This window comes from Geotrypetes seraphini, chromosome 3, assembly GCF_902459505.1.
Source record: "Geotrypetes seraphini chromosome 3, aGeoSer1.1, whole genome shotgun sequence".
NCBI classification, from domain to species: Eukaryota; Metazoa; Chordata; class Amphibia; order Gymnophiona; family Dermophiidae; genus Geotrypetes; species Geotrypetes seraphini.
The window spans coordinates 290,435,232-290,954,649 of NC_047086.1; the positions used below are offsets into that span (position 1 = coordinate 290,435,232).

The window sequence follows — 519,418 nt, forward strand, 5'->3', positions numbered from 1 at the left end:
TGCTTTGACAGAAGGGAAAGCAACAATATATGAATAATGCACATAAAGTTTATATATCTCAATTCTCAAAAAAAAGAAAAGAAATAAAAAGTGCACTTATCTGCAAAAGGTGCAGAATCTTAGCAGCTGACAAACATCTACTTTAGCCCCAAAAGCCAAGAAGAGTCCTGAGCAATGCAGCAAACGAAAATGTTGAAAGCTCCTGCTTCTATTTTCCAAAAGCGCTTTGTCGTTTCACGAGCGAAAAAGAAGCGCACGTGTTTAACTGCATCTTGCCCAGCAGGGCTTGACTCCTGGGTGAGGGAGAGAGAAGGAGAGGTGTTGGCAGGACCAGAGCTGCAGCTTCCCTCTTGCTCTGCTCATTGCACCAACCCCTCCCGACCAGACTGCCGTCTCCAGCTTATATATTCCTCTCCCCTCCTCCTATCTCTCCTAGTCAGAGACTGGCAGTGTTACAAAGAAATTGCCTGCTATCACCCAGAAGGGTCTGTGCAGCTTGCTACCCTAAGAGGCATCCTACATTTTCGCTTCCTTTTATCAGCCCTGCACTTTGCTTTCCCTTCTGACCCAACTTTAACCTTTTTATATATTTTTTTTTTCTGGTCCTATTCCCAGTTGGGTAATAAAAGGTTAAAAAAAATCTTTAAAATAATTTTTTTTTTTGCTCTTGATTTCCTTTCCCCCCCCCCCCCCCCCCCACACACACACACACATCGTACAAATTGCAATTTGCTGGTGGACACAAGTCATGAGCCAAAAATGGAAATAAAAGCAGATTGGCTCCCCCAGGACGGGTTCGAGCAGATGAAGCTGAAGAGCAGACCCAAAGACTCAGCCCAGACAATTGCTCGAGTAGGTGTGAACTTCTACAGCACGGTGAAAACCCAGGATTACAGCGCCAGCGTTTGGCTTCGCAGAAAAGACAAATTGGAGCATGTAAGTTTGCTTATTTTCTTCTTCTTGCGCTAGTTCAGTTGCAGCTCTTTTTTTAAGAATGATTTGAACCAAAGGATGGGGTGGGGGGATGGGAATATTTTATGATTTCTTTTACTTATGAATAAATATAAGATACAAGGGAGAGGGATTATTCGATATAGTTTAGAATTTGATGTTATATTAAGTGTGATTTAAGTATAAATGATTGTATTATATGTTACACTTACTGGGAGCTTTAAAAATGAATGATTAGTTAATATAACAAGTTATGGGGAGGGGGGGAATGATTGTTTTATATATTAGTTGTGTATTTAAAGTGCCTGTTTTGTAGTGTTTATATCTAAATTAATTGTATGGCACTGTCAAAGTTTGAAAATCAATACAGATTAATAAAAAATAAAAAAGAACAATTTCTGGCCATAAGTAAGAAGGCTGGGCCAGAAAAGGGGACTTGAGATGGCAGCTCAAGAGCTGGTTAAGTCCCTTATTTAAATGCATTCATAGCCTTTGGATTTTTTATTTATTTTTAAGACAGGCTTGCATTCTGCCCTGTCTTATTTGCACTTTTATGGCACACTGATGTGTCTGAGGAGTTCTGCAAAACTTCAGTATTTGCCTGGGGGGGGGAGGAGGGGGGAGAAAAAACCTGACTAAAATGACGCTGCTTGGAACTGTTGTATTATTTGCACGCAAGTAATTAATTTCTGAGGCTTTGGAGTTCCCGAATGTATTTCTGCTTTAACAGCAGCATTTGCGTCGTTGTTTTCCCCTTTTAACCTGCAACAGCTCCATGCTGGGCTGCTGAGAACGGTCTCTGTTGGGCCTGATAATTTCTTTAATAATAATAACCTTCAGCTCAGAACTCACAATGTCAGAATTAAGTTAAGGCCACCCCTAGCATTTGTTCATGAATTTCAAGGCCAGTAAAGGGGGAAGAGATGTGTGTGGCAACAACTCGCTATAAAGTATGTCTAGGGAAAGAGAACTGGCACTTTTAGGTCAAAACTGATTTTGAGATATGGGATTTGGTTGTAAGAGTCACTAGGCAAAAAATATATACGGATAAAAAATGATCTTTGCTTCTTAATGAACAAACGAGCAATTTCAAAATCACTAGTGTATAAAAATATTAAGTAGAATGTGATATGTTTAATTACAAAGAAGCCACATTTTCTGTTTCTTTATTAGAATAATATTGAAATAGCCCAAGTGGCTAAATGCACTTAAAAGTGTGCTTTTTATTTTAATCTGTTGTTGTCTGTCAAGGGGCAGATAAAATACCTTCTTCTGAACATTCCATGTGTGCATAATGTTTTTCTCTCCTGACCTGAACACACCCTAGGGAACATTTCCTTATGAGCTGCCTTCAAGCATGCACACTATGGAATTTCAAATGTACCTTAGCTGGCAATTTTCAGCCCTTTAGTATGTCCATTCATTTTTTGCACATTCGGTTTGTTAGCAGCATACCTTAAACACATTTAGGGGGGAATTCATCAAGGGGCACTGACGGATTTAATTCGTGCTAATGATTAGCGTGCGCTAAACATTAAAACACCATTGCATCCCCTTGGGAGTCTTAGGGCTAGATTCACTAAGCAAACCGATCGTGTACCGATCGGTTTGCGGCCCCTTTGCGACCCGATTTCCCTTTGACCCGATTCGCTAGCCTCAGGGCCGATCACCTCCGATTCTGATCCACACATGCAAATGAGGGGAAACGGCATGCAAAGTAGGAAGGGCTGCGATTCACTAACAAAAAGCAGGCACACCGACTGGGCTGGCCGATCCAAAACAAGCGACTGCTCAGGACCAGTTGCTTGTGTAAAAACCCTGCTCTCTGCCCTGATCTCCTGCTCCTCTCTGCCCCAATCTGCTCCTCTGGCTGCCCTGCTCTCGCCCTGAATCTCTCCTGCCGCCTCGACTCTCTTGCCCTTCCTCCTGCAAGTCCGTGGTTTTAACCCACGAGTTTAAAGCGGGTTAAAACCGCTGGGCTAGTTAAAAGTAAAACATAAAGTCACTAAATTTCGATGCATGCGCAGACCATCTGCAGATGGTCTGCGCATGTGTCGGGATTGCTTACAGAGCGATCCTGGCGGTCGGTTGGGGGCGTGATTCCGATCGCCCTCATTTGCATGAGGGCAATTCATGAATCAGCCCCTCAGACACGGATCGGATCCCTCACAGATCGGATCTGATCCGTGCCCTTAGTGAATCTAGCCCTTAGTGGTTAATACAGACATGGGCAACTTCCGACCTCGAGAACCGGAATCCAATCGGGTTTTCAGGATTTCACCAATGAATATGCATGAGATCTATGTGCATGCACTGCTTTCAATGCATATTCATTGGGGAAATCCTAAAAACCCGATTGGAGTCCTGCCCTCGAGGACCGGAGTTGCCCACCCTGGGTTAGTACATGCTAATCATTAGACTGCATTAACCCCCCCCCCACCCACTCTTTTTACAAAACCGTAGCATGGTTTTCAGGGTCAGCCACAGCAGTAATAGCTCTGAAGTTCATAGAATTCCTATGAGCATCAGAGCTGTTACCGCCATGGTTTTGTAAAAAGGAGGGGGGAAATCTGTTAGCACATGCTAAATTCGTTAGCACCCACTTAACAGAGTTAGCACACTTTGATAAATTCCCCCCTTAATGTACGTCAAACCAATTGAACACACGTTAATTATGAATTGATTTTCACATGTTAAGTTATAATGTGTGTTATTTTTTTTTATTGACCGGCGATGTGTGAAACAAAATGAATAAAGCATTTTTAAAAAGTCAAGAAATTTTTTGAAAAATGAGCCAAAACATTTTTGGCCATATATAGGAGGGATGTGCAAACTTTGAAAATGTCCCTTCTCACCGTGGGCTCCTTTTACTAAGCTGTGGTAAGTGCTAGCGTACATATACCACAGCTTAAAAGGGTTTACCGTGGGATGCACTATGGCTTCCTGTGATAAAAGCCCAATATATGCACAATCTATGCGCTAAAATATTTTTATTTTTCAAAGAGGTGGCATGACAGCATGATTCAGTTAGACATTATGATCAGTTTTTGTATGCTTATTTCTCATACATCTGTTGTCTCTGCATATTCATTTTAACTATATCCCTATATACTGAATAGCACATCATCATTTAACATGAATTTGTTGTCATTTTTAAAATTTATATGTATATGTTTTGTTCTTTAATGTGAACTTTGAAACTTTTCCTATATTTTTTATATGTTGGTGTCGACCCCTGATGCAGGCGATTCAAGCCGAAACACAGCCCGTGTTGGGTCCAACAATAAAGTTTTGCTTGATTGTCCCATATATGGATGGCCTGTTGCACTTTTTAATCATGGGGATGGAGAGCATTATGGTGTGAATCGGTAAAGCACACTAAGGACTCTTTTTTTTATCAAGCAGCGGTTGAGCATTTTGCAGTGGGCCAGCGAGGTAAATTCTCCAACTCTCAGAGAAACTGAATGAGCGCTGGAGCTTTTAGCTTGCCGGCCCACAATGAAACGCTTTACCGCTGCTTGATAAAATAAGCCTTAACTGATTATCACAGGATAAGCGCATGAACCCTTACAGCCTACAAATTAGGGGGTCCTTTTATCAAGCTGTGGTAGGGGATTAATGCGTGTAGAACCGCGCAGTAAACTGCCTGCCGCGCTAGCCGCTGAGCAGGCGTTAGTTTTTTAGCCAGCCGCGGGGGTTAGTGCATGATGAAATGTCTGACGCGCTAACCCCGCTAGCGCGACTTGATAAAAGGACCCCTAGGTGTCAGTAAGTGCTCGTGCACTAATTTTTAGTAATGGCTGTGCACTAATGGCAACACTGGCGCATGGAAATGAATTTGGAAAATGGAAAATTGGCCATTTTCTAGCTGCAATAAAAACAGCCGTTAGCATGTGGGGAAACCCCACAAAAGAGCGCACTAAAGCCACTTTTTAGTGCTGCGTAGTAAAAGGACTGTAAAATGATGAATGCTTCTGTAGTCTATTGCACTGACAGAAGTATGCTTGTAATATTTAAAGATTGCCCACGTACGGAAGTGAGTTTCACATGTGGAAAAAGCTGCTTACAAATACTGCACTTGATCTTACACATACTTTTACATAACGGTATAAAGTTAGGTAGAAAAGCAAATTTAACAACATAGTCTCCATTGAAGGCTATACACTTAACCCCGGATTGTCTAACTGGCACCGAATTTTTAGGCACTGATAGTTGCCGTTTACATGATGTTTTTAACTGAGTTTGAAGGCACTGGAATCGCACCTCCATAGGCGCTTTAGGCCGCATAACACCACTATGGGTGTGGCTAACGCTGAAAGTAGCATCACGCGACCTAAAGTGCCTATGGAGGTGTAATTCATGACAAAGATAGGCAGCAGAAATGTAGGCCTGGAAAACCCTGGCCTACATTTTTGGTGCCTATGTTTCCCAGAGGCGCGATTCTCTAAACGGCACTATTGTGTGATTGAAACGGCACCATTGTGTGATCAGATATACTACCAGATCGACAAACTTAAAAGTGACAAATCCCCTGGACCGGATGAAATTCACCCAAGAGTCTTGAAGGAATTGAAGGTTGAAATCGGAGAGTTATTGCAAAAACTTGCAAACCTGTCAATCAGAACTGGACAGATACCAGACGACTGGAAGAAAGCAAACGTCACACCAATTTTCAAAAAAGGATCGAGAGGAGAACCGGGCAACTATAGACCTGTGAGTCTTACGTCTGTCCCCGGCAAGATGATTGAATCACTGATCAAGGATAGCATAGTTCAGCACTTGGACACACACGACTTGATGAAACCCAGTCAACATGGATTCAGGAAAGGGAAATCGTGTTTGACGAATTTACTCCAATTCTTTGAGACCGTGAACGAGCAAATTGATAGTGGAAAGCCGGTGGACATAATATACTTGGATTTCCAGAAAGCGTTCGACAAAGTTCCACACGAAAGACTTCTCAGGAAACTACAAAGCCATGGCATAGAGGGAGATATACAAAGATGGATAGGCAAATGGCTGGAAAACCGAAAGCAGAGAGTGGGCATAAATGGGAAGTTCTCTGACTGGGAGAAAGTGACTAGTGGTGTACCCCAGGGCTCGGTACTTGGGACGATCCTTTTTAATATTTATATCAATGACTTGGAAAACGGAACATCCAGTGAGATCATCAAGTTTGCAGACGACACAAAACTCTGCCGGGCAATCAGATCGCAGGAGGATAGTGAGGAACTCCAGAGCGATTTGTGTCGGTTAGAAAAATGGGCGGAGAAATGGCAAATGAGGTTCAACGTGGAGAAATGCAAGGTAATGCATTTAGGCAGTAAGAATAAGGAATACGAGTACAAAATGACAGGTGCAACTCTGGGAAAAAGTGAACAAGAAAGAGACCTGGGTGTACTGATAGATAGGACCCTGAAGCCGTCGGCACAATGCGCGGCAGCGGCAAAGAAGGCAAATAGAATGTTGGACATGATAAAGAAAGGAATCTCGAGTAGATCGGAGAAAGTAATAATGCCGCTTTATAGGGCAATGGTCAGACCTCACTTGGAATACTGCGTCCAACATTGGTCTCCCTACCTAAAGAAGGATATAAAACTGCTGGAGAGGGTGCAGAGACGAGCAACTAAACTAGTGAAGGGTATGGAGAAACTGGTATATGAGGATCGACTTAAAACACTGGGATTGTTCTCCCTTGAGAAAAGGAGACTGCGGGGGGATATGATCGAGACCTTCAAAATACTGAAAGGAATCGACAAAATAGAGCAGAGAAGATTATTTACATTGTCCAATTTGACACGGACAAGAGGACATGAAATGAAGCTAAGGGGGGACAAGTTCAGGACTAATGTCAGGAAGTTCTGCTTCACACAGAGAGTGGTGGACATCTGGAATACTCTCCCAGGGGAGATTATTGCGGAATCGACAGTCCCAGGCTTCAAAAGCAAACTAGATGCATATCTCCTTGAGAAAGGCATATAAAGATATGGTGGCTATAAAATAAACCAGGTGTATACCTGGCGGGGCCTCCGCGTGTGCGGATCGCCGGACTTGATGGACCGAAGGTCTGATCCGGAGATGGCGCTTCTTATGTTCTTATGTTCTTATGAAACATGATCGGCGGCCACTTTTTAGGCAGCCACCAATATTGGCGCTGTATAGAGAATTCTGGTCTTAGTCCAGCGAGTTTCCTGTTCTTTCATATCATAGGAAAAATAGCTTACGGAAAACCTGGAAACTCTCTGGACTAATTGTACACTTCCCCCTCTAAATTTGTGGGGGTTAGGAGCAGAGCCGGCCCACAAATATGGAAAAATTGTGAATAACTTTAGGGTTGACTCTGACCTGCCCCTACCTCCCTCCCACCTCCCAGACCTCTCCACACCTTACCTGGTGGTCTAGCAGGGCAGGAGCAATCTTCCTACGTTTCTGCCCTGTGAAGAGCCGTAAGCAAAAATGGCTGTTATGAGTTCAAAGAAGACCGACCAAGATGGTAAAGGGGATGGAACTAAAATGATTAGGGCTCTTCAGCTTGGAAAAGAGAGGTTGAGGGGAGATATGATTGAAGTCTTCAAAATCCTGAGTGGAGTATAACGGGTACAAGTGGATCGATTTTTCTCTCTGTCAAAAATTACAAAAACTAGGGGACACTCGATGAAGTTACAAGGAAATACTTTTAAAACCAATTGGAGGAAATTTTTTTTCACTCGGAGAATAGTTAAGCTCTGGAATGTGTTGCCAGAGAATGTGGTAAGAGCAGATAGTGTAGCTGGTTTTAAGAAAGGTTTGGACAAGTTCCTGGAGGAAAAGTCCATAGTCTGTTATTGAGAAAGACACGGGTGGGGGGGGGGGAGTCATTGCTTGCCCTGTATTGGTAGCATGGAATATTGCTACACTTTGGGTTTTGGCCAGGTACTAGTGACCTGGATTGGCTACCGTGAGAATGGACTACTGGGCTTGATGGACCATTGGTCTGACCCAGTAAGGCTATTCTTATGTTCTTATATTCCCGCTGAAGTCTCATAAGATCTTGGAAACTCATGGCAGCCATATTTGCTCATGGCTTTGCATGGGGCAGGAACATAGGAAGATTGCTCCTGCCCCGTTTCACCGTTAGACCACCAGGTGTGGAGAGGTCCTGGAGATGAGAGGAGGCAGAGGTGGGTTTAGAAACTCGTGAATAACCGAAGTCACTAGTCCTAAACCCGTGAAGTAGGAGGAAGAAGTGTATAGCCCTCCATGGAGACTACAACGTTTAACTTCCTTTTTTACCAAACATTTCAAACTACTCTCATACATATTGAAAGTGGATGTTTCCTTGGGGTGGCATTGACTGGAGATTTGGTTATATGTATGAATGTTACAAAATGCAATGTAAACATATATAAGTCGCAGACACTCTTATTTTTGTCTACTCCACAGCAGGTATAAATGTGTCTGCCTTTTCCCACTGGATGTACATATAAGCAACTATCTTATGAGGGAAGGTATATATGTACTTTCCCTTTATAAAACTACTTTTTTATATTCACCAGCTGCATCCATTCATATATCCAGTTATAGGAAAACTCACACCCCATTCTCATACCCCCCAATTAAGGAGGTCAAACGGAAAAAACTATATAATGGCCTCCTAGCCACTCAAGCAGCCAAACTAGACAACCAAATCGCCAATCTACTGACAGCATCCCTAGACTACAAAACTTTTAGAAAAGAAATAAAGACCATACTCTTCAAGAAATCCCTGAAAAAGAAATAACACCGCAAGTTTCAAACACCACCTCTCACTAAAGCCACCTACCCCTAAACAACTAGCCATACTCATTTCTTACTCTCTTTGAAAATGACCAAATATCTTTTGGTAAGATCTTTTTGTAATACTTTCTTGATAATTCTTTTGTAATCCGCCTTGAACCGCAAAGTAATGGCGGAATAGAAATCCCTAATGTAATGTAATGTAATTAAAGTGTGGTTCGCTTGAAGACCTGACTCATTCTGCTCTTTCTCTGGATTCCTTGGGATTTGTGCAGAGTGTATTTTCTCTGGTACAGTGGTGCCTCACACAACGAACTTAATTGGTTCCAGGAGCAAGTTTGTTATGCGAAAAGTTCGTTATGTGAAACGCGTTTTCCCATAACAATACATGTTAAAAAAAATAATTCGTTCTGTAGCATAAAATATGCTAAGATGACATAAAAAAAGATAAATTTTTTGTTATTATTTTTATTTAGATACATCTAAAAACATACATCTCCCTGTCCTTTTACTTCCACTATCTTCCTATCCCATCTCTATTCCCTTTTGTCCCTCTCCCCATGATCAATCATCTCACCACCTCTCTCTGCCCTCACCCTCAGGGTTCAAGATTGCTTCCACTCTTTTTCCTGTTGTTCTCTCTGCCTGTCACCCTATGATTTAGCATCCCTTCTGCCCTTGTCCAATATTTCCCCTTCTCTCCCTCCCTCTCATCCCCTGCTCCAACATGTGCTTTCAGCGGCCTTCACCCCCCTTAAGCGTCTTTTCTTCTCCACTCCACCTTTCCTCCCTCCCTGCCTCCACCTTTGTGGCGCTTTTGCACCCGACCGACAACAGAACAGGCCCGGTCGGACAAATCTCCCTGTCCTGTAGCCGCGAATCTAAATTACCTTCTTACAGCAGCTGGATTATTGAAGCTGCTGTAAGAGGTAATTTAGATTCGCAGCTACAGGGCAGGGAGGTTTGTCGGCCGGGCCTGTTGTCGGTCGATCGGGGGACCTGACCAGCTGTGCACATTCTTCGGGGCGGACCGCCCCCTCCCCCCTCTTTCGTTCGCCATTGCCTTCTTCCTACCTGCCCTGCCGCAGCCGCACACAGCCGACCGGAAGTCTTCCTGATGTCAGCGCTGACGTCGGAGGAAGGGAGGGCTTTGCTTAAGCCCTCCCTCCGACGTCAGCGCTGACATCGGGAAGATTTCCGTTCGGCTGTGTGCGGCTGCGACAGGGCAGGTAAGGAGAAGGAGACTACCCTCGCGGCTCGACCAACCCCGCTGCGATCCAACCCCGCAGGAACCCCGGAAGTATGCAGCTCGGGCGACTTCGTTGTGTGAAACGAAGTCCGTTGTACGAATCAAGACATAAAGTTCGTTGTGCGCAGCGTTCGCTGTGCGAGGCGGCCGTTATGCGAGGCACCACTGTATTTGGTTTCCAGTTATAAAATTGCTCTTGTATATCTCCCAACTCCATTAGACCTCATCGCAATTGTCTTGGTTAAAATTAAACTTGTTTATAAAACTTGAAGTCCCATTCTCTTTTCCAGCACATCAGGATGCTCCTTTGAAGAACATGTAAATAAAAAGCTAACAATTTTGTAATGGTTAGAAGAGAGCTCCTTGTCATGCCAGCATTTTGGGAAGTGTTTTCTTAAGTGCAGTACATTTTTGCACTTGCTTCATCTTAAGCATAAAACTTAAGGTGTGGTAAGTACAAAGCTTATGTGGTAAATGCAAGGGCATGACCACCAAGTTTTCCCAATCTACTTGCCAAAGTGTTAATGCTAGTCACAGACTCAACCACAAAAACAAACAAGCAAACAAAAAAAATCAACAGAACTTGTTCATCATCCAAACCCCTGACTCCAATGTGAACCTCCCCCCTCCCTATCCCAGAACCCCTGGGTCTCACCCAGGGTCACCATTGTAGTCTAGTGGACCAAAGCAGGAACGGATCCCCACTGTTACTGCCCTATAGTTGTTCTAGGTTCAAAATGGCTGCTATGATTCCTAGAGGTAATCTCATGGTATACTGCTAGGGGACAATCATACAGGCCCCTTTGTCTGTAAACCTGATTTCTGGAAATCCCTTTCCCATGGTACTTGGGTGGTTTCTCTCTAAATTATGACATCACAAAGAGCAAGATTATAGAAGGGTCCACCTGCCATAATCTTACTAATCATTTATGAAAAAAAAGCCCTGCTTAAGATCCAGCTTGGCAACTGAAAACAAAAATGATGTTAATGAAAAAAACCCCAAAACCCAACTAAATCAATGATATAAGCATTGAAGATAAGAAAAGATATATCACGGAAAACCTTTGGGTGGGTTAAAATGCTTTTGTCTCACCAGGATTTAATTTCTGGCTTGAAAGGTACTAAATGTTGTACAGTTCTGTGCCACTGAGAATTGTGAATATTTTCCTGACATTCTGCAGTATATCTAGTTATTAACAAACAACATACCATAATGGATGGTTTTCAATGTCATTCATGGTTACTGGGGGTTCTTGGAAGCATATTTGAGCAGTTGGGGTCTTGGACTCTTCGAGTGATTTTCCTTTCACTGAAGAAAGATATCTTTTCTGCAGCTGAAACAGACCAATCACTACTTAAGGAAATAGGTTTTTCTAACTGGCAGTCTCCACACAGTTCAGATCCAAATCTTAGAACAGATCTCAGTTGAAACCAAGGAGCAGCGGCTCGGATAATGCCAATTCCATTAAGTTCAATTTATTTGATAAACTGCAAATAGTGGTTTACAATATCTTAAAAAGAGAAAAAATAAAAGGTAGGGGAACAGACTAAGGGCTCCTTTAACTAAGCTGCGATAGCGTTTTTAGCGCATGCAGAATTGCCGTGTGCGCTAAACCCACGCTACGCGGCTAGAGCTAATGCCAGCTCAATGCTGGCGTTAGCGTCTAGCGCGCACTACCGCTATCACAGCTTAGTAAAAGGAGCCCTAAGACTTTGCACAAAAACAACTCTACAAGCATCAAGAACATAAGGAAAAAGACAAGAGGGTTAGTTGCAATGCAATCTGGGATATGGAAAAGGAGAAAGGGTGAAACATTTGGTTAAGGAATAATAGCAGTTGGGTTTTTAAAAAATTATTATTATTTAATCTGTTCAGTGCAATTTAATCTGTTAAATGCAAACTTAAGGGGGTCTTGGACAATTTCCAACTCTACAGGATTCCAAAATAACTTTCTAAGGGGACACATAAAGCAGATTGTATGTGTCTACTTTGGTGGTATTATAGTCATTTAAGAGCAGATGTGGCCATATATGTATAAGAATAAATGGCCATCATAAAAGTGTGTGCTTAGAAACAATGGTGTGTACTCTGCCAATGTGGGTGAAGCTTGCAAGTACACACGTGGAGGGGCATAATAATAATTTAAAAAGTCTAAGTCCTTTTTTGGCCTAAGGCGCTAGTCGCACAAAGTCAGCAGTAGAAAAATGTCCATTCTCGAAAAAACTGTCCAAACTGTGGCTTTTCTTTCGAGAATGGCCTACTTCTACGTCCAGGCGTTTAATCGCCACTACGTCTATCTTTATAACATATTCCCGACCAAAAATTCACCCAAGTCCCATATGCCCAAAACAAGACCTTTTAGGCATAGGAGGAGCCAGTCCTTCGCCTAACACCACGATTCTCTAACCAGCTTCTGTCATAAGCGCTGGTTAGAGAACGGGCGAACCTGTCCCCCATCCCCCTGCAAAGATCGCCAGCAGGAAGGATGTCTAATCCCTCCTGCCGGACACCCTCCCCCCCACTATCCCCGCAAAGATTGCTGGCAGGAGGGATGCCCAGTTCATGTTTTGACTTCATCTAAGGTCACAAGCTTTAAATTCCATCCAGGCAACCCCATAAAACTTTTGATTATTGCTACAGGACGACTAAGCCTAGGTCTGCCCACCTCCTGCCCTAACCACTCCTCCATAATCACCCCTTTGAGCTCTGGGATCACAGCAGGATTCAGAGGCCTAAAAAGGCTCTGAATACATCCAAAAACCAGTTTTGATTATTGGCACTTGGATGACCTGTATTTTAGTTTTGATTATGAGCTTCATAGATTATAAAGTATTACATATAATGCAGTCCTTTACACCAGTGTTTCTCAACTCGGTCCTGGAGTACCCCCTTGCCAGTCAGGTTTTTAGGCTACCCACAATGAATATGCCTGAAAGAAATTTGCATATAATGGAGGAAGTGTGTACAAATCAAGTTTATGCACATTCATTGTGGATATCCTGAAAACCTGACTGGCAAGGGGGTACTCCTAGGGTTACTAGATTTCTGTTCCGCCACAGCCCTGCCACGCCCTCAGCCCCACCTCCACATGAACCACCTGTCTCCTTCCCCGAGCTCGGGGCCATGTCTGTATATCTTCTGCGCATGTGCAGATGTTGATGCGATGATTTCACACACATACGCAGAGGACATCCAGACACAGCCCCGAGCTCGGGACCTACTAAAACCCGGACATACTGCCGTGTTTTTTGAAATCCCTCTGGGCACCCGGTCAGTCCTCTAAAAAGAGGACATGTCTGGGTTTTCCCAGACATCTAGTAACCCTAGGTACTGCAGGACCAAGCTGAGAAACACTACTTTACACTAACAAGCTGGTGTAAATATCTGTTAAGCTGATATAAAGTAGGTACCAACTTGTCTTTATAAAATAGCCTTAATCAAACTTTCACATCTGCCCCTATTTTTGGACAAATTACTAATACCTCAAAGTTCTCCACGTACCTTACGATCTACCGACCAAAAACTCCTTTTCATTCCCTCCTTAAAAGAATCTTACTATACAAGGAAAACAAATTTTGCTATAACAGCCCCTACATTATGGAATTCTCTCCCCCAATTTCTTCGGGATGAAATTCATTTACCTAAATTTAAAACTAATCTTAAAACTTTTCTATTCAAGGATGCCTTTAATAAATCTTAATCTTTTATATCCGTTCACTTACTCTCCTTTTCTCAAACGATCTCTTTCATTGCAGCGCATATCATTTAAACCTTGCAACCTTGTCCTTCATGTACTATCCCTTCCCTCTATCTCATTTCCTCTAATATTATGTAACTTTTTCCCTCCTTCCAAATCTTCCTCACAGTCATGTTTGTCAGTATATGTCTAATATGTTTTCGTTACTCCTCCCAACACACCAATAACTTGTTCTTACTTTCTTATTTAAAATTATATTTTTTTTAAATTGTTAACCGGTCAGATATTTGTTTTATGATCGGGATATCAAAAATCAATAAACTTGAAACTTGAAACTTGAAACTTAACATAGGTGCCCTAAAAAGCACTTTAACTTACAGTTCTTCCCAAAAATCCAGATAGGTCATAGTGATGCATTATAGCAGCATAAAAATCCTCATCTAGATGAAACTCATTCTCTGGTACATCCAGCAAATTTCCTCAGCATGCACAGCGAAGTCCCTTGCATTACTTTGAAAAGGAAATAAATACGGCTTCCAATGAAGGCTTTTACTCTTTGCATTAAAGCGGTCATCATTATTATGAGGAAGACGTTCTCATGCATTATCCCTTTAGGAGTTTCTTTGTAGGAGTGAGAGGAAGGATTGGGTTTTTAGGATGGTAATGAGATGGTTTTTGTTAATCTCTATGAGGGAGTCTATAGGACGCTGCACTTAAAGATACTCCCTCACAGTGTCAGGACCACCTTAAGCAGCTGGATTTTCTAAACCTGCCATGCTCCTAAATAGCAGATTAAGGTTACTGAGGTAGGCTCTGAAAGCTGTATTTCATGATTTGATTTGTGTCTGGAAATCACAGCAAAAGCAGCACTAGAAACAGAGGTTCAGTCTGCACTAAAAACTTGGTTTTATTCATATCAGAATGGTAGGTATACTAGTAGATTTTGTAGAAGATGCTGGCTTAGAACTCAGACTTACAAATCTTTTTAAATAAAGGTGATCAAGAAATAAATATATTTAGTCCAATAAAAAGGTATCAACTTATAATGTTTGTTCTTCTTTACTCTCATGCATGTTAAAATACATGTATTCACAAATTAAGCTCGTCTCAAAAGTGACAGAAGAAAACCTAATAGTCTTATATTTACTCACAGCATTTATAAAGACTAATAATGGAGAGGCAAATAACATTCACTGCAGTAAGCCAGAATCTGGGTAAAGACTTTGCTCCCTGAAGAAAAATCAGTTTACTAATCTGGGCATAATGAAGAAAAAGAAAGAAAACCTCCCAGTGGCCACTGTTTGCATACTATAGATTTGTTTTTCACATTTTTTCATAATAATCAGATTAATCCTTGACGTGTTATTGGGGTCTTAACAATAGCAGTGTTGTACCCTGCCCAGCCTTGGTGTATTAGTTATTAGACATCAAAGGGTCCATGTAGAAAACTGCAAGTTAATAACAGAAAAGGAGCAAAGGTCAGAACAAAGGAAATCCACCTGGAATTCATGTGGTGTGTGCATGTATGTCTGCCCCTATCTAGATCAGGAGGTAATATGTATCATTATCCAATCCTGCTAAATGCTTACTGTATGCGCTCTATAGCATACTTTATAATGTCTATCAATTTTGCTAAATAATTTTTTTTTTAATCTTTATTCATTTTCAAACTTACAATAAGTGTGTCAATATGTTAAAAAAACAGAATAACAATAAATATATCACTTAATAATTATCCGTGGTACAAATGATATGCTCTTATCTCCCACCCTTCCCACCCTTTCCTATTATATAATCAAATACCTTTTATAATATGTAATACGGTAATAAAATTACCCCCTCCCCCCCTCAAAATTGAACCTGTAAATTTAAGGGGAAAAAATGTCATCTAATCAGTATAATATTTTGTTAATGGCTCCCACACATCTTGAAATTTCCTAAAATTTCAATAAATTGCAATAAATGTATTACAATAAATGTATTGCAATAAATCTTTCCATTTTATAAATATGGCATAAGGAATTCCACCAGAAATTATAATTTAATCTACTCCAGTTTTTCCAATTATATGTACATTACATTACATTTGTGATTTCTATTCCGCCTGTGCCTTGCGGTTCTAAGCGGATTACAGTTAAAAGAGATCAGGACATTACTGAGAGAATTACATTACAACGATTTAAGTAAATTACATGTTGTGGTAAGAAATACAAGTATAAGATATCTGGATTTATCGATAGAATAACTTGACAGGGTTCAAGTAGTTACAAGGTTCAGTGAGGAAAATAATATAGGCAACTGAAGAAAGATACCTAACTTTGAAGGAATCAGTTAAGTGGATACCTAAGGGAGATGCTTATTTAGGAGAAGGTTAAATGGATACCTAAGGGAGATGCTTATTTAGGAGTTTGGATATTTTTGGTAAATGAGGTTCAAGGGGATGACTAGTGTGTTATTTGCTGGGGAGAGTGCATGTGCGATTGGGGAGGGGAATATTAAGTAAAGACGTGTTTTTTGAAAAGAAATGTTTTGATTTCTTTCCGAAACACTTTGATGTCTGTTGTTTTGATCATCAGTTTGGTGATGGTGGGGTCAATTTTCGCTGCCTGAGTTGCTAGAAGGCTGTTGTAAAGTTTCTTATGTCGGGTACCATTATGAGGGGGGAAGGTGAAAAGATTCTGAGTTCTTCTTGATCTGGGTAGTCGGTAGCGGCAAAGACGGTTGTTCAGGTAATTGGGGGCCATACCATGGGTTACTTTGAAAAGTAAGCAGTAGAGTTTGAATTGAGTTCTTGCTTTTATCGGAAGCCAGTGAGAATCTACATAGGCGGGGGTGACGTGGTCAAATTTGCTGAGCGAGTAAATGAGTCTGATAGCTGTGTTCTGAACGGTCTGTAGTTGTTTTATCATAGTATTTGGGAAGGTAGGTAGAGGCTGTTGCAGTAATCTAAGGAGCTGAGTATGAGGGATTGTACAATGATCTTGAAGTGTTCTTTGGAAAAGAATTTTCTTATTTTTCTTAGGTTTCGTATGGTGAAGAATGCTTTTTTTTATGTAATTTGTTGAATGGCAACCCCAGTCATTATAAGTAATAATTTATTATTATTTGAAGAAATCTGACTTTTTGCTTTCATTGCCATACCAAACAGCACAGTATCATATGATAATGCCACTGGGTTGTCCAATAAACAATTAATTTGGTCCCAAATTGATTTCCAAAAATTCATAATAAATGGACAATAGAATAATAAATGATCTAAAGTCCCTGCTTCATGATGACAGTGCCAACATCTATCAGACTTAGAGCTATCCAATTTTTGTAACCAAATAGGGGTCCATAATGCTCTATGTAACAGAAAATACCAAGTTTGTCTCATAGATGCCGACACTGTACATCTCATCCTCCAAGTCCAAATTCGTGGCAGTAATTTGATGCTTAATCTCAATGCTCCAAATGTCTCTCAGACCAGTGTTTGGTTTCTTTATAATAAATCCAGTCAGCAATTTATACCACTGGGCGGCCTGGTGACCCAAGAAGTCCGCCTGAAAGCATAGGAATTCCATACTATATTGATTATTAAGGTTTTTCCAGTCAGGGAACCCTGCCTGAATGGCTTGCTTCAGTTGCAACCATCTAAAACTTTCTGATTTATTAAGGCCATATTTATGTTGCAACTGTGAAAATTCAAGCATTTTACCATTAGAGATAACATCATCTAATAAACGTATTCCTGCTATCATCCAACGCTTCCAGGCGAGCCTTTCTCCGCCATTTGCTAAAGAATTTTAAGAAAAAAAGAGAATTGACAGGCTAGCGAATCTGTACCAGCATGAGTTGGGGTTTTACGCCTGGATTCTATATTTGGTGACTAAAGTTGCACATGCAAATTCAGCCGTGTACCCAAGCTGTGCATGAAAGAAACCTAAATTTTTGATTGCACCACGTAATTTCTTCCCATAGTAACAAGATATTACAGCGGTGGAGTAGTGGGGCTGAGGCTTTTTCATTATCCACTCATGAGTCTGCAAGGTTAAGATTCTTATCCAGTATACACTTTTTATAATAGTGGTAGATATAGTTGGATGTCATCCTCGAATGAGTGAATCTGTATTTGGTATTTGTGGGCTATGTCTAGGATAGGTCCAATGTAGAGACTGAATAATAGGGGGGATAGTCAGTGGCGTACCTAGGGTATGTGGCACCCGGGGCCCATCATTTTTTGACACCCCCCCCCCCCCCCCCCCATGTAAAAAAATTTTTTTTTTTTTTTTTTTTTTGCAATAACCATGAAATGGAATAAATGGTCAGAATAGAAACAGGCAGTGAAAATTTTCTTTTATTGAACCTCATATATGTAACCATTATTCCAAACATAACATAACATAAATTATGTCTAAATTGTCATGACATTAGAAGTACATATGGAGTAGTTGCAGGTGATGCTTGGGACAGTTCTGATTGTGTTAGTTCGGTTTTATGTGTTTTTTGAATAGAAGGGTTTTTATTTCTTTTTGAAGGTTTTGCAGTCTGTGGTTGATATCAATTGGTTGTAGAGTTGGGGGTCGAGTGTTGCAGCTCGAATGGCTAGGAGGTTGTCGAACAGTTTTTTTCTTTTGACGTTTTTGGTTGGAGGGTGTGTGAATGGTGCACAAGTTCTCCTATGTCTGTTTGAAGTGGATTGAATTATTTAGCTGAAGAAATTAGTTACCCCCCATTCCACACACATTAATTCTCTTCCATTTTTGTTCCCATTATAAAAAACACTGATAAGTTCCCAGAAAAAAAATACATTAAAATAAGAAGTGAAAACAAAGGCCCCTACAGATGAGAACATAACATAAGAATAGCCTAACTGGGTCAGACCAATGGTCCATCATGCCCAGTAGCCCATTCTCATGGTAGCCAATCCAGGACACTAATACCTGGTCAAAACCCAAAGAGTAGCAACATTCCATGCTACCGATCCAGGGCAAGCAGACACTTCCCCCATGTCTTAATAACAGATTATGGACTTTTCCTCCAGGAATTTGTCCAAATCTTTCTTAAAACCAGCTACACTATCTGCTTTTACCATAACTTCTGGCCACTTCATTTTTAAGTTTAGATCTTTCCTTTCAAACAGAGACCTTGCTAGATGTCAAATACAGCACAAGGTAACTTCACATGGACTTAGCTGTGCAGGAAATGTGAATCTCCTCATACACCCACCATATAGTGCAAAAATGTGCAAAGGTCTGTTTTTTTCTTTCGATCACTACATAGCCTAATGCCACACAAGCAGCGCTGTTACAAACATATTCTGTAGGTCAATGCTAAGGATAACAAAGTTTGATGTCAGAGGAGGGGCGGGATCGCGGCGCAGGAAGCAGCGCAGGGATGCTGACGCTGACTTCGCGATCCTGCTGCCGGCTGCTTCACAGGTGGTGCAGGAAGGTCAGTGGGGCGAGCAGTCCTTCGGGGGTGGCGGGGGACTGAACGGCAAGGCCGGGAACACCCCCTTAGGGCTGGTACCCGGGGCGGCCCGCCCCCCCCGCCCCCCCCTACGTACGCCACTGGGGATAGTGGAGCCCCCTGTGGAATACCGTATCTGATTGGTTTCGGTTTTGATAGTGCATTGTTGAGCAGTATGCTTTAGGATCTATTATTCAGGAAGGAGGTGAACCATTCTACTTATGAGGAATTTAGGAAACGTCTAAAAACACACCTGTTCCTAAAACATCTTGACAACTGATCCACTTATCTCTTTCCTCTCAATAGCGACCTACTGTCCTTTTGATCACTTTTCTCCTCAACAATGAATTTCCTGTCTAATTACTTCTCTTTCCTCTTCCCCTCTTGAAGTCAGTCAATTTGTACCTTTGCTTAATCTTTTGTAAACCGCATAGAACTTCACGGTATTGCGGTATATAAGCTGTTATTATTATTATTATTATTATAATAACTCTAATTAGAATATATGCATACAACTTTCTAAGCCTATTCTATAAAGTGATGAGTGTATATAACCGCCTCAATTTTCCTTTCTGGTGGGCAAATTGTGCTCCAGCTATAGATATGAAAAAATGGGTGACGGGACAAAAGTGCACAAGGACAAAGGCGCGCTGACAAACGAGCACCGACAATTAAGCGCTAGACTTCATCGCGCCGCAGGAAAAGTTTCCAAGTTTCCAAGTTTATTAGTTTTTAATATCCCGATCATAAAATGAATATCTGACCGGTTTACAATTATAAATAAAGAAAATTAAAAGAAAAAACAAAACATAATTTAATATAGAATAGAGAGAAATAAAAAGAGTGTAAAAAAGTAGATAGAGTGAACGAGTATGACATTTACAGACAAACTAGAAAGTGAGGAAAGATGGGGAGGTGGGAAAAAGTTACATAATTAAAGAAGAAGAAAGGATATAGAGGGGAAAGGGGATGACACATAAGGGGTAGGGGTATAATAAATAAGATGGTGGACTGTTTCCAAAAAAAAAATAAAAATTTTGAGATTAGGGTTTGCCTCACACTGCCATCTTGGGGGTGTGTGGGGAGTGTAACCACCCACATTATACTGAAAACTTAACTTTTTCCCTAAAATATAGGGAAAAAGTTCAGTTTCCAGTATAATGTGGGGTTACAACCAGTGTTCCCTCTAAGCGGGCGGGTGTTGTGAGCAAACTTTTTTCACCGTGAGCCAAAAATATCGGGCGCCAGCAAGTTATGAGCCAACTCGCCCGATTCTCCTCTCGCCGCCCTGCCATCTGCCGTACGCCTCTTCCAATCGTGCGCTGTGACGAGAAACGTGTGCGCTGCGATGTAATATTTTGTGCGCCAGCGCACGCCAGCGCAGCTTAGCGGGAACACTGGTTCAAATGGTTTTATTTATTTCCCCAAATTTATTTTTGTTATACGCATTGAAAATATTTGATATTGCGTTTAAATCAAAATCTCAATAAACTTGAAACGAGTGCCCGTGAGATTGTGGGAGGGTTAAATACTCAAAACTTAGAAGTTTTTGCTACGCCAGCTTTCTGGTATCTTTACATACAGTGGCGTACCTAGCATATGTAACATCCGGGGCCCATCATTTTTTGGCACCCCCCCCCATCTGTAAGAAAAACATGATTTTTAGTAACAAACCACACGTCACACATGAGTACCTAGGAAAAGGCAGCATCTTACATATTGCAGTGAGCAGTACATCAATACACCCATTGTAAAACTAAACAAGCCAGACCAGCACAGATCAATCCTACACCGTCAATCCTAACAGAAAACCATGTCTTTCGAACACACAGAACACAGAAAACACCTTCGCCTAGTAAGGAATATGTAATCACAAACTAACCCCTCCCTCTTTTACAAAACTGTAGTGTGGATTTTAGCTACGGAGGTAACAGCTCTGATGCTCATAAAATTCTGAGCATCAGAGCTGCTACCACCAAGGCTGGTGCTAAAAACGCTTCACAGTTTTGTAAAAGGGGGGATAAAATAAAAATACATAGACAAAGGTTAAATTGAACCAGCTGGACTCTGCATACAATGCTTCACAGAAACAGTGACACATGTCTCCTAAAGCAATAAATAAATAGAAATTTTTTTCTACCTTTGTCTTCTGTGGTTTCTCCTTTCCTCATCTTCTTGTAACTCTCTTCCTTCCATCCACTGTCTGCCGTCTCTCTTCCCCTATATGGCATCTTCTCTCCTTCTATGCCCCTTCCAGAAACTGTATGCCTCCCCCTTCCATCTCTCCTTTCACCCCATTGGTCTGGCATCTCTCTCCTCGCCTTCCCTCTCCCACACCTCTCCTCATAGTCTGGTATCTCCCCTTCCCTGATTCTCTGGCATCTCTCTCCTTTCCTTTTCTTCCATCTTTCGCTCCCCCTCCATGCTCTCACATCTCCCCCTTCCTTTTCCCTTAGACTGGCATACCTTCCTCCTACGCTCCAAGCCCTGGCATCTCCTTTAATTCCCTCCCTCATCTTCCTTCTCCCTCCAGCTGGGTACCGCAACACTCTTCCCTGCAGCTCTGCACTTCCCCACAATTGCCATGCTTCGGTTCCTCTTCTTCCTTCCTTCCTCCCCCCCCCCCCCGCGGGACCCTGCGGCACCATCAACTCTTACTCCCTCTAATGTCGGCCCTGCAGCTCCAGACTTCCTCGCACCGTCTCCCCTCCCCCTTTGGATCGCTATTATTTTAAATGTTATAGCCGCGGAGCTGTATCCATCAGTGGAGATGTCTAACCTCGGCCTGCCCCGGAACTCTTACTGCAGCAGCCGCCCGTCTAGGCAGGAACAGGAAGTCACTGTTGCAGTAAGAGTTCCGGGGCAGGCCGAGGTTAGACATCTGCACTGATGGATACAGCTCCGCGGCTATAACATTTAAAATAATAGCGATCCAAAGGGGGAGGGGAGAAGGTGCGAGGAAGTCTGGAGCTGCAGGGCCGACATTAGAGGGAGTAAGAGTTGATGGTGCCGCAGGGTCCCGCGGGGGGGGGGGAGGAAGGAAGGAAGAAGAGGAACCGAAGCATGGCAATTGTGGGGAAGTGCAATCCCCCCAATGCGTCCCCTTACCTTACCGACGCGTGTGTGCGCTGTGAAGAGAAACTTTGCGCTGCGATGTAATATTTTGTGCGCAAGCGCTGGCCAGCGCAGCTTAGCGGGAACACTGGTTACAACCCCCCAACCTCCCCCAATGCCAGCGCGATCACTATTAAGTAAAGTGGGGGGTGTTCCCCACCAACACCCCCCCATCGGAGCCCTTTAAAAGAAGGTTTTCCTATGTCGCGATGAAGCCTTGCGCTCAATTGTCGGTGCTCGTTTGTTGGTGCGCCTTTGTCTCGCGCGCTTAAGACTATGAACCAAAAAATGAGTGCCGATAGTTTGGGGCACAGTAATTTATTTAAGCTGGTTTGGGGGCCGTTGACATCATATATTACCTCACTATAGTAGGTCTTTGAGTCAGTTTTGGTTTATTTTCATACACATCCAGGAAAGGGTGGGTGTGGGGGGGGGGGGTCTATTTCTATCCTAATTTACTTTTGAGTATATCCATCTGGGGTGGGAGGAGGGTGGGAGGATATTTTTTAATCTGAATAGGGTAAGGTTATTGGGATAGTCTATGTTTCTGTGTTTTATTGAATAATCATCGAGTGTGGGGGGGGGGAGAAAATGGTTGGTTGTGCATATTTGTAAGTTGAATGTGCTTTTAATAACTTATATGATTGTATGATATATATTTGTGTATTGCACTTTTGAAGTTTAAAAAATCAATAAAGAATAAAAAATAATAAAAAATAAAGTGATAAGTGTAAATTCTAATGTATGGATCTGAAAAAGAAGTGTGGTCTTGGAAGAGGCATGGGCGGGCTGTGAGCGATCCTAAAAATTATGCACACCAATATAGAATATGCCTGATCTGTGCTGAATTTAGTCACGGGTATATACCAGGTTTTAGATGAAGACACATCCAACATACCGGAACCTGAGCAAATCTTCAATGGAGTTCAAGCAGAAAAAGTAACATCCATGAAAGTGAGCCTTGAAGATGTACACAGGCAGCTAGAAAAATTAAAAATTGACAAATCACCAGGTCCGGACGGAATCCATCCAAGGGTTCTGAAGGAACTAAAGGAGGAAATAGCGGAACTACTGCAGCAAATTTGCAATCTATCCCTGAAAACAGGCGTGATCCCGGAGGATTGAAAGATAGCCAATGTTACTCCCATCTTTAAAAAGAGATCAAGAGGTGACCCGGGAAACTACAGACCTCGGTTCCGGGGAAAATGGCGGAAGAACTGATAAAAGACAAAACTTCTGATAACCAGCCAACATGGTTTCTGCAAGGGGAGATCATGCCTAACGAACTTATTGCACTTCTTCGAAGGAATTAACAAATGGATGGACAGAGGAGACCCCATATATATCATATATCTAGATTTCCAAAAAGCCTTTGACAAGGTACCCCATGAATGCCTACTTCGGAAACTGAAGAACCATGGGGTGGAAGGAGACGTACATAGATGGATCAGAAACTGGTTGGCGGGTAGGAAACAGAGGGTAGGAGTGAAGGGCCACTACTCGGACTGGAGGAGGGTCACGAGTGGTGTTCCGCAGGGCTCAGTGCTCAGACCGCTGCTATTTAATATATTTATAAATGATCTAGAAACAGGGACGAAGTGCGAGATAATAAAATTCGCGGACGACACCAAACTATTTAGTGGAGCTCGGACTAAAGAGAACAGCGAAGAATTGCAAAGGGACTTGAACAAACTAGAGGAATGGGCGACGAGATGGCAGATGAAGTTCAACGTTGAGAAATGTAAAGTACTACATGTGGGAAGCAGAAACTCGAGGTACAGCTATACGATGGGAGGGATATTATTGAAGGAGAGTACCCAAGAAAGGCACTTAGGGGGTAATGGTGGACATGACAATGAAGCCGAAGGCACAGTGCGAATAGAGAGAGCGAATAGAATGCTAGGTATAATCAAGAAGGGTATTACTACCAGAACGAAAGAAGTTATCCTGCCATTGTATCGGGCGATGGTGCATCCGCATCTGGAGTACTGCGTCCAATATTAGTCACCGTACCTTAAGAAGGATATGGCGTTACTCGAGAGGGTTCAGAGGAGAGCGACACGTCTGATAAAAGGTTTGGAAAACCTTTCATACGCTGAGAGATTGGAGAAACTGGGTCTCTTTTCCCTGGAGAAGAGGAGACTTAGAGGGTATATGATAGAGACTTACAAGATCATGAAGGGCATAGAGAGAGTAGAGAGGGACAGATTCTTCAAAGTTTCGAAAAATAAAAGAACAATAGGGCATTCGGAAAAATTGAAAGGGGACAGATTCAAAACGAATGCTAGGAAGTTCTTCTTTACCCAACATGTGGTGGACACCTGGAATGCGCTTCCAGAGGGCGTAATAGGGCAGAGTACGGTACTGGGGTTCAAGAAAGGATTGGACAATTTCCTGCTGGAAAAGGGGATAGAGGGGTAGAGATAGAGGATTACTGCACAGGTCCTGGACCTGTTGGGCCGCCGCGTGAGCGGACTGCTGGGCACGATGGACCTCAAGTCTGACCCAGCGGAGGCATTTCTTATGATCTTATGTTGTAAGGACTTTTTAAACTTTATATAGTCCATTACCTAGGACTAACACGTTGTCTCCCCTTCCATTTGGGTTTTCCCTCTACCTTCTTCTTTTCTTTATTATATTGTAGTTCTCCCCTCTTCCCCTTGTACCAGTTTGTTTATTTTTTGTTATTGTCTGTCCCGTTGTGTTGAACTGATATTTTGTTAGTTTAGCCTGTTTGGCCTACTATTTGTTTCCCTTTTGATTTTATTGTACAACCACCTTGAAATATATGATAAGGTAGTATAACAAATTTTTAATAAACTTGGAAACTTGGGTCCAGGGGGTTGAGCACCCTCCTGCCAGCGATTGTCAAGGGGGGGTGTTACTGGCAGTTGGGGTTGGGCAACCTCCTACTGATGATCGCAGGGTGGTGGGGGGCCTAGCGGCAGGAGGAGTTGGGCTCCCTCCTGCCGTGATCGTTCGGGGGGGAGGACTGGCAGCTACTATACTTATCACGGCAGGGAGATTCCTTGCCTCGATAAGTGTAGCGGTCGGTTCTGTAACATGGATGTCGGTTACAGAATTGGGTTTATTTTGGGCGGGTGTAGGTCCGATTCTGTATAGGACGCCCATCCCGGGCATCCTATACAGAATCCGGGCCACCATGGCTAAGAAGCCTAGCTAAACTTCCAGAAAGTCAGTTTTGAAAATTGGCACTTGGATGTCCTTGCAATTAGGCATCCAAGTGCTTTGCCAGCTACAGTATCTCCTGATATTCTGTTGGACCTTGGTTAGGCAACAACTCTGAATATTTGGGGATTTTCTGGGAGGGCTGGTCTACCAGAGCTTATGCAAGCCTGGCTGATATTCAGCTGGGGCCACTGGCTGAATATAGGGCCATGTCCGCAAAACCTTTTTTTTTTTTTTTTTTTAATAAAATTTTTTAAAAAACTGCTCCCATTGCCCTTCTCCCAGCCCGCAGCAATTCCCCATCCCAGAAGGCATCCCCAACCCCCACACCCCCCATTGTCTAGGTAAACCCCCACTCGGGCCTACCTTTGTCCCTGTGGCCCAGCAGGAACCATAGCCCCTTCCCCTTGTGAAGACTCCTCAAAATGGCTGCTGCAACCATCATAATTTTATTACATCCAGCCAGTTAATGAAATCTTCAATTCTAGTAAACAAAATCAGTATTAGAATCAATATTAAATACAAGTAGTCATAAATGGCCCTTTTGTAAGCCTGCTGCCTGAGAAAGACAAAGACAAATGCCTTACTTTTAACTGGGTCTCAGAGGCTTAAAGAAATAAATGGACCCTGCTCCTAAGCTGTGTTAGGCACAATGTGCACCTAACACAGCTTAAGATGGTGTAACATGGGATGCTCTCAAGTATCTTGTAACTAACAAATGTGCGCATGCTGTTCACACGCTGAAAAATATATTGTTTGAGAGGATATGTCGGGGACAGAAAGGGAGTGTTCTTGTACAGCTACATTACGGTGTGCTAACTGGTTAGTACTTGGATAGCATATGAGCCCTTACCACCTACAAAATGGCTGGCCGTAATTACACACATGGTACTTTGACAAAATGGCCGTGCACTAATAGCCGTTAATACAAAAAATAGATAAAAGACATTTTTATAGCTGTGGAAAAATGGCCTTAGCATGTGTAAGAGCGCATCAAGGCTATTTTTTTTTTTTTTTACCACAGCTTAGTAAAAGGACCTCATAGTGACAAAAGATAGTGTTCAATGTGATTTAGTATTTACATTATACAGTCTGGCAGCTTCACTCTGCTGCCCTGTGCAGATGAATTGCAAATGGATTGCTCCCAGATGGATGATCTCATGGGCCTTTTCCTAAAAGTTATATATATATTTAATTACTTTATATACCATCTACAAGTTATTAATTGTTCAGTAGAAATATCAAATCGATATAATAATGGTCTTTTAATCTATCTAAGATGGAGATTGTTTTGATTAGTAAAATAGATATCACCTCTCTAGTTTAACATCATCTGGGGATTCCCTTCAGTTGAAGACCATGGGTAGAATATTGGATCTAGCTCTTGTCCAATGTTCCCTCTAAGGATTGATGAGGTGTGTGCAAAAAAAAATATGCATGAGCGACAAATTACATACTCCACAAATTTATGAGCAGGTGCGGAGGACGCATTTTTAAACAAATGTAGTTTATCCTTGTACTCCTTATGTATTTTTAATCATCTATGGATATGTTTGTATGTTTATTGTTCAAATGGTTTTATTTATTTCCCCAAATTTATTTTTGTTATACGCATTGAAAATATTTGATATTGCGTTTAAATCAAAATCTCAATAAACTTGAAACGAGTGCCCGTGAGATTGTGGGAGGGTTAAATACTCAAAACTTAGAAGAATAACAATTTACTTAAAGTTTTTGCTTCTCCAGCTTTCTGGTATCTTTACATACAGTGGCATACCTAGCATATGTAACACCCGGGGCCCATCATTTTTTGGCAACCCCCCCCATCTGTACGAAAAACATGATTTTTAGTAACAAGCCACGTCACACATGAGTACCTAGGAAAAAGCAGCATCTTACATATTGCAGTGAGCAGTACATCAATACACCCATTGTAAAACTAAACAAGCCAGACCAGCACAGATCAATCCTACACCGTCAATCCTAACAGAAAACCATGTCTTTCGAACACACAGAACACAGAAAACACCTTCGCCTAGTATGGAATATGTCATCACAAACTAACCTTTTACAAAACTGTAGTGTGGATTTTAGCCACGGTGGTAACAGCTCTGACGCTCATAGAATTCTGAGCATCAGAGCTGCTACCACCACGGCTGGCGATAAAAAACGCTCCACAGTTTTGTAAAAGGGGGGATAAAATAGAAATACACAGCTTCAACGCTCTAGCTCAGGGGTGCCCAAACTTTTTGGGCTTGCGAGCTACTTTAAAATGACCAAGTCAAAATGATCTACCAACAATAAAATTAAAAAACACAAAGCACACTATATACTGAGAAAATGTTAATTATCATTCCTATTCTGGGTTTTTTTCAAAGAGGTCAAAGCAGATGACTCTATGCATTGTCACCTCAGTAACAACCATACAAAAATAGACAAATATACCCCCCTTCCTTTTTATTAAACCACAATAGCAGTTTTTAGCGCAAGGAACTGCGCTAAATGCTCAGCGCTGCTCTCAATGCTCAGAGGCTCCCTGCGCTAAAAAACACTATTGCAGTTTAGTAAAAGGGGGCCATAGTGCAAAATATAGACAGTATATATAAATTCAGCCACATTTTGATCACTAAATTTAAAATAAAATCATTTTTCCTACCTTGTCTGGTGATTTCATGAGTCTCTGGTTGCACTTTCATCTTCTGACTGTGCATCCAATCTTTCTTCCCTTCTTTCAGCCTGTATGCTTCCTCTCCTCCAGACCTCATTCCCTCCCCCAACTTTTTCTTCCTCTCTCCTTGCCCTTTCTTTCTTTTTTTTCCTCTTGATGCCCCCTTTCTTTTTTCTGTTTCCCTTCTGTCTCCCTGCCTGTCCCCTTTCTTGCTCCCTACCCTCCACAAAACCACTGCTGCCACCATCGGGGGAAACAGGCCCAAAAGCCACCGCCACAACCATCGGGGGGAAAACAGGCCCCAAAGCCACCGCCGCAACCATCGGGGGAAACAGGCCCAAAACCACCGCCGCAACCATCGGGGGGAAACAGGCCCCAAAACCACCACCGCGGCTGCCCCAAGCTGTCTCTGCTTCCCCCGACGTCAATTCTGCCATCGGAGAGGAAGTTCTGTCCAGCAAGGCAGCGATTGGCTGGCCCGAACTTCCTCTCCGACTGCAGCCTTAGGGGATGTGCACAGCCGGAGCGGACCGCCCCCCCCCCCCTTGGTAGCCACTGAAGACGTGGCAGCGGCTCCTCTCACGAAGTCCGATGCAGTCGGGGATCTTGAGAGGAGCCGCCGCTGCATCTTTAAACTTTGGAAAATACAGGCCGCTGCCGCCGCTTCCTCTCACCTCCCTCGAGTGAGCGACAGGGGAAAGCGTATGAGTGACGCCACTGAAAATAGTGAGCGATCACTCATGCGCTCACCTTAGAGGGAACACTGCGTTGTTATAGAGAACTATTTTCCTTAGCACTTCATAGAATGTCTGATTAGTGTCTCGTTTGATTTTTCATCTAAAGCATTGCTTCTCAGTTCAGCTGGATTTTGAGTCACTAGACCTTTTTAAGATGGATTGCTATAATTTTTTCTTACTGGATTTGCCAATGAAAAGCTTACATAATCTATTCATATGGCACACTATATAGCATGTTGAGCCTCAAGGAATTCTTTTTGTAATCATCATCTCTGTGTTGACCAAGCTCTACCAACTTGCCACTGAAAGGCCAGCTTACAGTTCTTTGTTTAGCTTTTAAGATGGGAATATACATTTATTAGTGTGTATTAGATTTATTATGATGCCTAAATTATAATGTGGGCAAATTAGTTCAATGCATATTAATCTACAAATTAATATGCATTAAAATGTTTATGCTCCCTTTCAGTGGGGACAATGAAATTGGTTAACAATTAATAACTATTAACGTGAATGCATAAAATGAGGTAGAATATTGGATCTAGCTCTTGTCATAGAGAACTATTTTCCTTAACACTTCGTAGAACATCTGATTAGTGTCTCATTTGATTTGGCATCTAAAACATCTGCTTATTGCTTCTCTGTTCATTGTGCAAAGGTATATCCTAATGGAGATGGTTTTCAGAGATGTAGAGGTGACGGGACAAAGCCGACAATGGAGCGCAGACAATTCGGCTCAAGACACCAGTGCGCCGTGGAAAAACTTACTTTTAAAGAGCTCCGATGGGGGATGTGGGAGGAAACCCCCACTTTACTTCATACTCTTCACGTTGCTGTTGGAGGGGTGTGGGGGGGTGCAACCCCCCACATTATAGAGAAAAACACCTTTTTCCTAAAAAATCGGAAAAAGTTCAGTTTTCTCTATAATGTGTGTGTGTGTGGGGGGGGGTTTCCCCACTCATACCTCACGTCGGAGCTCTTTAAAAGTAAGTTTTCCTGTGGCGCGCTGGTGTCTTGCGCCGAACTGTCTGCGCTCCAATGTCGGCGCGCTGATGTCTCGCGTGCAAATGACTATGAACCAATGTAGAAGGTATTCAAGCATTTTTTTGTGTGTGAGACAAGAAAAAGGATCTAGGACCCCATCAATACCTAAGACAGCAAACCTCTTTCACTTAAAACTGTATGTCCTCTTAGTAGAATCTCTTCTTGAGGATAACAAGACCAGAGAAACAGTGTCAGGTAAGTCCAGAGAAGCTAATGATAACCTCTCATCATCCAAGTTGTGAGGGCTAGATATTGGGATGCAACAACATTCCATGATCTTTCATGATCACATAATCATGAAATACATCCTAATCTCCTTGGACTTGTGATAAAAAGATTGAACAGTAATAGGACTAAACCTCCCTCCCAAAAGAACTTCATCTGGAGAGAGATCAGTGATGTAGTAAGGGGGGTGAGGGGTGATGGGCCTCCCGGGCATGGCCTTCCTAAGGGCATGGAATTCCTTCTCCTCTCTTCCCCCCTGCCCCCGCTCCTCTCCTTGCCTTGCGTGCATGCCCCTTGCCTTCCCTTGTGCCTTTTTTACTTCCCCGGCATGAGGCTGCTGCCCATGTTGGCATCGGCGTTTTCTCTGATGTCACTTCTGGGACTTGCGCCTAGGAAGTGACATCAAGGGGCAAGCCAACATGGGCATGCTGCTCACGCCGAAGAAGTTAAAAAGGTACAGGGGGCGGGGAAGAGGGTGGGGAGGGCGCCACCGCCCCAGGCTTCGCTCACTCTTAATATGCCACAGAGAGAGATTACATGAATTTTAGACAAAGGGCCATAAAATTCTATCTTTTTCTCATTTTGGGGGGAGTTGATATCTGAAATGGAGCATTAGCCCTGCTGGACTTCACCAGTTCAGACTGGGTTCATTCTTGAAACTTAATGGTAGAGCATTTAGGCTTATTGAGACAATTTTAACCTGGTCATTATTACAGTTCTTTTTCTATGATGTTATATTCCTGTGATATAATCTGGATGTATTGCTAACCATTGCAATGTTGTTTGTTTTTTAAGTCTATGTTTATTTGCAATTTTTGAAATAACAAGCAACTTTAGCGTGTACATTGACAAGTTCAACAAAATAAGGAAACGGACGAAACATAAAGCAGAAAATAGGCAGAAAAAATACAGAAGAAATACATAAACTTTAGCAGTCGGGATTTAGGCTGAAGTCACTGAATGCGAAAAAGCCAAGAACACTTTCAACAAAGACCACTTAACAGGAAAATACATGCATAGAGTCTGATTTTTTTTGCTACGTATGCTTCATATCTATATGTTAAACACAATAAATTCCGCCATTTATTATGAGACAAATGCTTGAGAAGCACACACAGTTTTTAAGTCAATTGCCAGTAAGGTATCCAGTAATTTACAGTCCTCAGAGAGAAGGTGAGAGAAGCAAACACTTTTCAAAATATTGCATTTATAAGACAGAGGCACATCAAAATGAAATATTTTACCAAGTGTATTCCAGACTTGGTACAGAAAGAACGGTCATAAAGTATATGCCGGAATGTGCCTAAGGACAGGGAACAAGACCAACAGTTTTTGGATAGAGTTTTATCTATGTAAGAGGATCTGATAGGTGTCCGCAAGGCTTGACAAGTTGAGGCCGATCTAGAAGATTTAAATAAGCCAGTACATATAAGGCACCATTCACTGTCGGTGATAGATCCTCCTATCTCAAGGGACCATTGTTTTTGAAGGCCAACTACATTTGTAAAGAGGGCACTTTTGAGATATTTATATATATTTGAGACTATATGACCAGCAGAGATGAATTTAGCCTGTAAGTAGAGAATATCCGGCACTGGCCGTTCCATATCAGCAGGAATAGAACTAGTATGAGTTGCCAAACGAAGCTGAAGCCATGGAAAAAACTGAGATGAGGGCAGTGGGAATTCAGATTGAACTTGGGAAAATGTCTTCCATTGTGTCGTAAGAGGGTGAATGAATGTACTAAGATCCCGTATATCAGCACTATACCATGGTTGCCAGAAAATAGGTTTCTTATCAATGTTTTAGTTAGAATTTATATATATTGACTTGGCATTCAGGTGGGCAATTAAATCAAAATAGATAAAACAAACTCATAATAACAGTAAATGATGACAGATCCCATCTGCCATCCAGTTCATCTGGTCTGCCCAACAAAGCAGCCAGAGCTGCTTCATTGAAGTTACACTCTCTGGAGTAAATTCTATATAAGTAGCCCCCCAAAAATCGGCGCTTAGCGCTGTTCTATAAATCACCTCTAGAGTTAGAAGCGGTTTATAGAATCTTATGTAGAGCCCGTCCATATGACCAACGTTTAGGCACAGGTATGTATTCCAATGAAATCCAAGCCTAAATGCCTGTGCCTAAGTTATGCGTGGATTGAGTGTATTCTGTAATAGTGTACCTAACTTTTAGGAATGTTCATGAGCCACCCATGCTCCTCCCCTGGCCACACAGTCTTTTAAAATCCACGTACTAGAATTTACGTATACCACTTTATAGAATACATCTAGAAAGCTGTGCGTGTAAATTCTAATTAGGAGCAATTAGTTTGGTTTGTTAACCAATTAAGTTGCATGCACAAATCTGCAACGTGCACAGATTTGCACATGCAACTTTGGGTGCACTGTAGAAACATAGAAATATAGAAATATGACGGCAGATAAAGGCCGAATGGCGCATCCAGTTTGCCCCTCCACAGCATCCATTTCCTTCTCTCCCTAAGAGATCCCATGTGCCTGTCCCATGCTATCTTGAATTCAGATATAGTCTTTGTCTCCACCACTTCCACTGGAAAACTATTCCACGCATCTACCACCCTTTCTGTAAAGAAGTATTTTCTTACATTACACCTGAGCCTATCACCTCTTGACTTCATCCTGTGCCCTCTCTTTCCAGAGTTTTTGTTCATTTGAAAAAGACTCAGCTCCTGTACATTAATGTCATGGAGATATTTAAACGTCTTTATCATATCTCCTTTCTCTGGTCTTTCTTCCAGAGTAAGAACATAAGAAAATAAGCAATGTCTCCGCTGGGTCAGACCTGAGGTCCATCGTGCCAGCAGCCCGCTCACGCAGCGGCCCAACAGGTCCAGGACCTGTGCAGTAATCCTCTATCTATACCCTTCTATCCCCTTTTCCAGCAGGAAATTGTCCGATCCTTTCTTAAACCCCAGTACCGTACTCTGCCCTATTATGTCCCTAATAAGTTCTCTAAGTCTGTCCCCATATGATTTATGAACTATATAGAATCGTGGGGTTTATGCCCTATTTAGAGTGTGAAGTTCATTTAAGTTTTGCTTTGATTCCATTCTCTTTCTACATAGGGATCCTCTGTTTATCCTGCGCATTCTGAAAGTCCATCATTATTTTTACTCCACCACCCCTAGCAGAAAAGTATTCCAGGCATCCACTACCCTCTCTGTGAAAAAGTACTTCTTGATGTTATTGCTAAGTCTGCAATCCTGCAACCTCAGTTCATGTCTGTCCTCAAGTTCTATCGTTGCTTCATATTTGAAAAAAGATCTGTATGTTAATACATCACAAATATTTAAACATCTATATCATATCTTCCCTGTCCATCCTTTCCACTAGGGTAGTGGTTCTCAACCCAGTCCTCGGAAGCAGTTCATACAAATTTAGCTAATAATCTAATTCATTCTGGATAGCTGGAAAACAAGCTATCCCTGACCCACTTCATTCTACAGAAACTGCCCTTGCTAGAGTCTCCAATGACCTGCTCCTGGATAAATCCAAAGGATTCTATTCCATCCTCATCCTCCTTGATCTATCTGCTGAGTTTGACATTAGATTGTAAGCTCTTTTGACCAGGGACTGTCTCTTGCATGTCCAATGTGCAGCGCTGCATGTGCCTCCTTGCACTATAGAAATAATAAATTGTTGTGTGTCTCCAGGACTGGCTTGAGAACCCCTACACTAGGATATACACATTCAGGTCTTTAAGTCTCTTCTCATATGTCTGTTGATGCAAACTCCATTATCAGAGAAGGAGTGGTCTAGTGGTTAGAGTTACAGCCTGAGCATTCTGAGATTGTGGGTTCAAACCCCACGCTGTTCCTTGTGACCCTGGGCAAGTCACTCAATCCTCCATTGCCCCAGGTACATTAGATACCTTTTGAGCACAATAGGACAGATAGAGAAAATGCTCGAGTATCGTATATACTCGAATATAAACCGGAATTTGGGGGCCAAAATATTGGCCCAAAAATGGGGGTCCCGGTTTATATTCAGGTCATTACCTAGTGACCACCCAAAACCCTCCCGGACTTCCTGCAGGCCTGCCTTAGGCCGGGACAGGAGGGTTCCCTCCCGTCTCCTGCCCCGGCCGACACTAATAATTATCACCCTCCCTCCTTCCCTCCCTCGCATACCTGTTCCCTGGTGGTCCAGCGTGTATCCCGCGCTGAAATCCTCCCAAAGAGTGTAAATGTAGTAGTCAGCGGCACACCCGGGCTGGCATGCAGGAGCAAGCTTTTTGTGCTGCCGGCCGGCCCTGCACTGCTTCTTGATAAGCTGCCGCAAGTTCTCACTTGATTCGCGGTTCTCTTGGCAGCCCATCAAGGAGCGGTGCAGGGCCGGTCGGCAGCACGATAAGCTCACTCCTGCATGCTTGCTCAGCTACTTCCTTTACAAAGGAGGATTTCAGCGCGGGATACACGCTGGACCACCAGGGAGCAGGTACGCAAGGGAGGGTGGTAATTAGTGTCCGCCAGGCCAGGAAACAGGAGGGATCCCTCCTGTCCCGGCCTACCACTAGGTGGTTTAAGTTAAGGGGAAGGGTTAATCTGCTGGCTGGGTTAGAGGGCAGAGGGGAGTACAGGACAATCAAGCCATTGTGACATCACAGATGAGGTTGGCTCTTTTTAGGGGAAGAGCATACAGGGAAGGAAGGTAGGACAGTGTTCAGAGCCTGGCAGGGAGGGGGGCTTGGTTCACAGCCTGGTAGGGAATGGGACTGAGTGCAGGGCAGGGAGAGAAGGGGGCTGGGTGCAGAACTTGGCAGGGAGGGGGGCTGAGTGCAGAACCTGGCAGGGTAGGACACTTGAATATTAAGCCACCCGACATATTCGAATCAACCATTTTTCCTCCTTTTTGCGGGGAAAAATGGGGGCCTCGACTTATGTTTGGATCGACTTATATCCGAGTATATACGGTACCTGGATTGTAAACTGCTTAGATAATCTTGATAGGCAGTATATAAATACCTAAAATAAATAAATCATTGCATATCTATCCATTGCTTTTTCCAGCTGTATTTCTCTTTGCTTCTTTGAGTTTTTTGCAGTATTCTGTTCTATGTTCTTCTAATTGCATTTTTCTTTACATGTATTTCATATATAGGAAAGACCTATGTAATCATACAAGAGAAGAAAAAAAAAGGGGGCATGTCTTCTAAAAAAAAAAAAAAAAAAGCTCTATAAGAAATACATTGATATCATCTTAATACATATGCTTATTTTGAGGAATGTCTGACCCAAAGGCAGAGTGAAAAAAGAAAGTCTTTAATAGTGTCTTGAAAGCTTTAAAGTTCAGTTAGGAAGTTGGTTTTAAGAACTCTATGCCAGATTTTTTTTTTTTACTTTGTTTTTTGGCTTTTGAGGGTGTTGGGGGTTAAGTACCTTTTTCCAATCATTTAACACAAAATACATGATTTACTATTGCCCAATTATTTGTAGGAAAGCATGAAAAGAAAAATTGTAATGGGTTTCTTAATCTGCATTCTTTCTGTACCTAAACTGTATGACTCCTGTTACCTGTAGTTCCACCCCCTCAATTCAGTGAATGGAAAAACCTGGTTCTGTTTCATTTTCTTTTGTTTGACGCTGTGAGGATTGCAACCATGTCCATTGGTAAGTATTGCTTTTTTCAGTTTATTTTTCCTTTTGACCCTGCTTTTTATGCTACCTCTGGCTACAAAAACAAAAATGTAATTAACATAAATCTGGATGAATGTGTTCTTATAAATGAAATATTCCTGGTTGGTCTCAAGAGTATAAGCAGAGTACTTTAGCTTAATAAAATCTTAAAGCGACCTCCGTTCAACTTAAAAAAACATTGCTTTCTATAGTAAAATATGATAATGATCTGTGGATCTTAATCCCATGCAAAAAGCTTTAAAAAATATATTTGTTCCACATGCTGTAAAAATAAGCAGTGGGATACCTGTTTGAATTAAACTTAATAAAAAATACAGTATATTAACTGGGCTGTATAATAGGCAATCTACTCTCCACATGTTTCTTTAATATGTAATTTGATTACTGAATATGTAGGCTGGTAGTTCAGTTAAGGTTGTATTGTGGGGCTATTTTAAAAAGACATAGGCCAGAGACCAACCGAATTTCAGTTTTGGCTACGGTACTGAAACCAGCCCAAAATTCACATTTGACTTTGTTTCAGTTTTGGCTGATGATTCTGGTAAATTTTCAGCTAAAACCAAAATGTTTTCTTCTACAGTATGTCCTCCTATCTTCCTCCTACCATCCTTGAACATAAGAAGCCCCCCTCCTGACCCACCCATAGGCTGTCACCACCACTGCCCCTGGGCTTAATGGTCTAGTGACTACTCATGGCAGGAATGATCCTCCGTCACTCCTGCCTATCCCATTTCCAAAGTCCAAATGGCTGCTTTGGCTTCCAGCGGCAGTCTCGCGAGTGACTGCGGATTACTCCTACACGTACTGGCTCGAATCTCAAAATGGGCTTCTGTGACCTCCTGCGGCAGTCTCGTGAGACTGCCGCTGGAAGCCATGGCATCCATTTGGACTGCGGACACAGGATGGACAGGAGCAACTGAGGTTTGTTCATGCCCCAGTTAACTACTAGATGATCAGGGTGGAACGGTAGGCCTGGGGGGAGAAGAGTTGGCAGTGGTAGCGGCGGGGTAAAGATAGCAATGTGCAAAAAGAAATCACATGAGTCCTTTCTGTTATATTTACAGGTTCTGGCACTGAATATCACCAGAGCCCACCTGTCTTCCAGATTCACCTTGCCTCACCCATGGACTGCCCTAGCACTAGCTGGAGAGTGCTGCAGTGATCAGAGGGGTGTGGTAAGACTCTCTTGCTTCTCAGGGATGATAAGGTAACAGGTGCTCCTCTCCTAGATCAGTCACCAGGTCTCCCAGACAAATGGACCAGGGAAGCCTCCTCCAAAATTGTCCTTTAGAAGCAACAGTTCTGCAAAGCAGCAATGACTGCCTTTGTTTCTAGGAGAAAGCTTGGAGGCAGATCCACTGTAGCCAGTGGCGTACCTAGGGTATGTGGCACTCGGGGCCCATCATTTTTTGACAACCCCCCCCCCCCCCATGTAAAAAAATATTTTTTGTAATGACCATGAAACGGAATAAATGGTCAGAATAGAAACAGGCAGTGAAAATTTTCTTATATTCCAAACATAACATAACATAAATTATGTCTGAATTGTCATGACATCAGAAGTACATATGGAGTAGTTGCAGGTGATGCTTGGGACAGTTCTGATTGTGTTAGTTCGGTTTTATGTGTTTTTTGAATAGAAGGGATTTTATTTCTTTTTTGAAGGTTTTGCAGTCTGTGGTCGATGTCAATTGGTTGTAGAGTTGGGGGTCGAGTGTTGCAGCTCGAATGGCTAGGAGGTTGTCGAACAGTTTTTTTCTTTTGACATTTTTGGTTGGAGGGTGTGTGAATGGTGCGTGAGTTCTCCTATGTCTGTTTGAAGTGGATTGAATTATTTAGCTGAAGAAATTAGTTACCCCCTCATCCCACACACATTAATTCTCTTCCATTTTTGTTCCCATTATAAAAAACACTGATAAGTTCCCAGAAAAAAAATACATTAAAATAAGAAGTGAAAACAAAGGCCCCTACAGATGAGAACATAACATAAGAATAGCCTAACTGGGTCAGACCAATGGTCCATCATGCCCAGTAGCCCATTCTCATGGTAGCCAATCCAGGATACTAATACCTGGTCAAAACCCAAAGAGTAGCAACATTCCATGTTACCGATCCAGGGCAAGCAGACACTTCCCCCATGTCTTAATAACAGATTATGGACTTTTCCTCCAGGAATTTGTCCAAATCTTTCTTAAAACCAGCTACACTATCTGCTTTTACCATAACTTCTGGCCACTTCATTTTTAAGTTTAGATCTTTCCTTTTAAACAGAGACCTTGCTAGATGTCAAATACAGCACAAGGTAACTTCACATGGACTTAGCTGTGCAGGAAATGTGAATCTCCTCATACACCCACCATATAGTGCAAAAATATGCAAAGGTCTGTTTTTTTCTTTCGATCACTACATAGCCTAATGCCACACAAGCAGCGCTGTTACAAACATATTCTGTAGGTCAATGCTAAGGATAACAAAGTTTCCTTCCTTGGACCAGAAGGAGATACTGATAAACCACTGGAAGAGATCCCAACACAACACCCAAAGACCCACTCAGTGTGTGAACCAGTTGAGTGGAGTGGACTAACTGGGGGGTGGAAATGGGCCCGGAGTTTGCTCAGCAGAATTTCCCAGACCACCTCTTCCTCTCAACACATTGACACGCTGCCACCACCACCACTAGAAACACCTCACTGGGTAGGCCAGCTATGCTATAAATTTTATAAAACACATTATTATATTTTCTTATAAAGCACATATTTTAACTGAACTCTCTGACATCCTCAGCCTTTCCATTCACAAAAATAGAAGGAAGAAAAGTTCCCATTTCCTGCTGTTTCATGTCCCCGGCCTATACAATATTTTTTTTCTGGGATCGCGGCGCAGGAAGCAGCGCCCAAGCAGCTCAGGGATAGTTGACCTCGCGATCCTGCTGCTTGCTGCTTCACAGGTGGTGCAGGAAGGTCAGTGGGGCGAGCGGTCCTTCGGGGGTGTGGGGGGACTAAACGGCAAGGCCGGGAGCACCCCTTCAGGGCTGGCACCCGGGGCGGACCGCCCCTCCCGCCCCCCCCCCTTGGTACGCCACTGATAAGGGGTCCTTTTTCTAAGGCGCGTTAACCAATGTAGAGCGCTAAAGATTAGCATGCGCTGAATGCTAAGGCACCCATTATATTCTATGGGCACCTTAGCATTTAGCGTGTGCTAAATCAGTTAGCGCGCCTTAGTAAAAGGACCCCTATGTATGTTATGAGTTGAAAATAACATAATACAAATAAAACAGCAAAATCCCATAATAAATTCAAAAGATAAGGATAAGCGGTGATTCCAGCCAAGTAAATTTCTCAGTAACAATATACACCTAAGCTATGATCTTATGCCGTTTTTAACAGGTTCCCATACCCTCACAATGTGTACTTTCCAGCCATACTGATTTGCTAAATTCAATTCATATCTATATATATACAACAAACATTTTGCCACAGCATATGAACATTAAGTTGGTGAGTACATCCTGAATAGCTATGGCAGTAAGAAAATTTAATTCAACGTTTATTATTCTCTATAAAGGGCCCCTTCCACGTCCTCCCCACAGCTTCATCCAGCAGGCATTTTCTCTCCTCTAGGCTCAGTGAAATCTCCAGGGCCTGGGAGAATGACTGCACTCCTTTCTTCGACAGGGCTCACAATAGCATTGCTACAGAACTGTTCCCCATTATAGATCTCCACCATACGATTTGATCACAGTCAATTTGATCACAGTCAAGAAGGATTATTACTAATTGAAAAATTTGTTAAGTTTTGCAGGCTGAAAAGGGCATGTGTGCTTATGCTGGTAGTTGGCTTTTGGCTGCCTCGGTCGACAAAAAAGGGGAAAAATAATCCACAAAATCAGAAGCACAAGAAAAACAGTGCCTGGATGGATGCAGGAAAAACAAAAGGGACTAACACACATAAGATTAAAAAATGTCTTTAATAAAAATAAACAATGAAAAAAACTATATCAATTTTCAACATGTGGCATGCGAGAAACAACAATCTTTCCCTGGATAAACTCAGGACGGACTCCGATGTGAAGCAGCAAATAGTTTTATTTGACTCTCTTGCAAGAAAGGGTGTCATACACACTGGAGTAGGCACACACAGCTGGCTTTACATTATGTAGTTTGCTCTCTCATCTTGGGCCGCTCCTGTCCATGTGCCCATTGGTTAGGGTAGAGGTGGCTCATGTCCTTAGGCAACCTATCAAATTTTACTTACTGTACTTCCTTTTTCCCCGCCTCTGTTTACTTCTCCCACTACTCCTGCTTTCCCCTCCTTTTGGGCGACCCTAACTTTATTTACTTTTACCCATATATGGTTTGTCTATGGGCTCCTTTTACAAAGGTGCGTTAGGGCCTTAACGCGCGGAATAGTGCGTGCACTAGACGCTACCGCCTCCTCTTGAGCAGGCGGTAGTCTTTTGGGTAGCACACGCTAATCCGGTGTGTGCGCTAAAAACGCTAGCGCACCTTCAGTTTGCTACTATCTATTCTGGTAGAGACTGTGTTCTGTAGTTGCTGACATTAGGGCCTCAAGCAGCTGCAAAGAATGTCTTATCTCCCTTCTGTCTCAGGCAGCCTGTCAGTTTTTCCACCCCTCCTTCCTGCCTCTCTCTTTTGCTGTTTCTGCATTCATCTGCAACAATTGACACCAGAGTATTACAAAAAGTGTTATAAAGAGCAAGGAGGACTCTCTATGGTCTGTGTTTCGGTACTAGGCCTTCATACTTGAGAAATGTGTACAAGATACAGGATGAATGTGAGGCAAAACGATATAACAATATAAATGTCACAGTGATTAGTACAGCACTGCTTGCACTATCCAATGGTAGTGGACTCCTGAGGAAGACCTAGTGCCGAAACACGGACCATGTGGGGGCTGCCTTGCCCATGCTGTTTTTGTGCCACATATTGAACATTGATATCGTTTTTTTTCATTGTTTATTTTTTATTAAAGACATTTTTTAATCTTATGTGTGTTGGCCCCTTTTGTTTTTCCTTCGTCCATCCAGGTCCTATATATTTTTTATCCACTGTTTTTCTTGTGCTTTGGCTGACTCGGCCATCAATCCATTTTTGATTATTACATGAGTACCTGGCTTTTAGCCAGGAGGTAAACACAACTGAGGAAGGCAATGGCAAATCACTCTGCTAATAGTCTGTCAAGAAACTGTCGCACAAGTAGTGACCCCATGAGTCATTCTCATCTTAGTACTTACATACAGAGGACTGCTTTTAACTTTTACTTATCCAATTAGTCGTCTTGAACATTTCTTTCTTTATTACAGAGAAAGCACTAATTTGTTTTCTAGTCAAACATGGTTTAAAAGGAGATAGCTGATGAACTAGTTGAAAACCATTCCTGAATAATCATTTTAAAATTAAAATATTTTTGACTGAAGGGGGACTTCATTTTGTCTTATATGTTGAAAGGGAGTAAAAGATTGTCTAAATGTATTTCATTTCTTTTTACCACCTTCAGTGCCTGCCATTGCTGAAAACTGGTTATTGAATATCTATGCTAGAGCTCTTGTCTGATGATTTTGACTGGATAACTGAATTAAGAATGTTAGGTTAACCAAGACATGGGCAACTCCGGTCCTTGAGAGCTGGAATCCAGGTTTTCAGGATTTCCCCAATGAATATGCATGAGATCTATTTGCATGCACTGCTTTCAATGCATATTCATTGGAGAAATCCTGAAAATCTGATTAGATTCCGACCCTCAAGGACCGGAGTTGCCTATGTCTGGGTTAACCTGTATATTATTCCTGTGTGTCTCAGCTTCTTAAACCTGTAATCCATGTTGATCTGTGAAGCTGTTATGGAGAATTGTATGAACGTTGTGTATGTTGGATAAAGCTGAAAGGAAGAAACTCAGATTTTGGTTTAAAAAAAATAGCAATGTTTTTCATTGTGCTCTGAAAAAAAGTGCAACCAAAATCCACTTGATATGGGTTTAATTAAGCCATGTTCAAAGCGCACTGGATCCTGTTTTAAAGCAGCAATTTGAAAGTTGACCACGTAGCAGGCTTCCACACCTCAAATGACTCAGAGCCCAATCAATTTCTACATTAAACCATTGTCAGCTGTAAGTTGTTGCCAGTGCTTCAAGACAAGCAGTAAAGTAAAGGAATACCTTTATTATAGTGATTAATTGGTCATTTATTTGCCTCCTAATAAAAATGTAGTTGATCTCCGGAGTTTTAATTACACTTATAAAATTAACAGTAATTGTAACTCTTCATTTGTGAATGGAGTCTAGTCCCTGACTGGGTTCTTATTGATCCATGCCAAGCAGATGACATAGAAGAGCAGTCAAGTGCAGCCTCCGCTGTGCAGGGCTGACCAGACCCCTCTGAAAAGAATGGAAAAAGCCAAAGGAGGTCCTGTTTCTGGTGAGTCTGCCCCCATCATCTTACAAAGTAAAATTTTAGAGCAAGCAGTTTAAATGGGGTAGAGAGTCAATTGAAGATGACCCTTACACTGAATGCAACCTGCTAACAGTCTTGGAGTTCTGAAAGATACCCCCTTGTCTCTTCATAACAGAAGTGGTCTCTACCCTTGACCTTGATGGACAGAGGAAAGGAGAGTGTGGTGCATCAGTTAAAGCTACAGCCTTGGCACCCTGAGGTTGTGGGTTCAAACTCTGCGCTGCTCCCTGTGATCCTGGACAAGTCACTTAATCCTCCACTTCCCCAGGTACATTAGATGGATTGTGAGCCCACCAGGATAGATAGGGAAAATGCTTGAGTATCTGAATGTAAACTACTTTGGCTATAAGTGGTATATAAATAAGATATCCCAAAATACTGCCATATCTGAGACAATGAACATCTGACAGAGTGGGCTTCAAGACTGATGTTCCTATCTACTAGAAAGATTATTTATTTAAAAATTTATATCGCACCTATCCCTAGGCATGTTACAAAATGAATCATACATAAATTATTAACACATGGACATAATCCAATTATCTTACGAGCAGCAACATTCACATCTACATTCCTCTTTTCCATTTAAAACACAATGATCTAAAAAATGAAAACAAATAACTGCATTGCATAAAATTTCATTCTATAATCTTGTAACATTTCTTCTTTGATCAATTATTTTAACATAGAAAAGGATATACAAATAAATGAGTCTTAAGATGTCTGCAGAATTGTTCAATGTTCTTAAACAACCATATTCTACCTGGCAAATTGTTCCATAAACCTATTGCTGACACTGAAAATTCAAAGTGACTTGTTACAGCCTAATGTACAACATCCATAACCAATTGCATAGTTGTATCAGATCTTAAGCTTCTGCTGCCCCCAAACTTGCTGAGCATAGGAAGTCTAACCTAGTGCAGGAGCTCAGGGGGAGGGGGAATATTATAGGAACAGCCTAAAAGAACCTGAGATAGCTGGTAGGAAGGAACAGCCCAGAAGTCAGCCTAATGCTGGAAGTGCTCAGCTGCTGAAACTAATCAGGGCTCATGAGAAAGCCCAGCAGAACCAGCAGTTGGCCCTTCCCCCATCCAGGTCAGGGCGGGTCCTGTGCAGGTCTAAAATACCAGAATCCAGGAAGCTTAAATCAGTAGCTCCTGAGCCAGGGGAAGAGGAGGTCTTCAGAGCCAGTTCTCCTCCCTCTCATCTGGAGAATGAGATTGAGATGGAAGAACTAGAAACCTTCCCTGAAGCAGGCCAATTATCCAGTCTTCATTCTACAGAAGATATGGACACTTCTATGGAACCTGCTGAGGAATTTATGGACGAGAGTTAAGTGTTTTTTTTTCTCTCTTGCCTGTTTGGAATTGCTGCTGACAATAGGTGAGCAGTGCTGGGCTTGTTGCTGAAACTCAGCGTTTTTGTTTTTGAAACTTTTCAGAACAGTTGTGTTTCTCTCTTTTTGCTACTGCTCGCAGGGGACTTGAAAACTAACTGGGGGTAGTGTGGGGTGAGTCCCTGAAGATCTTTGGGTTGGGTTTGTGGGGCCAGTTTGGCAAATGTTAATTGTGTGGACTCAGCTGCACCCCTCCCCCACCGGCTTAGTAAGCTGAGGTGGAAAGCCTGTTGTTTCAAAGGCGAGTGCAGTACTTTGGACTGTGATAGAGGAACTTTTGAATAAGTTACACTTAAAGACTATGCAAGCTGGCTTCTCCGTATTGCTATAGTTGATGTTATGGACTGTGAATTTATTCCAGGAAGCCAGACCGGGATACTTACCTGTGGAAAGGCAGAGGCCTGTGAGTTTTGTTAAAGCCTCTTATTTTTGATTTTGTATGCAAGCCTGTTTTGAGAAACAGTACCTACACTGACAGCACTGCCAAATCCAGAGTGTTGCCTGATTAAAGCTTGCTCTCATACAGAACTTCTGGTTTGATATTCTTTTGCTCTTGGGGAATGTTTTATTACCCTACTATTAATGCCAGCAGGACCCTTCTACCTTAAGAAGGCACGCTCAGGACAAGTTCTTTGCACATTGCCCGGGGGCCAGTCTGACAACCTAGTACCGGGAGTGTGACACATGCTACAGATCCAGGGCAAGCAGTGGCTTCCCCCATGTCTGTCTCAATGATAGACAGTGAACTTTCCCTCCAGGAACTTGTCCAAACCTTTTAAAAACCAGCTACGTTAACCAGTATTACCACAACCACTGGCAGCACGTTCCAGAGCTTAACTATTCTCTGAGTGAAAAAATATTTCTTACTATTGTTTTTTAAAATTATTTCCCTGTAACTTCATCAAGTGTTCTCTAGTCTTTGTAATTTTTGACAGAGGAAAAAATCAATTTATTGGACCTGTTCTACATCATTCAGGATATTTTTTTTTAATTTTGCCATTTTACATTATTACAAGTATAACACTTGATAGAGAAAAATAGATCTTACATAAAAATTCAAAGAAATAATATATGAAAATATCTAATGATGCAGTAAAAATTTAGTATAATAACCCCAAATAAAAATAATACTTGAAATTAGAAAGCGACAAGACTACATCAAATATAAGGGTTTTAAAATAAGAAAAATATTATAAATAAACCATAAAGTATATAAGAAAATTCTTAATCAGCTAAAGCAGGATTATCAAATTATCTACCACATACAGTATCACTCAATTTAATTCATCCGAAGGAGTAGATATAACTATGGGAGTTGGAGATTGTCTTGATAATAAGAAATTCTTCAAATGTTCTGAGACAAGGAAAACATAAGTTTTATCTGAAATCTTTACAACACATTTATATGAAAATTGCAGGAAAAAGTCCATTTAAGAGCCAGAACTTGAGATCTAAGGGCTGAAAAAATCCTCCTTCTCAACTGCGTGATACGACAAAAGGTAGGAAAAATCAGAACTGAATGTCCCAGAAACTTCACATCTTTAAAACGGAAATACAATCGAAGAATCCAGTTGCTATCATATTCCAGAGCATAAGAGGCTATCATGGTTGCTTTAGTCACCACAAGTCTAGAATCTTCTGGGAAGCTAGTAAGATCAAAATTAGCCCCCTCGCCTTGTCCCTTATTCATTTGCATACCTGCACTTCCTGAATTTACATAAAAAGCCTTTGTAATTGGCAGTATCATCTCTTCTGAGTTCTGAGGACTGGAGATTGAGGAAAGTTCAAATATCTGAAGTTCAATCTGGGAGGAGACTTATCACCAAGTCCAAAATTTTTGGTAGTCCCAATGTTACCTCAAAAATCTGTGACAACACCAACTGCCCCAAACGTAGGCTCACCAGCTTGTTCCTGTAATGGCTGTCCCACTTCTTTGTACTGATTGTCCAATGGTGTCCAGGCTTTGGTGTGGAAAACAGCAGCACGTGTGACATCTGAAATCTTACTCCCTGCTGATTTGGACAATCTACATCCAGGTTGAGATGGAGTATCATGGGATTCGGGGCTCAGTATGATGTCATGAACGCTCAGAGCCAAGTCCCTTACCCCATGCTCTGGTTCCATGTATTACTCCCCACTTGCGAGAGAAGGAAACCCTTCAAAGTCCGCTGATTAGTTACCAGGGAAAAAGTTGACTCAGCCGGATAAGAACCTTTCCAATAGGAGCCATATATATATATATATATATATATATATATATTTTTTTTTTTTTAAAGAAGAGCTTAAAGGGCCGCATGCACAACATCCACAACCTGATAACCTAAGTACCTAATCTTCCCTTCTAGTGCAATAGGAACATCAGTCTTGAACTTGTGGGATGTACCCCAGTGATCCCCATATCTAGGGAGGGGCAGATGAGCCTGCTGAAAGTACTGAAGAACTGAATGTGGTATCCAACTGAGCTATTACATCCACCCTGCAAAACTTTATGAAAGTATGCAGAAAGGACTATGTGGCCACTCTACAGATCTCTTCAGGAGCTATTGCTCTATACTCTGCCCATGAGAATGCTATGCTCCTAGTGGAATGTGCTTTTAATTATATTGGAAACAGCTTTCCACTTCCAATATAAGCTGAAGAAATGGCCATGTGAATCCATCTAGAAATGGACACTTCTGAAGCAGGCCAACCCTGGTGGCTATAACACGCCAGCACAAAGAGATGATCCAATAGTCAAAACCAAAGTAGCACTCTGCAAACATCAAATAACTTCCGAACCTTGTCTCTCTTCTTGGACTCCGAGACTGTGAAGTCAGTCAACCGTACTTCCTGGTTGACATGAAAATTCAAGACAACTTTCGGCAAGAAAGAGGGGACTGCATACAGTACTACCCCAGTCTCTGAAAATCTGAGAATAGGTTCTCTGCAGGATAAAGCCTGCAGTTCAGACACCCATTGTGCTGACGTGACTGCCACTAAAAACACTGTTTTAATTGTCAGGTCCCTCATCAACGCCTTATCCAAAGGTTCAAACCAGAGCTCTAGTGAGAACGAGATTAAGGTTCCATGTTGGAGAAAGTTGATGTACTGGACAATATAGATGTAATGCTCACTTCAAAAATATGGACACATCTGAGTGCTAAAGTCCTTTTATTTGTTTGGGGTCTAAAGCATGAAAGACCCACTAACTGAACTTTGAGGAAGCCAACTGCCAAGCTTTTTCAAGCTCCTTTCGAAGGAGCCGTAACCAAGTCCACCTTCTTCTGCACACACCAGCTCTGAAAGCACTGCCAAACCTTCGCATAGGCAGCCAATGACATCATCAGAGACGCGACAGAACAAATCAGGGCAGTAGAAGGTCCTGAAGCAGCGTGTGCAGACTGCTGCACACGCTGCTGGAATCGTCAGGTTTGTAGTCGGGCTCGCGGGAAGGGAAGGGGGGGCGGTAAAGGACTCGGGTCCCGGGCGGCGGGATCAGTTTAAGAGCCAGGGCGGAAAGTTGCTGGGCTCCTCAGTGGGGGCGCTGAGCGGCCGCGATCCCTCTCCTCCGAGACACCCCCCCCCCCCACCGCTGGAGGAACGGAGATCGGCGGCTGGCTGCGGTCCTGGCTTGTGGAGGCGATCGGCAGCTGGTGACGTATAAGCGCGCATGCGCACTCCTGCAGCCACAGACCTACTGATCATGGAACACGCAGATAGGAATGCGCATGCACAGCTAGCGTTTTATTATATAGGATGAGCTGTCCTGCGACTGCAGTCTAAGGAGGATGGCTCTCAGCTCCAACTGAATGTTCGACCACTTCCTCTGAGAAGCCCTGCACCAGGCTCCCCAATTGTATAGGCTAGCATCCATCATCAGAATCACCCAAATAGAAATACATAGCTGCACTCCTTGAGATAGAGACTGTAGCTTCAGCCACCAGTTCAGGCTTCAATGTGCTTTTGTTGTTCGAGGTAGGGGCATCTGCAGCACCTCTGTTTGTGGGGACCACTGGGATAAGATCACCTCCTGGAGGGGGTGTAAACGTGCACCTGCCCAGGGGCTAAGTCTATTGTTGATACCATTGATCCCAGCACCTGCAAGTAATACCATGCTGTTGGCACTGGTTTGTCCCAAATCTCCCTGATCTGATGCATAACCTTTTCTCTGCAGGCTTCCAGGAGAAAAACGTTCTCCTCCATCCTGAAATGGATGCCCTGGTACTCCAGGGACTGTGTCACTTCCTGGTGGCTTTTTCAGAAGTTTCTAATCTAGTCCAGACTCTGCAGAAGCTGGCACACCCGCTGCACTGCTTTCTTGCCTTCAGATTAGGAAGGAACTTGTATCAGCCAATCATCCAGGCATGGATGTGCTTGAATCACCTCCTTGTGAAGGTGTACTGCCATCACGACCATCACCATGATGAAGAACCAGTCCAAACAGAAGAGTAAAGAACTAGAAGTGCTGCTCCAGGACGTAGAACCTCAAGAATTTTCTGTGATCTGGAAAAATGGGGATATGTAGATAGGCCTCTGTCAAATCCAAAAAGGCAAGAAATTTCCCTGGCGCTACCGATGCCATGACCAACTGAATGGTCTCCATGAGGAAGTGGAATATCCTGAGAGCTGCATTGACCGTCTTGAGATCCAGAATTGGTCTCCAGTCTTCTGAGTCTCTTTTGGGCATGATAAAGTATCTTGAATATCTGCCTATGCCTGATTCTTTGTCAGGGATGGCCTTAATAGCTCCTATATCTATGAGCCTCTTTACTGTTGTTGGACTTTGACCGTTTCCTCTGGTTTTCCTGCTGGAGAATCCAGAAAGAGATACAGAAGGAGGCAAAAAAACTCTAGCTTGTACCCCTCCCAAATAATGTCTCCCTGGTGGTATGGTTGCTTTGAAGTGGGCTCCGGATGACTGAGGGTATCTAGCAACCCCCTTTCTCTGTCGCTTGCCCTGAAATGCCCTCTGACCTTAGGAACCTTCCAAGTATTGATAGAAGTACCGTGAGCCACAAAAAATTCCTCAACCTGACCCACTAGAAGTCTTGACCAACTGTCTGGCACAGACTTTGGTCAGACTACTATGGCCATCAGATCATCTGGACTCTTGCCAAAAAGCACCTGACGCTAATCCGGTGCGTGCGTTAAAAACGCTAGCGCACCTTTGTAAAAGGAGCCCTTAGTCTTATTCTTTATGGTTTTTATTTGTTAATTATTGTAAGCCTAGTCGAGCTTTCTTGGACTAATGTCTCAGTATATAAAGTCAAGCATTAGATTAGATTAAATGTGCCAATGTAATTTTTAAAATTTTACATGGAATTTTTGCACCTTTATTATCTCTATCATTTAACTCTCTTCGGTTTCACACTACCAGGAATACACATAAATTTAAATTGCTTTTCCCTAGGTAAATTCTCACATTGCTTAGCCTATTCCTTGGTAAAAGTTTGGAACGATCTTCCCTCAGTTATCAGAACGTCATTATCTCTATCACTTTTTAGGAAAAATCTGAAAACTTATCTCTTTCAGAGATTCTTAACTGAGGACTGATCTAATTTATTGAAAATTTTTCTATTATCTTCATTATTGTTTTATATTATATTCTTTTAAACTTTGTTAACCGGCTCGAGTCCTTGCTGGAATGATCCGGTATATAAAATGGAAATTAGATTAGATTAGATTAGTATGAGCCTTAGTGCTGCTCATGAGTGAGCACTGAGCAGTAGAGGTTTGTGGTTGCTATATCTTTAATTCTGGGAGAGACTCAGTAATTATCTCTAAATGTACAGTTGGCTTAAACAGCCTGCGCACAGTCGGGCCGTCACCGAGAGTCTGGGCTGACACCTGGCCTCGCAAGTGAGATACAGAATCTCCTATTACTGAAGACCCAGACTGGGAAAGTAAAGGCTGTGGCGTGGCCGGTACCTGTACTTCAGCGGAGCCGGTCCACGCTCACCTTAGAGCTCCCTCTGCGTGCTTCCCATAAAGGAAGGAAGTCCTGCTGTACGACATTCACTCCAAAAATAAACAGGCAAAAGGGAAAATCATAGTCAATTTATTTGTTCCTGAGATGACCACTTTATTATGTGGTATATTACTGGGAGTAAACTTCTAGGCAGTCCAAATTCCCAAGTAGCAAAAATCACACCAACAAAAATTATATAGCCAATCAACAGGTTTAGGTTTTCAGCCGTCATCTACATCCTGACTGTTCAGGTAAGTAAAAATAAAATCAAAAAAGAGTTGCTGTCTTTGCATTCAGACTAACAACCCACCCTACTGTTAACACTTCAGATGGTTTTGTGCACAAGCCTTTTAGTTATTGAGGCTTGAGCCCCAACCAGCTCAATGGGAGTTGGTGGGGGAAGGGGAGTAAGCGAATCCACCAATTTATTTGCCTGTAACACAGACTGCCACTAATGGCCCCACAATCCCAACCAAGATAGACAGTGGATTCTCCCCAAACATTACTCCCCAGGTTCACAATAACCCAGTAGAAAAATCAGGTCAGCTTAACTAGGCTGGAACCTAAAAATTCAAACAATAAAAAAAAAAAACGTGTTTTTTTTTTTTCCTCCTGCTTTCCTAAGCAGGGCAGCACAAGTCACCTTAACCTTTCAGCCTAAAGAACCTTTCCTGAGCAACATACAAACGGGCAGAGTAGGCTATAACTCCCCCAAACTACCCAGCCCTGCCACTTAGCTTTCCTGCATCTGGATGTCTTCAGGCAGACTGGGAGTTTCCATATAGTCCATAGGTTCTGGCTGGACGGGCTGGCTGGCCACAGGGTCAATGTCTGTCTCCTCCATTTCAATATCCTGGTTCACAGGAGAACAGCCTGGATAGACCTCTTCCTGGGCTGGCCCAGAGTGAACTGCCCTTTTCCTCCTAAGAGCAGCCTCTAAAGTGTTCAGCCGAACACACCCTGCTCTCTGAGGGGGAGGAGCTGCCTGTAAAGTTTGCCTAGGTTTTTTCGGCTTCCTCATTATCTCCCTCAGCTGAGAGTTTGAGGAGGGAGGGAGATCCCAAGGAGGCTGTTCCAGACCATTCTCCTCACTTTCCTCTCCTCCCTCACAATCAGTATTTTCAGGTTTAAAGGGGAATGCAGCTATTTCCCTTCTCCTGGTCACAACCCTATCCCCATGATTAGCTCTCTGTATGATTGGGCTAGCTTTAGTGGGAGCCAAACCCGGTACAGACAGAGCATCGGGGATAGGATTGTGACAAGGCATAGATTCAGAATCCACTTCATCCCAGTCCTCCTTGGACTGACCCCCCCTATATTGTGCAAGGGCTCTGCCCTTAGAGGGGATGACCCTTGGTGCTACCCTCACCGCAATTCTCGGGGAGTCCAGAATACAAGTAGCCACTGTGGCAGCGTTTCTGGTTCCAAAATCGGCCCATGGGAGCTAAATAAAAAAAAAATTTGTGAAGTAGGATTTTAAAGGTGGAGAACCCTGTCCCTAGCCCCAGAAACTGTCAAAAACCACATTTAGAGACACCCCTTTTTCTTAACCTCCCCCCCCCATTTTTCTCATAGGCTTATACAGCCAGTACTCACTGTGCCATGCATGTTCTGGGAACTGTTGAGGCTGAAAATGCAGCCAGGTAAAAGAGAAGACACCTGCCTCAGACAAGCCTGAAAATCGAACAGCTTGCTTCTTCAGATTGCCCCTCAGTCCTACTGGTGGACTGAGACTTCAACACCCATTGGTACCCGCATTCAAAGTCGGGGGAGGAAATGTGGTCGGCCTCAATCTAAGTACAAAACTGCCATGGGGCCACTCAGCCTGCAGTCAAGCTCTCTGCAGACAAAATCTGGAGCGAGCTTTACTCCCAAGGGAACAGTCCCTGAGCTCCTGGAATGTTAGTGTAGGCTGGCCAAGCAGGTGCCCTGCAAAGCAAGGGCTGCCTGTTGTCTACAGACCTCTTCCCTCTGTGTCTTCTCTCTGCAAGAGATGACCCATAACCAGAATTCTCTGCAGCAACGAAAAGCCTCACGACCAGATTAAAAAAATCTGAATTTAAGGGAAAAATAAGCAGGAGCAGAAAAGACAGGCTCCTACCATCTCACGTGTAGAGAGAAAAACTGAGGAATTACAGCCCAGAGTGATGGAAGGCAGAGCAGAAAAATATAAATGAGGCTCTCTACACAGGATCTCGCGATCAGGGATTAATAACCCACAGGTTCAAGATTGATGTTCCTATTGCACTAGAATTCACATTTAATAATTGATGATAAATTAAATAAACAGGCCATTTCTAATAATGAAGCTGGATCAGGATTCTGTCCATACATAATAAGTCTGTGGGAAAGGAAGTCTGCAATGGGAGAGGGAAGGCCCGTCATTCGCAGCACCTGTAGGCAGGAGGGAGTGGGCTTCCCTCCTGCCGATTTTTCAGCAGAAGGTACGGAGGTGTCAGGTGATGTGAGGGGTGGGGTCCAGGAATGTTTGCCGATGTCACGGGAAGGGGTGTAGGGCTCCGCGGCTCAGCTGATCCTGGCAAGGGGAATTCCCATCAGCTGAACCGGAAGGAATCCCCAAAACCGGCTCAGCTGATGGGAATTCCTCTGCCATAATCAGACAAGGTAGTTGGATACGTCTACAAAACTTGTTTTTGTGCGTTTTTCATGGGACGTTTTTATTTTTGAAAATGGCCAAAAAGGATAGATATCCTAAGGATCAAAACTTATGCCTAGGTCACTTTCACAAATAAAAGATAAAATGTCTGACAGCTTTGAAAATGGACATTTTTTTCTCCTGTATTTGTGGACATCCTGCCCAAAACCTCCAACCTCGGGCTTTTACGTCCTGTTGAAAATGCCCCTTCTATGTGTGGTAATGTGAATATTTTTACTGCTGCAATTTCTATTGCTTATGTTTAACTTATTCATGCTGTACACTGAATTGAGTGAATTTCATAGAAAAGGTGGTAAAATAAAAATAGCAGCTCTATAATGGTTTGCTCACAATTATTTACCACTTGCACATATATATTTACAGGGCCCATTACCCTCACTGTGAATTAAAGTGCTTGCATTATTGAAAAATTATTGCATGTACTTTTATCTGACCAGGCAGGCAATAATTAAGGATCCCATAAAATGCCTTTGATTATTGCCCTCAAAGTTAGTCAAATGTCTAAAAAAAAAGGTGTAAAACACAAAGTAGAAAAAACCATGATGAAAAGTAGTGCTTCGGTCTTTAAAAAAAATGTTCTTCAGAAGATAAATATAAACAATTTTTGAAGCATTGGTGGTTTTTGAGTTGATGTAACTGTCAGGACCTAGTAAGTTAATTTTGATTGTTGAAGTACACATTTTTATCAAGTCACTGGTGCACATGCACTATTGTGAGCTCATGATCTTGCATCCCTGAGGCTATACACTACATTTGAATACTATGTCAGATTTATCCTGTGAACTGTTCATTATGTATATTGGTATATTACAGGCATGCCCAACTTCAAACAGGTCGTGATCTACTTTTTCCGTCCAAAAGTGCTGGTGATCTATCACCATGAAAATTATGGGCCTCTTCTATTAAACTGCACTAGCAGTTTTCTAGCGCTCAATGGCCCTCGCTGTTCCCGATGCTCATAGAGTTCCTATGAGCGTCAGGAGCAGCGCGGGCCATTCAGTGCGGCTCTCTGCGCTAAAAAGTGCTAGTGCAGTTCAATAGAAGAGGGGGTAAGTTTCAAATTAAATTTTAACCCAATAAAGTTGGAGGATTCCCCCCCCCCCCCCATTTTTAATGAATCTTCTGTCATTTACTTTGGATGTGATCAGCTGTTAAGCAAATTAAGCAAAAACAAAACAGAGAGATGAAGATCCAGTAAGAACTGTGAGGGGAAATGGAAAGTACATTTTTACTTAAAATTTTATTGAGTAATAACTTTCTTTAACTGTCTTAATAACTTTCTTTAACTTTTATTGAGTAATTTGTGTTAAATTTAGGTCGAGTATTGATCCAGGCTGATCTTGCACAATCTATAATATTTCATTCCTGTTCATTAGTGGGACGTCCTGAGTCTGCATTTCATCCACCAGCTTTTTGAAGTTGGATGAATATTGTGTGAGGGCCAGTCTCAGGGAATCCTGGAGATGTTCATCTTTCATGATGGAACGTTATATACTCTGTCATTTTCAAATGGAAAATGCAGATTCACACAAATAAGTTGACCCGAAACAGGAGTGTCCAGCTTTACTGCATCTTCTCAAGTTGGGAAATTTGTCTCTAGGCACTAGCTTCTAAATCGACTCTTGCTCAGCATGGCTCTTGAGAAAAATGTCATTTTTAAGGGTTAATATTTTGTTATCAAGACATGGCTTGTTCAATGAGCAATTTTTACTGATAGCAGCTGCAGTTTCTTTAATGTCCACATCTACTTTGAAAGGGTAGTTTGAATGACAAGTACTCCACAACTGTTCCAATTTTTCTTTGATGTCCACATCTACTTTGAATGGGTATGACAAGTACTCCACAACTGTTCCAAATTTTTGGAAGTCACAGAATCTATTTTCGAATTCCTGGATAACAGAACAGATTTCTGTCACATACTTCTCGTTCTGAAAACCAAAATTTGGATATTGTCCCAGATGGTCCTGTGTATTAAGAAAATGAAAAAAAGTGTTGTTTGCAAGGTCAGTCATAATTAGCTCAAATTTGCTCTTGTAAGATGAAAATGTACTCATCTTGCCAATGCATTTGTTTTTACCTTGTAGTTCAAGGTTCATATTATTTAGTTTGCCTGTAAAGTCAGCGAGAAATGCAGGATCACATAACCACTCCTCATCTTCCAACTCTGCTTAATCATCTCCCCTCTCATTCAAAAAAACTTCCTATTTCATTCAGCAAATCACAAAATCTTTCCAGAAATTTGTGCCTACTTAGCCACCTAACATCTGTGTACAAAATGATTTCCGCTGCCCCTTCATCAAGAGTAAGATTGAAAAGCCGTCTTTGAAGTGATCTTCCATGAACTGAATTTACAATTTTGAAAGTGATGTCCATGATGAGTCTCTTGCTTGCCAAAACTTGCTGGTGAATGATGCAGCGGTAAGAAAGGAAATCTGGGAAGTCGTCATGCTACAGAGGGCTATGAAACTCTTAACCTCACCTGCCATTGCTCTTGCTCCATCAGTAGTGATGGAAACAAGTCTATGCAATGGAAGATTACACTTTGTCACAAAAGAATGGAAAGAATTTAATATTTTCTGTCCAGTAGTTCTCCCTTTGAAAGAAATCATTCCAAGTAGTTCTTTAACACTGAAGTCTTCAAAAACCATCTGGATAAAGACTAGTAACTGGGCTATGTCTCTTATGTCTGTACATTCATCCAGTTGGAGTGAGAAAGCAACACAATTTGAAACATCCTCCAACAATTATTTAGTTGTCTCCACACATCTTTTCTATTCACCGCACAACAGTGTTTCTTGACAATTGTACATCTTGAATAGCAGCTATGATCTCTTTCTTATTTTTAAATCCTTCAAAAAGCTTGTTAGTTGCTTCAAGAAAACAATCTTTTACAGATTCCTCTTCAATGAAAGGTTTACATTTCTTTGCAATCAGGTTGCTGACCTTGAAGGATGCTATGGTTGCATTGACCGAATGTGATCTTGGCTTCGCCATCAACTGTTACTGAGTAGCCAATTTCAATTTAAGTTCTTTGAGTTTCAGTTTACGAATTTCCCTTTTGGGTGGAAAATCAGCATCAAACTTATTGCAATGCAGAGTCTTTTTGGGCAAGGATACTGGGGTGTTACAAATTAGACAGCAACACTTGTCTTTCACAATGATGTGGTAGGTTCATTCATCATGTAAGTGGTAGGTTTTGCTTTTTTTTTTTAACACGCATCTTTGTTATACTGGGGTGGCTGGATGTAAGAAGGCCAAATCTGCTAAGTTAGTATAAACACTGGCTGAATCTGGTCTAAAACTGTCACTGTCCCAAAGTAAACAGGTCTGCAAAAAAATTTTTTTTCAAGAGCTGTTTTGGTTATTCCACATAATCTTTATGTTTTTTGGTGCACTGAATCTAAAAATGACCTCTGTTTTGTCATAGGACATCACATTTCCTGACAATTTATGTTAAATAAGGCAATACCTCAAAATAAATGGAAATAGACTTCTAAAATTAAAGTTTTATTACAATTTTTTTTCATGAAAATCCTTTTTTGAACTGAAATGAGCTCACCTACATACACTAAACTCGATTCTTCTTCCCTGTGAGGCTCCTCTTGATGCATTTACACATGTGAGTAGCATCTGGAATGTCTCTCTGAAGCATCCAACATTAGTCTGCCATCATTGTAATGCTCCATTTTCCCTGGTATCTCCTTTCCATCTCTTTAATGTCTTGATGGAATCGTTCACCTTGTTCCTCATTCACAGCTCCCAAATTTTCAGGAAAGTAGTCAAGGTGGGACTAGAGGAAATGCACTTTCAAACTCATCAGGCAACCTAAAGCTTGAAATGCTTTCAGCATTCGTCTGACGAACTTTTTGTAGTGAAGATCTTTGTTATTGCCTAAAAATTTCTGTACGACTTCTTTAAATGCAATCCACCCTTCTTTTTGAGGATCTGTCATGGTACTGACAAACTCTTGATCAACTATAAGCCTTCTAATGTCTGGCCGACGAACACACCTTCTTTCAATTTTGCCTCCTGACAGGCCTGGAAACTTGGTGACCAAGTATTTGAAGCATTCTCCATCTCTTGGAAGTGATTTTACAAATTGCTTCATCAATCCCAATTTTATGTAGAGAGGTGGTAGAAGAACTTTATGGGAAGGCACCAAAGTTTCTCGGAGGACATTTTTTTTCACCGACTGTTAGCACCCTCGGCTGCCAACTTTTCTTGGTCCAGTGATTTTGTCAGTCTCGACTATCCCAAGGACACAGAAAACAAGTGTATTTGGTATACCCAGCTTGTTGCCTGAGCAGCATGCACAAGACCTTCAAGTCCCCACACACTTGCCAACCATGGTCTTCATAGTTAAGTTTATGAAGAACCAATTCCAAGTTCTCGTAGGTTTCCTTCAAGTGTACGGAATAACCTATAGGTATGGAAGTGTAAAAACCACCGTTGTGGAGTAAAACTGCTTTGAGACTTCTTTTGGAAGAATCTATAAAAAGACCCCATTACTTTGAATCATATTGGATTTTAAATTGACCCATTCGACCTTCGACATCGATGCAATAAACCAACTTCTCTTCCTGGGCGAAGTAAGGAACGAACTCCATTTCACGATATCTGAACCATGAAGATGACACTCCTGGCAACAATAAATTCCTGCTTTTCAGCCTTGATCTGAGTAACTCAGCGGCATCTTTGGGAAGATTCAAGTCTCTTACCAAATCATTCATCTCCTCCCGAGAAAACAATTTTAGTCTTGTATCATCTTCAAAGTAAGAACTTGATTCATCTGGTTCAGGTATGACTTCACCTTCATTGGAGCTAGGTATCTCTTCCAAGGTAGAAGGGAACTAGGGTACTGGTATATCTGTGCCATGGGGGATAGGACGAATTGCTGAGTGAAGATTGGGGTATGAAATGGAATGCTTCCATTTGGAATTAAACCCTTTCACATCGCATGAACAAAAGTAACAGTCGTCACTATGGCTCTTTTGCTCTTGCCATACCATAGGAATCCCATAATGGAAAGATTTTTTCTTGCCCTTGAACCAGTTTTGGAGGTCCTCAACACACCGTTTGCACACTTTATGAGGTGCCCAAACTTTATCTTGATCTCCAATTTTTAGTCCAAAGTATGCGAAGTATACTTTTTTCACAAAGTCTGTAATATTCTGCTGTTGCTTCAACACTGTATATTCACCACAGATGAAAGAGAAACTGGTCTGGCGAATTAATACACTTTCGCGGAGCCATAACATAACGGTTGAAGAATGACGAGCTAATAAGAACTGCGATAAAAAAAAGTGTGAACAGCCTAGAACCAATAACCTGATGATGGTTCATGCACACGTGTAGACTGCAGGAGAGAGCAGCTCTTTGTCTTTATACGAGTCGTCACAGTGCTGGCCACACCCCCCTTCACTGACTGGAGCTGCTGCTATCTGCCCTGACTCTCCCTCCCACTGGATTCTTCTGGAAAGATTAACTCCTTTTACCATTAAAAGCACAGACTCAGGGCTGAGGCTTACACATACAGCATGCTGCTGAGTATCCCAGTAGTCAGACATGTCACTCAGAGCAGCACTTGTATTCACCCCCTTTGCAGTGGGGAGGGGCAGAGATTGTTTACCTGCAAATAACAACAAAGGGCCAGAAGAGAACTAGGGAAATGAGGAAATAGAATTTTTTCAATAAAACTTGCTTAGCTTATGTATATATTGCTGACCATCAGATTTACAGTGCTATATTTTTTTACCTAACTCGGACAACCCCTTTAAGGTTTTTTTGGCATTTTATATCTTAAATGCACTTATGTGAATTAATTAATAGTAATTTGGACTTTAAATCTGTAAAATCTTTATTCATTTTCAAACTTACAATAAGTGTGTCAATATGTTAACACAGATTAACAATAAGTATATCACTTAATAATCATCAATAGTGCAAATGATATATTCTTATCTCCCACCCTTCCCACTCCTTCCTATTATATAATCAATACCTTGTACAATATGTAATCATAAAATTAACCCCCCCCCCCCCTCATAATTGAACCTGTAAATTTAAGGGAAAAAATGTCATCTAATCAGTACAATATTTTGTTAATGGCTCCCATATATCTTTTAATTTCCTAAAACATCCTCGCTGTATTGCAATAAATCTTTCCTTTTTATAAATATGACATAAGGAATTCCACCAGAAATTATAATTTAATCTACTCCAGTTTTTCCAATTATACGTAATTTGTTGAATGGTAACCCCAGTCATAAGTAATAATTTGTTATTATTTGAAGAAATCTGACTTTTTGCTCTCATTGCCATACCAAACAGCACAGTATCATATGACAATGCCACTTGATTGTCTAATAAACAATTAATTTGGTCCCAAATTGATTTCCAAAAAGTCATAATAAATGGACAATTCTATATAATAAAAAGCTAGCCGCACATGCGCACTCCTATCGGCGTGCTTCCGTGATCAGTAGGTCTGTGGCCGCAGGAGTGTGCATGCGTGAATTCCCAGCACTTACCTACACTCGCCGGAAGGACTGGACCCCAGCGCTGGACATCTTGCTCTCCTGTCGGCTCCTCTCACGAGCCGCACCAGCGTCGGAGAAGGCTTCCGACGCTGGCGAGGATCGAGAGGAGCTGCGGCAACACCTGAAGGGGCGGGAAGAGAAGCGCAGAAAAAAAATCCAGCTGCTACTTTCTTCGCGGGCCGTTGCTTCCCCCCCACCCCCGTCGCACCCCTCCCATCGCTGAGTCCGGCAATGAGAGGTTCCCTCAACAGGAAGCGTCGGGTTCAATTCAACTGCTCCCGGCAGGTTGGGAGGGGCGGAGCAGGCTCGCACACCCGGCGGGGACAGGGCAGGAATGAGACTCCCTGCAGGAGCCGGTTTGATGGCTGGAGTTCGCCGCTGAGTCCGGTGAGGAGTGCTTCCCTCAACAGGAACCGTCGGGTCGAATTCAAATACTCCCGGCAGGTCGGGAGGGGGCGGAGCAGGCTCGCACACCCGGCAGGGACAGGGCAGGAACTAGACTCCCTGCAGGAGCCAGCCCGATGGCTGGAGATTGCTGGACTGGACAGGGGGAGCAGGTAAGGAGGTGCTGCAGTACAGGAAGAGCAGGGAAGAGGTGTTGCTGGACAGGGGGGGAGGTAACAGGAAGGGAGACCTACTGCTGGACAGGGGGAGTAGGCAAGGGGTGGTGGTGGACATCCAAGGAAAGAGAGAGACAGAAAGTGGCCAAGGAGAGAAAAAGAAAGACAGACAGACACACACATATTCTAGCACCCGTTAATGTAACGGGCTTAAAGACTAGTAGAATAATAAATTATCTAAAGTCCCTGCTTCGAGATGACAGTGCCAACATCTATTAGACTTAGAGCCATCCAATTTTTGTAACCGAACAGGAATCCATAATGCTCTATGTAACAGAAAAACCAATATTTGTCTCATAGATGCTGACACTGTACATCTCATCCTCCAAGTCCAAATTTGTGGCCATTGAGACACAGAAATTTGATGCTTGATCTCAATGCTTCAAATGTCTCTCAGAGCAGAGTTTGGTTTCTTTTTAAATCCAGTTAGCAATTTATACCACTGGGCAGCCTGGTGACCCAAGAAGTCCACCTGAAAGCATTAGAGCTCCATACTATATTGATTATTAAGGTTTTTCCACTTAGGGAACCCCGCCTGAATGGCCTGCTTCAGTTGCAACCATCAAAAACTATCTGATTTATTGAGATCATATTTATGTTGCAACTGTGAAAACTCAAGCAGTTTACCATTAGAGATAACATCATCCAATAATCGTATTACTGCTATCATCCAATGCTTCCAGGCGACCTTTTCTCCGCCAATTTGAATCTTGGAGTTTAGCCATATAGTTTGATTTGTAGATTTGTGAATTGGAATAGTTGTTAAATTACTTACAAATCGCAATCTTTTCCATGTATCAACTAATATTCTGTTATCTTTACAGTACCTAGGCATTTTAATACTGAGAACATGGCATAGATGTATAGGACTGCTTTGATTAGTCACCCATCAACAATCTATAAATCTCTTTGTATATAAAAAAATAACCACACAAAATATGATACGTGCTTAATAGTGAACGCTCAGACCCACAACTATATCCCAGTGAAATATCACAGAGAAGCTGTGTAAAGAGACCATCATTGCTTGTTCACAGACCCTCCCTGTAGAAGAATCCTCCAAAATCCTAAGTTGCATCCTGGACTCTACACTTACCATGAAACCACAAATCTCCAATCTCTAAATGAAATGCCTCTATACCTTGAGACAACTAAGACTAATCAGACCATACTTTCACTTTGCCTTAGTTGTACAGCTGATGATACTTCCACAACTTGACTACTGCAACTCCATTTACATGGGAATCAACACTACTCTGATTCACAAAATGCAACTCATCCAAAACACTGCTGTCAGACTAATCTTCAACCTGAGAAAATATGACTCGATTACAGCCTTCATCAGGCAACTGCACTGGCTACTCATATCGTCACGAATAACCTTCAAAACTTCATGCATCATTCACCGTATACTTTACGGAGCTCCGCGGCTCCTCTCATCCAGCTCTTCTCAAAGGCAGAACCCTCAACAGAATATTTTTAAATCTCCCCTCCACAAAAAATCTGCAATACAAACATGTTTTTCACTACATGCTCACCTTTCTAGGCGTAAAAACTTGGAATGACCTTTCTGAAATGACCAGGACAGAACCTAACCACACCAAATTCCGGAAGAAACTGAAAACTCATCTATTTGACACCTAATCACTTGTATCCTCTTCTCCTCCTGTATCTTCCTGCCCTCCATTGTCCTCCCTACCCTCTTCTAACCACTTTCTCTGTAATGTCGCCAAGAGCTTGTATAGATATGTGCGACGCACAAATGGAAGAAATAAAATAAAAAATAAACTATAAAGCCGACCAACGACCAGCACATGACACAACCAATATGGTAAGTGTATTCATGTAAAGCCTGGGTGAATGGATATCACCTGGTATATAATACACTTCTAAAGAGTGTTGAGGTGGGGGCAGGAATGGGTGATTCTGAGAGGCAGGAAACCAGGTATGATGCCAGGCCAGTGGCGTATTGTTGTGGAGCGCGGCCTCCTGGGGGTACCTACAAACTATTGGCACGAAAACAGTAAGTGCCTCAAATACACCCACAGGCAGGAAAAAAAGACAGGCAAAGGATCAGCAGCAGCGGCAAACCCTCAGAAAATGGCCTGCTGGCACAAGCTCTCTCCTAGCGACGAGGCGAGATGCTGGAGAGATGGAGCCAATTAGGGCTGGGGATCTTCCTCTGACCCCTCCGTGATCTACAGGTAGATCGCGATCTACCTGTTGGACATGCCTGGTATATTAGATCCCTAGTATGTGTCAAATTAGGATAAAGCTTGTATAAAACAACTTGTACTGTAACTTTTGCAAATTGTAACCTGCTAATTGTATATTATATATGTTAATCTGTAACCTGTTCTGAGCTCTTTGGAGAGAAAGAGAGAGAAAACGAATGAAATAAATAAATTTAGTGCTTCTCAGTATGTGAATGAAGCGCAATATTATTGCTCCCTCTTGTGGTGAAAATTATTAGCATGCCTATTTGTTATAACTTACATACACAGTGTACCAAATTTCAGTACAACCTTTTCTTAAACACAGCTGTTTATTTTTATGTTCTGCAGTATAATCGGTAAAAAATTGGGTAGCATATCATTCACAAATATTAAGAAACAAGAAATGGACTGGAGAGAATACACGCTTAAAAAACATGGTGCTAAAGAAAAAGCCAAAATATCTCAGGCAGCCAAAATAAGTTCCTGACGAGCAAGGAAATAGAAGTTGACATTCAAAATGCTGTATGTAATTAACTTTGGGATCCTTTTACAAACCCATGCTAATGATTCCCGTACGTCAAATGTGATGAGGCCCATAGATATTGAATGGGCTTCATCACATCTGCTGTACAGGGATCGTTAGCGCATCTTTGTAAAAGGCATCCTTTGCAATTGAGGGGGTAATTCTTTAAGGAGCTATGTAGATTTAGTTGGCAAGGAGTGGAGAATTTTGCTAGTGGTTACAGCAGCAGGTTGTGAACCAGAAACTAGAATTCAAACCTTAATGACATTCCTTGAGGCCTTAAGCAACACACTTAACTCAATAATAATAATAATTTATTCGTATATACTGCCAAAGCCATGAAAGTTCGAGGCGGTTCACAGTAAGAGGTGCTGGACAATCAGCGGAATAGTTACAATGTAAAATCGTCGAGTACATGTAGACTAAGGAGATAAAGGCTTTTAAGAGTTCTTAGGTTACAAATCGGTTAAACAAGCTCGTTTTTACTAGTTTTCTAAAACTTAAGTAGGATGATGAGTGCATAATAATTTTATCCAGCCAATCATTCAATTGTCCTGCTTGGAAAGCAAGAGTTCTGTCCAGGTATCTTTTGTAACAGCAGGCCTTTATTGTTGGATGGGTAAACATGTGGATTCTATGTGAAGGCCTAATAGAACAATCCAAGTTAAAGTGGGAGACCAAGTACAAAGGGGCCAAACCAAGAATTGATTTGAAACTTGAATAAAAGACAAGCAAACTTGAACAAAACTCTTGCTTCCAGGGGCAGCCAATGACGGTTTTGGTAATAAGGAGTTATTTGTTCCCATTTTTTTAAACCAAAAATCAATCAGACTGCTGAATTTTGAATAATTTAGAGTCTTTGAGTGGTTTTCTTGAAAGATCCCAACTAAATGATGTTACAGTAGTCGAGCACGCTTAAAATGGAAGATTGCACCAGTAAACGGAATGATGCTGTATCAAAGTATTTTCTGATGGTTCTTAGTTTCCATAATGTCGAGAAGCCTTTTCTAACCAATAATTCCGTGTGTACATCTAGGGTGAAGTGACGGTCCAGGGTCACGCCCAGAAGTTTTATGCTGCGACTTGTTCCTAATGGATCGGATATTTAAGTAAAAACCTTGAACCTTTTGATGGTGGGGAGGGTCAGTAGTTATTGCGTAGGTGACTTTCCTCAGCATTCGCTGTTTTTTGTAATAAGGTCTGTTTGGTTTGCATGAAGGGGGTACAATCGGGATTTGAAAAGGGCCCCATTCGGAACAATCATAGATAAATCGATACGCAGCCCTGTGAGGTTCTAAGTTAGTAAAGCGAGGCCTTCCTTATAAGGATTAGGATAGGAGTAGAATATAGTGCATCGGCTGACCAGCTTTTGTAACAGGTCCAATAAAACATGAGAAACAATATTAGATAATTCTTTAGAGGAGCCATCATAGTAACATAGTAACATAGTAGATGATGGCAGATAAAGACCCGAATGGTCCATCCAATTTGCCCAACCTGATTCAATTTAAATTTTTAAATTTTTTCTTCTTAGCTATTTCTGGGCAAGAATCCAAAGCTTTACCCTGTACTGTGATTGGGTTCCAACTGCCGAAATCTCTGTTAAGACTTACTCCAGCCCATCTACACCCTCCCAGCCATTGAAGCCCTCCCCAGCCCATCCTCCACCAAATGGCCATATACAGACACAGACCGTGCAAGTCTGCCCAGTACTGGCCTTAGTTCAATATTTAATATTATTTTCTGATTCTAAATCCTCTGTGTTCATCCCACGCTTCTTTGAACTCAGTCACAGTTTTACTCTCCACCACCTCTCTCGGGAGTGCATTCCAGACATCCACTACCCCCTCCGTAAAGTAGAATTTCCTAACATTGCCCCTGAATCTACCACCCCTCAACCTCAAATTATGTCCTCTGGTTTTACCATTTTCCTTTCTCTGGAAAAGATTTTGTTCTACGTTAATACCCTTCAAGTATTTGAACGGCTGAATCATATCTCCCCTGCCTCTCCTTTCCTCTAGGGTATACATATTCAGGGCTTCCAGTCTTTCCTCATATGTCTTCTGGCGCAAGCCTCCTATCATTTTCATCGCCCTCCTCTGGACCGCCTCAAGTCTTCTTACGTCCTTCGCCAGATATGGTCTCCAAAACTGAACACAATACTCCAAGTGGGGCCTTACCAATGACCTGTACAGGGGCATCAACACCTTCTTCCTTCTACTGACTATGCCTCTCTTTATACAGCCCAGCATCTTTCTGGCAGCAGCCAGTGCCTTGTCATACTGTTTTTTCGCCTTTAGATCTTCGGACACTATCACCCAAAGGTCCCTCTCCCCGTCCGTGCATATCAGCTTCTCTCCTCCCAGCATATATGGTTCCTTCCTATTATTAATCCCCAAATGCATTGCTCTGCATTTCTTTGCATTGAATTTTAGTTGCCAGGCATTAGACCATTCCTCTAACTTTTGCAGATCCTTTTTCATATTTTCTACTCCCTCTTCGGTGTCTACTCTGTTACAAATCTTGGTATCATCTGCAAAAAGGCACACTTTTCCTTCTAACCCTTCAGCAATGTCACTCACGAACATATTGAACAGGATTGGCCCCAGCACCGAACCCTGAGGGACTCCACTACTTACCTTTCCTTCCTTCGAGCGACTTCCATTAACCACCACCCTCTGGCGTCTGTCCGACAGCCAGTTTCTGACCCAGTTCACCACTTTGGGTCCTAACTTCAGCCCTTCAAGTTTGTTCAACAGCCTCCTATGAGGAACTGTATCAAAGGCTTTGCTGAAATCCAAGTAAATTACATCTAGCATATGTCCTCGATCCAGCTCTCTGGTTACCCAATCAAAAAATTCAATCAGGTTCGTTTGGCACGATTTACCTTTTGTAAAGCCATGTTGCCTCGGATCCTGTAACCCATTAGATTCAAGGAAGTACACTATCCTTTCTTTCAGCAACACTTCCATTATTTTTCCAACAACTGAAGTGAGGCTCACCGGCCTGTAGTTTCCTGCTTCATCCCTGTGACCACTTTTATGAATAGGGACCACATCCGCTCTCCTCCAATCCCCAGGAATCACTCCCGTCTCCAGAGATTTGTTGAACAAGTCTTTAATAGGACTCGCCAGAACCTCTCTGAGCTCCCTTAGTATCCTGGGATGGATCCCGTCTGGTCCCATCGCTTTGTCCACCTTCAGTTTTTCAAGTTGCTCATAAACACCCTCCTCCGTGAACGGCGCAGAATCTACTCCATTTTCTTGTGTAACTTTGCCAGACAATCTTGGTCCTTCTCCAGGATTTTCTTCTGTGAACACAGAACAGAAGTATTTGTTTAGCACATTTGCTTTCTCCTCATCACTCTCCACATATTGGTTCCCAGCATCTTTTAGCCTTTCACTAATATATCTGAAAAAATTTTTGTCTCCCTTTTTTTACATTTTTAGCCATTTGTTCTTCCGCCTGTGCTTTCGCCAAACGTATCTCTCTCTTGGCTTCTTTCAGTTTCACCCTGTAGTCCTTTCTGCTCTCCTCTTCTTGGGGGTTTTTTATATTTCATGAACGCCAACTCTTTCGCCTTTATTTTCTCAGCCACTAGGTTGGAGAACCATATCGGCTTCCTTTTTCTCTTGTTTTTATTGATTTTCTTCACATAAAGGTCCGTAGCCATTTTTATCGCTCCTTTCAGCTTAGACCACTGTCTTTTCACTTCTCTTATGTCCTCCCATCCTAACAGCTCTTTCTTGAGGTACTCTCCCATTGCATTAAAGTCCGTATGTTTGAAATCTAGGACTTTAATTATCGTGCGGCCACTCTCACTTTAGCCGTTATATCAAACCAAACCATTTGATGATCGCTACTTCCCAGGTGAGCAACCACTCGAACATTAGAGATAATCTCTCCATTTGTGAGGACCAGATCCAATATCGCTTTTTCCCTTGTGGGTTCCGTCACCATATGTCTGAACAGAGCCTCTTGAAAGGCATCCACAATCTCCCTACTTCTTTCCGATTCCGCAGATGGAACATTCCAGTCCGCATCCGGCAGGTTGAAATCTCCCAACAGCAGAACCTCCTCATTCCTTCCAAACTTTTGGATATCCACAATCATATCCTTATCAATTTGCTGCGATTGAGTCGGAGGTCTGTAGACTACACCCACGTAGATAGAAGTTCCATCTTCTCTTTTCAGAGCAATCCAGATCGCTTCTTCCTCTCCCCAGGTCCCTTGCATTTCAGTCGCTTGGATATTGATCTTTACATAGAGAGCTACTCCTCCACCTTTATGACCATCTCTGTCCTTCCTAAAAAGATTATATCCCGGTATGTTTGCATCCCATCCATGTGATTGAGCCATGTCTCTGTGATAGCGACAATATCTAGATCTGCCTCTAACATCAGGGCTTGCAGATCATGAACTTTGTTGCTTAGACTGTGAGCATTTGTGGTCATCGCTTTCCAGCTATTTTTCAGCGATAATCTCCTTTTTCGTATGAATTTTTGTTTCATTTCACTTTCCGTTGCAATACTAAGAGTGTTCAACAGAGAAATAATAGAGAAATATGATAACTTAAAACGGAGTAGAGGTAATTGATTAACCATGCAAAATACTTATCAATTTGTCCAGGCCGTGTGCCTAAGGGGAGATCTTACAAGACAGGAAATTAGGCCGCTCAGAGCCAGCACCAGCTGCTGAGGAGAGTGTGTGGTAGTGCAGGGAAGTTCTTCCCACTGGGCTTTAAAGCAGTTCCAGCGTTGATGTGATGGTAGTGGCGGGGCGGGCTCCCACGCTCGATGGTAAGTCACTCAGGGCAGAGTCCGGCTGCTGGGGAGAAGGTGTAGTAGCGCAGAGAAGCTTCTTCAGCTCCGCTCCATCGCTTCGCAAAGGCATGTGCTAAGGCATGCGCCTTTGCCATGCGCCTTAGGCGGCACATCGAACAACTGTGCACCATTCTTTCGGTAGGATATAAATGTTCCCAGCAGGTCGGCAGGGGTGGAGCAGGCTTGCATGCCTGATGGAGACAGGGCAGGAACGAGGCTCTGTGCCTGAGCCAGCCCGATGGCTGCAGACCGCTGCAGATCGTCGAGTCTGCTGAGGGCAGATCCCTCAGTAGAATTCAAAAGTTCCTGGCAGGTCGGGAGGGGCGGAGCAGGCTCGCATGCCCAGCGCGGACAGGGCATGAACGAGGCTCTGTGCCTGAGCCGGCACGATGGCCGCAGGCCGCCGCAGACCGTCAAGTCTGGTGAGGCACGTCCTGTAGGCAGTCAGCTGGTGCTTCTCCTCCTCACTGGCATCTTGTGGCACACCGGGAATCTCACTACAGCACACAGTTTGCGATACACTGCCCTAAGCACTAATATTTAGCGGCCATTTCGTGCTTAACTGGCTTAGCGCTATTTAACCAGCCAGGAGCCATTCCTGGCCAGTTAATTCACAGAGACATGGTTCAGTGAATCACATGGATGGGATGCAAACATACCGGGATATAATCTTTTTAGGAAGGACAGAGATGGTCATAAAGGTGGAGGAGTAGCTCTCTATGTAAAGATCAATATCCAAGCGACCGAAATGCAAGGGACCTGGGGAGAGGAAGAAGCGATATGGATTGCTCTGAAAAGAGAAGATGGAACTTCTATCTACGTGGGTGTAGTCTACAGACCTCCGACTCAATCGCAGCAAATTGATAAGGATCTGATTGTGGATATCCAAAAGTTTGGAAGGAAAGAGGAGGTTCTGCTGTTGGGAGATTTCAACCTGCCGGATGCGGACTGGAATGTTCCGTCTGCGGAATCGGAAAGAAGTAGGGAGATTGTGGATGCCTTTCAAGAGGCTCTGCTCAGACAAATGGTGACGGAACCCACAAGGGATAAAAGCGATATTGGATCTGGTCCTCACAAATGGAGAGAGATCTCTAATGTTCGAGTGGGTGCTCACCTAGGTAGTAGCGATCATCAAACGGTTTGGTTTGATATAACGGCTAAAGTGGAGAGCGGCCGCACGATACTTAAAGTCCTAGATTTCAAACGTACGGCTTTAATGCAATGGGAAAGTACCTGAAGAAAGAGCTGTTAGGATGGGAGGACATAAGAGAAGTGGAAAGACAGTGGTCTAAGCTGAAAGGAGCGATAAAAATGGCTACGGATCTTTATGTGAAGAAAATCAATAAAAACAAGAGAAAAAGGAAGCCGATATGGTTCTCCAACCTAGTGGCTGAGAAAATAAAGGCGAAAGAGTTGGCGTTTATGAAATATAAAAAAACCCAAGAAGAGGAGAGCAGAAAGGACTACAGGGTGAAACTGAAAGAAGCCAAGAGAGAGATACGTTTGGCGAAGGCACAGGCGGAAGAACAAATGGCTAAAAATGTAAAAAAGGGAGATAAAAATTTTTTCAGATATATTAGTGAAAGGAGGAAGATAAAAAATGGAATTGCTAGGCTAAAAGATGCTGGGAACAAATATGTGGAGAGTGATGAGGAGAAAGCAAATGTGCTAAACAAATACTTCTGTTCTGTGTTCACAGAAGAAAATCCTGGAGAAGGACCGAGATTGTCTGACAAAGTTACACGAGAAAATGGAGTAGATTCTGCGCCGTTCACGGAGGAGGGTGTTTATGAGCAACTTGAAAAACTGAAGGTGGACAAAGCGATGGGACCAGACGGGATCCATCCCAGGATACTAAGGGAGCTCAGAGAGGTTCTAGCGAGTCCTATTAAAGACTTGTTCAACAAATCTCTGGAGACGGGAGTGATTCCTGGGGATTGGAGGAGAGCGGATGTGGTCCCTATTCATAAAAGTGGTCACAGGGATGAAGCAAGAAACTACAGGCCGGTGAGCCTCACTTCAGTTGTTGGAAAAATAATGGAAGTGTTGCTGAAAGAAAGGATAGTGTATTTCCTTGAATCTAATGGGTTACAGGATCCGAGGCAACATGGCTTTACAAAAGGTAAATCGTGCCAAACGAACCTGATTGAATTTTTTGATTGGGTAACCAGAGAGCTGGATCGAGGACATATGCTAGATGTAATTTACTTGGATTTCAGCAAAGCCTTTGATACAGTTCCTCATAGGAGGCTGTTGAACAAACTTGAAGGGCTGAAGTTAGGACCCAAAGTGGTGATCTGGGTCAGAAACTGGCTGTCGGACAGACGCCAGAGGGTGGTGATTAATGGAAGTCGCTCGAAGGAAGGAAAGGTGACTAGTGGAGTCCCTCAGGGTTCGGTGTTGGGGCCAATCCTGTTCAATATGTATGTAAGTGACATTGCTGAAGGGTTAGAAGGAACAGTGTGCCTTTTTGCAGATGATACCAAGATTTGTAACAGAGTAGACACCGAAGAGGGAGTGGAGAATATGAAAAAGGATCTGCAAAAGTTAGAGGAATGGTCTAATGCCTGGCAACTAAAATTCAATGCAAAGAAATGCAGAGTAATGCATTTGGGGATTAATAATAGGAAGGAACCGTATATGCTGGGAGGAGAGAAGCTGATATGCACGGACGGGGAGAGGGACCTTGGGGTGATATTGTCCGAAGATCTAAAGGCGAAAAAACAGTGTGACAAGGCAGTGGCTGCTGCCAGAAGGATTCTGGGCTGTATAAAGAGAGGTGTAGTCAGTAGAAGGAAGAAGGTGTTGATGTCCCTGTACAGGTCATTGGTGAGGCCCCACTTGGAGTATTGTGTTCAGTTTTGGAGACCGTATCTGGCGAAAGACGTAAGAAGACTTGAGGCGGTCCAGAGGAGGGCGACGAAAATGATAGGAGGCTTGCGCCAGAAGACGTATGAGGAGAGACTGGAAGCCCTGAATATGTATACCCTAGAGGAAAGGAGAAATAGGGGAGATATGATTCAGACGTTCAAATACTTAAAGGGTATTAACGTAGAACAAAATCTTTTCCAGAGAAAGGAAAATGGTAAAACCAGAGGACATAATTTGAGGTTGAGGGGTGGTAGATTCAGGGGCAATGTTAGGAAATTCTATTTTACGGAGAGGGTGGTGGATGCCTGGAATGCGCTCCCGAGAGAGGTGGTGGAGAGTAAAACTGTGACTGAGTTCAAAGAAGCGTGGGATGAACACAGAAGATTTAGAATCAGAAAATAATATTAAATATTGAACTAAGGCCAGTTGCTGTGCAGACTTGCACGGTCTGTGTCTGTGTATGGCCGTTTGGTGGAGGATGGGCAGGGGAGGGCTTCAATGGCTGGGAGGGTGTAGATGGGCTGGAGTAAGTCTTAACAGAGATTTCGGCAGTTGGAACCCAAGCATAGTACCGGGTAAAGCTTTGGATTCTTGCCCAGAAATAGCTAAGAAGAAAAAATAAAAAATAAAAAATTTAAATTGAATCAGGTTGGGCAGACTGGATGGACCATTCGGGTCTTTATCTGCCGTCATCTACTATGTTACTATGTTACTAAATATTGGGCGGTTAGTGCCCCCTAAATAGGAGGTGGTAAGTGCTCCCATGTGCTTTTTTTATTTTAAGGTTCTGCCCATTAATGGGATAGTAGCACACAACCTGTAATCGTTGTGTTTTTTTTTCATGGATCAAGAAAGTTGAGTTTCGGGTTTCCCTGTATCAATCTGCTCTTGCTGCCTTCATCAAGGACTGTCTAGGTATACATACACAGAAGGAAGACATGGAAAATGTGGCAAGAGTGCCTAATTTGAGATTTTTGAACATTCCAGTAACCCACTTCTGAGCACCCCTGGAACTTTTTAAGATGGATCTAAAAGAGGTGCTTAAGTTTCCCATTGAATCCTTTATGATCACCAACTTGCTTTATGTATCTAAGGGTGCAAAAGTAATTAAGAGGGAGTCTATTATGGGGTGGGAGGGAGTGTATTTTTATTGTTACATGTTAAGTATTGATTATATGATAGATAAGGGTGGGGAGGGGGGAGATAAGAGAATATTATATGTATCATTGTTGATTATTAAGTGATATATTTATGGTTATTTGTATGGATATGTTATCACACTTATTATAAGTTTAAAAATGAATAAAGATTTAAAAAAAGAGGGAGTCTATGACTCGGTTAACTCTGTGGACAGTCTGGATTTGTCTAGATTTCTGGAATCTTTTCAGGACATTATAACTAAAAGGTCAACGTTGCTGGTTTCCTTTCAGACTGAGGAGCAAAAGATGCTAGTCTTGAAGCTTATTTTCCCAAGAAAAATGAGTTATTTTGTGGTCAAGCAATTATGATATTTCCAGGCTACACAGATGAGGGAAAAGCTTTCCCATAACTAAAACCAAAAATATTGGTTGTGGGGGGCCTCATTTTCCCTAAAGTTTTCAATTTAAATGCCTGGTAACACAGGGAAGCAAATCTGTGCTTTCGAATCCTGTTCAGCTAGAATCTTTTTGTTTGATAAATCCATAGTTCAGAGCACTATACTGTATATTGATGTGAGAATTTATTTAGATTGCAGGTTACTATTTTGGGTTAGATGAGTATATCCCAGGCCTGTATTTACTTGGACAATGTGAAACTATCTTGAGTCCGTAGATTTCTTGGCTGCTTTTTCTTCATGTGAACTAGAATGCTATAATGTGAGGTTTTCTTTATTTGCTGCAGATGAGGTTTTCTTTATTTGCTGCAGATTGGCGTTAACCCTGTTGGGAGTGGCTGGCCGTGGATTTAGGCGCGGCTCCCTCTCATGCCTTCTGGAGTCCTGGGGCTGTTGTGTGCCGTTCCTCCTGTGGCCTGCCTGCCCCTCCTTCTTTGGTGTTGGTCTCTTGCAGATGTCCTGTGGTGGTAGTGGAACTGACCGCATCAATGAATCAGCGGCCTTGCTGAGAGCTGTCTGTGGGGGTCTGCCACCATCAGGCAGCCTATTTATTTATTTTTATTATTTAAAAAATTTATATACCATCTAAAACTACTGGGCCAGGAGTGGGGGTGGGGTGGGGGTGGTAGATGAGACTGTGGAGACTGAATGGTATTTGTTTTATTATATCTTTCTTTAGTGGGGTGGCCTAATTTTGTTCTTTCTTTTGTTTGCTGCTTCTTTGTTTGTGCCTTGATGCTGTATTTTGTAATTTCTTTTGTCTTTATCATTTCTTTTCTTCATCTCTCTTTAGAAATTGATTTTTCTTTGATATGTAATATAATTTAGAATGAAAACAAAAACAAAAACTGTTGATACAGATGTTCTGGAGATAATTTATTAAACACTGACATATAAAACCATGAAAATTCTATTTAAAAAGTACAATGATAAAAAATACTGTGATAAAAATCCAACTGGATCCTACACGGTCCATGTTTCGGCGAACACGCCTTCCTCAGGGGTCCAATGGTTTGCAACCTCACATATAAAGAATTGGACTGAAAACAGTCTATTGTCTTTAAACATGTGAGCAAAGAACACCGCAGACAAGCTGAAGTAGTAAAAAAATGCTAAGTGTTTAATAAATTATCTCCAGAACATCTGTATCCACAGTTTTTGTTTTCATCGGTGGATTGTTTTCACTGTGGATCATTGGGTCTCCACATTTTTCTTTGTTGTGATATAATTTAGAATGTAAACCGCTGAGGTCTGTAATATGGTATATGCGGTATAACAAACGATAATAAACGTAACATAACATAAAGGTAGCAAAAAATGGTGTGCCTTGGGGCACGCTGAGTCATCTCACGTTAATTTTGCCATGTGTGCATGCTACCCACGTGCTAAAAAAATAAAATGTACTGTATTTTGTAGTGTAGGATGTGTGTCTGGGGATGGAGAGTGGGTGTGTTTTGTGCTAATCAGTTAGTCCAGCCACACTGCCATGCGCTAACTGATTAGTGCATGCTTAGCACCAATCTCTTAGGCACCGTTCAGTACAGTTGTCAATCAACCACTAGGCACCGTTTATAGACTTGTATCTACCTGTGCCTATCTCAACTTAGGCACTCGTAGGCATCATAATATTAGGTGCCAGTATACTATATTAGGCCAGGGTTTTCCTGACCTAATTTACCAGTGCCTAACACAGATGCCTACTTGCACCTAACTCATACTCTACCCCTAACCATGCCTACTTTTCAGATAATCGCGGGTAGGTGCCTTGGTGTAGGTGTCGGTAGGTGCCATGCTGAATTCCATGCACAATATTTTTAAATTAGCTTTTAATGGTGTCAGCCAAAGCATTTTCGGTTGGCCTAACCAATGTCAGCAAAGGCCTATGGGAGATGACATCATTCATGTCTGACCTTAGGGAATGTCATTGAAAACAGCCTTAGCCAGCCTAAATTAAATCAGTGCTTAAAGGTAACAAAGGAACTTGCAGTGAAGAGGTGCTAAGATTTGTTAATATCTGGGGCTTAAGATGGACAGCTTAAGATATACAATAAGTCCAGGTGCACAGATAGCTAAGATTAATCAGAAACCATTGTCAGAGGCATATTGGAAATTACATTTGACTCCAGTCTGTAAGGGACAGGTTCTCCCTCTATTCTTCTCCAGTCTCTTACACCTCACTCACCTTCCTTATCAATGAAACTAACAATTGTTTTAAACAGTTTACAAAAGATAGGAGTACTTAACTTCAATAGATTCTATTTTTTAGAATAAGACTCCAATCTATAAAAGCCCCCTCTCTACATCACCCCCCCCTCCCCCCACTCTTGCCTTCTCTGCAACATCTCTCTCCCTGGGACATCACCTCTCTCTTCTCTGTCCTTTGCTCTGGACTCTGTAAGGCAGCGAAACTGCCTTTTCTCTCTCCTTAATTGTAATGCTTAATTGTAATCTTTATGAATCTTGCTTTTCTGTAATATTATGCTTATTTCTGCACAATATATATATTCTTTATGCAAGCACTCTTAATGGTCTTTGTCAGTAATTTTACTTCCTACTGAATCTTCAACGAGGGTATCGAACCCGGGACCTGGCGGATTGTATGGCCGCTTCAACATTACCCCTCTAAATCTTACATTTGGGGGGGCTAAACCTTACAAATGATATTTCCAATTTGCCTGGGGGTATCTGGCAGACCGGCATATGCTGGAGCCCGTATGGGCACTTCTTCTTCCTTTGCTCCTTCTGCTTCTTGCTCATTGTCACACCGGGGTCACACCGATGTACCGGAGGACCACATCCAGTATGAATGGAGAATGGGTTATGTCTGTGGGTGTGGGTATGCTTGGGTATGTATGGGGGGGTGGTATGTTACCACTGCCTGGAATATGTCTGTTGAATTGTTTGGGGATTCTGTGAGGTTATTGCTTAACTGGATAGAGATGTTCGGCTTGCAGTACCAATATCTGCACATTTCCTTAGATATGTTCTTATGTGATGTTTTGTTCCATGATGCTTTTGTTCCTACATGCACTGAACGCATATTTACGGTAGTGTTGCTGATGTTTTTCCTGCTCGGTTATCTGTTGACATGGCTGTACCTTGTTTTTTCTTTTGGTTTGGTTTGCACTGTACGCAATTACTCTCTGTCTTAATAAACATGATATTACAAAAGAAAAAAAAAAAAACAACACACCACCAATCTAGCTAATTAAAAAATTTTGAATTTATTTATATATTTTTAACATTTCTATTCTGCTTAAACCTAAACAGATCACATGTTAAGCAAAATTGCATTGTCTTAGGCACGTTGAAAAACTTCCCTGTCTGTCCCAAACAGGCTCACATTCTAAACTAAAGTGCCTGAGGAAATAACAAAGATGAAAAATATTATACATATGTACATATTCAACAAAAAAATACAATAGAAATAAAGGAAATAAAACAGGAAGGTAAGAAATCAGAATGAGACTCAACAGAATGAAAAACAAACAAAAATAAACAAATAAATAAATAAAGTCCAGTCTTCATACCAGTCTGATGGAAGGCTGAATGAATGATTAGTGACAAAAACCAAGGCGGAGGAGCGGGAAAGAAAGACAAATCTCAATGCAGACCATCAGGACTCTCCAACATCGGTGTAAAATTGTGTGTAAAATTTGGCTAGGCGCCATTAGGCGCTGCCAATCTGGGCACCATTTCCGCCTACATTATGGGTGGCAGTAAGACTCATGCGTGAATCTGTTTTAATGGCCACATGCTAATTGCAAAATTAATATGTGGTCATTAATACCAAAAATAGGAATTTTGGCCATTTTACCTCTGCCGAAAAAGAGGCCTTGGTGTGCGGGAATGATCTGTGTAAAGATATGCTAAGGTCACTTTTTACTGTTTGGTAAAAGGGCCCCTAGGTGTTTTAAGGGAAGAAAGACTGAATTTGTTCCCAAAAATTTAAAATAGAACGTTATTTCCACAAAAGGTATAAAAAAGATCCAACTTGTCCGGTTTCTCCAATAAAGATCAGAATCTTCTAAGCTCCAACAGTTAAGATATTTAGGGGGAACTCATGAAATGGCGTTAAGCGCATTACCACATGCTCGCATGATAGCATCACAATCACATTAGCGCATGCTAAGCACTAAAGTTGGCCATAGTAATATACAGCAGCTGATGCAATTATGCACGCCAACACACTTCGGGCCGGATTCTCTAAGCCTTATAAACGGCCGCCGATCGCATGTCAGTCATATTACCGTGCCATTTAGTGAATCATGCCTCTGGAAAAATAGGCACTGGAAATGTGAGCAGAACGGCAGCTGAAGTCATTGCAGGACCTTGCTTCACGGCATTGGTTAGTTTGCAGAGAGAGATAAAAGAGCATAGAAGGGTGGTGGAGGGAGAGAAAGGGGCCAGGGTGATATGGACGGGTGGTGGGGTAGGGTGGTGGAGGATACTGGATGGAATTGGGTTGGAGGGAAAGAAAGGGGGTAGATGCTGATGGAAGGGGGGGAAGGGAGAGGAAAGAGTGAAATGCCAGACCATGGGGGTGTAGAAGAGGGAAGGGAAGGAGAGGAGAGAGATGCCAGACTATTGGAGGAGGGAAGGGAAGAAGATGGATGCCACACCAATGGAGGGGGAGGGAGGGAGAGATGGAAGGGAGAGGCAGACAATTTCTGGAAGAAGCATAAAAAGAGAGCAGATGCCATATGGAAGAGGCAGAGAGAGGGCAGACAGTGGATGGAAGGAAGAGAATGATGAAATTGAGGAAAGCAGAAACCAGACAACAAAGGTAGAAAAAAAATTATATTTGTTTTATTTATTTCTTTTTGCTTTAGGATAAAGTATTATTGTAGTGGTGTGATAATCGTTTATTAATAGAAAATGGAAACAAGGTGATCCTGTTTATTGGACTAATTTTAATACATTTTTTACTAATTCATAGACCATAATTCCTTTCCTCAGGTCAGGATAGAGATACTGTAACAGCAGTATAGTTTACTGACCTGAAGAAAAAGGTTTTAACCTCTGAAAGCTAAGTGAGAAATGTATTAGTCCAATAAAATGACGGGCACTAAATTTTCTTCTCGCCATGCCCCATGCCTCCTATCCATATGCAAAATATAAATTGGTGGGCTTCCCAAAGCCCTACCAGCTGAAGATCTCTTCCTCTAGGAAGGAAGGGGAGATTTGTTCAGAGATGTTTGGAGGTTGCATAAATGAAAAACTGTACACTGGCACTGGCATGGTAATCTTTGTTGCTTTGAATTTTAAAATAAAAGAAAATAAAGAAATAAAGTGGAAATAAAGAAGTAAATAAGAAAATGGGTAAATAAATAGGGTGGGGCAGGGGGCCCAGTGTACTTGTGTGCCTAGGGGCCCTCGACAAATTAATCCTGCCCTGTCAATACATTATGGTTAACCACAAAATTAAACTACACAAAACACACTGCATGCTTCTCAACATTCATTCCTACCAGAACATGCAAATGCAAATACTACTATGCAAATGCGGAACCAAAAACTAAAAGAACTAATATATATAAACAAAACCCTAAGATTCAAGACTCTGCATGCAGGACAACCCCAGAGAAAAGAAACAAATGCATTTCTTCCTGAACAGTGCAAAATACAGACAACAGATGTAAATTCTCAAAATTGACACAATTCAATCACTAAATTTAAAAGTAAAATCATTCCCCCTACCTTTGTTGTCTCCCTCCCTCCATATTGTGCATTACTTTCTGGCCTGCTCCCGCCCAGCCATTTTATGCCACCCCCCAGTGTTATCTTTGGGCCGGCTCCTTCTTCCTCACTGACGCAGTTCACAAAGCCGCGGGCAGCGGCTCCTCACGCACATCCCGCGCCTCATCTGGAAGCCTTCCCTCTGACATTGTGATGTCTGAGAGAAGGCTTCAGTTTCAGGCGCAGGACGCGCATAGGAGCTGCTGCCCGCGGCTTTGTGCACTGCAGCACTGAAGAAGAGGGAGCCGACCCAAAGATTACACTGCATCGATCGCACTGCGGATCAGCAATTGAAGAACACTGTCTCGGGCCCAATGCATGTGCCGGCCCTGTGGACCAGCACCCGTATACTTTGGAGGAAAGGCAAGAGAGAGAAGATATGATAAAGATATTTAAATACCCACATGGCATAAATACTCATCTCTTTCAATTGAAAGGAAACTAGAGTGAGAGGGCATGGAATGAAGTTAAGTGATAGGCTCAGGAATAATCTAAGAAAATACTTTACAGAAAGGGTAGTAGATGTGTGGAATAGTCTCCTGGTAGCAGTGGTGGCGACAAAGGCTGTGTCTGAATTCAAGAAAACTTGGGACAGGCACATGGGATCTCTTAGTGAAAGGAGGCGATAGTGGACGTTGCATATTGTCGCAACCCCCGGGCTCCTGAAACGCACAGTGAGCCTGGGCCACAGCAACCAATACTATTCCTAGCGCGTTCCCTTCAACTAGGGAATCCTTCAGGTACCCTAGGCATCAGCTAGGGTGAAAACAGCAAGAAAAATAACCACAGTGAAAGCAGGCAAGGAATTCACACACACAGAAAAGACCAAAAATGCAGATAGACTTTTTATTCCTGACCCTGGGTCAGGTTGTTCTGAGGTTCTTAGAAGACTGTAATATTTCCCAATACAGTAGTGCAAAAACCAAAACATGCAAAGTTGGGCCAACCTGGCCTCACTGGCTTCACAAACGTCAGAATGGCTCTTAATTTCAAAGTCAAAGGGAAAAGAAACACAAAATCAAAATTATGGCTGGACTTCAGTCTTTATAACTCAGTCCTCTTCACCAGCCTTAATAGGTAAAGGTAAGTTCATCAATGCTCTCTTTCCTGGGAAAGAGCAGTAACAAAAAAAATACAAAAAATACACACAGTTCTTGTAGCTTGGAAAAGAAACTTTTCATAAGTTCAAAGGTAAACTTCTAAAGCTAGGGAACTCTGGCACTGGCTAACTGCAGCTAAGGAACTTATACACATGGAGCTCTTCAGTGGCTAACGTTCCCTGCAGTAGCTTATCAGTAGCTAATGAGTCTCCAGTTGTGCAGAGAGGAGCGTAAGGAAAAGGCTCCGTAGTTAAATGTTCAAGCAGTTTAAGGCAATAACAATGTAACAGAATGCTTCAGAGATTAGCATTGAAAGTTAGACAATTCTGCTGTACACAAAAATAAACTCAGTCCCAAGACTTAAAAAAAAAAAAAAAAGGTAAGAAAAAGTATCAAAACACTTTCCACCTTTCAGCTTGTGTCTATGACTTCCAACCTCTCACTAGGCACATTGGGCATACTAATATCCATAGGTTCCCAGCCCTCCAACTGCTTCTCAATGGTGAGATCAGACTCCTCTGAAAGGTCCACCATCTCACACTCTTCTCCCAGCTCATTAGCATTCAGCCAGGGAGAGAAGTCATGCTGCCTCTCAGAATCCTGTTCCCAGCTTCTCTGCTCCTCTCCCTCTCTGGGTCTCAGCTGCCTCGTTTTAACAGGCTCCAAGCTGCCCCTCCCTACTCTGAAAAGGGGGAAGGGAGAAAGCTCCCTCTGCAGCTGTGTCTGCTTACGTGACAGCTTCCTGCTAGTTCGCTGGCTTTCTGGGAGCTGTAGTTTCCTGGCTCCTGTGGTCCTATGTGGGCTAACAGCAGACTTGCTAGGATAACCTGCCGCTAGCCTGGATTCTCCCTGACAGTCACTGTCTGGCTCATCAATGTCAGTGCAAGGGAGGTCAGCGGTTTCATACTCGGCAGTGCCAACCTGGTCAGCTCTCCTGCATAGGGGCTTACTGCTCTTCCTAGTTAAACCTGTGCCAAAGCAAGAAGGAGAGCTAGATTTGTCACAATATGGTCAGACTAGATGGACCATTTGGGCCTTTATCTGCCGTCATGTTTTCTATATTTCTAAAGCGGTGCCAACGGCTCACCGAGACCAGCAGCAGTATCGAGAGCTCCTCTCCAGCAGGGCACCTGATCACAGTTACACCCCTCCCCTGATCCAGCAGGGGTGAACACTTTAAAAGAAGCGGTGCCAACGGCTCACTGAGACCTGCAGCAGTATCGGGAGCCCCTCTCCAGCAGGGCACCTGGTCACAGTTACACCCCTCCCCCGATCCAGCAGGGGTGAACACTTTCAAAAGAAGCGGTGCCAACAGCTCACCGATGAAAAGGATTAGGTCCCAATTCCTGCCCCATACTTTCTCGGTCATTTGGAAGACAAGTGCACCCGGGGACATATTGTAGAGGCAAGAAATGATCTCCAAACATGTCCGCTTTATTGAATATTCTGTACCTCCTTTTATACATTTTACATGGGTAAGGGTCGTTAGCATATGACGTAAATGCAAACCATATGTGGACACAGATCACATGAAACTTTAAAGACATCAGCATTTTCCTCTATCTCTGGCTGGAGTCCAAAAGGTCAGAAAAAGCCTTAACCAGCAGAGCTTCTAATCTAAATCTGTCTGTAAATACGGCTTAACAAAACAATTGAATTCACTTCACAACATCTCTGTTCAAACATACATGTCCTTGTAGTATTTTCAAAGAAGGAAAGACAAACAGGGCCTGGCTTTACATCTTTAAACAACATATGCCTAAGGAAAATTACCAAAGTTCTGATACGTGTCCCTTCAATCCCCTCTTACGTCATGAAAATGACATCATAAATACACAGCATGAGCTGGAAGGGAGTGATACTCTAGATATGTCTCTCGAGGAGGGGTTTTTTAGGAGCTGTAATACGAATAACACAGTACATGAGCAGTCAAGACAAGAATGCAGATAATAATAGAGATTATAACAATAAAAAGGTCTTTTACCCAACCCTGCATTCAACTAAAGTGCTGATCCCAAGAATTAGATTAATCAGAGTTACATTTGAGCTCAGCAAAGAGGTCTGCTAATTTCTGAATGTCCATAGTAGGACCTATATTGTCAGAAAGAAAAGTACAACAGCTTAAAGTACTGAGGACAATTTTTCAGCTAGAATCATAGCTAGGGCCACATGATTTAACCATCTGAGAAGTGGAGCCTAATTGATCAGTAATACTTCTTGCAAGGCGTCCCTAGAATAGTTCACAAAGCGTTGCTGATTATGATAAATTTAACTAATCCGATCAACATTCTTATTAATAGTAATAAAGGGAATAAGGAACTCAAACCCAGCCTTAACCTGAGCTCGGGCCTTAAATTCATCTGGGACCCCTCTTGGGACCCCTATAGCATCTATGTATACATGCGATCAGATGTATATCGAGACAAATAAAAGGAAAAACCATGTGAATAGGAAGGATGCCGTTCAGAAAAATATGCAGGAGCATGGTAACTTTAGCTAAAGTGCACTGGCCTATCCACTGGCTGGGTAGCTTAACACTGAGCCAAAAGTCTCCATAAAGCCAGTAAATATCAAATCTGATGTAGCAACAATAGGGCATACCTATGAGCCAAGACAGAACAATAACCTGGGGGTAAATTACCTACAAAACTACTCTGTGTCAGATTAGAAACATGACATGTGTAATTACCCTTATAGGTGGTAACGGCAATATCAAGCTTTTGCTGTCCTGGCAGCAAAAGGTATTTAGAACACCACAGTGCACAAAGGGGATCGGTAAAATTAGAGGAGGTAGATAGATCCCATGAGAAAACTGATGGGTCAGATAGCTAGACCCACCCTTAAATCACATGTCCATAATGTACATACCTTCATCAGTAGGTCTAGGGTTGTCAATAGTAAGAGAAAGCTTAATAATTTGTGCAGGAACACTTTTCCTATAACAAGTGTCCAACCTTATGAAAGGTCATACAAGTAAGCAATGATTTACCATTTTGGTCCACCTTTTTCCAGAGTATTTTCTGGTTTATAAGCCCAGTCAGTATCAATATTCCACCCTACCGCTCCCCAGAATGCACACTTATCCCCCAATGTGAGTCAGTAACATATATATATATATATATATATGTCCTTAGTTTTAGGAATCTCTGAGGACCAATGGCACAGCCTTGGGAAATCAATTGATGAACAGTCCACAATGTCACAATACTCAAAGGAGAAGGTGGCAACTTGCACACTGCTGGAATTATACCATAAGGTAGTATACTGTCTGTCTTTCTGGATTCCAATTGAAGGACAGCCTTTGCGAGGGAGTAGTCCAGCTTAACGTGTGTTCGCAAAGAGATGCCGGGGGTGCTGTTTACAGCAGAAGTGTCATTTACAGATGGGTATGGGCAGAAAGTGTCGTGGACCCAAAACACATCATCCCTGTAGACCCAGTTAGAAATGATCCATACAGGGAGAAAAACTAGCAGCAGCGGTGCCAGTAAGAGAATGATAAAGTTGGTAGAATGCTGCAATGAGATCATCATGTTGTTCCACTGGAGGAGGTGAAATCTGCGCAGGGAAGACTTGCTTCTGGGGTTTTAGGTTAACTCTCTTCAAGTGACTTGCGTGGATCCAAACAGGAAACTCCTCAGTGAGTGCAGAGGGCCTGGTCACAGCGATCACAGTAGTGGGAAGGCCAAAGGGGAAATCCGTCTGCTTCCGATCCTTGGAAAGCTTCTGGACAATCACTAGGCTGGAAAAAATGGGTAGGAATCTGTGGAGAGAAAGGAGAAGTGCAAGACACGTTTCTTTGAACAAGCCCTAATATTTCAATGAGCTTTTGGACGTATTCCTCCTGTATCAAGGGAAAATCTACCCATGGGGCGGGGAAAAGTCATCCTGTGAGAACCTCAAAGGGAGAGCAGCCAGATGTCTGTGCATACAGAAAGAGATACTTGAAAAGAGATGCTTGAAAAGCATTCCAAATATCATTCAGCAGCTGTACTCCAATGTGATCCAAATAAGAGATAGAAAACAAGAGAAACCATGTTGCCTGTACTGAATGTGGCAACATGTAACAATACCAATTCATTTACTTGATATAGCTATGGCAAAAGAGAGACAATACTCAGTTACTTAAGGTTCTTAATTGAACAATCCAAAAGGATATGTTTTTGCGTGCTGCATATAACTTATTATGCACTTCAGAGAGACCATACTGATGTACTGAATGTATTCAGAAATGTATATTGAATGGATCATATATAGGGAACACCACGAAATAAACGCTGTATAAAGTAAAACTTTTTCTTAAACATATAACCCCTAACTAAACTATATTCAGAATATAAAAGCTATAAGTAAAAGAACATTGCGCAGTTAGGCTAGTAAGAAGTGGAAAAAGAGCTCTAGAAATGGCCAATATTATGTATCCTGGGGTACCCACTAAACTAAAACAAGTAGACATGACACAAACAAAACATAAAGTTTTAAGCGTGGAGCTATTACTCCATCTGTCAAGTGTGCAGGGCTGAATTTAACTCTGCAAATAAACACATTGATATAAAAAAAACCAAAACAACAAATAATGTATATCATAACCATCTCATATTTGGAAAAAGGCATAAAGCTAATGTCTCTTTGGAGCGTCTCTATCTCTGCAGTGATAAAGAGGACCCATTGGAAAACATTAGAAATATCTGTGCCAAAACTGATCTGGGATGGCTATGTATAAATCCTGACAAAACATTTTAAATTAGCAACATCCTAATTTCAGCTAAAACAATAGAAAGGAATTGTATTTTCCAAATTATTTTCAATTCACAACCGTGCCAGCTGTAATTATCGAACTATATATCTCTGTATCAAGGAGCAAAATGTCAAGAATGAAAATATCACTAGCAAGAAGTTAAAATGTCGAGCGAGCACTACGATAACCAATACCATGATATTGGGCAATGAATAAGGGAGAGCTAGCAGCTGGTATCCAGGGTTTCCCCTCTTTGCCCCAAAGTCCGTCCAAAAGGGCGGCTTTGGGCACCTGCCAAACGCCAGGCATCAAGTTCAGAGGGGGGTAACAAAGGACTGAAGCTGTGAAAAAAGAGAGGAAGAGAATCCTGTTCACCCGTGAGACCCAGGAGCCCATTTAAAAGAAGGGCTTGTACATCGTGAAGAGTGTGAAGGGTAATGGGGTGACCAAGGGTCAGAGGAGTAACCATCTCTACCACCATAGCACATGCAGCCAGGGAACTTGAACAGGAGTGACTATAAAAAAAGGCAACAGAGCGTAACTTACCACCATGTTCTCCCTTCATGGTGTTACAATGGTCCCAAACAAAGAGATAAAACATGTGGGCATAAGCAGGAAAACCCAGACTTGAGCTAGAAACCAAAGCACATCTTAAATGTCCAACATTTCATAAGTCCATCTGATAAGAGCAGTCATTTCAGAAACCAGGGTCTATCTCAAAATCTGGTCATAGAAGGAACAAGCAGAGATCCATTGGCGGCAGTGACCAATCATAGCAAGAAAAATAAGCATGTCTTTCTTGGTAGCTGGGCGGGGCAGACCCAGAACAGCAGCAATGCAGAAAGTGCAGATTTTCCTCTGACCATGAGACAGGACAAAACCCAGGTATTTCATGTCAGATTTACAGACAACCATTATAAAAGGTGCAAACTATCAGCCTGACAGGTCTCCTGAATTATGGAACACAAAAAGATGTACAAAATAAGGATAGGACCATGAGGGGCAGTGCATGACTGTAGAATAGCCCGAAGGACAATGGAGTCAACATAGCCCTGGGGCATTCCACTCTAGGTATACTGTTGCTTAAAGGTGAAGGCAAAAAAAAAGCTGAAAAGCCTCACCAACAGGGACAAAAATAAAACATTCTTTAGGACAATGACAGAAAAAAAAACATTGGCTGCCGGTGGAATGGGGGAGAGGAAGAAACATAAGAAAACAGCCCTAAAATCTAGGACGAAACGGGGAATGCCATCAGCTTTGACAACAAGAGCGATGGGCGTATTGTAAGAAGAGATGGTGGTTTTGATAATGCCGGAGAAAAGATAAGTGATAAGCAGTGGAATCACACCGTACTGCTTAGTAACTTCAAAGAAACACTATAGGGGGGTCAGTGTAAGCCCAAACTAAGAAGTCTGGGGGAAGGGGCAAAAGCATTCATGCACAGACCCTGATAATGAAAGCAAAGAACAGATTAGCTTTGCTCTGCACAAGAAAGAAAGCCTCTAAAACGGAATTTTTTCTTTTTTCTTGTTTCTTTTTTTTTTATGATCCAGCACAGAACACAAAGGAAGCAGCCATAGAAGAAACGCACAAAATTAGTCAGGATCAAAAGGAAGACAAGAAATAGTGCTTGTGTACAAACTACAAGGGAAAGATCTTAGACTGATTCAAACAGCGCTTGCAATTCATTCCACATAACAGCACGTCCTACCTCAGTATTAAACATTGGTGACACAGAAAGATGTGAGCTGAAGGAAAAAATGTCATACACACACAGCCGTACAAGTCTCATTTGTCTAGGAGAATCCTAAGTGCCTTTATGACTCATTACAAAACCAATATAACAATGCAAAAATATTTGCTTATCTTACCTTATAAGCGAGGTACAGTAATAAGAGACAATAAAATCTTATACTCTATAAAAGTTTTAACCTTACAAATGACAGAGTGGGCAGGGGGGTTCTATAAATAATTTCATTCTTCCCTGAAAGAATGGCAGCTGCTTATATTCACGAGGGGCGCTTACCGAAAGTACCCCAAGATTTTTCCCCAAAAAAACTCCATAATAGAACCCAAAGCTTGAACTTAAAATAAAGGGTGGGTACAGGTCACCACTACCTAGTGAGTATTAAAGAACAGAAAAAATTCAGAAATACTCACAAAATATTGGTGATATCATCTGCCCATCGCAGACATGCCCCCAACTGAAAAGGATTAGGTCCCAATTCCTGCCCCATACTTTCTCTGTCATTTGGAAGACAGGTGCACCCGGGGACATATTGTAGAGGCAAGAAATGATCTCCAAACATGTCCGCTTTATTGAATATTCTGTACCTCCTTTTATACATTTTACATGGGTAAGGGTCGTCAGCATATGACGTAAATGCAAACCATATGTGGACACAGATCACATGAAACTTTAAAAACATCAGCATTTTCCTCTATCTCTGGCTGGAGTCCAAAAGGTCAGAAAAAGCCTTAACCAGCAGAGCTTCTAATCTAAATCTGTCTGTAAATACGGTTTAACAAAACAATTGAATTCACTTCACAACATCTCTGTTCAAACATACATGTCCTTGTAGTATTTTCAAAGAAGGAAAGACAAACAGGGCCTGGCTTTACATCTTTAAACAACATATGCCTAAGGAAAATTACCAAAGTTCTGATACGTGTCCCTTCAACCGAGACCAGCAGCAGTATCGGGAGCCCCTCTCCAGCAGGGCACCTGGTCACAGTTACACCCCTCCCCCGATCCAGCAGGGGAGAATACTTTAAATATATATTTTTATTTCTCTTGATACTTATTTTTTATCTCTATTTTTTATTTATTTTACTTATTTATTTTTAATTCTATCTTTAATTTATTTATTCATTACTTGGTGAAATATTCATTTCTATATCTATCTCTGTCTTTATATTTTATCTTTATTTTTCATAAATTGTCTCTTCAGGTACTTTAGTTAGATTGTGAGCCTTTGGGACAGTTAGGGAATTTCCAAGTACCTATCTTATTTATTTTTATTTATTGTATCTTTTAATGCATTCATTTTTTTAAACCGCTTAGAAACTTCATGGTTATTAGCGGTATATAAGAATTAAATTAAATTAAATAAGGAATAAAGTGCTGTTTTGCTGGCTTGATTCCAAATTGTTAAGACAGAAGAAATGAAAGTATGCTGTTTCAATATACAGTATATTGTCTCTTTTGTGTTTCGGAGAAAATTATCACATCCAGAGGAATCGGATGGACCCAAGGTACTTTTACACTAATCTAGTGGGTTTCAGACTTTGCATTCCTCCAGTAAAGTAAAGATCTCAATATATTTAAACTTTGGGAAACCTAAACCTCCTTTCATAACCGATTCTAACTCTTTTCCTTCTCCATATTAATTTAATCATATGTTTCTTTAATTCAGAATGGAAATAAGATAGCATCTTAATAGGAAGCTGAGCGAACAAGAATAATAATCAAGGAAGAACTGGCAATTTGTTAATACTAATTAACCAAGAAATAATTTTATCTGCATAATTACCCAAATCGTTTTGATTTTTGAAGGGAGCAACCCATAATGTAGATAAAATAAGTTCTCTCTTATTTGATATTCAAACTTCCAAATACTTAAACTGTGTATCAAGCTTGAAACCTAATGTATTTTGAGATAAAAGTTGATGATTAGCAGCATCAGTATAACTAATGAAGATTTTGAAAAATGTACTGATTATCCTCACATTGAACCAAATTGTTCAGTCAAGCATATTATACTGTAGAAGGAAGAAATTCTCTAAAATGAGTAAGAAAAATTAAAGTATCATCTGCATATAAGGAAAACAAATGTTCCTTTTTATAAATCACTACCCCATTAAAAGTGGTACAGTAAAGGGGTTTGGGGGGATAGAACGCCTCAGTTTTTGTTTTGGCAGGGCCACCAGCACTTCTCCTTCCCCCTCAGTGAAGAGAGGGGTCTCTTCAAATCTTTGCTGGCAGCAAACAGGATCTTCTATCCGCTGCTTGCACCGGCCTCATCCTTCCCTCTGATCATTTCCTGTTTATGGGACCAGGAAGGGATGTCAGAGTAAAGCCTCAGCGGGTGCGAGCAGTGGGTAGGAGCAGTGGGTAGGAGAGCATGCTTGCTGCTGGCGAAGAAGTGAAGAAGTATAGGGTAGGATAACCAGATGTCCGGATTTCCTCGGACATGTCCTCCTTTTCAAGGACATATACGGGGATCCGGATGGCTTTTCAAAACCCAACACTTTGTCCGGGTTTTGAAAAGCTTCCCTCAGAATTGCGTTGTGAAGTGGCATCCGCTCATGCGCAGACTCAACGCGGTGACATCTTTGCATCACGTCCGCACATGCACGGATGACATCTGGGGGTCAGGGCTGGGGCGGAATGGGGCTGAACTGGGCGGGCCTGGGGTTGTGGCCATGGATCTGGATTTTCCTTCGGGAAAATCTGGTAACCTTAGCATAGGGGGCAGGTACGTGGTGATACCAAGGTGGTGGGGAAGAGTGCATCTGAGGGCACATAGTACGGCGATGCTGAGCTCCTCCACTCCAGGCACAAATGTCCCTCACTAAGCCTATGAATATTTATACACTGTCTTAATGCAGCAGCTAATGGCTCTTGCAAAAAGGAGAGGTGACAGTGGACTTGTCTCGTGCCATGGTACAAGCAGAAATTTGCTGAGTGTCATCCATTGACTAGAACTGAAGGCCACTTAAATAAAGCCATTCAGTTTTATCAAAGGCTTATTCAGCATCTAAAGATAATACTGCAGCTGGAACATCTGTAGTTTGTACATAATGCATCAAGCCAATCAATCTTCTGACATTGTCAGAGCCATATCTAACAATTTGGTCAGGATGTATTAGAAGGCGAATCTATTTTTTCTACATGAACACATAAGACTTTTGTAAATATTTTATAATCAGTACTGAGTAAAGATATAGGTCTATAATTATAACACAACAGAATTTCCTCCCTCTTTTGGTATAATACCTGCAGTTATAGATGCCTCGTAAAAGGATTGTGATAGTATCCCTTTTATTAAAATATTGTTAAATACTTCAGTACATTGTCCGATAAAATTCTGCCAGACGAGTCTGGATCATTGGTCTTATTTCAATTTGCCTTTCTGACAGCATCTTGTAACTCTAGAAGTGTAAAGGGTCTATCAAGAAATGTTTTAATTTCCTCAGATAGAGTAGGCAAATTAAGAGAATCTAATCAATGAGAAATCACATCAATAGATACATTGTTTATTGGAAGCTTTTATACCACTACTAATGACTCAATTCAGAGTGGTTTACAGAGGTGTTACAATACAAAGTTAGCGTTTTCTGAGATGGTTTTCTTTTTTTTTAAAAAAAAATCTTTATTCATTTTTAAAACTTTCAACAAGTGTAACATAAGATACAATCATTTTATACTTTAACATCACTTAATATTCCATCAAAATATAACTCACATCAAATATCCCCCCTCCCTTATATCCAACAATTGTACTTAAGCATAATAAATCAGAAAATATTCCCTCTCCCCCTCCCCACCCTGGACGTGTATGAACAAAGGGAAAAAGTAGTATTTATTCTGTACAATATTTTGTTAATGGTTCCCAAACATCTCTAAATTTCTTAAAATACCCCTGCTGTATGGCTATTACCCGTTCCATTTTAAAGATCTGGCATAACAAATTCCACCAAAAATTATAATTCAGCCAATCCCAATTTTTCCAGTTTTTCATAATTTGCTGTATGGCAACCCCTGTCATGATGAGCAAAAACAGACACATTTATACCATAATCAATCATCCTAGTATATACACATATAATACTAATAACGTGTACTATGTTCATACTAAATCCTACTTATTTGCACACCTAATACATGTATCATGTTCCGTGTTCATCTTAGATTTACATACATCCTGATAATTTTAGTTATCTGTACTTATGTCATATCCTCAGTGATTCTGGGTATCTTTACTATGTTCACCCTATCATGTTCCTAGTGAGGACTAGCAAGCTATCTCCTCTCAAAATTAGATGACTATAATGAGGAATAAAAACTGGCAAATTGTTCAGCCATTTGTTCATAGTTATATAAGACTAGTCTTTAAGCCTGTTACATTAACGGGTGCTAGAACATATGTGTGTGTGTCTGTCTTTATTTCTTTCTCTCTCTCTCCTTAGCCGCTTTTTTTCTTTCTGCCTTTCTTTTTCCTTGGCTGTCCATCACCACCCCTTGCCTGCTCCCCCTGTCCATTTTCCCTTCCTTTTACCTCCTCTGTGTCCACCACCACCCCTTCACTGCTCTCCTTATGCAGCAGCAGCCCTTCTCCCTTTGTTTTACCTCCCCACTGTCCAGCAGCACCTCTTTCCTTCTCCCCCTGTCCAACATTAGTCCTCCATTCCTTTTCTTCAACCCCCTGTCCATCAGCATCTCTTTCGTTCTCCCCCTGTCCAACGGGTGCTAGAGTAGATGACTGGGTTTTTTTTCCTTTCTCTCTCTGTGCTTGGATGCTGTCTGTCTGTCTGTCATTCTTTCTGTCTGTGTCTCTGTCTTGCGCCCTGACTGCCGGTATTTCTCCATTGTGCCATGCCTGCCTATCTCTCTGTGGCCCCCCTTCTCTTCCCCGGCATGATTGGTGTGCCCCCAGCACACCCTTCCCCCCAAAGCAGCCCCGTTTCCCAATGCCCCTGCCCCCTTTTGTGCCATGCCTGCCTGCTCCGTGGCCCCCTTCTGTTTCCCCCCTATGATTGCTGTCTGGCCCAGCAAACCCCTCACCCCAAAGCAGCCCCCTTTCCCTCTCCCCTTGTTGAGCCATGGCTGCCTGCTCTGTGATCCCCTCCCCATGATTGCTGTGTACCCCCAGCACACCCCTACTCCCAAAGTAGCCCCTTTCCCTCTCCCCCTGCTTGTCTGCCATGCCTGCCTGCTCCCTGTGCATCAGCATCAGCATTTCCCTCCCCCTCACCTGTTCCTTCGTAGCAGCATGGAGATAAAACGGCTCCCTTAGTTCTTTGCTGGATTTTTTTTTTAAGTTTAAAGATGCCGACGCGGCTCCTCTCACGATCCGGCCTGCGTCGGAAGCCTTCTCTGACACAGGCCGGGATCGTGAGAGGAGCCACGGTGGCAGTTTTAAACTTTAAAAAAAAAAATCCAGCGAATAACTAAGGGAGCCGTTTTCAAAGCCACCGCGGCGGCTCCTCTCATGAGCTGCACTTATATTATGTCGGAAGATGAGAGAGGAGCCACGGCGGCGGCGGCAGATTTGAAATGAAAACAATTTATGCGGCCAGCCGGCTCCCTCGAAACCCTCCTCCCCCCCCCCTTTCCCTTCCCGCGGTCCGTGTGGCTGCGGTGCGGCCTGTGGAGGCGATCGGCTGGTGACGTCTTAGCATGCATGCGCACTCCTTCGGCCACAGACCTACACGCACGGAACACGCAAATAGCAATGCGCATGCGCGGCTAGCTCTTTATTATATTAGATGGCACCTTTATCGTCTTTCAATTTGACAGCCCTTTGTGTCATCCTGGTTTTATTCAATTGCCACATAAACCCTTGGATTCTATACACGGTGTCCAGAGTTAAACATCCAAATTTGTGCACTTACCCAAGATGCACATGCAAATTATTGAATAATGAGCCCTAAAGTATCAAAAATTGGGTGCTAACAACCCGGGGGTGGGGTGGGGGGAGGAAGGGGGCAGCTGCCACAGCTCCAGGGGGAGTCCCCCTGGGCCAGGTTGTCCTTCCCTTTTCCTCACCCTGTTCCGAAGCCCCCTTCATCTTTTACAATGCAAAGGGGTTGCCGGTGCAGCACTGCTCATGGATTCCTCTGTGCTGCTCCCCTGCCATGCTCCACTCGAGCGGAAACAGGAAGATGAGTCTGAGGTGGCGGACTTCAGCAGAGGAACGGCACCAAAGAATCCACGAGCCATGAGAATCGCTACCGCGATCTCTTTGCATTTTAAAAGGTAAGGGGTACTTCAGAACAGGGTAGGGAGAAGGGAAGGACATCCCAGCCCATGGGGGTTCCCTGGAGCACCTGAGTTTTAAATGAAAGGAAGGATTCTGGATGAGAGGGCATGTGGTGGACCTGGGGGTGGGGGAGGAGGGAAGGAAGAAAGGAGGAGAAAGGGAGAGATGCTAGATGAGAGGGTATTTGTTGGGTGGGGAAATTGGGGGTGGGGGGGAGAGAGGGGCAGGGAGGAGAGGAATTAGGGGCTCCCACCCTAATTTCTGCCCTGGACCCCAGCATGTCTAACACTGACCCTGCTAACAACCAATTATTGTTGTTAATTGGCACTTATTAAAATTTGTACATGCATCTGGCTGTGCACCATTTTATAAGGCATGGCTCTTAACAATTAGGATGGAATTCAAAAGAGGGCATGGCCATGGTGTGCCAGCAAATTCTGCAATAACACAATCTAATTGTTCCACAAGGGTCCTCAGTCGAAATTATATCTCAAATGGTAGTGTATCTTTTTCACCATTAGAATACCCTTATGCATACAAAGACTTTGAGTCAATTTAAAGGATCCTCAGCGGCACCACTTAGCTAAGTGACAGCTTTTAAACATTGATCAAAAAATATCTTAATCCTAAAAACATTTTGATAAAATGCAAGAGTGAATAATAGTATGATTAAATTAGATAGAAAAACAGGACCCGATGACGAGTAGACACATAAAGCTTGGAGCAATGAAATGTTATTGAGCTCCAAGTGGTGCCGCTGAGGATCCTTTAAATTGACTCAAAGTCTTTGTATGCATAAGGGTATTCTAATGGTGGAAAAGATGCACTACCATTTGAGATATAATTTCGACATGGTGTGCCAGCGGCATTCTGAAAAGTTATAGAATATGGCCTTAGTGTGTCTCACTTGGGCATTAGCATTTACACCAGGTTTGAGCAGACTTAAGTCTAAAGTCAGGCATGGAAATTGGCACCAAGTATGATTCTATAAAGGGCACAATTTTTTCTGGTGCCAAATTTTGAGTACTGTTTACTGAATCCAGGCCTAAATGTTTGGTGAGTTTATTCCAAATTCATAGAAATGTCATAAGAACATAAGAATTGCTAAACTGGGTCAGACCGAAGGTCCATCAAGCCCAGTATCCTGTTTCCAACCCAGGTCCCAAGCAGTATAACAGACTGTAATAATAATAATAATTTATTTTCTTGTATACTGCCCAACCAGTAGTTCTGGGCGGTTCACAACAGGAGAATACTGAGACATTTCAAGCACATGGGGTACAGTTTCATAGAACACACTATCTATATACAATCTAAAATTATATAATAAAAGTAATACAATTGTTAAAAAACATTCAAGTACAATATTAAAAATTATTAAAAAATTAAAACATACTATGACAATAGGAATAGATACATAAGACCTCATTTAAATATATCAAAATTAATATTCTTATTTGTCAAATAAATAGGTCTTTAATGATTTCCTAAATGTGACGTAAGAATTAGATTGAACAATCATCGGACTTAGCCAGGAGTTCATCTTCCCAGCTTATCCCAGCTGGTCATATTTAGATAATAAGCCATTTCTAAACTTTCTAAAGCATTAAGTTGCCTTTTCAAAGCCATGAATTTGTTAAGAACCTTAACTTCATGTGTACATTTATGGATTGCAATTGATGGCAATTAGATTGCAGCTATAAGTCTCTGCCAGATAGTAGGCCACACTGACCTCCAGGCGGGAAAAGGAGCAATTCCTTAGCAAAGCAGCAGATGAATCCAGAGACCAGTGGGATACCTCACATCTACCAGCAGGTGGAGATAGAGAAACTGATTAACCGGTGTACTTATTTGCTGGCACTCCTCTTGTCTCATCAGTATTCTCTATCTCCAAGCAGGTGGAAGTCGCTATTCAACTAGCTCCTGGATTCTGGCTGTGACTAGAACTTTATTGCCTCCTGTTGAGGTTTTCTCTTCAGTGAGACTGCCATTCTATTTCTCCTGTTGAGATTTTTCTCTTCAGTGAGATAGGGGTGTCTGGCTAAATGGTGCCGACTTTAGAGGTTACACTTGGGCCCCCCCTTGTCCCTGCCTCACCCTCCCTCCAATGATAGAGGGTTTAATTTGGTCTATAATTTTTTTTCTTCTTTCCCTTATAAAAAAAAAAAAAAAAAAAATGAAAGAGACCTACCTTATGCATGGGCCCTTCCTGTGGGGCTCGGCCGGTGTCTGCCGGCGTCTGCCAGCCCTGCTGACAAGGTTGTGAGTATTTCTTTTTGTGTATTTCAACTGTGGTTTATATTTCTTAGTGAGTTTTTGTTTTTTCAATTATCTTGGAACTGCAGGGTTTGGTTGATGTCCTGAGTTCTGTGGGTTGTAAATTCTGTGGAAACTACGGCTCAGTCGCGTGGTTCGCCACCTTGATTATTTATTTCTGACTCACTGCACTTGGGACAGTTCGCTCGTGTTTGAGATTTATTTTTCGCCTGGTGGGCTCCAACTTTCAAAATGGGGCGCGATTGGCCGAGCCGGTTCCTTCCCGCGCGCGGGAGACGCGGGCTTGTGATAATGTTTGGTCGGGAGGGCCCTACCGTTTCCGGCCTGTTCCCTACAGCTGCCGATTACCCGGCATAGGCCGCGGTGGGGTTCCGGTTGCACGCATGGACTTTTTTGCGGAGCCGGTGCCTTTTCAGCGAGCAGGAGACTCGCGCTAAGACTCAGATGCCGGCGGGGGCGCCGCTGCATCCTCGGAGTCGGTTCGGCAGCCGACTTCTCTCGGCGCTCCCCGCAGTCTCCCTGTTCTTCTTATTTAAAAAAAAAAAAAAAAAAAAGAGGGTAATACAATTTGATGCGGCTGTGGGTGACATTTGCTGTTGCCGGATCAGTTTGATTCCCTGTGAGAGTTTTTCTCCGGCGGCTGTTCTGGAGGAGCCTTCTGGCTGTGCCTCAGGTGGCTGGAGTGGGAGACCCATGCTTGATTTCTCAGCTGCAGCTTCTCCCTGCACTGAGTCGATACAGGCATATTGCCACTGAGGGAGATCAGCAGCAGGGAGTTTAAGGATCTTGGGTACAGTCCTATCCTATTATCTCCCAGGGGGACTGTATGGTATGGATTCTGCCTGGGGTCTGTTTTCCTCTGCTTAGTGCCTTGGAGCCACGCGGCTGGTATCTGGTAGTGCTATAACGATTTTCCTGGTACTGGGGTGCTAGGTTGAATCGTCAGCCCTGTTGAAATCAGCTTTGCCCCGTATTGCAGTGCTCAATTTCCTGGGGTGTTATTCCACATGCTTCTCTTAAAAAAAAAAAAAAAAAAAAAAAAAGAGAAATGGCAACTGGTTGTTATTTGGGGCTGTCCATTTATATACCTATGCACTTACACATTAAATTTCTGCCCTGAGTTTGGCTGCCTACGCTTGGTTTTGCTGCCTTATGGGTGGCGAACAGCAAGGTGGAGTAGGTGGCAAGGGCGTGCCAGTGTATCATTCGTGTGGTTCATTGCTTCACTCGGGGTTCCGATAACATGCGGCGATGTTGGAGGTTTCCTTAGGCCTTCTGCCTGTGTGCTGCGTCAGCCTGCTTGTGCTCTAGACATGTTTCTTCAGGGTAGTATGCAGGAATTCCGAGTTGGAGGTCTCTCTTGAGGCCTGATGGTTCTTTTCTTCTTGCTGTGGACCAGCTTGTCTGTGAAAACCTGGGTGGCGCACGGGTTGTGTGCTAGGTTAGTAACAAGGAGCTGAGGTTCAGCCGCAGCTAAGGAGTAGAGCTGATATGGCTCCAAAAGAAGTGGCGGAGGGTTCAAGTCTAGTTTAAAAAAAAAAAAAAAAAAAAAAGCTAGACGGCCTTCCGCTCTAGAAGCATGGGCTACGTGGCTGCTGATCCCTAAGGGCGAGATCCTCTGCTGGCGAGTTCGTAGGGTAGCTGGCACGGTATGCCCAATTAATTCTCCCCTTAAGCTCTCTTTTGGAGTGGAAACCTGGTCTGTTTTCGGCCATGTACAGCTCGTTTCTCTGGAGAGGCGGATGCTGCTTCTGGATGACGCCTGGTGCGCCTTGTCTTTCCTTTGCATCCTCCTCACGTTTCCAGTTCGTTCATGGAGTCTCTCTGTTTGCGTTTCTCTTTGAAGTGTTGCTGGTCCTCGGGACAGTTATTGTAGTTTTTAGGGTACCACTTAATAGTGGGTGGCCAAGACGGGGGCTATGGGCAGGCTGGATTACATTCGGCTGCATTAGTTTCTCAGGGTTACCCAGTTCTGCAGTCAACCTGGGAAGATATTTACATTTTCTCTATGGACTCTGAGTCAGCACTAGGTTTGCCTGCCTCTCTTGGAGCAGCGCGTTCGGGTTTGGCACATTCCATTTCGCCTACCTTAGGGTTCGTTGGCACTGCCAGACTATTTATCTGATTTCGGCTTGACTGCCTGCTTGATTCGGACGACTTCCAGTCGGGTCTTTTGACTGACACGAAGTGGGTGGTATCTTTTCCTCAGTTCTTTACATGCGCATCTTCAAATTTGCAGTGCTCTTTTTTTCCTGTAATTTTTAGAGGTATATCGGGTTGATGCGGTTCTTCTTATAGGAGAGACATGTATTTCTTTCCAGAGACTTGAGTGTGGGGTCTCGTTCTCAGATTGGCGTTCTTCGCTTACCATGGCTAAGAGTATAGGATTCTGTTCAGATTCTAGCATCCATTTTGCTAACCCCTCTGGGAACCTCGGCTGGCCTTCCCTTCTAAGGCTCAACAGCCGCTTTTGTTCCGGTGGTTCTCGGTCGCTCTGGGCTCCTATTAGTTGCTATGCTTCGCCTACATAGCTTGGTATGAATTGGGGGCTCAGCAAGATTGTCTTTCCAGGGCATACCTCGGTCTTTTCCTGGACTAGTTCATGACCACCGACCATTCAGGCATGTCAGATTGGGGGGCTCGGTGGCTTCCATCCTCAGCTTCAGGAGTCGGGTCTTCAGAGGCGACTTAATACTGGTTCCTTCTTCTACTCTTGAGCATGGTCAAGCTTCCTTTCTGGAGCTTCAGACCATTCTTCCGGAATGCCGCTGAGGACCCTTTCAATCAGTATTATGATGGGGGTAGTTCTCTGCGGCTTGGGCAGTAGGTGATGTACTCAGTTGCCAAGTACAGTAGTTGTTCTACTTCGATGGGTGGACCCTCATCTTTCTAGTCTGTTGGCAGATCTTTTCTCAGGTCAGGAAAAGAGTTTGGTTAGTCTTTCTCTCTGCGAAATCTGGGCATGGCCCATTTATTAGATGTTACAGTGTACAGCACGGTGTACGCTCTAGAAGTGTAGACGTTGATGATAGTGATATCTTCCACATCCTGGATGTTGGGAATTTTGGCTCAGGCGTTCAATTTTTTTGTGGAAGTGAGATCTCCTGGAACTTGACCTCATGGCCTCGTCTCACAATTCCATGCTTCCTAGCTTCTTAGGTGGGCACAGGAAGCGGGAGTTAGAGGGGGTAACAGTGTGGCCTCTTTCTCACCTCGGGTTTCTCTTTTTCAGTGTTTTCCCCTGGCTGATGAGAGCTTGGATTTGCCATCTCAAGCTTGCTTTCGGGGCACAGTATTTGTACAATCTCTGGCTTGGTTGCGCCATCCTTGCTATGTGGATCTGATGAGCCTTTAGACAGCTGGACTAAGAAGTTTCCTTTTATCTCCGGCTTTGCTCTCCTTGCTTGAGATCATCATGGATATTCATACTACTTTGGTATTACGACCTAACTTTTGAGCGAGTCTTCACTGGCGTGTGAGGGTAATGAGAAGCAGGTTATTTCTTCTCTTATCCAGGCACTACAGACGTCTTATCCTGTGGCTTCTGCTTCCTTTTGGAGGTTTTTCCTTTCTTGAATACTTCTCAAAAGTTGCACCCTTCCTGAGTTCCTTTTTAGCACAGGTATATTGCCGATGGCATAGCGTTCAATTCCCTTCAGCTTCATCTGCCATTCTTGGCTTGTGACAAGAACTAGGTATAGGGCCCTTCGATGACTTCTCAGCTTCCTGTAGTTCAGTTCCTAACAGAAGGCGGAATATTCATGCGCCTCTTAGAAAGCCCGGTTTGGGGTAATTCATTCACGTACTTCTTCTATGTTCCGGATAGCTTCATTTTAGCCTTGTCCTTTGGGACTCTAGGGAGCCGTGCGGTTGACCATGGGATTCCTTGTGGCCATGGCTTCAGTTTTGCAGTTGTGATGTTGCAGGCCTTATTCAACGGGGATTCCTATTCCTTATTTCCGTCATATGGGGTGTCAGTTCGGATGGTACCACTATTTCTTTCTAGGGGGGTGTCATCCTTTCTTTTACATCATGCTCGCTTTTCCTTCCTTCTTCCTGGGAGGAGATAGTGGAGGCAGTACTTTTATTCACGGCATTTTTTGAAACGTATGTAGCGTTCTCCGCGAGCTCGGTTTCTTACAACTGTTAGTGGTTTATATCGCCTTTTTGGGATTCTTCAAGGGACGCCTCAGGCGTATGGCGGCGTCCGATGCCTACCTCGCTCAATGGTCCAGGAGGACATTCTTTATACTTGCCTGCTGGCAGGGGAGCGGGTGGCGATTGAACTTCATGACCATTCCGCTGGGGCGATGGCTGCTTCGGGGGCTCGGCCCAGAGGTTGGGCCTTGGAGGTGATTTGTCTCAAGGTTAACTGGTCTTCCGAGAGTACCTTCTCTCCACGGCTCTGCATGGATGTGCGGGCACATGCGGTAGGGGTTTTTTGATGCTTCGGTCGTTGCGAAGGCGACATTTGCTCCCCACCCAGTTTAAGGATTGCTTTGCTACATCCCACTGGTCTCTGGATTCATCTGCTGCTTTGCTAAGGAATGTAAAATTATGTCCTACCTGTTAATTTTCTTTCCTTTAGAAGTAGCAGATGAATCCAGAGCCCCACCCTTTCTGGTATTTGGTCGTCGGTTTTTTCGGGTGCGACTTTTAGTGATTGGGTGTTCTTAATGATGATAATCTGTATCATTGCTGGTTGCGATGTGTTCTGGGAAAGAAGTTTTTTACATGCTATACCTATTGATGATTAAATGTGCTTGGGCAAGGAGCTATACTGATGAGACAAGAGGAGTGCCAGCAAATAAGTACACCGGTTAATCAGTTTCTCTATCTCCACCTGCTGGTAGATGTGAGGTATCCCACTGGTCTCTGGATTCATCTGCTACTTCTAAAGGAAAGAAAATTAACAGGTAGGACATAATTTTACATTTTTGTCCCTCCCGTCGTTCTCATCAGTATAACCAGGGGGCCTCTGTCCAGAGGTCCTTTCAGGGTTATAGACAACAATTCAGCTATTACAGATGCCAGCATTCTTCGAGGGTTCATGTCAACCCTCCTTCCAGGAAGCCACAATGACCCAAGGTTGGCGGACATGCCCCCGCATATTGGGGGGCCTCTGTCAATGTTTCAAAGGGAATGGGATAAAATTTCCTCAGACCAAAGTAGGTCACAAGATTACGTTTTATCACCCTCCTCTGCATCTGTTCATAGACTTTCCAGCCAGACAGCTGCAAAAGGAGGTCAGAGTCCAGGCCATGCTTCAAAGACTTCTGGACATTTGGGCCATATAGCCTGTCCCCACTTTGACTTGGGCTCAGGCAGATACTCCATCATGCCTAAGAATGGCATAGAGAACTAAAGGCTCATCTTGGATCTCAAGGCATTGAATTCCTTTCTGAGGGTCCCTCATTTCCACATGGAAATGGCCCAGTCGGTCATCACAGCTTAGGCTCTTGGAGAATTTCTGGCCTCTGTGGACCTCAAGGAAATGTAGCTGCAAATTCCCATCTTTCCAGGCCACAGAAAATATTTGAGATTTCACATACTTCAACAGCATTTCCAGTTTGCAACCCTTCCGTTTGGATTGGTGATAGCCCTTCACACTTTCACCAAGGTTATGGTGTTGGTTGTGGCTCATCTCCAAAAGATGGGGATCCAGGTACATCCCTGCCTGGATGATTGGCTGATCAGAGCCCCATCCAGGCACGAGTGTTTACCCTCAAGGAAGAATGCCTCTGTGCCGACAGCAAGGGCAAGGAGTGGGCTGTCATTTTCACACGCCTCAATGTATTCTCCCACAACAACAGGGACGTTGAGTACTGTAAAAGAAAGTGGAGGCAGATGATGACTCTTGTGCTTCAGCATCAACAGGGGGTGTTTGTGTGTGTGTGTGGGAAGGCTCAGAGGGGAAGTTGGAAAAGGAAAGGCCCAGGCAGGGGGATGAGGAAGTAGGCAGGGGACCCTGTATGTGGGAATTATTCTGGGGGGAAGGGTTGTGGGAGGTATGGTGGAGGTTGTGAGAGTTGTACACCATAAATAAACCTGTTCACTGATCTTTTCATTATGCTTGTGTCAATTGTTGCCTGGCAAAGACCTCCTCCAGGACTGCACCCTGGTCAGTTCTGAGGGGGGGGGGGGTTTGAAGGGGGCTCAGTATCTAGGGTTACCAGACATCCAGACTTCCCCGAACATGTCCTCCTTTTGCTATGTTTCAGCTTTTAGAAAACCACTGTGGCCTCTTTTTCCCTTTACTTCTATTTACTTTTCTAATAATAAGGTTTGTTACTTCTCTTCCATTATCTCCTTGCAATTTTGTTCACTGCTTTTTTCCCATCCAGCTAATGACTTGTTGTTTTGCTTCATCTTGACAAAAAGTTTGTTTTGCTTACGTCTGGGACTCTTGCCTTTGAATGAATCATCACTGACTGGGCTTGAATAGTGAACTATTCCTTTCAATGCAGAGGGGATCCTAGATAATCATGTGCCAAAGTATCAGAAACATTGCATTTGTACCAGCTTCAGTATTACCTCTCCTTTGTGGTTTCTATTATCAGTTGCCACAACAGTTATCACCTAGCAAGTTTAAGAAACTGTCGTCCATATTGCAAAACTGTCACATTAAGCTAGATGCACTAAACAGGATTGATAAGACCGCATGGGTCTGTGCCAATCTGATTTTTGGCTGATTCTAAAAGAGCTATTAATGCACTAAAAATTTTGCATGCAAATAATTTCGTATAGAGGTTCTTTATAATCCCTGTCTCTCCCATCTGATTGATTGCTGTGATAGTGACTCTCACAGATATGCAGAGCCAGCAGCGGAAGCCCAAACCACTGAGCGGAAGGGGAAGCTTCCTTCCACTCAGCTGTTTGGGGCAGGACACCTTTTTTTTATGGACAGATATTGTGAGAGTGTTACACACGCACAATATCTGCCCCATTAAAAAAGAAAAAATCACCCTCCTGCTGATTGGCTCTTCTTGACATCCCCCTGACAAACCGGCACTGGAGACCGATCCTCACCCCCTGCACCAGTGAAAATCAGCAGGTACCCACTCCCTCCGGCCATGCCGATCCCCCCACCAGCACCACCACCACCACAACACAAGAAAAAATTGGCAGGAGGGATGCCCACTCCCTCCTGCCTTGCGAACCCTCCCACAAGAGAAAAACTTGGCAGGAGGGATGCCTGCTCCCTCCTGCCAACAGAGCTCCCTCCACTGCAGGTACCACCCTCTGAATCATCTCCACCCTCCCCTCCAAAAAAAGCAGGAGGGATGCCCACTCTCTCCTGCCACTGGATGCTCCCCCAAACCTCCCCCCACTCCCTGCCCCCCTCCTAGTACCTATGTGTGAAGAGAGCAGGAGGGTGGCTCTTTGGTTCAACATGTGATGTACAGGGAGGAGCCTAAGGCATCTGAGTCAATAACTATATTCCTAGTTTCTGTATTTTATTTATCATATACTCAACTTTCTTTGTATTTTCCTGTGTTCACCCTGTCGTGTTCCAAGTGGGGAGCAGCCTAGATAATCTAGGTCCCATGTGGCCCTCCTCTTTCCAATGACTGGCTTAAAGCATTTTGAGGGATATTACCCCCCACATGCCCCCTCTCAACTGTACTCATGGGGGAGAGTGGAGTGAGCCAGAGTGAGAGAGAAAAATGGGAAAGTAATTTTGGGGTTAAGCAAAAATGAGAGATATGGATAGAGGGAAAAGGTAGAGCAAAGGTGGAGGATGGGGAGAAGTATAGAGAAGAGGAGAAAGATAAGGGAAAAAGAGGATCATGGATGGTAGGAAATGAAACAGATGACTCTGGAATTGGTGAAAAGAAGAAGTCCAGGGTGATAATGAAGCCTCACGCGTTTTTGTTTTTTTCTAAAGATACTACTGAGGATCTGCCCTAAGTATAGTTTCCAGTTTTGGAATAGTTTTATTGATGATCCTCACAATTTGTGTACCTGCAAAACAACATACTGGAGGAATTTGGAGGAATTTCTACACATATCAATTTTCTAGACACCACAGTTTCTGTCGGCCTCATACAAACATATGGGAAACCAACTGACAAATGCAGCTACCTCTATAATTCCACCTTCTATCCTTCACATACAAAAAAGTCCATTATAGACACCGCCAAGCCACTTGATACCATCATAACTGCTCTGACTCAAGAGGCAGAGAGAAGCACTTTAAAATCCAGACTGGCCAGATTCTCAAAACTTAAGGTTGCTTTTAAAGTGGTCGCTAAACCGGTTCCAGCCGGTTTAGCAGGCATGTATTTTAGTGGCGGATTATCAAAATGGATTACCATAGTCTTTTCTAAACTTCCTAACAGTCTCCGACATGCAAATGGGCTTATCAATATTTAAATGAGCACTTCAATAGATTCTTCAACATCGCTGAATGATTCTCTAAGTGCGGCATTGGCTTTTGGTGGCCACAAATCAGCGACTGGTCCGGGGATACCGGTACTGTGAAAAGCATATCTCTGGCATATGTTTTGACTGTGGCTCAAGAAAAAAACCAAACTGTGATTCACATAAATTATAGTCTTTTTTATGTGTGTGTGTGGGGGGGGGAGGTTAGACAAAAGCATGCTTCATGAGAGCGTGTATTATAGCCATGTCATGTGTTTATGGCTGTGGTTCATGACAAAGTTTAACATTAAAAACAAATAACAAGATTTACTTGAATTATAGCACACTTGTTGAAAGCTGACATTGCATCTCCCCTCCCCTCCCTTTCATCCAGTAACTCTGGCATGCCTATGATTGACACACTGCTTACGACGATGCTTTTCCCGGCACATGCGCACATTTGCACCTCTTTCATGGTGCATTCTGTGCATGTGCCGATCACTATCATCAGTGACTCATCTCATGTAAACCATCTAATCTGAAGCAAAAATTAGAGAAAAGCAAACTCTCAACTAGTGGCATAGTAAGGGGAGGTGGTCCGCCCCAGGTGCTATAATGGTGGGGGCGCCAGCACCACTCCTCCTCTCCACCCCCCACATCTTCCTACTCTTCCCCTCGTCACATGCATGCCTCCCCCTTCCCTTCCCCTGTACCTCTAGTTGTTCACCACCGCGGGCAACAACTTCAGCATGCTCCTCACGACTGTGTTGTCTCTCCTGCTGACATCACTTTCTGGGACTCTGATTCACCCAGACGCATAAGGATCCACCCAGAGGCATTAAACAACTGGGGCCAATCAGAGCTTCAGACCCCTCCCCGGTGCATCCCAGGGAAGGGGAAGGCCCATCATGTTAAAAAGCCAGCCATCTGAAAGTAAGGTAAGAGGGAGAGTGCAGGGTCATCTGAGGCATGGTGGGGGGGAGGGGGGGGGGTGTTGCTTGGTGATGGGAGAGCGTGGGCATCTCTCCCGCTGCCGAGGGGGGCTGACGGGGTGTCGGTTGGCATTGGGAGAGATTTCTACCGCTGCTCGGGGGGGGGGGGGTGTCAGTTGGTGGCGCAAGAGATTGGGCATCTCTCCCGCTACTGGGGGGGGGGTCAGTTGGTGGTGGGAGAGATTGGGCATCTCTCCTGCTGCTGAGGGAGGTGAGTGTTTTGTTGCTTGGCGGTGGGAGAGATTGAGCATCTCTCCTGCTGTTGAGTGGAGGGTTACTTGCGGTTCAATTTTTTAATGTTGGGGATTTTTTTTTCCCCCCCTTTATTCTATGCATGTGCCCATCGCTATCACCAGCGATGGGCACATGCAAATTTAGCGAATCTTCGCTATTCTCCGCCAACCTCATTTGCATGAGCATTTTTTGGAGAATTACTCGCTTTTTTAATATCGCTACTATAATGGCTGCAGCAGCTGCCCATCAGTTTTTAACGCAACTTTTAGAGAATCTAGGCCTAGGTCCTGACAGTTACATAAACTCGAAAACCACCAATACTTCAAAAATTGTTTACCTTTATCCTCTGTGGAACATTTTTTAAAGACTGAAGCATTACTTTTCATCATGGGTTTTTTAAACTTTATATTTTACACTTCTTTTTTTAGATATTGACTAACTGTGAGGGCAATAAACGAAGGCATTTGTGGGATCCTTAATTACTACCTACCCTGTTCAGATAAAATTGAGACTGTAATTGGAATACTTTTATGTTTCACTTGTATATTCTGATATTTGTCATCTTTTGCCAATTTCTGACACAAAGAAAGAAGGTATTGCCTTTGAATGTTAATAAAAAATGTATAAATAAAAAAGACAACCTCTTCTTTTCTTTTTTTTTTCTTAATTTCTATTTCTTAAGCATAATATAGAAAAGAAGAAAATTAATGGCTAATTCAAGTGAAACGAAGTTGGATTTAACAAAGCGGCAACCGGAACAAATTTTGTCAGGCTTTCCCATTAACCTTTACAGCAGAAAATTATGCCGAAGTGGCTATTTTGTTGTAGCTTTATTCCACCCCCACTCCACTGTTCAAATTTTTGCACATCTCTAAAACAAGTCTCTAGACTTGTAATGTAATGGATAAGCCAGGCCCATTCAAAAACTAGCCTTCCTCCTTATCACATAAGGTATAGTGGCGATTCTTTCAATGATACACCCAGTGCCTTTCCCTGTCCATCACAGGATGGTTTTCAGATGAAAGAGATTTTCAGCCACGATTGACATGATCTGAATTTAAAATAGCAATCCAAAGGTCAGAGTAAGTACGATGTCTTTGATAATTCAGTGATCCATCTATCTTTTTTTTCTCGCACTTTTTTTTTTTTTTTTTTTGATCCAGAAATTTTCTGGTGTTTTTTTCAGAGCTTCCATCTCATTGGGATCTAGAGCTAGAGCTTTTATTTGCATTTACTGGGGGATATTTTTCATCTGTTTATTATTTATTTATTTTTTCTGTCTAATATACCTCTTATAGACTAAGGGCTTCTTTTACTAAGGTGCGCTAGCGTTTTTAGCGCACGCACAAAATTACCGCACGCTAAACCGCGCAGTACGCTTCTAGAATAACGCCAGCTCAATGCTGGCGTTAAGGTCTAGCGTGCGCAGCAATTTAGCGCGTGCTATTCCACGCATTAAGGCCCTAATGCACCTTTGTTAAAGGAGCCCTAAGTGGTTTACATTGAATAGTAATCAGATACCAAATATTATCAGTTGTCAAACAGTTATCACCTGCCAAGTTTAAGAAAGTGTCATCCATAGTACAAAAAAAATGTAACTTTGTAGCTTGTTAAAAATCCTGTGGAGGTAGTGGAGACAAAAAAGTGTAACTGAATTCAAGAAAGCATGGGACAAGTATGTTGGATCTCTATTGGAGAGGAGAGGAGGCGATAGTAGATGGCATGGTTAGGCAGATATGATAGGCCAGGGGTGCCCAATAGGTTGATCGCGATCGACCGGTAAATCGTCAAGTCAAAGTGAGTTGATCGCAGAACCCATCCTGGGCTCCATGATAGACTCGCATTGCCTTCACAATCTACCAGCCGATCAGCCTTCCTCTCTGCGACTGCCTGGTGAAGACAGCTTCCCTCCCTTCCACTCCCTCACTGCCTTCTTGCCCACAAACAAACTGAACTCAGGCTGTGGGGCTCTAACACTGCGTGCGCTGGCTTCCCTTCTCCAAAACAAGAAGTTATGTCATTTCTGTTTCAGAAGAGAAGGGAAGCCGGTGCGTGCAGTGTTAGAGTCCCCCCCCCCTCCCCCTTCCCAGCCTGGGTTCAGTTCCTCTAATACTGCGTGCTCCAAAACTGGAATGACGCACCTTGCAAGCTCCGGCCTCGGGGTGTGACACTTGGTAGCTGGCTGCAGACGCATCCCGTGCAGCCACAGCGGCATGTATCTGGACTGCCGAAGGAGCAGGGGCAGGATGTGGCAGCCCTGCTCTTAGCGTCGCCTTCCCTCCCTGTGGAAAGTTTCTGTTCGTGTCCACCCCCGAGGAGAGCACCGCCGAACATAAATGGGTGAGTGCCGCTCTCCCCACCAAATTTCTGTCACCCTCTCCCACTCCAGCATCTCTAGAGCCAGAGAAGGCAAGTGGCTGCGTCCCATTCCTTTACTGGAGCTTCTCTAGAAGGCAGGGCAAGTGATCCTTGGCCACTAGCCAGCAAGTCTGAGAAGTCCAAACTTCACTAATGTGTGGGATGATGCTGCCCTTTACCTCCAGCCTGGCTACCAAACACGGAGACGGCAGCAGAAGCACAGTAAATGCCACGGGTTTCCTAGAGAAGGGAAGGAAAAGAGAAACCAGACCATGGAAGGAGAGAGAAGGGAAGGAGACAGATGCCAGACCAGGGGCAAGGAAGGAGAGAAAATACCAGATAATGGAGGGGGGGGGGAAGGAGAGATAGAAGAGAAAGAGAGCAGAAAAATGCCAGAGCATGGGGGAGGAAAGGGAAATTAAGGAGACAGATGCCAGACCAGAGAGAAAGAAAGGAGAGGAGATGCCAGAGCATGGCGGGGGAGGAAGAGATAGAAGAGAAGGAAAAGAGAGAGATACCAGGCCATGGAAAGGAGGCATGAAGAGAGAAAAAAAGAAAGGGAGGCAGGGAGAAAGAAAGGGCAGGAAGAGAGGAAGAAAAAGTTGAGGGAGGGAATGAGGTCTGGAGGAAAGGAAGCATACAGGCTGAAAGCATACAGGCTGAAAGCATACAGGCTGAAAGAAGGGAAGAAATATTGGATGCACAGTCAGAAGGAAAGTGCAACCAGCGACTCATGAAATCACAACAATAAATGTAGGAAAAATGATTTTATTTTCAATTTAGTGTTCAAAATGTGTCCGTTTTGAGAATTTATATCTGCTGTCTATATTTTGCACTATGGCCCCTCTTTTACTAAACCGCAATAGCGTTTTTTTAGCGCAGGGAGCCTTTGAGTGTCGAGAGCAGTGCGGGGCATTCAGCGCAGCTCCCTGTGCTAAAAATTGCTATTGCGGTTTAGTAAAAAGGGAGAATATATTTGTCTATTTTTGTATGGTTGTTACTGAGGTGACAGTGCTTAGAGTCATCTGCCTTGACCACTTTGAAAAAACCCAAGAAAAAACCTCGCACATTGCCTCCTTTTCCAGGTCATTGATAAATATGTTGAAGAGTAACGGCCCCAGCACCGATCCCTGTGGCACACCGCTCGTGACTCCCCGCCAGTCAGAATATTAGCCCTTTACTCCGACCCTCTGCAGTCTACCCAACAACCAGTGCTTGATCCATCTGTGCACATCCCCCTCCCACCCCGTGGTTCCACAGCTTCCTAAGCAGCCTTTCATGTGGCACCTTGTCGAAAGCCTTTTGAAAATCGAGGTAAATGATGTCTATGGGTTCCCCATTGTCCACCCGACTGCTTATTCCCTCAAAGAAGTACAGAAGGTTCGTTAGGCACGACCTTCCCTTACAGAATCCGTGCTGGCTTGTTCTCAGTAGGCCATTCCTCTTGATGTGCTCGCAAATGCCGTCCTTGATCATAGCTTCCACCATCTTCCCTATAATTGAAGTCAGGCTCACCGGCCTGTAGTTCCCGGGGTCACTCCTCGATCCCTTCTTAAAGATAGGTGTGACATTCGCCAATTTCCAGTCCTCTGGTACCTCTCCAGTTTTCAAGGATAGGTTGCAAACATGCTGGATTGTGCCCGCTATTTCTTGTCTTAGTTCCTTCAGAACCCTTGGGTGGATCCCGTCCGGGCCAGGTGATTTGCCGCATTTTAACCTGTCTATCTGTTTGAGGACATCCTCCTTACTTACCTCTATGTGCTCCAATTTTTCGGCCTGTTCCCCACTCATGAGCTCCTCTGAGTCCAGTATATTAGATGTGTCTTCGCTCGTGAAAACCGACGAGAAGAACGTGTTCAACCTCTCAGCTACCTCTTTATCCTCCTTAATCACTCCCTTCCTATCCCCATCGTCCAACGGCCCCAGCGACCAGCGAGAGAGGAGGTTTTGCTCGCATTTTGCTCAGTGCGCAGCAGCCTCGAAAAAAGCCAACAGGATGCTGGGCATCATAAAGAGGGGCATAACAACCAGGAAGCGGGAAGTCATCATGCCATTGTATCGAGCGATGGTGCGTCCACATCTGGAATACTGCGTTCAGTATTGGTCGCCGCACCTCAAGAAGGACATGGCGGAACTTGAGAGAGTCCAAAGGAGAGCAACGAAACTGGTAAGAGGGCTGGAACACTGCCCATACGCCGAGAGGTTGGATAGGCTGGGGCTCTTCTCTCTGGAAAAAAGGAGGCTCAGGGGAGATATGATAGAGACCTTCAAGATCATGAGGGGCATAGAGAGGGTGGATAGGGACAGATTCTTCAGACTGAAGGGGACAACAGGTACGAGGGGGCATTCTGAGAAACTGAAGGGAGATAGGTTCAAAACAAATGCAAGGAAGTTTTTTTTCACCCAAAGGGTCATGAACACTTGGAATGCGCTACTGGAGGAAGTGATCAGGCAGAGTACGGTACAGGGATTCAAACAGGGATTGGACGGATTCCTGAGGGATAAAGGGATCGTGGGATACTGAGAGAGGTGCTGGGATGTAACACAAGTATAGAAAGCTAACCAGGTAATAAGTATAGAAACCTAACTAGGACGTGCATGTGCAAGACCGGAGGGTTAGGACTTTGATGGGAAGATAGGACTTCAATGAGAAACCAAGGTGGCAAGGGGGCCCCTTCTGCTGATTCAGACAGGTCGTGACCTGTTTGGGCCGCCACGGTAGCGGGCTGCTGGGCAGGATGGACCTGTGGTCTGACCCGGCGGAGGCACTGCTTATGTTCTTATTATAAATGATAATTAATATTTTCTCTGCGTACAGTGTGCTTTGTGTTTTTTTAAATTTTATTATTGGTAGATCATTTTGACTTGGTCATTTTAAAAGTAGCTCGCAAGCCCAAAAAGTGTGGGCACCCCTGTGATAGGCCATATGGTCTTTATCTGCCTTCATTTTTCTTAGTTTTTATGTATTTTCAACCCTCATTGAGATAAAATCTAGTTGCTCAACTTACAAAATGGTTAGATTTATTCATACCAACAAAGAAAAATGGGGAGACCCAATGATCCACAGTGAAAACAATCCACCAATGAAAACAAAAACTGTGGATACAGATGTTCTGAAGATAATTTATTAAACACTGACATATAAAACCATAAAAATTCAATTAAAAAAGTACAATGATAAAAATCCAACCGGACCCTACGCGGTCCGTGTTTCGGCGAACATGCCTTCCTCAGGGGTCCAATGGTTTGCAACCTCACATATAAAAAATTGGACTGAAAACAGTCTATTGTCTTTAAACGTGTGAGCAAAGAACACCGCAAAAAAAATGCTACTTCAACTTGTCTGAGGTGTTCTTTGTCACATGTTTAAAGACAATAGACTGTTTTCAGTCCAATTTTTTATATGTGAGGTTGCAAACCATTGGACCCCTGAGGAAGGCGTGTTCACCGAAACATGGACGTGTAGGGTCCGGTTGGATTTTTATCACAGTATTTTTTAACATTGTACTTTTTAAATTGAATTTGCATAGTTTTATATGTCAGTGTTTAATAAATTATCTCCAGAACATCTGTATCCACAGTTTTTGTTTTCATCAGTAGATTTATTCATATACAGTATATGGGATCAGCTTTGGGGAGGGGGTGAAGGCAGATCCAGCAAATGGATAGTCTCACCGACAAGTGGGCTAACCATTTTTCACTCCGTAGATGATCAGCCTAGTTATGTGGTCAGTGGGGATAGTCCATTCAGTCACCTGCAAAAATCTAATTTAAGCCGACCCAAATATAAACCGAGGTAACCTATTTCCCCCCAAAAAAGGAGAAAAAGATTGACTTGAATATAAAACCGGGGGTGGGGGGGGGAGGGGGGTGGTAATATTCAAGTGCCCTACCAGGCTCTGCACCCAGTCCCTCTCCCTTCCTGCCTGCCAGGCTCTGTACCTTGTCCCCCCTCCCTCCCTACCCTGCCAGGCTCTGTACATTGTCCTCCCTCCCTTCCTGTCATGCCAGGCTCTACACTCAGCCCCCTCCCTGCTTTGCCAGGCTCTATACCCTGTTCCCTCTCCAATCATGTCCTGCCAGGCTCTGCACCATATTCCCCTTCCTCCCTTGTACTCTGTCCTCTCTCCCTCCTTCCCTCCAGATGACTTGCAGATTTACACCGGATCTGCCGTAAGACCTGGTGGTCCAGCAGTGGTCCAGGACATGAGGGATCCCTCCCACCTCCTGTCCTGGCCGACTGTTAAAACCTTTACCTCCCCTACATACTTTTAAAATCCCTGGTGGTCCAGCGGTGAACTGGAGCAGGAGCGGTCTTCCTGTGCTCCTGCCCCCTGCAGAGCTGCTAGTGATTTGCTGCCACGAGTTGCTCCAGTTCACCACTGGTATACTGAGGAGGTGAGGGCGGTAAAAGTTTTAACAATTGATCGGGACAGGAGGCATGTGGGATCCCTCCTGTTCCAGCCTACCACTAGACCACGGGGGATTTTAAAGGTACATTGGGGAGGCGAGGGAGGTAAAAGTTTTAACAGTCGGCTGGGACAAGAGGTGGGTGGGATCCCTCTTGTCCCAGCCCACTGCTGGACCAACAGGTCTTATGGCAGGCCCAGCGGAGCTCTGCAACAGGGCCAAGAGGCCGGAGGGGCGGGTGGGCGCTGACATGAATAAAAGCCAAGACTTCCATTTTCGGGCCATTTTTTTTTAGCTCACAAATGCCTAGAATGCGCCCCCGAGAGACGTGGTGGAGAGTAAAACTGTGACTGAGTTCAAAGAAGCGTGGGATGAACACAGAGGATCTAGAATCATAAAATAATATTAAAAATTGAACTAAGGCCAGTACTGGGCAGACTTGCACGGTCTGTGTCTGTATATAGCCATTTGGTGGAGGATGGGCTGGGGAGGGCTTCAATGGTTGGGAGGGTTTAGATGGGCTGGAGTAGGTTTTAACAGAGATTTTGGCAGTAGGAACCCAAGCACAGTACCGGGTAGAGCTTTGGATTCTTGCCCAGAAATAGCTAAGAAGAAAAAATTAAAAAATTTAAATTGAATCATGTTTGGCAGACTGGATGGACCATTCTGGTCTTTATCTGCCGTCATCTACTATGTTACTATGTTAAATCTCTGCTTATATTCAAGTATATACAGTAAATATTGATGTCCTGATGCAGTAGAGCCAAAAATCTGAAAAACTGAGAGTGAGCTCACTTGTCTGTTATTTGTTTTAATTATGTATGTATGGTTGTAATCCGCCTTGTTTAAAGACAGAATATAAATAAACTATAAACTATCCAATTATTCATTTTGGCATGAACACTTCTGCCAGCCTTAGAGCTAGTTTAAGTTTTTGTACCTACATGCTGGAGATGCATAAGTTATAGCATTTCATAAGTGAGTCTTATCCATCCTCCACTCAAGCAAAAAAGCAAAGCACAAGAGTAGATTCAGCAAAGCTAGAAATGTGCAAGTTATTAAACAAATACCTGATGTGGTTAGGTTTTACCCAAAGTCTGCGTCAGGAGAAAAGCTAAAAGGGAATTAGAACAACTTTTCCCTTAACTGATATTTTCCAATAGTAAACAAGTCAATACTCACATTGCAGAGTCGCAGCATTTCCACACAGTGAGAGTATTGGTTTGTTTACTGTTGGAAAATATCAAGTAAGGAAAAAGTTGTTCTAATTTACTTTTAGCTTTACCCCTGATGCAGCCTTTGCGTGAAACGTGGCCATGTCTAGGAATTTGCTTAATACGTAATTGCACATTTCAAGATTTATTGTCTGCTATTGTGCATTGGTTTTTTCTTGAAGCTCACTGCCTCTTTCTGTTTGTGGTATGCTCCACCCAATCTCTGCTTATATGTATGCCTACCTATAAAATACATATAGGATAGTGCTTAGGTGGAATTTTAGCATATTTGTGTGCGAGTATAATTATGCCATTATTCTATTGATTGATATCAGGGCCTTTGTGCAAAAATTTTCAGCCTTAACTCAATGTGTGCAGTATAGGCTATACACTTCCCCCTCCCCATTCGCGGTTTCGGCACTCGCGATTTCACATAATCGCAGTTTTTGGGGGGAAGGGAGAAAAAACCCCACCCCCATAATTTTGCTTTCCCCTCGGCATCCCGGCTTTACCTGGTAGTCTAGCGGGTTTTCGGGGCAGGAGCGATCTTTCCTACGGGAGGCGGGGGTCGGTCAGAGCTGGACCAGAAGATATTAGCGGTTTTTCTTAATTTGCGGTCCAGCTCTGCCCCTATCCCCCACGAATAACAAGGGAGAATTGTAGTCACAATAAGGAAAGTCAACAAAAATTTTTACAAGATGGCAGCATGCACTGGATATCCCTATGTCATTTCCTGTTTCACACTACTTGCTGCCATCTTGAATGGGTCACAGGAAGTGATATAGATTGCCCAATACCACCCCCCTGAGGAGCATGTGCAGTATGTTTTTCCCCATTTTTTAATACAAAAGGAAGTGGTAACGGACAATGAACACTCCACTGATGTAAGCCAACTTGTTTATTTCATAAAAGGACACGAGCAGAAGCTGTGGACCCAATACAGCACTGTGTTTCGGCGTCTGAGGAACGCCTGCATCAGGGGTCACTAAACATAAAAACATAACGCAACATGTTAAAACACATCATATAAAAATTAAAAATGTTAAAAAAATTTTTTTTAAAGCCATACAAGTAAATGAATACCAGAGGCCAATCATGTAAATAAATAATAGTGGCATCTACCCAGTAAAGAGCAGCAGTGTCTAATAGCATCAACTTCCTTTCTATAGGGCCTGTTTCACAAGTAGGAGCTATGGGATCCATTTATATCACCGTTGATATGAGACGGGTCCTGAGGATAGGCTGCTCAAGAAGTTTAATGCTGACACCACATCCGGCGTCCGACAGTGAATTTCCAGTTTATATTTGGCCAGCTGAGACATAGACGGCTAAGCCAATATTCATCAGTTGGCCGGCTAAGTCCTAGCAGCGAAATATAGACCTGCTTTTTAGGCGGATCTATCTGGCGGCTGAACTTAGCCAGGAAGCCCCTGAATATTGACAGTGTAAGAGCCGGGCACTGGGCTATCTGCTGAATGAAATATTCTGTGGAAGAGAGCCAGAGATCTCCCACTGAATATCGGGGGATATGTGGCCATGTGCTATTTAGCCGTCGGGGAGCTGTTCCTGGCTGGCTAAATAGAGCTGAATATTGGGCCCAGGGAGTTTGGATGGTATTTAGTGCTATCCCCTACTGCTGCTAGTTGGTGGTAGGAAGCAAAGAGAATAGGCCCCCTCTTTTGCTGCTAATTTGACCTCCTATGCTGATCAAGGCCTCCCCCCTGCCTTCCCCCTTTGCCAGATGTCATCCAATGCAGCCCAAGTTTCTTGCATAGATTGGAAAAGCAAGAGGCTCCTGCTCAATGCAAAAGACCTGGCACTAGGGGAGGCTGATGCTCAAAACTAACAGCAGCAGAATGTACCGGGGGGGAGGGGGGGGGGGAGGTTTGCGAGTGTGGGAGTTAACATCAAAGGTAAAGATGGCTACACATGCATTTAAATGTATTGAAATGGATGTAAATAAGGTAAGCTTAATACACAGAATGATACGATGGTCTCTAACATAGGTGTCGGAACGGAAGAGGCCACAGGGGCCATGGCCTCCCGCAAAATTGGCACTGCCTCAGCCCCCTTACCTCCCTCCCTCCTCTGCCAGGCTCTTCACACGCAGAATTGAATTTTTCAACAAGCACTGCCCGAGCCCCCTTCCCTCCCAACCCCAGTCAGGCTCTGTCTTCACTGCGGAAAAGCATTTCTTTTGCTGCTGAGCTACAGAGCAGGGGTGCGCTTTGGCGTGCCTGCTCGGTGCTCAGCGACTTCTTGATTGGTTCCCACAAATTCAGAAGAAACACTTTTCTGCGAGTGAAGACAGTCTAACAGGGGTTGGGAGGGAAGGGGGCAATGCTCTTTGAAAAACCTGATTCCACGGATGAACAGCCTGATAGAGGAGGGAAAGGGTCTGGGTGCAATTCCTGACAGAGGGGGAGAGGGAAGGGGGCTGGGTGCAGAGCCTGACAGGGAGGTGCTGAGTGCAGGGGGTAGGGAGTTGGGAAGGCAGGGAGGACAGATGCTCAGGGGGTTGGGAAGACAGATACTGGGAGAGGGTTGGGAAGGACAAATGCAGGGGCTGGGGGGGGGTAGGAAAAGAGAGATGCTACACAGGTGGAGTAGTGGGAAGGGAGAGAAAGAAATGCTGCCAGTGGGAGACGGAAAAGGAATGGAGAATTGTTGGACATAGGTGTGTGGCTTGAAAGGGGAAAATATAATGTATGTGGGGAAAGGAAGAAAGAGGGATAATTATTGGTCGTGATAGTGGTGGAGAGGAGGGAGGGAGAAATGCTACACTGGGAGGGAAGAGAGATGACCCAAAGAAGGGAGAGATGTCAGACCAATGGAATGGGAAGGAGAGAGAGAGAGATGCCAGACCACAGAATGGAAGGGAAGGAGGGAAGAGAGAGATGCCAAACCACAGAAAGGAGAGGAGAGAGATGTTAGACCTCGGGAAGAGGGAGCGAAGAAGAGAGAGATGCCAGACCATGGGAGAGGAGAGAGATTCCAGACTATGGGAAGGAGAGGAAAAAAGATGCCAGACCATATGAGTGAGGAAGGGGAAAGACAGAGATGTCTGACCATGGGAGAGGGATGAGATGGTGCATAGGGATGGAGGGGAAGGGGAGACAGAGAAAGGAGATGGTGTACAGCAATCGGTGCAGCAGGGAAGAGATAAGAAGAAATGGGAGTAGGGGAGAAGAAAAAGGGAGGTGATGTACACATGGATAGATGGGAAGGGAAGGCATGGAAAAGTAGATTTTGAGAAGAAAGCAGAAAAATGGAAGAAAGTTGAATGTTAAAAGTTAATGCTAAAGATGAATGTATGGCAGAAAGTGAAGGAGAAAAACCAGCAAATGGATAAGGTGGCGAAGGAAGTCCAGCCAGAGACTGGGAAAGATGGTTTGAAAACCAAAGTCACCAGGTAACAAAGGTAGGGAATATGATTTTATTTTTTCAATTTAGTGATTGAATTGTGTCAGATTTGAGAAATTACATCTGCTGTCTATATATTGCACTGTTCAGGAAGAAATGCATTTGTTTCTATTTCTCTGGGGGTTGAACTGTATGCAGAGACTTGCATCTTAGGGTTTTATTTACTTTTAGTTTGTGGTCCTGTATATGTATAGGGGTTATCTGTGTTCTGCATGTGTGACCAAGGCCAGGTGTGCTTTGTGTAGTTTAATTTTGTGGTTAACCATTATGTATTGTTAATAAGATTATATTGTGTGTATATATGAAAACTGAATGGAAAAAAATGGTATTATAATTAGTACTATTATGGGGGTGAAGATTAGGTGGGGTCTGGGGCAGAGCTTGTGGGCTCCCCCAAACATAAAAGCGTTCTGCTGCCTATGGTTTCTAATATTGAAGAATTAATGCCAGGTAAGGGGCAGCGTTAAGGATTTTCAGGAGAGGATTCTCACCAGTGGTTTTGATTGAACTGCTAGTTTAGTCCTTTTTTTTTTTTTTTTTTTTTAACAAGCGTAAGTCTCTGTAAGTTTTAAGGAAAGAAACATATGCACGAGTCTGCGCAAAACCAAAATTGAAGGTGCACACATTGACGCTTAAATATGAGCCTTTCCATGTAAAGTGCAAACAATATTTGAAAGGCTCATATGTTTAAAAATCACAGAACGGGAAGGGAAAACATGGACCTGACGGACCGCACGGATCTAAAACCGCACGTCCTTAAAAATCTGAAGTTCGTGCCACTTGTAGTTAGTTTCTGGCTCTGACAGACCTCTATGACAATTTAGCGCTGACGGATCCGTCTCAGCATAGGGAGGGAAAAGTATTAGTATCTGCCAGCGCTAAAATGTCATAGAGGTCTGTCAGAGCCAGAGACTAGTTCTGGAGCGGCTCTAAAACGAATCCTTTAAACCGGTTTCCTACAGCCCCAGTAAATTAAAAAATCTGAGGTCCGAGGCTCTGACAGACTTCTATGACATTTTAGGGCTGACGGATCCTAATACTTTTCCCTCCCTATGCTGAGACGGATCCGTCAGCGCTAAATTGTCATAGAGGTCTGTCAGAGCCAGAAACTAACTACAAGTGGCAAGGACCTCTGATTTTTAAGGACGTGCGGTTTTAGATCCGTGAGGTCCGTGAGGTCCGGGTTTTACCCCGTCCCCGACTTCCCTATATATCGCACAGTGGCTCACGCCTGCCACAGAAAAGAATTCAAAGAAACTGTAACCATTTCTGTAACGATCCGGGGGGCTCCGTTTCTGATTCGGCTGGAGCTGCATTGTTGCAAGGGACCATGGAGATGTTTTCACTGAGCCCTTATCCGGCACATTTATAAAACCTGAGGCTTAGAAGAAGTGCCACATAAATGCACACCGGCTCCTTTGTGGGTCCCCCCTCATCCAAGCGAGCGATTTGAGACAACGTAGTGGGCAACATTCTTTCGTTAACTAGAAAGGGAGCGCCTGCCCGCCAGATTCCGGTAAACGCGTAAAATTTTACGCGCTGACGCGTTTGCACCTTGCAGTTTACGGGATTGCCGAGGCAGTGTCGAAACTCGGTCTTCCCGAGGCACAGGCTCCCTTTTATCACTTTAGGCTGGATGACATCCAGGACGGCAAGGCGGACAGTTGAGGCAGTGAAGAAAAAAAAAAAAAAAATCAGTGCCTACTGTATAGGTCTGTGCCACTTTTAGTCTCTGCATAGGGAGGGAAAAGCTTTAGGATCCGTTAGCGCTAAAATGTCGTAGAGGTCTGTCAGAGCCAGAGACTAAAAGTGGCGCGCGGACCTCTGATTTTTAAGGATGTGCAGTTCAGATCCATGAGGTCCGCGAGGTCAGGTGCACTTCCTTTGCACACATTTTTTTAAACTCCTCCCCCCCCCAACAAAAAAACAACAACCCAACCCAGATATTTACCATCCAGTGTCATATGGCGGGGGCTCTCGGATCAGTGCGGAGGGAGAGATCTGGCGGAAGGGACGATCGGGCTAATGAGCAAAAGCCACGGTGCGCCTCCTCCCTCCTTAGCCATTAGGGAAGGCAGAGCCGGGGGCCTGAACCGCGCGTGCAGGAAAAGCGGTCGGACTTGTCAATGCACGGACCTGGCATTTTTTTTAAGGACGTGCGGTTTTACCCCCTTCCCTTTTCACCACGTAGAACTATTTCCCGGCTCCGGAGCCTCAAGTGGCTCGCGGAAGCAGTGCAAGTGGCGAGAGCAGCCGCCAAAGCGCTCGTCCCCCCCCCCCTCCCACCCCCCTTTGCTGCTGGATCCTGAAAGAGGACGAGCGCGCGATCGGCATGGTAAGAAAGCCGCGAGCTGAGATCTGCCTCCCCCCCCGCTGGAAAAATCAGGTTGAGCACAGGAGGCGGACGGATAGAGCAGCTTAAACTTAGCCCTTAGAAGTAGCGCCTCAGCAGCTCTTCCTCTCCGGAAGGAGCCCCTACGGCAAGTTCACGCAACACCTTTGACAGAGAACTAGCACCGTGCAGGTTAAGCGGCTGCTGGAGACAAAAGGTTGATCTTCCAGAGAACGTGGGCATTTCCATCGTGTAATCCTTGAAAGACAGTTTAATGGTAGGCAAATGTGTCAATTTGATGAATTTTTAAAAGCATATATTTGAATATGTGCCACTGATCTAAAATGATATCTTGCTCTTTACAGATACTTATTGCTGCTGATCCAAGGCAGGCAGTCATTTTCAGATTGAGAGATGTGGTTGGTGATGCTAGAGTCCCTAATTAGAAGGCAGTCACTTTTTTTTTTTTTTTTTCAAAAAACTTCTGAAGTGGGGTTTGATATGGTGGACTTTGTAATCCTTCAGTGATAGCTGTAAGAGCAGTGGACATAAATCTGAAAATACACACATCCCAATGTGATTCCCTTTTTCAGTGATTTTAATTTAATTTTTAATTTAATTTAATTCTTATATACCGCTAATAACCATGAGGTTTCTAAGCGGTTTACAAAAATGATGCATTAAAAAGATACAATAGATAAAAATAAATAAGATAGGTACTTGGAAAATTTCCCTACCTGTCCCAAAGGCTCACAATCTAACTAAAGTATCTGAAGAAACAATTTATGGAAAGTAAAGATAAAAATATAAAGACAGAGGTAGAGATAGAGATAAATATGAATATTCCAACAAATAATGTATAAATAACTATTTTACATCCTACAATTGAAAATATTCTAACATCAGCGAATATCAAGGATACAATTATGAAGAGGGAATTTTTAACAGACAGGGAATGTGGATACCTAGTGTGAGGAAGAAATTCAGGATAAGGTGTTGAAGGTATGTTCGCGGGAGAGTGTCTGGCTAGGACAAGAATTTCTTAAACAAAGTGGTCTTTAGTTCTTTCCGGAAGATTGGTGTGTTAGGATATATTGACATGATAGATGCGTTTATGCAAGTCTGTAACGTTTTGATGTAGAGATGTGTATTTTTAAAAATGTGTTTTAACACACAGGCTCTTCAAGTAACACTTCTATTCTGTGTTTTCAGTAAGCAAGCAAATTTTGGGCAAATACAGCCAGAATAAAAGTCTTTGTATGCGCTTTCTAGTTATGAGAGAGAAATATTTAATCTGAACACCTAATGATAGTAATTTCACTTTATTAAGAACATAAAAATAGCCTTACTGGGTCAGACCTGTGGTCCGTCAAGTCCAGTAGCCCGTTCTCACGGTGGCCAATCCAGGTCACTAGTACCTGGCCGAAACCCAAGGAGTACCGTATTTTCTCGCATATAACGCGCGCGTTATACATGGTTTTTACAAACCGCGCATAACCTTGCGCGTTGTACAAAATTTTTTTTACATAGTTTCCACCCCCGACGCCCGATTCATCACCCGGAAGGAGCGCTCGCACTCCCACCCCGAAGGACCGCTCGCACCCCCACCTGAAGGACCGCTCGCACCCCCACAGCCTCCCCCCCTCCCCCATGGAGAAGCTGTCTACCTTGTTTCCAGATGCCAGCCCAGCTGCTTCCTCTGCCGGCGGTCCTGCCCCTTCTCAGAGCCCTGTGCTGCGCTGCTTCCTCTTCAGGCGGTCCCGCCCTTTCTCCAAGGGGGTGCACAGCCTGCCAGGTCTGGAACCTCCCGCGCTGCTCTAAATGGCACCTCAGCGCGGCTACCGTACTTATTTCAGAGCAGAGTCGGCAGCCGCGCTGAAGTGCAGGAAGGTCCCGCGATGACTGCATCTACCGTCTCTGCTCCGGAAGAGGTAAGTGACGTCGGAGGGGGTGGACTGGCAGCCGCAGTCATCGTGGGACCTTGCTGCAACTCCATGCATCTGCCGGCCCACCCCCCTCTGATGTCACTTACCTCTTCCAGAGCAGAGGCAGCAGAAGTAGTCATCGCGGGACCTTGCTGATTTGGTTGGAGAGAGAAAGGAGCATAGCAGGGTGGTGGAAGGTGAAAAAGGGGGTCAGGGTGGTATGGAACGGTTGTGAAGAGTGAGAAAGGGGGTCAGGGTGATATGGAAGCGTGGTGGAGGGAGAGAAAGGGGGCAGATGCTAATGGAATTGGTGTGCAGGGAAAGGGGAAAGAGACATAAGGGAGAAGGATACTGCATGGAATTGGGTTGGAGGGAAAGAAAGGGGGCAGATGCTGATGGAAATGGGGGGAAGGGAAAGGAGAGAGTGAAATGCCAGACCATGAGGGTGTGGGAGAGGGAAGGAGAGGCTAGAGATGCCAGACAGTTGGAGGAGGGAAGGGAAGAAGATGGAAGGGGGAGGCATAAAGTTTCTGGAAGGGGAATAGAAGGAGAGAAGATACCTTATAGAAGGGGCAGAGAGAGGGTAGACAGTGGATGAAAGGAAGAGTGTGACAAGAAGATGAGGAAAGCAGAAACCAGAGAAGACAAGGTAGAACAAAGTTCTATTTTTTTTTTTTTTTTTTGCTTTAGGGGAGATGCATCGCTGTTTCTGTGGTGTTGCATTGTATGCAGAGTCCAGCTTTTGGTGCTTGAGTTTAACCTTTGTCTATGTATTTTTATTCTATCTCCCCATTTACAAAACTGTAGAGCGTTGGCATCTGAGCTGTTACCACCGTGGCTAAAAACCACACTACAGTTGTGTAAAAAGGGGGAGGGGTTAGTTTGTGATTACATACTAGGCGAAGGTGTTTTCTGTATTCTGTGTGTTCGAAAAGACATGGTTTTCTGTTAGGATTGACTGTGTAGGATTGATCTGTACTAGTCTGGCTTGTTTAGTTTTACAACGGGTGTTTTGATGTACTGCTCACTGCAGTATGTAAGATGCTGCCTTTTCCTAGGTACACTCTTGTGTAATGTGTGGATTGCTACTAAAAATCATGTTTTTCATACAGATGAGGGGGGTGTCAAAAAATGACGGGCCCCGGGTGTCACATATGCTAAGTATGCCACTTCTTCCGTTATATTGTTAAAAGCAAGAAACGGAAGGCTTTGTGTTGACAGTTGAGTGCAAAGCTAACAAGGCAGGATTATGGTACAGGTGCATTAGGCATGTACTTAGGGCCCAAATGTTTAGGAGGGGTCCTCTTAGATTAAGGTTACCATATTTATCGTCATAAAAGCCCGGACGCATGATCACACCCTGTTCCACCTCAATTCCTGCTCCATTCCGCCCCCACAAAGCCTCGTCTCTTCTTTCCTGACCTCTGGGTTGCGTCTGGAGGGCCTCCCAGCATGCGCGGATGCGTGCAGTGTCATTCGCGCATGCTCATAGGTCTTCCAGACGCAGCCGGAGCTCGGGGATTCCTAAAACCCAGACAAACTGCTGGGTTTTGGAAAGTCCGTCCTGGCACCCAGACAATCCTCTAAAAAGAGGACGTATCCGGATTTCCCCGGACATTTGGTAACCCTATCTTAGATGTGGAATTCAGCGGCATCCAAGAAAGTCAGTTGCCAGCAGACAGATAAGTCGGGGGAGGGGGAAGGAGCCAGAGACGGTGCTGCTGCTGCAGAGGTCTGTCTCTTCTCCCCATCCTCATGTATTGTCTTCTAGGTGGCAAGGACCAGGGAGAGTTAGCAAGGTACATCTCTCAGCTGCTTCTTTTTCTTCTGCTGACCTTCCTTCGGCAATCAGAGCTATGCAGGGCCCTATTTTTTTTTTTGGGGGGGGGGGTTGGGGGGAGTTTTAAAATGTATCTGTGTTAAGGGGGAAAGGGCAACATGTTGGTTTACCTATTGCCCATCATTAATCCTGCCCTGGGAGCTGGAGACCCTACTTCAATTCTAAGCTACTTCTGCCAGATGGCCTTGAGCAATCATTTAATATTTACTTCACTAATTTTTGCTATAATAAGGCCCTTATGGGCAGTAGAATTTCTGTCATAAAAATCGTTATGCTGGAATTAGAAAATAGACAGACTAGATGAATCCTCTGGTCTTTGCTTTTATAGTGCATACATATTGGTATTATAACCCCTTGATTCCTCACTTGGGAAAGAGCAAAGTGAGGCACTGGGCCCCTTGATTTTGCATTTCAGAAGGGGAGTTCTGTAATTAAGGGTGAGAGAACAGTATCATTGTTTCAAACAGGCCCAGCTTAACCATTAGGGAAGCTACGGTAAGCAGTTTCGTGGGAAAGAGACATGGCAAAGGGCAGCTACAGTCAAAGCAAATGATAGACATCCTGACAACTCAAAAAAAGCACATATTTTTATATCCACAGGGAGAGAGAGTACACAGATGAACCCTATGAAAATACAGGACCACAAACTAAAAGTCCTAATATACACAAATGAAACCTTAAGATGTCAGACTCTGGGTTCCGGAACCTGGAGGCTGAGTGAATGGCTGGCTAAAGACTGAGCTCCCTCCTCTGAGCATCTGATACAAGAATTCAATATACAATAATTATTGTTTTTGTCTTGTTTGTGGGAAAATCTTTAAGGATGACATCTACTAAACAGAAGATACAGGAAATTTTAACAAAGTCTGTAGGGAAAAACAAAAGATTAAAAGAGGATCCACAGACATCAAGTGGAAGTTCATCATCTATAGATGCATTGGATGTTATAGATGTTATGGACAAATTGGAAAACATAAGTTTGAATCTGATGGAGATGAGAAAGGAAATGAATCAAATGAACAGCAAACTGGATATAATTACCAACAGAATTGATAATATGGAAATCAGAGTAGGAAAAATAGAACAAATACAGCAAGAGAGTAAAGAGGATCATGAAATGTTAAAAGTAATGCAGAAGAGAATGATAGATCTTGAAAATCGTTCTAGAAAACAGAATTTGAGAATTATAGGATTAAAAGAAGGAAGTGAAGGAAAAAATATGATTTCATTTTTAGAGGAAATGATTCCAAAGGTTCTTTCACTAAGGATAAAAACACCTTAGTGAAATAGAAAGAGCTCACAGAACTGGAGCAAAAAAATCCCAAAATTCAGGTAAGCCAAGAACTGTAATACTCAAATTATTTAGATTCCAACATGTTCTGGATATTTTAAAAGCGGCTAGAGAAATACAAAATATAGTATATAAAGACTCTAAATTGTTTTTTACTCTGGATTTGGCTAAGGAAACTGTTCACATACGGCAAAAGTTTTTACAGCTAAGAGAAGCTTTAAAAGAAATAGGAGCAAAATATGGAATATTCTACCCAGCACAAATGAAAGTCACCTATAAAGATAAGTTTTATTCCTTTGATGACCCAGAAAAACATAAGGAGTTCCTATCTTCTTAAGAAATACCCATGAATTAAGAATTAAAATGCTGGTAAGAGGAAAAATTTAGCTTGAAAAATAATAAAAATTTAAAGAACTATTGAATTAAATGAACATATTTTTAAATTTTATTTTTAACATTAAAGATGGCCACTACAACAGACTATTAACTCCATTAGAACTGTTGGAATAGAAGCATTTTAAGACAGGAGAAGATTCTAAGATTTAACAAAATACCTGTTGCTGTAATTTAATGTATGCAGAAATTATCTGATGTTTGGGAGTTCTAAATATGGATCTATGAGATCATTGAATTCTGATCCCTCCTCTCTGAACTGGTTGTTTTTTAAAGAAAGGAAATATATAAAACATGAAGAGGTTTTAAGAGACGTCAAATAAAAAATACAATGCAGATAAGAGCATATCATTTGTACTATTGATGATTATTAAATGATAAATATATGGTTAATTTGTTTTAACATATTGACACACTTATTGTAAGTTTGAAAATGAATAAAGATTTTTTTTTTTAAAGATGCCAGACTCTGCATGCAGTACAACAACAGAGAAACAGAAATACATTTTTTTTCTGAACAGTTCAAAATATAGACCGCAGATGTAAATTCTGAAAACGGACATTTCAAACACTAAACTGAAAATAAAATCACTTTTTCTACCTTTGTTGTCCGGTGATTTTATTTTTCTACTCATCTTTTCCCAGTTTCTGGTTTCACTTTCTTCTGTTTGTGCTCTTAACTCTGTTTCCATGGCCATTTGCTTTTTTTTCTCTCCTTCATTTTCTTCCCTACATCCATCTTTAACTAAAGTCAACCAGGGTACTGTGACTCAAAAAAAGGAGATCAGTAAAGTGTACTAATATTTGTAAATTAAGACTTATTTCTATGCAGTCATGAGGACTATAGTCTCAGTAGATTGATCAAATACTTTCTTGTATGCTCAGAGATATGGAACTCTAATGGGGAGTGGTAGCCCCCCTCTCGAAGTTCACTGTCCAGTCATAGCATTAAATCATATGATCAGTCTCTGAGGTTCAATGATAGTCTATCACAATATCATAATTTTTAAATTTCCTTTTGTGTTTTCTTCTTTCTTGTTACTATATTTTTGAGAATGTTCAATAGCAAAAATCAGATGGCAACAAATCACAAGTCTAAAGTAGTCTTCACTTAGCTTTAAACATGATCCAGGCGTCTTGACGTGGCCCCATTTTGGAAATTTAAAAATTATGATATTGTGATAGATTATCATTGAGCCTCAGAGATTGATGATATGATCTAACGCTATGATTGGACGGTGAACTCCGCGAGGGGGGCTACCACTCCCATTAGAATTCCATATCTCTGAGCGTGCAAGAAAGTATTTGATCAATCTACTGAGACTATAGTCCTCATGACTACATCCATCTTTGGCATTAACTTCTAACATTCAGCTTTCTTCCATTTTTCTGCTTCTTCCTCAAATCTATCTACTTTTCCATGTCTTCGTTTCTCGTCTATCCATACACATTATCTCCCCTTCTCCACCATCCATGTGTGCCATCTCCCCTATTCCCATCTATCCATAAACAGCATTTCTTCCATCTCTCTTCCCTTCTCCATCCCACCCATCCCTGTGTACCATGTCTTCCCTCTCTCTCCCCTTCCCCTCTCTCTCCCTTTCCCCTCTTTCCATGTATACCATCTCCTCCCTCTCTTTCCCCCTACCCTCTTTTCCTGTGTACCATCTCCTCCCTCTCCTATGGTCTGACATCTGTCTTCCCCCTTTTCCCCTCCTATGATCTGGGATCTTTATCCTCTCCTTTCCACAATCTGGTCTCTCTCTCCCCTCTTTTCTTTCCCTCTTCCCGTTTGTGGTCTGGTCTTCCCCTCCCACTGCCTAAGTCTGGAATCCCTCCCTCCTCCTTCCTTTCCCTGGTCTGATTTCTCTTTTATCTCTCCCCGCTCCCTTCCTCATCCAGTGGTCTGATATCTGTCTCCTTCCCTTTCCCCCGTGGTCTGGCATCTTTATCTGCTCCTTCCATTCCCTCCCCTGGAGGTCTGGTATCTTTCCTTCCCTTTTCTCTCCATCCCCGCAGTCCAGCATCTCTTACCCTCCACATGCTATCCCTCCCCCCTTCACGGGATCTGGTGCTTGCTCACTTGAACATACTGCCTTCTGCGAACCAAGTTTTCTTTCTGTTACTGCTTTCCATCTAAGTGGAGACAGGAAGCAGTAGCAGGAGCTTCCGGGTCGCCAAAGGCAGTAACATAGTAGATGACGGCAGATAAAGACCCGAATGGTCCATCCAGTCTGCCCAACCTGATCCAATTTAAATTTTTTAAATTTTTTCTTCTTAGCTATTTCTGGGCAAGAATCCAAAGCTCTACCTGGTACTGTGCTTGGGTTCCAACTGCCAAAATCTCCGTTAAAACCTACTCCAGCCCATCTAAACCTTCCCAGCCATTGAAGCCCTCCCCAGCCCATCCTCCCCCAAACGGCCATATACAGACACTGACTGTGCAAGTCTGCCCTGTACTGGCCTTAGTTCAATATTTAATATTATTTTCTGATTCTAGATCCTCTGTGTTCATCCCACGCTTCTTTGAACTCAGTCACCGTTTACCTCTTCACCACCTCTCTCGGGAGCGCATTCCAGGCATCCACCACCTTCTCTGTAAAGTAGAATTTCCTAACATTGCTCTTGAATCTACCACCCCTTAAACTCAAATTAAGTCCTCTGGTTTTACCATTTTCCTTTCTCTGAAAAAGATTTTGTTCTATGTTAATACCCTTCAAGTATTTGAACGTCTGAATCATATCTCCCCTGTCCCTCCTTTCCTCTAGGGTATACATATTCAGGGCTTCCAGTCTCTCCTCATACGTCTTCTGGAGCAAGCCTCCTATCATTTTTGTCGCCCTCCTTTGGACTGCTTCAAATCTTCTTATGTCCTTCACCAGATACAGTCTCCAAAACTGAACACAATACTCCAAGTGGGGCCTGTCAATGACCTGTACAGGGGCATCAACACCTTCTTCCTTCTACTGGCTATGCCTCTCTTTATACAGCCCAGCATCCTTCTGGCAGCAGCCACCGCCTTGTCATACTGTTTTTTCGCAGTGTGTTTATTTTAGTCATACTGCCGACGTCCCGAAGACTTACAGCATTGGATCCCGGCTGTGTGGCATTGAGCATGCACTAATTGTTAGTGCGTACTAAATGTTAGCACATCTTACTAAAAGGACCCCTTAATATAGTTTGTTTACATTTTGAGTACACATTAATTTTAGCAACTGAGAATCTGGCAGTGAAAGATGCTTGGAAGTCAAGAAAAGGGGTCAGAAAAACAACATACCCACATCCATAAGAATTTAACAAAGAACCATAGGGCAAATTGATGATTAAAAAAACTGTGTACCTATATTAATCGTCACTGCGTGTGACTGAGGGAAATTCAACACTACGATTTTCAAACATTATACATAAAACACTGTTTTCACCAACAAAAAAAATCTCACTAAATATAGTGAACTCTGCAGGGTGGGTGTATTATAAGGCTTATGATGCTCAGATCATAGGATCTCTTATAACATATATGTTATTTCAGATCCCCATCCTGGGACCGTAGCTTTAATCATATATACACACCACCTTCTTACCCTCACACATACCAAAAAATAAAATGTGTCTCTATTCCTCTCAATACTAAATATCACAACACATCAGTAATGTCACCCACATCAAAAATTGTGTCAACTATAAGTGCTGAGATGTCTATTTTCGTAATCTGAAATATCCCATCAGTAAGTACAAAAAATGTAATATCGGCAACACTTATCTCTTGTGGTCATAACCACTTCCAACGCTATCGAGTTTAAATGGACTCCCGACGCTCTCCCTCATGTGAGCGTTTCAATCAAACAGATCTTCCTCGGGGGACTCTGCCTGCGTTGCCAAGCTGCAAAAAAATGCATACCATTACAATAATGCTAAGTACATCATTATTCATCTACTACTGATGTCCACATTGACTAACTAAAAACAATCCAAACCGAAACAAAAAAACAGGCATTCTTGCATTGGGCAAAGGAAGGCATACTACCTGACAAACATTTGTGGGTCAGTGTGTCCCCACACAGAGAAGAGGTTGCAAGCAAGGCATTGTTACAGAAGCAGCCTGTCATGAGCACTCTGGTTAGTTGTCTAGGAAGGGGAGATGAGGGGCAGGACATATTTCCTCTCTTTGTCAAGTTTTGCTTCTTGGAGAAAGAGGGCCCAGGCAGATGTCTGTCATCTTTCCTGGGAGCTGGTATCTGTGGAGTAAGATAGCAACTGGTCTCCTTAGATTTTAATATCTCATCTTTCTGAAGACAGCTTCTTTGCTAAAACTTGACTATAGTGACAGAAATTAACTGGAAGCTAAGCTTCTTGTGATAGGGCACAGGAACAAGAATGTACTGTGGTCAGGATTCTATAAAAAGCACCCAAAAAATTGGCTCCATCTAGAATCGTGCATGTGCCAAATATAGAATGACACTTAGGCCCAAATTCTGTAACCAGCGTCTAAAGTTAGGCACCTATTTCGGAGGCGTCCAATTAGATAGGCGCCCATCCAAATTGAATAACAATTTCAATTAAGCTTTTTAATCAGCACTGATTGAAACATAGGCGCCTATCAAGACAGCGTGATTCTGTAACAAGGCATCTCTAAAAATTTCAAAAAAAATAGGCACTATGCATATTAGGCGTGGGCGTGGTTATATGTTAAGTGCCTTGTTACAGAATCACTGCTCTTAAGTGTGCTTAGGTGCCTAACTTTTAGTTGTGCCTAGAGCTGTCCTATTTTTTGTGCGCCTCCAAAATAGGTTCCACTCAGCGTGATTCATTAAAGAGCACCCAATTTTACTTGACTCATGCTGAACAGTGCCTAATTAGGTGACTAACTTTTGGGCACTTCTTAAAGAATTTGCCCTTTAGCGCCAGTGTGTCTCATAATTTCAGCTACATGTATTGGCTCTTAGACTTTTGTCTACTTGCCATTTCCATTTTCATCTTACAAAAGAGTTCCCTTTAAATATTTCTCATTTCCCAGCTCTGACGCTGCTTCCTTGACGATCACATGATCGTTCGGGGTAGCTGTTCACAGCTGGTTAGTATTTAACTGCTTTAGCAACACGCTGCGGCCATCTTTAGATCTTACTTTTGGGTGGCTGCGTCGTGGAAATATGGTGTAAATGAGGTGAGCAAATGTTTGGCACTAAATTATTTTATGAAATTTTAGTGAAAAAAATTTTTTTTTATAAGAGAATAACCTTAGACTTGTGTTATAGGGATTACTGCCCTGAGGAAACCCCCTATGGGTGAAACATGTTGGCGTTTCCATCCCTCCAGATTCACTACCCAAGCTAAGTACTATTCTGATAACTAAAATATTTATAAAATAAAATATTTATAAATCTTCATGAAAAAACGACCCGGTGACGATTAGGTGCATAAAGCCAAATGTTATGAAAGTTATTGAACATTTGGTGGCACTTCTGAGGGCCGGAAAGGATTATATGAACTATTTCGTATATAGAAGGTGGTGAAGGGGTGGTTTGACTCTAAAACCCCCCTAATATCATATAATTTTTAGGCATATTCTTTTAGGCCAAGGAAAACCAAGCCTAAATACCTGTGCCTAAGTTTTGCATAAATCAGGTATATTCTATAAGTTCACATACATTTTAGGAGTGCCCACAATCTGCTCAAGCTCTTCCCCCGGCCGCACCCCTTTTCAGATTTGCACATTGAAACTTACGCATGCCACTTTATAGAATGAACCTACCAAGGTGCCAATTAGCATCAATTAATAGGTGTTAATTGGCAATTATCAGCACCGATTAGGCTTGTTAAATTAAGTTTTGTGCACAAATCAGCTGTGCAGACCAATTTTGCAAGCACAACTTAAGGCGCTATATACAGAATTTGTTGGGTCTATTTGTCACTATTTGCGGACGTCTCAAAATATGCTTTTGTGTAGTATGGAAGTACATCACCTTCAATCTTGGAACCTACTGTTCAGTGCCAAGTGGGTACATGGCAATAGAGGCGCCAGTAACCACAAAGTTCCAAGCGTGTTACAATAAAAAACAATACAGTATCAAAAAATTTACAAACTGTTAAAACTTCTACATCTTAAAATATAATCATTATTGACTCCTTTCTAGAGAGCATTGCCGGCACTTTGATTGATTCATCTGCACTACCAATGGATCAGTGGGTACTTTGAGTTGTCGCCCAGGGTTATGCCCTGCGCTTGTTCAGAAAACCTCCAAACCACCCACCAAAAGTCTCTTTCCAGCTCCATCCATAAGACCCTCTTTTATCAAGGACTCAGTTCTTCTCCAGTTAAATGCAATAAAAATCTGTTCCTTTGCAGGAGAGAGTCCGGGGGGATGGGGGGGGGGGGTTCTACTCAAATCATTTTCTATTACCAAAAAAGACTTATGGTTTTTGATTTATTCTAGACCTCCAGGGCCTAAACAGATACTTGCTGAAGGAGAAGTATCACATATCTACATCAGGCCTCTTTGTACTACTACATCAGTATCTCTTTTCCGTGCAACTCTCTGACCGCTATCCTCCAATGTGCTCTTGAATCTTATTGTAATTGTAATGATTGATCCCAAATTTTATTGTTAATCACAATGAATCCTTGAACTCTGGATCACTAAATCACTACCACCACCAGCAACATCAAAATAAAGGTAGATGGGGGGATAGGGGAAATCGACTTGGGGGAGTTGGTGGACTGGTGAGGGAGAGATGGGGAGAAGATGGATGGGAGAGATGAACTTGGTGGAGAAGGCTTCCTCCAGGGCAAGACAAATGATGGGTTGTATCCGCAGAGGTTTTGTCAGCAGGAGACCTGAAGTCATTATGCCATTGTACAGATCCATGGTGAGGCCTCACTTGGAGTACTGTGTTCAATTCTGGAGACCACACTACCGTAAAGACATGCTGAGGATCGAGTCGGTTCAGCGAATGGCCACCAGGATGGTCTCGGGGCTAAAAGATCTAACGTATGAAGAAAGACTAAAGAAGTTGCGACTGTACTCACTTGAGGAACGAAGAGAAAGGGGAGACATGATTGAAACGTTTAAGTACATCACGGGTCGCATTGAGTCGGAAGATGATATCTTCTGTCTTATGGGTCCCTCGACCACCAGAGGGCATCCGCTGAAGATCAGAGGAGGGAAGTTTCAAGGAGACTCCAGAAAGTACTTCTTCACCGAAAGAGTGGTGGATCAGTGGAACAAACTCCCACTGCAGGTTGTTGAAGCCAGCAGCGTGAAAGATTTTAAGAGTAAATGGGATGCTCACGTGGGATCTTTAAGGGAGTAAATTCGGGAGCGAATACTTTGGAATGGGCAGACTTGGTGGGCTATAGCCCTTTTCTGCCTCTATGTTTCTATGTTTCTATGTTTCTATGTTTCTATGAGGGGGGAAGATGGATGGTGGAGGCCGAGGGGAAATGGACTTGGGGAAGATCATGGAGAGGGGATATGGGGGTGGTGGGGTAGTGGAAGAAATAATGGATCTAAAAATGGAGGAGAGGGAGAGAGATGGTGGACAATGAGATTTATGGAGGGAAAAAAAGGGAGAGCATTTGGACATAAGGGATGGTGTGTGTGTGTCTGGGGGGGGAATAGAGATATTGAATAGGAAGGTAGTTCGGAAGAGAAAGGGAGAGCTGGTGGACCCTGGGGTGGTAGGGAAGGAGGGAGAGATGCTGGATGAAAGGGTAGTTGAGAAAGGGAGAGATGGTGGATCTGGAGATGGTGGGGTCCATCGCTGCAGCTATGGGAATGAAGACAAATAAAGGAAAGGTGTCAGATCTCCGGGGGAGGAAAGGGAAACAGAAGGGGAGGACAGAGATGGAAGATGGATGGTTAGCACAGAGAATGAAGAAAACGACATGGGCAAGAGACCCTGTCAAGCGAGTTATCAGAAGACGTTTGTCGCAGAGCCTGGGACCAAAATAATTTGAATAATGACCAGACAACAAAAGGTAGAAAAAATAATTTTATTTTCTGTTTTGTGATTACAGTGTGTCAGATTTGAAATGTGTATCCCGCCAGAGCTGGTATTAGACCACGAATGTGAGCTAGGATTTAACAGAGAGAGGAAAAGTCTTTTTTGTTTATTTTGTTTACACCACAGCGCCAGTGTGAGTAGGAGAGGGCAAAGGGGGTGGAGTGGGTGAAGAGGCTATAAAATAAACCCACCAGGATGTTTGAAAAAAAAAAAAAAAAAAAAAGCCAAAACACCCATTTGGGCAGAAAAATCGAATTGAAACCAGGAAAGGCTAATGTGGCTCCACCCCCTGACAGACTTTATCCCTGGCACCAACAAGGTACTTCCCCCTTGAGTAGTAGGAGATGCCTTAATAAAACATCATCTCCTTCTGCTACTGGACTAGGCTCATGATAATGCTGTGTGATTTTGCAGCTCTTATCATGTTACCTTTCCTGCAGCATCAGGAGATGACATCTTATTATCCAATCTCCTGCTGCCAAAGGAGGGGTTGACTGCTCAGCGGAAAATCTTCATTCCCCAACCAGAGCTGAGGAGTCGGAGTTGGAGGAAATTTCGGGTACCTGGAGTCGGAGTTGCCAAACAATGCACCGACTCCGACTAAATTTAGATTGGAATTTAAAAAAAGCAAGTTTAAATGTCCCAATTCACAAAAAGTTATAATTAATGACTTCTCTACTGTAAGAATAAAGACCAATGCATGCAGTGCCTCACGTAACCGCAAAACGAACACGTGCCTCACTATATGGCACGCAACGCACAATTCGGAGCACCAATACTTATAAATGTATTCTCCCTTGTTGTTGTTTACAACTTATTTCCAACGTTCAACAAGGTTTTCAATACCTCGTTGGTAGAAATCACCTGGTGTAGACTCGAAAAATTCATCCAACCAAGCTCTCCCACCATACGCACAACATCTTTTTACGCGGATGAAGATCTTGTTTCACACGGAGTTGGAGTCAGAAGTACAAAAAACTGAGGAATCGGAGTCGGAACATTTATCTACCGACTCCACAGCCCTGTCCCCAACAGGGGTGCAGGAGATGACCCACAAAAGCAGGAGACTTGCTCTATTTTCTTCCTCATCTCCCCCACTCTTTTTCTAATCCTCTTTCCTCCTATCCTCTCCTTCTCACCTTCATTTTATATTGCAGTTTCGGCCTAATTTTCTTTCCGTACCCTTTTCTCCCTGGGGTCCAGGAATGGCTACAGTGGTTGCTCCGTCTGATGAACTGACAGGGCTCTACCGAGTTACATCAACTGATCCACAATGAGAAAGCAGCAGAAATGATATTGTAGGTGCTTGTGATTTTTTTTGAATCCTGGATATTCTGACTTAGCATCACTTTAGAAATAAGTATGAGTAGTGGTTAGAAATTGCCCCATGGAGTACGTATGCATTTATTTTCTCAGATTTTCAGATTCACACCTCAGCTCTGCAGTGCTGTAGGGCGCAGTCATTTTAAGAAAATGCAGCTTATTACAGCCAGATGAGGTTTTAATTATTCTAGGAGGTTTTATTAAAATGAACAGCAGCAACTTGATCTCAAAAATGAATGGCTACAAATAAAAACCTATTTCTTTTGGAACTTTAATTAAACATAGAGAGGGGAATTTCAAAAAGTAGTTCTTTATCTGTGGAAATGTGGAAGGAGAGAGAGAGAGAGAGAGAGAAAAACACTAAGGTCTAGATTCACTAAACTTACCGATCCTTTTCCCTGACCCGATTCACTAAATTGCTGTCTGATTAATCTCCTATCTGATCCGATCCACCCATGCAAATTAGCCAAGTGATTGATTCACTAACATTTGCTTGGCTATTTTGAATTGGGTTTTACTATCCTAAAACCCAACTGCTGCAGACCTGTCGGTAACTGTGTTACCAACAGGTCTGCCGTTTTTTTGACAGGTCTGCCTGCCTCTTTTATTCCTTTTTTTTTCCATGGCACAGATATTTTGCATGTGTTATACACACCTGTCAATATCTGTCAAATGGCAGAAGGGGATGCCCACTCCCTTCTGCCACCTAACACTCCCCCACCGCACCGCTGAAAAATATGACAGGAGGGATGCCCGGTCCCTCCTGCCCACAGCTCTTTCCATCTCCACCCGCAGCCAGCCGAACACCCACCCGCCAAACATCCGCGCTTAAACATATGGCAGGAGGAATGCCCACTCCCTCCTGCCACCGGACCCGGATGTGGACTACGCCCCCTCCCACATTGCGTCGCCGGAGGCCAAAGGAGCAGGAGGGACCTAGCACCTCTCCTGCTCCCAACTTTTAAAGGGGAGGGGAGGGGCGTCATCCATGTTTGTGTCCGGGTCCAGTGGCAGGAGGGAGTTGGCATCTCTCCTGCCATATGTTTAAACATGGGTGTTTGGCGGGTGGGTGGTCGGGGGGGGGAGCATCGGGTTGCAGGAGGGAGTGGGCATCCTTCCTGCCATAAGTTCGGCAGATGGTTGACAGGAGCCCTTGACAGCAGTGACAGGAAGCTGCTTTTCCTGTCACTACTATCAGGGCTCTTCCCCGACTCAATTGCACACTGAGCGATTGAGTCGGGGAGTTTGCATGCAAATGATTTGCACCTCTGTGGAAATCATTTGCATGCAAACTTAATAATGAATCAATCGCTGTTGGAAAATCTGCCAGAGAATCGGCAAACAGCGATTGAGTCGCTATTGTTAGTGAATCTAGGCCTATAACCTATTTAACCGATTTGTAGCCTAAGACCCCTTACCCAACCCTTGCCCCCTAAGATCTCTTTTTTCTTACCTTCCTTCCCGTTCACCTTCATTTGACCCCTTATATTGTACTTGTTCCATGCTTGCATATATTAATTGTATCTGTATCTGCTGAATGTACCCATTCGCTGATTGTCCAGCCCTTCTTTATTGTAAACTGCCTCGAACTACCATGGCTTTGGTGGTATATAAGAAATAAAATTATTATTATTATAAGGGTACAGAGAATGAGAAAGGGGACCAGGAAAATGGGTGAAAGGTGGGTGGGGCTGTGGGTGAAGTGTAGACAGGGTCATGTGTTCTCTTTTTTTTTTGTCTTCACAAATATGGTAACCATAGGAATGAGAGAATGAATGAAATAATTTTACATACTTAAAAGGAGGTCCTTCCATGCTATGTTCAAAGAAGGAAAGGTTTAGCAGTAGAACTGGGAGAAACTATGCAGCATGGTGCAGCATAATAAAAAGATAATAATAGTGCTGTCCACTCATACTAGAGGAGACATCATTGGAAGGGATTAGGCTGGAGGGGATCACAAGACAACAAGCCTACAAGCCTCCTTGGCAATCCAATCCAATCCAAACCTTAGTCTTGTATACTGGGTCATTCCAACTATGGGACTCTATCCGGTTCACAAAGTTAATTAAAAAGACAAAAAAAAAGCAATGATTGGACAAAGACATCAGATACAATCCCTTATTTATCAATTGAAGATTTCTGAAATAGATACGTCTTTAAAGTTTGGATTGGATTGGAAGGGATTAGGCTAGAGGGGACCACAAGACAACAAGCCTCTAAGCCTCCTTGCAATTCAGTCATGCAGCTTTTTTCTTTATGTTTTGCCCCACCCCCCACCCCTTTTTCATTTTCTTTCCTATTATATCTTCTTCTTGTTTATCCATCCTTTTTATGGTTTTGGTTGTTTTGCTGTTCTTACTATTTATACCCTTCATTTTATAGTTGTTGTGAACTGCTTAGATATTTTTATTATGATTTTGCGGTATGTGAAATAAAATTGACCTTAACCACTTAGACTTGGCTTTTCACATTTCACATGCTGGAAGTTGTACCTTCAAAAAAAAAATACAGAAGCAATCCAAAGCTTTTCACCGGTATAGAATACTTATCGAGTTTGCATCGATATGGGCAGCTTAATTATTGTCCGCAAAATAATTACTACGCAGCACATAAAAGAAATGGAAGCTGCTTGAAAAAGATATATTGTATCTGAGCCGGGAACTATTTTATTGCCCTTTAACATGATTTCACTAGAGATTGTTTTTTCCTTTTGTGGATGTTTACAGTTGCCTCTACATTATTCAAAATGTTTTCTAATAGAATACTTTTTTTGCAAGAGATGGAAAAGCACAGAATAATTAAAGGTTAAAAGGGTTCCTAATGGATGATGATGTGACCCAGACGGTAATATGTTACAAGTCTGACACCAAGACTCTCATATTTACAGTTCTATTAGGCCACAACTAAGAACATTTGATGGCTGGTCTCTTCCATTCCAATGGCAGGAAGAACAGCAACATTGCTCTGAATCTCATTCCAATCATTGGGATTTGAAATTAAGATCAAGTGGGTGAATGGGATGGATGCTTAGGAATGAATTCTAAAAAACATTGGTGCTGAAAAAAGTGCCTAAGTGGTATTCTTAAAAACAGCATCCAAAATTAGGCGCTGTTTATAAAATAGCACTTATGCCTGAGAGCCATTCCTAATTTTAAGCATCATCATTTGCACCAATGGAAACATGGTGGAAAACCACCCGCCTAAAATTAGGCATGGATGCCCCAATGGAAATGTGGTGCAGAACCTCACGCCTAAAATTAGGCATAGATGCCCCAATGGAAACGTGGTGCTAAACCTCATGCCTAAAATTAACCTTACGCCTAAAATTAGGAATGGATCCCCAATGGAAATATGGTACAGAACTTCATGCCTAAAATTAGGTATGGATGCCCCAATGGAAATGTGGTACAGAACTTCATGCCTAAAATTAGTCTCATGCCTAAAACTAGGAATGGGTCCCCAATGGAAATGTGGTGCAAAATCTTATGCCTAAAATTAGGCATGGATACCCCAATGGAAATGTGGTGCAAAACCTGATGCCTAAAATTAACCTCATACCTAAAATTAGGCATGGGTCTCCAATGGAAACTGCTTCAAAACCTCCAGCCTAAAATTAACCTCATGCCTAAAATTAGGCATAGGTCCCCAGTGGAAATGTGGTGCAAAACCTCATGCCTAAAATTAGGCATGGATGCCCCAATGGAAACATGGTGCAAAACCTGATGCCTAAAATTAACCTCACACCTAAAATTAGGCATGGGTCCCCAATGGAAACGTGGTGTAAAACCTCATGCCTAAAATTAACCTCACGCCTAAAATTAGGCATGGGTCCACAATGGAAACATGGTGCAAAACCTCATGCCTAAAATTAACCTCACACCTAAAATTAGGCATGGGTCCCCAATGGAAACGTGGTGCAAAACCTCATGCCTAAAATTAACCTCTTGCCTAAAATTAGGCATGGGTCCCCAATGGAAATGTGCGAAACCTCACGCCTAAAATTAGGCATGGATGCCCCAATGGAAACATGGTGCAAAACCTGATGCCTAAAATTAACCTCACGCCTAAAATTAGGCATGGGTCCCCAATGGAAACGTGGTACAGAACCTCACGCCTAAAATTAGGCATGGATGCCCCAATGGAAACATGGTGCAAAACCTGATGCCTAAAATTAACCTCACACCTAAAATTAGGCATGGGTCCCCAATGGAAACGTGGTGCAAAACCTCATGCCTAAAATTAACCTCACGCCTAAAATTAGGCATGGGTCCCCAATGGAAACGTGGTGCAAAACCTCATGCCTAAAATTAACCTCACGCCTAAAATTAGGCATGGGTCCCCAATGGAAACGTGGTGCAAAACCTCATGCCTAAAATTAACCTCACACCTAAAATTAGGCATGGGTCCCCAATGGAAACGTGGTGCAAAACCTCATGCCTAAAATTAACCTCACACCTAAAATTAGGCATGGGTCCCCAATGGAAACGTGGTGCAAAACCTCATGCCTAAAATTAACCTCATGCCTAAAATTAGGCATGGGTCCCCAATGGAAATGTGCAAAACCTCACGCCTAAAATTAGGCATGGATGCCCCAATGGAAACATGGTGCAAAACCTGATGCCTAAAATTAACCTCACACCTAAAATTAGGCATGGGTCCCCAATGGAAACGTGGTGCAAAACCTCATGCCTAAAATTAACCTCATGCCTAAAATTAGGCATGGGTCCCCAATGGAAATGTGCAAAACCTCACGCCTAAAATTAGGCATGGATGCCCCAATGGAAACATGGTGCAAAACCTGATGCCTAAAATTAACCTCACGCCTAAAATTAGGCATGGGTCCCCAATGGAAACGTGGTACAGAACCTCATGCCTAAAATTAGGCATGGATGCCCTTTATTCAATAATTACATTCATAATTTTGAGGAATGCCTCCAACTTGACCATGATCCTCCCATTTAAGCATCCCCTTTTTTATGCTGCACATAAATTTTAGGCGTGGATCACATGCCTAAATTTAAATTAAAACCAATTAATACTAACAATTGCTTGTTAAGAAGCCAATTATCAGCATTAAATGGCTTGTTATTTAATTAAGTTACGCACTGAAATTAAATGGGTGTATAAATTTGCATGTGCCATGCAAAGCACCATTTGTAAAGTTTGGGGGTTAATGTGTAAATGGGCAAAGAACAGGGGAGAATTATCACTATCAGTAATGCGGTACAAAAAAGGATGGGGGCCTATTACGAGACCCAAAAGGCTAAAGTGGGAATCCTGGATTCTGAAGGTCGCATATGAACTATTCAGTTTGGTGCTCAGGACCATTATCTTACTAGTCAGGCCAGTAAAAATAAGATATTCATAAATTGAACATATTAAAATGATAATTATAGTTTAATGCTAGCTATCATTTTTGAGGGTTATCTTATTAATAACCTTGTACTTCTGAATGGAGGAGTGGTATTGGACCTGGTTTTAGATGGCCTAAGTCACAATGTCCAAGTTCTGTCTTGACAGTTTTGTAAAACTTTTGGTTATACATGCAGTACGACTAAGTCTAGGACAGCCCACGTCCCGCCCAAATCCCACCCTCGACACTCCTTCTGAAACGCCCCTTTTAGCTCTGGTCGTTCAGCAGCACTGTGAAAGCCTAGATCATTTTTAAATACATCTAAAACCCGGTTTGATTATCGGCACTTGGATGACTTGTCTCACTGATCGTCCAAGTGCCGATTTAGGACAGTTTTTAGACGTTTTTCTGTTTTGATTATGAGCCCCATAGGCTTTAAAGGCAGTTCATTAAATACTATGTACGTTGTATGTACTCTTCGAAGCACAACTCAACCTCCATATTTCATTTGACAAAATAAATGATGCTTTAACAATCGCTTAAACATGGTTAAATTCCCTTGCTGCATTATCTATAATGGAAGAGTGTTCCAGTGGCGTAGTGAGGATGAGAAGCGCCCGGGGCAGTGCTGCCTCTCCCCCGCCCTTGCCTCTGCCTCCCCCCGCTCCTTCCCCAATCCCGCCTACCGCACACGCTTCCCCTGCCCTTGTACCTCTAGTTGGAGTTGTTGCTCGTAGCTCCTCGTGACCCTGTGCTCTTTGCGACCCCGTCGACTCCCTCTGACATCACTGCCCATGCGCGGCGCCCAAAATGACATCAGCAGGAGAGCTGACAGGGTCATGAAGAGCACATTGACTGCAGCGAACAGCAACAATTTCAACTAAAGGTATGGGGGAAAGGAAGGGGCGCGCACGTGGAGGGGAGGAATGGGAAGATGCAGGAGGCGGAAAGGAGGAGGGGTGCTGGTGCCCTTACAAACATGGCGCCCAGGGTGGACTGATCCCCTCACCCACTCTTACTAAGCCACTGGACAGTTCCATTCTACTGGACCCGTGCAGGAAAACACACCTGCTCTGGTGGTCTGTAGCCTTAACTCCTTTCTTGTTGGTTTTGAAAGATCACCATGCCCTACAGAGTGCAACTTTGGTAGTGCAGCATAACATGAAATGCTCTCAGCCAAATATATGTATTCCCCATTTCCACATTGAATTTACAGCAACTCAATGGCATGCATAGAGTTCTGAAAAGTGCTTGTTTCAGCTAGGGCTTTACATGAGGGATAAAGATAGGGTTGCCAGTTGTCCAGGAAAACCCAGACGGATTTCCAAAACTCGGCAGTTTGTCCAGGTTTTGCAAGGCTCCGAGCTTCGAGCTGTGTCTGGAGAGTCACTAAGCATGTGCAGATGTGACACGATGATGTTTGGAGAGGGTGAACAACCTGTCTTTATCTACTAAGTCTATCCCCTTCAGTACCTTGAATGTTTCAATCATGTCCCCTCTCAGTCTCCTCTGTTCGAGGGAGAAGAGGCCCAGTTTCTCTAATCTTTCGCTGTACTGCAGCTCCTCCAACCCCTTACCATGCTTTGTTAATTATGTTTTGCCATCTTTGTCGGACAATGTTCTGCCATGCTATGTTTGCCATCACTTTGTATAAATATGCTTTATTATGTATGAAAACTTTTAACCCGTTCTGGGGGGGGGGGGAGGAATGCTAAAACATGGACCTGACGGACCTCACGATCTCAACTGCATGTCCTTAAAAATCTGAGGTCCGTGCCACTTTTAGTCTCTGGCTCCGACAGACCTCTATGACACTTTAGCTCTGATGGATCCTAATGCTTTTCCCTCCCTATGCTGAGACTATGTTTTGCCACTTTTAGTTTCAGCATAGGGAGGGAAAAGCATTAGGATCTGTCAGATTCGGAGCCTAGATTTTTAGTTCATACAGCACGATGGCTTCTACCCATCTGTTTCCAGATCACTCACTGCAATCCGACCGATAAACTGCTATCGTTTTAAATGCGGTTTCCAAGTTTAAAACTCTACTTCTCTGCTAAGCACCCGAAAATTTATTTAGGTTACCGGATAGCAAGAATCCAACAATGACTTTATACCACATTTTTCATCCAGTGACTAATCCCCCTATTTGCAGAACATGACTGACTTCGCACACATTACAATTATTTTGTAATCTTTGACTCTGAAGTTTGTGCCAGTTAACTGTCCTGCGCAACTTCAGCAATAATGCAGAGCATTATAGTTTCCCGAATTATTATTGCCCTTGTGCTCATTTTTTAAATTAGATAGTCACTAAGTCATCCTGGCAAGCGCTCAGCCCTAAATCCCACAGCTAGGCACTGCTGGCTGGTGATCAACAGATCTCGCCATCACCTTTCAAGTTCTGAAAGTTCCCTGCTCTGGAAAAAGGACAGTCTGCTCTCAATATGAAAGTTCAGTGTAATTTGACACTTTAGCTCTGATGGATCCTAATTCTTTTCCCTCCCTATGCTGTGACTAAAAGTAGCAAAACTTTTGCTCTGAGGTCCGTGCCACCTTTAGTCTCCGCATAGGGTGGGAAAAGCATTAGAATCCTGTCGGAGCCAGAAACTAAAAATGGCACGGACTTCAGATTTTTAAGGATGTGCAGTTAAGATCTGTGAGGTCCGCCAGGTCCATGAGGTCCACATTTTACCCCTTCCCCATTCTGAGCTCTTCTGGAAGGACAGGCTATAAAACCAAATAAATCAATCAAATTTAATAAGACAGATTGCCTCAGTGATACAAAGCACAAATTATTCTACAAATATGAACAGTACGATTTCTACTTAACAAAAAATTAAAAAAAAACAATTACAATTTTGAACAAATGATGATTGAATAAGCTGAACTGCTAAGAAAACAAAATATAAACACCTTTAAATTGCTTTTAAAAAGTTTCAAAAAAACTGCAGGACAAATGTGAGCCATCGACGTCATCACATCGCACAGATGTCACTGGAGCCAGAAACATTACATTAATGATTTTTATTCCGCCATTACCTTGCGGAACATTTTGAAAAAGGAGAAAAAAAATAAAAAGGGAGCTCTAAAAAAAACTATATTCCCACAGATGTCCTTAAATAAAATTACTATAATTCTACATGATTCAAAAATGCTATAACACATCATGCATGTAATCATAATGTAGTATCAGGACTAAACAGGGACTCATTACAAAAGACTCATAAAAAAAAACTCATAAGAAAACAGATAAATCCATTTCCATATTGAAACCTAAGGGGCTTTCATGAAAATAAATCTTTGTTCAATTCTCAGCAATAGCTGATCTTTGTTCTCTCCTCTCCATGGTGGATGCCTGGAATGCGCTCCCGAGAGAGGTGGTGGAGATGAAAATGGTGACGGAGTTCAAAGAAGCGTGGGATGAGCACAGAGGATCTAGAATCAGAAAAGAATAGTAAATATTGAAGAACTAAGGCCAGTACTGGGCAGACTTGCACGGTCTGTGTCTGCATATGGGCGTTTGGTAAAGGATGGGCTGGAGTGAGCTTTGACAGAGACTTCAGTAGTTGGAACCTGAGAACAGTACCAGGCAGAGCTTTGGATTCTTGCCCAGAAATAGCTAAGAAGAAAAAAAAATAATAATAATTTTTAGATTGAATCAGGTTGAGCAGACTGAATGGACCATTCGGGTTGTTATCTGCCGTCATCTACTATGTTACTATGATATCTGGGGCACTGCCAGTGCAGAAAAAAAAAATCCATACTCTTCAAAAGCATAACCAGTTTGAATGGTATGTTCCACAAGTGGCTTATCTTTAATCTTCCTTTTTATGGCACTCTTATGGTCAATAATTTTCAAATTCAGTCTTCACTTCACCAATATACAGTAAATGAGGTTGCAAGGAAAAACAGCAGCATAAACCACAGCAACGGTCTTTTTTATTTTTAAAAAATCTTTATTGATTTTTCAGACTACAAATGCCCAATAAATGATTCATATATTCGCACATTACATAATAATAATTGCATCAAAACTTACAAATACTACTGCACAATGAAATTTCCCCCCAACCTCCCAGCTAATAAACAAATAAAACACAATCATCATTCATAAAATCCCTGGATCAATTCCATTCCCTTACCCCCCCCACCCCCCCTAGGATGTGTATGTTTACTTGTCTATAAAATAAATTAATTATTCCTCTTTACAGTATTTAGCCAATGGCTCCCAAACATCCTTAAAATTCTTAAAACGTCCCTGTTGTATGGCCATGCAACGCTCCATTTTATAAGTATAACAAAGGGATTCCCACCAGAATGTGTAGTTCAACCTATCCCAGTTTTTCCAATTTCTTAAAATGAGTTGCATGGCAACAACCCCTGTCATTACAAAAAGTAGCTTGTTATTTCTCATAGCAACAGTCTTACAAGTGGAAAAATGATGAAGCTTAAACTCTACACCAGTCCTAGGATGTACAAATGACATCTCCAAATTAACATTACACACTGAGCAATGACATCGTAAGGGTGAGCGGCGCCCCTCCCCCATCTCTTTCTCCGTACTTTTTTTTACTTCTCTGGAGTGAGCAGCATGCCCGCGTCGGTGTCGGCTCACCCTTTGATGTCACTTCCTAGGTGCAGGTCCCAGAAGTGATGTCAGAGAGAGCGCTGATGCAGACACAGGCAGCAACCTCACGCTAGGGAAGTATAAAAGGTACGGGGGGGGGGGAGGGGAAGGCAAGGAGTAAGCACATGGCAAGGAAAGGAGCGGGGGGAGAGGAGGAGGAGGGGTGCCGTGCCCAGGGTGGACCCTGCCCCTTACTACCCCACTGACACTGAACATGAAGCACATTTGTAATGATCTAGTAATAAATGCTTTGCTGCAGAACCAATGACTTGCAATGCTGAGGGCACTAGCCTATCTCTTAAATTCTTTTCTGTCTTATATGCTACCATAAGGTCTCATCAGATTGTTCTGAATACACGTATAATACTTATGAAAATAGCATATGTTGATAAATGTCTTTTTGCTGCGGGTTCAGTCAAGTGATGAAGAGGCGCCCTGCTATTGAATAACTCTGTGTATGTTCACCGGCAATCATAGCCACTATTGCCATATTTTCAAAGACTATGGGCCTCTTCTATCAAACTGCGCTAGCAGTTTTTAGTGCAGAGAGGCCACGCTGAATGGCCTGTGCTGCTCCCGACGCTCATAGGAACTCTATGAGCGTCGGGAGCAGTGTGGACCATTCAGTGCGGCTCACCGTGCTACAAACTGCTAGCGCAGTTCGATAGAAGAGACTTGCCAGATCAGAATGCCCTCAAACTGGTTGACACTCTCTGTCTAGTGACGTGGTACAGCAAGGGTAAAATTTTCTGGATAGGCTGTCTAAGTTGTTTAGGCTTACTGAATAGCATGATTAAATTAAATGCATAGTGGCAGCACTAAAGCCACTGTGTGTAAACCAGTTAAGAAACAATTAAAACCTCAGTTTGTTACAGCATTTCTGTGAATTGTTAGCTGCCATTTGAAGAGAAGGAACTGTGTAACTGTCTGTTATTTTTTTCTTGAGATTTATTAGCTGATATTTGAAGAGAAGAAATTGTTTAATTATGCAGATTTTAAGATTTTAGTTTGTCTTTTATTTTATGTCTGTTTTTATTGATGTAAAGCATTTAGGAGTCATTTTACTAAGGTGCGCTAACCTAATTACCGCATGCTAAAATCGTTTAGCACGCCTTAGGAAAAGGATCCCTTAGTTTTTTGTAAACGGTATAAAAAGTTTTAAATAAATAAACAATAAGCATATTCATTGCCTTTGACTATACATATATACCCTAATTGTATGAAAAAACACTACACATTGCACATGCAGTTTTGGTCGTGTGCCCACATTGCACATGTATCTGGACTTGTCTGTGACTTCACTGATTGAGTTAAGTGTAACACTGCATTCTCTCGCATTTGTCACTATGCCCCCTCCCCCTTTTACTAAACCGCGATAGCATTTTTTAGCGCAGGGAGCCGCGCTGATTGCTCCTCGCTGCCCCCGACGCTCATAGAGTTCCTATGACCGTCGGGAGTAGCACACAGCATTCAGTGCAGCTCCCTGTGCTAAAAACCATTATCTCGGTTTAGGAAAAAGGGGGTCTGTATATGTTAACCCCACTCTGTGCTTTTGTGAGGGAGAGTAGCCTGAGAACCTTAGGAACTGGATTTGCTTCCTACTGCAGCTCCCTGTGACTCTGGGCAAGTAACCCTCCATTGCCCGAGGGCAGGCACAAAATAAGTACCTATATGGAAACTGCTTTGATTGTAACCACAGAAAAGTGATATATTAAATCCCATTCCTTTTGTTTTGGGTTATAACTGTCACGGTATGCAGGTAACTTCCCCTCCCCCATGTCTTTTTTGAGATGAAAATCATTTTAGTTTTGCTTTTAGTAGAAATGCTCTATTTGGATTCCATCTTCTTAATATATTGGGATCCTCTGAGGACGGTATTAAGCGTTAAATAGTACATACTACTACTACTGTACTGTATTTATCACTTCTAAAGTGCTGAAAGGCGTATGCCTCACTGTATATGTGCACATAATAGACAGTCTCTGCTCAGAAGAGCTTACAATCTAATTTAAATAGACAAACAGGACATATAGAGGGGTTGGGGAGTTTCTCACAGAGTGACACTCTCTGTCTAGTGACGTGGTACAGCAAGGGTGGAAGGGTAAAATTTTCTGGATAGGCTGTCTAAGTTGTTTAGGCTTACTGAATAGCATGATTAAATTAAATGCATAGTGGCAGCACTAAAGCTACTGTGTGTAAACCAGTTAAGAAACAATTAAAACCTCAGTTTGTTACAGCATTTCTGTGAATTGTTAGCTGCCATTTGAAGAGAAGGAACTGTGTAACTGTCTGTTATTTTTTGTCTTTTTTGACAAAATGGTAAGATGGATGTAGGCAACTCTGTTCCTCGAGGGCCGGAATCCAATCGGGTTTTCAGAATTTCCCCAATGAATATGCATGAGATCTATTTGCATGTACTGCTTTCAATGCATATTCATTGGGGAAATCCTGAAAACCCAATTGGATTCCGGCCCTCGAGGACTGGAGTTACCCATGTCCGACATAGACCCATCCAGTCTGCCCACCCATAGTAACCATTATCTCTTCCTCTCTCTAAAAGATCCCACGTGCCTACCCCAAGCTCTCTTGAATTCAGACACAGTCTTTGTCTCCACCTCTTCTGGAAGACTGTTCCTCAAATCTACCACCCTTTCTGTAAAAAAGTATTTCCTTAGATTACTCCTGAGCCTATCACCTCTTAACTTCATCCTATGCCCTCTCATTCCAGAGCTTCCTTTCAAATGAAAAAGACTCGACTTATGCACATTTATGTATTTAAACTTCTCTATCATATCTCCCCTCTCCCACCTTTCCTCCAAAGTATACATTACTGGTTTGTCTTCTCCACTGAGAGAGCATTCCAGACATCTACTACCCTTTCTGTGATAAAGTATTTCCTGATGTTTCTTTTAAATGTACCTCCGTGTAGATTCGTTTCCAGCTCTCTATTTCTATAGCTTCTTCTGTTCCATAATATCAGTCCAGTCATAGGAAAGGCCCACCTGTTTGTCCTCAAGCATTTCCTAAAGCTGAGCAAATGATAAGTTCAGCCTGAGACCGTAAATTTGATTTGCTTTGTGTCTGGGCAGTATTATCCTGAGCAAGTGGGTATTATCCCCTCCTAGTAGCAGATGGAGGTAGAGAAAAGTGAGTTTTTTCAGTGAACTCGCTAGAGAGCAGAGGCACAGTGGAGACACCAGAGCCCTGGGCTGAGATTTGGTTTGATGGTGGTTGTGGTTATGCTATTAGGTGGCAGTTGCAGCCTTGAAGAAGATCCTCAGCCAGCTGCCGTTTAGGGAGAATTTTGAGAAGTTAGTCAAGAACATGGGAGAGGCTCGACTTCTCTGCCTCTCTGAGATTCATCAGAGGAGTTAGTTCTCAATGATCCACAGTGGCCAGGGGTCACTCCAGAGGAAGAGGTTGTTTTCACTCGGACAGGAGACCAGCAGCCCAAGCTCTGGTAGATCTTTCTTTCAAGCTACCTTTCAGGTCTCCAAAAGATCAGGGAATTTGGGTCACTTCAGCAGGGTTGGGGGGCCATACTTAACCGATGAGGATGCACTAGTTACCTTGGTGGTCTTGTTAGAGGGCAGGTTAACCCTCTTCTACCACAAGTGGGTCCTTATCACCTCAGATCAGTGAATCCTACAGATGGCCAATAGAGGTTCAATCTTGGTGAAATTCTGCACCATGTAGAATTTGTGCAGAATTCTCCAGGCACGCAGAGATACCTGTGGTCTACACAGAATTGCTCCCTGGGCCAGAATCATGAATCACTGGCAATGACATCTTCGGGATCTTGTGCGGGCTCTGCAGACTTCTCTCTACTGCGTTCCCGCCCTTGATGATGTCACTTCTTTCTTCAGGTGGGACTGTGGTAGAAGGAAGCTTGCAGACACAGCAGCAGGTTGCCTTAGAAGAATCGGTATCACTGAGGTACTGCTGGATTGAGGACAATGTGGAGAGAGTCAGAAGTGCTGACAGGGGAAACAGGGGTGAGAGAGATGCTGGCTGGGGGACTGGTTAGAGAGATGCTAGCTGGGGTGTGTGACCGGGTAAGACCTGGACAGGAGTAGCCCGAGCCCTGACCTGGGTCATCCAAGCCTCAGCCGAGCGGTTGAATGAGGCATGGAGGGGTAGAGGGATGTCTGCATTAAAATAAAAAGGTCCAGTATAGGTGTTCAGTGTAAATTTTAAGATGACTCTATTTTCTGGTCTTATATTGTAGTGCAATTTCAAATCATACAAACAAAAACTCTCATTGGTGGCTAAACAGCCTGTTAGCTCACCATGTTTTATTCACTAATAAAGTTCAAGAAAACACAAAAATAACTTTCAATTTCAAATCCTGGAACCTACAACCTGCTTGCACTACTTGTACAGGTTCCCCACAGTTCTCCTGGGATTATGGAAATTCAGAAGCAGTGATTCTTAACTCTTCTGTTACCCTTAATTACATCAGAAGCAGTAATTCCTGATCCTTCGGGTATTCTGAATTCAATCAGAGGCAGTACTTCTTAACTCTTCTGATATTCTTAGTCTTGTGAGGCAACACCAACTTATCAGAAACAGCATATTTACTTTCCCCGAACTTCACTCTTTAATCATGCTCTCAAACAATTATGACTCCTCAGGTTCCATTGCTACATCATTTGTAAATATTCCTTCTGGCATTTCTGTATCAAAATCATCATTACCTTCAGAAGAATGATCAGAAGTTTCAGTCCTGAGTTTTACTCCTTGCTTTCTATGAGGAATGCTAGTTTCTGTCCTCTGAATCCTGTCTAGCACAGGTCTGTTTCTCTCCAGTCAAGGTCGTGTTGGTTTGTAGCGTCACAAGATTCGGAGTAGAGAATGACACGGGGAAAAAATCTGTCCCCGTCACCGGCCCACCATCCTCTGCACCGCCCCGTCACCGCCATTCCCTTCACCGCCCCGTCACCGTCACCGCCATCCCTTTCACCGCCCCGTCACCGCCACTGCCATCCCATTCACCGCCCCGTCACCGTCCCCGCTGCATCCATATAAGCCTTAGTACTGTAATATTTAGCTTATTCCTTTCTTATAAATCAAAGTTCCTGCTGCTGAACTAGAGAAAGAGATGTTCAGCTGGCAGGGCTTTGTTTATAAATTTTTATCAACACAACTAATATACTATTTTATCCTAAAGCAAAAAATAAATAAATAAATATAATTTTTTTTTCTACCTTTGTTGTCTGGTTTCTGCTTTCCACATCTTCTCATTGAATTCCTTCCATCCACTGTGTGTCTTCTCTCTGCGTCTTCCATTTGCTGTTACTGTGCCTCTCCCTTAACCCCCCCCCCCCCCAATTGGTCTAGCACCCATCTTCTTCCCTCCGCTCCCGCATAGTCTGGCATCTGTCTTCTTCCCACTCTGTCTTCCACATTTCCCTTGGGGGTCTGTTCCTCTCCACCCTCCTTCAATGTCTGTTCTATTCCTTTCCACCACCACCCTTCCCTCCCTCCTTTACCATCTGTTCCTTTCTACTACCCTTCAGCTCCTCTCACGTGGCTTATCTATCTACCTTCCTCCCTCTTATTTTCATGGCACGTTACAATGTAATTTGTGCAAGCCACTGGAGCCTGCAAGCTCGGTCCCTGTCCCATCCCCACAAACCATCTCGCTTCTGTGCTCCTATTTTCTCCATTTCTAATATCTCCCCTATGTATCTGTCATTGCCCCCCTGTGTCCATATACCATCCCCATGGCATGTCCCCTTTATGTCTCTGTCCCTATGCCCCATGCACATAATTTCCCCTCTTTCTGTTACCTTCCTGTGTCCAGATTTCCCCTATCTTCCTCTTCCATACCAGTGTGTCTCTTCTTTTCAACCCCATCTAGCTTTTTTCCCTCTTTCTTCCTCCCCCCACCCCCCTCTGCTTCTAGCATCTGGCTCACCTGCCTGTCCTTCCCTTTCTTTCCTGCTGTGGGTTTTTCTTTCCATCTTCATCCCCTTGGCCCAGAATCCTTTTCCCTTTCACTCCCTCCTTCAAATTTGAGCCGGGAACACTAGCGATCGCACGGTCCCCGCAGCCACTACCTGCCTGCCCAATCGATCCTAGTGTTTAGCCAGCTCTCTCCCTTCTCCTCACCTTAGTTTATAGGTTTTCTTTTTCGGCGACCTGCATGCTTTCCCAAAGAGCCGCGCACGCGAGGCTGCTCAGTGTTCAATCTTCTGCTCTGCTGCAACTTCCTGTTTCCGGTTGCGTCAGAGCAGAAGATTGAAACTGAGCAGCAGCGGGTGCGCGGCTCTCTGAGAGCGTGCGGGTCGCCGAAAAAGAAAATCTACAAACTAAGGTGAGGAGAAGGGAGAGAGCTGGCTAAACACTAGAATCGATTGGGCAGGCGGGTGTGAGCTGCGGGGACCGCGCAATCCTTCATGCCTCACTGCGGGGGACAAGACCATTCACCGCCCCGCGGGCGGTGAATGGCCTTGTCCCCGTCGCCGCAGCGACTGCTAGTTTTCTTCCCCGTTTTCGGCGGGTGACCCGCGGCTAAAATGCGGTGGCCGCGGGTAAACCGCCACTGTGTCATTCTCTAATTCGGAGCAACGGTTTGATCGTTGTGTTTTAGAGCATATTTATCCAATTGATACCCAAAGACTCCTAAGACTCCTGATGCAGGCCGGGTGGCCGAAACATGATCATGTCGAGTCATTGAGTTACTTTGGATGAATGAGTTATTTTGGATGAATAAAGACATTTGGATTTATCAGATGAGTTGAAAGACACTTTTTGTGCACCATTCTGATTGGACATTTCCACTTTTGCTCTTGCTTGTGTTGAGGGGAGAAACATATTCTGGCTTGGAAGAGGATAGCGGAGAGTGAGATGGATAAGTGAGAGATGCAGACTTGAGGCGGTAGGGGTGAGAGGTTGGCTCATGGGTGGAAGATCCTGCACACCGAGAGGACAAAAACATAGAGAAGCAATCCTAGATGGGGACTAAGCATAGAGATAGGGACACTGAAGCAATGCTGGGCACAGAGAGAGACAAACATGGAAAAGAATGCTTGATGGCAAGAGAACATTGAGACAGGGGTATAGAAGAGCATGGGTGTTTGCGTGGGCATTTTGAGCACAAAGAGTGCCGACTTGAGCTCTGTCCCGTTTTCTCTGATGCAGCCTTCTGGCAAAACATTTTGGCCATTGTCAGTCAGGCAGTGAGCTTGATTAGCCACATACGCTGATAAGATAAGTGTAATTTAAAAGTAGAGTGCAAAATGAATGTAGATTTGTTTGTATGTGCTTACAATGGAGGTTTTTATGCCGATGAAATGACTGTGCACTTTCCAGTCTGAGAAAGGTTTCATCTTCCCAATAAGGCTCTGAGGCCTTTCCTCCATTGTTAATGCATTGTGTTTGGCTTTGCTTTACATATATTCACAGTTTTTCTTTGATATTGTGTTTGATTACTTTTTTGCTGTGGGAAGTTTTGTTTATTTTTGATTTGTGTATAGAATGGCCCCGTCCTGTTCTGCCCAAGTCACGCCCCATTCTACCCCAGCCCTACCCCTGAATCTCTTCTCGATCCACGTTTGGAGGGATTCCAAGCATGCACAGATGTGACGCAGTGATGTCACACTCATGCGAACATATGTGTGATGTCACCGCGTTGCATCCGTCCATCCGCAGATGCCCTCCCAAAGTGGCCTTGAGTTTAAAACTTTTCAAAACCCAGACAAAAGTGCTAGGTTTTGAAAAGCCATCCAGACGTCTGGTAACTCTAGTGATGCTCATCCCAGAAGACTGCATGATCAAGCTGCAGGCCCAGAAATGCAGAATACGTGACCTTCTTATGCCCAGAGTCTGGGACTGTTTGCAGCTTTTGGAACTCACGGGAGTTACCCTGGAGGTGGTCTCTTGGGCAACAGCTTAATATGCAGTTTCTTCAGTCAGCCTTGCTGTCTCAGTGGAGAGCCCAATGCCGGGCCTAGTGGCTCAGGTGACGTGATCCATGCTAGAGGACTTGCGATCAATCAGTTTCCTGGAGACATGGGCAGTATGGAGGAAGGCAGTTCACTTGATGACAGACAATGCCGCAATGGTGTCTTATATCAACAGCTTGGCACCTGGAGCTAGGCTGTGGCCCTGGAGGCAGCAGTTCTTTGAGGTTGGGCAGAAGTGAACCTGTTGGCCCTCTCAGCGGTTCATATCGCTGGCAAGGACAATGTCTAGGGAAGACTTCCTCAGTCATTCCCTGTTAGATTTGGAGGAATGGGAGCTGGACAGGTAGCCTTTGAACTCATTCTAGACCAATGGGGGCAACCGGTGTCCAGTCTGATTTGACTAAACTGAGGGGCATTGAGGTCTAGATCTGTTCTAGAAAAGAAGGAAGGCTAGATCTTCTTCTATGAAATATCAGTATGTCAGTTTATTTTGCACCACTTACCTTACCATAGTCTGGTAATAGGTGAGCACTGGTCCAGAAAACCAAAATAAATTGACTACAGAAACATGGAAACATGATGGCAGATAAAGGCCAAACGACTCATCCAGTCTGCCCATCTGCAGCATCCACTATTTCCTCGTCTCCCTAAGAGATCCCATGTGTCTCTCCCAACCATAAGTCAAAAATCATTGTATGCAGATAGATTGCATGCATATTAATGGTGGCTCCTCTGTACACTAGATCAGATCCCTTATTGTGTCTATCCTTTCCTTTCTTCCCTCAGGCACTATTTTCATCTTTCCAGATGTTCTGGATTCTGAAAAGCTGCCAGGGCCATTGTGTTCTTTTCCTGATGAGATTTTTCTTCTGTCACATACAGATGCTATTCTCTGAGACAAAAAATAAAGATAGCCAGGCATTTAACATCCTTAAAGGACAACATGCATACAAATAAGCAATAAAGCATCTATCTATATTAAAGTTTTTAAGAAAAGACATGAACATCAGTCCCACATCTCTACAAGCCAAAATGTTGCTAAATTAAGATCTGTTTGAAATTTGCTAGTACCAGACACTTCCCCCGTTAGAATTATTATATGCTAACTTCATCACTGTAGCCATAGATACATGCTGATATAATTCTATGATTCAATTGTGTTGTGCTGTAAAGTTTTATATATTACTAAGAGGTCACTGCTGATTGTGGAAACTGGAAAGATGAAATTCTAATTGGCTTTGAGATACAGTTTTATATATATATATATATATATATATATATATATATATATATATATATAAAAATACATGGAGGGGCATAATCGAAAGGTTTATTTAAGTCCATCTCGCAAGTCGTCCAAAGTTAAAAAGAGCCTAAGACGCATTTTTGAAAAATACGTCCAACTTTTTTTTACTTTAGAAAATCATCTAATTATACGTCCTGCCGATCTGATCATCCAAGCCACTAAATCGTCTATCTTTATACCACATTTCCGTCCAACCTTCCGTCCAAGTCCAAAACGCCTATAACAAGCCCTGTTGGACATGGGAGTCTGCAAAGTAATGGATTGCACACCCAGACATGCCACCTAAATAGTGGAGTACACTTACAGGGCACTGCTGTGAACTTCATGGCTTCTCCTCACTACAGCTCCCTTATAGATGACGGTGAGCCCCCCAAACCACCTCCAGAATCCCCTAGACCCACTTATCTACCACCCCAATAGCCCTTATGGCTGCAGGAGCCACTTATATGCCAGTAAAAAAGGGTTTAGGGGGTGTATAGGGCAGCGCACATGTTTCAGTATTAATCCAGTGATTACAGGGGCTTATGGGCATGGGTCCTTCTCTCTATGGGTCCCTAACCCACCCCCAAGATGACTTAAGCTGCCTCTGGGCTGGGCGACTAGACTTTCCTATGCCAGGCGATGATGATCTGGAAGCTGAAATTTAAAGTTGTGAATAACATTTTTATGGGGGTAGCGGGGTTGGTGATCACTGGGGTAGTGTGTGGGGGTCTGTGTTATATGTTTTCAGTGCTTATCTGGTGAGTTTAGGTGGGTTTTTGTGACTTAGACCATGTTTTACATGGTCTAAGTCACAACGTCCAAGTTCCATCTAGGCTCTGTTGTTAAACTTTTGGTTATACATGCTGTACGACTAAGTCTGAGCCGGCCCACGTCCCGCCCAACTCCCACCCTCGACACGCCTCCCAAAATGCCCCATTTAGCTTTGGACGTTGAGCGGTACTATGAAGGCCTAGGTCGTTTAGAAATATGTCCATAACCCGGTTTTATTATCGGCACTTGGACATTTTTGAGAAATGTTCGTCCAAGTGCTGACTTAGGCCGGTTTTTGGACATTTTTCTCTTTTGATTATGAGTCCCATAGTGTAAGAGCAGTTTTATTAAAGATTGATTGATCTTTTGATCTATTTGTTAGATGCTAATGTATTTCCTAGCTTTTATTTGTCCTTCAATTATCTTGAAATGTATTAGATTAAGCTGAAAATACAAATGATATATCTCTGTACTTAGCGGGGGGGGGGGGGGGGGGGGGGGGCTATCATGGTTCCAGTGGTGAGTAATACTGAGAAAACATACAAGCATAGGGCTTGATATTTCAAGCGATTTTAAGCAGGCAGGAGCTGTGCCACTGAATATCAGCGTTCATCAGCCATTTTGAAAGTGGGCAAGAGCAGGAGGTTCCAGGGATAGAGCTGGGGAAGGGCCAAGAGATATGCAGGTGCCAGTAATATTTAGTGCCAACGCCTGCATAGCTAATCGGGCATGTAGAACCACCTAAATAGTATTCCTAACTTAGCCCATGTATAGGTAACTGGGCAGGCACTGAATATCTACTGGCATCCACATAAGAGGCATCCACAAATCGTCTGTTCCTCACCCCCAAGCAAAGTCCGATGTCCAATTCTGTGGAAAAATGGCAGCATCCTGTAGACTCTCTCACTTATCCAAATACATGATCCTGCATTTTTTATTTTTTTGCATTAAATCTTAACTGCCAAATTGCAGTGCCCCCCTACAGTGCTCCACTGATATGTGGCCAGTCTACTAAGAATGCTGCCCCCCCCCCCCCAATACATCTTAATGGCTTGTTTTTGTGCATTTTCCCCTTGGACTTTTTTTTCCCCCCCAAAATGGTCCTAAAGTGATGCGCCGAGCTCAGAAACATCTAGCATATGGCCATTTTTGAAACAAAAAGTTGGATGTTTTTCTGATTTGAAAATGGCCATTTTCTCTACTGGAATTCTAGACTTTTTTGCATTTAGACATCATATTGAGAAAACTTCTGTACTTCTGTATGGGTCTCAGTAAATTATGATTGATATGTGACCCTCTGTGAACTGTATAGGTAATGGAGGAATTTAAATCTTAATGTAATAGGTTTGTAGGGGTCATAAGAGAGGAAATGTATAGTAATATGTGGTTTATGGGGATTAGGGGTGTAATTTGGGATTCCTGGGGTATGAATGAGAAGAAGGATGAAAGAGAATGAGTCTATATTTTTAGGGAGCAGAGAGTACAAGGGGTGAGGGTAGGTAGAAGAGATATGGTGTACTTCCAATTTCATAGGGTTGAGTGGCACGCGTACCATTAGTCCTTACAGGATACATCTTCATCCCATTTTCCATATCCACCATGATCTTTCCTTTTTCATACATGTTTTTTATTTTCAATAAGACAACATAGTCAACGTCCTACTAACTCAGGGGTCCTTTTACTAATATGCGCTAACTGATTTAGCGTGCGCTAAAGATTAGGGTACATTAAATGCTAAGGCATCCTAATTCTATGGGCGCCTTAGCATTTAGCATGCGCTAAATCGATTAGCATGTACTAAATTGGTTAGCGCACATTACTAAAAGGACTCCTCAGTCTTGATGCTCAGTATAAAACCTCATTTCCAGTTCTGTTTCACTTCTTTCCTGGGAGCTAAGGACAACATTAATTTCTTATTATGGGAGCCTCTTATCCCCACCTCTACACCCTGACAGCTCACAAATATGATCAACAAATAGTAATACTTTTATCTCCAAAATGACTATCAAGTGAGTTTGCATATTGTAGACCGAGATGGGTGGAGGAGGGGATTTGTTGTTGGCGTGTGTATCCACAGTGTACTATCATGATGCAGTAAACGCATGCAATGCTTCTTTTCACTGGGTTCGCACAGGAGCCTTTACTGTCTGCAAAAAGGCAGGTGGTAAGGGCTTTTCAGTCATGCTGTAACCACAGCACATGTGGGTGGAAACCTGCTTCTCAGCAGACATGCCTATGAGCCGCGCTTTTTTGACCTGTGGTAATTTCTGAATTGTCGTGGGCCATAATTGGTCATAGGCGCCTGCTATGCTAATTTTGGCCATAGTCTTAGTAAAAGGGACCCTTAGAGTAACTTAAAGAACTTTCTAGAACTTTCCATCAATGTAAATAGTAGTACTGTATACTTATAGAGATCTTAAGCCCACCATCTCAGTTCAGTTCCAGCTGCCTAAGTGGTAACAAATCTGCATTGTTTTAGATGGCATCCAGAGGCTGCAAACATCTGGCAGATGCAGTTTGCTTTGTATGCAGCCAATTTATCAAGACAAAAAGGAAAAAAATACTGCATAGAAGCATCTGCTAAGATGTGTGATGCTTACATAGCATATTTCAGCATGCTTGTTCGGGATCAAGACAAATCTTGGGCACCTCACTTCATATGCGAGCACTGTCTCACTAGGATGGTGGAATTTTCTGCTATAAAATTTCTTAGAATGTATAATTTCTAAAAATATTTAAATTTAAAAACTTTCAGTGTTATTTGAAAATATATCATATAAGAAATATGTTGCGAGAATCTCATACAAATTAGCTAAAATAAATTTATTGTTTTCATTACCTCAATTTCATTTTGTTCTTCTACAGCATGGGTTTTCAATCTCGGCCCTCGCCAAGTCGGCGATTCCCAAATGAATATGCATGAGATCTATTTGCATACAATGGAAGCAATGCATGCAAATAGATCTCATGCAAATTCATTGGGGAAATCCTAAAAACCTGACTGGATTGTGACTCTCTAAGACTGGCATTGGACAACCCTGTTCTACAGGATGGTACAGAGGGGAAAATAGAGCAATGAAGTTTGCTAACCCTCTGACTAGTAAAGCAATTGCTATTTCTGCATGATGGACCTTTCCAAATGTTGAACTGGCAAGTATGCATCTGCAGTCACATAACCCATATTATCCAAACCAAAAAGACCTCAACGACTTGATCAGAGATCTTGGTCTCACTAAGTCCAATGCCAAGCTTTTGACATCTAGGCTCAAGCAGTGGAACTTGTTGGATGAAATTGTGCAAATCACGGATCAGAGGAAGCATCACCAAGGTTTTTCCACCTTCTTCACCCATCAAGATAGGATCTTCTAGTGCCACAATGTGACCAGTCTTTTTGAGGCAATCGGAATCACCTGTAATTCGAATGAGTGGTGTCTCTTCATTGATAGCTCATCCAGGAACATCAAAGCTGTGCTGCTCCATAATAGAAACAAGTACCTGTCTCTTCCACTAGCTCACTAAGTGCACCTCAAACAAGATTACAACAGCATCAATTCGGTCTATTTAAGCCTGACCAAGAAAAGCCTTCAAAGACTTCAATTGATCCAGAATACTGCGGCCAGGCTGATCTTTGCAAAAAGTAATTTGATCATATCTCTCTGCTTCTGCAAAAACATCATTGGCTTCCAATAATTTCCAGGGTTTATTTTAAATGTGCCTGCTTAACATTCAAGATCTTGCATGGCATCCTCCCCCCTTTAAATCCCCTGTCTTGGAATTCTGTAAGATCTGATATCACCAGATCTACAGATCTACTCAAAAATTTAAATTGTCCTTTCCAACATCAAAAGGCGTTATCTACATTGGCAAATTAGGGAAATCTCTACTTTTCAAAATTACTGAGTTGTGGAATAATTTTCCTGTTTAACTGCGCGATCTGGACTCTTTCCAACTATTTTAAAAACATCTGAAAACTTGGCTATTTTCCAAAGTTGTAAATTCTGCTCTTCTCCATACTATTCCAAATTCATATTGTACTTGTTCTCTCTTCTAATTTTTTGTAAACCATGCTAAGCTCTATTGTCATAGAGAAGATGCGGTATATAAGCTTAAGGTTTAGTTTAGTTTATCAAGACCTCACTAGACACTTTGTAGTAAGATGAGTATGGCTGGAAGGTCATCATAGACTTCAAAATGGTGGCATTCCTAATGAATCTCCAAGGTGGTTTTTTCCCTGCTATCTTGTGACAGAGCCGGTACCTGTATTCTCCGGAACCCGGTCCCTGCTCACCCGAGCGCAACTCCGGCGTGCTTCCGATGAAGGAAGGAAGTCCTGTTGGAATATCTTTACTTGTCAGGAATCAAATATCAAAAATAAACAAATCAGCTTCACTTGTTCAAAGTCCCTTTATTCAGTGAAACGATGTTGGGAGCACCGTCTCCCTTAAGCATTCAAAGAAAAATCAAAGTCCAAATAGAATGCTTTAAACAAATATCAAAAATAAAGTATGGAGTGGACCCACTGGAATGGGTTTACCACTGCTACCTTCAATCAGGCAATTCAGGTAAGTAACAGTTCAAAAATGCAATTACTAACAGAACTCTAGAGGGGTTGTCTTTATCCTAAGAAGGTAAAGGAACCTTTTTCCCTCTCACTCAAGTTCTGGGCCTCCAAGCTCAGCAAGTCTTAAAGCTTGGCTGTAACCAACAGAGAAGCTGTTGGTGGGGGAGGGGAGTAAAGGAATTCACTTATCACTTTTCTGAAATTTCAGAATGCCAATAATGGCCCCACTATCCCAACCTGGATCTTAAGTGAATTCTCCCCAAAATCATAACATTTACTTCCCTCACATTCACATAAATGAGTCCCCAATTCAGGCCAATTGAATTAACAAAAAAAAACGTTTTTTTTTTCCTAGCACAAGTCTATGCAGTTTCCCACACACAGCACTACTGCACAACAATACTCTATTAAACAGAGAAAGCTCCTGCCTGCACAAACCTCCAGACCTGCCACTTATCCTCACTCCAGGAGCATGTCTTCAGGCAGTCCAAGGTTTTCTCCCCAATCCATGGGTTCAGACAGAGCTGGCTGGTTGGCAATAGGGTCAGTGTCAGCTTCCTGCATTATCACATCCTCACAGTCAGGAACATAATCAGGAGAGACCCTTCCCTGAGCTGACTCAGGGCCAACTAACTTTCCTCTCCTCAGAGCAGCCTCTATATTGTTCAACCGGACACACCCTGCTCTCTGAGGGGGAGGAGTTACCTGCACTGTTTTCTTAGCTTGTCTTGGGTTTTTCATTATGGGTCTCAGCTGAGAGTGAACAGGAGGAGGGAGGTTCCTCTGGAGCTCTTCTGAGCTGTTCTGCTCCTCTTCCTCTACTCCCTGCAGTTCAGCCTGCTTTAAGTTAAAGGGAAATCCACCTTTTCCCCTGGGACTAGTCACAATCCTATCCCCGTGGTTAGCTCGCTGTATGCCTGGATAGGGTTTAGTCACCGGCAGCTCTGGGATGAGCGGAGCCACAGGGGACGGATTGTGACATACCCTCACCCTTAAGGATTGATTGTCCCTATTTTCCAGGGGCAACTCACTATCCTCTTGCATTCGAGACAGAGTGTCAACATTCACACTTAACTTGCCAGGGCGATGCAAAACCTTGAACCTAAACGTTTGCAGGGCCAAGTACCACCGTGTCAGCCTTGCGTTGTTATTTCGCATAGTATTCAACCACTTCAGGGCTGCATGGTCGGTCACTAAGGTAAATTCTCTTTCCTGCAAGTAGTGTTCAAGGGTTTGCATAGCCCATTTGGCTGCCAGACATTCCAACTCCACCGTCGCATAACTCCTCTCATTAGGATGTAACTTGCGGCTGAGGAAGAGGACTGGATGTTCTACCCCTTGAACCTCTTGGCTTAATATCGCCCCCAGCCCCGTTCCAGACGCATCAGTTTGTAAAATTAATGGTTTCTTAAAGTCGATTGCTATGAGCACCGGGTTAGTGCACAAAGCTTCCTTTAATTCTGTTAAGGCCTGCCTTCCCTCATCCTTCCAACGCAAGGTGTCCGGACTATTTTTTTTTAGCATGTCCGTGAGGACTGCGGCCTTGGTAGAGAATGCTGGAATAAACCTGCGGTAGTACCCTAGGAGTCCCAAAAACCCCCTCAACTGTTTTTTCGAGCTAGGGATGGGGTATTCCTTTATACAGTGTACCTTGTCCACTAAAGGCCTAATTTGCCCTCTGCCTACCACATACCCTAGGTATTTCACCTCCTTTTGCCCTAGATAGCATTTTTTTTGGGTTGATTGTAAACCCTGCCTTTCTTAGGGACTCCAGTATCGCTTGCACATGCACCAGATGTTGGGCCCAATCCTTAGAGAAAATCACGATGTCGTCAAGGTACGCCTCTGCGTAACTATGATGCCCCCTTAGGACTTCCGTGATTCCTCTTTGGCATGTCGCAGCTGCCCCATGAAGGCCGAAGGGCATGCGCCTGAATTGGTACAGCCCGTGGGGTGTGCTAAAGGCTGTCTTTGGTCTGGCCGTTGGGGATAGCGGGATTTGCCAATACCCTTTCGTTAGATCTAACGTGGAGAGAAATTGGGCCTGACCCAATCGGTCCAAAAGGTCATCCACCCGGGGCATGGGGAAGGCATCAAATTGCGAGACCTCGTTTAACTGACGGAAGTCGATGCAAAATCTGGGTGTGCCATCAGCCTTTGGAACAATAACAATCGGGCTGCTCCAAGGACTTTGAGATGGTTCGATCACCCCCAGTGTTAGCATCTCCTCCACCAGCTTGTGAACCAGTTCTTTCTTTCCCTCTGTGAGTCTATAAGGCTTCACCCGGATTACCTTCCCTGGAGTAGTGACTATCTCATGGGTGACTACTTCGGTCCGCCCCGGGATTGGTGAGAATACATCCCCAAAAGCCTGTACCAAAATCTCCAGCTGTCTGGCCTGACTGGTGGACAATTCAGTCCCAATATTGACCCCTTCAGTTTGGGCCATGTCCGCTATTTGTGGGCCCAGGTCGTCATCGGATTTCTGCTCTGCCATCATAGTTAATGTTTCCCTATCCCTCCAGGGCTTCAAGAGATTTATGTGGAAAGTCTGAACGCGGTTTGCCTCATCCCTGACTTTATAGTCCACTTCATTCACTCTCTCTATCACCGTGGAGGGCCCCTTCCACTCTGCTAGGAACTTATGAGGGTCTGTGGGTATCAGAACCAGGACCTTATCTCCTATTTCCAAGTGGCGAACCCGAGTCCCCCTATCATAATACTTTTTTTGTTTTTCTTGACACCACTCCAAATTATGTTTGCCCACCTGGGCCACCTGTTCTAATTTTTTCCTTAGTTGGGCTAAGTAGGACACTACATTCATATCCTCGCTTTCTTGGGAGCCCCACTGGTCCTTAACCACATCCAGTATTCCCCTAGGGACCCTCCCAAACATCATCTCAAAAGGGCTTACCCCCAAGGAATCCTGCACTCTCTCACGCGCTGCAAACAAAACCAATGGCAGAAAAAGATCCCAATCTCGCTTTTCGGAGCCCACCACTTTTTTAATCATTTGCTTTAAGGTTTGATTGAACCTTTCCACCATCCCGTTAGCCTGGGGATGATAAGCAGCCGTTCTAAGGTGGCGGATCCCGAACCCTTGCCAAAACTTCTCCATTTCTTTTGACAGGAAATTACTTCCTTGGTCGGTTAAGACCTCCCGGGGGAACCCCATCGTACAAAAAAGATTCATTAATTCCCTCATAAGTATCGAGGACGTTGTTTTCCGTAACGGGAAGGCCCAGGGATAACGAGTGGCCACGTCCATCACCACCAAAATGTAGCTATATCCCCTTGGAGTCTTCTCTAATGGACCCACAATATCCATAGCCACCCGGGCCCAAGGTTCTCCTACTCTGGGTATAGGTATTAACGGGGCCTTAGCTGGTCTATTCAATGAGAGCTTTTGACATGTGGGACAAGATTTGCAAAAACTTGCTACATCCTGACCGAGGCCTGGCCAAAAAAATCTTTGGGAGACCTGAGTTTCCGTTGACTCAGTCCCTTTGTGACCAGAAAGCGGATGATCGTGAGCTGTCTCCACTATTATCCTCCGGAAACCCTGAGGAATTACTAGCTGTTCAGTGTTGCAATTGGAGTCCTTCCCCAATGTGAGTCTATACAGTAACCCTTGTTTTACCTTAAAGCCCACTGGGGACCTAGGGGTTTGGGAAGCTTGTTTCCAGAACTCTGCCAGAGAGGCATCCGCCTTCTGCTCTGCTGCGAAGGTAGGAAATACCTGTGTCACCTCCTTGGGTAACCAGGGAATATCCTTGCCTGTGCTAACCTGTTTCAGAGCCTGGCTCCGTTGTTGCCTTTGTCTGCGGTTCTGTGCCCTAGAGCTTCGATTCGGCCTCTGGGTTGCTTCCCCTATTACCTCCCCACTAAAGGGAAATATCTTCCCCAGTTCCTCCTCTCCGGCTGAAGTAAGGGGTCCCTGGGATCGAGTGCTCACTAGGCCTTGTTTAGGTTTGAGATACTCCTCTAAACCCTTCCAATCCCGACCCAATATGAGGTCGTAGGGTGCGCCGGGTACTATGGCTATCTTGACCCGGTCTACCCTATCCTTATTCAATATGGTCGTGGTACGAAGAGGATACCTTACCCTGTCTCCATGTACGCACTTAATAACCACCGATTCTCCCCCCTTATGCTCGGTTTCGGAGGGAAACAATTTCCTATAACATGGGGTAGACATCATGGATTGATCCGCTCCTGTGTCTACCAGAGCAGCCACCATTCTCCCTGCAACTGAGACTGTAGCTCTATAAGCTTCCGGAACCTGGGTATGTATTCCTTGAGTTACCATCAGCTCTCTTTTAGAGTTGCAGAACTTCTGGGTATGCCCTATTTTCCCACAACGATAACACCTCGGGGTTTTCTCAGGGACAGGCTCCTTCGCCCTAGGATACCCTGTAGTTTTCCTAGGCGGGTCCTGACCTCGGCTGCCCTTAGCTTTTCCCAGGCCTAGTAGGGTGGTTGTCTTTTCCTCCTCATAGGCGCCTTGAGCGTCCAAATAGGCTTCTGCCACCTCTAAGGTCTGGGCTAGGGTTTTGCAGCCCTGTTTCTGCACCCAGCCCCTCAAATTCTTTGGAGCGGATTGCAGAAACTGCTCCCTGATCAACTCCAATACAATAGCCCGGGCATCCCCAATCCATGGACTAAGCCACCGCTCAGCCAGCTTAGACAGCTTTTGAGCAAGTGCCTTAGGCCTTTCCTTATCCTGCATAAGGGTTGCTCTAAACCGCTGGCGGTAATGTTCCTGGGTGTAGCCTAAGTACTCTAGGATATGTGTTTTCACCATTTGGTAATTGTTAGCTACCTCCGGGGCTAGTGTCTGATAAGCAGACAGGGTTTCTCCTGCAAGGCATGGGAGTAGCCTTACAGCCCACTGACCCTGAGGCCAACCAGCAGCAGTAGCTACCCTCTCGAAGGCGGATAGGAACTCATCCGGAGCATCCGCTGGTGTGATCTTGCACAGATTCAGCGTGGCTAGAGGGTTAGCTGCTCCTGAGGGTTGTGGTAAATTACTATGTCCAGGCTCACTGCCTGCAGATGTCGATGGGTTCTGCAAAATTCTAGACAGTACTTGCGTTTGCTCCCCCATCGCCAGCACCATCTCGTCGTGTTGCCGCCGAGATAGCTCCTGGGACCGATACCATAACTCTTGGTTGGTTTTTAACACTGCTTGTAAGTCCTCGCTTTGCTTCTGTCGCTCCGCCGTCAGGAACGCTATCAGCTGTTGCTGGTCCATCGTGCCGGGTAACCTACAAGAAACAAAGAGAGAGACCAACCCAAGTGCGGTACCACTATATAAGGGTAGTCAACCTCCCTCACCCCCCTGGTCAAGCCTCTTACCAGAGCGTAAGGTGAGTCTTTGCCTTTTGTTTGTAGGCCTCCTTGGCCCCCAGTCGTATAGCTGCGTTTCTGTCCTCTTATCTTAGCTTCCAGCTCCCCTTGGTCCTCTTCCGACACCGGTTCACCGTGAGCTAAACAGGATCCCTCTGGTCACGAGCTTCTTCGGCGCTTCCGGCGGAAGACTCAGGAAGCAGGCCCTCCAGGACAGGAACCAATACAACAAACTAACATAACAAACTAAAACAACAAATTAGTTGAAAGTCCAAAAAAACTTTTTTTTTTTTTCCAAATATATTAATAATTTTTTCCAAAAGTTCCACCAGTGTCCAGCAGGAGGCGCTATATCCCACTCCTGATACCATATGTGACAGAGCCGGTACCTGTATTCTCCGGAACCCGGTCCCTGCTCACCCGAGCGCAACTCCGGCGTGCTTCCGATGAAGGAAGGAAGTCCTGTTGGAATATCTTTACTTGTCAGGAATCAAATATCAAAAATAAACAAATCAGCTTCACTTGTTCAAAGTCCCTTTATTCAGTGAAACGATGTTGGGAGCACCGTCTCCCTTAAGCATTCAAAGAAAAATCAAAGTCCAAATAGAATGCTTTAAACAAATATCAAAAATAAAGTATGGAGTGGACCCACTGGAATGGGTTTACCACTGCTACCTTCAATCAGGCAATTCAGGTAAGTAACAGTTCAAAAATGCAATTACTAACAGAACTCTAGAGGGGTTGTCTTTATCCTAAGAAGGTAAAGGAACCTTTTTCCCTCTCACTCAAGTTCTGGGCCTCCAAGCTCAGCAAGTCTTAAAGCTTGGCTGTAACCAACAGAGAAGCTGTTGGTGGGGGAGGGGAGTAAAGGAATTCACTTATCACTTTTCTGAAATTTCAGAATGCCAATAATGGCCCCACTATCCCAACCTGGATCTTAAGTGAATTCTCCCCAAAATCATAACATTTACTTCCCTCACATTCACATAAATGAGTCCCCAATTCAGGCCAATTGAATTAACAAAAAAAAAACGTTTTTTTTTCCTAGCACAAGTCTATGCAGTTTCCCACACACAGCACTACTGCACAACAATACTCTATTAAACAGAGAAAGCTCCTGCCTGCACAAACCTCCAGACCTGCCACTTATCCTCACTCCAGGAGCATGTCTTCAGGCAGTCCAAGGTTTTCTCCCCAATCCATGGGTTCAGACAGAGCTGGCTGGTTGGCAATAGGGTCAGTGTCAGCTTCCTGCATTATCACATCCTCACAGTCAGGAACATAATCAGGAGAGACCCTTCCCTGAGCTGACTCAGGGCCAACTAACTTTCCTCTCCTCAGAGCAGCCTCTATATTGTTCAACCGGACACACCCTGCTCTCTGAGGGGGAGGAGTTACCTGCACTGTTTTCTTAGCTTGTCTTGGGTTTTTCATTATGGGTCTCAGCTGAGAGTGAACAGGAGGAGGGAGGTTCCTCTGGAGCTCTTCTGAGCTGTTCTGCTCCTCTTCCTCTACTCCCTGCAGTTCAGCCTGCTTTAAGTTAAAGGGAAATCCACCTTTTCCCCTGGGACTAGTCACAATCCTATCCCCGTGGTTAGCTCGCTGTATGCCTGGATAGGGTTTAGTCACCGGCAGCTCTGGGATGAGCGGAGCCACAGGGGACGGAATGTGACAATCTCTGCCATTGGGACAAAGACATGCTACCTAAGGTGGGACTGGCCATAGTGGACCGAGGTCTCTGTGGGGAGAAACAACGTCAAATAAGAACCACTGGTACACCCTTGGAAGGTGCCAATGCCATCACTGCACATCAAATTGGGTTTAATGAAACAATTTGTCAGAGCTCTAGATAAGAAGTCTGCAGCCTTCAAGTACCTTCAAGACATATTGCCTAATCCGGCTGAGGCAAAGGTTAAAGTTGGTGTCTTCATCAGACCACAGATAAAGAAGATCCTGGAGTGCAAGGAATTTCCAAAGAAGCTAACTAGGAAGGAGAAAGCAGCTTGGAACAGCATTGTTGTAGTGATTCTGGGCTTCCTGGACAATCACAATACCAAAAACTATATGGAGTTGGTAAAATGAGTAGTAGGATGTTTCTCAAATGAGTAGTAGGATGCTCATTTTGAGACATTCAAGGAGAATATGGGAGCAAGGTGAGAACATAAGAGCATAAGAATTGCCGCTGCTGGGTCAGACCAGTGGTCCATTGTGCCCAGTAGTCCGCTCACGCGGTGGCCCCTAGGTCAAAGACCAGCACCCTAACCGAGACCAGCCCTACCTGCGTATGTTCCAGTTCCGCAGGAACTTGTCTAACTTTGTCTGGAATTCCTGGAGGGTGTTTTCCCCTACGACAGCCTCCGGAAGAGTGTTCCAGTTTTCTACCACTCTCTGGGTGAAAAAGAACTTCCTTACGTTTGTTTGGAATCTATCCCCTTTGAACTTTAGAGAATGCCCTCTCATTCTCCCTACCTTGGAGAGGGTGAACAATCTGTCTTTATCTACTAACTCTATTCCCTTCATTATCTTGAAGGTTTCAATCATGTCCCCTCTCAGTCTCCTCTTTTCAAGGGAGAAGAGGCCCAGTATCTCTAATCTCTCACTGTACGACAACTCCTCCAGCCCCTTAACCATTTTGGTCGCTCTTCTCTGGACCCTTTCGAGGATATATATTGGACTTCGAATGCTACTACCAAGGACAATATAATGAGAACATGATAGAAAACTGCATTTGGGGGCTGATTCATGAAAGCGACTTACAATATAATCGCAAATCTTGATAAACTACTCACTTCTAAATTTGTGATCATCTTTGTATAGCTTCAGTATAAATACAGTAAAACCTTGGATTGCAAGTAACTTGGTTTGCAAGTGTTTTGCAAGAAAAGCAAATCATTTTATTAAATTTTAACTTGATATACAAGCAGTGTCTTGCAATACAAGTGCATACAGTGTACACACATCACAACTGAGTCGATGGTTCTTCTCTCTCTGACACTGCAAGAGTGTAGTGACTTTATAGTCTACGGCCCAGAAATATCAAAGAAGAGACAAGTTAATCTAATCATGTATTTTTTTAATGAGTGTAACTTTTATGGGCAGACTGGATGGACCATTCAGGTCTTTATCTGCTGCCATTTACTATGTTACTATGACTGTTCTAATCAAGCAAAGTCTTGCAATACGAGTACATACAGTATACACGCATCACATCATCACAACTAAGCCGATGGTTCTTCTCTCTCTAACGCTGCGGGAGTGTAGTGACTGTTCTAAATGAGCAAGGTCTTGCAATACAAGTACGTATAGTTTTTTGTATTAAAGTTTTGGGATTGTAGAACGAATCATCTGAGTGTCCATTATTTCCTATGGGGAAATTTACTTTGATATACGAGTTCTTTGGATTACAAGCATGCTTCTGGAACGAATTATGATCGCAAACCAAGGTTTTACTGTACATGTTAATTGTGATTCGTAGGTTGCTTTTTATGACTTTACCCCCCTCTTTTACTAAGATGCGCTAGCCGATTTAGCGTGCGCTAAATGCTAACGCATCCATAGATTATAATGGACGCATTAGCATTTAATGCGCGCTAATATTTAGCGTGCGCTAAATCGCGGTTAGTGCGCCTAGTAAAAGGACCCTTATAAGAAAGAAAATATGAAAATTTGACTTTTCAAATTTTAAATTTATTTATAAAATTTCTATTCCGCTTAGAACCTAAGCAGATTATACTAATTACATACACAAAAGTCATTATAACAACAAAACATGGCAACTTTCACAGATCTACAATCCTTTTTTTTTTTTCCAGTTCAAAGATTTTTATTGATTTTAATAAAATACAATAAATGTTGACAAGGCAAGATACAGTCAAGTTGTAAGATATTTTTAAGGGCCAAAAATAGCAAAACGTTAAACAGTCTCGCATTATGATCAGGCAGCGTGTGCAATAGGCCATGATGACCCAGTATGATAATGCGCAAATTTAAGGGCTCTTGTATATTCAAATTGTAGAAATGGTTTCCCAGACTTTGCTGCAATAGACTGATAGATGTGAACAGTCATAGATCATATGAGTTAGCGTGCCTTCCTGTGAGCTACAAGACCAACACATGATAGAGAGTCCATTTGAAATCTTAGCTACCTTAATTGGAGTCCAGTGTGCTGTGTACATAAGGAAGAACAGAGATTGAAGAACGCTGGCAGAGCGAGAAGATCTAAACATATTTTTCTAAACTTCCTGCCAAGTCTTTTCCTCAGGCAAAAGTTCCAAATCTTTATGCCAAGCGTTCATCATGCCCATTAATGAAGAAGTTGAAGAACTTCTCATAAGGTCATACCATCTGGAGGCAACTCCTGTTTTTCATCATGCTCGTTAATGAAGAAGTTGAAGACCTTCTCATAAGGTCATACCATCTGGAGGCAACTTCTTTTTTATTAGGATTGATTAATGAAATTTAAGAAAGTAGTTCTAGGATATTCTTTAATTGCCCTACATTTGGAAAAAGAGCATTCAAGCAGTGTTTCAATTGTATCCAATGATACTGCTTAAGGAGCGGCAAGTTATAACAAGTTTGTAATTCCTCAAAGGACATCCATTGAGAGTTCTTTATTAAATCTTGGAGAGTCCAGATACCACAATTCTGCCATAATATCCAGTTAATTGATCTATCCTGAATCTTTATATGATCATTATGCCACAACAATATTCGCCGAGATTCGTGACATTTAATTTCCATCAAGTTATCGTAAGCCTTGAGTACTACATGAGTGGAATAGTAAATTGGTTGTTTTTTATCTTTAGGGTGTAGTGGGATGGAAAGTGTAAAAGCAAGGTGAGTATTTCCATATACACTTTTTTCCAATTGCAACCTAGTAAGGGAAATAGCAGCAGAATCAACATTCAGCCATATTGATCCATGTCTCAAGATGAAAGCTTGGTTATAGTGCAAGAAGTCAGGAAAATTTACCTCCTCCCACCTAGATTTGGCTTGTTTTAATTTATGCAACGCAAAATGGGGTTGTTTATTCTGCCATAAAAATGTACTTAGACAATTTTCAATGTCATGATCTGTGCGTCGCTTAAGCAAAAATGGTATCATGCTCAAAATATAATTAAATACACAATTAATACATAAAACAATAATTTCCCCCTCTCCCCAAACTAATAGATGAAGACATATTATGGAATTAAAATATTATAATTAAGTAATTTTAGTAATCAGAATATCTTTCCCTCCCCCCCACCCACCCACTTTGGATGTGCAAGGAAATCTAATACAAGGAGAGATACATGATGGTTAGTGCAATTCAACAAATGCAGTCAATGGGTACCACACCCTATTAAATGTATTACTAAACCCCAAATACTCTGCATGCATTCTCTCATACTTATAAGTGGTACAAACATTTGCCCACCAAAATGTGTAATTAAGTCTGTAGTAATTCTTCCAGTTTCGTGTAATCATTTGGATAGCTATTCCCGTCATAATCAAGAAAAGATGGCTTTTATATTTATCTAAAGAAGGATTAAGATGTAATATCGTACCACAAATTATGGCTTCATAAGTTAATGGAATTGTTGATTCAAGAATAAGATTAATTTGTCCCCAAATTGACTTCCAGAAATTAAGTATCCATGGACAAAAATATAACAGATGATCCAAAGTCCCTATATCACTATGACAGTGTCAGCATCTATTAGACTTAGAACTGTCTAGTTTTTGTAAACGAACTGGGGTCCAAAAAATCCTATGTAATAAAAATAACCAAGTTTGTCTCATAGATGCTGACGTACATTTCAGCCTCCAAGTCCAAATTCGTGGCCAACGAGATACAGAAATATACTGTTTTATCTTGATGCTCCAAAAATCTCTAAGACTATTTTTTTGGCTTCTTATTCAAAAATTCAGAAATTAATTTGTCCACTGGGCGGCCTGATGTCCTACTAAATCTGTCTGGTAGCAAAGGATCTGCAAGCTATAATATGTTTAAGTTTTTCCATTCAAGGAACCCACTCTGAATAGCCTGCTTCAACTGCAACCACCTATAATGTTGAGACTTTACCAAATGATTGTTGCAGCCGTGAAAAATCAAGCAGTTTCCCATTAGACATAACATCATCCAATGTCCGAATACCTGCCTGCATCCAATTCTTCCAGGAGATCCCAGCACCGCCTACTTGAATCTTGGAGTTTAACCATAAGGACTGAAAAGTAGATTTCATTATAGGAATATCTGTTAATTTATCAATAAATTTTAATTGTTTTCCACATGTCCAATATTATAATATTGTCCTTAGCATATCTAGGTAATCTGATACTTAATACATGAGATAGTCGCATAGGGGACATAATTTTCCATTCTAGGTGTAGCCAATCTGGGAGATGCTCCAATACATTTCAATACATGCTCCAATACATTCCCTGGTGCATTATATAGGCCTGGTGGTACATATAAAAGTTGGAGAAATTTACCCCACCCTTCGCAATCAGCTTTAGTAAATATACTAAAGCAATTCTAGCATTTTTACCCAGCCAAATAAATTTAGTAAGAATACTATTCAGTTTCTTATAGAAGGACCCCTGAAAATAAACCGGTAACATGCCCATTTGATAACAAACCACAGGCAAAATCATCATTTTTACCATCTGAACTCTCCCCCACCAAGACAGATGTAATGGGTTCCAATGCTCACACATTTCTGAGACCTTCAGTAATAAGGATTTTTCATTTACTTGCATCGTCTCTTCCAACATCTTCTGAATCCAAATGCCTAAATATTTTATACTTCCTTCCTTCCAAAGGAAAGGGAACGAATCAAATAATCCTTTGGAACAGTGTACGTTTAGTGGAAGAACCTCCGATTTACTCCAATTTATCTTATATCCTGAAAATTTTGCAAATCTATCAATCAAACCAAGTAAATGTGGAATGGTAGTTTCAGGATTCCTCAAATGAAGCAAAATATAATCTGCGTAAGCAGAGACTTTATATTCCCGACCTGCATAAGGAATATACTGAATCTCCTCTGCCTGTTGAATAGCTAATAACAAGGGTTCCAGAACAATATCAAACAGCAAAGGAGATAATGGACATCCCTCTCTCCAAATGAAGATGCTCTGAAAAAGTATTATTCATATACAATCTGGCATATGGGGAGTTATACAAGGAACTTGGGTGCAGCAAGATGGCAGTGTGATTACTGATCTCCCTTGGCAGTCCATTCCGTTTCATTTATCAACGTTGAAATACAGCTTTTCCTCTCTGAAGGAAGATAATTTTTTTTGATAATGGCTTCAGGAAAACAAACAAGATTAGAGGAAGCTTTTCCTGCTAAAGGATCAAGCAAACGTTTGAAGGCTGATCTCATTTCTCCTTCACAAGTGCCTTTACCCAAAGACTCGAAAGAGATATTGGAACAAATGATGGAGAGCTTGAATAGTGTACAAGTGTTATTTCAGGATAATTCAGCTAAGCTGGCATCACTGCAAGAAGAAATGGGAAACTTAACCAAGCAATACAGATTTCAAATGCCAGGTTGGAAAGCTGTGAGCATCAGATAGAGGCTTGTGAGATCAAATTGCTCCAGTCTCAGTCTGACCAATATCCAGATTTTTTCATGGGCGAGCAGAGTGAAGAGTGGTATATGGCACATGTTCTGTATCTGAAAAACCAGAGCTGATAGGAGAAAGCTGGAATCAACAGGTGAAATATACCCAGAAACAGGTCTAACATTTTTGAGGCACCAAAATGAGTGTTATCATTTGTTCCTCTTAAATTTCTGCAGTTTCCCTTTTGCCCCACTGGAAAGAAAATATTTACTTTTTTAGGTAACTATTCAGGTACTCAAGCATTTTTCCCTGTCTGTCCCGGTGGGCTCACAATCTATCTAATGTACCTGGGGCATTGGGGGGATTAAGTGACTTGCCCAGTGTCACAAGGAGCAGCGTGGGATTGAACCCACAACCTCAGGGTGCTGAGGCTGTAGCTTTAACCACTGTGCCACACTCTCAGGCTTGTATCTGGGATTTTGAATCTCCCTGAGCTAGGAGAATATTCACTGTACTCAGGGCAGGTAGTGCCCATGTCTGGTGAAGGTGTGGAAGGATATATGGTTGGCAATTTTGAAAGGCGTGGAAGGATATATGGGTGGCGATTTTCATAGGAACATCAACCTTCAGGCTTCCAAACTTATTTGTGTTATATAGAACTAACAATTGCTTTTACGGACAATTTTCTTTTAAAACTGCTTTTCCTATTGTAGCTAATAGCAATTTTAGGTCCTGCTGTAATGTTTTGAATTTTTTTGCTGTGGCCAAAACCAAAAAGGGAATTCTTGCATTTAACTGTCCTACATGCCTGCTACAATGACAAAACATAGGGGACTTATTATGGATCCTTTTACTAATGCATGCTTACCGTATGTGCAAAAACACTACGTGGGGCACGCTCAAGCATCCCATGGTAGTTTTTGCATGTGTGCATGCTATCCATGTGTTAAACAAATGCATTTTTTAAGGCTGGGGCAGGTTGTTTTTTTTTGTTTTTTTTTGGGGGGGGGGAGTGGGCATGGCTATGCTAATTGATTAGTACGTGAGTATTGCCACATGCTAACCAATTAGTGCACAGTTAGGGCCCCTTTTATAAAGCTGCGCTAGAGGTTTTTAGTGCGGGCTGGCGAGATATGTGATTTGATGCTCATAGGAATTCTATGAATGTTGGAGCATTTACCACATCAGCTCATGCTAAAAACCTTTAGTGCAGCTTGATAAAAAAAAGGGGGGGGGTCATGCAGGGGCTCTTACCATCTAGGTCAGTGGTCTCAAACTCACAGCCTGGGGTCAACATGCAGCCCGCCAGGTACTATTTTGCGGCCCTTGGTCTATACTAGTGCTGTCTGTACTAGTGCTGCCCGCTTTTTGCGGCGTCTTCCAGCTTCCCTCCGGCCTACTGCTCTTACCTTCAGATAATGACCGCAGCCTGCAGAGAAGGTTGTTGGTGCTGTAGTGTTCTTTGCAGGCTGCCATCAGCCTCTGCACCATGTTCCCTCTGCCACGATCCTGTCCCTGACATCAGAGGAAGGGCGGGACAGCGTCATTAGGAACATGGTGCGGAGGCCGATGGCAGCCTGCAAGGAACGCTACAGCAACAGCGATCCTCTCTGCAGGCTGCAGTAATTAGCTGAAACTAAGGCCGGGAGACCAGGGGGGAAACTGGAGGACGTTGCAAAGAAGGGGGGGAACAGAGGAAAAAAGGACCTCAAAAAACCCCTGGACTAAAATCATAAAGATCTTAACCAATTGGGGTTGGTTTTCATCACTGGTCCAAAACGCGTGTATGTTTTTAAAAATTTTTTTAATGGATTTAACTTTCCAAAAATTCAATATATGTTCATACTTGTGAATCAATATTGTGATTGAATATCAATGTCTCTCTAATTTTCAATTGAGCATTATATAACCAACAGCTAAGAATTGAAAATCTCAATGAAACTAGATATAGCCTTATAATATCAAGCACTTATCTTAATAGCCCAACGGAGGCCCAACCGTTTCGCTCCAACGGGCTTCTTCAGGGGTGGTGATAAGGCTTGTAGTTATACAGTTGAAAATTTTGCTCAAAGTTTCTTAAACAGAAAAGAGATAAAATAAAGACATTATATCAGTATTTTTTGAATACAAATCCAGACCTAAAAATTTTAAATCAATTTAATTGGGCGTCCATCTTGGATCTGTGGCCAAATTTTAGTGTACTTCGCAATAACAATGAAAAAAAACCCATTCGGTTCACATAGGCACTTGTTTGATATCTTTTTTGCGGTTCGTCTCATACCTTAACCACCATGGACCCCTGAGGAAGGCGTGTTATCTGAAACACGGACCGTGTCGGGTCCCTTGGTTGGTAATAAGGTTGTATATTCACTGCATTTTTATTGGTTTAATAAACAACGCCTGCATCCTGTGCATTATCTGCAGTTTGTGTTTTATTGGTTGAATCTCAGCATTTACACCAGGTTTTAGCAGGTTTTAAGTCCTTGCACCAAAAGTTGGGCATGAGAATCTGCGCTAATGCGCTAAGCGCTCTTCTATAAAGGTTGCTTAGTGCAGTGATTCCCAACCCTGTCCTGGAGGAACACCAGGCCAATCGGGTTTTCAGGCTAGCCCTAATGAATATGCATGAGAGAGATTTGCATATGATGGAAGTGATAGGCATGCAAATTTGCTTCATGCATATTCATTAGGGCTAACCTGAAAACCCAATTGGCCTGGTGTTCCTCCAGGACAGGGTTGGGAACCACTGGCTTAGTGTTACGTAACCTTTTTAGAATATCTTGAATACTAATTGTTTGATTAGCAATTGACACAGTAGAAATCAGGGTTAAGCTTTGTTGGAGAAGGGGCTTTCTATTGTATTCTACTTTTATAAAATTAGCATTTGGTGCGGATCTTCCCAGATCTTTGGGTACCATTTGTAGGCTCTTCTCCTTTTGTGTCTAGAACCAACATTATGTCCATCCATTTAAAAAAATGTTTTCATGTGAGTACATCTATGAGAAGGTTTTTAAAAGCTGGGGATGCGAAGAACGTAGACCTAATTACTTGTCTGTGGACTTTTTTGGAGGAGTCACCTATAAAGGCTACATGGTCTGCTGTTTTCACTTCAGTATTTGATAGAGAAAATGCATTGAAATTAAATTTTACAACACAAGCAATGTTGTTTTTTAGTTAGAGGGTACATGTGCTTCCTGATGTTTCGGTGACCCATCATAACCGCGCGGGACAAACACGCGCCAACAATCACGCGCAAACTGTTTTAATCTGGCGTGCATGTTTGTCCCGCGTGTTTTAGTTAGGGCTCCTTTTACAAAGGCACGCTAGCGGTTTAACGCATGTAATACTGCGTGCTAAACTGCCAGCCGCGCTAGCCGCTACCGCCTCCTCTTGAGCAGGCGGTAGTTTTTAGGCCAGCGTGGGGGTTAGCGCGGGATGAAAAGTCACGCGCGTTAACCCCGCTAGCGCGGCTTAATAAAAGGAACCCTTAGTGTACTGATGTTTCACCTTCTACTTAAAAATTCTGTCAGGTTTGTTTACTGGTCAGACCTAGAACAGTGGCATTAGGGATGGATTTTAATTTAAAATATCCAAGAAAGTATTTAAGTACAAGGGTAAGGATTATATTTTCTGGGAACCTACCCATTTGGAAGAATTTATAGTAAGCCAAGTATAACAAATGGAACAGTTATTTGCAAGAGATTTATTTGGATAATTTACAAGCTGGAGGAGTGGAAGGATAAATATGTACTAATTAAGGGTTGTCTTTAGAAATCTAAATTTATTAATAGATTTTTTTATTCCTTTGTTGTTCTTTTCTAAATAGAGACAACTTAATCCCATTGTAAGCAAAGCGTATAATTGAGAACAATTCTTTTCCTATCAGTTATATTGTTTTTCACATTTTCTTCTTGTACTTCAAGTCAAGGATATAATGTCTTTTCCTTTGTTATTAAAATTAAATATTAATCCTATGCCGATCCTCAACTTTACCATTGCTACTGCTTACAGTAACTGCTGTCTCAGCTCTTGCTGGAACAATCTTCTTTCTGCAGGGTCCTCATTCCCATCTCTCTTTTAAAATTTTGGACCTTCTGGAGAAGAAAAACCCCTTGGGAGGTAATGAATCCAAATGTCAGTTTTGTAAATATCATAACGGGAATGAATTTCACTCCTAAACCAGGGATGATCTCAGTCTCAAGTTTACTGTTGATGATCATCTCAACACGTGTTGTTTCAAAGATCACATTCTTCTGGAGTTCATATGGTGTAATATGCGCAGACAGCATGTGAAGATGTGCTTGTAAAATTCTTTGTAGTCAGGCCTGTGGCATCCAGTTCAGTTGGAACAATTTTTATAAAATCTTTCAGTCACATTTTTTAGGTCTCTGCATTTATTAGTACTTGATCTTCTCTTTCTCCACATGAAATTCAAAGTGGTTACTTGATACCGACACTTCTATTAGTAGTTATTCTTGTGTGTTTCTCCCTTACCGCTATATTTGGTTTTCTTTCATCAAGCTTTTTATCTCTGGGAATAGGAACATCCCCCAGGAATCACAAGTTCTTCATTCTCAATGATTCTGTCAAGGTTGAGATCCAGGATTTTTTTCTGTTATATCAGCATTATAGTGTTTTCATAGGGGTCAGTATTCAAAGTGGAATCAGGCAGTGCATAAATAAGTTCATTTCTTTAAATCCGAATTTATGTCATTGATTGCAGTCACTAGAACACTAATAAATTTTCATTATGCTTTCATTATGCGGCAGGGTATGTATTGGATCCTTCCAGAAGTCTTCTGGAATGACTGATTTTAGAAAGGCAACTCATGTCCCCATTACAGTTGAGCCATATGTTGAGTATCAAGTTACCCCGAATTTACAAAGACAATAGTATTCTTTTTGCCACATGGAAAACATTAAAATTCATTAACATTTAACATCTATACCAGTACAACAATCCACGTGTCAATCCTTATGGTTGAACTCCAAGATTCAAATTGGCGAGTCTAAGATCCTCTGGAAGCACTGGTTGCAGGCATACGTACTTTAGATGAGTTTTCTGCTAAGATTTTGGGAGCCCTTTTTGACTCCTCTCTCTCTTTCAAGAAACAAATAACTCTGTGGTCAAGAAATGCTTTTTTAATCTACGTATGCTGAGGAAGGTTAGACATCTCATCACCGTCATTTTTCTATTTTAGTTCAGTCAATTATATTATCTCACCTTGATTACTGCAATGTTATCTACCTCAGTATCACAAAAAACTTGTCTCTATAGATTGCAGCTGATTCAGAATACTGCTGTGAAATTGATCTTTGGGAAATGTAAATTTGATCATGTGACTCTGCTGCTTCAGAGTCTTCATTGGCTCCTGGTTTATTTTAGAGTTCAGCTTAAATGTGCTTGTGTTGCTTTTAAAATCCTATATGGTATCTTTACACCTCTTATTCCTTTATCTTGGAATCTTTATAGATTCTCTTTTGCAAGAGGCAACCAACAATTTAAACTATATCTTCCCTCCAGAAAAGGGATTAAAGGAGTCAAGATTTTTAGTCAATCTTTGATTTTCAAGTTTTCTCAACTTTGGAATGAACTTCCGTTTTTTTTGTAAGGAGTTCTGGTTCGCTTCAGTTCTTTCGCAAATTTTTAAAAACCACTTTATTTGCTAAACATTTTAAAAATTAATTTTCCTGAAATAACACTGAGACCAAAAATGCAAATACAAAAAAGCATGTTTAATAAAAATGATTAAAAAAAAAAAAAAGAATGATGATTCGGTATATAAAGCCAAGCCTTAGATTAGATTAGATTAGATTAGTTGTGTTATCAAATGGGAAAATGCTTGCTTTTTCACAACTGCAACAATCATTCGGCATTACAAAGTCTCAAGCATATAAGTGGTTGCAGTTGAAGCAGGCCATTCAGAAGGGGTTCCCTGATTGGCAAAATTTAAATAATCAGTATAGTTTGCCGGGCCTATGCCACCAGACAGATTTGCTAGGGCATCAGGCAGCCAAGTAGTATAAATTAATATCTGAATATTTGAATAAGAAACCTAAAACTAGCCTAAAAGACATTTGGAGCATTGAGATAAAGCAGCAGATTTCTGCTACTAAATGGCCACGGATTTGGACTTGGAGGATGAGATGTACAGCATCAGCATCTATGAGACAAACTTGTTTTTTTCTGTTACATAGAGTTTTTTGGACCCCAGTTCATTTGCAGAAGTTAGATAGTTCCAAATCTAATAGATGCTGGCACTGTCATCTTGAAATAGGGACACTGGATCATTTGTTGTTTTTTGTCCTTTGATACTCAACTTTTGGAAATCAATATGGGGACAAATCAATTTGATTTTGGAATCTTTAGAGGTCTTAAGAGGTGGTTATTTGTGGTACATTGTTGTCACCTAAACCTCCTTTGGACAAATATAAAAGTAGATTATTTTCCATCATTACTGGGATAGCCTTGCAAATGGTTACCAAAAACTTGAAAAATTGGGATTGACTTAATTTCTCCTTTTGGTGGAACTCCACATGTTTATGCTACAAATATGAGAAAATAAATTCAGAAATGTTGTGTAATAATAAGTTATTTAAATTTTGTTAACGATGATTAGCTGGATTATTCTCCTGATTTCTTATTTGATTTACACATCCAGGGAGGATGGGTGAGTGAGCGGAGGAGTATTATATTTTGATTTCATCATTGATCAATAAGTTCAATATGATTTTCACTATGGGCTCCTTTTAAAAAGGTGCGTTAAGGCCTTAACGCGCGGAATAGTGCACACTAAATTGTCACACGCGCTAGACCTTAACACCAGCATTGAGCTGGTGTTAGTTCTAGAAGCGTAGCGCGGGTTTAGCGCGTGCTAAAATCCTGTATGCGCTAAAAACGCTAGCGCATCTTGGTAAAAGGAGCTCTATATGTCTGAAATAATGCATTTTGTTTTTGTTCTTGTATTGGGGTGGGAGGGAGGGGGAAATTTTTTTGAAGTATTTCTATGATTGATGTAAATGCAATTTTGAAGTTAATTATACATATATGTATATTTTAATGCATTGTTTTTGAATGAAAACATTAATAAAGATTTATATATAAAAGAAATATATGATTCTGTCAGGGTCAAGATCCAGGATTTTTTTTCTGTTATGTCAGCATTATAGTGTTTTCATAGGGGTCAGTATTCAAAGTGGAATCAGGCAGTGCATAAATAAGTTCATTTCTTTGAAACCCAGTTATGTCATTGATTGCAGTCACTAGAACACTAATTAATGAAATTGAACATGCATACTAATGAAAAGTGATTCATATATTTTGCACCCAAAAATTGTCTAGTAACATCCTCCTCCACCTACTATGAGATTTATTTCAGTCATTCAAAATGTCATTGTTCAGTATTCACTCAGCTCTCCTTACATAGACACATGATGGCAGATAAAGGCCAAATGGCCCATCCAGTCTGCCCTTCCGCAGTAACCATTATCCCTTCCTATATCTAAGAGATTCCACATGCCTAACCCAAGCTTTCTTGAAATCAGACACAGTCTCTGTCTCCACTACCACTACCGGGAGACTGTTCCACGCATCTACCACCCTTTCTGTAAAAAAGTATTTGCTTAGATTACTACGGAGCCTATCACCTTTTAACTTCATCCTATGCCCTCTCATTCTAGAGCAGGGGTGGCCAAAAGGTCGATCGCGATTGACCAATAGATCGCAAAGGCAATGCGAGTCGATCACAGAGCTCATCCCAGGCTCCACGATACACTCGCGTTGCCTTTGCGTTCTCCCTGCTTCACCAATGCACAAAGGCCCGGTCCGTGCAGCCACTACACAAGCCTTTCCCAACCCCGACGTCAATTCTGACATCAGAGAGGAAGTTCTGGTCCAGCCAATCGTTGCCTAGCTGGCCCAGAACTTCCTCTCCAATATCAGAATTTACATCGGTGGGTGGGGAGGCTTTTGTAGTAACTGCACGGGCCTGGCATTTGCACGTCGGGGAAGCAGGGAGAAATCATCTGCGGCGGTGGCTTGGGGGGGGCAGGGAGAGAGCGTAGAAAGAGGGGCAGGGTAGAAAGAGTAACATCAAGCCCCAAAGGTGCAGCTGCTCCTTCAGACTGAGCAAATGCAGTGCTCTCACCTCTGGTCTGTGCTACTGGGTTCCCGGTAAAATCTCTCTCCACTTTCTATTGTACCTGAGAGGAGGTGCAATCAAGTGAGGTAGCACTCCCCACTATGCGGCATAGTTCAACTAAATTGTGGCAAACAGAAGCAAGAAAATCTTGTCTCGACAGAGGAGAGACACGGAGCTCTCCAGGTGTGTGCCACCATCTTGACAACTTCCACACAGTGGCTTAGGGGGGCAGGGAGAGAGAAAGAAAGATGGTGGCTTGTGGGGGGGGCAGGGAAAGAGAAAGAAAGAAAGGGGACAGGGAAAGAGAAGGAATGGGGCAGGGCGAGAGAATGTGTCCATTTTGAGAATTTATATCTGCTGTCTTTATTTTGCACTATGCCCCCTTTTACTAAACCGCAATAGTGGATTTTAGCGTACGGAGCCTATGAGCATCGGGAGTGCTAAAAACCGGTATCGCGGTTAAGTAAAAGGTAAGGGGGTATATTTGTCTATTTTTGTATACTTGTTACTGAGGTAACATTGCATATTTTAAAGTCTTCTGCCTTGCCCTTTTTGAAAATAACCCTGAATATAAATTATAATTAACATTTTCTCTGCATACAATGTGCTTTGTGGTTTTTTAAATTTTATTGTTGGTACATCATTTTGACTTGGTCATTTTAAAAGCAGCTCACAAGCCAAAAAAGTGTGGGCACCCCTGCTCTAGAGCTTCCTTTCAAACAAAAGAGACTCGACTCATGCGCATTTATATTACGTAGGTATTTAAATGTCTATCGTATTTCCCCTCTCCCACCTTTTCTCCAAAGTATACAGATTGAGATCTTTAAGTCTGTCTCCATACGCCTTATGATGAACGATGATTCTAGGGTATTTTAACATTTATATTGAGAACATACATGTACCTTTTACTCAGGAATGTCTTTCTATGATCTAGACCAGTGGTTCCCAACCCTTTCCTGGAGGACCACCAGGCCAGTCGGGTTTTAGGATAGCTCTAATGAATATGCATGGAGCAGATTTGCATGCCTGGCACCTCCATTATATGAAGATCTCTCTTATGCATATTCATTAGGGCTATCCTGAAAACCCGACTGGCCTGGTTGTCCTCCAGGACAGGGTTGGGAACTACTGATCTAGATTTTAGCTGCCATACGTTTGTATTACTCACCAGGATGGTCACACCTTAGATGAGATTTTTACTAGAAATGAGCCCCAATATCCTTTTCTTCCTACTTCCAGCTTCTCCTACCTTATTTGTATCACCATTTACTGAAAATAAAATTATCCACAACCCCTCTTCTGATCTTCTATTACACTGGAAAATTTAGCAGCTTTACTGCATTTTTGTGGATGTCAAATTCCAGATGTTGCCCCTAGATGCTCAGGCAGAAGTCTTGGACATATCATTACAAAAAGCATTCAATAAAGTTGTACCCTTGGAAATGGCCCCAGCTAGGTCTTTCAAGAATGACAATTAGTTGATGGCTATTTGATAAGAAAACTGTGCTTCTATGAGTGCAAATGGAGAAAACACAAAACTGCAGAACTTTGTCAAAACTATAAACATATGGTTTATCTATATAAAATGGAAATCTCTTTCAGATACTGAGCTTGTCACCTACTTCTCCTCAAAGGATGAGACGATTCAGATAACTCTGCTGTCTAGCTCTCTATCTGTACCCTTGACTGTTTCAGGACCAGATCTAGCCACTGCTTCAGAATCTACCCTGACCATGCAGACCGTATCTTTTGATTCTCCTTCCACCAACTCTGTGCTGCAGGCTATGAAGCCAGTTAGGCTGACAACAGTCCTACATGACCTTTGCTCTTCTATCATGATCGTTTGATTTACTCATCTCTGCAATTCATTCGAAGCATTGATGCTTTCTGACAGTTTTGCCACAGGTCAGGTTCCAGCATCTTGGAAGACAGCTAAGTTATGTCCGAGGAAGAAATACAGCCAGCTGACTGAAGAGATTGCTATTAATTATCAACCCATTGCTAATCTCCCATTCCTTTCTAAGGCAGTTGAATTTTTAGTTTTGGCATGTTTGATACAACGTGGATAATGTAAATGCTCTCCATTCTAACCAAACTGGTTTTCACCTTGTCTACAATACTGAAATAGCCCCCATTGCTCTGCTGACTGCTATCCAAACTGCATTCTCTCAGAACCTTTCCACTTTATTACTGTCTATTGACCTCTCAGCAGCGTTCGACCTTATGCACCACAGTTTGCTTCTAGAAATATTACAAAATATTGGAGTACTTGACAAATCGGTCTTTTCAAGTCCTGTGACATAATATATGACTTTTCCCCATCGACCTGTGGGGTACCCCAGGTCTCATTACAGGGGAGGGGGGTGTGAGCAGGATGAAGGGAGTTCGGGAGGGGGTTGTCTGGCAGGAGGGATTGGACACCCTCCTGCCGGCGATGGCACGGGTGTTGGGGGGGTTGTGTCTGGCAGGAGGGATTGGACACCCGCCTGCCGGTAATTGCGTGGGTGTTGGGGAGGGGTTGTGTCTGGCAGGAGGGATTGGGCATTCCTGCTGGGGAGGTTCGGGGGGATCGCAGCAGGCGAGATTGGGTATCTCTCCTGCCAGGAAAAGTTTGGGGGGATTGCAGCAGGAGAGATTAGGCATCTCTCCTGCCAGGAAAAGTTTGGGGGGATCGCAGCAGGAGAGATTAAGCATCTCTCCTGCTGCGATCGTTACTGGTGCAGGGGGACAGGTTGCCTGGGCCACTGAGCTGATTGCGGCAGCCACTCAGCAGCCCGATTCAGAACTTATACCTGTTTTGACTTGTTCTAAGTCAAAACGTATAAGTTCTGTCTGGCAACCTGTCAAAGTTTTTTTGTTATGGCTGCCAGATGACTAAATCTAGGTCAGCCCACCACTCGCCCTATCCACTCCTCCAAAAACACCCCTTTTCACTATGGGCATACAGAGGCAGTGAAAAGGCCTAAGTTCGTTTTAGATACGTCTAAAACCAGTTTTGATTGTTTTATTTTTTTTTTAATTATGAGCTCCTTAGTATCTTTTCTGTATTAGTTAAATTATATGTTTTAATGACTTATATTTTTAGGTTTTGTTTTTAATTTGTCAGTTTTAATTTTAGATTATTCTGGTTTCTACGATTATGTTTTTTATGGGTTCTCATTTAAATTTTTATTCAATTTTTATTTAAGGTTGAGTTTATGTATTTATTTTTATTAACATGTGTCTTTATTGTTTTTAACATGATATGTGTCCACTGTTTATAGAATCCTGAGGCAGGTCCGGTTGGTTGAAACACGTGTCATAGAATCAATAATGCAGCGATATTGAATTAATCAAGCATACCAGTGTGTCATTGGACATCTCCACTGATTGTGCATGAAATTATCTTGCATGTACAGTATATGAAGAATGAATGGAAGTAATGGTATTACAATTATGCTGTTATTATGGGGGTGGGGTCTAGATGGACCTTGGGCGGGGTCTGGGGTGGGGCTTGAACACTCCCAAACAAAAAGACATTCTACTGCCCCTGCCTTAATGTAACTCATCTTGAATTACTACTGAAATCCAGTAAAGCACATGCACGGTCTCTGTATTGTAATTGTAGTGCATGTCATTACTAGCACGGAATGCAAGAAGGTGCATAGATCATTGCATAGACTGAGGAGGATTTTATTTCTGCTCTTGCGGGCTTTCCCATCAAAGACTATCTTGGCTCATGTTCAGAATTACTAATGCTAGTCTAACATCCATCATACTCCTGATAAAGCTTTAATGCCGCTGGCACCAGTATATATTGCACTGGGGACTAGAGAGGTGATCAAGCTTCACTAAATTGCCTCCAATGACATTGATATGTTTTGCTCTAAAGCAGCTTTGTCAAGCTCCAATCTCATTTCTACGATAAGGGCTAGCAATTCAGACTCAAACAGGCGTGGGGCTCTGATTTAAACATATATTCAACAAATTATAGAAGTCCTTTTCAAAGTACAGTACCGGTATTCGATTTTCTTTCTTTACAGATTTGACCAAAAACAGTGCTTAAATAAAGCAAGAGAAGTGATTAAGTGCTTTTATCAGAACCAGCATGGCTGATAGTGGCGATACTACTTTCCATAATAAAAGGCTTTATACCAGATTTTGTTTTTAAATTCAGGAAAGTTTTATTAAATTTTATTTTTCAGAATAACAGCACATACAGATTCATATAGCATCATATTAAGAATACATAATACAGAATAGAAAGTGTGAAAAAACAACACAATGCCTTATCAGTGACTTGTAGTGGTGTATTCAGCTCATTAATACTGCTGGAGGCCCGAAGCTTGCAGGCAACAGCATGGAAAAAATAGACTCTAGACTGGAGTGAACTGTTCTCCCCCCCCCCCCCCACCTTAGTATGCCACTATAGTAGTAGTGGTCACTTCAGGTCCCACAGCACCCACAGAGCTGGCGCCTATGGTTCTTGTTACTTTCAGTGGGTGATGATAAACAACTAGCTCAGGGAGTTATTAAATATTTGTGGAATGGGAAAAGATCTAGACGCTTTCCAAAACATTATTTTGCCTAAATATAAGGGTGGTTTAGGGCTATTAAATATTACGAGCAGTGTGGCATTGGAAGAAATCTTACAAACCTGGTTACAGCAAGAGGCTCCCACATTGGCTCAGTGGAGGTCACAAATGATATACTTAAGGCCAGATTCTGTAAATGGTGCCCAAATGGGCAGGTGCCTTGGAAAAAGACATCTAGTGACACCTATCTCTATCTCCCCCCCCCCCCCAACATGCCCATTTAGGCGTCAGCCACCGCTAATCACCATGTAATAGGCACCTACCTTTTATAGAAATGAGTAGATGCCTTTTGGCCAATCAATTTTTTCCCAATTATGAGCTTGTTAAAGCTTGTTTAGGCATTAAGGTGGGAGGTATCTGGGGCAGTGGTGCCTGCTACCCCTTCCTTTTCTGTCCCCCCCTGCATTCTAGCCCCTTCCCATCTCCTGTACTTCTTTAACTTTGCTGGTGCGAGCAGTATCTCCAACCTGCTCTCTGTCTGATGTCAATTCCTGGCCTTGCAACCAGGAAGCAACTTCAAATTCAAATCCTGGGCTCGGCTCCGAAATCCAATCGCTACTGCTGCACTACAACCCATTAAATATCAGGTGCAGCAGTAGCGATTTGGTTCCCTTCTTTGAGCAAAAAGAACTGACCAATGAAGAGCCTGTATATTAGGGGGCGGAGTCAATGCGGCAACGTGCAAGTCGGGTAGAGAGTTGGAGGAGACAGACCACATGGCGGAGACAAACATGGCGGCTAGAAAAAATCTGACACCCGGTCCCGAACCAAAGACACACGGTGAAGACAAGGTAAATAGCGGTACATAGAAGGGGGGACATTTGCCTGCGGGGACAAATCTTTTCACCGTTTTTGCGGGCGGTGAAAACTTTTGTCCCCGTGTCTGCGGCGATTTGGCTATGGAGTCTCCATAGCCCGCAGCCAAACCGCAGCCACACCGCGGCTCCCTGCGGGGATCGCTCCCCGTGTCATGCTTAGGTGCCATTAGACACAATTCTATAAATGGTGCCTAGAAGTTAATAGACAATCACGCCAAATGGCATCCAGGAGTGAGACGCCATTTATAGCTTATTCTCAACACTTAATACGCAGTTGAGGCACATTACCACTCTCCGGCATTTTGCTTATAACTCCCCAGTAATTTTCTTCTCTTTAGTCTCCAGACATAATCTGTGGACAATTTATCTTCTTTCAGCATTTCCATCAAGTTCTAATATGTATGGGCAGAAATCAAACATGAATGGGCGGAAATCATACGCGCCTAGCGCTTTACCCCTACCTTCTTTAATTCACTCCTTCCCTTTCTCCACTCTTTTGTTTTTATTGTAACCAACTCATTCTTCTCCTTTCCCTATGTCTCCAGTTTTGATAATTTTGTCTGTTTGTCTACCCCCCCGTTTTAAATTTTTTTTAAATATTATTTTATATTGTAAACTGCTGAGATTTTAACCTCGGTTTTTTATTTGCGTATATTAAATAAACCACCTCTTTTACTAATATAATGGACATGTTAGCGTTTAGCGCGCTACAATGGCTAGCACGCCTTTAGTAAAAGGACCCCAAATTGAACTTGAACTAGAATCGGGGCTTAAATACGCAAGTCGTTCCTATCGTTTCAATGAACACTTTTACTAATACAAATGATTTCTAATCTTTCTTTACAACCTTCTTTTGTGTTTTAGTCTCAACAAAAATGCATCGTGATCTTTGCCCTGGTTTGCTGCTTTGCAGTTTTGGTTGCCTTGATTTTTTCAGCGGTGGATATTGTGGGAGAGGATGAGGATGGGCTCACAGAGGACAACTGTCAGAAGAAGTGTCGGTAAGAGGTAACAAACAAAAATTCTCTTTTGGGGAGGGAGATAGGACACAGAGGTGAAGTATAAATCGCACATATGAACAAGTGTTCTATTTGCTATAGGTTTTGCTACTCTGCAGGTGTACTTTAGTGGTTAGAGAAGCAGATTTTGTACTAGTGAAGCCAGGATTCAAATCTTCCTTTTTCCCATTGACATTCCTTGAAGGAGCCTGTATAAATGGCAGTATTCTTCTAGTCATTTATTCACATTTTGGATTTCTTGACTAAGGGCTCCTTTTACAAAGGTGCGTTAGGGCTTTAACGCGTGGAATAGCGCGCACTAGACCTTAACGCCAGCATTGAGCTGGCGTTAGTTCTAGAAGCCTAGTGCGGGTTTAGCGCACGCTGAAATCCTGCGTGCGCTAAAAACGCTAGCATACCTTAGTAAAAGGAGCCCTAACAGAAGATATTATGCAAAAGAAGCTAATTTAAATTCAGATTTTGGGTTGGCAGATTGAAGGGTTCCACAGGGCTCACCAATTTCGCCCTTACTTTTTAACTTGTATATGAGCCCTTTGGGAGAATGGCTGACTAGTTTAGGAATATTTGTCTAAGATATGGATGATATTTTTATTTTTGAGTCAAAGTTTAGAAAATTTTGAGGAGGCTGTTAGATTTATTTAGAATACAATATCATTAGTTGATAATTTAACATCTATTAATTTTTTAAGATTAACTAAACAGACCAATTTGGTTTGTATTGGCAATCCAGAAGTTTTTATGGGTAAAATAATAGTATTGTCTACTGGTGAGATACTTATAATTGAGGAGAAATCTAGGGTTTGGGGTGTTATACTGGGCTGTGGTTTGACTTTTGAGAACTAAGGGCTCCTTTTACTAAGGTGCGCTAGCATTTTTAGCGCACGCTAACCCCGCGCTACACGGAAAATACTAACGCAAGCTCTATGGAGGCATTAGCGTGTAGCGCACGGGGCAATGTAGCGCGCGTTAAAACCGCTAGTGCACCTTAGTAAAAGAAGCCCTAAGTTAATGAATTCAGTAAGAAGGTGTTTTTTTTTTTTTTTAATTACGTTAACTACTTTATATACTCAAAGCAAAACCCATCTGAATATAAACTGAGGTAACCTTTTTCCCCCCCCAAAAAAGGGGGGGAGGGAAAGGTTGATTCGAACATAAACTGAACTCAAGTCACTCTTGCAAGGTTACTGTGGGCGTGAGTTCAATCCTAGCCTGCTCCTTGTGACTCTGGACAAGTCACTTAGGCCCAAATTCTGTAACCAGCGCCTAAAGTTAGGCACCTGTTTTGGAGGTGCCCAACTAGATAGGCGCCTCTCTAAATTGAACAACAAGCTCAATTAAGCTTTTTAATCAGCACTGATTAAAACATAGGCGCCTATCAAGAAAACCGTGATTCTGTAACAAGGCGCCTCTAAAAATTTAGTTTTTAATGACGCTTTCAATCAGTGCTGATTAAGCCTATTACAAAAAGCACCTAAACTAAACTAAACCTTGGGTTTATATACCGCATCATCTCCACAATCGTAGAGCTCGGCACGGTTTACAGGAGTTGAGAGAGAAAGGAACTCCATGAAGGTTAAAGGGTATAGAGAAAGGGTGATTGGGGGGCTTACGATGCCAAAGATGGGGTAAGTATTACATTTTTGAAAACAGCCAGGTTTTCAGATGTTTGCGGAAGAGTTGGAGAGAGCTCAGGGTCCGGAGGGGGGAGGTAAGGTTGTTCCACCTAGGCCCGGATTCTATAACCGGTGATCTCTAGAACTGTTAATCACTAAGTCTGTACTTTGTTTATTCAACTCAATCTGTAGCATCTTTAATCATTGTAAACCGCATAGAACTTCACAGACCTGCGGTATATAAAAATTATTATTATTATTATATTTTGGAGAGAGTGTCTACCACTTTGAAGTAAACAACTACACCAAGGCACCTACCATTGCCTACATGGCAAGTAGGCATGGTTAGGAGCAGATTCAGGGCAGAGATTAGGCATGGATTGACTTAGGCGTTGGTAGGCGCCTATCTTAGGCACATTCATTTAGGCCACGAAAACCCCTGGCCTAAGAATTTAACACCTACTGGCATCTAAGAATGCTTAGACACCGCAAGATGCAATTCTATAAATGGCGCTTAGCAGTTGATTGGCAACAGTGCCAAATGGGGCCTAGACATTAGATGTTGTTTATAGAATCAGGGTTTTAATGAATTTTGAATATATGGATCTGACCTACTATAGCGTTTTGATATGCTAAAAATACTGACATATGCAAGAAGATTTTGTTGAGTAGATTAAAGGGGCCCAGAAAATACTAATGCAAGCATTTCCCTGCATGCAAATTAAAATATGGCACACGCAAGCGAAGATTTATTGAACTAAATACCAAGGGGATACTCAGCCTTGCTTCCAACTGAATGTTATTTGATACCTACCTTAGACTGCTGATAACTTATTAATGTGGACATGACACTTACAGAGGGGAAATAAACAAAATGAGATGCTGAACTAAATCTGCTCTTCAGAAGGAGAAGAGAACTGGAAATAGAGAGCCAGAAAAATTTAAGGTCATGATAAGTGCATTTTTTTTCTAGCAAAAAAGGTGCCAGTACTCAAATACTAGGCCATTCTTCAGGAGTGGGGTGATCAATGAGGGACACGACCCACAGTAGTCATACCCCTGCAACTAGGGTTACCAGATGGCCAGATTTACCTGGACTAGGTTTTGAAAAGCTTCCTCTTCAGATCGCGTCAGGAGGGGGGCATCTGCACATGTGTGGATACCCTCCCGACTGAAGAGAACAGGCTGAGGGGTGGGGCTGGGGGTGAGGGTGGGGGTGGGGTGGGGGGTGGGCATAACAAGGTGGAACTGGGTGGAACTGGGGGGTGGGTCTATGGGTCCGAATTTTACACAAGTAAAATCTGGTAACCCTACCTGCAACCAGCCTTAGAATCCATGAAAAGGCATCACTGAGTCTGTAGAACCTGAGCTCTTTTATTAAGACTTGGGGACCATGGAACATTTTTTATCAGGCAATGAAAAAGGTGCCATTACTCAGTACCTCACCAGACATTCTCAAAAATTAAAAGTTACATTCCCTTCTCTTAGGGGTAAGAACAGAACTTTCAGGAGACTCAAGTCATTTTTTCACTTTCAAACTAAGAGCTCTGGAATGATTTACCGCTTGCATTAAGAAGTTTAGACCCCTTCGTTTTATTCCGGAAAGCCCTGAAACCTTTCTTGTTTGCTAAACATTTTGGAAACTAACCATTCTAGTTTGCATTTCCTTTTTTTATGTTTATGTATTATGTTTTCGTTAGTGTTAACTGAGACCCGGTCTATAAAACTAAGTTTTAGTTTAGTTTAGTTTTAGATGAAGTTTGTGTGGGGGTGGAGCTGGGGGGGGGGTAAAAGGGCAGGGCATGGGGCAGAGTGGGACAGGATGGAGTGGGGCCACGTGTCCTCCTTTTTCACAGATGAAATTTGGTAACCCTATTTTTTCTGTCCTGAGCCTGGCTACAGACAGAGGCAGAGTAGCCAAATCAAGAAACAAAAAGACAACGAGGCACCATTGGACCCTGGGTTTGCATTGCATTAAAGATCACTGTCTTATTGTATTCTATAAGTTACACACGACACACCCAGACTATCCATATGAACGCCCACCTGCCTGAAGATGTATGTACTCACAGAATCAGATCAAGAAAAACAGGAGATGATTACTTTGGAAAGTGAAAAACACTCTTTTAATACATGAAAAATGGGTCTGCGAGCTGGCATAGCGATTCTTACAGGAAAAGCTTGGCCTCATATCTACAAGAATCGCTACGCCGGCTCGCAGTGCCATTGTTCACATTTTAAAAGAGTGATTTATGACATTCTTATGAAGATAGTAGGTATTACATCATTCTACTAATAGACTCCTGAGGCAAGCCCATTTGGGGCGAAACACGATCGTGTTGAGTCACGATATATCAATAAAAGACATTGAACACCGTTTAAGCCTTTTAATTCTTTATTTCTTTTTTCTAAACTAAACTAAATCTTGGGTTTATATACCGCATCATCTCCGCAGATGGAGCTCGACACGGTTTACATGGTTAGGGAAGGAACGGAACTCCAGTGGAATTATATAAGTAAGAGAGAAGAGAGGTTAGGTGTGAGAGTGCCAGGAAAGGGACGGGGTTACGTTTTGGAGAAGAGCCAGGTCTTCAGAAGCTTACGGAATGGTAGAAGGGGGCTCAAATTGCGGAGAGGGGAAGGGAGACTGTTCCAGAGCTGAGTGATTCTGAAAGGGAGGGAAGAGCCAAGTTTACCAACAAGGGAGATGCCTTTTAAGGAGGGGTAGGATAGTTTTAATTTTTGCGTGGATCTAGTGGAGGTTGGATTTGAGGAATTCCAGGATAGAGGGATAAAAGGAGGAAGGATACCATGGAGGATCTTGAAGGTTAGGCAGGCACATTTAAAGTGGACCCTGGAAATAACGGGCAACCAGTGGAGTTTGGATAGGAGCGGTGAGACATGGTCAAATTTACTTTTTGAGAAGATAAGTTTGGCCGCGGTGTTCTGGATTAGTTGGAGTCTGTGAAGGCTTTTCTTTGTTAAGCTTAGGTAAATGGAATTGCAATAATCCAATCTGGAGAGGATAATGGATTGTACGAGGACGGCGAAGTGTTTTTGGTGGAAGCAGGACCTCACTTTCCTCAGCATGTGAAGGCTGCAAAAGCATTTTTTTATCAAGGAGTTGAGGTGGTCATTGAAGGATAATGATGAATCTATGGTGATGCCCAGAACTTTGCTAGAGAACTCTAACTGTAGAGAGGAGCCTGTGGGCAGTGGGATGGAAGTGGGTAATTGATCAAGTTTAGGGCCGAGCCATAGTAGTTTGGTTTTGGACTCGTTCAATTTCATTTGTACAGTGTGAGCCCAGGATTGAAGGTTGGTTATGCAAGAAGAAATGTTAGCTGCGAGATTGGTGAGGTTCGCGTCGGTCTCGATGAGGACCAGGATATCGTCGGCGTAAGTGTAGAGTGTTTCTAGGGGGGACAGGTGGAGAAGATTCAGGGAGGACATATAAATGTTGAAGAGGATGGGAGATAGGGAGGAGCCTTGTGGGACTCCACAAGTCGGTTTCCATGGGGAGGAAGAGGAACCATGTTTGGGGAGGAAGAGGAACCATGTTTGGTGACGGTGTAAGAGCGAGAACGTAAGAAGTTCGAGAACCAGTCAAGGACTGTAGAACTAATGCCTATCTCGGAGAGTAGGAAGATTAGAATGTCATGATGGACAACGTCAAAGGCAGCAGAGAGGTCAAATTGAAGGAGAACGGCAAATTTTTTGTGAGAATGAAATTGTTGGATCTTCGAGATTAGGGAGGCCAGGAGGGTTTCGGTACTGAAGTTGGGTCTGAAGCCGTATTGATAGGGTAGGAGGACAGAGAATCTTTCCAGGTAGGCTGAGAGTTGGGAGGAGATGATGGACTCTAGCAATTTGGTTAGGAGCGGAATGTTTGCTATTGGGCGATAATTGGATGGGGAGGAGGGGTCTAGGTCAGCTTTCTTCAGTAGGGGGGTCAGTGCAACGCATCCCATTTCAGGGGAGAAGAGGCCCGATAATAGGGCAGAATTTAATAGGGCAGAATTTATGAGTATAGTGAGAGAAGAGATGGCCTGTGCGGGTATTTTCTCAAATAGATAGGATGGGAATGGATCCAAGGTGCAGTTACAGGATTTCAGTTTCAGGCAGAGTTTGAGGACCTGCGAATCGGATACTTGCTCAAAGGTAGTCCAGGATCTATTGACTGGGACGGGGGTGGGGACCTTTGTAGAAGGATCGGGGAAGGCGGGCACCAGAGGATTGTAGGAGACTACGGGAGGGAAGGAGCTTCTCAAGGCGGTGACCTTTTCATTGAAGAAGTTTGCTAGTAGGTCCACTGATGGGGAGGAGGGAAGTATAGAAGGGTTGGTGTTGGGAGTTAAGGAGCGCCAGATATTGAACAGCATACTATTCTGGTTTTTTGATCTGGAGATCTTGTCACCATAGAAGTTTTTCCTAGCTCTTTTGAGTGTATTGTTGTAGAGTTTAATGTTGACTCTCCAGGTTTGTTTATCTGCGGGGGATTTAGATTTTTTCCAGATGCGTTCCAGGGATCGACATTTTTGTTTTAACACCCTGTGTTGTGGGAGGTACCAGGGGGCCTTACGGGAGTAGGAGATGGTTTTGGTGGAAAGCGGGGCGAGAGAATGGTAGGTGGATTCTGAGAGGGTGGTCCAATTGTGCCAGTTGGTTGCAGAATCTGATGGCTTAGGCTTGGATGAGAGATTGTCAAGAAATTTGGACCAGAACTGATTAGGGAGGCCAGGAGGGTTTCGGTACTGAAGTTGGGTCTGAAGCCGTATTGATAGGGTAGGAGGACAGAGAATCTTTCCAGGTAGGCTGAGAGTTGGGAGGAGACGATGGACTCTAGCAATTTGGTTAGGAGCGGAATGTTTGCTATTGGGCGATAATTGGATCACTTGAAATTTTCTTGCGGAAAGTAATGGACTTAGAGGACTGAGGAGAGGTTCCGAGGTGAGACATGAAGATGGGGAGACAGAAGGTTCCTAGGAAGTGGTCGGACCAGGGAACGTGGTCCCAACGGATGTCATCGGTTGAAGTTTTGTAATCCATGAGATCGAGGAAGCTGATGAGGTCTAGTGTGTGGCCTTTTTCATGGGTTGGAGAGGAGGCAGGGGGGGAGAAGCCGAGAGAGATGAGGAAATTATTGAAATCGGTTGCATCTTTGCTGGAGGTGTCATCAAGGTGGAGATTGATATCTCCGATGATCAGTAGTCTTTGGAACTTAAGGAATGCGTTAGATATGGTCTCGTAAACAAGTTCGGAGGAATTGCTCCAGGGGGTGGGTGGGCGATAAAGTAATAAGATACCTAGTGGGTGTAGATGGAGCTCATCATTGATTGAGGCTAGCATATATTCTAGTGAGTGGTGGCTGCCTTTTTCGAGAAGTTCAACATTAAAGAAAGATTTGTGGAGGAGTGCCAGTCCGCAGCAAATTTGCAACTTATCCCTGAAAACAGGCGAGATCCTGGAAGATTGGAAGATAGCCAACGTTACGCCCATCTTTAAAAAGGGATCAAGAGGTGACCCGGGAAACTACAGGCCGGTGAGCCTGACTTCGGTTCCGGGGAAAATGGCAGAAGCACTGATAAAAGAAAACATCGATCAACATTTTGAAAAAAATGAACTTCTGATAACCAGCCAGCATGGTTTCTGCAAGGGAAGATCGTGCCTAACGAACTTATTGCACTTCTTCGAAGGGATCAACAAACGGATGGACAAAGGAGACCCCATAGACATCATATATCTAGATTTCCAAAAAGCCTTTGACAAGGTGCCCCATGAACGTCTACTCCGGAAACTGAAGAACCATGGGGTGGAAGGAGACGTACATAGATGGATCAGAAACTGGTTGGAGGGTAGAAAACAAAGGGTAGGAGTGAAGGGTCACTACTCCGACTGGAGGAGGGTCACGAGTGGTGTCCCGCAGGGCTCGGTGCTCGGGCCGCTGCTATTTAATATCTTCATAAATGATCTAGAAACAGGAACGAAGTGCGAGATAATAAAATTTGCGGACGACACCAAACTATTTAATGGAGCTCGGACTACAGAGGACTGCGAAAAGTTGCAAAGGGACTTGAACAAATTAGAAGAATGGGCGGCGAAATGGCAGATGAAGTTCAACATTGAAAAATGTAAAGTATTACATGTGGGGAGCAGAAACTCGAGGTACAACTATACAATGGGAGGGATGTTATTGAATAAGAGTACCCAGGAAAGGGACTTGGGGGTAATGGTGGATATGACAATGAAGCCGTCGGCACAGTGTGCAGCGGCCGCTAAGAGAGCGAATAGAATGCTTGGTATAATCAAAAAGGGTATTACAGCCAGAACGAAAGAAGTTATCCTGCCGTTGTATCGGGCGATGGTGCGCCCGCATTTGGAGTACTGCGTCCAATATTGGTCGCCGTATCTTAAGAAGGATATGGCGTTAGTCGAGAGGGTTCAAAGGAGAGCAACACGTCTGATAATAGGTATGGAAAACCTGTCATATTCTGAGAGATTGGAGAAGCTGGGTCTCTTTTCCCTGGAGAAGAGGAGACTTAGAGGGGATATGATAGAGACTTACAAGATCATGAAGGACATAGAGAGAGTAGAGAGGGACAGATTCTTCGAACTTTCGAAAAATAAGAGAACAAGAGGGCATTCGGAAAAGTTGAAAGGGGACAGATTCAAAACAAATGCTAGGAAGTTCTTCTTTACCCAACGTGTGGTGGACACCTGGAATGCGCTTCCAGAGGACGTTATAAGGCAGAGTACGGTACTGGGGTTCAAGAAAGGATTGGATAAATTCCTACTGGAAATGGGGATAGAGGGGTATAGATAGAAGATTACTGCACAGGTCCTGGACCTGTTGGGCCGCCGCGTGAGCGGACTGCTGGGCACGATGGACCTCGGGTCTGACCCAGCAGAGGCATTTCTTATGTTCTTATGTTCTTATGTTCTCCTTTTCGGTTTAATCTAGGAGAAAAGAGGCCTTGGAAGCCCTGGGAGCAAATCTCGTTTTGTGTATAATAATCATCTTTTTTGATCCAGGACTCTGTGATACAGAAGAATCCAGGATCAAAATCTGTGAGGAGGTCTTTCATAATTTGGGTCTTGTTGCATACGGATCTGGCGTTGCAGTAAAGTATCGGGACTGGGGTTAGAGAGTCAGGGGCAAGGTTGGGAAGGTTGGCGGGGGGCACAGGCTTTAAATAGGCGAGGTTGGCTTTGCGGGGTTTATGTTTGTGAGAGTGACTTCTAGTGCGCAACAGCGTGGGGATTTTGAGGCTGGGGCAGGTATTAGTGACATTTGGGGAGTCTGGTAGATTGGGGGAAGGGGGTTTCAAGCAGAGGGTGATCTTAAGAGAAGAGCAGAGAAGGAGAAATAGGAGCCAAAAGGGAGGCTTCATGTTTGAACTTGGGGAGCCTTTTAAGCTGGGAGGCAGGGCTTGTTTGGATCGTGTGTGAAACAATTTGCTAAGTGGGGAGAGTCTTTTTTTTTTTTTTTGGACAACACAGGAGGGAAAGAGTGATTAATCCCGAATCCCAGCAGTGAGAGCGGATTTACCTCTGAAACTATTTATCTTTTGGAACCTGAGCAATAGGGTATTCCATGCGGAATCGTATGCAGAGGGGGCTTAATCGGAGGGGTTTAGCAAGGGGGGGGCTGCACTGTCGGGAAGCCAGGACCGGGCGGGGACTTAAATGAGCTAGTGGGAGGAAGGGTGGACAGGGAGGGGGTTCAGGTACTGATCACGGAAGGAGTACAGTTTAGCATCTAACAGTTTCTAATAAAATACAGTACAGTTTAGCATGTAACAATTTCCAATAAAATACAGTGAAATACAATGAGGTCCAATGAAATACAACTTTGGTGGCTGAACGGTATAGCGCTAAGGCAGGAACAAAGGGAAGAATACAGTTCGGTATAGTGGCTAGCTATTACTGTGAAGGGGACGGGCAAGGATCCCAGTAATGGGTGCAATATAGGAACTGATGATTTGAGTCTAACAAAAATTCAGAGAGGGAGGGGGGAGGAGGAACTTAGAGCAATGAGGAGGGAGGGGGAGCAAGATGGTGGAAAGCTACCTCTTTCCTCTGTTTTTGTAAAGTCGCTGGGGGAGGAGAGACTATTCGGCGGACCTCGAGGGCTGAAGGATAAGGTCAGGCGCAGTGGCAGGCAGATCCGCCCGAACCGAACCTGTAAAGGCAGGAAGACTTTCGACGGTCACGCAATGGGTTGAAAGGGCGTCTCACGAAGGGTGTCTCACGCACGCCGAAACGGCTGCACGCCGTTCGGAGGCTTGTTTTGTAGATCCGAGTCTCCCGGTCTTCAAATTTTAGTCCCTTGTATTAAAGTCTTCTCCCTCATAGGGTTTTTGAGGTCTAAGATGACAAAATAATTTGTTTCCTATATAATACTTATACCCCCTTTTATCAAACTGTGATAGCAGTTTTTAATGCAGGGAGCCACGCTGAATGACCCGCGCTGCTCCCGACGCTCATAGGAACTCTACGAGCGTCGGGAGCAGCGCGGGTCATTCAGGACGCCCCCCTGCGCTAAAAACTGCTATCGCAGTTTGATAAAAGAGGGCCTTAGTTAATTCTGAGATTTTCAATTGTTTTCTTTTGTTTTTCCTGCTCAAGTTGTAATGCTTGTTTAATTTTTCAAATTATAAATGATTAAAAAAAAAAAGACATTGAACACCAGAGTCTTCCTTCGCTGTTTGTTTTTCATTGTACTCACAGAATAGCATGTAGTCAGATTACTGACATTTACACACATACATATTCACATATATTCTATTCTATATAACATTTATAGCCTGCTCTAATCTCCATTCAGTTTCTAGGAGAATGACAATATTTTAAAAAGATACATCTAGATGGATAACGTTATTTAAAAATAATACAAAGATCTCTGCAAATTTACAATAAACCAATTAAAATATTGTGTTATTAAAAATTTTCAAAAGATACAGAGCTCCTTTTACGAAGCTGCGTTAGCGGCTTTAGCGCACACACCTTTTTAGCGTGCACTAACCTCCGCACTAGCCGAAAAACTACTGCCTGCTCGAGGAGGCCAGCATGGCCAGCAAATGGCCAGCATGGCCAGCAAATTAGTATGCGCTATTACGCTAATGCGGCTTCGTAAAAGGAGCCCACAGTATAATATGAAGACACTTTCTTAATTCAGTAGAAAGATCATTTCAAAGCTGGTTCCTATATATTCAAAAGATTTACTCATCAAAGATTTCAAAGAATGCTGGAAACAAGAAGCAATCCTACTTACTGGAAAGGATAAATATCTTAATAAACCTTCAGGTCCCATATCATATAACATTTTATATTCTCTTCTCAGCCGTCAATCAATGCAATTGATTTCTTAGCTTTGAATATCAGAAGCACACCTGTGTTCTGAAGCAATTGCAAACTATATTTCAACTTCAGTGTAATATCACAGTACAATGAATTACAATAGTCTAACTGGGGGTAAAATAGTTGCCCTAACTATTGTTTGAAAGCTATTAGTAGAAAGGATAGAACGTATTGCACATACTGTATATACTCAAATATAAAGCTAGATTTTGGGCCGAAAATGGAGGTCTCTGTTTATATTCAAGTTTTCCCCCCTTTCACACCCATTGCAAGGCTCTCCCTGGGTCTACTTTAAGCCCTGCTGATCCAGGGCAAGAGTGATACTCCTGTGTTCCTGTCCCATACAGTCTTACTACTCAAAATGGCCAATGCAAGTTCCCACAGTGGTTGTACTGTGATGGTTCCTTGAAAATCTTGGTCCTGGTACTTATCCCAGTTACGGCCTTGGTGGAGGTGACTGAGCACAATAATAATAATTTTAAAAAAATTTTCAAAAAAAGTTTATTTAAAAGTACACTAGTAACAGGTAGTTGTTATTATAAAGTCTTGTCAGGACAATCTCCAGCTTATTTGATTGATTCATTTTCCTTTGCTACTCATAAACATTCACAGAAAGCTTATACTTTATCAGGCTCCAGTTCGGACAAAGAATTCAAACAACTATCTCTATGTCTTTCTCATATTTGGAATTTAGAAAATGTTTGAAAACTTACTTATTCTCTAGATTTTTGGGGTAATTAAATTCCATGATGATCGCTTGGTTGTAAGGTGATGTAATCTTTAGTAAACTGCATAGATCTGTAAGGTTATGCGGTCTAGAAATTGGTTTTTATGTTATGTTATATGGTACATATATCCTAATAGAATAGTGTCTAGTACACGCCTTGCTGCCAATTAATGCTGCTTTTATAAGCACAAAGCTCAGATGTGGGCAGGAGCACACAATTATAAAGCTGCGCTGATAGAATGTTGTAGTGCAGGGGTAGGCAATTCCGGTCCTCGAGAGCCGGAGCCAGGTCAGGTTTTCAGGATATCCACAATGAATATGTATGAGATGGATTTGCATGCACTGCCTCCTTGAGATGCAAATCTATCTCATGCATATTTATTGTGGATATCCTGAAAACCTGACCTGGCTCCAGCTCTCAAGGACTGGAATTGCCTACCCCTGTTGTAGTGGAATGCATGAAAGCCCAGAGGGAAGAGTACAAGACACCAGAAGTGGTGATTGGACGTCAAGCAAACAATGATATCCAAAAGGAGGTTAAGGAGAGATTTCCCTGTTCATAATCTTGGAGCTGTCACAGTGTCACACATGTAGCAAATTAAAATAAAAATGCTTTGTAAAGTAATTGAATTAAAGCTAATTCTGACCTTTGATTTAGAAGTTTTCTTATTAAGTCATGAGACTGTTTTTTGTCCTATAACCTTTTCGTAATAGGCTTTATGGAATCTTATTGGTCCTAGGCACTCTGCCTGTTTTGCCCAATGGATATACAGTGGTGCCTCGCATAACGAACGCCTCGCACAGCGAACGCTGCGCACAACGAACTTCATGTCTTGCTTCCTACAACGAACTTCGTTTCACACAACGAAGTCGCCCGAGCTGCATCCTTCCGCGCAGGCACTGCGCTTAACTGCCCTCTCTCCGCCTGGCTCCCTGTGCAGTGGCGGACCGTCGGCTCGCAGGGGCCTGGCGCCTACTGCTGATGCGTTGGGGGGGGGCGGAGCTACTCTCGCCGCTTCCCCGATGCTAGAAAAAAAAAAAAAAAATGAACAGTTAAGACCCAGTTTTTGCCGCTGAGACTCTGCCCTCTCTCACTGTAAAATTAGACTCTACTTAGTCTGTCTTTAAATTTAAAAAATGTGTGTTGTTTTAAAAAACAATTATGTTTTTAGATGTATCTAAATAAAAATAATAACAAAAAATTTATCTTTTTTTATGTCATCTTAGCATATTTTATGCTACAGAACGAATTATTTTTTTTAACATGTATTGTTATGGGAAAACGCGTTTCACATAACGAACTTTTCGCATAACAAACTTGCTCCTGGAACCAATTAAGTTCGTTGTGTGAGGCACCACTGTACTGTGTTCAATCCCGAGTATGGTAAATGAAGTATGAAAGAACATTTTTGGTTTTCTATGCTTGGTTTGCAGTGACATCATTTATCAAGTTCCCTCTTCTTTTTTTCTATAGGGAATAAATGAGGCTTATGCATATATTCATAAAGCTGAAATGCATTCTGCAACTGCAAGCCAAATCAGCCATAAATGCATCATTATGAGCTCATTAATGGCTATTCACCACTGTTTATCTGAAGCCAACTTTTTAATCTCCGAATAGTGTTTAAACTTGTCTGTTCAAATGAGTAGTTTGATGTTTCAGGGCCTAGGCAGTTAAACTAACAGCAAATAACAATTCTTTGCAATCCATTTGGTAATATTTTTACTTGAAAGTTAGAACATTACTTAGACGGGTTTTTAATCCTGTGTGTAAAGGCAATAACACAGGATTTCTGTCATCTAATCTAATTGAATCTTCAAATTTCTGAATCACTCTATGCCTAAATAGGTTCAAGGTGATTTGAAAATTAAAAAGCTCATATTGTGATGAGAAGAATTACAATTCTTAAGTACAGAATAGGTGGACTATAGTGAGGTTGTCAGATAAACACAATGGGTTTACGATCCAGTAACCAGCATCTTCTGGAAATTCCATCCCCGTGACACCTATTTTATTACACAACCAGAAAGAAGATTTTTTTCCATAACAGCGGCCATCGCATGTCATTTTATTTAATGAACCAGATATTGTGGAAAACCACGCTGGGAGCCTGTTTAGAGCATCTGGTTGCAAATACGATCAGTCGCTAAACCAGTCAAACTGTTAGATCATCGTTAGATGATCAGAGGTTTTAGTGTATCTAGCCCCTAGTCCTGTTACTTCACAGGGCTGGGCATGCAAGGAAACAGTCTTTTTATTCCATAAGCAAAAGTCTTGAGATGGGTCTGTAGCTGACAGGACCACCCAAGACATGGTCTATGGCTTGTGACTGCCATGCTCAAAACACAGTTTTACAAAAGTATTTCTCTAGTCAAATAATAATGACTGGATCCAGCCAGACTTCATAACCAGGCTCACAAGTATTCTACACAAAGTTGTTGGCTTACCTCAGTCAAGCAGAATGTCTAGCTATTGTAGTCAAGGATTTATGGGAGGACGCTGCTTCCTTCCACTCCCTGGGGCCCCTTAACCTAGCTCTGGCCCTGCCTCTTAAACTTCCTGACTCCACCACTCCCATGTCATTTCCCCCTAGGAAGAAGCTACATAAGTTAAGATGGCTCTGGCAACGTGAGGGAGTATCTATACACTCCCTCAAAGTAATTAAAAATGTAAAGTGAACACAGATCTTTTATGTGCTCATATACCTATGAACTAACATGCATAAAATCAGTTTGCATACACAAACATATTCTTGCATTCATGCAATATACAGTAACAAAATATATCATATACGAGCAAACTCCTTTTAAATCCATACTGAAGAATAGAGACGGGAATGGAGGCCAGTGGGTTGATAGCCTAAGTTGAATTGGGGCAGTAGATAAATCCATGCCATTCCCAACTAGGCTCAGATCTCTGATTTATTTTATATCTAGTTTGCAATGTGCAAATCTATAATCGTTTTAATGTCTTTGAATAGTTCAGGCCAAATTCTATGAACAACATCCCAATTGTAGGTAGCCAACTGTTGCCTAACCAGCCAATTGGGATGCACATTAAAAAAAAAAAAAACATCCAGAGGCAGGCTGCCTATATTGTAGGTGCCTCCGGGAGCCTAGTTAGGCGCATAGGCCTACCTAAGCTCGCTTAATTATAGGCCACTCCCAATGCATCCCAGACTGCACTGCAAGAGGGGCAAGTGCCTGGGCTAGTCAGGGTCTAAGGCTCCTCCTCGGTGCATCCCACGATACACCGGGAAGAGGCAGGCCCACCATTCGTACAAAGGTGGGCAAGCTGGCTGGAGAAAGGAAGGATGCTTCTGACTGGCCATCATTACAAGGTAGGTGTGCCTTTGCCAGGATGTAACCTTAGGCGGCCCTATGTGCCTCTCTAGACGCAACCACTGAGCTTATCACTGCAAGGGATCTCCCTGCCACGATAAGTTTAGTGGCCACGGCAACCCGTCCCTTCCCCCACTATGAAGACTACGAGCAGGAGGGATGCCCAATCCCTCCTACTGGAACCCTGCCCACCCCCCTGAACATCGTTGGCAGGAGGGATGCCCAGTCCCTTCTGCTGGACCCCCACCCCCCTGAACATTGCCAGCAGGAGGGATGCCTAGTTCCTCCTGCCAGGACCCCCCGAATATCGCCGGAATCCCCCCACCTCATTACGTCATCCCCCGCTGGACCCTCCCAGCCCATTCCCCTGGACTCCCCCCTCCTCCACCCCATGGAACCCATCAGTCCACCCCCCAGACACTCCCCAGCCCCCCCCCCGAAGCCTCCCTACCTTGTAATGATGGCCGGCCGGAAGCATCCTTCCTGCTTCCAGCCGGCTTGCCCACTTTCGCACAAATGGCGGATTTTCCCCTTCCCAGTGTATTGTGGGATGCACTGGGAAGGGGTCTTAAGCCCTGACTGGCCCAGGCACTTAAGGCCCCTGGGCCAACCGGAATCTTAGGCCCCTCTCGCAGTGCTTTCTGGGATGCATTGGGAGTGACCTAAGATTCCGATTGGCCAGATCCCTTAGGCCACTCCCATGGTGATGTTCAGTAGGGGTTCTGGCAGGAGGGACTGGGCATCCCTCCTGCTGGCGATGTTTGGGAGGGGTGGGGAGTTCTGGTAGGAGGGTATGGGCACCCCTCCTGCTGGTAGTCTTTGTGGTTGGGGGGACAGGTTTCCACTAATGTTATCGCAGCAGGGAGATCCCTTGCAACGATAAATTCAGTGGCAAACCGATTCTCTAACTGGCGCCTGTGACATGGACGCCAGTTAGAGAATCGTGGTATTAGGCGTGCTTAGGTATCTGTCCTTGAAGACAGATGCAATTCTATATAGAACGCCCGTGTGCGATTGTCAAAAGCCGCTTAGGCGGCTTCTGAGACTGGGTGTCCAATACAGAATCCGGCCCTTCTAATCTACACAAAAAATTGAACGTTTTCAAAACGCTGTATTTTTGAAATAAAATGATTGAATTGAAATGAACTGTAAACTGGGAATACGAAAGCTCACAAATTATCCAATTAAAGTTGAGGGTGGAAAAAATAGAAAAACTGAAATCCAATTCAGTTCTGACGGGAGGTGATTCACTCCTGCTTAGATCAACTTTGCATAAATTTGTAAGGCAGATTTGGAATGTTCCCAGAGCACGCTTCATTTTAATTGGCTCATTGTCAGTTGTTCAACTGGGAACATAAACTATGTTAACCGGAACAAAATGTGCATTTGTGCATATTGTGAATGTTGAGACCTTAATGGCCCAATGCATCGTAGAGTAAATAAGTATAGCTAATTCTCAGAATTATTCAGACAGAACTGGAAATCTTTAAGTATGGCTCACAAAATATGGCACGCTATATTTGAGCTGTACCACAGAGAATATAAATTATTTCCCTTAGCAGTCATCTTGCAGAAGTTCTTGTTGGAAAGAAGAAATAATAGATAGGAATGTTACAGCAACATGGCAAATTAGCACTCTGTTCCAAATTTGTTTGTCATAATTGCCTACACAGTGTGTGTAGTCATTATTTTAATGAGCGCGTTGACTAGTTAAAAATGAAATTCAGCACTGGCACAGTTTAGTTTACAGTGGCAGATGTCGTGATCCTGATGCTTCGAGCTGTTTTATTAGATTTCAAAAATGTTACATAGCATTTTCAAAGTCCCAGAATTGTCCAGGCCAATTAATAATACACCGGTCAATATTCAAAATGATTTACACTTCAGATCCTATAATGTACCAGGATAGGGTTGCAGAAATCCAGGACTGATTTTCCTTTTTGACTGTTCTCTAGCTGTTCTCTAGCTCCACCCATTAAGCTTCTCTTAAACTATTACAACTAGGCACTGAAATTTTCCCTGCTACTTTTGGAGAGGGAGGGGGGACCTGTAGAGGGGGCCCAGAAATATATATTTGCCTAGGGCCCAATATAGTGTAATCTAACCCTGCTCCCCAGGCAGCATGTCTTTCTCCCTGCCTTACTTATGCCCCACCATAAAGATCTAATATGCCCTTTCTGCTGCCCCCCCCCCCACACACATAGATCCAACATGCCCTCTCTGCCCCTCCCCCCACATCCATCCATTACTGATGTCTCTCACTGGCAAGTTCACTAAAGCAGTGTTCTTCAACCTTTTTACACCTATGGACCGGCAAAAATAAAAGAATTATTGTGTGGACCGGCATCGGTCCGCAAACCAGTGGTTGAAGAACACTGGGCTAAGTCGTGGGCCAGACCCTGCTCATCTCTACCCAATCTCCACCCCAGACCCTACCCCCATAGTCCTAATTGTAACACTATTTTTTCCATTCATATATACACACACAATATAATCTTATTAACAACGCATCGATCGCACCGCGGACCGGCAGTTGAAGAACACAGTTTTGGGCCTGATGCACATGCTGGCCCTGTGGACCGGCAGGAAATTTCTGTGGACCGGCACCGGTCCATGGACCGGTGGTTGAAGAACACTGCACTAAAGGAAAATGTATTTTCACAAATCCCTCACCCTTCCTATTCAAAGAGAATGTTTTATTGAGGAATCAGTATTTATTGGCCCACACACACACACACACACACACACTCTTGCTTTTTTACCCCCGCCCCCCTCTCCCCGAAAAAAAAAAGCAATCAGAATTTCCATCACCAATTCTTTTCATACTGTCTCAGCTAACCTTCCTCTCGAATAAACAGTTTAGCTGTCTCTAGGGCTCTCTCCTGCATATTTCCTGCAGGCATTCCCTCCTCTCAATGGACATGCTCACCTAGGGCTACCAGATTTTACATATGTAAAATCTGGGCCCATAGACCTGCCCCCAGGCCTGCCCAGTTCCACACATCTCCACCTCATTACGCCCATGCCACGCCCCAACCGGGATGGCATGCGCGGCTGCCCCTCCCGACATGATCTACTTTTCAAAACCTGGACAAAGTGCTGGGTTTTGAAAAGCCGTCTGGACACCCAGACATTCCCTTTTAAAAGGGGACATGTCTGGATAAATCCGGATATCTGGTAACCCTATACTCACCACAAACTTTCAACCAGCCCGAACATTTACAGATTTTAAACAATCACTACTGTCAGTTGTATCACTCCCCACTAATTACACATCTCTTTCAACCTGCTTCTCTTAAATTTGAACACTGTGCAAGCTCATATCAAAAGAAACACACTACAATAATGTATATGTTGTTTTGTAGTATGTGTCTTTTGATATACAGCTTCACATAACACTCTCCAACAGTATACAATTCTTCAATAATATAAATTATATTAAAAACTCCTTCAGACCTTCTTCAATAATATAAATTATATTAAAAACTCCTTCAGACCTAATGGAAATAAAATAAAAGGGCAACAAGAGAAAAATAAATGGAACCGACAACCAGATAATGCTGAACAAAGCTATCAAAGACATCAATAAGTAAACCCCAAACTTCAATAGAGCATAAACTAATTGGATGAAACATTCATTGGCATCGTACACCCTTCAGATAGGGATGTACAGTGTTTGAATGGAAATAATTTTCAGTTTCTGATTTATTTGAGTCATTTGTTTCCTTCATTCCCATTTAAGATAATGGATCGAACAATTTTGCACTGTAGTGTATTAATGGGGTTTTCCATTCATTTTTTAATCAAACGTGCTTAAAAACTTGTGGACAGATATCTTCCACAGAGTAAAAGAACACTGCAGTGCCTCAAGGGTGCCTTAAAGATGAACAATCAGCAAGAAAAGGAACAGAGCTTTAACTGTGGTGTGGTAACATGGACAAGGGTGGGCCCGAAACCTGGACAAGGCAGAGTCACACAGTGGGTTAAAGTATGCAGAAAATAATATTTTATTAAAAGTGCTAAGTATGGGAGAATTTTGTTAGCTCACAGGCAAGAGAGAAAATAACATAAACTAGTCCTTAGATATAAGGAAAGATTTTCTGTGGTTGTGCTCCTGCAGGGCTATGATATGCCTTTCTGGCCTCCAGTGAGCGTGGCCTACCTAACTGTCATAGCTGCAGTTACAATATACATTTGGGAGCTGCTGCTCCCTCTGAGGGCTCTAAAATTCATGGTAAAATCGGATGGACTGCTATCATAGAAATATAGAAACATGATAGCAGATAAAGGCCAAATGGCCCATCCAGTCTGCCCATCCGCAGTAACAATTATCTCTTCCTCTCTCTAAGAGATCCCACGTGCCTATCCCACACCTTCTTGAATTCAGACACAATTTCTGTCTCCACCACCTCTTCCGGGAGACCGTTCCACGCATCTACCACCTTTCTGTACCACCTTTGGATTACTCTTGAGCCTATCACCTCTTAACTTCATCCTATGCCCTCTCATTCCAGAGATTCCTTTCAAATGAAAGAGATTGCCTGTGCACAATTTAATTGAATAATGAGCCAATCAGCACCGATAATTGGGCAGCATCAGTCAAATATCAGCACTAATTGGCAATAATTAGAATATACGCATGCATCTTTTGAGGCATATTGTCACACGCTATGTCCTTGACCAAGCCACTAGGCGGCACTAGCGCTGACAGACTTTTCAGATCTAGGCAGGGTATCGCTTCAGGTAAATCTTTTATAGGGTTAGATTCACTAACCTTCTGATCCGTGGGCGATTGGAGGTAGGCCGACCGATTCACCAACCATCTTCATGCAAATGGGGGCGATCAGAGACAAGCCCCCATGCCCTCCTACCCCTTCTTGCCTCCGGTGCTATTCTAATCCTGTGCACGGATCATCTTGGGAACACTGGATGCCTTTGCTTCTGGCTTTTTATAGTGAGCCCTTGGTTTTAACCCACTTTAAACCCACATGTTAAAACCACAGGCTTGCACTGTGGGGAAGGGCAGGAGAGTCGGGGAGAATCGGGGCAGGAACATAAGAACATAAGAATTGCCGCTGCTGGGTCAGACCAGTAGTCCATCATACCCAGCAGTCCGCTAACGCGGTGGCCCTCTTGTTAAAGACCAGCCCCCTGACTGAGACTATCCCTATCAGCGTACGTCCTTGTTCAGCAGGAACTTGTCTAACTTTGTCTTGAATCCCTGGATGGTGTTTTCCCCTATGACAGCCTCCGGGAGAGCGTTCCAGTTTTCCACCACTCTCTGGGTGAAGAAGAACTTCCTTATGTTTGTACGGAATCTATCCCCTTTCAACTTTAGAGAGTGCCCTCTCGTTCTCCCCACCTTGGAGAGGATGAACAACCTGTCCTTATTTACTAAGTCTATCCCCTTCAGTTCCTTGAATGTTTCGATCATGTCCCTTCTCAATCTCCTCTGTTCGAGGGAGAATCAAGCATGAGAATCGGGGCAGAGCAGGGCGGCAAGAGAGCAGGTGAATCGCGGCAGAGAGTTGGGGGCAGAGAGCAGGAGATTCAGGGTAGAGCAGGGCAACAGGAGAATTGCGGCAGAGAGCAGATCGGGGCAGAAAGCAGGGCGGCAGGAGGCAGGTCAGTCAAAAAGGACCTGAGCGACTGGTCCTCAACAGTCACTTATTTTTGATCGGTGAGCCCAATCAGTGTCCCCCATTTTTTTTTTAGTCTATCACTGCCTGCCTGCCTACATTTGAATGCCGTTCCCCCTCATTTGCATGCATGGATCAGAGGATGATCGGGATAGAGGTTAGTGAATCGTGTCGGAGGAAAATCAGGTCACAAACTGATCGGTACATGATCGGTTTGTTTAGGGAATCTAGCCCATAGTATAATTGTCCCATAAATAGATACACCAGTGCAACTTCAGACTAAGACACTTTTATTCAGGTCTTTATTTGACCACAGTTCAGATTATTCCATAAATGAAGGTGAAGAAAAATCCTGGCACAAATACAGTACGCCTAAGGTTAGGACACCTACTGATGCCTAAGCCCATTTTAGGAGGGATAGGGGAAGAAGTACAATTTGCGATAGGAGAGAAGAACAATAAAAGTCAGTTTGGTAGGTAAGGAGTATGCTCTTTCGTTTTTGGGGGGTGGTCTGAAGATTACTTATCTTAAGTGTCCTTAAATAGGAAAGTTTTAAAATTTACTTTGAATTTGCCAATGTGTGTCTCTTCCCGAAGGTGTGGAGGAAGAGAGCTCCAGAGTGTAGGGGTGGTAACTGAAAAGATCCTCTGTCTGGTAGTATCATAGAAGAGATGGTGTAGAGCAATGGTCCCCAACCCTGTCCTGGAGGACCACCAGGCCAATCGGGTTTTCAGGATAGCCCTAATGAACATGCATGGAGCAGATTTGCATGCCTGTCACTTCCATTATATGCAAATCTCTCTCATGCATATTCATTAGAGCTAGCCTGAAAACCCAATTGGCCTGGTGGTCCTTCAGGGCAGGGTTGGGGACCACTGGTGTAGAGAATTATTATCAAACGGCAAACCTCAAAACCAGAGAACAGGCTTCATGATAGACCACTATTGGGATCAGAAGCTCAGCTCATATCACTGGCTTGCTCATAGCAGTTGGGAAAAACAGAACAGTTAAAAACCCCTCTTATAAAAGGATAGGAGAAAAAGACTGTTCTGCAAAAACCCAGACTGCTGAAAATAAGCTACTTTGGATTGGATGTGAAATTTCATTAACTCGACTGAAAATCATGACTTTAAAGGGCAAATTCTATAAGAAGGCCCAAACGTTAGGCGCCTACTTAGGCACTGTTCAGCGCGATTCAAGTAAAATTGGGTGCTGTTTAGTGAATCACACTGAGCGGCACCTATTTGGGCACCTATTTTGGAGGCGCCCAATAAATAGGCCAGCTCTAAGCACAACTAAAAGTTGCGAGTGCTTAAGCACGTTTAAGAGCAGCGATTCTGTAAGAAGGCGCCTAACACTTAGCCACGCCCATGCCTAACATGCATAGCGCCTATTTTTTTGAAGGCCGTCTAAATTTTTAGAGGCGCCTTGTTACAGAATCGCGCTTTCTGGATAGGCGCCTATGTTTCAATCAGTGCTGATTAAAAAGCTTAATTGAGCTTGTTTTCAATTTAGATAGGCGGCTATCTAGTTGGTGCCTAACTTTAGGCGCTGGTTACAGAATTTGGGCCTAAGTGCTTATTTTGCCTGAGAGGTTTATATTGACATTTTCTTGATTTGCATAAGGGATTCTGATTTGAAAGATAGAGTCTGGGTTGTTGTAGAACAGTCTTTTTCTCCTATCTTTTTATAGGAGGTTTTTTACTGTTCTGTTTCACCTGACTGTGAAGAGCAAGTCAATGATATGAGCTGGGCTTCTGATCCCAATAGTGGTCTATTTTGAAGCCTGTTGACTGGTTTGAGGCTTGCCATCTATAATATAATAAAACCCTAAGCCGCGCATGCGCACTCCCACTGCGTACACCAGTTTTCCGTGAGCTGTAGGGACCCACAGGTAGGAGTGCGTATGTGCACTTAGGGTTCGGTTTTTCGTCCTGTTTTTCGGTCTGGCCTGCTCTCTGCTTCCGACGCAGGTGGGGATCATGAGAGGAGCCGCCGTCGCGTCTTTCAACTAAAAAATACAATATGGCAAGGTGAGCAGGGAGCAGGCCAGACCAAAGCTCCGACTTGAACTGCCAGTTGGCCGGCTCCCTTACCAGAGTTATTTTTCAGTTTAAAGGTGCCGCCGCGGCTCCTGTCACGAGCCGCACCTGCTTCAGAGAAGATTTCTAATGCAGGCGGGGATCGTTAGAGGAACTGCCAAGGCACCTTTAAACTTTAAAATAACTCCGGCAAGAGAGTCGGCCAGATCACCACGGCAGCCACTCCCCCCCCCCCCCCCTCCCGTCCTCTCTCTGTCTGCCGATAAAAAAAACAAAAAAACCCCAACAATCGCTGGCATGTAGGGGGAAAGGGAAGCTTGCAACAACCAAAACTCCCGATGCCCGTGACTGTGACCCCCCCCCCCCCCAAAAGTAAACTCCCCTGGAGCAAGGGGGGAGAGGGAGATCATTCCCATCTGTCTGAAGAAGGAACCGGCAGGTTAGACGGTCAGCTGGGGGCAGGAGCAAGGGAATCAATCATGAGATGAGTGTGGAGGACAAGGAGGAGAATGATAGTTGGGGGGGGGGGGGGGCGGAAAGAGATGCCTGATTGGGAGTTGGGGCCTGGGTTGGTGAGGAGAAGAGAAACATGGGATAGCCACTAGAGAGAGAGGCTTTGGGCTGGTGAGAGAAGCAGGCATTTGGAGTGCAGGTAGGAGAGAGAGAGTGCATGGATAGGTTGGCCCACCACCACCTCAGCGAACGAGAGCTAAAGGAACCTCTCCCCTCCCCCACCAGGAGTGTACGGGCAACTGACCACAGCTGGATTGAGGAAAGGGCAAGGGATCCCTTAGCTGGCACCGCTGGAAGGTGGCTTCAGTGAGGGTCTGGTCAGGGAGAGCGACAGAAAGAAAAAAAGGTAGAAAGAAAGAAATAAAGATAGACAGAGGGAGGGAGAAAGAAAGAAAGATAGACAGGGCAGGGAGAGAGACAGAAAGAAAAAAGATAGACGGGGCAGGGAGAGAGACAGAAAGAAAGGAAGAAAGAGACAGGGGGCAGGAGAAAGACAGACAGACATCTATTCTAGCACCCGTTAATGTATCGGGCTTAAACACTAGTTTGATAATAATTACTTTCCCGGTTTATCCCTTGGTGCAGCTCATCATTAGCAAACTTATTATTATCTAATGTACCAATTTTTGTGTGCCATTTACTGAATCTAGCCCTTAAGCAATAATGTATAACAAAGTTTGCATTTGATACGAGAATTTCTATGACTTGTCACTAGGGCAGGCGAATAATCAAGATTAGTAACCCAGGGGAAATTAATTTGTGTGACTCTGCCTTGTGTGTGGTAAGTATGACATTCATCACCTTGTATATGGTAAGGAAAGACATTCATCACTGATCAAATATCATAAAAGCATGTTAAGAGAGTCAGGACTGCAGAATTCACCACAATCCCCATTTTTTTATGTATCAGCTTTTAAATTAACTGTACAAAGAAATCAGTATAAAACTGGAAAGCTGTGTGTCCTACTTTTGCCACTGTCCTGTATCCTTTATTATTCCTATTGTAACATTAGCAACGGAAATCTGTAATTGGCTAATAATCAGAATAAGAGACGAAATTAAGTGTGCCTCCACTAGAAAGTCTTTTTCAATTGCAGACCCGGTGCTTTGGAATGGTTTGTCCGGAGAAATATGTTTACTGCTATTTCAAAAATTACTTATGGCTCATTTTTTCGTCTTAGCTTATAGCAGTCCCTCTGACATCCAATAAAATATTTGAGAATAACTACAATTTTTGGTTGAACAATGTAAACAAAGCTGATTGATGTTTGTAATGTATTGGAAAATGTGTGGTAAAATTTGACCTCTACTGTGTATGTTTACTTATAAGCCGCTTAGGAGATAAGCGGATAATAAGTTCTTTAAAATAAAATAAATAAAAAATCAGTCAATGGGGCTGTTGCTCTGTGTAAGCTTTTCTGTTCTCAAATAATTCCCACAATAAATGCCTGTTCTTCTATAAAAGTGAAATTGATTTACCGCCTTTTCATGAAGAGATTCACCTAAAGCAGTTTACAGTACACTGAATAGTAATCAGGTATTTTCCCTATCTGTGCTGGCAGGCTTACAATCTGACTATGGTACCTGGAGCAATGGAGGGATTAAGTGACTTTCACAGAGTCATAAGGAGCAGGCTGGAATTGAACTCACAATATCAGGGTAGAGACAGCAGTTCTAACCACTAGGCTACATCTCATAAAACAATCCAAAGGTTATAAAACAAATCTATGGGCCTGATATATAGAATGATTTACTTGGGCAGGAGAGTATCCAGCGTGCTTTAATCGTGGTGAGCCGTCTAACCACCAATATTCAGTGACACTAAACTGGGCAGTGACACTGAATATCATCTCTGTCTGCTCATTTTAAAATTGGGATGTCAGGGTGGTACAACAGGCAACATTGGGAAGGAGCCAGTGATTATGTGGATGCCAACAATATTCAGTGTCAGGACCACAGAGCCAAGCTGGACAAATTAGCACAGCTCAAAAGCTAAATTTTTGCTTCAGAAAAGTCCTCCGATCCCTCTCCCAGCCTCTCCTAATCAACCTCCCAGCCCCCCCAAATTCCCCCTTCCCCCAGCTCACCACCATTCAGAAACCCCTGCCTCCCCCGTCGAACATCCCTCAAACTCCCAACCGCCCCCTCCCCCGCTTATGGTCCAGTGGAGTTGATGGGTGCAGAAGCAAAACCCTGTGGCTGCCATAGGAAAATGGCTTCATGGAGGGCCTATCTAGACCACAGAGAGAAGGGGGTTGGGGTGGAGTATGGGCAGTGTTATTCAAAAAGGGATAGAGCTATGCATAAAAGGTGGGGTTAGGGGCAGGGGTTATGCAAACAGGGTAGGGCTTGGGAAGGACCACATTATATCTAGTGATGTCATCAAAGGGGGTTGGGAAGGGCAGAGGGTAGAGTGGACCTGGGTGGATCCTCACTTATGATTGACTATTGAAAGTAGAAGTAGGTGTAACCACCTGTCAAAAATATGCAAATTAGGTTTGATGAAAGCTATGTAACCTTACTACTCTTTGTTGTGATAACCGGTATAGAAAGTCAATAAACAGTCGTCATCATCATCACAACCAGTCAGGGAAATATGTTCCCACCTCCATGTAGCTTCTTACTCCTTTAATTTTAAATTCTTTCCCATCCCTGTGTGTACTCCCGGTTCCCAAGAAAGACCCTTTCTTCCTTTTCCTATCTCTTAAATCCAGAACCTCCCTCCCTTTCTCTATTTCTTTCTTTCCCTCTACTTCCATACCTGGTCCACCCTTCCATGCACACTCTCCATACCATCTCCATCCTACTACCTTATCCTGGAAATACCTTTTCTTCTTTCTGTCCCCATTCCTGAGATCTTTTCCTCATGCCAAATCGGTGGTACTTATTCTCTATGTCCAAAAAGGCCAAACCAATGCCGTGGGTGAAGAGTGAAAGCAATAACATCTAAGTCTACCAGCTCGGCTGTGCACTTTGACATCTGGGCAAGCCTCCATTGTGCCTCACTCCACTCCTGAATATGAACTGTGATTCGAGTCAGTCCAGAACATAGGAGTCTTGCCCCATGGTGACATCATCATCTGAGAGTGCAGTACATTGAAAAAGGCCAGACGGACACTGAAGGTGCAGAGTAAAGGTAATAATACCTAAGCTAACCAGCTCTCCTGAGTAAGAACTGTGATTTGAGTTAGCCTAGAACATCTGAGTCTCACCTCGTGGTGATGTCAACTGGGTGTGTAGTACATTGAAAAAGGCCAGATTGAGGCCATGCACCAGAGTCACATGCTTTCTTGTCACACTTATGAAGGAGCATGATAAAAGAATACTGCTTTGTGCAAACTTTGAAAGGATCAGGGTGGAAATTTCTAGTATTGTACTTAGTTATTTTATTAGTTTAGTTTTTCTTTCTGGTTTTAGAATCACTGCTAATGATATCTCTGTAATTACTAGCCAAAGACGTTATGGACAGTTAGCTTCTCCTAAGAAGGACTTACAAGGCAGATGGTTGCATAAGATTTCTTTATCTAGTTTTTATTCACCTACTTTGTTTCAAAAATTTGGAACTGCTTTAGTTAATGCTTGATCAGTTAGGAAGAAAATATCTATTGTATCTGACTATGTGAGAGACGGTGAATCTGATTTTTTTTTTATGTGTGTCTGAGTCATGGTTACTATCTAAAGATGTTATATTTTTTAATCAAATTTGGCTCCCCCCCTGGTTATTTTGCTATTTCACAGCCTCATGTGAATAAGGAGGCAGGGTGTTGATTTTATATAGAGATAATCTGAAAATGTTAAAAAAGAAATTCCAATGATAGAAGGCTTAGAAAAGTTGTTACAGACATCTGCACTGTTAAATATTTTATTGTTACTCCATTCCTAGAACATTACATTCTAATTTTCCCTATTTTCTTGAATTTTTATTGGATCTTAATCTCTCAACTAAGAACTCAGTTATATTAGGTGATTTTAATTTACATATAAATAATTATCCCCTTCCTTTACTAACGTGTAGCACGGGTTTTAGCACCGGATGTGGCGGTAACTGCTCCAACGCTCATAACATGTTAGTAAAGGAGGGGGTATGATTCTGATGAGATAGTATTTAATTCCATTCAAATTTCAGATTCAATGGGCCAGATGCAGATTGTTAAAGAGCCAATACATTCAGGTGAACATATTTTAGGCTTGATTTTTATTGAAAAAGCACTTTTAAGTTAGATGATTTACTTTTTATCCCATGGTCTGATCATTTGTTTACTTCATTCTCTCCAAAAGTAGATGTTAGGAGAATACATTGGGATGATCCTAAGAAAAAATCCTATTGTGCACTTTATCAATCAGATCTTAGGGCTGTAATGTTAGAATAAATGAAAGATGATGATACTTTTGATGCATCAACCTTAATAGAAATATGGAATGAGGCTTCATCATAATTATTAGATACTACAGTGCAACGACAGAGGTTCAAGTTGTACAATCCTTAAGAGTTCCATGGTTTACAGAGAAGCTTAAAAGTTTTAAAAGAAAGGATAAACAAGCTGAGTAGGGTTGAGAAAATGTCCACCCAGACCTACATTAGAAGTATGTTATCTTAATCTTGAACTTTATAATACTGCTTGGTGTAGGCCTGACTGAGTGCCCTGTCCTCTCTGTTAATGAGAAACATGAAGTAGGGGGGAGTGGCTCAACTAAGATGACGACTGGTAGCTGTAGCTGAGACGCCATGGACTTGCTTGAAAGCCCATTTCTTACTATTTGGAATGGTCAAACGGAAATCTAAACCCCAGGTCATCCCGGAGGAATCTTCTGTAGCAGTGGGCCCGATGGACGCCTTTCTCCAGCACGGGCCTCAAACAAGTGAGCCGGAGTTTTCTTTGGCTGCGAGAGGCACACAAGCTGAAGAGTCGTCACTCTCTCTAGAGGCAGCATCTCTATCTCCGGAGGAGCGGAGTCCTCCGAATCGTACTGATGCATTGGAGCAGAAGATGGAAGAGAGAACGTATCAGAGGGTTCTCTCTCCCGACCAGGTGAGTATGGTGGATGACTCAGCAGGGGGAGTAGAGAAGCTAAATCAGTCATCAGAGCATTCGGAGGAATTGAAGCAGCGGATCCCTCAGGATTTTCTTAGGCTGAATTCATCTTCTGCTGAGGCTACAGGTACTTTATTCTCGTCAGAGGGTCTTGGTTTAGAACTTGTACCCATGCAAAGACCCAAGGTCTTTAATATGGAAACACTTTGTGATGCGATATCTAATTTGCAACTCTCTTTTGGAACCCAAATGCAGCAACTTACAGCACACTATACGATGGTTGTTTCAGAAAATTTGGATTTGAAAAACAGACTATCTAGCCTGGAAAATAAAGTGGATGGACATGAGACCAGAGTAAAAAGTGTAGAGTCCCAGGTCTTAACCTGGGTTATGGACAGTGGAAATCTTAATTTTAAGGTGGAAATGCCGGAAAACATGACCAGGAAGTATAATCTTTGGATTACAAATTTTCTAAAATTACCACTTATACCAGTACAAGATACATTTAAGAAATATCTGCGTGAAATTTTGAAAGTTCCTGAGTCCTCCTATCCGCCTCTCTCAAAAATTTACTACTTACCAAGTAGACTTTCGGCTCAGAATCCAAATCAGCAGAATTTATCTGCTGATAGTTTGGATATAACAAATTTCCTGGAGAGGTCAGATAATGAGGCACCGGCAACTGCTACACTGCTAGTACAATTTACTATTGATTCGGACAGGGAATGGATGCTTAAGTTGTTTTTTAATATAAGGACATTCCATTTATGTCAAAAATAGTGAGAATTTATCCAGATGTGTCACGATCTACCCAAAAGAGAAGAAAACAGTTTCTTATTTTGAGGCCTGGGTATTACAGTTGGGTACAACGTTCATTCTGAGATACCCCTGTAAATGTGTGATGGTCTATCAAGGGACAAGATATGTCTTTTTCGAACCTCAACAGTTGACAAAGTTTATTTCTGCTAAAGAGCAAGAGTAGTAATTCATGAGATTCCCTACTTCAATATCAGTTCAATGAAGGTAAGTTTTAGAGCCCAACCAGCCACGCCTTTATTTTCCTTTGTATATGTTAATTGGGAAAAATTTAAGTAAAATCATAGCTCCCCCCCCCTCCCTCTTATAAAGGACTAACTATACAAACCAGTATACTTGATTCCTGGGTTTAGTTCTGTATCTTTGAATTATGGAAGGATGTTTCCTGATATATTTGTTTATTTGATATATTGTTTTCTTCTTTTTTTATTCAAAGATGTTAAAACTGGTATTGTATTATTTCTTTGTTTTTGACTAATGTTTTGTCAAAAGGATAAAATGTAAATAAAGAATTAAAAAAAAAAAATACTGCTTGGTGTAATGCAAAGAAAGCCTATTTGAATAAGATCATCGAGATTGTACTTTCAGTATCTAAAGAATTATTCACTGTAATACAGTAGTTAGTGAGTGATTGAAGTCCCCACGATCAATGTAAGACCAATCTTACGAGTCAAGAATTTGCTGAGGGCTTTCCAAAGGAAGTGCAGAGTCTTGTTACTCAGTTGATTCGATCAATCTTCCTACTGAAGAATTTCAACCGAAATTAGATCATGATTGCATGAACAATTGGTGACTTTTCTGAATACATATGACATTTTAGATAACAGCCAGTTTGGATTTAAAGAACAGAATGATACTGAGATACTACTTACCGGTATTTCTTTGTTGGATATTGCTAAAATGGGGTTTGATAAAGGTAAATGCTTTCTACTGATCACATTAGATATTTCAGCAACATTCATAAAGTTTTGCTCAACTGATTGCAGGTGATTAGGTTGGGAGATAAAATTGTAGACTGATTTTGCTCCTTTTTACACGAGCGGAAATTTATGTAATTCAGGAAAATACTGGATTATCAGAAATGGAGTGTACAACTGGAGTGCCAGCTTCCACTTGTAAGCTTTTACCCTGTTTGGGACGTCAGCTCAGAATTTAAGCTAATGATATTCAGTTTTAGGTAAGCAGTGATCAATCTATTGAGAAATGTTTTGCTCTGCTTCAGTTGTATTTAAACACCACTGGGCAATGGATGAAAGGTAATACATTGAAGTTAAATATTGCTGGCATATTATTATTCTAATACTGAAAAAATTATATTGGCTTTCAATTGAGCAGTGTGTAATGTTTAAAATACTACTATTGGTTTTTTAAGTCTGACCAAATGTGTTTCAGTTACAGTTTTGTCAAATCTGAACTTATATCAACTGCCAAAGTCATTAAGGTCAGCAGACAAATGTCTACTAGACATGCCAACTTTGCAGTCAGTTAGATTAGAAGACTATAGATCATTGGTCTTTTTTATAATTGGACCAAAACTTTAGAATTCCCTGCCTATGAATACAACAGATATTCAGACTGTAGGACAATTTAAAGGAGATCTGAAAACTTCAGTTATTTGGAGTGCAACAAAATAAACTGACTAGATTGGGAAGTGATAGAACAGATTGGATTTTGTTTATGAGCAGAGTTTGATGTAATAATATGTTTTTAGATTGTTTCTATAGTTTGATTTTCTATTGTTTCTGAGTTCTTTTTATTTGCATATTTTTTTGTTATGTACGAGTATATTCCACTGTCTTAAGAATGTTAAAGATTATGCAGATCAAGAAATAATCATTGTATACCGAACAAAGACTGGATAGCTAATTAAAGGATCCTTTTACTAAGGGCTAGATTCACTAAGCAAACCGATTGTGTACTGATCGGTTTGCGACCCCTTTGCGACCCGATTCCCTCTGACCCGGTTCACTAACCTCTGTCCCGATCATCCTCTGATCCGCACATGCAAATGAGGGGGAATGACATTCAAATGATGGCAGGCAGCGATTCACTAACAAAAAACCTGCAATATCAACTGGGCTGGCCGATTACAAACTGGGGACCAGTCGTTCACTGCTTTCTGACTGCCATCTCCTGCTCTCTGCCTTCTCTCTCTGCCCCAACTCTCTGCCTTTTTCTCCTGCTGCCCTGCTCTGCCCTGAATCTCCTGCATGGCGCTCTGTCCCTGATTCTCCTGCTCTCTGCCCCAAGCGCTGCCCTGGCCTTCCACCGCAGTGCGGTTTTAACCTATGGGTTTAAAGAGGGTTAAAACCACGGGCTCGCTGGGCTTGGTAAAAATAACAAAAAAAAAGAAAAAGTTGCTGCCATTTGACACATGCGCAGACCATCTACAGATGGTCTGCGCATGCATCAGGATCGCTACAGAGCGGTCGGTTGGGGGCATGATTCTGATCGCCCTCATTTGCATGCCGAAGAGTGCCTATATTGTAGGTGCCTATATTGCCTATATAGTAGGTGCCTATATTGCATGCCTAAGAGTGCCTGTATTGTAGGTGCTGTTTGGTGTGGTTGTCCATCAACCGCTAGACGCAGCTTATAGAATCCCGCCTAGTGGTGCCTAGGCATGTTAGGCATCGCTAGGCCTCCTAGATTTTACTTGGCCTAATTTACTACTGCCTACTGTGGCGCAGTGGTTAAAGCTACAGCCTCAGCACCCTGAGGTTGTGGGTTCAAACCCACGCTGCTCCTTGTGACCCTGGGCAGGTCACTTAGGGCTCCTTTTACGAAGGCGCATTAAACCGCCGGCCACGCTAGTTGCTACCGCCTCCTCTTGAGCAGGCGGTAGTTTTTCGGCTAGCACGGGGGTTAGCGCGTGATGAAAAGCCGCTAACGCGGCTTCGTAAAAGGAGTCCTTAATCCCCCCCTTTCCCCATGTACATTAGATAGACTGTGAGCCCACCGGGACAGAGAAGGAAAACTGCTTGAATAAATGCATGTAAACCGTTCTGAGCTCCCCTGGGAGAACGGTATAGAAAATTTAAAAAATAAATAAATATGCCTAGCGACATCTAAGTCAACCATGCCTATTCTCTGCCCTTAATTATACCTACTTTTCAGGTAGGCAGGGGGCGCCTCCACTTAGCCATCACTAGGTGTCCTATGAGTTTGATGCAATGAAAGGGCATAGGATGAAGTTAAGAGGTGATAGGCTCCGGAGTAATCCGAGGAAATACTTTTTTACGGAAAGGGTGGCAGATGCGTGGAACCTCTGGTCTCCCAGAAGAGGTGATGGAAGCAGAGACTGTCTGAATTCAAGAGGGCCTGGGATAGTCACATGGGATCTCTCAGAGGGAAAAAGAGATAATGATTACTGTGGATGGTCAGACTAGATGGGCCATTTGGCATTTATTTGATTGGCTGAAAACTGGCATGGTCAATTACCACACCAATTAAAAAAAAAAAAGATGAATGTGGATTCTGATATTAGGTATCCTCCATTAGGGTGCCTAATATAGGTGCCCTACACAGAATCTGGCCCTAAGTGATTCCCTATCTGTCCCAGCAGGCTCACTATCTAACTATGATGCCTGGGGCAATGGAGGGTTAAGTGGTTTGCCAAGGGTCACAAGTTGCAACCTCAGGGTGCTGATGCAACTGTTCTATCCACTAGACCACTCCTCCACTGAATTACGGTAATAGCATTCAAACTAATATTAATTAATCTATATAAAAGCTAAGGTAAAGATATGTCTTTCTCTTCAGTAAACATAATTCAGGCACTATAAACTTACTATTTCAACATTATTTTATTTATTTAGAAGTATTATTAGTATTTATATGCCACTTGTAGCCTAAGTGGTTTACATTCAGGTATTCAAGCATTTTTCTCTAAATGGCCCAGTGGGCTCACACTATCTAATTTACCTGGGGGAATGGGGGATTAACAAAACAAAAAAGCAGTAATTCCACAACCAAACATCAAATACACAAAACAACTGCACTGATAGATCATAAATGGAAGAAGGCTGAGCGCCATTATTCAGGTCTGATACAGACCATTTAACTGTATTCAGGAAAGCTTCCTTCTTGGCTGACTGAGTCAGCACTATGGCTTTTCTAACTGATTCTCTGAAGATGTACTAACGAAACGGATCCGTCAGAGTCAGTTATTGTGCCACTAAGATAAGTGGTTTCTATGAATTTTTGATTTTCTGATAAGTTTTACAGTTAGATACTGTGCCACTAAGATAAGATATGTGTTTTTTTATGAATCTTTCGATATGACAAACAGTTAGTTTCAATGATAAACTTTGAAATCTTTATCTATTTATGATAAAATTGCTACTTTTGCACAGAAAAACTGCTGTTTTGCTATTTTTTCATAGAATTGCCATTTTGCACAGAAAAACTGCTATTTTTACACAGAACTGCCATTTTGTACAGAACTTTGTAAATGACCTCATACAACTTTATTATTAACTTTGACAATCACAATAACTTTATTTATACAAAATTACAAAATCTATTGAAAATCTAAATTTTAAAAAAAATACATCAATTATAGCACTTAATGTATTATTGCATTCACATGAAAATGATGGAGGCGGACCAGTGATTGAAACCATAATATTGCATTTGTCAATAGCCCTCGGCTGTTATGAGACCAGCAATACGGTCTTAGGTTTTGCCTTCTTCCATTTATGATCTATCAGTGCAATTGAATTGACAAAGTTAATTTTTGTTTCATTCCACTTTTTTTGTGGAATGGGGGATTAAGCCACTTGCCCAGAGTCGCAAGGGGCAATGTGGGATTGGAGCCTACAGCCTCAGGATGCTGAGGCTGTAGCTCTAAGCACTGGGCCACACACTCCTCCCTATGTTACAAGCAGAATGAAAAATACAGTTCAGCCTGTCAATCAGCAGCTGCTGTTTAGAGAATGTGTTCAGAGCTGGGTCATACCAGCTCATCCAATGTTTGTAACAACAGAGATAAAGCAGATTTGTGCCCAAGTAAGGGCAGGTATTTTAAGAGTTGTGGTCACTACAAAAGGTTTTACAAGAGGGACATTCCTGGGTAAACTGAAAACTGTCCACATTTAGAAACAAGAAGAGCTAAACACTAACTTTAAAAAAAAAATCACATAGGCCTAGACTTAAGAGGAACAAAAACTGGCAGAACTCTTATCTTCTTCAAAGTTTATACATGAACAAAATGTTTCCAAGCCAATAGTACGACTGAAAGGATCTACAACCATAAATGAAAAGGAAACATAATTGTACCATTCAGTAAAATGATATTCAATCTTTTCAAAGATCCTTGCCATATAATTTAAGACATTTAACAAAGTGATTGCACATAGTGGATCTTGAAAAAAAATATATATTGGGGCTCAAATATATAACAAATGCATCATGATCCAGTAAACAGATTATATAATGAATATGTTTCACATAAATTTGATTGTTAAATAGAGATAGATTTAAGTAGCGGCTCCAAAGGTTAAGCTAGAGTTAACAGATGTCCGGGTTCCCAGACGGACTTTCCAAAACCCGGCAGTGTGTCTGGGGTTTGCAAAGCTCTGACGAGCTCCAGCCGCATCTGGAGGGCCTCTGAGCATGCGCAGATGATGTCACACACATCCCCACATGCTTCAGGCCCTCCATGACTGGAGCTCGTTGGAGACGAAAGGAGGCTGTGTGGGGGCGGGGCTGGGGTAGAATGGGGCGGGGCTGGAGGCAGAATTGCGTTTTCAATGCGTTATTTATGATTGTTTTTGTCTAAATATGTCTCCCCATTGGGTCCATTGGTTTAATTTGTTAAATACCTTAAAGAGGAGAACTGGACAACTACAGACTTGTGAGTTTTACGTCTGTCCCTAGAAAGATAGTTGAAGCACTGATTAAAGATAGCATAGACCGACACTTGGATATACACGAGCTGATGAGAGCCAGTCAACATGGCTTCAGGAAAGGGAAATCATGTTTGATGAATTTACTTCAATTTTTTGAGACCGTGAACAAACAAATTGATAGTGGAGAACCGGTGGACATAATATGCTTGGACTTCCAGAAAGCGTTCAACAAGGATCTACATAAAAGACTTCTCAGGAAACTACAAAGTCTTGGAATAGAGGGAGATATACTAAGATGGATAGGCAAATGGCTGGAGAACAGAAAGCAGAGAGTGGGCATAAATGGGAAGTTCTCAGACTGGGAGAAAGTGACTAGCGGTGTGCCCCAGGGCTCGGTACTTGGGCCCATCTTATTTAATATTTTCATCAGTGACCTAGAAGAAGGAACATCCAGTGAGATCATCAAGTTTGCAGATGACACAAAGCTATGCCGGGCAATCAGATCGCAGAAGGATAGCGAGGAACTCCAGAGTGACTTGTGTCAGTTAGAGAAATGGGCGGAGAAATGACAGATGAAGTTTAATGTGGAAAAGTGCAAAGTAATGCATTTAGGCAGAAAAAACAAGGAACACGAGTATAGAATGTCAGGTGCAACTCTGGGTAAGAGCGAACAAGAAAAGGACCTAGGTGTACTGATAGATAGGACCCTGAAACCGTCGGCACAATGTGCGACAGCGACAAAGAAAGCAAATAGAATGTTAGGCATGATAAAGAAAGGAATCACGAGTAGATCGGAGAAAGTTATAATGCCGCTTTATAGGGCAATGGTCAGACCACACTTGGAATACTCTGTCCAACTTTGGTCTCCCAACCTAAAAAAGGATATAAAACTGCTGGAGAGGGTGCAGAGACGAGCAACAAAGCTGGTGAAAGGTATGGAGAACTTGGAATACGAGGAACGACTTAAGAGACTGGGATTGTTCTCCATTGAGAAAAGGAGACTGCGAGGGGATATGATCGAGACTTTCAAAATACTGAAAGGAATTGACAAAATAGAGCAGGAAAAAAAATTATTTACGATGTCCAATGTGACACGGACAAGAGGACATGAACTGAAGCTAAGTGTGTGGGGGGGGGGGGGGGACAAGTCCAGGACAAATATCAGGAAGTTCTGCTTCACGCAACGAGCGGTGGACACCTGAAATGCCCTCCCAGAGGAGGTTATTGCGGAATCCACCGTTCTAAGATTTAAAAGCAAACTAGGTGCACATCTCCTTACGAGAGGCATAGAGGGATATGGGTGCGGATCGCCGGACTTGATGGACCGAAGGTCTGATCCAGAGATGGCAGTTCTTATGTTCTTATGTTACCTACCATATTCAATCTTATCTTTTTTGGTTTCCACACACATCCAGGATGGGAGGGAGAGAGGTGGTGGGGGGGGGGAGGGTTAGGTAAATTGATTCAGTAATTAGCAAGTATGTAAGTGCTGTCTATTGAATTCTTGAATGTCTAAATGTTGCACATTTTATATGTTTAATAAAATCAATAAAGAATTTAAAAATAAAAAAAAGTCTCCCCAAAGATTTTAATTTTTTATGATTCTGTGCACCACTTAGATAAGCGGCTTATCAAATTTTAAATAAAACTTGGAAAACTTAATTACCTTCCCCAGTTTATCCCTTAGTGCAACTCATTATTAGGAAACTTGTTATTATTTAATTCAACACTGTTGGCAACAATGTTTGCTTCCTTATATATTATATAAAAATTGGCGCCAAAAAAATAAGCACTCTATGCGATTATATGATGGGCACTCAAAGATGAGGTCCCATTATAGAATTAGCATTGCGTGCAGATTTTGACACCAAATTTGAGTGCCAGGGCTTATGCCTGCTGAAACTAGGTACAGTTCCCAGCATCCAATTTGGGCACACATTCCTGGTATTTTGTAACACTTTGCGCGTTTTTAAGCAACACCCTCGAACCGTCCATGCATCTGCCATGGCCATGCCCCTTTTTGGGTTGTATGCTATGGAATTTGGGTGCACATTGTTATAGAATAATGCATAGCAAATTCAAATTGGTGCCAATTGGTGCCAGTCAGCACCAATCTTGGATCGGTGTCCAATTTGGGGCGCCAGGTCTAGAGTGCAGGGGATAACTGTCCAGCTCAGGAATGGGCCACAACCCAATAAGGCAGTGGACTCCAACGAGCAGCCCCTGAAGTCCTCCGTAGTGGCTTTCAAACGGTTGGTTGAAATGTTCTTCAAATCCCATAAATGTAGGGGAGAGTGTGGCGCAGTGGTTAAAGCTACAGCCTCAGCAGCCTGAAGTTATGGGTTCAAACCCATACTGCTCTTTGTGACCCTGGACAAGTCATTTAATTCCCCCCTTGCCCCAGGATTGTGAGCCTGCCGGGACAGACAGGCAAAAATGCTTGAGTTCCTGAATAAATTCATGTAAACCATTCAGAGCTGCCCTGGGAGAACAGTATAGAAAAAAAAATTAAATTTGCCCACTTACTACATTAACTGCAATCAATCTCTTAAGTATGTTATTCAGATGTATCATTTATGAAATTTGGTATTGTTGACAATCCAAAATAAAGTGAGTTTTCAAACTATATCCTTGAAGTGTTGTAAAATCAATATTGATATTTATTTATAATGTTTAAAACCCAGTCTGAACAAGCAGGTAAATTAGGTTTGGTAGTATGTGTAAGCTTGAAAACTTTTGGTGTGGCCCAAAGAGCTGTCTCGTATTCACACTGTGGCCCTTTAACATGAAAAAAATTGGAGACCACTGCAGTAAAGTTTTCAAGATTTCTGCAATGAATTTTTACTATTAGTTCTTAAAGCTGTACAATAATGATGCTTCTTAAAGCTATATCTCAAGGGAAATACCTGCTGGGTATTCCCTCCTTTCACCTGGGTTTTATTGCTGGACCTACCATGTAGTACAGTCTTCTAGAACTAAGATGAATTTCATTCATGTCATTTTTTTTAGGAAACAATTAAAGTCCTATTTGTACAGGCAGACTTTTTCTGAAGACACTGTATGAAAAGGATTAGTGTGGAATGATTATTTTACATTGTATTTTAATCAATGTGTTATTGTAGTCATGTTTTTGTGATAGACTAGCCTGATTTGCTAGGAGTAATTAGCACACAAAACACCTTTCAGAGACACAAAAACACTCTGTTTTCCCAAGGTCCGCCTCTGCCCATGTCTAGGGAAAACTTGAGGGTTCCTCTTTCCCCCTCAGAGACCTCTCTAGAATAATCCTCTCTCCTGTGAGATCTGCCCCTGTGACTCAGCACTGAGCTCCATAGCCAGTGCATGCTGGGACCTGTGGTTCCACATTTGATTAGTGCCTCCTGCTGCCCAAAGGTATAATATGTGCATGAGGGAGGGAAACCCCCTTAATCTGTCACAGTTTTATATTGTAATTTATGCTTGCATTCTTGTAACCCGCTTAGATTATATAGATAATTTGGGATATAAATGTGAAATGGATTAGTGTGGATTGATTATTTTACATTGTATTTTAATTAATGTATTATTGTAGTCATGTTTTATATTGTAATTTAAGCTTGCATTCTTGTAACCTGCTTAGATTATATAGATAATAAGGGATATAAATGTGATAGATCTCTTACATATTCTTATTTATTTATTTGATTACAATGGAAGTGGTACATGCAAATCACTCTCATATGTATTCATTGTGGAAATCTTGAAAACCCGACCCAACTTTGTGGTTCTCAAGGACTGTGGCTGCCCACTTCTGGTCCAGCCCAGTAAAATTATTAGGCCCCCTTTTACAAAGCCGTGTTAGGCTTTTTATTTATCGCCAGCTATGGCGGTATTAGCTCCGACACTCAGAGGAATTCTGTGAACATTGGAGCTAATACCGCCGACGGCTGGCGATAAAGCATAATGCAGCTTCGTAAAAGGGGGGGGGGGTAATTATTTGGGCCAAAACAGTTTAATAATCTCTTTATAGTATAGGCATTTCAAAATGTGTGCACAGATTAAGCTTGCAGTGAGGAATGTGATGAGAATACATCTATTCATCATTTCTATACAATCTTACAGTTCTTTGCTAAACAGAACCTCGGTTATGACCTTTGAAACAAACAGCAGCAGCTGCTACCTTTTTTCTTTCAGAGAAAGCTGTAGAGTGGGAGGAAGAATGAGAGAGACAGCTTTGCTGAACAAGTTGCTTTAACATGCTGAATCAAATATGTTGTATTTTTTGTTTTACATCCTGGGAGAAACGTTTCTACATCTGGCCCATTGTTCTTACAGGTTTTACATGCACTGTTACTGATTTGTTCGTGCAATACTCAACCTTATCGCACAACAAAAGAATGGTAAAAGTTTTAAGTTTATAAATTGACAAAACAGTACATCCAACACTTTGCAGACAAGTTAATCAATTGCTGAAATACTGTGCTATAGTTTTCATTTGTAGTTCTTATTTTGAACTATTTCTTTCCTGACGTCTTATTCTACTTTTACATACTTGATTTGCTTTTGATGGGCTGCTGGATGTCATTAGCTCCCCAGTGCGCAATTTGAGGGTAGTTTGCAAATAGTCCACTAACACCTTGATTCTATAAAAGACACTTACAATTGGGTTTCTGGGTTAGCGTCTCTAGCCGATCTAGGCACCTAACTTAAATTTTTGGATTGGCTTAAGCAGCATTGATAATTGAAAGTGCCATTAAAAACCAATTTTAATAAATTAATTTGCTGGTAGGCATCTAACTCGGTAGGTGCCTACCACTTCAATGCAGGCATCTACACTGAGGCGTCTACTGGCAAATAGACATGATTATAGGAGGATTTGGAATGAATTTGGTACGGAGTTTGGGCATGGATTGAATTAGGCACCAGTTAGGTGCACTCTTGTAGGCTAAGAAAACCCTGGCCTAAATGGAGTGTGCCTAAGGATTTTAATGCCTACCAGTGCCCAAGAACACTTAGGCGCTGCTAAGTACAATTCTATAAATGACGCCTAGCAGTTGAATGACAACCATTCCTAACAGCGCCTAGGAGTTAGATGCGATTTATAGAATCAGTGCCTATCTGCGTATTTTGTAGACACGTATCTTTGCTTCTAATTTTTAGAATGCAGTATCTCTTTGACAGCTCTTTACAGTTACAAAGTATTTTCCTGTAACTTCATCGAGTGTCCCCTAGTCTGTAATTTTTGGCAAAGTGAAAAATCAATCCACTTTTACCTGTTCTACTCCACTCAGGATTTTGTAGACTTCAATCATATCTCCCCTCAGCCATCTCTTTTCCAAACTGAAGAGCTCTAACCTTTTTAGTCTTTCCTCATACAAGATGAGTTCCACCCCCTTTATCATCTTGATTGCTCTTCTTTGAACCTTTTCTAGTGTCGCTAAATCTTTCTTGAGATAAGGAGACCAGAAATGAACGCAATACTCCAGAAGAGGTTGCACCATGGAAAGATACAGGGGCATTATAGCATTCTTAGTCTTGTTAGCCATCCCTTTTTTAATAATTCCTAGCATCCTGTTTGCTCTTTTGGCTGTCGCTGCACATTGGACGGAAGGTTTCATCGTATTGTCTACGATGACACTCAGATCCTTTTCTTGGGCACTAACCCTAGCATCCAATAACTGTGATTCGGGTTATTCTTCTCAATGTGTATCACTTTGCATTTGTCCACATTAAATTTTATATGCCACTTGTACGCCCAGTCTTCCAATTTCCTAAGGTCTGCCTGCAATTTTTCAAAATCCGCATATGTTTTAACAACTTTGAACAGTTTAGTGTCATCTGCAAATTTAATCATCTCACTCATCGTTCCAATTTCCAGATCATTTATAAACAAGTTAAATAGCACCGGTCCCAATACAGATACCTGCGGCACTCCACTGTTTACTCTCCTCCATTGAGAAAAATGACCATTTAACCCTACCCTCTGTTTTCTATCCAATAACCAATTCCTAATCCACAATTGAACTTTGCCACCTATACCATGACTCTTTAATTTTCTCAGGAGCCTCTCATGAGGAACTTTATCAAAAGCTCACCTTTATCCACATGTTTATTCACACCTTCAAAGAAGTCAAGCAAATTGGTGAGGCAAGATCTCCCTTGGCTGAACCCATGCTGTTTCTGTCTCAATTTTATTTTTTATAATTGTTTCTACCATTTTGCCCGGCACTGAAGGCAGGCTTACCAGTCTGTAATTTCCTGGATCTCTCCCGGAACCCTTTTTAAAAATCGGCCTAGCATTGGCCACCCTCCAATCTTCAGGTTCAGTGGTCCTTGGTATCTGGTAGGAGCAGGAATAAAGCCCAATCACTTCTGCTCCTCCATGTCCATAATTCCATATTGAAGGGAGGAGGGGAAATTCCAGACTCCGTTCCTTCTACCTTGTTGCACCGTATGCCTGGAACAAACTGCCTGACTCGATACGTCAGGCTCTGTCTCTGGCATTATTCAAATCCAGACCCAAAGCCCACTTCTTTGAAGATGCTTTCAGTTCCAAACTCCAACCCACCTTCTAAGCACCAATATCTGTCTTATCATTCCCTCTGTAATTCCCCCACCTTTTTGTCCAGTATGTTAGTAAAGCCATTCAAAATTTGACTACGTGCCCTCAGTGAAAGCGTTTGTAAATATTTATCCCAGACCTACAAGAATGCCCTTTGTTGTTTATGGCAACCACCTTACTTGATTATTTAAAAAGATTAATTGGCTCTGATAATTGGCAATTAACAACTTGTAACTGATGTTAATTGCACTTAATTGAATGGTAAGTGCCTACCACTTTGATGTAGACGCCTACCAGAAAGTAGGCATGGTTAGCGGTAAACATTGGGTGTTTTTTACATGTAGGTGCCGGTTTTGGACTTAGGCGCCATTAGGTGCTTGTATCTAGGCCAAGAAAACCCTGGCATAAATAAGGTGCCTAAGACCCTTTAGGTGCCACTAAGCATGATTCTATAAGGTACGCCTACCTTTTATAGAATTGCACCTAAGCACTACACTACTCACGCCTATGTTTCAGGTGCCATTTATAGAATTGGGCCCTAAATGCACGGCAAATATTAGGCATTTCCCTTACATTTACCGGACCAGTTTTGTTTTTCCCATGCTTTAGTGGCACAGTGGTTGGAGCTACAGCCTCAGCACCCTGGATTGTGGGTTCAAACCCTGCGCTGCTCCTTGTGACCCTGGCCAAGTCACTCAGTCCTCCATAACCCCAGATATGTTAGATAGATTGTGAGCCCACCGAGACAGATAGGGAAAATGGTTAAGTACCTGATTATAAAATCCGCTTAGATAACCTTGATAGGCAGTATATGAAAAAAAAACCTAATAAACTTGAAACTTAATAAACTTGATTGAAAGTTAAAAAAAAATAATCACTGCACTTTAATAAAAGAGCTCCTGGATTAGGAATGTGCACAAAAAACTTTTTTAGCTTAGTTTGGGAAAATGTGGCTTTTGTCCCCAATTTTCATTACTGTAGTTTTTTGGGGGGTTTTCCAGTTTGTTTCACATCTTCATGTTAGTAACATTTTTTAACCCACATTAGAAGTTTTAATACATAGATGTTGATTGTATGCACTTTAATTTATAGGTTAATGTGTCTTAATCAGTTTGCATGCACAAAATTTGTCAAGGTAGTTTAACAAACTGAATGCATGCTAACAAATACACATCTTTACAATAAACAGAGAAGGAATTTCTAGAAAACAACGTATAATTTCACTAAATTTATTTTCGATAAATAAAGTGCCATTCTGAAGTTTTTTTTCCCAGTGAAAATTAAATGAGTAGTTTGCCCTACCCATCATATCTACAACTTATTTTATGATGAAATTAAATGTGGGTTATATGGAGAACTTGACCACAACCATTTCTTGCTTAGATTCAAACATCAGCACTTCATTTGGGAACACATTCAAATTCTACTTTTTTTTTTTCCCAATCTGCTGCTGCATTTTCACATAACATGGAAAGACATCATGATGGAAAAGGAATACGTGACACAAAGCTAACGCAGTCAGATGATGATAGATTATCTCATGAGTGAACTCAAATATTGGGCCTCAATTGTAGTGAAGAGGAAATACCACACTACAAGCAGAAGAACTATAAACGACATAAGGAGAACCTCCTCCAGCTCGTTTTCTGACACATATGTAAAAATGTGCCTAGGCAGTGGAAACAGACATAAAATAAAAAGGTTTGGGTTGGACAGAGTTATTGAAGAAATAAACAGAGAGAGTAAGCATGTCTTTGGAGGAATGACAGGAGAGGGGAGATATGATAGAGACGTTTAAATACCTACATGGCTACATGGCGTAAATGTGCATGAGTTGAGTCTCTTTCATTTGAAAAGAAACTCTGGAATGAGAAGTCATAGGACAGAGGTGTCAAAGTCCCTCCTCGAGGGCTGTAATCCAGTCGGGTTTTCAGGATTTCCCCAATGAATATGCATAAGATCTATTAGCATACAATGAAAGCATACAAGGAAATCCTAAAAACCTGACTGGATTGTGGCCCTCGAGGAGGGACATTGACACCCCTGGCATAGGATAAAGTTAAGAGGTGATAGGCTCAGGAGTAATCTAAGGAAATACTTTTTTACAGAAAGGGTCTTAGATGCGTCGAACAGTCTCCTGATCGGTGAGCTTAGCGAATCTATCCAAAGTGTATTTAGCACTATAAGGAAAGATTAAGTTCTTGCATCGGTAATCTTCTTTATCCCAGGACAAGCAGGCAGCATATTCTTAACGCATGGGTGACGTCACCGACGGAGCCCCGGTACAGACACTTTTAACTAGAAAGTTCTAGTTGGCCGCACCGCGCATGCGCGAGTGCCTTCCCGCCCGACGGAGGAGTGCGTGGTCTCCAGTTTCTTCGTTTCCGCGGAGCGAAGAAGACGCATGTGTTTTCAACGGCCGTTGAAAAACTAGTTTCTGCCTTCCCGCTCGCGTAATTTTTCGTTTTTCTTCTATTTTTTCCCTTCGGATTCCTTTACTTTTATTTTAAAAAAAAACTCGTTGAGTTTTCTTTAATTTTTCAGGCCGGCCCCAGCAGGGCCTGTTGCCACCATACAGGCCTCCGGCTTCGATTTTGCGGAGGCCGTGTTTCCCTTCGTGCCCCCTCAACCGGGCTTTAAGAAATGCCAGCGGTGTGCACGCCCGATCTCTCTCACCGACCCGCACAATTGGTGCCTGCAGTGCTTGGGTCCGGAGCATCGGGCTGACACCTGCACCCGCTGTGCTACTCTTAAAAAGCGCACATTGAAAAATAGGCAGATCCAGCAAAATATTCTTTTCGGTACCGGATCTGCCATGGAACCTGCTGCGACGTCGACACCACCGGATCCTTCTTCGGGGTCGCTGGCCCCAGGTAAGCCGGCTAAGAAGCCTTCCACTTCCCTTGAGCGCCCTCCTGCCACGGCTGCGACTCCGGTCCTCCCGGCACCGCACCGACCCTGCAAACGCTCCGCTCCGATATCGGTGAGTGCCTCGTCATCGGCCTCCTCATTGCCGGAGCGTAGAGCGGCACCTATGGTACCGAAGAAGAAAAAAGCAGTACCGGTGCCTCCCCTGGACGACCGCATCGCGGCTATACTCAAAGCCCAATTACAAGAGCAGCTGCAGCAGCAACTCCAACAACTGTTGCCGGCGATGTTGGCCCCTCACCTTCCGGTACAGGACCGGTCCGAGCCTCGCACGATCCCATCGGTGTCGACCCCCTTGGTACCGCTTAACACTTCCATGCCGGTGCTCTCGGCAGAACCACACCGTTCCCAACCTACGGTGCAGGCCCGCTCTGATACCGACCCTTCCCGGTACCAGGAACGGCACCGGTCTTCCTCTCCCGGTACCGCCTCGGTACGCTCCAGCAAGTCTGTCTCCAAGACCCGCCATGCCGAGCCCTCCACACCGATGTCCCGCCGTGCGCACCCCGACATCAGGGACCCAGACTTATGGGAAGAATCCACGCACGGTACCGAGGAAGATGCTTTGTCGACGGACGAGGAACCCTCGGTGGCTGATACCGGTTCAAAACCTGAACAGTCCTCTTTCACCAAATTCCTCAGGGAGATGTCGACGGCTCTTTCCATTCCCTTAGAGTCCGACTCTAAAAAGTCCCAGGTTTTTCTCGATGCCCTAGACTTTGAACAACCTCTCAAGGAATTTCTTAAGTTACCCGTCCACGACATCCTACGGGAAACTTTTTATAAAAACTGGGAGAACCCCCTCACTGTCCCCGGGGCCCCTCGCAAACTGGATAGCTTGTACCGGGTCATTCCGATCCCAGGGTTTGACAAGCTTCAATTGCCCCATGAATCTCTCCTGGTGGAGTCTACCTTAAAGAAAACTCAGGGCTCCAGTGTCTATGCCTCCACCCCTCCTGGCAGAGAGGGGAAAACTATGGATAAATTTGGCAAGCGCCTTTTCCAGAATGCGATGCTGGCCAACAGGGCAAATAATTACACCTTTCACTTCTCCTTCTACATGAAGCATCTGGTGCAACAACTCTCCTCCTTACAAAAATACATTCCTGAACGTAAGGTCCCCCTCTTCCAACAGCAAATTTCCAGTCTGCTCCAACTCCGGAAATTCATGGTACGCTCCATTTATGACTTATTTGAGCTGACCTCTCGAGCATCTGCCATGGCTGTTGCCATGCGGCGTCTGGCCTGGATGAGGGTTTCTGATCTCGACATTAACCACCAAGACCGCCTGGCTAACGCACCTTGTCTTGGTGACGAACTCTTCGGGGAGTCCCTGGACTCAACAACCCAGAAACTCTCGGCACACGAGACCAGGTGGGATACTCTGGTGAAACCTAAAAAGAAGACTCCGCCTGCTCGCCCCTACAGACAGCAGTCCTCCTACCAGCGCAGGTTCTCGGCCAGACCTCTCAACCCGCCTCAACAGCAGCCTCGCCGTCCTCGTCACCAGCATCAAACTCAGACTCGCTCCCAGTCTCATCAACCTGCCAAGCCTCTCCCTCCGTCAAAACCATCTCAACTCTTTTGACTCTTTTCTCCAGGGCATAGCCAGTCTACAACCATCATTGCCTCTTCCTCAGCCTATCGGAGGACGCCTCCAACTCTTCCTCAGCCGTTGGGAGGTCATCACATCAGACCAGTGGATCCTCAACATCATTCGCCACGGCTACTCTCTAAACTTTCAGACTCTTCCACCAGACAGTCCTCTCATAGAGTCTGCTTCCCACTCCTCCCAATCCTCCCTCCTTCTGAGGGAGGTCCACTCCCTCCTTCTTCTCAATGCCATCGAAGAGGTACCCTCAGACAAAAGGGGTCAGGGATTCTACTCCCGCTACTTCCTGGTTCCCAAGAAGACAGGAGACCTCCGTCCCATCCTCGATCTCCGGGACCTCAACAAGTGTCTGGTCAAGGAAAAGTTCAGAATGCTCTCCCTTGCCACGCTTTATCCTCTTCTCTCTCAACACGACTGGCTATGTTCAAAGAGGCCTACACACACATTCCAATCAATCTGACTTCACGTCGCTACCTCCGATTTCAGATACAGCACCGCCACTATCAGTACAAAGTGCTACCCTTTGGCCTCGCATCATCGCCCAGGGTGTTCACCAAGTGCCTTATTGTGGTGGCGGCCTTTCTCAGGTCTCACAACCTCCAGGTGTTCCCCTACTTGGACGATTGGTTGGTGAAAGCACTTACGTCTCCACTTGTGCTACAAGCCACTCAGCACACCATCTACTTCCTCCATCTCCTGGGGTTCGAGATCAACTACCCCAAGTTGCATCTGCTTCCCACACAGCGACTTCAGTTCATTGGAGCCGTTCTCGACACCACTCTGATGAGGGCGTTTCTCCCCTCAGACCGCCAACAGACCCTGCTCCACCTCTGCCGTCAGGTGATCCTCCGTCGCTCCATTCCAGCTCGGCAGATGATGGTCCTCCTGGGCCACATGGCCTCGACGGTCCATGTGCTTCCTCTGGCGCGACTCCACCTCAGGACACCTCAATGGACTCTAGCCAACCAATGGTCACAGACCACGGACCTTCTTTCTCATCCCATCTCTGTGACATCGTCTCTTCAGCAATCTCTTCAATGGTGGTTGAACTCCTCCAATCTTTCCAGGGGTCTACTCTTTTATCTACCCCCTCACTCCATGATCATAACCACAGATGCCTCCCCCTATGCATGGGGAGCTCACCTGGGAGATCTTCACACCCAGGGTCTATGGACTCCTCAGGAGCGTCAACATCACATCAATTTCCTGGAACTCAGGGCCATGTTCTATGCTCTCAAGGCCTTCCAGCACCTTCTCTACCCTCAGGTTCTTCTCCTGTGCACAGACAACCAAGTCGCCATGTACTACATAAACAAACAAGGCGGCACTGGATCTCCCCTCCTCTCCCAGGAGGCCATCCGCATCTAGACCTGGGCCACGGCCCACAGTCTCTTCCTCAAGGCTGTCTATATCCAGGGCGAACAGAACTCCATGGCCGACAATCTCAGCCGCATCCTTCAACCTCACGAGTGGACTCTGGATCCTCCCACACTCCGCTCCATCTTTGCTCGGTGGGACACTCCTCAGGTGGACCTCTTTGCAGCTCCTCACAACCATCAGCTGCCCCATTTCTGTTCCAGACTCTTCTCTCCTCATCGTCTGGCCCCGGATGCATTCCTGCTCAACTGGACGGATCGGTTCCTCTATGCCTTTCCTCCACTGCCTCTGATGTTGCGGACGTTATTCAAACTCCGCAGGGACAGAGCCACCATGATTCTCATCGCCCCTCGGTGGCCTCGCCAACACTGGTTCTCCCTCCTGCTCCAGCTAAGCTCCAGAGAACCCATTCCCCTTCCTGTGTTTCCTACTCTACTTACACAGCAGCATCAGTCTCTACTGCATCCCAATCTGTCCTCGCTCCACCTGACAGCTTGGTTTCTCTCGGGCTGACCTCTCCAAAGAATCTGTCTCAGCCTGTCCGTCATATTTTGGATGCCTCCAGGAAACCGGCCACCCTCCAATGTTACCATCAGAAGTGGACCCGGTTCTCCTCTTGGTGTCTACTACATCACCACGATCCCACCTCATTGGCGGTGGAAACTGTACTGGACTATTTGCTATCTCTGTCCGACGCTGGCCTCAAGTCTACCTCAATCAGGGTCCACCTCAGTGCCATCACTGCGTTTCATGAGCTTATCCTCGGCTCATCCCCTGGTTTCCCGATTCATGAGAGGCCTCTTCAATGTCAAACCACCTCTGAAGCCTCCTCCAGTCGTCTGGGACCTGAATGTGGTTTTATCAGCCCTCATGAAACCTCCTTTTGAGCCTCTTGCCACAATTTCGCTCAAATTTCTTACATGGAAGGTGCTTTTCCTCATTGCCATCACCTCTGCCAGGATGGTTAGTGAGCTGCATGCACTGGTTGCCGACCCACCTTTCACTGTTTTTCACCATGACAAGGTGGTTCTGCGTACCCATCCTAAATTCCTCCCCAAGGTGTTCTCGGAATTTCACCTCAACCAGTCCATTGTGTTGCCTGTCTTTTTCCCTAAGCCCCATTCTCATCCTGGGGAACAGGCGTTGCACACGCTGGACTGTAAGCATGCCCTTGCATATTACCTTGACCGTACCAGGGCTCACCGCTTGTCCCCTCAGCTCTTTTTGTCCTTCGACCCTAACCGTCTAGGTCGTCCTGTCTCTAAACGGACGCTTTCCAACTGGCTTGCGGCCTGCATTGCATTCTGTTATGCTCGGGCCGGTCTCTCACTGGAAGGTGCTGTCACTGCCCACAGAGTCAGAGCTATGGCTGCTTCTGTGGCTTTCCTCCGTTCCATGCCCATCGAGGAAATCTGCAAGGCTGCCACTTGGTCCTCAGTTCACACGTTCACTACTCACTACTGTCTGGATACCTTCTCCAGACGGGATGGACACTTCGGCCAATCTGTGTTACATAATTTATTTTCCTAATGGCCAACCATCCCTCCTCCCTCTCTGTTAGCTTCGAGGTCACCCATGCGTTAAGAATATGCTGCCTGCTTGTCCTGGGATAAAGCACAGTTACTTACCGTAACAGGTGTTATCCAGGGACAGCAGGCAGATATTCTTACATCCTACCCACCTCCCCGGGTTGGCTTCTTAGCTGGCTTATCTTAACTGGAGACCACACACTCCTCCGTCGGGCGGGAAGGCACTCGCGCATGCGCGGTGCGGCCAACTAGAACTTTCTAGTTAAAAGTGTCCGTACCGGGGCTCCGTCGGTGACGTCACCCATGCGTTAAGAATATCTGCCTGCTGTCCCTGGATAACACCTGTTACGGTAAGTAACTGTGCTTTCTAGTAGACAGACACTTTATTCCTGAAACTCACCCTTTTAGATGTTCTTCTGCCTGCTTACTACCTCGAATGTGCTGGGGAATCCAGACATCTTGTTTCTATCCTGTATCCAGCCTTAGCAGCATAGAAGACGTGACTGCTGCATTGAAGAATCTAGGGAGTATCTGTAGAATCTCCCACACTCTTAGTGCAGGTTGTGCTTAGGTTGGTGACTTATTTGTTTTCACTATATTATGTATTGTAAATGGTTACATTTTGTTTCATCTGTTATATGTTAATGATATGAGTAGATCAGAAAACCCAGGAGAAAGTTCTCCACAGTGCAAACAGGAACAAACCACAATGGAGATATGTAGTGATGTTGGTGTGCAATTTATTCAACAATCATGAAATGTCTGTGCGATGGCTCGTCACGCACGTGTTTCAGCCAATATGACCTGCCTCAGGAGCCTTATTCAAAATATTCAGTTACTTGAGTGGTGTAGCCTACAATGAATGAAACACCTCATCCAAGTATTATGAATTCTAATGAAGATACCGTGCAGGTCTCTACACACACAAACAGTTAAACGATATGAGCAGAACAGACATGTTTCACAGGGAGCGTCCCCATACCCTTCCTTATTTTATTTCCTCTCCAGGGCTGACCAACTGCTTTGGTACAAACTGAGGAATTGGAGGACAGCACATACATATATGATGTTGAAATTAAAAGGGTTAATATCTTGATCCTTAACCCTTATTGCTACCTCCTCCTTGATGTTGTGTAAAAATCTTACTGTTGCTAATTTACTTTATGGTTGAATTTTAATAAAGCATATACAAAATAGCCAAAATAGCACATACAAAATAGCCATCCTCCCCTTCAAGTCCCAAAACACTAAAGAACTGGCCTTTATTCACAAACTTCTTATTCCACATAAACCTACAAGAGTTCTAAGATCTTCCTCTCAAAATCTTCTTTATACACTATCCTTGAAAATCATTAGCACACATCAGGAGACTTCATTTGCAACTACGGCCCCCACAGTATGGAATTCTTTACCACTTCATATCAGGGCAGAAAAAATTTTTGATAAATTTAAGGGAAATCTAAAGTGTTACCTTTTCCAAGATGCATATGACTGCTAAATAGACTTGGATACAGCCAGAATAATCTTTACTCCCTAGTTTCTTTATTGTGGTTTATCTTTCATGTATTCTTTACTTTTAATTTGTAGTTCTCCCCACTTTCCTATTGTTTTATGTTTGTCAAGTATTGTTTAGTGGGTATCTATTTGTTCATTGTCTTCCCCTTTTTTAATACAAATTGTAAAACACTTAGAAGTCTTGATTTGCATTTTATCAAAATTTTAATAAACTTGAAACTTATCTTATTATGAAGAATTACTAGTCAGCCCGACGGGACCCGTTTCACCATACAGTGGCTTTATCAAGGGTTCTAGAGGAGCTCTGCATACAATATTACAGCATACATCATCAACACACTCAGACTGTGTTAAAACCCCAAGGGCTCCTTTTACTAAGGTGTGCTAGTGGTTTTAGCGCACGCTAAGCGCGCACTACAATGCCACGCATGCTAGACGTTAACGCCTCCATAGAGCTTGCGTTAGTATTTTCCATTTAGCGCAGGGTTTGCGCGTGCTAGAAATCCTAGCGCACCTTAGTAAAAGGAGCCCCAAGTGAAGTTGTCTAATTCATTATACTTATAATTTCCTATTAAATAACTAAATGCATACAATTCATCTTATAATCCATATAATATTTTTAAAAATTTTATAAATTCATTATTAACTAATCCATTATTCAGTATACCCAAATTCTAAGGCCAATTGTGAATATAATTAAAAATTTTCTTTAAAATTGCTATTCATTGCCAATGCACTTTTTTCTATTATAGATCAACTAAGGTCTATTCATTAATCTAAAATTGAACTTATAACTATCATAAACAAGTGGGTTGATCTATATTTGTAGAAGGTTCCATTTAATCTCACTTCATCATCTTCTTTATTCTGGTATTGGAGGACAGCCCAGAGGGATGAGAGGCGGAGCAAAAAAATGCTAATGAGGCTCTCTACAAGAATTCTCGCGAGAAGGGGTTGACTACCCAAAGGTTCAGGAATAAAGTGTCTGCCTACTAGAAAGAAGATTATTGAGGTAAGAACCTAATCTTTCCATATGTGCACATATACCAGTATTTGGATAATTGATGTAGGTTTTTGGCACCTAAATGTTGGTATCCTCTTTAAAGAATTACCCCCTTATTATTTTTCCTGAGTACTGTAATGGTATGGATTCAAATAATTTAATACTTAAGCTAAGGAGCTTCATAATTTTCCATTTGGCTGCTTCAGTTGGCAGTAGTTACTGTCTTGTATCACAGGTTACATTTTCAGTCTTGATTTTCTACACAGTCAAAACATTTGTTGGCAATAGAATCCTAACAGCCGATTGATGTTCAGATTTGTAGCAAGGGTCATGGAGTGGATTGTTTTGGCACACACAGAAGAAAAAGTCCTTATTGGGCAGAGGAACGACACTGTGTAGTATTTATGTTTATTAAAATATTTATACGAGTATACCGCATATACAGCCAAAAAAGGATCAAAGCAGTTTACAGTATAATTCAATCAAAATTATGAAAAGGAACTCCATTTATCTGCCGCCATTTACTATGTTGCTATGTTTTCCTCTGTCTAACTGAATGCACCTAAGTCAAGTCACATCCATAATTCACCCAGAATCTGCCCCTTGATCATGCCTACTTTCTGATAGGCGCCTTGGAGTAGACATCTACTTCAAAGTGGTAAGTGCCTAGCAGCTAATTTTTTATTTGCTTTTTAATGGTGTTTTTCAATTAATGGTGCCAATGAAACCTAAGTGCCCCTTTTTACAAAGCCACAAATACACCGTTTTTTTTGGGGGGGGGTTTAAATAGAAAATGTACATCCAAATTGGCTGATTAGATATCGGTAGGATGCCTACCACTGCCTAAAATCGAGACACCATTTATAGAATTTGCCCATCAGTGTGCACTTTAAGAAAACTGTGCACCATTATCAGCAAATAACATTTTGTCACAAATAGGAGCTTGTTTCCCAAAAAACTGAATTCTGTGAATCTGTTTTAGGCAATGCAGTCTTTAAGTACATATTTTTGTGGGTTTTTTAAAAATTATTTTTATTTATTGAATTTTTAGTTGTGATGTCAAATAGAACATTAGCAAATGCAAGAAAATTAGCAGCAATAGGAAAAGTAAGGAAATAACATTGCAACTAGTCTACATCAAGTGGAGTATAAACTGAGTGCTGCATACAAGCAAATAATTCATGTAATTATGATGGAAAAACAGATTACAGGCGCGATGTTACATCATCAAACCAAGAGCTTATTAAGAACCCACAAATTAGAACTTAAGTATGATCTTTAACAGATTTGTTTAACAAAATGTTTTCCAAATGTAACCCCCTGGGAAACTGATGTAACCCTTTCCGGGGGGATGGTGATAGGAGTTGGCTTTGGGTGAAGTCTGTCACAGAAGATGGACAGGAGGAGGTGCAGTGAATATCAGACTGCTGGGTGTGGACCCAACAGATTAGCAGCATAATTGTCTCCCTCATTGGTTGATGGGGGGAGGTGCATGGTTAATACAGTTGATATGTTTATGAGGAAAATATGATTGACATTGGTTATGTATGGGAGTGAGGTATGAATGGAATAAAGCCATCCGTAGAGCTGAGAGCATGCTCTTTGATAGTCCGAACCCCCACCAAGACCTGAGAAGTCAAAGAGGTATCCTGAACCTGTCAAAAGAAACAGGAGCTAGACAAGAAGACCTGATGTGCAAGTAAAATAACAGAAGGCTCTTCAACACTGAACATTTGTAACCCCAAAATAAGAAAGAGGTCAGATATTGGCTCATCTATATTATCAAATCCGCTAAAAGGGAAAACCTAAGTTAAAAAAAAACGATTCCAAACTCACAGAGAACAAACTTGTGTAATATCTAGACCTCAAATACCCAAGGCACTACTTCAACTTTTTTTTGTGCCCTTACAGGGGTAATGTGTTCATCATCGGTCTTTATTTAGGCGTATGTACAAAGTAATGTTGATTTTTATAAAGGGAGAGCACTTAGCTTTTGCCCGACGGCTGCCCAACCGTTTCACTTTACAGTTTCCTCAGGGGCTGTGCCTTCTCAAATATTCACACATCGGCCCAAATATTACTAGCTTGCTCTTTTTCTTAAAGCTAGCTTAAGTTCACGGACAATCTGTATGCTATTCTGATAAAAAGCAAGCTAGTAATATTTGGGCCGATATGTGGATATTTGAGAAGGCATAGCCCCTGAGGAAACTGTAAAGTGAAACTGTTGGGCAGCCGTCGGGCAAAAGCTAAGTGCTCTCCCTTTATAAAAATTAACATTGCTTTGTACATACACCTAAATAAAGACCGATGATGAACACATCACCTCTGTAAGGGCACGAAAAAAAGCTGAAGTAGTGCCTTGGGTGTTTGGGGTCTTGTGGTGAAACCATCTAGATATCTCATCTATATTATAACTTATCAGTCAAATGACCACATAATTAAAGGCAAAATACAAATATAATCAGAAATACATAGCAACACAGGAGATAGTGGCAGAAAAATACCCTCATGGTCCATCCAGTCTGCCCAAAGTGACCAGAGCCCCGCCCATCAATCTGTGAAGGCCCAGGTCACCCATGTTTAAATGCTGGTTGTGAAGTCACCACTATGCTAGCCAAATAGGCAGCCAAACATGATGGGGATGATACATGATGTATTGCCAAAAGTATTCAGCTTATCAGTCAAAATGCCTTTACTCTAAACACTCAAATCTTATGGGGCACAAAGAAGGGGATTGGTGCAATAATGTTTTGAAGCTAAGTTTCACTTTAAATTAAACTATTTAAATTATAATTAAATTATTTTAGGTGTAAGCACTGTCACTTTAAAATATGGAAAAAAAAAAGCTATGAAAATATATAAAAAGTTAAAAATACTACACACCGATATAAAACGGTTCCAGTGAGGAGTGCTACCACACTATTTACATTATCCAAATGCTTAAGTATGGCGTTCTGAGGATCCTTGGTGTGAGAACATTGCTATAAAATTGCTATATGAAATAAGGATTTGCTGCTAAAGAAGTATCATTCTGTGTTTGGATATTTTTGACTCTAAACAATCATCACTCTAAACAGTGTGCTTGTAGTGGTGAATTTCAATTGAAGGGACTCCTTCGACAGAAATTCTGTCATGACACATTGCTTAAATAATTCTAGCTCATGTATATTAATTGTGAGTATCCTGAAAGCCTGACTGGCTCGGTGTGCCCCAAGGACTTTATTGAGAACTGCTGATCTAGAATGACAAATCATTGAGCATTCATACCTAGTACAGACCATCAATAATAACTTTCCTTATTAAACTGCTGGAAAAGCTGATAATTGGTCAGTTTAGTTTGGGGCATCGTTTGAGGAGCTGCAATTGTGACACCAATTTTTTTAGATTACAGAATTTTAGGAAATGGATATTGAGATTTTAATTATTTATAATTTTATGGAATTTGATTGTTTACTTAATTGTATTTTTGTTTGTAATCACTTGGGGTTTGTTTGTTTGTTTGTTTTTTTAAATCTTTATTAATTTTCAAACTTTGTCAGTGCCATACAATTAATTTAGACATAAACACTACGAAGAAGGCACTTTAAATACACAATTAATATATAAAACAATCATTTCCCCCCTCCCCAAACTAATAGATGAAGACATATTATGGAATTAAAATATTATAATTAAGTAATTTTAGTAATCAGAATACCTTTCCCTCCCCCCACCCACCCATCCTGCATGTGCAAGGAAATCTAATACAAGGAGCGATACATGACGGTTAGTGCGATTCAACAAATGCAGTCAATGGGCACCACACCCTATTAAATGTATTACTAAACCCCAAATACTCTGCATGCATTCTCTCATACTTATAAGTGGTACAAACATTTGCCCACCAAAATGTGTAATTAAGTCTGTCGTAATTCTTCCAGTTTCGTGTAATCATTTGGATAGCTATTCCCATCATAATCAAGAAAAGATGGCTTTTATCCAAAGAAGGATTAAGATGTAATATCGTACCACAGATTATGGCTTCATAAGCTAACGGAATTGTTGATTCAAGAATAATCTAATCTAATCTAATCTAAACCTTAAGTTTATATACCGCATCATCTCCATGAGAATGGAGCTCGACACGGTTTACAAGAACTTAAAATAGTGGGTAGAGAAGAAGAAAAAGGATTGCATGAACTTATGTGTAGAAGGGGGGAGAGAAAGGGGGGAAGGATAGAGCTACAATTTGCTGAAAAGCCAGGTTTTCAGTTGTTTGCGGAATAACTGAAGGGAGCTCAGGTTCCGCAGCGGGGTGGTGAGGTCGTTCCAAAGACCTGTGATTTTGAAGAGAAGGGATTTTCCCAGTTTGCCTGAATAGTGGATGCCGCGTGGAGAGGGGAAGGCTAGTTTAAGCCTTTGGGCAGTTCTGGAGGAGTCGGGACTGGAGGAGTTGAAAGACAGTGGGATAAGAGGAGGCAGGATTCCGTGAATAAGATTAATTTGTCCCCAAATTGACTTCCAGAAATTAAGTATCGCTTGTTTTATTTTGTTTTGTAACTCTTGACATTCAGCGAGGTATCAAATACATAATAAACATAAACTATTGTTTAAATAGAAATGGGACAATTCTATAAGCTTGGCCTAAAGGTGCGTGCCACTTATATGTCTCAAAGGTACCTTTAGTTTGAATTTCGGTCTATTTCCTTTTTCTGGTTTTGAAGTATAATGAAGCCAGGAGTTAAACAATTAGTAGCTTTTCATCTTGTTATCTCTGAATACAAAGTGCAACAATAGAAAAATGTAATATTGAATACTTTACCTCTTCAGTGCAAAATCCATGAGCCATCGGTGGCTCCTGCAGACACGTAGTGCCGCTCCTATAGCTCATTGTGCCTTTTATTGCCTGCAGGAAAATAAAAAATGTAGAGGGCCACTTTCGATAGGATGTCTTAAGTCCGACTTTGAATGTTTCCCGTAAAACGTCCAAAACTCAGGACCAGGGAAAGGTCATAAGAACATAAGAAGTTGCCTCCACTGGGTCAGACCAGAGGTCCATCGTGCCCAGCAGTCCGCTCCCGCGGCGGCCCATCAGGTCCACGTCCTGTGAAGTGGTTGCTGACTATTCCTGTAACCTACCTCCACTTCTATCTGTATCCCTCAATCCCCTTTTCTTTTAGGAACCTATATAGTCCATTTCAAAAACATCAGACGTCCAGAAATTTTTTTTTTTTTTTTTAAGTCATCATAGACATCATGGTCATCAGCACATCCAACTTTAAGACGCCTAATTTTTCCCCTTTTTACAAAGCTGCGCTAGCGGCTACCACTTCGTTAACTGCCCAAAAGCCCATAGAGAGTTAAAGAGCTTTGGGGCTTTTGCCGCATGGCGGCCAATAGGGGCCATCATTGTAATGGACTGGCCACACAGACTTTCCAACAGAGCAGTGGGGCACCTTAGAGGGCACTGCTGTGAACGTCACATAAAGGATGCCAGGAGTACATCTCATTAGAACCCCTTTATAATGTATGGGGAGCCCTCCAAAACTCCCCAAAACCTACTACGCCCACCTCTCTACCACCCCAGTAGCCCTTAACTCATAATTAAAAAAAAAAAAAATGAATTGGGTGATAAACGCTTATCTTATTAGGTGCAAGTCTACAAAAGATAGGCACCTTCCTATAAAGTAGCATGTTTACGGGTAGAGAAAGACTTAAGCACCACTAGGCGCAATTCTCTAAAGGACTTAGGTGCCTATATTGTAGGCCTTTAAAACCCTGTCCTACAATACAAGTGCCCAAGTTTTAAGTTAGGCGCGATTCTGTAATAGGCGCCTAAGTGTGACTGATAAGAGATAGGCACCTATATTATAGGTGACTATCTTTTTAGATGCCATTTACAGAATTTCCCCCAGGCGCCTCCAGGTATACTCAAAATTTCACCAAATTCCTAAATCTGGGAGTAGAGAATGACACGGTGACAAAATTCATCACCGTTCCCGTCCCCGCGGATAATCGCGGTAAACCATCTTCATGTCATTCTTTAAGGAGAGAGGGAAGAATCGGAATATGAATGGCCACAACCACTGACCCTCAAGCTTTGCTTTGAAGAATTCTGGTATAGAAGGACTGAGGCTGAAATAGACACTAAAAAATGACATGGGATTATTTCCCGCGGTTATCCGCGGGGACGGGAAAGGTGATGAATTTTGTCACCGTGTCATTCCCTATCTGGGGGCATAAAAAGCGAGTGGCAACAGGGATGGATTTAGTGTGGGGGAAAAAAGTTAGAAGCCTAGCACTGATTTTCAACAATAATCTAATAAATTAAGGGGGGGGGGGTCTTTCATAAAATTAGCATATGTTATCTGCAGCAGGGCCCATAGGAATAAAATGTGGCAGATAGCTTGTGCTAACCTTTCATAACAGACCCCTTAAATGAATAAATGTATAAATTTAGACAAATGAATAGCAAGTCTAAATTTATAAATATTTAGGGCTTCTTTTACAAAGCTGCAGGAGCGGCTGCTGCTGTGGTAATTGCTCTGACGCCCCTAGGGATTTAACGGGTGTCAGAGTGTTTGCCACACAGCAGCCACTACTGCAGTTTTTTTTTAAAAAGGGACGGGGTTTAAATTCCTAAATTAAAATGAATTTTGAGATGAAAACAGGCTTCCACGTTTGGTTGAAAATAGAACACAAATTTAGAATCCTAGCCTTAGGAGCTTAAATTTAAGAGCTCAGCTTTTTTTGAATATTGGCCTCTTCATTTTTACTAGCAGCCTTTAAATGCAAGCAGCAGGTCCCCCTTTTCCTCTTCTCAACACTGGAAATGCATTCAACTTGACAATCAAAAGGAATTTTCCATTCTTTCCTCCTGTCAAAAATGTTTTAAAAAAGAGAGTGCAATTTGACGCTGGAAGCTTTGTTAAAACGCTTCTGTTTATAGTTCATGAAGAGGGAATGGCTTTTTCGGTGCTGACGTTATTTAAAAGTAATTCAGAATGAATGATAGATTAATGTTTAGAGAGCGTTATCTGCAATGTGTCAACCATTAATTTGGAGAGTACTTAATGAGAAATCTATAACTGCTGGCCTTCTTAAAGTAAAATGTATAACCCTCTCTTATATGGTAGTGAAGTTAATCTACTTGTGAAACTGAATAGCGTTTCGCTCTCGCCCTCCTATATAGAAAAACAGTTTAGTGATTAATGGGTATTTTTTTTCTGCCAAGAGATAGCCAGAAGTGAGTTTTCTGTGTGTGCATGAAAGGCTTTATTTGGCAGGGCTATATATTCCAACTACATGGCTGCTTTGTCTTGGAGTGCAGTAGCCAAATGGATGTGGAACAGATGTGTAAAGCTCGACTGCACAGAGCCTTCAATCTGCAGTTAAAATACTGTTATTGCTCCAAAGAGCAGTCTGCTTACCATGCCATGGATGATTCAGGAGTCAGGCACTTAAGGTTTGATTTATCAATGGTTTTCCTATTTTGCGCCTATCAGAAAATCTCATAATACAAAGGTTTCTATAGGGCAATACCCAGTTTTTTTGTGATAATTGATTTTTTAAAAATTTATTTATGTATGCATTATTTAATTACACCTCAAGTATAACATTTGGTATAGAAAATGGTTAACAGCAGGAAATATCACAAAATAAATAAAACCACACAAGATAGTCATACCGTAACTTCAAAAATAAGAAATTAGAGGAAAGAGGGGGGGGGCAAAGAAAAGTGGTAAAGAAGGAGAACCAACCCCAGAAAATAAGTGCAACAAAAGAAATTTGTTTCAGAGGCTCTTATTAGCTATTATAAGGGTCTGCTGAAAAGTTCTCAGCCAAACCATCAAAGCTGGGGCAGTCTCCATAGAGGGCTATGCACTTAGTCCAGTGATTTTTCACTTTTTTCATTCTGTCGGAAAAATATAGGACGAAAAATGTGCCCCTACTTTGTTGACTGAGCTGAGAACTTTTCAGCGTCCCCTTGTAGACATAGGTTCTTCTGATATAAGAGATGATACCACTCTCGGAATTGGAGGTTCCCTAGCAATCAGGAAATTCTTTAAATGATCTGGGACAGTAAAGGCACAAAACTTACCCCCTCCCCATCTTTACAAAGAAACTGAAGGAAATAATTTCTATCAAAGGCTACAACTTGAGGATTAAGAGTCAAAAAAGCTTTCCTCCTCAATTGTGTGGCTGTAGAAAATTCAGAAAATACAAAATCTTATGGCCCAGAAATAATTGTTCTTTATAGTAGACATACAATTGAAGAATTTATACCCCCCTCCCCTACTTTTACTAAACCGCGATAGCGGTCTTTAGCGCAGGGTGCTGCACGGAATGCCCCGTGCAGCTCTCGATGCTCATAGAATTCCTATATGCGTCAGGAGCAATGCGGGGCATTCAGCGCGGCTCCCTGCACTAAAAACTGCTATTGCAGTTTAGTAAAAGGGGGGGGGGGGGAGTAGATACGGTCTGGTTCATAAGAGTAACTTTCATGATCAAATTCTTCAGTATTCTCCAAGAATTCTGCTAAATTAAAGCTTTGAAGTATTCTAGTCTTATTTCTCTCTTCCACTTTTATGGCCTGGACATAATCTCCAATGTAGTAGGCTCTAGTAATAGGTGGCATAGAGTCCATTGATATCCTGTAGTCGCTGTAGGGCCAACAAATTGTCCAATTTTAAAATGCATGCAAATTAGTTTTGCGGAGATCGGCCATAATCCCATCCTATCAGTCGTTGGAAAAGCAACTTCACACATACACAGAGCTGGCAGGGCAAACCCCGAACAGCTGAGCAGGGGAAGTTCCGAAGCAGCCTTCTGCTGCTCAGCTGTTCGGGGCAGGAAAAAAGAGTAGGTTTTTAAAAAATGAACACAGATGTTGTGTCTGTGTTACACATATACAACATCTGTGCCAATAAAAAAAAAAGTTCTTCCAGCAGCCTCTCCCCCACCCCCCATGCCTGCCAAACTTAAAAAAAATTAACAGGAGGGTTGCCTACTCTCTCCTGCCTTGAAGTGGCACACAGCAGATTGATTCCACAGGTTCACCCAAAGGTTTTGCCCTGCGAGCTGCAGTCCAACTCTGTGGAATCTGCATCCTTTCCCAGACAGAGAATCCCCAAATAGGGGGGAGGGGAGCTCAAGCCACCAAAGCCTCAGAAAAAAGCAAACTTATAGCCAAAAATAAGAAAAGAATAAGCAGAGAAGATCAGAAGCACTTCTGCACAGTTTGTTTGCAGAAGGAAAAACTGAAGGGGGCACTCCACTCCACTGGGAATAAGGGAGGTGCTGAGAACTGTGATCAACACATTTCTGCAAAGCTGGTTCATGGCAATGGATTGATCACATAACACACGGACTCCTGTGTAGATATAACAGAATACCCTTTTAGAGCCTTCATATTTTCCTGACAGGTCCTGAAAATTTGACATGAATCAGATACCAGACAAAAAAATGTCAATAGGGATAAATCTACTTTCCCTTTAGAATGTAAGCCAAAAGCTTTTAAATTGCTAGGGCCAGACAAAATTCACCAGAATTCAAAAGAAATTAAAGATGAAATTGTAGCTGTATTAATTAGAACTGTATGCAAGAGGTCTGTGGGTTGTCACCTTTAAAAATGAATCCAGAGGTATCCCGGAAGCTCTCTAGGTTAACTCTAGAGCAATTTCTAATCCCAGTTCATTGTTAGCAGTACAAAGAAGTCTTATTATACTGCGAGATCACAGCCCTGACTCTCTTCTGGGGAAGACGATAGTGTGCTTTACAATTTTTCAGCCTGAATTATTCATTCTAAATGTGTCTGTTCTATGCATAGTGCTTTATATACCACAGGGCTCATTAAGGACCTTGGCTTCCCATCCACACCCTGTTTGTCATGTTATGTTTTGCCATGTTTTGTTAACTATGTCTGCCATCTCTGTCAGACAATGCTTGCCATGCTATCTCCTACCACACTATGGGCTCCTTTTATGAAGCCGCGTTTAGCGCGTTAAACCGCTAACACGGCTTCGTAAAAGGAGCCCTATATTTGAGAGTGTGACACAGGGTTTAGGGCTGCAGCCCCAGCACCCTGAGATGGTGGGTTCAGGCCATCGCTGCTCCTTGTGACTTTGGGCAAGTCACTTGATCACCCCTCCCCCCCCCCCCCATTGCCCCAGGTACATTAGATAGATTGTGAACCCATAGGGACAGACAGGAAAAAATACTTGAGTACCTGAATAAATTCATGTACTCTGTTCTGAGCTCCCCTGGGAGAACGGTATACAGTGCTCCCCTGAGATTCACGGGGGTTCCGTTCCAGGAACCCCCGTGAATCTCGAAAAACCGCAAATGCGGTTTTTCATGGGGGAGCCTGAAGAGGGCAGCCGGAGAGCAGCCGGAGCGCCGCGAGTGCAGGAAATCACTCGCGGTTCGTTCTGACCGCCTCTTCCTGCACGAAGTCGGGCCTTATCCAGTCAGGAGCTGCGTGATTTCCTGCACTCGCGACGCTCCAGCTGCTCTCTCCTGCTGCCCTCTCCTTGTCGGCAGTTCGCGGTCCGAAAATACCGCGAACAACCGGGAGGAACACTGTAGAAGCTGAATAAATAAATAAATAAATATTTTATGTGCAGAAGAATAGCTTGAGGCTAATATATATGTTCTTTGTTTTCCATTCAGGGTAACACTGGTAGAAAATATTCCTGAAGGTCTTGTCTATTCAGAAAATGCTACTTCACATTTGTCTCTTTACCAAGGCTGGATGAACTTGCTTAACATGGCTGAAAAGTCTGTGGATATTGTCTCTTCCTCCTGGGACCTCTGCTCTAAAAACTTCACACAAAGCTTTCAATCAGAACGGCAGGTACATTAAATTATTGAAATGTATTTGTCTCTAGCTTAAAAGTTTCTTTGCTTTTGTAAATTACAGTCAATTGTCACAGTGGCATAGCCGAGGGGGTGAGTGGTGCCCGGGATGGTAGCGCCCCTTCCCCGCCCTCCTGCTCCTTCCCACACCCGCCGCACACGCGCCCCCCCCCTTCCCTTCCCCCGTACCGCTTTAATTTTCCCAGCATGAGCAGCATTACGACCTTGCTACCCGCGTCATGTCGGTTCTCCCTCTGATGTTACCTCCTAGGTGCGGGACCCGGAAGTGACGTCAGAGAGAGCCAACATTGACGTCGGCAGCAAGTTCGGGATACTGCTTGTGCTGGGAAAATTTAAGAGATACGAGGGAAGGGGTGCACTCGAGCTGCCGAGGGTGGTGGTGGTGTCAGTAAGGAGTGGTGCCAGTGCCCCCAGCAAGATGGTGCCCAGGGCAGACTGCTCCCCCCTTACTATGCCACTGGATTGTCATATCTTGCCTGGGGTACTTTAGTGGAAAGGCTTGTCACAAATAAACATAACATGCTTTGTTAATCTCAGGAAGGGCTTTAGTTAAACCATTGACAAAGAGCAGAAGTAGAGGAAAGAAAAAAAATGTATGTGCAGCTTCTGACCAATATATAAGGGTTATTTAGACCTTACTTATGGACAACAGATAAGTTGTAGATTACTAATTCCAACAGGATACACAACAGAATGACACAGGGACAGAATTTGTCCCCATTCCCATCCCCTTGGTGAAACCATCTCCATGTCATTCTTGAAGGAGTGAGGGAAGAATCAGAGTATGAATGGGCAAAGATGCTGACCCTCAAGCCTTGCTTTGAAGAATGCGGGCATAGAAGGACTGAAATTGACATAGACACTAAAGAATGACACGGGATGGTTTCCCACGTGGATGGGGAATGGGACAAACTCTGTCCCCATCTCATTTATTTTCCTGGCCATCTAAATCGTCTAAGGCCACTTAACCCCAGATATACAGTAGTACTAAACCGGACAGTGTCACTCAATATAAGCTCTGATTGGCCCCAGAAATGTGGGTAGGTAAGGGGCAATACAGCAGGTAGTGTTGGGGAGGAGCTGGAGGTTATGTGATTGCCAGCAGCATTCAGTGCCAGAACTCATATAGCTAAGCATGTGAATTTAGGACAGCTCCAATGATAGCTGCAAGGGGCAGGATTAAGTGAGCTTGACCCTACCAGCTTACCTGCATTAAGAAACAGCACTTGATAGATTCAAAGGCTCCCTCAAGAGTTTCCTTTATTATAGGGATGCCTTTGAAACCTAGACTCAATGGATCAAGATTTAATTTGCTTTTTTTTTTTTTTAAAATTATATTTATATTATCTCCTACATCGCAAAGTCGTGTTTTGATTGATAGATTTTAATTTAATTTTATGTTCTGTTCTGTTCTGTTTTGTTTTGTTTTTTTATTTCTATTTTTTAGCAGTCCTAGGAGAGGGAAGGAGGGATGGTAAGAAAAGGGAAGAGGGGTTGGTTATATTTTCAAATGGTATTGATATAATGTGTATAAAATGATTTGAATAGTTATAATATTTGTATTATTATAATGTTGCATTGTTACAATGTTTGAATTTATATTTGGAAAATAATTTATCGTTTATATTCTTTGATGGCCTTTTTCACACTTCTATTTTTATTTTTTCCTTCCTAGTTGTTCTTACCCTATATATTTGTTTCTTCACTATTACTTATATATTTCTTCCCTTCTCCCATTTCATACCAGTCCAGTTTTGTACATCTGTTTGAATTTGTCTTTGTATGTTATTGTGCCCCCATTTTAGATTTGTAATCGCTTATAAATATTTAATAAGCATGTAAATCAAATTTTAAATAAAATTTAAAACTTGAACTCCTGCCTCCATGGCTCCCATTAGGACCACCAGGGCTATCAGGTAGGCTGGGGGGACCTATCTGGACCAGAGGGGATGTTGAAGCCATTATGGGGGAGAGGGGGGGAAGGGTTTGAATTTCATAGGATGGGGAGAGGGTGTAGGAAGGAAGGTGCTCTTTTTAGGGCCGTGTCTTGCATTTCCAAACTGTGGCACACTAAACTCAGGGCTGCGGCCGGAGGGTCTCCGTGCATGTGCAGACGTCAATGTGATGATACCACGCTGTCATCACGTCAACTATGCATGATACCATGCTGTCATCACGTCAACGTCCATGCAGGCGTGGAGGGTTTCCCGACAGGGCCCTGAGCTTGTGGACCCTCAAATTACTACGCCGGTGGAGAGGAGGAGAGGTGTTGACGCCAGCTTACTCGCCTACAGGAAGTGCCTCTCATGGCACACCCAGAATCTCGCTGCGGCACACTACTTTGCCGTGGCACACAGTTTGCGATACACTGTTTTAGGGGGATCAGGGCCACTTATAAAAGTAAAATCTACTTATGTGGGTCCTGGATAATATTCAGCCAGGATTCATATAACTGTCCTATGTGGGCCTTCGCTAAATGTTGGCCAAGACCTGCATGAGCTTTGCCACTCCACTAGATTAAGCCTCCAATATTCTCCAATGCTCGAACTTGACCTAGCACTGAATATCTAGGACTAATATATCTGGCAACCGTCAGTGTTTAAATATACTGCCTGCGAATATCAGCTGGTTTGTATTTTCAGCAGGAAAACCAGAGGGGAAAAAAGGTCAACTTCCTCCAAATTGCACTTAGCCACAGAGCCTTGTAAAAGTCTTCTCACCTAACAAGAAACTAAAGACTGGTCTTCGTGACATTTGGAGCATTGAGATAAAGCATCAGATTACTGCGGCTCAATGGCCACGAATTTGGACTTGGAGGATGAGATGTACGGCATCTGCATCTATGAGACAAACATGGTTTTTCTTGTTGCATAGAGCATTTTGGACCCCTGTTCGTTTACAGAAATTAGATAGTTCCAAGTCTAATAGATGCTGGCACTGTCATCTTGATGTAGGGACATTGGATCATTTACTGTTCTATTGACCCTTGATACTTAAATTTTGGAGATCCATCTGGGATCAAGTAAATAAAATATTGGAAAATCCAGTGGCATTAACGTACAATACTGTGCTATTTGGCACATTAATGAGAGCTAAAAGTCAAATATCATCTCACAATAACAAACTTCTCTTTATAATGACAGGGGTTGCCATACAACTTATTTTAAAGAACTGGAAAAACTGGGATCAGTTAAATTACACCTTTTGGTGGGAATCTTTATGCCATATTTTTAAAATGGAATGCATGTTGGCTATACAGCAGGGACATTATAGGAAATTTTGGGATGTTTGGGAGCCATTGATAAAATTCTGTAAACTAAACTAAACCTTAAATTTATATACCGCATCTTCTCCACAGATGTAGAGCTCAGCACGGTTTACAAGAACTTAAATATAGGAAGAGAAGAATAAGGGGTTGGAGTAGCGTACAGGGGAGGAGAACATTACATTTTTGTGAAAAGCCAAGTTTTCAGGTGCTTAAGGAATAATTGGAGGGAGCTCAGGATCCGTAGTGGGACAGTAAGCGCCTAAAAACATATTTGTTCTTGAAGTATCTAGACAACTGACCCGTATAACTCTTTCTCTGATATAACGCTTCTCTTTCTCTTCAATAACGGTTCTCTTTCTCTTCAATAACAGTTCTCTGTGCGCCCACACCTGGAGTACTGTATTGGTCACCGTATCTTAAGAAGGATATGGCAATACTTGAGAGGGTTCAGAGGAGAGCGACACGAATGATTAAAGGCATGGAAAACCTTTCATACACTGAAAGACTGGAGAGACTGGGGCTCTTCTCCCTGGAAAAGCGGAGACTTAGAGGGGACATGATAGAAACCTACAAGATCATGAAGGGCATAGAGAGAGTAGAGAGGGACAGATTCTTTAAACTTTCAGAACATAAAAGAACAAGAGGGCATTCGGAAAAGCTGAAAGGGGACAGATTCAAAACGAATGCTAGGAAGTTTTTCTTTACCCAGCGTGTTGTGGACATCTGGAATGCACTTCCAGAGGGCGTAATAGGGCAGAGTACGGTGCATGGGTTAAAGAAAAGATTGGACAATTTCCTACTGGAAAAAGGGATAGAGGGGTATAGATAGAGGGCTACTGCACAGGTCCTAGACCTGTTGGGCCACCGCGTGGGCGGACTGCTGGGCACGATGGACCTCTGGTCTGACCCAGTGGAGGCATTTCTTATGTTCTTATGTTCTTAAGTTCAATCAATTTGTACCTTCTTTTAATCTTTGTAAACTGCATAGAACTTCACGGTCCTGCAGTATATAAATTGTTATTATTATTATTATTGTTCCAAAGACCTGTGATTTTGAAGAGGAGGGATTTTCCCAGTTTACCCACATAGAGAATACCATGTAGAGAGGGGAAGGATTGTTTATGTTTTTGGGTGGGTCTGGTGGAGTCAGGATTCGAGGAGTTATAAGATAGTGGGATTAGGGGGGGGGGGAGGATGCCATGAATGATCTTAAAAGCCAGGCAGGTGAATTTGAAATGAACTCTGGAAATCACTGGGAGCCAGTGAAGTTTGGCCAGAAGTGGGGAGACATGATCAGATTTGCGTTTTACGAAGATCAACGTGGCTGCAGTGTTCTGGATTAGCTGGAGTCTTTGAAGACTTTTTTTTGTTAGACTTAAATAGATGGCGTTACAGTAGTCTAGTTTGGAGAGGATGATAGATTGGACAAGGGTGGCAAAATGTTGTTGGCGGAAGTAGGACCTTACTTTCCTCAGCATGTGGAGGCTAAAGAAGCATGATTTTGCCAAGGAGTTGAGGTGGTCATTGAAGGAGAGAGAAGAATCAATAATGATGCCTAGGACCTTGCTTGAGAACTCAAGCTGCAGTGTGGTGCCAGAGGGTAGTGAGAAGAGGGTGGACAGGTGTTCTAATTTTGTGCCAAGCCAAAGTAGTTTTGTTTTGGATTCGTTCAGTTTCATCTGTACCGAGAGGGACCAGGAGTGGAGTCTCGTTATGCAGGCTGTAATGTTCTCGTGGAGGTTGGTGAGGTTCTGATATGTCTCGAGAAGGACGAGAATGTCATCAGCATATGAGTAGATTGTTTCAAGGGGAGATAGTTGGAAGAATTTCAGGGAAGACATATAGATGTTAAAGAGAATAGGGGATAGGGTTGATCCCTGCTGGATTCCGCAAGATGGTTTCCAAGGAACTGACATGGTGCCATTTGTGTTTTTTAGTGTAGGAACAAGAGTGTATTAAGTTCGAGAACCACATTAGGACGGTGGAATCAATGCCTATCTCGGAAAGTTGATAAAGTAGAATATCATGGTGCACGACATCGAAAGCTGCAGAGAGATCGAATTGCAATAGGACAGCGAACTTGTTACGAGAATGTAATTGTTGCACCTTTGAAATTAAGGAGACTAGGAGGGATTAGGTGCTGAAGCTGGGTCTGAAGCCATATTGGTAGGGTAGGAGAATGGAGAATCTCTCTAGATGAGATGAGAGCTGGGTAGAGATGATGGCTTCTAGCATTTAAGTCAGGAGTAGGATATTTGCTATGGGGCGGTAGTTAGATGGTGCGGAAGGGTCGAGATCAGCTTTTTTCAGTAGTGGGGACAAGACAATATATCCCATTTCTGTGGAGAACAGGCCCGATAATAAAGCAGAGTTTATAAGTCTGGTAAGAGAAGAGATGGCCTGCGCAGGAATGTTCTTGTAAAGGTAGGAAGGGAAAGGATCCAGGACACATTTGTAGGATTTCAGTTTGAGACAAAGTTTAGAGATCTGGTGTTCGGATACGAGTTCAAAGGCAGTCCAGGATCTATCTGCAGGGATAGGGTTAGAGTCGTTGGGGGCCAGAGAATTGTAAGAGACTGCTGGGGGAAGGAGCTCCTTATGGTAGTGATCTTTTTGTTGAAAAATTTAGCTAAGTCGTCTGCGGATGGGAAGGAGGGGGGAAAGGAGGAGTCGTTTTTGAAGTTAAGTTGCGCCAGATGTTGAACAGTGTACTACTTTGGTTTTTAGATCTGGAAATTTTATCACCATAGAAATTCTTCCGTGCTTTTTTTAATACTGTGTTATAGAACTTGATATTGTCTCTCCAGGATTGTCTGTCTGAAGGGGATTTAGATTTTTTCCATTTACGCTCCAGAGCTCGGCATTTCTGCTTTAATTCCCTGTGATATAGAAGATACAAGGGAGCCTTGCGGGAGTAGGAGATAGGTTTAGTTGATAAAGGGGCAAGAGCACAGTAGGTGGTCCCGGAAAGGATTACCCAGTTGTGCCAGTTGGATTCTGGGTCAACAGGTTTAGGAAAAGAGGGAAGTTGGTTGAGAAATTGGGTCCAGAACAGTTCGCTTGTGATTTTTTGCGGTAGGTAATAGAATTTGTGGCTCGGGATGGAGTGCCAAGGTGAGACATGAAAATGGGGAGGCAGAAAGAGCCTAGAAGGTGATCGGATCAGGGGACATGTTCCCAACGAGCTTCTTCGGCAGAAGGTTTGTGCTCGGTCAGGTCAAGGAAGCTGATGATGTCTAGTGTATGCCCCTTTTCGTGGGTAGGGGCGGGAGTAGGAACGGTGAAACCTAGGGAGGTGAGGAAGTTGTTGAATTTGGTTGCTGGTGTTATCGTCTAGATGGAGATTAATATCGCCAATGATCAATAGTCTCTGGAATTTTAGGAAGGCCCTTGTTATGGTCTCGAGAACGAGTTCAGAGGATTTGTTCCAGGGCGTTGGTGGTCAGTATAGTAATAAGATACCTAATAGGTAGTGGTGAAATTCATCGTTGACTGAAGCTAACATGAATTCTAGAGAAGTATGGCTGCAATTTTCAAGGAGCTGAACATCGAAGAAAGATTTGTAGAGCAAAGCCAGACCTCCTCCTTTCCGGTTAGTTCTGGGAGAGAAGAGGCCATGGTAACCAGGAAGACAGAGTTCGTTTTGTGTGAATAAATCATCTTTTTTGATCCATAATTCTGTGATGCACAAGAAACTCGGATCAAAGTCTCCAAGTAGGTCTTTTAGTATTTGGGTCTTGTTGCGGACAGATCTGGCGTTACAGTAGAGTGTGGAACTGGGGTGAGAGAGTCAGAGGTAAGGTTGGGTAGGTTGGCTGGAGGAAAAGACTTTAAGGAGGTGTAGTTGACTCCTTGGGGTTTTTTTGAAGGGGTGGGTTCTGGTGCGTACTAGTGCGGGGATTCTGAGGCCAGGGCAAGTATTCCTGGAGTTTGTGGAGTCAGGTAAGTTTGGGGGGGAGAGGTTTTTGGCAGTGAGAAGTGTTGGTGAATGAGCAGAGTAAGAGAAGAAGGAGCCAAGAAGGTGGTTTCATGGTGAGGTCAAGGAGAACCAATGAGAGGATTGGGGCAGAAGCTTATAAGACAGGATGGAGAGAAAACTGAGTTCAGGTGAGGACTTAGTGAAATGGAGGAAGGACTAAAAAACGATGAAGACTTAGCACCCAGTTGTTTCTAGTGAGATACAAATGGAGGTGGAACTTAACAATTGCTACTAGTAAGATAAAACCAGAGGTGGAGCTTAACAGTTATTTGTTTCGTGTAAGGACTTGGTCAGAGGTAGACAATTAGTATGTAGCTAAGAAACGATTTGATAACAAGTTCAGTCTCTTCATGCACAAGTGGTGTCGGGCTAAGGGAGGAGGGCGGAGATGGCAATGGCTTCCTATTTCCTCAGCTCTAGAGAGCAGCTTTGGGGGAGAATTTTCAGTGACCCTCAAACAGGCTGGAGAGGGGCCGGAGCTTTAAAAGGGCAGAGATAAGCCCGATCTGACCAGCACAAGTGGCTCAGGGCGGAGGAAGGAGAAGTAGATGATTTTTGGTTCACAGGAGATATGTTTGAGGTTAAGAAGTTCAATATTCTTGAAGCAAGGGATTTTTTTTTTTTTAAGGTTTTGCGCTGCTAGGGCTGTCGGGAGGCGGAGTTCATTTCCCACACCATCCCGAGCAGGAGTCCAGCAGCGAGGAGATTGTTGAGGCGCTGGGGCAGCTCCCATTGGTAGTAGAGCTGCTCTGAAGAGGAAGATTTTTTAAAGTTAGGCACTGTTGGGAGGCGGAGTTTGTCTCCCACACCGTTCCAAGCAGGAGTCCAGCAGCGAGGAGTTGTTGAGGCACTGGGGCAGCTCCCGTTGGTAGTGGAGCTGCTCTGAGGAGAAGGATTTTTCAAAGTTAGGCGCTGTTCGGGCTGTCAGGAGGCGGAGTTCGTCTCTCACACCGTCCCGAGCAGGAGTCCAGCAGCGAGGAGTTGTTGAGGCGCTGGGGCAGCTCCCGTTGGTAATGGAGCTGCTCTGAGAAGGATTTTTCAAAGTTAGGTGCTGCTAATAAAAATAATAATAATTTTATTCTTATATACCGCCAAAGCAGTAGAAGTTTGAGGCAGTTTACAGCAAGAAGCGCTGGACAATCAGCGAAGAGGTTACAATCAAGTCAGCAATACAATCTTACATAATGAAGGAATATGAAAGCTATATAGTTCATTAGGGTTGCTGGTTGAGTAAGCAGAGTTGAGTAAATTCTTAGTTAACAAATCGATTGAACAAGCTCGTTTTTACCAGTTTTCTAAAATTAAAGTAGGATGATGAGAGTGCGAAAACTTTACTAAGCCAATCGTTCCATTTGCCTGCCTGGAAGGCAAGAGTTCTGTCCAAGAATCTTTTGTAGTGGAAGACTTTTATTGTCGGATAGGAGAACAGATGTATTCTTCGTGTGGGCCTAAGATAATTTGCCAGATTGAAGTGGGAAACCAGGTAAGTGGGGGCTAGGCCAAATATTGATTTGTAACACAGACAGGAGAACTTAAACAGGATTCGGGCCTCTAGGGGCAGCCAATGGAGTTTTTGATAGTAGGGGCTTATGTGTTCCCATTTCTTCAGCCTAAAGATCAGCCGAACTGCCGAATTTTGAATGACTCTGAGTCTTAGGATGTTTTTTTTTTTTGAAGGATCCCAAGTAAATAATGTTGCAATAATCGAGCAGGCTTAGGATGGTAGATTGAACCAGTAAGCGGAAGGATGGAGTATCAAAGTATTTTCTGATGGTTCTGAGTTTCCATAGTACCGAAAAGCATTTTTTTATTTTATTTTTTTTTTATTTTAGAAATTTTTACATTATTTAACAAGCATATCATCTTGTACAGAAAGTGCAATTAAGAAAACATAATATTGAACATAACATTAAAATTACTTTCTATCCAAAAAAATAATTCTCAACTTAATCACACACTAGTCCTCAAAATTAGGATCCAAGACTTAAGAAACGGAGTGATTTAAAGGTACAAAATAACAACCAAACGAAATCACATTATCTGATACTGAAAAGGAGCTAATTATTCCTTGGACGCTGATTTTTCTCCATTCCCAAGACGCTTTGTGGAGAGGAAGACTATCAAATGAGCGCGATCTTTGATTGCCTCACTGCGGAGACAAGTCCATTCACTGCTCCACGGGGCGGTGAATGGCCTTGTCCCCACCCCGCAGCGACCACTATTTTTTCTTTCCCCGTTTCGGCGGGTTACCCGCGGCTACTCGCGGCTAGCCGTGGGTAACAATCGCCGTGTCATTCTCTACTTCCTTTCAAATGAAAGAGACTCGACTCATGCGCATTTACGCCCCATAGGCATTTAAACATCTCTATGATATCTCCCCTCTCCCGCCTTTCCTCCAAGTATACAGATTGAGATCTTTAAGTCTGTCCCCATATGCCTTATGACAAAGACCATGCACCATTTTAGTAGCCTTCCTCTGGACTGACTCCATCCTTTTTATATCTTTTTGAAGGTGCAGTCTCCGGAACTGTACATAATATTCTAAATGAGGTCTCATGGGGAATCGCTCCTGGCCACCATCCTGGTCATTGGACTGTATAGAACATAAGAACATAAGAATTGTCGCTGTTGGATCAGATCAGTGTTCCATCCTGCCCAGAACTCCGCTCACGCGGTGGCCCCTAGGTCAAGACCAGTGCTCTAAATGAGTCCAGTCTCACCAGTTTAGCATGAACTTGTCCAGGGAAGTTGGGGTGTTCGGGGGGCCTACATGGGCACCTGAAGCCTAGGAGTATCAAGCTGCAGCTTTGCATAATTCAGTGCCCCCAGATTGTAAAATAACCCCATCAAAAAGCTGAGGTTACGTTACCATAATGTTTTGGCCCTAATGCGACTTGCGGTATATCACTGCAAGTTGCATTGGGTGATTAGCATAATAAGAGGATGCAAAGCATGCATTTGCATGTTTTGCATCTCATTACTGAGTAACACAAGGTGACATAAATATTGCATTGCTATTTATGGCCCTGCAACTTTAGGGCTGTTTAAGTCATGATAAGGGTCATTTTCCATAACTTAAAGTCCTAATGCTCCCCATAGTGACAAGCTGCATTTGGTCAACGGTGCTTGTCCCCTCAAAAATTTAAAAACTCAGAGTCTTTTATTAAGAATAATAATTTTTATTTTACTCTTTTCTTTGTTAAATATATAAATTTAGAGTTAATACAAATTAATATAAGAATTGAAGTGTACCTCTTAAAAAAAGAGTACCGGTAATATAAAGAATAAACATACAAATAAGAATTGCTCCTGAGGGACAGAGACTCTAAGTGGAACAAAGAGAGAAAGTGTGTGGACTTTACTTTGGTCAAATAAAAGAAATTCCTTCCTGCTATTAAATAGCCTTTTTTCTTACACTGCTACCATTCAGTGAGAATTATCTGCTTTCTTTCAAAATGACATTTTTTTGCCATTACTTACCAGGTTGCTATAGCATCCCAGCTCTGTCCTTGCTTATCTCTTAAGTCTCTGGCCAGGTTGCCTGTAGAATGTGTTCCCTCATAAATTTTCCTCCAAAACTATCATGCAAGGGGGACTTGAAATGGTCCTTATCACTTTCTATATAAGATTCCATAGCCAAAGAGTATCCTTTAGTTTCTTCTGAGAGTCTCCAGGCCTATATAGCACTATATGACATTATTTCTATAACTGAGTAGGTTCTTATTTATCTTAATAAAATAATAGCATGACTGGCAGAAATGTCACCGACGTTGCAGCATAGATATTTACGCCTTCTTGAGAGCAGATTATTAAAGTGCACATGTAAAATTAGTATCTTTTATCATTTAAGTGTGTTCTTGCACTCTCCACCTGCATTTCACCCAGATTCTGTCCCTTTCTACTCTGGCAAAGTGTACACGCCATCACATCAATGTGTGCACTTTTACATCATTGGGAATTTTTAACAGACAATTTAAGCATATGTGTAGCCATATATGTGTGGAAATGACTTTAAAAAAAAACAAAAAACTTTATTGAATTTTAGACAATGGCAGTGCATTACAGATATTATAAAATTAAAAGCTTGCATAAAATGCACCTTAACACACAAAATATAAATGTAACAACCATTTCCCCCCTATCATCCAAACATAAATACCTTAAATCATATTTTTATTGCAATAATATACTCATATATTTTAAACCTACAGAATATCCCTCCCTCCCCTCCCCCCTCCCCCTGGATGTGTAAGGAAATCTGAAAAAGAAAATCAATAATTACAATATCCTTATTATTTGTTAACAAAGGCAGTCAATGGGTTCCATATTTTATTAAATGTATTACTTAAACCTAAGCATTCTTTCATATTTATATGTATTGCATACGCTCGCCCACCAGAACATGTAATTAAGTCTGTCATGACATTTCCAATTTCTTGTGATCATTAGATCATCTGTTATATTTTTGTCCAATGATACTTAGTTTCTGTAGGTCAATATGGGGACAAATCAATCTTATTTTAGAGTCATTTATTCCTTTATCGTATGAAGTTATAATTTGTGGCACATTGTTACAGGAAAAGCCTGTGTTGGATAAATATAAATGTGTGGAAATGACTTATAAAATTATCCCCCTTGGAGTTCTGAATATGAGTGTGGGCACTAAAACTCTGCGCTGACTAGAACGACCCTTAGGGCTCCTTTTACGAAGCCGCGTTAGCGGCTTTATCGCATGCACCTTCTTAGCGCGCGCTAACCCCCGCGCTAGCCAAAAAACTACCACCTGCTCAAGAGGAGGCGGTAGCAGCTAGCGCGGCTGGCAAATTAGTGCGCACTATTACGTGCGTTAAACCGCTAACACGGCTTCGTAAAAAGGAGCCCTTAGTTAAAGTCTACAAGGTGCATATATCTTTCATAGACTCGCTCCAAGCACCAGTGCACCACACACAGTAACGTTTAGGCGTACTCATTGGGCATAGTTTATAGCGGTGCACCTTTGTAGGAATATTCACAATCTGCCCATGCCCCTTCCCTGACCAGGCCCCTTTTTCACAGTCACGCACTACAGCAAGCGCATACTTTTTATAGAATCGCACTTTCAAAGCTGCGTGTGTAACTTTTAATTACTGTCAATTATGAAGTGTTAATTTCCAATTATCAGCGCCAATTAGGCTTGTTTATTTATTTAAAAATTTATATACCGCATAAAAACTATGCAGTTTACAAAATTACATGCATGCTTATTAAAAATACTAAAACATGTTTCGACAGAACAAACACAATAAAACATTAACTAACAGTATCATTATTAAAACCTTGTTAAACAATTAAGTTGTGTATGCAAATTGGCTGTGCACCAATTTGCACATCCAATGTAAGGCAACATATACAGAATTGGGGATAATTATATAACTTCTCGTTCCATTTATAGCTGACCCCCAGCACTGTTTTTATAGTTCCACAATAGTTAGAAGGAATATTCAGCACCATTCTGATTAGTGCCAGTGAATATCCTACATGTTGGCACTATGAATATCTGCCTGAATTCTTATTGAGTGAGGTGACATTCTATAACATTTTGCTAGCAGTATTTACAACTATACATAAAATCAATTCAAATATAAATTTGACAGGTCTCTAGAAGGATAGTGAGTCAGTAGGCAGGATGATCAATCATCATTGCCACCAGTGTTTCAGATGAACAAGGACAAAGTATCACATCAGACATTTTTTTATCTATTTATAGGCCTGAAGGAAAGTGAAAAAACAGAGAAATTAGACTGAATTACACTGTGGACTGCCAGAAGAACAAATCATTTGATATTGGGGGAGATTAAATCTAAGCTTCCCTTGGAAGCTCAAATGCTTTGTTCCTCTACAGCTAATCTGATGAATGTGCATTCTTATAAAGTAATACATCTTGATGATTACAGGTCCTCAATATTATATATATATAGTGTACCCAACACCCTAGAATGTGTTGCCCCCCGATGTGCAATCATTAAGAGATATGAAAGACTTTTAAGATTGCTTTGAAAGCCATCTTAGTTCAACAAGTTTATCAGATGGCTTGAAAATCTTCTGATATGATTTTCAGTAATACTAGTATGAGCCCAAATACTGACAGCTTAAGTGATTAGTCTTAAGGATGTATTTTATTTTTTGTTTTATAAGTTTTATTTTTCTAATGTATTATAACATTGTTTAATTATTAGGTTGTTTGATATTAGAATTATGTATGATTTTTGTCTTCCTAGAATGATGGAGATGGTGTGGAATTGTGCTGCCCAATTCAAATGGATTCACCAATTCAGTTTGGCTGAATCGATTCGTTATTAAAAAAAAAAATCAGACTCATTGATTCAGGCCTGCTCTTGGGCTTTCCCTCTGCTGGAGCCCTTCCTTTTGATGTAACATCTTGTTTTGCAAAACAGGAAGATACATCAGAAGGAAGAACAACAGAGGGAAAGCCAAAGAGCAGTCCTGTGCAGATTGATGGTGAGGGCTAAGAACCTCTGGTACTCTTTGTGCTGCTTCTACCATTGGACCCATAGAAACATAGAATATGACAGCAGAAAAGGGCCTTCGGCCCAACAAGTCTGCCCACTCAAATAACCCTCCCCTCTAAGTTCTTCTTTGAAGTGAACCCACGTGTTGATCCCATTTGTTCTTAAAGTCAGTCACATTACTGGCCTCAACTACCTGAAGTGGAAGATCATTCCAATGGTCAACCACCCTTTCGGTGAAGAACCCATGCGGCTTTCGGACCCACACGGGGAGGGCACAGCCACTAGTGGACTTGGACCCACACGGGAGTGAAGGGTTGTGTGATGCTGCTGCTGCTGTTGGACCCAGGAAGGATTTGGGAAGACCTAGAAGGGAGAGAGCATGCTGGAACCATTGGGGGGGGGGGGGCTTGAGTAGCTGGAGCTGGTGGGAAGAGAGAGAGGATGCTGGCCACATGAGGTGGGGGGACTGGAGAGAAGGGAAGAAAATAGAGAGAGTGTGCTGGCCATAAGGGGTGGGGGGCTAGAAAGAAGGGATGAGAAAGAAGATGCTGGCCACGTGGGGTGGGAAGGTTGGAGGGAAGGGAAGAGAGAGAGGGTGCTGGCCCCTCAGAAACGGGCAGGGGAGGACCTGAGAAGAGGGGATAGGTAGAAATTTTTTCTTAAGACTGGACTTTTAGTGGGTGCTGGACCTGCAGGGAGGAGGAGAGAGAAGGGAGATACAGAGATGGAAGATGATTGGTGAGCATGAAAAAAGAACATAAGAATTGCCGCTGCTGGGTCAGACCAGTGGTCCATCGTGCCCAGCAGTCCTCTGCTGCAGCAGCCCTTAGGTCAAACACCAGTGCCCTAACTGAGACACTGGTGAGTGAGTTAACAGAAGACAAACAGAAACCAGAGCCTGGGATTAATATGATTTGAATAGTAAATGACCAGACAACAAAAGGTAGAAAAAAATTATTTTATTTTCTATTTTGTGATTATAATATGTCAGATATGAAATATGTATCCTGACAGAGCTGGTGTTAGACAACAAGCGCGAGCTAGGACCTAGCAGTGTTTGTTCTGTTTACACTTTAACAGTGATGGCATGGGGTTGGAGAGGCCAAAGTCGGGTAGGATGGGTGAAGAGCCAGCAAAATAAACCTACCAACTAATTTTAAAGCAAATCGAATCATATTGAATCTAAAAATTGATTCAATTGACAAAATTGAATCAAATCCAAATATTGTTTTCTTGAATCGGACAGTTCTAGTGTGAAATATAAATATTGTGAAATAAATAAATGACAAGACTTTGATTTTCATACTTTCTACATATCATGCAAAGCAAAAGACATGCTTGGCAAAGTTGAACATCAGTGCAAAAGAGGAAGACAACCAATATGATGGATTGATACAATAACAGAAGCTATGGATGCAATTCTATTAATGATTAGTCATCTGGATAAAGACCGAACAAAGTTCAGGGCAACTATCCAGAGGGCCACCATGAGAATACCGACTCAATGACATTTAACCACAACAACATTGAGATTTTATGAGTATGGAAAAGAGAATGAAAACAAAAAGAGGGGCAGAAGGAATTCTTTATATCTACCATGCTGATAAAACCCCTCAGATAACAATATCAGTTGCTAATAGTTTATCTTTTGCATCATATTTCAAAGCATTTATGTTCAGTTGGGTTTGTGGCTTATGCAGTGACAAAAGTCTATTGCTGTGTAACCCATGATAAGCATATTCTCCATGACATGGATTTACAACCCTTGGTAATGTTAAGGGTTGATGATGGACTCTTTGATAGATTGTACTCGTATCATATAGAATTTGTTAAACTAAAATTACTCTGAAGGAGACATTGCAATGAAGTCACTGAAGTTTCCCAAAATATAGAAAATTAAATAAATTAAGAAAAACTAATGTCATTGAGAAACCATTTAATCAATGTTTTTCTTGACTCCTTAATTTAGGGGTTGTGATGTACTGAGGCCAAGGTGATTTCCATTATCCTTTATAAATAGTGTGGTTTCTAGGATAACTAGTTCTAAGCTTATCAGATGAACTTTTCAGCTGGTGGCATACTAAAACCAGTGCCCTGACCAGAAGGCACCCGGAAGTTCGCGGACATCAACATGTTGACATCACGTGCATGTGTGACATCATCATGTCAATGTCTGCGCATGCGCAGAGGCCCATCTGGCCGTGACCCTGAATCTGTCACTTTGGTGGGTGATCCTGGAGGAGAGGAGGAGAGACGCCAGCGAGGAGGAGAGTCATCAGTGCTGGCTGACTGTCTACAGGTCGTGCTTCTTACCGTGAGAGGCATGTCCTATAAGCAGTCAGCTGGCGCTGGTGCCTGTCCTCCTTACCAGCATCTCGTCGGGGCACACCATGAATCTGCTGCAGCTCACTAGTGTGCCGTGGCACACAGTTTGTAATACACTATACTAGAATTTACCACAGCTTGGTAAAAGGATCACTCTCTCCCCCCGTAAATAATTGTAACTGTTAACTTTGCAAACTCAGATGAACCCCACTGTCCTTACCTGAGACTCACCTCTACCATACAAAAATGAATTTATTATTAAATTGAGATCATATTTTCAAAAATAGATTTACCTTCATATGTTTCCTCTTATTCTATTTTTTTTTTTAAACAACTTTATCAGGGCCAGTATCTTTGTGAAAAGTTGAAAGAACTGAAGTCTCGGAATATTGATATAAAATTAATGAGTGATGTTCAACACAACACATCTGAAGTTCTGCAGGACTTGAAAAGAAATGGTAAGGCCAAGGTCTTGGCATGCTATACTCATAGGATATATAATGCCATTGCATAAAATAATTTTAGCTGCATTATCAAACATAAAAATGTACTACCACACTGCACTATTACATTTTCAATAATGAGGGAGAGGCAAGCACTACAGGACTCACCCCCCGACGTCACCAGCCAAACTCCCCCATAAAAGGGGATGAGCCAACGGGAGACTGTAGGAGCTGCGCCTAGTCCCGAGCATGTGGCAGTACAGTGAGCGGAGCAGGGAGCAGAGAGTGTGCTAGCAGTGCATGAGCGGAGAAAGGAGCGGAGAAGTGTGCTAGCAGGGAAAGAGCGGAGAAGGGAGCGGAGCAGGCAGTAGGAGTGGAGAGAGGAGCGGTGAAGGCAGCAATAGCGGAGAGAGGAGCAGAGAAGGCAGTAGTGGAGGGGGAGGCGGAGAAAGCAGTCAGAGGAGCGGAAAAGAACACGGAGAGGGGAAGAGGCGAAAACTAACTCTGCCCACTCCCCGACGTCACCAGCCAAACTCCCCCATAAAAGGGGATGAGCCAACGGGAGACTGTAGGAGCTGCGCCTAGTCCCGAGCATGTGGCAGTACAGTGAGCGGAGCAGGGAGCAGAGAGTGTGCTAGCAGTGCATGAGCGGAGAAAGGAGCGGAGAAGTGTGCTAGCAGGGAAAGAGCGGAGAAGGGAGCGGAGCAGGCAGTAGGAGTGGAGAGAGGAGCGGTGAAGGCAGCAATAGCGGAGAGAGGAGCAGAGAAGGCAGTAGTGGAGGGGGAGGCGGAGAAAGCAGTCAGAGGAGCGGAAAAGAACACGGAGAGGGGAAGAGGCGAAAACTAACTCTGCCCACTCCCCGACGTCACCAGCCAAACTCCCCCATAAAAGGGGATGAGCCAACGGGAGACTGTAGGAGCTGCGCCTAGTCCCGAGCATGTGGCAGTACAGTGAGCGGAGCAGGGAGCAGAGAGTGTGCTAGCAGTGCATGAGCGGAGAAAGGAGGGGAGAAGTGTGCTAGCAGGGAAAGAGCGGAGAAGGGAGCGGAGCAGGCAGTAGGAGTGGAGAGAGGAGCGGTGAAGGCAGCAATAGCGGAGAGAGGAGCAGAGAAGGCAGTAGTGGAGGGGGAGGTGGAGAAAGCAGTCAGAGGAGCGGAAAGGAACACGGAGAGGGGAAGAGGCGAGAACTAACTCTGCCCACTCCCCGACGTCACCAGCCAAACTCCCCCATAAAAGGGGACGAGCCAACATCGCGCAGCCATTCGGCGCGCGGCAAAGGCGCTCACCTTAGCGAGAGCGCCTTTGCGAAGGGCCTCAAGAAGGGCTTCTAGGAAGGGCTCCAGATAACCACCAAAGTAAGTCTCAACACATAGCAAGGCGGAATACAAACAACTAGCCAATTAACTTTCAGACTCTCTTTTAAACTTTCTATCAAATTTTCAAACCAGACAGACCTTTCTAACTAGCCAACAAGCAGACAGACCTCTCAAACTAAACAACAGGCAGACCTTATCAGTCACTCTACCCTTCAACCTTTCAAACTATTTAACAAGCAGCCTTTTCTAGCTCACTAACAAACAGGCAGACTTAACTACAATTAACTAACTACCTACCTTTATCCTTCAAACTTTCAAACTCTGACAGGCAGATTTTCATACTATCTAACAGGTGGACTTTTTCTAGCTAACTAACTCACAGGCAGACATAACTAACTAACAAATATCTAAACAAAGAAAAAAAAATGACCGGAAGAACTAGAAGCAACAAGACTACAATCAAGATCGGCAGCCCAGTCACAGAAGGGATCCAGTGGATGGCCACAGTCCACGTACAGACAGAGGGAGAGCCAGGACGGAGGACAGAGGTCTCTGTACAGACCAAGGCCATCCCCAAGCAGAAGACTACAGTCTCCACACAGACAGAAGAGATGGATCAGCTAGACAGAGACATATTGCAGGAGCTGAGGAGCCTGCAAGAGGAGGTACAGCACTTGAGAAGCATCCGAGAAAACGAGGCCTTCATCGATGGAATCATCCAGGAGCTGTCCCAGATCACCGAGCAGGAGCCAGACAAGACCATCCTCAAGACGCCCAAACCGACCAAACCTGCAACTTTGAAACCAACGATTGGGGTACAAGAAGAGGCTGGAGACGCTGACTCCTGGCAGCTGGTAACTTCCTCCACAGGCAAACACAGAAGACCTTCCTCTTCTTCTGTCTCTTTCTCTCGTATACAGGGCAGTTTTACATCTTTCCCACAAATTACCTTGAGGAACAGATTCCAGCTGTTACAGGAAGGACCTGACAATGAGGTACAGGAAGTGGTCCAACAGGCGGTTCTGGTTCCGGAGACAACAGATCAGCTTCCCCCAAAGAAGCACAGAGTGGTAGTCATTGTGGTTTCCCTGCTGAGGGGCACTGAGGGACCAATTTGCAGACCAGATATGCAATCGAGAGAGGTTTGCTGTCTGCCAGGGGCCAGGATCCGGGATGTAACCGTCTGCCTAGACAGACTCATCAAGCCCCAAGACCACTTCCCCATGTTTCTCATCCACTTTGGAACAAACGACATTGCCAGAAACACCCCGGAGAGCATACCTGCAGACTTTGGAGCCCTGGGAGAGAAGCTGAGGAGGATGGAAGCTCAGGTGGTCTTCTCCTCGATCCTCCCAATGAGGGGCAAGGGAAGAGCCAGGGAGATCGTATCCAGAGGACAAACGACTGGCTGCACGGATGGTGCAAGGAGATGAACTTCGGGTTCCTGAACCATGGAGAGGCGTTGCAAGGACTACAGGGACCAGACGGGCTCCACCTGACCAGAAGGGAAAGAACGTCTTTGGACACCGACTAGCCCGCCTACTTCATAGGGCTTTAAACTAGGTAAGTTAGGGGGAGGGTACCCACTCAAGTACTGGCATAAGTAACCAACCTGGCGAGGTAAGTTGCCAATCCATTTCTGAGTCTGAGGTAAGTACACATTGCATTTCTGAGCCTGGGGTAAGTACACACATTGCAAACAGTACTAATGGAGTCAAATTAGATCAAGCGGGAATATCTCCACAGAGTCATAGCAAATATAAGGTATGGAGGGCTATGTACGTCAGTACCCACAGTTTGGGCAACAAGATTCTGGAATTAGAGAAGGAAATGAGGAACACCAACCTAGATGTGGTGGCGATATCCGAGACCTGGTTCACGGACTCTCATGGGTGGGATATGGCTATACCAGGTTACAACTTACTTTGTTGAGACAGAGAGGGCAAAATGGGAGGAGGGGTAGCACTATACACTAAAGAGGACATCAAAGTTACCAAAATTGCAGATGTCAAGTACACCGGGGAATCCCTCTGGGTGAATTTGGCCAGGGGGAAGGACAAATGCCTGTATCTTGGCGTAGTATACAGACCTCCAAGACAACAGGATGACCTGGATATAGAATTAGTCGAAGACATAGAGAATATCGCTTTGCGTGGAGACACAGTATTGTTAGGTGATTTCAATATGCCTGATGTGGATTGGAACAAACTTTCCTCCACGACCAGCAGCAGCAGAAAGCTATTAACCTCTATAAAGGGAGCAAGACTCAGACAAATGGTATTAGAGCCCCTAGGGATCAGGCGATACTGGACCTGATACTCACCAACGGAGAAAGCATCACAGAGGTCTCAGTAGGTGATACGTTGGCCTCCAGTGACCACAATATGATATGGTTCAACCTCAGGAAAGGTTTCACTAAATCAAGCACATTAACTAAGGTCCTCAACTTTAAGGGCACAAACTTCGAAACCATGGGAGATTTCATCCATCAGGCACTGCAAAACCAAACCGAAACAGATAATATAGAGGTAATGTGGTCAACTCTTTAAACAACCATACACGAAGCAACCAACCGCTATATAAAATCAGTAAGTAAACGGCGAAGAAACAATAAACCACAGTGGTTCTCTGCGGAGATCTCAGACCTCATAAAAAAGAAGAAAAGAGCATTCATCTCCTACAAACAATCAGGGAAGCAAGAATCTAGGGAAGACTATCTGAACAAGTCAAAACAGCAATCAGAGAGGCCAAATTCCGAATGGAGGAGAATCTAACAAAGAACATCAAGAAGGGCGATAAATCCTTCTTCAGATATATTAGTGACAGAAAAAGAAACACAGAATGGATAGAACGCCTTAGGAAACCCGATGGGAACTATGTAGAATCGGACTCCGATAAAGCCAAACTCTTAAATGAATACTTCTACTCAGTCTTCACTTGCGAGGCATCGGGATCCGGCCCTCAGGTGCAGACAAGGGAAAGCTTGGAAGACCCGTTTTGAAATTTCGAGTTTACGCCCAGCAGTGTCTACTATGAGCTATCAAGACTCAATATGAACAAAACTATGGGACCAGACAAACTACACCCTAGGGTGCTCAGGGAGTTGAGAGACGTCTTGGCGGAACCGTTATCCACGCTCTTCAATCTTTCCCTAAGTACAGGAAAAGTCCCGTTGGACTGGAAAACGGCTAATGTCATTCCACTCCACAAAAAAGGATGCAGGATGGAGGCTGTGAACTACAGACCGGTGAGTCTCACATCGATAGTGAGTAAACTTATGGAAACTCTAATCAAACGCCAATTAGATATGATCCTGAATGAGGAGAATCTACGAGATTCCCATCAACATGGATTTTCAAAGGAAAGGTCCTGCCAATCCAATCTGATCAGCTTCTTTGACTGGGTAACAAGAAAGCTGGACATAGGGGAGTCCCTGGACGTCATGTACTTGGACTTCAGCAAAGCGTTTGATAGCGTCCCACACCGCAGGTTATTGAGCAAGATGAGTTCAATGGGATTAGGTGAAACATTAACTGCATGGGTTAAGGACTGGCTTGGAGGTAGACTTCAAAGGGTGGTGGTAAACGGCACCCCTTCCGAAATGACGGAAGTGATCAGCGGAGTGCCGCAGGGCTCGGTCTTGGGCCCGATCCTATTCAACATCTTCGTAAGAGACTTGGCTAAGGGGCTTCGAGGTAAAATTACATTATTCGCCGATGACGCCAAACTATGCAACATAGTAGGCAAGAGCACAATAGATAAAAGCACAGTGCCCGATAAAAGCTCAATGCCCGACAGTATGACGCATGACCTACTCCTACTGGAGCATTTGTCAAAGACTTGGCAACTAAGTTTCAATGCAAAAAAATGCAAGGTCATGCACCTTGGCAGCAAAAATCCATGCAGGACTTACACCCTAAATGGTGAGACCCTAGCAAGAATTGTAGCAGAACGAGACTTGGGGGTGATCGTGCCTAACAAACTTATTGCACTTCTTTGAAGGAATTAACAAACGGATGGACAGAGGAGACCCCATAGACATCGTATACCTTGATTTCCAGAAAGCCTTTGACAAGGTGCCTCACGAACGTCTACTCCGGAAACTGAAGAACCATGGAGTGGACGGAGACGTACATAGATGGATCAGAAACTGGTTGGCGGGTAGGAAACAGAGGGTAGGGGTGAAGGGCCACTACTCGGACTGGATGAGGGTCATGAGTGGTGTTCCGCAGGGTTCGGTGCTCGGGCCGCTGCTATTTAATATATTCATAAATGATCTAGAAACAGGGATGAAGTGTGAGATAATAAAATTTGCGGACGATACAAAACTATTTAGTGGAGCTGGGACTAAAGAGGAATGCGAAGAATTGCAAAGGGACTTGAACAAACTGGGGGAATGGGCGGCGAGATGGCAGATGAAGTTCAACGTTTAGAAATGTAAAGTATTGCATGTGGGAAGCGGAAACCCGAGGTACAACTATACGATGGGAGGGATATTATTGAATGAGAGTAGCCAAGAAAGGGACTTGGGGGTAATGGTGGACATGACAATGAAGCCGACGGCACAGTGCGCAGCGGCCGCTAAGAAAGCAAATAGAATGCTAGGCATAATAAGAACATAAGAAGTTGCCTCCACTGGGTCAGACCAGAGGTCCATCCTGCCCAGCGGTCCGCTCCCGCAGCGGCCCATCAGGTCCGCAACCTGTGAAGTGGTTACTGACCACTTCTATAACCTACCTCAAGTTCTATCTGTACCCCTCTATCCCCTTATCCTCCAGGAACCTATCCAAACCTTCCTTGAACCCCTGTACAGAGTTCTGGCTTTTCACCTCCTCCGGAAGCTTGTTCCATGTGTCCACCACCCTCTGGGTAAAAAATAACTTCCTAGCATTTGTTCTAAACCTGTCCCCTTTCAATTTCTCCGAGTGACCCCTAGTGCTTGTGGCTCCCCACTGTTTGAAGAATCTGTTCTTATTCACTTTCTCTATGCCCTTTAGGATTTTGAAGGTTTCTATCATGTCCCCTCTAAGTCTCCTCTTCTTCAGAGAGAACAGCCCCAGCGTTTTTAACCTGTCAGCGTAAGAGAAATTTTCCATACCTTTTATCTGTTTCCTGCCTGCCAACTAGTGTTTGATCCATCGATAGATATCCCCTTGCACCCCGTGGTCCAACAGCTTTTTTAGTAGCCGTTCGTGAGGTACCTTGTCGAAGGCTTTTTGGAAGTCAAGGTAAATGATGTCTATGGATTCCCCCTTATCCATCTGGCTGTTTATTCCCTCGAAGAAGTACAGCAAGTTTGTGAGGCACGACCTTCCCTTGCAGAATCCATGCTGGCTCGCCTTCAGTTGTCCATTTTTTTTAATGTGTTCGCAGATTGTGTCCTTTACCATTGCTTCCATCATCTTTCCCGGAACCGAGATCAAGCTCACAGGCCTGTAGTTTCCCGGGTCACCCCTTGATCCCTTCTTAAAGATGGGCGTGACATTTGCTATTTTCCAGTCCTCTGGGATCTCCCCAGTTTTTAGGGAGAGGTTACATATTTGGCGAAGTGTCTCTGCTATTTTGTTTCTCAGTTCTTTTAGTACCCTTGGGTGGATGCCGTCCGGGCCTGGTGATTTGTCGCTCTTCAGTCTATCTATCTGTCTGAGGACATCCTCTTTGCTTACCTCTAGTTGCACCAGCTTTTCGTCGTGTTCCCCGTTTATAATCACTTCGGGTTCTGGGATATTGGATGTGTCCTCTCTGGTGAAGACTGACGAGAAGAATTTGTTTAATTTAATAATCAAGAAGGGTATTACAACAAGGACGAAAGAAGTTATCCTGCCATTGTATCGGGCGATGGTGCGCCCGCATCTGGAATACTGCGTCCAATATTGGTCGCCGTACCTTAAGAAGGATATGGCATTACTCGATAGGGTTCAGAGGAGAGCGACACATTTGATAAAAGGGATGGAAAACCTCTCATACGCTGAGAGATTGGAGAAACTGGGTCTCTTTTCCCTGGAGAAGAGGAGACTTAGAGGGGATATGATAGAGACTTATAAGATCATGAAGGGCATAGAGAGAGTAGAGAGGGACAAATTCTTCAAACTTTCAGAAAATAAAAAAACAAGAGGACATTCGGAAAAGTTGAAAGGGGACAGATTCAAAACTAATGCTAGGAAGTTCTTCTTTACCCAACGTGTGGTGGATACCTGGAATGCACTTCCAGAGGACGTTATAGGGCAGAGTACAGTTCTTGGGTTTAAGAAAGGATTGGACAATTTCCTGCTGGAAAAGGGTATAGAAGGGTATAGATAGAGGTTTACTGCACAGGTCCTGGACCTGTTGGGCCGCCGCGTGAGCGGATTGCTGGGCATGATGGACCTCAGGTCTGACCCAGCAGAGGCATTGCTTATGTTCTTATGTTCTTATTAGTGAAGACATGAAGACTGCTAATCAAGTGGAGAAAACTTCATCCAAGGCTAGACAAATCATAGGTTGTATCCGTAGAAGTTTTGTCACCCATAAGCCCGAGGTCATAATGCCGTTTTACAGATCCATGGTGAGACCCCCATCTGGAATACTATGTACAATTCTGGAGGCCACATTACTAAAAAGATTTGCTGAAAGTTGAGTCGGTTCAGCGACTGGCCACCAGGATGGTCTCAGGACTCAAGGATCTCCCATATGAGGAACGGCTGGATAAGTTGCAGCTATACTCACTCGAGGAACGCAGAGAGAGGGGAGACATGTTCGAGACATTCAAATATGTCACGGGCCGTATCGAGGTAGAAGAAGATATCTTTTTTCTTAAAGGACCCATGGCAACAAGAGGGCTTCCGTTGAAAATCAGGGGTGGGAAATTTCATAGTGACACCAGAAAATATTTCTTCACCGAAAAGGTGGTTGATCGCTGGAATAATCTTCCACTACAGGTAATTGAGGCCAGCAGCGTGCCAGATTTTAAGAAAAAATGGGATTGGCATGTGGGATCTCTTCACAGAGGAAGTTAGGGGGTGGGTCATTAGTGTGGGCAGACTAGATGGGCCGTGGCCCTTTTCTGCCATCATTTTCTATGTTTCTATGACTCAAGGAAACTTGCCTGTCCCTAGCGATTAAAAACACAGTATTGAAGCACAGCTCCCACTACCAGCAGTGCAATTGTAGGGCTCCTTTTTAGCTTCAAGGGAACAGTGGTGCCCAGATATTATTATTATAAAATAACCCCCTGATTCTATAAATTTGCATGCCACATGTACAATATGCATAGCACAGAAATTTGTGTGTGCAATTTATAGAATAAGGTTAGTTATGTATAGAACTTAATTTAATAATTGGCTGTTAATAGAAGTTAACAGCCAATTATTGGTTTAAATTGGTATTAATTGGTGCTAATTGGTGCCGACTAACAGTTGCACATCAACTGCCCTTAGTCACTTTCTAGAAGTTACATGTGCAAATTCTATTTTGTCAATTTTAGGGGGGTTTATGTGTGGGAAGGGCATATGCAGGTCAAGGGCATGCCTAGGATTTAAATGCACAGGTTATAGAATGCTAGGAGCCTTAAGCATCTGAACTAATCAGGGCCTTAGGCCTCTTCCCGTGCATCCCAGGATGCACCTGGAAGGGAAAGGCCCTGCCATTTTGGAGTGGCAAGCCTGCGATCAGGAGGGACTGGGCATCCCTCCTGCTGTCTACTTCATGACCAGGGGAGGTTTGAGGGGGTGTAAGGGGAGGGCGTGTAAGCATTTGGGGGCAGGAGGGAGTGGGCATTACTCCTGATTTTTTTTTTTTTTATGTGAGGTTTTTTTTAATGTGAGGGGGGAAAGGGAAGAGAGGGATCAGTTTGGGGGTGGTCCTTTCAGAGGGGGTGTTGGTTTGGCGGGGGAGGGGGTTTCACGGTGGCAGGAAGGAGTAGGCAATCCTCCTGCCGATTTTTATTGCCCTGCGGGGGGGGGGGGGGCTGGCATAGGGGTTTCAGCGGCAGAAGGGATGCCTTCTGCCTCTATTTTGGTTATGTGGTGGGTCATCGGGGAGGGCCATCATTGAGGGGGGGGGGCTGGCACGGAACAGCATTTTTTTTTTTTATGGGCCGGATATTTTGTGTGTGTGTTTGTTACACACACACATACATCGTCTGTACCCATGGTAAAAAATAAAAAAAACAAGCAGACCTATCGGTAACACAATTGCCGACAGGTTTAGACCTGTCCGTGTTTTCAGGTAAGTAGTACCAATCCAATTCTGGCATGCAATATTAGGCTAGCGATCAGATGGCTGGTTTTAATATTAATGACCTCATTTGCATGCCAGAATTGGAGAAAGTACGTCTGCACGGAAAACCATGCAGCAAGCCGTTTTGTGCATCGGGCTGGCAAATTAGATCGGTCGCTAAACCAGTCAAACTGGTTTAGCAATGATTGTTAGACGATCGAAGACTTTAGTGCATTTAGCCCTCGGACCTCACGAAACACCCACCATGAATATACATGAAATAAATTTACAAGCAGTGAAGGCAGTATATCTTGCTTAATCATTATGGATATCCTGAAAATCAGACGAGCCAGTTTGAGAACCCCTGGGCTAATATGTATGTAAGATACACTGCAACTCAAAATCTAAACATGCTTGTAATGTGTACAAATTTTCAAAGTGAATTTAAGTCCTATGGCTATATTTACTTATTTCAGCTACAGCAGGGGGTCTCAAAGTCCCTCCTTGAGGGCCGCAATCCAGTCGGGTTTTCAGGATTTCCCCAATGAATATGCATGAGATCTATTTGCATGCACTGTTTTCAATGCATATTTATTGGGGAAATCCTGAAAACCTGACTGGATTGCGGCCCTCAAGGAGGGACTTTGAGATCCCTGAGCTACAGTATAGTTCACTGTATCTTGGATATAAATGTACAGAAAGGGGAGGAAATAAAGAAGTAAACTGTTTATTTAGTTCTGCCTGAAATGTGTGTTTTCTTGTTAAATTGTGTAGGTGTGGAGGTACAGTACCTGAATATGACTGCTTATACTGAGGGACAGCTTCATGCTTCTTTTTGGGTTGTCGATAGAAAGCATATATATATTGGCAGTGCAAGCTTGGACAAGCAGTCGCTGGGGCAGGTAAAATCATTAACATAAAAGTGTGTTTAAAAAGAAATTCTAGCCCAGCTAACATAAAATATCAAGGGCCTGACATTCAAAATGATTGAAGTGTTTGATGGGGAAGGGAGAACATAATGGGGGGAGGGGAATGAGTGGGGTTTTGTGAGACTCAGCTTTGTATTCCTTTTAAAATGTTCTTAAGTACCACATATAGCTTTGCTTGCACCTTGTCTGATGTTTTCTAATGTGTTCTTGTATTTTCTTATGCATTTGTGAGCTAAGAATTCTGATGTTTTTGTACATGTTGCACTTGAGAATGCTAATAAAGATTATTTAAAAAAAAAAAAAAGATTTAACTAACCTGGAGAGGTTACTGGCTCTTTAAATCTCCTGTCCAGGACTAACCAGGCATTTTCAGTGGCACTTAATTGGATAGGATCTGATTCTATAAACGGTGCCTAACTGCGCCTAACTTGTAGACGCCAATCCACATGGTTGTCAATCAGCTCTAGGCGTCCCTTATAGAATCACGCTTAGCAGCGCCTAGGTGTCCTTTTTTTAAAACCAGCAATGATAACAACTGTTACCATATTTTCAGGCAATGAGTTCCAGAGCTTAACTATTTGTTGAGTGGAAAAAATATTTCCTCCTATTTGTTTAAAGGTACTTCTATATAACTTCATTGAGTGTCCCCTTGTCATTGTAAGGTTTCACATGTAATAATCCTATTCCAGGCTGCAGTTGACTCTGCGCTCATATTTTGTTGTTGGCTGTCATTGGGATATTTCCAGTCAACTTGTGCCACAGATTCTCGATCAGTGTTCTGTTCAGTGTCTGATTTTAATTTTAATTGATGTTAAATTTGCTGTATTCACTGTTGTGATACAACAGCAATTGTAGTCGCAGCACTTTTTCTCAAAAAGTATTATTTTAGTCACTAAGGCTCAGATTCTTAAAATGGTGCTGTTAGGAAGTCGCTGGTATGTGCTCTACAGGCGCCTAAGTTAATTGTTTTAATTGGCTATTAATGGCATTTTAATTGACCACAACATTAAAAACAAATTAAAATTTTAAAAAGTAGGCACCACGAGGCGCCTACAAAACATGGTGCTGGAATTGTGCCTACACAGACATCTAACGGCGCTGAACATCAAAAGAGGTGTGGTTATGGGCGGGGTTGGCATTTGGCGCCGCTAAGCATGATTCTATGTCAAAGGTAGGCACTGGAAATGTAGTCCTTATAAACCCTGGCCTACATTTCCGGTGCCTACCTTCAGCGCAGGCCACAATTTTGAAAACAGTGGCATCATCTGAGTGACTTGCGACAGGCACCAGTTTTTCGTTTTTTTGTTTATGCAATTTTTAATTTTACAAGCATATACATCACTTGTTACAGATCAAGAAAAATAGGTTTATAGATACAGAGTATAAAGAAAATAAAACTCTTATTTAGCCATAATATAAGAGATCAAGAAAAGAAATTAAACACTGAGGAAATTGTTAACCTAATACAAGAGAGATGGCAATAGATATACCTTCCTACTGCCGCTGGCAAATCATATATCATCAGATACGGTTACCATCTTTTCTCTCGACTCAATGAATTCTATAAGTTGTTTAGGCTCAAAAAACAAAGTTTTTATTCTGATAGGTAACAAAACATTTTGCGGGATACTTAACAAGAAATGCTGCTCCCAGAGCCAGGGCTCTGGGCCTCAAGGCCAAGAGTTCTTTCCTACGTCTCTGGGTTTTTTGAGATAAATCTGGAAAAATTGTAACATTTGAGCCTAAAAACTGATCATTCATATGACAGAAATATAGACGAAGAACAAATTCCCTGTCACTTTCCAGAGCAAGAGTCACAAGCATGGTAGTTCTATCAGTAACAACTTCTAAAGAAGTTTCCAAAAATGAAGATAAATTCATATCCGCCTGTCTATCTACAGTCAATTCAGCTGGAGTAGATTCCTGTTAAGGATTTCTAATGTTGAGGCAATAAGCTCTCACAATAGGGGGCAAATTTCCAACGGTATGGCCAAAGTCTCTTGAAAATATTCCATAACCATCTCCACTGGTGAGATGATAGGGCATTTAGGAAAGTTTAGAAATCTTAAATTATTCTTTCTCAGTTGATTTTCAAAATTTTCCATTTTTCGGGAAATATATGATCTTTCTTTAACCATTTCTACTTCAACCGCTTTCATTTCATTAATCTTAACTTCTTGCATCTCCACTTTTTCCTTTAAAGTAGATAGTAATACCCCCTGTTGCTCCACCTTGGAATAGACAGTCCCATAATCAGTTTTAATAGCAGAAAGAGTCAATTTTAGGTTGGAGTCCATAACAGATATGGCTTTCCAGAGCGCTTCTAAATCAATCTTCTCTGGCTTTTTTAACTCCCCAAAATTGATGACATTCTCACCTGAAGCAAGTCCCAGATCTTCCTTAGCTGTGCTAGGAGAATATAGATGAAATTGACCTGCTCCTTCCTCCAATGAGTCCGGTGAAGGCGTCCCTCTCATGCTGGAATCCACACTTCCCTCTTGGGGTAACCAGACACCAGCTGCTCCTTGCACTGTAACGCTTCCGGGTTGGGGAGGAACCAGTCTCTGCTCTGGGCTCAGCGTTGCCTGGCTCAGTCCCGCGCTGAGGTTTCCAGTTAAACCTGGATAGGCCTCCGAGGTAGGTCTGTGTTCTTCCCCCGAACAAGCAAATGCGCTGAGTATAGTTGGCTGTGTCATTTTCTGGGGGGTTCTGATCGCTGGAGGGTTAGGGCAAGCAGTTCCTTTCCTCTTCCCCATGTTACACGGGAAAGAGTCACATCACACACTGAACACAGGAGACGTTCAGCACTGTCCACTCAGGCATCTGCTCTCAACGCCATCTTGATCTCTAGGGGATAATTAACATTTTCTCTGCGTACAGTGTGCTTTGTGTTTTTTAAAATTTTATTGTTGGTAGATCATTTTGACTTGATCATTTTAAAAGTAGCTCGCAAGCCAAAAAAAGTGTGAGCACCCCTGGTCTATAGGATTATATAAATACATTTCTTGCCATAATTTGTGGCTTTGCTAGTTTTGAGTAACTTTACAGCTAATATACCTGAGGATTGATATACAGGACCAGATGTTCACAAGCATTTATCCATATGGCAGCAACAACTATAGGGAAAGGGAACTGTATACTGCCTTTTGGGGCTTACACATTCAAAGTAGTTTACATTTATACAGATACTTATTTTGTACCTGGGACAATGGAGGATTAAGTGACTTGCCCAGGGTCAGAAACAGCAGCACTGGGAATTGATCCCACAACCTCAGGGTGCTGAGGCACCAGCTCTACCACTGGGCTAACCTTGCCACCAATTTTCAGTGCCACCAAGACAGTCCTAGCTTAAAACTACACAGCTGTACAGAGAGCAGCTGGATATTGCCACTGCCCACAGAGCTGGAGGCAGCCACTGCTCTCTACATAGCAGCACTGAATACATAGATTTAAATGCTGCCCGTGTCTTCTATTGCCATCTCTCTTGTATTAGGTTAACAATTTCCTCAGTGTTTAATTTCTTTTCTTGATCTCTTATATTATGGCTAAATAAGAGTTTTATTTTCTTTATACTCTGTATCTATAAACCTATTTTTCTTGATCTGTAACAAGTGATGTATATGCTTGTAAAATTAAAAATTGCATAAACAAAAAAACGAAAAACTGGTGCCTGTCGCAAGTCACTCGGATGATGCCACTGTTTTCAAAATGTCAAAGGTAGGCACCAGAAATGTAGGCCAGGGTATATAAGGCCTACATTTCCAGTGCCTACCTTTGACATAGAATATTGGCTTCATTCACCTTACACATTACAGAAATTCCCAGTAGTAGGTTAGGCACTTCTGCAAATGTTTAGCAGTGATGAAACACAATATGGTGCAGAAAACATAATTGATTTGGCTGGGCGCTCAAATAAAATTCCCTTGCTGTATTTCAGTCGTGAATTGGGAAATCACAGAATAAAAGGCATGGGAAGACCATCAATCGGATGGTCTTCTTTTCAGCAGAATCAATGCATTTTTGTAAAGAATATAGTCTAAAACAGAGAAAGCACCCTGCAGTCTTCAAAAACCAAAAAAAAAGGCATGATGTTCCGAACAGCTACAATTTCTATCAGATTCCCTGGAAGGAAACTGAAACAGGAATTTGTTAACCAGTGTAAATTGGCTGCCCCGAGAACCAGATCAGATTTCTAATTTCAGCACAGGCTGTCTATCAATGTCTGTCGTTGAAACAACAACACATGCCAAACTGATATTAAACACTAATTTGTCTCTCAGTTTTCTTTAAGACTGTTAAAATAACAAAGGCTGCAACAATCCAGTATCACATATATCTCCAAGGCAACTGTAGCAAATAAATTTCCTTTATGAGATTATAGGCCTGATTCTATATAGGACGCTGGTCTTAGTGGCTGAGAATCGCTTACCGGTGTTCCACACAGAATCGCATCAGATTCTAACCCCCTGATTATCTAACCGGCGCCCACCACTTAAGAGTATCAGGGGATCGAGGGGGCAGGAGGGAATGGGCATCCATCCTGCCAGTCGCCATGGGAGGGTGTCGGTGGATCGAAAGGGCCAGCGGCAGGAGAGAGTGGGCATCCATTCTGCCAATCACCAATGAGGAGCTTGTTGGGTGGTGTTGGGCAGGAGGGAGTGGGCATCCATCCTGCCAGTCGCCATGGGAGGGTGTCGGTGGATCGAAAGGGCCAGCGGCAGGAGAGAGTGGGCATCCATTCTGCCAATCACCAATGAGGAGCTTGTTGGGTGGTGTTGGGCAGGAGGGAGTGGGCATCCATCCTGCCAGTCGCCATGGGAGGGTGTCGGTGGATCGAAAGGGCCAGCGGCAGGAGAGAGTGGGCATCCATTCTGCCAATCACCAATGAGGAGCTTGTTGGGTGGTGTTGGGCAGGAGGGAGTGGGCATCCATCCTGCCAGTCGCCATGGGAGGGTGTCGGTGGATCGAAAGGGCCAGCGGCAGGAGAGAGTGGGCATCCATTCTGCCAATCACCAATGAGGAGCTTGTTGGGTGGTGTTGGGCAGGAGGGAGTGGGCATCCCTCCTGCTGATTGGGTGGGTGTGGGGGGTCCTTCGCAACAGCCAGCTGAGCTGATTGTGGCAGGTGTATTTTTCCCCCAATCATTTGAGCCAGCAGGACTCTCCAAAGCCACAGCTTCAGAGAGTCCTGCCCAGCTCAGCCGATTGGGGATTCCCGTGCTGCGATCAGCTCAGCCTGCCATGTCTGCTTTTAAGATTTGAAATGTAGGCCAGCATTTTGCAGGCCTACATTTCAGGCATCTGTTGCAGCTCTAGGAGATTCCTAGGGCAGCTTAAACTCAATCAAGTCCACTTCTGAGAGAAACCACACCCACATCAAGTCTAGGGCGAGCTTAGGTGTCCCTACGTGTCTCCCTAGACCCGCGACAAATGCCTAAAGTGTAGGAATCCTACCTCGGGGAGTTTTTTTTTCTTTCTAAAAACGTGCTTCTTGAATGGCTGCTATACAGCGGTAGGACACCTACCACCGTCTACAATTGGGATGTCCATTTGTAGAATCAGCCCCTATCTGTCTAATTCTTACATTGATCTCAATAAGGTGATCATATAGATGGTAATATTCTAATTACATGGACTCAAAACGATACAGAGCTAATTTTATAGGGGACCTGTCCATGTAAAGCAGCATGAAATATGAGTAAGTGGACTCCTAAAAAAATTGCCCAGTGGTATCTAGGGGAAAAGTAGATACACAAAAATTGAAGGGTGAGGGGAAATTGTTATAGTAGGGTGCTTTTGCAAAATGCCAAAAAAAACCTAACTAATAAATATCAGTATCAATCATTAAAATACAGAAGATGGACTTGTCAAAAATCACTTTCCTTATAGCAAATGTTCAAACATCATGCAGGAAAAATATATGTAATAACCTGTTCAATCTGATACGTTTTGTATCAACTATGTCAGGGATATAGCACTTCAAGACCATCCATAAGTCTTTCTGCAAGGAAAAAACCATGAAGGAAGCCTTTATAAATTAGGACTGGATCACATGCCATAAGCTCACCCAGTCACCTTATATGGCATGTGATCTGGAGCTAATACAGTGTGAGGCAAAAAAGTAATCCCCTAGAGTTATTTTGCAGTTTTCTCAGCAACCGCTTTGAATTTCAGAGAAATTTTACATACTTGTTTAGTCATCTTACTTATATATTATTATTGAACATTTAGCCACCTCTGTTATGAAGCCGCGTTAGGGTTTTTTTTTTATCGCTGGCCAGGGCGGTAAAATCTCCGATGCACTGATAAAGAAGGCTAAAAGAAAACATGAAGAGAAACTTGCTACAGAGGCAAAAACTCATAGTAACAACAGGTTAACCATTCCCCCTAACTGTATCCATGGCATCTGTTTGTCTGCCTTGTCTGTAAGATTGTAATCTCCTTCGAGCAGAGACTGTCTCCTTTGTGACTATGTACAGTGCTGCATATGTCTGGTGGCGCTAACAGTAGTAATAGCAGTTTTTCAGGGTACATCAGAAGCAAAAAGCCTTTGAGGGAATCTGTGGGATTGTTAGATCATCAAAGAGCCAAAGGGGCACAGAGGGAGAACAATAGTGAAGAGACTGAATGAATTCTTTGCTTTAGTCTTTACGGAAGAAGATATAAGAGATCTACTTGAATCAGAAATGTTTTTTAAGGAGCTGAACAAAATCTCAGTGAACTTAAAAGATGTACTGAGCCAAATTAACTAGTCAAAGAGTGAAAAATCATCTGGACCGGATAGTATACACTCCACAGAACTGAAAGAACTCAAACATGAAATTGCTGATCGGCTGTTAGATCTGTAACCTGCTGTTAAAATTGTCTGTAGTACCTGAAAATTGGAGGGTGACCAATATAACTCCAATTTTTAAAAAGGGTTCCAGGGGTATCTGGAAAATTACAAATCGGTAAGCCTGATTTCAGTTCTAGGCAAGATAGTGAAAAGAATACAATTAGAGAAGATGTAGACAAACATGGTTTAGGGCCCCTTTCATCAAGCCGTGGTACAGCGTTTTCGCGTGGGCTGGTGAGGTAAATGCTCTGACACTCATTCAATTCCTATGAGCGTTGGAGCATGTACCTCACCGGCCCATACTAAAACGCTCTATCATCGCTTGATAAAAGGGGGCCTTAATGGGCCAGAGTCAGCATGAGTTCAGCTAAGGGAAGTCTTGCCTCACCAATTTGCTTCATTTCTTTGAAAGTGTAAATAAATATGTGGATAAATGCGAGCTGGCTGATGTGGTATATCTAGATTTTCAGAAAGCTTTCAACAAAGTTCCTCATGACACACTCCTAAGAAAATGAAAAAGTCAGCTGGTAAATGGACAGAAAACAGAGGGTAACGTTAAATGACTACTTTGCTCAGTGAGGAAGATGAATAGTGGCGTGCCGCCAGTATTGTTTAAAGTAGTAGGTCAAAGTACTTAAGTAAAAGTAAAGATAACTGCAAATTTTGATACTCAAGTAAAAGTAAAAAGTTAGGCCCAGGTTCTAAAAGTGGCGCTTTCGGATACCCCCGCTATAGACTATTATTATATTTTTAGCATGGCCATGAAATATGAAGGAAAATACAGTTGTCGGCAAATCCAGTTATTTCAATTAGCAGATGCAAAATTGAAGGGTTGTGGGACTCACAAGTGAAATTAGCTGCAAGTCAGCTGCAGAAAATGTAGAGCAATTTGTCGCAATTATTGGCCAGGAAATGCTGACAAATGAATCCTGTCAACAACAGTATCCTTCCAAATACTTATAATACCCCTTCACAAGATCTTCAGATGTGCCTCTCATGAGCTTGTATCGTACTCCTCAAAGTTTTGCGCACATAAATCTTCATTTGATCATGCAATTTTTTTGTAATTTTTTTTATAACACTGTTTCTTTCAATACTTTCTTTCAAAACTTTGTTGTTCGCACAATACCTAAATGGCTTACCTACAGAATTTACAAATTGATAGCACTGCAACTTTTACTTCCCCATGCTTTCATTTTTCATGTATCCTGGTCTTTAATCTTTTGTGAGCCGAAGTCGAGCTCTGTTGGGAGATGAGCCGGTATATAAATTGAAGACTAGACTAGACTAGAGTTAAATGAGTTAAATCACTTATCTTGTTTGTTCATTTACATAGCGTTTACATGGCTTTTCCAATATATTATGCCCTTCGCCTTTTTCAAGGTAGTCACCTGAAATCAAAATTCATGATTAGCACTATAGTTTGTAATATATTGACTCCCCTTATCGAGCCCAAATTGTCAAAGTTTTCTACTCTCATTCTTTATATGTGAAACCTTATCCCAACATTTCACTCACTGCCATCCCGATTACTGCTCTATTTCAAGATTGCCGCAATGTCTTTTCATCTCACCTTTTAATCTCTCCAGATACCTATGAGGTGATCAGATTCCTCCAATCACCTCCTCATCCAAAGACATCCATTTAGTTTCATGATTTAAACCGAATGGTACTACAGTGTTCAACTTAAATATCCATTTCTGTTCTTTGAAGTTTAAACATTTTTCATAATTATAGGGCTATATACATACAAGGGGCCGCTAAAAAGTTCTCAGCCCCCCTTTTTGAAATACATTTTCATAACCAAAGTTAGATCTTGTTCGAAGACAAAGTTCACTAATAAAGTTGCTTTCTCCTTGACTTTAAATAATGAGTCCTCTAATATTACTGTAAGATTTTGCAGGTTATCTTCAACCGGTACATTTTCTGTCATGACTCCAATAATAAGTTTTTTTTGTTCTTAGGAAATAATAAATAATAAGCTTTATTTATAGGTGGAATATTATCCAGAGGAAAACTCAAATTTTCTATTAGAAATTCTCTAAAAACTTCAACCAGGGACATAACTTGAATTTTCGACCAATTTAAAACTCTCAAGTTTAACCACATATTAAAGTTCTCAATTTTACAGTGAATTGAATTTTGCTCTTTTATAACCTCAGCTATTGAATCTTTCAAGGAATCAGTCTTTCTCTGAATCTTGTCCATACATTCCTGCTTTGCTACTTCTATAGTCTTAGAGCAGGGGTGTCAAAGTCCCTCCTTAGAGAAAGCAGCCACTTTAGCAACAAGTAGCTCCATGTCTTTTGCCATTTTCTCCACAGTAGCATCCATTTTCTTAATGGCTACAAGAAGTGTCTCCAGCATGACTCCAGGGATTTCTGCCAGGCCTCCAGCTCCTTCGGCACGGCTCCGAGTCTGATGTATGCCGGCAACAGAGGCTTCTCCCAAATCCAGTTCCGGGGTCTCTTCATCCTCTGCCTCGGGGCTACACATAATTTTGAGCAGCTGTAAATTTGTAAAGTCAAGGGGATGGAATTTGATATACACTCCTCCCTCAATATTCGCGGGGGTTAGGGGCAGTGCGGGCCCGCGAATATTGAAAATTCACAAGTAACTTTTGGGACGACTCTGACCCACCCCCGCCTTCCCCTTGGTATCCAGGAACTTACCTGGTGGTCTAGTGGTCTTTCGGGGCAGGAGCGATCTTCCTACGCTCCTGCCCTGTGCAGATCACTCATCCAAAATGACAGCTGTGAGTTCCCGTAGTCTCTCGAGACTTCGACGGGAACTCACAGCAGCCATTTTGGATGAGTGATCTGCATGGGGCAGGAGCGTTGGAAGATCGCTCCTGCCCCAAAAGACCGATAGACCACCAGGTGAGGTCCGGGAGGTGGGAGTGATTCCGGTTTTAGGAAATCGCGAGTCCTAAAACTGCGAATTGGGAGGGGGAAATGTACCACCTTTCTGGGGTTACAATCAAAGCAGTTTATATACTATATACTGGTGCTTATTTTGTACCTGGGGCAATGGAGTTAAGGGACTCGCTCAGAGTCACAAAGAGCTGAAGTAGGAATTGGGTTCAGCTCCCTAGGTTCTGAGGCTGCTGCATTAGCCATTAGACTACTGCTACAAAACACATACTTGAATGTACATTTGAAACGAATGCATATAACATTACCAGAATTAAACTCCTTTGCCTAAACAGAAACCACTGATTGCTGCCTTATACAGGCATGTGTCATATCTGTTCAAAAATCACTTGCTGTGTGCATTCAGCAGATTACAGTATATGTGTAACTGGCGTTTGAACATGTGCACTCAGCAGCCAGAATGTATAAAATTAGCTCCTAAATTATCTGCATGCAGTGATTATTCCGACCGGTCTATCACCTTCTGTGTCAGACAGAAAGAAGAGGTGGGAAGAGAATCAGAGTGTCAAACCCTAGTATAGATCAACAAGCTCGATGATGAGCTCAAATAGTCAAGTAAAACTTGTATTAAGTAATAAACAGAGGGAAAAGTCTGCTTGAAAACTGTTTATTGATGAGAATAATAGTCAATATCCAATAAAGATAAACCAATTATAACAATGAGTACCGTATTTTCACATAGATAACGCGCACCCGTGTAAAACGCGCACACGGGTATAGCGCGCGAAAAACACAACTTTATGTACAGAAATTTTTATATACCGCGCACACACGTATACCGCGCATGCTGCCCAACTCTCCTTTCACCCGCCCCGACTCTCCTCTCCCCCTTGAAGTCCTGTCCCCACCCTGAAAACCTGATGCCCCCCCCCCGACGTTCGATTCACCACCCCCCCTCGCAGGACCGCTCACACCCCCACCCCGAAGGACCGCCGACTCCCCGACAATATCGGTCCAGAAGGGAGCCCAAACCCTCCTGGCCACGGCGACCCCCTACCCCCACCCCGCACTACATTACGGGCAGGAGGGATCCCAGGCCCTCCTGCCCTCAACGCAAACCCCCCTCCCTCCATCGACCGCCCCCCCCAAGAACCTCCGACCGCCCCCCCCAGCCGACCCGCGACCCCCCTGGCCGACTCCCACGACACCCCCACCCCCCCTTCCCCGTACCTTTGGAAGTTGGCCGGACAGACAGGAGCCAAACCCGCCTGTCCGGCAGGCAGCCAACGACGGAATGAGGCCGGATTGGCCCATCCGTCCCAAAGCTCCGCCTACTGGTGGGGCCTAAGGCGCGTGGGCCAATCAGAATAGGCCCTGGAGCCTTAGGTCCCACCTGGGGGCGCGGCCTGAGGCACATGGGCCCAACCCGACCATGTGCCTCAGGCCGCGCCCCCAGGTGGGACCTAAGGCTCCAGGGCCTATTCTGATTGGCCCACGCGCCTTAGGCCCCACCAGTAGGCGGAGCTTTGGGACAGATGGGCCAATCCAGCCTCATTCCGTCGTTGGCTGCCTGCCGGACAGGCGGGTTTGGCTCCCGTCTGTCCGGCCAACTTCCAAAGGTACGGGGAAGGGGGGTGGGGGTGTCGTGGGGGTCGGCCAGGGGGGTCGCGGGTCGGCTGGGGGGGCGGTCGGAGGTTCTTGGGGGGGGGCGGTCGTTGGAGGGAGGGGGGTTTGCGTCGAGGGCAGGAGGGCCTGGGATCCCTCCTGCCCGTAATGTAGTGCGGGGTGGGGGTAGGGGGTCGCCGTGGCCAGGAGGGTTTGGGCTCCCTCCTGGCCCGATATTGTCGGGGAGTTGGGGAGTCGGCCGGGCAAGAGGGCTTGGGCTCCCTCTTGCTCCGATCGTGGATGCGGGTGCGGGTGGGAGCGCGTGCGAGCGGTCGTTCGGGGTGGGGGTGCGAGCGGATCTGATGGGGGGGTGAATCGGGCGTCCGGCGGGGTGGGAACTATGTAGAAAAACTTTTGTATACCGCGCTCACGCGTATAATGCGCGAGGGGTATGCGCGGTAGGTAAAAACGCGTATAACGCGCGAGTTATATGCGTGAAAATACGGTACATTGTTCCATGAAACTGCATAGATCTGTCAGACATTTTGAACAAATTCTCCTGCCCCAACCCCTTCCCTGTTTTGACCTTTCCCTCTACTTCTACCCTCTGTGTTCTTACGACTTCCCACTTACAGTTCCCAGTTATAACTTTTGTATACCTCTCTTAACTACCCAATTCCCCCTACCCCTTTCCCCTCTAATTGAGCACAAAGGGCCTGATCCTATAAATAGCGTCTACATTAGGCACCGCTAGGCACCCTTACTGAGGATGCCTAGTGACACCTAACCGAAATCTGCGCACAACTAAATTAAAATTATAAACTGATTTAAAAAAATTTTAAACACATTGACGTTGCACAAGGACATCTGTGTGGTGCTTAGCTATGCCTAAAACAAGGCATCCTCCGATGCCTAATGATGCCTACTTGAAAAGGGGCTGATAATGAGTGTGGTAAAACTTGGCCTAATATACCAGCACCTACCACTAGGACGCCTACTAATGCCAAAGGGTCTTGTGGGACAACTACCCCATAAATCTATGCCTCTCCTAACTCATCAACCATTCTACTACATTCCTTGCGGGTCAGAGATTGCATGAAGGTGCTGAAATTGCATAAAATATTTCCTTACATTTGGGAGTGCCTCATTCTGCATACAATTCGTGCAGCACCAAGGCATGAGGCCTATTCCTCCAATACCAGAATGTGGGAATATCTAATTGAGTCCAATAGCAGGGCTGTAGAGTCAGTAAACCAAACCTTCAACTCCAAATCCTCTATTTTTCTACTGTTTGACTCCAGTTCTCCAACTCCTACTGATATTAGGCTTTAATTTTTTGTTTAGTACTGTGTATGTGTGTATATGTATGTATGTATATATAAATATATACAGTAAAACCATAGATTGCAAGTAACTTCATATGCAAGTGTTTTGCAAGACAAGCAAAACATTTTATTAAATTTTAACTTGATAAACAAGCAAGGCCTTGCAATACAATCATGAGCTGTAGAACTTTCGGTTATACATGCTGTACGACTAAGTCTAAGCTGGCCCACATCCCGCCCAACTCCCGCCCTCGACACTTCTCCCGAAATGCCCCGTTTAGCTTTGGTCATTCAGCGGCACTAAGTAGGCCTAGGTCGTTTAGAAATACGTCCAAAACACGTTTTTATTATCGGCACTTGGACGTATTTCGGAAATGTTCGTCCAAGTGCTGACTTAGGCCGGTTTTTGGATGTTTTTCCTCTTTCGATTATGAGCCTCAGAGTATTTTGTATTAAAGTTTTTGGGTTGTGGAACGAGTCGCCTGAATTTCCACTATTTCTTATGGGGAAATTCGCTTTGATATATGAGTGTTTTGGATTACATACACAAAAACACACTGAGAACTAAAAATTAAAAAACATTCTAAAATGTTTATTGTTGTATCTTCCACAAAACTCGGCTGATTCTTATGAAATTTTCCCCTTCTTCTACAAAGCTGCGAGGTAACGGCCCCGAAGCCCATAGAGATTTAAAGGGTTTCGGGGCTGTTGCCACACGGCTTTGTAGAAGAGGGGTTTAGTGTGTTGTATTTTGAGGGAACTTGATGTAAAATAATGTAAATATTTCACACTGTACCATAACATTACCTTGTGAAAATGAGCTGAATAAAAGCACGTCAAAACATTTTATGGCATATCTTGCACAGAAATCTAAAGTCATTATAATGCTCAATTAATCAGATGCTCAATGTGTGCTCCTTTTGCACGAAGGCACGCCTTCAGCCTTGGTCGATGTGTTTGAGGCTTGTCGTCCCGGCTCAGTACAAGATTGTGTATAACATCAACGTGTTTTTGTGTGTGCATCGAGCGAGGTCATCCGCTACCTGGTTAATGATCCACAGTGTCCATTGCTCAGATCTTGCGTAGCAGCACATCAAGGCCATTTTTGTTCCAATCCCTCTGTGGGAATTTTTCAACAATCTTTTACTGTCATAACCTTGTAGCAGTACCAAGTTCTTTATCAGAATTTGGTCTTCTACAGTGAAAACCATTTTGATACAGATTGTTTACAAATTATCGTCTGCTTCTGCACTTATCCCATAGAAACAATGCATTTTCACAAGGTAGTGCTGCAGTACAGTGGGAAATATTTACATCATTTTGCATCAACTTCTCTCAGGATATGATACACTACATTTCATAAGAATCGGTTGAGTTCTGTGCATGCGCAGATTGCCTCCTGCCCAACGCGAGTGAGAGGAGGCTTTTCAAAACCTGGACAAAGTGCCGGGTTTTGAAAAGCCGTCTGGACCCCGGACATGTCCGGGGAAATCCGGACGTCTGGTAACCTTACCAGCATATGTTGGATCTATGTGTATCTATTGTAGGCCCCGTTTTATAAATCCACATAGCCTAGTGCAGTGTTTTTCAACCTTTTTTGGGCAAAGGCACACTTGTTTCATGAAAAAAATCACGAGGCACACCACCATTAGAAAATGTTAAAAAATTTAACTCTGTGCCTATATTGACTATATATAAAGTAATTCTCTTGAATAGGAATCAAATAAACACAAAGAAAGTATTTTATAATTACTTTATTATGAAATATTAAGTAAACAGAATAGTGAAAAATTATAAAATACTTTATTCAGTGCGAAACCTGGGCCTGTTTGGCTGAACACAAAGCTGATATTCTGGCTGGAATCGAAGAAAGACACACACGTAGCTCTTCGTCAACAGCTCTCAGTCTCTCTCTGTATTTGGTTTTTATAGCATACAAAAATAGACAAATATACCCTCCATCCTTTTTATTAAACCACAATAGCAGTTTTTAGCGCAGGGAGCTGCGCTGAATGCCCAGCACTGCTCTTGACGCTCATAGGCTCCCTGCGCTAAAAACCACTATTGCGGTTTAGTAAAAGGTGACCATATTGTAAAATATAGACAGCAGATATAAATTCAGAACTGTGCATAGTAAGTGAAGGGAAGTTTTCATCTCTGGGAATTTACCCAGTTAACTATTAAGTTATTTGGGCAAATTCCTTTGAAAACTGTGGTAATACTGCCTCCACTTTGCTAAATTTAAAATAAAATCATTTTTCCTACCTTGTCTGGTGATTTCTGGTTGCACTTTCTTCTTCTGACTGTGCATCCAATCTTTCTTCCCTTCTATCAGCCTGTATGCTTTCTCTCCTCCACACCTCATTCCCTCCCCCAACTTTTTCTTCCTCTCTCCCTGACCTTTCTTTCTTTTTTTCTGTTTCTCTTCTTTCCTTCTGTTTCCCTGCCTGCCCCCTTTCTTTCTTTCTCCCTGCCGTTCCCCAAGCCACTGCCACTTCCATCGGGGAACAGGACCCACCAATGGATAACAGGCCCCAAAGGCGACGCCGACGCATGCTCTCCCTGACGTCAATTCTGCAATCGGAGAGGAAGTTCCGCCCAGCCAGGCAGCGATTGGCTGGCCCGAACTTCCTCTCCGACTGCAGAATTGACGTCGGGGAGAAGAAGACTTATCGGCTCGATAGATTAGATCGCCAAGACAAAGTGAGTCCTGGGTGATCGACTCACTTTGCCTTGGCGAGCTACTGGCGCCCCTGCCTCGGGCCCCCTGTCAGCTCCGGGCCCCTGAATGCAGGACTGGTAGTACTGCCCTGATGGCGGCCCTGCGGCACACCAGGCAACATCTCGCGGCACACTAGTGTGCCGCGGAACAGCGGTTGAAAAACACTGGCCTAGTGCCACGCAGCAAATGATGCGAAGCCCATTCAATTCCTATGTACATCAGAGCATTTCCCATGCTAGCTGGTGCTGCTGGCTTTTATAAAAGCTGATGATTTTAAGGATTTGACACCCATATTTGTTGCCAAATTGTAGGTGAAAACTCATGTTTTGTAACATGAGGACATATAATGTGTATATTTCTGTTATCATGTTAGTCCTATTACAAGGATTCAGTTTGCCCTCTCCAAGTTCACTTCATCGATTGAACTTATGCTGAGATTTGATCTTTACACTTCTACTATGCTGTTAACCAAATTTAAATGTTATGTTGAAATGTATTTGCTGTACACTACCTTAGGTGATTCTCTTCATAAATGTATTACGTGATGCATTCCAAACTCCTCTACAAACAATGGTCCGAAAAGACTATCCCCCTACACAGGATGCTTACACACGTTGCAGTATCCTAAAGCAATTCTCTCGTGGGTGGGAAAAAGACTTCAAGCGCTCACCGGTACTGCATATCAGATTGAAATAGTGCCGTCCCTTAAATGTGAGCGATCGTTAGTCTTAAAAAACAAACAAACCCGAATTGCTTACTTTTTACTCATTTAAATGCACTTTTTTTTCTTTATCTATACTTTTTAAAATCTATTTATTTGTTTATACTATAGTGTATAACTCTTGCACTTATGCTAAAGTAATGCACATGAAGAATGCTTTGAATGCAATGAAGAATTGCTTTAGGATACTGCAACGTGTGTAAGCATCCTGGGTAGGGGGTATAGTCTTTACGTAATTCATTGCCATCTGCTCCAAGAGCAATGAGGAATCTTAAGACATTAAAAAAGAAATTGAAGGCCTTTTTGTTTCAACAAGCCTTTTGGTGACAGTACAGGCATGCTTGTAAATTTGACACAGATTAGGTTTTATAATATAATACACAATCATGTTTGGTCTTGTCGCTACATTTCTTTTTTTTTATGTATGTTTATTCGTTCCCCATCAAAAATAGTTAATTGAGCTGGTTATATATTTTTGAAATAAATAAATTAGAGGCCTGATACAGTGGCGTAGTAAGCGGGAATGTGAACCACCCAGGCGCTGACTTGGTAAGGGCATCAGAATCTCTCCACCACTCCCACACCAAGCTTGTACCTTCTCTTCCCCCCCCCCCCCCCGTACCTCTTTAAATGTTCACCAGTGCGAGCAACTTCTCTGGCCTGCTGCTTGCGTCGGCATGGCTCCCCTCTGAAATTACTTCCAGGCTAGAGAAACTGCTCGCATGTCCCTATTCCTCCTTTTTTCCAATATTGTCCCTCTGGGCCCCTATCCTCCTCCCCCAGTGTTTCAGTCAGTGGCGCAAGGTGGGGCAGGAGTTCTAAAAGCTCACTCCTGCGCATGCCGGCCCTGGTACGCTGCTGGCTTCTGACATCAGCAGGAGGGGCTCAGGCAGGATACACCGCTGGACCACCAGGGAAAAGGAACGTGGGGAGAGGTAAAAAATAGTTAGTACAGTACTGTATTAACATAGGCTGACTTACGACCGAATCAACTTACGACCTATCAGTCAGAACCGATTGCGGTCGTAAGTCGACGACTGCTTGTATTATTTTTTATGCCCCTATTCTCTCTGTAATGTCCAGCATTATCACTCTGTGTCCCTATCCCTCCATGTACTGTATTGTCCTTCTGTGTCTCTATCCCCTTGTGTCCAGAATTTCCCCCCGTATCTTTTTCTCCTCCAATCCACAATTTCCCCTATGTCCAGTATTGTCCCTCTGTGTCCCTAACTTTCCTCCCCCTCCTGTGTCCAGCATTGACTTTTGTGTCCTTGTACCCTCTGCTTGGCAGTTAAAACACTGCCTTTCTTTTTTCCTATCCCTTCCCTCCATGTTCAGATCCTATATGTCCAGCAGTCCTCCGTGTCCCTCTTCCCCCCAGTGGGTCCAACCTTGTCCCTCTGTATTCCTATCCCCCCTCCCCAATGTTTTGCATTTATCCTCTATGTCCCCGTCCCTATACTTCCTCAGTGCTCAGCATCTTCTCTCTGTGTCCCTGTTCTTATCCTTTCTCTACCCTTCTTGCATCTCCCACCCCAGGGCCAGCATCTCTCCCTTTGTTCCCTGCCACTTCCCTCACAGGCTGATAATTCTCCCTCTCTCCTTGGGTCCAGTGTGTCTTTCCCTCCCCATTTCTGCCTCTTTTTCCTCCTTTCTTTGCTTCCCACACCCTGCTAGGATCCAACATACCCTTGTCCCTGTGATCATCCAAACTTGCACTGATCATGGCAGCAGCAGTGATTATGACAGGTTCAGCTTCTGGCCAAGATTAGGACCTTCCATTCTGCCTACACAATAGCAGAAAGTTGCTGAAAAGCGCCAGGACTGACCAGAGTCAACCTGCCGTAATGGCTGCTGCTGCTGGTTATTAATGCAAGTTTGGAAGACAGCAAGGGGGCCTAAGGGGGAGACAGAGATATTGGACTTCGGGGGGAGGAAGATTAGGGTTGCCTGCTTTGGTCGGGCATGAGGCAATCCGCACATGCGTGAATTGCCTCCTGCCCAACGCGATTGAGAGGAGGCTTTTCAAACCGCAGACAAAGTGCTGGGTTTTGAAAAGCCATCTGGACCCCAGGACATGTCCTCAAAAGGAGGACATGTCCGGGGAAATCCGGATGTCTTGTAACCCTAAGGAAGATACACTTAAGCCATGGAGGGAGGGAAGGAGGGAAAGAAAAAGGAAGAAAGAGAGAAATGCCAGTATGGTAATATGAGTGAGAGTCAGTCCAGAGCCCAGACAAACTGGAGCCACACAGTGGTTCAGGGAAACAGAAAACATTACTTGCTGTGGTTGCAGTGGAGGCATATGCAATGGGCCTCCCAAACCTAGTTATGCCCTAAGCTTTTATACTTCCTGGGCCATGCTCTCCTGATTGCACTCCTCCCATGTCACTTCCCCCTGTGGACAGGACTATGAGTTTTAAGGTGGTTCTGATTCTGTGACAAAGTGTCCTTAGTGGGAAGTGGCTGTGTCCTATAGCTTCCCTTACAGCCATTTTGCGAGAGGAGTGACAGGGAAAGAGGAAAAGATATTGACCCCAGAGTGGGGGTACAAAATGAGAAGAGAAAGAGGGGTGGGATAGAATGCAAGCCATGGAGGAAGCATAGGGATAGTGGTATGGGATGGGCACATGGGAATATATGCAGATATACCAGCACCTGGCTTGGGGTTCAATTTACCAACTGGCAACTGGGCAGCTCTCTATGCACCAGCTGCATTGGTAAAAGTGGCCCTTGTTGCACTTCTGGGTAGGCCATAGCCGAAAGTTGATAGATCCAGGCCTGTTTATGGCTAAGCCTGTGATTAGAAGGCCATGTTCTGTCAGCGCATGACTCCAACAAAAAGGTTTCTGCATCGGTAACTTTGTATTATAAAATATAACCCTACCCCTCACCCACCCACCCACCCTCCTTATTTTGGCAAGAGTAACAACTGAAACGACAAAGCTAAAAATTCAAAATACTTATTTTCTAACAAAAGAAAATAACATCCTTCTCAGGAAGTTTAGAGTCAGCGTGTCCTCTCCCTGAAGACTTTTCGTTACTCCAATTCACACAAACATTCTTTTATAACTGTAGATAATAAAAGGAGAGATATCCTTTTAATGGCCCAGCTGAATGATCTCAGAAGATAACATCCTCCAGGCATTAAACACAGGTCCTAAATCAGGAAGCGGTAAATCAGAGGGAACTACAATATCTGACTCTAAAATCTATTCATCAGCATAAATGCAATGAGAGGAAGAAAAGGGCTGTAAAAGGATAATTTCACATTTAAGTCAAACACTTTTTTGCAGTCCAGTCAGGCAGTTTCTTTTTCTTTTAACAGATTCTGAATTTTCAGCAGTAGGATTGCAGAAATTTTACATAAGTTGCATTATTATAATTGAGGGGAATCTTCATGTTTTAGTGCATTGTTTTTCTCTTGAAAAGTTCTTCCATTTAGAACAACGGTTCCCAAACCTGGTCCTGGAGGCACCCCAGCCAGTCAGGTTTTCAGCATATCCACAATGAATATTCATGAGAGACAGTTGTAAGCATGCAAATCTCTCTCATGTATATTCTTTGTGGATATTCTGAAAACCTGACTATCTGGGATGCCTCGAGGCTCAGGTTTGGCAATCACTTGATTTAGAAAGTAAAAGGCCAGATTTATAGGAAAAAATAAACAAATTATATTTGACTCTAAGTCAGGGGTGGGCCACAATGGGTTCTTAAATTTGCCAGAGGGGCCGGGCGACCCGGGGGGTGGAGGGGGCAGTGCCGGGCGAATGGGTGGGGATTCTGATACGGCACAGAATGATGATGGTAAGAGAAAGGGCTAAGGCAGAAAGAACCCCCCCCCAAAAAAAAGGGCAGACTGTTGTCTCTGGTTTCTGCTTTCATCTTCTTTTCACTCTCTTCCTTCCAGTGTCTGCCCTCCCAGTCTCTTCAATCCAGCAACTGCCCCTTCCATCCACTGTCTGCCCTCTCCCTCTTCCATATGTATCTGCCCTCTTTCTATGCCCCCCCCTTTCCATCCAGCCTGCGCCCCCCTATCTCCTTTTTACATGATTCATTCCAGCTTCACTGCTCTCTTCATTTTTATCTGTCCTACACCAGATCTAGCATCTTTGTCCCTTTTTCCTTATTTCTCTGCTGACCCCCTTCCCAGCATCAATCTCTCTCTACTTTCTCATTCCTTTGTCTCTCCCCTTTTCCTCATCTGATCTCTCCATTCCACCCTGACCCCTTCCCCTCCTCTAATCTCCCTGCCAGCTGTTTCCTTCCTTTTTTTCCTCCTCTCTTGTCCAGCAGTACCCCTTCTCCCTTCCCTCCTCCCCCTATCCAACAGTAACTCTCTTCCCTTCCCTTCCCTTTCCCTCCTCCCCTCCCAGCAGCATCTCTCCTTCTCCCTCCCTCCAGGTCCAGTAGCAGCTCTCCCTTTATCCAGCAGCTTCCCAGCCTCCAACAGTGCTTCCTCCCCTTCCCTCCGCTCCCCTCCCAGCAGCTCTCAGTACTTGCCTGCAGCAGTGATTCACTTAGGCAGCTTTGGGTCCTTTGATGGGTCGCGCTGCCTCTGATGAAAGAGGAAGTTGCATCATCAGAGGCGAGTTGCGACTCAGCAAAAGCCCCAAGGCTGCCTAAGTGAATCGTTGCTGCAGGCAAGTACTGAGATCTGCTGGGAGGGGAGTGGAGGGGAGGAAGCTACTGTCGGAGGTTCTCGCTGGCCCTGCACAGACCGGCAGGAATTTTGCGCACCGATCTCACCGGCTTTGCGCAGACTGGCAGGAATTTTCTGCAGCCCGGCACTGGTTCGCAGACCGGCGGTTGAAGAACCCTGGTTTAGGGAATCCGGGCCATAATTTTTAGTACTTTTATAGAATTTGGAGGTAAGTGTGGACTTTCCCAAATTGTTTTTTACAATGAGCACAATTATCAGATATGAGACAAACTGCTTTACTCGATCCTTCTAACACCCAGGTTGATCTATACAGCACTGCTTTGATGTACTGCTCTTAGCATTTTGCTCTGATTTGCTTTTTCTTTTCTTAGAAACACAATGGTATTTCAAAAGCATAATAAAAACATATAGGACCGATCGTGTCCTGACCACTTTGCGATCACTTTGCGACCCCGACCTGATTCACTATCCTTTCTCCTACACCCGGTCCGATCTGCGCATGCAAATGAGGGGGAACGACATGCAAATGTAGGTAGGCAGCAATTCACTAAAAAAAAAAAAGAAACTGGGCTGGCCGATTCCTAAACAAGCAACTGCTGAGGACCAGTCGCACAAACCCTGCCAACTCTCCTGCTCCATTGCCGCCCTGAAATCCCAGCCAACTTCCACCAGCCCTGCTCTCTGTCCCGACTCTCTTCTCTGCCGTGAAAGCTCTGTGCTCTCTGCTTGCCACCCCGTGCTGTCTGCCTGGACTCTTGCTGGCCGTCCCAACTCTCTTGCCTTGACTTCTCTGCCCCGATTCTCTGCCCTTCCCTGCAGCACGAGCCCGTGGTTTTAATCCGCTTTATACTCGCGGGTTAAAACCACGGGCTTGCGAGTAAAAAAGTAAAATAAAAAAACAGACATCAAACACATGCGCAGACTATCTGCAGGCAAAGTAGATGGTCTGTGCATGCGTCGGGATTGCTGAAGGGCAATCCGTGTAGTCAGTGGGGGGCATGCCTACGATCGCCCTCATTTGCATCGCCCCCATTTGTGAATCCATCGGCCTGCCTCGGATCGTCCACGGAACGGACAGGATCGGGGAAGTTAGTGAATCTAGGCCATAGAAAACAAAATGGCTTTTTTAAATGAAGTGGTCAGAAGTGCCGAGTCTGTCATGCTTCATTTTTCTGTGGATCAAATGTTGCTACCAACAGTTTTTATGTTTTAATGTATATTTGGATAAAGTCATCTTCCTTTATTCAGTGTCATGTCCAAACAAATCAGTGCTTTGTGTGTCAATTTGCTACTGTGACATAAAATTGGACAATATGTATTTTCATATACTGTATCTTGAGATGACTAACATATTTTTCAAGATGACATTTTAAACAGATGAAGAACAAAATGCAACCATTTCACATTACCCAAAAAGCACGATGGTCTCAAATGATTTATTGGTGAAATGTGGTTTGTTTTAGAGCCTGATCAAGTGGCTGAAATTCACACTGTAGACTCTCCTGTGTTCAGAGCTCTGGCAGTGGGAAGGCTGTTGCTAGAAGGTCGGGCGTTTATCCATCATTTTTCATTTTGTTTCCCACAGGGTGGAAGCTAGACTTTTTTGTTTTCATTATGGGTGTTTTGTTTTTTTTTTTTGTCTCTTTCCATTTTGTTTTTAGTGTACATTCTTTGCAAATAACATTTACAAGCTAAAAATGAAGCACCAAATGAATTTCAGGGGTAAGGGGACTCCATTAATTTTGAAACCAAATGAAACCATCCTGTTTGGTCGGGAGCTGGGGATTTTTTCCCATTGTGTTTCAGCACAAATAAATATACATTTCTATGGGGGGGGTGAGAACAGTTTAATGGCATGGGATGAGGTGTGGTTCCTGTAACTCAATTTTGGTAGGGTGAACTTTGACAGCAGCTTCAGAGGTTGGGAAGCAAGACCAATGCCATGCAGACTGGGTCCCATAAATGGCAAAAAGACCCCCCAAAAAAACAGATCAGGATCAAAGCTGGAGTAGGCTTCAACAGTAGCTCTAGTGGTTAGAAAATAGGACTGGACCAGGCGGAAGACTTCTATGGTCTGTGTCTCAAAATGGACAGAGACTGACAGAGATGAAGTATACCAGTGTTGAATCATGAAGAAGTGGAACCCATGCAGAGTGCCAGATTCAACTCTGACCACCTTGTTGGGTAGACTGGATGGACCATGTAGGTCAGCGGTTCCCAATCCTGTCCTGGAAGACCACGAGGCCAATCGGGTTTTCAGGATAGCCCTAATGAATATGCATGGGGCGTATTTGCATGCCTGTCACTTCCATTATATCCAAATCTCTCTCATGCTTATTCATTAGGGCTAGCCTGAAAATCCGATTGGCCTGGTGGTCCTCCAGGATAGGGTTGGGAACCACTGATGTAGGTCTTTATCTGTCAACTTTTACTGCATTACTATGTTACAATTTAAGAGGGTTGGAGATGTGTCCCACTGTTTCAACACAGAGAGGGTAATTCCATAACAGAGTGTCTAAATTTAGGCACCTACAGTATGTGAGGTCTATGCAGTGCTTATTCTATAAAGGAAAGTAGGTGCCTATTTTTCTTGATAGATCTCTAGCATAATAGGTTAGATGCATGCCGATAATTGAGGCAGGAGCATTTACACTAGCCATAGAGCTGGTGTAAGTGTTTGCACCTAAATGCTGGAGATGTGCGTGTAACTTGATCCAACCCATGCTCTGCGAATGTGTACACCCACCTGTCAGATACACACTATGCAAAATATTTGTATATGTACAGAGTAACACTTAGGTGGATTTTTGGTATTTATGTGCATACCAATGCATACATATGCCATTATTTAAATCATTTTCTTGTCAAAAAGATAGCAAAAAGGCACAAACTGATTTTATCAGCAGATATATCAAATTCTGCAAAAAATATATAATAAATATCTGTCATATATTCATTAATCTATAGTGTATGATTCTTCGCAACTTTCAGAAGCACAAAGTTTTTATAGAAACACTTCAACGATCCTAAAGGATCAGCCTCACATTCTTCATGAAGCCGAATTTAAAAATATTTTAATCCAATTCATCAATTCTATGAAAAAGTGAAAGAATAATAAACCCCCCTTTTACTAAGCCGCAGTAGAGGTTTTTACCAAGCTAAATGCTCCGACACTGCTCTGACGCTCACAGAATTCCTATGAGCGTTGGAGCATTTAGCACCCCAGGCTGCGGTAAAAACCTCTACCCCGGCTTAGTAAAAGAGGGCCAAAGTAATTGAGTGGGGCTAAGAGTAAAAGTCTGAGGAAGTCAGAGACTTCCATGGCTCAGTTTTGATGAAACATGAATTCAGGTCAGGAAAAGTATATTTCCTGAGACACAGTATAGACTTTACTTCTCTTAAGTACTCAATCACTTTTTTTATTTTTCTCTTTTTCATAGAATGAGGAATTGGATTTAATTTTTTTCAAATTCGACTTAATGAAGAATGTGTGGCTGATACTTTAAGATAATTGAAGTGTTTCTATGAAACTTTATGCTTCTGAAAGTCACTATGAATCATATACTGATTAATGAATATTTGGCAGCTAATTAAGATATACTGTATTTTTGCATTATTTAAATCATTTACAGGTATAAATATTAGCACCTGCTTTACTTACACACAGACTCCTGGTGTCCAGATTTTGGTACCAAAATGTGCATTTGGGTCAAAGATCTGTGCGCAAATTAATTAGCTTAATTGATGTTAACAATCCATTATTGCAGTTAATTGGCATAAATGGAAATTAATGTGCGTATCTCCCAATGCCCTGTTCTTTAACTCTGCACACTTAAATGTAGGTGTCTAAATATGTCAATCAGGCATTTGGCTTCTCTAACAGAATCGTGCCTACATTGTAGATGTCTCTAAAGTAGGCCAAGTTTACCACACTTACAATGTAGGCACGATTCTGTTTGAGATGCCTACCAACGCTTAACTTATAAAAACACCCCCAATCCACCCCTAACCATACATACATGGTGGTAGGTATTGGGGTGTAGGCGCCACCCAATTAACCTTAATTTTTTTTGACATTATGAGCTTGTTAAAGCTTATTAACGATGTTATTAACTCCAATTTTGAAATGGAATTTTTATTGATGTAGGGGGACCTACACTTATAGAATTTCCCCCTAAATGTTATTCTATAAATGACGCTCGACTCAGAGCGCCGTTTATAGAATAGCATTTTGTGCTGATTTTTTCCCACATCAAAATGTTGGCGCCATTTAAGGAATGTCCCCTAGAATGCTAAATTCTCATGTGTCTGTGCTGGGCAATGTTTGTGGCAGTGGATAAACTTACATTTAAAATGAACTAAAAAATAATTATCTAATAGATGCATGGTTGGCTTAGTATCATTGATGATATTATTACATTATTGGAAATCACTACAGTATGTTGCTGCCTCTCTTCTGCAAAATTATTTTGAAAAGCTGTGACCATGAAAACCCTCTCAGATGTTAAAAACAAACCCAAAAAAAAATCTAACTCAGAAATAATTCATAGTTTTGTTCTTTCTGTAGGGGCGCAGAGTGTCTGTGAATTATTCCTTTCCCTCTAGAGGCTCGGCTTCAGTTTCTTGAAGCTGTAAAATCAAATTAAATTTTTAGTGAGTTTCAGATGCAATAGCTTGACTTCAGACTGCTGTAACATAAGCCTCATAGGAAAACAAATCAATTGCATATGTCCTTCCAGATATAGGTTGTCCTTTAAATAAACCAAAAGACCCAAACTCATAAGTTATCCATCTTTCTGCCTTAAGATTTGTTTATTCGCATTCCTGATCATATATCATGGAGAAGCACTTTGTGATAATCTTATTATAGGTGTGCAGTATCATCTTCATATACTGAATTGTTCTATTCATACTGATTAGGGGTCCTGCTTTTTTTTCATTTGTACTATGTTTTCCTACTTGCCTTTTCAAGCCCTGTACTTTTCTTCTGCTACTTTGGGCTTTCAATTCAATCAAAATCAGCATCTAACATAAACCTTCATTCCTAACTGTCTAAGGGGTTTCCCCCCATTTTCATCTCTCTCTCTCTCTCTGCTGTGTAACCCAGATATCACAGTAACAGCCTCAGTTAGGGGCCAGAGACTAAGGCTCCCTCTGCAGTCCAATATTCTGCAGCTTATTGATCTGTAGCCTGCCTGAACAGAAACAAGCTTTATGACTTGAATGCAGTTCTTCCTCATACCAGTATGCCACACTACCACTGAGTAGAATTCTGCCTATACAGTACACTAACGCTCAGATTCTGTGGGCTAGATTCACAAAGCAAACCGATCATGTACCGATCGGTTTGCGACCCCTTTGTGACCAGATTTCCCCCGACCCGATTCACTAACCTCTCCTGCAATCCGCTTCGAATCCGTGCATGCAAATGAGGAGAAACGTATGCAAATAGACATGGACGCGATTCACCAACGAAATTTTTTAAACCGACTGGGCTGGCCGATCAACCCAAGAAGCAACTACTGGGGACCAGTCGAAAACGTCTTTCCAACCTACAGCTCCATAGAAGCCCTGCTCTCTGCTGCCCCGAATCTCTCCTGCCTGCTCTGCCCCGAATCGCCGCATTGCCACCCTGCTCTGCCCCGATCTCTCCTGCCTGCTCGCCCCGAATCGCCGCCCTGCTCATCCCTGGTTTTCTCCTGCCTGCAACCCCAAATCTCTCCTGCCCTTCCCCGCACTGTGAGCTTGTGGTTTTAACCTGTGGGTTTAAGCGGGTTAAAACCACAGGCTCATGGGCTAAAAAGTTAAAAAAAGTTAACAAAAAAAAAAAAGTTGCTGTTCGGATGGGTCTAGACGCATGCGCAGACCATCTACATATGGTCTGTGCATGCGTTGGGATCGCACTCCAGTGATCCGTGCCGGCAGATGGGGGCGTTCCTCTGATCGCTCCCATCTGCATATTAGGGCTTGAAGAATCCATCAGACCTGCCCTGATAAGGCACGGGTCGGTCCCAATTGGGCAGATTTGTGAATCTAGCCCTATATATGGCGTTCAAAGTTGTGCGCACCCAATTTAATTGATTAACAAGCCAATTAGCACCAATACTTGGATGCTAAAAGTCAGTTATTGGGGCTAATTGGCAACAATTTTGATTTACGCATGCATCTTGCTAGACATTATTCTATAAAGGTGTGTGTGTAAATCGTTTAGCATGTAACTGAAGAGGGGGCGTGGCTAAGGGGACAGGCATGGGCACTATTACAGAATTCAGGGGATCTGCGTCTAATTATCACATGAGGATTTACACCAGGTTTCAGTTGGTGTAAATCCTCATACCCAAATTTGGACTCATATCCCGGCATTATGTGCTATTCTGTAAACAGCACCATTTACAGAATAGTGCTCAGCACTCATTTTTTGGGGCGTCCAAATTTGGGTAAGCAGCAAACAAAAGAACAAGAAATCACAGAAATCAATCAGAAGACAAAGAAAGTGGGAATGGAACTGTTCACATCAACCAGGGATAAATAAAGCTTTAATAGAAAGGTTTAAATATAATGATTCAAAAAGTCTGTGCTTGAATTGTTGAGTCAGAACTGACACAGTCCATGTTTCGGCTCGAAAGCCTGCTTCAGGGGTACATATATCGTCTAGAGTTCAAACAAACAATAATACAATCATTATATTTGTACAAGAACAGTAATATAAAATATGAGAACGTATAAATAAAAAAGGAGGGGATGCATGCACTAACTGTCATATAATTCTTTTTTTTTAGAAAATAAATAGCATTGCATTTATGTGGTGGCAATGATATAAAACCAAAATAAAAGCAATTGAAAAATACACGAATGGATTTGCACAACTGATATAACATAAGTCTTTCCTTAGAAGAAAAAGTGTATCTCCAATAAAAACATGTGAATATATATGAAAAACTAAGAAAGTTTTGAATATGTGCAGTAATGAAAGAAAATAGACAATGATATAAAAAAACATACCTCAGAGTATCAGTAAGTGATACTAGTTGAAAGTGAATGAAAATTATTCATAAAAACAAGTATATATGAACTGGAGGGGTGTATATATGTATTAAAGGGTGGGGTGTATATATGTATTATAGAAGTAGAAAATGAGTGTGTGACAACTGTATAGGCCAGGGGTAGGCAATTCCAGACCTCGAGAGCCGGAGCCAAGTCAGGTTTTCAGGATATCCACCATGAATAGGTATGAGATGGATTTGCATGCACTGCCTCCTTGAGATGCAAATCTATCTCATGCATATTTATTGTGGCTATCCTGAAAACCTGGCTCTGGCTCTCGAGGACCGGAATTGCCTACCCCTGGTATAGGCAATATCGTGGTAGAACGAATGTTTGCAAATTGCGGGTGGGTAACGAGGCAAGAGTGGAAAGCTATAAAGGAAAGAGTTATGCTAGTTGCACAAATCCATTCATGCATTTTTGAATTGCTATTATTTTGTTTTCACGTTCTTATGGATTTATATCATTGCCACAGTATGAATAGAATGTTATTTATTTTCACAATGTTATATATTTTCCCAAAATAATGAATCACGTGACAGTTGGTGCATGCATCCACTCCTTTATTATTTATACGTTCTCATATTTTATATTACTGTTCTTGAATAAATTTAATGATTGTGTTATTGTTTGTTTGATCTCTAGATGATATATGTACCCCTGAAGCAGGCTTTCGAGCCGAAACATGGACCGTGTTGGGTCACAATACTTTGAGATTGCTCTCTGTGCTCAGGCTTTAGGACTGATTCTGATCCCCGAATGTTTGGTAATCGCACTTTGCTCATTGGTCAACTCCTGATACATGAGCCGAAACACAGCTCGTTTTGGGTCAATAAAGACGAGTCTCTGTTCATTGAGATCCTTTGTGATTTTTTTGCCCGTTTGATGTGCTCTCTCCTTCTCTGTGCTGGTCGTTTATCTTTTTAAACCATTAAAAAAAAAAAAACAACAACCCACATCTAACAGAAAAATGCAGAGAACAAGACATTGGGATGTAGTAGTGGCCAGCATTTTTAGCTGAGCAGTGGTACATTGCAATGGACCTTGCATAAAAAGTCTCAGGTACACATCTCACCATAGCCTACGTATAGTGTATGATGAGTCCTGAACATATTACTTGCTAAGAAGCTTGACACACTGTCAATCCCTAGCTATAGCTGGGTGTGAACTGTAAATTGCCATCAGGCATAAAACTGCCCTAGGCTAGATTGATAGCTTTACTTCCCCTCCCCCATCCAACCAGTAAATGATTTTGCTCAGATTACAAGTCCAACTCTAGAGTACCTAAGGGCGGGAGGGTCTGAATCATAATGGTATCACACATGAAAAGTCAGGCACAGCCTGTTATACCTCCCCTTTAAAAGCCACTTCATAATCATTAGCCCCTCCACACACAGCTCCTATGAACCTCCAAACCTCCTGAATCCAATCCAAAATCCCAGAATTACATTTCAAAATACAACACCCCCACCTCCAGCACCTATAGCTACTCTACCTATTTTCTCTTCTTCTCTCCTACCTCCTCCCCCATCCAGGCTATCTAGTACCCATAGGATCCATAAGGACTGGTCATAGGCCCAAATTCAGCACTCCTGTTACTTACGGCACCTGCAACCTAGCTCAGCTGCCTTCCGGGTTTCGAAATATGGTGAACACATTTTAAAAAGAGGCACTCCAATAAAAACACCAAGGTATAAGCAAAGAAAATGGGGACTAGAAAAGCAGAAGCACCAAAGAGATAAATCAATCCGTAATACAATAAAATACACACACACTAATATATAATTTTGCCCTTATTATTTGAATGCTTACTTGTTGATGCATCTATTCAATGCTGCTGTTTCTATTCCCTTTCTATGCCTTTACCTTTAAATATCTTGCCGTATGAATCTTATGTACAAATGATCAGATTTCATGGAAGCTACAATATTTCTGAGGCTGGAAGAAGGATTCCAGCGCTTATACTATATTTTAATAGGGGCTTTTAAAAATTTTATTCTACAGTCAGATCCATATTTTCTACCAGCTCCTTGTTTCTAGGTTCATTTCAGTTGAAATGCAAAGTTACAAATTCTGTTCCATGTCGTGCAAAGATATTATTCTTTGTAATGTTTCCTTGAAGCCATTTGAGCTGAACTTGCTGAAATTGTCAGCTTTCTTCACCTCATTTCTTGCCTCTGATTGAGAGCCTTATTACAATAAGACAAGCATCACAGAATCCAACTTTTTTGCGAACAGCAGCCATGTGTTGGATATTGGTTTTTAACAACATCACCAATTTACTTTTTGTGCTCTAATTTTTTTTTAAGTGTTCAGTCAACCATACACCATCCCGTCTGGCAACAGTGTAATTCAAACATCATAACGTCACCTGTTTTCCTAGCCTAGTTCTAAAGTCTAATATGATATGAAAGTATTTTCTAAAAGCATATAGAATGTAAAAGACTTTTTCACATCTTATTCTGATGCATTATTGTCAAATTCCATTCAGTCAATTCAGGCTAGTAATGTCCATTGCCAGACACTGCATAACTCTCTCAGTGCAACTAAATAAAAAAATTCACATCCACAAAAAATAATCAAACATAAACAAATGTCCAAATTCATGAGGCCTCTTCCTCTATATGATTTCGTGTTTCACACATAGCTTCTTTAGGAGGAAGAATCCACTCCATGACTGGAAGAGCCACAAGTCCAACAGCCGTCCCCTCTCCACTCAATGAGTAGGAACGTTCCATATACACATTTACAGAATAGCACTTAGCTCATGTTCAAGGCCAGTGTTCTTCAACCGCTAGTCCATGGGCCGGTTCCGGTTCGCAGAAAATTCCTGCCGGTCCACGCAAAGCCGGCGAGATCGGTGTGCAAAATTCCTGCCAGTCTGTGCAGGGCCAGTGAGAGCCTCCGACAGTAGCTTCCTCCCCTCCACTCCCCTCCCAGAAGATCTCAGTACTTGCCTGCAGCAACAATTCACTTAGGCAGCCTTGGGACTTTTGCTGAGTTGCATCCCGCCTCTGAGGATGCAACTTCCTCTTTCCTCAGAGGCGGCACGACCCATCAAAAGACCCAAGGCTGCCTAAGTGAATCGCTGCTGCAGGCAAGTACTGAGAGCTGTTGGGATGGGAACGGAGGGAAGGGGAGGAAGCCACTGTTGGAGGTTGGGAAGCTGCTGGATAAAGGGAGAGCTGCTACTGAACCTGGAGGGAGGGAGAAGGAGAAATGCAGCTGGGAGGGGAGGAGGGAAAGGAAAGGGAGTTATTGTTGTATAGGAGGTGGTGGAGGGAAGGGAGAAGGGGTACTGCTGGACAGGAGAGGAGGAAAAAAGGAAGGAAACAGCTAGCAGGGAAATTAGAGGAGGGGAAGGGGTCAGGGTGGAATGGAAAGATCAGATGAAGGAAAGGGGAGAGACAGGAATGAGAAAGATTGATGCTGGGAAAGAGGTCAGCAGAGAAATAAGGAGAGAGGGACAAAGATGCTAGATCTGATGTAGGAGAGATAAAAATGAAGAGAGCCGTGAAGCTGGAATGAATCATGTAAAAAGGAGAGAGGGGGCGCAGGCTGGATGGAAAGAGGAGAGGGGCATAGAAAAAAGGCAGATACCATATGGAAGGGGGAGAGGGCAGACAGTGGATGAAAGGGGCAGATGCTGCACTGAAGAAACAGAGAGGGCAGATGCTAGAAGGAAGAGAGTGAAAAGATGATGAAAGCAGAAACCAGAGATGACAAAAGGTAGAAAAAAATAGACATAACTGGGGACTGCAAATCCCAGGCAGTGCTTCTTTAGCTTCCAGCTGGCTTAGGGCTCTCTCTGACCAGGGAACAGTTGCCCTAATTGCACTCCCCTAACACTATTCCTGTCATGTGTGACTGTGGTATTATGGTAGCATGATATTTCTGTGAAGCATTTTGTAATAATTTGGCTTATTCAGTTTTCTTGATAGTAGAGGTGAAATATGTGAAGGGGTGGGGAGACAGGGGTTTTGTTGATCTTTGCTCTTTATTATTTGTATTTATAAAATGACAATTGTACAAAATATTGTTTCTTTTTATACTTTAATAAAATACGTTCAATGTAAAATCATAACTGATGCTTGTGCAGATGGGATCAGATGGTTTGTGGGGACCGAGCTCGCGGGGACGGGGTGGAAACGTTTTTTTAAAAATTTCAATCTTAGTAGTTTGCCGATCCACAAAATAATTCTTTTATTTCCACCAGTCCATAGGTGTAAAAAAGGTTGAAGAACACTGTGCTAGACATTTATGCACCTAGAATATTATTAGAATACCAGCATTTACATGTGTACTTGTTGCTCATTTTAGGCAGTTGTATTCCAAAATACCTCCTGGGTGCAAATTGCAAGTGTGTGTCCATGAGCCATGACCTACCATGGCAAAGTTGCTGTTTGTTTTCCTGCATTACAAAGTATACCAACCTTGACTGAGAATAGGAAATTTGCTCGACTGTAAGAGGTTATTGCTAATAATTTTCTTCTCTGATCACCCACATGCCAGCAAATACGGCAGTGAGAATGATCACCGAGGCCTCGATGTCAATATATTTCACCAGTGTTAAAACAATTACACTGGTTGCCAATTATATTCCAAACAGAGTATAAAATTTTGTCAATTATACATCAAGTAGTACATGACGAGGCACCTTGGTATCCGACACAGCTTTTGAAGAAATATCTACCATCTCGTTCTTTGTGATCACAACCAACAATGAGACTATCCCTCGAGCATAAGATACACTATAAAAAAAAATGTGGGCAACAGCAATATCAATGGCCAGTCCACAGCTTTGGAATGCCTTAGCAGGTCCTTTGAGACTTCCCACTCCCCCCCCCCCCCCCATTTTATAAAACCGTGGCCCGTTTTTTAGCACCGGCTGTGGGGTAACAGCTGACGCTTATAGAATTCCTATGAGCATTGGAGCTGTTACTGCCATGGCCAGCGTTAAAAACCATGCTACGGTTTTTAAAGAGGGGGGGGGGTGTATGTTAAAATGTGAAATCTTTTAAAGCATCATTGATAACACATCTTTTTGTTCAGGCATTCTATTAGTCTAGGGGGACTTTCTTTTTTTAATCTTTATTAATTTTAAAAACTAATACAAAGTGCCAGGAATTATACAGACATTAATAATCAACGTAAGCACTTAAATTCCATCAATAACAATTGTGACCGCCTCAACTTTCCTTTTTGGTGGGCTAGTTTATGTTTAGGTTACAAATATGAAAAGATGATATGTTGGAGCATAGTAACTTTTTAAATTTGGTTTGGGGCCCGTTGACATCTTTTGTTACTTCAACATAGTTGTTTTATTTTATTTTGTTATTTTTATACATATTCAGGACGGGGTAGGTGGGGGGTGAGATATCTTTTTGGTTTATTTCTTGATTAAATTGTTGGATGGGAGGGGAGGGATATTTTTCTTCTGCATTGTCTGGGGGGACTTTCTGTAGTAGATTTATATGACTGTATGCCTGAGAAGGATTGTAATTTGTGGTGGTGTGACATTTATGAATTGATGTTTTGTAGATTGGATTTATTTATGTTTTACTGTAATCCGCTTAGATTTTAAGCGGAATAGAAATTTTTTAAATAAATAAACATAGTAAATGATAGCAGATAAAGACCCGATCTGTCCATCCAGTCTGCCCAATAGTCTCACGCATTATACATTCAGGGTTTAATTGTCATTTTTTTCTTTAATATTTCTGGGCCTTAGACCTTAGAAGTCTGCCTGGTACTGTTTTAGGTTGCTGTCAAAGCTCACTCCAACCTATTCTAACCATCCTGTCATTTGCTGGATACAGACCGTAAAGTCTGTATCCTGCAATTAATGCAACTGTAGTATACAACTGCATTGTTTTAAGCTGCATATTAGTATATATGAGATTCACCCAGGGGTCTTTTTACTAAGGTGCGCTAGCTGTTTTAGCATGTGCTAAACGCTAACGCATCCATAGACTTTAATGCATGCCTTAGCATTTAGCGTGCCCTAAAACGGCTAGCGCGTCTTAGTAAAAGTGTCCTTTTACCCAGTTAGGTATTTGTACCCTTATCTTCTGTATAAACAAAAAGCTCTTACACCACAAGGGCTATCCCGTGAGGAAAGGCAGAATATCAATTCCAAAACACCATAAACCACTTTGTCCAAAGAGGGATCTAGCCAGTGCAGACTAACTGCTCAGGCAACAGAATTTGTTAGCCTATACATCAGACTTGGCACTGTCAGTTTGGCCAGCTCCCTCACTGTCATTAGGTGGTTGTGAAGTGCACTCTTCCTGCAGAGGGGTTCAGACCTTTACCTCTGTCAGCAGCCTGTCCTCTCTCTCTCTGCATGGAAGGTGCAGAGAAAAATGAAAGGATTAGACCATCTTTCATAATGGAGTAATAAATAAGCGGCACACGACTGATTTGTAAGCCATAAATTAAAACATGTCTGCATTATCCTTCCTATAATTATTCTGCTTTAGAAATCGGAGAACATATCTTATGCTTTCCCCTCTATTTCATTTTCTGACAGCACTGATGCATCACTGTTCTCATTGTGCATTGCTGTCTATCAGATGGATTTTCAGCAGAAGGCATGCACGGAAAACGACACTGTGAGACCTTTCACACATTTACATTAGGGTATGACGCACTAAGGCAGGGATCTCAAAGTCCCTCCTTGAGGGCCGCAATCCAGTCGGGTTTTCAGCATTTCCCCAATGAATATGCATTGAAAGCAGTGCATGCACATAGATCTCATGCATATTCATTGGGGAAATCCTGAAAACCCGACCGGATTGCGGCCCTCAAGGAGGGACTTTGAGACCCCTGCACTAAAGGGTCCTTTAACTAAGCTGTGGTAAATGATGCATCTGAGATTAGCTTAAAGGACGAGTAGCATAATGTTAAGTCCAGTGGTCTAAAACCATGAGGCACTGGGTTTAATTCCCACCATAGTTCCTTGTGCCTCTAGGCAAGTTAGTTTACTCTCTCTTGCTCTCTTGCTCTAGCACTTTGACTATAACCATAGAAAGATGGTGTATCAAATTCTATCCCCTTATCTAATGCACAAAAGGCTGTCCTTACTTTGAATAGATAACTGTGTGGGAATTGGCACTGAAATACCACCTGGCATCCAGGTAACTTCAGGTACCAGCCTGAAGCTCAGAGCTGTTCTCTGCCAGGAGTATAGCCAGAGGGCCTGAAACTTCATCTTTTCCTAGCCTCCTCTGGTGCTCTCTCTCTCTCTCTCTTCCTCCCTCCCCCCCCCCCCACCCATAACCAAAAGAAATTCCTCCACCAGCCAAAGACTTCCTCCTGGCAGAAACACACCCTGTGCAGTCGGCAACACTGTCCCAACTGACATGGCCAGTCTCCATGCTTGCGAATTGGGGAGTCTGCTGCCAGCTGCAAAGGATATAAGTGTTCCTTCTGCCAGAGGTGGTGTTTGGCCAGTGAGGCTTGTGGATCCCTGCCAGACACACCAACGAAGCACTGATTTTAGGTGGGCCTGACTCCAAAGTGGGTCCCAGCCCACCTATGCTCAGCCATGGCTTTGCCACTGTTCTCCTTGTCCTCTCCCCTCAATCAACATTCAACTCCCTTCCCCACAAATATGACACAACCCCCCTCCCAACCTCCTTTGCCCTGCCCAAAGAAGCCCCCCTACCCCCCATTGGGCCTAACCGAACATCGCTGGTGGGCTAGTGGAGCCGAAAATCAGATGTACCAGTTTGTAGTTTAATAAGCATCCAAATAACTTAAAAACAATCTACAAAGGGTGTATACCTTCTGCTTCTATTCCTTTCTCTCCTCTCTTCTACCTTCCAAAGTATTTAGATCAATGCTGTCTTGTTAAAATGTTTATTTTATTTTTATTTTTCCTCTAACTCTACTTTTCACTTCTCTATTACTCTCCAGGTACTTTAGTTAGATTGTGAGCCTTCGGGACAGTAAGGGAATTTTTCAAGTACCTTTCTTATTTCTAATCTTAATGTATATTTTCTGTAAACCGCTTAGAACCTAACGGATGTAGCGGTATATAAGAAATAAATTACATTACATTACATTACATATACAATCACAAGTGACCCACAAATTAAAACCTAATAATTACATTACATATTATGTCCTATATTATAAATAAATAAATGAATGAAGAATGGGAGGATTTGATTGTTATATGAATTACCTGTATAGTTAATAGTGCAATGTATGCAGTATTTGTTGTTCTTTTATTTGTATTGCACTGTTTTAGTTTGAAAATTAATAAATATTTTTTTTAAAAACCTTAATATTGTATAAAATACAGATGACCCAACATTGGCCGTGTTTCAGCAAAATAAAAATGCCTTCCTCAGGGGTCTTATGGGATCCTTGGCTGTCTTAAATATAAAAACATAAAAGTCACAAAAAATTGAAGTAGTTAAGAGGCTACAAACTGCACAGCACACAAGCTTCCAATGTAGCCTACATTGTTTGCAGCCTCTTGACTACTTGGATTTTTTTGTGACTTTTATGTTTTTATATTTAAGACAGCCAAGGACCCCATAAGACCTTGAGGAAGGCATTTTTATTTTGCCGAAACACAAGTTTCAAGTTTCAAGTTTATTCATTATTTGATCAATCGCCTATCAATAATTACTAAGCGATGTACATAAAATATTAATATTGGGTAAACAAGAACAAAATTGAATAAAAAGATAAAAACTTTAAACATAGACAAAATACAACGGGGAACATTAGGATGGAAGGGAAAGAACTACATTTTCTGATAGAAAAGGAAGAACAATTAAGGGTAATATACAAAAGGTAAGGGAAAACAAGTTAGTTTATTGGGAGAAAAATACATAATCAAGCAGAATGGATTACTGCTATAAAGAGCAATTGGCTTTTCAATTAAACATCGAAAGCATCTTTAAAAAGAAAGCTCTTGAGTTGGCTTTTAAATTTATCAAAGTTTTTCTCCTGTCGTAAGTATAGCGGGAGGGAGTTCCAAGTTTGTGGTGCTGTAACTGTAAAAATGAATTGCCTTTGTGTATTGATCATTTTAAGGGTAGGAATAACCAATAAAAGTTGTTCGTTTGATCTTAAAGTTGGGTCATTTGTATTTTATACATTACTTGTTTTTTATCTTGTGGGTCACTTGTGACTGTATACACCCTTTGTGGATTGTTTTTAAGTTATTTGGATGCTTATTAAACTACAAATTGGTACATCCGATCTTCTGTTTCACTATCTTTATGTTGTTATGCTGCTTCATTTCCTTCGCGGAACCTTTTGGTGCTTTTTGGATTTTGCTGTTTTGGGCTAGTGGAGCCTCCATACAGGAGTGAAGCTCACTGGCTTCCACCTCTGGAGGCTTGGGATGCAAAATGGCCACAGTACTTCTTGTGCTACCACCTCCACATGGAAGCTGCCAGGTCTGTGCTGTTCATCTTTGCAACATCTTTATTTGTAAACTGTCTGCTTCCATTGCACTTACCATATGGACGCCTTCAAGTATTTTAGAAAAGGGCCCCTTTTCTTCCTTATCATACAGACATGAGATTATTTAATAAATTCATTTTTTATAACAAAAATTAGCATCTCCCACATAACTAGCAATATATAGAACAAGTTTCATCAGATAGACCTAGGTGTGATGAAGTGAGACTGAGAATACTTAAAAACAGTTTTTTAAGGCAACCGTTCAATTTACACATTGTCAGTTCAAAAGAGTTTTCCTCTCACAGCAATAATCTCTTCGTAATGTAATATTTCTACTCAGTGATAAAAGGAAATATATAAATATTGTTGTAAAGTAGAGTCTCGCTTATTCATCTATCACTTTTCTAACATTCTGGATTATCTGGCATACTTAATAATAATAATAATAATAGCTTTATTCTTCTATATCGCCACAATCTTGCGACTTCTAGGCGGTTTACAATCACATCACAGTGTCATTAATGAGATGCATATGGATTTATTTCTCTTTTTTGTCATCACATTTACTTAAAAGGTAGCAGTGCTAGATAAGATTTTTATTTATTTATTACATTTCTAACCCGCTTAAACCGAAGCAGTTTACAAACAGCATATACAAGTCCTGTAAACTCCTTATAACAATATTCCTTCAATAAAAGATAATATATATATATATATATATATATTTTTTTTTTTTTTTTTATTTATTTGTAGGTACTTGGAGGGCCTCAGAAAAAATAATGTCTTATTAAAGAAATAACAATTTTGCAAGAGGTAAAACTCGTTATAGTTTATAAATCTTTCCTTTTGGCTAAATCTTAATAATAGTATTGTTATTTATAGCTAAAGAGACATATGATCAAGAAACTGTTTTATTTTACTTTTGTGATTATGATAAAACATACCGAGGGCCTAAAAATAGTACCTGGCGGGCCACTTGTGGCCCCCGGGCTGCAAGTTTGAGACCACTGGATTACACTGTTCAACAAAAAAATGTAAACAGTGTTTATAAATAATAATGTGAAGTGCTCAGACCCACAACCTAAGTTTGTAGTGTTTAATAAACACAGCCAGGGTTGCCGATAGGACCATCACAGCACCCACTATCCCAAACGCCAGCTGCTGATAATGAAGGAATCCTTAACATAACATCTAAACAATTAAACTTATCTGAATGTCCATGGCGGGAGCATCAAATGCATCGGCATACCCTTGTACGTGTTAAATGTGTTTTATAACCTCTAACGCTGCTCCTGTTAAGTCGGCCCCCCGACTCGAGTTTTGCCTAGTAATGCTTTATCAGGAGGGGATGCTAAAAGGATATAAACAAACTCAAATCAACACACACAACACTATCACATTCAATACTTATAAATCATATCAATAAACCTATAAAAAACTTAAGCAATACTGTTTGCAGCCACTTCTAGCAAAATAGCTAACAACTGCAGTCAGACCGTGATTCACAATAGAGTAGTAATATTCATACGCACTTCTGGAATTAAATCATCCCGATCAGGATGGCATCATACATAGGACAAGGCCACACACAGGGTGGGCTATAGCTAGCAAGAAAACTGATCATAGCTGAATCTCTGCATTTAGTTCCATAGGGATCAAAGTATGCCAGTTAAAAATAAACCTATGTTCACGTATCAGCAAAAATTGAGAAACACCGCCAGTCATATTTACAGCCTTTATGAGGACCGTATTTCCCAAAAGAGTAAAATAAATTTTGTGTTGCTTATATCAGATATAAGTGGTTGATTTCCTAAGTCCATCTTAATAATATCTTCTGAAGTTTATTTTTAGAAAAGTATCCAAACCGTTGTGGGGTTGTTTTTGTTTTTTTTAAACCCTGCTAAGCACATTTTCTGGCAACAAATTCCAGGATTTAACTATACATTGAGTGAAGAAATATTTTCTCTAGTTTGTTTTAAATGCACTATTTAGTAGCATCATTGTGTGCTCCCTAGCGCTTCTGTTTTTGGAAAGAGTAAACAAGCGATTAACATCTACCCATTCCACTCCACTCACCCCCTCTTCTATTAAACTACGCTAGAAGATTTTAGCGAAGAGAACCACGCTGAATGGCCCGTGCAGCTCCCGATGCTGATAGGAACTCTATGAACGTCGGGAACATCACGGGCCATTTTATGTTTTTATATTTAAGACAGCCAAGGACCCCATAAGACCTTGAGGAATGCATTTTTTATTTTGCCAAAACACGGCCCATGTTGGGTCATTTGTATTTTATACATTACTTGACTTTTATCTTGTGGGTCACTTGTGACTGTATACACCCTTTGTGGATTGTTTTTAAGTTATTTGGATGCTTATTAAACTACAAATTGGTACATCCGACCTTCTCTTTCACTATCTTTATGTTGTTTTGCTGCTTCATTTCCTTCGCAGAACCTTTTAGTGCTTTTTGGATTTTGTTGGTTTGGGCTAGTGGAGCCTCCAGACGCTAGAAACTGCTAGGGCAGTTTAATAGAAGCCCTCAGTATTTTATAAAGCTCTGACAACCTGAGCCGTCTCTTCTCTAAGCTGGAGATCCCTAGCTTCTTTAGCCTTTCCTCTTAGGGAAATCATTTCATCCCCTTAATCATTTTCATTGCCCTTTTCTGTACCTTTTCTAATTCCACTTTATCTTTTCTGATTTGCGGGTGACCAGAATTGCACATAATGTTAGGGAGGTGATCACATGGTATGCATGCAGTCATAAAAAAGGACTCGGGGTATTATGCTTTGAAAGAAAACCAGTCAAACTGTGGACTGGTGTGTAGCTGCACTAAGGCAATGTAAGCTAGCTTCTGTAATTAGCAGATGCTAATTCTTTAGTTTGATTCAGCGGCAAATTGTCTTTCATTGAAAGGTGACTCATTTTCAGTTTGTAGAGAGGATGCTGCAAGGCACACAGTAGGTTTTCTGCCTACTTATAATATATGTGAAAAGCAAAATGATGACGATGATTCATTTACCACTTTCTAGGCTTTCTTCCATGAAGAAAAAAAATCATTATAAACGGTATAATTGGCAAGGGAAATCAGTAAGGGCCCTCAACGAAATTTTGAAGAACATACACTAATAGGTAGAAAGCAATTATCAAATACTGAGCATTTTTAGGCACCGCTAGGCACACTAAAACATCAGTAATTGCCATGTTCAGCAGATAAAACCATAATATAACAATAAAATCTATATCGATAATTACAACTAATTCACTAATGAGTAATCAATATTGATCTATAACAAGTAGAGAAAGCAGGCAGATATATGGTTCCAGGAGTGCCTTCCAACATTTATATATTAAGTTTTATTTACTGCCTTTTTGAAGAAATTCACCCAGGGTGTCATATGATAAGAACAATCTGGACATCAGCAATAGACGATTTTAGCAGAAAAAAAATCTTCAAATATTTTCCCCAGCTACATTAGATGGATTGTCAGCCCACTGGGACAGACATGGAAAAATGTTTGAGTACCTGAATAAATTCATGTAAACTGTTCTGAGCTCCCCTGGGAGAATGGTATAGGATGGATGAATTATGCTGCTTAGTTGGCCACTGGACCCGGGCAACATGCACAGTGAGGAATCTACCCTGTGATATTACATGGCAGAGTATAGGAGTGGTTTGTCATTGCCTTCTCCTGCATGGTGTGTGGCTCTGCTGTGTTGCTGGATCCTTTCAACCTACAGCATCTGGTAGTCTCCCATACAGGTACTAGATAAGCCTGATCCTGCTTGGCTTCTGATGGTAAGAGTGGTCCTACCTAGGGCAGCTAGCTAGGCCATTGGCTTGCTTGCTTCAGTACTCAATGCTTGATTTCATTGCCCAAATGTAGGCACCAGGACTTACTGTTAAAACCATCCTTATAATACTGTGTGCAAATTTTAGGAAGGCCCCTGACTTGCCCATGCACTTCCCATGGCTCTGTCTCCTTTTGCGCCGTGCACTATGGGATTTGGGCACGCATTATAGTATGTGCAGTGTAGCAAATTGTGCACCCACTTATAAATTGGTGCCAATTAGCACCCAATTGTTGGCAGTAATTGGCTCCTTAGGCAATTAAATTGGGTGCGCATCTTATATACACTCTGAGGGACTTGCCATAGGGTGCAAGCGAAGGTGTATAAGATAGAATAACGGGAGTTAGAAAATAAGGGGACTAACTTTAAAAAGTTGAACATGAAGTTAGAAAGGTGGATAAATATACTATTAACATTTTTTATAAACATAAGAACATAAGAATTGCCGCTGCTGGGTCAGACCAGTGGTCCATCGTGCCCATCAGTCCGCTCACGCGGCAGCCCCTAGGTCAAAGACCAGTGCCCTAACTGAGACCAGCCCTACCTGCGTACGTTCCGGTTCAGCAGGAACTTGTCTGTCTTGAATCCCTGGAGGGTGTTTTCCCCTAAACAGCCTCCAGAAGAGCGTTCCAGTTTTCCACCACTCTCTGGGTGAAGAAGAAATTCCTTATGTTCGTACGGAATCTATCCCCTTTCAATTTTAAAGAATGCCCTCTCGTTCTCCCTATCTTGGAGAGGGTGAACAACCTGTCCTTATCCACTTAGTCTATTCCCTCCAGTACCTTGAATGTTTCGATCATGTCCCCTCTCAATCTCCTCTGTTCGAGGGAGAAGAGGCTCAGTTTCTCTAATCTTTCACTGTACGGCAGCTCCTCCAACCCCTTAACCATCTTAGTCGCTCTTCTCTGGACCCTTTCGAGTAATACTGTGTCCTTCTTCATGTACGGCGACCAGTGCCAGGTGAGGGCGCACCATGGCCTGGTACAGCGGCATGATAACCCTCTCCGATCTGTTCGTGATCCCCTTCTTTATCATTCCTAGCATTCTGTTTGCCCTTTTCGCTACCGCCATACATTGCGTGGACTGCTTCTTTGACTTGTCGATCAGAACTCCCAAGTCTCTTTCCTGGGAGGTCTCTCCAAGTACCGCCCCCCGGACATCCTGTATTCGTGCATGAGATTTTTGTTACTGACATGCATTACTTTACACTTATCCGCGTTGAACCTCATCTGCTATGTCGATGCCCATTCCTCGAGCCAGACGCACACAATGCTGTACAACAAACGCGCAAGAGACAGTCCCTGCTCGAAAGAGCTTAGGAGTGGCTAAGCAAATGCTGCTACAGTATGGGCCTGGTTCTATAAACGGTGTCTAACTCCTAGGAACCATTCGTTGCTTTTGTCAATCAACCCCTAGATGCTATTTATAGAATCACACCTAATGGCGCCTAAGCATTCTTAGGCTACACTAGGCATTCAATCCTTAAGTACACTGCCATTTAGGTCAGGGTTTTCTTGGCCTAAATGAGTGTGCCTAATGTATTTTATTTTTTTATTTAAAACATTTATATCCTGCATGTCCAAAGTTCCAAGCGGGTTACACAATAACATACATAAAGCATGTCATAACATACATAAGTCATGTCATACCAACAGTTATACATAAAATTTCGTCTGCTTTCATCACTTCAAATGATCTTATCAAATCTACTGCTTAAATAGGATGAAAAGCCTTGTGTCTAGCAGCACCTAAGTCATTCTACGCCCAAACTTTGGCCTGAATTTGCCCCTAACCATGCCTACTTTCCATTTAGGCACCTTAGTGTAGATGCTTACAACGAGGTGGTAGCACCTCCTGAGTTAGGTGCCTATTGGCAAATTAATTTTTTAAAATCGTTTTTAAATTGTTTTCAATTAATGGCGCCAATTAAGAAAATTAAGTTAGGCGCCCAAATGGTGCCTACCTATAGGCATCTTTTATAGAATCAAGGCCTATGTGCACCAGAGTTAGGCCTTGCTTTAAATTTATAGAAGGGCTATCTTTAGACGAGGAGGCCTTTGGCGCTTGTGAATAGAGATGTGTTAAGAATGTGATTGTGAGGGTCTGTTTGTTTGGGGTTATGGGTGTCATGTGGGGGATTTGTGAGGGGAATGTACCTGTACAATCCTACTCCACAATAACTGATCTCTAGCGCTGTTAATAACTAGCTTCTAACTTTGTTAATTCTACTTAGTTTGTAACATCTTTTAATCATTGTAAACCACATAGAACTTCACGGTCCTGCGGTATATAAACTCTTATTATTATTATTAGTATGTGAGTGCAGTAGCAAAGTAAGGGGGCAGGGGGCAGACTGCCCCAGATGCTGTCTTGGTGGGACTGCCGGCACCTTTTGGCCCATCCCATACTCGCACCGTCCCTCCCCATACCTCTTTAAACATTCCCCAGCATGAACAACTTCTCCAGCCTGCTACTCATGCTGACCGGGCTCTCCTCTGAAAACAGTTTCTGGACGCAGGGCCAGGAAGTGACACCAAAGGGAAATCCAATGCTGGTGCAAGCAGCAGGCCAGAGAAGCTGTTCACGCTGGCAAAAATTTAAAGAGGTATGGGGGAAAGGGAGGGCGCAAATGTGGCATGGGAGCAGGGAAGGAGTGAGGAGTACATGAGGGGAGGAAAGGAGGGAACCACCACCCTGGATGCCTCCTACACAGGGCCGACATTAGGGGATAACAGACAGGGCAGTTTCCCTGAGTCCCACAGCTCCAGGGGTCCATGTGGTTCGGGCATCTCTTCCCCTCGTCAGGCCATATCACTCCCTTCCTCTCACCTTCACTGGCACTTTTCAGAATCAAAGTTTTCTCTTTGAGGCCCAGATGTGTCAGTCATTCTCACAAGCTGCAAATGACTGCCCCGAAGCTGCCTCTTGCCTTGAGCCGCCCAGGTGGAAACAGAAAGTTGTATCAGAGGAGAAGCTTTGGGGAACCACGCACAACTTGTAAGAATGGCTGCCTTGTCCGGGCCCCTCTGAGAGAGAAAACTGATTCTGAAAAGCACCTGTGAAGGTGATGGGAAGGGAGGGAGTTGGTCCGATGAGGGGAAGAGGTTGAGTGGCGCTGAAGGGATGTGGGGAGTGGAGAGAAAGAGGAGCAGATGCTGAATGGGAGAGAGTGGTGAGAGGGGAGAGGGGAACAGACGCTGAAGGGAAGTGGGGAGGGGAAATAAAAGGGAGTAGTAGCCATTGAAGGGAAATGAAGAGAGAGGGAGGAGGGGAGAGGGTGAGGGGAACTTATAATGAAGGGAAGTGGGGAGGAGAGAGGGTGAGCAGTCACTAGATGAAAGTGGGAAAGGGAGAGGGGAACAGGCGCTGAAAGGAAGGGGGGAAGAGAGAGAGTGGAGCAGACGCTGCATGAAAGTGGTGAGAGGAGAGAGAGGGGAGCAGACACTAAAGGGATGTGGAGAGAGATGGGGAGCAGTCGCTGGATGGGAGAGTGAGAGGGAAGCAGACGCTGAAGGGATGTGGAGAGAGATGGGGAACAGTCACTGGATGGGAGAGGGAGAGGGAAGCAGACGCTGAAGGGAAGTGGGGAAAGGAGCGAGAGAGGGGAGCAGATGCTGCATGGAAGTGGACAGGAGAAGAGGGGAGCAGTCACTGGAAGGAAGTGAGAAGGGGAGTGAGAGAGGGGAGCAGATGCTGGATGGGAGGGATAAGAGAGGAGAATAGATGCTGGATGGAAGTGGAGAAGAGAGAGCACATACTGGATGGAAGGAGGAGATAAAGAATAAAAGGGCACATGCTGGATTGGTGGAAGAGGATAGAGTTAGTGAAATACTAGAAGGGGTGAAGGAAAGAGGTGGCAAGCTGTAGGTAGATACAATGAAAGGGAAATTGAGGACTGGAAAATAAGAAAGTAGACATAGGTAGAAAATAAATTGAGAAGGAAAATCATAAAAGAAAAGGAAGGGAAAGAGAGAGCAGAAAGACATACCAGAGCATGGGGGGAAAGGGGAGGAGAAAGATACCAGATCTGAAGGGAGGAAAGGAGGAAAGAGATACATTGTCTGGTACCTTACGGTTTTGCAGAAATCTATTGCAATTTAGAAAGTTACTTAAGACCCATTTGTTTGTTCAAGCTTTTTAAAGCTAATATTTCGCTTCTTGAGTTAATATTTTACTTTCTGACTACCATCTTTTTTGCAGGTTATTAGATTTGTGCTGCTTGATTGAAGTAATGTAGTAAATGAGCGGTTGAGATGTCATTTGTATAATCTTATGATTTTTGCTGATGTATGGGATCTTTATGTTGTGTAAATCCTGAAATGTAATACTGTGAGCCGCCTCGGATAAAGGCGGATTAAAAATGTTTTAAATAAATAAATAAAAGCCACCTAGGGGAGGGAGAAATGGAAGGAAGAAGCAGACAGTTTCTGGTAGAGGCATAGAAAGAGAGCAGATGCCATATGGATGAGGTTGAGAGAGAGAGCAGACAGTGGAAGGAAGAAGATGAGGAAAGCAGAAACCAGACAACAAAGGTAGAAAAAAAATTTCTATTTCTTTTATTATTATTTTTTTTGCTTTAGGATAAAGTAGTGGAGCAATACGGGAAATGGGATAGAAATACAATAATTGGAGGCAAATGAGACAATCTTTAAAAAGAAAGTATTTCAACTGACTCTTAAATCTATCAATATTTCTTTCTTCCCTTAAGTAGTTTGGCAAGGAATTCCACAATTGGGGGGCATGACTGAAAAAATGTATTGTCTTCGTGTATTAATAGTTTTAAGTGCATATCTGTTTTTATTTCTCCTGTGTTGTAATACTTGCTGAGTTTAATTTCTTGGGGTTCCCAGTTCAATTTCTATTTGTGATCAATTGGTAAAGGTCTGTCTGTATTTTGTGTGAAAAGAAGACATTTAAAGTTGTTTTATATGTGGTAGTAATGGGAGATGGGACTATTGGAGGGAGGGTGCAGAGAGGAGAGGGGATCAGGGGCCCCCCTCCTTAATTTCTGCCCTGGGCCCCAACATGTCTATAACTGGCCTTGCTGCCACCCTTGCTATGCCACTGTGTGGGTGGTAGGAGGTTGTGTAAATGAGGTATGATGGTGAGTAATTGTGGAAAGATTGTGTCTGAAATATTCATATTTTCTTCCTGCATGAAAAATTGGGTGGATTTCCATCCCTTTTTTGGCAGATTTCCTGCGACAACAAGCAAGCAGACAGACTTTGATTCATTTTATACATGTATAATCCATTCCAATATTCAATATGTTTGAAAGCATAAATAGCAAATCACTATTTTGTTGCAAAATGTTAGGTCTATTATATAAGCCATGACAACATAATGCATTGTGAGGGCAGTTCTGTTAAAATGTTTAGGTACCTATGTGGCACCTGTTCTATACAGTAAAATAGATGCATACTTTATAGATCATTAGGTATACATGCATATAATTTAGGCACTGGCACTTATACCAGCTATAGAGCTGCCTGCAGCCCCCCATCTAAAATTTCCTGGAGACTTTTTTGTACCCTGGTTCATGAGCTTTGGGCTTCTTTACGAGTCATACATATGTTGACAAGCTTTTTCAGGTTCATATTTCCAGCACTGGAGTGACACCTAGTTGACCAATTGGCACACCCCTGAGGCAGGCCTCCTGCTGGAGGCTGAAACACGGACCTTGTTGGATCATCAACTGGATCCTTTTACAACAAGGACATTACACCTATAGGACTTTTTATTCATGTATTTATACATGTAATTGATTTTGAATCTATAGAAATAAAGGATTGTTTGTCTCAAGGTTGATGTGTTCTGTTCCACTCCCCACGTGTGCTCTTTTTGTTGGACATAACGTAGGGTTTCTGTTCCCTTTTTTTGTTTTACATTTCCCCTTAGCAGTAATCTCATGTGATTACAGCTAGCAATCATGTTTCCTTGGAAGGACTTCACTCCTGCCTGAAGATCCTTGGATTCCCATCCCCGATAACCCTCAATCCCTCCTGGACCACCAAATGCAGTTTAGCAGGTAGTCCCTAGGGGTGTGGACAGGACATGAAGAGAGGTGATTTTTGATGGTGGGTTGCAGGCAGGATTGGGGCAGTGGTATAACCAAGGGAGGGTGGGGGGAGGCAGTCCAACCAGGGTGCAGCCAATAAGGGATAGCTCTCAGGGCTGGCATCATGATACAAGAACTTCTTCTGCCAGCATTTACAATGTGCTACTCTGCTGGCGTCGGGCCTTCTTTTCTGATGGGTCCTACCTTTGCAGAAGCAGAAAATAGGCAGGACCAGCAGAGAGGAAGGCCCGACACTAGAAAGAGCAGCAAATTGTGAATGCTGTCGCTGCCCTTGCTAAAAAGCAAGGCTTTTTTCAGGGGGGGAGGGGGGCGGCTCCTTAATCAGTGGTCAGCACCAGCAGTGCTACAGTATCCTGAGGACAGTAATAATAATAGCTTTATTTATATCCCCCCCTTACCTTGCAGTTCAGGGTGGTTTACATCAAAGAGAAGCTCCATAGTACGCAGCGAGATTTCATCACCATACTCAGTGTGAAATTACATGAGACAAATATAAGGATTGCCAGTCACTAAAATTTAAACAAACTTGTCAAATAAATGAGTCTTCAATGATCTTCTAAATGTTTAATATGAAAGTGAGGGTTTTTTTATATTTCAATTTTTATTGAAATTTTTATATATACAGTGGTACCTTGGATTACGAGCATAATCCGTTTCAGGAGCATGCTCGTAATCCAAAATGCACGTTTATCAAAGCGAGTTTCCACATAGAAAATAATGGAAACTCGCTTTGATACGTTCCCCCCCCCCCCCGATAACCGGCATTGCTCCCCCCGCTCGCAAAGGCCCCCTCGCTCCAACCGGCCCCCCCCCACGTGAACTGCCCCCCCCCCCCGCCCGAACAACTTAAACTTACACCCCCCTCCCCCCCCGGTCTGGCACCGGCACCGGCACGCAGGCACAGATCGTGCCGGTGCCTAGAAAATCTTCCGGGGTTGCCATGCAGCATATTATGAAAACCTTTTTTTCTTCTAAATATGTAACTTTTCCCTTCCTTTCCCTCTTATTCTCACTCTCAAGTCTGTCCAGTTAATGTCCTTGATGTACACTTTCATTATTTTTATTAAATATTTATTATCTTTATCTCTTTTTAAATATTTTATTGTAAACCGGCCAGATACTTGTTGATGGTCGGTATATTAAAAGTCAATAAACTTGAAACTTGTTCAAATTTTTTTAAGCCAAAAATTAATCTTGTAGCTATGTTTTGAATAATTCTCAATCTCTTAATAGTCTTTTTGTAAGATCCCAAATAAATGATTTTACAGTAGTTCAAAGTGCTTAAAATGAGAGATTGTACTAGCAATATAAATGATGCAAAGTCAAAGTATGGTTTTAGAGAATGTAGTTTCCATAATAAGTGAAAACACTTTCTAACCAAATTATCAGTGTGGGCATCAAATGTTAATGAATGATCTAAGATGACTCCTAAAATTTTTATAGTCAGATTAATGAGAAAATCTCTTCTGTTCAAATTTATCGAAGTTTCCTTGATTTTATTGGTTGGATTAGCCATACAGATACTATATATTTCGTTCTATAAGACATACTTTTTTCCATCCAGAAGTGGGTGGAAATGTCAGTGCATCTTATGCAGCAAAGATAACTCGAACCCCCCCCCATGACCTTTTTAAACGCCCCTTAAGCCTGGTGGTCCAACGGTGTATCGGCCGGCAGGAGTGTGCTTTCTGCATTCCTGCCTGGGTCTGCACCGCTTTGTGAATGGCTGCTGTGTTCTCGCGGGACTGTCAGTTCTTGCAAGTCCCGTGAGAACACAGCAGCCATTCACAAAGCGGTGCGGGACCAGGCAGGAACGCTGAAAGCAAGCTCCTGCCAGCCGATACACCGCTGGACCACCAGGCTTAAGAGGCGTTTAAAAAGGGTGTTTTAAAAGGGCAGGTGGTCAGGCGGGGGAGGGGTGTTTTAAAAAGGTATGCGGGGGGAGGATTAAAAAATTACTGGGAAGGGGGAAGGAGGATGAAAAAATTGTTAGCCAGCTGGGACGGATCCCTCCTGTCCCAGCCTACCACTAGACCACCAGAGGTGGGGGGGGGCAGGTTACAGGGCAGGGCAGTGGGACAGGGAAGGGGGGGACAGGATGCAGAGCCTGGCAGAGAAGGGGGGGACAGGGTGCAGAGCCTGGCAGGGAAGGGGAGACAGGGTACAGAGCCTGGTAGGGAAGGGGGGACAGGGTGCAGAGCCTGGCAAGGAGTGTGGGGTTGGGTGCAGAGCCTGGCAGGGAGTGAGGAGGGCTGGGTGCACAATTTGGTTCAGAATGTTTTTTTCTTGTTTTCATCCTCTAAATCTAGGGTGCCTCTTATAGAGCGAAAAATACGATATTTGTTTTTTCTGGATTCAATTTTAGCTTGAAATGTTTTTGTCCATTCTTCTTCAAGATTGAATACAGAAGAAATAAAGTGTTTAGTTTCAAGAGACAGCATGGTAATAGGAATAATGATAGCAATATCGTCTGTGTAAATATACGTTTGCAATTTCAATTTAGACGACTCATAACCTAATAAGAACATAAGAACATAAGAAATGCCTTTACCAGATCAGACTCAAGGTCCATCCTGTCCGGCGACCCGCACACGTGGAGGCCAAGCTAGGTGTTCCCAAATGGACACCTTGATCACCCGTATCCCTCAATGTGATTTGCAAAAAGGTGTGAATCCAACTTGCCCTTGAATCCCAGAATGGTGGTCTCTGTCATAACCTCCTCCGGGAGAGCATTCCAAGCGTCCACCACTCGCTGTGTGAAGCAGAACTTCCGGACATTAGTCCTGAGTCTGCCGCCCCTCAGTTTTAGTCCATGACCTCTTGTTCGAGTCACTTTTGACAATGTGAATAACGAAGTTTCTTGCTCTATTTTGTCGAAACCTTTTAGTATTTTAAAAGTCTCTATCATATCCCCTCGCAGCCTTCTCTTTTGGAGGGTGAACAATCCCAGTTTTTCGAGGCGTTCTTTGTAGCTCAAATTCTCCATACCTCTTATTAGTTTCGTGGCTCATCTCTGCACCCTCTCCAGCAGGGTTATATCCTTCTATAGGTAGGGAGACCAGTGTTGGACACAGTATTCCAAGTGTGGTCTGACCATTGCTCTATAAAGCGGCATTATGACGTCCGCCGATCTACTCGTGATGCCCTTCTTTATCATGCCCAACATCCTGTTTGCTTTCTTTGCTGCCGCTGCGCATTGAGCAGATGGCTTCAGGGTCCTGTCTATCAGTACACCCAGGTCCCTTTCTTGTTCGCTCTTGCCCAATTTTACACCTAATATTTTATATTCTTGTTCTTTGTTTTGCCTGCCCAGGTGCATCACTTTGCATTTTTCTATATTAAATTTCATCTGCCACTTTTCCGCCCATTTCTCCAGTTGGTTCAAATCTCTTTGAAGTGCATCTCTGTCCATTTTTGACCCAACTGCCCGACATAGTTTTGTGTCATCTGCAAACTTGATTATGTTACTTGTTGTTTCCTCTTCTAGGTCATTTATGAAGATATTGAATAAAATGGGCCCAAGAACCGAACCCTGAGGCACGCCGCTCGTCACCTTCTCCTAGTCCAAGAACTTCCCATTTATGCCCACCCTCTGCAATCTGTTCTCCAGCCATTTGCCTATCCATCTTAGTATATCCCCTTCTATTCCATGGCTTTGTAGTTTCCTCATGAGCCTTGCGTGTGGTACCTTGTCGAATGTTTTCTGGAAGTCCAAGTATACGATATCCACCGGTTCGTTCTCCGCTATCAATTTGTTGGTTCACCTTCTCAAAAAATTGAAGCAAATTTGTCAAACATGACTTCCCCTTCCTGAAACCGTGTTGACTAGCTCTCATCAGGTCATGATTATCCAGGTGCTGCACTATGCTATCCTTAATTAGTGCTTCAACCATCTTCCCTGGAACCGATGTAAGACTCACAGGTCTGTAGTTTCCTGGTTCTCCCCTTGATCCCTTTTTGAAGATTGGGATGACATTTGCTATCCTCCAGTCGTATGGTATTTGTCCGGTTCTAATTGACAAATTAGCTAGGGATTGTAACAGTTCTCCGATTTCTACCTTAAGCTCCTTTAGCACTCTCGGGTGAATTCCATCCGGTCCGGGGGATTTATCGCTTTTTAGTTTGTTGATCTGATAGTATATCATGTCCAAATCCACATTCACTGTGGTGAGGCTTTCCTCAATTTCTCTCTTGAATACACTCCCTGTTTCAGGTATTGTTGCAGTGTTCTCCTTGGTAAAGACAGACGCAAAGAATGAATTTAGCCTATCTGCAAACTGTTTGTCTTCCTTGATGTACCCTTTCCTTCCTTGGTCGTCGAGAGGGCCCACTGCCTCCTGTGCTGGTTTTTTTCCTTTTATGTATCTAAAAAAGGGCTTGAAGTTTTTGGCTTCTTGCGCAATCTTTTCCTCATAGACCTTTTTGGCCTCTCTTACTGCCTTGTGACATTTCTTCTGGTCAACCTTGTGACTGTTTCTGGCCTCTATTGTTTGTTCATGTTTCCATTTTTTAAACGAGTTCCTCTTTTCCCTTATCGCATCCTTCACCTCCTTAGTTAGCCAAGCTGGTTCTCCTTTGTTCTTATTTTTCCTTCCTTTGGATATCTGCGGGATGTAGAGATTCTGTGCTTCAGTGATGGTATTTTTTAGTAGGGACCATGCTTGTTCGACCGTTTTGAGTTTATCCGTCCTTTTCTTGAGCCGTTTTTTTACCATGGCTCTCATGCTGTCATATTTCCCTTTTCTGAAGTTAAAGGTTGTGGTTTGGGTCTTGGTTCATTTCCCCTTCCCGATGCCGATTTTAAAGTTGATCATGCTGTGATCGCTCGTCCAGCGGGACCATGACTTCTACTTCTGATGTCCTTCCAGTTATGCCATTCAGGATCAAGTCCAAAGTTGCGGTTCCTCTTGTCGGTTCTCCTACCATTTGTTCCAGGAAGCAGTCCTCTATTATTTCCAGGAATTTTGTTTCCTTGCCGCAGTTTGAGGTTCCAAGGTTCCAGTTTATCCCTGGAAAGTTGAAGTCTCCCATGATCGTTACATTACCCATTTTACATCTATGGTTGATTTCCTCTATCATTTCAGCATCTGTTTCCTCCGTCTGAACTGGGGGTCGGTAAAAGAGTCCAATTTTTGCGTCTGCTTCGTATTGTCTGGGAATCTTAATCCAGAGGGACTCCAGTTTTTCTTTTTCTTCGGTCTTCCCTTCTCTGATGAAGACATATAAAAGTTAAAGAGAGTGAGAGACAAAGGAGATCCCTGAGGGACTCCACAGATATTACTCCATGACTGAGAAAAAACTTGGTCACTGAAAACTTAAGTGTGATTTTTTTTTTTAAACCTTTGAACCAATTCAACACATAACCTGAGATACCAATAGTGTCAAGACAATTAAGTAATATATCATGGTCAACCAAATCAAATGTACTACTCAGGTCAAATTGTAGTACTAATGCTTTTTTCTCTATACTAAGTAGATGAAAAATATGATCAACAATAGAAGCCAAAATAGTTTCCGTACTAAAATTGGCACGAAATCCAGATTGATATTCACACAGAATGGAAAATTTGTCCAAGTAAATAGTAAAATCGATGTTAAATCAGTCCTTCCAAAATTTAGTAGGCATCAGAAAGGTATGAAAGAGGTTCAAGTAGGGTTGCCAGATTTCCTCTATGAAAAAGAGGACACTGATCCCGCCCCAGTCCGCCCCCATTCTGCCTCCAGCTGTACCCTGTTCCAACCCACCCTGCCCCCATATGAACCTCCCCGAGCTCAGGACCACATCTGCACATGTGTGGATGTCGACACGATAACATCACACATCGTGTCAACGGCCATTCATGCACAGACATCCTCCAGATGCGGCCCTGAGGTCACGGACTTCCAAACCCCAGATAAACTGCCGGGTTTTGTAAATCCCTCCGGGCACCCAGACAGTCCTCTAAAAAGAGAACATGTCCAATGTTTCCCAGAAATCTGGTAACCCTAGGTTCAAGCCTACATGCGACTCAATGTGGTATGCTGTTGGCAGGTGCAAACTAAGAATTGCATGCAGGCCAGAGAGAACTGTTTCAGGCCTTTTCCAATTCATGCTCTCCAGACATCTCAGGCTGCTCCAAACATTGCAAAAGTTTAAACAAAACAGATAGCATCAAAGCAGGGCTGAGGATTCACTGAACCCCTTGAAGGCCATGACTGCACCCTACTGGTGGAGCAATTGAAATGCCAGGCAGAGATGTGCACAGGCAAAAAAGATTGTTTTTGGAATTTTTTTTTCAGATTTAAGGCAATATTTTCTGGTCATTTAACATTTGGTTTATTAAAATAATTGAATGCACATTACAACTTTTAGTGTGTGCAAATTGATCTATCATACATTAATGCATATTAAATCGACATTGCATGCGCTACATTTTTTTAATGTGCACTAAAACACCAAAAGCATGCTAATGAATGTGCATCCCTGACTATATGTAATATCATTTAAAATGCACTATGGAAAATCAAATCCCTCTACATTTTGATGATAATTTGATAAACCATTTGCACATGAAAATAAGTTCTTATAAACCCCCTCCTATACAAAGCCATGCTAGCGTTTTAGCTCCAGCGACCGCAGTAACAGCTTTGACGCACATAGAATTCCTACGAGCATCCAAGTTGCCACCACCATAGCCGGCGCTAAAAACGCTAGTGCGGCTTTATAAAGAAGGGGGAAAATTAGGTCATGCCTAAAAGTACTCGGGTCAGGATTGCCAAGGTCACCAGACCTGCGGCCGAGCCACAGTTTTTGCACAGCCTCGGTCCAGCCCCTGGAGCCTTTGAGGAATGGTGGAAGGAGCTTGTCACCCCAAAGGAAGCCCATTGGACCAGCAAAGGGGTTTGTCCACCATATATAAGAAAACCAGCCCAACACACACTTGCTATTCTAACAACCTTTTGGTTGGACAGTCTGAAGTTATATTCAGCGGCACACATTATTTCTATCAAATTTATGCAACAACTAAGCCACTGGCATAGTATGAGGCACAGAGGGATGGATCGCCCCCGACATCGGCTTGCTGGTGGTGCTGGCACCTCTCCTCTTCCCCCCCATACCTCTTCAAATCTTCACTGGCTGCAAGCAGCATCTCTTAGCCGCTGCTTGCGCCAGTTTCATCCCTCCTTCTGACGTCATTTTCTATTTACGGGAACTAGGACATGATGTTAGAAGGAAAGATGAGGCCTGCATGAATAGTGTATCTAGATTTTCAGAAAGCTTTTGGCAAAGTTCCTCACGAGAGGCTCCTAAGAAAATTAAAGTGTTGCATAAATTTGATAGAAACAATGTGTGCTGCTGAAAATAACTTCAGACTGTGCTACCAAAAGCTTGTTAGATCAGCAAGAGCTGTAGGGCTCTTCAGCTTGGAAAAGAGATGGTTGAGGGGAGATATGATTGAAGTCTACAAAATCCTAAGTGAAGTAGAGCGGGTACAAGTGGATCGATTTTTCACTCTGTCAAAAATTACAAAGACTAGGAGACACTCGATCGAGTTACAGAGAAATGCTTTTAAAACCAATAAGAGGAAATATTTTTTCACTCGGAGAATAATTAAGCTCTGCAACACATTGCCAGAGGTTGTGGTACGAGCGGATAGCGTAGCTGGTTTTAAGAAAGGTTTGGACAATTTCGTGGAGGAAAAAGTCCATAGTCTGTTATTGAGAAAGACATGGGGAAGCCACTGCTTGCCCTGGATCGGTAGCATGGAATGTTGCTACTCCTTGGGTTTTGGCCAGGTAATAGTGAGCTGGATTAGCCACCATGAGGATTATGGATCTGACCTAGTAAGGCTATTCTTATGTTCTTATGTGTAAGAGATGCTTCTCATGACTGGTGAAGGTTTGAAGAGGTATAGGGGACGGCTGTGGGAAATGGTGCATTCGAGGGAACGCACGGCATAGTGATGCTATGCGCCTCTGCCCCGGGCACAAACTTCCCTTATTACACCACTGACTGGAGCTCTTTCGCTCCCTTGTGACTTCCCTATTCACTGTCACCCTGGGGACTAGGCAACCTGACTAGAAGAGAGACCATTCACTTAACAGTAAGATAGCGCTAGGCCAAACCTAATGACATCCTTTCCATATTCTTACAGATGAGTTGTATTTCCATTTGCTGCCGTTATCTTTTGCACAATGTGATTTTCTCAACTGCATTACCTAATAGATAGGCGTTCAGAATTTTCTTCGTTAACAGCTATGGGGAGCTTGGGTCATTCTGTACCTCCTTTGTCATAATATAATTTAACAGCTTCTACCAAGCTAAAAATAGTATTTGTTACTGTACTGTATGCTTTTCTGCAGCTATTTGTTCATCTCCTCATTATTCTTCTACCTGCAGCTTGGCTATGTCAGACCTGCAGGGCATTATTGATGGGTTACATTTAGACACAAACTTGGACGGAGTACCTGCAGTGCAAGACACAATGTGTTATGAATCATACGGACAGTGGAAACAACGTGTGCTTGGATGTTTCCCCGCAGTTCTTTCCAGTGTTAAGCAATAACATTATTATGCCAGCAAGAAGTGGGAGTAGCAATAAAGGCTTACCTCTGGAAGGTTTGGTGATTTGGGGGTAATTTACGATAACAGAGAACAGTGAAAATTGAATAAAAAGTATTCCATCACAATCCCCTATTTACTCACATATGAGACTTAGCAAATTTAATGGTTAAATCTATTCCTTGAGTTTAGGGAATAAAAATATTACAATTTTTTCTATAAAAAATCCCATCTTGGAGGTCCTGAATCTCAACCTGTTATGATTTGCCACTGCTCAGAATCATGTACTGAACAATCATTATGCCTCCGAGCCTGGCAGAGCTAATTTTTCTTTTTTTTTTTGACTGGTTTTAACTTTTTGGCGAACCCGTGGTTTTAACCCGCTTTAAGCTTGCACTGCGACGAAGGGCAGGAGAGTCGGGGCGGCAGGAGAGATTCGGGGCGAGAGCAGATCAGGGCAGAGAAGCAGGGCAGCAGAAGGCAGGGCATTCGGACAGGACCTTAGCATTCGCTTATTTTGGATCGGCCAGCCCAGTCGGTGTTGCTTTTTTATTTTAGTGAATCGCTTCCTGCCTGCATTTCAATGCCATTCCCCCTCATTTGCATGCGCGGATCGGAGGATGATCGGGACAGAGGTTAGTGAATCGGGTTGGAGGGAAATCGAGTCGCAAAGGGCACGCAAACCAATCGGTACACGATCGGTTTGCTTAGTGAATCTAGCCCAAAGTACTTACCATATGCTGTCACATGCAGTTAGCACTGTGCAGTTACAACCTGCCCAATAGGATAAGTTGGTGTCAGGTCAAAACCGCGGAAGACAAAGGCGAGTGCCAACAACTGAGCGCAGCGCGGAGGCGCACGCCGAAGAAAATAACTGTTTTTAGGGGCTCCGACGGGGGTGTGTGGGGGGAACCTCCCCACTTTATACAGATTGCGCCGCGTTGTGGGGGCATTGTTGGGGGTTTGGGGGGTTGTAACTAGAGAATGACACGGTGACAAAATTCATCACCGTTCCCGTCCCCGCGGATAACCGCGGGAAATAATCCCATGTCATTTTTTAGTATCTATTTCAGCCTCGGTCCTTCTACACCAGCATTCTTCAAAGCAAAGCTTGAGGGTCAGTGGTTGTGGCCATTCATACTCTGATTCTTTCCTCTCTCCTTAAAGAATGACATGAAGATTTTTTACCGCGGTTATCCGCGGGTCGGTAACGGTGATGAATTTTGTCACCGTGTCATTCTCTAGTTGTAACCCCCCACATTTTACTGAAAACTTCCTTTTTCCCTAAAAACAGGGAAAAAGTTAAGTTTACAGTATAATGAGGGGGGTTACAACCCCCCAAACCACCCACAAAGCCGCCGCGATCTGTATTAAGTAAAGTGGGGGGGCTCCCCAACAAAAACCCCCATCGGAGCCCCTAAAAACTGTCATTTTCTTCGCTGCGCGCCTCCATCTTGCGCTCAGTTGTCGGCGCGCACCTTTGTCTTCCGCGGTTTTGTCTATGAACCGGATAAGTTAATTGCAGATGATCTTAACATGCAGTATGGTGCTTTCTTTGCAGTAACTGCAGGGGATATGTTGCCGTTCTCACATGGCCCTTATTCTTACCACTTTAAGCCCATGTTTTAGATGAGCCCCAAGTGTAAAGAACAGCATGTGCACATGAAATGACATTTCACAATAGAGACAATAAAAAAATGGAATTTAGAACATAAGAATATAACCTTGCCCAATAAATAAAGAGGAAAATCTGTTCTGAAAAACCATAAATACTTTCGACTCAAATATTACTCAAAAAAAAGAGGAGTGCCAGGGTGGTCTAGGGGTAGGGTTGCCAGACATCTGGGAAAACCCGGACATATCCTCTTTTTAGAGGACTACCCGGACTCCTGGATGGACTTTCAAAAACTTGGCATTTGTCCGGTTTTGGAGAGTCCCAACGATGTCACACACATCCGTGCATACTCCAGGCCCTCCATAAGCAGCTGGAGCTCATCTGGAAGAAGAGAGGAGGCTTTGTGTGTGTGGGGGGGGGGGGGGCAGGGTTGGAGGCAGAACGGTACAGAGTCATGAGTCTGGGGTTTCCCGAGGAAAAATATGGTCACCCTATCTAGGGGCAATATTCAATGTACTGCCTGGATAAAGTTAGGACAGCAAAAATGCTGTCTTAACTTTGAGACTCTTTTACAAAGCCGTGTGGAAAATTCACCAATGCCCATTCTATCCTTATGGACATCAGAGCATTTACTGCATCGGGCTGCACGATTGGGCTTCGTAAAAGAGGGGGATTTATCTGGAATCCTGCCCCCGAGTTGCTGATCTCGCGAGAAAAATGACGGTGCACGACTCTCTTCACATGGTACTCCGATTAAGCGCACACTCCGTGTAAGTGCATGTGGCAAACCGGTCTGAAGGGCTTGCACTTAAGCGGAGTCAACTGTACTTATCTGAGTAGCACTGTTCCCTCTAAGCTGAGCAGAAGTCTTCCACTGACAGCCCTGACAGTGGGGGTGCTGTTTCATTATTACATTTTCAGTAATGAGGGACAAGCAAGCTCTGCAGGATTCCAGGGAAACTGCTTGCTCTAGCAAATGAAAATGCAGTAGTGAAGCACTGCTCCCTAGTGGCAGTAATGTAGTTGCAGGATTCTTTACTCAGCTTAGGGAACACTGCTACTGGTCTGAATATCATTGGTACCTGTCTAAGTAGAGCAGCCATGTTACAAGGCAGTGTGATAAGGCAGTGGCTGCTGCCAGAAGGATTCTGGGCTGTATAAAGAGAGGCGTAGTCAGTAGAAGGAAGAAGGTGTACAGGTCATTGGTAAGGCCCCACTTGGAGTATTGTGTTCAGTTTTGGAGACCGTATCTGGCGAAAGACATAAGAAGACTTGAGGCGGTCCAGAGGAGGGCGACGAAAATGATAGGAGGCTTGCGCCAGAAGACGTATGAGGAGAGACTGGAAGCCCTGAATATGTATACCCTAGAGGAAAGGAGAGACAGGGGAGATATGATTCAGACGTTCAAATACTTAAAGGGTATTAACGTAGAACAAAATCTTTTCCAGAGAAAGGAAAATGGTAAAACCAGAGGACATAATTTGAGGTTGAGGGGTGGTAGATTCAGGGGCAATGTTAGGAAATTCTACTTTACGGAGAGGGTGGTGGATGCCTGGAATGCGCTCCCGAGAGAGGTGGTGGAGAGTAAAACTGTGACTGAGTTCAAAGAAGCGTGGGATGAACACAGAAGATTTAGAATCAGAAAATAATATTAAATATTGAACTAGGCCAGTTACTGGGCAGACTTGTACGATCTGTGTCTGTGCATGGCCGTTTGGAGGAGGATGGGCAAGGGAGGGCTTCAATGGCTGGGAGGGTGTAGATGGGCTTAAGATGGAGTAAGTCTTAACAGAGATTTCGGCAGTTGGAACCCAAGCACAGTACCGGGAAAAGCTTTGGATTCTCGCCCAGAAATAGCTAAGAAGAAAAAAAAAAAAAAAAAAGTAAATTGAATCAGGTTGGGCAGACTGGATGCACCATTTGGGTCTTTATCTGCCGTCATCTACTATGTTACTATGTTACTATGTTATAACCCATATCTTTTGCGCCACCCAGAGTCTGCATAACAGCACTCAACATGTGAGTATAAAATCTTGCAGTGGCTGCTGTTAAAAAAAAAATGCTGACTGTTTTGAGCTCAGTACTACCCCCTATGTTTGTAAGTAACTTGCCCAAAATCACAAGGAATAATTTAAGAACATAAGAATTGCCATGCTAGGATAGACTGAAAGTCCATCAAGCCCAGTATCCTGTTTCCAACAGTGGCCAACCCAGGTCCCAGGTAGTAAAACAGATTTTATGCTGCTTATCCTAGGAATAAGCGGTGGATTTCCCCAAGTCATCTCAATAACGGCCTATGGACTTTTCTTTTAGGAAATTAGCCAAACCTTTTTTAAACCCCGCTAAGTTAACTGATTTCACCACATTCTCTGACAACGAATTCCAGAGTTGAATTACATGTTGTGTGAGGAAATATTTTCTCCAGTTTGTTTTAAATCTACTACATAGTAGCTTCATCGCATGCCCCCTAGTCATAGTATTTTGGAAAGAGCGAACAAGCAATTCACATCTACCTTTCCCCTCCATTCTGTATTTTATAGACCTCTTTCATATCACCCCTGAGCCATCTCTTCTCCAAGCTGAAGAGCCCCAGTTGCTTTAGTCTCTCCTCATAGGGAAGTCATCCCAAACCTTTTATCATTTTCATTGCACTTCTCTGTACCTTTTCTAATTCCGCTATATCTTTTTTGAGCTACGGCAACCAGGACTGCACACAGTATTCAAGTTGTAGCCGTACCTAGAGCGATACAAGGGCATTATAACATTTTTATCTTTTTCTCAGCATGGTTCTCCTACACGTCTGGTTGCAGCCTGCACAGGAACTTATTCCATAAGACTGACTGAGGGGATGTATATAGTGCATATACATGATACGGTACCATACATGATCAACTCTTCTATTAAAATATTGGGAATTGTTTTTGACCATAACTTAACAATGAAGAAAAACCCATGTAGCGGTATATAAGAAATAAATTACATTACATTAACACTATGATTCAAATGGGATATCATACACTCTGGAAGTTACATCCTGTTAGACCATATTTCGAATTTCCCGCATTTAAAGCTTTGGTCCAATCATTACTTTTGAGCCATTTAGATTATTGTAACGTCGTCTATATATTAAGTAATAAGAAAAATGTGACTAGACTGAAACTCATTCAAAATACTGCGGTAAGATTGACTTATGGTATTAAGAAGTTTCATCATGTGACCCCCCTTTTATCGTGAGCTGCATTGGCTTCCTGTGGAGGCGCGTATAGTTTTCACATTAGGCTGTCTGTGCTATAAGGTTGCCTTCGGCATGGCTCCATCTTACTTAGCTGAGAGATTTCTAATAGCTTCTCAAAGGAAAAGTAGAAAATTGCACGCCCTCTTTGTATTTCTCTTGGTTAAGGGCTGTAAAAGTAAGAAGTACCATGTTCATACTCTTTATCATGTCAGGAGCATGTCACGATAAGGATTTTCGACTGCTGCTATTTAAATCGCAGAAAACAATTTAAGACAATCTTTTTTCAAAAACAGTAGGTTGATTAGATTTATATTGATTTCTTCTTTTGCCATTATGTACTTCTTTGGTAAACTGCATCGAACTCTATAGTTATGCAGTCTAGAAATCAATGTTATGTTATGTTATGTTTTCCTAGACAAATATCTCATTTCACTTACCCCCACCTAGGGCCCTTAGATCTACGGATCAAAACTTATTGACAGTACCCTCAATCAAGGACATATACTATACTAGAAATTCCATTTTTCTGTTGTCGCACCCTCGCTCTGGAATTCAATGCCACTTTATCTCCGCAACGAAAATTCCCTAAATAAATTTAAAACGAATCTTAAAACATTTCTTTTTAAAGATGCCTATCAATAAATGGGAAAAAAAAGTTTTTTTAAGAAGTGTCATCCCTGTCTTCCTCTCGTTATTCCCTATCCCTCTATCCTTCCTTTTTATATTGTAATTAAAACTTCCCTATCCCTTAGTACCTTTCATCTCTAATAAGTCTTAATTTGTCATAGTTTTGGTTTTACTCTCCTCTTATTTTATTTCAATTAAATTTTAAATTTTAAACTGTCCAGATACATGTGATGGTATATCAAGCCATAAAATAAACTTGAAACTTGTTTCATTCCACTGACCTAAACATAATTCTGGGAATGCCTCTTTCACCTGACTAAAAGCATTTCTACCCAAATACCTTGACTTTCCTCTAAGCAATTGTATTGCTTTTTTTTTTTTTTATTGTCTTTATTAGCAATTGCAAAGGGAACATACAACCAGGATCAGAACAAGCCTTGTATTGCTGGTGCACAGAACATAGGAACATAGGAATTGCCATACTAGGACAGACCACAGACCAAAGGTCCATCATGCCCAGTATGCTGTTTCCAACTCAGGTCCGAAGTACCTAGCTAGTAAAACAGTTTTATGTTGCTTATCCTAGGCATTCTTCATACATCCTTTATTAAATGTATTTCTTCACTTTAGCTTTTCATCCAAACAAAGCTGGTTAATCCTACTAAGTGCATTAGCTGGGTAGTTTAAAAATGCATGATTCGGAAAATCTTCCTGACAGAGGTTAATTTGGCAATGCGGAAATCAGCTGTCAGAAGATGAACAATTGTGCAACTGAAGAAAAGCAAACTGTGTAACTAACACACAAAAACACACACGCAGAGTAAATGATGCATAAATGCCTCAATGATTTTTTTGCACACAAACAAATTTTATTACTGTACTTTGTACAAAATGAGTGTTTACAGAGCTCCACAGAAAGAAGTGGGGAGGGGGGCTTCTCTCACTCTTGTGTAGGTGTCTTGTTTTGCTGAGCAGGGAGATTTTGCTTTTCAGTGGGATGCAGAGAAGTGCATTGGTAAGCTGATACAAACAGGTAACAAAACAGTGGAGGCGTTAGGTTGTGCATTACTGTAGGTGAGAGGGTCCCACACTTCACAAGCACAAAGGATTTTACTGCAATTCTTCCTTGGGCAAAATATTTACTGACATATATCCAAAAAATCATTTTTTATTTTGCAACCTGATTCATGGTAGGTTTTTTTCCCCCACAAATTAAATATTTGATGTATTGCATATATTTTCTTAGGCTAGAGATGCCAGACAGCATCATTAGCATTCATTCTACTGAGCTATGATCATTTAGAAAAGCAACCTGAAACATGATGATTTTGCTAAAAGATAAGATCATGATTTGCAGAGAGACATCCTACGCTTATAAAACCACTGTGAGATAAATAGGAACTGGGAAACATTTCGTAGCTGTTTTTCAGCTCTTTGCAGTAGTGGTGCTGGCACTGGTCACAGCCATTCATACATCTATCGGGGCAATTTTGAAAGAAACCAGTAAGCCAGGGCTGGATGCATAGATATTAGGCACCCTAGGCAAAACTTTAGTCTTGCCTAGGGTTGCCAGATTTCCTCTGCTAAAAAGGAGGACATCTGGTCCAGCCCTGTTCCGTCCCCCAGCCCTGCCCTGTTTTGCCCCCAGCTCTGCCTCGTTCCGCCCCCACCCGCACCTGAACCTCCCCAAGATCAGGACCACATCTGGAGGGTGTCTGCGCATGCGCGGACATAGACATAATGACATCACGTGCATGCGCACATGCGTATGACATCATCACATCGCTGTCCGTGCATGTGCAGATGCCCTCCAGACGCGGCCCTGAGGTTGGCGACATCTAAAACCCAGACAAACTGCTGGGTTTTGGAAACCCTCTGGGTACTTGGACAGTCCTCTAAAAACAGTACATGTCCGGACTTTCCTGGATGTCTGATAACCCTAGCCTTACCCCCCCCCCCACCACCACCACCACCACCATTAACTTCTAGACCCTTAGTACTCCCTTAAACAATCACGATTTATGTGTATTAATATCAATATACTATTTGTATTTACATTTTTGTATTTTCTCTTTATTCTATTGTTATTTGTATTACTAATTGTATCACACATTGAGCTTTGGATAATCCTTGATATAAAGTCCTTGTAAACTTTATTAATGTATGTTACATTGAAAGTATTGCAGTATGTATATATAACTGTTGTATATTTTTGTATTGTTTTAAATTATGGATGTGGTGTTGCGATCTGCCTTGTATAAAAGCGGAATATAAATAACTAGTATTTTAGCCCGTTACATTAACGGGTGCTAGAATATATGTTTGTCTGTCTTTATTTCCCTCTCTCTCTCTCTGTCCTGCTGTCTGTCTTTCTGTGTCTCTCCCTGTCCCTGTGTCTTTCTTCTTTTCTTTCTGTCTCCCTTCCTCCTGCTGGTGGTAGAATATATGTCTGTCTTTCTTTCTGTTTCTCTCCCTACCCCTGTCTTTTTCTTTCTGTCTCTCTTCCTCCCGCTGTCTTTCTTTCTGTCTCTCTCCCTATCTGGCCCCCTTTGTCTGTCTGTCTTTCTGTCTCTCTCCCTGCCCCTGTCCCTGTGTCTTTCTTCCTATCTCCTTCCCTACTTCCCTGTCCAGCAGCCGCAGCATTCCCTCTCCCTCCATTTACCGCGAGAGGAGCCTGCACGGACCTAACAGCCCGAGCCCCCAGCAGTGTAACTTCCCGGCGACTCCTCTCACAATCGCCGCCTTCTCCGATGCAGGAGCGGCTCATGAGAGGAGCCGCTGCAGTGTCTTTGAAGTTAAAAAAGAAACTTCGGCCCGGCTCCATGCTCAGCCACCATGGCCTGCAGCCACCGACAGCCACCGCGGCCTGCAGCCACCGACAGCCGCCGTGGCCGACATCCGCCTTGAAGAGAGAGAGAGAGAGAGATTCGCGCACATGCGCACTCCTACCTGCGGTGCCCTACAGCGCATGGAAAACGGAACACGCGGTGGGAGTGCGCATGCGCGGCTTAGGCTTTTATTATATTAGATAACTATAAACTACAGTATGATCACCCCAACATTAAACCTCCAAAGATAATGTGGGGAGTGTGTGGCGTAATCTCAGCTACAGCCTCAGCATCCTGGAGTTGTGGGTTCAAACCCAAGCTGCTCCTTGTGACCCTGGGCAAGTCACTTATTCCCCCCCCCCCCCCGTTGCCCCAGGTACATTAGGTAGATTGTGAGCCCGCCAGGACAGACAGTGAAAAATGCTTGAGTACCTGAATAAATTAATGTAAACCGTTCTGAGTTCCCTTGAGAGAACGGTATAGAAAATTGAATAAATAAATGGGCTGCTTGAAAACAGCTAGTGAAAGGGTCTCGTATTGTTTCTTTGAGTTTGTGTGGCTGTCAGGACATATTTTGAGCTGCTACTCTAGGCAAATGCCTAGTCCTGTCTAATGGTTGGGACACCCTGCTATACATGTTTAACATCCCTATCCACAGATTATGAAATGCTATAGGAATATAGTTGGGCTGTAAAAAAAACACAAGTTACTTATCTGTAGCAGGTGTTCTTCATGGGTGGCATCATCTGCTAGAGCACACAGAGAAGCTTCGCCTGCGAAGATCACTCTAGAAGCCACATTGCCCACCCAATATTCAGTGGTATTTAATTGTCTGGGAACAGCTCCCAGCCAGCAAAATACCGCTAAGCCAGCTAACTGCCGATATTCAGTGAGAGATAGCCAGCTATCTCCCGCTAAATATCCCGGTCACTGGCTACATCACATGGCTAACCGGTTAAGTCTAGCAGCCAGATAGACCCACTTAAATAGCAGATATATCTTTGGCTGCTATGACTTAGCCAACCAGCCAATGTAACACTCAGAGCTGTACACAAATAAAAATGTTTCATTGCGCCTTCCAAAATGTTTATGTTATGTTCATATGTGTGAATGTGGGTCAGGCTTACTAGAAAACCATGCCAAGAATCTTGCACACTGGACGTCTACGAGTATCAGAGCAGCATTGGAGCATCTGGTATTGCCTCTCCTTCATGAACAGATCAGGTCTCCCTCCATATTCGCAGTATGGCAACAAAGCATAAGGCTCCTAGTGCTACTGAAAGTGCTCCCAAGAGGGAAAAGAAAATTGAGGGTGTTGAAGTCTGTCTACATGCCCCCACAACACATCTGTCATCTAACCTCTTGACATTCAAGGCACCCTACACATGATATTCAATGGAGAGGATTGTCCTGGCAATGGAAGAAGACACCAATGTGGAGAACATCATGAAAACTTGGAAGGACTTCACTTTCGCCAATATCATCAATGTTATTGAAAGAATGCCGAAAGCTGTCGAGCCAGAGACCGCGAACTTGCACTGGAAGAATCTTTGGCCTGAATGTGTAAAAGAGTTCACTATGATTACCATAGAGCCAATTAAAGAAATTATGAAAGACTTGTCAAAAAAGGTGGGTGAGAAGGCTTTCAAGTTATGGATCTGGGGGATATTCAAGACTTAATAGACACCAGAGCTGACAGATTAACAGAAGATGACCTCATTGACCTGACTGTTCTTGTAGGTGAGGCAAAACCAGATGAAGAGGATGGAGAAGTGCTAGAAGACAAGTTTACACTGGACAATATTGCAGAGGGTCTACGCAGGTTCAATACTGTCATGGATTTTTTTTTATGACATTGACCCATCCATGGTATGTGCCTTGAAGGTGAAGGAGTTAGCAGAAGCAGCAATGTCTACATACACAAATATATATAAAGAAATGAACAAGCAGACAAGTCAGACTGAAATCATAATGTATTTCCAGAAGATACCGAGAGTCCCTGCCTCTCCATCCACCTCTTCCACATCAGCCACCTCTTCCACATCAGGCACCCTCTTCATTTCCTACTCCTGTACCACATACTGAACATATACAGCAGTGGTTCCCAACCCTGTCCTGGAGGACCCCCAGGCCAGTCGGGTTTTCAGGATAGCCCTAATGAATATGCATGAGAGAGATCTGCATATAATAGAGGTGCCAGGCATGCAAATCTGCTCCATGCATATTCAATAGGGCTATCCTGAAAACCCAACTGGCCTGGGGGTCCTCCAGGACAAAGTTGGGAACCACTGATGTACAGGATGATGAAGATGAAAACATTGACGATCCAATTCCACTTCCTGAGGAGGCATCTGGTGCTCACTTATCCTGTCTCCTCCTCCTGCACTGCATGCAGAACATGTACAGGACGACGAGGATATAGACACCACCTGAATAAGAAATCGGTATGTCTTACAGTGTTATGTTTACCATTACAGTATTAAGAATTACAGTAATGTATATGAACCATGCTTTAATGAGATTACAGTAAACTAAACTAAAGCTTAACTTTGTATACTGAGTCATCATTCTGAGAAGGCTCGACTCGGTTTACAGCAATTAAATAAACAGGGAATGATTTACAAATGATAAATAGAAAATAATAGCAAAATTTCAAAAGAATTAATTTTCAAAATGTTTGGCAAATAGAGTAGATTTTAAAGATTTACGGAAAAATTGAAACGAACTGGAACTCCTTAAAAAAAAGGGGAGATCATTCCAGAGTTGGGAGAATTTAAAGTCCAAAGATTGACTGAAGATCTTGACTCCTTTAATCCCTTTTTTAGAAGGGAGAGTGTAAATTGTTGGATACCTCTTGCAAAGGAGAATCGGTAAATGTTCCAAAATAAAGGAATAAGAGGGTTAAAGATACCATGTAGAATTTTAAAAGAAATACAAGGGCATTTAAATTGAATTCTAAAATAAACTGGGAGCCAATGAAGACTCTGAAGCAGAGGGGTCACATGGTCAAGTTTACGTTTTCCAAAGAACTTGAATTATGCTGCTAAAGTGTACAGTACAGTGCAAGAACTGCAATACATAACTTGTTGTTTTTTATTTTTTTTTAAACAGTCGCAAATACCAATGATAAGTTGTAGTCACAATTTCACGGTATTCGCAAGGGCTATACCAAGAAGCCTGCGAATATGACAGCAAAAGAGTTATTTGCAATTTTTGTGGAGTATTCGCAGGATGTCTTTAACCCTAACCCCCGTGAATATGGAAGGAGAAGCATATTTAACTAGTATAGGCTTATATATGTGAGCTTTAAATATTTTGTTGGTCCTTGGCGCTTTCTGGTATTCACATTGTGGCCCTGTACTTACATAGTAACATAGTAGATGACGGCAGATAAAGACCCGAATGGTCCATCCAGTCTGCCCAACCTGATTCAATTTAAATTTTATTTTATTTTTTTTTTAATTTTTCTTCTTAGCTATTTCTGGGCAAGAATCCAAAGCTTTACCCGGTACTGTGCTTGGGTTCCAACTGCCAAAATCTCTGTTAAGACTTACTCCAGCCCATCTACACCCTCCCAGCCATTGAAGCCCTCCCCTGCCCATCCTCCACCAAACGGCCATACACAGACACAGACCGTGCAAGTCTTGGAGACTACTGCAATACAGACTGTGGCATCTTATAAACTAGTTAATTGGGAACAAGAGTCCATGTCATCAGATGGATAAGAGTTGGGACAGGAAAATACCAGAGCTACCACAAATGTTTTGCAAGTGTCTGCTAGCTACGTAAACAGATAGTCCAGAATATCAGGACATTGGTCTCGCTATTTCATTACTACTGCCGTGTTTCCATTTCAGTGCAGCCTAGATGACTTGTTCAGCATTATAAAAACTGTCTTTCTTTTATTTGCTGTCTTCACAGTTGATGGGAGCAGCATTTCAAGTCATTATGTGGCTAATGAATTTGTGACCCATTTTATCTAGTATCCAGCCACACACAAACATAATTTTGGAGTCCATGCGTTTAATAGCTTCAGAAGTGCTTATAACAGCCAGTAGAGGGGCAGCCTAATTGTTCGAGCGGTGGGCTGAGAACCAAGGGAGGCCAGTTCAGATACCACTTCGGTTCCTCAGACAAGTCAGGTTGTGAGCCTTCCAGGGACAGAAAAATACCTACTGTACCTGAATATATACTGCTTTGATATCTTTCCGTCTTGCAGGCAGTTTATAAAAATAAACTGCAAACAGTTAAAATGTGTCCATGATCTGTACTGTAGTTTAAAGGCATTTGCTAGTGAGCTATGTATATGGGTGCTAATCCCTGATGGATAAGAATATGACATCACTGGTGGGCTAGAAATTCAGGGGCCCTTTTTCTAATGTGCATTAAGGAGTTAGATAAGTATAAAAGTCGCCTTTTCCTGATATTGACAGGAATAGGTGTCCAACTGATTACTCATAATTGGAAGAACCATGACAGGATTAACTACACTTTTTGGTGGGTAAATGTATGTACCACGTATAAATATGAAAGAATGATGGCGGAACGTTTGGGAAATAGTAAGTCCTTTAATGATGTATGGAGTCCATTGACTACTTTTGTTGCAGTAGAGTAAGGGTCATGTTTCTTTCTTTTTCTTTTTCATGAGATGTCCTTACACATCCAGGGAGGGAGAGTGGGTGGGGGGAGGGAAATGTACTTTGAGGAGTTAAATTATTTAATTACAATATTGTAATCACATCATATGTATTATTGTATTAATAATTAAGTTGAGGATGGGTGAAAATGACTATTTAATGTATTAATTGTATAGTTAATAGTGCGTTTCATGCAGTATTCATGATTAACCAATTGTATTGCACTATCAAAGTTTGAAAATTAATAAAGATTTAAATAAGGAGTTAGCGGGTAAGTTAGCATGCAGTGTCATGCCACTGTGGTAACATTTACTGTACTCATACAGTAACATTATGGGCTAATTCAAGTAGTGGTCAATTCTTATGTCAAGTGTATGCTGTGTTTGAGGTTGGGAACTGGGTAGAGAGTGGACGTGGACTGGACACAGCAATTAGCATATAGTACTTATTGTACATTGGGATCCTTTTACAAAGCAGCATTAAAAAGTGGCATTAGTGCACTTTAGAGAATGAGACAGAGGCAAATTTGTCCCTTTCCTTACGGGGTCTCAATATCCCCCGTCTTTTTGAGTTTTGTCCCTTTCCTATTCCTGCAAGCTCCACCTTAACCACACAAGCCTCAAACGCTTATGATTTTAAAGCATTCGAGGCTTGTGCAGATGAGGACAGAACTTGCAGGAATGAGACGGGGACAGGATGGGGGGTAGAGAGATTCCGCGGGGATAGGGGGAAATTTGTCCCCCATGTCATTCTCTAGTGCACTCTTATGAGGGGTTGCTGAAAAGTTCTCAGCCCAACCAAGAAGAGAATGACTTGAATATGCTTCAATCAATGATCTGAAACAATGTGAAAACATAGAATTTCGTTTCTGCAAATTGGCACAAAATAAGATAACACTCTTTTTAGCTACAGTGGCAAAATAACGCTCAGAATTTAGGAAGTTGGTTGGCTGGGTTGAGAACTGTTCAGCATCCCCTCATACACAGGTCTTTCCCACCCCTAAAGCTATTTTTAGTGCAGAAGTAAAGCGAACAATTTTTTGTATTAATAGCCATAGCACGTGACCTTTAACCCTTTCAGGACCAAGGGACCTATTTGTCCCATAACTTTAAAATCCTATAAATGTTGATTGGGATAGTCTACAGTTCTAAATTTGATATGTACGGATTCCATATGATACTGCCTTTATGTAAACAAACTGGTTCCGACATTCATTCATTAGCGTCGTTGCCAGATTGACGAGAAGATTCACTTGCCACACTGTCCATAAGCCAGAAGTGTGATTTAAAAAAAAAAAAAAAAAATGATATTTCACAAAAAAAATCAATTTTTTGGCATCTGCAAGCCCTTTTTACCATAAAAATGTCGTCAAAACCACAAAAATTGGCCTACGATCCTTATGGTCCTGAAAGGGTTAAAAAAGATTAGTGCATGAGCCCTAAGCTCCTGATTCTCTAAATGGCGCCTAGGTTAGACGCTATTTGTGCCCTAATTGCAGATGCCTAATTAAAATTTGCACGCAATTTAATTGTGTTTTAATTGTGGCAATTGACCATGCCATTAAATAATTATTCTAATGATCAATTTAGATTGCACGTGGTTATCAGCACAGTGCCTAGCAACACCTAAGTCAGTGTGCCATCTGACACCTAACGACACCTATCTGAAAAGTCGGCATGGTTAGGGGGGCAGAGAATAGGCATGGTAGACTTAGGTAGGCACCAGTAAATTAGGCCAGTTTATACCAGTGCCTACTTCTATGATGCCTAGCAACACCTAAGTCGGCTTAGGCACCGCTAGGCATGATTCTTTAATGGACACCTAGGGCTCCTTTTACTAAGGTTCACTAGGGCTTTAAAGCGCGGAATAGCATGCACTACATTGCCGCGCACGCTAGACCTTAACGCCAGCATTGAGCTGACGTTAGTTCTAGAAGCATCGTAGTGCGCGGTAATTTCCTGCGTGCGCTAAAAACGTTAGCGCGCCTTAGTAAAAGGAGCCCCTAGTGGTTGATTGACAACTGCACAATGACACGGTTAGGTGACATTTAAAGAATCAGGGCTAAGGACTCGCGTGCAAATTAGTTAGCCCGCAGCTGTGCAGCTGTGTTGGTTGCCACAAGAAATGCCCACTCTACGCCCCCAGACATGCCTCCTCTACAGTAAAAATTTAAATAAATTTTAGCACACGGAGCATGCGCTCACCTAAACCTTACCACAGGATGCCTGAGCATGGCCTGGAGTAAGCCCTTTTAAGCTCTGGTAAGCGCATGCTAGTACCACAGCTTGGTAAAAGCACCCCATTGTTACTTGTGAATATAGCATGGGTATGCCTCCCATCCCCTGAGCAGAAGGTGTTAAGTGTATCTGTGCTATGTACAAATAGTCTTTTTAACTAGGGTTATTAATAATAATTTTATTTCTTATATACCGCTATACCATAAGTTCGAAGCGGTTTACAGCAAGATTCATGCAATGAGAGTATGCGATGATTACGACAAGAAACAAAAGTTTACAACAAGATACATAAGTTCAGAGCGGTTTGCAAGAAGATACATGCAATGAGAACATAAGAAAGAACATAAGAAACGCCTTCACCGGATCAGACCAAGGTCCATCTAGTCCGGCGATCCGCACACGCGGAGGCCCATTTAGGTGCTCCTTTCTGGAGACCCGGTTTTCCCGTATCCCTCAATATGATCTGCAAGAAGGTGTGCATCCAACATGCGTTTGAAACCCAGCACAGTATTTTCTGCCACCACCTCCTCCGGGAGAGCATTCCAAGCGCCCACCACTCTTTGTGTGAAACAGAACTTCCTGACATTTGTCCTGAACCTGCTGCCATTCAGTTTTAAGCTGTGACCTCTTGTCCGCGTCACATCTGAAAATGTCAGTAATGCTGCTTCCTGGTCAATTTGATCAAATCCCTTTAATATTTTAAAAGTCTCTATTAGATCCCCACGCAGTCTTCTCTTTTCGAGGGTGAACAGTCCCAGTTTTCCGAGGCATTCCATGTAGCTTAAATTCTCCATGCCTTTGACTAGTTTCGTAGCTCGCCTCTGTACCCTCTCCAACAGAATTTTGAGAGTACGAGATGTTTGCAACAAGCAGCAAATAATTACAACAGGATACAGAAGTATGAAGCGGTTTACAACAGGATACATGAGTTAGGGTCAGTTTACAAGAAGAAGCATGCCATGAGAAAGAGAGGTTTACAACAATATACATGCAATGGGGTAAGAGGGGTAATGGGAAGAGAAAGCACTTACAGGGATTAGATGTCCGGCAAATCCCGGACGTCCTCTTTTTAGAGGACTGTCATGGTGCCTGGAGGGATTTCCAAAACCCGGCAGTTTGCTGGGTTTTGGAAGGCCCTGAGCTCAGGGCCACATCTGGAAGTCCTCTGCATATGCACGGACATCATTGTGATAACATCACATGCATGCGCGCATGCTTGTGATGTCATTGCGCTGCCATCTGCGCATGTGTGGAGGTTCTCCAGATGCGGCCCCAAGCTCGGGGACGGAGACACGAGGCTTGTGTGGGGCTGGGGCAGAGCAGGGTGGGGCCAGGTGTCCTCTGTTTTTTCTAAAGAGGAAATCTGGTAACCCTATTTTTAACACAAGATAAAGTAACTGCAGAGAAACACTAGGCACATCCCCAGCAATTAATTCAGTCTGTGTACTTATATTGCATGTTATTTCTTTCTTTTAAAGTGCAATGTACAGATAGATAGATAGATAGATAGAAACCAATAAAAATTATTGAATGTAAAGTGCAGTGAGTATAAAAATTTACCACACTTTAATAAAAGAGCCCTATAGCTATTCTTTCTCTCTAAGACAAGTCTGATAAACAGTGCATAACCAGAAATCCATAATTCAGTGTGTAGGTAGAGTATGGACATTATTATAAAATGTTTTATTTTGTAGATGTGACCAAAAGAAAAATATAACAGCCTCTTTTTTCATATTCATTAAAGAAAAAAAAAAAAGTCGTACCTGTTTTCTTGCTTTTTCAAAACTAATCTCCTTTGACTGGCTATGAATAATCTCACCCTGCTTCACTCCTGCATCATCTTTCTCTGCCAGTTCCCTTTACATCAGAATTTGTGCACTATAGGAGGTTATCAGAGGCTCTCTTTGATCCATAAAATGTTCAGCACCATCAGCTAGGCAGGCAGAGTGATTGTGTCCAGTAATAACTTGTCAATCTGAGTGTTCGTCTATGATTACCCAAGCCGTAAACGCTATTACTTCTAAGTACAGTGAATTTTCCTGAGCTGAAGATTGAGGCATGTAAGGAAAGCTGTGGTCAACTAACATGAAAATACCTTCTAACCAGAAAAGAATAAAAAATAAATCAAGCTTATATGTGATGGCTGGATTTTCAGCCAGTGTAGCAACAGTATTTCAAGCTGTAGAGGTAAAATACATTTAAAGGCTTTACTAGAAGTATCTGTGAGCAATTGAACAGATCACTTTTCTACATAGTCTCCATACAGGACGACGCATTTATTGTATCATTCTAACTAGCTTCTGCATTCCTGCAGTGAAGTTTTTTGGCTGCTCCCAAAGCCAGGTGAGCACCACTTCCTGTACTTCATCATGCTTTGTCTTATGCTCTCCGGATCACAGTGATGCGCCCATGTCTCATTGCCGCTGAAAATTCTCTCCAGAATACTCAGATCTTCTTCATACTGTCTCAGGAACTGGGTCGCAACTAGAGAATGACACGTGGAAAAAAATCTGTCCCCGTCACTGCCCCATCACCGAACCACCGTCCCCTTCACTGCCCCGTCCCTGCTGTCCCTTTCACTGCCCCCTCCCCGCCGTCCCATTCACCGCCCCGTCCCCATCACCACAGCATCCACCCTTCCCTCTCGCCACCTCACTGCCCTTCGGCACCTCTCTCACGGTCTGTACATCTCCCTCCCTCCCCCTTACCTTATCGGCGCGTTTTAAGGTTTCAGACTTGTTAAAAGCTGCTGGAGTGTTCGTGCAGTTGCATGCGTGTGTGGGCGGAAGCTTCTCCTCTGACACAACTTCTGGTTCTTCCCAAGCACACACGTGACTGCACGTATGCTCTGGTGGCTTTCAACAAGTCTGAAGCCTTAAAACACGCTGAAAAGGTAAGGGGGAGGGAGGGAGATAGATTTGGGTGGGTAGGTAGGTAGGAAAGAGGGAGGGGGCCACGCGTGATTGGTGACCGTGCGCATTTCCTCCCTTAACTGTGGGGACAAGGCCATTCTCTGCTCCACGGGGCGGTGGCTGTCCTTGTTCCTGTATCTGCGGTGAACACTTTTCCCCCTCCACCGTTTTGGCGGGTTATGCACAGCTACTCGTGGCTAGCCGCGGGTAGCATCCACTGTGTCATTCTCTGGTCGCAACCTCCACATGCTGTTGCATGTACAGATCAGTAAACTGTTTGGGAACCCATCGTGCACAGACTTTCCTGTAGCCCAAGTCATCCTAGATTATGGGAAATGCAGATCCATAGCTGATATCCAAATTTGCCGCCAATTGAGACACCGTTATCCGTCAGTCTTCTCTAATCAAGGCATCCGCCCTGTCAATATGCTTCTGTGTGCGCGATGTTGATGGGGGACCAGAATGACCTTCGTTGGTTACACCTGTTCTTCCCGCTTTAAAACTTTTTACCCACTCATAAACCTTTCATTGATTCATGGTGCCATATCCATACTGAGTCAATATCCGACAGTGAATTTCCACAGGTTTTATTATTATTATTATTATTATTAGGTTCTTATATCCCGCCATACCCAAAGAGTTCTAGGCGGTTTACATCCGTTACATTAGGATCCGGTCTGAACCCGGATTTACAAAAATTTTGTAGGAATTGCAGGTAGCGCGGAAGGAGGCAAAGTAGTTTTAGCACAGGTTTATCATAGTTGGGTTAGAAGATAAAATGGAGGGAGTGGGAAACCAGAAGAGGGGGGGGGGGAGAGGGAGGTGGGGGGGGGGGGGGTTGGAGTGTATGCGGGGAGTAAGGACTAAGGGTTTTACATAACATAACATAACTTTATTCTTCTATACCGCCACAATCAGACGATTTCTGGGCGGTTTACACTGAAGAGAGCTAGACAATCAACGAAGTACAAAATACAAATAGCAAGAGTACAACAATTTCCTAAGAGTAGTCAGAGTAGAATTATTGTTATTAATATAACTTCTATGTAGGAAATGAATTTATCAAACAGTACAGTCTTAATTTCTTTCCGAAATGCGCCATAAGACAGCCTGGCTACACTGATGTAATTTCCTAACCAGGACTGCTGCTTACTTGCTGGGATGGCGGCATTTACTCTCTCTGCCCAAAGAAAGCGCACTACTGCACATTGTTCTTTGATGGTGCAATCTTGCAGTGGAGCGTCCATGTTTCTGACCTCGTGCTGGCCATATGACTGAAGGCAAAGCACTAAACTGTGCATGGACGAACTAGCCAACAGGCAGTGTACGAGAACATATGTTGCATTTTGCTAGCTCTGTTCTGGTTATTGCTTAATTTAACAATTGCCTTTAATTTTTGATTCACTCTCGTATATTCTGTGTCACGAACATATGAATTCATTTCTTTATTTATTTATTTCTTCCATTTGTGCGTCGCACACACCTATACAAGTTCTTGGCGACATTACACAGGAAGGGGTTAGAAGAGGGTAGGGAGGACAATGGAGGGCAGGAAGATACAGTAGGAGAAGAGGATACAAGTGATTAGTTGTCAAATAGATGAGTTTTCAGTTTCTTCCAGAATTTGATGTGGTTAGGTTCCGTCCTGGTCATTTCAGTAAGGTCATTCCATTTATAGCAGTTATAGAATAGCAGTTGAATATATGGATTATGCTGTCTGTCACTGTTACCTAGCAGGTCTAAATTAAGCTTATAGGAAGACATTTTTTAGAAGCATCTATTTATATAAATAGCGACATGTACATGTGTAGATTGTATTCATATGCAAATGGGAATTTCAGAAAAGTGGTTATACCTATAGAGTTTTTAGATGGGGTGATTTAGGGGTGGCCATGGCATAACAAAGTGGTTTACAATATAGTATCAATTTACAAGAATTGAAAGAAAAGCAGAATGATGGATAGATTCCAATCTACTGCAATGAACAGATGGGATTGTCAGGTGATATGCAACTGATGAATGTAATGAAATATAGGGAGAAATAAGGGAACAGAGGTAGGCAGGGATACTAGTTTGTAAAACCTTATGTGCAAAAGTAAGTAACTTATTGTGAAGAGGTGTTAAAATTTTTTTGAAAGTAATGCTCATCTGAGACTCAAGTACCCTGATGCTAAAGAGGGAAGCATCAGAAGTATAGCAAAAAGGGAAAATGCTTAGAAGAGGTCTGGCAAGGTATGAGAGGATTGCAGGTGAGAAGGGAAAAGAGATTTTAGTTTTGTGGAACAGAGGGTCAACATGATGGGAGAGGATCTGGATGGCGGCATTTTGAACAGTCTGGTAAGAAAGAAACTTAGGAACAGATCAAAGAAATTGCAGACTGTCAAGCAAGCCTGGTCATTATTCAAAGACATGGTGAGCGAAGCGCAAAATCTGTATATACCCAGATTTAGAAAAGGATGCAAAAAGAACCGAACAAAAGACCCGGCGTGGATAACTAAAGAAATGAAAAAAGCGATAGGAGATAAGAAACATTCATTCCGGAAATGGAAAAAGGACAAAACCGGGGAGAACTGGAAAGAGCACAGGAAACATCAAAAAGAATGTCACCACGTGGTTAGAAGAGCAAAAAGAGAATATGAAGAGATGCTAGCCAGGGAAGCACGAAATTTCAAACCGTTCTTCATATATGTTAAAGGGAGGCAGCCGGCAAGGGAGGAGGTGGGACCGCTGGATGAAGGAGATAGGAAGGGAGTGGTGAAGGAGGAAAAAGAAGTGGCGGATAGACTAAACATGTTCTTTTCGTCAGTATTTACAAAAGAGGACACGATACATCCAACGTGGCGGAACCTGAAAAAATCTTCACAGGAATCAAGCAGAAAAATTAACATCAATGGAGGTAAGCCTCAAAGACGTACATAAGCAGATAGATAGATTAAAAACTGACAAATCTCTGGGCCCAGACGAATTCCACCCTAGGGTATTGAAAGAACTAAAGGAGGAAATAGCGGAACTACTACACCAGGTTTGTAACCTATCCCTGAAAACTGGCGTGATCCCGGAGGATTGGAAGATAGCTAATGTTATGCCCATCTTTAAAAAAGGATCAAGAGGTGATCTGGAGAACTACAGACCAGTACCGTATTTTCGCGGATATAACGCGCACCATTGTAAAACGCGCACAGGGGTATAGCGCGCAGAAATCACGATGATATGTACAAAAACTTTTCTATACCGCGCTCAGGCATATAACGCGCATGCTGCCCGACTCTCCTCTGGCCACCCCGACTCTCCTTTCGCCCTCCCCGACTCTCATCTGGTTGCCCCGACTCACCCTGACTTTCGGTGCACTGCCCCGACTCTCCTCTGGTTGCCCCGACTCACCGTTCACCCGCCCTGACTTTCGGTGCACTGCCCCGCCTCTCCGTGCCTGTCCCCCTTGAAGTCCTGTCCCCCCTTGAAGGTCTGCCTGTCCCCCCTTGAAGGTCTGCCTGTCCCCCCTTGAAGTCCTGTCCCCCTTGAAGGTCTGCCTGTCCCCCTTGAAGATCTGCCTGTCCCCCCTTGAAGTCCTGTCCCCATCCTGAAAGCCTGATGCCCCCCCTCGACGTCCGTTTCTTCTCCCCCCTCGGCAGGACCACTCGCACCCCCACCCCGAAGGACCGCCGACTCCCCGACAATATTGGGCCAGGAGGGAGCCCAAATCCTCCTGGCCACGGCGACCCCCTAACCCCACCCCGCACTACATTACGGGCAGGAGGGATCCCAGGCCCTCCTGCCCTCGACGCAAACCCCCTCCCCCCAACGACCGCCCCCCCCCCAAGAACCTCCGCCCGTCCCCCAGCCGACCCGCGACCCCCTTGGCCGACCCCCACGACACCCCCACCCGCCTTCCCCGTACTTTGTGTAGTTGGGCCAGAAGGGAGCCCAAACCCTCCTGGCCACGGCGACCCCCTAACCCCACCCCGCACTACATTACGGGCAGGAGGGATCCCAGGCCCTCCTGCCCTCGACGCAAACCCCCCTCCCTCCAACGACCGCCCCCCCCAAGAACCTCCGACCGACCCGCGACCCCCCTGGCCGACCCCCCCACCCCCCTTCCCCGTACCTTTGGAAGTTGGCCGGACAGACGGGAGCCAAACCCGCCTGTCCGGCAGGCAGCCAACGAAGGAATGAGGCCGGATTGGCCCATCCGTCCTAAAGCTCCGCCTACTGGTGGGGCCTAAGGCGCGTGGGCCAATCAGAATAGGCCCTGGAGCCTTAGGTCCCACCTGGGGGCGCGGCCTGAGGCACATGGGCCAAACCCGACCATGTGTCTCAGGCCGCGCCCCCAGGTGGGACCTAAGGCTCCAGGGCCTATTCTGATTGGCCCACGCGCCTTAGGCCCCACCAGTAGGCGGAGCCTTAGGACGGATGGGCCAATCCGGCCTCATTCCTTCGTTGGCTGCCTGCCGGACAGGCGGGTTTGGCTCCCGTCTGTCCGGCCAACTTCCAAAGGTACGGGGAAGGGGGGTGGGGGGGTCGGCCAGGGGGGTCGCGGGTCGGTCGGAGGTTCTTGGGGGGGGGGCGGTCGTTGGAGGGAGGGGGGTTTGCGTCGAGGGCAGGAGGGCCTGGGATCCCTCCTGCCCGTAATGTAGTGCGGGGTGGGGTTAGGGGGTCGCCGTGGCCAGGAGGGTTTGGGCTCCCTTCTGGCCCAACTACACAAAGTACGGGGAAGGCGGGTGGGGGTGTCGTGGGGGTCGGCCAGGGGGGTCGCGGGTCGGCTGGGGGACGGGCGGCGGTTCTTGGGGGGGGGGCGGTCGTTGGGGGGAGGGGGTTTGCGTCGAGGGCAGGAGGGCCTGGGATCCCTCCTGCCCGTAATGTAGTGCGGGGTGGGGTTAGGGGGTCGCCGTGGCCAGGAGGATTTGGGCTCCCTCCTGGCCCGATATTGTTGGGGAGTCGGCGGTCCTTCGGGGTGAGGGTGCGAGTGGTCCTGCCGGGGGGGGGATGTATCGGACGTCGGGGAGTCGGCCGGGCAAGAGGGCTTGGGCTCCCTCTTGCTCCGATCGTGGATGCGGGTGCGGGTGGGAGCGCGTGCGAGCGGTCGTTCGGGGTGGGGGTGCGAGCGGTCCTGCTGGGGGGGTGAATCGGGCGTCGGGCGGGGTGGGAACTATGTTTAAAAACTTTTGTATACCGCGCTCAGGCATATAACGCGCGAGGGGTATGCGCGGTACGTAAAATCACGTATAACGCGCGCGTTATATCCGCGAAAATACGGTAAGTCTGACTTCGGTTCCGGGGAAGATGGCAGAAGCGCTGATAAGACAGCATCGATGAGCATCTAGAAAGAAATAAACTAATGAAAACAAGCCAACATGGCTTCTGCAAGGGAAGATCTTGCCTAACGAACTTATTGCACTTCTTCGAAGGAATTAACAAACGAATGGACAAAGGGAACCCCATAGACATCGTATACTTAGATTTCCAAAAAGCCTTTGACAAGGTACCCCATGAACACCTACCGTATTTTCACGCAAATAACGCGCACCCGTATAAAACGCGCACACGGGTATAGCGCGCAGAAATCACGATAATATGTACAAAAACTTTGGTATACCGCGCTCACGGGTATACCGCGCATGCTGCCCGACGCTCCTTTCGCCCGCCCTGACTTTCCGTGCGCTGTCCCGACTCTCCGTTCACCCCCCCTGACTTCCGTGCACTGTCCCCCCTTGAAGGTCTGTCCCCATCCTGAAAGCCTGATGCCCCCCCCCCCCGACGTCCGATACATCCCTCCTCCCCGAAGAACCGCCGACTCCCCAACAATATCGGGCCAGGAGGGAGCCCAAATCCTCCTGGCCACGGCGACCCCCTAACCCCACCCCGCACTACATTACGGGCAGGAGGGATCCCAGGCCCTCCTGCCCTCGACGCAAACCCCCCCCCCCCCAACGACCGCCCCCCCCCAAGAACCTCCGACCGCCCCCCAGCCGACCCGCGACCCCCCTGGCGACCCCCACGACCCCCCCACCCCCCTTCCCCGTACCTTTGGTAGTTGGGCCAGAAGGGAGCCCTAACCCTCCTGGCCACGGCGACCCCCCTAACCCCACCCCGCACTACATTACGGGCAGGAGGGATCCCAGGCCCTCCTGCCCTCGACGCAAACCCCCCCCCCCCCCAACGACAGCCCCCCCCAAGAACCTCCGACCGCCCCCCCAGCCGACCCGCGACCCCCCTGGCGACCCCCACGACCCCCCCACCCCCCTTCCCCGTACCTTTGGTAGTTGGCCGGACAGACGGGAGCCAAACCCGCCTGTCCGGCAGGCAGCCAACGAAGGAATGAGGCCGGATTGGCCCATCCATCCTAAAGCTCCGCCTACTGGTGGGGCCTAAGGCGCGTGGGCCAATCAGAATAGGCCCTGGAGCCTTAGGTCCCACCTGGGGGCGCGGCCTGAGGCACATGGTCGGGTTGGGCCCATGTGCCTCAGGCCGCGCCCCCAGGTGGGACCTAAGGCTCCAGGGCCTATTCTGATTGGCCCACGCGCCTTAGGCCCCACCAGTAGGCGGAGCTTTAGGATGGATGGGCCAATCCGGCCTCATTCCTTCGTTGGCTGCCTGCCGGACAGGCGGGTTTGGCTCCCGTCTGTCCGGCCAACTACCAAAGGTACGGGGAAGGGGGGTGGGGGGGTCGTGGGGGTCGCCAGGGGGATCGCGGGTCGGCTGGGGGGCGGTCGGAGGTTCTTGGGGGGGGGCGGTCGTTTGGGGGGAGGGGGGTTTGCGTCGAGGGCAGGAGGGCCTGGGATCCCTCCTGCCCGTAATGTAGTGCGGGGTGGGGTTAGGGGGTCGCCGTGGCCAGGAGGGTTTGGGCTCCCTTCTGGCCCAACTACCAAAGGTACGGGGAAGGGGGGTGGGGGGGTCGTGGGGGTCGCCAGGGGGATCGCGGGTCGGCTGGGGGGCGGTCGGAGGTTCTTGGGGGGGGGCGGTCGTTGGGGGGGAGGGGGGTTTGCGTCGAGGGCAGGAGGGCCTGGGATCCCTCCTGCCCGTAATGTAGTGCGGGGTGGGGTTAGGGTTCGCCGTGGCCAGGAGGGTTTGGGCTCCCTTCTGGCCCGATATTGTCGGGAAGTCGGCGGTCCTTCGGGGTGGGGGTGCGAGTGGTCCTGCCGGGGGGGGGGATGTATCGGACGTCGGGGAGTCGGCCGGGCAAGAGGGCTTGGGCTCCCTCTTGCTCCGATCGTGGATGCGGGTGCGGGTGGGAGCGCGTGCGAGCGGTCGTTCGGGGTGGGGGTGCGAGCGGTCCTGCTGGGGGGGTGAATCGGGCGTCGGGCGGGGTGGGAACTATGTTTTAAAACTTTTGTATACCGCGCTCACGCATATAACGCGCGAGGGGTATGCGCGGTAGGTAAAAACACGTATAACGCGCGCGTTATATGCGTGAAAATACGGTACTATGAAAACTGAAGAACCATGGGGTGGAAGGAGATGTACATAGATGGATCAAAAATTGGTTGGCGGGTAGAAAGCAAAGAGTAGGAGTAAAGGGCCACTACTCTGACTGGAGGAGGGTCACGAGCAGTGTTCCCTCTAAGCGGGCGGGTGTTGTGAGCAAACTTTTTTCACCGTGAGCCAAAAATATCGGGCGCCAGCAAGTTATGAGCCAACTCGCCCGATTCTCCTCTCGCCGCCCTGCCATCTGCCGTACGCCTCTTCCGATCGTGCGCTGTGACGAGAAACGTGTGCGCTGCGATGTAATATTTTGTGCGCCAGCGCACGCCAGCGCAGCTTAGCGGGAACACTGGTTCAAATGGTTTTATTTATTTCCCCAAATTTATTTTTGTTATACGCATTGAAAATATTTGATATTGCGTTTAAATCAAAATCTCAATAAACTTGAAACGAGTGCCCGTGAGATTGTGGGAGGGTTAAATACTCAAAACTTAGAAGTTTTTGCTACGCCAGCTTTCTGGTATCTTTACATACAGTGGCGTACCTAGCATATGTAACATCCGGGGCCCATCATTTTTTGGCACCCCCCCCCATCTGTAAGAAAAACATGATTTTTAGTAACAAACCACACGTCACACATGAGTACCTAGGAAAAGGCAGCATCTTACATATTGCAGTGAGCAGTACATCAATACACCCATTGTAAAACTAAACAAGCCAGACCAGCACAGATCAATCCTACACCGTCAATCCTAACAGAAAACCATGTCTTTCGAACACACAGAACACAGAAAACACCTTCGCCTAGTAAGGAATATGTAATCACAAACTAACCCCTCCCTCTTTTACAAAACTGTAGTGTGGATTTTAGCTACGGAGGTAACAGCTCTGATGCTCATAAAATTCTGAGCATCAGAGCTGCTACCACCAAGGCTGGTGCTAAAAACGCTTCACAGTTTTGTAAAAGGGGGGATAAAATAAAAATACATAGACAAAGGTTAAATTGAACCAGCAAGAAGCTGGACTCTGCATACAATGCTTCACAGAAACAGTGACACATGTCTCCTAAAGCAATAAATAAATAGAAATTTTTTTCTACCTTTGTCTTCTGTGGTTTCTCCTTTCCTCATCTTCTTGTAACTCTCTTCCTTCCATTCACTGTCTGCCGTCTCTCTTCCCCTATATGGCATCTTCTCTCCTTCTATGCCCCTTCCAGAAACTGTATGCCTCCCCCTTCCATCTCTCCTTTCACCCCATTGGTCTGGCATCTCTCTCCTCGCCTTCCCTCTCCCACACCTCTCCTCATAGTCTGGTATCTCCCCTTCCCTGATTCTCTGGCATCTCTCTCCTTTCCTTTTCTTCCATCTTTCGCTCCCCCTCCATGCTCTCACATCTCCCCCTTCCTTTTCCCTTAGACTGGCATACCTTCCTCCTACGCTCCAAGCCCTGGCATCTCCTTTAATTCCCTCCCTCATCTTCCTTCTCCCTCCAGCTGGGTACCGCAACACTCTTCCCTGCAGCTCTGCACTTCCCCACAATTGCCATGCTTCGGTTCCTCTTCTTCCTTCCTTCCTCCCCCCCCCCCGCGGGACCCTGCGGCACCATCAACTCTTACTCCCTCTAATGTCGGCCCTGCAGCTCCAGACTTCCTCGCACCTTCTCCCCTCCCCCTTTGGATCGCTATTATTTTAAATGTTATAGCCGCGGAGCTGTATCCATCAGTGGAGATGTCTAACCTCGGCCTGCCCCGGAACTCTTACTGCAGCAGCCGCCCGTCTAGGCAGGAACAGGAAGTCACTGTTGCAGTAAGAGTTCCGGGGCAGGCCGAGGTTAGACATCTCCACTGATGGATACAGCTCCGCGGCTATAACATTTAAAATAATAGCGATCCAAAGGGGGAGGGGAGAAGGTGCGAGGAAGTCTGGAGCTGCAGGGCCGACATTAGAGGGAGTAAGAGTTGATGGTGCCGCAGGGTCCCGCGGGGGGGGGGGGGAGGAAGGAAGGAAGAAGAGGAACCGAAGCATGGCAATTGTGGGGAAGTGCAATCCCCCCAATGCGTCCCCTTACCTTACCTCCCCTTACCTTTGCGACGCGTGTGTGCGCTGTGAAGAGAAACTTTGCGCTGCGATGTAATATTTTGTGCGCGCGCGCAGGCCAACGCACCTTAGCGGGAACACTGGTCACGAGTGGAGTTTCGCAGGGGTCGGTACTCGGGCCGCTGCTGTTCAATGTATTTATAAATGATCTAGAAACAGGGACGAAGTGCGAAGTAATAAAATTCGCAGACGACACCAAACTATTTAGTGGAGTTGGGACTAAAGAGGACTGTGAGGATTTACAAAGGGACCTGAACAAACTAGAAGAGTGGGCGATGAGATGGCAGATGAAGTTTAATGTAGAGAAATGTAAAGTCTTGCATGTAGGAAACAGAAACCCGAAGTACAGCTATACGATGGGAGGTCTGGTAATGGGTCAAAGTACCCTAGAAAAGGACTTGGGGGTAATAGTGGACAAGACAATGAAGCCGTCGGCACAGTGCACAGCAGCCTTTAAGAAGGCAAATAGAATGCTAGGTATTATCAAGAAAGGTATTACAACCAGAACGAAATAAGTAATCCTGCCGTTGTATCGGGCGATGGTGCGCCCGCATCTGGAGTACTGCGTCCAATATTGGTCGCCATACCTTAAGAAGGATATGGCGCTACTCGAGAGGGTACAGAAAAGAGCGACGCGATTGATAAAGGGTATGGAAAACCTTTCATATGCTGAAAGATTAGAGAAACTGGGGCTCTTTTCCCTGGAAAAGCGGAGGCTTAGAGGGGACATGATAGAGACTTACAAGATCATGAAGGGCATAGAGAAAGTGGAGAGGGACAGATTCTTCAAACTTTTGAAAACTACAAGAACGAGAGGGCATTCAGAAAAATTAAGAGGAGACAGATTCAGAACCAATGCTAGGAAGTTCTTCTTCACCCAAAGGGTGGTGGACACCTGGAATGCACTTCCAGAGGGTGTGATAGGACAGAGTACGGTATCAGGGTTCATGAGGGAAAAAGGGATAGAAGGGTATATAGATAGAGGATTACTATACAGGTCCTGGACCTGATGGACCGCCACGTGAGCGGACTGCTGGGCATGATGGACCTCTGGTCTGACCCAGCAGAGGCACTTCTTATGTTCTTATATTCTACATACATAACATTGCAGTGTGGGACCCTTCTGTATTCTGAGACCTCTAGGGATCATTCTACAGTAAGTTTAACATACTGGGCTAATATGTTTGCATGTAGCTCAATAATCACCACGTATATCCCCTGGATTTTCATAACTAAATTTTTTTCCAATTTTTTAGATCCTCAGCAGTCTCATTTATAGATTTTGTAATGGTAATGTATTTACCACATCTACATCAACTCCATTCGTCATCGAATCTGTTTTTAACTTTTTTCTACATTTTCATCAATACTTTCATCAATAATTTATTGTTTCTTTATAACACTGTATAATAAAAGCCACTTATCTGCTCAGGCTCAATGAAAGGAGCACCTCTCCCGACATGAACATGTTTCAATTTAAACTTCCTCAGGGTCGAGGCTTCTCCATTGTTCTTTTATACTAGTTTCCAAAATACTTTTCATTTGCGTTTTTTGTTTTCAATGTTTTGTAGCTCAGCACATATTAGTCTCTTTGATTTTCTAATTCAATCCATGAAGAAGGGCCTCCACTATTAAAAACATACTCCAATAAAATTGGGTGTTTCAAGTTTATTATATGTATTTGATGTCCCACCTATCTTTACGTCTAGGTGTTCTTCTGAGAAGCTAAATGCCTGTGCTTGTGCCATATTGTGCCTATAAAATTTGAAACCTCCAAAATTTTTAGGCTATTTGATTGATTGGTATACAAAATATAACAAACATGCCAACCCAATCAATACTAAAAATTATATGAAACATTAATAGATGATTTATTAATTTGATTTTATAGATCTTCAGATGGCTTCCAGAATTTATGTCTCATGTTTCTTATGTTTGATACAGCTCAGATCCTCATCGATCCTTTTTTTTATTTTTTTGTGCATATATTCTTCATTAATAGTATTAATTACTCACTGAAATAGTAAAACTTATCTTTCAATGAAATGCCGATCCACCTCTCCAGACATGAATTCACATTTCACTTTCTTCTTCAGGGTCAAGGTGCCATATTATGATTATATAGCTGTAGCAAAAAATATTCTGTAAGGAAACCTTACTCAATACCAAATGTGTATAGCTTAAACTTTCAACAGATCTTTTTGATAAATCTCTTTCAATGAAACTTTCATATTTCACACACTGACCATATCTCCTCTAACCAATATTCTCCATAGAACTAATTCTTCAACATGGCTGCGTCGTCTCTCAGCCGCTTCCTATTAAATGTGTCAGCTGTTACGACGTGATGTACCACACAGTCACATGAAAGAAATTCCCATCCAATGGGCGCGCTACACTAGCGATATCCATTCCAGTTCTTCATTCAGCCCCTGCAGGGCAAGTGTTTTCAAATAGAAAATCCAGCATTGCTTTTTAGTATTTAATATTCTCTCAATATTATTCTCTCAATTATCTGTAGAGAAACAGAACAAGAAACATGCAGAAGAAAGAATTGTGTGAACCTAAAAAGGAGGGGGCAGGAATATGCATTGAAAGCAGTGCATGCACATAGATCTCATGCATATTCATTGGGGAAATCCTGAAAACCCGACTGGATTGCGGCCCTCAAGGAGGGACTTTGAGACCCCTGCTCTAAAGAATGCTACAATAAAAACAGGCACTTCATCCTTTCCTATTTCTTTTGAAGGTAAATGCCTATTTTTTATCGTAGCAGGGGGCGTCCATCCTCGGCCCTCACCAGGTCAGGTTTTCAGGATTTCACCAATGAATACGCATGAGATCTATTTGCATACAATAGAAGCAGTACATGCAAATAGATCTCATGCAAATTCATTGGGGAAATCCTGAAAACCCAACTGCATTGCTGCCCTCAAGGACCAACGTTGGACAACCCTGCTTTAGAGGCTATCTCTTAATCTTGTTTTGTTCACGGTCCAGTTCTTCTGTATTTCAGAGCACAAATTTTACACCTCCCTCAATTAACTTGGTCGTCTGACTAGCTTGGTTATATGAGGTCACACTGGTTTTTCTCTTGTGCGATAAAAAAATGTTTGCAATTATTAATGCTGTATTAGGCTTAAAGGATATATAAAAAGTCCTGTGAACCTGGCTTATTGACTGAATATTCATTAGCCTATTACAATGTCTACCAAACAATGAGAGATGGCCTATTATATTGTGACTACTGTCATATTCTTTCTCACTGAGGGATAAGAAAAGATAGAGATCCATTTAGTTCTTAAGACAAAGGTTATAATATTATCCGACATCTTCATCGACACTAGTGCCTTGTAGATTCAATGTTAGTGGGTAATGCTAAAAGGCTGCTACATAGACTGGAAAAATGAAATTTATCAGCTGTGATCAACCAGAAACCACAGAAAACTGCAGAAGAGGAATGAAAAGTACTTTGAAAATCAGAGAAGAAAACTAAAGAATATTAAGAACTGGTGATGGTTTCCAAGGGTTGGGGAAACAAGTTATCACAGGGGATTTGCAGGTACCACAGGTTAACTTTTGCAGTTGACACATGATAATTTCCAAACCTTACTGCAGCTTAGTAAAGATGTGAAATATGAATTCCTGAAGTGCTGTCTATCTTGAACATTGTACATAGGGTAATAAATATGCTTTAATATCCCCTGTTTTCACAGATGAAAGAACTCGGTGTCATCTTCTACAACTGCAGCTGCCTGGTTCTAGATTTGCAGCGGATTTTTGCCTTATATAGCTCATTACGATATAAGGATAACATACCTCAGAGTTGGTCTAGACGGCTATATGGACTCTTTGGTAAGGAAACTGCATTGGAACTGCAACTGAATGAAACTGAAGTTAAAGTCTTTGTGTCGGTAAGTAGATTCTGAAAATATTATCCAGGTATACCTGGGTGAAGGTATTATCCAGGTGTGCTGAGGTGAAGATTTAGGCAAGCAATCTACAGGCCGTGCTGAAGGTCATGCTTCGTTCAGTTTATTTGATTTTGTATATGAGATAATATTTCTCGAAATATGATCTTCAGTCAGATAGCTAGAATTTCAAAGTATTTTACCTCCAAAAATTTGCATAAATAATTTGTAGCAGGCTGTCAATTTGTTATGTCATTGCCGTTGCAGGGTAACCGTAGGTGGTACACTCAGATTCTGATCCAATAGGGCTCAAATAAGAGTTTTGGCGGCAAGTATAAAATCCCATTACATAGGAGGAGAGATGTTCTTCCTCCTAGGAGGGAGTCCAGCTATGAAGATATAGAGGAGCAGTGAGTGAGGAACTCAACCCAGGAACCCACTGGGAGCTTAGCTCCCTAATCAAGGATCTAAGGAAGACATAATCACCCTGTATAAGAGACTTGGGGAGGTTAAGTATCTCTGGCCCCAATGATCACTTCTATTACTCCCTTCATAGTTGGTAGGTGACTCAGATGTTTGGAGAAGCTAAAATGAGGCAGGGCTGGGGTGAGGTTAAGGTGTGGTGATGGTCTAAATTAAAATCTTTGGGGTTCTCTACCCCAGTATCCTTCTCTTTTTCTTCCTGTGAGTCCAATCCGTCACCATCACCCCATAATCACCCCATCTGTCTCTCTCCCTTTACCCCCTCTCTTCACTATCTAACTGTTACCTCCATTGGGTGGCTGCCTGCCTGAGTCCACAGCAGGAAGAACAAATAGGAAGGGTGATCTTCCCTGCTGCTGTCTCCCAGACTCTAGAGGCTGCAGAGAAAACTAAGTCATGTGCGGGGCAAGAGACCTGTGCGTGCTGCTGGCAGCTCTGCTCATCTCCCTCCTCCTCCCTTTTCCATGATGTATCTTCCTGGTTTTGAAAGCATAAAGCCTGTGAGAGAATTTGTGGGACTATTAGATCATGAAGGAGCAAAAGGGGCACTGAGGGAGCAGTGGCATAGTAAAAGGGAGACAGAGGGGGTGGACCACCCCATGCGCCATCATGGTGGGGGCACCGGCAACTCTCTGCCCCTCCCCATCTCTAGGCTCACACCCTTCCCCCATACCTCTTTAAATCTTTTCCAGGATAAGCAACTTCTCTGGCCTTCTGCTCGTACTGGCCTGGCTCTCCTCTGAAATCACTTTTGAGTCACGGTGCCAGTAAGTGACATCAGAGGGAAAGCCAATGCCAACATGAGTAGCAGGCCAGAGAAATTGCTTGTGGTGGCAAAGATTTAAAGAGATACAGGGGGAGAAGGGACGGCCTGAGTGCGGTGGGGGGAGAGGTGCAAAAGGAGCAGGGGAAGCGGAGAGGAGGGCGCAAGAGGACGCTACCGCCACAGGCACCTCCTACCCTCCCTACTGTGAGGGAGGACAAAGACATAGCAGAGACTGAATAAATTCTTTGCTTCACTCTTTATGGAGAAAGATGTAAGAGATCTGCCTGAACCAAAAATGGTTTTAAGGATGACAATGCAGAGGAACTGAAAGAAATCTCGGTGAATCTTGATGTACTGAGCCAAATTGAAATTGCTGATCTGCTGTTAGTGATCTGTAACCTATCATTAAAAGTGGTAGTAGTACATGGAGGGTGGCCAATGTAATGCCAATTTTTAAAAAAGGTTCCAGGGGTGATCTGGGAAATTACACACTGATAAGCCTGGCTCAAGGCAAAGTAGTGGAAACTATTATCGTGAATAAAATTACAGAACACATAGACAAACGTGGTTTAATGGGACAGAGTCAGCATGGATTCAGCCAAGGGAAGCCTTGCCTCACCAATTTGCTTGATTTCTTTGAAGGCATGACTAAACATAAGGATAAAGGTGAACCAATTGATGTAGTGTATCTAAATTTTAACAACGTTCCTCATGAGATATTCCTGAGAAAATTAAAAAATTATGAGATAGGAGGCAGTGTTCTTTTGTGGATTAGGAATTGGTTATTGGACAGAAAATAGAGGGTAGGGTTAAATGGCCATTTTTCTCAATGGAAGAGGGTGAATAGTGGAATGCCACAGGGATCTGTACTGGGACCCGTGCTATTTAGAAATGATCTGGAAATAGGAACGACAAGTGAGGTGATTAAATTTGCAGATGTCAAAAAACTTTTCAAAGCAGCTAAAACACTCGTGGATTGTGAGAAATTGCAGGAAGATCTTAGGGAACTGGAAGACAGCATCCAATTGGCAGATTAATGTAATATAAACAAATGTAAAGTGATGCACATTGGGAAGAATAACCCAAATCATAGTTACCTGATGCTAGAGTCCAGCTTGGGAGTCAGTTCCCAAGAAAAAGATCTAAGTGTCATTGTAGACATATCGGCCCTGATTCTCCAAAGTGCGTCCCGATTTTAGGCAGCTGTAGGCGTCCTACAGCTGTCTAATCAGCCAATCGGGATGCATGTTTTTTTAAAAAAATGCTCCCCAGGCAGGCCGCCTATATTGAAGGCACCTCCGGGAGCCTAGGGAGGCCCGCAAGATGCCTAAGCTCGCCTAAGGGCCTTGGGCGGGCCTTAGGCAAACCTAGGCGGCTCTACGCGTCTCCCTAGTAGAGGAAGAGACGCTTAAAATGTAGGCCAGCAAAATGCTGGTCTATATTGTAAGTAGACGCGGCCGTTATACTTATGGCAGCAAGGGATCTCCATGGATCCCCCCTCCCCCCCAAACTGGTAATCGCCGACAGGAGGATGCCCAATCCTCCTGCCGGAACCCCCCCTGGAACCCTCCTCCCCCCCAAACTGGTAATCGCCAGCAGGAGGATGCCCAATCCTCCTGCCGGAAAGCCCGACGACCCCTCCCTCTCCCAACTAACCTTTACATGTTGGTCGGCTGGACGGGTCTTGCTGCCATCCAGCCGACGAGCCCGCCTCGTGGAAATGAGACGGGCCCGCCCCTTCCCGGCCCATCCCCGCTAAATCTAGAAGCCTGGACCAATCAGGCCTTAGGCATAGCGGGTCCGCCCATCCCCACTAATCCTAAGACCTGAATTTTTTCTGCGTACAGTGTGCTTTGTGTTTTTAAAATTTTATTGTTGGTAGATCATTTTGACTTGGCCACGAAGGTAAGTGGGGGGAGGGAGGGGAGCTGCTGAAAGACATCTAGTAATCCTTGCAGGCTTGACTGTGCAGGGAATTATTTTTGTAAAATCATGTTTTGTTATGTGACTGGCATTATTTATACTTTAATTTCTATGAATGAATAGAATGAAAATGATATAAAATTACTTGCTTGTTTTTATGTGCGTGCGCTGAAGGAAAGTGGAGAGAGAGTGGGCTGAGGACGCTGAAGGGAAATGGGGAAGAGAGAGTGGGGAGAAGACGCTGATTTATAAATTGACAATTGTACAGAATATTGTTTCTTTTTATACTTTAATATAATAAGTTCAATATAAAACAATTCAAGGCTTGTGTGGATGGAATCAGGTGGTTTGCGGGGATGGGGACCAAGCTTACAGGAAGTAGTCCAATAAAATGGTATTTTTTTATTTCTCATTATTTGTTTTATTTTTATTTGTTAATTTGTAAAGTGGTGCCGTCCCCTTCACTGCCCCGTCCCCGAACCCGCCATCCCCTTCACCGCCCCGTCCCCATCCCCACCGTCCCCTTCATTGCCCCGTCCCCACAGCATCCACCCTTCCCTTGTCATCTCACCGCCCTTCAGCAGCCTGAGAATCTCCCTCCCTCCCCCTTACCTTCGCGGCACTTTAGAAAATAAACTGGTGCCGGCGAAGCCTGCCTGTGCCACCCTGCAGTCGCGAGTGAGTGAGCAGAAGCTTCTCCTCTGACAATTGTTATTATATGAACAAATAAAACAGAGCAAGGTTCAACAAACCCCATCTCCCCTCCCTTTCACAAATATCCCCTTCACTATTGTGAAAACTGAACAAACCAAATTACTACAGAATGCTACATAGAAAAATCAAGCTAACAGAATACTTTAGTCACACATGGCAAGAATAATGTTAGGGGAGTGCAACTAGGTCAACTGTCCCCTGGTCAGAGAGAGAGCCCTAAGCCAGCTGGAAGCTAAAGAAGCACAGCCTGGACTTTGCGGTCCCCAGTTATGTATAATACCAGCTCTAGCAGGATACATATTTCAAATCTGAAATATTCTAATCACAAAATATAAAATAAATTTATTTTTTTTCTTTTTGTTGTCTGGTAATTTTATTCTTCAAATCACATTGGTCTCAGGCTTTGGTTTTAGGTTCCTTCTGTCTTCATCGTGGCATGACTGGCTCCTGAAGGTAAAATAGGCGCAAGAGGAGTTGGGGAGAAGATGCCGAGTCTGACAAGGACACAATTTTTTTTTACCACGGGGCGGTGAAAGGTCTTGTCCCCATTCCTATAGTAAACCAGTTGCAAATGTCTCCATTTACCACAGTAAACGTTCCCCATGTCATTCTCTTAGTGGATACTTTGAGAATTCACAGTCCTCAAAATATTCAGACTTTCAGCCCACAGCAAACCCGGAAATTCAGTGCTAGTGCTTTATCTTTCAACCAGCATTAAATTTCTGGTTTAGATTTGGCTAGCCAAGATTTAGCTGGCTAGACCAATTTTCAGGTTCTATCTGGTCATTGAACTTAGCTGGAGAGCCATTTAATATTGGCAGTGATCAGCTATGTCACCCAACATAGCCAATCACCGGTCAATACGATAAACCATATATTCAGTGGGAGATAGCCATTTATCTCCCACTGAATATCACAGGATAACCAGCTATGTGCTATTTAGCTAACCGGGAGCTGTCTCCAGCCGGCTAAATAGTGCTGAATATCAGCCTGAGTAATTGCAAAATTCTGACACTATTGTATCATTTGAATGGCATAATTTACTATGTTTTAACTCAAACATTTTTAATACACAAAAATCACTAGGAATAGCCAAGGGATCCAAAATAGCCGTGAAGCAGACATGTTGAATTGGAGCTCCTGATTTAAGAGCTATTTCATCTCTTATTGCATTTCTTACAATCCCAAAAAAGGATAAGGAAACCTCTTCCTACCTCAACACCTACCCTCTCGGCTGGCCAACTTTCCATTCAGAGCTTCATGGAGCCAGGCAGTGGGGGTATTCTGCTAGAGGAGAGCAGTTTAGAGTTAGGTTTTTTCTTAGGGGGCAAAGTATCGCTGAGCCCCTTTTGTCCTAATCCACTGCTGGCAGAATGGCATGGGCAAGGCCTTCAGCTGTGGGAGTCCACTGAAGTGCTGGCAGCTATTGGGGGTGGGGCTTTCTGCCCATGAATCTGCAGAGAAGCTTTTGGTGTACTGCCTATTATACCGTAGGTTGTTAGTTAGGTGCCATTGACTTGTCCTAGCAACTTGATGAATTACAGATCTAAAAAGAGATTGGTTTTGTGCTAATCTGGTAAGGTCCTCCAGCGTCATCCCCATGGTTGTTTTTAATATGTCCAGCCATCTTCATCTGGTTCCTTTGATCTTCCCAAACATAATGTCATCCTTCAATAATCTTTTTCTTCTGGAAGTGTGCCCAAAATTAGACAGTCGTAACTTCATCATTTGGGCTTCATGACATAGCCGGTTTGATTTCTTCCAGAATCAATTTGTTAATCCTTCAGGCAGTCCACGGCATGCATAAAATCCTTCTATAACACCGAAGGTATCTCCTCTGATTTATCCCAATGTGATATCAATGGAGAACATATGGAGAGCGGTGGACTCCATTGATAAGGTTTGCTCATTGTTTGCTCAATTTTTCCGCACAGTTGGTGCAAAGATCTCAACATGAGGAGGAACAGGTGAAAGAGACTAAAAAGAAAGTGGAGTCTATTAAGCAGGAACTGAAACAAGTGAAAGAAGTCCAAACTGATTTGGTAGTGGATAAAACTGTTTTACGTACATCATAAATTAGAGAATATGGAAAATGATTATCAGCATTTGAATAATGAATTTTCCACAGGCACTTTCAATTTCACCTACAGATCTGTTTTTATATGTAATAGGAAAAAAATAATAAATTTAAAGCACTTACAGGGGAGAGGCCAGAGGGAAATGTTAAGAGCTGCATAGAGGCTGGGCCCATACACAAAGCCTAGGAGCTGCAGGGAGATCAACAGATAAGAGACAGAGAGTCTGCTGGCAGGAAGCTTGGGGGAAGCTGCACTTAACAGCTGTCTCATTAAGAGCCCCAAGACTGTTTATTGTGAGCTGGACAGCAGAGACTTTAAGGCAGTACCAGGAGTTAGTGAGAAAATGGTATATGGCTGCTGAGTAAAATTTTTATGTCAGTTCTGGAGTTTGTGTGTGTGTAAGGAATGAATGAATATTTTTGAAATAACATTTCCTATAAATGTTTGATTTCATGAGAAATGCTGCAAATTAAACCTGCTTAGGGTCTGTTGAGCTGAGGTGTATAATGGGAAGGCTGTGAAGGAGGATACAGCTGAGTTTGTGTGTTATAGAACTTATCTGATATCTGCTGGTTCTCATGATTTATTGAGATTTCTAAATTAAGTTTGGAGTTATATTTCAAAGGAAAATTAATAAGAACTTTTTTAAAGTGAATTTCAGAATTTAAACTGGATTTTTGTGACTCCTGTTGCTAAAAAGAAGTGTTAAGTACTGGGTGATAGATAATTTTAATCTCTTCACTATGTAAGACTACTGATTCAACTCAGATTGCCTAAGATTATTGGTGTTTAAAGCCAATAGGATGGGCCTTAGGCACCTGGACCAACCTAAGAGTCCGGGGATGGGGCCGGACAGGAGGGATCGGGCATCCCTCCTGCCGTGCGATCTGGTGACGGGTCAAAAGCGTGCGAGGACAAAGGCACACCGACAACCAAATGCGGACAACTGAGCACAGGGTTTAATCACATCAAAGAAAACCCGTATTTTAAAGGGCTCTGATGGGGGGGAACCCCCCACTCTACTTAATAGGGATCACTCTGCCTCACGCTGCCATGGTGGGGGGATGTGGGGGGTAACCCCCCCACATTATACTGAAAACTTAACTTATTCCCTAAAAAAACAGGGAAAAAGTTACATTTCCAGTATAATGAGGTGGGTTACAAACCGCAAACCCCTCACAACGCCAGCGCGATCTCTATTAAGTAAAGTGGGGGGGGGGGGGTTCCCCATCAACACCCCCCGTCGGAGCCCTTTAAAATACAGTTTTTCTTCGGCGCGATGAAATCCTACGCTCAGTTGTCCGTGCTCGGTTATCGGCGTGCCTTTGTCCTTGCGCGCTTTAGTCTATGAACTGGTTCCGGCAGGAGGGATTGGGCATCCCTCCTGATGGTAGTCTTCACGGAGGAGGGGTGGAGATGGGTTGCTGATAAACTTATCACGGCACAGAGATCCCTTGCTGTAATAAGCTCAGCGACAACCCGATTCTCTAACCGGCATCTGTAACATGGACGTCGGTTAGAGAATCAGGTTCTTTTTAGGCAGGCTTAGGTGCAATTCTGTTTAGGATGCCCACTGGCTTCTGAGACCGGGTGTTCTATAGAGAATCCAGGCCATAGTTAGAAATACACAGCCTTAGCCTAAGAAGACACTGACTTTAGCCTGCATTCATCTAGGGAGATTCCTTTCATTTGTTTACCGATAGGATAGTAACAAACATCCAGATCTTCAGAGGAGCTACTGGTTCCAGACAACAACTCAGCAGTCCCCAATGCAAGAAAGTAGCAAACAGGTTTTTTTAATACTGTATTTTTTTGGTTCACACATTTATACACTTTTTTTTTATATTCTTTATTCATTTTTACAACTTTCAATAAGTGCAACTTAAGGTATAATCACTTTACACTTTAAGAACACTCAGGGCTCCTTTTATCAAGCCGCGCTAGCGGTTTAATGTGCGTAATATCGTACGTTAAACCACTAGCCGCTACCGCCTCCTCTTGAGCAGGCGGTAGTTTTTGACCAGCGCGGAGTTAGCGCGTGATGAAAAGTCACGCACGTTAACCCCGCTAGCGCAGCTCGATAAAAGGAGCCCTTAATATTCCATCAAGAACTAATACACATCAAATATTCCCCCCCCCTCCCTTGTACCATGAATTGAATTTCAGACAAGAAACATAACATAACCCTCCCCCCTCCCCTCCCCCACCCCCAGTCGTGTATAAATAAAGGGAGAAAAAAAAAACCAACAACAAAAAACAATATCCATTCTGTACAATATTTTGTTAATGGCTCCCAAACATCCTTAAACTTCTTAAAATGCCCCCGCTGTATGGCAATTACTTGTTCCATTTTAAAGATGTGGCACAACGAACTCCACCAAATATTATAGCTCAACCTATCCCAGTTTTTCCAATTTGTCGTAATTTGTTGTATGGCAACCCCTGTCATAATAAGCAAAAGATTGTTATTTTTAGAAGATATTTGGCTCTTAGCTCTCATTGCTGTACCAAATAATACAGTATCATACGTTAGTGCCACCGGAGTTTCTAGTAAATTGTTTACTTGTCCCCAAATGGACTTCCAAAAGTTAAGTATCATTGGACAATAGAATAGCAAATGATCTAATGTCCCTGCTTCAAGATGACAATGCCAGCATCTATTAGACTTTATAAGTTAGCCCGAGAGCTAGTCTCGACGGGCGTTGATAACACGGGGCTGGAAGGCTCTTCGTGTCTGCCCGTCGTGATTGGTTCTTGGGGGGAAGAGAGGCGGGACAAAGTTTAAAAGGGAGTTTAGGATAGGAGAAAATGTGTCCTGCCGAGTTTAGGAATGCAGGATTGGCTAGCGGCAGGACGCTCAGGGCAGGGTTATTTTAGAGTCAAGCCGCCGAGTGTCGGGTCTCTCTCTGTCCTCGGCGGCGGCTTTAGTGAATTTTTTCGTTTTTCTCTGCTCGCGTGGGGGCTCGCGTTGCTTTGTGTAGGGAGGTTTGCTGTTTTCCTGTCCTCGGTGGTGGCTCGGGTAGTTTTTCTTCCACGTGTCGGTCTGTGGTGTTTGGAGCAGTGCGGTTCCTCGGTAGAGATGGCAGAGCACGTGGGGCTGGCGGAGCACGTGGAGCTGGCGGAGCACGTAGAGGACCTGGCCGAGATGTCTTTTCAAGCTGGTGATTCTTTTGATGAGGAACCTGTGTCAGACTTGGTGAGTTCTCTTCCGTCTGACGCTGGGGCTCGTCCTCAGTCCGCTCGGTCTTCTAAACTGACGGCCTTGTCTGCCATGACGGCCGCTGCGCTTGTTGTGGGTCGCCGGGGGCGGAGGGGCGGGCCTCCAAAAGGGGGTCGGGGAAGATCTGCTGGGTCTTCTTTGGGTAGGTCTGGTGAGAGTGGTGTTCCTTTATCTGTGGGGGAGGTTTGTGGTTCCCTTGAGGTTCTCCCGGTCCCTCGTACTGCTGGGGCTGGTCCTTCTGGGGAGGGTGGTAGCCTGGCTGGTGTTTCCTTTTGTGCAGGCGCAGGGTCTCCTGGTTTCCCTCTTTTCCCGGGGTTAGGTTCTTTCTCTTCCCCTGTTTTTCCTTCGGGTCTGGGAGCATGTGGCTCGACGGGGGCTGGTGGGTCTTCCTCTGGGGCTAGTCAACTTCCTGTTTTTCCCTCTCAGACTCCTAGTTCCGTTACCGGTGTTCAGGGCGGTTCCCTTCCTTTGTCCCAGGGGTCGGCTCAGTCTGTTTCTTTCCCACCCCCCTGGCCTGTTTGGCCTCCGGGTCCTTGGTTTCAGGGTTGGGGTTCCAGCTTCTGGCCTCCTTTTCCTTCCCCCGTGGTGGGGTCTACGTCTTCCTCAGGCGGGGGGTCTTTTCCCACGGTAGGGTGGGGCCTGGGTCCTCAGCCTCTAGGCGGGGGTTCACAGGGTCTTGCCTCTTCTCTGGCATTAGGATCTCATTCTTCTGGTTCGGGTGCTGCTCCCTTTTCTCTTTCTGCTTTGCAGGACCTGAGTTCGAGACCGGAGACGTCGAGCGGTGGAGCGGTTGGACCTGGTCAGGCATCGGTAGCGGCATCAGCGTCGGTGGTGGTGGATCGTGATCCTGGTCAGACGATGGAGGATGTGGTGGCTGCTGCGGGGGGCGCCACTGGCGTGGAGACTTCAGGAGTGGCAGAGCCTCAGCGCGCTGCTGGACTGGGTAACGGGGACAAAAGGGGGATTGGTGGGGGTAAAAGGGCTAGAAGACGTCATAGGAAGAAGGGTAAGGGTAAGGGGCATGTGTCGTCCTCTTCTTCCTCGTCTGACTCTTCTTCTTCTTCTTCTTCTTCTTCTAGTTCTTCCTCACCCTCTGTTTCGGGGACGGAGGGTCTCTTGGGTCAGTCTCGCTCTTCGGACGTTAGCTCTCGGGGTGCTCCGGCGTTGGTCGCGTTGTCTGAATTGTGGGAAAAAGTGCCGAAGGCGTGGCGGCGAAAAATTCGAAAACGTAGGTGTGTTGATATTTTCCGGCTGTTGGAGGGGCGTGTTCATAAGAAATCTAAAAAGAAAGTTAAAAAGGACGGAGTTCCTGTGCGTCCCTCTCCTGTGTCTCGGAATATTATCAATTGGATCCGGTCGTTTTTGAGGCTAGCTAGTGTTTGGGGTAGAGCGCGTCCGATTGATTCCGGTTTATTGTTGTCTTACGCCGATTCCGTCTTAGATGCCTATCAGCGTTTTGGTGGTTGGGCTTGGCTCAACTATGATGAGGCTTTTCGCGACAAGATGGAAGAAAATCGTCATATGTCTTGGGGTACTCAGGACATTAACCTTTGGTTGACTCATATGGCGTCTAAGGCTGGGGGGTCTCAAGGGGGGGTTTCGGCACGTCCTGGGAACTTTGGGTCTGGCTCGGGGCGGCCCTTTCGGACTTCCGCCAGCTCCCCGGGCGTCGCGGGGGGTCAGGTGTCAGACGCTTGTTGGAAGTTCAATCGATCGTCGTGTCTGTTCCCCGACTGTAGGTTTAAGCATGTCTGCCTGCTTTGCGGACAAGGGCATCCGTCCGTTAAGTGTCCCAAGAAGGGATCGGCTGGTGGCGCCGGTCCTGGTAAGTGATTCTTCTAGGCTTCCCACTCCTGTTCGGGTCGATGCCATGCGGCCTTGGCTTTTACGGTACCCTCTTACCAAGGCTGCTTCTTTATTATTACTCGGTTTTTCCGAGGGATTCCTCATCCCCTTCCAGGGTCCCAGAAATGACGTTTCCTCTCGTAATTCTTCCTCAGTGGGTCGCTTGGGGTCAGTGGTACGGATCAAATTAGATGAGGAACTTTCTCGGGGTCGTATTGCGGGCCCCTTTTTGGAGATACCTTTTCCTGCCATGCATTTGTCACCCTTGGCGGTGGTTCCTAAGAAGGTTTTTGGGCAGTTTCGTTTGATTCATAATTTGTCCTCTCCGTTAGGTCGGTCTGTGAATGACGGTATTCCGCGCAATTTATGTACGGTGCGCTATGCGTCTTTCGACAGCGCATTGGCAATCATTCAGCGCTTGGGCCCGGGTGCTCTTTTAGCCAAGGTGGACATTGAATCAGCTTTCCGGTTGCTGCCTGTTCACCCTGATTCTTACCCTCTGTTGGGTTTTTGTTTTGACGGCCGTTTTTATTTCGATAAATGTTTACCAATGGGTTGTTCCATCTCGTGTGCCTATTTTGAAGCTTTCAGTACTTTTTTGCATTGGGTGGCGGTTCAGAGGGCGGATCTCGACTCCTTGGTTCATTACTTGGATGATTTTTTGTTCATTGGTTCTCCGGGTTCTGGGGAGTGTGGTAGGCTGAAGGAGACATTCGAGCTTGTGGCCGTGGAATTTGGGGTTCCGTTAGCGGCGGACAAGTCAGAGGGGCCGGTTACCTCGCTCGTCTTTTTGGGCATCGAGCTGGACACTGTGGCTATGGTGACCAGGTTGCCTGATTGCAAGATTCACAAGCTGTTGGTCCAGATTCGGCGGGTTTTGGGGGCGAAGAGGGTCCCCTTGCGGGAAATTCAGTCTTTGCTGGGTTCTTTGAATTTTGCGTGCAGGGTTTTGCCGATGGGTAGAGCCTTTTCTAGGCGGCTGGCGCACGCTACGTCCGGGGTACGTCTTGCCCGGCATTTTGCGCGTATTTCGGCCGGGGTTAGGGCGGATTTGCGCATTTGGTCTCGTTTTCTGTTGTCTTTTAACGGGACTCTTCCTATTCAGCTTCGGGAGGTGTCTAATTTTGACCTCGAGTTGTTTTCTGATGCGGCCGGTGGCGTCGGTTTTGGCTTGTATTTTCAGGGGGACTGGTGTGCTGAGCGTTGGCCAGTTGAATGGCACAGTCGTGGTGTCACGAGGAATGTTACCGTGCTGGAGTTATTCCCGTTGGTCGTGGCCTGCGAGCTTTGGCCGGATAGATTGAGGGACAGGCGGTTACTCTTCTGGTGTGACAATGCTGCTGTGGTTGCTGTTGTTAATAGACAGACTGCAAAATGTTTGCTGGTTAATTCCTTAATTAGGGAGCTGGTTCTTAGGTGTCTGTCTCTTAACTTGTTCATCAGGGCTCGTCATGTACCGGGGGTTCATAATGGTATAGCTGACGCTTTGTCTCGCTTTGACTTTTTGCAGTTCCGTCGTCTTGCTCCGGGCGCTCATCTCGAAGGACGGTCCATGCCGGAGTCTCTGTGGCAGCTGGTGAGACTTCCATCTGGGACATGCTGAGGCGCTCTGTGGCCCCTTCGACTTGGACCCATTATAGAGCTGGCTGGGTGGCTGTTTCCTCCTTTTTGCAGAGTAAGGGTTGGTCTGCAGGCCCGGTTTCCGATGAACTGATGGCGGAGTTTGTGGTGAACTGTTTCCGGAATGGGGCTTCCCGTCGTTCTGTAGCTGGGAAATTGGCTGGTTTTGCCTTCTTTTGTAAGGCTTTCGGTTGGGGTAATCCTTCCGCTGGTTTCCTGGTGAAACGGATGCTGGCGGCTATGGGCAGGCTCCGACCAGTCCTTCCTGACAGTAGGATACCGATTACTCATGACTTGCTGGTGCGGCTGCTGCAAGTCTTAGGGTCGGTTGTCCTTTCAGCCTACGAGGAACGGTTGTTCAAAGTGTCCTTTTCTTTGGCCTTTTTTGGGGCGTTGCGAGTTGGGGAACTCCTGGCGCGTCCTTCGGTAGGCCGGGAAGAGGAGGGACTCCGTTTACACCACGTGCAGTTGATTGGTGACACCTTGAGAGTGCTGGTGGCGCGATCTAAAACGGATCAGACAGGTCGGGGGCAGTCGGTGCGGCTTCGGCGAGTTCCGGGCAGTTGTTCTTGTCCGGTGTCTTTGCTGGAGGAGTACTTGGCAATCCGGCCTGTCGGGGGATCTGTTTTATTGGTTCACCATGACGGGTCTCCTCTTACCCGTTATCAACTGCTGGCCGTGTTGCGAAAGGCTTTGGGGCGCTGTGGGCTGAATCCAGCGCGTTTTGGGACTCACTCCTTTCGGATAGGAGCGGCGACGAGTGCTCGGGAAGCGGGTCTCAATGACGGAGTCATTCAAAGCTTGGGCAGATGGGTTTCTGGTGCTTTCAGAGGTTACATTCGTACTGGTATGCGCTAATCTGGTTTGTCGTAGCTGTACTGGGGTGGGCATTTGGTGTGAGGGGGGTTGTGTTTTAACTGTTGGGAGTTGGGTTGGGGAGCACTTTTGTTTGCATCCGAGCATGTTGCTCTGGCACGCTGGCATGTGTTCTCTCCTTGGTCTTATTCTCTCTGTTTCAGTACTTTGCTTTGTTTTGTAGGTTGGGTCCCTCGTTCCTTTACGGTGTGGATCGTGGGGCATTCCTTTATTCACTGGGCCAGTGATCGGGCGACGGTCCGACAGGGTGGTATGCATCTTGGCCTTTTTCACCGAGGTGTTCGAGTCTCGTGGTGGGGACAGCGGGGCATGCGGTGGAATCAGCTGCTGCCCCTGATGCGAGACCTGCGGACCTGCTCTTATCGCCCAGACATCTTGGTTGTGCATCTGGGCGGAAACGATGTGGACTCTTACACTGGCAAGCAGCTTGTCAATGCAGCCCGAGATGATTTTCGGTGTATCATGTCTTGGTTCCCTGCTACGAGGTTGGCTTGGTCGGATATTGTCCCGCGACCTCGGTGTTTGGGGTCCAAGAAGTGGACCAGGGGTTTGTCCAAAGTTAATAAACAAATTGGGGCGTGGGTGGCGCTTCGGGGGGGGCTTCACATCAGACACGAATGGGTGGATGTAACTTGTAGGGGTTTGTTTGCCAGGGACGGTGTTCATCTTTCAGATGTGGGTTTGGATTTGTTTCTTGAGGACTTTGCGGCATGTTGTGAGGCTTGTTTGGAGAGTAGGGGTTTGTAGTCGCAGCTCTGTTTCTTGGGGGGAGCCCGTAATAGGATTTCGGGCTCATGGCGGGGTTCAAGCTACCAAAAAGCCGGGGCTCATCCGGAAATGAGTGGCTAGAGGGCAGCTGGTTCGGAAGCGGGTCCCAGGTGGGCTGGTGACCTGACCGAAGGGGCAGGGCGGTTCCTGCCACCCCCCCTGACCTTTGCTGACAGGGGCGGGGTCACGGGGGCCATATAGCTGTTTATATGTAACTGTATGGTAGCTTGATGGTTGTTCATAATTCTGTGTTATTGTTGTTATAATAAACAGAGCTGCGACTCTATTTTTCCAATTTAATGTTGTTGTGTCTTTATTTATGGGTACTTAGGTTGAGGATCTTGTTTGAGATACAGGTGGGTGGGGGTGGGTGGGGAAAGAGACCAATGGCCTTTCCAGATCCAGCTGTTAAAGTTAGCCCGAGAGCTAGTCTCGACTAGAGAGTTGCGCGGGGACAGAAATCCCACCCGTCCCCACCCGTCCCCGCCAAAATCCCACCCATCCCCACCCGTCCCCGTGAGGAATCCCTCCGTCCCCACCCGTCCCCGTGAGGAATCCCTCCGTCCCCACCCGTCCCCGCGAGGAATCCCCTCCGTCCCCACCCGTCCCCGCGAGGAATCCCCTCCGTCCCCACCCGTCCCCGCGAGGAATCCCCTCCGTCACCATCCTTCCCTATAAACTTCAGAAATAGTTATTTTATTTAATTATGCTACTGAATTAAAGGCTCTGGTAGAGACCCATTTACAAATAAGCAAAGAGACTATTAATTTGGAAATATTAATTGGGAAGAATACATACTTTGTAAATGGGTTTCTACCAGAACCTCTAATGTAAATATAAAATATAAATACTCAGCTGATGAGAACCCACAAACTGTCAGCTGAGGACTTCCTTTGCAGTTGGCCTGGGGTCCCTTTTGCCAAGCTTGGCAGGCAGCAGTAGCGTCCCTGAGTCACAGATGCTGGCACCTCAGTGGCTCATGGATGCTGCCAGCGACTGCTGCGCTTGGTGGAGGGGAGTTCTGACCATCTCTAGAGGAGGTCCTCTGCTGGCGGTGCTTGGGGATCCCCACCAGTCACAGCAAGGGCCAACAAGTACTTCAACACTGTAGAAATAAAACCAGAAATGCATTTCCTTTTCTTTTGAACACAAAACAAAGATATCTGCCATATACATTTCCCAAGGCAGATGACTCTATGCAATGTCACCTCGGTAACAAAATACAAAAATAGACAAATACACCCCCTCCCTTTTTACTAAACCACAATAGTAGGTTTTAGCACAGGGAGTTACGCTGAATGCCTCGCGCTGCTCTCAATGCTCATAGGCTCCCTGCGCTAAAAAACAATATTGCGGTTTAGTAAAAGGGAGCCATAGTGCAAAATATAGACAACAGATATAAATTCTCAAAACAGACACATTTTGATCACTAAATTGAAAATAAAATCATTTTTCCTACCTTTGCTGTTTGGTGATTTCATGAGTCTCTGGTTGCACTTTCTTCTTCTGACTGTGCATCCAATCTTTCTTCCTTTCTTTCAGCCTCCTGTATGTTTCCTCTCCTCCAGACCTCATTCTCTCCCCCAACTTTTTCTTTCTGTCTCCCTGTTCCCCCTTCTTTCTGTCTCTCTGTCTGCCCCCTTTCTTTCTTTCTCCGTGCCCTCCCCCAAGCCACTCGGTTTGCTGCCACCGCCATCGGGGAATAGTCCCCAAGCCACCGCTGTCCCAAGCTTTCCCTGCAGAAGCGTCGCGCTGACCAGCATTCCGCTCCCTGACGTCAATTCTGACGTAGGAGAGGAAGTTCCGGGCCAACAAGGCATTTCTCCTCATTCCATCCAGCCTGAGCCCCATCTCTCCTTGATCCAGCATTTCCCTTCTGTGTCTGTCAGAATTACCATTCCACCTATTTTCCAGCATCACCCTTCTTTGTGTCCATCTCACCTATATCCCTATCTCACCACTTTTTCAGAATCTTCATTTGTCTCTGTCCTTGTCTTTACCCCATATTCACCATTTGCCCTTTCAATGTCTTTATCTCCCCCCCCCCACACACACTTTTTCAGCATTACTTCTATGTCTCTATTTCACCTCCTCTTCATGTCCCCTCTGTATCTCTATCCTTATTCAGAAGGTCCTGCTTACCCTTTCTCTTCTTTGTGTCACTATCTCCATTTTCAGCTTTCCCCCTTTTTCCTTTGTTAATGCACCCTGTAGCCAGAATCTTTCCACCCTCTCTCCACTCCGGCCCAGCCCAGTATGAAATATTTCCTTTTGTTTCTCTCCCCTCTCTCTTCTCCTCCCTCACCCACGAGTCCTGCATCTGGCCCTCTCCCTTCTACCTGCACCTGGCAACACCCCCCTGCTCTCTTAAGCAACTCGTCAGCAGCGGTGATCAAGACAAGCTGCCGACATCGAGGCCTTCCCTCTACGAGTCCCACCTTTGTGGAAAAAGGAAGTTGAAACAAGCGGGACTCGCAGAGGGTAGGCCCCGACGCCAGAAGCTTGTGTCGATCGTTGCTGCTAAGTTGCCGAAGAGAGCCGCAGGTAGAAGGGAGAGGGAGATAGGAAGGCTGTAGAAGCTCCGGAGCATGACACCGAACCCGGCCAGGATGATTTCTTTTTCAGGCTGCTGCTGCCGCTACCATCCCCCACCCGAAATGACAAAAAACAGCCTAATGCCCGCGTCGGGAAATAGCCATGCTGAGCAGTGAGCTCAGCACGTACACAGATGAAAGCCTTGCTTGCTGATTGGTCCGGCGGCACGGTGGGGCGGGGCCGCCGGACCAATCAGCAAGCAAGGCTTTCATCTGTGTACGTGCTGAGCTCACTGCTCAACATGGCTATTTCCCGACGCGACGCCAGACTTGCATCGCCAGAATTTAGGTAGGTTGTTTTCATCCCCGTGGGAGTCCCGTGGGCAAGGGGGCGTCCCCGTGGGAGTCCCGTGGGTCAGGGGGGCATCCCCGTGGGAGTCCCGTGGGCCAGGGGGCGTCCCCGTGGGAGTCCCGTGGGCCAGGGGGGGAACCCGCGGGATCCCCGCGGGACCCGCGGGATCCCCGCGATCCCCGTTCCCGTGCAGACCTCTAGTCTCGACGGGCGTTGATAACACGGGGCTGGAAGGCTCTTCGTGTCTGCCCGTCGTGATTGGTTCTTGGGGGGAAGAGAGGCGGGACAAAGTTTAAAAGGGAGTTTAGGATAGGAGAAAATGCGTCCTGCCGAGTTTAGGAATGCAGGATTGGCTAGCGGCAGGACGCTCAGGGCAGGGTTATTTTAGAGTCAAGCCGCCGAGTGTCGGGTCTCTCTCTGTCCTCGGCGGCGGCTTTCCCGCCCGCTCTCCCTTTGCGGGGTGGTTTGGTTCCCGGGTGGGAGCTCTAGAGTTGCAGGCGGGGTTCAAGCTACCAAAAAGCCGGGGCTCATCCGGAAATGAGTGGCTAGAGGGCAGCTGGTTCGGAAGCGGGTCCCAGGTGGGCTGGTGACCTGACCGAAGGGGCAGGGCGGTTCCTGCCACCCCCCCTGACCTTTGCTGACAGGGGCGGGGTCACGGGGGCCATATAGCTGTTTATATGTAACTGTATGGTAGCTTGATGGTTGTTCATAATTCTGTGTTATTGTTGTTATAATAAACAGAGCTGCGACTCTATTTTTCCAATTTAATGTTGTTGTGTCTTTATTTATGGGTACTTAGGTTGAGGATCTTGTTTGAGATACAGGTGGGTGGGGGTGGGTGGGGAAAGAGACCGATGGCCTTTCCAGATCCAGCTGTTAACACTTTTTGTATTTTATTGAACTTTGGAACTGAGAAACACTCTCTGGTTTTAAAAGAGTCACCTAGTCAAATACTTACCCATGGTTCTGGATATCCTGGAACAAAGTTGGTATTAACTGAAAAGCATTTTATGTTTAAGATTTGAATATTATCACCAACTATAATGGTGTCATCAATGTATATTTTATCACACGTGATGGTCTCCGGACTCAAGGGTCTCTCATACGAAGAAAGACTGGGCAAATTGCAGCTCTATACTCTAGAGGAGCGCAGGGAAAGGGGTGACATGATTGAGACATTTAAGTACGTCACAGGTCGTGTCGAGGTGGAAAATGACATATTCTTTCCCAAGGGACCCTCGGCCACAAGGGGGCACCCGCTCAAACTCAGAGGAGGGAAATTTAGTGGTGACACCAGGAAGTATTTCTTCACAGAAAGGGTGGTGGATCACTGGAACAAACTTCCGGTGCAGGTGATCAAGGCCACTAGCGTGCTCGACTTTAAGAATAAATGGGACATTCATGTGGGGTCTCTACGAGGGTCGAGTTAAGGAACTAGGTCATTAGCACTCAGACTTAATGAGGTGGGTCAGTAGAGTGGGCAGACTTGATGGGCTGTAGCCCTATGTCTGCCGTCATCTTTCTATGTTTCTATGTTTCATTTATATTTAAGTGTAATTTACCTTGTTTAAACCACATCTGACAACAACTGTTAGACATACTTATTTAGTTTTTATTCTTCAATTGTTATTGGGGGAGGGGGCTTAAGTTGCAACAAATAAAACTAAGGGCTCCTTTTACAAAGCTGCGATAGTGGTTTTAGCATGCGCTGAATTGTCGCGCACTGAATTGCCGTATGCGCTAGACGCTAATGCCAGCTATCACCAGGGACTTGAAAGCACAGCGTTTGTTGATCGGGAGCCAGTGCTCTGCGCGGAGGGCTGGGGAGATAGGGTCATGGTAGTTGAGGTTGTGTAGGAGGCAGATTGCTGCATTTTGTATGTGCTAGATGTGTTTGAGATCTTTTTTGGCCATTCCATTAAATAGGGAGTTACAGTAATTCGTCCTGGAGAGAACATAGGCGTAGAGGAGTTGGGCTAGGTCAGGTTTGGAGGTGTAAGGTTTGATTCTTCTCAGTTGGCGGAGGTAGTAGAAGGAGGTGGAGGCTATTAGAGATATGTGGGTGGACAGGGACAGGTGGCCATCTAATATAACTCCTAGGCTGCATACCTGATCTGCTGCTATTAGTGAGGTGGAGTCCCATGATAGAGTTGGGCGTGTGTATTTGGTACTTTTTTTCCTAATCCATAAGAGTTCAATTTTGGAGGCGTTCAGCTGTAGTTTGTTGTTTGACATTCAGGTTACCAAGTAGTAATCATGTTAATGAATAGGATTTGTTGATGTAAGTTTGGCTCTTGGGCCTGGATTCTTGAACCGGCGCCAATATTGGCAAGCGCCTTAAAAGTGGCCGCTGATTCATGTCAGTCATGCATCGATGCCAATTTGAGAATCATGCCAATACAAAAGATAGGAGCTGGAAATGTGGGCGCCTATCTTTGTGTGAAAATTGCGCCTGCATAGGCACTGTAGGCCGCCTAACACCACTTCGGGCTTTCTACCTACCTTAGCCGGGTCAATTCTCTCATCTGCACGTCGGCGTTGGAGGTGTTCTGTGGCGATGGTGGGGAGATCGATGTTCCCTCTGTGCGGCTTGCCAAGGCAGGAGCATCACACTGTGAAGGATGTGAGGGATGCGTTTTGACAAAGAGGACGGCCCATGGTGATGTCCATCATGCCGAGGAGGACACGGCCATTCTGCGTCTTTCCTTTCATCAGCCACTTCAGGGCTCTGACATTGACATTATTCCATTGATGATGCCTTCGAGTGAAGATTGAGCGCCATTCTTCTGCGGTCCAGGACTTCAAGGGATCTCCTGTGGCCTACCTTCTTTCCTGGACCTGCTGTCTTCGACCGTTGGACTCCTGCCTCGGTGGACTCGGAGTTGGCTTCTGCTTCGGCGGGCCGGCCTTGCTCAGAGTGGATGGTGTGCTGTCTTCCTGGTGGGCTGATGGGATCATCTTCACGGACTTCATTTTGTTTTCTTCCTCTCTTTATTTGTTTCGTGATTGCACGGTGCTAAGCACTGCTTTCTTGTGTTGTCTTTGATTTGCTTTGATGTTTTGTACCTCCCTCCCAGATGCTTTGTTCTTCTGCCTTTTGATGCAGGCTGTGTTCACAGATGGGTTTTTTTCTATTCCATCACTTCCTTGGCACTTTAGCTTATATTGTGATCCCTATCTGGGACAGATAGGGAATTTCCTTGTGCCTCAGTACTGTACCCAAATGGTTCTATTAACTTCTAATGTTAAAATTTTTTTTTCTTCTTTGTTTTATCCGCTTTATGTAACCACATTGAACCGAAAGGCATTTTACGGTATATAAATAAAGTCTTATGTTACATTGGCATTCGGCAGCCTAAAGCACCTTCATAGATATGATTCCAGTACTGATATTCTAGGCATCAGTATGCACCTCAAATCTCGGTTAAAAACACTGGGCTCCTTTTACTAAGGCACGCTAGCCGTTTTAGCGCGAGCTAAATATTAGCGTATGCTAAACGCTAATGCGTCCATTATATTCTATGAACCTGTTAGTGTTTAGCGTGCATTAATATTTAGCACACACTAAAATGGCTAGCGCGCCTTAGTAAAAGGAGCCCGCTATTTGGGCGGCATTTATAATGGAGATATGGATGCCTATCGGCGCCTAGAAAATTGGTGCCAGTTTGACAGTTTACTGTTTATTTTTTTCTTTAATTTTCTCCAGATTTGTTTTCTTGGAAATTCGCCCTCTTTGTGGTGTAAATTTCCTTTAGCTTAGAGCTATATCATTTCCTTTTTTTTTTTTTTTTTTTCGACAACGATTATTCTTTGAGCTGGAAATGTCCAGCAAGATGTATTGCCCTGAAATAAATTGTAAAATTCTATAAATATAAAATAATAAAAAGAAGTTACTAGGTAGTAATGCCAACATTTCAATAACATCAATATAGTTTAAGAAAATTAAATGTTTATTATTAATACATAAGTATGATGACTAAATAAGTACGTAAAATTTTTCGTTGAAATTCAAAGCAGTTGCTGAGAAAACTGCAAAAAGCTGTAGGGGGTTACTTTTTTTTTTTTTTTTGCTTCTCCCTGTATATATGAATTCCCTCTTTTTCCCAAAAATTTTTGAATTCCGTCATTGTTTTTGCCCCAACTATCTCCACCAGGAGGGTATTCCAGGCATCCACCGCCCTCTCCCTGAAAAAGTATTCTTGATGTTACTCCTAAGTTTACTACTCTGTAACTTCATTTCATGCCCTCTAGTTCTACCATTTCCCTATCTCTCATCTCTGGAAAATATGTTTGTATATTACACTTCTCCCTCTGTATTCACGATAATTAGGAGATGAACACACAAGCGAATATGGAAAAACCATGAATAACTTTGTGTCTCTACTGTACTTCTCTCCACACGCAGGAAATGGTGGCTACCCAAAAAAAATAAAGTCACGCGAGATGTAACACCCCTTTGTTCCTCCCTTTGTTGTCAATGGCTAATAGAGAACGCAATGGTCAGGCTGTTCTCCTACGGCTTTGGCCCCGCCTTGCCCTTTTTTGGGCTGAGTCGTAGCTGCCAATTCACCTTCCTTCCTGCCTTGCACATGGCTCCTCTAAGTTGGGTTACCTAGCAACTTGGCGTAATGTTGAGTTTTCTGTTCTCTTCCCTCCCTCCGTGCAGAGATGGCAGGTAATATGGTGCTTAAACTTCTTAACTGGACTTTGTCTAGAGTCAAGGTTTTGGTGGCGGAGGGCTGAGATGTTTCTAGGTGCTGTATTTTTTTCTTTTTCTTTATTTGACGATAGGGATTTAAAGACGTGTCTCTTGCAGCTTTCTGATAAATGGAAAATGGCAGCTGCTACTTTGAAAGCACCAAAATTTTTATTGTATGGCGTAATTTGGGGGGATTGAAGCAGAAAATCAGATATAGCTACCTCCATTGAGCAAAATAGCTTCATCAAACAGCATATATGCCTTACGTTTTATAGCCATCTGAAAAGTTAGACTTATATTCAAATAAAACTACAGGTAATGAAAATGTATGCTTAAAAAAAAGTAAATTAATATATTTAGCCAAATGCGTCAACATACAAAGAGAACATATGGTACACTGCAGTTTGCAGGAAGATTCGAAACAGAAAGTGATAACTGCCATAAAAACTGCCAGAAATCTATGCTATAGCTGATATCAGTTACTGCCGAGTAAAAGCATTGATATATTATGCATATTAATATCAAACATCAAAGTACATATCTAGCCCTCATCTAAACTTTAGTAATAAAGTTGGTTAATTCTACAGAACATTTCCAATTAAACTGCTGCTTTTTAAAGATGTTTTCTTTGAAATCATATTTTTGTAGTGGTTCACTTGTTTTTTTACTGCTTAGAGGCTGATAAAAAAAAAACCTTTGATACATCATATCTCCATTTTTGTCTATGTATCAGGAAACAATCGCGAATAATCAAAATCGCGATTGTTGAAACCGCGAATATGGAGGGAGAAGCGTAATATCTTTTTTGATGGAATATTAAGTGATATTAAAGTGTCAAGTGATTGTATCTTAAGTTGCACTTATTGAAAGTTTTAAAAAATTAATAAAGAATTTTTTAAAAAGACACCATCTGTGCCATATCTCTCCTAGCCCTCCTTTCCTCTAGTGTATTCCTATTCTGGTCCTCAAGTCTCCTCTTCTCATGCCTCATTTGGTGCAAACCATGAAAAGGTTTAGTGGTCCAAAATTTTATAAAACCTTTTTTCTTACGTAAGGCTCCAAAGTAAATGACATACTTAAAAGATATTCAAAGTGATATCCAGCCAGAAATGGCTTCTGGCTGGTTAAATCACTTGTTTGGGGTAACCGCAAATTTTCAATGGCACTTAACCAGTTACTGCCGAATTCTATAAACTGTGCCAGTATTGGCGGCCGGCTAAGAAACGGCTGCTGATTGCATGTCAATAACACCGATGCTGTTTGTAGAATTGTAGCTGTTTTTTTTGGTTTTTTTTTAACACAGGCGCCTTAAATGTACTAGCCATTTTAAAGGCTTATATTTAAGGTACCAGCCTCATACCTAAGGAGGTGTACAGGAATGCCTACAGATGTTTAAGGCAACTTCTGGCACAAACCACGCCCCCGCTGGCTTAGGTGTCCGTAGACATCCTTATGCGCTTCCGTATGCATGAGACTGACGCCTTCAATTTTTTTTAGAAATGTGTCTCCTGATTGGTCGGTTAGGTGGCAGTAGGCTGCCTAACTGTAGTGTGTCCTGTACAGAATTTCCCCATTAGTGCCACTGAAAATGTCTTGTTAGTGCCTAATTAGGGTTACCATATGACTCCAGAAAAAGGAGGACAGATTGAGCCATCCGGGTTTTATTTCCATTGTTTTCAATAGAAGTAAAGCCCAGATGTCTCAATCCGTCCTCCTTTTTTTGCAGCCATATGGTAACCCTATGCCTAATAAAACCGGCAATATTGCTCTTAACCGACTATGTTTTTGCTGGCTCCGTAAACATGAAAACTCAGTGCCGGAGCCCAGACATGGCCCGGCATTGAATTTCTAGGCATAACACTGTCAGCATTCAGCAAAACGCTGAGCGCCATTGGCTGAATATTGACTTCCAGAGAGAGCAAATATAGAACAAAAGGAACAGAAACCCCACGTATATAAGCGCAAAATATAATACATATAGAACCACATAAATAAATAAATAAATAGTCCCATAAATGAAATGTCCTGTATTGGGGAAATCTAATGGATGACTCCACACGGTCCGTGTTTTGGCCTCTGGGTGGAGGCCTGCCTCAGGGGTGTTGTTATGGGTCTAAAATAGATACATTTTGCTGACCATTCATTTTCCCCAAAATAGGACATTTCATTTATGGGACTATTTATTTATGTGGTTTTATATGCATTATATTTCGAGTTTATATACACTAAAATAAAGATTGTCTTTTTCAAGGTTGACGTGGTCTGTCCCACTCCCCACTAATTGCTCTCTTGAATATTGACCTCCATCATTTTTTTCTAAAAATAAAATCAATCAGGACACGTGGAATTTGAATGGCCAAGCATGGCTTAAAGAATTTCAGTTTTTTTGGCCATTCGCTTTAAGTAATTTACATTCCTAAAGTGCAGATAGCAAATGCTTGTGAAAAATTAGCTTCCTTTATCTTTGCCAATAAAAGCAGAGGGAAAAAACACAAAAGGGGACTAGCAGATTTACAAATGAATTGCATTGCTCCTCTTCTGTCTAAAATACAAATACTAATATCTAAAACATAGACAACGGGATGGAAATTATAGCACAGAAAGGCAGCTTGTAATAACAATAATAGGCCCGATATTCAGCTGGCAGCGATCAGCCTTTTGCTGACCACACTGGCGTTATGCCTGTAAATTCAGGAAATTCAGTGCCAGCCCATGTCTGGGCTCTGGCACTATATTTCTGGGTTTACAGAGCTGGCAAAAACATAACCGGTTTTGGCCCTCTTTTACTAAGCCGCTGTAGAGGATTCTACCGCAGCCCAGGGCACTAAATGCTCCGATGCTCATATGAATTCTATGAGCGTCCCGAGCTGTGGTAGAAATTTCTACCGCGGCTTAGTAAAATGGGGAGGGGTAGTGTGATATTCAGCACTTAATCAATTATGCTGAACTGCATAAAGGTAGCACTGGCTTTACTATTTATGCGGTTATCTTAAGCTGGTTACATGCTGAATGTTGACGCTTAACTGGCCAAGCACTGACTCTGCCTCCGGAATAGGCCCAAAATAGCCGGTTTTGAGTTGGGCACTAAGGCCCATATTCTTTAACCAGCGTCAACTTTTTGGGCAAAGACGCATTTAAACGCTGTTTTTAACTGAGTTTCAAGGCACCTACCAGTACCTACAAAATCGGCGCTGGCATCACGTCTCCATAGGCACTTTAGGCTGCCTAATGCCATTGTGGGCGTGGCTAACGCGCCTATGGAGGTTTGATTCACATCAAAGTTAGGCGTCGGAAATGTAGGCCTGGAAATCCCTGGCCTACATTTCTGGTGCCTACCTTTGCCGGAGGCACGATTCTGTACCCGGCGCCATCACGTGATTAGTATGCAATCAGTGGCCGCTTTTAAAATGGCTGCCACCAACTATGCCAGTTACAGAATCCCTGCCATTTTCAGTGGCATGGTCTGGTTAAGTACTGCTGCATATGACCAGATAGCTCCAAACAAGCGATTTAACCAGCCAGGAGCCATTTCTGGCTGGTTAATCACTGAATATCGACCCCAATTGGCCTATTTAAAAAAAAAAAAAAAGAACTAATTTAAATCATGACTTTGGCCATTTGTCACATACCGCCTGCATCAGGAATTTATAATATTCATTAGGATAAACAAAAATCAATTTTAAATCAATATAAAACTAACTCCCCCCCACCCCCACACACACACCTTTCACTAAGCCATGGTAGAGGTTTCTACCATGGCCTGGAGTGCTAAATGTTCCAACGCAGCTCTGACGCTCATAGGAATTCTTTGTGCGTCAGAGCATTTAGCACTCCAGGCCGCGGTAGAAACCTATACTGCAGCTTAGTAAAATGGGGGTTAAAATGGCTACCAAAGATGTGAACGCAATTTTAGCAGAAATAAATCCAAGAATGTCCAGCCATCCATAGGATGAGTTGCTCCTTTATCAAAGGGCAAACTATGTCTGTCTCAGAGGGTATGTCTTGTGGTTGCCAGATCCATTCTTCTATAAAGCTTCTAAACAGATGCATGTTCCCTAGAACTGCTGGCTAGATTTAAAGTGTACGGGGTTCGGTCAAAATGTCAATCACCTCTGGTCCTATCACAGGATGTGCCCTTAGTGACTGAGTAGTCCTAGAATTCCTTCTGCTAAAAGCTGTGCTCACATTTTTTGACTACCCATTTCATTTTTGTACTGGTGTTAAATCAATTTTAGTTCCACTTACTTTACAATATGTAGCACTATAGCACTAAGCTGACTAGCCACTGATATATTCATTGGCTGACTGGCTAATATATTCAGTGGGAGATAGCCGTCTATTTCCTGCTGAATTTCAGTGTCAGCGGCTAGCCTGGTCACTAGCTATGGTGTGTGACATAGCCAGTCAGTTCCAATATTCATTGACTGACTGGCTAAGTGTAGCAGTCAGAGAGACCTACCTAAATAGTAGGTCTTTCTTTGGCCACAATAACTTAGCCAGTCGGCCAATGAATATCGGCTTGTTCGGCTGAGTCAACCATATTTAAAAATAGATTGGTAATTCAATGCCGGTCGCCAGATACAGCCCTGGCATTGAATTTCTGAGTTTACTGCCAGCCACAGGAAGTAGCTGGGCTGCCTCCTGTGATCTGATAATCGGCCCCTTAATGTGTGGTACAAACCCCTGATGCAGGTTGTAAGTTGTGTTTTTAATTGTTCTTTTTATTAGAGATCATTGGTTTTTAAATTACAAAGCTGCCTTTTTATGTTATAATTTGTGTCCCTTTGATTATACGTCATATTTTATTATTTATGTTTTAGGCAGACAGCAGAGTGGTGGGCAGGTTAGATCTTACCACCAGAAGAGGAGCATTATGAAGAAGCCCAGTGACATCAATGTGTTGATAGGGACTCCAGTACCCTGCTGACAGAAGAAGATAAGGGCCATGGCCCTGGTGAAGAATCACACAGTCTGCAAACCAAACTCAGTGGGAGAGGAAGATAAGAGCTACAGCCGGCGGTAAAGTGCTGTGCTCTCTGCTGGTAGGGTTCCAACCCCTCCAGCTGAAAAGGATAAGGGCTGTGGCTGTGACTTAAAATCTGCTGACGAAACTCAATGACCGGAAGAAGAGGAGGAGGGAGGAGAGAGGGAATATAGAGGGCAAGTTTTGGGGGAAAAGAAAAAAGAGAGTATGAGGGGGAAAGGTATGGGAAGGGGAGAGGAGGACAGAAAAGAGTGTTGTAGTGCAGTGGTTCCCAAACCTGTCCTAGAGGACCACTAGCCAATTGGATTTTTGGGATAACTCTAATGAATATGTATGAGAGAGATTTGCATATAATAGAGGTGACAGGCATGCAAATCTGTGCCATGCATATTCATTATCCTCAAAACCTGGATGGCTGGTGGTCCTCCAGGATAGGGTTGGGAACCACTGTTGTAGTGAAAGTGGATGGGAGAAAGGAGAGAGTACAAGCAGGTGAAAGGTAGAGGGAGTGTCTGCAAGAGAGACAGGGGAGAGTGCATGGACAGAGGAGGATATATTTATATGACAAGAGTCAAGAACAACTAGAAATGTAGACAACTAGAAAGGGCATGGAAAAAACAGAAACAAGATAACACTAAAACAGAATGGAAAATCCAAATCAAGCAATACAAAATCAAACTGAAGGAAAAACGCAAAGACTATTACTCCAACCTCATAGGCACCAACAAACCAGACACAAAAAAACTCTTCAACCTAGTAAGAAACCTTACCGACACCAAACCATGTCTAGCCACCCAGGGAAACCTAACACCTACAGCCTCTCAATTAGCAGACCACTTCAAAAATAAAATCATCTCAATCAGAACAACATTCAATAACTCACAAAACAACATAGATGAGATTCTAATAAAACCCACAACAGATGAAGCCATATCAGCAGACAGGTCCTGGACCGACTTCCCTACAACCCAGTGGTCGGAACTGGACAGGCTCTACAAAAAATATTGCAAATCCTCATGTGATCTGAACAACTGCCCACCATACCTACTAGCAACAGCTTCCACCAACTTCAAAACTAGCTACACGCTATGGCTGCAGACCACACTCAGGGAAGGCCAGTTCCCACCAGACCTTGGTGAAATCATAGTTACGCCTATACTGAAAGACCCCAAAGGTCTAATAAATAACCCATCAAATTACAGACCAATCGCTTCTATCCCAACATACGTCAAAATAATAGAAGGGCTAGTAGCACAACAACTGTCCATGTACCTAGACGCCCACAACATCCTACATCCATCCCAATCCGGATTCAGAACCAACCACAGTACAGAAACTCTTCTGGTATCTTTACTAGACATAGCTCGAAGACACCTCAGCCAAGGAAACAGACTGCTAATCATCCAATTTGAACTCTCAGCTGCATTCGATCTAGTGGACCACTCCATACTTCTCCAGATACTAGACGCAATAGGAATTTCAGGTAAAGTTCACAACTGGTTCCAAGGCTTTCTCAAAACTAGAACATATAGAGTCAAATCAAAAGACATTCTATCTGAACCATAGACCAACCCATGCGGAGTACCACAAGGCTCCCCCCTCTCTCCCACACTTTTCAACCTATTCATAGCTTCCCTGGGCACCACCCTGGACGCCTTAAATATTACTTCTTTCAGCTATGCGGACGACATAACCATCCTCCTTCCATTCGACATCCATAACCCAATCTCCACAGGACGCCTGAAAACTACATTGGAAACAGTAGAAAAATGGATGACAAATCATAAGTTGAAGCTGAACTCAGACAAAACTAAATTCCTACTACTTGAGAAGGACAAAAAACCATCCCTAACAGAACTGGAAGTAAACTCAATCAAGTACCCAATACAGAGCTCCCTCAAAATCCTAGGAATACATTTAGACAGATGCTGCACAATGCAAACACAAATCCATAAAATCACCCAAAAAGCATTCTTCACAATGCGAAATCTAAGAAAAATCAGAAAATTCTTTAATAAAGACCAATTCAGGATCATTGTCCAATCCCTTGTGCTAAGTATTGTAGACTACTGCAACAGCCTTTACTTACCTTGCCCTACCAACACAATAAAAAAACTACAGACCATCCAGAACACAGCCCTCAGACTCATATACTCACTCAGCAAACACGATCACATTACCAATGCATACTTAGAATCTCACTGGCTACCAATAAAAGCAAGAACACAATTCAAACTCTACTGTCTCATTTTCAAAGTAACCCACGGCACGGCACCCAGTTACCTAAACAACCGTTTTCACTACTACCTCTCACCCAGAAGAAGGAGAACACAGAACCTTTTCACCTACCCACCTCTCAACGGTACTCGTCGTAAGAAACTTTACGACAACCTTCTGGGGACACAGGCAGCTAAAATCGACTCTGACATCTCAAAACTACTGACCAAAACAACAGACATAAAAGAGTTCCGTAAAGAAATAAAAACACTACTGTTCAAAAAATATCTCCCATCACTCTAACCACCACCCAACGAGTTCCCAATCAACGCCTTTGGAAACACCCACCTATAGTATCTCTTTGTCTGTGATCTAGAATGCACTGTAACTCTTTTACACTACACCCGATTTAACTTGATTCAGTTGACATGTATTATCTTCTGTGATATGTATTATCTTCTGTGAAATCGAAGTATCATAATTCTTTACTGTTCCTGTAACTTACTCTTATCCTGTAATGTAATTCTACTGGAATTGCCCAGATATCTTCTATATTGTAATCCGCCTAGAACCGCAAGGCACAGGCGGAATAGAAATCCCTAATGTAATGTAATGTAACACGCCTCTGCCCCATACCCCCACATATTACTACTACTTATTTCTATAGCGCTGCTAGACATACGCAGTACCATACATTAACATATAAAAGACAATCCCTGCTCAATAGAGCTTGCAATCTAATTAAAACAGACAAACAGGGGTTAGGAAGTTTCTTACAGAGGGAATGATAAAACAGTAGGATTGCACATACCCGCCTTCCCCATTTCCCACCCCAACACACAGAGACAAAGACACAGGCATGTTTACATCCAAACACACCCTTAGCTAGCAGAGTTCATTGTGCTCGTGCAATGAAAAAACTGAGAAACAGAAATATAGACATTTTCTTTCACAAAATATATAGTGAAGACATAACTTACAAAGTTTTAAAGAGTTATATAATCTTACTAATATGTTGCTGTTTTCTTCACCCTATATGAAACTGTTTCTTCACCCTGCTATAAACCAAGAAAATTTACCCCAACACAGTTTGGAAGGAATGTATTTGGTTTCTAGGTAGTTAGGGCCTGATTCTCCAAAGTGCGTCCCGATTTTAGGCAGCTGTAGGCGTCCTACAGCTGTCTAACAGCCAATCGGGATGCACGTTTTTTAAAAAAATGCTCCCCAGGCAGGCCGCCTATATTGAAGGCGCCTCCGGGAGCCTAGGGAGACCCGCAAGATGCCTAAGCTCGCCTAAGGGCCTTAAGTGAACCTAGGCGGCCCTACGCGTCTCCCTAGTAGAGGAAGAGACGCTTAAAATGTAGGCCAGCAAAATGCTGGTCTACATTGTAAGTAGACGCGGCCGCTGTACTTATGGCAGCAAGTGATCTCCCTGCTGCAATAAGTATAACGGCCGCGGCCTCGGCCGCCTGTCCCATCACCGACAGGAGGATGCCCAGTCCTCCTGCCGGAACCCCCCTAAGGGGCTAGGTAGGCACCTGGGCTAATCAGGCCTTAGGATTAGTGGGGATGGGCGGACCCGCTATGCCTAAGGCCTGATTGGTCCAGGCTTCTAGAGCCTGGGCCAATCAGGCCTTAGATTTAGCGGGGATGGGCCAGGAAGGGGCGGGCCCGTCTCATTTCCACGAGGCGGGCCTGTCAGCTGGACGGCAGCAAGACCCGTCCAGCTGACCAACATGTAAAGGTTAGTTGGGGGAGGGAGGTTAGTTTGGGGGGAGGAGTCGTCGGGCTTTCCGGCAGGAGGATTGGGCATCCTCCTGCCCGCGATTACCAGTTTGGGGGGGGGTTCCGGCAGGAGGACTAGGCGATGGGACAGGCGATGGGACAGGCGGCCGCGACCGCGGCCACTATACATATTGCAGCAGAGAGATCCCTTGCTGCCATAAGTATAGCGGCCACGTCTAATTTAACCCGATTCTCTAACCGGCGTCTGTACCATGGATGCCGGTTACAGAATCGGGGTTTAGTGTAGAACCGATTCTGTATAGGACACTTCTCCTGGGCGTCCTATACAGAATCAGGGCCTCAGTGTTTATTTAGTTTTGTTTATTCATTCAGTTTTCTATACCATTCTCCCAGGGGAGCTCAGAACGGTTTACATTAATTTATTCAGGTACTCAAGCGTTTTCCCTGTCTGTCCCGGTGAGCTCATAATGTACCTAATTAAGTGACTTGCCCAGTGTCACAAGGAGCAGTGTGGATTTGAACCCACAACTTCAGGGTGCTGAGGCTGTAGCTTTAGTGGAGTTTAGTAGCTTTCTTGGTAGTAAGTGTTGGAGTTTAGCGGGTTTCTAAGTAGTATAGTTGGAGTTTAGTGTTTCTAGATAGTAAACACTGGAATTTAGTGGGCTTCTATGTAGTAGGCATCGGAATTTAGTAGTTGGGTAGTAAGCAAGCTTAAGTTTTCAACACAGTTCTTTTCTCAGTGGAAAAACTTTGTTGGCTACGTAATGGTTCTACCAACAGAAGTGAGTTATACATATATATTCAGCACTTTAATTAAAAAAATAAATACTATGCTGGTAATATACAACCTGCTGTAGTAAGCAACTTGTAAGTCACTCCCAGCTACAATAATAATAATAATAATTTTATTCTTGTATACCGCCCAACCAAAAAGTTCTGAGCGGTTCACATCAAGAGGACTATACAATCGGTGAATAAATATACATGTTTCAAACAAATATAACAATACAATAAGTTTATAAATTTATTGAACAGATATTTTTTCAATGATTTTCTAAATGAATGGTAGAACTGAGCTTGAGTAATCAAAGGACTCAGCCAGAAATTTGATTTTCCTGCCTGGAAAGCAAATGTTTTTTCCAAAAAAACTCTTGTATCGACAAGCTTTTGGTGTAGGATACATAAACATACAGAAGTTTCTTGTATTTTTAGTCGACTTACACAGTTTGAATTGTGAAGATAGGTATGTTGGAGTCAAGCCAAACAGTGCTTTAAAACAAATGCAGTCAAATTTAAAAATAATTCTTGCCCCAAAAGACAACCAATGAAGAAGTCGATAGAAAGGGCTCACATGATCACATTTCTTCAGGCCAAATATCAAACTGACTGCTGAGTTTTGTATTAAATGCAATCTATTAAGTATCTTTTTATACGACCCCAAATAAATGATATTACAATAATCAAGGATAGATAGGATAGAAGACTGGACTAATAGCCTGAAAGAAGCTAAATCAAAATATTTTTTGATAGTTCAAAGTTTCCACAAAATCACAAAACACTTTTTAATCATTAGATCGGTGTGGTTCTCTAATGATAGGTAACGATCTATTGTTATACCCAAAATTTTTATCGAAATAGCTATTTCAAAATTTTGACCATTAAGCTGAATAGTTCTTTCAGTGATTTTATCATTAGGACTGGCTAAAAAAATCCTTGTTTTTTCGGGGTTGAGTTTAAGTTTAAATTCGATCGTCCATTGTTCTATTTTTGTCAAAATATCTGAAATTTGATTTTTTAATTCTATTGAAATGGTTTGCACAGCTCTTGAATATCCAAGTATGTCTAACAATGTAGAAGTTAACCAGGCACCAGCCAATATTCAGACTGGTGCCCAGCACAGAAAGTTAGAACAGTCTTTCCCTTGTCCCAACTTTGTGCTTAATTAGCCAGTTAGCGGACTACTAATCATTTCTATAGTGCTACTAGACATATGCAGCTCTGTATATCAAAACACAGAAGAGACAGTCCATACTCAAAAGAGTTTACGATCTAGTCAAGACAGACACACTGGACAAGAGGGTGAATCAACACATGGTCCACCGGATCAAAAACCCACCATACTTCAATGACACACAAACCTACAAAACTATTTTACCTTATGTTAGGCTATGTCCATACCGAAAATGATGTAATTTAAACCACCATAGGCTATGTCTCTTCGGAAAATGCTGCAATTTTAAAACACCCTATGTCCACTAAGTCTATATTTCCAAATCTATATGTTGTAACTAAACTGTAAAAGCTGAAATTTATACTTCTATATAAACCAAGTTTGTTTTTCCCACCAAAGTTTGTCCTGCTTATACTGTGAATATACTCTTGTAACCTGTTCTGGGCTCCTTTGGGAGGACAGTTAAATAAAATAAATGAATAAATAAATAAAGATGGGGGAATTACAGAGGGAATGAGAAGACAGATATTGGTGTTTAGAAGGTGGGCTGGAGTTTGGAAAGCATCTTCAAAGAAGTGGGCTTTGAGTCTGAATTTGAATACATACTGAGTCAGGCAGTTTGCTCCAAGCCGGCGCGATGAATGCTCTGCGCTACTCACAACGCTCATAGGAACATTATGAGCGTGGGGGCAGCGCAGAGCACTCAGTGTGCCAGCCAGCACGAAAAACCGTTTTTGCGGTTTTGTAAAGGGGGAGGGTTATATACATGCATAAATATACGTACATTGGGGGGGGTTTGGTTCAAATTTAGGTCGGGTCAGGCTAGGTTCATAGCCAGGATTTTTGGAAGAGTCATGTTTTTAGGGATTTACGGAACAGAGCATATATGGAAGTAGTGTGGGTCTCTGCGGGTAATGCATTCCACATTTTTCTAGCTTGAAAGTTAAATGAGTTACTGTGTAGCCTCTTGTACTTTATTCCTTTCAGGGATGAAAAGGATAATATCAAAGGTTAGTATTCTGATGGTCGGCAGATCTTCCCAGTAGCTCAGCAAATCTGGGGAAGCTATTGGGGGACTCTCCATGTAGGATCTTGAAGGTTAGGCAGCAGAGCTTGAATATGATTCAACGGAAAGCCAATGTAATTCTTTCAGTAGTGGTGTGACATAGTCAAATCTCAATTTGTAGGTAAACAAGGAATTAAAATAATTTGCAGGTCTTGGCTAATATATAGCTGGGACAAACATAACTACAAGGGATCTTCAAAAGGTTTCTGCACTTTTAATTTTTTTTAAACACTATTTATTAAATATCTCAAAAGCAAATTACATCATTTTTCCACAAGTGAGCTGGCTTGCCTGACTGCCTAGTCACATGACATTCTATGACACGCCCTCTTACCATTTTTCCCACCCCATCCATTTCCCGCGAAAATATGAAAGTGCTGAAACTTTTTGGAAAAACCCTTGTATCTTATATGGGCCATAGCTAAATGTCGACCTGGACCCGCATAAGATCCGGCAGATAGCAGTGGGACAATTAGCCCCAGAAGTTCAGTCCCCGTGCCCGCACATGGCCTGGCACTGAATATTTAGGGTAAATATATCTAACAATCGTCACTATTTTTAAAATGTTGACTGCATCCGGCTGAATATTGACCCGTCTGTGGGGCAGGGCATAAAAGGGAATGCAAATTTATGTAAAAAAAAAAATAATAATCATTGTCAGTATCTAGACCTGCTCCCCAGACAGTTTTAGATAAGTGCTTGTTTAGTCTAGTCCTCAGTTATTCAGATTAGCGAGGTCATCTCTTAATCCCCCATTGTTTTTTGTTCCTCCCAAAAGCAATACCAGCCAAGGATATTGAGCTCTCTGACAGCAATAGACAACAGAGACACATATGTTTCTAAAATGGCCAACATACTATACACATGTATGTGCTGGCACATGAACTCGTATGTTCTGAAATACTAGCACAAACATGTTAATGGAGCCGTGTTGGCCCGGATTCTGTAAATGACATTTTTTTAGGTGCCTTGTAGTTTCTCTTAAGTCCACTTTTAAATGGCATTTTGGATTTAACTTAGGCACCAGCAGGGCCTGACTCAGTATGGAAATAATCGGAGATATAGAAAATATCACCTTGCGTGGGGACACAGTATTGCTAGGTAACTTCAACATGCCTGATGTGGATTGGGATACACTTACCTCTGTTTCCGGCAGCAGCAGGAGGCTATTAAACTCTATGAAGGGAGCTGGTCTCAAGCAACTGGTGTTGGTCCCAACAAGGGATCAGGCAATACTGGACCTATTACTTACCAGTGGAGAAAGTGTCACAGAGGTCTCGGTGGGCGACACATTGGCCTCCAGTGACCACAACATGGTATGGTTCGATCTTAGGAAAGGTTTCACTAAATCTACCACACTGACCAAGGTCCTCAATTTCAAGGACACAAACTTCCAAGACATGGGTTCCTTTGTTCACCAGGTGCTACAAAGCCAAGCAGAAACCAATAGCGTGGAAGAAATGTGGTCGACTTTGAAAACCACCATGCTGGAAGCGACAAACCGCTATGTTAAATTAATAAGTAAACAGCGAAGGAACAACAAGCCTCAGTGGTTTACTGCAGAGATCTCAGACCTCATCAAGGAGAAGAAAAAAGCATTCATCTCTTACAAACAATCGGGGAAACAGGACTCTAGAGCAGACTACCTGACCAAATCAAAAGCCGTCAAAACAGCAGTCAGGGAGGCTAAATTCCACATGGAGGAGTCTCTGGCAAAGAACATCCAGAAGGGAGATAAATCCTTCTTCAGGTATATCAGTGACAGAAGTAAAAACTCAGGCGGGATTGTACATCTTAGGAATCCAGACGGAGACTATGTGGAAAAGGTTCGGAAAAAGCCCAACTATTAAATGAATACTTCTGCTCAGTCTTCACCCGAGAAGCGCCGGGGCTTGACCCTCAGCTACAGACAAGGGTTGGCTCAGTTGACCCGTTTAGTAACTTTGAGTTTACGCCCAGCAGTGTCTACGGTGAGCTGTCAAAGCTCAAGGTTAACAAAGCAATGGGGCCGGACAACCTACACCCCAGGGTGCTTAGGGAGCTGAGTGAAGTCTTGGCGGAGCCACTGTCCGCTCTCTTCAACCTCTCCCTTAGTACAGGCAGCGTCCCGTTGGACTGGAGAACGGCTAACGTCATTCTACTCCACAAGAAAGGCTCAAAAATGGAGACAGCAAACTACAGACCAGTGAGTCTAACATCGATAGTGAGCAAACTAATGGAAACTCTAATCAAACACCAATTGGATAAGATCCTGAATGAGGAGAATCTACGGTATCCCCGACAACATGGATTTACTAAGGGGAGATCATGCCAATCCAACCTGATCAGCTTCTTTGACTGGGTGATGGTGAAGCTGGATATTGGGGAGTCCCTGGACATCGTGTACCTGGACTTTAGCAAAGCATTCGATAGCGTACTGTGGCCCACTGTAGAGCAGAACAGTACTTTATAATTCCTACCGTGGAAACCCCAATATAGCACTCTGACGTGTGGCCCGAAATGGAACCACCCTGCAGGACCGGATTCCAAACTGGAATCAAAAACAAAACAAAATCATCACCATTATTATTCAAAGAAATAATATTATTTTTATTCCTTTTTGTATCCAGATAAGTAGACTTTTCAAGATAGCTGCTAAGCTGGTCAGAATGTTTTATACAGCAGCATAAAGAAACGAAAAAAAAAGCAAACTTAGCAAGCAAAAACAGCATACAATCCAGTCCTTGCCTTGCATTCAACAATGATGAAACCTCAGCTGTGTCTGAGGATAGCAGCCCAATTTAGGCCTAGCACTGACTGCTCCACAGCAGGCAGTTTCACAGAGAAAGAAAAAAAAACAAAAAAACCAAACAGTTCAAGTCACTTTTCTTCACAGCACAAGTGTTTCAGAGTTCCTCCAAGCCTCTGGCCAGTTTCACTCACTGCCAGGGAAAAGGGGAGTGATAGGTTTTGCACACAAAAGTCCTTAATTTGACTCTCACAATTCCCTCCCAAGATATCAGCAAAACCTCTCCCAAAAATCACTCCCTAGCTTGCAAACAAAAATGTTCCACAAACAGTCCAGCACCCACAAACTACACTCACTGTTTGAAGGTGGAAGCAAAGTCCACCTGCATGGCTTCAGGCACCTCAGGAGCAAACTCTGACAAACCTTCTTCCAATTCCATGGGCTGTTCTCCTGGAAACATGGGCTCTTCAGCTTGACCCTCCTCCAACACCTCCATTGGAACTGGTTTGCTGCTCCTGCTTGGCTGCGAGGACTCCCTAGGGAGAAAAGGATTAAACCTCCTCCCTAGCTTGCTTCCTTGCCTGTTCTCTGGGCCAGGTTTAAATACTTTAGGGCGACGCCCTGCAGTGTCAGCCCTGGCAGTGTTCCAAGGGCCTCTTGGGCTCCCCCGGTGGTCAATATCATTATTTGGCTCAGAAACAATCTGACCCTTCCCAATTCCTTTCCGGGTTTTCTTTTCTGTTCCATTTTCTTTTTCCCTATCTGGGACCGGGGCAGGGAGGATACCTGGCTGGTCACATACCCCCTCCCTTAAACCTTGCTTATCCCTATAAGCATAAGTATTACCAGTGTTTTCGGGGATACGGGAAAGTACATCAACATTGGTGTTCAAACTGCCTGGACGGTGAACCACGGTGAATCTAAAAGTTTGCAGGGCTAAATACCACCGAGTGAGACGTGCATTATTATTTCTCATCGTGCCTAACCATTTCAAAGCAGCATGATCAGTAACTAAGGTAAATGGCCGTTCCTCAAGGTAGTGTATTAAGGTCTGCATCGCCCACTTAGCGGCCAGACATTCTAGTTCCACTACCGCATAGTTACGCTCATTAGGGTGTAACTTTCTGCTCAAGAATAAGACTGGGTGTTCAACGCCCTGCTTCTCCTGACTGAGGATGGCCCCCAAACCACACCCTGAAGCATCAGTCTGTAGAGTAAATGGTTTGTCAAAGTCTACAGCAGTCAGGACTGGTTGTTTGCAAAGACTTCCTTTCAAGTCCAGGAAGGCTTCCATACTACCAGACCCCCATGACAACTTGTCCGGACCATCCTTCCTCAACATATTGGTTAACGGAGTGGCTCTAGTAGCAAAATCTGGAATAAATCTTCTATAATAACCTAGAAGCCCCAGAAAACCCCGCAACTGTTTCTTTGAAGTTGGGCGAGGGTAGTCTTGGATACACTGGACCTTATCCACCAGCGGCTTAATCTGACCCCGCCCTATTGTGTATCCCAAGTATTTAACTTCCTTCTGCCCTAAAAAACATTTTTTTGGGTTTATGGTAAATCCTGCCTTCCTGAGTGAGGTCAGTACTGCTGAGACATGTCTTAGATGTTGATCCCATGTGGAAGAGTAGATGACAATATCATCAAGGTAGGCTTCTGCATAGGTATGATGCCCCCTTAGGGCCTCATTAACTGCCCTTTGACAAGTCGCGGCAGCCCCGTGAAGTCCGAAAGGCATCCGGGTAAATTGATAGAGTCCATAGGGTGTGCTAAAGGCTGTTTTGGGTTTGGCAGTATCTGTTAAAGGGATCTGCCAATATCCCTTGGTCAGGTCAATAGTAGATAAATATTGAGCCTGGCCAAGACGATCTAGCAGCTCATCAACCCGTGGCATGGGGAAAGCATCAAATTCCGAGATTTCATTGACTTGACGAAAGTCAATACAAAAACGGGGGGACCCATCAGCCTTAGGGACGATCACAATCGGGCTACACCAGGGGCTCTGGGAGGGTTCAATGACTCCCAGTGTCAGCATTTCCTGTATTAACCCATTGATCAAATTTTTTTTCTCCTCCGACAACCGGTAGGGGCGAACCCTTACTATCTTCCCTGGGGTGGTTATGATGTCATGTGAAATCCCCCCCGTGTGACCTGGTATAGATGAAAAAACATCCGAGAATTTTCCCACCAGAGTCTGAACCTGCTGGGCCTGGGTCACCGTAAGGTCCCTCCCTATATTCACCTTCTCTTCACGACTTAGGTCTGCTATTTGGGGACCTAAGTCATCCTCCTGGCAACGCTGCGCAATTAAAGCCAAGGCTTCCCTATCCTTCCAAGGCTTTAGCAGATTGATATGGTAGGTCTGGAGGCGATTTCTCTCATCCTTTACCCTATAATTAACAGGCCCCAATTTTTCTACCACTGTGGCTGGCCCTTTCCATTGGGCCAAGAACTTGTGAGGGTCTGAGGGTACCAATATCAACACCCGTTCCCCAACTTGCAACTGGCGCTCCTTTGCTCTCCTGTCATAATATGTTTTTTGTTTACCTTGAGCCCATTCTAAGTTGTCTTTACTTAATCCTGCTAGTTGGACTAATCTCTGTCTCAACTGAGCTAAATGTGACAGTATATTCACTTCAGATTCCTCCGGAGGATCCCAGCCCTCCTTAACTACATCAAGTGGTCCCCTGGGTGTCCGTCCAAACATCATTTCAAAGGGACTAACCCCCAAAGAATCCTGTACTTTCTCTCTCGCTGCGAACAACACATACGGCAGAAACAAATCCCAGTCTCTCATATCACCTTTTAACCCTTTTTTCAACATATGTTTTAGGGATTTGTTAAAGTTTTCCACTAAACCGTTTGCTTGGGGGTGATAAGCAGATGTTCTTATATGCCTAACCCCTAAATCCCTCAGGAACTCCTCCATCTCCTTGGATAGGAAGTTACTTCCTTGATCAGATAAGATCTCTCTGGGAAAACCCATCATGCAAAATAAGTTCATTAATTCTTTCATCAATATTTTAGAGGTGGTTTTACGTAGCGCAACGGCCCAGGGAAACCTTGTAGCCACATCCATTATTACGAAAATAAAGCTATACCCCCGTGGAGTTTTTTCTAAAGGACCTACTATATCCATTGCCCATGTTTTAATGGGTTCACTCACCACTGGAATAGGTATAAGGGGTGCCCGTGCAGGTTTCTTCATCGTAAGACGTTGACAAGTGGGACAGGATTTGCAAAATTCCTCTATCTCCCGTCTCAACCCGGGCCAAAAAAACCTACCCAAGACCTGTTCCTGAGTGGCTTGTATTCCCTTGTGCCCAGCTAAAGGGGACTCATGCGCCATCCGAAGGATGATCTTCCGGAAACCCTTCGGGACTACCAACTGTTCCCGATTTTCCCCAGAAATTTCCGGGTGAACTACCTCCCGATACAGGAGGTTCCGGTTAATCTTGAGCCCGGTTTTACCCATCGAGGGCCCCGTAGCCTGCCTCCAGAGATCCTGTAAGGTTGCGTCCGTACGCTGTTCGTTTGGAAACGTCGGGAACGTAGCCACTATCTCCCGGGGTAGGACTGGAAATTCCTGTGCCTGCCCCGTTTGCCTCAATGCCTCTGTTCTTTTTTTCTTTTGCTTACGATTTTGGGCCCTTGTGGTTCTCATATGCTTTTGAGACGGCTTCTCTACCACCCCTTCCTGAAAAGGAAATATTTTCCCGAGCTCTCCTTCTGTACCTTCCGTTGCCAGGCCCTGAGACCGGGTGTTAACTAGGTTCTGTTTAGCCCCTATGACTTCCTCTAATCCTGACCAGTCCTGTCCCAAAATGAGATTATATGGGGCCCCAGGAACTAAGGCAACCGAAATTGGATATACCCTATCCTGGTATAACAAAGTAGTAGGTCTAAGGGCATACCTCACCTCATCTCCTTGTATACACTTTATGACCACTCCCTTGGTATGGGGAACTTCCTTCTCTCCGGGGAACACCTTCCTCCAGAACTGCATGGCCATTATGGACTGATCGGCCCCTGTATCAAGCAGGGCTATTGTTTCATGTCCTCCCACAGAGACTCTAATAATACATACATCACGTGGTCCTCCTTCTAACGTATCAGTCTCAGATGATTCAGAGTGGGTCCCTCTAGAGCCCCGGCTAGATAAATTTATCATCTTATTGATCCCCCGGGTAGGTTCCAGTCTCCCTCCTATGTAACCTTTCCTATCTTGGCTAGGATAAATCGGTCTAGGAGGGTGAGTTTGAGGCTCTTTTTGGGTCTCCTTCCTCCTTTCTTTTACCCTATTCCTAGCTGCATGGGGTTTTCCTATAAGAAGTGGGGCCTGACACTCATTTCCAACTAAAGGGGTCTGAGTCTCAAGGTCAGCTTCCAACTGTTCCTCCTCAGCCAAGCAGGGAGACCGCTGCACCGCTCCTTGCTTGGAATACCCATCAACAGGTTTCAGCATTCCATTCCCACCAGTGACTTCGGGAACACTCAATCCTAAATTAATGTGCGATAAGTTAAATAGTCCTACCGGATCTCCCAATGATACACTCGGGCATGGTGTGTGAGCTAGGCCCATAGTTCTCTTTTCCAGGAAATGTCTGAAAACCTGATTCTGTTGTTGCATGGCTTGTAGAAGTGCCCCTTGTCGCTGCTTGATGTGCTCCACGTTAGCTTGACGGACTTCATCCCGTGCTTTCAAGATGGTATCCAACTGCTCTCGCTGTTGACGATACTCCTCAGACAACTCTGCCCACAACTGACCTTGCTCCATAGCAAAACCTAGAAAACAAAAACAGCAAGAGAGGGAACCCAAGTGTGGCTGCTTGGCAAAAGTGTTCCTCCCCCTATTAGCCTCCCCAGTCTAGATACTCTTACCAAAAGTACTGGAGAGTCTGCGCCTTTGGGTTTTAGGCCTCCTTGGCCTCCAGTCGTTCTCTCTGCACGGCTTGCCTCTCTGGAAACTCGTGTCCCCGGGAACCGGCTCTGGTACTCCGCTCTGGAATTGGCCTTCGTCTGGTCCTGCCTCAGGTCTGGAACACCGCTGCTGCCCGCACCTTGACTGCAACAGGAATGCCGCTTCCTTCTAAGCAGTTGTCCTTCCGGTTCCGATTCCCAAACAGACTCCTCCCACCGGACCAATTACCGACTCAGGCGTACCGGTGCTCAGGAATCAATCAACAGTTAATCATTCATCAGAACAATTCAGCTATGCATTTTCAAACACAGCACCACAAAACAAAAAAAAAAAAAATAAAGTCCAGAACAAAACTCCTTTTTTTTTTTTTTTTCCAGTTGTAGTTCCTTAGGTTGTCCTGCAGAGGGTGCTATATCCCACTCCTGATACCAAATTATGTGGCCCACTGTAGAGCAGAACAGTACTTTATAATTCCTACCGTGGAAACCCCAATATAGCACTCTGACGTGTGGCCCGAAATGGAACCACCCTGCAGGACCGGATTCCAAACTGGAATCAAAAACAAAACAAAATCATCACCATTATTATTCAAAGAAATAATATTATTTTTATTCCTTTTTGTATCCAGATAAGTAGACTTTTCAAGATAGCTGCTAAGCTGGTCAGAATGTTTTATACAGCAGCATAAAGAAACGAAAAAAAAAGCAAACTTAGCAAGCAAAAACAGCATACAATCCAGTCCTTGCCTTGCATTCAACAATGATGAAACCTCAGCTGTGTCTGAGGATAGCAGCCCAATTTAGGCGTAGCACTGACTGCTCCACAGCAGGCAGTTTCACAGAGAAAGAAAAAAAAAACAAAAAAAACCAAACAGTTCAAGTCACTTTTCTTCACAGCACAAGTGTTTCAGAGTTCCTCCAAGCCTCTGGCCAGTTTCACTCACTGCCAGGAAAAAGGGGAGTGATAGGTTTTGCACACAAAAGTCCTTAATTTGACTCTCACAATTCCCTCCCAAGATATCAGCAAAACCTCTCCCAAAAATCACTCCCTAGCTTGCAAACAAAAATGTTCCACAAACAGTCCAGCACCCACAAACTACACTCACTGTTTGAAGGTGGAAGCAAAGTCCACCTGCATGGCTTCAGGCACCTCAGGAGCAAACTCTGACAAACCTTCTTCCAATTCCATGGGCTGTTCTCCTGGAAACATGGGCTCTTCAGCTTGACCCTCCTCCAACACCTCCATTGGAACTGGTTTGCTGCTCCTGCTTGGCTGCGAGGACTCCCTAGGGAGAACAGGATTAAACCTCCTCCCTAGCTTGCTTCCTTGCCTGTTCTCTGGGCCAGGTTTAAATACTTTAGGGCGACGCCCTGCAGTGTCAGCCCTGGCAGTGTTCCAAGGGCCTCTTGGGCTCCCCCGGTGGTCAATATCATTATTTGGCTCAGAAACAATCTGACCCTTCCCAATTCCTTTCCGGGTTTTCTTTTCTGTTCCATTTTCTTTTTCCCTATCTGGGACTGGGGCAGGGAGGATACCTGGCTGGTCACAGTACCACACCGCAGGTTGCTGAGTAGAGAGCTGCACGGGAACGGGGACAACGGGAATCACGCGGGACCCTTGGGCATCCCGCGGGTTCCCCCTTCGGGTCACGGGGATCCTGTGGGGACGCCCCCTAGGGTCGCGGGAATCACGTGGGGACGCCTCTGAGGGTCGCGGGGTTCCTGCAGGGCTGGATGTACTAAGTCGCGCGGCTTTTCTCCCTACCTGCTCTGCTTGCAGCACAAAGCCGAACGGAAGTCTTCCCGACGTCAGCGCTGACGTCAGAGGGGAGGGAGGGAGGGCTTAAACAAAGCCCTTCCTCCCTCCGATGTCAGCGCTGACATCGGGAAGACTTCCGTTCGGCTCTGTGCTGCAGGCAGGGCAGGTAAGGAGAAGGAGAGTAGAGTGGCCTCGCGGCTCGAGTGGCTACCAAGGGAGGGGTGCGGTCCGCCCCGGTGCAGCACAGCCGGCCAGGTCCCCTTACTTTTGTGGCGCTTCCCCGACCGACCGACAACAGCCCCGGTCCGACAAACCTCCCTGCCCTTAACCGCGAATCTAAATTACCTTCTTACAGCAGCTGTAAGAAGGAAATTTAGATTTGCGGTTAAGGGCAGGGAGGTTTGTCGGACTGGGGCTGTTGCCGGTCGGTCGGTCGGGGAAGCGCCACAAAAGTAAGGGGACCTGGCTGGCTGTGCTGCACCTGGGGCGGGGGGAGAAGGACGCTGAAAGCACTGGGGAAGACAAAGGGGTGGAGAAGGACGCTGAAAGGCCATGGGGAAGACGGGGGGAGGGGAAGGACACTGAAAGCACTTGTGGAAGACAGAAGGGGGAGAAGGCCGCTGACAGGGCATGGGGAAGACGGGGGGGAGAAGGACGCTGAAAGCACATTGGGAAGACAAAGGGGTGAAGGACGCTGAAAGGACATGGGGAAGACAGAGGGGGGAGAAGGACACTGAAAGGACATGGGGAAGACAGAGGGGAAGAAGGACACTGAAAGTACATGTGGAAGACAGAGGGGGGAGAAGGATGCTGACAGGACATGGGGAAGATGGGGGAGGAGAAGGACGCTGAAAGGAAATGGGGAAGAGAGAGTGGGGAGAAGACGCTGGCAGGGAAGAAGACAGAGATGCCAGACTATGGGGGGAGCGGAGGGAAGAAGATGGGTGCCAGACCAATTTGGAAGGGGGAAGAAAGGGAGAGGCACAGTAACAGAGCAAATGGAAGACGCAGAAGGAAGAGAGACAGTGGATGGAAGGAACTGAATGAGAACATGAGGAAAGCAGAAACCAGGCAACAAAGATAGGAAAATAATTCTATTTCTTTTTTTTTTTTTTTTGCTTCAGGGTAAAGTGGTATATTAGTTGTGTTGATAAAAATTTATAAACAAAAGAGGCTCTGGTAGAAACCCGTTTACAAAGTATGTATTCTTCCCAATTAATATTTCCAAATTAATAAAGTCTTTTTGCTTATTTGTAAATGGGTTTCTACTAAAGCCTTTAATTCAGTAGCATAATTAAATGAAATAACTATTTCTGAGATTTATAGGGACAGGCGGGGACGGAGGGGATTTCTCATGGGGACGGAGGGGATTCCTCGTGGGGACGGGTGGGGACGGAGGGGATTCCTCACGGGGACGGGTGGGACTTTGGCGGGGACGGGTGGGATTTCTGTCCCCGCACAACTCTCTATTGCTGAGCAAGATGAGTTCTATAGGATTAGGTGACACATTGACGAAATGGGTTGGGAACTGGCTTGGAGGTGGCTTCAAAGGGTAGTGGTGAACGGCACTCCCTCCGAAATGATGGAGGTGATCAGTGGAGTGCCACAGGGCTCAGTCTTGGGCCCAATCCTATTCAACATCTTTATAAGGGACTTGGCAGAAGGGCTTCGAGGTAAAATAACATTATTCGCCGATGACGCCAAACTAAGTAATGTAGTGGGCAAATGCACAACGGACAAAGATTCAATGCCCGACAACATGATGCACGACCTACTCCTACTGGAGAGCTGGTCTAGGACCTGGCAACTCAACTTCAATGCCAAAAAATGCAAAGTTATGCACCTGGGCAGCCAAAATCCATGCAAGTCTTATACCCTTAATGGCGAGATCCTAGCAAAAACGGTAGCAGAACGAGACTTGGGCGAAATCATCAGTGAGGACCAGATGAAGACTGCCAATCAAGTGGAGCAAGCTTCATCCAAGGCAAGATAAATCATGGGTTGCATACGAAGGGGTTTTGTCAACCGTAAGATGGAAGTCATTATGCCATTGTATAGATCCATGGTGAGGCCCCACCTGGAATCTGTGTGCAATTCTGGAGGCCGCATTATCGCAAGGATGTGCTGAGACTGGAGTTGGTGCAGAGAATGGCCACCCGGATGGTCTCGGGACTCAAGGATCTTCCATACGATGAACGGCTTGACAAATTACAGCTATACTCGCTCGAGGAGCGCCAAGAGAGGGGGGACATGATCAAGACGTTCAAGTATCTTACGGGCCGCATCGAGGCGGAGGAAGATATCTTCTTTTTCAAGGGTCCCACGACAACAAGAGGGCATCTGTGGAAAATCAGGGGCGGGAAACTACGAGGTGACACCAGGAAATTCTTTTTCACTGAAAGGGTGGTTGATCGCTGGAATAGTCTTCCACTGCAGGTGATTGAGGCCAGCAGCGTGCCTGATTTTAAGGCCAAATAGGATCGGCACATGGGATCTATTCACAGGGCAAAGGTAGGGGAGGGACATTAGGATGGGCAGACTAGATGGGCCGTGGCCCTTATCTGCCATCTATTTCTATGTTTCTATCGGCACCTAAGTTAAGGCGCTGTTTATAGAATATGGGCTGTTGTGTCTGTTGATATTCTAGATACAGTGGTGCCTCGCATAACGGACGCCTCGCACAGCGAACGCTGCGCACAACGAACTTTATGTCTTGATTCGTACAACGAACTTCGTTTCACACAACGAAGTCGCCCGAGCTGCATCCTTCCGCGCAGGCACTGCGCTTAACTGCCCTCTCTCCGCCTGGCTCCCTCTTGCCCCCCCCGACTCCCCGACACGATCGGGGCAAGAGGGAGCCCAAGCCCTCTTGCCCCCCCGACTCCCCGACACGATCGGGGCAAGAGGGCGCCCAAGCCCTCTTGCCCCCCCGACTCCCCGACACGATCGGGGCAAGAGGGAGCTCAAGCCCTCTTGCCCCCCCGACTCCCCGACACGATCGGGGCAAGAGGGAGCCCAAGCCCTCTTGCCCCCCCGACTCCCCGACACGATCGGGGCAAGAGGGAGCTCAAGCCCTCTTGCCCCCCCGACTCCCCGACACGATCGGGGCAAGAGGGAGCCCAAGCCCTCTTGCCCCCCCGACTCCCCGACACGATCGGGGCAAGAGGGAGCTCAAGCCCTCTTGCCCCCCCGACTCCCCGACACGATCGGGGCAAGAGGGAGCCCAAGCCCTCTTGCCCCCCCGACTCCCCGACACGATCGGGCCAGGAGGGAGCCCAAGTCCTCCTGGCCACGTCGACCCCCTAACCCCACCCTGCACTACATTACGGGCAGGAGGGATCCCAGGCCCTCCTGCCCTCGACGCAAACCCCCCCCCCCCCAACGACCGCCCCCCCCCCAAGAACCTCCGACCGCCCCCCAGCCGACCCGCGACCCCCCTGGCCGACCCCCACGACACCCCCAACCCCCTTCCCCGTACCTTTCTGTAGTTGGCCGGACAGACGGGAGCCAAACCCGCCTGTCCGGCAGGCAGCCAACGACGGAATGAGGCCGGATTGGCCCATCCGTCCCAAAGCTCCGCCTACTGGTGGGGCCTAAGGCGCCTGGGCCAATCAGAATAGGCCCGGGAGCATTAGGTCCCTCCTGGGGGCGGGGCCTGAGGCACATGGGCCCAACCCGACCATGTGCCTCAGGCCCTGCCCCCAGGAGGGACCTAAGGCTCCCGGGCCTATTCTGATTGGCCCAGGCGCCTTAGGCCCCACCAGTAGGCGGAGCTTTGGGACGGATGGGCCAATCCGGCCTCATTCCGTCGTTGGCTGCCTGCCGGACAGGCGGGTTTGGCTCCCGTCTGTCCGGCCAACTACAGAAAGGTACGGGGAAGGGGGTTGGGGGTGTCGTGGGGGTCGGCCAGGGGGGTCGCGGGTCGGCTGGGGGGGCGGTCGGAGGTTCTTGGGGGGGGCGTTCGTTGGGGGGAGGGGGGGTTTGCGTCGAGGGCAGGAGGGCCTGGGATCCCTCCTGCCCGTAATGTAGTGCAGGGTGGGGTTAGGGGGTCGCCGTGGCCAGGAGGACTTGGGCTCCCTCCTGGCCCGATATTGTCGGGGAGTTGGGGAATCGGCGGGGCAAGAGGGCTTGGGCTCCCTCTTGCCCCGATCGTGTCGGGGAGTCGGGGGGGCAAGAGGGCTTGGGCTCCCTCTTGCCCCGATCGTGTCGGGGAGTCGGGGGGCAAGAGGGCTTGGGCTCCCTCTTGCCCCGATCGTGTCGGGGAGTCGGGGGGGGGCAAGAGGGCTTGGGCTCCCTCTTGCCCCGATCGTGTCGGGGAGTCGGGGGGGCAAGAGGGCTTGGGCTCCCTCTTGCCCCGATCGTGTCGGGGAGTCGGGGGGCAAGAGGGCTTGGGCTCCCTCTTGCCCCGATCGTGTCGGGGAGTCGGGGGGGCAAGAGGGCTTGAGCTCCCTCTTGCCCCGATCGTGTCGGGGGTGCCAGGGACCACACGGAGTCACCCACCGTACCACCCGATTCGGGTAAGCGCAGGTATCGGTGGGTGGCTTATTTGCGGGGGGGTGCCTTATTTTACATTTTTTTCTAAAAAGGGGGGGCTGTCTTATTTGATGGCCCTGCCTTATCATCGGGGAAACACGGTAGAAAAAAAAAAAAATGAACAGTTAAGTCCCAGTTTTTGCCGCTGAGACTCTGCCCTCTCACTGTAAAATTAGACTCTACTTAGTCTGTCTTTAAATTTAAAAAATGTGTGTTGTTTTAAAAAACAATTATGTTTTTAGATGTATCTAAATAAAAATAATAACCAAAAATGTATCTTTTTTTATGTCATCTTAGCATATTTTATGCTGCAGAACGAATTATTTTTTTTTACATGTATTCCTATGGGAAAACGCGTTTCACATAACGAACGTTTCACATAACAAACTTGCTCCTGGAACCAATTAAGTTCGTTGTGTGAGGCACCACTGTATCTATAAATCTAAAATGGCTGTTTCTGTTGCATGTCACCAACACCTAAATTTCCTTTCTGTGGTGTACCTTAGAACAGCATTTACATCGGCAGATCTTTTTCTAAAATACTAGCAGAACCTGAGGTTTCCTAACTTGGACGTCTCAAAGCTGATTTGTACAAGGGGTGTTCAATAATTTATCTACCTGAACTTGACAGAACTTGACAACTCTAGAAATGACAATTGATCGACTCTTTACAACTCTCTACAAATGATCTACTCTTTACAACGCTAGAAATGACAATTATTCTTCCATTGTAACCCCCATTCTTTATATCTTTTGTAACCCACATTTTTATATCTTTTGTAATCCGCCTTGAACCGCAAGGTAATGGCGGAATAGAAATCTCTAATGTAATGTAATGTAATATAAGTGTGTTGAAACAAGTCTGTGCATATTGTCTCAAGGTTGCTCATGAACAATCGTGGCTCAGTGCGAGTCTAACATTCCAAGAGACAGGATGTCAGAAGAATCCTCGTGCAGAAACTGCAAAAGAATGGAAAAAGCCAAAGGAGGTCTGCCCTATCATCCTACAATTTGGAGCAAGCAGTTTAAGTGGGGTAGAGAGTTCATTGAAGATGACCCTCAGAAACGTGCAAGAAAGTCAAGGATTTAATTTTGTCAAACAGACAAGGTTTCCTGAATAGCTGAAAAAATGGGTACAGTTTGGAAAATAATTCATGCAAATTTGGGCATGTCCAAGGTTAGTTCAAGATGGGTTCCAAGAATGCTGATGTCATGTCAGAAGGCCACGAGACTCCAGTGCTCTCAGGAGAACTTGGAGATTCTCCATGAAAACCAAGTTAATTTTTTTCATCATTTGATGATTGGAGATGAGACGGGTCTATCACAGAGATCCTGAGTCCAAAATGGAGTCAATGCAGTAGAAGCACAAGTCATCCCTTATCCCCAAAAAGTTCAAGAAAGAAAAATCTGCAGGCAAAGTCATGGCAGCTATCTTCTGGGATGATGAAGGACTTTTGCTTCTGGAGTCATTGCCACACAAAACAACCATAAATGGGGAGAGTTAACACCAACACCATGATCGCTTTGCAGGAGTCAATCAAGGAGAAAAGATGAGGAAAACTCACAGAAGGCGTGCTGCTTCTTCATGACAGTGTGCCAGTGCACATGTCATGACAATCACAGGCTACCATATGAGAATGTGGGTTTCAGCAGCTGAACCATCCACCCTACAGTCTTGACCTGGATCCCTCAGATTATTTGCTGTTCTGAGTTCTGAAGAAACCTCTCAATAGACAGGGGTTTTCAAGTGATGAAGATGTCGAGAAAGCTGTGACATCCTGGTTTGAAGGTCAAAAGAATTATTTTCAAAGGGGTTAGTCATTGCAGGAAAAGTGGATGAAGTGTATGGAGCTATCAGGGGCCTATATTGAAAAACTAGCTGAACACTCGGCGTTGCCAAGATATTTATTTATCCCAATCTTCCAATATCGATAGACTTGTATTCAGTGATTACGCTTGGTAACATGGGAAGTATTTGATTGTTTGTTTTCTGGATATCTTCATTTTTAGCAGCAAGAATGGCCCTCTGTATGGGGCTGAAGTTGGACTTAAACAGCATCGGGAGTGTCAGTATTCCCACCCCCACAGTATTTTTTCCCAGATAGTAAGTGATATGTTTATCAAGTTTGGTTGAAATCTCTCCATGCTTTTCAGAGTTATGCTGGAATATATATACATACACACACACATACAGATATATCCGATTTTATATCAGATAAAACAAAAAATTTTTGAAAACTCTTTTCTTTCCTATTGAGATAGATAAATTATTGGACACCCCTTTATGTTCATTCTGAAATGGCACTCTACCTATGCAGTGCCACTGACAATGGGCATGGTTCACTAAACCTCCAAACCGTGTGCGATCCGATTCGGTTTGCATGCCTGCCGACCAATTCAGTAAAGGCCTGCATGCAAATGGGGACGATCGTTAATATGCCCCCTACCCATGGCCAGAGCGATCCCCGCTCATGCGCACACCCTGACAGTAGAGACAGGAGAAGCAGCCTCCTGTCATTGCTGTCAGGGCTCAGCCCAGTCCAGAACTCTCTTGCCTGCTCTCAAACTCTCCTGCTCTCTGCTGCCGTTCCCTGCAGTGCAAACCCTTGGTTTTAAAGCGGGCCTGCACTGCGGAGACCAGCAGCGAGAGCAGGAGAGTCCGGGAGCAGGCAAGAGAGATCTGTCCGACACCCCTCCCCCAGGCCCCGATCTCTCCTGCGTGTCCTGATCTCTCTTGCCTGCTCCCGGACTCTCCTGCTCTCTGCCGCCATTCCCTGCACTGCAAGCCCATGGTTTTAAAGTGAGCCTGCACTGCAGGGAACGGCAGCAGAGAGTAGGAGAGTCCAGCGAGCAAGGAAGAGAGATCGGGCACCGGCCCGACACACCAGCCCTGCTCGACACCAGCTCTCGCCCCCCTCCTGCACGGCCCTCCCTGCACGGCCCACCTACCCCCGGCACAAAAAAGTTGGAAGCAGGAGGGGTGCTCGGTCTTTCCTTCTTCTAGTCCTCCTACCCTCTGGCCCACCCCTGGTCGGTCCAGGCGGTTGGGCCCGGCCCACCCACCTCCGTACCTCTGCAATAGTTGGGAACAGGAGGGGTGCCCGGTCCCTCCTGCTCTTTCTGTCAAGGATCGCCATCCATCTTAGGGAGCAGGAGGGGTGCCCGGACCCTCCTGCTCCTATGATGATCTTCGGGAGCAGGAGTAAAGTCTTCCTGTTCCTGCTCCCCGGGGCCACTGCTGCCCAATAGCGGCCTTAGGCCCGGTGCATCATCTGATTCATGGGGAGAGGCCTAAGGCCCTGATTGCTGAGGTGCCTCAGGCTCCTCCCTTTGGAGGGGCCTGGGGCACCTCAGCCAATCAGGGACTTCCTTAGGGAGGAGTCTAAGGAAGTCCCTGATTGGCCATTCCTACCTAAGGAAGTCCCTGATTGGCTGAAGTGCCCCAGGCCCCTCCAAAGGGAGGAGCCTGAGTCGCCTCAGCCAATCAGGGCCTTAGGCTCTTCCCATGCATCAGATGATGCGCTGGGGTGGGACCTAAGGAAGACTTTGCTCCTGCTCCCGAAGATCGTCGTAGGAGCAGGAGGGTCCGGGCACCCCTCTAGCTCCCAAAGATGGATGGAGATCCTTGGCGGAAGGAGCAGGAGGGGCCGGGCACCCCTCCTGCTCCAAATTATTGCAAAGATACTGGGAAGGGTGGGCCAGGCCCGACCGCCTGGGCCGACCAGGGGTGGGCTGTAGGATGGGAGGACTAGGAGCAGGAGGACCAAACACCCCTCCTGCTCCCAACTTTTTTGTGCCGGGGGTGGGCTGTGTAGGTCTGGGGAGGGGCGAGGGCCGTGCAGGCCGGGGGTGGGGGCGGCTGTGCTTGGGGGGCACGTTTTAGTGAGGGGGTACATATTTTTTTGACAGGCCTGCCTGCCTTTTTTGTTCTTTTTTTATGGGGCAGATAATTTTGCGTGTGTAACACACGCAAAATATCTTTGCCATGGAAAAAAATGAATAAAAAAAGATAGGCAGGCCTGTGAAAAAGCCTGCAGACCTGACGGTAACTCAGTTACCAACAGGTCTGCAGCAGTCAGGTTTGCCAAGCAATTGTTAGTGAATCAATCACTTGGCTATTTTGCATGGAGTTTTACTAATTGGCAAGGGACGATCGGGATCGGATCGCTACAGGCATTAGTGAATAGTGCAGGAGGGAAATCTGGTCGTAAAGGGCTCGCAAATCGATCGGTACATGATCGGTTTGCTTAGTGAATCTAGCTCAATGTGCCTAATCTAGCGAACATCCCTCAGATTTTCCTAGTTTAAATATTTTGGTTATAGTTTATTATTATTGCAAGACCACCTTAATGACTGTGAGCATTTTTAAGGTTTTGAGAACAATGGTTGTAGCTTTTATTTCTTGTGAAAACTACCAAATCAAATACTGTAGTAATAGAAGGAAAATAAGGATGTGCAGACAGGAAACTGTCATTAAATTTTTCATTTGTTTTAGTATAGGGTTTGTTTTTTTTTCTTATAGTGCACTGTTTTGCCAAGTGCATAGTGTAATGCGTAGTACCCAATAAAAATTTTAGCCTACACTAAAACAAACCAACATGTCAATGCTCGTCCTTGAAAGAAATGCAAAGGCACACAAGTACAAATGCAGATGAAATTTCAATGTTATGCTTGCTGCTTTTATTGTTTTATTTTCACAGAATTCTCCCAAGTTATTTTGCCCCACAGACAGAGTTCTGGATGTTGAGGCCATCTACAGCGTTATCGACGATGCCCAGCGTTTTGTATATATAGCTGTCATGGATTACTTGCCACTTGTTTTCAGCAAAAACACAGTAAGGTCAGTAGCAACAGAAACAGATTGTGCTTATAGATGTAAAGCCCATCTTTTAGAGAGGAATATTTCAAGTAATTTACAACAGTTTCTCAAGTTGTTCCTAGAGAACTTACTAGCTCGTAGGGGTTTCAGAATATCCGCAATGAATGTGCATGAAATAAGATTTGCATGTACTGCTTTCATTGCATGCAGTGACGTAATAAGGGGAGGGGGTGGACCGCCCCGGGCACCATCTTGGTAGGAGCACTAGCACCTCTCTGCCCCCCATGCCATGCTTGTGCACCCTCACCCCCCCCTGTATTTCTTCAAAATCTTCTCTAACACGAGCAACTTCTCAGGCCTGTTGCTCATGCTGGCCTGGCTCCCCTCTGATATCACTTCCGGGTTGTGGAGCCAGGAAGTGACAGAGGGAAAGCCAATGCTGGCGCGAACAGCAGGCAGGAGAAGCTGGTCACACTAGCAAAGATTTAAAGAGATATGGGGGGAAGGGAGGGCGCAAGTGTGATGTAATGAACAGGGGAACAGAGAGGAGGGGGGGGGCATCACTGCCCCAGGCACGTCCAGCCCTTGCTATGCCACTGATTACATGCAAATCACTTTCATGTAAATTCATTTTAGATATCCTGAAATCCAGACTGACTAGAGCAAGAATGGGAAACTTATATGCACAGAGGGCCACATGAATGTCAGTACTATCCCTATCAGGCCTCACAGAAATTAACAAGTGTACCATATAATTCAGTGCCAGCAAAACTCAATGCAATAACTGGATGAACATGTATTGTTAACCATAATTATCTGTTACCGTATATGTCTGTTATTACTTTGAAAGTTTAATGCAATCTCTGTTGCTATTCTGAAAATATTTAAAGTCTCCAAAACTCCTGTTAATGATGTTTGTGTGGGTCATTTTCTGTGTATACTGCTGATAAAATTCAATAGCGGGCCACAGATTGCCCACTCCTGGACTAGAGGGTACTTATTTATTTATTCAAGTTTCAATCTTATTATACCACCAAATCAGACTTCAAGGCGGTATACATACCATATTAAAATACATGTATTTTAAAATTACAGAGTACAGTGGAGGTATATCGTATAAGAACTTAACAGTACAAGACCAACGGACAAACTGGTACAGAAGGGAGGCGGTAGAACTACATTATTTATAGAGAAAGACCAAATGGAACGGACATTAGGAAGGGAGCTGATACCACGTGAATCAATCAGATTCCAAGAGATAGCGTCCTTAGCAGGATGGTTAAACATTAAGGGCTCCTTTTACGAAGCCGTGTTAGCAGTTTAACGCACGTAATAGTGTGTGCTAATTTGCCGGCTGCGCTAGCTGCTACCGCCTCCTCTTGAGCAGGCGGTAGTTTTTCGGCTAGCGCAGGGGTTAGTGCACGCTAAAAAGTTGCGTGCGATCAAGCCGCTAACGCAGCTTCGTAAAAGCGTCCTTAGATAGATAGGTTTTTAGTTTGGACTTAAAGTCTGAAATGGTCATGTCTTCTCTTAAATACTTCGGAGCGGCGTTCCACAAAGTGGAAGCGGTATGGGTGGGCGCATTGTGTTAATATGTCCCAGGAGAGCTCAGAACAGTTTACATGAATTTATTCAGGTACTCCAGCATTTTTCCCTGACTGTCCTGGTGGGCTCACAATCTATCTAATGTACCTGGGGCAAATGGGGATTAAGTGATTTGCCCACTCTTTTCAGATATTAGTCTCTTATTTTCTTTTTTTTTTTTTAATTTTATTATTTTATAAACTACAGTGTATTACATTTGTTACAAAACTAATATTACAGAACTATTTTCATAGAATACACCAATTCATACAGTTAATTATAATAAATATTGTTTTACCCACCCACCCTTCTTATCAAATAATAATAATATAAAGTACATGAACTAGAATAGTGAATTGTAATTGATAATAAACAATTATTACAGAAGAAATAACATAGAACATATCAGTTCGTGTTTGTTAATTAAAAATAATACCAAATAAAACAAAAATTTGATATACATAGAAGTTATCTTCAATTATCTCCCACCCACCCACCCTCCTGGATGTGTAGTGATAAAATCAAAAAAATAAAAATTCCTAATGGACCCCATATCTTATTTAAAAAAACACTGTGCCCTAAACATTCAGCATTCATTTTTTCAAATTTATATGTATAACATACAGTCTCTTATTTTCTAAAGGTAAAAATTACATTTATAAAAGTGGAAAATGCCTGAGAAATGGAGCACAGCGCCAGCTGGTGTCAAAATGCGGTACAACCACAAGCTCCTGATCAGATCATTGGCATAATAACACCTTTATGAAATCGCATTCGGCCTTAAATTAAATTAAAAGCTTTTTTGCTGTTGTTGTTATTTTCTTCTTTTTTTCAGATATTTTTATATACTCATTTAGTCCTGTCATGCAATATCAAAAATTCATGCGATGTATTAGTTTATGCAATAGTCAATTTCATGCACAGAGTTTGGTATCATTTTGCCCTAAGAAACAGGAATCAAAATAGAGAGCTGCACGGGAACGGGGACGACGGGAATCCCGCGGGACCCGCGGGTTCCCCCTTCAGGTCACGGGGATCCCGTGGGGACGCCCCTAGGGTCGCGGGGATCCCGTGGGGACGCCCCCTAGGGTCGCTGGGATCCCATGGGGACGCCTCCGAGGGTCGCGGGGCTCCTGCGGGGCTGGATGTACTCAGTTGCGCGGCTCTTCTTCTCCCTACCTTCTCTGCTTGCAGCACAGAGCCGAACGGAAGTCTTCCCGACGTCAGCGCTGACATCGGAGGGGAGGGAGGGCTTAAACAAAGCATAACTAGGGGCTCCTTTTATCAAGCCGCGCTAGCGGTTTAACTCACGTAATAGCGCGCATTAAACTGCCGGCCGCGCTAGCCGCTAATGCCTGCCTTGAGCAGGCGGTAGTTTTTTGGCCAGTGCGGGGGTTAGCGCGTGATTAAGAGTCACGCACACTAACCCCGCTAGCGCAGCTTGATAAAAGGAGCCCTAGGTATCATAACTTGCAAAGCAGACCAGTTTTCTCCATCACTATAATGGCTGCTTGTGCTGGTCTTCTGCACATTTTAGATTAAAAATGAAATGGTTGCATGTGATGCAGAAACTGGACCCACCGCTCGTTTTAACTTGCCAGGGTGCTTCTTAATCTGATTATGACAAAAGTCTGGTTTATTCCTCATATACTGAATAGATGTATTATTTTTTTTTCACAGATATTGGCCAGATATAGATGGAAAGATCAGAGAAGCACTAGTTCTACGAAAAATTAAAGTGCGGCTTTTAATTACTTGCTGGAAGGACACCCATCCTCTCACATTCAATTTTGTTTCATCTCTGAAAGCAATTTGCATTGAACTTCCTAGCTGCAGCTTGGAAGCTGTAAGTACCTATTAAATTGCTTCACAGTAACGGTAACAAGCTCAGCTCTGCGAAAGCCCTGAGCTAGGCAAGCGTCCAATTATCTGAACACAGTTTTGTTCACGGGGCTTAAAAGAAATTCAGGCCAGCTCTGAGGATCTTCCTCTCTGACCTGTAATGATCCCCCCCAGGGCGTAACTCTGCTTGCCTGCACTTTTCCGAATATTAAAAGAAGACCACCTGCCATGTACATAACATCCAAGAAGATTGGTTCAAATACGGGGCAGAAGTAGGGTGCAGGGATCAGGGCTTTTGCCTCTAAAAAAAACCCCACTTCTTCAAAGCTGCGTTTAAGTCCTAACCTTACCAACTTGCGAAACACAAACATCTGTTTGTCATGGCCTCTGTAGTCCCTTACCCTTTCTACCTCATTGTTCCCTCTCTAAATCCATACCTAAACAATATAGATTCACCGTTTGTCCTGTATGTCTGTCATAATTAGACTGTAAGTTCTTTGAGAAGGAACGTTCATTTACAGCAGTTAATGTGCGTTAATGTACAGTGCTGCATGCATCTGGTAGCTCTATAGAGATAATAAATAGTAGAATCAGTAGTAATGCCATACTTAAAATTGCACTTCTGTGCGGGGCTTGGAGGAGGTATTTGAGCAATGATCATAGGACTCCTTTTCGTGCAACATAAATCAACACCGGTTCAAACTGTAGCTGAGTTGGGTTTTTATTCCTTCGTATTGCGGCGGGGCCAAGCCCCGCCACGCATGCTCAAATCTAGTCCCCACAGAGTGCCAATGAGGTGTGCAGGTTTTCTTTTTGCACTTTCAAAACCAAAAAATTTATTTGCCTTGATATTTCTTTATACAGGGAAACTAGCAGCAAAATCCCCTTTGATACTTCCAACACAGTCCAAGCTTCAAAAATACAGCAGACTTTTCAAATATCTCCAATAATTGAAGCCACTTCACTGATTAAGGGCTCCTATTACAAAACTGCAGTAGAGGTTGCTACTAGAGAATGACACGGGGACAAATTTTTCCCTGTCCCCGCGGGAACTCATTTTCCCATCTCATCCCCGCAAGTTCTTTTCTTGTCCCCGCCCCATTCCTGTAAGCTCTGTCCTCATCTGCACAAGCGTCAAACTCTTTAAAATCATAAGTAGCAACATTCTAGAGCTCCGATTGTGATGTCATAATACCTCATTCCACCAATGCCTAAGCTCTGTCCATCTTCTGCACAAGCCTCAAACGCCTTAAAATCATAATGTTCGAGACCTGTGCGGTTTAGGCAGAGCTTACAGGAATGGGGCAGGGACAAGGACAGCGACAAAACTCACGGGGATGGGTTGGGAGTTCCTGCGGGGATGGGGAAAAATTATCCCCATGTCATTCTCTAGTTTCTACTGCAAGGTAAATGCTGATACTCAAAGGAATTCTATGAGCGTCGGAGCATTTACTTCATCAGCCTGTGGTAAAAAACCTCAACCTCAGCTTTGTAAAAATTGGCGTAAATTAGGTACCTAACATTAGGCACCTATTTACTTTTTTGCCTAACTTAAAGCACCTAATAGAATTTGCCTATTATTGCACATTAAAAGAGCTTACCACGAGATGTGCAATGGAACCCCACAGTAAATTTGCCTTTTTGCACGTGTCCACCACAAGCTAAATATATATATATTTTAATTTCCTCTAAGGAGGACATGTTAGGGAGTGGAGAGTAGGTGCGACAGTGCTAATCAGCAAGTGAGGCATTGCCAAGCGCTAATTAATTGGTATCTTTAAATGATTATGGTGCTTTGGCGTAGAGATTTGTGCATATAGATTTTTATTTATTTCAAACATTTATATCCAGCACATCCAAAGAACTATGTGGGTTACATAAAAACATTCATAAAAGTTACATAAATAGGACAACAAACACATTCCCTATTTTTCATCTTACAGAATCTCAAGCGAGTCAACACAAAGGTTTCTGCGGGTGACACAACAGTTGCCTATCTCTGTGGCTCTCTGGAAATTAATTAGAAAATGGTTTTCCGCTTGCATGTATCGCCTGTATTAGCCCAGAGAGCTCACTTTCGGCAAACCTCTGCTTGCCCCAAGTGGAATGATTAAGGAAATGGGCAGTGCTCCTGGGAGATAACAGTAAAAAGGCCCCAGGTGTTCCGCATTGGGGCAGCAGATGTTGACATGTCAAGTACGCAGCATCCCAGACTTCAAGAACAAATGGGATACCCATGTGGGATCCCTACGGGGTCAGGCCAAGGGATAGGGTCACTAGGACTTGAATAAGCCGGTCAGTAGAGTGACAGTATAATTACAATTATACTTAAGGGGTCAGAAGACTCAAGAGGGTGGGTAAATAGTGTGGGCAGACTTGATGGGCTATATGGCCCTTATCTGCCGTCATCTTTCTATGTTTCTATGTTTCTAAGTAAAGTATAGCCTTACTGAGTCAGACCATAAGAACATAAGCAATGCCTCCGCTGGGTCAGACCCGAGGTCCATCGTGCCCAGCAGTCCGCGCATGCGGCGGCCCAACAGGTCCAGGACCTGTGCAGTAATCCTCTATCTATACCCCTCTATCCCCTTTTCCAGCAGGAAATTGTCCAATTCTTTCTTAAACCCCAGTACCGTGCTCTGCCTTATTACGTCCTCTGGAAGCGCATTCCAGGTGTCCACCACACGTTGGGTAAAGAAGAACTTCCTGGCATTTGTTTTGAATCTGTCCCCTTTCAACTTTTCCGAATGCCCTCTTGTTCTTTTATTCTTTGAAAGTTTGAAGAATCTGTCCTTCTCTACTCTCTCTATGCCCTTCATGATCTTGTAAGTTTCTATCATATCCCCTCTAAGTCTCCTCTTCTCCAGGGAAAAGAGACCCAGTGATCCATCTAGCCCAGTGGCCCGTCAGTACACACTCCTGGGTGTTCGCCTACTCTCAAAAGAGGTGGTATGCCATGTTGGCTAACAAGACCATGCCCATCATGAACATTGGGTACCCTGGCAAGGTGGGACTTCTACTGGACTATGAGGCTGGAAAACTGAGCCTGGTGGATGCAGAGAAGAACTCCCTGGCCCTGATCCACACTGTTGCTGCCCAGTTTCGTGGCCCTGTGGTGCCTGCTTTTGGCTTCTGGGATGACAAGTTGTTGGCACACTCTGGACTTGCTGCGCCTGAGTTTCTGTAGATTTTTAATAGCTTGGAGTCCAATGCTATTTTTGGTCACATGTTTTATGCTTGTCCTTTAATTAATCAATTTTGAAAAATACATTCCAATTTGAGTGTAGTTCTTAAATATTATTATGGGGACGGGTGATAATCTTTTTGTCATAGATTATAATTGTAATTGTATTTAAGTGCTTTTATAGAATTATATGATTGTATTTAATTTGCACTTACTTACAGCTTTAAAATGAATAAAGAAATTTAAAAAAATAATAATCAATTTTGGCAATCCGTTTTTCCCAGGTCTCTATCAATTGTGCTGCCACTGTTTGGCCAATTTTTGACTAGAGGACACAAGCCAGGAGGCTTGTTAGGGTTTTTTAAGACAGCATTTCTGCTGGGTAAAAAGGTGATACTGGTTCATTGGTTAGATAGAAACCAATGAACCAGTATCACCTTTTTACCAAGCAGAAAGGCTCGCTTTAAAAACTCTAACAAGCCTCGGCTTTCGTCCTCAAGTCAAACGTTGGCCAAACAGTAGCTGAGGGGTAATACTGGAGGGCAGCCATGGCTTTTGCAGTTTTAAAAGTACACTATTACAGATCTGGACTCTATACCAGGGAAGCAACTGCAGTTGATCTTGGAACCTTTTTGGAATTCATTAGCCTGTGTAGCACGTAATAGATTTTTAGATTTATAATAATTTAGTCTTGTGGTGGTGTTGTCCCTTCCTATGTCTCATTCACTGTAAAGGGGGAAATAGGAGGGTGGGGAGGAGGGGGAGGTAGGGGAAGTTTGTAATAAGAGACTGAAATTATATTTGTATGAAGACTATGTTTTGTATTGCACAGTAAACTCCAATTAAAATATTTAAAATAAAATCAAAAATTAGCACGAGGGCCCTACCGCCTGCAAAATAGGTGGTGGTAGGGGCTCAAACCAGAGAAAATATTTCTTCACCAGAGAATGTGGTGAAAGCAATTAGTTTATCAGGGTTTAAAAAAGATTTGGATAATTTCCTAAATGAAAATTCCTTCAGCCATTATTAAGATGGACTTGGGAAAATCCATTTAGAATAAGCAGCATAAAATCTGTTTTATTCTTTTGGGATCTTGCCAGGTACATTAAAACATAGTTAAGAAAAAGAAAATATGTACTTACACAGGGGGTTAACACAAACTCTTTTAAGGGGAGACCACAGGAGACAGGGGAGAAACTGCAAAGGTTACATCATTTCAAAAAATAAAAAAATGGATGGGGGCAGGGAAAAACAAAGTTAGGTACAGATATGCATAAGGTTAGTTGATGTCATAATCTTAATCTATACGATGAAAGCATCTCTAAAGAGAAAGGTTTATAGGTCAGATTTGAATTTAGTGGTATTTGATTCTAATGTTTAATGGGAGAGAGTTCCACAGCATGGGAGCTATAACTGAGAAAATTGTCTTGCAGGTTGAATCATAAAATATCTGGCAAACAGAAGGAATTGATAATAACTGTTGCTGTGTTGACCATAACAATCTGGAAGATGTATATGGGATAAGGAATCTATCAAGAAAGGCTGGAGATTGAGCTGTTTGTACTTTAAAGGTTAAGAACAGGATTATAAATGTAATTTGATGAGAGATGGGCAGCCAGTGTGCCTTCTTTAAGAGAGGGGTGACGTGATCATATTTTTTGCTCCATAAATGATTTTAACAGCCATGTTCTGTATTATTTGAAGTCTTCTAATTTCCTTCTGAGTCACTCCCTGGTAGAGTGAATTACAATAATCTAAATCTGAAATGACCAAGGAAGGGATGAGGATATTTAGTGATTTGGGGTACACGAGGGGAGAGAGAGAATAAATCATCCTAAGCTTACAGAAGCATTTTCTAACCACAGCACTAATTTGTTTCTGAAAGCACAATTTATCATCTAGAATCACCCCCAGCAGCTTAAGTGTAGTGTCTAATTGAATTTGAGTCTAATGCAAACTGTAGCTATTAAGGATTCATTGGCATTAGCTGGAAATAGAAGTGCCTCGGTTTTACCGACATTGAGTGATAACAGGTTCTCACTGAGCCAGTCACTAAGTAAACTGAGCTTTCGGTGGGATTTGAAGTGGTTCTCGGCCTGCTACTGTAACCATAGGCTACTCCTCTGCTTACACATTTACATGATACTAATTAACAAAAGAAGCCTTAATCCTTCTTTATTTTAAGTGAGGTGGGGAATAAGCAGGGGGAATTCAGTCAATCCTCCAGTTAAGGGTTGACCAAAACAAGGGAGTAGCTTTAAATCCAGACGTTGATATAAGGGGAACATCCATGTGCATTCCCTTTCTGAAATGTAGAATACGCATATACATTTTAGTTCCGCCCAAGCCCCTCCAAACCATGACTCCTCTCCAAACCATGACTGAACCATGACTCCTTGCAATCTACAGTTATTACAGGTATGTGTAAAAGCTAGCTTTCTAAAATTGGATTTTATATGTGTCAAATAGTTTTTCAAATAAGGGACAGTAAGTAACAATATTCACTTTCACAGCAGCATTAGTGGATCTAATCATATTGCCAGAGGATGTGATAATAGCGATTAACATTAGTTAGTTAGGTGCCATCGACTCGTGCTCAAGTCCTTGCAACTTGATGAATTACAGATCAAAAAAGAGATTGGTTTTGTGTTAGTCCAGTAAGGTTCTCCAGTGTCATCCCCACGGTTGTTTTCAACATGTCCAGCCATCTGATTGCAGATCGCCCTCTTCGCCTAGTTCCTTCGATATTCCCAAACATAATGTATTTTCCAATGATCTTTTCTCTTCTGACAGTGTGACCAAAATAAGACAGTTGGGCTTCGAGTGACTTAGCCGGTTTGATCTGTTCCAGAATTGATTTGTTAGTTTTTCTGGCAGTCCATGGCACACATAAAATCCTTCTCCAGCACCAAAGCTCAAATGAGTCAATCTTCTTTCAGTCTTGTTTCCTCAGTGTTCAACTTTCACATCCATAATTGACCACTGAGAAAATGAGTGCATAGACAAGTCTGATCTTCATTTGGAGTGTTATTTCCTTGACTTTGAATACTTAACAAGTTAATGTAAATGAGTTTAAAAAAAGGTTTGGACAAGTTCCTGGAGGAAAAGTCCATAGTCTGCTATTGAGACAGACTTGGGGGAAGACACTGCTTGTCCTGGGATTGGTAGCATGAAATGTTGCTACTATTCGGGTTTTTGTCAGGTACTTATGACATGGATTAGCCACTGTGGAAACAGGATCCTGAGTTAGACGGACCATTGGTCTGACCCAGTATGGCTATTCTTATGTACTTGTACAGCTCAGCAAGACAAAATGTACTGTTAGTAATTTTGAAACTAATATGTCACCTCTTCAAAGGTACTGCTTCTCTTCTTTGGCTTCCACAAGCCAAACCGCTGGGTACTCTTCCAAGACTATATGCCTCCGCAAGCATAACAGACATCTGACAGGGCAGTGTGTAAGGAATCTTATGTTGTTCTACAGGAAAGAGATTATTGAGGTAAGAACCTAATCCTTCCTTTCTGTGCAAACAGCATACGATTCCTTATGGATGGGATGTACCAGAGCAGTCTCATGAGTCTGGGACTGGACAGATGAACCTGGGATCAGCACAGAGGATCTGAAGTCTCAGTCCATTTGTGCCACTACATCCACTCTATAAAATTTTGTATAGGTATGGAGAGTAGACCATGTGACATCCCTACAAACTTCATTGGGCAGCACTGCCCTGGATTCTGTCAAGGAAGATGCTATGCCTCTGGTAGAGTGAACTTTCACAGCAAATGGCAGCTGCTTTCCATGGTCAATGCACAGTACGCCGAGGAAATAGCCATGTGGATCCATCAAGAAATAAAAGTTTTAGAAGCTAGCACTGGTCAAGACAAATAGGTGATCCAACAGGTGGAACTTATTTATTACCTCAAGAAAAAGAAGTCGTCTCCTGACATCCAACAACTTCAATACTTTGTCCTGTTTCTTCTCACCTGTGGGCTGAAAAGCGGGAAGCAGTATTTCCTGGTTGACATGAAATGCTGAAACTACCTTTGGTAGAAAAAAAGGTACAGTGCATAAAGACACCCCTGCTTCCGTGAATCTGAGAAAAGGCTCTCTGCAAGATAACTCTTGCAGTTCCAACACCCTCCTCGCCAAAGTGATCGCGACTAAGTAAACCATCTTCACGGTTAGATCCATGATAGACACTTTCAACAGAGGCTCATACAGTGCTTTAGCGAGGGCCCAAAACACAATGTTGAGATTCCACATAGGATGGCTGCTGCACTGAAGGGTGGAGCCTGAGAGTTCCCTTCAAGAATCTGGACACATCTGAATGAGAGGCTAAAAACCTTCTATCCACTCAAACTCTGTAACACGAAAGATCAACTGTCTGAACCTTGATAGGTCCTACCACCAGGTCCTTCTCTAGCTCTTCCTGCAGAAAAATCAGGACTTCTGAAATGGGAGCCCATAAGTGATCTAACTGCTTCGCCTTACTGAAAAAATTTCCATACTTTTGCATAAGCCACTACAGTCACTGGCTAATATATCGGTGCCTTCCTCTATGATGTCAAAGGATGCCTAGGCACACCGCAAGGTGTGATTCTATAAAGGACACCTAGCAATTGATTGACAACTGCACCAACCAGCACAATTTTGAGTACCATATATAGAATCTGGGAAATAATGTAAAGTGAGACTCCCACCCAGATTCCTCCTACCTGTTAAATAAATGCTATATAAGATACTTGTATATCCATATTTATAGAATAGTGTTTACACACTTATGTGCACGAATACAAATATGCCATTATTCTAAACATTTAAGCATGTAATTGGTATGTAAGTGTTCTTGTTTTATAAAATTTATTCTCCATCACCTATGATGTCTTAAAGTAACAAACGTTTTTCATGAAAGATATGATGTTGGATATTTAACAATGCACTGAATTTGGTATCTATCCACCGAGTAATCATACCTACTCTAATAAATACATTTTTAACAAATAAAATATGCTGTGAGGTATCAGTTGGAAAGCCAGATTATCCAGTAATCATTTAAAAATATTAAACTGAAGAGTGTTATTAGTAGAATAATGAAGAGATGCTACAGAGTGTGACTCACAACACTCCCACTATCAAATGCTTCCATTTATTTTAGTTTTTGCACTCCAAGTGAAAAATAGCTGCGTTCGGAAAACACATGAGCATGCTAGCCCAAAGAGTCATGATGCTTACCACATTACGCCCACCATGATCTGTGACATGCCAGTATGCTACACCAACTTGCTGTGCAATTGGGTGCAAGCCAGCATATATTGAAAGAAAAAATGATAAACACCCACCATCCTACTTCTTATTTAATCTCTCCAACTCCCAGCTAATATTTGTAATTGGAATGACAACCCCCTAGCATGTACTTACAAACTAATATAGAAGTATTTTCTGTCTTACTCACCTTTTTATCTCCTTACATAAGAATGGTGGTCACTGAGAGAACTAAGGGTTAGATTCACAAAGCAAACCGATCGTGTACCGATGGGTTTGCGAACCCTTTGCAACCCGATTTCCCTCTGACCCGATTCACTAACCTGTGTAGCGATCCCATCCCAATCTGTGCATGCAAATGAGGGGAATCAGCATGCAAAGCAGGAAGGACATGATTCACTACCCTTTTTTCCTGACACACCAACTGACTGGCCGATCAAGAACAAGCGACTGGTGAGGACCAGTTGCTAGTGTAAAAAAAACTGCTCTGCCCCGATTCTTCTCTCTATCTGGCTCTCCTGCTCTCTCTGCCTCCCCCGACTCTCCTGCTGTCTGCCTGACCCAACTCTCTCTAGCTCCCCCGACTCTCCTGCTCTCTGCCTGCCCCATCTCTCTCTGCCTTCCCCGACTCTCCTGTTCTCAACCCTTCCCTGCAGTACGAGCCCGTTGTTTTAAAGAGGATCTGCACTGTGGGGAAGGGCGGCAGAGAGTAGGAGAATCAAAAATTGCCCACACCCTGGCCCAGCCTGATATCCCCCTATACCTAAAAGTTCGGAGCAGGAGGGGTGCTCAGTCCCTTCTGCTCCTCTGGACTCTGACACATCTGCCTGGGCCTTAGGCCCCACCCCGGTGCATCATGTGATGCATGGGGAGGGGCCTAAGGCACTGATTGGCTCAGGCACCTCGGGCTCCTCCCTCCTTAGAGCTTGAACACCCCTCCTGCTCCCAACTTTTAGGTACGGGGAGTGTCAGGTTGGGCTGTGCCAGGGGTGGGCTATGCCAGTGGCATGAGGGAGGCCTACAGAGCAGGAGGGACTAAGCACCCCTCCTGCTCCCAACTTTTAGGTATAGGGGTGTCGGGCCGGGGGTGGACCGTGCCGGTCAGGAGGGTGTGTGTGCCGGGCCAGACATGCCATGGGGGGAGTGTTCAGCACAGTGGTGCTTTGTCAGGTAGGGGGAGGTGCTTTTTTCATTTTTTTTATAGGCCTGATATTTTGAAGCCTATTAAAAAAAATAAAGACGACAGAAGCCCTGACAGCAGTGACAGGAGGCTGCTTCTCCTGTCACTACTGTCAGGGCTCTTTCTGACTCAATCCAATCCATGCAGTCGGTTGGGGCCATGCCTCTGATCACCCTCATTTGCATGAAGATGGTTGGTGAATCGGTCAGCTTGCCTCCAATTGCACACTGATCGGAAGGTTAGTGAATCTAGCCCTAAATGGGGCTAATGGTTTGATACTGCAGGTCGGTCTTTTTGAAGGACAAGTATGTGCAATATTTGCAGGACTCTGTCAAGGGATTCAATGTGAATGCTTCTGCTATGACCCGCAGTTATCCCGTGAGAGCTATATAAATTAAAATTCTTGTCTTTTTAATTTAATTCAGCACTTGCTATCTACTTATTATTCTAGTATGACAGACACTGACTACCTGAAGGTTCAGGAATAATCTATTCCTGCGAGAATTCTTGTAAAGACCCTCATTAGCATTTTTTGCTCCGCCTCCCATCTCTCTGGACTGTTCTCCAATTCCTCAGTTGTCTCTCTACAAGTGAGATGGTAGGAGCTTGTCTTTTCTGCTCTTGTTTATTTTTCTTTTAAATTCAGTTTTTGCTTACCATTTGTGAAGTTTTTTTCAGTGCTGCAGAGGATCCCTGTCTTGGGACATCTCTGTCTGCGGGAGTAGACTCTCAGGTCAGAGGTCTGCATCCAAGGAGCAGACTGCCTTGTAGTGCACCTACTTGAACAGGTTGCATTAACAGTCTGAGAGCTCAGGACCCTTGGGAGCAAGGTTCGCCTCAGGTTCTGTCCTCAGTGGGCTTGAACTCAGGCTAAGTGGCTCCGTGTCAGTTTTCCCAGGATCAGGCCAGACTGTTTTCCTTCCCTCGACTGCGAGTGCAAGGTTCTGGTGGGGGTTGAGGTCTCCAGCTGGTCATTGGGCCCAAGAGGTAGTCTGAAGACACAAGCAGTCCAGATTGTAGGTTTGTTTGAGGCAGAAGTTTTCCCTGTGTTATAAGCTATATGCAGCATTGCACAGTGAGTAACAGGCTGATAGCTTCATTACAGAATCAGGGGGGGGGGTGTCTTTAAACGTGGGATGTGGTTGGGTTCTGGAGTTAGAGCCAGGGTCCCCCACCTCTAAAATCCTAAAATCACTAGATTTTGGACCCCAGCTTAGCTCCCTCAGGCCATTTTTGGTACTAAACTCACTGCCACAGCGTCCATCTTGGATTTCCTGATTTGAAAATAAAGCCTCTATCTGCCTCACAACACCTCAGTTTTAATTAAAAACAGGTGTGATAGACTCCTCAGGCCAAGATACCTTGGATTCATGTCAGATTTGTGCTGGATGGCCGTCTGAGGATCGTCCATGTCCCTTGTGCCACCCGGAACATGAGGGGAGTGGGAGCCATTGGCTTAGCCTGCTCTGGTCCCTCAGGGAGTGTTGGTGCCTAGATGGTATGAAGGTCAGGAAAAGTCCAATTTTGAGCAGGGGAACAGTGCAAGTGCATCCATGATAAAACACAGCTGTGCCACTTCCACAAAACCACAGAAAGGAGCTCGGGAGTATCCACAAGGGACGTCTGGACATCCTAGACAGGGATTCCTCCCCTGAATTCATCAATATGATGTTTGAAGCTTACATGATTAACAAGGGCTACATAGAACCTTCTGGGATCACGGCCGTGCTGACATCAGGGGTCCTTCTCCCCCCAAGAGCACAATTACCCAGCCATAGGGCGGTTCAGTTGGTAGAGGACTGGGATAACGAGAGCTCTTGATCAATACCTTTACTTTCCCAGTCTGGATCCTCAGTAGCAGGAGATTCTGCTTATGTCTAGGGGGGGGCAGATCCCGATCTGGTGGAGACCCTTGATCTCAGAGAGGACCCAACACTGTGCAGTTCAAGCCCTCAGCACTTTTGAAAGTAATCACAGAATCCCTCCAAGAATGAAAGATAGAGACTCTGCAATCCTCAGCCACACAGTACTCGCTTATGAGCAGCAGAAAAGCACAGACCACGTTTCCCCTTTCATCAAGATATTACAAAAATGTTAATGGACCATTAGGAGGTCTCGGAGGGGCCCCTTCAGGTGGCGAAAGCTATGGCAAAGCTCTATCTGATGGATGCTGCATTTAACCAGCTCTTTGTTCCACTGAAAGTAGACTCCACTGTGGTACAGCTTACCAAGCCTGCCTTCCTTCTCAGTGAAGGAAGTGTGGTATTAAAGGATGCCCAGTACCACAGACAGGACTTTGGTCTTAAGAAGCTATTTGAAGCCGCAGCCTCAGGTTTAAAAGTAGCTGCAGTGGCATCTTTTATCACCTGTGCTTGCCATTCCAAATTACGCCATGATCTGGAGATGATGGCTGGGAGGGTTCACTCTCTGTATGATCTTTTCAGTCATGAGCAAAATGTCTGCTTATTCCATTTCTGGCTGCAGGATGCTATGGATCAGACAATAAATGGGGGACTCCTCCTCCAAGGCAATCTTGAGTAAATTACCATTTAAAGGACAATTACTCTTTGGGAAAGATCTGGACAATCTTATGCCAGTGTGTAGGATTGCAAGCCGAAGTCCTTACCAATAGCAGACCTCAAACCCCTAGGGGGTCAGGTCAAAGTAATTTTCGGGCCTTTTGGCAGTTCTTGAGAGGGTCTTCAGGCCAGAGATAATTTCAAAGCTCAAGACAAAGATTTGGAGGAGCCTGGTGCCCCCAATCTTCAGGGTCACCCTCCACAGCCACTCCCAAGAAGCAATTATGGCACCAAGCCAAGAGCAGGGCCTCAACATAAGAACATAAGCAATGCCTCTGCTGGGTCAGACCTGAGGTCCATCCTGCCCAGCAGTCCGCTCACGCGGCGGCCCAACAGGTCCAGGACCTGAGCAGTAATCCTCTATTTATACCCTTCTATTCCCTTTTCCAGCAGAAAAATGTCCAATCCTCTCTTAAATCCCAGTACTGTATTCTGCCCTATAACGTCCTCTGGAAGCGCATTCCAAGTGTCCACCACACGTTGGGTAAAGAAGAACTTCCTGGCATTTGTATTGAATCTGTCCCCTTTCAACTTTTCCGAATGGCCTCTTGTTCTTTTATTTTTTGAAAGTTTGAAGAATCTGTCCCTCTCTACTCTCTCTATGCCCCTCATGATCTTATAAGTCTCTATCATATCCCCTCTAAGTCTCCTCTTCTCCAGGGAAAAGAGACCCAGTTTCTCCAATCTCTCAGCGTATGAAAGGTTTTCCATCCCTTTTATCAGACGTGTCGCTCTTCTCTGAACTCTCTCGAGTAACGCCATATCCTTCTTAAGGTATAGTGACCAAAACTGGACACAGTATTCCAGGTGTGGGCGCACCATCGCCCGATACAGCGGCAGGATAACTTATTACGTCCTGGCTGTAATACCCTTCTTGATTATACCTAGCATTCTATTCGCTCTCTTAGCGGCCGCTGCACACTGTGCAGTCGGCTTCATTGACCTGTCCACCATTACCCCCAAGTCCCTCTCTTGGGTACTCTCATTCAATGACATCTCTCCCATCGTATAGTTGTACCTCGGGTTTCTGCTTCCCACATGCAATACTTTACATTTCTCAACGTTGAACTTCATTTGCCATTTTGTCGCCCATTCTCCTAGTTTGTTCAAGTCCCTTTGCAATTCCTCACAGTCCTCTTTAGTCCGAGCTTCCCTAAATAGTTTGGTGTCATCTGCAAATTTTATTATCTCACACTTCGTCCCTGTTTCTAGATCATTTATGAATATATTAAATAACAGCGGCCCGAGCACCGAGCCCTGCGGAACACCACTCGTGACCCTCCTCCAGTCAGAGTAGTGTCCCTTCAACCCTACCCTTTGTTTCCTACCTGCCAACCAGTTTCTGATCCATCTATGTACGTCTCCGTCCACCCCATGGTTCTTCAGTTTCCGGAGTAATCGTTCATGGGGCACCTTGTCAAAGGCTTTTTGGAAATCAAGGTATATGATGTCTATGGGGTCACCTCTGTCCATCTGTTTGTTAATTCCTTCGAAGAATTGTAGTAAGTTGGTTAGCCACGATCTCCCCCTGCAGAAACCATGTTGGCTGGTTATAAGAAGTTTGTTTCTTTCCAAGTGATCATCGATGCTTTCTTTTATCAGTGCTTCCGCCATTTTTCCGGGAACCGAGGTCAGACTCACTGGTCTGTAGTTTCCCGGGTCACCTCTTGATCCCTTTTTAAAGATGGGCGTGATGTTGGCCGTCTTCCAATCCTCCGGGATCACGCCTGTTTTCAGGGATAGATTGCATATTTGCTGCAGTAGTTCTGCTATCTCCTCCTTTAGTTCCTTCAGAACCCTTGGATGGATTCCGTCCGGACCTGGAGATTTGTCTATTTTTAGTTTATATATCTGCCTGCGCACATCTTCAAGGCTCACTTCCATGAATGTTAATTTTTCTGCTTGATTTCCATTGAAGAATTGCTCAGGTTCCGGTATGTTGGTTGTGTCTTCGTTTGTAAATACAGACGAAAAGAACATGTTCAGTCTTTCCGCGACTTCTTTCTCCTCCTTCACTACTCCCTTCCTGACTCCATCATTCAGCGGTCCCACCTCCTCCCTAGCTGGCTGTTTCCCTTTAACATATCTGAAGAACGGTTTGAAATTACGAGTCTCCCTGGCTAACTTCTCTTCATACTCTCTTTTAGCTTTTCGAACCACACGGTGACATTCTTTTTGATACTTCCTGTGCTCTATCCAGTTTCCTTCAGTTTTATCCTTTTTCCATCTCCTGAATGAATTTTTCTTATTACTTATTGCTTCCTTCACTATTTTAGTCATCCATATCGGGTCCTTTATTCGACACTTTTTGCTCCCCTTTCTGAATCTGGGGATGTAAAGATTTTGCGCCTCGCTCACCATGTCCTTGAAAAAAGACCAGGCCTGTTCTACCATCCTCCATTTCTTGGAAGTGTTCCTAAGTTTATTCCTTACCATTTTCCTCATTGCTTCATAGTTTCCTTTTCTGAAGTTGAAAGTTGTCGCCATGGTTCTCTTTCCTTTTGGTATTCCTGCTTCAACCTTGAATATGATCATGTTATGGTCACTGTTTCCCCAACGGTCCCACTACTTCCACTTCCTTTGCTGGTCCCATTAACCCATTTAGGATTAGATCCAAAGTGGCATTTCCTCTCGTCGGTTCTCTAACAAGCTGCTCCATGAAGCAATCTTGTGTAGCCTCCAGGAATTCTGTTTCCCTAGCGCAACACTGGGGAAGTTATCGGCTTGTTGGGAAGCATGGGCAGAAATCACTACAGACTGCTAGGTGCTTGATATCATATAGGAGTAGTACAAGGTTGAGTTCTTTCGTCCCCTCCCGGACCTCTTTCTGTACTCTCTTTCGGGAAAGCCAGAGAAAGCAGTCAGAGTCAAAGCCGAAGAGAGGCTCAGAAGACTGAGGCTCAGAAGATTGAAGGCTGATTCTAGACCTCAAGGTGGGCAATGCAGCCCTTAAGATACACATTTCTGGATGGAGATGGTGAGATCAGTTTGGAGATTGGTTTGGTGGCACCAGGAGAACTTCTCGCTTCCCTGGATTTGATGGAGGCCTATCTGGATATTCCCATTTTTCCGGAACTCAGGAAGTTTTTCCAGAGGGATGTGCTTCCAGAGGGAACTGCATGAATGTGCTTGCCTACAATCCAAATACAGTGCGTTTGGGCTCTTCAGCTTGGAAAAGAGATGGCTGAGGGGTGATATGATTGAAGTCTACAAAATCCTGAGTGTTGAGTGGAGTACAAGTGGATCGATTTTTTTTTTTTTTTTTACTCCATCAAAAATCACAAAGACTAAGGGGACACTCAATGAAGTAATAATTTTAAAACCAATAGGAGGAAATGTTTTTTCACTCAGAGAATAGTTAAGCTCTGGAACACATTGCCAGAGGTTGTGGTAAGAGCGGATAGCATAGCTGGTTTTAAGAAAGGTTTGGACAATTTCCTGGAGGTAAAGTCCATAGTCTGTTATTGAGAAAGACATGAGGAAAGCTACTGCTTGCCTTGGATCGGTAGCATGGAATGTTGCTACTCCTTGGGTTTTGGCCAGGTACTAAGGACCTGAATTGGCCACTGTGAGAGCGAGCTACTGGGCTTGATGGACCATTGGTCTTACTCAGAAAGGCTATTCTTAAGTTATTTCTTAAAAATATACAAATTTGAGATGAATTTGATCCTGAAAGTTTTGTTTAATATATAAAAGAGTAGTTCAATCAATTATATTATCTCGTCTTGATTACTGTAATGCTATTTACTTCAGCAGTACAAAAATTTGTCTTTATAGATTACAATTGATTCAGAATACTGCTGCGAAGCTGATCTTTGGAAAATGTAAATTTGACCATGTGACCCCTTTGCTTCAGAGTCTTCATTGGCTCCCAGTTTAGTTTAGAATTCAATTTAAATGCGCTGGTATTTCTTTTAAAATTCTACATGGTATCTTTAATCCTCTTATTCCTTTATTTTGGAACATTTACCGATTCTCCCTGGTGTCCGGTTTCCCCCTTGGCCTCCCCCCTCCCCCCCCGGGAAGGCCTTCATGTTCCCCCTGGCCTCCCTGCACCGTTTACCTCATAGCTGCTGTCTACAGCGAAGATCGCGGTTACAGCGTCTTTGTAAACTTGCTTTTGAGCTGTTTCCTCCGCCGCGATCCTGCCACTGACTTCAGAGGAGGGGCGGGACCGCAACAGAGGAAACAGCTGAAAGCAAGTTTACAAAGACACTGTAATCGCGACCTTCGCTGCAGAATGCAGCTATGAGGTAAACGGTGCGGGGAGGCCAGGGGGAACACGAAGGCCTTCCCAGGGGGGGGATGCGCAGTCCTTCAGGGGGGGGCAGTCCTTCGGGGGGGGGGGGACAGGCCTTCAAGGAAGGAACAGGCCTTCAAGGGGGAACAGGCCTTCAAGGGGGGTGCAGATCTTTAAGGGGGGAACAGGCCTTCAAAGGGGGGACAGGCCAGGGATGGTGGCATAGGCCTTCAAGGGGGACAGGCAGGCCTTCAGGGGGACAGGCCTTCAAGGGGGGGACAGACCTTCAGGGGTGGGGTGCAGGCCTTCAGGGGGAGGTGCACGCCTTCAGGGGGGACAGACCTTCAGGGGGGGGCCTGGTGTAGAAGTACATGGATGGAGGGAGAGAGGGGGGGTTCATAGAGACATGCATTTGCCGGACTTTGGGGGGGAAGAAATAATGGGTCTAAAAATAGAGGAGAGGGAGAGAGATGATGGACAATGGAATTTAGGGAGGGAAGGAACAGAAAGGGAGAGAAGTTGGACACAAGGGATAGTGTGGAGGGGGAATAGAGATGCTGGATAGGAGGGTAGTTAAGAAAAGGAGAGTTGGTGAACCCTGGGGTGGTAGGGAAGGAGGGAGAGATGCTAGATGAAAGGGTAGTTAAGAAAAAGGTGGATCTGTGGAGGGAGATGAAAAAAAGGAAAGATGCCAGACCTCCTGGGAAGGGAAGGGAAACGGAAGGGGAGGACAGAGATGGCAGATGGATGGTTAAAACGGAGAAAGAAGAAAGAAGGAGACCCTGGCAAGCAAGTTATCAGAAGACAACCAAAGCCTGGGACCAACAAGATTTGAATAATGACCAGACAACAAAAGGTAGAAAAACTAATTATATTTTCCATTTTCTGATTACAATATGCCAGATTTGAAACGTGTATCCTCCCAGAGCTGGTGTTAGACCACAAACGTGAGCTAGGATTTAAGAGAGAGAGGAAAAGTCTTTTTTGTTTGTTTATTTTGTTTACACCACAGCGCCAGTGTGGTTAGGAGAAGGCAAAGGGGGTGAAGAGGCTATAAAATAAACCCACCAGGATGTTTGAAAAAAACACCCAATTGGGCAGGAAAATCGAATCGAATCGAAAAACCAATTCAATAGGCTGAATCGAATCGAATCAAAATTTTTTTTCCTGAATCGGGCAGCACTAGAACATACTCTTCAGCTATGCACAATGGGGCTCATAATCAAAAGAGAAAAACGTCCAAAAACCGGCCTAAGTCGGCACTTGGACGAACATTTCTCAAAAACGTCCAAGCGCCGATAATAAAAACGGGTTTTGGACGTATTTAAAAACGACCTAGGCCTTCATAGTGCCGCTCAACGTCCAAAGCTAAACGGGGCGTTTCGGGAGGCGTGTCAAGGGCGGGAGTTGGGTGGGACATGGGCCGGCTTAGACTTAGTCATACAGCATGTATAACCTAAAGTTTAACAACAGAGCCTAGACGGAACTTTGACGTTGTGACTTAGACCATGTAAAACATGGTCTAAGTCACAAAAACCCACCTAAACTCACCAGATAAGCACTGCAAACACATAACACAGATCCTCACACACTACCCCATTGATCACCATCCCCCCAACCCCATAAAAATTGTATTCACAACTTTAAATTTCAGCCTCCAGACCAGGGGTGTCCAACCTTTTGGCTTCCCTAGGCCGCATTGGCTGAAAAAAATGTTTCTGGGGCCGCAGAAATGTGCAAACGCTGCAGCAAGACAGAAGAGGGAGCCGGCAAGACAGTAAACACTCGGGGGCAGCAGAGGAAAATACTGCATCGCCCTTGACCGGGGCCACACAAAATACTTCACAGGGCCGCATGCAGCCCTTGGGCCGCAGGTTAGACACCCCTGCTCCAGACGATTATCACCTGGCCGCCTGGCATAGGAAAGCTTAGACGATTTTCGAAAGTAAAAAAAAGTTGGATGTATCTTTCGAAAATGTGTCTTAGGCTCTTTTTAACTTTGGACGACTTGCCAGATGGACATAAACGGACTTAGACGTCCCTTTCGATTATACCCCTCCATCTTCATAAGCAGTGGGCACTGTTGACAACATTGCTCCCCCAACTAAATGAAAACAGTCAAAAATAAAACAAAAATTTGAATTAACGACAGAAGAAATTAAACAAAATGATAAATTTTTGGATTTTAGAGGTGATTTTAAACTCTAGGTGTATGTAGACCAAAAATTGAGTTTTTTAGAGGTGATTTTAAACTCTAGGTGTATGTAGACCAAAAATTGAGTTTTTTAGTTTGGCTTCTTTATTAATTCCCATTGAACATCCAATTATGTAAAATCTAGTACATACATGTTCAAAGCCTCCAGTAATGATGCTTTTTGGGAGAGGGTTATATTCCATAATAAAATGGCTACGCCAACTCTATCCTCCTCTTTAACGGAACTACGATAGCAGTTTCTAGCGTGGGGAGCCGCTCTGCTCCCGACGCTCATAGGAACTCAATGATCGTCGGGAGCAGCGCAGGCCATTCAGCACAGCTCCCCGCGCTCGAAACTGCTATTGTAGTTTTGTAAAAGGAGGCCTATGTGTCATTAGCCACATATGTGTTTTACTTCAAGCCTTTTGTAAAATATTCATTCTTGAATGCGCCTTGTCTAATCTAGGAGACCTGTTTTCTGAAAAATTTTAATTTTCTTCTTCTTCAAGAGCATGGTTAAATGTAGACTTTATTAATCTCATCTTCATTGCAGAAATTTTTTGTTCCAAAAGAACAGAAGAACACATCATTTCCAAAGATAAATCGTAACAAGTATATGGTGACCGACAGAGCAGCTTATATTGGTAAGTGTGCCCCAGTTTGGACATATACCGTATATACTCGAATATTAACCAATCTGAATATAAATCGAGGTAACCTATTTCCCTCCCAAAAAAGGAGGAAAAAAGGTTGACTTGAATATAAACTGAGATTAGAAATTTGGGTATTTGAGTGTGGTAAGTAATGCCATAAGTAATTACTAATTTTCCAGTTGGGATTGTTTTGAGTCCAAAAAAGCTGAAGGAGAGTCAACAAATATCTTCCTATTTGGGGCCATGACACCAACCAAAGTTTCTGAACTTCTGTCCCCACCAGAACACATGGCCTCAGTCACACATGCAGAAAACAGAAAAACCCTTTTCAAATACAATCCCACTAATTAAAAGTACTACTGTACACAAATGAAACTCTAATATGCCAGACTGCAAAAGAAATGCATTTCTTCCTGAACAGTTCACATTATAAAAACAGCTGGCTCCCTCTTTGCTCTTAAACTCTGTTTCCAAGACTCCTTATCATTTGCTGTTTCTTTCCTCTCCACATTTTGCACTACATATTCAGTTTTCTTCATTTTTCTGCCTCCATCTGAAATCTATCTTTCCAGTTCTTCCCCTCTCCTCCATCCATGTGTACCATTTCTTCCCTTTCTCTCCATGCATGTGCACCATCTCCTTCCTCTCCTCTCTGCCCCTCCCATTCAGCATCTTTCCCTTCTTTCTCTCTCACACCCCCCCACCCCCCAGTTCCACCAAATGTTCTTCCCACCCAGTTCAAAAGCTCCCCTCACTTCTCTTGCACTACCTGCGGCCTCAACTGTACCATTCCTTTGCTACGGTCCACCCAAGTAGAAACAGGAAGTTGCTTTGAAAGGGGATGGATCGCAGCAAAAGAACAGTACAGATGAGGCCCCGGCAGTGCTGGAGAATTGAAGAACAGTGGCTTAGGCACTTTGGTCCTTCACTACCCACTCCCCCCTGCCCCAGACCAACATCGCACTTATAGTTCTGGGACTTAGGAAGACGATGCCAACGCTCTGTGCTGATGAAGGGCCTTGAGCATCTGCACATGCTCAAGGCTCGCTGAACTCCCTTCAAGAATCCCAGATAGGGCAAAAACGGAAAGGAGAATAGGAGTTTTCAGTATACTGGGGGGATTCCCCCCAGCCCTCCCCCAATGGGAGCGTGAGGAATTCTAAGTGTAGTCGGAGGGGGGTTCCCCCCCCACACATCCCCTCAGAGCATAAAACGGAAGGCCTCAAAGCGGCAGAAACGGTGGCGCGCATTTGTCCTGTGCTCAAATATCGGCATGGGATTGTCGGCGCGCCATTGTCCTCCACGCTTTTGACAGTGTACCCTTATTCAGATGGTATTAACTGTGCCACCTTTGTTCCATTGGAATTATTAGTACATATTAAAAGGACAACTCTATATATGAGCACCTGCATACCACTTGCTTGCATATATGTTCAGAATATCAACCCTTTTGCAGATGTGTACATTTAGGGCCATATTTTACAGTTCTCCCTCCATATCCGCGGTTTCCATATCTGTGGATTGGCTTATTCATGATTTTTCGGCTGCTGACTCCGCCCCCCCCCAAAAAAAAATTACATCATGATTAAAGTTCCTACCCAGAAACAGCACATTGTCTCCTCCACCAACCCAGTGCATCATCTCCTCCGCCAGCCGCTCTCGCCTCTCATAGCACAGAACTGAAGAAGACTGCGCAGGAAACACAAGTGCTGAGCGCTTTGAAAACGGACGTGTCCTTCAAGCAGGCCCCCGCCCTGCCCCCTCTCGTTGCGACATGGAGCGGAAGCAGAGCCTGCACGAAGCCCAACCAGTGAGATAGAGAGAGAGAGCTGCTGACATACTCGGTATCCGGCACACTCCCAGGTACTTTCAGCTCTAGTTATTTGCGGTTTCAGTTGCAAAAACGCTGGCTGTTACAAAAAAACAGCGAATAACATATAAAAAGTTATGCGTGGTTTTTTCATATTCGTGGCCATGGTCCGCCCACATCCCCCACGAATATGGAGGGAGAAGTGTATATATAACACCTAAAACATTGGCGTCAAACAGAATGGCGCTATAAAATGCCTCTGCAGTTATGCACATTTTATATGAAAACCAGGCCTAAATACCTGTGCCTATGTTGTGCGCTGAACAGTTGTGCACTGAACAGTTGTATTCTATAACAGTACGCCTAAATTTTAGTAATGCCCATGATCTGCCTGTGCTCCTCCCCTGGCTATGCCCCCTTTTTGAGATTCACACACTACAATTTACGCGCACAACTTTATAGAATATGCTTAGGAAGTTGAGCGGGTAGCTTCTAATTGTAAAGCAATTATACTTCTCCCTCCGTATTCGCCGTGATAGGGGATTAACAGAACTACAAATACAGAAAAAACGCAAATAACTTTTTCCTATGTTATTCGCTGTTTTCCATTAAAAACCATCGTGAATATGGTGAAACCACAAATAACCTCCTTCACCTAAAAGCCCTTGTTTTGGCCGTTTGAGAATTAGGCTTTTTTTAGGTTGATGATATGGTGTAAGTTTAGATGTAGTGGTGGTCTGGGCGTTTAAACAGCTGAACATAGAGGCAGGCCATTATAAAAAAAAACAAAAACCTCCTTTTGGAGTTTTTTTTTATAATTGACATTTTCCCTGCTTCTGCTTTCAACGTTTAGGGCCTTAGGCCATAAGGGGACTTGGATGTTTTTTTTTATTATGCCCCTCCACATATATCCTTTTGGCATAAGCCAGCATATAAAGAGTTACAATAGTCTTATCTGTTGAATCACTAATGAGTGCACAAGAATGTTAAGTGCTTCTGGGATCCAGCATCAAGATAAGCAGATAGACATCTCCTTGTGATAAGGCAGTGGCCAACTGATTTAATATTGCCTACTTAGGGAAGTCATTTTCTGCACGTAAAACAAATTTTAAATCAGTAATGGCCTCTTCAAAAATTGCACTAAGCATATACACATAAAGATTCAGCAAAAGGCCATTCAGCCCATCCTATCTGTCTATAGAAACCACACCTTCTAATTCCTCAAATATAGTCAGTGCTTCTCCCATGACTTCTTGAATTCCAATACTGTCTTGACTCTACCCTCTTTACCAGAAGGCTGTTCTGCCTATCCACCAGAATTTCTGTAAAGAATATTTAATTTAATGACTTTTGATTCTGCCCCTTTTACCTCTTCATCCTATGACCCTCTTCCTCCAGAGTCTTCTTTATTTTCCTGAAAAAAGCTTGACTCCCATGTGTGTGTACCTTGGAGGATTTAAATTTTTCTATTATATTATCATGGTTCTATTATATTATCATGGTTCAAATCTTATTTTACAGATCGTACATCCACAGTTGCATTTAATAATTTAAATTCTGAAAGCTCACTATCTTCTCATGGTATTCCTCAAGGATCTATTTTGTCTCCATTACTTTTCAATATTTTTCTTGCACCTTTGATGACAGTCTGTCAATCTATAGGATTTCATGTTTACGCATATGCAGATGATATTCAACTTCTGCATCCTTTAGATCCCAATAAAGCATCAGATATCATATTAATTAATAATAAACTTGAACAAATTCATCAATGGCTAGATATAAATAGGTTGGCCCTTAACATTGAAAAAACAAAAACATTACTTTTTCCATGGAAAGAAACTCCTAAAATTAGTGCACCCATCACTATAAAAAATATTCCTTTACAATTAGTTAACAGTATTAAAATCCTAGGAGTTATATTTGACAGCAAATTAACCTTTCATGAGCATATAGGCAGTATCGTCAAAGCATCATTCTATAGACTCCGTCAAATTCGTTCCCTGTCACAATATCTTTGTTCTAAATCATTAAACATTCTTATACATTCTTTAATAATTTCCAAAATCGATTATTGCAATGCCCTTTTTAAGGGAATTGCACAAAATGAAATAAGACGGTTACAAATAATACAAAATACTGCCATTAAACTAATAACAAAAAAAAAATTTGATCACGTAACGCCACTTCTTAAGAACGCTCACTGGCTTCCAGTAACCCATAGAATAACATATAAAATATGTCTACTTACTTTCAAAGCAATGTTTTTTAAAACTCCTGCTTTTATTTATAAAACACTGATTCCATATTCCACAAATAGAATATTGCGGTCTAACGAACAGCATTTACTGGCAATTCCATCTCTTAAAATTATAAATACTAGAAGACAATTTATCTTTTCTGTTACTGCTCCACAAATATGGAACTCCTTGCCAATCTACCTAAGAAAAGAGCATGATATTGATAAATTCAAGATTAATTTAAAAACGTTCCTTTTTAAGGACGCTTTTGATTAATAATTTATAATCTGGAATACAATAATTCAATAATTTATTTAAAAAAAAAAAATTCCTACCTTATGTTTTTCCCCAACCTTCTTTTTATTATATTTTGTAGTTCTTATCCCCTTTTCCCTTTACTCATGTTTTGTCAAATATGTATTTAGGTTTTTTTTTTTTTTCTCTTCTTTTTTTCTCTTTTAAATTAATTTTTAAGGTTATATATAATTAATGTTTTAATTTTAATTTTTATATTGTAATGTTAACTACTTCCATTTATATATATGTATGTTCATTGCTTTGAAAAAAAAGACAAAGCGATTAATCAAAAATTTTAATAAACTTGAAACTTGATATGAGACCCTGCTTGTTTAAAAGAGGACAGATTCAGATATTCATGGACATACCAGCAGCGAGTAAGGATCTGGAGATTTACTAGTCAGTACAGGCCTGGAGCTCCAGTGACCAGAGCATGCTGCACCAATGAGGAGCAGACCTGAAGCTTCAACAGGGTTGCCAGGTGCCTCCAGGCTTGCATGATAGATTTGATCAGACATGTATTTACCTCCTTCATGCACAGACTTATAGGCTTACTTTTCTTAGGGAATTCAGTTAGAAAATCAGAACTATAAGTCCCTGCATGAAATGGAGAATCCAGCTTCTTGGTGCTTCAGTTTAACCTTTGTCTACATATTTTTATTCTATCTCCCCTTTACAAAACTGTAGAGCGTTTTTTAGCGTTGGCATCTGAGCTGTTACCACCATGACTAAAAACCACACTACAGTTTTGTAAAAGGGGGAGGAGTTAGTTTGTGATTACATACTAGGCGAAGATGTTTTCTGTGTGTTCGAAAAGACATTGTTTTCAGTTAGGATGACTGTGTAGGATTGATCTGTACTAGTCTGGCTTGTTTAGTTTTACAATGGGTTTATTGAAGTACTGTTCACTGCAGTATGTAAGATGCTGCCTTTTCCTAGGTACACCCTTGTGTGACGTGTGGATTGTTACTAAAAATCATGTTTTTCATACAGATGGGGGGGGATGTCAAAAAAATGATGGGCCCCGGGTGTCACATATGCTAGGTACGCCACTGGATTCTTCTTAATCCATGTAAATCCCTCCTGCCAACATAGAAGAAGCTGTGGGTGAATCCTAGAAAAAATTAGTTAAAGGATCGTATTTGATCTGTGGCAGTTATGATTCATTTAACCAATTCCAATCTAACTCATTCTCTGTTCTGGGATTTTTTTATTATAATGCTAGAACTGAAAGTTTTACTTGACTCTTTCACTTACTTATAGGTAATTTCGACTGGGTGGGAGACAACTTTATGCAAAATGCAGGAGCCGGCCTGGTTATTAAGGAGACCAATGCATGGAACAACAGAAATGATACAAGTATCATTGAACAGCTGAAAGCCGTGTTTGAAAGAGACTGGTACTCAAATCATGCCAGGAGTTTACTATCGAATAAGATCCCAGACTGCCTAAAACAGAAACTTTACAGATCAGCATCAAATAAGACTGCTAATGGCATTGCAGGTGGGAAAGACCACTTCACTGTCCAATAGGAGTGAAGCAAGAAACTGGGCCTTTGCTCAATGTATGAACACATAATATTCCAAACTAAACTATAGGATGAGCAAAAAGACACCTTTTTCAATGAAGTCAAGCACACTTATACAGTATACAAATTTTGTCTAGGAACTGTACTGAATTACGACTTTTACACTTTTTTCTGACATTGAATGCCATTTCTGCTCAGATGTTACATTTTAAAGGATCTTGATATTTAAAGGCATGCTTTGATTCCTTGCCTGCAAGCTTTAGCCCCTTTTCCTTTGGCGATTGTGAACTCAAGGTGGAAGCTGCGTGCCATCCAAATTATGATAGGAAACAGAGATTCCTTCTATTTTTTTTTCTTCTTTCATTTTGCTTTGCTTTTAGAAGATGTTCTAAACTTACTTACGACCTACTAGGCAATCTTAGAACTAACACACCTTAAAATTACCCCTGTATTTTTTACATATGTCAAGATTTCAATGATAATTCTATTCTATTTTATTTAGAGATTTTTATTCCACCTTGTTCAATATAGAGATTCTAGGTGGATTACAAACTTGGAAATCTCCAAACTAAAGGTAAGGAGCATGATAGCTCAAAATACAAAGGAAGAGCAATAAAATCCACTAATATAAAACATAACTATATTATATAACTATTAAAATAAAATAAGAATGCGAAGATCTAAAGAAATTTAATCCTTAATTAATGTAGAAAAAAGATAAGTTTTTAAAAGTCTCCATAAAGTACAATAGAAGGTTATTTGCCTTAGCGCTATTGGCATGTTATTCTATATCTTCCTCTCCTGATACATAAAAGATTGCTCAAACATTGTTATCAAGTTAATAGATTTAGCTGATGGATAAGCTAGTCCAGGGGTGTCAAAGTCTCTCCTCGAGGGCCACAATCCAGTTGGGTTTTCATGATTTCCCCAATGAATATGCATGAAATCTATTAGCATACAATGAAAGCAGTGCATGCAAATAGATCTCATGCATATTCATGGGGGAAATCCTGAAAACCCGACTGGATTGCGGCCCTCGAGGAGGGACTTTGACACCCCTGAGCTAGTCTATGTAAATGTGAATTTCAAGAATTATAGTGATTGCCTGAGAAACTAATTGGTTGTCTTAACACAGTGATCTCAAACTCGCAGCCCAGGGGACACATGTGGCGCGCCAGGTACTATTTTGAGGCCCTCAATATGTTTTATCATAATCACAAAAGTAAAATAAAACAGTTTCTTGATCATACGTCTCTTTAGCTATAAATTACAATATTATTATTAAGACTTTGCCAAAAGGAAAGATTTATAAACTTTAAAGAGTTTTACCTCCTACAAAATTGTCATTTCTTTAATAAGACATGTGGAGGGGCATAATCGAAAGAGACATCTAAGTCTGTTTGCATCTAAGTCGCAAGTCGTCCAAAGTAAAAAAACAACCTAGGACACATTTTTGAAAAATACGTCCAAAATTTTTTTTATTTCGAAAATCATCTAATTATATGTCCTGCCGATCTGATCGTCCAAGCCACTAAATCGTCCATCTTTATACCACATTTCCATCCAACTTTTCGTCGAAGTCAAAAACATCTAGAACATGCCCTTGTTGGACATGAGAGGGGTCTGCAAAGTGATGGACTGAACACCCAGACATGGCACCTAAATAGTGGGATACCTTACAGGGCACTGCTGTGAACTTCACAAAAAGGGTGCCATGTCTTCTTCTCACTACAGCTCCCTTATAGGTCATGGTGAGCCCCCTAAACCACCTCCAGAATCCCCTAAATCCACTTATCTACTACCTCAATAGCTCTCATGGGTGCAGGAGCCACTTACATGCCAGTAAAAAAGGGTTTTGTGGGTGTATAGGGGAGTGTACATGTTTAAGTATCAATGCAGTTATTACAGGGGCTTATGGGCATGTGTCCTCCTCTCCATGGGTCCCTAACCCACCCCCAAGATGGCTTAAGCCATCTCTGTGCTGGACGACTAGGCTTTCCTATGCCAGATGGCCAGGTGATGATGGTCTGGAGGCTGAATTTTAAAGATGTGATTAATATTTTTATGGGGGGTCGGGGATAACTAGGGTAGTGTGTGGGGGTCCATTTTATGTGTTTTCAGTGCTTATCTGGTGACTTTAGGTGGGTTTTTGTGACTTAGACCATGTTTTCCATGGTCTAAGTCATAACGTCCAAGTTCCGTCGATCGTGGGCTGTACTGTACGACTAAGTTTAAGCCGGCCCACGTCCCACCCAACTCCCGCCCTCGATACTCCGCCCGAAACACCCTGTTTAGCTTTAGTCATTCAGCGGCACTATGTAGGCCTATGTCTTTTAGAAATACGTCCAAAACCCGTTTTTATTATCGGCACTTGGACATATTTGGGACATGTTCATCCAAGAGCCGACTTAGGCCGGTTTTTGGACATTTTTCTCTTTTAATTATGAGCCCCTAACTGGTTTTTTTTCCTGAGGCCCTCCAAGTACCTACAAATCCATAATGTGGCCCTGCAAAGGGTTTGAGTTTGAGACCACTCTGTTAACACTATTGCATTTAATCCATATATCGATTTGTACACTAATACCCTCCCCTTTTATAAAATTGTAGTGCAGTTTTTAGCATCAGCCGTGGCGGTAACAGTTCCAATGCTCATAGAATTCCTATGAGTGTTGGAGCTGTTACTGCTGCGGCCAGCGCTAAAAAACTACACTACGGTTTTATAAAAAGGGGGGGCGGTCATTTTAAACTGAATTCTTAATTTCGTAGGAAACCAATGCATAAGATTTTCAGTTGTATCAACTCTAGAGCTAACAGATAGCTTATAGCTTAAAATCACTGGACCAAGTCAACTACAAATGTCTTTAGTTAAGGGTAGCTTATTTTCTACATTTCTATTTCAGATTTATCATGGTGACTTTACCAAAAGAGCCTTATTACATACTAAAGTAAGAGTTAGCTAGAAAGTTTGCAATTAGATTAATATGCATGCCAAAACAATCATATTTCCGCAACTGTCCATATAAAGTTCTGAGTTTTAACTCGTAGATCTTTTTCAAAAATTCAAACAGGAGGAAGTCATGATCAAAAATATACAAATATATGTTCAATAAGGAAGGTAGTAAAAAAAACATGTATTTATGCATGGAGTTTCTAGTGGGGTTTTTTCAAATTTGACCTTGCTGGAAATGACGTTTGCCTTAAAAGATTAAGGTTGTTTTGTGTAGGGTAGGTTTTGGACCTTCCTAATCACCCACTCTTGGATCCAATCAATGAATTTTCATGGACGTTATTGTGCTTCTAGATGGATAGACAAAAGCATTGAAACAGCCCAAAGTAGTTTTTTAAAAAATTAATGTGCACTGAAGAATATTAAAACTGAGTCTCTATCATGGAAAACAGACTATTTTAACATTACTTTTTAACATTTACCCCATGCTCATTTATTTGTTCATAGTAGAAATGATATCTGCTTGTTCTGTTCTATGCTTCTCTGGGTAGTGGCTAGGCTTTTCTTTAGTGTTATGGTATCAGTTTGGACAACAAACAGTGGTGAGAATTCTCAGTAAAAGAACAGAGGAGACCATTTTCTCTGAAACAAGATAATTCTTCATCCTTAATCTTCAATAGAATGATACTTTAACTATTGAAATTTCAACATCCTATACCCTATAATCAAATTATTCTTATTATGGAAACAGAAAAGAGAGTGGAGACAATTCCAATGTGCACTCATACATCTATTAAATCTTATAGAGCTGTGTTTCGACAAAGGCGTGCCTCAGGGGTCCAACAATATATGAAATGCAATGATATACTAAGATGAAAAAATAGCAACATACAGCAGAAGTCTAGTCCCAGATTGTCTGCCACAAACTAGTGAAACTCTACCATCACAGCAGTTTACGTTGAACTGATGGCAGCCATTCATGGAGCGGCACAGGACCAGGCAGGAGCGCGAAAAGCTTATGCCTGCCTTGTGCGCCACTCTTCTGCAAGAGGAGAAGGCAGCCATCCAGCGAGGGAGGAGCAGGAGCATGAAAAGCTTCTGCCGCTACAGCGCTGGATCAACAGAATTGAAAAAAGGTACCGATGGGGGGGGGGGCTGCCTACCACTAGACCTGCCTACCACTAGACCACCAGAGGGGGGCAGGGCAGGGCGGTGGGACAGGGTACACCATTTGGTTTAGAATTTTTTTTCTTGGGTTTTCCTCTTCTACGCTAGGTGCATCTTATGGTCAGGTGCAACTTATAGAGCAAAAAATACGGTACTTTTTTATTTATTTATTTTATTGAACTGTAGGACTGAGAAACAGTCTTTGGTTTTAAGAGTCACCTAGTCAAGTACTTATCTGTGTATTTGGATATCCTGGAACTAAGTTGAAAGACATGACATGTTTGAGGTTTGAATATTAGCATTAACTAAAAATGGTGTCATCAATGTTAATTTGATTTCACATGAATGGTAAATTAGCTTTGCTATTCATTTATATTTTAATTTAATTTACCTTGTCTAAACATCTGGTAACAATTGTTGGACATAACCTATTTAGTTCTTTCACCCTCAATTGTTATTGTTTTTTAGTTGCTACAAATAAATACAAATATTTAAATGTTTAACTTCTGTGTTGGTGTGAATTAAGGGGAAACCTATTGAACATCTGACTGTGATTATAACATCTCATACATTTTAATTGTAATTAAATTGTAATGTAATTGCATTGCATCATCATTAGGGGGTTTTACATAAGCAAAATTTCAGAAAAAAAAAATATCATTAGATGAGGTTTGAACTTGGGTAAACTCAAGCTAGGGATGTACCTTTGGTGGCTGTGGGTTGGCCAAAGCTCCCAACCATCCACACCCATACCTTGAAGTCAGGCCAACCTAGTTAGCAGTAGTAGTACAAGTTATTAAAAAAGAACTAGGCACAGTCTAGTGCCTACTCATGCTAACCTTTGGTCCTACCCCCACCCCTCAAAAAAAAATCAGTCCCAGCTAGGCCACTAACTTGAGATATGCAAAACTTTAAATATTCTTTTGCTGAACAATTCACTGAATCTAGAAATATTTCAAAAGATTTATTGAATTCTTTGAATCAATCTGTCTCAAAAAATCTGAAACATATTTTTTAAATCTGTTATTTTTAAAGATTTATTTGATCATTACCAAGTTCAAGCACCGTACCAAACATAGAAATGAAGGCAGATAAACATCATATAACCTATCCATCTACTATCCCTTTCTCTCCCTTAGAAATCTTAGTTACTTATCCCAATCTTTCTTAAATTGAGATACAATCTTCATCTCCACCACTTCCACTGGGAGGCGGCTCAATGAAGTATTTCCTTAGGTTACTCCTGAGTCTGTTCCCTTTCACCTTCATCCTATGCCCCTTCATTCCAGAGCTTCCTTTCAAATTAAAGAGACTTGCCTCCCGTGCATTTATGCCACAGAAATATTTAAACATCTCTATCATATCTTCCCTCTTCCACTTTCCTTCCAAAGTATATATATTGAGATCTTTACTCTGTCCCCATATGCTTTATGATGACCAATGACCATTTTAGTAACCATCCTCTGGATCAACTCCATCCTGTTTATATTTTTTTGACGGTGCAGACTAAATGAGGTTTCTCCAAAGACTTATACAGAGGCACTATCACCTCCTTTATTCCACTGGCTATTCCTTTCCATATGCTCCAAAGCATCCTTCTGGCTTTTGCTATTAACTTTTTTACTTGCTTAGCCACCTTAAGTTCATCACATATAATAATTCCCAAGTTACACTCTTAAAAGGCTTGCAACCTTTGTTTTCATTTGCTCGTAAATTTCACTTTAAGTGTTATCTCAAGGCATTGCAGATCTGCTGTTAGTAATCTGTAACCTGTTGCTAAAATTGTCTTTAGTACTTGAAGATTGGAGGGTGGCCAGTGTTATGCCGATTTTTTAAAAGGGTTCCAGGAAAGATCTGGGAAATTACAGACCAGTAAGCCTGACTTCAGCGCCATCAAAATAGTGGAAACAATTTTAAAAAATAAAATTGTGGAACACGAGGACAAACATGATTTAATGGGAGAGTCAGCATGGGTTCAGCCAAGTGAGGTCTTGCCTTGCAAATTTGCTTGATTTCTTTGAAGGTGTGAATAAACTTGTGTATAAAGGTGAGTCGGCTGATATAGTGTATTTTGATTTTCAGAAAGCTTTTGACAAAGTTCGTCAGAGTCATGGGATAGGAGGCAATGTTCAATTATGGATTAGGAATTGATTATCAGACCGAAAACAGAGGATAAGATTAAATAGCCATTTTTCTCAATAGAGGAGGGTAAATAGTAGAGTGCTCTCATTGCTATTTAACTTATTTATAAATGATCTTGAAATTGGAATGACAAGTGAGGTGATTAAATTTACAGATGACACTAAACTGTTCAGCGTTGTTAAAATGTATGTGGACTGTGAAAAATTGCAGGCAGATCTTAGGAAATTGGAAGACTGAGGGCCGGATTCTGGAAAGGATGACTGGTATCAGCAGCCGCTTATGCAGCTGTTGAGAATCGCAAGTGGGCGTCCTATATAGAATTGCGCCTATCCCAATTCTCTAACCAGCATCCATGTCACAGGTACCAGTTAGAGAATCGCATTGCCGCTGAACTGATTGTGGCAAGGGAATCTCCCTGCCACGATCAGTTTAGCGGCTGCAACAGGGAACAAGTCCGTCCCCCTCTCCACTGCGAAGATGACCGACAGGATGGATGCCCTCTCCCTCCTGCCAGAACCCCTGAAGCCCCATCCCCAAATGTCCTCTGCAGGAGGAGTGCCGAATTACTCCTACCACAACCACCTATATGAAAACATGGAACTGCTGTCAAAACATATCCAGTACACAAAGTACAACTGGAAATCTGTAGTGGTCTTAAAGTAGTAGCCCTGATACTTGGAATGCAGCTTGGATACTACAAGTAGTGTTGTTTTATTTATGAATGGAACAGACATGCTAAGTAGTTGCATTACATTCAAAAGAACTTGACACTTCATAAGAATTTGGTTCCAGGACAGAAAAATGTGGTACATGAGCCACTTGTTGACCCGACAAAGATATTTTTGCCCCCTCTTCACATAAAACTTGGACTGATGTAAAATTTAATGAAAGCGATGGACAAGGAAGGCAAATGTTTTCTTTATCTAAGACAGATGTTTCCAAGAATAACTGATGCCAAGATTAAGGAAGGCATTTGTGTCGGTCCACAGATCAGACATGTCATCAATGACGACAGATTTGAAGATATGTGTTGTCGGGCCAGAGAAAATAATCTGGAAAGCATTCAAGGATTTTATTGAGAATTTTCTTGGCAGTTACAGAGCACCAAACTATATTTAACTGGTTGACAAACTTCTTAGAGCATACAAAACCATGAAGTGCAACAGGTCACTGAAGATGCACTTTCTACTTTCATACTTGGACTATTTCCCCGCAAATCTTGGTACAGTCAGTGACAAACATGGTGAAAGATTTCACCAGGACATTGCCACTATGGAAAAAAAAGATGTTAGGGCACCTGGAATCCATCAATTCATATAAAGTCATGTATTTATATAGACATTATACAAAGATGACCATAGAAGATTTAAAAGTGAGTAGTTTTTTTGAGATTTGCGATTATATTATAAGTCACTTTCATGAATCAGCCCCTTGATGTAGTCTCCCATCATGTTTTCATTATAATGTCCTTGGTAGCGGCATGTGAAGTCCAGGATATCCTTGGGAAGAGCACACCAGGCTTCTCTGAGTATACTCCCATATTCTCCTTGAGTGTCTCAAGATGAGTATCAAGGACATGGACTTTGAGAGACATTTGATTCTACAACCCATTCTACTATAATTCTTCACTAGATTTTCAACCAACTCCACATAGCAAGGGTGTTATTGTGGAATAAACTGATAGGACCATTAAGAGCACTTTTGGATTTCCAGAAATTTAAGAAAGTACTGAAGACTACTTTGTTTGTGGAGACGTTTAACTGAATAGAAATATTTTATGAAGATATTGAGACTGTTTTATGTTGTATATATGTGTGTTTTAATACTATGATTGTATTTTGTGAGTTGCTTAGATTTAAGTGAGTAAGAAATTTTTTTTATTTTTTTTTTAATTATCTTTATTCATTTTAAAACCAAAATTAAGTGCAACATATTATATAGACATTTTACACTTTAACAGCACTTAAGTTCTATCAAATTATATTTCATGACAAATACATATATCATCCCTACCCCCTTTCTACATATCCAACAATTGCACTCATATTAAAAGTATTTCCCCACCTGTACGTGTATGTTCAAAGGGCAAAATCAACAATCACTCCTTACAAAATCTTGTCAATGGCTCCCAAACCTCCTTAAATTTCCTATAATGTCCCTGCTGTATAGCAATCATATGTTCCATTTTTAAAATGTGGCATAAAGACTCCCACCAGAAATTATAATTGAATCTATTCCAGTTTTTCCAGTTCTTCAAAATGAGTTGTATGGCAACTCTCGTCATAATAAAGAACAGTTTATTATTATGGGAAGATATTGGGCTTTTAGCCATCATTAATGTGCCAAATAGCACGGTATCGTATATCAATGCCACTGGATTTTCCAATATTTTATTCACTTGACCGCAAATGGATCTCCAAAATTTAAGTATCAAGGGACAATAGAACAATAGATGATCCAATGTCCCTACATCGAGATGACAGTGCCATCATCTGTTAGACTTGGAATTATCTATTTTCAGTAATCGAACTGGGGTCCAAAAAGCTCTATGTAACAAGAAAAAACATGTTTGCCTCATAGATGCAGACGCCATACATCTCATCCTCCAAGTCCAAATTCGTGGCCATTGAGACGCAGAAATCTGCTGCTTAATCTCTATGCTCCAAATGTCACGAAAACCAGTCTTTGGTTTCTTATTCAAAAATTCAGATATTAATTTATACCACTGGGCGGCCTGATGCCTTGGGAAATCTGTCTGAAATCATAGGACCGGCAAACTATACTGATTTTTTAAATTTCGTCAATCAGGGAACCCCTTCTGAATAGCTTGCTTCAACTGTAAGAAATTTTTAAAATAAATAAGTGGAGGGGCATAATCGAAAGGAATGTCTAAGTCGCAAGTCGTCCAAACTAAAAAATAGCCTAGGACACATTTTCAAAAAATATGGCCAAAATTTTTTTTTCTTTTGAAAATCGTCTAATTATACGTCCTGCTGATCTGATAGTCTAAGCCGCTAAATCGTCCATCCTTATACCACATTTCTGTTCAACTTTTCGTCCAAGTCAAAAACGCCTAGAACAAGCCCTATTGGATGTGGGAGTGGGCTGCAAAGTGATGGACTGAACACCCTGACATGCCACCTAAATAGTGGGGTACCTTACAGGACACTGCTGTGAACTTCACAAAAAGGGTGCCATGTCTTCTCCTCACTACAGCTCCCTTATAGGTCATGGTGAGCCCCCCAAACCACCTCCAGAATCCCCTAGACCCACTTATCTACCACTCCAATAGCCCTTATGGCTGCAGGAGTCACTTATATGCTAGTAAAAAAGGGTTTTGGGGTATATAGGGGAGTGCATATGTTTAATTATCAATGCAGTGATTACAGGGGCTTATGGGCATGGGTCCTCCTCTCCATGGGTCCCTAATCCACCCCCAAGATGGCTTAAGCCGTCTCTGTGCTGGACGACTAGGCTTTCCTATGCCAGGCAGCCAGATGATGATGGTCTGGAGGCTGAATTTTAAAGGTGTGATTAATATTTTATGGGAGGGGGGTCGGTGATCACTGGGGTAGTGTGTGGGGGTCTGTTTTATGTGTTTGCAGTGCTTATCTGGTGACATTAGGTGGGTTTTTGTGACTTAGACCATGTTTTAGATAGTAGACAGTGGGAGAGAGGTGGAAATGTTGAACATGGGAGTGGATGAGAAGGAGGTACACAGAAGATAGGGTTGGGAAAAAGAGGAATATGTTAGATCCAATTGAATGGTACAGTCAAAACCCAGCCCAGAGTCCAATAGAAAATTTGTGGCAAGGCTTGAAGACTGCAGTCCACAGATGATCATATTGAACTTGAAGGACCCTTTAGTGATACCTGCTTTTAAGAAGAAAACTAATTAATTTTCTAGAAATACTTTATTACGCTTCTCCCTCCGTATTCGTGGTGATAGGGGATTAACAAAATCGCAAATAACTTTTTCATATGTTATTCGTGATTTTCTATTAAAAACCATCGTGAATACGGTGACACCGCGAATAACATGGTGGGAGACCTGGTCTGTTCCTGAAGGAGAGGCAAAACACGGTGAAGAAAGTGCTGGGAATCGGCGATTTCTCTATGCAAGCTGATGTAATTGGGGAGGAGGAGCCAGCAAGCTAAAAACCGCAAATAATCGAAACAGCAATTGCTGAAACCGCAAATACAGAGGGAAAAGTGTAGTTGATAAAATTGAACACCTGCTCACATCATTACAGCATAAATCAGTAACAGGTTATCAGCCCGTAAATAAATTGTGTTTTGAGATTGTTAAAGATTGTAAATTCCCTTAATTCTTAACTATTCCTGATCGTATGATCATCACCAAATGTTCCTATTACACAGGGGCAAGGAAAATTCCCAACCCTAACATTAAGCTCTACAGCTTTAATTATCTTTTATTACTTTTGATTGTTTCATCTTGCTCTTCTCCAGGGCATTTATGCCTAATACAGCAAAGTGACCTCTAGTGATTTTTGTTCTTAAAGTGGCAATTCTGTGGTTTATAAAAGCATAACATCTATAATAATAAAATGCTATGCACGCATGCGCACTCTCACCGCGTGTTCCCTGAGATCTGATCTGTCGGGATGTGCCGGCAAGAGTGCACATGCGCGCGTACTACATCACCAAGGGCTACAACTCCTCAGCACTGAAAAGTTGCAATTGGCTGCATGTCCGTCCCCGCCCAGGAGGGAGTGGGCAGCCCCAGCACCAAGGGCAGTGGGCACCCTCCTTAGGCAGAGCAGGTCCTGGGGAAAGGTTTCCGAGCAACCGAGAAGGGAGCGAGACCTTCCCCCCAACACATAAACCGCCAGCACCTCCTGCCCTCTCCGTCGCGGCCCAGGAGAGATGTGGCAGTGTGAGGCCTGGACATCACCGCCGCGTGATGCGACTCCTGCGCACTGCACATAGAAGAAAGCGCTACGGCTCGCCTGGGCGGACATGTTGGTGGTGGCGGCTGTGGAAGAGGGAATGGGAGGATGCTCAAAGCTGTCTTTGTAGGAAGTGCTTCTGTCCAAGGGTTGAAGGCGATTGGACAAAAGAGATGACGGGAAGCGTAGAGGAGTGAGACAGAAGATCAGTAGGGACTCTAGAGAGATTGGAGGAAGTGGCTAGAAGTGCAGACACCAGCTCCCCGCGGCCCGGCAGAGGCCCCGCACCAGAGTGAACTCACGCTGCCACCCAGAACTCCCCCACCTCTGCTGACCCTTGCCCCTGCCTGTCCCACAAGGCACCCCTGGCAATCCTGGCCTACAATAGTCAGCCCAGAGACCCAAGGCAGAGGAGACACTAGAACACCAACAATGCAACAGGTACTCTAATGATGCTGGATGGGGTGAAAAAGATGGAAATAGGAAAGGTAAAAAAGGAAATGGGAATATTGGTAGGTAAAAAAAAAAGGAGAAGGGCTACTGATGGACAGGGGGAGCAGGGAAGGGGTACTGCTGGACAGGGGGAGGTAAAAGGAAGAGAAAAGGGCTACTGCTGGACAGAGGGGAGGTAAAAGGAAGAGAGAAGGGCTACAGCTGGACAGGGGGAAGAGACAGAAAGAAAGGGGGGCAGGGAGAAAGAAAGAAAGACACACATACAGAAAGAGAGAAAGAAATGCCTAAGTCTTCACATCTATTCTAGCACCCGTTAATGTAACGGGCTAAAAAACTAGTTTATGATATTTTTCCATTTCTGGTCTATTAAGATAACTACTCCACATCATACTCTTAACATCTTGATTTGCTATGCTATATATCATTGTATAACTCCCTAATTATTTTGGACCTTTACAAGGGGGTGCCAAAGAGTTCTCAGCTCAACCAAGAAGAAAATGGCATGGATGCGGTTCAATCAATGATCTGAAACAATGTCAAAACATAGAATTTCATTTCTGCAAATTGGGACTTAACAAAATAAGATAACACTCTTTTCAGCTTCAGTAGCAAAATAACACTCAGAATTTAGAAAGTTGGTTGGTTGGGCTGAGAACTTTTCAGCACTCCTCATAAATTTCTTTGTAATCACTGCTTAAGCTAAATTGTTTTCCTTTACTTATACAGTATAAGCTTACAGGCCAATATTCAGTTCCTGCAACCGGCAGGGTTTTTTAAATGCTGGCTAAAGCAATAAAAAAAGCTAAGTTACTCACCTGTAGCAGATGTTCTTTGAGGACAGCAGGACATGCATTCTTACATCTGGGTGACATCATCTGCCTGCCACGGTGTGAATGCTACTCAGTGTTCTGTACTTTTAAGAAATGTTTGGCAGCATCGCACAGCACATGCATGTGTGCCTTCCAGCATGAAGATGCAAGACCATCAGTACAGGAAGGAATGTAAGAATTCATGCCCTGCTGATCTCAAAGAACAACTGCTACAGGTGAGTAACTTCAATTTCTCCAAGGACAAGCAAGACAATAATTCTAAATCTGGGAATCCCTAGCTACCAGCTCACCAAAAACAACAAATCTGTCAACAAGGACTTGCAACAGCAAAACTAACATGAACCAATAACTCTAACAACCAAAGCAGGCCTGTTGTAAAGGTATTAGCAAGGAACAGAAAAGAAGGGGTCTAAAAGGGTAGAATTGGATTCTAGACACCAAACATATTCTGTAGGACTATCTGACCAAATTAAGTCAACACAAGTAGAAATATATCAGCTAGGACTTTTATTAATCCCAGAGAACAAACAACTGACTCAACATGACCAGTGTTTCAGAACCTAAGTGCCTTCTTTCCATCCCTGGACTATCTGACCAAACCAGCAGTCCGCCTGTTAAAAACTTGAGCATCCTTGACCATGTCACCCTGGCACTTGCATCGGCTTATTGGCTGCCTATCAAAAAGCACTATATCTTCAAAGCCCTAATCCTGGCATTCAAAACCTTCAAGAAATTGGTACCAAGCTATATGATTCCCAAGCTACCAATCTATAACCCAAGCCAACTGCTAAGGTCCCAGAAAGAAAGACGACTGTCCCTTCCCCCTGGACGTGCCCTCAAAACAGAATCAGCCCACAGGCACGCCTACTTGTACTTCGTGCCCGAACCATGGAACCTCATCCCCCCATCCATTAGAGAGCTGGATGACCTATGGAACTTTAGGAAGGCCCTGAAAACCTTCTTCTTCACAAACCCAGCTCCATGAAAAGACCAAGCCCATATGATCTCAGATAAACTCACCATAAAAAGACCAAGCCCAAACGATCTCGGATAAACTCATCAACTAGGCCATAGCACTAAGTTCCTCACCAAAGCATGTATAGTTAATTAGAAGTATCTCAGAGGTTTATATCTACTATAGCTGATTAGTGTACCTCAGATATGATATCTTCTATAGCATGTATGGTTAAATTATCTCGTCTGTTTAATTCTAACTTAGCATGTATAGTTATCTTGTGTATCTCAGATGTTCTCTATTTACCATAACTTGGTCATTGTACCACTAGCTTTCCAAACATGTCTTGTCTTGACTATGCTGTAACCCGTTCTGGGCTCTTTTGGGAAGACGAGCTAAATAAATAAATAAAGTTCAAGGTATGCTATGCATTTTTGCCAGAATACCAGAAAGGTGTGAGGTTATGGGAAGAATGTTGGCAAGACAACTGATTGGTTAAGATAGAACTAGGGTTGCTAGATTTCCTCTTTAAAAAAAGAGGACACCTGGCCCCGCCCTGTTCTGCTCCAGGCCATCCTGTTCCGCCCCCTCAGCCCTGCCCCCACATGAACCTCCGGTCTGTTTCCCAGAGCTCGGGGCTGCATCTGGAGGATCTCTGTGAATGCACGGATATTGATGTTATGATATCATGTGCATGTATGCATGCAAATGATGTTATCATGTTGGCATCTACATATGCGCAGAGGGCCTCTAAATGTGGTCCTGAGCTCGGGGGACTTCCAAAATATGGACACCAAGACAGTCCTCTAAAAAGAGAACATATTCAGGTTGTCTCGGACATTTGGTAACAGCACCTTAGGAAGAAACTTAGGGTATATGTAGAAAATTACTCCTCAATTCAAGACACTTTTGAAAACACATTGTTCACCATGGCTTACAATTGGATAAAATAACTTATATATGGGTGAGCAGAATATGTGGTCCAGAGAAGCTTTTTAAACATTTTTAATTGGATGCTTGGACTTTGTATGATTAGTGTCTCTTTCTCGTTATATGTAGAGTTCCTTTGTATGTTTTGTAGTAGGTACACTGCTTAGAATTGCTGAAGCGTTTAATACAACCTTTGCACCAATTTTAGCATCTCTTTTTAATTATTAGTGGCATAACCCTAATGATTAGGGTCGATTTACCGAAGCATTGGTGGTGGTCGTACCGAAACCTGGTAGAGATGTCACTAAAGACTCTTCTTAATTCAGACTGCAAAATTCTTGCTAAAGTTTTGGCATCCAGGCTTGAAACACTCTTGCCTACCATTATACATCCTGATCAGGTTGGTTTCATAAAAGGCAGCTATATTGGAGATAATGCCCGCACCTTTCATGATCTAATCAACTTAGCTCATCCTGATAAAAATTCTACCATTGCCATCTCTCTTGATGCTGAAAAAGCTTTTGATATGGTAGAATGGCTTCATTTATATGACACTCTATTATGGTTTGGATGTGGAAGTGATTTTGTACAATGAATTAAGGTTTCATCTACATCTCCTGTTTCTAGGTTTAAAATCAATTATACTCTCTCCAAAGAAGTGGGGTTATCCAGAGGTGCTAGGAAGGGATGCCCTTTGTCTCCTCTTCTTTTTAATATTGCACTTGAAGCACTACTTATTGCTATCAGAAATTCATCACTTATTAAAGGAATCATTTGTAGAGAACGTCACTTTAAAATCTTGGCTTATGCTGATGTCTTACTTATTTTTCCCACTGAACCTATTACTTCTATTCCAGCATTATTTCTGACGGTCTTTGAATTTTCTGTATTCTCTGGCTATCGCATTAATTGGAGTAAGTCAGAAGCAGTGCCATTAAATGATAAAACGTTTCAATCTGATTTAGGCCCTATTGACTTGAAATGGTCTCCTGATCAATTAAAATATCTGGGCATTTTATTTCAAAAGCATAGAGCTGCTCATGTCCCTAAATTTGAAATCACTGCAATCCAAGGTTTCTACTTTGACTTCTAGATGGTATCCATATCATTTATCTTGGTGGGGAAGAATAGAAGCACTAAAAATGACTATTATTCCTATTAACAATTATGTTTTGGGTATGCTCCCTAAGCTTGCTAATCGCTCCTTTTATAAAGATCTGGAAACTCTCCTCTCTAAATTTATTTGGCGTAACAAACCTCCTCATATTGCTCTTTCTACATTAAAATTACCAAAAAAGGAAGGGGGATTGGGGTTTTCAGACTTTTATAAATATCATCTTGCTATGTTTCTGAGATATGGTATTCTATGGTTAGTTGACATTCCTCAGACTTCAGTTCCACCTTCGTGGTATTCCATTGAATCTTTTTTAGCTTCTCCAGTCCCACTGAAATGTATCCCCTTCCAAGATAACATCAAACATTTTTACTAATTATACCATTCAAGCATTTGAAAAGGTTTCTACTGTACTCTCTCGTAGTAAATCTCTCTCTACCTCTTTGGCATAATTCTAGTATTAAAATTGGTGCTAAGCCAATTTGTTGGTCTATATGGATGAATAAGGACATTTGGTATATTAATCAAATTATGGACAACAAATCTTTGGCTACTTTCCAATAATTGCTAACAAAATTAGATCTTCCTTCTATGGAATTCTATAGATGGTTTCAAATGCAGCACTGCTTAAAGAAATTAAAATAGCTTTTAAATCCTAATACTCCATTAATATCCAAATTTATGGAATTCTGTCAATTAGGAATTACTCATGGCCATACGACCTCACTCTATTATAAATTTTTTATATCATCATCTTTAACTTCTACTACGTGTACTAAATGAATTTGGACCTCTGAATCTTCCTGGTCGGGATCTGATGATCAATTGATAGATTTTTTTCAAATATTCACAGCATCCTACGCTATCTACCAGTTTAAAGCAATCATTATTTTTTTTTTTTTTCAATGAAGTGTATTGGACTTTTAGCAGGCTGCATAGGGCTCATCTAACGGATTCTAATGTATGTTGGCATTGTAATGGCAACTTAGGTGACCTTAAATATATGATTGTCCAATTGTTCAACCATTTTAGAGATCTGTCTGGAATACCATATGTACCATACTTCCTATTTCCTCTCAACTATCTTTTGATGTTATCCTCTTTCGATCTCTTGCTTTGCCTGATACTGATCAGTGGTCTCAAACTCATGGCCCGGGAGCCATATGCGGCCCGCCAGGTACTATTTTGAGGCCCTCATTATGTTCATCATAATATCATAATCACAAAAGTAAAATAAAACAGTTTGTTGATCATATGTCTCTTTCGCTATAAATTACAATATTATTATCAAGACATCCAAAAGGAAAGATTTATAAACTATAGAGTTTTACCTCGTGCAAAATAGTCATTTCATTAATAAGACATTAACTATTTTTTTCTGAGGCCCTCCAAGTACCTACAAATCCAAACTGTGGCCCTGCAAAGGGTTTGAGTTTGAGACTACTGCTTTAGATAAATGGCATTCCAAGCTATTTGACGATCTAATAGCCATTACTTTACAAATGATTCTATCACACTGGAAATCTGCCCAACTATTAAATACCTCTTTTTTGGTGGGCTACGGTCCTGATGATTCATAATTATGAATGTAAAGCCAATTCCCTCACTAATAAGAGCTATAAAACTAATAAAATATAGTTGCCAATAACAAATGTCTCTTCTTAGGTCTGAATTTTAGATACATTTCAACTGGGTTGATAGCTTAGATTAATTGGTGGTGTTATACCTTAATATGCTGGTCTCCATAGGAATTGTTTTTATATGGCTTCATATTTATATTAGAATAGATTACATGGATGCTTGTTAGTCCTTTATGCATCTGTGGTTAATATGTATGTATTCCTATTAATATGTATGTATGTATTCCTATTAATATGTATGTATTCCTATTGATATGTATGTATTCCAAGAATTCCTAACAAACAGATCCTACCGAGTAACCAGCAACGGAAATTACTCCAACTCATGGAAAAACCCTTCAGGGGTACCTCAAGGCTCCCCTCTATCACCCACATTATTCAACATCTACCTCGCATCCTTAGGTCACCTACTACAAAAACTAAACCTAAAGCACTACATATACGCAGACGATATAACCATCCTAATCCCCATAACTGACATCACAAATGAAACTAAAGATAAACTCTCACATACTATGATAGAAATCGAAAAATGGACCACCAGCTTCAAACTAAAACTAAACACAGAGAAAACAAAAATCTTCTTGGCAAGCCCCAACGACAAAATAATGAAAACATCGTTAAAAATAAACAACCATGAATACCCAATCTCCAAAACCATAAAAATACTGGATATCACTCTAGATACTCACCTAACCATGGCTGACCACACAAACCTATTGGTGAAGAAATGCTTTTACACGATATGGAAGCTAAGGACTATAAAAAAATACTTTGACACAACATCCTTTAGATTACTGGTGCAATCGCTGATCCTATCTACCCTAAATTTTATCACCTTTTGTGACCTGTATGGGTTAATGGCTCAAAACTCTGAGGCCCTTTTCTCCTACAATGTAATAAAATGTAACAAATTAGGGAAAATAAATAAAACAGAACAAGAAAAGGAGGTCATGATAAATATAAAACACCTGCTAAATGAATAGATTAATAGAGTGAGTTATACTATTGTGATTATTCCAATATTTAGACCAGTTGTCCTTCAAGCAGGCAGCTTTCTCTCCCAAGAGCTTGGGTAGAGAGGCAATGAGTAGCAGAAAAAAGGCCAGAATGATGATGAGGACTGCCACAGAGGCCTTCAGGGGGCCGCCATTGGCTCCTTGGCCTTGCATTGAAGAACACTGGTGTAGGACAATTGAGAGGATCTAGGCTTTGCCTTCACACCAGACGCAAGCCTCTTCCATTTAAAGGTGCAACACTTGGTGGAATAATAATAATAATAACAGTTTATATACCGCAATACCGTTAAGTTCTATGCGGTTTACAAAAGATGAGTTGACATACAAGTTGAATTAACTTAAGGGATGTGGAATCTCTTCTGGAAACCAGCAGGATCCTGGAGACATCTGCAGAGATGTAAATGCTACAGTCTCAACATTCAAGCTATGAGGGTCAGGGACTGGAGGCTGGGATGCAGAAGAGACCCTTCATTCTGCTTGATGAGAGTTGGAAAACAGTTCAATCTCCATGGTTCTTTAGAGGAAAACTCCAGAAGAAGAAGGAACCATATCTGTCTCAGCCAGAAAGGTACAGTAGGGATTATAGTTCCCCAGTCCTGCTTGAGTTTCAGTAGGGTCTTTCGTAAACATGCAGACCTTCCCCAATCTAGGAGAAAGGTGACCAATGCTAGCCTATCATGTGTCCCTAATCTAGCACAATACTGATGAGTTTTGAGATGAGTAGCAAAAAGGTCCACTGAGGAGATGCCCACTCTCAGAAGATCTTGCGGATAATGACCATGCTGCAAGCTATGTGTGTTTGCATCACCCTGCTCAATCTGTCCACTAGACCAGTGTTCTTCAACCTTTTTACACCCGTGGACCGGCAGAAATAAAAGAATTATTTTGTGGACCGGCAAACTACTAAGACCGAAATTTAAAAAAACACATTTTCGCCCCGTCTCCGCAAGCTCGGTCCCCACAAACCATCTGATCCCATCTGCACAAGCCTCAGTTATGATTTTATATTGAACGTATTTTATTAAAATATAAAAAGAAATAATATTCTGTACAATTGTCATTAAATAAATACAATAAATATTCAGAGCAAGGACCAACAAAACCCCTGTCTTCCCTCCCCTTCACATATATCCCCTCTACTATCAAGAAAACTGAACAAGCCAAATTATTACAGAATGCTACACAGAAATATCATGCTAACAGAATACTGCAGTCACACATGATAGGAATAGTGTTAGGCTTTGCAGTCCCCAGTTATGTCTCTAGCAGGATATATATTTCAAATCTGATATATTGTAATGATAAAATAGAAATAAAATGATTTTTTCTACCTTTTGTGGTCTCTGCTTTCATCTTCTTTCCACTCTTCCTTCCAGCGTCTGCCCTTTCCATCCACTGTATGGCCTCTACCCCTTCCATATGTATCTGACTTCTTTCTATGCCCCTCTCCCCTTTCCATCCAGCCTGTGTCTCCTCTCTCCTTTTTACATCATTCATTCCAGCTTCACTGCTTTCTTCATTTTTATCTCTCCTACACCAGATCTAGCATCTTTATCCCTCTCTCATTTCTCTGCTGACCCCCTTTCCAGCATCAATCTCTCTCTACTTTCTCATTCCTGTCTCTCCCCTTTCCCTCCTCTAATCTCCCTGCCAGCTGTTTCCTTCCTTTTTTCCTTCTCCCTTCCCTCCTTCCCCCTATCCAACAGTAGCTCTCTTCCCATCCCTTTCCCTCTTCCCCTCCCAGCAGCATCTCTCTTTCTACCTCCCTCCAGGTGCAGTAGCAGCTCTCCCTTTATCCAGCAGCTTCCCAGCCTCCAACAGTAGCTTCCTCTCCTTCCAGCAGCTCTCAGTACTTGCCTGCAGCAGTGATTTCCTTAGGCAGCCTTGGGTCCGTTGCAGCCTCTGAGGAAAGGGGAAGTTGCCAAAGTGAATCACTGCCCTGGTAAGTACAGAGCTGCTAGGAAAGGAGACAGCCACTGTTGAAGGCTCCCTATGATCTTACTCCTGTTGTGCCCTTCACATTCGCGACCCCCCCAAGCCGGCAAAAACAGCTTTGCACTGCAGGCCCTGCCGCCCAAGACGAGCCGGAGGCATTCTACTTGCCGCATCCTGTACGTGGGCAGACTCTCATCACAGACGCTGCTGATGGCCCCAATCCACATGCTGACCATCTCCCTTCTACCTGCACCTTCCCCGGGGCCCTCTTCGGCGACTCGGCAGGGGCAGCGATCAAGACAGGCTGCCGACGTCGGGCATTCCCTCTCTGAGTCCCGCCTATTTTGTTTCAACTTCCTGTTTCCGCATAGGCGAGACTCACAGAGTGAATGCCCGATGTCAGCAGCCTGTCTTGATCGCCCGAGGCTGGAAGGAACAGAAGATTTCCGCGAACACCACTGGGGCAGGAAATTTAACAGCGTCCATCTTTCTGGCCCTGTGTGGACCGGCAGGAATTTTCTGCGGACCGGCACCGGTCCGCAGACCGGCGGTTGAAAAACTGTGCACTAGACTATTGTCTTTTCCCCACCAAATATGTGGCTCAGAGCACCATGCTGTTGCTAGTGTCCAGTTCCATTTCCTGACTGCCTCCTGACACAAGGAGTAGGAACCTGTACTCCCCTGCTCATTGACATAGTATATGGTGACCAGATTATCTGAATTAAAACAACCTCTGAAAGCCTTACAGTGTTCCAGATTGCACATAGCTCTAGGACGTTGATCTGAAGCTCACTCTCCTGAGCAGACTAGGTCCCATGGGTGTGAAGCCCATCTACATGGGCTCCTCAGTCCAGAGTGAGTGCATCCATAATCAACCCCTTCTGAGGTGGAGAAATTTGGAATGGGAGACCCAGGACCAAATTGGATTGAATCACCCAGCAGAGGAGTGACTGGGCCAACTCTGAGTTAACCGTGATGACATTTATAAGGTTCCCCTTAGCCTGACACCACCGAGAAGCCAGGGTCCATTGTGTGCCTCACAAATGGAGACAAGCCATGGGAATGACATGCACTGTGGAAGCCATGTGGCCCATCAACCTCAACATCTGCAAGCGATGAACTGCTGGTTGCTCCGAACTTTAATGATGAAAACAACTAAGGCATCTGCTCAAGCTGAAGAACCCACTAGTCTGAGGTTATAAGAAGCCACCTTTTCTTTGGGAAAAATTTCAGCCACTAAGGCCCTATTTATAGCTAATTTATATGTTGTTGATTTTGAAACAGCGTTTCTGAAGGACTGCCCCTTTAAAAACAATATTTTCTCTTGGTATCATTATATTGATCACATTTGAATGATTTGGAAGGGTAATGAAAATGATTTGTTCACTTTTCATGAATGGTTAAATAGTAGAGAGAAAAATCTGAAATTCCTAATGAATTATAATAAAAATGAGAATTTGGGGGATATTAAAATTCAATATTAGGATGGGATATTTAAAACCACTATATATTGAAATCCTACCGATATGAACAAGCTCTTACATTATATCAGTTGTTACAGCAAAGCGCTTAAACAAAACTTCTGTTCAGTCAATTTCTGAGTCAAGAGGATTTGTTCTGAACCTTTAGATATAAAGTAGACCAAAGAAATGGTTGCCAAGTTTTATTAAAAAGGCTACCTGATCAAGTGCGTTAAAGGTTTCGCTAGGGCTCATGCCCTATCTAGAGATGCCTTCCTTGTCACTCACCCTAAAAAAGTAACAGAAAAAGTAGTGTGTGCCCTTCACTATGATCACCTCTCTTATGAAACCATACAGATTCTTAGAACATACTGATCAATCATCCAGACTGTAGTTTCCAAGTTTCTTTATTTTTGATATACCGTTTATCATACAGGTATCTAAATGGTTAACAATAAAATATAAAAAGCAAAAAATAAAATAAAAGTCTAAGCTAAAAGGAGGAGAGCATTTACGCACTGACGTATACTTATACGAGAGGGAAAATGGGGAAAGGGAAGTTATTAAATACATCGAGATGGAAAATAAAAATAAAAGGAGGTAAGTGGAAAAGGGAAATACATTTGGGTAGGGGTCGCTTCAAGAGATCAAGATAAAGAGTTACTGGCTGATTTCAGGAGACATAACAATTTGAAAGATATTCTAGCACTGTTCTGTTTTCCTATGCCCCTGAGAAAGGATATTGTTTGGGGCCCCCTCTCCTGTCATAACTGCTCTGTGTACTATGTTAGGAGAACATTTTACTGCAGGCTGGCAAGGTAAATGTGCCAATGCTCATTCAATTCATATGAACGTCAGAGCATTTACCTCACCGGCCCACAGTAAAATGCTCTACCGCCCTTAATTTACAAGCTAAATTCTTTATTCATCCAGGAACTAGTGAAAGATGTGAGTTGTTTCACTTCTCTAATTATAACACAGACCAGGTTATTTATTCTGTTATCCGCCCATGTGGATTAGTATACGTTGGAAAAACTAAAAGGGCTTTTAATAGATGTATTATTGAACATAAAAGTATAATTAAAATAAATTGTCAGATAAATCTTTGGTGGTCCATTTGATCATCAAAGAGCATTGTTTTGATGAGTTATGCTTTATTGTACTGCATTTTATCAAGAAGCATTGGAGAAGTAGAGATATCATTACATTAAGAACATAAGAACATAAGAAGTTGCCTCCACTGGGTCAGACCAGAGGTCCATCGTGCCCAGCGGTCCGCTCCCGCGGCGGCCCATCAGGTCCACGACCTGTGAAGTGGTTTCGGACTATTTCTATAACCTACCTCTAGTTCTATCTCTACCCCTCGATCCTCTTATCCTTTAGGAACCTATCCAAACCTTCCTTGAACCCCTGTAATGTGCTCTGGCCTATCACATCCTCTGGAAGCGCGTTCCATGTGTCCACCACCCTCTGGGTAAAAAAGAACTTCCTAGCATTTGTTCTAAACCTGTCCCCTTTCAGTTTCTCCGAGTGACCCCTAGTACTTGTGGTTCCCCACAGTCTGAAGAATCTATCCCTGTCTACCCTCTCTATGCCCTTTAGGATTTTGAAGGTTTCCATCATGTCTCCTCTAAGTCTCCGCTTTTCCAGGGAGAACAACCCCAGCATTTTCAACCTGTCAGCGTATGAATAATTTTCCATACCTTTTATCAGTTTAGTTGCTCTTCTCTGGACCCCCTCAAGTACCGTCATGTCCTTCTTAAGGTGCGGCGACCAGTACTGAACACAATATTTAAGATGTGGGCGCACCATTGCACGATACAACAGCATGATGACTTCCTTCGTCCTGGTTGTGATACCCTTTTTAATGATGCCCAACATTCTGTTTGCTTTCTTTGAGGCCGTCGCACATTGTGCCGATGTTTTCAATATTGAGTCCACCATCACCCCCAGGTCTCTTTCAAGGTTGCTCACTCCTAGCAATGATCCCCCCATTTTGTAGTTGAACATCGGATTCTTTTTTCCTACATGCATGACCTTGCATTTCTCTATGTTAAAACTCATTTGTCACTTTTTTGCCCATTCTTCCAGTCTCGTTAGGTCCCTTTGCAGGTCTTCACAGTCTTCCGTGCTTCTAACCCTGCTGCAGAGTTTGGTGTCATCGGCAAATTTGATAACCTCACATTTTGTCCCCGTCTCCAGATCGTTTATAAATATATTGAACAGGAGCGGTCCCAGCACCGACCCCTGTGGAACCCTGCTCGTGACCCATTGCCAGTCTGAGTAATGCCCCTTTACTCCAACCCTCTGTTTCCTGCCTGCCAGCCAGTGTTTGATCCATCGGTGGATATCCCCTTGCACCCCGTGGTTCCACAGCTTTTTAAGTAGCCGTTCATGAGGTACCTTGTCGAAGGCTTTTTGGAAATCAAGGTAAATGATGTCTATGGATTCCCCCTTATCCATCTGGCTGTTTATTCCCTCAAAGAAATACAGCAAGTTTGTGAGGCACGACCTTCCTTTACAGAAGCCGTGCTGGCTCGCCTTTAGTTGTCCCTTGTGCTCTATGTGTTTGCAGATTGAGTCCTTAACCAGTGCTTCCATCATCTTTCCCGGAACCGAGGTCAAGCTCACCGGCCTGTAGTTTCCAGGGTCAGCCCTTGATCCCTTCTTAAAGATGGGCGTGACATTTGCTATTTTCCAGTCCTCTGGGATCTGCCCTGTTTTCATGGATAGATTACATATTTGGCGAAGTGTTTCCGCTATTTCGTTTCTCAGTTCTTTTATTACCCTTGGGTGGATGCCGTCCGGACCCGGTGATTTGTCGCTCTTCAGTCTGTCTATCTGTCGGAGTACATCCTCTCGGGTCACCTCTAGTTGGACCAGCTTTTCATCGTGGTCTCCGTTTATAATCTCCTCGGGTTCTGGGATATCGGATGTGTCCTCTTTCGTGAAGACTGACATTAGTGATTTCTATTCCGCCATTACCTTGTGGTTCAAGGCGGATTACATTATTACAGTTTACAGTATTACATATTACAATTGGAGATACATAAGAAGTAGTCTGGAAAATTACTAAAATGGTAAGGATCAGGGAGTGTTGCAAATGGTGCTTGGGTCAAGTCTGGTTGTGTTAGTTTAGTTTAATGTATTTTTTGAATAGTAGGGTTTTTGTTTCTTTTTTGAAGGTTTTGAAGTCTCTGGTCGTGATTAGTAGGTTGGAGAGTTGGTGGTCCAGTTTTGCAGCTCTAGTAGCTAGGAGGTTGTCATATAGTTTCTTTCATTTGACGTTTTTTGTCGGCGGGTACGTGATATCGATAGATGGCTTCTCCAAACTGAACAACATTTTATTTTCAAGTTTGACATTGTTGCTCCTATGTGTCTTAATCAGGACTTAGATTTATCTGTATTTTTAGATTATCACTACACTGTTTTTAAATTGTGTACCAATGTATGTGTCTTTATCAGTTAGAAATGTCATGCTTATCTATTTTAATTATTTATTTGGTATATTAATTATTTTTTCATGAATTAGTTATTCAATTTGCACATTAATTATTTATTTATGTATTTATTAATTCATGGACCAGCCAATTGCTTTTTAATATTTATGTATGTTATTTATATACAGTATATTTAATGTGGCTGTTTTCTTTATTTGGCTTTTTGTTAATCTTCAAACATAAGTATTAATGATTTATATGAAATTTCTTTTGGTTTTATAGCTTTCCTTTCTTTGATAGAGCATCTTCACATGCCAATGACATAATTCATATCATTGGAATGGTAAAATATGGCCTCTAGAATGCATAAGAAAATTTACCTCCCCCCCTTTTATGAAGCCGCTTTATGCTTTTTTATCACCAGACGCAGCGGTATTAGCTCCGACACTCATAGGAATTCTATGAGCATTGGAGCTAATATTGCCACAGCCAGCGATAGAAAAAGCCTAACGCTGCTTCATAAAATGGGGGGGTTAGGCATTTTCAGCAGTTTTAAAAGCGTTGATGCAGAGTTTTTGCATTAAAGAAATGCAATTTTCAGGTGGGCAGTGTGTTCTTAATCAAATTTGACCTTCAGTTTTAAATTTGCAGATGAATTAGCAAATGTACATTATGCCAATATGAGAACATCTATAATATCAGTTGAAGGTGCTTTATTATGGAATAATCTAAGAGGAGAGCAGAGGTTGCTTTCTGATATTCAAAAAATTTAAGAAACTATTGAAAACAACATTGTTTGTAGAGGCATTCTCATGATTGGCCTAGGATCTTGATTGAAGATGTTTCAGATATGCTTGTTTACTTATTTATATGTTGGTTACATGATGATTATGTTTGTATTTTTGTAAACTGCTTAGGTCTAGGCGGGTTAGAAATGTTTAAAATATCTAAATAAAGATCAAATTTTTTGCAGTTTTTTAGCATTTTTTTCTACTTTAAAATGATGTTGTAATAAATTAAAAACTAGAAAAAGTGGATCGATGACGATCTCTGCAGTCTTCTAAATAAACAAGTAAAAGATTACTGCGCAAGACTCTGAAGATCCAAATAAGACAATAAGTCTATTGAAAAGTGTTTTATGAATGCTTATTGAATATATTTTGATTCATACAATTTTGAGAAAGTAATAAAGTTAGGTGCATTTTCATAAACATCCAAAAATCGGCACTTGGATGTTTTTCTCTGCAAAACATCCAAGTGCCAATAAATGACCAAAGAACTTAGATGTTTTGCAGGATGTTTGCCCTCCAAAATGTCAAACTCAGGAAGGGGCATGTTAGGTTGGGGGGGACACTGGGGAACCTGATTAAGAATGAGGCTTGAGGTGCAAGCTTCTGTCCTCACCAGCATATTGCAGACTTTATCACCTTTTACCAATCGAGAAATACATCTCTAATGATGCCTTCTCCAAAACGTGGCATAATAGAAGTGGCTTTTCCAGCTAATTCAAGCGCCAAATGCTTAAAGCTAATCCACCCTCTCCTACTAAGTCCAACACCAGCTGATAGGAGAGGGACAGCATGGCAGAGGTAGCAGAGCAATTGCGCCACATCTCAAACATGTTATCAGAAAGTAAGGAAAATATAAAAGATATCAAATCCGAGATTTTGAATCTTACCAGCAAAATAGCAGCTATGGATAAGCATTTGGGATCATTGGAACAGAAATGTCTTCAGCTGGATGAGGTTGCTAATTACCAACAAGAGGACTGCAAGCACATTAACCAACACTAAAGAAAGCCAGCTTTATGATTTCAGCAACAGGTGCCAGCACAACAGTCTTCACATAATCGGCCTTCATGAGGGTATGGAAGGCTGAGATTTGATCAAATTATTTGAAACTTGGCTGTTACAAGTGTTGCACCTTCAGTTTGATTGACCATTGGAAGTACAGCACGCGCACCACGTGCTGATCCGCTCCACCTCAGGAAACAGCAAGCCATGACCAATGATACTTAAACTTTTACGATTCCCTCCAGTAGCCAACATACTGAAAAGATGAAAACTATACAAAAAATTACCTGGCAAGGTCAAGTGATTTATATTATGGCTGATTATACCAAGTTGACTGCTGATAAACAGCGGCGATTCCTGGCTTTGTGACCTAGATTAAAAACACTGGAAGCAAGATATGGGCTTCTGTCTCCAGCTCAATTTAAAATCACATTCCAGAATCACACAAAGACATATCTTGAGCCTGCTGAAGCTGAACACTTCATTCAAGAACAGGAGGCTTTATTGCAGATGACCAGTTAAAAGTGTGGACTAATTCATTCATTTATGATGGTACCCTTTCTTTTTTTTCATGTCTGTTTAATGACAGGATGATTTACAGGTTTGAAAATTACAGTAATTGAGGTGTTGTGTTTCAGAATTTCAGTTAATATTAGCAAACCTACTGGACTTTGCTGGTGGGGAAAGAGTTGCCCTCTTTTCCTCCATAGAGCTGTTTGACTTGGTTTTGGGGATGAGCTTGAGGCCTTTGCCTCAGGGGATGGGGGAAGTTGGTATGCATGTGGGAAGAGATGGGGATTTTGAATGAAGAGGTGTGTATGCTTTTCTTGATTTTCAATTCAAAGAGTCTGTCCCGTTTAAATTTACTTCATTGTGTATGAATATGGTTCTCTCATCAATTATCTGACAATATGTATTTTGGTGTCAGTCTTCCAATGAGGATATCATGTCTATATTTGTTAATATTAACTTGTCTTATTAAGGTGTTGTGATGTTAACAACTTTCTCCCTTAACCAGTGGCATAGTAAGGGGGAGGGGCAGGGGGGAAGTTCACTCCAGGCACCATCCTGGTGGGGATATTGGCACCCATCCTCCTCTCAGCTCCTTCCCACTTCTCCCCTCCCTGCCACATGCGTGCCTTCACTTCCCCCCACCGTACCTCTAGCTCTTCGCCAGTGTAGACAGCAACTCCAACTTGCTGCTGATACCAACATTGGCTCTCTCTGATGTCACTTCCAGGTCCCATGCCTAGGAAGTGACAAAGGGAGAGCTGACATGGGCAGCAAGTTCATGATGCTGCTCGTGCCAGGAAAGTTAAAGAGGTATGGAGTAGGGGCGTGCATGTAGTGGGGGTGGATAAGAGGGTGGGGAGGGGCACCACCTCCGTGGGCACCTCTCACTCTCACTACACCATTGCACTTAACACTAAGGGGATAAATAATCCTATTAAAAAGGAAAGAGATCTTATTGTACTGTAAAAAGAAACGAGCTCAGGTGGTCTTTCTCCAAGAGATTAAAGGTTAAGTGGCCATGATCCATTAAACTTAAAAGAGACTGGGCATCCCATTGTTTCTACTCAGCAACTCAGTCTGGTAAATGTGGAGTAGCCATTCTGTTTGCCAAGAGCCTCAAATTATCCATAATGTCTTTAGATAGTTATCCAATTAACAGTCTGACTATCACTGCTAATCAAATAACTACTGGCTTTGCATTGACTGGAAAGTGCCACAGAGGTCAGTATTTAGAGAATGCCAATGAAAATTGCTGGATAGCTGTGGGCAATGGCACTTATCCAGAGCTGCTATCCAGATAAATGCTTCTGAGTTCAGTGTTTCACAATGCAGTTTTCAATATGTCCAAAATCCCAATTCATTCTTCCTTTCCTTTTCTAGACTTGAATTCATTAAGCCTTTCCAGTGTCTTTCTATTTTGATGTACTATATTTGATCAAGGTAAGGTTAATGGAATTGTTTGCCACCTTGCATCACAACCCCCAATGTGGTTCACTCCTTGAGGCCAATACACTAACCTGCAGAAGGAGTAGTCATGTCATTTTCAGCATGCAAAATATTCTTTTGCACCTGCTGTTTTTAAGAACACACTGTTTTATGAAGAGTGTATACAGTATACTAAACTAAAGCATTTGAGTGTATACTAAAATTCTAAGCAACAAAAAATGATCTCTTATTATTTGCTGTCACTTCTGATGGGAAACACAAACTAACATAAGAACTATCTCTGGTGTTTTCACAGTATTTTACAGTGACTGCATTTTCTCATTTGTTAACCTCAGCTAGTCATTTGTCTGCCTGTTGGGTAAGACTGGCCTTAAATCTATGCTCAGATTTGAACCAATTCTCCTATGGTTCCCACTCAGCTGTCAGTAAATTAAACTGCTCAGTTATGCACTGTATCTTGATCTGTCCTTTACTGCACTATATCTGTTCATCTAAGTCACCTTATGTTTGCTAAAAGCACAGAATGGGAGAAACCATTTTAAACATAGGGCCTCCTATTTCTTACTTTTCTCTTTCTGTCCTCCCAGACAGAATACAACTTACTCAAAAATATTGCTCTCATTAATTTAAAATTTAGAGATGCTACAATATACTAACTAGTACAACCCTCCCCCCCTAAAAATAATAATAATGAGCTTTATAGATCAGCCACCAAAACAGCTATTGAGAAACTAAGAGGATCCATACAAGTATACCAGAATACAGTGGTTTTCGAGATATTATTCTGTACTAGACAATATTTGCTGTTATACTGTATAATAGTTTGTCATGAGGCATATAACACCATCTAGTGGTAAGCTTGAAAAGCATATTTCCACAATCAAAGCACTATCTAAGGCAGAAAACTGGTTCCAATTGCAAAATGGCTGTCTGGCCCTTGACAGCCACTGCGTTGAAGCAGCAGCACATGGCAGGAACAAGTGGAGAGCTTACAAGTGATTGTGTATGAGAGAGGAACTGGAGAAAGGAGCTGCCACCAAGGGGTAGGCCCAAGTGGGGGATTTTATGGTCAGACATGAGGGATGGAGTGGGAGGGAACAGTTTAATTTACGTTTTTGATTTCTGAGCAGCAAATTTTTGTCACAGACTCAGTTTCAGCAGAAACTGTTGATCCTAGGTTCAGTCGGGCTCTATGGACAGCTACCTGGGCAAGCAAGGACAGTTTTTTCTCTGGTCTTCCTTACTCGGATAGCAATCCAGGTACCAGTACTGAATATCAATGGTGCACAGATAACTTCCAGTTCTGCTTTCTCTTTGCCCCAACACGTCCCAGATTTTATTTATTTATTTATCAGGACTTGTTATATCACTTTAGCTATCAATGTAAGTCAAAGCGGTTTTCAATCTATAAACAATACAAAAAAGAAACAAGACCTCCATTAATATAATTAGAAAGCAATGTCCGCTCATTCCAAAACTCAAGTATACCAGACTACAACAGTTTGTAGGGAGTGTTATCCGCCCCAACTGCTGATGGAAAAGCCATACCTTTACAGCTCTCTTAAATTGTTTCAGGGATAGTACTTCCCTAATAATAAATGGGAGTGAATTCCAAACTGGGGGAACCATAAAGAAAAACGCGCTATGTTGAGTATTCTCTACTTGGGTTGAACAGGGACCTGGTACAACCAGTTGGTGATCATTAAGAGCAGTGGCGTACCTAGCATATGTGACACCCGGGGCCCATCATTTTTTTGACACCCCCCCCCATCTGTACGAAAAACATGATTTTTAGTAACAAGCCACATGTCACGCATGAGTACCTAGGAAAAGGCAGCATCTTACATACTGCAGTGAGCAGTACAACATCAATACACCCATTGTAAAACTAAACAAGCCAGACTAGTACAGATCAATCCTGCAGTCAAGCCTAACAAAAAACCATGTCTTTCGAACACACAGAACACAGAAAACAGCTTCGCCTAGTATGGAATATGTAATCACAAACTAACCCCTCCCTCTTTTACAAAACTGTAGTGTGGATTTTAGCCACGGTGATAACAGCTCTGACGCTCATAGAATTCTGAGCATCAGAGCTGCTACCACCACGGCTGGCGCTAAAAAACGCTCCACAGTTTTGTAAAAGGGGGGAATAAAATATAAATACATAGACAAAGGTTAAATTGAACCAGTAAGAAGCTGGACTCTGCATACAGTGTACCACAGAAACAGTGACGCATGTCTCCTAAAGCAATAAATAAATAGAAAATTTTTTTCTACCTTTGTCTTTTATGGTTTCTGCTTTCCTCATCTTCTTGTAACTTTCTTCCTTCCATCCACTGTCTCTTCCCCTATATGGCATCTTCTCTCCTTTTATGCCCCTTCCAGAAACTGTATGTCTCCCCCTTCCATCTCTCCTTTCACCCCCATTGGTCTGGCATCTCTCTCCTTTCCTTCCCTCTCCCACACCTTTCCTCTGCAATCCCTTTCCCTTTTTTCCCCTCATTTTCCTTTTCAATTTATTTTCTGCATCTGTCTAGATTATATTCTTACTACCCTCTCATTAATGTCCTTTTTTACTGTCTACCTAAAGCTTGACACCTCTTTCCCTCACCCCTCCAGTGTTTCCCTAACTCAATCCTTTTCTCCCCATCATGTGCCCTCCTTTTATTTATCCCCTCCTTCCATTGTGTACCCTTCCATCTAGTACCTTCTCCTCTCTCTGTCCACTTCCATCCAGCGTCTGCTCCCCTTTTTCTCTTCTCCCATTTCCTTCCTGCGTATGCTCCCTTATCTCTCCCATCTGCACTTCCATCCAGCATAGGCTCCCCACTACCATCCAATGTCTGCCCTTTCTCTCGCCACCCACCCCTCTTCAATCAGCATCTGCTCCCTTTCTTTCCCTCCAATATCCTTCCCCCTTATGTTTCTTCCCTTTCTCTGTACATCAATTCTATCAGCACCACCCTTCCATACCACCCTTCCCCCTTTCTTTCCCTCCACCACTTTTCCATTCCAGCAATCCTGCTCCTCTCTCCCTTCATGCAGCAAGGTCACACGATGACTGTAGCTTCGGGCTGCCAGACCACCCCACTCCGACGTACTTGCTCTGGAGCGGACTCAGCAGCCGCATGCTGGAAGGTCCTGCGATGACTCGTCTGCTGGCTCTGCTCCGGCCGACACAGGGAGTTGTGGCAAAGTCTCGCAATGACTGCGTCTGCCGGGTCCACCCCCTCCGACGTAACTTACTTCTTCCGGAGCAGAGCCGGCAGATGAGTCATCGCGGGACCTTCCTGCACCTCAGCGCGGCTGCCGACTCTGCTGCAGAGAAAGTAAGTCAGAGGTAACGTGACCATTTATTTTTTTCATCAAAAGGGGACATCTATTAATTGACTGTGTATCCTTTCTTTCTGCACTCAGGCCCAACAATTGTCCCTTTCTATTCCCTCCCTTCTTCCTTCCCATGTCCTTAGTGCCTCCATTGCCTCCTTCCCGTGTCCATGGTGCCCCCAGTGCCTCCTTCCCGTGTCCTTGGTGCCCCCAGTGCCTCATTCCTATGTACATGGTGCCCCCAGTGCCTCCTTCCCGTGTCCATGGTGCCCCCAGTGCCTCCTTCCCGTGTCCATAGTGCCCCCAGTGCCTCCTTCCCGTGTCCATGGTGCCCCCAGTGCCTCCTTCCTGTGTCCATGGTGCCCCCAGTATCTCCTTATGTCCCCCCCACTGCCTTCCAGATTTTGTCCAAAGCCAGCCTACCTGTTTGCCTACCTATCTCCCTCCCTCCATGCAGCGCTAAAGCCAGCCAGCTTGCCTGTCTACATCCTGCCCTCCCTGCCGTGGAAAAAAAAAGCGCCTCTCCCCTTTCCCCCAGTCCGCGCCTGCAATCTTACCTCCCCCCATCGACAAGAAGTCTTTCCGACATCAATTCTGACATCGGACAGGACGTTCCGGGCCAGCCAATCACTGCCTGGCTGGCCCGGACATCCTCTCCGTCAGAATTGATGTCGGAAAGACTTCTTGTCGTCAGGGGGAGGTAAGTTTGCAGCGGTGCGGGCCAGGGGATAGGAAGGGCAGGAGGACCCGGACCTGGCCGGCTGTTCACCCCCCAAGCCGTGCACCCGTGGTGGATTGCCCCCCCCTTGGTACGCCCATGAAGAGAATGATGTGACGCCATGAAACTTACAAGTTATTCCACATTTTTCTTGACACTTTTCGTTTTAATGATATGAAATCAAACGAAAAGTGTGGAATAACTTGTAAGTTTCATGGCGCCACATCATTCTCTTCTTGGTTGGGCCGAGAACCTTTCAGTGGCCCCTTGTAGATGCAGCAAACAAGTGGAGAAACATCACGTGTTGAGTATGGCTTATAGAATTGTTTCCAGCCTATTTGTGTGTATTGGTGTTATGTGTGTCTGTCTAAGAACTGGAAAAGGGATGGTGGTTTGGTAAAAAAAAAAAAAAAAAATCCCAAGAAATTATTTCCAGCGTGTCAGAAAATATTTGATCACGTCAACTCAGTTCTTAGAGGGAACATTGACTACAACCATCCTTTATTGTCCTTATGTACTCTTGGCAGCCTGAAGGTCCAGCAACCCCCAGGGTAACTCTGGCCCCCATTCCCATCACCTTCTTCTAGCCATGTCCTTTATAGCTTGCAATCTATAATAAACACATTCACATTTTGTGTAAGGAGACACGGTTCAGCGTGTCCCATTTTGAAAGCTCACGATCGGAGGTCACACCCTGAGGCAGCATTATGTGAAACGCTGGCCATTGTTGGTGTTCCGACCGAGCTTTATAATTCATTAAACGGACAAAAGATGTTTTGAGTAATTTTACACCTAAAATTGTGACCACTTGACTATTTAACTTTGCTATTTATTTGCACAACATAGAGCCGCATTAGGCTTCACGGGAGGTTTTTATGCTGATGAGGTTCTCCGCCGGAGAGGGGGGGGCGAAGGTGCCAATGGCCCCCACCAAGATGGTGCCAATGGTGCTCCACCCCCCTTACTATGACACTGGCAGGACTAAGTGTATAGTTTTCAATGGAGACTGCTCCAACTTTGTTGGTTGGGCTGAGAACTTTTCAGCAGTCCATTGAATATCTCAAGGCCTAAAAAATGAGTAGTAACTTAATGGAGGCAAGCATCAGGAGCATAGCCCTACATATATATGGACCCATATTCATTCATGGTGTGGAACTGCTTGTTTTGTATTTGCTGAGACAAGTATTACTTAATTTATCATCAGTTTATTTTTGCTCTGATTGTACCATACCCTCTGATTGTGCCATTCGCTGATTGTCCAGCCCATCTTTGTTGTAAACCGCCTCGAACTACTATTGGCTTTGGCGGTATATAAAAAATAAATTATTATTATTATTATTCTCTTTGGGTTCTTGCACCCAAATGCATAACTCTACCCTGCATTTTTTTTAGTATTACAGTCATGTGAAAAAATTAGGACACCCGTGAAATATTCAGTTCTTTCTTAAGAAATGTTCACATATCGATGTCAAATCTGTTTTTATCTCTGGAAAAGAAAGTGATGTAATTGCAGATAAACAACAAACATTTTCCTTGATTTACACATGAAACAAAAGATATCCACAAAATTGTGTATTCTAACTGAGGAATAAATTAGTACACCCACACATATCTTCCCACTTAAAGTAGTTCAATTCACACACATGTGTATCACATCAGGTGCACATGATTAGAACATTGTTACTCAACATTTTGAAGGAGGGTTGCTCTACTTAAACCTCAGACATTTAGTTTGGTGTGCTCATGACTGCTGCGGTGAGAGTGAACACCATGGTAAGATCAAAAGAGCTGTCTGAGGCCTTCAGAAAGAAGATTGTAGCAGCTTATAAGTCTGGTAAGGGATTTAAAAACACCTTGAAAGAATTTGACATTAGCCATTCCATGGTCCGGAAAATATAGTACAAGTGGAGGACTTTCCAAACAATTGCCAACATGCCCAGATCTGGCCATCCAAGCAAGATGACCCAGAGCACATCACAAGATGCTAAAAGAAGTCTCCAAAAACCCTAAAATATCATCACGGGACCTACAACAGGTTCTTGTTACTGTTGATGTGAAAGTGCATGCCTCTATAATCAGAAAGAGACTGTACAAATTTAACTTGCATGGGAGGTGTGAAAGGAGGAAACCTTTGCTCTCTAAGAGAAACATCAAGGTCAGTCTGGTTTGCCAGAGAGAACGTAGACAAACACCAGGACTTCTGGAATAATATTCTAGGGACAGATAAGTCTAAAATTTAATTATTTGGACACCAGAAAAGAGGACATGTTTGGCATTTAGTGTTCTCCTGGTCATTCGCGATCGGCGGTTCGCAGTCCTAGTCATTTGTGGTATTTTCCGACTGCAACCATCGACCAGAAGAGGACAGCTGGAGAGAGTAGCCGGAGTGCTGGCAAGTGAAGGAAATCACTCGCTGTATGCTCCGACTGCCTTTTCCTGCACTAAAGTCGGGCCCTACCAATCAGGAGCTGCTTTGACATGCAGCTCCTGATTTGTAAGGCCCGACTTTAGTGCAAGAAGAGGTGGTCGGAGCATACAGCGAGTGATTTCCTTCGCTCACCGGCACTCTGGCTGCTCTATCCTGCCTCTCCTGCTGCCCTCTCCAGTCTCCCCCACGAAAAACTGTATTCGCGGTTTTTCAAGATTTGTGGGTGTTCCTGGAACAGAACTCCCGCGAATTTCAGGGGAGCACTGTACACCAAATACAGCATTCCAAGAAAAGAACTCATACCAACTGTGAAGCATGGAAGTGGAAGTGTCATGGTTTGGGGATGCTTTGCTGCAGCAGGACCTGGCCAGCTCACCATCATAGAATCCACCATGAATTCTACAGTGTATCAGAGGGTGCTTGAAGAACATGAGACCAGTTTTCTCCTATCAGCTCTAGTTTTTGAGTTACAGAACATGTGCCATATACCACTCTTCACTCTGCTCGTCAATTAAAATAATCAGGATATTTTAATGTAGTTTTTAAATTACTATCTTTTAAGCATGAAGGAAACGCATTAAAAATGAAAAGAAAAGTGTTCAACATGAAAATCTACTTATTTCATACCAAAAACACAAGTTTATGATACAAACATTCCAATCATTCGACACAGAAGCAGCTCCTTTTGTAAGACTTCCTAGAGTGGGATCTGCCAGGACAATCCTGCATAAGATTCCAACAATAGTCTGCCATCATGTGTGTATCCCATCTTCCTTTGTATCTGGCTTCCATTGTTTTTATGTCGTGATGAAATCTTTCACCTTTCTCTTCGCTTAAGTCACTGAGGTTCTCTGGAAACTGTTCTAAATGACTGTGCAGATAATAGGCTTTAACACTCATGTAACAGCCAAGCCTGTTGAAAGAAAGAGCATATCCTCTACTAATTGTGTGTAGTTATCTGTCTTCTTGTTACCAAGAAAGTTTTTCACAAGAACAAATGAAGACCAGACACATGATTCAATTTCCTTCATTGATGCTATGAAATATGGGTCATTTATAAGTTGTCTGATCTGTGGACCATCGAAAATTCCTGCCTTCAGTTTTTCCATGGTAAGTCCAGGTAACATATGCGCTATGGGGCTCATAATAAAAAAAGCCAAACGTCTAAAAAGTGGCCTAAATGGGTACTTGGACGATCAAAAAGCCTGATCATCCAAGTACCCATAATCAAAGCTGGTTTTAGACATATCTAAAACCAGCTTAGGCCTTTCCCCTGCCTCTAAACGCATAGAGCGAAAAGAGGCGTTTTTAGAGGAGCGGAAAGGGTGGGCAGTGGGCGGGAAGTGGGCCAACCTACACCTAGGCGTGCAGCAGGTATAACCAAAACCTTAGGCAGGTTGCCTAGTTAGCACTTATACATTTTGACTTAGACGAAGTCAAAACAGGTCTAAGTGCCGAAAAAGGGGCCGCTGAGCTGATGGCGGCTGGCGTGATCAGCTCAGCGGGCCTGCAACCTACCCCCCCAACGCAACCATCGCGGCAGGAGAGATGGCTCATCTCCCCTGCTGCGATGCGATCACCCCTATACCCCAACTGCCGTGACCCGTGGCAGCAGAGATGCCCAATCTCTCCTGCCGCGGTTTGTGGCAGTTCCGGTAGAGGGGTGATCGCATCACGGCAGGGGAGATAGCCAATCTCTCCTCCTGCAATGCATCACCCCCATACAACGATCCAGACAGGAGGAAGCCCAAGCCCTCCTGCCCGGTTGAACCATGACTCCCCCACCGACATCGGGGCAAGAGGGAGCCCAAGCCCTCATGCCCAGGCGAACCCCCTACCCCCTCTAAAATACAGGCAGGAGAGATCCCAGGCCCTCCTGTCCTCAATGCACCCCCCCCCCCGCGCTCATCCCCCCCCAAACCCCCGACCTGTGAGACCCCCCTGCCGACCCCTCGATCCCCCCACCCCCAATCCCCCCCATACCTTGAAATCATTGGCCGGGCAGGCAGGTGCCAAGCCCACCCGTCCGGCAGGCCAGCCATCCCAGGAATGGGGCCAGATTGGCCCAGGCAGCTCAAACCCCGCCCACAGGTGGGGCCTGAAGCACCTGGGCCAACTGGAATAGGCCCAGGAGCCTTAGGCCCCTCCTATGGGCAGAAGAGAATTAATGTGTGTGGAATGGGGGGTAACTAATTTCTTCAGCTAAATAATTCAATCCACCTCAACCAGACATAGGAGAACACACGCACCATTCATACACCCTCCAACCAAAAACGTCAAAAGAAAAAAACTGTTTGACAACCTCCTAGCCATTCAAGCTGCAACACTCAACCCCCAACTCGACAACCTATTGACCTCGACCATAGAGTATAAAACCTTCAAAAAAGAAATAAAAACCCTTCTATTCAAAAAACACATAAAACCGAACTAACACAATCAGAACTGTTCCAAGCATCACCTGCAACTACTTCATATGTACTTCTGATGTCATGACAATTCAGATATAATTTATGTTATGTTTGGAATAATGGTTACATATATGAGGTTCAATAATAGAAAATTTTCACTGCCTGTTTCTATTCTGACCATTTATTCCGTTTCATGGTTATTACAAAAAATATTTTTTTACATGGGGGGGTGTCAAAAAAATGATGGGCCCCGGGTGCCACATACCCTAGGTACGCCACTGCAACCACCATATATTCCCTCAGAGGCCAATCTTTTTTGTCTAATGTTCATGTTTGGCTTTAGTATCCCAAAGGCATAAAAAGCAAGGATACTTTGTGTAGCCACTAAGAATAAAAATAACCATCTTCAAGTCTAAACAAATCACCATTGATGTTCTTGGTAATTTATCTTTTCTAAGACTAAAGAGATGGACTCATACTCTTCTTTCATCCTGGTGGAGTGAACTGTCAATGAAAAGACGTGACTCACTTGGGTTATATTCTGAAAGATCTATTTTCTTCAGAAGATTTCCGATGTCACTGCAGAAAAAGAATGGCAGCAAGTCCTTTTCTCTCCTTTGAAAAAATATAATTTTCATTCCAGGCTGAAGTACATTCTTTTCTTTTAGTCTAGAGCAGTGGTTGGCAAACCGCGGCTCGAGAGCCACTTGTGGCTCTTTAGCCACTTGAGTGCAGCTCGCAACTCAGCTAACTAGAGCAGGGGTGCCCAACCTGCTTCCCTTCTCTGCCTGGCTGGCCCGGAACTTCCTCTCTGACGTCAGAATTGTCGTCGGGTGGTGAAAGTTGGTCGGCCCAGCACTTCAGCGTCCTCTTTACGGGGAAGGGAAGCAGGGAGAGCTCAGAACTCAGCGGTGGCCTGTTTCCCGAGGGCGGCGGCGGCAGCAGCCTATTCCCCTTCGGCGGTGGTGGCCTGTTCCCCAATGGCGGTGGCTTGGGGGAGGACAGGGAGAAAGAAAGGGGGCAAGGAGACAGAAAGACAGGGAGACAGACAGAAAGGGGGCATGCATGGAGAGAGAAAGACAGACATACAGAAAGAAAGGGGGCATGGAGTAAGAAAGAAAGGGGGCACGGAGAGAGAAAGACAGACATACAGAAAGAAAGGGGCATGGAGAGAGAAAGAAAGAAGGGGGCAGGGTGAAAGAAAAAAAAAGTTGGGGGAGGGAATGTGGACTGGAGGAGAGAAAGCATACAGAAGGCTGAAAGAAGGGAAGAAATATCGGATGTAGTCAGAAGAATAAAGTGCAATCAGAGACTGATGAACTTACCAGGCAACAAAGGTAGGAAAAATGATTTTATTTTCAATTTAGTGATCAAAATGTGTCAGTTTTGAGAATTTATATCTGCTGTCTATATTTTGCACTATGGATCCCTTTTACTAAACCGCAAAGCACAGTTACTTATCGTAACAGGTGTTATCCAGGGGCAGCAGGCAGATATTCTCTACATGTGGGTGACGTCATTCATGGAGCCCTGTTGCGGACAGCTTTTCAAGCAAACTTGATTGAAGATCTTAAAGTTTGCTAGTGCTGCACCGCGCATGCGCTTGTGCCTTCCCGCTCAGCTAGGGGGTGCGTCTCAACGTGGCCCCAGTTCAGATAGCTAGCAAAGAAGCCAACCCGGGGAGGTGGGCGGGTTGCGAGAATATCTGCCTGCTGTCCCTGGATAACACCTGTTACGGTAAGTAACTGTGCTTTATCCCAGGACAAGCAGGCAGCATATTATCTACATGTGGGTGACCTCCAAGCTAACCAGGATGGGACGGTGGGACAGTTGGCAATTTAGGAAAACAGATTACGCAAAACCGACTGGCCGAACTGGCCGTCGCGTCTGGAAAAAGCATCCAGACAGTAATGAGAGGTGAATGTATGAACCGAGGACTAAGTGGCGGCCTTGCAGATCTCAATAGGCATGGATCTGAGGAAAGCGACGGAAGCCACCATCCCTCAGACTTTATGCCCCATGACCCGACCCTGCAGCGGGAGACCAGCCTGAGCGTAGCAGAAGAAAATACAAGTAGCTAACCAATTGGACAAGGTGCGCTTGGAAACAGGACGCCCCAACCTATTTTGATCAAAAGATATGAAGAGTTGAGGAGCCATCCAATGAGATTGAGTGCATTGCAGGTAAAAAGCCAACGCCCTCTTACAGTCAAGAGTGTGAAGCTCCACCTCACCAGGATGAGAACGGGGCTTAGGAAAAAACACCGGAAGAACAATGGACTGGTTGAGATGGAAATCCGAAACCACTTTAGGCAAGAACTTAGGGTGAGTACGAAGGACCACCTTGTCATGATGAAAAACAGTAAAAGGTGGGTCCGCAACCAGAGCCTGCAGCTCACTGACTCTGCGAGCAGACGTGAGGGCAATCAGGAACACCACCTTCCAGATGAGATACTTCAGATGAGCCTTATCAATGGGTTCAAATGGAGGTTTCATCAATTGAGCCAGAACCACATTAAGATCCCACACCACTGGGGGAGGCTTGAGTGGAGGATGGAAATGGAAAAAGCCCTTCATAAAGCGGGAAACCACTGGATGGACCGAGAGCGGTTTCCCATCAAACGGCTGATGAAAGGCAGCAATCGCACTGAGGTGGACTCGAATAGATGTCGATTTGAGACCAGACCGAGACAAGTGCAGCAGATAATCCAGCAAGGAAGACAAGGAGGCAGACAGTGGCTCCATGCGATGCGTAGCTCACCACACAGCAAATCTAGTCCATTTCTGGGAGTAGCATTGTCGAGTGCAACTCTTCCGAGAGGCCTCAAGAACATCTCGCACCGACTGAGAAAAACTTAAGGAGGGAGTCACGTGGAGAGGAACCAAGCTGTTAAGTGTAGAGACTGCAGATTGGGATGCAGCAGCGAACCTTGAATCTGAGACAGCAGAGAAGGAAACACAGACAGAAGCATAGGCTCCCGGACACTGAGTCGAAGGAGAAGGGAGAACCACGGCTGTCTGGGCTACCAAGGAGCTATCAAAATCATGGTGGCGTGGACCGACTTGAGCTGGACGAGTCTTCAGAATCAGAGGAAATGGAGGGAATGCGTAGAGGAACCGGTCCGTCCAATCCAGAAGGAAAGCATCCACCTTGAGATGATCCAGGGAGTAAATCCTAGAGCAGAAGCGAGGCAACTTGTGGTTGAGGGGTGAGGCGAACAAATCTATTTGCGGTGTCCCCCATCGAGCAAACACCTGACGCAGAGTGGAGGAATAGAGCAACCACTTGTGTGGCTGGAGAAGGCGGCTCAATTTGTCCGCCAGGCAGTTCTGCCGGCCCTGGATGTAGACCGCACGGGGGAAGATGTTGTGATGTATTGCTCACTCCCAGAGCCAAAGAGCTTCCCGACAAAGAGACAGGGATCCTGTACCCCCCTGCTTGTTTACATAATACATCCTGAAGCAAATGTCGAAAGGCTACCAAAGCATTGAAAATTGCCCGAAGCTCCAGTAGGTTAATGTGGCAGCGATGGTTGGCGTTGGACCAAAGACCCTGAGTATGGAGACCGTCAAGGTGAGCCCCCCAGGCATACGTGGAGGAGTCTGTTGTTAGGACCTTCTGCGGCGGGGGTGTGCGAAAGAAAAAACCTCTGGAAAGATTGGAAGAGAGCATCCACCAGCGGAGCGATCGCTTCAAGGAGGGAGTCACCGCAATGTGTTGAGAGGTGGGATCTCGGTCCTGTCACCACTGGGACGCCAGGGTCCACTGAGGAACTCGGAGGTGAAGTCTGGCAAAAGGAGTCACATGAATGGTGGAGGCCATGTGCCCCAGTAGAATCATCATATGCTTGGCCGAAACCGTCGACTGAAGGGAGACCCTCTGGCATAGGTGAACGAGGGCATCCAGACGAGGCTGAGGCAGAAAACAGCGGAGGCGAACTATGTCCAACATCGCTCCTATGAACTGTAAGACTGAGAGGGACACAACTGGGACTTGGGGAAGTTGACCTCGAAGCCCAGATGCTGTAGAACATAATAGTCCGTCGGGTCGCTGCAATAACCTCTGGCCTGGGCGGTGCTTTGATGAGCCAGTCATTGAGGTACGGGAACATTTGAAGACCCTGCATTCGCAGAGCCGCCACCACCACCACGAGGCACTTTGTAAAGACCCTCGGGGAAGATGTATAGTTGTTACTGAGGTAGAGAGCTGCACGGGAACGGGGATGACGGGAATCCCGCGGGACCCGCGGGGATCCCGCGGGTTCCCCCTTTGGGTCACGGGGATCCCGTGGGGACGCCCCCTAGGGTCGCGGGGATCCCGTGGGGACGCCTCCGAGGGTCGCGGGGTTCCTGCGGGGTTGGATCGCAGCGGGGTTGGTCGAGCCGCGAGGGTAGTCTCCTTCTCCTTACCTGCCCTGTCGCAGCACACAGCCGAACGGAAATCTTCCCGATGTCAGCGCTGACGTCGGAGGGAGGGCTTAAGCAAAGCCCTCCCTTCCTCCGACGTCAGCGCTGACATCAGGAAGACTTCCGGTCGGCTGTGTGCGGCAGGGCAGGTAGGGAGAAGGCAATGGCGAACGAAAGAGGGGGGAGGGGCGGTCCGCCCCGAAGAATGTGCACAGCCGGTCAGGTCCCCCGATCGACCGACAACAGGCCCGGCCGACAAATCTCCCTGCCCTGTAGCCGCAAATCTAAATTACCTCTTACAGCAGCTTCACTTCTCCAGCTGCTGTAAGAAGGTAATTTAGATCGCGGCTACAGGACAGGGAGATTTGTCCGACCGGGCCTGTTCTGTTGTCGGTCGGGTGCAAAAGCCACAAAGGTGGAGACAGGGAGGGAGGAAAGGTGGAGTGGAGAAGAAAAGACGCTTAAGGGGGGAGAAGGCCGCTGAAAGTACTGGGGAAGACAAAGGGGTGGAAAAGAACGCTGAAAGGACATGGGGTAAACGGGAGAAAGGGGGGGAAGGACCCTGAAAGCACTGGGGAAGACAAAGGGGTGGAGAATGCCACTGAAAGGACATGGGGAAGACAGAGGGGGGAGAAGGCCGCTGAAAGGACATGGGGAAGAGGGAATGGGAAGAAGACGCTGGCAGGGAAGAAGACAGAGGTGCCAGACTATGGGGGGAGCGGAGGGAAAAAGATGGGTGCCAGACCAATTTGGGAGGGGGGAGAAAGGGAGAGGCACAGTAACAGAGCAAATGGAAGACACAGAGAGAAGAGAGGCAGTGGATGGAAGGAATTGAATGAGAACATGAAGAAAGCAGAAACCAGGCAATAAAGGTAGGAAAAAAATTATTATTATTTTTTTTTTTTTTGCTTAAAGTAGTATATTAGTTGTGTTGATAAAAATTTATAAACATTAGAGGCTCTGGTAGAAACCCGTTTACAAAGTATGTATTCTTCCCAATTAATATTTCCAAATTAATAAAGTCTTTTTGCTTATTTTTAAATGGGTTTCTACCAGAGCCTTTAATTCAGTAGCATAATTAAATGAAATAACGATTTCTGTAGTTTATAGGGACAGGTGGGGACGTAGGGGATTCCTCGCGGGGACGGGCGGGGACGGAGGGGATTCCTCGCGGGGACGGGTGGGGACGGAGGGATTCCTCGCGGGGACGGGTGGGGACGGGTGGGAGTCCTCACGGGGACGGGTGGGGACGGGTGGGACTTTGGCGGGGACGGGTGGGGACGGGTGGGATTTCTGTCCCTGCGCAACTCTCTAACTGAGGTGACATTGCATAAAGTCATCTGCCTTGACCTCTTTGAAAACTTGCGGAATATAAATGATAATTAACATTTTCTCTGCGTACAGTGTGCTTTGTGTTTTTTAAAATTTTATTGCTGGTAGATCATTTTGACTTGGCCATGAAGGTAAGGGGGAGGAAGGGAGGGGAGCTGCTGATAGACATCTAGTAATCCTTGCAGGCTTGACTGGGCAGGGAATTATTTTTGTAAAATCATGTTTTGTTATGTGACTGGCATTATTTAGACTTTAATTTCTATGAATGGATAGAATAAAAATGATATAAAATTGCTTGCTTGTTTTTATGTGCATGCGATGAGAAAGTGAAGAGAGAGTGGGCTGAGAACACTGAAGTGAAATGGGGAAGAGAGAGTGGGGAGAAGACGCTGATTTATAAATTGACAATTGTACAGAATATTGTTTCTTTTTATACTTTAATATAATAAATTTAGTATAAAACTATTTGAGGCTTGTGTGGATGGGATCAGATGGTTTGTGGGAACGGAGACCGAGCTCGCGGGGACAGAGACAAATTTTTTTCTCTGTGTCATTCTCTAGACTCTGCCATGAATCGATTTTGACTACGTGCAGGCGAGCGGGGTATCAGTCGGGTTGACGTAGCCGTCGTAGCACAAGCGGGCGAAGGATATGGCTCTCAAAAGAAATCTTAATCGTTGTACTGCTGATCTATGGCTCTTTTGACTAATGAGTTTGCCTACCACTGGTCTAGAGGCAAGCAATTTAGAAGACTCCTTGCAAAGATTTAAGTTCCTGATCAGATCACTGAATTCATTCTGGTCAAAATGTTCACTATGTGAAGTTATATGGGAATCACTGTTACAGCCCCCACTTTCTTTACCTTGTGCGATATCAGACATGCAAAACTCATCCTCTGAGAGCTGTAGTAGCTCACAGAAAGGTGGAACAGTTTTTTGGGCTGAAGACAGATCAGGGTAAGACTCACTTGTCATGATTATTTCAATTGATGCCTATGATGTTAACAATACAAAAATAACTGTCATTGAAGTGGTTTTTCAGTTCCCTCCATACTCCAAATTTCAGACAGCTTCTCTTTCCATTTGTTCACTGGCACAAATGCTCCTTACAAGTTTTGCATACAATATGAGCAATCCATGGCTTATCTTGATTTCCAAGTTTGACACCAAAATAACCTACATATGCTCTTTTTACACATGTAGAAATAGGTTTACTGCTTGCTTTCAGTGTATCCACTCAACTTATAAACTTATGTAAACCTTTTCCTACCCTTTCTCATTTTTAAGTTCTTGTAAACCGTGCCGATCTCTACTTCCGTGGAGATGATGCGGTATATAAACTTAAGGTTTAGTTTAGTTTATACTCCCCACAAATATAGCAAAACTAGTATTTAAGCCCGTTACATTAACGGGTGCTAGAATATATGTCTGTCTGTCTTTCTTTCAGTCTCTCCCTACCCTGTCTCCCTCCCGCTGTCTTTCTTTCTGTCTCTCTCCCTGGCCCCTTTGTCTGTCTGTCTTTCTGTCTCTCTCCCTGCACCTGTGTCTTTCTTCCTTCCTTTCTGTCTCCCTCCCGCTATCTTTCTTTCTTTCTATCTCCCTCCCTCCCGCTGTCTATTCCCCACCCCCTCCTTGTAGCCCGCAGAGTGCATCTGCGCAGTCCTATCAGAGGATGGCGGCCTCCGCCCGGTTCACGCTTGCGCAGAGCTGCGAGCAGAAGCGTTGCACATGCACCATACCCCCCCCTCTTAAATTGCATTTAATGACTTTCTTTATTGTTGGATGTGGTGGTTTCACGTGACGGCTCTCGGGTTCTGCGTCTCCCTCCCACAGCATGGGGGGCCTGTCTGCGTGAGGTGCATGGGCTGCCGTTTGGGGCTGGGCTGCCACCTGCTCTCCCCTTCCCCCCTCGTGGCTCCTCCCGTGGAATATGTTCAAGAAGATGGCGGAGTTCGGGCCAGACTCTGGAGGGAGAGTGAAGGTCGGTGGCTCCCTGTAATCCCTTGCAACTCGGACCCCTCCCCATGGAAGGGCTGCATCAAAGAATCAACCCAATGCACCTTCTTGGGCTGGGCTTTAGAAGGCTTCACTTTGGATGGGATCACAAAACTTGCTTGTGCTTTGCAATAGCAGGAGATGGAGGCACACGTGCTGCTGGGTACATCCCCGTTGAAGCAGAAGGCTTAATTGGATCACTTTAACAACAACGGCTCCCTTAGTTCCTTTGTGGAGTTATTTTTAAGTTTAAAGTTGCTGCAGCGGCTCCTTTCTCGATCCCCGCCTGCACTGTAAGCCTACTTCGACGCAAGTACGGCTCGTGAGAGGAGCCGCGGCGGCTTTGAACTTAAAAATAAACCTCGGCCGTTTAAAGTTGCCGCCGCGGCTCCTCTCTCGATCCCCACCTGCATGGTAAACTTCGGCCGTGGAGTATGGGGGTCTGCAACAGAGGGAACTTTGTAAGCGCGCATGCACACTCTTGCCGGTCACGGACCTACAGATCAGGGATCACGGAACACGCAGGTAAGAGTGCGCATGCACGCTTAGGGTTTTATTATTATAGATATGGAAGGATGATTCAAGCTCCATCTTGAAGTAGCCATAACCTCTACAGTGTTCGATCTGCAAAAATGAAATGATATGAGTGGAAATATACATAACATAATTTTTATTTATCTACCGGATACACACATCTCCTATACAATCATAACTATTATACAGTTAAGTTACTTACCTTTTACAATCCAATGTTTTGGATGTAAAACTACAGTTGTAAATATCTAAAACTCTCACTATATCTGCTAACTTGTATGAAAAAACACCAACCAGGTAACAGAAAAGAAAGTTGAAAAACCCATTAGGATTTACATCTATATGGAATTGTTTTATGTTCAAATCTATTTTTATTAAGTGAATAAGAAAGCAACAAATAACAACTACCACACTGAAAAGGGCTAAGCTTCCAAAAATGCCCAAATCCGTGCAGTATTAAGTCGTACAAAGCCAACAACCCCCCAACCCCACCCTCCCCCCCCATAAACAGCCCCTCCCCCCACCCCCAACAAACAGAAGCCAAAAGACGTAACTTTCAAACACTGAAGGCCCGTGTTCTGGTGGCCCCCAGCTGACCCAAGGAATCACCCATCCCTCCCTGAACAACCCTAAAGAAGAACTAAGAAAAAGAGGAAAAAGAAAACAACAAAAAAACAAAACAAAAAAAAAAAAAAAAAAAGAAGAGGGAGCGGTGCCCGAACCCATGAGACGCCTAGAGCCTCATCCCAGCTAAACCAGAGGATTCAACAGGAGACTACGCCCTCTAGGAGTTAAGGAGTCCAAATAAACTCCCCAGACAAGCAAAAAATGGCGTCGGCGACGAGGGTGGCCAACAGCCTCGCGGGCCTCCCACCTAGCCAAATTATGCACCAGCGCTCTCCAGGACCAAAATGAGGGAGGCTCCGAGACAGTCCAAGATTTCAGAATGCATTTGCGAGCAAGGAGACACACCTTACGACACCAAAGGCTACCCCCTCTAGGAAGACCGCGAAAGGCCCCAGGAAGATCAAGAACCAGCTGCTCTACAGTACCCACAATAGCCCTCACAAATAACCCACGGAAATATCGAGCAATAGCCCTCCAAAAAACCTGTATAGTCCAACAATCCCAAAAAGAGTGAGCTAATGTATTGGGGGCCCTGCCACATTTCAAGCACAAAGGGGAGTCAATACCTCCCATTTTATGCAACTGGACTTGAGTAAGATAGGCCCTATAAATCACTCTAACATAACACTCACGATACTCCGCCCCCGTAATCAGAGAAGGGACCCCACGCACCGCACGCAAAACATCCCAAGCACCAAGATCTAGGCCAAGTTCTCGACCCCAGCTTCGCCTAAGCTGCGACACATCCTTAGTATCCATAAGCTCCAACAAGGCCCTATATAATGCCGACACCGAAGTAAAAGCCACTTTCACCCCATCAAAGAAAACCCGAAGCCGCACCCCCAGCGGGGAAAGCAAGGCGATCCTGCGGAAGGGAAAGAATATAATGCTTAACCTGCCAATAGGCAAAAATATCTCCCCAACCCCCACCCAATCGCTCCCTCAAAGCGTCCCAAGGCTGCAGACCGCCCTCCTCCGTCAACAAATGTTCCAAAAGATGAAAGCCTCGGGCCGCCCAGTCGTGAAAAGCCCGGCTATCCCGGCCGGGCGCAAAGGCCAAATTCCCCCGAAGGGGAAGTTGATTCGACACCCTCGGGTCCCCTCCCAGTCTGCTGACCAGGCTCTCCCACACAGCACGCATAGACTTCAACGAAACACACGCACGGAACTCCGGGGGAAGATCCGTAGCGGGCAAGTGTAAGAGACTGTTCAAGGTATGAGGAGCATAGAAGGCCCGTTCAAAATCCAACGGAGTATACTGATGTTCATCCAGGAGCCAGTCTTTCAAATGGCGCAGCAAACAGGCCTCATTATAGAGGCCAAAATCCGGAAGTCCCAGACCTCCCTGTCGCCAACCTCCCACCAAATAAGATAAACGAACCTTCGGTTTGCGCGAATTCCAACAAAAACGGGACAGCAAACGATATAAACCGTTGACATCCTTTTTCAACAAACGAAGCGGCAACGTCTGCATCACATACAGCCAGCGCGGAAAAATCACCATGCGAACCAAAGAGATGCGGCCCAACAGGGTCAGAGGGAGGCCTTCCCAGGCCTCCAGCTGGACCTTAGTATCAGCCAAAAGCTTGGGAATATTAAGCGAATAAAGCTGAGACGTGGAAACCGAAATGTTGACCCCCAAATATCGAAAGGAGCCCTGGGCCCAGCGTAAAGGAAAAGAGGCACCCCACCGATCCTGCAGTGCCTGTGAGGACGGCAAGGCCTCAGATTTAAGCAAATTCAAACGGAAGCCTGCATAATCCCCATACTCTCTCATGGTCTCCAAAAGAGCCTGCAAAGAAGAAGAAGGGTCCGACAGGAAAGCCAATAGATCGTCCGCAAAAGCAGCCACCTTAAAGCTCTGATCCCCCAACTGAGTCCCCCTAATAGTCGGATTCGAATAGATGTCCCGAAGGAGGGGGTCAAGCGTCAACACGAACAACAAAGGGGATAGCGGACATCCCTGGCGAGTTCCCGTATGAATCTCAAACAACGATGAACGGCACCCATTTACCCACATAGAAGCCTGTGGAGAAGCATATAATGCCCGTAGCGCTGAAACGAAACGACCCCCGAACCCATATTTAGCCAAAGTAGCAAACAAAAAATCCCAACGGACGCGATCGAACGCCTTCTCAGCATCAAAACTAATAAGAAGAGAAGGCGCCGCAACTCTCGAAGCATGCTCCAAAGAAATCAAAATTCTGCGCAGGTTCTTAGCCACCGATCGGCCCTTAACAAAACCCACCTGAGACTCATGGAGAAGAAGCGGCAACACCCGTGCCAATCGGTTAGCCAATATCCTTGCCAGCAGCTTAACATCAAAATTAAGTAGCGAAATAGGTCTATAGGATTCTGGCAGAGTAGGGTCCCTTCCGGGCTTCGGAAGAACAATAATCTGCGCTACATTAAGGTGTTCAGGCATCGCCTCAGCATTGATCACCACATTAAACATATGAGCCAGTGGCGCCCCAATTTCAGATTGCAGAAGTTTATAGAATTCAGCTCTATACCCATCAACTCCCGGGGCTTTCAAGGTAGGACTCTGTGCTATAGCCAATTCCACCTCTTCCACCTCAATAGGCGCGTTCAACTGACCCGTCTGCTCCTCCGAAAGACACGGGAGATCAAGCCCCTCCAAATAGAGATCCCCAGAAAGTCCCAAATCCGGAGGTGGAGCATAAAGAGTTGCATAAAAACGGCGCATGACTTCACAGATGTCCGCATCACTAGTGACCCGCCCAGACTCCACCGTATGGAGGTGCAATATCTTCTTACGGCTCTCCCTTTGCGATATTAAACGCGCTAAGAGTTTCCCTCCCTTATTGCCGTGGACGTATAAGCGGTATTTATAGTAAGCCAAGGACTTAGTTGCCCGTTGATGCAAAAGTGCATTAACCGCCGCCTGCAAGGAAAGCAGACTCTGTCTGTTGTCCGACGTAGGACGCAAAGCAAAGGTACGCCGAGCTCTCATCATTAGGTCCGACAGACGTAACAACTCTCTATCTCTAGTCTTCCGCACCCGGCTAACATAACTAATAACCACTCCCCGCAGGACCGCCTTCGCCGCCTCCCAGTACAAAACCGGGTTCTCCTCATGCTGCTTATTATGGTATTGATAATCCTTCCACGCCCCTAGAAGATAGGGCAAAAAGTTAGGGTCCTCCTGTAACCACAGCGGATAAGCCCAATACCCAGGTGGGCGAGGCCCCCCACCCGAATCCCAATCCATCCAAACCCATGCATGATCTGAAATCGCATAAGGCCCTATCTCCACCTTACGAACCCTAGCAAAGAGCGATCGAGAAACCAGCAGATAATCGATACGAGATTGCGAAGCATGGGCGCGAGAGAGATGGGTATAGTCTCGCTCCCCCGGATGCAAGAGTCTCCAAACGTCCAAGAGATCTAGAAGGTGACACATCTGAGGAAGACCCCTAGCCTCAGTACCCTCTCCACCCCCAGATGAACGAGATCTATCCAAGGAAGCATCCCAGGCAACATTGAAGTCCCCCCCCACAATCATCGGAAGAGAAGCACGCGACAAGAGTAATGCCTTCAAACGGGCGTAAAACGATTTATCATAAGCGTTGGGAGCATAGACACACCCCACCAGCATTTGAACCCCCCCAAGCACCGCCGTACAAAAAGCATAACGACCATCAGCATCTATAGCCACCGGGGTAATCTGAGTAGCCACCGCTTTCCGAAAAAGAATAGCAACTCCCCGTTTCTTCCCAACGGCGGCCGCCGTAATACAGCGCTCCACCCAACCCCGTCTCAATTTAGCATGTTCTAAGTCAGTAAGGTGTGTCTCCTGCAACATAGCAATATCCGCTCGCTGTCTCTGCAAATTTTGTAAAATTTTTGCCCGCTTAACAGGCGAGTTAATGCCTCCAACATTCCAGGTAAGAATTTTCACCATTTAACTGACATAAAAATGGAACAGATACAGTGTAAAAGTGATGAAGAAGAGTAGGCTGCCAAGATGCTGCCCCAGCCTACAGCATCCAGCAGTAAACAAGACAAGACCCCAGGGCCTCCCGGAATCAGGCACCGCAAAAACAAACAAAAGAAAAAACACCACACTAAAACCACCCCACGAAACAATAATCAAACCCCCTCCACCCCACCCCACCCCCACTCTTCCCACCCCCGGACTGTTCCCCAACCCCACCACCAAACCCATCCCAGAAACCCCCCAAGAAAGACTTTCCCCGAAGGAAAAGTAGATCACTTTTGACGCCCACTCCCTCCCCAACCCCTATCACCATAGAAGCCGCAACTGCCCAACACCCAAACCCAGCAGAAATTACCAACAAAGCCCAAAGTAACCCCCCAAGGCATGGGCCAAAAGACCAACAAGCCCCAGCTCTGCCAGACATCCAACGATAACAAGCAGGAACTAATCCCAACCCAATCGGAACCCCCAGCTCTCTCCACATTCATCCTAGGTGAACCCAGGCCGACCCCCCCCACCCCACTGCGCATCACCCGCACCCAGTGTAACCTATAACCAAACCCCCCCAAAACACTCCAAAGGAGCCCCAATAGAACCCAAACAGCAAATCGTCCAAAGAGTCTACAAGAATGCAGCCAACAAGTAAAGTACAAATATGGACGAGAAACTCCAGGTCTCCGAAGCTCCGAAGCTCCCCATGCCCAGAGCCCATCTCGAGAAGCTCAAAAACATCGGTCACAGGCCTGCGGCCGGCAAACATCGACCCACAGACTGCTGAACTCCGAACCGCTGGACTGGTCCAGGCACGGCGCTCTCCACTCCAGTAGAAAACACAAATGGCTCCAGTCATGCCTATGTATGTACAAAAGCTCAGAGCACCTCCAAGCATCCAAGGACAATATCAAGAGGACAAAAAAATAAAAATAAAAATAAAATGAAAAACACAACAATGGCAACTGGGTTAGCGGTGCTCTGCGGTCAACAAGCAAGCAGGTGCGCAGATCCACAGGATAACAGGTTAGCTCCTCACTCAGGCGGCCCCCCGGATGATGATATTGCGCTGGTAGAGGGACCCGCCGCAGGCTCCTGGGCCAGGAAAGACTGCGCCTCCGCCACAGTGGTAAAATAAGTGGTAGTCCCATTGCTGTGGACCCGAAGTTTCGCCGGGTACAGCAAGGCGAAGCGAATATTGCGTTGTATCAGCGCCGTACACACTGGGGCAAAGGCTCTACGCTGCTGCGAAACTTTAGCAGAGTAATCCTGAAAACATAAAATTCTCTTGTTGTTATAAGTCAAATTCTGGCCCCCACGCATAGCCTGAAGAATAGCCTGCTTATGTACATAGTTCAACAGTTTAATAATCACCACCCGCGGTCTCGCCATCATGGACCGCTTAAGGCCCAGCCTATGAGCTCTTTCAATGCACAGGGGCCCCAAGCCTGGTGGCAGAGTGAGTGAGGAAGTAATCCAGGATTCCATCATGGAACGGAGATCAGACTCTGGCAACTCCTCAGGCAGGCCAACAAACCTCAGATTGCAGCGTCGCGACCGGTTCTCCAGGTCTTCCAAACGATCCTCCAAAGCTGCAAGAGTTTTAGCCTGGTTACTCAGCAGGCCCTCCGCTCCGAGCACGCGGTCATCCAGAGCCTCCACTCTCTGGTGAAAAGATGACACCTCCTGCCCCATCGTGTCCAGTTTCTCCTGCACACGCTCCAGCTTGGTATCAAGGGGGAGCAGCCGCTTCTCTAACACCAGCTCCATCGCGGCAGACACCTCAGCAGCCACCTCCGACACCCACGCCGGGCTCCCCGTCGCCTCCGGGCTAGCCGGCGCCGCCATTTTACTGTCCCCCGCTTTCTGCTTGTCCCAGTTATTCCTCGGGGTTTTCGCCGACATCGCAGACTGTTGAACCCCGCCGGTTGCAGTCGGGTCGCTAGGCACCGGTCTGCTCGGCAATGCGGGTGTCGGGCGCGGCGAAAAAGTGCCGATATAAGGGGGCTGAGCGAGGAAGCGGCAGGAGAGAACGCGGTCAGCGTCTGCCCTGCTTCATGGCGTCACGTGATCTCTATATGGAATTGTTTTAAACAGATCAAGTTGAGAAACCTTTGAAATATAAATTTATGTAGTCTAAAGAAAACATGTTTACCATCTAATTTTTTTGCACATAACTATGTAATATAACAGAAAAAAAGGCAATTTTATCATTTGAGCTTTATATTTTTATGCCAGTGTGCATTATAGGAAAGGAAGTAGATGAATAATTGTGAAACAAAGGTCATTATACACAAAAAGAAATGTGGGTAATTTAAATACATAAATTTCTCATTCAAAAAAGAAAGTTTGTTATGACATCCCGGTTCTGCAGAACAAATCTTTAGAATAGTGGTAAAAAATTAATAAATTCAACTATATCTAAAAGCTAGAGCTGATGCAGCTATCCAATGTAATTTTCTGAATCAATGCCCCAAATAACCCCATGAACAAGTCCAAAAACTTAAGGCACCAAGAAAATTATTTTTTTGTTAGCCTGTGTTATGTATGTAGCCAAGTTAGTTAACTGTTTAATAGTTAAGTGAAAAACGCCATTTAAGTCCTACCAGCCTAAAAAACTGTTAGCGGAATCACACCTACGGAGGCACTTTATGATGCCTAATACCACTGTAGGTGTGGCTAATGCCGGAAGTTGTGTTAGACACTGTAAAGAACCTCCATAGGCGAGATTAACGTCAAAGGTAAGCGCCAGAAATGTAGGCCTTGAAAACCCTGTCCTACCTTTGTGGATGGTGCAGTTCTTTAAATGGCACCGTTGCTATAGAATCTAGACCAAAATGTCCAGATCAAAATTTCTCCTGATTAGAGCTCAGGGGTATCTGTCTTAATGAAGCTGAGAAACACTAATGTGTTATTCCATTTGGTTTCAATTTCCTGTTTTTTCCAACCCTACCCCCCTTTTTTCCAAGTCTTAGACACACATAACATAGGGCTCCTTTTACTAAGGTACACTAGTGTTTTTAGTGCATGCAGGATTTTAGCGTGCGCTAAGCTCGCGCTACGCTTCTAGAACTAACGCCAGCTCAATGCTGGCGTTAATGTCTAGTGCGCGGGGCAATTCAGTGCATGCTATTCCGCGCGTTAAAGCCCTAATGCACCTTTGTAAAAGGAGCCCATAGTATAAAAAAATGATGTAACTATCTAAGAAGTTCCCAAATTAATTGCATTGGTGAACAGAGGGGTCACTGAAAAGTTCTCAGCCCAACCAAGAAAAGAATGATGTGAAGGCATGAAACTTACAAGTTATTCCACACTTTTTGTTTCATTTCATATAATTGAAAGAAAAAGTGTAAAGAAAAGTGTGGAATAACTTATAAGTTACATGGCGCCACATCATTATCTTCTTGTTTGGGCTGAGAAATTCAGTGGCCCTTCTGTTCACCGAGGCAATTAATTTGGGAACTCCTTATCTTTATAAAGGAATGTTACGTGTTTTGCAAAATTCCTTATTTATTTAATTTGTTAGCCCATCCTCTCCACAAGAAGCTCATAACAGCTTACAAATCAGGTACTCAAATATTTTCCCTATCTGTCCTGGCGAGCGCACAGTCTTTCAGGTACTCATATATTTTCCCTATCTGTCCTGCTGAACTCACAGTCTATCTAAAGTACATGTGGCAGTGGAGAATTAAGTGACTTCCCCAGGGTCACAAGGAGCAGTAAGGGGTTTGAACCCACAATCTCAGGGTGCTGAGGCTGTATTCTTTTCCTTTGCCTCGCGGTTAACAACTCCTTTGGTGGTGAAGGAGTTAACTATAACTTCATCAAGCCAGTGATGTATGTGATGATGTCACAAACTGACTGTGATAGTCATGAAGTTGTGCCTGGTGTTGAGGGAGATTCAACTGAAGCCTTTCATCAACAAGGAGCAGAGAAAATGAATATGCTTTGGATATTCAAGGAGAACTGGAAAGAAGATGAAATTCCTGGGTTCCTGACGAGAGGCAGAACTGAAGTCAACAGCTTTAGAGGTAAGAAAGCAAGATCTGACAAACCTTGGGGTCTATTTACTAAGGCATGGTGGTTTATACTATCACACTTAAGATGACTTTCTATCTTTTATTTTAGAGGAAATTGTGTGACATGTCAGTCAGTGTGCTGTTGCCTGTTCCTTACTTTCTTGTATTCTTCTAATCTATTAAAAAGAGTTAAAGGATAACAAGGCTACAAGAATAAAGGGAAGGTGATCCTGGCAGGTAGGGTATTTTTCCTTTAAATTACAGAAAATTATCTGAGTGAATAGGGCCAGCCTTATGGGGGTGAATCAAAAGGGCGAGATCCCACATAGCTTTTACTGGTTGAAGGAAAAGCTGGAGCACCATCATCCATGAAAAAAGGGCCTGACATCATCAACCACAGAATACTCTATGCATAGGAAGAGTATGTTTACCCAAGTGAGTAGAGAGAACATGGGAGCATGCTTGCTGGGGTCTTGGAAGGGAGGAACCCATGGAGTTTGGAGGGCAGATAGCTGAAGAGTGGTGTGGTCTCATGGAGGTGGGGGGGGGGAAGGAAGGGTTGCAGAAGAGAGGGCCACTGCATCCACAGTAGGAAAAGAGTGGGTAGGCAGACAATGCATTTCCTTGTTGCCTGCACCCCCCCTCACACTTGGTAAGCAACTGTATTTGATATTTGTGTTCTGCCTGTGTGACCAGAACCAGGTATTCTGTTAGCATAAATTTTCTATTTAGTGATCTAAAGTAATTTGGCTTGTTCATTATTCTTGATTGACATATTATTGGGGCTGTTTAGCATATTTACTTAATCCCCAGTTGTAAATGTCACTGCAAGTCACTGAGGGCCAGATTCTCAAAACTTTAACGTGGTCACTAAACTGGTTTCTGGTGGTTTAGCCTGCACGCATTTTAGTGGTGTATTATCAAAATGGCTTATCTCAGCATTTAGTGAGCTTTCTAGCAGTCTCCAACACTGCCATGCAAAGGGCTCTTCAATATTGAAAAGAGCACTCCGGTGGATTCTTCAAAATCGCTGAGCCATTCTCCAAGAGCAGTGTCGGCTTTTGGAGACAAAAATCAGCGACTGGTCCAGGGGTGCCAGTACAATGACAGCACTGCTTAAAACCCCGGCAGCGGGAGAGATGCCCATCCTCTTCCGCTGCCAAGCGACCCCCTCCCCCCACTCCCAGCAACGGGAGAGTTGCCCATTCTCTCCTGCCACAAACAACACTCCTCCTGCAGCAAGAGAGATGCCCACTCTCTCCTACCACCAAGCGACCAAAGTTTCCAAGTTTATTAAAAGTTTGACATATCGCTGAATCTGGCTTCTAAGTGGTATACAATAGTTTAAAAGAAAATTACATAAGTCAAACTCAGTAAAACATTGTCTAGTATTCGTTTATAGGTCACACTAACCTCCCCTGTATTGTCTGTCTGTTTCTTTTTTAACAGACTAGAACAGAAAGAAAAGGGGAAGAACTACAATCTTGAAAGGAAAGTACAGTACATTAAAGGGAGAAACAAAAGGGAGAGAAAGCACTGGGAAATCTTTAAGCAGTCCTTCAAAGGACAGTTAGGGTCCGAAAGCATCACTGAACAAAAATGCTTTTAGTTTAGATTTGAAATAATTTAAATTTGTCTCTTAAGTAGTTTGGTATGGACCCCCCACCCCAGCAGTGGGAGAGATGCCCATTCTCTCCTGCTGCAAACAACACCCTCCTTGCTGTGGGAGAGATGCCCACTCCTGCTGCCAAGCAACCCATTTTGAAGAGGCGGGCCAGCTGGCCTGAGGGAGTAGGCATCCCTCCGGTCAGCCATCTAAATCAAAGTAAGGGGGAGAGGGTGCCAGTCATTGGAGGCACAGGGGGGAGGGGGGTTCCATGGCAGCGGAAGAGAATGGGCATCTCTCCCACTGCTGGTGGGGGGCTGCTTGATGGCAGGAGAGAGAGCACAGTTACTTACCGTAACAGGTGTTATCCAGGGACAGCAGGCAGATATTCCCACACATGGGTGACATCACCGACAGAGCCCCGCAGCGGACAGCCTCGAAAGCATCTTGCTTGAAGATCTCGAGCTTTCGATTGCTGCATCGCGCATGCGCGCGTGCCTTCCCGCCCAAACTAGGGGGCGCATCTCCTGAGAGGATCCTCAGTTCAGATACCAAGCTAAGAAGTCAACCAGGGGAGGTGGGAGGGTTGTGGGAATATCTGCCTGCTGTCCCTGGATAACACCTGTTACGGTAAGTAACTGTGCTTTATCCCAGGACAAGCAGGCAGCATATTCCCACACATGGGTGACCTCCAAGCTAAATCAAAAGGGAGGAGGGAAGTTGGCAATTTAAGAAAAAAGATTCTGTAAAACAGATTGGCCAAAATGGCCATCCCTCCTGGATAAAGTATCCAGACAATAATGAGAAGTGAAAGTGTGAACCGAGGACCAAGTGGCAGCTTTACAAATTTCCTCAATAGGAGTTGATCTGAGGAAAGCAACAGAAGCCGCCATAGCCCTGACTTTATGGCCCGTTACTCGACTCTGTAGAGGAAGACCAGCCTGAGCATAACAGAAAGAAATACACGAAGCCATCCAGTTGGAGATAGTACGCTTCGAGACGGGATGACCCAATCTATTTGGATCAAAAGAAATAAAAAGTTGAGGAGAATTTCTGTGAGGTTGAGTACGTTGAAGATAGAAAGCCAACGTACGTTTACAATCCAAAGTATGCAAAGCCGCCTCACCAGGGTGAGAATGTGGCTTAGGAAAAAATACCGGTAGGACAATAGATTGATTGATATGAAAATCAGACACTACCTTAGGTAAGAATTTGGAATGTGTACGGAGCACCACCTTGTCATGGTGAAAAACAGTAAAAGGTGGATCCGAGACCAAAGCTTGTAACTCACTAACTCGACGAGCTGAAGTGAGAGCAATCAAGAAAACAGTTTTCCAAGTAAGATATCGAAAATGAGCCAAGTCAATAGGTTCAAATGGAGGCTTCATCAATTGAGCCAAGACCACATTAAGATCCCATACCACAGGAGGTGGTTTGACAGGTGGATGGAGATTAAAAAGACCCTTCATAAAACGAGAAACTAGAGGGTGTGCCGAAAGTGATTTCCCCTCTAAAGGCTGATGGAAAGCAGCAATTGCACTAAGATGAACTCTAATAGATGTGGATTGAAGACCTGACTGGGATAAATGAAGTAAATAATCCAAAACGGAAGCCAAAGAAGAAGAAGTTGGCTGAAGATTATGAGTGGAACACCAAGAAGAGAATCTGGTCCACTTTTGACTATAACATTGACGAGTGGACGGCTTTCTGGAAGCCAGAAATACATCCTGAACAGACTGAGAAAATTCAGCAGAATCCATCAGGTAGAAAGGAACCATGCTGTCAAATGAAGAGACTGCAGGTTTGGATGAAGTAAGGATCCCTGACTCTGAGTGAGCAGAGAAGGAAAAACTGGCAGAAGAAGAGGTTCCTTGATGCTGAGTTGCAGAAGAAGAGAGAACCAATGTTGTCGGGGCCACCGAGGTGCTATGAGAATCATTGTGGCATGATCCGACTTCAACTTGACAAGAGTTTTGAGAATCAGAGGAAAAGGAGGAAAGGCGTAAAGGAACTGATTCCTCCAGTCTAGTAGAAAAGCATCCGCCTCGAGACGAAGAGGAGAGAAGATGCGGGAACAAAACAGAGTAACATAGTAGATGACGGCAGATAAAGACCCGAATGGTCCATCCAGTCTGCCCAACCTGATTCAATTTAAAAATTTTTTTTTTTTTTTTCTTCTTAGCTATTTCTGGGCGAGAATCCAAAGCTTTACCCGGTACTGTGCTTGGGTTCCAACTGCCGAAATCTCTGTTAAGACTTACTCCAGCCCATCTACACCCTCCCAGCCATTGAAGCCCTCCCCTGCCCATCCTCCTCCAAACGGCCATACACAGACACAGACCGTACAAGTCTGCCCAGTAACTGGCCTAGTTCAATCTTTAATATTATTTTCTGATTCTAAATCTTCTGTGTTCATCCCACGCTTCTTTGAACTCAGTCACAGTTTTACTCTCCACCACCTCTCCCGGGAGCGCATTCCAGGCATCCACCACCCTCTCCTTAAAGTAGAATTTCCTAACATTGCCCCTGAATCTACCACCCCTCAACCTCAAATTATGTCCTCTGGTTTTACCATTTTCCTTTCTCTGGAAAAGATTTTGTTCTACGTTAATACCCTTTAAGTATTTGAACGTCTGAATCATATCTCCCCTGTCTCTCCTTTCCTCTAGGGTATACATATTCAGGGCTTCCAGTCTCTCCTCATATGTCTTCTGGTGCAAGCCTCCTATCATTTTCGTCGCCCTCCTCTGGACCGCCTCAAGTCTTCTTACGTCTTTCGCCAGATACGGTCTCCAAAACTGAACACAATACTCCACCTCACCAATGACCTGTACAGGGGCATCAACACCTTCTTTCTTCTACTGACTACGCCTCTCTTTATACAGCCCAGAATCCTTCTGGCAGCAGCCACTGCCTTGTCACACTGTTTTTTCGCCTTTAGATCTTCGGACACTATCACCCCAAGGTCCCTCTCCCCGTCCGTGCATATCAGCTTCTCTCCTCCCAGCATATACGGTTCCTTCCTATTATTAATCCCCAAATGCATTACTCTGCATTTCTTTGCATTGAATTTTAGTTGCCAGGCATTAGACCATTCCTCTAACTTTTGCAGATCCTTTTTCATATTTTCCACTCCCTCTTCGGTGTCTACTCTGTTACAAATCTTGGTATCATCTGCAAAAAGGCACACTTTTCCTTCTAACCCTTCAGCAATGTCACTTACATACATATTGAACAGGATTGGCCCCAGCACCGAACCCTGAGGGACTCCACTAGTCACCTTTCCTTCCTTCGAGCGACTTCCATTAACCACCACCCTCTGGCGTCTGTCCGACAGCCAGTTTCTGACCCAGTTCACCACTTTGGGTCCTAACTTTAGCCCTTCAAGTTTGTTCAACAGCCTCCTATGAGGAACTGTATCAAAGGCTTTGCTGAAATCCAAATAAATTACATCTAGCATATGTCCTCGATCCAGCTCTCTGGTCACCCAATCAAAAAATTCAATCAGGTTCGTTTGGCACGATTTACCTTTTGTAAAGCCATGTTGCCTCGGATCCTGTAACCCATTAGATTCAAGGAAATACACTATCCTTTCTTTCAGCAACACTTCCATTATTTTTCCAACAACTGAAGTGAGGCTCACCGGCCTGTAGTTTCCTGCTTCATCCCTGTGACCACTTTTATGAATAGGGACCACATCCGCTCTCCTCCAATCCCCAGGAATCACTCCCGTCTCCAGAGATTTGTTGAACAAGTCTTTAATAGGACTCGCCAGAACCTCTCTGAGTTCCCTTAGTATCCTGGGATGGATCCCGTCTGGTCCCATCGCTTTGTCCACCTTCAGTTTTTCAAGTTGCTCATAAACACCCTCCTCCGTGAACGGCGCAGAATCTACTCCATTTTCTCGTGTAACTTTGCCGGACAATCTCGGTCCTTCTCCAGGATTTTCTTCTGTGAACACAGAACAGAAGTATTTGTTTAGCACATTTGCTTTCTCCTCATCACTCTCCACATATTTGTTCCCAGCATCTTTTAGCCTAGCAATTCCATTTTTTATCTTCCTCCTTTCACTAATATATCTGAAAAAATTTTTATCTCCCTTTTTTACATTTTTAGCCATTTGTTCTTCCGCCTGTGCCTTCGCCAAACGTATCTCTCTCTTGGCTTCTTTCAGTTTCACCCTGTAGTCCTTTCTGCTCTCCTCTTCTTGGTTTTTTTTTATATTTCATGAACGCCAACTCTTTCGCCTTTATTTTCTCAGCCACTAGGTTGGAGAACCATATCGGCTTCCTTTTTCTTTTGTTTTTATTGATTTTCTTCACATAAAGGTCCGTAGCCATTTTTATCGCTCCTTTCAGCTTAGACCATTGTCTTTCCACTTCTCTTATGTCCTCCCATCCTAACAGCTCTTTCTTCAGGTACTTTCCCATTGCATTAAAGTCCGTACGTTTGAAATCTAGGACTTTAAGTATCGTGCGGCCGCTCTCACTTTAGCCGTTATATCAAACCAAACCGTTTGATGATCGCTACTACCCAGGTGAGCACCCACTCGAACATTAGAGATACTCTCTCCATTTGTGAGGACCAGATCCAATATCGCTTTTTCCCTTGTGGGTTCCGTCACCATTTGTCTGAGCAGAGCCTCTTGAAAGGCATCCACAATCTCCCTACTTCTTTCCGATTCCGCAGACGGAACATTCCAGTCCGCATCCGGCAGGTTGAAATCTCCCAACAGCAGAACCTCCTCTTTCCTTCCAAACTTTTGGATATCCACAATCAGATCCTTATCAATTTGCTGCGATTGAGTCGGAGGTCTGTAGACTACACCCACGTAGATAGAAGTTCCATCTTCTCTTTTCAGAGCAATCCATATCGCTTCTTCCTCTCCCCAGGTCCCTTGCATTTCGGTCGCTGGATCCACCCGAAGAGTCCCCCATCGAGTGAATACTTGACGAAGTGTGGGGGAGTTGATCGTCCATTCGTGAGGTTGAAGCAGACGACTCAATTTGTCTGCAAGGCAATTCTGAATACCCTGAATATAAACAGCTCGAAGAAGGATGTTGTGCGAAATCGCCCAATGCCACAACTTCAGAGCTTCCTGACACAGAGGATGGGAACCCGTCCCGCCCTGTTTGTTGACATAATACATTGCTACTTGATTGTCCGTCCGAACAAGGACTACTTGGTCGTGAAGGATGTGAAGGAAAGCTTTGAGAGCAAGAAATATCGCTCTGAGTTCCAACAGATTGATGTGACATCGACGATCTGTGGCCGTCCATAACCCTTGCGTACGGAGACCATCTACGTGGGCTCCCCATGCGTACTCGGACGAATCTGTTGTGAGAACTTTCTGATGAGGAAGATGGTGAAACAGCAAACCTCTGGAAAGATTTGAAGAGAGCATCCACCAGCGGAGAGACTTCTTTAAAGAAGGTGTCACCGTTACATGGCGAGAAGGTGGATCTAGAGCTTGTTGCCATTGGGATGCCAGAGTCCACTGAGGGATGCGAAGGTGTAGTCTTGCAAAAGGAGTCACATGTACTGTAGATGCCATGTGACCGAGAAGGACCATCATTTGACGCGCCGTGATAGTTGATAGGGAAGTTACATGATGACAAAGGTTTAAGAGAGTATACTGTCGGTTGAGAGGAAGGAAAGCTCTCATGCGAACAGAATCCAACACCGCTCCAATAAATTGGATCGATCGAGTTGGAACTAACTGAGATTTTGGGAAGTTGATATGGAACCCCAGACTTTGAAGAAAAGAAATAGTCTGAAGGGTCGCTTGCGTAACCCCTGTAAGAGAAGGAGCTTTTATAAGCCAATCGTCGAGGTAAGGAAAAACTTGCAATCCCCGGGCTCGAAGGGCCGCGGCTACCACAACCAGACACTTGGTGAAGACCCGAGGAGAGGTTGCTAAGCCAAATGGAAGAACCCTGTATTGAAGGTGAAGGTTCCCCACCTTGAACCTGAGATATTTGCGAAAATTTGGATGAATAGGAATGTGAGTATAAGCCTCTTTGAGATCCAGTGAGCACATCCAATCCCCTTGATCCATGAGGGAGTACAGAATCGGAAGAGAGAGCATGCAAAATTTCTCTTTGACTAGAAATTTGTTGAGAGCTCGGAGATCCAGAATGGGTCGCAAATCCCCCGTCTTCTTTGGAACCAGGAAGTATCTGGAGTAAAACCCCTGGTTGTGTTCGAGAGGAGGAATTTCCTCCACTGTTCGAAGGTGAAGAAGAGCCCGAGCCTCTCGAAGAAGAAGGGGAAGTTGCGAGGAACTGGAAAGACACTCTCCTGGAGGGTGATCTGGAGGCACCTGAAGAAGGCGTAGAGAGTATCCCTCGCGGATGATTGTAAGGACCCAAAGGTCCGATGTAATGGTTTCCCAGACAGATGAAAAAAGGGAAAGGCGACCTCCGATGGGTAGGGAGGAATTTGGATGTAAAGAGGTTGGAATGCTCATCACTGGACCGTCAAAAAGACGGAGCTGTTTTGGTTGGAGCAGGTGTCTGGGGCTTTTGAGGACGTTGTTGTTGTGGCCGTCTAGGTGGAGGCCTAGAAAAAGCCGGTGTGGACTTCATGGGATAACGACGAGCTGGAGGTCTGTAAGCTCTAGTCACAGAAGGTTTTGGTTTCGGACGAAGCAGAGAGGCGAAGGAGCGCTCATGCTCAGAAAGCCTTTTAGTAGCTGCTTCAATAGAGTCATCAAAGAGCTCAGAACCTTGACACGGCAGGTTTGCTAAACGATCCTGTAAATTGGGATCCATATCTACAATCCTGAGCCATGCAAGACGCCTCATGGCCACTGCAAATGCCGAGACTCTGGAGGATAGCTCAAAAGCATCGTAAGATGCCTGCAACATGAATAGACGTAACTGAGATAGAGATTGAAGAATATGTTTGTATTCAGAAAGGCGTTCTTTGGGCCAGTCTGGGTAAAAAGATGACAACTGCTTCAAAAAATGGTTAAAATATGAAGTAAAGACATAGTTGTAATTCAAAATTCTATTTGTCATCATAGAATTTTGATAAAGTCTGCGCCCAAACTTGTCCATAGTTCGCCCTTCGCGTCCTGGTGGAACTGTTGCAGACACCTTAGATGGGTGAGCCTTCTTCAGGGAGGATTCCACCACTAGAGATTGATGAGAAAGTTGAGATTTCTCAAACCCTTTACATGGAACAGTACGATACCGAGACTCCAGCTTCGATGGAATAGCTGTCACAGAGTAAGGAGTCTCCATGTTACGTAGAAAAGTCTGCTTCAGCACCGGTGTCATGGGTAGACGTAAAGTCTCCTTAGGAGGATGAGAAAGTTCCATATCCGCCAGATATTCAGGCGTGTATTTTGAATCGGAACGTAAATCAATATTAAGAGCCTGCCCCATGTCGAAGACAAATTTTGCGAAGGAAGAAGACTTCGAGGTCGAGGCTTCCTCAGGAGAGACAGAACGAGAACGATGTGCCACTGAAAAAGATGGAGAAGCCTCGCGTGAATACTGAGATACAGGCTCAGATTCAAGATGTAAAGTGATGGAAGATGTTCCACTGCCTGTCAGAGGGGGAGTGGCTGAATGTTTCCGCTTAAGGCTCCGAGTTGGAGAGGTGCGCGGAGTACGAGGCTTAGCAAGAGGAGATTTCTCTCGAGACAAATGCCTCGAAGGTGGCGTCCTCGACCTCGAATGCCTCGATGAAATTGAAGAGGCAATGGTAGTATGAGAGCGAGGTATAACTTTGGAAGTAAGATCAGAATGCCTCGAGCTCTTTGTAGAGGTAAGCTTCGAAGATCGAGACCTGTGTTTGGATCGAGGTAATGATTGTTTAGCCCCATGTTCAGATGAGGAGTCCGACGAGGAAACCCTGGATCGAGACCTGCGACGAGGAGATCGTCGACAAGGTGCAGATTGTTGCTCAGGCTGGAGTTGCAAAGACAGAGTCGAGGCCGGTACCAACTGAGCCACTATCGAGGAAATTTACGTAGTCAAAATTGACTTAAGCATATCCTCAAACATGGGGACGGAGACCAAAGGACTCGGAGTCACAGGAGGTCTCGTGCGTTCCAAGGAGGGCGACCTCGATCGAGAGTATTCCCTGGACTTGGAAGCACGTTTTGAAGGTCTGGAAGACGGAGTCAAACCTGGGGCCCCAGGTTGAATGGAGGTAGACTCTGTCGGCTTCTTAGGGATGGTACCTGAAAAGGAAGCAGGAGACTTACCCCCCAATCCAGGCTTCGAGGACACCGTCGAGGCCTTCGAGGCCGAGGACCCGGAGGTCTTCGAGGCCGAGGCCTGTCGAGGAGGCGAGGTCGAGGCTTTAGTACTCGAGGTGGGACCCGAAGTCGAGGATTTTACAGATGCCTCGACCGAGGCCACAGCTTTTTCGGGCTCCATGCGAGGGAAAAGTTCCAAAAACCTGTCGCAGCGGCGCTTAAAAGCACGAGGTTGAAGAGTGAGGCAGCGAAGACAATCTTCAGGGCGATGAGTCGGCCCGAGACAGATCATACACCGACTATGTGGATCAGTGATGGAAATAGTCCTGCCGCACTGATAACACCTTTTAAACCCGGTAACAGGCCGGGACATAGATAGGACAAAGTCCGTGTCGAGAACGGGGAAGAGAGGCCTAGGCCTCAATCTTCCAACCCGACGCTAAAGAAAAACAAAAAGATGTTTTTTTTTTTTGTTTTTTTTATAATAAAAGAAAATAAAATAGAATTAGTATTAGGATAATAACACAGCGACCGAAAACAATAAAAAGTACTCAGCCGCGGTGAAGAGAAGGCACAACGCTACGGGAACCAAGTCGACAAGTCTTCTCGGCTCCGTGGAAAACGTTGAACTGAGGATCCTCTTAGGAGATGCGCCCCCTAGTTTGGGCGGGAAGGCACGCGCGCATGCGCGATGCAGCAATCGAAAGCTCGAGATCTTCAAGCAAGATGCTTTCGAGGCTGTCCGCTGCGGGGCTCCGTCGGTGACGTCACCCATGTGTGGGAATATCTGCCTGCTTGTCCTGGGATAATGGGCATCTCGCCCACTGTCAGGGGAATGTGTTGGTTGGCAGTGGAAGAGAGTGGACATCTCTCCCGCACTTGTGTTTCTGGTTTTGTTTTTACGTTTATTCTGCTCATGTGCCCATCAATATCAACAGCAATGGGCACATCCAAATTTAGCAAGTCTTCACTACCCTCTTCCAACCTCATTTGCATGAGCGTTTTGGGGAGAATGACTAATTTTTTTAAAATCACTACCAGAACGGCTACAATAGCAGGCTGTCATTTTATAACGCAATTTTTTTTGAGAATCTAGGTCCAATTTCTTATCACCAAGTTCAAATGCCATTGATAAAATACTCCTCTCAAAACACTCTTTTGTAAGTCTGGTTGTCTGTGTTTCTTTTCTGGCCATTATTCATTCAGTTCTGTTGTATAGCGGAGACTATTCTTATGTTGTTAAATAAGATCTGCCCCTCATTTCAAATACTGCCACCATCTAAGCTTACATTATAAAAGCCCTCCAGGAACAAGAAAGACCCAGCATACCTGAATGTAACTCACCTCAAACTACTACTATAAAAGGCATGAGCTAGAAATAAAAATTAAAAAAAAATACTAATGCCATTTCATGAGACAGTTTTTATTTGATTAGCATTTTCTTGAGTTATAACTTATATCATCTGTTAAACACCAATCAGCAAATAGATTTAAATAGGAAAATGTAACTTCATTAACACTTTCAGAAATGCATAACTTCTGACCTTTCATGTAAGATTGTGGAAACAAGAGGGCCCTGTTGTTCTTACAGTATGAGAGGCACTGGTGAAATACGGAATACTGTACTACCGGTACGTATTTGTACTTCACATTTGAATGTCTAATCTGAAAATGTCCTTCCTAGCTTGTCAGATATTGACGGATCCTTTCTTGCTCATGTTCCTTTTACTCCATTATACAAAAATTTTTAAATAAAAATACCTTGACTTTAAAAAAATGAGATACGGAAACAGAGCTACTCAATGCAAAAAACAAAACAACATCCCTGATTCTCGCTTGGTTTGCTTCGCTATGAATACACCGCCGTACGCATGCGTGGGAAAGGCGTGCCACAGGGCTGCCGAATGAAAGCACCGCGCTGTGCATTCTTCCTTGGTAAGCGCGTGAACCATCGAGCTTTTTGATAGGACACAACCCCTAGCTCACTTCGCGTCTCCACCACTTTGGCCCAGTCCACCTCGGTAAAGCGACGTCGCACAAATACTACGCAAACCCAGTGGGCGGGAAAGAATCTACCAGCCGATGGGCTACGGGAAGTGAGACGCTCAGACGCTCTTCCGCCGACTGGTTTCCGGCGGGAAGGGGAAGGCGCTTTTTCTCTGTTTCCACCGTTGGCGGCGAGATGTCAGACAGCGGCGCGAGCCGTTTGCGGCGGCAGCTGGAGTCGAGTAGCTTCGAGCCGAAGCTGTACGTGACTCAGCTGTCGCAGCAGTCGGACGGCGACCGCGACCTGCAGGAGCACCGGCAGCGCGTGCAGACGCTGGCCGACGAGACGGCGCAGAACCTGAAGAAGAACGTCTACAAGAACTACCGGCAGTTCATCGAGACGGCGCGTGAGATCTCCTACTTGGAGAGCGAGATGTACCAGCTGAGCCACATCCTCACCGAGCAGAAGGGCATCATGGAGAGCGTCACCCAGGCCCTGCTCGCCGCCGACAAGGAGGAGGCTGCTCGCGAGCTGCAGGCTGCTTTCCCCAAGGAGTCCGAGGAGGGTAAGCAGCGCACCCTGACCACCCTGCTAGAGAAGGTGGAGGGTTGCGAGAATCTGCTGGAGGTGCCGGGCCGCTACTTGATCTACAACGGGGACCTGGTGGAGTACGACGTGGAGCATATGGCCCAGATCCAGCGGGTACACGTCTTCCTGATGAACGATTGCCTGCTGGTTGCCACTTGGTTACCCAACAGGCGCGGCCTCTACAAGTTCAACTCCATGCACGATCTGGACGAACTGGCTGTGGTGAACGTCAAGGACCATCCGCCCATGAAGGACATGTTTAAAATACTCATGTGCCCAGAGAGCCGCATTTTCCAAGCGGAAAACACTAAAATCAAGAAGGAGTGGTTGGAAGTATTGGAAGAAACTAAGAAAAAGAAGGTCCTGAATGAGAATCGTAAAAGGGAGGAGGCGGAGGCTCCCCAGTCTCCTTCTGTCCCTGAGGTCTCTCTTAATCCGTTTGATGAAACTGAAGAAGTCCTAGAACAACTAGTTGATTTGGCCTTGGACTGGATCCTAGACCTTCCCGAAGACCTGGATGTTTGTATTGCACAGAGAGATTTTGAGGGGGCAGTGGATTTACTAGACAAATTGAACAGGTATTTGGAGGACAAACCTCTGACACAGCCTGTAAAGGATCTAAAGGCCAAGGTGGAAGAAAGAATCCGCCAGTTAACAGATGTTTTGGTGTTTGAGTTATCTCCAGATAGATCCTTGCGTGGTGGACCAAAGGCCACCCGGAGGGCTGTTTCTCAGCTTATTCGCTTAGGTCAGTCGACAAAAGCATGTGAGCTCTTCCTGAAGAACCGAGCATCTGCAGTGCAAACAGCTATCCGTCAACTGCGGATTGAAGGAGCCACATTACTGTATATCCACAAACTCTGTAATGTGTTTTTCACCAGCCTACTGGAAACAGCCAGAGAATTTGAGATGGATTTTGCTGGCAATAGTGGTTGCTACTCTGCTTTCATTGTGTGGTCTCGAGCCGCTATGAAGATGTTTGTGGATGCTTTTAGCAAACAAGTGTTTGACAGTAAGGAGAGCCTGTCCACTGCAGCTGAGTGTGTCAAAGTGGCCAAAGAACACTGCATGCAGCTGAGTGAAATTGGCTTGGACCTTACTTTCATTCTTCATTCCCTTCTTGTGAAGGACATAAAAACTGCTCTTCAGAGTTACAAAGAAATCATCATTGAAGCCACAAAACATCGAAACTCTGAGGAGATGTGGCGGAAGATGAACCTGATGACCCCTGAGGCTCTTGGAAAGCTCCGTGAGGAGATGAAAAACTGCGGAGTAGCAAACTTTGATCAATATGTTGGTGATGATTGTTGGGTGAACCTCAGCTATACTGTTGTTGCCTTTACAAAACAAACAATGGCCTTTTTAGAAGAAGCACTAAAACTGTATTTTCCAGAACTGCATATGATTCTTCTTGAAAGTCTGCTGGAGATAATTCTTGTTGCTGTCCAGCATGTTGACTATAGTTTGCGTTGTGAGCAGGAGTCTGACAAGAAAACATTTATACGACAAAATGCTTCTTTTTTGTATGAAATGGTGCTGCCTGTTATGGAAAAAAGGTTTGAAGAGGGTGTTGGGAAGCCTGCCAAGCAATTGCAGGATCTCAGAAATGCTTCTAGACTGATTCGTGTAAATCCTGAGAGTACAATGTCTGTTGTCTAATGGAGAGTCCTTTTTTGTCTTTTCTGGAAAGTGTTTATTGAAGAGTCCTTTTTTGTCTTTGCATCTCTAATATTTGCTTGTTTTTTTTTTCATGAAGTTAGGAAAATTTCCTTATAAATATTTGAATATATTCACTTTTAGGACAATAAAGTCAACTATGTATTTTGATGTAAATAAACAGTATTATAGTGTACTGCCACATTACTTAATGCTATATGTACACCTCCAGTGAAATATTTATGGTGTTTATACTAAGCAAGGTAATTTTTTCATTTCATATATGAACAGATGACATAGGGCTTGATATTTGGAAGCATTTATAGGAGTTATTATCCAGATAAATGCCTCAGCCTCAGTATGTAGTAACACTGTCTCAATAGTACATTGAACAGTCTTACAAATTGGGACAATATTCAAGCCACTTTTTAGACAGCAGATTGAATATCATCACTGTCTGGATGACAACAGCACTCGCCACTCTACCCAGGTATTCAGCACCACTCGCAATCCAGAGAGTAGTGCCAAATATCCAGAATGCCACAGATATTTTAAATAATGCAGACTGCAGTGTTTAAAAATGGACTTAATAGTTTAGCAACTTAATTCATTGTTTAAGTTACCTGCTCTAATCTTTCTTTTCAATTATCATAACAAAAATTTGTTTATATACTGCAATACTTTGAGTTCTATGCAGTTTACAAAAGAAAATAGAAACAATAACAATAAAAACAATCCAAATTACAAAAATAGAGTTTTCAGTAGTTTTCTAAAGTGCAGATAAGATCTTGATAGAGCTGACTATAAGACCTGCAAACTCTTTATCCCAAAAAGCTGCCTGAAATGATAAAAGTAATTGAAAATAACTCTTATATAAGCAACCCTTTACTGATGGAAAAATGAAGAAGTTACAATTATGTCATTTGTTACATTAATAAATGAAAAATGTTCCACAAGATAATCAGTTTGTCTTCAATAAATATGAAACAAAACTAGGTACTTGGGCTTATCTTGGTCACCTCTGTAGTTCAGTGTTAGCTACAAAAATGACACAAAAGTCATAAATACTAAGGAGCATGTTTTCAGAACACCTACAAAGTTTTATCCTCAGACATCCTTTAAAATCATGTGGGTAAATGAACTTACCTGCTTAAGGGCCAATTTTACAAAGCCACAGTAATGAGTCCTCTGCAGCAAAAGCACCAAAGCCCATTCAGTTCCTATGAGCTTTGGTGCATTTGCTAAGGGGAAATCACTACCACAGCAGTTTACCCCAATGCAGACAGTTGGAGAAATGGCCTCCACTGCTTGCCCTAGATCGGTAGCATAGAATGTTGCTACTCTTTGGATTTTAGCCAGGTACTAGTGACCTAGCTTGGCCACCATGTTTCTGGGCTTGATGGACCGTTGGTCTGACCCAGTAAAGCTATTCTTATGTTATGTTCTCTTTACTGAACAAGGGCTTGTTTTATAGTTGTTTTGTTCCATAGAACCAAACTATGTAGTCAGCATTTTTTTTTTAATTTCAGAAATGGCTTTTTAAAGTCATATCTAGGTATGGCACTGACCACTGTAAAAATCTAGATATTAGCAATATTCAGTGCCATTAGCTAGTTACAAATCTAGATAACTTTTTATTATCTGGGTATTGATGCTGAATATTGCCATCTCTGGATAAATCCTGGTTCACTAGGGAAGATTCTGGTGATTGCTGCTGAAATTTTGTGCATGGCATCAGTGCAACAGGGAAAACTAGCCTTAGGAAATTTGGTGCCCATGCCTTATTCTATTTTAAACTAGTTGGCATTACTGAGTGCATATACATCAGACAATACAAATTAGAGATCAGATATGGTAGAAGTACTTTTTCTGGTATAAACTGTAGTTTTAAGGTCTGTAATGAGAGCTAATTTTGCCTTTTGTTTAATGATTTGTTTTTTTTTTACTTTATTTATTGATTTGTTACAATTACACACCAAAAATACAAGTATATCAACTTCTAACATAGCATACAAATGCTCATCAAATAAGGTCCAAGGCAATAATTTATCAATGATCAAGTCCACATTAAATGGCCAAGAGTGCCAGCGCTTAAAAAAGAAAATAAGGTTTAACATCTTGGTAGGCAAAGAGATGTGGCACATTCTTTAAATCATCAATTATCCTCTCCAGCGAACAAATAATTTTTAAGAAACTATCTGCCAAGGTTTATCTCTAAGAAAATCTAACTCGGCTGGGTCCAGAAACACATATTTGTCACTTGCAAATGAAATAAGACATTTACAAGGGAATTTTAAGAAGAAGGTCACACCTACCGCTAAGGCCTTAGCGATAGAAACTGCTTCTTCTTTATCTGGGTTTGCTTAGAAACATCAGGAAATATTAACACGGCCACAAGCAGAACTTGTTTCTTAGTAAAGTATAATTTCAAAATAGCCTGTTTCTCTAGTTCTGATTTGAAAGCTACCAAGAGTGTAGCACATTTTGTAATTGTGTCCTTAGATGACTCTAGAAAATGAGATAAATCCAAACTATCTGGCAATTCTAGTTTACCTATTTCCCCCTCATCTACCACCTCCTTAGAAGCCCTCAGGATGTAAAAGAGGTTATCAGGTTCAAAAGTATCCACATTAGAATATTGCAAAATCTCCCTCATACATTCTTACTAGCTCCAATGGAGAGAGGTAATGTGTGATGGGAAAATTTTAAAAACTAAGATTTTTAGCTCTCGTATAGTTCTCCATTTTGTTAAATGTTAGTTTGTATGTGCCTGGTTTCATTTCTTTTTCAGATAAGGCAGTGTAGAAAGTTTAACTAAACAAAACCAGCTTTGTTTCCCAAGGTATAAACAGTCGGCCTCAATTATAACCAATGTCTAATGATTTTAACCAATGTCTAATGATTGTGTTTGGTATGTCAGTGCTTCACCCTCTCCCAGCTGCATACCAATTCAATTGGGGTGTCTGGACTACCTGCATGGCTATACATACAATGGTTATTCAAATTTATTTTATGTAGAGTATATCTCTAATTTCAAACTCCTAAATAAGTGTGCTTCCGGTTGAGAAGCACTGCAGGCAAGAAATGTAACCACATTTAATTTTTTTTCTAGTTTCATTTTTGTTACATTTCTTTTGACATAGTTTCTCAGAGGGGGAGTTTTGTGTGTTGCCTCTATAAGGCTTGCTGCTTCTATGCTGGATAAACTTTGCATTCATCTTATATAAAAGAGGTTTAACTCCAGAACAGAGCATCTGTCTGCAGCAGGTGCTATAAGAGCTCCAGCAACATACAAGGAGGCTTTGTCACTGGCCTTGAGCCCACATGAACAGTAGTAGCACTGTGAACTGGTAGGAGCAAGAAAGAGAACAAGTAGTTCCAGAAATCAGTTACTTCAGTCCATTGAGGCAGGGGTGCAGCAGCTGCCTGGTAGTGAAATGGATTTGGAAAATCAACTGCTGATTCCTGGGACAAGCAGCATACAATCTGTTGGAAACAAGATACAGTAAAACCTTGGTTTGCGAGCATAATTCATTCCAGAAGCATGCTTGTAAACCAAAGTACTTGTATATCAAAGCAAATTTCTCCATAGGAAATAATAGAAACTCAGACAATTCATTTCACAACCCCAAAACTTTAATACAAAATACACTGAAAGCATGCTTGTAATCCAAAACTACTGTATCAAAGCAAATTTCCCCATAAGAAATAATGGAAACTCAAGACGATTTGTTCCATACCCCAAAAACTTTAATACAAAATACTATACGTACTTTTATTGCTATACTTCGCTCATTTAAAACAGTCATTACACTCCTCCAGCATCAGAGAGAGAAGAACCATCAGTTCAGTTGTGATGTGTGTATACTATATGTACTTGTATTGTAAGACATTGCTTGTATATCAAGTTAAAATTTAATGTTTTGCTTGTCTTGCAATCCAAGGTTTTACTGTACTGGGCTTGATGGACCTTTGGTCTGATTCAGTATAGTAGTGCTTATGTTCTGATGTCGTTCTTGCACGTGCAGGGGTGGAAACATCCGTCAGATAAATGTTTAAGAACCAGAGCAATTTTTTTTTTTTGTTATTACATTTTTTATTTACTCTTTTGCTTATTTTATTGACTTTTCCCAATGGCCCCTCTGCTGCATACTATTCTACAGCCTTTCTGGAAAGTGGATAGAAGCTGAACTACAGTTCTCAGACATTTCAAGAACCACAGTACAATATGACTCCACTTACATTAAAGGAGACCTCAACCTCAACTCAATCTCAAACTGAAATTCTTCAACCTCTTAAGAGTTAGACCTCAAACCCTTCCAACAACCCATACACGAAAAGGACCATCAGATCTACTCATATCCTGAAGTTCAACAAAAAGCACAAGTTACCTCCTAATGTAATCCTTGGGAGCCAACCTAGATCTCACACAAATAAAACATTTCACCTATGCAGATGACATAATGATCATGGTACAACAGCTGCATTAGTCACTACCCTCACTATTGTCAAAAAAATGTGCCTACATCATCAAATACTGGACCTCAACCCATCGACTCAAAACTAAAAAACAAAGCCAAAATAATTTTGGCTAGAACCCTTTACTGACCCATGCTGCATCCCAACAGACGACTCAGACTGTCCATTAGAACTACAATCCCAAATCTTAGGAGTAGAAATTGATAACCACCTATCCGTGAAAAGCCACGTACAATCAATAAGTGTTTCCTTGTGATGAGAAAGCTCAGAACCGTCAGAAAATACTTTGCAACTGAGACTTTCTGAATTTTAGTGTAATCCCTAATCCTATCTGGACTGGATTACTGCAATGTAACACTAGTTCTTTGTTCTAAAATGTTGCTATCACGTGTACTACAACTAGTACAAAATGGAGCATTAAGACTCATATATGGACTGAAAATCAGAACACCTACAGCTCTCCTATTTGAAACTGCATTGGCTGCCCTTAACCGCAAAGGGAGTGGAGAAAGAGAAATCCATGATGCATCTCTCCCACATCCAACATTTCTCCCTCTCATCCTCCAGATATGCAGCATCTTTCATCATTGCCCAACAGCTCCATGCTCAACATTTCTCCTATCACTCCTCTCCAGCACATGCCACATCTCTCCCTCCATCATTATGTCCAACATTCCTCCCTCTTGCATCCCTTTCAATCTGTCCCACTATTACCTTTCCATGACCATATCCAACATTTCTCCCTCTCATCCTCTTCCCCATGTATCTCGCCCTCACTCTTAACTTTCTCTATGTCTAACAATTTTCCTGCTTCCTTTCCCCATGTGCACATTCTCTTTCCCTCTCACTCACACACTCATGACCAACAATTCTCCCTTTCTATTCCCGCCATGTGCATCTCCTCTATTTTCTTCCATTCCATTTTATCCATATGCACCTTCTTTTCCTCTTCATCCATGTACATATCTTCCCTTTCTCTTCAGGTCTCCTACCCTCTCCTCCATCCATGTGCATGTCCTCTTTCTTCCCTTCCTCTCCCTCACATAAGCATATCCCTTCTCCCCCATCCATGTCCAGCATTTCTCCACACCCATCCATCCAGCTAGCCTTACCAACTCTCTATTTCCCCACTACCCTCAGTCCAACATCGCTCCCCTCTCTTTCCCCCCCCCCCCCCCATCAAGTATTTCTCCTCATCTAACCTTCCTCCTGCCACCCTACCACTGACTGACCCGGAATCTGGAGCACATTCCAGGCATCAACCACCCTCTCTGTAAAGAATTTCCTAACACTACTCTTGAGTCTGCTGCCTCTCAACCTCAAATTATGCCCTCTGGTTTTACCACTTTCCTTTTTCTGGAAAACATTTTGTTATATGTCCCCCATGTCATTCTCTAGTCCATACTTTTGAGTTTTGTGTGGCTGCTTTCCGCTTTAGCTGTTATATCAAACCAAACCGTTTGATGATGGCTACCGCATAGGTGAGCACCCACTCTGACATTAGAGACACTTTCCCTATTTATGAGTACCAGATCCAGTATTGCTTTTTCCCTCGTGGGTTCCATCACCATTTGTCTGAGCAGAGCTTTCGACTCCTAATTTTTCTCCTTGGGTTCTGCATCCCCAACCCTCTGCCTGTCTGTCTAAGTTAGATTGCAAGCTCTTCGAAGCAGGGACTATTTAATTTTAAAATGTACAGTGTTGTGTACACCCTTCAGCACTATAGTGTTAAATAGAAGCAGCGGCTCCTTGAAAGGCATCCACTATATCTCTCTTTCTTTCTGATTCTGAAGATGGAACATTTCAATCCGCATCTAGCAGTTTGAAATCACCCAGCAGCAGTACCTCTCCTTTCTTTTCAGCTTTTGGACATCTGCATAATACCTCTTTAAGAGGCTTTTGGCAGTGTCATTCCATGCATGTGCGAAACCAGCAGGGGGATTTTTTCCACAGAGAGGTCACATCTGTTATCTTTCCCAAGTGCAACAAATGCTTCTTTTGGTGGTGCCTTCCCCCTTGCAGGTTTCCTTCTTCACATCTTTTAAAATTTTCTCTACTGCAGTGTGTGCTCTGAGTTTTGTGCATTTCTGACCATTTTTTTAAACTTTTCTTCTCTAAGGCCCTCTTAACCCCAGATTTGGTGAGGTTGCATGTTTTTGAAAATCACTCTTAGAACATACATACAAACAAAGTCTAATATTTAAAAGTGTAACACAGTAAATGATGACAGAAAAAGACCTGCACAGCCCCATCCAGTCTGCCCAACAGGGTGGCCAAAGCTACACCCACCAGAAGGGGACAAAGTCCCCACCCCACCCCAGCTCAATGGGTTCTGTCTCCGTCCCTGCAGGCTCTGATCTCATCTGCACAAGCCTCGAACTCTTACAATTTTATATTTAAATCTTCTTCTATTAAAGTATAAAAAGGGATATAATATTCTGTGCAACTGTTTGTAAATCACAAATAGAACCTTCCATTTTGATCTAGTTTTGGTACAACCTTCCCAAAGATTTGGTTGCTTGTGTTTTTACATCATCTGGGAAGATAATTGGATTGTCTTTCAGATATGGGTGTAGAAGAGAACCAGCAAAGTGCCTATTAAATAGTGGAAGGACTTCTTGATGCTAGGAATGATGGATGAATCTGGGCATGTGATGGAAGGACATTGCAGGTGGTAGGAATCTCATCAGCAGACAAGACTCTTGTTGCCACATCAAAGGCAGACAAGACACAAATGATGTCATTTAACAGTAGTTTATTTAAATCTAAAAGCAGTTTCTGCAGTTATTTTAAATCACTGAATTCAGTTGCCAGTTGTCTAAAATGCATTAAGCTTTTACATATTGATACTAGCATTTTATAGATGCTGTTCCATCTAGTTGGAACAGCCTGTTTAAAGTTAGTCTCAAATTTAAAGAATGACACGGCGATACAGATTGTCCATGTCCCCACAGGCTCTGTCCCCACCCCCCAATCTTTGCAGGCCCCAATCACCCATATTTGTTTGTTTGTTTAAAATATTTCTAGACCACATTATATCACAGTTCTAATTATTAATACATATACAATAAAATAATACACAAGACATACAAAAAAAAAATCCAAAAATTACATACTGCTTTGAATAATACTTAAATAGACCATGCAGTCATTAATCACATACAACAGTACTATAATAAAACCATAGGAATATATCTAATGCTTAAGTGAAATAAACTTGAGTGAAAAATGTTTTTAGCTACTTATGAAAATGTAATAGACCTGCCAAAACACATAAATCCAAAAGCAGTTCATTCCACCTCCTTGCTCCTTCAATCTGAAACATTGACTTTTCTATAAATAATCTACTTTATTTAAAAGGAGGAATATTCAACAATTGGTTTTGAGATCATAACAGCAAAAAGGCTTGTACTAACGATATACAGTTGCAAGAGGCACAGGACCATTATCATTTAAAAGTCTGAAAATTAAAACAAAATCTGGAAGCCAATGCATGACTCTCAACTGGTAACCAGTGCAACCTTTGCAAAATCAGTATAATATGCTCACTTTTAGAGACACTGGTCAACAATCAGGCCACTTCTTTGCACAAGCTGCAAAGCCCATAACATGTACTTGGAAAGTACAATGCTTGTTTAAATGCTGATTGTCAAGTCTCCAGCACAGAATGGCTCCAAACAACCTTACAAGTAGGAAGAAAACCTCCTATGTGAAAAAAATTGGAAAGTAGAGGTGGACCTAACGACTTCCAGCAGCCAGGTGTGAATATAAGAACATAAAAACATAAGCAATGCCTCCACTGGGTCAGACCCGAGGTCCATCGTGCCCAGCAGTCTGCTCACGCGGCGGCCCAACAGGTCCAGGACCTGTGCAGTAGCCCTCTATCTATACCCCTCTATCCCTTTTTCCAGCAAGAAATTGTCCAATCCTTTCTTGAACTCCAGTACCGTACTCTGTCCTATTACGTCCTCTGGAAGCGCATTCCAGGTGTCCACCACACGCTGGGTAAAGAAAAACTTCCTAGCATTCGTTTTGAATCTGTCTCCTTCCAACTTTTCCGAATGCCCTCTTGTTCTTTTATGTTTTGAAAGTTTGAAAAATCTGTCCCTCTCTACTCTCTCTATGCCCTTCATGATCTTGTAGGTCTCTATCATGTCTCCTCTGTGTCTCCGCTTTTCCAGGGAGAAGAGCCCCAGTCTCTCCAATCTTTCAGTGTATGAAAGGTTTCCCATGCCCTTAATCATTCGTGTCGCTCTCCTCTGGACCCTCTCAAGTATTGCCATATCCTTCTTAAGGTATGGTGACCAATACTGAACACAGTACTCCAGGTGCGGGCGCACCCACCACTGCTCGATACAACGGCAGGATGACTTCTCTCGTTCTGGTCATAATACCCTTCTTAATAATACCCAACATTCTGTTTGCCTTTTTCGCGGCTGCTGCACATTGTGCTGTTGACTTCATTGTTGTGTCCACCAGTATACCCAAATCTCTTTCAAGGTTACTTCCCTCTAATACTAATCCCCCTATATGCATGACCTTGCATTTCCCTACATTGAAGTCCATCTGCCATTTATTCGCCCACTCCTCCAGTTTGTTTAGGTCCCTTTGTAGGTCCTCACACTCTTCCACATTTCTAACCCTTCTACAGAGTTTAGTGTCATCCGCAAATTTGATAACTTCACACTTCGTCCCCGTTTCCAGGTCATTAATAAATACATTGAACAGCAGCGCTCTGAGTACAGACCCCTGCGGAACTCCGCTCGTGACCTTCCTCCAGCCTGAGTAGTGACCCTTCACTCCAACCCTCTGCCTTCTGCCTGTCAACCAGGGTTTGACCCATCTGTGCACGTCCCCTTCCACCCTGTGATTCCACAGCTTCCTAAGTAGCCGCTCATGGGGTACCTTGTCAAAGGCCTTTTTGAAGTCGAGGTAAATGATGTCTATGGGTTCCCCTTTGTCCAACTGTTTACCCCCTCAAAGAAGTTTGTTTGGCATGATCTTCCCTTGCAGAAGCCATGTTGGCTCGCTTTCATCAGCCCATTTTTTTTGATGTGCTCACAGATGCTGTCCTTTATCAGTGCTTCTACCATCTTGCCCGGAACCGATGTCAAACTTACCGGCCTATAGTTTCCCGGGTCTCCTCTTGACCCCTTTTTAAAGATAGGTGTAATATTTGCTATCTTCCAGTCCTCCGGGATCTCTCCAGTTTTCAAGGATAGGTTGCAAACTCGTTGGAGTATTCCCGCTATCTCATTTCTTAGTTCTTTTAGTACCCTAGGGTGGATACCATCCGGGCCTGGTGATTGGTCGCTTTTCAATCTATCTATCTGTTGGAGGACATCCTCATGGCTCACCTCTATTGTTCACCCAAGGTGATGTTGTAGATCACCCTTTATACCTTGTAACTAAGGTGTATCAATTAATCTTTTTGGCCCTCAGAGAT

The 519,418-nt window shown here is 43.5% G+C and overlaps 2 protein-coding genes across 4 annotated transcripts; both read left to right on the top strand.

The window, feature by feature from the left end:
- Positions 1 to 759: 759 nt before the first annotated feature.
- Positions 760 to 441,921, top strand: PLD5 (phospholipase D family member 5). 3 transcript variants are annotated; one of them, XM_033939664.1, is made up of 10 exons: positions 760 to 936; positions 183,180 to 183,316; positions 245,427 to 245,610; positions 262,058 to 262,172; positions 272,443 to 272,570; positions 359,607 to 359,804; positions 412,290 to 412,429; positions 415,673 to 415,838; positions 435,028 to 435,118; positions 440,738 to 441,921. In XM_033939664.1, the coding sequence occupies exons 1-10, from the start codon at positions 760 to 762 to the stop codon at positions 441,004 to 441,006; spliced, it is 1,605 nt and encodes a 534-aa protein (XP_033795555.1). In that variant the 3' UTR covers positions 441,007 to 441,921. The 3 variants fall into 3 exon arrangements, with proteins under 3 accessions (XP_033795555.1, XP_033795556.1, XP_033795557.1); XM_033939665.1 differs by lacking the exon at positions 760 to 936 and adding an exon at positions 115,529 to 116,873; XM_033939666.1 differs by lacking the exon at positions 760 to 936 and having other exon boundaries at positions 183,198 to 183,323.
- Positions 441,922 to 507,143: 65,222 nt separating this feature from the next.
- On the top strand, positions 507,144 to 509,769 carry EXOC8 (exocyst complex component 8). Its single transcript, XM_033939443.1, has one exon. It carries the CDS (start codon positions 507,445 to 507,447, stop codon positions 509,494 to 509,496), a length of 2,052 nt encoding a protein of 683 aa, XP_033795334.1. The 5' UTR covers positions 507,144 to 507,444; the 3' UTR covers positions 509,497 to 509,769.
- Positions 509,770 to 519,418: the final 9,649 nt, after the last annotated feature.

Bases quoted from the DNA above. Each gene is read 5' to 3' on its own strand.
- PLD5 (XM_033939664.1), top strand. From the start codon at position 760: ATGGAAATAAAAGCAGATTGGCTCCCCCAGGACGGGTTCGAGCAGATG. The intron at 937-183,179 runs GTAAGTTTGCTT...TTTGTGTTTTAG, and splicing joins GAAAAGACAAATTGGAGCAT to TCTCAACAAAAATGCATCGT. The intron at 262,173-272,442 runs GTAAGGCCAAGG...TAAATTGTGTAG, and splicing joins GCAGGACTTGAAAAGAAATG to GTGTGGAGGTACAGTACCTG.
- EXOC8 (XM_033939443.1), top strand. From the start codon at position 507,445: ATGTCAGACAGCGGCGCGAGCCGTTTGCGGCGGCAGCTGGAGTCGAGT.